The sequence below is a fragment of the Mobula birostris genome, chromosome 20, assembly GCF_030028105.1.
Source record: "Mobula birostris isolate sMobBir1 chromosome 20, sMobBir1.hap1, whole genome shotgun sequence".
In the NCBI taxonomy this organism is placed as follows: domain Eukaryota; kingdom Metazoa; phylum Chordata; class Chondrichthyes; order Myliobatiformes; family Myliobatidae; genus Mobula; species Mobula birostris.
In genome coordinates this window covers 57,221,727-57,769,482 of record NC_092389.1, presented here as the reverse complement: position 1 = coordinate 57,769,482, position 547,756 = coordinate 57,221,727, and the positions used below count along the sequence as shown (strand labels likewise).

The following is a 547,756-nucleotide window of genomic DNA, read 5'->3' as shown; positions in this document are numbered from 1 at the left end:
TTGGTGTAGCAAAGAATATATTTGGTCACTCCTTAAATATCCAGACAGGGTCCGCTAAACTGATGTGTTGTTGTGTTTGAGATTCCCGTACACAAGTGTTCTGCCATTTCAAACCTGTAAAAATATTTGCAAAAGACATCAATGGGTGAAGGACAATATTTCAGGAGAGATTTAAGTCTGTGGTGAGAACATAAGAAATAGGAGCGGGAGTCGGCCATCTGGCCCTTTGAGCCTGATCTGCCATTGAATAAGATCATGGCTGATCTGGCCATGGACTCATCTCTACCTACCTGCCTTTTCCCCATAACCCTTAACCCCACTACTGTGTCAAAACCTATCCAACCTTTTCTCAAATATATTTACTGAGGTAGCCTCCACTCCTTCATGGGGCAGAGAAATCTACAGATTCACCACTCTCCCAGTAAAACAGTTCCTCCTCACCTCCATCCCAATTTCCCCCAAATCTTGAGGCAATGTCTTCTAGTTTCCTGCCTCTATATTATCTATTCAGTTCATAATTTTACATGTTTCTATATGATCTCCTCTGAATGTGAGCTCTGGTGTCACAATTTTACCAATTTCAACTCAATTTGGGGGTATGAACTGGAGATATACCCCAGGATATTGTGGGAAGTGAGGGAGGAAATTGCTGAGCCTCTGGCGATGATCTTTGCATATCAATAGGGAGAGGAAAAGTACTAGAGGATTAAAAGACACTGTTCCCTTTTCAAGAAAGGGAGTAGAGATAAGCCAGGAAGTTACAGACCAGTGGTTCTTACTTCAGTGGAGGGCAAGTTGTTGGAGAAGCTCCTGAGAGGCAGGATTTATGAGCATTTGGAGAAGCATAATCTGATGTGGGATAGTCAGCATGGCTCTGTCTAGGGCAGATCGTGCCTTATGAACATGATTGAATTCTTTGAGAATGTAACCAAACACACTGATGAATGTAGAGTAGTGGTCGCCAACCTTTTTAAGACCAAGATCCCCTACCTCGGCCTTACTTAAAGACAAGATCGACCTACTAAATCATTCAGAGAAAAAACAGCTCAGATTGTACTTCCAATTTGAGTCCTTTCATTTGGGCTAATTGTGTTTGAATTACACAAAATGCTTTTGTCAAACTGTCAAATTAATTCCACCAAGAAAACACTGTAACTAGCATATCAAACAGGCCATAGCTGTCTTTCTTTAAGAATATTAAGTTTTGCACAGAAAACGGAATAACACAAAAGACAGTTCAGGTGTTTCCGAATCAGAAGCCATGGATTAACAGTGATGTGAGGGACTACTCAGGGAGCACGATGCTGCCTTCAGGTCAGGAGACAAACAAGCCCACAGTGAAGCACGGGCGAATCTCCACAGGGGCATCAGGGATGCAAAGCACAAATACAAACTGCGCATGGAAAGTCAGTTTGATAACAACAACCCCCGCAGTGTGTGGAAAGGCATCAAGGCGCTGACAGACTACAAAACCAATAATCTGCTGCCAGATGACGACGCCACACTGCCTGATGTCCTGAACGAGTTCTTCGCCCAGAGGGAGGAGGCTGCTCCACTCATCCACCCACCTGACGATGAGTCCACACGGGTCCTTAAGCAACATCGGGTGAGATCCAGCCTGAGGACAGTGAATGCGAGTCAGGCAGCTGGCCCAGACGAAGTGCCCGGCCGGGTACTGAAAGCGTGTGCCGACCAGTTTGCTGAGGTGTTTACAAGTATATTTAACCTCTCACTGCAACAAGCTGTTGTTCCCACATGCCTGAAAACATCCAGCATCATCCCAGTGCCCAACAAATCAGCTGTGAAGTGCCTGAACGACTATCGCCCTGTAGCGCTGACACCCATAGACATGAAGTGCTTTGGGAGACTTGTGCTCTCACACATTAAGACTATAATCCCACCTGATCTGGACAAACACCACATTGCCTACCGGGCAAACCACTCCACAGAGGATGCAATCACAACAGCCCTCCATATTGACAATAGACAATAGGTGCAGGAGTAGGCCATTCGGCCCTTCGAACCAGCACCATCATTCACTGTGATCATGGCTGATCATCCATAATCAGTATCCAGTTCCTGCCTTATCCCCGTAAACTTTGATTCCACTATCTTTAACAGCTCTATCCATCTCTTTCTTGAAAGCATCCAGAGACTTGGCCTCCACAGCCTTCTGGGGCGGAGCATTCCATATATCCACCACTCTCTGGGTGAAAAAGTTGTTCCTCAACTCCGTTCTAAATGGCCTACCCCTAATTCTTAAACTGTGGCCTCTGGTTCTGGACTCACCCATCAGCGGGAACATGCTTCCTGCCTCCAGCGTGTCCAATCCCTTAATAATCTTATATGTTTCAATAAGATCCCCTCTCAGTCTTCTAAATTCCAGAGTATACAAGCCCAGTCGCTCCAATCTTTCGACATCTGACACTCCTGCCATCCCGGGAATTAACCTTGTGAACCTACGCTGCACTCCCTCAATAGCAAGAATGTCCTTCCTCAAATTTGGAGAGTAAAACTGCACAGAGTACTCCAGGTGTGGTCTCACCAGAGCCCTGTACAGCTGCAGAAGGACCTCTTTTCTCTTATACTCAATTCCCCTTGTTATGAAGGCCAGCATGCCATTAGCTTTCTTCACTGCCTGCTGTACTTGCATGCTTGCTTTCAGTGACTGATGTACAAGAACACCTAGATCTCATTTTACTTCCCCTTTTCCTAACTTGACTCCATTTAGATAATAATCTGCCTTCCCGTTCTTACCACCAAAGTGGATAACCTCACATTTATCCACATTAAACTGCATCTGCCATGCATCTGCCCACTCACCCATCCTGTCCAAGTCACCCTGCATTCTCATAACATCCTCCTCACATTTCATACTGCCACCCAGCTTTGTGTCATCGGCAAATTTGCTAATGTTACTTTCAATTCCCTCAGCTAAATCATTAATATATATTGTAAACAGCTGCAGTCCCAGCACTGAACCCTGCGGTACCCCACTAGTCACCGCCTGCAATTCCAAAAGGGAGCCATTAATCGCTGCTCTTTGTTTTCTGTCAGCCAGCCAATTTTCAATCCATGTCAGTATTCTGCTCCCAATACCATGTGCCCTAATTTTGCCCACTAATCTCCTATGTTAGACGTTATCAAAGGCTTTCTTTCATATTGCTGACTCACTTAGAGAAACCAAACACTTATGTGAGGATGATATTTGTGGACTTCAGTTCTGCATTTAACACAGTCATCCCCCATAAACTGGTCAGCAAACTGAACACTCTTGGCCTTGGTTCCTCCCTGTGCTCATGGGTCATGGACTTTCTCACAGACCGACCACAGCAAGTCAGAATCGGCCAGCACACCTCCAACACCCTCATCATAAAAATAGGCACCCCGCAGGGCTGTGTGCTGAGCCGTATGCTCTACACACTCTTCACACATGACTGAACTCCCATCTACACCTCCAACTCCATAATTAAATTTGTGGACGATACCACAGTGGTTGGCCTGATTTCGGACGAGGATGAAACAGCCTACAGGCTTGAGGTGGACCATCTGACGGAGTGGTGTAAGGACAACGACCTGGTCCTTCACACTTCTACAACAAAAGAGATGACCATTCACTTCAGGAGATCGAAGAACAGAGTACACACCCCCTTCCATATACATGGAGAGGCAGTGGAAAGTGTGGAAAACCATGTTGTCAAAACAGCTGACATGGACCACCAACACCTCGCTGCTTGTATAAAAGGCTTTTTCCTCAGAAAGCTGAAACAGGCCAAACTCCCTCAGAAACTGTTGCTGAACTTCTCCAGAAGCACAATTGAAACCGTCCTGACCAGCAGCGCCACCGTGTGGTATGTCAGCTGCACGGCCGCTGAGCGACAAGACCTGCATCGCGTGGTGAAGACGGGCGGCCCAGCGAATTGTCAGGAGGGAGCACCCAGGACTGGACACCATCTATTCCAGCAGACTCAGGAGGAAAGCAATCAGCATAACCAGAGACACCACACACCCCGGCCACTCCCTGTGTGACCCACTGTCGTCCAGCAAAAGGTTCAGGACACTAAAAGCCAGAACAAATAGACCGAAGAACAGCTTCTATCCCAGAGCTGTGGCCTCCATCACACCACTCCACAGAACAATGACTGAAACTGTGAGCACACACGTGCACACACAAGGACTCAAATACTTGCACTAACAGCACTTTGTGCATTACTGTGATATTCTGGTGCTGCTGCAGCTTATTTTCTGCTACTTATCTGTTTAATACTGTTTTTATATCACTGTCTTTTTTTTATCTACCGATTTATTTAATTGCCTGAGAGGAAGCCAAACAGAGTTTAATTGTACCTACACGAGGAATTCTGCAGATGCTGGAAATTCAAGCAACACACATCAAAGTTGCTGGTGAACACAGCAGGCCAGGTAGCATCTCTAGGAAGAGGTACAGTCGACGTTTCAGGCCGAGACGAAGGGTCTCCGTCCGAAACGTTGACTGTACCTCTTCCTAGAGATGCCGCCTGGCCTGCCGTGTTCACCAGCAACTTTGATGTGTGTTGCTTTAATTGTACCTATGTATAATGACAATAAAGATCATTCAATTCAATTCAATATTACAATACTTCATACCTCTAATTCTAAGTTTCATTATTTAATTTTATTTCAATGCAAAAAATAAATGAATAAAAATTGACTGTTGCACTCAGTGTGATGACTGGGGCTGAACATTTTCTGCTGGTACCCTGAAATTTGGGTCATAACTACAGACAGCCAGTCTGAGACAGTCTGTGAGATGTCTGTTAGTAAGACAGCTCCTGTACTTAGATTTAATAATTTTCATCTGTGAAACTGCAATTTCACACAGATAAGTTGACCCGAAGTAGGCACTGACTTTTAGTGCACATGTGGTGAGATAAGGAAACTTCTCCCTGCTGACAAGCCCCCGGAAGTCACTGTCCCTTGATTGATGGCATTTTTCAAATCAATTGTTTCCATTTCAATATCACTTGGCACACCAGATACTTGCTGGAATCTGGCTGCCATCTGTTCTATATCGATCAGCAGAAATGGATTTGAAATAAATGCAGCAATATCTTTCATGACGTTTAACTCTCCAAAACACTGATCGAACTCGACTGCCAATTGGTCTAGGTAAGCACAGTACTGCTCAGGGCAAAAAGCACCTTTTTCCTTGATGGCTTGTAACATTTTCTCCAAGTTGGGAAAGTGTGTCAGCCTCCCGTTCTTTAAATTTGAAATCCAAACACCGAGCTTGGCCTTAAACACACTTACTGGGCTTATCATGTGGGGCAAGGTGTCGGGTCTTTTCCCATGAGCTCGTTGTTAAGTGCGTTTAATTTAGCCATTAGGTCTGTCAGAAACCCTAAATCCAGTAGCCATGTATCATCGGACAGTTCCTCATGCTCCTTGTTTCTTGTTGACAGAAAAGTCTTCATCTTCGGCAGCAAGTCAACAAATCGTTGCAGCACTTTCCCGCGACTCAGCCACCGAACATCAGCATGAAGAATTATGTCTCCGTAAGCGGCATCCAGCTCAGCCAATAACACCTTGAATAAGCGGTGCTGAAGCGCTTTTGCTCGAATCAAGTTAATCAGTTTGACCACCAGTGTCATTACATGAGAAAAGTCCACCACCTTCCCAGCCAAGGCCTGCTGCTGAATCACACAGTGATAATCCAGGAAGCTGGGAAAATCAGAGTCATTACGGCACAGTGCTATAAAACCAACACACACACCGCGTGTTGCTGGGGCCCCGTCAGTAGTAATTGCCACCCGTTTATGAATGGGGATGTCATTTTCACGGAGATATTTTTTTTAAACTCAGTGTAAATATCCTCACCTCTCGTTCTCTCCTTTAACTGCAAAAGAGTCAGGAAGTCATCCTTTGCTGTAAAATCCTGGAAAGCCATTCTGACAAATACAACAAGCTGAGCTGTTCGCATTACATCCAGGGATTCATCAAACTGTAGTGAAAAATATTCACAGAGTGACAAGTTCTTTAACACTTGTCGATCCTTACTTTGAGCAGCATGTTTTGTGAAAAACGATTGCTGGGCCTTCAACCCCGATTTCAGCTCCTCAAATTTCCTGACACAGAGTGCTCTATTTGGGGGGTAGGTGTCTTTAAATTTCTGGTGATTGGTGTTGTGGTGCTGCTCCAGATTCCCTCTGTTAGTCAGCGCTGGTGTTTGGTGGCACAACATACATACACACTTGTCTCTCACCAAGGTAAATAGAAATTCCTCTTCCATTCTGGATGGAATTTGTACGTTTTTGCCTTCTTTCGTGGAGCCTCCGCCATGCTAGCTAGCGACTTGCAGGATATCACCAGTGAGTGCCGTATATTGATGTTTGCGACAGTCTGCACTCTTATCTAATCTAATTGGTCACTTTGATGCAGCACAAGCTATGCTGAAAAAATACAACAGCTAAATCAAAAGAGAGAGAGGCGCTAACTTTTCAGTTAAAACTAAAATTAATACTAATTATTAGCACACTATCTGAAATGCTAAACATGAATTCACGCTATCAAAGGCAAAAAAATCAAAAGAAAGAAAGAGTGGTACAACTGATCAAATTTCTGCGTAACTGACGTAATATAAATAGCAGCGTAATAGAGTCAAAACTGATTAAAGTTGATCAAAGTTCAGTGAAGTCATGACTGCAGAAGGGAGTCATTTTTACCCACACGTGTTGCATTCTTTTGCCATTGGACAGTTTGCTCGTTTGTTCGTTTATGTTCAGGATAAACAAAACTCTCCCACGCTCCATGGAATTTGACAGACAGCAGCAACAGTCACATGATGTCAGCACACACGTGACGCACAGCACTGCGCAGCGGAAAAAGAGAAACACAAAAACCAGGGAAAGCAACGAAGTGTGGGTTAAAAATGACTCACTTATGCGCTCTAGGGGTGAAATCTGCTTTTGCATCGGAAGGTTTATCAAGGATAATGTATTTGTGTATTTATTTTTCATTTTTTTTCAGGATCTACTGGGAAAGTCTCAAAGATCAACCGGTCGATCGTGATTGACTGGTTGGCGACCACTAATGTAGAGCATTGGATGTGGTGTACATGGTTTTCAGTAAGACTTCTGATAAAATTCCTCATGAGAGGCTCATTCAGAAAGTAACGAGGCAAGGATCGAAGTTGACCTTGCTTTGTGGATCCAGAATTGGCTTGTCCACAGAAGCCAAAGGTGGTTGTAGATGGTTTGTATCCTGCATGGAGGTCAGTGACCAGTGGTGTTCCACAGGGATGTGTTCTGAGACTCCTTCTCTTTGTGATGTTTATAAATGATCTTGATGAGGAAGGAGAAGGGTGCTGATGACACAAAAGTTGAGGGTGTTGTGAAGAGTGAGGACAGTTCTCCAGAGGTTACAGCAGGATGCAGATAGGATGCAGAACTGGCAGATGGAGTTCAGCCCAGATAAGTGTGCTGTGGTTTATTCGGTACATCACATTTGAAGACAGAACACAATATTATGTTGGGACTATTGGCAATGTGGAGGATCAGCGAGATCTTGTGGTCCATGTCAATTTTACACTCAAAGCTGCAGTGCTGATTGACAATGTTGTTAAGAAGGCCTTCATCAACCATGGGACTGAGTTCAAGATCGGTGAGGTACTGTTACAGCTATATAAGACCTTCTTTAAACCCACTGAGACTATTGTGTTCAGTTACCTCATTACAGGACGGATGTGGATACCATAGAAAGACTGCAGAGGAGATTTACAAGGATGTTGCATGGAATGGAGAACATGCCTTATGAGAATAGGTTGAGTGAACTTTGGAGCGATGGAAGATAAGACGTGACCTGACAGATGTGTATAAGATGATGAAAGGTATTGATCGTGTGGATAGCCAGAGACTTTTTTCCTGGGGCTGAACTGGCAAACACGAGGGGTATAGTTTTAAGGTGTTGGAAGTAGGGTTAAAGGGGATGTCAGAGGTAGGTTTTTCACACAGAGAGTAGTAGGTGCATGGAACGCACTGCCAGCGATGATGGTAGAGGCAGATACCATGGAGTCTTTTGAGAGACTGTTAGATATGTACGTGGAGCTCAGGAAAACAGAGTGCAATGCGGTTGGGAAATCCGAGGCAGTTTCTAGAATAGGTTACATGGACGGCACAACACTGTGGGCCGAAGGGCCTGTAATATATTGTAGATTTCTATGTTTCTATATGCACTCATCTTCGAACAAGGCACGGATCAGACATTCTGACTGACCATCAAATTCTCTGACTGTATTCCTGTCTGTGTGAGAATGGGCTATTTCTGACTTCAATCAACCTGTGACTTGGCTGAATTCGTCTCTGTCCTTTGGTATTATTTCAAGTTCTGGCCGTGTTCCACAACACTACAAAGAGCACTTGTTACTACATGTATGATCCTGGAGATTTACTAATTACTTGCATCGACTACAGAGCATCGTGGGAGCTGAATTCTGAAGGAAGGTAGTTTTTTTAAAAAAAACTTCTTCGAGTGCAAGGAGAACGAGACTGCGCAGGCGCGTGACGTCAACAGGACAGCGCGGAGAGTTTAAAAAGGCAGGTTGTTACCAACAGCTGTCTTTTGGATTGGGACTACAGAGCATAGTGGGAGCTGAATTCTGAAGGAAGACAGTTTTTTTAAAAAACTTCTTCGAGTGCAAGGAGGACGAGACTGCGCAGGCGCGTGACGTCAACAGGACAGCGCGGAAAGTTTAAAAAGGAGACCACCCTATACAGCGGGCAGCGGAGTGAGTGGGAGCAGAGTGTAGGGCTTTGGCTTCAACGGGCTTCGGCGGTAAACGGGAAGAGGCAAGAGCGAAACACCAACTCTTTTTTTTTCTCCCCCCCCCCTTCGCGAATCGGCCTGGACAGACAGGAACAGCAGGGCTCTCACAGCTAACGGTTTAAAAAGTTCATCTGTTTGGCGAGGTAAGTGGGTGAGTTGACTTATTTTTCCTGTAGAATTAGATAGCATGCCTGCAGGGTTAGTGCTTTGTTCAGGGTGTCAGATGTGGGAATCCTGGGAGACCTCCAGCCTCCCTGATGGCCACATCTGCACCAGGTGCACCGAGATGCAGCTCCTCAGAGACCGTGTTAGGGACCTGGAGCTGCAGCTTGATGACCTACTGCTTGTCAGGGAAAGTGAAGAGGTGATAGACAGGAGCTACAGGGAGGTAGTCATCCCGAGGCTACAGGGGTCAGAAAACTGGGTCACTGTCAAGAGAGGGAAGGGAAATGCACGGATAGTGGAGAGCACCCCTGTGGCTGCCCCCCTCAGCAACAAATATCTTGTTCTGGATGCTGTTGAGGGGGATGACCTGACGGGGGATGCCCACGGTGACCGGGTCTCTGGCACTGAGCCTGGCGCTGTTGTGCAGGAGAGAAGGAGGGAGAAGAGGAATGCGGTAGTCATAGGGGATTCCATAGTCAGGGGAACAGACAGGAGATTCTGTGAGCCTGACAGAGATACCCGCAGGGTGTGTTGCCTCCCAGGTGCCAGAGGACGGGATGTCTCGGATCGGGTCCTGAATATTCTGAAGGGGGAGGGTGAGCAGCCAGTTGTCTTGGTATATGTTGGTACCAGTGACATAGACAGGACAAAGGAGGAGGTCCTGAAAAGAGATTTCCAGGAGTTAGAAAGGAAGCTTCTCCAAATGCTCATAAATCCTGCCTCTCAGGAGCTTCTCCAACAACTTGCCCTCCACTGAAGTAAGAACCACTGGTCTGTAATTTCCTGGTTTATCTCTACTCCCTTTCTTGAAAAGGGAACAGTGTCTTTTAATCCTCTGGTACTTTTCCTCTCCCTATTGATATGCAAAGATCATCGCCAGAGGCTTAGCAATTTCCTCCCTCACTTCCCACAATATCCTGGGGTATATCTCAAGTTGAGTACCCCCAACTTGTATTGAAATTGGTAAAGTTGTCCGCTCTTGGACTGTATTCCTTGGAGTTTAAAGAATGAGGGGCCACCTCATAGAAACATTTCGAATGTTGAAAGGCATGGACAGAGTGGATGTGGCAAAGTTGTTTCCCATGATGGGGGAGTTTAGTACAAGACGGCATCACTTAAAGATTGAAGGGCGCCCATTCGGAACAGAAATGCGAAGAATTTTTTTTTAGTCAGAGGGTGGTGAACCTATGGAATTTGTTGCCACGGGCAGCAGTGGAGGCCAAGGCAAGGCAGAGATTGATAGGTATCTGAGTAGCCAGGGCATCAAAGGTTATGATGAGAAGGCGGGGGAGTGGGACTAAATGGGAGAATGGCTCAGCTCATGATAAAATGGAGGAGCAGACTCGATGGGCCGAATGGCCGACTTCTTCTCCTTTGTCTTATGGTCCTATAGACTCCCACCAGCTGATTGACAGTGATGATCACATCGATGGCAATGCCAATGAATATAAAGTGGAGGGCAGTGGTTATTCTTATTGGAGTGCAGCACTTTTGTGATGTGAAAGCCCCAAATCACTCGTCATCGAGGCAGAGATGTTTTATATCGTTATTTATCCAGCGAGAACTAAATCTGACGGAAGGTTTCATTTCCATACAGCACTAATTGACATTCCCACTGACTGGAAGGTAAACTCTTCAACCGGGATTAACTGGGAACTATACTTTTGTTCCGAGTTCATAATTCTCGGATTTACATAGCTGGAGCTCGGCAGTGTTTGGGAGATACATCCGCTCGCATTTCCTTTGACTGTTCGGGACAACGCCGGTAGTGTCGCCTATGGCTGCCTCTTTACCCAGAAGCCCTCACGATGAGAAACCTCTCCATCAGCCATCGAAAGATGCAGAAATGCGCATGCGCTGCAAAACGCGGCGGCGGAGGCGCCGAGTCGAAAGTTCCCTGGGGCCTGGGTACGGATCGTGGGGCTGAGAGAGAGGGAAAGGACCAGGACTGTCGTGGGGTGCAGTACCAGTGTGGCTGGAAATCACAGTAATTATCCTTCGGTCGCGTTTCAGACGCCGATGATTGACAGTCTGCCCGGAGCACGCTCTTGCCTGCGTCCGTTTGTTGTGAGCCGCTCGTCCAGTTAGCGCATGCGCGGTATTCGGGTCTGAGCACGGCGACCACGCATGCGCGTTTTTTTAAACAGGAGACATCTGCAGATGCGAAAATGCAAAGCGACACACGGAAAATGCTGGAGGAGCTCAGGGGGGCGGCAGCAACGTGGAGAGGGGTGAACAGTCGGCGTTTCACACCGACACCCTTCTTCAGGACTGGAAAGGAAGGGAGGGAGTCAGAATGTGTGTGTGGGGCGGGGGGGAGTAAAGTCAACAGGTGTGAAGGTCACTCGTGAAAGAGATACAGGGCTGGAGAATAATAATAAATGCTTTATTGACCCCGAGTGGGAAATTCTTTTGTTACAGCAGCTAAATTTAAAATCACACTTAGCAGTGTGCAGATTTTACTAAAAATAAAGTAGAGAATAATTATATACAGAATAATACGGTACCAATGTGCAATTATAACGTATGAAACAATTTTGCAGAGACTACTGAACTATGATCTGTCGCAGAAAGATGTATTTAATGGACTTTATTTCTTACATCCTTCACATACATGTGGAGTAAACTCAAATAGGCAATCATAGTAATTTATAATAAACAGAACAGTCAATGTAACATAGAAATACACTCAAATCAGCGTGAGTAAAGCAGTCTGATTCCTGGGGGAAGAAGCTGTCCCGGAGCATGTTGGTCCTGGCTTTTGTGCTGGGGATGCGTTGCCCCGATGGTAGCAGCTGAAACAGATTGTGATTGTGGAGACTCGGGTGCCCGGTGATCTACAGACCTGTCTTTGTAAATTCCCTGAATCGTGGGAAGTTCACAACTCCAGATGCGCTGGGCTGCGCGCACCACTCTCTGCAGATTTCTTCGATTAAGGGAGGTACAGTTCCCATACCAGGCATTGATGCAGCCAGTCAGGATGCTCTTAGTTGTGCCCCTGTAGACAGTTCTAAGGATTTGGGGGTCCACACCAAACTTCCTCAACCATCTGAGGTCAAAGAGGCGCTGTTGTGCCTTTTTCACCGCACAGCTTCTGTGTACAGACCACATGGGGTCCTCGGTGATACGGATCCCGAGGAACTTAAAGCTGTTTACCTTCTCAACCCCAGATCCATTGATGTCAATAGGGGTTACTCGTCTCTCTTCCTCCTGTAATTCACAACCAGCTCCCTTGATTTTTTGACATTGAGGGAGAGGTTGTTTTCTTGACACCACTGTGTCAGAGAGATGACTTCTTCCTTGTAGGCCACCTCATTATTGTTTGATGTTAGGCCAATCAATGTAATGTCGTCGCAAATTTAATTCGCAGTTTAGAGCTGTGGTGGCAGATTAGCAGATGAACTGTTGTATATGGTTATTATATTTGATGGGAAAGATCTTCTGTAATGATCCTTGTGTCAGCGGCGCTGAGTGAGTCTGTTTGAAAGGGTGCTCCGCTGCCGATGCAGTATGTCGTGGAGAGAATGTGCCCGATTGTCCGTAATGGATGACCATTTGTTTCGTGTCCTCCTCCCCACAACTAACTCGAAAGAGCCCCTGTTGTGGCCAAGGACGGTTCCAGCCTTTTTGATGAGTTTATTTTGTCGTTTTGCATCACCAGCACCGATGCTGCTCCCCCAACATAAATCCGCAAAGAAGACTGCACTCGCTACAACAGACTGGTAAAAAATCTCCAACATCCTGCCTCACACATTCAAGGATCTCAGCTTCCTTAGAAAATGGAGCCCGCTCATCCCCTTCTTGTAAACAGCCTTGTTGTTGCTTTTCCAATCATATCTGTTGCCGAGGTGAAACCCCAATGCTGTACTCCTCCACCACCGCAACGTCTTCTCCCAGAACGTATACAGGCCTCGTCACTCTCCTCTTCCTCCTAAAATCAATCACCTTTTCCCTGGTTTTGGCCACATTCAGGAGCAGGTGATTCCTCCCTCACTATTCCACAAACCTGTCCACCAGTCCTCTGTGCTCCAACTCCCGTCCATCTCTGATACACCAACTACCGCAGAGTCATCAGAGAACTTCTGCAAGTGGCCAGACTCAGAGTTGCACTGAAAGTCTGAGGTGTCAGTGTGAACAGAAACGGAGAAAGGACAGTCCCTTGTGGGGCTCCGGTGTCACTCACCTCCACCTCAGGCACAGAACCACCCAGCGGTACAAATTGGGGTCTATCAGTCAGGAAGGCAGTAATCCAGGAGATAGTGAATTTATCTACACCCATCCTTTGCAGCTCCTTGCGCAGATGACGTGGCTGGATTGAATTAAATGTTGCCCGGGGCGACTGAGGAGAACCCAAGTGCGGGTCATCGGCACGTCGACTGAGTTGGGGATGCTGGCGTAGACGTGAACGTAGAACAGCAAACCGGAGGAATCTTGACAAGGAAACGGGATCTACAGGGACTATCTGAAAACTAGAGCTGAACTTAGAACTAACGGTTCTAATCGCACAAGAGAACAAAGTATGATACGAGAATGGACCAACAAAATGACAGCCTATGATAGTGACACCATCGTACTGATTTCACAGTCTCTGATGCAAACCAGAGGTACCCTAATTAAGCAAACTAGCAGCAATTGAAAATCTAATGGCTGAAATTAGGGCATAATCAGGGAGAAAGGAGTGTTGAAGCGGAACAGCCAAACGGAATCATGACATTAAAGGCACCAGAGACATTTTAAAAAATGTGACTCTCAGAATGCCACCACCATCATCCCGGTGGGAGTGAGCTCGCTGCAACAGGGAGATGACGGTGAAACACCCAGGTTCTGTTCGGCAACCTAAGTCTGGGGAAGACCATCTCTGGCCCCGCCAAACGTGTGAGATTGAGGTGTGAGCTCACTCGAGACCCCCTGTTTGGGTGGATGCTGCCTGATTTGTTTCCCTGATACAAATCAATACCACGAAATAACAGACTGGACACCATACACAATTAAAGGAATTAGCTTTATAAATCTGAATTTGACTGAAGGGTTAGTAAAGAAAAAAGCAAGAAAAAAACAAAAGGGGCCCATATTAATGAAACAGTCTAATGTGCACAAGTTGGAGCTCACGGTTTCCCCTTCGCTGATCCTCCTTCGATCTCCCCGGCTTTGTCGGATCATGACTCCGGTCCGGCGTCTTCTCTCTTCATCTCCCGCCAAATGAAGATGTCACTCTGGTGTCAGGCACACGGCACGAAACACACTCCCGTCATCGGACGGCTCACTTTCCAAAACACACGTTATCTCTCACCATCACCCAGACACTGCTCCTGCAGAAAGACCATTTCACTCTCCTCCCCCACCCCCCCCCGCACCAAGATTAGTCATGTCCTCATTGTGATAATTTTCCACCCCTTCATACAAAGCACGAAGTCCAATCCAGGTGTAAACGGCAGTGACACAGCTCACCAAGGCGACAGGTGCCACAGTCTCTTCCCCCGGTGCTACATAGGCCAGCCTATCGAGTGGTCTCCTGATTCTGTGAGATCTCCTTACCCCGTCATCTGCTTCTTCAGCTTCCTCGAGATGCTGCCTGGCCTGCTGCGTTCACCAGCGTTTTTGTGTGTGTGTTGCTGGAATTTGCAGATTCGCTCGTGTTTGCATTGATAAGAACGAATATTTTTATTTTTTTATTATTTATTTTAATTAATTGGTTTATTTATTTTTATTTTTCCTGCTGGGTGGCGGCGACATCAAAGAGGGGCTGTGCTTTCAGCAGCGAAAGCGGTTCCTCGCTCCCCTTCTCTCGAAATTGCTGGAGCAGCCTCTGCCATCCTGCGGCGTGCCGGAAGGAAACATCGAAGAAGCTGGGGAAGTCCTGTAGGCAGTAAAGGTCCCCGGGGGTAAATCCACAGCAGTCCATCAGGACCTTCCGGATGAAGGTCTCCCTGCTGTGGCGGGTGCCCCCGTTCCGGTCTTGCACCATCACCCTGATAGTGTTCGGGATTTCCGGATCTGGAGCCGATGCGCTGGTCTCTGCGGCCATCCTCCACATCGCGGCCGTTACCGGAATTAGCTCAATCCCAAACCGCCTCTGCAACAACGCGAAATCTCTTCTGCGGCTTCCAATCGCACTCGATTACAGCCAAAAGGCCGAGAAGCAATGCTTGCATTCGCTGGACCCATTCGGATCCTGCTAGTGTTCACTCCATTAAGTTAGACCGACTGTCTACGCAACGCCTGCTTATCCTACTTCTCTTCAACTTTTGAAGCAGATTTGGTGCAATTCCTCTCAATCTTTGGCATATGTTGTCTTTTTCTCCCCTGTAGAGAAACCTCTTTTGGAATCTGGCTGATAATGTAAAATAGCTGATATTGCACCAACCCAATGAGAGAGGCGGAGCTTGTTTGCATGACTCCTCCTCCTCTCCGCTGAGAATTCCTGTCGGGCTATTCCGCCCGCCCCCCGGCTCTGGCGTCTTACGTCAGTGCAGCGTAATGACGTAACGGTAGGTGTCGGAGTGGGGGACGTAACTCGATCTGGGTCATTGTCGCCGGAGAAGCGAAGTTTGTGCCGGGGCAGGTGACTGGGGAGGGGGACCTCCGGAAACGGGAGCAGTGTGGATCGGAACGTCGGATGGAAGCGATAGCGCGGGAGTGGGACGAAGGGGAGGGTTGTAAATGGGGGAGTGAGGAACGATGCGTGGTTGAGTTGGTGGGGGGAGAGGGATGCCGGAGAGTTGGACGAAAGGGACGGGGTAGGGTTGCACCTCGGACAATGCTGGCATGTGGCAATGGATTATTTCCACATAAATTAATCTAACCATCTGGCTGGACTTCATTGGTAACGAAAGTTTATTGACTAGAACTGGTTCCATTAAGAAATCGGCGATAATCAGGGGAGAATGGGGGTACACTCCAGTGACTACGAACTTCTTTCAGACATCCCACGGCCTTTCTGCCGTATGCCTTAAGCCAAATACTGGAAATAATTATGAATATTCCGTATTTGGCTAAATTTGTGCAGTTCCATCCAGCGTTTGACAACATTCTCCAACCTATGGTTTGTACCACTTACTACATCTCCAAGGAGAAAAAATGGTGGAAATCTGGGGAAAAAAGAAGCATAAAATACTGAAAGGGATTCTGTGGTAATGCAGCATTCTGTAGAGAAAGAAGCAGTTAATGATTCAGATGTGATGTGATTCTTAATTATGGCAGTGATCTTTCATCAGTTCTAAGGAAGAGCCATTAACCTGACACATTTGCTCTGTTTCTCTGCAGAAGGCTGACTGAAGTGCCAGGTATTGCCAGCACTTTATTTTAATTGAAAAGATATGGCCATTCTGTCATTGTGGAGGCTGGGTCTGAGTCCTGGAACGCCGTCCCCATCAGGAGTGCGGAGATCCTTAACCAGAAGAAGTGCGGTTGTTCAGGACTCATTCACTGTCACTTTCTTTGGGGCAATGATGGATGTGCAGTAAAATCTGGCACTGGTAATGAAGTATGGATTCTGGAAAGTCAGTAACTTAAAACAGCCTAATGGAACACTACAGCACAGTACAGGTCGTTCGGCCCAAACACTCCCTCCTAGATCGGCCTCTACTTTTCTAAAATCCATGTGCCTATCTAAAAATTCCTTTAATGTCCCCAATGTATCTGCCTCTACCACTACCCCGGCAGTGTGTTCCACGCACCACTCTGCTTAACAAAAATTCTTACATATGATGTCCCCCTGTACTTCTCTCCAGTCACCTGAAAATGATGCCCTCTCATATTAGCCATTTCTGCACTGGGAGAAAAGGTCTCCGGCTGTCCTCCTTGCAAGCTTCTCCCGTACCTATTGTCTATCGTCTAAGCCAGATAAGAGTGATGTACAATACTTATTCAGTTTATCTGCCATCACCTTGCACCCCCACCCCATTACTACCTCTCCAGCATCATTTCCCACTTCCGCCTCTCTTTTACACTATATGTACCTGAAGAAAAATTTGGTATCCTCTTAATATTACTGGCTAGCTCACCTATGAATTCCACCTTTTCCTTCTTAGTTATTTTAGTTGCATTCTGTTGGTTTCTAAAAGCTTCCCAACCCACTAACTTCCTAGTAGTTTTTGCTCTGTGCCCTCTCTTTAGTTTTTATGTTGTCTTTTGTTTCTCTTATCAGTCATGGTTTTGTCACCTTACCTTTAGAATACTACATCCTCTTAGTAATGTGTATATCCTGTGCCTTCCGAATTGCTTCCAGAACTTCCAGCCATTACTGCTCTGTTTACATCCCTGCCCATGTTCTTTTGAAATCAATTTTGACCAATTTTTCTATCATGCCTCTCTAATTCCCTTTATTCCATATCTGACTTTAGCTTCTCCTTCTCTAATGTCAGGGTGAATTTGATCACATTAAGATCACTTGCTCCTAAGGGTTCTTTGAATTTAAGTGACCTGATTAATTCCGGTTCATTACAACACCCAATGCAGAATAGCTGATCCCCAAGTGGGCTTAAGCACAAGCTGCTCTAAAAAAGCATATTGCAGGCATTCTAGGAATTCCTCTTCTTGAGAACAACAACACACTAATTCTCCTGTTCACTTGGATGACAACCCCCCATGACTATTGTAACATTGCACTTTTGGCCCGCATTTTCTGTCTCCCATTGTACTTTGTGGACCACATGCTTACTACCATTTGGTAGTACACAGCCTGGAGGCTCTGAAGTGAGTGAGGTCCTCAATGAATACTTCTCTTTGGTATTTACCAGTGAGAGGGAACTTGACGATGGTGAGGACAATATGAGTGAGGTTGATGTTCTGGAGCATGTTGATATTAAAGGAGAGGAGGTGTTGCAGTTGTTAAAATACATTAGGATGTATAAGTCCCCGGGACCCAATGGAATATTCCCCAGGCTGCTCCACCAGGCGATGGAAGAGATTGCTGAGCCTCTGGCTAGGATCTTTATGTCCTCGTTGTCCATGGGAATGGTACTGGAGGATTGGAAGGAGGCGAATGTTGTCCCCTTGTTCACAAAACGTAGTAGGGATAGTCCGGGTAATTATAGACCAGTGAGCCTTACATCTGTGGTGGGAAAGCTGTTGAAAAAGATTCTTAGAGATAGGATTTATGTGCATTTAGAGAATCATGGTCTAATCAGGGACAGTCGGCATGGCTTTGTGAAGGGCAGATTGTGTCTAACAAGCCTGATAGAGTTCTATCAGGAGGCGACCAGGCATATAGAAGAGGGTAGTGCAGTGGATGTGATCTATATGGATTTTAGTAAGGCACTTGACAAGGTTCCACATGGTAGGCTTATTCAGAAAGGCAGAAGGCATGGGATCCAGGGAAGTTTGGCCAGGGGGATTCAGAATTGGCTTGCCTACATAAGGCAGAATGACGTGGTGGAGGGAGTACATTCAGATTGGAGGATTGTGACTAGTGGTGTCCCACAAGGATCTGTTCTGGGACCTCTACTTTTCGTGACTTTTATTAATGACCTGGATGTGGGGGTGGAAGGGTGGGTTGGCAAGTCTGCAGATGACACAAAGGTTGGTGTAGAGGATTGTCAAAGATTGCAGAGAGACATTGATAGGATGTAGAGGTGGGCTGAGGAGTGGCAGATGGAGTTCAACCCGGAGAAGTGTGAGGTGGTACACTTTGGAAGGACAAACTCCAAGGCAGAGTACAAAGTAAATGGCAGGATACTTGGTAGTGTGGAGGAGCAGAGGGATCTCGGAGTACATGTTCAGAGATCCCTGAACGTTGCCTCACAGGTAGATAGAGTAGTTAAGAGAGCTTATGGGGTGTTAGCTTTCATAAGTCGAGGGATAGAGTTTAAGAGTCGTGATGTAATGATGCAGCTCTATAAAACTCTGGTTAGGCCACACTTGGAGTATTGTGTCCAGTTCTGGTCACCTCACTATAGGAAGGATGTGGAAGCATTGGAACGGGGTACAGAGGAGATTTACCAGGATGCTGCCTGGTTTAGAGAGTGTGCATTAAGATCAGAGATTAAGGGAGCTAGGGCTTTACTCTTTGGAGAGAAGGAGGATGAGAGGAGACATGATAGAGGTGTACAAGATAATAAGAGGAATAGATAGAGTGGATAGCCAGTGCCTCTTCCCCAGGGCACCACTGCTCGATACAAGAGGACGTGGCTTTAAGGTAAGGGGTGGGAAGTTCAAGGGGGACATTAGAGGAAGGTTTTTTACTCAGAGAGTGGTTGGTGCACTGCCTGAGTCAGTGGTGGAGGCAGATACACTAGTGAAGTTCTAGACAGGTATGTGGAGGAATTTAAGGTGGGGTGGGGTTTATGGGAGGCAGGGTTTGAGGGTCGGCACAACATTGTGGGCCAAAGGGCCTGTAATGTGCTTCAGTGTTCTATGTTCTATGTTTAGATGTCAATATACATTTCCTGTCACAGATTTTTTTTTACATTTTCTGTTCCATAATTCTATCCACAGATTCTACACCTTCCAACCCCATGCCACCTGTTTTTAATGATTTTATTTAATATTTTACCAACAGAGCCACACAACCCCACTGCTAGCTTGTTCTTTCAAGAAACATATAAGCATCTGGGAGACAAGTGGACCTGCAGATGCTAGAAATCTAGAGAACTACACACAAAGTGCTGGAGGAGCTCAGCATGTCAGGCAGCATCTATGAATGGGAATCAACATTACGGGCCAAGACCCTTCATTGGGACTTGATACTCACGTATCTGGAATATCAACAGGCATAGAAAATAGGAAGTAGTGCGAAATAAGGAAAACTTTTCACAAAATTTAGTTCAAGGCTCAAAAACACCTGCCAAACAGAGCTCAATAGTTACCAAATACAACAAAAGCAATAAACACTTCCATCAATAGCGACATTGACTTTTTTAATGAAAGTATCTTGGTCACATTTCAATCTGTAAGGTTTACAAAGATAAATAAGAATTGAAATGACTACTTTAGAAAAGACTATTTACACTCAATCCCACTGAGATTAACACTAACTTGGACGGAAGGAGGAACAGAAATAACACACATGAAAGAAAAAATCATAGAACATCGTCCAGAGCCCCAAACTCTGCCCTGTGCAGACCCACCTCTGGTTTCTGACCCTGCTCCATTGAGCATCCAACTAATGGTTTCCCATTCTGCTTTCAATCTTTAGAGGACGTGTTTTCTAACAAGCCTTTAGAAGCAGGGAAAATGACCCATAATGTGGGAATGAGCCCTGAACGAGGAAGTTAACTCCCAATGTCATTCTTCCTCAGCCCAGAGATTTGAGGGGCGAAGAACATCTCAGACAGAACTGCAGTCAGCTTGACTTCTTCAGTCTGCAGAACATTCAAGGGAAACCTCTTCACCCACAGAGCGGTGACTGTTTGGAACCCATCACCACAGGGAGAGTGAGAGATGAACAACAGGGGAGGATTTAAAAGGACTGTTGTGGAGCTGAATCACTGGCAGGGTCCAGCCGGCCTGAGTTGACTCTCTACTATACACGAGGTGTGGTATAAATTCACTAAGATTTCCAAAGCTGTTTCAATACAGAATACGACCAAAACATATGTGTCAATATTGCTGTCTCGGTTTTACATCTATCACACTGATTATCAACATTAAGAAACATTTTAGACAGTCCCTCTTTGTCAAATAGTAACAATGTACAATTTTAAATTGAATTAAACAGTGACTGGCACAAATCGAAGAAGAGTTAACCAACTTCAAAATTCTGCATGTGATTCATAGCATTCCACCTCTGTCTATTCATGTCCCTTCAAATAGCCTCTTTGTAATGAAAATTGTTTGAAAAATCATTCACTGTATGCTTTTTTTTTGCTTCAGTTAAGGGTAATGACTTACCCATTCGCAAACACAGGAGCCTGCACACGTGTTGAAACAAAACCCTTTGTTGGAACTCGTACGATTTTAATACAGAAGGAAAAACAAATTTCTACAGGCGTAACAGTCCATAATTCAAAATAATACTTATCATGCACTAAGCAAGCCAATCCCAGGGAAACACAGATCCGACAATATTATGCAGCCTCTTCTGTCTCTCTGCTATGTGTCTCTCTACCTCTATCTCTATCTCTGTCCCTCTCTCTCTTTCTCTCTCTCTCTATCTCTATCTCTCTCTATCTCCCTCTCTATCTCTCTATCTCAGTCTCACTCTCTATTTCTCTCTCTCTCTATCACTCTCTCTCTCTATCTCTGTCTCTCTCTATCTCCCTGTCTCACTCATAACGTCTCAATAGCTTCACTATCTCTCTCTCTCTTATTCTGTCTTTCACTGTCTCTCCCACACGCCCTCTCTCTCGCGCTCACCCTCGCGCCCTCTTTCTCGCGATATCTCATTCGCTCTCTCGTTCGCGCCCTCAGCCCTCCCGCTGTCTCCTGCTCGCCATCACTTTCTCCCTCTCTCGATCTCACAGAGAGACAAGTGAACGTAACGGTGCTTTGTCTTCAATTTAAAAAAAGAGTTAAAATTCTCTTACAGGAAATAGTTCAAGGTGGCATTCAGAAAAAGAACCTACAGATAAAGCCGGAGGGGAAAAAGAGGGTGAAGGAAAGGACGGGTTTTGTCGTGAGCAGGAGAGGTTGATAGAGACAAAAATATACTCCAAGATCAGGCAGTTTTGTCAGGACCGGGAAGCGGGGGAAACAGTTTCGCCTCAAGCTTCAATTTAACAGGGCGGGACGCGAGGTACAAAGGGAATTTCTCTGGGGTGGTGCGGACAGTACTGCCGTGGGATCAGCTGTAAACAGCAGTTTTGTAACTCTGAGGCAACACACGCAAAATGGAAAGAGTGAACAGTTGACGGGCCTCTGATGAAGGGTTTCGGCCTGAAACGTCGATAATTTACTCTTCTCCATAGATTCTGCCAGATCTGCTGCCTTCCTCCAGCATTTTGTGTGAGGAAAACAGTAAATAGTCGACGTTTCTGGCCGAGACCCTTCATCAGGATCTGATTTTGTGTGTGTTGTTTTGTATTTCGGGCATCCGCATGTTTGTTTTGTCACTCTGTTCATCACGTTGTTTCCATTTACCCACAAGTGGGAAGCTAGAATAGGGAGCTTGAAGGCAGCTAAATTGTAAAACTTTACAGCATTTATTTCGGAAACAGTTTCAAAAGCTGATTCACTGGATATTTCACCGCATTCTTTAGTTCGTCTCGGAATTTGCTCTGAGTCACGGCGTAAATACACGTGTTAGTGCAGCAACTGAGAATCTGCAGAATCTCCGATGTGTGTTGTGTGTTGTAACGGGGACCGGTGAGAGAATAATCAAAACTCATTGAAATCCGTTGATAGATGCAAAATACCACGTACGTTGCCCAGAACAATATGAAACTACCGGTTATGCTGAAGAGCAAAACGATGGATTTGCGTCGGTTCTCCATCTCCCGGTCCTTGTCATTCTCTCCACTCTTTTGTCCCCGGAGCCCCCTGCGGGCTCGACTGGCCGCTAGAATCCGCCTGACAGTCAGAATATTGAATAGCAAAATCAGAAAGAATGGGACACAAGGGGTTAAAATGAGGTGAAACATGTCGAATGCCGCCCATGAGGGAGAGTTTGTGTAGCTCTGTGTACCAACACAACCCCAGGGAACACCATCAATTATTTCTCTGGGCCGGGATGCAAAGCTCCAGGGGACTCCCTCCAAACAGGCCAGCACACTCACTGTCCCGATAACCACAGCCGCCGTTCTCTCGGTGCAATATCTTGTTTTCAGCTTCTCACAGCAAATAGCCACAAATCGATCGACGGTGAAAGCGACAGTCAGCCAGACTGAGGTCGCAGTGCTCGCAGAAATCAACCATCCATCGAGTCTGCACACAGGAGTAATGAGCAGGAATGATCGGGGAAAATAAATCAGAGCAGTCCACTTCATCAGCGGATCGGAGATAACGACCAGGAGATCGGCCGCTGCCATTCCCACCAGGTAGCGAGTGACACATTTGGAGAGACCGCACTTTCCCCGGGAGAGGATCACAATCGCCACCAAGTTCGCTGGAAGAGAGACAGGGAACAGCAAGTTCAGAAAATGCTAAGCAGAAGCCAATGCGGCAGTTTGAGGAGATCCTGTAATATTTCCACTTCATTGCTGCATTTAGCGGTGGGAGGGTCGAGAGAGGGCGCAGAGCTGGCGGAGACAGAAGGAGCTTACACAGTAAAATAAAGTCAATATGATCTGAAAATGGATTCTTTACTGATGGCAGAATGTGAAGTGGCAGCGGAAAGCTAAAACTGGGTAACTACCTCCTCAGATTCAATACTGCCTTCCGCGTCTCGTCTGTACGAAATGAGTAAATCGGGGCGCTGATGGCGGGATTCTTCCATTGGAGAATCATCAATTTCCTTGGCGATCCCTGTCAGAAGCAGAACAGCCGAAAGACGGAACAAAACCAGGAAATGCTGGAAACACTCACCCAGGCGAAACAGAGTATGTGGAAAAAACAGTTAAAGTATCTCTCCTCAGGACTGTTCTGAGAGAGACCCTTGACACGAGTGTTAACTGGTTTCTCTTCCCATAAAAGCTGCTTGGGGCTCAGTGTTTCCAGCATTCCCAGAGTTTGTTTCCTGTTCCAGCATTTGCCACCTCACTGACTTTACAACAGAACATTGACTGATTCGAACAGATACAACGCAGCCTGACACAACCTCACAGACAGACATGACGCCTCCCACTGAATCCGTCACAGGGAAGCAGGGGAGAGGAATTCAACGTCCAGCAGCGAACTCGGTGCCGCAGTCAAATGTCTGTAACAGTGTCAGATGTAGATATATTATAAAACATTTCACAGTATTGATAACGATGAAGCACCACATCTTATTAATTGGCTTAGCAACGACTTCTTTCTGCTTTTCATCCAGTCATATCGTAAACATTTATTAAAAATCCACAACGGTTTCGTCTTACAACACGGAACTCCTCACATTTGCTAAAGTGTTACTGCCAGCCAATGCTTTATTGTTGCATCGAACTCTGAAAACCGCTCAAATAAACATTCCGACAATAAATTGATGTCATCACCCTTATAAACACAATATTTGCAAAAGTTGTGCAGCTCCTAGAAGACCAAAAGCAGAGACACCAACATCACTTTGTTGATCACAAACCGCTGCCTGACCCGCTCATGCCAACAGAAATTGGCCGATTCGTTGACTTCCTGCATCCAAATCTCAGCATCTTTTATGTCCCGGTGTTTCCATTCCACTCCTGAAATGCGGAATACCGGCACTGGAATGTGAGAGTTTAAACCAGCGGCAGAATCAATCACATCACTGGAATTAAAACTCAACATCCGCCCACGGCAGCTGACACCGCGGCTTACCGGGAATTCCAAAGGCAGAAATAAAAGGATAGTAAACGTCTTCTATCCGCCAGATGACAGGATACACCATTTCAGTGAGAGTCTGTGATTTCTGTTGCTCCTGTATTCACAGTTCCAGCAGGCAGCTGATGCTTTGCAAAGCAGCCCCTGATTTATACAGAGGATCTGTCTCCAGAGATACGGTTCTACACCTCACTAACTTGTTTAGTTACAGTTGCTTGAATGTAAATGTTGTAGCGATTGGAAACAAATATATCAAAACTCTTTGGCATTACCTCAGCAGTCCCTCTGGTGGAAACAAACCGGTAGATTTAATTTCAAAGACTGAGCTTTGTCGCGGAGCAGATGCATTTGAAGACTTCATCTTTTTGTTGGCTAATTATTCATCTCTGAACGGAGACCAGCGACACTGACCGATCCCTACCTCTATCTCAGCAGTTTCCCGTCTTGGACTGTCCTTCAGTCCTTCAGCTTCTTCCTGGTGACACTCACACACACACACACACACACACACACACACAACACACACACACAGACACACACACACACACACACACACACACACACAACACACACACACACACACAACACATACACACACAGACGCACACACACACATACACACACACACACACTCAACACACACACACACAGAGACACACACACAAACATACACACACACAGACACAGACACAACACACACACACAAACAGACACACACACACACACACACACTTAGACACACACTCACACACACAGACACACACACTCACACACACACACACACACACACTCACACACACACACTCACACACACACACACACTCACACACACTCACACACTCACACACACACAACTGACACACACACACTCACACACACACACACACACACATACACACACACAGACACACAGATACACACACACACACACACACAGACCCACACACACACACACACACACACACACTCACACACACACACACTCACAGAAACAATTGTACAATTATATTTCTATGTTATAGTGACTGTCTTACTGTACATTCTATTTATTATAAATTACTATAAATTGCAAATTGCACATTTTGACGGAGCCGTAATATAAAGATTTTTACTCCTCGTGTACATGGGGGACGTAATTGATAAATTCAATATAATTCAAAACACACAAACACAAATTCGGACAAAGGTGAACAAAGAAACCGATATCAGGATGGAAACGGTCAAATGACCACGTTGCTGATGTATAAACAAGAGAAAATATGCAGATGCTGGAAATCCAAGTTCCTCCAGCATTTTGTGTGTGATGTTGTTTGTGACAGAAGAGGGTTACAAAAGTACACATAGACTAAGATGTTAACTGTCCTGTGCTATCACCAGTGGGATCATCAGTTGATCTGCCATCTGTCTTCAGGAGAGAGATAAGGAAGACAATGGAGCAGCATTTGGAAATGTTAATGAAGAGACGAGAGAGATTAATAGAAAGAGACACCGGTCTGAGTATTGTCAAGACTGATTGCTTTGATCCTGAACTGTTTGAAGTCTGATGGACAGGCGATACCCCAACAGGGGGATAAAAAGGGACAGGTTCGCTAAGGCAACAGACACACCACGCAACGCGACACCACGAGGTAACGAGACCCTGGAAGCGGTGTGCCCCCACAAGTCGGTGGAGTTTTGGAGGTCCGTCCGCGGGACCAGCCATAGACGCACAGGGTGGAAAGATACCGTCGGGAGGGGACCTGGTGTATGTGTCCGCCCTTGCCTGGGTGCCGGGTTCACCACAGAAGAACGATCGTATCTGGAACGGAGGGGTCAGAGTCGGTGACCTCAGAAGACATTACAAAGGGCTCGCCCGAAAGCTAACTGCGAGGAATATCGAAGGTCTGTTTGGAACCCGATTTGCATATTCATTCGTTATCTCTCTCTCTCTCTCCCCAACGGCACGACGGCGATTACTGCGAACTGAACTAAACGGAACTCTGTCACTTCTGATTGATCATTTTGCCACTAGACTGCGATAGAGCTTGATTGATCCTATTATCATAGTTCCGTGTACGTGTGTGTTTATTCATTGCTAACCTGTTGCATTTATATCCTTACAATTAGAGCACTGTATTGCTTATTTCTTTAATAAAACCTTCTTAGTTCCAGTAATCCAGACTCCAACTAAGTGGTCCATTTCTTCTGGTTTGGCAACCCAGTTACGGGGTACGTAACATAGGTGGGGTTCTCGTCCGCGATTTTGAACGCTAAATTTGGGACGGGGTAAATTGATTGGGTTAAAATTCCCGAAAGAAAGAAAAGGCAAACAGCAGAAATGGAGATTGAGGAATTTCTAAAGGCGCTGACTTTGGAGGTATTAGAGGATGCCAGGAAAACGGAATTGGCAGCTGTGGCCAAACGGTTGAATCTTGTTAAGGGGAAGTCGACAATGAGGAGAGAGGAGATGCACATAGCTATCGTAGAGCACTATGTATCTAAAGGTGTGTTTCCCCAAGGGGAGCTGGAGATGATGTCTATCGGAAAACCTGGTGGAGACGCAGTACAGGTGCAGATTGAAAAATTGAGACTCGAGCACGAGTTCCGGGTACGGCAGCTAGAACGAGAAGAGAAGCAGTTATCACGGCAGGAGAAAGTGAAACAGTTAGAGCGAGAAGAGAGAGAGAGGCAATGGGAGCGAAGAGAGAGAGAGAGGCAGTTGGAGCGAAAAGAGAGGCAGAGGGAAAGGGAATTCGAGCTGGAAAGGTTAAAGATAAGGGCAGAACAGGGACCCATGCCGGACCAAGGTGGAGGGCTCAGGGCGAACCAGGAGTTTAGGCTGGTTCCCCCATTTGACGATACCGATGTGGATCGGTACTTTCTCCATTTCGATAAAGTTGCTGCAAGTCAGGACTGGCCGAGGGATAAGTGGGCTGTTTTGCTTCAGAGTGTACTTAAAGGAAAAGCCCAACAAGCTTACTCAGCTTTGTCCACGGAAGATGCCCAGAGGTATGAGGTGGTGAAAGAGGCCATCCTCAGCATTTATGAGTTGGTCCCGGAGGCATACCGGCAGAGGTTCCGGAATGCGAGGAAGCACGTATTTAGAGTTTGCCCGTCAGATGCAGACATATTGTGAGCGTTGGTGCGCCTCGAAGGGGGTAAATGGGGATTATGACAGACTGCTACAGCTGATCCTGATTGAGCAGTTTAAAGGTTGTGTCCCTGAAGGTATGAGACCCTACCTAGATGAGAAAGAGGCAGCCACGTTAGCCGCAACTGCTAAGTTAGCGGATGAGTACGCGTTGACGCATAAAGTGAAGTTTGCCCCGAGTAAAGGCTACCAGAAGGGTAGTCAGGACGGCGGGGAGAGTCAGCCAGAAAAGTCAGTAAGTAAGCCGGGGGCTAGTGAGAAGGATAAGGTAGACCAGGAGCAGTCTGGTAGGAAGTCTCCTGGGGTCGTCTGTTATAATTGTGGGAAAATCCGACACTTTGCGTCCAGATGCTTTGCCCCAAAGAAGGAGACGGGGAAAGGTAAAACGGCGATTTCGACTGGCTGTATTGAGCTGGTGAACAAACCGCTAGGAGAGGAAAGGTCTGCCAAAGTTCAGGAAGGGCGCGAGAGGTTTATCTCAGCCGGATTGGTGTCGGTGAAGGAGGGGTTAAACCCAGTTCCAGTACAGATCTGGATAGACACCGGAACGTGTCAGTCATTGATATTAAAGGGTGTGTTAGACTTTAGTTCAGAGACCGAGACTGGGAAAGTCAGGGTCATAAAAGGCATTGGACAAGGGACTGAGGCAGTCCCTTTGCACCAGATACACCTACAGAGCAACTTGGTCTCTGGACTAGTCACGGTCGGGGTGAGGCCCGAATTACCGATGAAAGGCGTGGAAGTCTTGCTCGGTAATGACCTCGCCGGGGGAATTGTGTTCTCAGCAGTGAGGTTGACGGGTCAGCCTGCCAGCATTGAGGCCCCGCCCATGGACTCACAGGTTCATCCCGTTTGCGCAGTGACTCGGCGTGTGTCCAGAAAGACTGCCGAAGTAAAGTTAGCTGAGACCTTTCTAACAGCCTTTTACCAGGAGGAGGTAGAAAGTGAAAAGAAGGAGTGTAGTGAAACAGGAGGAAGTGAGGGAGCTGAGGCAGACTTAGCATTAGCCAGGAAGGAATTTGTACAGGCGCAGGAGCTGATGGTTTCGGCGGAGACAGCTCTCTCGGAAGCAGGATTAAAAGGAGAGCCAGCAGGCTATTGTGTGGAGGAGGGAGTGCTACGGAAGAAAGGGAGACCAAGTACCGTACACGCAGATGAGAAAAGGGGGATGGTGCCAAAAAGTTAACCTGGCCCGCAGGATACCCCTCGGCGGACATTTTGGGGGGAGGAAAATAGTCGGTGGAATCATGAAAGAGTTTACTGGCTGCACAGGAGGAAGGATGTTATTGACTATTGCAGACGTCAGTTAACACAGTTAGAGGCTATTAACATGCTAAAAGCCCACCACGATCAGAGAACAGATCTAGCTGGTGGTATCATGAAAATTAATGAGGCTAAGGTGCCACCTGATAAGGGGAGGACCTATTTTGAATATTTAAGTGTGGTGCCGACCAGATGGGAGATGTCTACTGTTTTGACCCGTTTTGCTGATAAGGTCTCTCACCTAACCCCCTGAACAAAGCGGGACATTGATAAAGCTAATTAACCGGCACGCGCACGTAGGTCTAGGTGTCCCGAGGCGATGCAAAGAGCTGGGACATGGAGCTGTTGTCACATCAGGTCAGCCTAGTGAGCAACACCCCTATAGAATGATTAATTCAGTGACAAACGGGCTAAAGAACACAGAAGTGTATATTGGCGATGTAGTGGTCTGCAGTGACACGTGGGAAAGGCACATTGTGGCACTGTTTAAACGGCTGTCTGAAGCCAGCCTGACAGTGAACCTCGCAAAAAGTGAATTCGGCCACGAAAGAGTCACTTATCTGGGATTTGTGGTAGGACAAGGGCAGCTGGCTCCGATGCAAGCTAAGGTACGGGCTATCGCTGAATTCTCCACCCCGACAGACAAGAGAGCCCTGAGAAGGTTCTTGGAGATGGTGGGGTACTATCGGAAGTCTTGCAGGGAAAAAAAAAAACAACTTTGCGGATAGTACCCACTCTCATACTAAGCCCTTGCCAAAGAATGCTAAGTTAGTATGGGACGACCCTTGTTATCTGTGTCCGGGGCGAAAACCACTGAGAAGTCACACTGATCACAATTCATTAGTGTTTTCGGCCACTATGAAGTCTGCTAAGTTGGAGCCTGGTTTGAGAGGATTATTAAAATAACACATATACAAGGAACAGAAAATGTGATTGCTGACTGTCTGTCAGGTGTTGACAACTTAAAATTCTCTGTATTAGCCAAATAGCTGATGAAGATGTACATTTGTGTGTATCTAATAATGTATTCATGCTTGTAATTTTTACCCCGGTAAAAATCCTTAAAGGGGAGGGGTGTGACGAAAGAGGGTGACAAAAGTACACATAGACCAAGATGTAAACTGTCCTGTGCTATCACAAGTGGGATCATCAGTTGATCTACCACCTGTCTTCAGGAGAGAGAGATAAGTAAGACAATGGAGCAGCATTTGGAAATGTTAATGAAGAGACGAGAGAGTTTAACGGAAGGAGACACCGGTCTGAGATTGTCAAGACCGGCTCCTTTTTGAACCCTGAACTGTTTGAAGTGATGGACAGGCGATACCCCAACAGGGGGATAAAAAGGGACAGGTTCGCTAAGGCAACAGACACCACACAAGACACCACTCACAACACCACGAGGTATCGAGACCCTGGAAGTGGTGCGCCCCCACAAGTCGGTGAGAGTTTTGGAGGTCTGCTCACGGGACCAGCCATAGACGCACAGGGTGGAAAGATTCGGTCGGCGGGAACCTGGTGTGTGTGTCCGCCCTTGCCTGGGTGCCGGGTTCACCGCAGAGGAACGATCGTATCCGGAACGGAGGGGTCACAGTCGGTGACCTCAGAAGACATTACAAAGGGTTCGCCCGAAAGCTAACTGCTAGGAATATCAAAGGTCTGTTGAATCCGATTCGAATATCAGCATTCGCTCTCTCTTTCTCTCTTCCACAGCACAACAACGATTACTGCGAACTGAACTAAACTGAACGCTGTCACTTGTGATTGAACATTTTACCCCTAGACTGCGATAGAGGGTTCAATGAGGGTTCAATGCGCGTTTGCTAGTGAGCACAACTTTGTTGGATCACACAGATTTGCAGGTATGTGCGGAGTTGGGTGACTGACTTAATGGTTTGCTGGTGAGCTGGGGTGTTTTGGCTAATACGGAGTTGCACAGGGATTTGGGGATGTGCACAGAAATGGGAGTTTGTCAGGGATTATAAGGCTGCATCGGGATTTGGGGGTGTCGGAGGATGTGTGGCATATACGGACTTGGATGTGCACACGGATTTCGGGGTGCACACTTATTAGTGAGTGCATGAGGATTTCAGTGGGTGCAGAGTTTGGGAAAATCGGCGGATTCGACGGGGCACATGGAGTTTGGGGAATCTGCTTTATGAGCATGCAAACCTATGTTTTTTTGGATTTGGGGGTGTGTATGTATTTCAGTGTTCTCAGGAATTGAGGTTTGACGACTCTCAAAGTTGTTTTATTAAGAGATACTTAAATAATAAATGCCGTTTAAACGTTGACATTTGTTTCTTTTTTTCCATTTTCTCAGGTGTAGTCAGCCGTTTTCGAAACTATTTGAAATGATTCTTGCTCTGGGATAATCCAAAGTGTCTGTGGGGTGTCTGCTGATTTGGAGCTGTGACGAATCCAAAGGTTGTTTCATATGTACAGACATTAATAATAAATGCAATTTGAATTTTGATATCTGCTCTCGATTTTTTTAATGGTTCAGGCACCATTTGTGTGAACTGTTTTATATGAGAGATCGAGAGGACGTACAATTCGCAGAAACAGATAGGAAGGGACTGAACCGAAGGGGATAAACTGAATTCGAGGTATACTTACACGTGTATAGTCAGACAGGGTCAGGCAGAAACAATGGGTCTATCCACACACAGACACAGAAACACGCTGACACACACTAACTCACAAAGACAAACACACACACACACACACACACACACACAGACACAGACACACACACACACACACACACACACACACACACACACACACAGACACACAGACACACAGACACACAGACACGCACACACACACACACGCACACACACACACACAGACACACAGACACACACACACACACACTCACACACAGACACACACACACACACACACACACACACACACACACAGACACACACACACACACACACACACACACACACACACACATAAAGACAAACACACACACACACACACACAGACACACACAGACACACACAGACACACACACACACACACACAGACACACACAGACACACACACACACAGACACACAGACACACACACACACACACACACACACACAGACACACACACACACACACACACACACACACACACAGACACACACAGACACACACAGACACACACACACACACACACGCACACACGCACGCACGCACGCACACACGCACACACGCACACACACACACACACACACACACTCATAACTACACTTTCTTATCCGTCTCTGGTTGTAGTCTGGTTGATTTCTGGTTGTAGTCCCACCGAACCCGAATAGAAAAGCGTGCTTGCATTCCATGTACCCTATCTATGCACCTCATCATTTTTCTGCAACTCCATTATATCTTCTCCCAATCTTCTACGTTCCAAGCAATGAACTCGTGAGCTATTCAATCTTTTCGTATAACTCAGGTTCTCCTCTGTAATCTGTGGAGAGTCTATGAAGCTGATGCCCCGTTGCCTCACTTCTACAGACTCAGTGTCCGTCTGTTCAGTAATGGAGCTGCAAAAATGTTTCCCTCATCTGTTTTAGCTCCACGCATGGATAACCATTCCGATATACCGGATCATCAGTTGTGTCTCTTGCAATCCTTAATCCCCTCCTCATTACCACCCTCACCTCATCCAAGTACTGGAAGCATTTGGACTCGACCACGAACGCCCCTTCACTTCAGTGTGGAATGGGACAGGATCCCTTTCCGGATCAATGTGAGAGACGTCTAGTCGCGAACCTTCAGCCAGGTTAATTCCCGTCGACCACTATCTTGCCTTTTACGGGCAGGGCAATTCTGAATCCAAATGGCCAATTCACCGTGAGGTTTGTGGAGTTTGGTGTTAAATTGAAGGGCAGGACCTCCGGGTTTATGATATCAGGATTGTACTAGCAGGAGTTTGATACAACTTGTCTGCTTGGAGGTTGAGCTCCGGTTTATAATCTTCTTTCAGCCACGATACAGAGATGTAAACAAATCACACTGTGCTAAAAGTTCACCTCTGTTACTCTGTACACTGCGCACATTCAAATATAACACCTTCAGTCCTGCATTCATCCCCCTTACCGATGTTATCCCACTTCAACGCTGCAACTCATCTCGTTGACTGCAGTTGTGCCCTGACATCAGCCTCTGCTCGCTAGTACTGTCACTGCACACTATCTATTGCCAACCAGCTACCTCATCCCCAGCACTCACACTCCTGTTCCCATCCCCCCTGACAAGTTATTTTAAACACAAGCTGTAACAAACCTGCCCACGAGCATACTGGACCCCGCCAGGTTCAGATACAACCCGTCCCTGTTGTACAGATCATTGCAACCCCAGGAGAGATCCCAATGACCCAGAGATCTGATGCAATGCCCCTGCACCAGTTCCTCAGCCACACATTCAGCTGCCGAATCATCCTATTCTTACCCTATTTTGAAATGTTGTCTCACCTGGAAGGACTGTTTCTGAGCCAGAATGGAGATGAGCGAGGAAGTAAATGGGAGCGTGTAGAACTTCCCTCGCTGGCAAGGATATGCTTCAGGACGGAGATTAGTGGGAGGAGCGGGGTAAGGTAAAGATAGGAAGGTAGGAAGCGGTTTAGACAGGATAACCATGCAAATTGGTCGGGTTATAAAAATGTCAGCTGGTGTGAGTGTGTTTTGTGAGCCCTGCTACCTGCCACGGTCGGTGTACTTCTCAGGTCAGCTGTCAGCTATTGCGCCAGTGTGGATGGTGGAGGGCTTTACAGGGATGGTAAATGGTGTAGGGGTCAGGCGGGGTTACAAAATGACGATGGGTGTAGGGTAAGAAGGGTTTTCACAGATGGTGATGGCCGCAGGGATCGGAGGTGTTAACAGAAATGGGGAGTGATGTAAGGGTTTTTACAGAGGGCGAGGTGTAAAGGAATGTTTCTCCACCACCGGGGAAACGTACTTCACTTGTTGGTCCAAAATGGCATTTCTTTCTGTAACAAAATGGAACCTGTAGTGTATCAGAGTGCTTTGCTAATAATCTTCGTACAACATGATGCTGATGGTACTTGAGTGCAGAACCGCAGCTGTGTGACAGGAAGAATGCCAAACATTGATTCAGCAGACAACAGAATGCACCCTGTCCTTGAACGTGTGTCCAAAGGGGTGATGGTATTGTCTCTTTTTGATAAAGCTATTACCAGATCTTGGGCAGTGCTAGTCTTCCCTTGCTGCAAGTAAACATTAGATTAGATTATGAGGACACTCAGTCCTCGTTTATTGTCATTTAGAAATGCATGCATTAAGAAATGATACAATGTTCCTCCAGTATGATATCACAGAAACACAGGACAGACCAAGACTAAACTGACAAAAACCACATAATTATAACATAGAGTTATGACAGTGCAAAGCAATACCGTAATTTGATAAAGAGCAGACCATGGGTACGGTAAAAAAAAAGTCTCAAAGTCCCAATAGCCCCAACATCTCACGCAGACGACAGAAGGGAGAAACTCTCCCTGCCATGAGCCTCCAGCGCTGCAAACTTGCCGATACAGCATCCTGGAAGCACCCGACCTCAGCCGACTCTGAGTCCGTCCGAAAACATTTGAGCCTCCGACCAGCCCTCTGGCACCAAGCACTGAGCGCTTCAACTCCACCCTGTCCTCCGAGCAACAAGCAAAGCTGAGGACTCGGGGCTTTCCCCTCCGGAGATTTAGGATCACACAGTAGCAGAGGCAGCAAATCAGGCATTTCAGAAGTTTCACCAAATGTTCCTCCGTGCTCTCACGTCTGCCTCCATCAAATCAGAATTGTGCCCGGCACCCTACTTGACAGATAACATATATTCATCACCGGAGTGGCCGCTGCGCAGTGCGTCGCGCCGCCATCTTCTCCTCCTCCTCCTTCTGTGTAAGGGGAGTTTGGACAAACTTGGGCTGTTTTCTCTGGAGTGGAGGAGGCTCAGGGTGACCTGATAGAACTCGATAGGATTCCGAAAGATCTTGATAGAGTAGATAGCTGACATTTTTAATCTTCTGGGTCACAATGTCAAATACCAGAAATCATGCATTTAGAGAGATGAGGGACCTGTGAAATTGGTTGCCACGGACGGCTCAGAGGCTAAGTCATCCTATTTAGTTAAAACATACATTGACCGGTGCTTGATTAGTAAAGGTAGGAGAATGGGGTTGAGAAGACCATAAAAGGCACCGGGACAGCTGCAGAAAGAGGAAACTTTAGAGGGAGATGCATCAAGCACAGACAGACGGGACAGACTCAGACAGAGGTCTTGTCTGGCACGGAGCAGTGGGTCTGAACACTGGTTCATTTTCCACTCTCGGACCTTCAGAGATCATTTCTCATCAGTACATGTTTTATGAACAATACGTTTCAATGGTCAAGTTCAACGAAAATTTATTATCAAAGTATGTGAACCAAATGCTATCAAAGAATTCATTTTCATGTTGGCCAGGCAACTCAAGGCAATCCCCTAGCCTAGGGTACGGAATGGGACCAATTCCAGACGGGGAGGGGTGGGAGAGTCTGGGACTTTGTGAAGGAGCCCTAACTCCATCCTCTTCATTCCCCCTATCCCTTCTCACAGCCCTCCCTCACACTTCACTGCATGTGTTTGTGTGTGTGAGAGAGACCTGTCTGCCCACGTCACCCTCCATCAACGATGTCCCCTCTCCCCCAACTCACTCACACTCCCGTGCACACAGCAATCCTTGCGGGCTCAAATGATCCAAAAATCTTATACCCTCCCTCCTGTACCAACTCCTCAACCACGCGATCAACTGTATATTCTCCCTATTCCTGGCCCTCCTTCCTGTGCCAACTCCTCAACCACGTGATCAACTGTATATTCTCCCTATTCCTGGCCCTCCCTCCTGTACCAACTCCTTAACCAGGTGTTCAGCTGTGTATTCTCCCTATTCCTGGCACGTGGCACAGATGGCAGTCCTGAGATCACAGCCCTGGACGAGCTGCACAGAACCTGGTTACTCTGCCAGCCCGTATCATTTCAGAGCCGAGCACACAGGAGGCAACACACCGTCCTGGAATCTCATTTTCGCCCACAGAACATCCAGTCAGATCCTTGAGATAATGAATCACCTCTGACCACAGCTCACCTCTTCTCCACCCTTCCCTTCTCAGTCTCAGAGCCAGACTAAGTGCCAGAGACCCTCCTGCTGTGACCTTCCTTTGCCAGGTCATCCCACCGTCCCCAATAGTATCTAAAGTGATATATGTGTTGTTCCAGGGGATAGACACAGGGGTACACTGCACTCTCTGTTTCCCCCTTCCCTCTTCCTGACTGTTACCCAGTTTCCTGTGCCGTGCACCTTGCATGCAACTACCTCTCTATGTGTCCTACCTATCACCTCGTCAACCGCCTGAGTGATCTATAGTTCATCCGGTTCCAGCTCCAACTCTTTAATGTGGATTATTCGGAGCTGAAGCTGGATGCCCTTCTCACAGGTGTAGTTATCAGGGATACAGGAGGGTCCCCTGCCTTCCCACATCCTGCAAGAGGAGCTTTCCACTACCTGCCTGTCATCTCGACTGTTATAACTGAGTAAATGTAAGGAAGGGGACAAAAAATAAAATCTACCTCCGGCATAATTTCGCCTTCTCTGACTGAATGCTCTCCGCACTGAAACCTCAAAGAGGTAAAGCCTCAAAGTCTCCGCTCTGACTCTGTCCACTTCAACAATGACCGCTCCACTTGCTCCTGCCTGACATTAATATATTCTTGATAATCCATCATGAATGCTGATTGGCAACTGTTGAAAGCTCAAAAATAACCTGCCCTGAAACCACTGCCTTTAATGCTCAATTGGCGAACCTGAGTGAATTCCGTCCTCTCAAGCTTCTGATCTCTCCGATTAACGATGGATCAAAGCCCGGCAGGGTGACACAAGGATGAATGACTGATTGAAACCCATCCCACATTCAGAGCAGGTGACCACCCTTACCACAGTGTGAACCCACCACGGTCTCTGCAGTCTGGATGAGTGTGTGTATGCCTTCCCACAGTCTGAGCAGGTCAACGTCCTCTCACTGCTGAAAACAGTCTGGTGTGTAGACAGGCGTGATGAAGGTGTGAATTCATTCCCAGTTGGAACAGGTGAACGGCTTCTACCCAGTGTGAACTCGCTGATGTTCATTCATTTGAGATGACTGAGTGAATTCCTTCCCGCAGTCTGAGCAGTTGGTACAGTTTGTCCCCATTGTTTACTCGCTGAAGTTCATTCAATACTGGACTAAAAGTGTTATATTTGAATGCACGCAGCATAAGAAATAAAATGGATTATCTTGAAATTCAGCTGCAGATTGGCAAGAATGACGTTGTGGATATCTCTGAAACTTGGTTAAATGATGGCTGCCATTGGGAGCTGAATGTCCAAGGATATACAGTGTATTAGAAAGACAGGTTAGCAGGCAGAAGGGGTGCTGTGTTTCTGTGTATAAGCCCCACGTGGCTGTTGAGTTCGATTGACATGTGGTAGAGTTATGGGTGGGTCCTGGACCAGCTCACAAATGTTCTGACAATGACTGAGTCACGGTAGAAATTGGAGGATTTAATGAGTATAGAAGTGTTTATTCATCATCACAAACTGATCGTTAATGAGGACACTCTTGGTAGAGTCCCCCAAAAATGAAACTACATCAGGAGTTCATACTGTTGAGGAGAATGGCAACAGTCGGTGATTCAATACTGCTTTACACGCTACAATGACATAATTTACATTGGAATTACATTTAATTGAGATGGCACATCGGAAGGTTCAGTCACCTTCCATGGGCAAACTAACTAAGACAAATGTCCTAAATATTAATTCATTAATTTAATCACAATCTGCCACCGCGGGAAATGCACCTGTCTGATGTAATCGGTTTGTAAATATTTTAAATACGTCTATTTTGAAATCTGTTGAAATCTGTCCCTGTGGAGTCGATAAATGTTATTAAAAACCCCAGGCATGCAGCCTTAAGATTTCATTCCGAGAGATCACCTGTGGCACAGGGGAACATATCACTGGATGGAGAGAATATCTACAATGTTGGATAAGTACAAGAGTGTGGAGAAAATATTGTCCGTGTGCACTGCCGTCATTGGAGTTCCTGGTGAGTGAGCAGAACAATTCTTGTTTGGTATTTTTGTGTGTTAACTGGTGTGAACCTATTGATCATCATGTGTCAGGCTTCCAACCTGATGAATATTGCACGAATATCCGTCAGAGTTATCTATCCTGTCAACTTAACATTCTGATTTTTCATCTAAATTGACAAGCGGAACTAAACCTCAGACTCTTGTCGAACTCACGGGATCGACTCGAACGTTGTCATTGCCTTTAACGACACCTTGTTCGCATTTGTTCCGAATCTGGACACAGACAGCTTTCCGGGGAGGGATGATTGGGAGGATTTTAATGGGACTTTTTCGAGATTTTGCCCTGTGTTGGGCAAAGACAGCTCTCCGGGAAGCGTTTACATTTTGAGGTTCACTGTTTCTGTGTTTTGATCAGAGTGAATACCTGGTCCTGTTTTTCACGTCCCCCTGTGGAGTCGCAGTCGGATACCATTGCCTCTTGGTCAGTAATTAGGTCTGGTCGTCTGAAGCAGTCTCCAAGGATCTGCTGACGAGTGGTATCGAATTGAACTGCGTTATGGAATTAATCATTAACGGAGCCACTCAGTCTCCGGTTACTAAGTTGTTCCTGCTTTCCCTCTGAGACCCGTCATGAATTGGGGCAGCGCTTCGTCCTGAAGAAGGGTCTTGTCCCGAAATGAGAGTTGGTTCAATGTCATGGATGCTGCCTGACCTGCTGAGCTACTCCAGTATTTTCAATGTGTTGCTCCGTTCTGTATCCGTCCTCGGTCCCATCAGATGCTGAGTTTCCAGAGACCTGGTCAGTCACGGTTAAATCAGTGAAACCGGCCCCATCAGCGACTGGAATCGGGATCAGCATCGATAGTCGTTCATGCAGCTCGTTTTTATCGCCGACGATTTCCCATATATTTTCTGATTAACTGCATTTCATTGGCTTTGTATCTGTACTCGGCAGAATGATAATTCAATCTAATCTCGTCTAATCTAATCTCCACACTGAAGAAAGCAGGTCAGAGACAGTGTGGTCCGTGTCTGGTATTACATTAGCAGCCGTTCACAGACTCGAGCACTCCCGATCTTCAGCGGAAAGCCGATCCAGTGTTGGATTCCCGGAGATAATACTTAGTAATACACAGTGTTTTTTTTTTCTTTTTTTCCCCTTCCTTCTTTCCTTCCTTCCTTCCTTACTGTCTCTCTCTCTCTCTCTCTCTTTCTCTCTCCCCCCCCCCCCCCTTTCTCTCCTTCCTTCACTCCTTCTCCCGCTCTACAGTGAATTTAATGGCGATTGTGATCCTGTCCCGGAGAAAGTGCGGCCTCTCTACCTGCACCACTCGCTACCTGGTGGCCATGGCAGCGGCGGATCTACTCACCATTGTCACCGAAGTCATTTTGTATCGAATCAATGAGTATTACTTCCCGTGGAATTTTCTGGACATCACTCCTGTGTGCAGAGTTATCGAAGTACTGACGTTCACAGCCACAGACTGTTCTGTCTGGTTCACCGTCACTTTCACCTTTGATCGGTTTGTCGCCATTTGCTGCCAGAAGCTGAAAACAATATATTGCAGTGGGAAAACTGCGGCTGTGGTTCTGACAACAACTGGCGTACTGTTCTGTCTGAAAAACGTTCCCCAATATTTCACACTGGAACCCTGGACGATCATCGACAATGTGCCGTGGTTCTGTAACGTCATAGACAATTATTTCACTGACTCCACGTGGGTGGTTTACGACTGGCTCTTTGCAGTTTTAACTCCGTTCCTCCCTTTCGCTGGGATCCTGCTGCTGAACGCTCTGACAGTCAGGCACATTTTAGTGGCCAGTCGGGTCCGTAAGGGGCTGAAGGGTCAGAGCAAGGGGGAGAACCGCAGTGACCCGGAGATGGAGAGCAGGAGGAGGTCTGTGGTTTTACTCTTCACCCTCTCCGGCAGCTTCATCCTGCTTTGGATGACATTCGTTGTAAATGTGATATATTATCAGGTCTCAGGAAAAGGATACGATTTCAATGATTCTGAACGGATCTTTCATTACGTCGCTTTTTTGCTGAGGAATTTCAACTGTTGCACGAACACATTTATTTATGTGCTGACTCAGTCAAAATTCAGGGAGCAGGTGATCAGCGTGGTGAAATACCCGGTCACCTCTGTGTTTCAGTTCATTAATAAAGCAGCCTGCTGAGTACAAGCCAAAAGCGACCGCTCTGTCTCCTGTCCAAGCTCCAGCTCTTCACGTTCATCCCCTGATTTTCCAGGTGTTATTCCTGGACAATTATCCCATCGACCGGCAGCTCCGGACATTAACATAGTGTGTGTGTTGGGGGAGGGGATGGCGGGGCAAAGCACCGTCCTGGAGGTACAGTATGTCATTGGTTGTGCCAGATGTCAGTCAAAGAACCACTCCGGAATGCTGCACACCCATTGGTCTGTAGCTATGCCCATCTATTCCCATTCCCGCCTGCCAACCTCACAGACCAACATTCCCAGAAATCGACGGAGGTCAACTATGAGGCTGGTTTTCTAATCCAATGTCAATCACACCAGTCTCCGCCTTCCCCCTGAAAGATTGTCTAGCGTGATGAAATAAACAGCAGATAAACAGCGGTTGACACTCGAGCTACTAACTGGTCTGGAGTGTGGTGTAGAGAACTGTGAAATACGATGGTGTGATTGATAAGTTCGTGGCCTAAAGTAGAAGGACTCAATTTTAGAAAATAGAGCACATTTATTTTTTTTCAACATAGTCCCCTCCTACAGTTACACACTTATTCCAGCGGTCGCGGAGCATACGGATCCTTTCTTTGTAGAAGTCGGCATCTTGGACCTCCAGAAGTGGTCCACAGCAGGGGTGATTGATAAGTTCGTGACCTGGGGTAGACGGAGATGAGTTATTAATTTCAACTTTCGCCAATAACCACGCAAAGTACTTTACTCCAGCAAAAACGATAGAGTTTAGGTCGTGAAACACAGTGCTGTGAATTGAATTACAGTCACTCATGTAAATTAAATAAAGTTTTTAAATTAAATCTCTCAACCCCCAAAGATGGTTATGATTTGATTTCTTTCAGCTTGCTATGCGTCACCTTGAAGCAGTATGTGTTGAGTTGTTTCACAATGACAAAAGCTACACGACACAGAATGAGGTTTTCCAACACAACGTAAGAAATAATTAAGGACAGTATGACCAATTCTACGTCGTGTCGATCTTATTCCTTCCCCGCTTGTTCTTACCTCCTTTCTCCCTTCTGCTCAACAGTTTTGTGTATTCTGTAAAGGTCTCTCCCCTTGTGCCCATATCCCACCAGTCTTGACAGAAATGCAGAATTGTTAACCCTACAAAGCTCTTAGCTTCTGATTTGCTGAGTGGAAGGTCTTTATCCACAGCTGAACTTTTAACAGCATTTGTAACTAAAGTTTCAATCTGTTCATTCCCGTCAGCACCTCCGTATACAGGGACCCACAAGACGGGGACATATAATCCAATACTGTGAAAATGAAAACCACAAGACTAACTTAATGGTAACAAATACTACTGTATATATTGATAAATGGTTGTTAATTTGTTATTTTATCGTTACCTGTAGTTCAGCCTCAAACACAACTACTCAAATGTTCCCAGTTAAATTATCTTTCGATTCTTCTGCAACAGTGCTTAACATATCATAATAATATTCCTTAATATACTGATGAACCGACAGACTCTCAGGCATAAAATAATCTTTAGACTTTACTAAACTGTGTGACCTAAAATCAAGTAGTCAGAGGCAGAACCAGGTGGGGTTTCATAGAAGATGACAGTGGGACACATTGCATAATCCAACAATCTCATCTTCTCAGCCTGATAAGATCCCTGCCACCAAAACCTGAAAACACCGTTCGTGTGATGTTACCAACAGTCCTGTAACAAAACTTCAACAAAATCATTACTTTGCCCCCTCAAGTTAATCCAGTATGTTAACACGGTGGTCCCCAACCACCGGGCCGCAAAGCATGTGCTACCTGGCCGCGATGAAATGATATGATTTGGCGATATGAAACGATATGAGTCAACTGCACCTTTCCTCATTCCCTGTCACGCACTGTTGAACTTGAACAGTAGGGTGGCCAACTGTCCCGTATTAGCCGGGATATCTCGTATATTGTGCCAAATTGGTTTGTCCCATACGGGACCGCCCTTGTCCCGTAATTCCCCCGCTCTGGTAGAGCGTTCCTATGAAACTGTCATTAAGCCGAAATGGCGCAAAGCGAAGAAGCATTTACCATTAATTTATATGGGAAAAAATTTTCAGCGTTCTCAAACCCAAAAAATTACCGACTAAAACATACCAAATAACACACAAAACCTAAAATAACGCTAACATATCGTAAAAGGAGGAATGATATGATAAATAAACAGCCTATGTAAGGTAGAAATAATGTATGTACAGTGTAGTTTCACTTAATAGAATCGAAAAGATTACACCAAAACCGATTTGTAGAAAAATATCGGCACCTACACGCATACGGACGTCATGTATGCTCACGTCACGCATGCGCACACACGTGCACGCGCAAGGCCTTATGGACATGGTAGTCTTCCTAGAGGTAAACATGCGTCCCGTATTTGACTGCTACTTTTGTCCCTTTTTTTGGGAGTGAGAAAGTTGGCAACCCGACTTGAACACCCCACCCCACCCCTCCACACCGCCCCCCCCCCCCACCTCGGCCGGTCCGCAAGAATATTGTTAGTATTAAACCGGTCAGCTGTGCAAAAACGGTTGGAGCCCCTGTGTTAAAATCAACAGCAATCTCCGTAATTGTAGTCGTCCCATTTCAACAAGTAAAGTCGAAACACGGGACGACCTTACTGCATCACAGCACAATCTGAAAGGTTACGCTTGTGTCTCATCCAAACATTTTAATGTTGAAGATGAAGCTGATCCGTAAACCACACAGCTAAAATCAAGCAGCTCACACACAAAATGCTGGTGAACGCTGCAGGCCAGTCAGCATCTATCGGAAGAGATACAGTCGATGTTTCGGGCCGAGACCCTTCGTCAGGAATAACTGAAAGAAGAGATAGTAAGAGATATGAAAGTGGGAGAGGGAGGGGAGATCCGAAATCACAGGAGAAGACAGGATGGGGAGGGATGGAGCTAAGAGCTGGAACGTTGATTGGCAAAAGGGATACAAGGCTGGAGAAGGGAGAGGAGCATGGGACGGGAGGCCCAAAGAGAAAGAAAGGGGGAGGGGAGCCCAGAGAATGGGCAAGGAGGTATAGTGAGAGGGACAGAGGGAGAAAGAGAGAGAAAGAGACAAAAGGACAAAAGGGGGAAAACATATAATAAATAACTAAATAAATAAGGGATGGGGTATAAAAGGGAGGTGGGGCATTAACGGAAGTTGGAGAAGTCGATGTTCATGCCATCAGGTTGGAGGCTACCCAGACGGAAAATAAGTTGTTGTTCCTCCAACTTGAGAGTGGGTTCACCTTGACAGTAGAGGAGACCGTGGATAGACATAGCAGAATGGGAATGGGATGTGGAATTAAAATGTGTGGCCACGGAGAGATCCTGCTCTCTCTCTGGCGGACAGAGCGTAGGTGTTCCGCGAAACTGTCTCCCAGCTTGAGTCGGGTCTCGCCAATATATAGAAAGCCGCATCGGGAGCACCGGACGCAGTATATCACCCCAGCCGACTCACAGGTGAAGTGTCGCCTCACCTGGAAGAACTGTCTGGGGTCCTGAATGGTGGTAAGGGAGGAAGTGTAAGGGCATGTGTAGCACTTGTTCTGCTTACATGGATAAGTGCGGGAAGGCGATCGGTGGGAAGGTATAAGGGGGACGAGTAGACAAGGGATTCGCGTAGAGAGGGATCCCTGCGGAAAGCAGAAAAGGGGCGGGGTGGAGGGGAAGTTGCGCTTAGTGGTGGGATCCCGTTGCAGGTGGCGAAAGTTACGGAGAATTGTATGTTTGACCCGGAAGCTAGTGGTGTGTTAGGTAAGGATAAGGGGAACCGTATTCCTAGTGGGGTGGAGGGAGGATGGGGTGGGTGCAGATGTGCATGAAATGGGAGAGATGCGTTTGAGGACAGAGTTGTGGGTGGAGAAAGAGAAGCCCCTTTATTTAAAAAAGGAAGACATCTCCTTCGTCCTGGAATGAAAAGCCTCATCCTGAGAGCATATGCGGCGGTGACGGAAGAATTGCGAGAAGGGGATGGCATTTTTGCAAGAGACCGGGTGGGAAGAGGAATAGTCCAGACAGCTGTGAGAGTGCATAGCCTTATAATAGATATCAGTAGATAAGCTGTCTCCAAAGATTAAGAGAGTAAGATCAAGAAAGAGGAGGGAGGTTGCGGAAATGGGCCAGGTAAACTTGAGGGCAGGGTGAAAGTTGGAGGCAAAGTTAATGAAGTCAACGAGCTCAGCATGCGTGCAGGAAGCAGCGCCAATGCAGTCGTCGATGTAGCGAAGGATAAGTGGGGGACAGATACCAGTATAGGCTTGGAACATGGATTGTTCCACAAAGCCAACACAAAGGCAGGCATAGCTGGGACCAATACGGGTGCCCATAGCTACACCTTTAGTTTGGAGGAAGTGGGAGGAGCCAAAGGAGAAATTATTATGAGTAAGGACTAATTCCGCTACACGGAGGAGAGTGGTGGTAGAGAGGAACTGGTTAGGTCTGGAATCCAAAAAGAAGCGGAGAGCTTTGAGACCTTCCTGATGGTGGATGGAAGTATACAGGGACTGGACAACCATGATGAAAATAAAGCGGTGGGAGCCAGGGAACTTAAAATTACTGATAACAGTTACAGCGTGAAAAGTGTCACGGATATAGGTGAGAAAGGCTTGAACAAGGGGGATACAACAGTGTCGAGGTTTGCAGATATGAGTTTTGGTGGGGCAGGAGCAAGCTGAGACAATAGGTTTGCCAGGACAGGCAGGTTTGTGGATCTTAGGTAGGAGGTCGAAATGGGAAGTGCGGGGTGTGGGAACTATAAGGTTGGTAGCAGTGGATGGGAGATCATTTGAGCTGATAAAGTTAGTGATGGTGCAGGAGCCAATAGCCTGGTGCTCCTTAGTGTGGTTATGATCGAGGGGTAAATAAGAGGAGGTATCCGCGAGTTGTCGCTGTGCCTCGGCAAGGTAGAGGTCAGTACGCCAGACTACAACAGTACCCCCCTTATCGGCGGGTTTTATAGTAAGGTTAGGATTATTGCGGAGGGAGGAGAGAGCAGAGCATTCAGAAGGAGTGAGGCTGGAATGCGAACAAGGTGTGGTGAAGTCGAGACGGTAGATGTCTCGTCGGCAGTTAGCAATAAAGAGATCCAGAGTAGGCAGAAGACCAAAGCAGAGTAATTAATGTTCCGTATTTCAGTGCGTTAACCGGTGTGAACCTGTTTGTGTTCATTTTGTAAGCTTCCAACGTGATGGTCATTGCACAGATATCCGTTAGAGATCAGAGACAGTCAGCATGGCTTTGTGAAGGGCAGATCGTGTCTAACAAGACTGATAGAGTTCTTTTAGGAGGTGACCAGGCATATAGAGGAGGGTAGAAATATAGAAACATAGAAAATAGGTGCAGGAGTAGGCCATTCGGTCCTTCGAGCCTGCACCGCCATTTACTATGATCATGGCTGATCATCCAACTCAGAACACCGCCCCAGCTTTCCCTCCATACCCCCTGACCCCCGTAGCCACAAGGGCCATATCTAACTCCCTCTTAAATATAGCCAATGAACTGGCCTCAACTGTTTCCTGTGGCAGAGAATTCAACAGATTCACCACTCTCTGTGTAAAGAAGTTTTTCCTAATCTCGGTCCTAAAAGGCTTCCCCTCTATCCTCAAACTGTGGCCCCTCGTTCTGGACTTCCCCAACATCGGGAACAATCTTCCTGCATCTAGCCTGTCCAAACCCTTTAGGATCTTATACGTTTCAATCAGATCCCCCCTCAATCTTCTAAATTCCAACGAGTACAAGCCCAATTCATCCAGTCTTTCTTCATATGAAAGTCCTGCCATCCCAGGAATCAATCTGGTGAACCTTCTTTGTACTCCCTCTATGGCAAGGATGTCTTTCCTCAGATTAGGGGACCAAAACTGCACACAATACTCCAGGTGTGGTCTCACCAAGGCCTTGTACAATTGCAGTAGTACCTCCCTGCTCCTGTACTCGAATCCTCTCGCTATAAATGCCAGCATACCATTCGCCTTTTTCACCGCCTGCTGTACCTGCATGCCCACTTTCAATGACTGGTGTATAATGACACCCAGGTCTCGTTGCACCTCCCCTTTTCCTAATCGGTCACCATTCAGATAATAATCTGTTTTCCTATTTTTGCCACCAAAGTGGATAACTTCACATTTATCCACATTAAATTGCATCTGCCATGAATTTGCCCACTCATCCAACCTATCCAAGGGTTCTAAGAGTAAATCTAGAAATAGTCCTGACGAAGGGTTTCGGTCTGAAACGTCGACTGCACCTCTTCCTAGAGATGCTGCCTGGCCTGCTGCGTTCACCAGCAACTTTTATGTGTGTTGCTTGAATTTCCAGCATCTGCAGAATTCCTGTTGTTTGAATTATCGGCCTGTGAGTTTGACGTCAGTGGTGCAGTGGTGGGTAAATTGATGGAAAGTATTCTTAGAGATGGTATGTATAATTATCTGGATGGACAGGGTCTGATAAGGAACAGTCAACACGAATTTGTGCGTGGAAGGTAATGCTTGACATATCTTATTGTATTTTTTGAAGACGTTACTAGGAAAGTGACGAGGGTAAAGCGGTGTTTTTTGTCTTTATGGACTCTAGTAAGGCCTTTGACAAGATTCCAGACGGAAGATTAATTAGGAAGGTTCAATCGTTAGGTATTAATATTGAAGTAGTAAAATGGATTCAGCAGTGGCTGGATGGGCGACGCCAGAGAGTGCTGGTGGATAACTGTTTGTCAGATCGGAGGCCGGTGACTAGCGGTGTGCCTCAGCGATCTGTACTGGGTCCAATGTTATTTGTCATGTACATTAATGATCTGGATGATGGGATGGTAAATTGGATGAGTAAGTATGCAGTAAGTATACTAAGATAGGTGGAGTTGTGGATAATGAAGTAGGTTTTCAAAGCTTGCAAAGAGATTTAGGCCAGTTAAAGGAGTGGGCTGAAAGATGGCAGATGCAGTTTAATGCTGATAAATTTGAGGTGCTACATTTTGGTAGGACCAATCAAAATACGACATACATGGTAAATGGTAGGGCATGAAAGAATGCAGTAGAACAGAAGGATCTAGGAATAATGGTGCATAGTTCCCTGAAGGTGCAATCTCACGTGGATAGAGTGGTGAAGAAAGCTGTTCGTATGCTGGTCTTTATAAATCAGAGAGTTGACTATAGGAGTTGGGATATAATGTTGAAATTGTACAAGGCATTGGTGAGGCCAAATTTGGAGTATTGTGTACAGTTTTGGTCACCGAATTATAGGAAAGATGACAACAAAATAGAGAGAGTACAGAGAAGGTTTACTAAATTGTTACCTGTTTTTCATCACCTAAGTTACAGAGAAAGGTTGAACAAGTTGGGTCTTTATTCTTTGGAACGCAGAAGGTTGAGGGGGGACTTGATAGAGGTATTTAAAATTATTTGGGGGATAGATAGAGTTGACGTGGATAGGCTTTTTCCATTGAGAATGAGGGAGATTCAAACAAGAGGACATGAGTTGAGAGTTAAAGGGCAAAAGTTTAGGAGTAACATGAGGGGGAACTTCTTTACTCGGAGCTGTGTGGAACGAGCTTCCAGCAGAAGTGGTTGAGGCAGGTTCGTTGTTGTCGTTTAAAGTTAAATTGGACAGCTATATGGACAGGAAAGGAATCGAAGATTATGGGCTGAGTCCAGGTCGGTAGGACTAGGTGAGAAAAGAGTTCGGCACGGACTAGAACGGCCCAGATGACCTGTTTCCGTGCTGTAATTGTTATATGGTTATATAACATTTAAAAGCCTCGCTCTGGGGAAGCTCCAATCAATATTGGAAAATGAAAATTGCACATTACGGCGACCCTGTTATTACTGCACCGTTCCAGAATCTCTCTCCCTATCTGCTCCTCGATGTCCCTGTTACTATTGGGTGGTCTATAAAAACACCCAGAGTTATTGACCCCTTCCGGTTTCTAACTTTCACCCACAGAGACTCGGTAGCATTCCTTCCTTTTCTGCAGCCGTGATACTATCTCCGATCAGCAGGGACACGCCCCCACATCTTTTATCTCCGTCCTTGTCCTTTCCAAACCCTTGCACTCCAAGCAGCCATTCCTGCCCCCAAGCCATCCAGGTCTCTGTAATGGCGACCACATCATAGCTCCAAGTACTGATCCACGCTCTAAGTCTACCCGCTTTGCTCATGATGCTTCTTGCATTGAAGTAGACACATTTCAGTCTCAGCGCATTCCTTTTCCATCACCTGCCTATCCTCCATCTCACAGCCACCCCCATGTACACGTACAGTTATCCCAGAGGAAAAAAGAATCATTTCAAACAGTTCACAAAATAGCTGCTTCTACCTTAAGGAAATAGTCGGAACAACGTTCAGTTTAAATGTATTTATAGATTTCTTAATAAAGGATCTGTAAAAAAAAACAATGTTGAGATTATTTACTCCTCCAAATGCACCGACACACGGCATATATTATTAATGGTTCTATAAATGAACAACTTTGAGATTCGTCACAACCCAAATCCACGGGCACCCTCAAATCTTTGCGCACCTATATGCGCCGACACGCACTTAAATCTACATACAGCTCCAAACCTATACGCACACCCATATCTGTGTGGGCTCTTAAATCAACACGCACCCCGACTATCCGTGTGCACACACTCACACAAACTCCTAACTCAGTACACAACACTAAATACCTACACACCCCTAAATCCGCTGACACCCCCACAGGACCATTAGATTATCCCAGAGTAGGACTCATTTCCCACCGTTCGACGAGTAGCTTGGTCACATTTAAATAATAAGGAGAACAGATATCAACGTTCAAGGTGCATTTATTCTTCTATTTCCATAAATCGGACAATTGAGATTTGTTAACCAACCACCCGCACCCCACAACCACCGACAGACCCAAATCCGGTTGCACCCAGAAATATGCGCACAGATCCAAAACAGCACGCGCTCCTCAATACCTGTACAACCCCAAATCAGTGTGCGCCCCAAAATCTGCGCGCACCCTAAAACCGACTGACAACCCCACATGCTTATCAGATTATCCTTGAGCAAAAATAATTTCAAACACTCCACAACCCCACTTGGAGTATTGTGCTCAGTTCTGCTCGCCTCACTACAGGAAGCATATGGAAGCCATGGAAAGGGTGCAGAGGAGATTTACAAGGATGTTGCCTGGATTGGGGAGCATGCCTTATGAAAACAGGTTGAGTGAACTCGGCCTTTTCTCTTTGGAGCAGGGGAGGATGAGAGGTGAACTGATAGAGGTCTATAAGATGATGAGAGGCATTGAACGTGTGGGTCGTCAGAGGCTTTTCCCAGGGCCAAAATAGTTGCCACAAGAGGACACGGGTTTAAGGTGCTGGGGAGGAGCTACAGAGGCGATGTCAGAGGTAAGTTTTTTACAAAACAGAGTGGTGAGTGCGTGGAATGGGCTGCCGGCAACGGTGGTGGAGGCGGATACGATAGGGTCTTTTAAGCGACTTTTGGATAGGTACATGTAGCTTAGAAAAATAGAGGGCTATTGATAAGCCTAGTACTTACTAAGGTAGCGACATGCTAGGCGCAAATTTGTGGGCCGAAAGGTCTGTCTGTGATGTAGGTTTTCTATGTTTCTATGTTTCTAATTTTCGAAAATTGCAGCCTCCAGCTAATGAAAATCAGTAAGAAGAAAGTACGAAACTTAAAGTGCATTTATTCATAAAGTGTCGATAAAAGAAACAATCTTGAGATTTGTAACAACCCCAGATCCACCGAACCCCCAAAGTGCGTGTGCAACCCCACGTGCCCGTGTAACAGCACATTTGAGGACACTTCCGGAATCTGCGCCCATCCCCAAATCCCTGTACATCTACAATCGAGCTGCAAATCCAATATTCACAATTCGTTATCCAAGAGATAAAAAAAATATTTCAAACAGTTCAAAAACACCTTAAAGAAGTTGTAAGGACAAAGTGCATTTTAATGTACATTTGAAGATTCATTCATAAACTATCTACAAATGAAACAATTCGTCACCCTTCCAAATGCACCGATGCCATGGAAATCTGTGTGCAGCCACATGGTCGAAGACACGCCCCTAAATCTACGCACATCCTCAATAAGAGTGCACGCAAAATCATAGTGCACCCCAAACCCGCTGACAAACCCACATTCGATTATCTCAGAGAAAGAATCCTTTGCAGCAGTTCTCATAATGGCTGTCTCGTCATGACAAACATAGCAAACATACACAACAGATCTGTGTGTCGTCTCAAATCCATTTGCACCGCCATGTTCGACAACACTCTCATAAATCTGGGTACACCAAATCCGTGTGAACCCGATATTCAGGAACATACCCCTAAATTTGAGCCAATCCCAAAAGGAGTGCGCGCTCCAATCCCGCTGCCCCGCCGCACATGAACATTAGATGGTCCCTGAGCAAGAATTATTTCAAACAGTTCATAAAATGGCTATCTCAGCATTAAAAATCCGCAAGTAGACCAAAATTGGTGTGCAAGTCTTGATACTTCGAGACACGCAAACCTGCGTGTAACCCCAAATCCGTATGCACCCTATATTCGACAACCCACCTCTAACTCCCTGTGCATCCCCAAATGTGCACTCCCAAATATACGCACATGGTCAAATAACAGCACAACCCAATCCCGCTGTCAACCCCACGTGCACATTGGATTATCCCCGTGGAATAAAAGAATCAAAGAGTGCACAAACCGAGCCATTAAAAAACACGCGCTGAGGTCAAAGTTCAGATTAAATGTATTATTAACGTATCTATAAATGAAGCACATCTGAGATTCGTCACAGCTCAAAATCTGTAGACACCCCGTTGTTGCACTGTGAATGCCTGCAAAACACAAATCTCAGTGTAGTAGAAGGTGACATGTTCGGACTTTAATAGTAAAGTTAATTTCATATTTGAGCAGACACAGCAACACAGAGACGCAAAGGAGCATGGGTCTCACACAGTCCCAGACTCAGTTGTCATACTAAAACACACACCGTCACTCACATACTCACAAACACCATTGGCAGAAGCATAAACACCTGCACAGTAACACACACACACACACACACACACACACACACACATTCAATGGCATAAACACATAGACAGACAATAACTGATATACACACATTGATAACTGAACATTTTTTCTCCTCCTCTTCAGCTCTCCGTTGAGTTTCATGGCTCTACGGTGTGTTATTATCAACACATACTCACCCCCACCCCACCCAGCTTAGACTGCTGAGATTGCAATGCATGGAGAGGATTCGGGGTGGGTCCTGGTGAGGTTACACGCTGTTATTATTAATACATTCTCAAACACCAGCTTAGAGGGCTGAGTTTTTTGCAAGCTATGGAATAGGGTTAGGGTGGGTCCTGGTGAAGTTACAGGGTGTTATGATTCATCCATACTCGCCATCAGCTTTGCTGAGTTTGCATGCCTTGGAGTAGAATTAGGGGTTTGTCCTGGTGAGGTTGGTGGTGATATGGTTTATTCATCACCACAACAGATATTCACTCGGTGACCCTGTCGGTAGAGACCTCCACACACAAACTAGATCACGAATTTATAATTGGAAGGGCATTGATAACAGTAGGCGATACAACAGAATTTCACAAGTTGTAATGACATAATTTACTTCAATATTCTTGTGTCTGACAAATGACGCCTTTGACGTACATATTTACACTGGAAGCACATATAACTCATGCGACAACTCAGACGGTTCAGACAACTTTTTGAGGGCAACTAATCAACACAAAAGTATCTACGAAGAGAGATCCAAATGCCCACGGTTGCTGTTGTGAGGGCTGACACATTGACAGGCAGGGAATGTAGGGAAACCGATCATATAGAGGGAGTTAGGATCCATTGAATGTGACGTCATGGTTGGCACAGACACTATGGGCCGAACGGTCTGTTCCTGGGCTTTACCTTTCGCTGTTCCATGTGGATGTAAGACAAACGGAAGGAAGCGACGTTCCTGTTCTCAGAGCAAACATTTGTTACAATGGTGATGAACATCGACATGTTTCCGACCCAGGACAAAGTTTGATATACCTCTGGCACCCTGAGGAAGCTGAATGGTAATCAGGAAAGAGGGATAGATTTCCATTCAAAGCAGCACGATAAAACATTAAAGGAACTCAACAGGCCAGGTAGCTTCGATGGAAAAGAGTATTGTCTACGTTTCGGGCCGAAGTCCTTGATCTGGACTTGAAAATAAAAAGAGAATTCAGAGCAGGAAGGCGGGAGAAGGGTAGTGAAAAAGACGTACTGTGTGGTAGGAGACAGGTGACAGCGGGAGTGGGACAGGGGTGAAGATAATTCGTGAAGGAGATAAATGGTTGGAGAAAGAAAAGTCTGATTGGAGAGGGTAGAGGTCATGGCAGAAAGGGAAGGGCTGAACCACAGGGAGTTGATGGGCAAAGTGAAACGGGAATGGGGGAATGGTGAATGGGCGGGGTGCGCATCAACCGAGGTTAATCAGTGTTCATGGCATCAGGTTGCTACCAATCCAGACGGAAAATACGTGTTCCTCCTGCATCCTGTGTACCTCATCACGGCAGTAGACGAAGCCATGGACTGACGTGCAGGAATGAGAATGGGGAGTAGAATTGAAATGTGTGTGTTGATTTGATTTCCAGCATCTGCAAAATTTTTTTGTGCTTGTGGTTAGATTCAGATGCAGTGCGATCGGAATTGGTGCAGAATCAGAGTGGCGCGGCCGTTTTACTCTCAGTCGATCTGCTTTAACAATTCCTCAATTGATGGACAAAAGTCACACGGAGATAAACAACAGGTGATAATCTGGGTCTGATGGCATTTAAAACAATGTTCCCTTTGCTGGATGAATACTACTCTCAATTTACAACCCTGAGTACATCACATTATCTATTACTATCTGTCATTGTGCGGAATGCACATGTCTGACGTAATCGGTTTGGAAATAACTTGAAAATGTTTATTTCTCAATCTGTTGAAGTCTGCCCCTGTGGACTCGCTAAATGGTATTAAAAACCCAAGGCTTATGATGCCTTAGCATTTCATTCCGAGACATCGCCGGTAGTACTGCGGGTCGAATCACTGGGCAGAGGAAATGTCTTCAACGTTGGATGGTTACAGAAGTGTGCAGAAAATTTTGTACGTGTTTATTGCCGTCATTGGAGTTCCTGGTGAGTGAGTGGAGTTCATATTTGGTGTTTCTGTGTGTTAACCGGTGTGGACTGTTTATGATCATTTGACAAGCTCCCAACTTGATGACCATTGCACAAATATCCGTCAGAGATATCGAACCTGTCAATTTGAAAGCTGATTTTGCATATTTAATGACAAACGAATCAGATTGTCTGTCTCTCCTCCGCCACAAGCGTTCGACTCGGACGTTTTTTTTCGTGTCTTTAATGACGCCTTTTCCAGAGTAGTCCCAGTGCAGCTCTCTGACTGGATGGGCTTTGATGGGAATTTGCCCAGATTTATATCCGTGTTGGAGAAAGGCACTTTCCCCCGAAGATGGGACTGGGAGGGACTTACATTGTGAAGTTCACTATTTCTGAGGAATTGATCAGATTGACCATCTGGTCCTGTGTTTTACGTTTCCCTTTGGAGACTATGTCAATCGGATTCCACTGCCCGTTGTTCAATAATTGGGTTTGATCACCTCAGTCAGTGTCCACAGACACCCTGAACTGTTTTCTCCAAGTGCACTGCGCTGTAGAATTGATGTAAATCACTTAATTAATTAGTTCAGTAATGGAGCCATCAGCTTCTGTTTACTAAATTGAGCCGGCTTTCCCTTTGAGATCCACCGTAAATTGGGGCATCATTTCATCCTGAAGAAGGGTCTTGGCCCGAAACGGTCAGTGTTTGTTCAATTGCATAGATGTTTCTTGGGCTGCAGAGTTCCCCCAGTAATTTGTGTGTGTTGTTTCCCTCCGGATGCCCCAGGCCCACCTGATGCCGTGTTTCTCGTGGTCTGCTCATTCACGGCTAAATCAGTGTAACCGGTTCCATCAGCGATGGAATCAGAATTAGCACCGATCACTGTCGTTCATGCAGCTCGGTTTTAGCACCGACGGTTAGTCACACAACGTTTTATTGGCACAGTGAGGAAAACAGTTCAAATATATTGTGATCCGTGTCAGATGTTAGATTTGCAGCCGTTTACACATTCTCGCACTTCTGTTCTTTAGCCGAAACCCGGTCCTGTCTTAATTCCCGGAAAGTCTGCTCAGTAATGCCCAGTCTGCTCAGTAATGCCCAGTGCCTGTTCTCTTGTCTCGCTCTCTGTCTCTGTTTGTCTGTCTGTCTGACTCTCTCTCTCTCTCTCTCTCTCTCTCTAGTGAATTTACTGGCGATTGTGATCCTGTCCCGTGGAAAGTGCGGCCTCTCTGCCTGCACCACTCGCTACCTGGTGGCCATGGCAGCGGCCGATCTACTGACTATTGTCTTCGAGATCATTTTGTTTCGAATTAAAAAATATTATTTCATGTCCAGTTTTCTAAACATTACCCCCATGTGCAGCGTTATCAATGTACTCAGGTACGCAGCCACAGACTGTTCTGTCTGGTTCACCGTTACTTTCACCTTTGATCGGTTTGTCGCCATTTGCTGCCAGAAGCTGAAAACAAAATATTGCACCGGGAAAACTGCGGCTGTGGTTCTAACAACAACCGGCGTACTGTACTGTCTGAAAAACATTCCCCGATACTTCCTCTGGGAACCCAAAGTGATCATCGACAATGTGCCGTGGTTCTGTAACCTCAGGGACAAAGTTATCACTGACCCCGGGTGGGTAGCACAGGCTTGGGTGGAGACTGTTTTAACTCCGTTGCTCCCTTTCGCTGGGATCCTGCTGCTCAACGCTCTGACAGTCAGGCACATTTTAGTGGCCAGTCGGGTCCGCAAGGGACTGAAGGGTCAGAGCAACGGCGAGAACCGCAGTGACCCGGAGCTGGAGAGCAGGAGGAGGTCTGTGGTTTTACTCTTCACTCTATCGGGCAGCTTCGTCTCACTGTGGATGACACTGATCGTAAATTTTATATATTATCAGGTCAAAGCAATGGGTTTCAATTTCAATGATTCTGAATGGGTATTTCACAATTTCGGCGTTTTGCTGAGGAATTTTAGCTTGTGCACGAACACAGTTATTTACGCAGTGACTCAGTCGAAATTCAGGGAGCAGGTGATCAGCGCGGTGAAATATCCGATCATTTCTGTGCTACAGTTGATTAATAAAGACGCGCCCTGAGCGTAACCCAGATATAGCTTCAATGTATCCAGTCCGGGCTCCGGATCTTCTCATTCACCGTCCAGTCTCCAAGCTATTATTCCGTGGCGGTCGTCTTATTGACCGGGAGCAGCAGTGCTGTGGACCGCGAGAAAATGGAGGGTGATAGGAAAGTGCTTGCAATAGAGAGACGTCTGGGATTGGCTGAGTGGAGCGCTGGAGTGCTTCGTGGGGGCTGAGTAAAGAGAGATTGAGAGATCGTGAAAGATTGTTGCGTGTGTGTGTGTGAGAGAGAGAATGAATGTGTGTGTGTGAGTCTGTGTGTGTGTGTGTCTGTGTGTGTGTGTGTTTGAGTGTGTGTGTGTGTGTGTGTGTGTGTGTGTGTGTGTGTGTGTGTGTTTGAGAGAGTGCTGAGAAGGTTTACGAAGATGCTGCCAGGAAAAGGTGATCTGTGTTATAGGGAGAAGGTGGCCAGGCATCAAACTCAGCATGCTTGTCACTAAACCCAATCTCATCTTTAACATAGAAACATAGAATTATAGAAAATAGGTGCAGGAGTAGGCCATTCCGCCCCTCGAGCCTGCAGTGCCATTCAGTACGATCATGGCTGATCATCCATCTCAGAACCCTGTACTTGCCTTCTCTCCATACCCCCTGATCCCTTTAGCCACAAGGGCTATATCTAACTCCCTCTTAAATATAGCCAATGAACTGGCCTCAACTGTTTCCTGTGGCAGAGAATTCCACAGATTCACCACTGTCTGTGTGAAGAAGTTTTTTTCTCGTCTCGGTCCTAAAAGGCTTCCCCTTTATCCTCAAACTGCGATTCCTCGTTCTGGACTTCCCCAACATCGGGATCAATCTTCCTGCATCTAGCCTGTCCAATCCCTTTAGAATTGTATACGTTTCAATAAGATCCCCCCTCAATCTTCTAAATTCCAGACAGCATAAGCCTAGCCGATCCAGTCTTTCATCATATGAAAGTCCTGCCATCCCAGGAATCAATCTGATGAACCTTCTTTGTACTCCCTCTATGGCAAGAATGTCTTTTCTCAGATTAGGGGACCAAACCTGCACACAATACTCTAGGGGTGGTCTCACTAAGGCCTTGTACAACTGCAGTTGCACCTCCCTGCTCCTGTACCCGAATCCTCTTGCTATGAATGCCAGAATGCTATGAATGAACTCCTTCACAAACCTGCCCCTATACATAACCTGACTTCTAATACCGCAAACCGCAGTCACCAAACCTAAATATGTCCTCCCACTGTCATAGTCCGGTCCGTGAAGTCCGCGTTCTGGTTCACGGTCCGCTCCGTGGACGCCGGACTCCGGGTCTTCCGGCTGTCCCTTGTTTCAGTTGGGCTTAATCAGTGGCACCCGATGCTTGTCTTGGAGATGGGAATATAAGCGGTCCTGGGATTAAACCTCAAACATGTGTCTGGAGCCACGCCTGCAAGCTGTGTCTGGAGCGTCGCCTGCAACCTGTGTCTGGAGCGTCACCTGCAACCTGTGTCTGGAGCGTCACCTGCAACCTGTGTCTGGAGCGTCGCCTGCAACCTGTGTCTGGAGCGGCGTCTGCAACCTGTGTCTGGAGCGTCGCCTGCAACCTTGTCAAGTTCAACCACCGGAGCGAGACCAGAGCCTTGCTGCGTCAAGATAAGGAACTGTCTATCGTTGAGTTGGAACCGTCTCTGTGTCCATCTCTTCGCTAAGTAGGTCAACCCGTTCGCTGTTACCTTAGTGTTGGGAATCGTCTCTGTGTCCACGCCTTCGCTAGGTAGATCTGGCCGTTTGCCGTGACCTAGTACTAGGAACCGTTTCGTTGGGTTCAGCATTCTGTGTATGAGTCCCGTCTCCACATCCTGTTCCCAAGGAGGGGTCCCGGCTTTGTGTTCCATGTTCTTGTCTCTCAAGTCCAAGGCTCCCTGTTCCCGCTCTCTAGACCGTGTTCCTATCCTCACCAAGACTAAGTCAAGGCTTCAGGGTTTGTGTTCAGAGGTTCCTGTCTCCCAAGACCACGTCATGTCTTTTCCCAGTTCCTGAGATCGAGTCCGAATCAAGACCCAGGGTCTGGGTCCTTGTCCAGTCTCTGGCTTGGAGTCAGAACCCAAGCCTTGTCATGTCCTCACCTCGAGGAAACCAAGCCTCGAGGAATCAAAGCCACGAAGAACCCACGCCACGAAGAACCCAAGCCTCGAGGAACCAAAGCCATGTCCAGTCCTATAGCCACGACATGTCCTCGCCTAGTTCCGGGGTCCGAGCCCGAGTCGAGACCCAGGCTCTGGGTCCCTGTCGAGTTTCTGGCTTGTAGTCGAAACCCAGGCTCCTACTTACCAGTTCCTTGTCCTGGTAACGCTTGGCTAGCCAATGTCTTAGCCCAGGTCTGTGTTCTTGTCCCAGCTTCTAGTCTGCATCCAGCTCCTCGTCCCTAACTCTAGTCTCTAGTCCTGTTTTATTCCTAGTACTTCAGTGTCTGTGTCCTGCATTTAGATCCGCACTCAGCGCCTCCTATTTTGACAGAACGAACCAGCCATGCATGGACCCAGCAACGCAGACACTGTCCTCTAACTCTCGTCATCCTGGGTTCCCTCCTGACTGAATACCACCCACTCACCCGGGTAGTCCTTAGTCCTGGAGAGCCGGGTTTGGTCGCCCGGAGGCTCCCATGGGGGGCGGGGGGTGGTACTTTCTTGGTCTGGTACGTGATGTCCGAGTTCCTGTTCACGGTCCGGTCCATAGCTGCAGACTCCGGGTCTTCCGGCTGTCCCTTGTTGAAGTTGGGCTTATTCGTAGGCACCTAATGCTCGTTTGGGGGCTGAGAATATAAGTGGCCCTGGGTTCGAGTGTGGTTGCTGGTTCGTCTCGTCAGTATCCCGTCCTCGCTTCCGTGGGGTAAGTCAGGCCGGCTTTGCCGTGACCCTGCGGCTGGATATGTCCCTTCCTGTCCCGGTCTCCGTTGGGTAAGCCAGGCCGTCTTTGCCTTTACCCTGAGGCTGGACTGTTCCCTCCCCTTCCCCTTCCTTCTGACGCCTCGCCTGCTACATTCGCCTGGAGCCTCGCCTGCTACCTTCGCCTGGAGCCTCGCCTGCTACCTTCTCCTGGGCCTCGCTTGCTACATTCGCCCGAAGCCTCGCCTGCTACCTTCGCCTGGGGTCTCGCCTGCTACCTTCGCCGGCAACCTTGTGAAGTTCAACTACCGGAGCGAGACCGGAGCCTTGCTGTGGAAGATAAGGAAATGTCTATCGTTGAGTTGGAACTGTCTCTGTGTCCACACCTTCGCTAGGTAGATCCGGCCGTTTACCGCTACCGAGTGTTTGGAACTGTCTCGTCGTGTTCAGATTTCTGTGTATGAGTCCCGGCCCTACGTCCTTTTCCCATGGAACCGTCCCGGCTTTGTTTTCTGCGTTCCTGTCTGCCAAGACCAAGGCTCTGTATTCTGCGTTTCTGTCTGCCAAGACCAAGGCTCTGTATTCTGCGTTTCTCTCTGCCAAGACCAAGGCTCTGTATTCTGCGTTCCTGTCTGCCAAGACCAAGGCTCTGTATTCTGCGTTTCTGTCTGCCAAGACCAAGGCTCTGTATTCTGCGTTTCTCTCTGCCAAGACCAAGGCTCTGTATTCTGCGTTTCTGTCTGCCAAGACCAAGGCTCTATGCTCTGCGTTCCTCTTCTCCCTCGACCAAGGCTCTGCGTTCCTGTTCTCCCTCGACCAAGTCAAGGGTTCATGTTCTCGTCTTGTCCATGTGCCTTGTCCAGCCCAGGAGTAGCTCGCCCAGTCCGGTGCTGGGGTTCCCTCGTCCTGTCTAGGAGTCTCTCGTCCTTTCCGAGCCACGTCCAAGAACCTTGTCATGTCCAAGCCACGTCAAAGAGATTCGTTCTGTCCATATCAAGCCTTTGCGTTCTCGTCCTGTCCATGTGCCTCGTCCTGTGCAGGAGTTCCACCTCCTGTTCTGTAGACACGTCCGTTCCTTGCCAAGATCCTCGTCCAGAGTCCTTGCCTTGACCTGGCTTTCGGTTCCGAGTCAAGACCCAGGTTCTGGGTCCTTGTCCAGCCTCTGGTTCTGGAGTTACGTGTCACTAGTCTAGGCTCCTTGGTCCTAGTTCCTTGTTCGGGTTCAGTGTTTTTTGTCCATGTCCTAGCCCAGGCCCCTGCATCCTAGTCTCGTCCAGGGCCTGTGTCAATGTCAGCGTCCTTTCTTCCCCACTTCCCTTGCTTTCTTTACACTCCGAGTCCTGTTCCTAGTACTTCAGTGTCTGTGTCTGGCATTTCGGTCCGCTCCCACCGCCACCCTTATGACAATCTCATCCCAACCCCCGAATCCTAATCTGCACTGTAACTTCCTACATTACCGCCCCTTATCCTAATATGAAAACTAACTTTCAAACATCCCATTCCATAAATCCTAAACTGAATTCTAAATCCCTTCATCACTGCCCCTAACCTTAATCTGACGATCAACACCTCACATTTCTGAACCTAAACTCTAATCTAATCTGACCTCCAGCACCACTCTTCCCTTTCCATAAACGCTAACCAGACAGCTAGCCCACCACAACCATGTACCCTATCGCCAATCTGACCGCTGCCTCCCACATCCCTGATCTTAAAAATAATAAGACCTCCAGCCCAGCCACATTCCCATCCCGAAACGGAAATGAGACCTGAAACACTGCACATGCCTGACCGTAAATCATAATCTGAAATCTAAATCGGCAGATCCCTGTACCTTAAGTCTCCCTAAGAGACATAGATAGTTTAAGGGAATGGGCAAAGAAGTGGCAAATGAAACACAATGTTGGAAAGTGTAGGGCCATACACTTCGGTGGAAAAAATAAACGGGCAGACTATTATTTAGATGGAGAAAGAATTGAAAATGAGGAGATGCAAAGGGACTTTGAGTCCTTGTGCAGGATACCCTAAAGGTTAACCTCGAGGTTGAGTGGGTGCTAAAGAAAATGGAACGTTGGCATTCATTTCTGCAGGTACAGAATATAAGAACAGGGATGGGATGTTGATGCTGTACAAGGCATTCCTCAGACCACACTTAGAGTATTGTGAGCAGTTTCGGGCTCCTTATTTTAGAAATGTTATACTGACATTGGAGAGGATTAAAAGAGAGCATTCCCGAGAATGATTCTAGGAATGAACGGTTTACCGTATGAGGAACGTCTGGCAGCCCTTGGCCTGTATTCGCTGGAGTTCAGGAGAATGAGGAGGTATCTCATAGAAACATTACAAATTTTAAAAAGCCTGAACAGATTAGATATAACAAAGTTCCCTCCCCCCCCCCCCCCCCCCAATAGTAAGGGAGTCCAGAACATGAAGGCACGACTTCAGGGTTGTGGGACGTCCATTTAGAATAGCAATGCGGAGAAATTGCTTTAGCCGGGGGGTGGAAATTGTTGCCTCGAGCGGCAGGACATTGGGTGCATTTGAGGCAGAGATAGATAGGTTTTTATTAGCCAGGGCATCAAAGGGCATGGGAAGAAGGCAGGGATGTGGGGATGACTGGAAGAATTGCATCATCCATAATTTAATGGGGGAGCCGACTCGATGGGACAAATGCCCTACTTCTGTTCCTATATCTTATGGTCTTACGGTCTCTAAATCCTAATCTGAACTAACTCTCATGCATGGGCCAGAGGAAAGTGGCAGGATTGCGTGATACTGAATCTCGGGTGAAGAGATCAAGAAGGACAAGAGCGATGATTTTCTCACTACCCGCATTATCACAACCAAGCCAAACAGTGACATGTTCTTCATTTTCCTGGTCCACGAAACGCCCGTGAAAATGCCCGTGAGAATGCAAGAAGGCGAGAGGGATCCTATTAGTTAAGCTGGAGCCAGAGAAAACAAGTCACCACTAAACTCTAATTGACAGGGTGCAGTGACACTGAATCTCCAGTAAACCCTGTCAATTTAAAAAAGGAGATCCCACACACCCAGATGGAAAATAAAGATGACTGTAAATTTAAAACAGGTAAATTTACATCCCACTTTGAGATGAAGTATTACTAGGCCTCTAAGCATTTTTCTACCTAATTTGTTAAATAAAATCAGATTAATAAGTCTGAAACCCGTTAAACTAGAGATGACATGGTTTTCATTATCTTTATCCATGGGACTATCACAAGCCTGGCCTGATCAACACTGCTGGGTCGCCCTGGTGCAGATGTCTACTGATTAAGGACCTGAATTACCCTAAGACTCCACTTTACATTACTGATGACGCGTTCGAATACACACCGGGTTAATTAAGACAAATGTTGTTAGACCAGTTTAATGAAAGGAGTGGGCCAGATTATTTTTTTTTTCACAACCCTATCTGCCAGAGCCGCTCATTCCGCCCGAAACTAAACTCCGCAACCCTGTCTCCCCTAGCCTCAGAGGTGCATCCCCAACCTTACCATTAACGCTAATACTAACGTCCAAGTGCACACAATCCAAATATCCCGGACTGCAGCCCGAATAAAGCTGGGCACAGCCTCACGAACAAGCTCACTTTATACAAGGTCTCACCCATCCCGCTCTCTCCCCACGTGGAGGCTGCATCTCCATCTCCCAACCTTACCCATAAACTAACACCTACTCCCCTCCTACACACCCGCATAAAACCTAACCCACACCACGACACTCATACCCTACAATCCAACATCATCCTCCACTTCAATCACAAGTCGTAATCCTATCACCTCAGCACATTCGTAAACATAAACCTGAAAATTTGTGTGAAGACGAGGAAGATCCCAATAAGACAGTGGTCAAATGTGGGCCAGAGCAAAGTGGCAGGGTTGAGTGACACTGAATATCGAGAGACGAAATCAAGAAGCACAAGAACGAAGATTTTCCGGCAACACATATAAAAGTTGCTGGTGAACGCAGCAGGCCAGGCAGCATCTCTAGGAAGAGGTAGAATCGACATTTCGGTCAGAGACCCTTCGTCAGGACTAACTGAAAGACGAGCTAGTAAGAGATTTGAAAGGGGGAGGGGGAGGGGGAGATCCGAAATGATAGGAGAAGACAGGAAGGGGATGGATGGAGCCAAGAGCTGGACAGTCCATTGGCAAAATGGATATGAGAGGATCCTGGGCAGAAGGCCTAGGGAGAAAGAAAAGGTTTTCCCTCTGCCCGCATAAGCCCAACATAACTATTACACTGTGGTGAGCAGGTGGGAACAGACAAATGGTTTATGTTTTACTCGACACATGGAACATGGAAGAGTACAGTCAGGAACAGGGCATTCAGCCCACAATGCTGTGCCGAGCCAGCTCAAAAGCAAATCAAAATACCCAAATACTAATCCTTCCTACCTACATCATGTTCATATCCCTCAACTTCCTGACATCCATTTGCCTATCCAAAGCGTCTCTTCAGAACCTGTCATGAATTTACTTCCACCACCTTACCAGCCATCCACGAGTCTCTGAATAAAATTATAGGTTTACACACAGAAGACAGAGTGTAGTGAACGAAGCGACTGATTGGAGCCGGAAGCCTGTAATTAGAGGTGTTCTGTAGGGATCCGTGCTGGGAGCTCTGCTGTTTGTGATGCATATAAATGACCTGGATGAAGATGCAAATGGGTGGGTTGGTAAATTGCCGATTATACCAAGACTTGTGGAGCTTTGGATTGTGCAGAAGACTGGCAACGAATACAGAATGATATATATTATTTGTAGATAAGGGCTGAGCAATGGCAGGTGGGAGTTAACTATGATAAATGCAAGGAGATAACACATTGTTAAAGGCAAGATCCTTATCAGTGTTGCTATTCAAAGAGATCTTGGTATCCAAACCAATATCTCGTTGAAAGTGGCTGTACAGGTTGATGTGGTGGTTACGAAGGCTTCTGGAATTTATGCTTTTGGTAGACTAGAAACTGAGTTCAAAAGTCATGATACTATGCTGCACCTGTATAAAACTCTGGTTATGCCACATCCGGAGTATTGGACAGGTTCTGATCACAATAAGAAGGATGTTGCCGTTTTGGAGACGGTGAAAAAGACATTTTCCAGGATGCTGCCTGGCTCAGAGGACATGTGCTATCACGAGAGTTCGGATAAACTTGGGTTGTTTCGTTTGCAGCGTCGGAAGTTGAGGAGATATTTTATGGAGGTTTATAAGATTATGAGAGGCACAGATAGAGTTGACAGAATGTATCCGTTTTCCAGGGTTGAAATGACTAATACCAGAGGGCATGCATTCAAGGTGAGAGGGGATAGGTTCAAGGAGAATGAGAGGGGTGTACGCGTATTTGGAGATGAGCGCAGATTCGAGAGTGTCAGCAGATCCTGGGTTGTGATGAATATCAAAATTGCACAATTTATACTTACGTTGATTATAAATATACTTTGAACTTTTAACTTCGCTCTTGCCATGTGCTTGAAGATGGAGGAGGCCATTTTAAAAGACGGTGCTTGCAGCCTCCATTTCCAGATCACTTTGTTCTGATTCTTGCCCTGGGATAATCTGATGTGGATTTGGGGTATCACCCGATAAGGATGTGTGCGCTCTTGCGGATGCTGATAGATTCGGATTGTGGGAGATATGGAGTGTGCATGGATATATAGGTATCGGCCTGTTTGGGGGGTGTCGGAAGATGAGGAGCTTAGAACAGCAATGAAGCTTCTCCAACTCTCTTGGCTCTCGGCTGAAACGAGTTTTAGTGTTGGTCCTGGTGGTGGTCACAACTTCCATTATCGTGTCAGTCGCTTCCACTCGGTTTCACTAGTGAGCTCTGCAAGTTCCTGGTGGAGACAGAGGAATACCAGCGCACATGAATGTTGGAGGGTTCTTCATTGCTGTTTCTGTGACTATTCTGTTTGGCCAGTCCGGGTTGTTAGCACTGAGCGAAACTCTCAATAAATATTTAGTTGGAAAGCTATTGGAAGTTATTCTAAGGAACCAGATATATATGTGATTAGAGAGCCAATGACTGATTAGGGAAAGTCAATATGGCTTTGTGCGTGGTACGTCCATGTCTAATCAAACTTACAGAGTCTTTGGCGGTGCTTACTGAGAAATCTGGTGGAAGAAAGGCAGTGGGTGTGGTCGACAGGTAATTTAGCAAGGCCATTAGCAAGCTCCCTTGGTTCAGAAGGCTCAGTCGCTAGGCATTCAGAGTGAGGTAGTAAATTGGATGGGGCAGAGTGTGGAAATAGTTGGTTGCCTCTCTGACTGGAAGCCTGTGAGCAGTGGAGTGGCGCAGGGTTGTTGCTAATTGTCATCCATATCAACAATCTGAATCTTAATGTGATAAACTGGATACAATTTGTTGATGTCAAACAGATTGTGTTGAATTATAGTCAAACAGAAAGGCCATCAAAGTTTGCCAGGGGATTTGGACCAGATGGAAAGATGGGCTGAAACATTGCCGATGAATTTTAATGCAGACTAGTGTAAGATGCTACACTTTGAGTGGACAAATCAGGTGAACATTTGGGCAACGGGGAATACGGTAGGAGAGAGGTATCTGGGAATACAGATTCATAATGACTTGACTGTGGCGTCACAGGTAGGCAGGGAGGTATAGAGAGCTTTTGGCACATTGACATTCATAAATCGAAGTTCTGAGTACAGACATGGTATGGTATGTCGAAACTGTGTCAGATGTGACGAGCCTTATTTGTGTAGCCTTTGTTACCTACCTAGAGGGAAGATATTAATATGATTGAAAGAGTGCAGAGAGAATTTACAGGAATGTTGCTGGGAATTGAGCACCTGAGTTGTAGGGAAAGGTTGAGTAGGTTAGGAGTTTATTCCCTGGGGCTTAGGAAAATGATGGGAGATCGTAGACAGATCCGCACGCTCTGACAAATCCAAGTGCACCCCAAACCCGCTGATACCCCAAATTTGCTCAAGGCCGTAATCCGTGCACAATCTAATATCCACGCGCACCCCCGAATCCGTCTGCAGACTCAAATACACAAGCACCCGATATCCAAGCGTAATGACAATTCCACGTGCATTCGCAAACCCGCTGACTCTACGCCCCCAAATCAGCCTACACACTGAAACCTGTGTGCAACCCCAAATACACACGCACGTACCTGTCCGAACCACATTCTCTTGCAGGTTATACATGGAGAACCCTCGGGGTGAAGCGTTTGTCCTCAGATGCCCTTTCCAGTTCTCCTTTCACCTTAAACCTGTGCCCTGAGGTTTTCGGCTACACGACTCAGGGGAAAAGACCGCGACAGCCAGCTCATTAATTCCCCTTATATAGTTGGTTTATCAGGTGGCTGGCTCTGTCCGTCATCAGTCAGGGAAGCAAACGCATGAACTGGGATGTTATGACGCTCTGACATCAGAACGGGTCACGCTGTCTCTGACGTGCCTTCTTCAGTGTGAAGCTAAGACGATGTGTAGGTAATGTTTAGGAGTAAAATCGAGCAGTAGAAATGATCGATGCTAATCCCGATTCCAATTACTGATGGGTCCGGTTTCAATGATTTAACCGTGACTGTATCTGGAAGCAGCCGAGGAGGAACGCAGAGCGCACATCAAATGCTGGAGGAACTCAGCATGTTAGGCAGCATCCATTGAAATGAGCAAACACTCAGCATTCCGCGGCGAGACCCTCTCGAGTACGAAGCTGTGCCCCAGTTTACGGCCGGTCTGAGAGGGAAAGTAGAGACAACTTAGCAACCTGAGACTCAGTGACTACGTTGCTGAAAGAATTCTAACACACGTCAGCAGATCCTTGGTTCACGTAATGGGACACAATTATTGACCAACAGACAGTGGACTCTGACCGTGACATGCACCACCGGACACTTGAAACACAAGACCAGAAATTCACTCTCAAAAATACCTCAGAACCAGTGAATTCAATGCAAACCCGTCCCAGTCACAACTTCCTGGGGGCCTGACCTCAGCTTGTGGAAAACTCCGGGCAAATTCCAACTAAAAGCATAGAACATCGAACATAGAATAGTACAGCACAGTGCAGGCCCTTCGGCCCACAATGTTGTGCCGACCCTCAAACCCTGCCTCCCATATAAGCCCCCAACTTATATTCCTCCATATACCTGTTCAGTAGTCTCTTAAACTTCAGTATTGTATCTGCCTCCACCACTGACTCAGGCAGTGCATTCCACGCACCAACCACACTCTGAGTATAAAACCTTCCTCCAATATCCCCCTTGAACTTCCCACCCCTTACCTTAAAGCCATGTCTCTTGTATTGAGCAGTGGTGCCCTGGGGAAGAGGCGCTGGCTATCCACTCTATCTATTCCTCTTATTATCTTGTACACCTCTATCATGTCTCCTCTCATTCTCCTTCTCTCCAAAGAGTACAGCCCTAGCTCCCTTACTCTCTGATCACAATGCATACTCTCCAAACCAGGCAGCAAACTGGCAAATCTCCTCTGTACCCTTTCCATTGCTTCACCATCCTTCCTACAGTGAGGCGACCAGAAGTGGACACAATACTCCAAGTGTGGCCTAACCAGAGTTTTATAAAGCTGCATCATTACATCGCGACTCTTAAATTCTATCCCTCGACTTATGAAAGCTAACACCCCATAAGCTTTCTTAACTCCCCTATCTACCTGTGAGACAATTTTCAGGCATCTGTGGACATGTACCGCCAGATCACTCTGCTCCTCCACACTACCCAGTATCCTGCCATTTACTTTGTACTCAGCCTTGAAGTTTGTCTTTCCAAAGTGTACCACCTCACAATTCTCCGGGTTGAACTCCATCTGCCACTTCTCAGCCCACTTCTGCATCCCAACAATGTCTCTCTGCAACCTTTTCCAATCCTCTACGCTATCTGCAACACCACCAACCTTTGTGTCGTCTGCAAACTTGCCAACCCACCCTTCTACCCCAACATCCAGGTCGTTAATAAAAATCACGAAAAGGAGAGATGCCAGAACAGATCCTTGTGGGACACCACTAGTCACAATCCTCCAATCTGAATGTACTCCCGCCACCACGACCCTCTGCCTTCTCAGGCAAGTCAATTCTGAATCCACCTGGACAAACTTCCCTGGATCCCATGCCTTCTGACTTTTTGAATAAGCCTACTGTGTTGAACCTTGTCAAATGCCTTACTGAAATCCATATAGATCACATCCACTGCACTACCCTTATCTATATGCCTGGTTACCTCCTCAAAGAACTCTATCAGGCTTGTTAGACACTATGTGCCCTTCACAAAGCCATGCTGACTGTCCCTGATCAGACCATGATTCTCTAAATACCCATAGATCCTATCTCTAAGAATCTTTTCCAACAGCTTTCCCACCACAGACGTAAGGCTCAATGGTCTATAATGACCCGGACTGTGCTTACTAACTTCTTTTGAACAAGGGGACAACATTCGCCTCCCTCTAATCCTCCGGTACCATTCCCGTGGACAACGAGGACATAAAGCTTCCAGCCAGAGGCTCAGCAATCTCTCCCCTCGCCTATGGAGCAGCCTGGGGAATATTCCATCAGGCCCCGGGGACTTATCCGTCCTAATGTATTTTAACAACTCCAACACCTGCTCTCCCTTAATATCAACATGCTCCAGAACATCAACCTCACTCATATTGTCCTCACCATCATCAAGATCCCTCCCATTGGTGAATACCGAAGAGAAGTATTCATTGAGGACCACCCTCACTTCCACAGCCTCCAGGCACATCTTCCCAGCTTTATCACTAATCGGTCCTACCTTCACTCCTGTCATCCTTTTGTTCTTCACATAATTGAAGAATGCCTTGGGGTTTTCCTTTACCCTATTCGCCAAGGCCTTCTCATGCCCCCTTCTTGCTCTTCTCAGCCCCTTCTTAAGCTCCTTTCTTGTTTCCCTATATTCCTCAGTAGACCCATCAGATCCTTGCTTCTTAAACCTCATGTATGCTGCCTTCTTCCACCTGGCTAGATTTTCCACCTCACTTGTCACCCATGGTTCCTTCACCCTACCATTCTTTATCTTCCTTACCGGCACAAATTTATCCCTAACATCCTGCAAGCGACCTCTAAGCCTCGACCACTTGTCCATAGTACATTTCCCTGCAAAAACATCATCCCAATTCACACCCGCAAGTTCTAGCCTTATAGCCTCATAATTCGCCCTTCCCCAATTAAAAAGTTTCCTGTCCTCTCTGATTCTATCCTTTTCCATGATAATGCTAAAGGCCAGGGAGCGGTGGTCACTGTCCCCCAGATTCTCACCCACTGAGAGATCTGTGACCTGACCCGGTTCATTACCTAGAACTCGATCTAATATGGTATTCCCCCTCGTCGGCCTGTCCACATACTGTGACAGGGATCCGTCTTGGACACACTTAACAAACTCTGCCCCATCTAAACCCTTGGAACTAATAAGGTGCCAATCAATATTAGTGAAGTTAAAGTCACCCATGATAACAACCCTGTTATTTCTGCGCCTTTTCAAAATCTCCCTCCCAATCCGCTCCTCTGGATCTCCGCTGCTACCAGGGGGCCTATAAAATACCCCCAACAGGGTAACTGCTCCCTTCCTGTTCCTGACTTCCACCCATATTGACTCAAAAGAGGATCCTGCTACATTACCCACCATTTCTGTAGCTGTAATAGTATCCCTGACCAGCAATGCCACCCCTTCTCCCCTTTTTCTGCTCTCTCTATCCCTTTTAAAGCACTGAAATCCAGGAATATTGAGAATCCATTCCTGCCCTGGTGCCAGCCAAGTCTCTGTAATGGCCACTACATCATATTTCCATGTATGTATCCAAGCTCTCAGTTCATCACCTTTGTTCCTGATGCTTCTTGCATTGAGGTACACACATTTCAGCCCTTCTACCTTACTGTCTTTACACCGTTTATTCTGCTTCTCTTTCCTCAAAGCCTCTCTGTATGTTAGATCTAGCTTTACTCCAAGCACTTCGTTCACTGCTCTATCGCTCCGGGCCCCATCCCCGTCGCAAATTAGTTTAAACCGTCCCGAACCATGCTAGCAAACCTACCTGCAAGGATATTGCTCCCCCTCGAGTTCAGGTGCAACCCATCCAATCTGTACTGGCCTCACCTTCCCCAGAAGAGATCCCAATGATCTAAAAATCTGAAACCCTGCTCCCCGCACCAATTTCTCAGCCACGCATTCAACTGCCATCTCCTGCAATTCTTACCATCACTGTCACGTAGCACTGGCAGCAATCCTGAGAACGCCACCCTTGATGTCCTTTTCTTCAGCCCCGAAACTCACACTTCAGGACCTCATCCCTCTTCCTGCCTATGTCGTTGGTCCCAACATGTATCACGACTTCTGGTTGCTTTCCCTCTCATACCAGGATTTCACGCACCCGGTCAGAGACATCCCGGACCCTGACACCCAGGAGACAACAAACCATGCGGGTGTCCTTCTCACGTCCACAAAATCTGCTGTCTGCTCCCCTGACTATAGAGTCTCCAATGACGACAGCTCTCCTCTTCTCCGTCCCACCCTTCTGCACCACAGGGTCAGACTCAGTGCCGGAGGCCCTGTCACCGTGTCTCACACTTGGTCGGTAGTTACCGCCAACAGTATCCAGGACGGTGAACTCATTATTCAGGGGTGCTCGGCACTACCTGTCTGCTCACCTTCGCTTTCCCCCTTCTGACTGTCACCCAACGACCTGCTTCCGACAGCCTAGGTGTGACTACCTCCCTGTAGCTCTCATCTGTGACTGCCTCATTCTCCCTTATGAATCGAAGGTCATCCAGCTGCTGCTCCAGATTACTTGCACAGTCTTCCAGATCGCCCAGCCGTATACACTTCTGGCAGATGTGACTCTGCGAGAGAGGGGAATTCCCCCAAGACTGCCACATCTCACATGAGAGGCACATCACCGTCTCAGGAGACATTTTAAAAACTAACTGCGAGCTAGCTTGTCCTCCGCCTCTTCTCGTCGAAGCCTCTCGAGTCAAAGCCTCAAATCTCCACTCCTTCACTGGCCCACTCATGCACTGGCCTATTCGCTTGAGCTATCCCTCTATGTATCTGTTTGAGCTTTTCAAAATGTTTGGTCACCTGACCTCGACTGCCCAATCAGCTGCTTTTTGCTGAGTCTGAGCTATTCAAATCTTGATTGTCTAATCAACGGGTTTCTGCTGATCAATTCAAATTTTGATTGACTTGATTGCACAGACCAACCGCCAAAACAGCCAGAATCTTTCGAGTCAAAGCCTCAAAGCTCCACTCCTTCACTGGCCCACTCATGCACTGGCCGCTTCGCTTAAGCTATCCCTCTATGTATTTGTTTGAGCTTTTCAAAATGTTTGGTCACCTGACCTCGACTGCCCAATCAGCTGCTTTTTGCTGAGTCTGAGCTATTCAAATCTTGATTGTCTAATCAACGGGTTTCTGCTGATCAATTCAAATTTTGATTGACTTGATTGCACAGACCAACCGCCAAAACAGCCAGAATCTTTCGAGTCAAAGCCTCAAAGCTCCACTCCTTCACTGGGCCACTCACGCACTGGCCGCTTTCTACATTTGAACATTTGCCACATTTCTTCCGTACGTTTCCCTGAGAACATCTGTTTCCAATTTATGCTTCCAATTTCTTGCCTGATGGCCTCAAATTTCCCCTAACTTGTATTTCCTATCCCTCTCCAAGGCACAAGTAAAGGAGATAGAATTGTGATCACTATCTCCAAAAAGTTATCCCACTGAGAGACCTGACACCTGACCAGGTTCATTTTCCAATTGTAGATCAAGTACAACCTCTCCTCTTGTAGACTTTTCTACATATTGTGTCAAGAAACCTTCCTGAACACACCTGGCAAACTCCACCCTATGTAAACCCCTCACTCTATGGAGATGCCAATCAATGGTAAATATCCCACCACAACAACCGTATCACCATTACACCTTTGCGGAATCTGTCTCCCTATCTGCTCCTTTTGGGTGCTCTATGAAAAAACAGTCCACTTATTGACTCCTTCCTATTCCTAACTTTCACCAATTGATATTCTGTAGACAACCCCTCCCTGACATCCTCCTTTTTTGCAGCTGTGACACCATCCCTGATCAACAGTGCCACGCCCCCACCTCTTTTGCCTCCCTACATATCCTTTCTGAAACATCTCAAGCCTGGCACTTGATTTCCTCCCCCTGAACCATCCCAGTCTCTGTAATGGCCTCAACATCATAGCTCCAAGTGCTGATCACGCCCTAAGCTCATCCGTATTATTCATAATACTCCTCGCTTTAAGATAGATACATCTCAAATTTCGATCAGAGCGCGTCTCTTCTCTATCTGAGAAGATAGAGACCCTGAGCCTGAGTCTCCAGAGGGTTCCTGTGCTGTGAAAGACGTCCTGCCTCGTCCCTGTGCCGAAGACGCCGCGCCCCAGTGGCCTCAATGACTACAGACCGGTGGCATTGACCTCCGACATCATGAAGACCCTATAGAGACTTGATCTGGAGCAGCACCGGCCTATGGTCAGGCCACACTTAGATCCCCTCCAGTTCGCCTACCAGCCCCGACTAGGAGTTGAGGATGCCATCGTCTACCTGCTGAACCGTGTCTACGCCTACCTGGACAAGCCAGCGAGCACTGTGAAGGTCATGTTTTTTGTCTTCTCCGGTGTGTTCAACACCATCCGCCCTGCACCATCCCTGGTGTCATGGATTCTTGATTACCTGACTGGCAGACCACAGTACGTGTGCTTGCAACACTGTGTGTCCGACAGAGTGACCAGCAGCACTGGGGCTCCACAGGGGACTGTCTTGTCTGCCTTCCTCTTCACCATCTACACCTCGGACTTCAACTACTGCACAGAGCCTTGCCATCTTCAGAAGTTTTCTGATGACTCTGCCATAGTTGCATGCATCAGCAAGGGAGATGAGGCTGAGTACAGGGCTACGGTAGGAAACATTGTCACATGGTGTGAGCAGAATTATCTGCAGCTTAATGTGAAAAAGACAAAGGAGCTGGTGGTGGACCTGAGGAGGGTTGAGGCACCGGTGACCCCTGTTTCCATCAAGGGAGTCAGTGTGGACATGGTGGAGGATTACAAATACCTGGGGATACGAATGACAATAAAATGGACTGGTCAAAGAACACTAAGGCTGTCTACAAGAAAGGTCAGAGCCGTCTCCATTTCCTGAGGAGGCTGAGGTTCTTTAACATCTGTCGGACGATGCTGAGGATGTTCTACGAGTCTGTGGTGGCCAGTGCTATCATGTTTGCTGTTGTGTTCTGGGGCAGCAGGCTGAGGGTAGCAGACACCAAGAGAATCAACAAACTCATTCGTAAGGCCAGTGATGTGGGGATGGAACTGGACTCTCTGACGATCGTGTCTGAAAAGAGGATGCTGTCCAAGTTGCATGTCATCTAGGACAATGTCTCCCATCCACTACGTAATGTATTGGTTGGGCACAGGAGTACATTCAGCCAGAGACTCATTCCACGGGGATGCAGCACAGAGCGTCATAGGAAGTCATTCCTGCCTGTGGCCATCAAACTTTACAACCCCTCCCTTAGAGGGTCAGACACCCTGAGCCAATAGGCTGGTCCTGGACTTATTTCCATCTGGCATAATTTACATATTATTATTTAATTATTTATGGATTTATATTGCTACATTTATACTCTATTCTTGGTGGTGCAACTCTAACGAAACCCAGTTTCCCTCGGGATCAACAAATTACGTCTATCTATCTATCTATCTATCTATCTATCTATCTATCTATCTATCTGTCTATCTATCGATCATCTGCCTATCCTCCCTTTCACACTGTCTCCAAGCTTTCTCTATTTGTCAACCAACCTCCCTTCCCTCCGTCAGTTCAATTCGGTTGCCAGCATCCCGCCCCCCGGCAATTCTAGTTTAAACTTTCACCAATAGCCTGAGCAAACCTCCCCGCCAGGATATCGGTCCCCTGGAATTCAAGTGCAGCCTGTCTTTTTGTACAGTTCACAAAAGAGGTCCCAATGATCCAAAAATCGGAATCACTGCCCCTTGCCACGCATTTATACTCTACCTCATCCGATTCCTACACACACTATCACGTGACACGGGCAGTAATCCCGAGATTACTACCTTCGACGTCCTGCTTCTCAACTTCCTTCCTAACTCCCTGTGGTCTGTTTTCAGGACCTCCTCCCTTTTCCTACCTATGTGGTTGGTACCAATATGTACCACGACATCTGGCTGTTACCTTCCCACTGCAAGATATCGTGGACGCGATCAGAAACTTCACGGACCCTGTCACCTGGGAGGCAAACTACCATCCGCGTTTCTTTCCTACGTCCACAGAATCGCCTGTTTGACCCCCTTACTGTTGCCATCCTCTTCATTTTACTACCCTTCTGAGCCACAGGGCCAGACTCTGTGCCAGAGGCTCGACCACTGTTGTTTACCCCAGGTAGGACTTCTCCCCCAACAGTACTCAAACACGACTACTTATTGTTAAGGGGGGCAGCCACTGGGGTATTCTCTAGCATTTGGCTCTTTACCTTCCCTCTCCTGACTGTTACCCACTTATCTGTCTCCTCAGGCGCCGGAGTGACTACCTGCCTATAGCTCCGCTCTATCACCTCCTCACTGTCCCTGACCAGACGAAGGTCATCGAGCTACAGCTCCAGTTCCCTGACGCGGTCCCTAAGGAGCTGCAGCTGGGCGGACCTGGTGCAGATATGGCCGCCTGGGAGGCTGGGAGTCTCCAGGACCTCCCACATATGACACCAAGCACAGAAAACCGGCCTCACACACATTCTTTCTGTCTGTATTCTGCACAAGTAACCTACCTCGCCTCGACCGTTTATGGCAGAAGCCCCGTTGAGCCAAAACCTCCCTACACTGTCTCCCTCTACTCTGTCGCCCGCTGTATAAAGCTGTCTTCTTTTTAAACTCTTCCCACTGTTGCCTCTGGTTGACGTCCACGCGCGTGCGCAGTTGTGCCCCGTTCAAACCGCTGAACAAATAAAGAGGCAGTTCCAACCCCTCAAGTTCTTGACTGTCCTGATTCTCCTCCAGTGAAGATTTGCCCGAGTTATTCAAGACCTCGCTTGCCTCCTTGGTTAATGAAATACCTATTTTTGTTTAACCTTTACAACTCTCTGTGTGATCCTGTGCTTTGGTACAGAGATACAGCGTGACACTGATAGATTAAGAAATGTATTTATTAGAAGTGATTACAAGTTACTGATACATTGATCTTAGCCCTTGTGGAGAAACGTCCTCTTCCGTCGCAGTCGCGTTCCTGTGGCATCCTTCGCTGCGAAATAGAAGCAATGGATTTGAGTCACGCAGGATGGTCTGTGCCAATCATTTCCCCTGGCCAGCGATCACCAACCGAGGTTTGATTCCCGCCGCTCTCTGAAAGGAGTTTGTCGGTTCTCTCCATGACCATGCTGGTTTCCTCTGTGTGCCCGGTTTCCTCCCACGGACCACAGGCTTTTCGATAGAGAAGGGGTTTAAATTAAGCGTGATCTGTGCCACAAGGGTTAGTAAGTTGTGGGCAGGTTACGTTGGCGCTAGAAGCGTGGCGACACTTGCCGGCAGGCCCCAGCACAATCCTCCCTGACACCAGTGATACATTTCACTCTCTGTTTGACGTACTTGGGACGAAGATCATCTTTCGTCTTTAAAGGCGCTTCTATTGGAAGGCCTTTTAATGTTGTTAATGTACCTGTCTCTGGTACTTCCACTAGCAGCTCATTCCGTTCCGTAATCTCACCACCCTCTGGGTGAAAATGATCTCCCTCCAGTCCCCTTTTAAATCTCTCCCTTTCTCTCAGGAAGCCAGTGCTCCCTTTGGAAGATCCCGTTCCCTGGGATAACACTGCAAGTATCTACGTCATCTAGGGCCCCCGGAATTTAATATGCACCTGCAAGGTCGTCTCTCGGTCCTCTGATCGCCACGGATTAAAATCCAAAGATACCTATCACCTTGATATAACACTGGCCCTCGAGAGCCAGCAGCATTCTCCACAATCTCCTGCACTCTTTCCAGCTCAATAAATTGGGGGGGGGGGGATATCTAATGTGAGTGGAAAGTACTGGCGGGAATGTCAGAGGTAGGATTTTCACACAGAGATTGGTGGGTGCATGGAACTTTCTGTCAGGGTTGGTGGGAGAAGCAGCTACATTAGCAGCCTCTTGAACAGCACAGGCACCGATCCATCAGTCCATCATCCTTCTGGTCCCTTAGACTGATACCATAGATTAATCTTAGAGTAGGGTCTGTTTCTGTGATGTACTTTTCCATGTTCAAACATCATAGCACAGTACAGGTCCCTCGGCCCACTATGTTGTGACAAAATTTTAAGGTCAATCCAATCCTTCCCGCCCACTTAGCCCTCCAGTTTTCTGTCATCCATGTGGCCATCTCTGACATCCCCCGTATATTTTCCTCTGGTCACCGAGAAACTATGCCCCCTCGAATCGGCCATTTCTGTTTCGGAAAACAGTCTCTAGCCATCCACTTGATCTGTGTTTCTTATCATCCTGTAAAGCTCTATCAAATCACCTCTCCTTCTTCTTCGCTCCAAAGGGAAAAGGTCGCTCAACGTATCTTCATTAGACACTTTCTCTAATCCAGACAGCATCCTGGCGAATCTGCTGTGCACACTCTCTAAAGCTTGCACGTCCTTCCTATAACTGAGGCGACCAGAACTGAACAAGATAGTCCCAGTTGTGTCTAACCAGGGTTTTGCAGAACTGCAGCATCACCTCGTGGCTCCTGAGCTCAGCCCCGCGAATAATGAAACCCAGCACAACGTACGCCTTCGTAAACACCCTGTAAACTTGCGTGACGACTTTCAGGGATCTGTGGACGTAGACCCCGAGATGTCTCTGCTCTTCCTCACCGCTGAGAATCCTGCCATTCAGCCTGCGTTGTGTTGCTCTGTTACACGGCATTTCCCTCTGACCATTTTGTGGGATTATGGGGAGATCGGATACTGCTGGATGAAGCCCGGCGTCCGGCCTGACGGTGCGTGACGGTGTGAGGGAGGGATACCATTTTCTACCTTTGTCTCCTCGGAATTACACGGCGGGTGATCACCTTCTGTGACTGCTGCTGTCCTTCTGGCGAAGAACACGTCTAGTCCTTGCCGACCGTAACTGTGTCTTGTCCCACTGATTTGCACCAGGGCCATAACACTCCAGAACCCTCCGACCTGTATATACTGATCCAAACTTAACTGTTGAAATCAAAATTGCATCCACCACTTTTGCTGGCTGCTGGTTCCATACGCTCACCCCCCTCTGAGGGAAGAGGTTCCCCCTCATGTTCCCCCTAAACATTTCACTTTGACCCTTAATCCTTGACCTCTATTCTTGCGCAACTTCAGTGGAAAAAGCCTGCTTGTATTTACCCAATCTATTTCCCTCACAATTCTGCATACCTCGATCGAATCTCACCTCAGTCGTCCGCGTTCCTGGGAATTAAGTCCGACCCTATTCAACATTTCCCGAAATCCCAGTTCCTCAAGGCCCGGCAACATTGTCGGCCGAAGCGCTTGCACTGCGCTGTAACGGTCTTTATTCTAACAACCCTGTAAACTGTTTCTGCACTCAGTTAATCTCGCCTGTAGGTAGTTGACCAGAATTTCAAATGAGGCCTCTTGAACGGTTCTACAACTTCAACATAACGTCCCATCTCCTGCACTCAGTGCTTCGTGTTTTGAAGGTCAATGTGTCGAAAACTTTCTATACGACCCGGTCTACCCGTGAAGCCGCTTTCATTGAATTGTAGACCTGTATTCCCAGATACCCTTTGTTCTAATGCACTCCTCAGTAAACGGTGGGAGGACCTCATACATGACCAACCCGCTCTGCATGCTGACCCTGGATAGGAACATGCCCACAGGAGAAGGCCGCATCCAGCCCTGAGGAATGGTGTCAGGGAGGTGGGAGGGAAGCGTGGGCAGCGGTGGGCGGGGTGGGGGGGGGGCGGTCAAACTCGCCACATCGCCCTCGCGGTGGAAGGGTCTCCGCGGGATCTCACCTGGTGCTGGCCAGTGGTATCCAGCGATGGCGGCCTCATCTGACGGGGATAAAATGGGAGGGATTCAATAGTCAGATGGGCTGGAGGAAGGGAGGGGAGGGAAAGGGTGTGGCGTGGACCACATGAGACGCCACTCTTCAGGAGCCTGGAGGGGTCTGCAGGAGAGGGAGGGGAAGGTGTGGCAGTAGGGGCGAGTAGGGGGTAGGAGGCAATGGAGATGAAAGGGCGTGATTGAGCAGAACTGGGTGAGGAGAAGCCGTCAGAGTGTGAGTGCAGGGAGGTCAAAGGTGTGCACGGGGGATGGTTTTGGGTCCGGGGCTGGGTGGGATGGGCGTGCAGAGCGAATGAAGGGGACCAAGGGGCGACGGGCTCGGAGAATCGAGAAGATGGGGGCAGAAAAGCGGACGGAGAAAGGGGGGGGGGTGCTGGTCCGGTGGAGAGGAACTGGACGGGAGGATGTGACGCAGTGAGAGAAGGGAGGGGACCGAGGGGCGACGGGCTTGGAGAATCAGGGGAGATGGGGCCAGAGGAGTGGACGGAGATTGAGGGCGGGTCGGGTGGAGAGGAATTGGACGGGAAGATGTGACGCAGTGAGCGAGTGGATGGAGTGTTCGAGAACATGAGGAACGGGATGCGAAGGGTTTGAGGGAGAGGCGAGAGGGTGAGTGCAGAGGAGTGAATTTGTGAATGGGTAGGGTGTTGGACAAAGGGAGCTGTGTAGAGGGATATGAAGCGCGTAAGGAGAGGGATTGGAGGGAGCTGTGTTGAGGGATATGGAGCGCGTAAGGAGAGGGATTGGAGGAAGGGGTGCCCAGCGGTCTGAAGGGGCAAGGAGTGACATTCAGTGAGACTGGGGAGAGGCCAGTGGGGCAGAAACCTCTGGGCAGGGAACAGGGAGGAGGTGTGTCCGCTGGCAGGGTTGCAGTGAGTGGTTCGGGAGGGGAAAGGGGAGGGGCCAGGTGCCTACAATTCTCGTAGTAGTCGTAGACAGTCACGTAGGCGTCCTGAAGATTCTCTACCACGAAGACTCGGTGAAGAAGTGCAAGCACTTCGACAGGCAGGAACTTGTGCATCTGTAGGCCGAGAGGTGGGTTGGCGATTCAGTACGAGATCTCCTCCGCACGTCGCCTGCTCCCCCATGTCCCAGACGCACCTTCTCCCCTCCCCTTCAACCGTCAGGACCAAGCTGAAACAGATGGGACGGGGTCCTCGCCACTCACCTCTGGAATGTACACCAGCAAGTGCCCGTCCTGTGTCTCTGACCTGCTCACACAAGGATGGCTCGGCTTCTGTAGCAGAGAGAGAGTTATTTATAAAGATGAAAAAGATCAAATATCAGTTGTTGTTTTTTTTTTCCTTTAAGTCTGTCTGAGGCGGTCCCAAACCCGGCTGTGAACATAAGAACATATGAAAAAGTAGCAGAAATAGGCTATCTGACCCGGCGAGCCTGCTCCGCCATTCAATATGATCATGGCTGAGCTGGCCATGGATTCATCTCTGCCTACCTGCATTTCCCCCACAACTCTTAATTCCCCCAATATGCAAGCGTCTATTCAAACTTGTCTTAAACATATTTACTGATGTAGCCTCCACTGCGAATTGGGCAGATAATTCCACAGATTCATCACTCTCTGGGAAAAAGAAGTTCCTCCTCATCTCCATCCTAAATCTACACCCCCGAATCTTGAGGCTATGTAGTACTCCAAGTGTGGTCTGACCAGGGTCAGATATAGCTGTAACATTACCTCTCAGCTCTTAAACTCGATCCCACGGTTGATGAATGCCAATGCACCGCATGCCTTCTTACCCACACAGTCAACCTGCGCAGCAACTTTGAGTGTTGTATGGACTTAGACCCCAAGATCCCTCTGATCGTTCACACTGCCAGCAGTCTTACCAATAATAGTATATTCTGCCATCATATTTGACCTTCCAAAATGATGGTATCTGGGTTGAACAACATTTATCTGGGTTGAACGCCATCTGCCACCTCTCGGCCCAGTTTTGTATCCCGTCGATGTCCCGCTGCAATCTCTGACAGCCAGTCACACTCTCCACAACACTGACATCCTTTGTGTCATCAGCAAATTTAATAGCCCATCCCTCCACTTCCTCATTTCAAGTAATTTATAAAAATCACGAAGAGAAGGGCTCCCAGAGAAGATCCCTGAAGCACAGCACCGGTCACCGACCTATATGCAAAACATGACCCGTCTACAACCACTCTTTGCCTTTTCTGTGCAAGACAATTCTGGATCCACAAAGCAAGGTCGCCTTGGATCCGCATGATTCTGGGTCCCTTTGGGTGTTGGATGTGCGTCGGCATATCGATTTGGGGATGCGTGCACATCTCGGGAGGTGTCGGCAAACCTGGGGGTCGATGACTGAAGGGTTTGCACATGGATTTAGAGGTGCGCACAGATTTGAGAGCGCTGCTAGATGTGGAGCTGCACACAGATTTCGAGCTGTCAGTTAATTTGGGTGCTCCATGTAAGTACATAGGTTTGCTGGTGTACCCACTGATTAGCGGCTGGACACAATTCTACGTGTATTGGTAGATTTGTGGCTGCACTTGGATTTGGGGTGTCCTGAACTTTGAATTTAGCCTTGCATTTTAGGGGACTGCACATGGATTTGGAGATGTGCACTGATTTAGGAAGGGTCGAAGAATATGGGATTGCACACGGAGTTGAGGATGTGTGAGACTTTGGTGTGCCGACAGATTTAGGATGTCATTGAACTTTGAGCTGTTTTTCTTACTAATCTTTTAAGGTAGAAGCATTTATTTTGTAACCTGTTTGAAATTTTTCTTCCTCTGGGTACTGATGCGCATATTTCAGAGTCATCGGTTTTAGGTTGCGCACGGAATTGGGGTTCACAATGATTTGGGATCATGCACTGATTTGCGGGCGCACACGGATTTGGCGGTCCATAGTGATTTGGGGATGCGCTCTGATGTAGGCGGATGTTAAGAATACGCCGATCAACATGAATTTAGCGGTGCATGCAGATTTAGTGAAGTTTACGAGTATTTGGGGGTACAGATTAATTTGGTGACACCAGCCGATTTGGAGTGTCTTTGGATTTGGGGATGCACACGGATCTCGGGATTTGGGGGTTTTGGCAAAGTGAAGGCTGCACACACATTTGGTATTGCCGGCAGACTTGGAGATGCGCACCGAGTTGGGGTGTGTCAGATTTGGTGTCGGCGTTTTGTGGTGTCTGTTAACTTGGGGGTGCACACAGATTTGGGTATCTCCGTAAATTTAGGAGTTTATCGGCGAACGTGGTGTGCATATGGAATTTGGAGTGCGAAAGGATTTGGTATAATCCAATGTGTATGTGGGGGTGCCTGCTGATTTGGGGCTGTGACGAATATCAAGGTTCTTTCGTACAAACATTAGCAATAAATGCAATTTGAATTTATGTTTTAGGCAGCCATGATGTGAAGTGTTTGAAGTCACTGTTACTTGGAGAATCTAATTTGAATGTGGGGGTTGCAGAGTTTTAGCGGTGCGCACAGATTGGGGATGCATAAGATTTGAAAGTGCGTGAAAGCACGCACACAGACACTCGCGCACACAGACACAGAAACACACACACACACACACACACACCGTCACACACACGCACAGACACACACTCAGACACACACACAACACACACAGTCACACACACAGACACAACACACACAGTCACACACACAGACACACACACACAGACACTCGCGCACACAGACACAGACACACACACACACAGACACACACACACACACACACACAACACACACACACACACACACACACACACACACACACACACACACACACATAACGGAAGTTTCATCTACCTTTCCAGCTCTCCGCCATGTTCTTTGACATATGTGGGGTGATATGATTAAGAAATTCTCACCCCACCACCACTGGACTGTTGAGTTTTATGGCCATGCGGTAGGGTCAGGGGTAGTTTCGGGACGAGGCCCCAAATGTTCTGACTATGACTAAGTCAGTGAAGTAGTTGGAAGGTTTCATAGATCGGAAAGTGTTTATTCATGTCGCCACACACAGACAGCTTACAAAGGACCCTCTAGGTCGAGTCCACAAAAACCCCAACTACATCAAGTGTTTATACCGTTGACGAGAATGGCAATAGTGGGCGATTCAATGCAATTTTACAGACTTTATTTCAATATTCTGTATTTGATAAATGATTTCCATTTCCCTGAAGTACATATTTACAGTGGAAGCAAATGCTATTGATAAGACACCTCGAAGGTTCTGCTCCGTTATTGGGACAAAGTTACTCACACAGCTGGTCTAAAAATTAATTCACTAAATTAATCACAACCCGTCACCGCGGGGATGGCACCTGTCTGATGTAATAGGTTTCTAAATAAGTTAAGGAGTTTTATTATACAATATGTTGAAGTCTGTCCCTGTGGGGTCGCTAGATGGTGTTTATAAACCCGGGACATGTGGTGCTTCAACATTTCATTCCAATAGACCGCCTGAGGCACAGGGGGACACATTGCCGCGCAGGGGAAATGTCGGCAATGTTGAAACGGTACTACAGTGTGCAGAAAATATTGTACCTGCTCATTGCCGTCACTGGAGTTCCTGGTGAGTGAGCACAGCAATTCATGTTTGGTATTTCCGTGTGTTAACCGGTGTGAACCTGTTTATAATCAATCAACAAGCTTCCAACTTGATGATCTTTGCATAGATATCCGTCAAAGATATTTATCCTATCAATTCAGCATCCTGATTATTTCATATTTAATGACAAGATGAACGAATCCCCGGTCTCTCCTCTAACTCAGGGGATCGACCTGAACTTTGTTTTTGCCTTTAATATTATCTTGTCCAGATTTGTCCCAGTACCGGGGCGGGCAGCTCTCCTGGACGGTGTAACTGGGAGGCTTTTAATGGGACCTTGTCCAGAGTTGTCCCACAGCTGGGAAACGGAGGGTCCCCGTGAAGGGGTGACTGGGATGGGTTTACATTGTGAAGTTCACTTGTATTGAGTTATTATTCAGACAGAACCCCTGGTCCAGTGTTTCACGTTTCCCGGTGGAGTCTGGCACAGATCACCTGAACCAGTGTCCATGCATCTGCTGCCGCGTGTTATCGAATTGAACTGTGCTGTAGAATTAATCCATTAACGGAGCCATTCAGTCTCTGGTTACCAAGTTGTTCCTGAGACCCGTCGTAAATTGGGCGCTGTATCGACCTGAAGATAGGTCTCGCCCCGAAACGATAGATTTTTTTTTGGGTCCCGCCAGTATTTCGCGTGCGTTGCTCCCCTCTGTGTCCCTTCTCGGTCCAATCAGACGCTGAGCTTCAGGAGGCCTGGTCAGTCACGGTTAAATCAGTGAAACCGGCTCCGTCAGTGACTGGAATCGGGATCAGCACCGATCGTTGTTGTTCATACAGCTTATTTTTATGGTCGACAATTGTCCACACATCGTCGTATCTTCATACTGAAAAAGGCAGGTCAGAGGCAGTGTGACCCGTGTCCGATGTTAGATTAGCAGCCGTTCACAGACTCTGGCACGCTTGATCTTTAGCTGAAGTCCGATCCCTCTTTAATTCCTGGAGAATGTGTTCAGTAATGCTAGGGTCGGTTCTCCACCACCCCCACACCTCTCTCTCTCTCCCTCTCTCTCTCCAGTCAATTTAATGGCGATTGTGATCCTGTCCCGGGGAAAGTGCGGCCTCTCTACCTGCACCACTCGCTACCTGGTGGCCATGGCAGCGGCGGATCTACTGACTATTGTCACCGAGGTCATTTTGTCTCGAATCAATTGGTATTACTTCCCGTGGAATTTTCTGGACATCACCCCTGTCTGCAGTGTTATCGATTCACTGACGTACGCAGCCACAGACTGTTCGGTCTGGTTCACCGTCACTTTCACCTTTGATCGGTTTGTTGCCATTTGCTGCCAGAAGCTGAAAACAAAATATTGCACCGGGAAAAATGCGGCTGTGGTTCTGACAACAACCGGCGTACTGTCTTGTCTGAAAAACATTCCACGATATTTCACGTTTGAACACAACGTGATCATTGACAATGTACCGTGGTTTTGCAGAATCAAGGAAAATTATTTCACTGACCCCGGGTGGGTGGGATATGACTGGCTCGATACGGTTTTAACTCCGCTCCTCCCTTTCGCTGGGATCCTGCTGCTCAACGCTCTTACAGTCAGGCACATTTTAGTGGCCAGTCGGGTCCGTAAGGGGCTGAAGGGTCAGAGCAAGGGGGAGAACCGCAGTGACCCGGAGATGGAGAGCAGGAGGAGGTCTGTGGTTTTACTGTTCACCCTCTCCGGCAACTTCATCTTCCTGTGGATGACGTACGTTGCAAATGTCATATATTATCAGGTCGCAGGAAAAGGATCTGATTTCAGTGAGTCCGAATGGATCTTTCACTATGTCGGAGTTTTGCTGAGGAATTTCAGCTGCTGCACGAATACATTTATTTACGCGGTGACTCAGTCGAAATTCAGGGAGCAGCTGATCGGCGCGGTGAAATATCCGGTCACCTCGGTGCTTCAGTTCATGAATAAAGCGGCGCCCTGAGCACTAGCCAGTGCGGGCCGCTGTGTGTCTCCAGCCCGGGCTCTGGTTCCTCTCAATCACCGCCTGATGGCCAAGGTGTTATTTCCGGGCGGGTTTTCCCCGCTACCGGCAGCTCCGGGGCATTAGGGTAGTCTGTGTGGTGGAGGGAGGGGGGCGTGGACGTGAGGGAGTAAAACACCGTCATGGCGACATATAAACTCAGTGTCCCGCCATATGCCAATCAATGTACTGCTCCAGAATGCCGCCCAGCATTTGGTCTGTGGATATGTCTATCTATTCCCTTTCCTGTTCAGTACCTCACATTCTGACGTCCCCAGACAACTGTAGGGCTGGTGTGATACTGGGTGGCCAATCCACTGCCAGTTCTCTAGTCTCCAACTTTCACATGAATAATGGGCTAACGTGAAAATATAGGGCGGAATATGGATAAACACTTTTTGTTAAATTGGTGAAAAGCCAGGTCGCCCCATCTTAATGAGCGCCTCTGCTACTAATGACTGACGTCGATAGCTGAAAGCAGATTGTAGCTGGGAGATTAGCATCCAAAGATACATATAGTACCGAAAGAACAGGCTGGAAGGCAGAGGTGGTGGTTTAGCTCTGTTTGTTAAACAAACAAAATCAAATCATTAGAAAGAGGCGATATGGGGGCGGAAGGTGTTGAATCATTGTGGATAGAGCTGGGGAACTACAAGGTGAAAAGGCCCTGTACAGATCATGCAACCGCAGTGAGGATGTGACCTACAAATTACAACGGGAGACAGTGAATGCTAACCGAAAGGGAAATGGTAGAATAGTCATGGGGGATTTAAATATGCGTGTAGATGGGGAAAATCAGGTTAATCCTGGATTCCATTTCTGGGAATTTCTAGAGTTCCTTCGTGATCGCTTTTTAAGGCAGCTGACGTTTGAACCCACTGGAGGATCTGCTCTCCTGCACTGGGTGTGGGGCAATGAAGAGAAACTGACTGGAAACCTGAAAGCAAAACAACCTTTAGGGACAAATGAGCAGAATGTTTCTGAGCTCACCTTGGGGTTTGAGAAGGAGAAGCTAAATCAGATGTGCTGGTATTACAGCAGAGTACCGATAATCACAGAGACAATTACAATCGGCCAGAATTAATCGGAAGGGAACACTGGCAGGGACTACGGCAGAGCAGCAATGGCTGGAATTTCCGGAAGCAATTCGGAAGGCTCGGGATAAATACATCACAAAAGAAGAAGAATTTCGCAGGAATGTCAATGCCAGCATAAAAATCTAAGAGAGGCGATATAATTGAGTAAAAAACAATTGTGGGAAGTCAGACAATATGGAAGCTTATGAAAACCAAAAGAAGTGAACCAAAAAGTCATTAAGAACATAAAGATGGAATACGAATTTAAGCTAGACAGTCATATAAAAGAGGATACCAAAGGTTTCTTCAGCTACATGACATGTTAAAGGGAGGAGAGGGCGAATTTCCGGCCGTGGGTAAACGAGAATTAGTAATGGGGGCAAATGAAATGGCGGACTGAATCAGTATTTTAGGAATATGGGGAAAATTGGCAGATGGTGCACAGTGTCGGGAAGTGCATGGAAGAAGAAATGAAAGGGTTAACTATTTTATAAATGGAAGGAAAATGAATTGTAACACGCGCTTCTTCCAGACTTAATCTACGGGGTGATAGTCCCCCAGTACGGCCAAATTCAAGAAATCTCGTTTGGCTGGATGCTGCACGATGTGTACCCTGTTACAAATCAGTACCCCGAAATAACAAACAGTACACAATTTGCGGTTAAACAATTAAGCTTTATAACTATTACCTTGACTACATGGTTAGTAGTGAAAATATATATATATAAAATGGAAATAAGGCACCAATCTGATTAAACAGTCCTGTGCGCACGAAGTTGGAGCTCACGCAGTTCAGTTGTTCTTCTTCCTCCATCGATCTCCTCCTTTGGGCCTCCGCTCGGAGACGACCCCGTTCGGCGATCTACCACATTTCTCCGTTCGCGTCTTCACTCTTCATCTCTCTCTCTCTCTCTCTCTCTCTCTCTCTCCTTCTCGCAAAAGCCCGCAAAAGCAGCTGCTTCCAGAATCACAAGACAGGGCAACAAAATCCTGATTTGCTAACATGCATCAACAGTCCGGTTATCTCCGCCCATAACCAAAACATTGCTGCTACAGAGAAACCATTCCTTCAGCAGTGAACATTACAAAAAAACCATTACATAGCAGTGAACCCTTACAGCTCGTTACACTTTCCCCCAACCACCAAATTTAGTCATGTCCTCATGACGTTGAGATAGTTCGCCAACCCTTCCTACAAACACAAAGTCCAATCCAGATGCAAAGTCAGTGACATAGCTCGCCACAACAGCAGAGATCACACACTGTTCCCCAGGCGCTACATAGGTCAACCTATCCGGTGGTCTACTAATTCTCTGAGACATCCGTACCTCCTCACCTAACTCTTCAGACTCAGACGCTGCTGGTGATACTTCGGGTCTGCTTGCCGAGTCCTCCCCCACCCCCACCCCCGCAACCCGGAGCCCTCTGTCCCGTGTCCATGCCCCACTTCCTCTCCTTCAATGTCCTGCTATAACCCAGGCTGCCCACAACTCCCCCACCCCCTCTACCTCACCTGACTCAGTGGAAAAGGGGCAGGGCTTTCTTCCTCCATCACTGGGGAATTAGCGAAAGGCAGCATGTACCTCACGTCCAGATCATCATCCTCCGAATCAGTATCCCTCTCATGGGCGCGGCCCGGCCCAGCCTCTCCTGCTGTGGGCCCTGCAGTCGCCCTGCGTTTTCGCAGAGTCTTCTTACTAGGTGTAGGCTCCAAGTCGGGCTCTGGGTCAACCTGAACCTCTTGTACCAGGGGCAGCAGGTGGTTCTGATGGAGAATCTTGACAGGACCCTTCCCCTCTCTCTCGTTTCACCCGGAACACTGGTAGGTTTGGCATCTGACTCTCCATCACATAGGGTGTGGCCACCTAGCGGTCAGCTAACTTGTACTTTCCAGGAAGCCCCAAATTCCTTACGAGGACTCGGTCTCCCGGCAGGAGTTGGGAGAACCTCACTTTCTGATCATACCTCCTCTTATTTCCTCGATTCTGCTTGGCGGCTGCAGCCCCAGCCAATTCATAAGCCCTTTTCAGCTCACTCCTCATATCACACAAATACTTCAGATAAGGCTTCGGTGGTAAGTCACCCTCATCAGTACCAAAACAAGGGTCAATGGGCAACCTCGCCTCGCGCTCAAACATCAGATAACATGGCGAGTACCCAGTAGCTTCATTTCGTGTACAGTTGTAACAGTGAACCAGATGCACAATATGTTGACTCCACCTGGTCTTCTTGCTGACCTCCATGGTCCCGAGTACGTCTAGCAAGGTGTTATTAAACCCCTCAGGCTGGGGATCGCCCTGCGCGTGATAGAGCGTGGTCCTCGACTTCTCAACTCCAAGCATGCGCAGTAACTCATAGATGAGTCTGCTCTCGAAGTCCCGTCCCTGGTCACTATGTATCCGCCTGGGGAGGCCATAATGAACGAAATACTTCTCCCATAACACTTTTGCCTCCGTAGTCGCCCTCTGGTCCTTGGTAGGAAAAGCCTGAGCATATCTGGTGTGGTGGCCCGTAATGACTAAGACATTCGCCGTGTTGCTGGCATCGGGTTCCATGGACAGGAATTCCACACACACCAGGTCCAGGGGCCCTGCACTCTGTAAGTGGGACAAAGGAGCTGCCCGCGTAGGCAGTGTCTTCCGGCGTATGCAGAGAATGCACGACTTGCAGTATTCTTCAACCTCCGACTTCATTCGGGGCAGGCAAAACCGGTCGCTGAGCAATCCATAGGTCTTCTTCACCCCCAAATGCTCAGAATCATCATGAAGTGACTGCAAAGCAATCCTCCGATACTTCTCGGGCAGAACCAGCTGGCAACGCCGGGTCGGACCTGTCATGACGTGACCCGGGATAAGATCTGGCTCTTCAACTCCAATCGAGGCCACTCTTTCAGTAATGGAGGCACCGAAGCTTGTTTTCTCTTCTCTGTCTGAGCCGTGTCTCAATTTTCTACCGCAGACCAAATAGTGCCACTGCCCGGGCCATCCCGCTGAGCAGCCGCCACTTCCCCAGAACTCAATTCCGGCAGCAGTGAGGTCACAGTGAACCTGGGGAATGGCGTCATCGGAAGCCGCCCATTGATCCGCTGCTCGATCCGGCCGCTCCTTTTCCTCTGCCTTCACGGTGATGGCAAACTGACACAGGGCCGTCACCCCAGGGGCAGGAGCGCTCTCCCGCTCCTCGTCCCTGTCCAGTCCCTCATGCACCTGTCACCCCAGGGGCAGGAACGCTCTCCCCCTCCTCTTCCCTGTCCAGTCCCTCATGTACCTGTCACCCCAGGGGCAGGAACGCTCTCCCCCTCCTCGTCCCTGTCCAGTCCCTCATGCACCTGTCACCCCAGGGGCAGGAGCGCTCTCCCCCTCCTCGTCCCTGTCCAGTCCCTCATGTACCTGTCACCCCAGGGGCAGGAGCGCTCTCCCCCTCCTCGTCCCTGTCCAGTCCCTCATGTATCTGTCACCCCAGGGGCAGGAACGCTCTCCCCCTCCTCGTCCCTGTCCAGTCCCTCATGTACCTGTCACCCCAGGGGCAGGAACGCTCTCCCCCTCCTCGTCCCTGTCCAGTCCCTCATGTACCTGTCGGGACAAAGCATCCGCATCAATGTTCCGGCTCCCCGGCCCGGTGCTTCAGGCTGAAATCATCCACCTCTGTCCAAAAGTTTAGATATTCTCCACCCTCCTGTCCTTCCTCCCCTCCCTTACTTCCCCAGGGGAGGGTAACCACACAGAAGCTGATTCAAGGGGTGACCCACTTTGGCGTGGCCCGTCAGGACTCTCCGATAATAACCACAGAACCCCAGGAACGAGCGCAGGCGCTCACAGTCTGGGGCCTTGGCCGAGTGGTCACCGCTTCTATCTTAGCCGGGTCTGCAGCTACTCCATTTGTGAGATTATGTGTCCGACTTAGATCACAGACAGGGAAAGTTTTAACCCTGCAGCTTTCAGGCAGCCGAGCACCTTCAGTAGCCTCGCTTCGTGTTCTTCCAAGGTGGATCCAAATACTGTGAGGTCATCCAAATTCATGAACACCTCAAGCAAGTTCATATACCCAACCGTCTTCTCCATGACCCGCTGGAAGTTTGCACGGGCTCCCGATATGCCCTGGGGCATCCTTTCGAACTGGAAGAATACCAGGGGACATATAAGTGCCGTCTTCTATTTGTCGGCCTCACTCATGGGGATCTGGTACTACCCACTTCTCAAATCCAGCACACTAAACCACTTCGCACCACTCAGAGAGGCCAGCGTGTCTTCGAGCCTCGGGACCGTATACTGGTCAGGGACGGTGCGCCTGTGCAGAGTCCTATAGTCCACACACATGCGTACCTTCCCGTTCTTCTTCCAGGCTACGACTATTGGGGACGCAAAGGGGCTTTGGGACTCAGTGATGATCCCAGCTTCCTTCAACTTACACAAATGCTGCTGCACGTCTTCCACGTCTGCTAGTCGCCGCGATCTCTCTCTAAACGGTTGTCCTCGGTCACCCGGATACTGGGACTCGTGCTCTTGGAACAACCCGCATCAAACTCGACAATGGAAAATACACCTTCCAATTTCAACATCTTATCTACCAGCTTCCTTTTCCAACCCGGCGGCACCGGGGAGTCCCCGAAGTTGAATGACTCAGCGGTCAACTTTCCCCGCTTTTCCAATAGTTTCTCCCCGGCGCGCTAAACATTACAGTCACCGGGAACAAATGCGCCAGGGGCATCCCCCGCTTGAAGGTGACCTCCCTCTTCGTAGTGTTCCTGACGATCACTGCCATCCTGCTCGGCTGTACAACCGAGGGCTTCTGCAATTCGGGCCTCACCAGTAGCCCAGCCGGAAATCCCCACTCCCCCTCGTGGTTCTCCAGAGCGTCCACTAAGAGGGGTTCTCCCTCAGGCACTCCGGGAAATATGGTGGGTCTCCATCACTCTCGCTACTTCCCCGGTCCGTTCCACCATTGGCTTCGACTGGGTGAACCACACGGTTCCTCGTTTAAATTTGGTACCCAGCCCAATGCTGCCATGCACTTCCTCAAAATCACCTTGAAACACTGGGAGCACGGACAGGGTCCCCAAAAATCACTCACCCCTCTTCTCCTTACAGGCCCCCATGAGCCTCCTCACCAGAGGGATGTTGGTCCCCACCAGAATTGAAATGCAGCTCTTCTCAACAGGGAAACCAGCACCTCTATACCAAGACCCTCAGACACTCCCACATCGGCCTCCGAGAACTCCAGTTTCACTGACAAATAACCGTTGTATGGATAATCACCAGCACTGAGACCTCAAATCTCCAGTGCACTGAATGGTGTCAAGGGTAAATGCTTCAGATACCGGTTGTAAAACGAATGGTACAGTAACGTGACCTGCGATCCCGTGTCGAATATGGCTTTAGCGTAAATACTCTCTATCCGTAGCGACACACTGGAGCGTGGTCCCACTAAGCCTTCAGGAATAGGGTCTTTTGCTTTCGGGAGTACCTTGGTACATTGCTGGGAACGTGTTCCCCCAGAGACACTAGGCCGTTCCCTCACTGGGTCCCCTCTAGGTTTCCCCAACGACTCTCCTTGCTGAGGTACCCGGGAGCTCACTCTCCTTCTGGCGTGAGACCTGCTGCCAGCAGCCCTCCGCACTGTTCATCCCCTTGGGGAATCTGCAGCACCCCCCCCCCACAACAGCCCCAACATATGGGGGGGGGGAGTCACACCCGCTGATAACAACCGACGTATCTCCGATCTGAACTCTGCCACAATCTCTTCTACCACTCCCCGGGGTAGGCTATTTGTGGTCACTTCACCGCAGGGGACACTACCGAGGACTGTACCCTGCTGACTGAGTCCTCCCGTGCTTCCGCCGCGTTCTCCTCTTCCCGTACCTCTCTGATCAGCTTAACAAAAGATGGAGGGGACGCGTCTTACGAGACTGTCAGAGACCCCACACAATCGGGTCATGGTTATCTGGTCCATTCTTAACCGATCCACCTCAGCCGCCTGAATGACCCCTCTGTGCCGCAAGCAATTTAGCTGCCTCTCTAGCCGTAAAATAAAAGCAGAAACCTTCTCCCACTTCTCCTGACGCATGCTTTGAAACCCCACCAGGAGCTCCACTGGGCTTCCAGACGGATCAAAGTCATTGTCCAGTGCTTGTTGATAACTGACAGCTGTCGCTACGGGATAATGTAACCTGACAGCTCTCTCGTCAACGGCCCGCCCATTCAAACTTTCAACCAATCACTGTCACTTTTCATCATCCGAGCACTGCCACTCATCTAACAACTGAGAGGTCCGTTCCGCCCATGTCTCATACTCCTCCTCCCCTTTAGGTGTGGGTGTTATTCCAGAGAATAGGTGGAGCCTGCCATAACTGGGACTTGGAATCTGAATTTTCCATTTATTCGCCAGAGAAGTAAGGGCGGCTACTACCTCAGAATTCTCATTCTTCACCAGGGGACGTGGACTAATTAGACCTTCCAACTCCGACCACTCTTTCCCCTCACTCCTCAGAAATGATAGAACCCTGTCTTTGAAATCTCCGCCGCCAGCTACCTCAGCGCTGGTCTGCATGAGAACAAGAGCTGCATCCGCCATTTTATCAAGGCTCCGCTCACAATCGCAACTTCAACAGAATTTAACAGTGGAAATAACAATTCATCCGGAGTACAAATATCTGCCCCACTGGTTCATTTCTCAGGGTAATTACACAGCATCCAACAGAATCAATCCCGAACGTAGCCCCCACAATTGTAAATCTCGCTTTGCCTAGCGGCTTAATCTAGGGGGTGATAACCCCCTTCCCGGCCAAACTGAAGAAATCTCGTTTGGATGGATGCTGCCTGATGTGTCCCCTGTTACAAATTGGTGCCCAGAAATAAGAAACAGAACACACTTTGCGATTAAATGATTAAGCTTTATAACTCTTACTTTGACTGTATGGTTAGTAGAGAAACAAAACTGAAAAAAGGGTGCGATCTTATTAAACAGTCTGTGCGCAAAAGTGGAGCTCACTGATAGGCCGATCGGTCCCCATCGGCCTCCTCCGATCATCACTGCCCTTCGGACCCGCGCTCCGAGTCCACCCTGTCTGGCAGTCTAGCAAATCTCTCCATTCGCGTCTTCTCTCTCCATCTCTCTCTCTGACAAAATCAACCGCTCCCAGATTCACGAAACAGAGCAACAAAATCCTGATTGGCTGACATGCATCCCACAGTCCTGTTATCGCCAGCCATAACACGAACATTGCTGCTGCAGAGAAACTGTTACTTCAGCAGTGAACATTACAAAGAAGCCATTACATTAGCAGTGAAACCTTACAGCGCGTTACACATACGAGAAGCATCTGGCTTCTCTTGTGCTGTATTCCCTGGAGTTCAGGAGCATGGGGGCTGGGGTCGGGAGGGGAATCTCACTGAAACATTCTGAATTTTAAAAGCTCTGAACAGATTAGATATGCGAAAGTTATTTCCCATGGTAGGTGAATTTAGGACAAGAGAGCACAACTTCAGGATCGAAGGACATCCATTTAGAAAAGAGATGAGGAGTACTTACTTTAGTCAGAGGGTGGTAAATTTGTGGAATTTGTTGCCACATGCAATTGTGGAGGCCAAGTCATTCGGTGCATTTAAGACAGAGAGAGATGGGTTCTTGATTAGCCAGGGCATCAAAGGGTATGGGGAGAAGGCAGGGGAGTGGGGATGACTGGAGAATTGGATCAGTCCATGACTGAATGGCGGAGCAGCCTCGAAAGGCCGAATGGCCGACTTCTGCTCCTATATCTTATAGTCTTAATTGAGTTGACTGAGTGAATCCTTTCCCACATTCAGAACAGGAGAGTGGCATCCCCCAGTGTGAATTTGCTGATGTATTTTAAACTCAGATGACCGAGTGAATTCCTTCCCACAATCGGAGCAGGTGAACAGTTTCTTCCCAGTGTGAATTCGGTAGTGGCTCACAAGTTTGGATGACTGACTGAATCCCTTCCCACATTCAGAGCAGCTGAAAGGTTTCTCCCCAGTGTGAACTCGCTGATGCACCTTCAGTCGAGATGACCAAGTGAATCCCTTCCCACATTCAGAGCAGGTGAATGGCCATTCCCCAGTGTGAACTCGCTGATGCTCTTTCAGTACAGATGACCGAGCAAATACCTTTCCACATTTAGAGCAGGTGAATGGCTTCTCCCCGGTGTGAACTCGCTGGTGTCTCTGTAGTTTGGAGGAGTGAGTGAAGCCCTTCCCACAGTCTGAGCAGGTGAACGGCATCTTTTCTGTGTGAATTCACTGGTGTTCATTCAGTTGAGATGATTGAGTGAACCCTTTCCCACATTCAGAGCAGGTGAATGGCTTCTCCCCAGTGTGAACTCGCTGGTGTCACTGTGTTGTGGTTGAGTGTGTGAATGTCTTCCCACCGTCCGAGCAGGTCAATGTCCTTTCACTGGTGAATTTTCTGATATACCTTTAGCATCAATAACAGAATGTGCTTCCCACAGTCAGAACAGGTGGAGCATCTCACTATGGTGTGAACTTGCTGATGTATCTTCAGACTGGATGACTGAGTGGTTCCCCTCCCTCACACAGAACGGGTGAATGGCCTCTCCCCACTGTGAACTCACTGGCGTGTCTGCGGGTAGCCTGTGAGTGAATCTCTTCCCACACTGAGAGAAGGAGAATGATATCTCACTACGATCAATTCTCTGGCAATTCAGAAAGTCAGACGTTTGAATGCCTTGTACAATCAATGCAGTTGAGAACTGATCTCAAGTGAACAAATGCTGGTGTGTTCTCAGCTCCCGGTTCCAGTGAATTACACAGAGTTAAAACAGAAAACTTCATTTCAGAGACAGAATAGATTTACCAGCTGGGATGAGATACTTCTTCATCTCCAAGAATCGACAACAGATGTGTTGGCGTTGCAAAGAAAATATTTGGTTACTCCTTAAATATCCAGACAGAGACAGAAAAACTGATGTTTTGTTGTGTTTAAGATTCCTGTACACAAGTGTTCTGCAATTTCAAACCTGTAAAAATATTTGCAAAAGACATCAATTGGTGAAGGACAATATTTCAGGAGAGGTTTTAGTCTGTGGTGAGAACATCAGAACAAAAGAAATAGGAGCAGGAGTCGGCCATCTGGCCCTTAGAGCCTGATCTGCCATTGAATAAGATCATGGCTGATCTGGCCATGGACTCATCTCCACCGACCTGCCTTTTCCCCATAACCCTTAATTCCCCAACTACGCAAAAATCTATCCAATCTTGTCTTAAATATATTTACTGAGGTAGCCTCCACTCCTTCATTGGGCAGAGAAATCTGCAGATTCACCACTCTCTGGGAAAAGCAGTTCCTCCTCATCTCCATCCCAACTTCCCCCAAATTTTGAGGCAATGTCCTCTAGTTCTAGTCTCATCTACCAGTGGAAACAACTTTCCTGCCTTTATCTTATCTATTCCTTCCATAATTTTACATGTTTCTGTATGATTTCCTCTGAATGTGAGCTCTGGCGTCACAATTTTACCAATTTCAACCTAAGTTGGGGGTACTCAACTTGAGATATACCCCAGGATACTGTGGGAAGTGAGGGAGGAAATTGCTGAGCCTCTGGCGATGATCTTTGCATATCAATAGGGAGAGGAAAAGTACCAGAGGGTTCGAAGACATTTTTCCCTTTTCAAAAAAGGGTGTAGAGATCAGCCAGAAAATTACAGACCAGTGGTTCTTACTTCAGTGCAGGGCAAGTTGTTGGAGAAGCTCCTGAGAGGCAGGATTTATGAGCATTTGTAGAAGCATAATCTGACGTGGGATAGTCAGCATGGCTCTGTCAAGGGCAGATCATGCCTTACGAACCTGATTAAATTCTTTGAGGATGTAACAAAACACACTGATGAATGTAGAGCATTGGATGTAGTGTACATGGCTTTCAGTGAGACTTTTGATAAGGTTCCTCATGTGAGGCTCATTCAGAAAGTAATGAGGCAAGGGTCGAAGTTGACCTTGCTTTGTGGATCCAGAACTGGCTTGCCCACAGAAGCCAAAGGTGGTTGTAGATGGTTTGTATCCTGCATGGAGGACGGTGACCAGTGGTGTTCCACAGGGATGTGTTCTGAGACTCCTTCTCTTTGTGATGTTTATAAATGATCTTGATGAGGAAGGAGAAGGGTGCTGATGACACAAAAGTTGAGGGTGTTGTGAAGAGTCTGGACAGTTCTCCAGAGGTTACAGCAGGATGCAGATAGGATGCAGAACTGGCAGATGGAGTTCAGCCCAGGGAAGTGTGCTATGGTTTATTTCGGTACATCAAATTTGAATACAGAACACAATATTATGTTGGGACTATTGGCAATGTGGAGGATCAGCAAGATCTTGTGGTCCATGTCAATTTTACACTCAAAGCTGTAGTGCTGATTGACAATGTTGTTAAGAAGGCCTTTATCAACCATGGAACTGAGTTCAAGATCGGTAATGTTACAGCTATATAAGACCTTCTTTAAACCCACTTAGAGTCTTGTGTTCAGTTACCACATTCCAGGAAGGATGTGGATACTACAGAAAGACTGCAGAGGAGATTTACAAGGATGTTACATGGAATGGAGAACATGCCTTATGAGAATAGGTTGAGTGAACTTTGGAGCGACGGAGGATGGAAGGTGACCTGACAGATGTGTATAAGATGATGAAAGGCATTGATCGTGTGGATAGCCAGAGACTTTTTTCCTACGGCTGAACTGGCAAACACGAGGAGCATAGTTTTAAGGTGTTGGAAGTAGGGTTAAAGGGGATGTCAGAGGTAGGTTTTTCACACAGAGAGTAGTAGGTGCATGGAATGCACTGCCAGCGATGATGGTAGAGGCAGATACCATGGAGTCTTTTGAGAGACTGTTAGATATGTACATGGAGCTCAGGAAAACGGAGTGCAATGCGGTTGGGAAATCCGAGGCAGTTTCTAGAATAGTTTACATGGACGGCACAACACTGTGGGCCGAAGGGCCTGTAATATATTGTAGATTTCTATGTTTCTATATGCACTCATCTTCGAACAAGGCACGGATCAGACATTCTGACTGACCATCAAATTCTCTGACTGTATTCCTGCCTGTGTGAGAATGCGCTATTTCTGACTTCAATCAACCTAAGACTTGGCTCAATTTGTCTCTGGCCTTTGGTATTATTTCAAGTTCTAGACATGTTCCACAAGACTACAAAGAACACTTGTTTTTTACATGTATGATCCTGGAGATTTACTAATTACTCAGATACCCTCCACCAGCTGATTGACAGTGATAAACCCATCGATGGCAATGCCAATGAATATAAAGTGGAGGGCAGTGGCTACTCTCATTGGAGTGCGGCACTTTTGTGATGTAAAAGCCACAAGTCACTTGTCATCGAGGCAAAGGTGTTTCATATCGTTATTCACTCAGAGAGAACTAAATCTGACGGAAGGTTTTATTTCCATACAGCTCTAATTGACATTTTCACTGACTGGAAGGTGAACCCTTTAACCGAGATTAACTGGGAACTATATTTTTGTTCCAAGTTACTAATCCTTGGATTTACATAGCTGAAACACGGCAGTGTTTGGGAGATACATTGGCTCCCATTTCCTTCGACTGCAGGGGAACAACGCTTGGTGGTGTGATCCATGGCTGCCTATTTACCCAGAAGGCCCCACGAACCAGAAACCTGTCTGTCAGCCACGGAACAATAAAGCGATGCGCATGCGCCGCAGAAACGGCGGCGGCCCATCACTCATTCGGCGAAAGCCTGGCGGCACTGGGTACGGATCGTGGGGCTGAGAAAGAGGGAACGGACCGGGACTGTGCTGGGGTGCAGGACCAGTGCGCCAGGAGCTCACAGTAATAGCCCGTCAATCACGTTTCAGACGCTGCTGATTAATTCCCCACCGGAGACCCCTCCTACCTGCGGCCGGTCTTTGTGAGCCTCTCGTCTACTGAGCGCATGCGTGATATTTGGGATGACCTCATACCTATGCGCATGCGCGTGTGAGCAAACAAAAGGAAATCTGCAGATGCCGAAATCCCAAACAACAGACGGAAAATGCTGGAGGAAAGTCAGGGAGGCAGACAGCAACTATGGAGAGAAGTGAACAGTCGGCGTTTCAGACCCAGACTCTTCAGCACTGGAAAGGAAGGGAGGGAGTCAGAATCTGGGGCAGGTGAGGTGATAGGGTAAACCGGGAAAGGGGGAGGAGTGAAGTAAAGAGCTGGGAAGTTGATTGTTGAGAGATAAAGGGCTGGAGAATAATAACAGTAATAATAATTAATACTCTATTGATTCCGAGTGGGAAATTCATTCGTTTCAGCAGCAACATCTAAAAGCACAGCAAGCAGCGGGCAGACTTTACTGAAAATAAAGTACAGAATAATAATATACACAATAACACTGTATCAGAGTGCAATAATAATGTATGAAACAACAATGCAGAGACTATTGAACTATGATGTGTGTTCACCTGTCACAGAAGATTTTTGTTACGATCCTTGTGAGGGCGGAGCTGAGTGAGTTTGTTGAAAAGGGGTCGGGGGCTTTGCTGCCTGTTCAGTAGGTCATGGAGAGGATGTTCCGGATTGTCCATAATCGATAACAGTTTGATCAGTGACATCCACTCCACCACTCACTCGAAAGAGTCCGGGTTGTGGCCAAGGATGGATCCAACCTTTCTGATGAGTTTATTATTCTTTCCCAACGTAAAGCAGCGAAGAAGACTGCACTCACTACAACAGACTGGTAAAAGATCTGCGAATTCCTGCCTCACGTGTTCAAGGATCTCGGCTTCCTTAGAAAATAGAGTCTGCTCATCCCCTTCTTTTAAACAGTCTTGGTGTTGGTTTTCCAGTCATGTCTCTCGCCGAGGCGAACACCCAAGTACTTGTCCTCCTCCACCATCGCAACTTCTTCTCCCAGAATGTATACAGGACTCATCACAGTCCTCTCCCTCCTAAAATCTATCACCATTTCTCTGGTTTTGACCACGTTCAGGAGCAGGTGATTCTTCCCTCACTATTCCACAATCCTGTTAAACCAGCCCTCTGTACCCCGAGTCCTGCCCATCTCTGATGCACCCAACTACGGCAGAGCCATCAGGGAACATCTTTAAGTGGCCAGACTCAGAGTCGCACTGAAAGTCTGAGGTGTTCAGTGTGAACAGAAACGGAGACAGGACAGTCACTTGTCGGGCTCCCGTGTCACTCATCTCCACCTCAGGCAGAGAACCACCCAGCGGTACAAACTGGGGTCTATCTGTCAGGAAGGCAGCAATCCAGGAGATAGTGAATTTGTCTACGCCCACCCTTGCTCAGACAACGTGGCTGGATTGTATTGACGGCATTAAAGGAATCAAAAACAGTGACTCTCACAATGCCACCAGCATCATCCCGGTGGGAGTGAGCTCGCTGCAACAGAGAGATGATGGTATCATCCGCTCCCTCATGAGGTTGGTAGGGAAACTGTAGAGGGTCCGAGGTAAGTCTGGACTGGCCATCACCTTCCTCACATGAGGGCAATTGGTCTGTTGTCATTCAGTCCAGATGGAGTCACCGTATTGGGTAAAGGAACCAAGCAGGAAGTCTTCCCCAGCACCGTTATCTTTTCCTGACTCAGTCTCAGATTGTAATGGTGCTGTAAAATACCAGAGAACAGGATCGTACAGGCCTTCAGTACCCTGGGGCTGATACCGACAGGGTCAGCATATGTCGTCTCTCCCTGACTCCTACCCTGACCTACAGTCACTGTCAGACGGGACAGAAGATGTAGTCTCTCCCCCTGTCTCCCACCCTGACCCGCAGTCACTGTCAGACGGGACAGCAGATGTGGTCTCTCCCCCTGTCTCCTACCCTGACCTGCAGTCACTGTCAGACGGGACAGCAGATGTAGTCTCTCCCCCTGTCTCCTACCCTGACCTACAGTCACTGTCAGACGGGACAGCAGATGTGGTCTCTCCCCCTGTCTCCTACCATGACCTGCAGTCACTGTCAGACGGGACAGCAGATGTAGTCTCTCCCACTCTCTCCTACCCTGACCTGCAGTCACTGTCAGATGGTGACTGAATCTCATTGCAAGTTGACGAGGGACTGTTAATGTCAGATTCTGCAGATATTGCAGCAGTTCCTCACACCCAGGACTGAACTCTGGTCACTCAGCATTGCAGGGGTTTGTTGGACCAGAACTCCACATGATACAGCACAATCAGGCCATTCGGCCCATCGAGTGTGCTCTGCGATTTCATCAGCACTCAGTTCCAGTTCATCGCTCAACACACAATCCAGAATAGCTGATCCCCAACGTGTTCAACTGACATCTCGTTGGCATTTTACAAATTTCCCCCTCTGTAATCAACACTAACCTGATTTTCCTAATTGTAATCCCCCATGACTATCGTAACATAGCCCTTTTGGCATGCATTTTCTCTCCAATTGTAATTCGTAGACCACATCCTTACAACGGTTGGAGGTCTGCATATAAATCATCGCAGGGTCTTGTTACACTTAATGATTCTTCGCTCTACCTCCAGAGATTTTACATCTTCTGATCCTGTGCCGCCCTTTTTTTGTAATGATTTGATTTCATATTTACCAGCAGAGGCACCCACCCCCTTTGCCTACTTACCTGTCCTTTAGATACAACGTGTCTGCTTGGACGTTAAGCTCCGGGTTGTAATCTTCTTTCAGCCACGACACGGAGATGTACTCAAATCACACTGTGCTACAAGTTCACCTTTGTTACTCTGTACACTGCGCACATTCCTTCAGCCCTGCATTCATCACCCTTATAGATGTTGTCTCACTTTAACGGTGCAACTCATTCCGTTGACTGCAATTTTCACCTGATATCAGCCTCTGCATTTTTGTTTATTACGTGTGATCGTGAACAATAGCCAGGATCAGAAACGCTGATCAAGTCAACTAGTTCCCAAAGAGAACTCTGACAGGCCAATCAGATGGTTCACCGCTGCTCAGCGATAGAACACAAGAAAATCATATGTACAATTAAGAAACATTTTAAAAAAATAGTAGAAATACTGGAGTCATGCTGAAGTCTGCTGGAGAGAGACATTTATACACCTGCTGTCCTCCATTATTCAAAGAGATTGAAGAATAAGGTTGCAGGGTGACAAAACGTGACAGAAGCACTTGGAACTAAAAACTGATCACGATTGGGAGAAAACAGCATCTGTTCTTTACGCACTGTTCTCTAGCAGTTTAAGGACTAAGTCCAGCCGGAACATAACTCAAAGTGCTCTTGAAAGTCAGGTATTAACCCTACCTGCCAACAGCCAAGCATTGCCATCCTGGTCCCCTTCATCATATCTTATGAAGAAGCATGTGCCTTCCCTCCCAGAGATGATAGGTGTTTGTGCACTCGGCTCTTGAAGGCTTGGAACCCATCATCGCTGATGTTTCCAACCACAGCATCTGGAAGGCTGTTCCAAATTCTGATAGCACAGTGAAGGAAGCTTCTATTCAGTGTGTAGGTTCTCGTATCAGGCATAGACACAGCATGAGCAGGCACAGATAAAGCTGATCGTGTGGTGTGCCGTCTCTCATAACATGAGGGCAGCATGGTGCTTGCTAGTACTCTCACTGCACGCTACCTCTGTTGCCAACCAGCTACCTCATCCCCAGCACTCACACTCCGGTTCCCATCCCCCTGACAAGTTATTTTAAACACAAGCTGTAACAAACCTGCCCACGAGCATACTGGACCCCGCCAGGTTCAGATACAACCCGTCCCTGTTGTACAGATCATTCCATCCCCAGGAGAGATCCCAATGACCCAGAGATCTGATGCAATGCCCCTGCACCAGTTCCTCAGCCACACATTCATCTGCCGAATCATCCTATTCTTACCCCGTTTAGAAATGTTGTCTCACCTGGAAGGACTGTTTCTGAGCCAGAATGGAGCTGAGGGAGGAAGTAAATGGGAGCGTGTAGAACTTCCCTCACTGGCAAGGATATGTTTCAGGACGGAGATTAGTGAGGGGAGCGGGGTAAGGTAAAGATAGGAAGGTAGGAAGCGGTTTAGACAAGATAACCATGCAAATCGGTCGGGTTATAAACAATGTCAGCTGGTGTGAGTGTGTTTTGTGAGCTCTGCTACCTGCCACGCTCGGTGTCTTTCTCAGGTCAGCTGTCAGCTGATTGCGCCAGTGTGGATGGTGGAGGGCTTTACAGGGATGGTAAATGGTGTAGGGGTCAGGCGGGGTTACAAAATGACGATGGGTGTAGGGTAAGAAGAGTTTTCACAGATGGTGAGGGCCGCAAGGATCGGGGGTGTGAACAGAAATGGGGGGTGATGTAAGGGTTTTCACAGAGGGCGAGGTGTGAAGGATCGGGGGTGTGAACAGAAATGGGGAGTGACGTAAGGGTTTTCACAGAGGGCGAGGGCCACGAGGATCGGAGGTGTTAACGGAAATGGGGAGTGATGTAAGGGTTTTCACAGAGGGTGAGGTGTGAAGGATTGGAGGTGTGAACAGAAATGGGGAGTGACGTAAGGGTTTTCACAGAGGGTGAGGTGTGAAGGATCGGAGGTGTGAACAGACATGGGGAGTGACGTAAGAGGATGTGAAGGAATGATTCTCCACCACTGGGGAAACGTACTTCACTTGTTGTACCAAAATGGCATTTCTTTCTGTAACAAAATGGAACCTGTATTGCATCAGAGTGCTTTGCTAATAATCTTCGTGCAACATGATGCTGATGGTATTCTGAGCACTTGAGTGCAGAACCGCAGCTGTGTGACTGGAAGAATGCCAAACATTGATTCAGCAGACAACAGAATGCACCCTGTCCTTGAACTTGTGTCCAAAGGGGTGATGGTATTGTCTCTTTTTGATAAAGCTATTACCAGCACCTGGGCAGTGCTAGTCTTCCCTTGCTGCGATTAAACATAAAGGCACTTATGATTGATCCACTCTGAGTTAATTGTTGTTGGTTACCAGACATGGTGAAAAGGTGCTTAACACCATCTCCTACCTGGACACTCACTCTTACCTGCACCCGCACCTTACTCCCCACCGCTTCGCCCATCTCAACACTATACATCAATTCAGTAGAAACTGAAATACCCATTCCGTCCATTGAGTCTTCTCCACCATTCGATCGCGGCTATTGGATGTCCCCTCTGAACCCCACGCTGCTGCCTTCTACCAGTCACCTTTGACACCCTTATTAATCAACAATTCACTATTTACTTAGTTAAAGTCCATTACACCACTGGTGTTTGGGGCAGCAATGAGGAGATTGCAGAACAGGTTCACCAGGATGTTGTGTGGATTGGAATCCTAACCTACTGTGTAAGGAGAGTTCGGATAAACTTGGGCTGTTTTCTCTGGAGTGGAGGAGCTCAGGGTGACCTGATAGAAGTTGATCAGATAACGAAAGATCTCGATAGAGTAGATAACTGCCACTTTTAATCTTCTGGGTCACAATGTCAAATACCAGAGAGCATGCATTTAGACAGATGAGGGACCTGTGAAATTCATTGCCACGGACGGCTCAGAGGCCAAGTCATCCTGTTTAGATAAAACATACATTGATTAGTAAAGTCATCAAAGGTTAAAGGGTGAAGGCATGAGAATGAGGTTGTGAAGGAAAATAAAAGACACTGGGACAGGTACAGAAAAAGGAAACTTTAGAGGGAGGCGTGTCAAGCACAGACAGATGGGACAGACTCAGATAGGGGTTCTTGTCTGGCATGGAGCAGTGGGGCTGAACACCAGTTCATTTTCCACTCCTGGACCTTCACAGAGATCATTTCTCATCAGTACAAGTTTTAAAAACAATACGTTTCAATGTTCAAGTTCAACGTAAATTTATTGCCCAAGTATGTCAACCAGATGCTATCAAACCATTCAGTTTCTTGTTGGCAAGGCAACTCAATGCTCACCCGCAGCCTGGGGTAGGGAATGGGACCAATTCCAGAGGGGGACAGTTCGGTGAGTCTGAGACTTTGTGAATGAGCCCTAACACCATCCTCCTCATTCCCCTTATCCCTCCTCACTCCCCTCCCTCACACTCCACTGCATATGTTTGTGTGTGTCTGAGAGAGAGAGAGACCTGTCCGCCCACTTCACCCTCCAGCAACCATGTCCCCTCCACCCCAATGCAAACTCCTGTACATACAGTAATCCTTGTGGGCTCAAATGATCCAATAACATTATGCCCTCTCTCCTGCACCAAATCCTTAGACACGTATTAAACTGTATGATCTTCCTATTCTTGGCATGTGGCACAGATAACAGACCTGTGGTCGCAGCCCTGGATGAGCTGCCCTTTAACTTAGCACCTCACTCCCTGCAGAACCTCGTTACTCTACCAGCCCATATCATTGGTCCCCACATGGATCACGACCTTCACTGTTCACCGTCCTGAGCAAAACTGAGTGCTCGGCCGGAGATAACCCAGACCTGGAGCACACAGGAAGCTACATACCATCCTGGAATCTCATTCTCACCCACAGAACATCCAGTACGTTCCCTTAGCTAATGATTCACCAATGACCACAGCACGCCTCTTCTCCACCCTCCCCTTCTCAGTTTCAGAACCAGACTAAGCGCCAGAGACCCTCCTGCTGTAACCTTCCTTTGCCAGGTTATCCCACCATCTCTAACTGTGACAAAAGTGATATATGTGTTGTTCAGCGGGATGGACACAGGGGTACACTGCACTTGCTGTTCTCATCCCCCCCCCCCCCCCGTTTCCGCTTCGCGACTGTCACTCAGTTTCCTGTGGCATACAGCCTGGTTACAACTACCTCTCTATATGTCCGACCTATCACCCCTCCAGCCTCCCGAATGATCTGGAGTTCATCCAGTTCCAGCTCCCACTCCTTAATGTAGATTATTCGGAGCTGAAGCTGGATGCCCTTCTCACAGGTGTAGTTATCAGGGACACAGGAGGGTCTCCTGCCTTTCCACATCCCGCAAGAGGAGCTTTCCACTATCCTGCCTGGCATCTTGACTGTTCTAACTGAGCAAATGTGAGGAAGGAGGCAAAAACACTTCCACCTCCAGTATAATGTTGCCTTCTCTGTGCGAAGGCTGTCCTGACTGAACCTTCAAAGAGGTAAAGCCTCAAAGTCTCTACTCCAACTCTGTCCAGTCCAGCATCGGCCACTCCATTTGCTGCTGCCTAACGTTGGCATCTTCTTGATAATCAATCCTGACTGTTGACTGGCCCCTGGTGAAAGCTCAAAAATAACCTGCCCTGAAACCACTGCCTTTAATGCTCAATTGGCGAACTTGAGTGAATTCCGTCCTCTCAAGCTTCTGATCTCTCCGATTAACGATGGGTCAAAGCCCGGCAGAGTGACACAAGGATGAGTGACTGATTGAAACCCATCCCACACTCAGAGCAGGTGACCACCCTCACCACAGTGTGAACCCGCCACTGTCTCTACAGTGTGGATGAGTGTGTGAATGCCTTCCCACAGTCTGAGCAGGACAACGTCCTCTCACTGCTGAAAACAGTCTGGTGTGCAGACAGGCGAGATGAAAGTGTGAATTAATTCCAAGTTGGAACAGGTGAACGGCTTCTACTCAGTGTGAACTCGCTGATTTCATTCAGTTGAGATGACTGAGTGAATTCCTTCCCGCAGTCTCAGCGGTTGTACAGTTTCTCCCCTGTGTATACGTGCGGAGTTCATTCAATACCGGATGACCGGCGAGACCTCTCTCAGAAAGGGGTATCCTTGGCCGCTCCAATAGTGTTGTAAGTAATCCTGGAGTAACAAACATCAGCCTCATCGGTCCAAAATGCATTTTCATGTCCCAACATCTTCTCAGTTAAGTTTCATTTCCATTCCTCAGACTTTCTGGCAAGTTCGGGGGTTCCTGTCCTCCAAAACGTAGCATGACAGGTTTGGAGAGGGTGCACCACACAGAGCTGTATTTGAGTGCTCGCAGCATAAGAAATAAAGTGGCTGGTCTTGAAATTCAGCTAGATTGGCAATATGACGTTGTGGCCAAATCTGAAACTTGGCTAAAGGATGGCTGCCACTGGGTAAAAGAGTTGAGAATAGATATACGACCAATAGAAAATGACACGGGAGATATTGTGATGGGAGACACAGAGACGGCAGAGGAACTGAATGCGTATTTTGCATGATTCTTCACGGTGGAAGACATCCGCAGTACTGAATATCGGACATTCAAGAGTGTCAGGAAAGTGAAGCACATGCAGTGAAAGTTACAACTGAGAAGGTGCTCAGGAAGGTTAAAGGTCTGAGGGTGGATAAATCTCCTGGACCTGATGGAATGCACCTTCGGGTTCTGAAGAAATAGCTGGAGAGATTTCATACGCATTACTAAAGATCTTTCAAGCATCGATAGATTCTGGCATAGTACCTGATGACCGGAAAATTACAAATGTTACTCCGCTATTTAAGAAGGGTGGGAGGCAGCAGAAAAGAAACTACAAACCTGAAAGCCTGACTTCAGTGGTTGGGAAGTTGCTGGAATCGATTGTTACGGATGAGATTACGGAGTACTGGGAGGCACATGACAGGATAGGCCAAAGCCTGCGTGGTTTCCTGAAAGGAAAATCCTGCCTTACTAACCTACTGCAATTCTTTGCGGAAATTACAAGTTGGGTGGACAAAGGAGATGTAGTTGATGTGGTATACTTGGATTTTCAGGGGCCTTTGAAAGGTGCCGCACATGAGGCTGCTTAGCAAGATAAATCTCATGGAATTAGAGGGAATTTACTACCATGGTTGGAGCATTGGCTGATCAACAGAAAACAGAGTGGGAATAAAGGGATCCTCTTCTGGCTGGCTGCCGGTTACCACTGGAGTTCCACTGTGGTCGATGTTGAGACCACTGCTTTTTATGATGTATGTCAATGACTTGGACTGTTGGATTAATGGATTTGTGGAAAAATTTGCCGACGATACAAAGATAGGTGGAGGAGCAGGTAGTGCTAGGAAACAGAGTGCTGGCAGAGATATTTAGATAGATTCAGGGAATGGGCCAAGAAGTAGTTAATGAAATACAATGTTGGAAAGTGTATGGTCATGCATATTGGTGAAAGAAATAAACAGGCAGGTGATTATTTAGATTGGGAGAGAATTCAAAATGCAGAGCTGGAAAGGAACTTGGAAGTTCTTGTGCAGGATACCCTAAAGGTTAACCTCCAGGCTGAGTCGGTGGTGAAGAAGGTGAATGCAAAGTTGGCATTCATTTCTCGAGGTACAGAATATAAGAGCAGGGATGTGATGTTGAGGCTCTATAAGGCTCTCATGAGACCACACTTGGAGTATTGTGAGCAGTTTTGGGTTCCTTATTTTAGAATGGATATACTGACGTTGCAGGGGGTTCAGAGAAGATTCATAAGAATGATTCCAGGAATGAAAGAGTTACCATACGAGAAGCATCTGTCTTCTCTTGGGCTGTATTCCCCGGAGTTCAGGAGAACAGTGGTCGGAAGGGGAATCTCATTGAAACATTCTGAATGTTAAAAGCTCTGAACAGATTAGATATGGGAAAGTTATTCTCCATGGGAGGGGAGTCTATGACAAGAGGGCACAACTTCAGGATTGAAGGACATCCATTTAGAACGGAGATGAGGAGAACTTACTTTTCTCAGACGGTGGTAAATTTGTGGAATTTGTTGCCACAATCAACTGTGGAGGCCAAGTCATTTGGCACATATAAGCCAGAGAGAGATAGGTTCTTGATTAGCCAGGGCATCAAAGGGTATGGAGAGAAGGCAGGGGAGTGGGGATGACTGGAAAGAATTGGATCAGCCCATGACTGAATGGTGGAGCAGCCTTGAAAGGCCGAATGGCCTACTTCTGCTCCTATATCTTATAGTCTTAATTGAGTTGTCTGAGTGAATCCTTTCCCACATTCAGAACTGGTGAGTGGCACCCCCCAGTGTGAATTTGCTGATGTATTTTAAACTCAGACGACCGAGTGAATTCCTTCCCACAATCTGAGCAGGTGAGGAGTTTCTCCCTCGTGTGAATTCGGTAGTGGCTCACAAGTTTGGATGACAGAGTGAATCCCTTCCCACATTCAGAGCAGCTGAATGGTCTCTCCCCAGTGTGATCTCGCTGATGTACCTTCAGTTGAAATGACCGAGCAAAACCCTTCCCACATTCAGAGCATCTGAATGGCCTCTCCCGAGTGTGAACAAACTGATGTTTCTTGAGTTGAGATGACTCAATGAATCCCTTCCCACATTCAGAACACGTGAATGGCCTCTCCCCAGTGTGAACTCGCTGATGTACCTTCAGTCGAGATGACCCAGTGAATCTTTTCCCACATTCAGAGCAGCTGAATGGTTTCTCCCCAGTGTGAACTCGCTGATGTAGCTTCAGTTGACATGACCGAGTGAATCCCTTACCACATTCAGAGCAGCTGAAAGGTTTCTCCCCAGTGTGGAATCGCTGATGAACCTTCAGTTGAGATGACCGAGTGAATCCCTTCCCACAAACTGAGCAAGTGAATGGCCATTTCCCAGTGTGAAGTCGCTGATGTTCCTTCAGTTGAGCTGAATGGGTGAATCCCATCCCACATTCAGAGCAGATGAATGGTTTCTCCCCAGTGTGATCTAACTGGTGTGTCAGTAGTTGAGAATGCCGAATGAATCCTTTCCCACAGTCTGAGCAGGTGAACGGCCTCTCCGCAGTGTGAACAAACTGATGTTCTTTCAGCTGACTTGAATAGGTGAATCCCTTCCCACATTGTGAGCAGATGAATGGTTTCTCCCCAGTGTGAATTCGCTGGTGTTTCAAGAGCTGAGATGAAGAAATGAATCCTTTCCCACATTCAGAGCAGCTGAACGGCCTCTCCCCAGTGTGAACTCGCTGATGTATCTTCAGTTGAGATGACCGAGAAAATACCTTTCTACATTCAGAGCAAGTGAATGGCTTCTCCCCAGTGTGGACTTGCTGATGTTCCTTCAGTTGACATTGCCAAGTGAATCCCTTCCCACATTCAGAGCATGTAAATGGTTTCTCCCCAGTGTGATCTAACTGGTGTGTCAGTAGATGAGAATGCCAAATGAATCCTTTCCCACAGTCTGAGCAGGTGAACGGTCTCTCCGCAGTGTGAACAAACTGATGTTCTTTCAGATGAGCTGAATCGGTGAATCCCTTCCCACATTCAGAGCAGCTGAATGGCTTCACCCCAGTGTGAACTCGCTGATGTACCTTCAGTTCAGATGACCGAGCAAATCCCTTCCCACATTCAGAGCAACTGAATGGCTTCTCCCCAGTGTGAACTCGCTGATGTACCTTCAGTTCAGATGACCGAGCAAATCCCTTCCCACATTCAGAGCAAGTGAACGGCTTTTCCCCAGTGTGAACTCGCTGGTGTCTCTGTCGATTGGACGAGTGAGTGAATCCCTTCCCACAGTCTGAGCAGGTGAATAGCCTCTCCTTAGTGTGAACTCGCCGATGACTCTGTAGTGCGGAAAAGCGAATGAATCCCTTCCCACAGTCTGAGCAGATGAATGGCCTCTCCCCAGTGTGAAGTCGCTGGTGTGTCTGGAGTTGAGAACGCTGATTGAATCCCTTCCCACAGTCTGAGCAGGTGAATGGTCTCTCCCCAGTGTGAACTAACTGATGTTGTAGCAGGTCATTTGACTGAATGAATCCCTTCCCACAGTCTGAGCAGGTGAATGGCCTCTTCCCAGTGTGAACTCGCTGGTGTCTATGTAGTGTGGACGAGTGAGTGAATCCCTTCCCACAGTCTGAGCAGGTGAACGGCATCTTTTCAGTGTGAACTCGCTGGTGTTCATTCAGTTGAGATGATTGAGTGAACCCTTTCCCACATTCAGAGCAGGTGAATGACTTCTCCTCGGTGTGAACTCGCTGGTGTCACTGTGTTGTGGTTGAGCGTGTGAATGCCTTCCCACCGTCCGAGCAGGTCAATGTCCTCTCACTGGTGAATTTTCTGATATACCTTTAGCATCAATAACAGAATGTGCTTCCCACAGTCAGAACAGGTGGAGCATCTCACTATGGTGTGAACTTGCTGATGTATCTTCAGACTGGATGACTGAGTAGTTCCCCTCCCTCACACAGAGCGGGTGAATGGCCTCTCCCCACTGTGAACTCACTGGCGTGTCTGCGGGTAGCCTGTGAGTGAATCTCTTTCCACACTGAGAGAAGGAGAATGATATCTACTGCGAACAATTCTCTGGCAATTCAGAAAGTCAGATGTTTGAATGCCTTGTACAATTGATGCAGTTGAAGAACTGATCTCCAGTGAACATATGCTGGAGTGTTCTCAGCTCCCGGTTCCAGTGAATTTCACAGAGTAAAAACAGAAAACTTCATCTCAGAGACAGAATACATTACCAGGTGGGATGAGATATTTCTTCACCTCCAAGAATCAACACCAGATGTGCTGGTGTTGCAAAGAATAAATTTGGTCGCTCCTTAAATATTCAGACAGCAAAACTGATTTGTTGTTGTGTTTGAGATTCCCGTACACAAGTGTTCTGCCATTTCAAACCTGTAAAAATATTTGCAAAAGACATCAATGGGTGAAGGACAATATTTCAGGAGAGATTTCAGTCTGTGGTGAGAACATGAGAAATAGGAGCAGGAGTTGGCCATCTGGCCCTTTGAGCCTGATCTGCCATTGAATAAGATCATGGCTGATCTGGCCATGGACTCATCTCCACTGACCTGCCTTTTCCCCATAACCCTTAATTTCCCAACTGCGCAAAAATCTATCCAATCTTGTCTTAGATATATTTACTGAGGTAGCCTCCACTCCTTCATTGGGCAGAGAAATCTGCAGATTCACCACTCTCTGGGAAAAGCAGTTCCTCCTCATCTCCATCCCAATATCCCCCAAATCTTGAGGCAATGTCCTCTAGTTCTAGTCTCATCTACCAGTGGGAACAACTTTCCTGCCTCTGTCTTATCTATTCCTTCCATAATTTTACATGTTTCTATATGATATCCTGGCATCACAATTTTATCAACTTCAACACAAGTTGGGGGTACTCAACCCCAGGATACTGTGGGAAGTGAGGGAGGAAATTGCTGAGCCTCTGGCGATGATCTTTGCACATCAATAGGGAGAGGAAAAGTACCAGAGGATTAGAAGACATTCTTCCCTTTTCAAAAAAGGGAGTAGAGACAAGCCAGGAAATTACAGACCAGTGGTTCTTACTTCAGTGGAGGGCAAGTTGTTGGAGAAGCTCCTGAGAGGCAGGATTTATGAGCATTTGTAGAAGCATAATCTGATGTGGGATAGTCAGCATGGCTCTGTCTAGGGCAGATCATGCCTTACAAACCTGACTGAATTCTTTGAGGATGTAACAAAACACACTGATGAAGGTAGAGCATTGGATGTAGTGTACATGGCTTTCAGTAAGACTTTTGATAAGATTCCTCATGCGAGGCTCATTCAGAAAGTAATGAGGCAAGGATCCAAGTAGACCTTGCTTTGTGGATCCAGAATTGGCTTGCCCACAGAAGCCAAAGGTGACTGTAGATGGTTTGTATCCTGCATGGAGGATGGTGACCAGTGGTGATCCACAGGGATGTGTTCTGAGACTCCTTCTCTTTGTGATGTTTATAAATGATCTTGATGAGGAAGGAGAAGGGTGCTGATGACACAAAAGTTGAGGGTGTTGTGAAGAGTCTGGACAGTTCTCCAGAGGTCACAGCAGGATGCAGATAGGATGCAGAACTGGCAGATGGAGTTCAACCCAGATAAGGGTGCTGTGGTTTATTTTGGTACATCAAATTTGAAGACAGAATACAATATTATGTTGGGACTATTGACAATGTGGTGGATCAGTGACATCTTGTGGTCCATGTCAGTTTTACACTCAAAGCTGCAGTGCTGATTGACATTGTTGTGAAGAAGGCCTCCATCAACCATGGAACTGAGTTCAAGATCAGTAAGATAACGTTAGAGCTATATAAGACTTTCTTAAAACCCACACAGTACAGTTACCTCATTACAGGACAGATGTGGATACTATGGAAAGACTGCAGAGGAGATTTACAAGGATGTTACATGGAATGGAGAACATGTCTTATGAGAATAGTTTGAGTGAACTTTGGAGCGACGGAAGATGAGAGGTGACCTGACAGATGTGTATAAGATGATGAAAGGCATTGATCGTGTGGATAGCCAGAGACATTTTTCCTAAGGCTGAATTGGCAAACACGAGGGGCATAGTTTTAAGGTGCTTGGAAGTAGGGTCAAAGGGGATGTCAGAGGTAGGTTTTTCACACAGAGAGTAGTAGGTGCATGGGATGCACTGCCAGCGATGATGGTAGAGGCAGATACCATAGAGTCTTTTGAGAGATATGTACATGGAGCTCAGAAAATCAGAGTGCAACGTGGTTGGGAAATCCAAAGCAGTTTCTAGAATAGGTTACATGGATGACACAACATTGTGGGCCGAAGGGCCTGTAATATATTGTAGATTTCTGTTTCTATACGCAATCATCTTCTAACAAGGCACAGATCAGACATTCTGACTGACCATCAAATTCTCTGACTGTATTCCTGTCTGTGTGAGAATGGGCTATTTCTGACTTCAGTCAACCTAAAACTTGGCTCAATATGTTTCGGTCATTTGGTATTATTTCAAGTTCTGGTCATGCTCCGCAACACTACAAAGAGAACTTGTTTCCACATGTATGATCCTGGAGATTTACTAATTATTTGGATCGCCTCCCACCAGCTGATTGACAGTGAGGAACCCATCGATGGCAATGCCAATTAATATAAAGTGGAGGGCAGTGGCTATTCTCATTGGACTGCGGCACTTTTGTGATATAAAAGCCACAAGTCACTTGTCATCGAGGCAAAGGTGTTTCATATCGTTATTTACTCGGAGAGAACTAAATCTGACGGAAGGTTTTATTTCCATACAGCTCTAATTGACATTTTCACTGACTGGAAGGTAAACTCTTCAACCGAGATTAACTGGGAACTATATTTTTGTTCCGAGTTACTAATCCTCGGATTTACATAGCTGAAACACGGCAGTATTTGGGAGATACATTCGCTCCCATTTCCTTCGACTGTACGGGAACAACGCTTGGTAGTATCATCCATGGCTGCCTCTTTACCCAGAAGGCCCCACGATCGAGAAACCTAACTATCAGCCACCGAACAATAAAGCGATGCGCATGCGCCACAGAAACGGCGGCGGCCCAGCGCTCATCAGCCGAAAGCCTGGCGGCGTGGGTACGGATCGTGGGGCTGAGAAAGAGGGAACGGACCGGGACTGTGCTGGGGTGCAGGACCAGTGCGCCAGGAGCTCACAATAATAGCCCGTCAATCACGTTTCAGACGCCGCTGATTAATTCCCCACCGGAGACCCCTCCTACCTGCGGCCGGTCTTTGTGAGCCTCTCGTCTACTGAGCGCATGCGCGATATTTGGGGTTACCTCATACTTCTGCGCATGCGCGTGTGAGCAAACAGAAGGAAATCTGCAGATGCCGAAATCCAAAACAACAGACGGAAAATGCTGGAGGAAAGTCAGGGAGGCAGACAGCAACTATGGAGAGAAGTGAACAGTCGGCGTTTCAGACCCAGACCCTTCTTCAGCACTGGAAAGGAAGGGAGGGAGTCAGAATGTGGGGCAGGTGAGGTGATAGGGTAAACCGGGAGAGGGGGCGGAGTGAAGTAAAGAGCTGGGAAGTTGATTGTTGAGAGATAAAGGGCTGGAGAATAATAATAATAATAATAATAATGAATACTCTATTGATTCCGAGTGGGAAATTCATTCGTTTCAGCAGCAACATCTAAAAGCACAGCAAGCAGCGGACAGACTTTACTGAAAATAAAGTAGAGAATAATAATATACACAATAACACTGATGAGTTTATTTAGTCTTTCCCAACGTAAAGCAGCGAAGAAGACTGCACTCGCTACAACAGACTGGTAAAAGATCTGCCACATCCTGCCTCACGTGTTCAAGGATCTGGGCTTCATTAGAAAATAGAGTCTGCTCATCCCCTTCTTTTAAACAGTCTTGGTGTTGGTTTTCCAGTCATGTCTCTCGCCGAGGCGAACACCCAGGTATTTGTCCTCCTCCACCATCGCAACTTCTTCTCCCAGAATGTATACAGGACTCATCACAGTCCTCTCCCTCCTAAAATCTATCACCGTTTCCCTGGTTTTGACCACGTTCAGGAGCAGTTGATTCTTCCCTTACTATTCCACAATTCTGTTAAACCAGCCCTCTGTACCCCGAGTCCTGCCCATCTCTGATGCACCCAACTACGGCAGAGTCATCAGGGAACATTTTTAAGTGGCCAGACTCAGAGTTGCACTGGAAGTCTGAGGTGTACCGTGTGAACAGAAACGGAGACAGGACAGTCCCTTGTGGGGCTCCAGTGTCACTCACCTCCACCTCAGGCAGAGAACCACCCAGCGGTACAGACTGGGGTCTATCTGTCAGGAAGGCAGTAATCCAGGAGAGAGTGAATTTGTCTACGCCCACCCTTGCTCAGACAACGTGGCTGGATTGTATTGAAGGCATTAAAGAGATCAAAAACAGTGACTCTCACAATGCCAGCAGCATCATCCCGGTGGGAGTGGGCTCTCTGCAACAGGGAGATGATGGTATCATCCGCTCCCTCATGAGGTTGGTAGGGAAACTGTAGAGGGTCCGAGGTAAGTCTGGACCGGCCTCTGCATCACCTTCATCACATGAGATGTGAGGGCAATTGGTCTATAGTGATTGTCCTCATTAAGTTCAGATGATTACCATACTGGGTAAAGGACCAAGGCAGGAATTATTCCACATCTTTTCCTGACTCGGTCTCAGATTGTCAGGGTGCACCAAAATACCAGACAGCAGGCTCGTACAGGCTTTCAGTACCCTGGGGATGATACTGCCGGGGTCAGCAAATGTAGTCTCTCCGGCTGTCTCCTACCCTGACCTACATTCACTGTCCGTCTCCCGGATGGCCTCATCTGCACGGGGTACACCGAGATGCAGCTCCTGAGAGACCGTGTTGGGGATCTGGAGCTGCGGCTCGATGACCTACAGCTTATTGGAGAGAGTGAACAGGAGATGGAACGGAGCTACAGGGAGTCAGTCACCCCGAGGCTGCAGGAGTTAGATAAGAGGGTGACGGTCAGGAGAGCGAAGGAGAGAGCTCAGGTAGTGGAGGTGTCCCCTGTGGCCTTACCCCTCAGTAATATGTTTCTCGTTATGAATACGATTGAGGGGATGACCTGACAGGACGAACATGGCGATCGGGTCTCCGATCCTAATGGCAGTTATATACAGGGTCCAAACAGCAGCCGGGATATGGATTATGGAGTAACGTTTCTTTCTGGACACAAATTACCCTCCAACACCACTCTCTTCCATCTTGCTGAACTAGTCCTCACTGTCAATTATTACTCCTTTGGCTCCTCCCACTTCCGTCAAACAAAAGGTGTATCCATGGATTCTCTCATGTGTCCCAGCTATGCCTGTCTGTTTGTCAGCTATGTGGAACAGTCTGTTCCAAGCCGAAACAGATGTCACCCCCACATTTTTCCTACTCCACTGGCGCTGCTGCCTGCACCAATGCCAAACTAGTCGACCTCATCGACTTTGCCTCCAACTTCCACCCTACCCTTAAATTTGCCTAGTGCATTTCCACCACCTCTCTCCCGTTTCTCAATCTCTCCGTCTTTATCTCTGGAGACAGTTTATCCATTGATGTCACTGACTCTCACAGCTACCTGGACAATACCTCTTCCAACTCTGTTATTTGTAAAAATACCACCCTCTTCAATCAATTCCTCCATCTCCGCTGCATCTGTTCTCAGAATGAGGTTTTTCATTCCAGAATGAAGGAGATGACCTCCTTTTTCAAAGAAAGGGGCTTCCCTTCCTCTCCCATCAACACTGCCCTCCAGCGCATCTCTTCCATTTCACACATGTCTGCTTTCAGCCCATTCTCCCGTCATCCCACCATGGATAGGGCTCCTCCTGTCCTCACCCAGCTCCCCACCAGCCTGTGTGTCCACCACATAATTCCCTGTAAATCCACCATCTCCAATGGGATCCCACCAGCAAGCACCTCTTTCCCTCCCACCCTCGTCCAGCTTTCCGCTTTCCATTGGCATGGCTCCATATGACTCCCATGTCCATTTGCCCCTCCCCACTGATCTCCCTCCTGGCACTTATCTATGCAAGTGGAACAAATGCCCCACCTGCCCCCTCACGTCACTTCACCTGTAAGCCTGTCGGGGTTATCTACCGTATCTCCATTCCCGGCGAGACCTCGTGTATATCGGTGAGACACGACTGCTTAGCCAAGCACCTGCACTCCATCTGCCAGAAAAAGCAGCATCTCCCTGTGACACCAATTTTAATTCCACTTCCGATTCGCGTTCTGACGTCAACCCATGCACCCCCCACCCCCGCACACACAGACACACACACACACACACACACACACACACACCACGATTGCGATGAGGCCACACCCAGTCTGGAGGAACAACACTTTATATTCCCTCTGGGTTGCCTCCAACCTGAGGTCATGAATGTCGATTTATCTGAACTTACAGTAATGCCCCGGCCCCACCTCTATTGCCCATCCCCTTCTCCCTTTCTCCTCTTATCTCGCCTGCACATCACCTCCGTCTGGTGCTCCTCCACCTTGTCTTTCTTCCATGGCCTGTCCTCTCCTATTGGATTCCCCAACCTCCAACCCGGTATCTCGTTCACCGGTCAACTTCCCAACTCTTTGCATCACCCCTCCCAGTTTCACCTCTGCTTTGTGTTTCTCCCTCCTCTCCCCACACCCTCTAACACTGACCCCTCATCATTTTCCTGCAGTCCTGCTGAAGGGTCTCGGCCTGAAGCGTCGACTGTACTCTTCCATAGACGCTGCCCGGAGTGCTGAGTTTCTCCGGCATTCTGTGTGTGTACTTGGATTTGCAGCATCTGCAGATTGTCTCTTGTTTGAAATAAGAAGCCTGCTGGATATTTAACCTTCCCAGTTGCTGAATGCAGGGTGAAGTTCAACAGTGACTGTTGGTTGTGAACACTGTAATTATTACTGTTTCTCATCAAACATTTTATACGTTATTGGCCTAAGTAGTTACATTTTTGTTTGTACAGAGACAGGGAAGTGCTGAAGAAGGGTCTCAACCCAAAATATCAATTGTTTTCTCTTTTCCATGCATGTGCTGCCCTGCTGAGTTTCTCCAGCATTTCTGTGTGTTGCAATAAGCTGCAAGCTTTGACTAATTAAGGGTGTGCAGTGAAACCTCCCCCATCCACTGTTGAGGAACCTCATCACATCGGCCGTGGATGGTCAGGGCCCACATCCCTCTTTTGTGAGGCATCTCCCCGATGTGCAATGGATGTGGTGGGACAATCCCCTCCCCTGTGAGAAACCACTGTCATCAGCCACTGATCAATTAGGATTACCAACCTCCCATGTGAGAAACCTCCCCCATTGCCAGTGGATGTGCTGGGATCACCATCTCCCCTGTGACAAACCTCCCCCATTGTCCATGCATGGACTGGATCCATCACCCTCCCCTGTGAGAAACCTCCCCCATTGCCAGTGGATGTGCTGGGATCACCCCTCTGCCACGTGAGGAACCTCCCACGTTGCTAGTGGATGTGCTGGGAGCACCCCTCTCCCATGTGAGAAACCTCCCCCATTGTCCATGGAGGAGATGAGAACACCAGCCTCCCTGTGAGAAACCTGCCCCATTTCTGTGATCAACCCTCTCCCCTGTGAGAAACCTCCCCCATTGTCCATGGATGGACTGGATCCACCACCCTCCCCTGTGAGAAACCTCCCCTAATGGCCCTGGATGTGCTAGGACAATGAGGCTCCCCTGTGAGAAACCTCCCCCATTGACCGTACATGGGTGGGGACCATCACCATCACATCTATGTCGGCCATCCATGGGAAAAATGGAAACACTCTGGGAGGGATTCAGTGGGAACTGGAATCGCATTGGTAAGGCTGTGGTCCAGGCCATTCTGCCCCACTGTCCCATGCTGGCAGCTGGAGCTTAGCCGGTCCTCCTGCTGAGCCACTCAGCTCCATCGTTCAGCAATGGCTGTCTGAACCACCCGACCACATGTCCTGGGCCCAGACAGTCATGGTGAAATAAAAACAGAAAATGTTGGAAAATTCAGCAGGGATGAGACCTGGGAGAGACTAGTGATGGGATCCTCAATCTGGGAGAGAGTGAGGATGGGACCGTCAGTCCGGGAGAGTCTGGGGATGGGACCTTCAATCCGGGAGAGACTGGGGATGGGACCATCAGTCCGGGTATGGGACCTGCAGTCTGGGAGAGACTGGGAATGGGACCGTCCATCCGGGAGAGACCGGGGATGGGACCGTCCGTCCGGGAGAGACTCGGGATGGGACCTTAAGTCCGGGAGAGACTCGGGATGGGACCTTAAGTCCGGGAGAGACCGGGGATGGGACCTCCAGTCCGGGAGAGACTGGGGATGGGACCTTCAGTCTGGGAGAGACTAGGAATTAAATCTTTAGTCAGGGTGCGACTAGGTGTGAGGCCTTCAGTCTGGGAGAGATAGGGGATGAGATCTTCAGTCAGGGAGAGACTGGGAATGAGACTATCAATGGGTCAGCGGTTTGCACTCCCAGTCTCTGCTGGATTGAAGATATCTTCCCCTGTCTCTGTCAGACTGAATTATCATCCCCTGTCTCTGTCAGACTCAATTCTCATCCCGTCTTTGTCAGTCTGCAGCGATTCACTCAGTCGTCTGATCTGCTGCCTCTTCAGCAAGTTCACACTGGGCAGACACCATTCACCTGCTCCAACTGTTGTAAGGGATTCACTCGGTCATCCAGCATACAGAGACACCAGCGAGTTTACGCCGGAGAGAAGCCATTCACCTGTTCCATTTGTGATTCACTCGATCATCTCACCAGTATTGGTACACCAGTCAGTTCACACTGGGGAGAGACCTTTCACCTGCTCAGACTGTGGGACGGGATTCAGTCATCCGCCCTTGTGAGTCACTACCGAGCTCACACTGGCCAACAAGTTTGAATAAGTTGCTGAGTTTGATGGACAGCAGCAATATTTGCTGAGTTCGGCACCAACAGTCAGTTTTGAACATAACTCTGGATTCAGCAACTGAGTGCGAATTCGCTGATGTTTCCTCAGACTGAATAAGTGTCTGAACCCCTTCCCACGGTCTGAGCAGCTGAACTGGGCTTCTCTCCGGTGTGAACTCGCTGATATTCTTTCAGACAAAACGAAAGAACAATCTCCACCCAGGAAAAAATTGGGGCAGTCAAACTCAGTGATAAGCAAGGCATGAGTTAAGGTTTGAGCAAAAAAAAACTCATTGCAAAGGGCAAAGTAACCTTTCTTAGCAACGAGGTGACATCTATTCTGAAATGTTAATTGTGTTCCCAGTGTTTAAGTATACCTTGGTTTTGTCGGAGACTATTGCAAAGAGAAGGATGCTTTCCAGGGGACATGGTAACGTAGCAGTTAACTTCACACTTCACAGCCCCAGCAATCGGAAGACTGGGGTTCAATTCCTGCCGCTGTTCTCCCCGTGAGGACCTGCGTTTCCTCTGGATGCTCCGGTTTCCTCCCACATTCCGGAAGACAAACGGGTCCGGGTTAGTAAGTTGTGGGCATGTTATGTTGGCACTGGAAACATGGCAACACTTGTTCGGTGCCCACAGCACACCTTCGGGCTGTATTGGTCACTGACACAAACAGGGCGATTCATTGTGATTCAATATTCCGACGTACTTGTGACAAATGAAACTCATCTTTCTTTCATCTTCCCTGTGTACTGCATTTTTTCCTTTTATTAGAAGTAGTTCAGAGTAGGTTTACTGGGATATTGAATGGAACAGACAGATTGTCTTATGGGGAATGCCGGACAATCTAGTCTTGTTTCTTTTGGATTTAGAAGAGCAAGAGGAGATGGAAGAGTAAATGTGGAAATGACATTACATTCCATCACCCCGGTTACTGTATGAGGGTTATTCATTTGAAACAGATTAGGCAATGTTTTTTTTTCCCTCTCAGAGTGTTGTTAGTTCTTGGGACTTTCTTCCTTCAAGGATGTTTGAAGCAGTCTTTGAGTAACTTTAAGCCAAAATTAGATTCTCCACAAGCAACAGACCATGGAGAATGGAAAATTGAGGTCACATCTGGATCACCATTAATGTTAATAACTGGCAGAGAAGACCCAAGTTATCTCATTCCTGCTTCTCATTTGTATTTGTGCTTGCATGTTGTCAGGCTGTGGGGAACTAAGCAGGAACCAAAGTCAATTGTTGTTTATTAAACTGAAAACAATGCAGTCAGATAAAAATGCAGCTCATCACAAAGTAATTAAAAGTTAGCAAATAGATCTGAAAACATCAAGTCAAAACTATAAATGATAAAAGAAGTTCAATCTTTGAAGCCTTTAAAAATGATGAACATATAATTTTATTGGGATAAAAAGAGTCAAAGTGTAGTGAGGCTCCTGGCGAGGAGAGGCTGATGACAGGGCAACATTGCAGTCAACAGGAGGAGTTGCCAATGTAAAAGGTGGACAGAATAGAAAAAGGTGACTACAGGACTTAAGGTGTTATATTTGAATATGTGCAGTACACAGAGGAAGGCCGATGAACTTGTAGCACAGTTACAGATTGGCAGGTATCACTGAATCATGGCTGAAAGCAGATTATAGCTGGTTCTGTCCAAGGACACTCATTGCATTGAAAGGACAGGCAGCAAGGCAGAGAGGGTGGTGTGGCTCTGTTGGTAAACAAGGAAATTCAAACAGCAGAAAGAGGTGACAATGGCTTGGAAGGTGTTGAATCATTGTGGAGAGAGCTGAGCCACTGCAAGGGTAAAAATACCCTAATGGGGGGTATGTACAGACCACCAAACAGTAGTAGGGATGGAGTACTGTGTCCAGTTCTGGTCACCTCACTAGAGGAAGGATGTGGAAGCATTGGAAAGGGTATAGAGGAGATTTACCAGGATGCTGCCTGGTTTGGAGAGTATGCATTATGATCAGAGATTAAGGGAGCTAGGTCTTTACTCTTTGGAGAGAAGGAGGATGAGAGGAGACATGATAGAGGTATACAAGATAATAAGAGGAATAGATAGAGTGGATAGCCAGCGCCTCTTCCCCCGGGGCACCACTGCTCAATACAAGAGGATATGGCTTTAAGGTAAGGGGTGGGAAGTTCAAGGGGGATATTAGAGGAAGGTTATTTACTCAGAGAGTGGTTGGTGCGTGGAATGCACTGCCTGAGTCCGTGGTGGAGGCAGATACACTAGTGAAGTTTAAGAGACTACTAGACAGGTATATGGAGGAATTTAAACTGGGGGCTTATATGGGAGGCAGGGTTTGAGGGTCGGCACAACATTGTGGGCTGAAGGGCCTGTACTGTGCTGTACTATTCTATGTTCTAAATAACAAGCAGAATAGACAAAGGAGAATCGGTTAATGTGTTGACAAGGTGCCTCACACAAGGCTGCTTCAGGGTACGAGACCATGGTATTAAAGAACCTAGCATGGAAAGAGCAGAGGCTGACTGGTGGAAGGCAGAGTGGGAATCAAGGGAGCCTTTTCTGGTCGGCTGCTGGAGACTAGTGGTGTTCCACGGGGTTCTCTGTTGGGCCAGTTCATTTTACGTTACATGTCAATGATTTTGATGATAGAATTGATGGCTTTGCAGCCAAGTTTGCAGATGATATAAAGATCGGTGGTGGGGCAGGGAGTTTTGAGAAAATAGAGTGGCTACAGAAGGACTTAAGACAGATCAGGAGAATGAGCAGTGAAGTGGCAGATGGCATACAGTGTTGGCAAGTGTAGGGTCATGCACTGTGGTTTCAGAAATAAAAGGGTTGACTAAAAGGGAAAGAGACAGAAGGAGAGAGCGGTAGTGATAGGGGATTCGACAGTGAGGGGAACAGACAGGAGATTCTGTGGACATGAACAGGACACTCCGATGGTAAGTTGCCTCCCAGGTGCCAGGGTCAGGGATGTCTCAGATCACATCCACAACACTGTGGAGAGGGAGGGGGGAGAAGCCAGATGACTGGACACATATTGGTACCAATGACATAGGAAGAAAAAGCAATGAGGTCCTGAAAAGAGAATTTCAAGAGCTAGGTAGAAAGCTGAGAAGCAGGAACTCCTGGGTAGTAATTTCCGGATTGCTCCCTGTGCCACACGCCAGTGAGGGTAAAAACAGAATGATTTGGCAGATAAATACAGTACATGGCTGAGAAGCTGGTGCGAGGGGCAGGGCTTCAGGTTCTTCGATACCTGCGATCTCTTCCGAGGGAATGACCTGTTCAAAAGTGACGGGTTGCACCTGCAGCCGAGGGGGACCAATATTCTCACGGGCAGGTGCGTTAGAGCTGTTGGGGAGGGTGTAAACTAACTTGGCAGGGCGAGGTGGGAACCAGAGTGAAGGGACTCAGAATAGGATGGCTGGTAAAAAACTGAAGATTGCGTGCAGTCAGACTGTCAGAAGGGGCAGGCAGGTGATGGGACTTAGTTGCAGCCAACAGGCTGAGTATCAAATCATTAGGGATGCAAAATCAGGAAGGACAGAAAATACGGTACTCAAGGTGTTGTATCTAAATGTGCTTAGTATAGGAAATAAGGTGGATGATCTCGTTGTTGCAATATTACAGATTGCCCGGTGTGATGTTGTGGCCATCACTGAATGGTGGCTGAAGGATGGTTATAGTTGGGAGCAGAATGTCCCAGTTTACACATTATATTGGAACGTTGGCAGAGGGGGTGATGTGGCTCTACCGGTAAAGAATGAGAACAAATCAGTGGAGAATGAGACATGGAGTCAGAAGATGTTGAATCATTGTAGATTGAGTTAAGAAACTGCAAGGTTAAAAGGACATTGATGGCAGATATATACAGGCCCCCCAACAAAGCAAAGGTTAGTGGGAAGGTAGACAATTGGAACAGTTTTAAAACCCTACAGAGAGCAATTAAAAAAATCATTAGAAGGGAAAAGATGAAATCTGAAACCAAACTAGCAAATGATAACAAAGTGGATAGTAACAGTTTTCTCAAGTATGTTAAAAATAAAAGAGAAATGACAGTGGATATAGGACCGCTAGAAAATGAGGCAGGAGAAATAATAACAGGGGACAGGGAGATGGCTGATGAACTAAATGAGTATTTTGCGTCAGTTTTCACTGTGGAAGACACTAGCAGTATAGAAACATAGAAACATAGAAAATAGGTGCAGGAGTAGGCCGTACAGCCCTTCGAGCCTGCACCGCCATTTATTATGATCATGGCTGATCATCCAACTCAGAACCCCGCCCCAGCCTTCCCTCCATACCCCTTGACCCCCGTAGCCACAAGGGCCATATCTAACTCCTTCTTAAATATAGCCAATGTATTGGCCTCAACTGTTTCCTGTGGCAGAGAATTCCACAGATTCACCACTCTCTGTGTGAAGAAGTTTTTCCTAATCTCGGTCCTAAAAGGCTTCCCCTCTATCCTCAAACTGTGGCCCCTCGTTCTGTACTTCCCCAACATCGGGAACAATCTTCCTGCATCTCGCCTGTCCAATCCCTTTAGGATCTTATACGTTTCAATCAGATCCCCCCTCAAAGGGTTAGGGTTATGCCTGATGTTGTAATGTGTGAAGGAAGAGAAGTGGGTGCAGTTACTGTTTCAAGAGAAAAGCAGCTCAAAAAGCTGAAAGACCTAAAGGTACATAACTCCCCCGGACCAGAGGAACTGCACCCTAGGGTTCTGAAAGAGGGAGCACCAGAGATTGTTGTGGAATTAGAAATGATCTCTCAAAAATCAATGGACTCTGGCATGGTGCCAGAGGACTGGAAAATTGCAAATGTTACTCCACTCTTTAAGAAAGGAGAAAGGCAGCAGAAAGGAAATTATAGACTAGTTAGCTCGACCTCGGTGGTTGGGAAGATGTTAGAGTCAATTGTTAAGGATGAGCTGATGGAGTACTTGGTGACACAGGACAAGACAGTACAAAGTCAGAATGGTTTCCTTTCGGGAAAATCTTACTTGATGAATTTGTTGGAATTCTTTGAGGAGATTACAGGTAGGATAGATAAAGGGGATGCAGTGGACGTTGTGTATTGGGACTTTCAGAAGGCCTTTGACAAGGTGCCACACATGAGGCTGCTTATCAAGTTAAGAGCCTATGGTATTACAGGAAAGTTACTAACATGGTTTGAACATTGGCTGATTGGTAGGAGGCAGCAAGTGGGAATAAAAAGATCATTTTCTGGTTGGTTACCAGTGACTAGTGGTGTTCCACAGGGGTCGATGTTGGGACCACTTCTTTTTATTCTGTATATTAATAATTTAGATGATGGAATAGATGGCTTTGTTTCCAAGTTTGCAGATGACACGGAGATTGGTGGAGGGGCAGGTACTGTTGAGGAATCAGGTAGGATGCAGAAGGACTTGAGACAGATTAGGAGAATGGGCAAGAACGTGACATATTAAATATAATGTTGTAAAATACCTGGTCAGGCACTTTGGCAGTAGAAATAAACGAGTGGAATATTTTCTAAACGGGGAGAAAATCCAGGAATCTGAGACGCACATGGACTTGGGAGTCCTTGTGCAGAACACCCTGAAGGTTAACTTGCAGGTTGAGTTGGTTCAGTGATGAGGAAGGCAAATCCCATCTGAGCATTCATTTCAAGAGGTCTCGAATACAAGAGCAGGGATGTGATGCTGAGGCTTTATAAGGCACTGGTGAGGCCTCACCTTGAGTATTGTGAACAGTTTTGGCCCCCTCATCTGAGAAAAGATGTGCTGGCATTGGAGAGGGTCCAGAGCAGGTTCACAAGGATGATTCCAGGAATGAAAGGGTTATCATACAAGGAACGTTTGATGGTTCTGGGTCTGTAGGATGAGGGGGAATGTCATTGAAAATTTTCGAATGTTGAAAGGCCTAGACAGAGTAGATATAGAAAGGATGTTTCCCATGCTGTGAGAGTCCAGGACAAGAGGGCACAGCCTCAGAATAGAGGGGCGCCCTTTCAAAACAGAGATGCAAAGAAATTTCTTCAGCCAAAGGGTGGTGAATTTTAGGAAGTTTGTTGCCACATGAAGCTGTGGTGCCATGTCATTGGGTGTATCTAATGCAGATATTAACAGCTTTTTATTTGGACATGACATCAAAGGTTACAGGGAGAAGGCCGGGATCTGGGGTTGAGGAGGAGATTTTAAAATAAAGGATCAGCCATGATTGAATGGTGGAGCAGACTCCATGAGCCAGATGGCCTAGATGGCCTAATCCTGCTCTTATGTCTTATAGTTCTTATAGTCTTATGGACTATTTTCTAAATGGAGAGAAAATTCAAAAACTGAGATGCAAAGGGATCTGGGAGTCCCTGTGCAGGATTCCCTGAAGGTTAATTTGCAGGAGTCTGTGGTGAGGAAGGCATATGTGATGTCACCATTCATTTGAAGAGGACGAGACTACAAATGCAAAGATGTAATGTTGAGTCTTTATAAAGCACTGGTGAGGCCTCACTTGGAGTACTGAGAGCAGTTTTGTGTACCTTATCTTGGAAAGGGTGAGCTGAAACTGGAAAGGGTTCAAATGCGGTTCATGAAAATGATTCCGGAATTAAATGGCTTGTTATATGAAAATCGCTCGATGGCTCTGGGCCTGAATTCACTGGAATTCAGAAGACTGAAGGGTACCCTAATTGAAACATATTGAATACTGAAGGACCGTGATGGAGTGAATGTGGAGAAGGTGTTTCCTCTGGTGGGCGGGTCTAAGACCAGAGGACATAGCCTCGAAATAGAGGGGCGTCAGTTCGGAACGGAGATGAGGAGGAATTTCTGTAGCAGAGAGAACTGAGTCTGTGGAGATCTTTGCCCAGGCAGCTTGGGAGGCCAAGTCATTATGTATATTGAAGACAGAGGTTGATTGATTTTTGATTGGTCACGGCATAATGGGATACGGGTTGGGGGGTGCAGCAGGAGATATTGTAGCTGCAGACAGGAAAAATTGATCAGCCATGATGAAATGGTTAAACAGACATGATAGGGAAAATGGTCTTATGGTCTAATACAAGAATAAAAAGCTCCTCTGAAGGTATGTGGGGTCCCGTTGAGGGCCGACATGGAACACTGTGCACAGGTCTGGTCTCCTTCCCAGAAACAGTCTAGGGATAAAGGGAATGAAGAATTTTCCCAGATTGATTTCAGGGTTGTGGTTGTGTCCTCAGAGAGATTACATTGACTGGGCCTGTCTCAAAACTAGAGAAATAAGAGGTGGTCTGACTGAGACAGACACAGTTTCACAGGGTTTTGACAGGGTACGGAGTTATTTCCTCAGCCAGATTGTGGCGAATATTTGGAATTTTCTTCACAAGTTTTCTGAATTCAAAAGACAAATTTATGGGCTCTGCGATGCTGGGAACGTTGCAGGAAAGTGGCGCTGAGGTCAAAGATCGGGTGTATTCTGAGGAAAGGGTAGGACAGGCGCAACGGGCCGAATGACCACGCCTGCTTTTTTCTATTTACTTCCTATTTTCTAAAGCATGAGTTTACCTTTGTGCCTTGTTCTCCCTTGGATTTCAGCCATTCGGATTGCACAGGGGAGCGGTGAGAGCTCTGGAGATCCATCGGCAGCCGCTGCGGGGCAGCTCCCGTCTCCCAGCAGCAGGGGACGAGACCAGACAACAGGCCCCGTTCCTCGGCGGGGAAAGGCCGGACGCCCTCCGTGTAGCTGAAACATCTCACGGAATGTCCGCCAGTCACTTCAGCTCTGCCTTCGAAAGGATTCAGGCCCCGCCGGTGTTGCAGCCGAAACCCGAGGTGCAGCTCCCAGTCTCCGGCCTCACTCGGTCCCGGTTCCGGACTCCGGCCCGCTTCCAGCGCTCAGCGTCTCGCCCACTGACACCCCTCAGCCAATGAGAGCATCCTTCTCCTAGCAGCGATCGCTGATTGGCTGAGAGTTTGTCTGAGTATGGGCTGCTGCCGGGAGACGGAGATGTCAGTCACAGTTTGTTCTCAGAATCAAAACAAGTTCCCCGAAGCTCAAAGTTTAAAGTAAATTTTATTATCAGAGTACAGATAAGTCACGACATACAATCCCGAGAAGCATTTTCCTGCGGACATACTTTGAAAAAGTAAACAATAGTAACCATAACAGAAGCAGGTCGTGAAAGATCAACCAGAGTGCTGAAGGTAACAAACGGTACAAATGCAAATATGGAGAAATAGCGATAAATAACAAGAGATGAAATAACCGCAGCGGCTGCCGGTGGATCTGTGGAGCTCTCACCGCTCCCCTGTGCAATCCGAATGGCTGAAGGCCAAGGGAGAACAAGGCGCAAAGGTAAATTCGTGCTTTAGAAAATAAGAAACAGGAGCAGACGTTGCCGTTCGGCCCCTTGCGCTGTGCTGCCCCTCAATTAGAAATGGCTGATCTTTGACATCAGCGCCACTTTCCTTCAAAGTTCCCATCCATCATCGCCGAACCCCTAAATATGTCTTTTTAATTTAGAAAACTCCAGATATTCACCGCACTGTGGGCGGGGAAATTTCTCCTCATCTCATTCCTGCTGAGGTGATCTCGGATTTTGAGTCTGTGATCCTCGGTTCCACTGCCCAGCCAGGAGAAATATCATTCCTGCCCCTACCCTGTAAATACCCTGTGAGACTGTGTCTCTCTCAGTCAGGAAGCTTCTCCATGTGAACCTTGTGATAATGATGTTGGTTACAGTTCTTTCAGATCAGCAGCTTTGACCACAAGAACATCAGACAGTGGTCAGCACGGAATGTCCTGCAGTTACTGCAGGAGAAGGACTGGATGGACACAGTGGAGTGGTTCTCTGAGCAGACAGTCCAGACCATCTGGCAGAATACCTCATCACCATCTCACCAACAGGCACCAAGACCTTAGCTGCCTGGCGGCGAGAGGAGCCTCCCAGTCTGATCCTTGCTGCATGCCCGGAGATCACTCCCACAGCGCGCTGCCCCAAGATTACTGCAGTGGAGACGAGACGGTCACTCACCTCTTTGCGGACTGTGGGCTGGTGAAGATATGTGGAGAAAGATGCAAGGGCCTGTGTCACAGCAGCTGCGTGACAGAAGGGTCACTGATCTTCGGGCTGTTCCCAGGATGCACAGGAAAACGGACAGCAAGTGCTGCTGGAAGATCATCAACTTGGAGAAAGACGCCCGAAACTTGTTGGTCTGCCATGACATCGAGATGTCCGGAGAGCAGGGGTTCAGAACCTGGGGTCCAAGGTTAATGGAATTCGTCTTTGGTATAAAATGTTTGGGAATCCCTGTCGTGGAGGAATGCTGCCGACTGGCACATTCCAGGCTGCAGGGACACCATTGAAACTATAGAGATCCTCTAGTACTGGACCGGGAGGGGCCGGGTTGGCTGAGGAAGACTCTCAGTTATTGTAGGAGTGAGACATCCCCGGGGGGGGGGGAGTGGGGGGTGCACATGAGCGACAACAGTCCTATCGTTTTTTTACGAATGTAAAACACTAAACACCGCATAGACAACAAATGCAAATTCTTTGCGGAAAAGCATTGCACGTTTTATCATTCTAATTATTTTATATAAAGCTTACTTTGATAGGAAGCTTTATATAAAATAATGTAGCGGACAATCGCGGTACTGCAGGGGATCAGCAGCTCCCCGAAAGTGAAATCATTCTGAATCAGGAAGTGCCGCGAGTTAACATGGCTTCGAAAGGACAGGTCGAGAGTTTAACCGAGGAGGTAATTTGTTCCATCTGCCTGGATTTCTTCACCGATCCGGTGTCACTGGAGTGTGGACACAACTTCTGTCGCTCTTGTATCACACGGTGTTGGGAAAGGGCGGAGAGAAACTCCTGCCCGGAATGTAGAGAGGTGTTTGCTGACCGCACCTTCAGGGTCAATCGGGCCTTGGCAAATCTGGCTGAAAAATTTCGAAATCTAAACCTGAATCTGAAAGGGAAGGAAAGTAAAGTTCACTGCGAGGAACATGAGGAAGAACTGAAGCTGTTTTGTGAAACGGACAAGACACTGATCTGTCTGATCTGTGCAGTGGCGGAGGAACACAGAGAGCACCGCTTCAAGCCGATTAAAGAAGCTGTTAAAATCTACATGGTAAAAATTAACGTTAATTTAATACTTAACACATTTCCTTTCTCCTACATGCCATCACACGAGCCTCCGTAACCAACACATCATTCTCTGCAACCTCCGCCATCTCCAACGGGATTCTAGCATCTATCCGTCCCACAGCCCATCCCACACCCCACAACTCCCGGCTCTCTATACGGATCGCCCTCTACGTACTGTACCACCCTTATCCACTCGCTCGTCCCCACTGATGTCCCTCCTGGCTCTGACACCTGGAAGAGGGACAAGTGCTACACCCGACTCCTAACCCCCTCCCTTGTCACCATTCAGGCCCCAAACAGCCCCAGTTCCTCCCGTTTCTTCCATGGTCGATTGTCCTCTCGTATCAGAATCCTTCTTCTTCAGCTCTTTGCCTCTTCCACCTGTCCCCTCTCAGCTTCTCACTTCATCACCTCCCCCACGTCCCCCATCACGTTGTCTCACCCGTCACCTATCAGCTGGTTCTCATCCCCAACCTTTTTACTCTGGCTTCTGCCCCATTCCTGCCCAGTCCTAGTGAAGGGTCTCATCCCGAAACGTCGACTGTTTTTTTTGCCCTGGATACAGTGGCTTGCAAAAGTTTGGGCACTCCTGGTCAAAATTTCTGTTCCTGTGAATAGCTAAGCGAGTAAAAATGAACAGATTTCCAAAAGGCATGAAGTTAAAGATGACACATTTCTTTAATATTTTAAGCAAGAAATGTTTTTATTTCCATCTTTTACAGTTTCAAAATAACAAAAAAGGAAAAGGGCCCAAAGCAAAAGTTTGGGCACCCTGCATAGTCAGTACTTAGTAACACCCCCTTTGGCAGGTATCACAGCTTGTAAACACTTTCTGTAGCCAGCTGAGTCTTTCATTTCATGTTTGGGGGATTTTTGCACATTCTACCTTGCAAAAGGCTTCAAGTTCTGAGAGATTCTTGGGCCGTCCTGCATGCACTGCTCTTTTGAGTTCTATCCACAGATTCTCAATGATGTTTTGGTCGGGGGGACTGTGAGGGCCATGGCAAAATCTTCAGCTTGCGCCCCTTGAGGTAGTCCATTGTGGATTTTGAGGTGCGTTTAGGTTCATTATCCTGTTGTAGAAGCCATCCTCTTTTCAGCTTTTTTACAGACGGTGTGACATTTGCTTCCAGAATTTGCTGGTATTTAATTAAATTCATTTCCCCCTCTACCAGTAAATGTTTCCCAGACCACTGGCTGCAACACAAGCCCAAAACATGATCAGTCCACCCCCGTGCTGAACAGTTGGAAAGGGGTTCTTTTCATGAAATCCTGCACCCTCTTTTGCTCCAAACATACCTTTGCTCGTTGTGGCCAGAAAGTTCTATTCAAAGAGTTTAAAGAACATCCAAACAAACCTGATGCATTTTGGAAACAAGTCCTGTGGACTGATGAAGTTAAATTAGTACTTTTAGGCCGCAATGTTATTGTTATTTTGAAACTGCAAAATATGGAAACAAAAAAACATTTTTTGCATCGAACATTAAAGAAATCTGTCATCTTTAACTTTATGCGTTTTGGAAATCAGTTCATCTTTTACTCGTTTAGCTATTCTCAGTAAAAGAAATTTTGACCGGGGTGCCCAGACTTTTGCATGCCACTGTAGATGCTGAGTTCCTCTGGCATTTTGTGTGCGGTAGTCGCGTTTGATCCCCTGTTTCTTTTGTTCTACCTTTTTTTTTCTATTTCTTATGCTCTCTGACTTCCAGGATCAGCTAAAATCTTCCTTAGAATCTCTCACAAAAAAGAAATCAGACTTCCAGGAAAAGGAGCAGCAACAGAAAGAGAAGATTTCCGGAGTCCGGGTGAGGTTTCCTGAGCGGATTTTCTGATATTACTGTATACTTTTGCTCCCTTTAATGCAGAATAGCAGAATATCGCAGCTCTAGTGATTCGGGTTCAATCCTGACCTCTGGTACTGTCTGTGTGGAGTTTGCATGCTCTTCCTGTGACCACGACAGTTTCAGACACATCCCAAGGACATGCTGGATGAATGGTTAATTACAATTAACCCTGTGAAGGTGGGGGAGATTGTATGTGAATCAGGTGGGAGTTAATAGGTCAATGAGGGAGGTTTCAGGAAAACGTGAGGGAATGGGGTTGACGGGAATGATTCAGAAGCATGAACATTAATGGACCGAATGGTCACCTTAACGTCATGAGGAAATACAGACAACAATATAGTAAATTAATCTTCACCTTTCATTCGACAGGAACAGTCACAAAGCGTTCAGACCCACATCACGTCTCAGTTTGCAGAACTGCGCCAGATTATCACTGAGAAAGAGCAGAGTTTACTCAGGGATCTCAGGGAGGAAGAGGAGAGGATTCTAAATCGAATGGAGAAAAATATTCGAGAGATTCAAGAGAATATCGGGTTGATTCAGGAGGAAATCTCAAAGTTAAAGGAACAGATGGATCAAAAAGACAGTGTGATATTTCTCAAGGTGAGGGATTATATTTCAATTTGTTCCTGTCAAAGGGCACGGAATGAACAGTGGTATATTTGAAATAAACACAGCACAGTGGCCAGTTCTAACAAATCAATTGCCGCTGCAGGCAACCTCACACAGATTGTTATACTTGAATGACGCGCCCTCCAATCACTCCAATGATGATGTTCCAAAATGTCTAAGATATGTATTCAATCCTCTATTAGCAACGTACAATCTAGAAGCGATGAATTTTAAGCATTATAAATCGTAAGTTAAGCTGCAACGTATCGTTCAACAAAGATATGACATCCGTCCGTCCCCAGCTCAAAACTTTTGAGAACAAAGTTCGAATATGTAACTTATTCGGTTCGCTTTTCCCACGCCCCCACACACATGACGTGTTACCATAATAAACACGTAACACAGAATACACTGCAGACAGAAAACAGGTGCATTGCTCCTACACACAGCATTTACAAATGGCAGTAAACTGTTTCTCACCAGACAATTGATGAAACTATTCAGGGTTGTTGCTGTCCCAGAACTGGACTTCCACAACTTCTGTACATCCCAGGACAGAATGTAATCTGCTCTGAAAATAACACAGAGTTACAGACTGTGTCCTTAATTACCTGTTAAATATCCTCTAAATCTCACATTAACACCCAGTTCCAGTCACAGGCTGTGAGTGCGTCTGGTGCGGTGGGTGTGAGGGTCTCTCCGTCAATCACTGAGAACAAAGAATGTGACCCACACATCAGACTTATCCTCCATACCCGGTATCCATCAGATTAGGGAAACATTTTCTGTTTCTTTACTTTCTGAGATAAACTTCATACGGGATAATACCCCATTCTCCATCATAAACAGACCATTCGGTCCATCTTCTCCTATCTGTTTCCCTGCTAAACAAACCTCCTCCCACCTACTCACCACACCCAGCAACAGTGCCCCGAACTCCCTGGTCCCTCGTGTTTATTCAGTTTCCCCATGACACTCAATCTCTGCTGTTCCACTTCAAACACTCCTGTGGCAGTGAGTTCCACATCCTCATCACTAAATTTCTTATGGGATTTATTAAGATCCATCTGGAATTTCATCTGCTCATAAATAGATATACTTTCTCCTGCCCATAAATAGATATACTTTCTGCACATGACACAATCAAATCCATCACTGATCTTCAATTACTCCATCTTATCACCCTGACATCTTATCCAGATGAAAATGCGCAACCCGTCCTGTCTTTCCTGTAAGTTTCATCCTCTCAGTAATGATCTAATTTTCAGAAACCTTTCCTGTAATTTAACCCCTGGTTCTGCATTGTCTGTGTGTGTGAGTGACTGCAGGAGTGGGAATTTTCAACCCCTGGTTCTGCATTGTTTGTGTGTGTGAGTGACTGCAGGAGTGGGAATTTTCAACCCCTGGTTCTGTATTGTCTGTGTGTGTGAGTGACTGCAGGAGTGGGAATTTTCAACCCCTGGTTCTGTACTGTCTGTGTGTGTGAATGACTGCAGGAGTGGGAATTTTCAACCCCTGGTTCTGTATTGTTTGTGTGTGTGAATGACTGCAGGAGTGGGAATTTTCAACCCCTGGTTCTGTATTGTCTGTGTGTGTGGGTGACTGCAGGAGTGGGAATTTTCAACCCCTGGTTCTGTATTGTCTGTGTGTGCGAGTGACTGCAGGAGTGGGAATTTTCAACCCCTGGTTCTGCATTGTTTGTGTGTGTGAGTGACTGCAGGAGTGGGAATTTTCAACCCCTGGTTCTGTATTGTTTGTGTGTGTGAATGACTGCAGGAGTGGGAATTTTCAACCCCTGGTTCTGTATTGTCTGTGTGTGTGAGTGACTGCAGGAGTGGGAATTTTCAACCCCTGGTTCTGTATTGTCTGTGTGTGTGAGTGGCTGCAGGAGTGGGAATTTTCAACCCCTGGTTCTGTATTGTCTGTGTGTGTGAGTGACTGCAGGAGTGGGAATTTTCAACACCTTGTAACGGTTTGGATGAAATTCAGGATGTTGATAGTCTCAGTCTATTCAGATTTGTGTTTTATTTATTTCAGGGGGAAGCTCATCGGAACAGGAGGTAGGACATGCTCTTTACTGAAACCCTGTATGGATTTGTAAAATAGTTTAGAATAGCAGTTTATCACCATCAGTTTATTATTTACAGGATTAATGATGATGTCCCGGAATTGTCAGTGACAGATGAGGCCCTACCGGTTGAAAAATTTGATCACATCTATTTGCTGAACACAGTGCTGAGAGAAACACTTGATGCCATTAATCGAGGTAAAACTTACAAAGATTCATTTCTTCTTGTTTGTGAGATCACAATTAATTTCAAATTTGAGGCAAAGATTACTGTAATATTGGGTTGAAGTGGAACTGAAGTCTATTCCACATCAACCCCACCGACTGGGGGGGGGGGCATCACTGTCACATGGTCAGCTGGAGATGTCAGACCCCTGAACACACCAGCACAGAGCCACAATATAACCAATACACGGGACTGGCCGATGAACCACTGTGTCCCGATCCCAGGCACACTGCACTAACACGCCAAGACATGAGTTTGAATCCTACCACAGGAGCTGGGAAATTAATACTGACTTGATGATATTGTAGGGAATAAAAGCGGGCATCAGTGTGATCACCGGGCTTGTCAGAAAAATACACAAGTCCTTCGTGCACTGTGAGTGCAGACTCTGATTGACGCAGGTCTCCCTCCTTCTGGATTGGCAACTCCCACTGTTGTTCGAGGGAAAAGAGGGGAGTGGTAGTGATTGGGGACTCAGTCGGGGAACAGGCAGGAGAATCTGTGGATGTGAGTGGAACACCTGAATGGTATGTTGCCTCCTAGGTGCCAGAATCAGGGACGCTTCGGGTTGTGTCTGCAGCATTTTAGAGAGTGAGAGAAAACAGCTGGATATGTTGGTATATTTTGGGACAAATGACATTGGAAGTAAAAACAAAGAGGTCCTGAAAATAGAATTTGGAGAGCTTGGTAGAAAGCTCAGAAGCAGTACCTTCAGGTTTATAATTTCTGGATTGCTGCCTGTGTCACGTGCTGGTGAGGGTAGGAGCAGGATAATTTGGCAGATTAAAGAGATTAAAGCATGCCTGAGAAGCTGGTGCAGGGGGCAGGGCTTCAGGTTTTTGGATCATTGGGATCTTTTCTGGTGGAGAAATGACCTGCTCAAAAGGGATGGGTTGCACCTGGACCCGAGGGAGAACAATATTCTCACAGGGAGGTTTGATAGAGCTGTTGGGGAGGGTTTAAACTAATTTGTTGGGGGGGGGGGTGGTTAGGAACGAGTGAAGGGGTAGGATTGATGGTAAAAATGCAAAGATAGTGTGCAGTCAGACTGTCAGATGGGGCAGCCAGATACGAGGACAAAACTGCAGCCAGCTGGGTGAGTATCAGTGCATTAGGGATGCAGAATGAAAAAGGTAGCAGGTATGGTACACAAAGTGTTATATCTCAATCATGGAGTGTGAGAAATAAGGTGGATGATCTTGTTGCTCGATTACAGATTGTCAGGTATGATGTTGTGGCCATCAGGGAATCATGACTGAAGGATGGTTGTAGTTGGGAGATGAATGTCCAACGTTACACATTGTATCGGTGGTATAGGAAGGTAGGCAGAGGGGGTGACATAGCTCTCCTGGTAAATCAATAGAAAGTTGTAACATAGGATTGGAAGATGTTGATTCCTTGTGGGTTGAGTTAAGGAAATTCAGAAGTGAAAATGACACTGATGACAGTCACATACAGGATCCCAACAGTAGCTGGATGTGGACCACAGATTACAACTGGAAATAGAGAAGGCCAATGAAACAGACAATGTTACAATAGTCATGGGAGAATTCAACAAGCAGGTCAATTGGGAACATTAGATTGATAATGGATCTCAAGAGAGTGAATTTGTTGAATGCCATGTGATAACTTTTTAGTGCAGTTTAGCATTGAGCCAACTGGGGGAACAGCTCTACTGGATTGGGTGTTATGTATTGAACTGGAGATGATATCTTAGGAAAAAAACCTGAGGAGGCCGTGCTCACAACATGACTGAGTTCAACTTGAGATTTGATAAGGAAAAAAGTAAAGTCTGACGTTGTAGTATTCCAGAGGAGTAAAAGAAATTACAGTGGTCTGAAAGAGGAGTTGGCCAAAGTAAATTGGAGGGAGATGTTGTCCGGAATGACAGCAGAGCAGAAATGATGTCAGATTCTGGGAAAATGAGGAAGGTGAAGGATAGATACATTCCAAAAATAAATAAATACTCAAATGGCAAAATAGTACAATTGTGGCTGATAAGGGAAGACAAGCTAATGTAAATGCCAAAGAGTGGGCATACAACAAAGTGAAAATTAATAGGAAGACAGAGAATTGGGAGGCTTTTAAATACCTACTGAGAGGAACTGAAAAATATGATTGGGAGGGGAAAAATGAAATATGGAATTGAATTGAATTGACTTTATTACTTACATCCTTTCTATAAATGAGCAGGAAAAATCTTCCATCTAAATGTGCAATTTATAGTAATTGATGATAAATAATATGTATACATTCCAGTCAATATAACATAGAAATACAGTTGTCTCAGCACGAGTTAATCAGTCTGATAGCCTGGTGGAAGAAGCTGTCCCCGGACCCTGTTGGTTCTGGCTTTTATGCTGTGGTACCAGTTCCTGTATGGTAGCGACTGGTACAGTTTGTTGTTGGGGTGACTTGGGTCTCCAATGATCCTTCAGGCCCCTTTTACACACCTGTCTTTATAAAACAAGTAAGCAAACAATATCAAGCAACACACATCAAAGTTGCAGGCGAACGCAGCAGGTCAAACAAACAAACAATATCAAATTGACTTTCAAGTATTGCGAAAAAATAAAATAGAGATGACAGTGGATATAGGACCACTAGAAAATGAGGCTGGATATATAATAACAGGAGACAAAGAGATGACAGATGAACTAAATGAGTATTTTCATCAGTCTTCACTGTGGAAGACACTGGCACTGTGTCAGGTGTTGAAGAGTGTGAGGGAAGAAAAGTGAGTGCAGTTACTGTTACAAGGGAGAAGGTGCTCAAAAAGGGACATGAGTCACTCAGACCAGATGAACTGCACCCTAGTGTTCTGAAAGAGGTAGCGGTAGAGATTGTGCAGGCATTTGAAATGATCTTTCAAAAATCATTGGACTCTGATATGGTGCTAGAGGACTGGAAATTACAAATGTCACCCAACTCTTAGTCATGAGGAAGGCAGCAGAAATGAAGTTATAGACCAGTTAGCCTCACCTCTGTGGGTGGGAAGACATTAGTGTCAATTGTTAAGTATGAGGTTATGGAATACTTGGTGATACTGGACAAGATAGGACGCGTTGGCATTTAATAAGATTGGTGGAGGGGCCGGTAGTGTTGAGAAAACAGGTAGGCTGCAGAAGGACTTGGATGAGGAGACTGGGCAAGAAAGTGGCAAATGATACACAATGCTGGGAAATTCATGGTCATGCACAATATGCAGATTATTTAAAATGGGGAGACAATTCAAAAATCTGAGATGCAGATGGATGTGGGAGTGTTTCTGCAGAGCACCCTGAAGGTTAACTTGCAGGTAGAGTCAGTTGTGAGGAAGGTAAATGCAATGTTAGCATTCAGTTCAAGGAGTTTAGCATACAGGAGCAGGGATGTGATGCTGAGGGTTTATAAGGCACTGGTGAGGCATTACCTTGAATATTGTGAACAGTTTTGGGCTCCTCATCTGAGAAAGGATGTGCTGGCATTGGAGAGGGTCCAGAGGAGGTTCACAAGGATGATTCCAGGAATGAAAGGGTTATCAGACTTGAAACGTTTGATAGCTCTGTGCCTGTACTCACTGGAATTTAGAAAGATGATGGGGGATCTCACTGAAACCCTTTAAATGTTGAAAGGCCAAGACAGAGTAGATATGGGAAGGATGTTTCCCATAGTGGGGGAGTCTGGGACAAGAGGGCACAGCCTCAAGATACAGGGGTGTCTTATTTAAAAACAGAGACGCAGAGAAATTTCTTCAGCCAGAGGGTGGGGAATTTGCAGAACTTGTTACCACAGGCAGCCGTGGAGGCCTGGCTGTTGGGCATATTTAAGGCCGAGCTTAACAGGTTCTAGATTGCACACAGTATCAGAGGTTGTGGCGAGAAGGCCGGGGAGTGGGGCTGAGGAGGAGAAGAAAAGGATCAGCCATGATTGAATGGCGGAGCAGTCACAGTGGGCCAAATGGCCAAATTCTGCTCCTATATCTTATGAGCTTATGGTTATCAGACCACAACATTGAAGCATTGTGAGAATGAGCCCAGACAACGCAACCAGCATTGACATCATTCAGGATTTCATCTCAGGAGAAGCACACACAGCATAACCAGACTGGCAAAACAGCCCGACACACACATACACAGGAAGGATTGGCAGATTGTAGTCAGAGACGCAGCAATGTACGTTGATATTTCCTTCAGTAATCTAGAAACTATTCTCTTCAGACACGGTAATTTATTTATTTAAACAACTCACACATGTCACACATTGGCAGCACACACCAGACATGTGATGACACGCTGTGCCATACAAATATTTCAATGTGCACACTCTCCTTCGATGCGTACACACAAACACACTGATATTTACCACAAACACACACACACACACACACACACACACACACATAATATCTGAGTGTGACACATGGTCAAAGAAATAGGCCCACGTTCCGACTTAGGAATGAAATCTGCCGTCCTTACCCAGTCTGTTCTGTGCACTGAGCTGCCCTCTGATGCGACGTCACATTAACAGTTCACAGACAGACTCCAGGGTGAGATTCCTCAGGAGGATGATCTGGGAGGGTTTGAACCCACGAACCACTTCATGCATCTGCAAGACCAAGATGCCTTCTTGAGCATGTCCCCCTTGTGTGTGTTTGCCCCATATCCCTCTAACCACTTCCAATCTATGTACCTGTGTAAGTTCATCTTAAACTATTTTAATTTTACCTGTTTCTACAGCATCTGACAGGAAATTCCATCTGCCCACCCACCTCTCTGTGGGAATGTTGCCCCACAGATCCCTCATAAAAACTTCCCCTCTCACTTTCAATCTGAGCCCTCTGGTTCTGTACTCCCATTTCTCAGAAAAAGACTCACTTTATCTCAGCCCGTTGTGAATGTATTTACCTCGATAAGGGGTCATCCCTCAACATCCTACACTACAGCGAAATAGCCCAAGCTTAAACACTCTCTACTTTTAACCCAAGCCCCCCAGTCCCGGTAACATCCTCCTGAACCTTCCTGTCCAGTGTAATGACATCCTACACGGGTTGACTCTGTGGTTAAGAAGGCGTACGGTGCACTGGCCTTCATCAATTGTGGGATTGAGTTTAAGAGCCGAGAGGTAATGTTGCACGTATATAAGACCCTGGTCAGCCCACTTGGAGTACTGTGCTCAATTCTGGTCACCTCACTACAACTACAGGAAGGACGTGGAAACCAATAGAAAGGGTGCAGAGGAGATTTACAAGGATGTTGCCTGTTTTTTTTTTTTTGGAGGGGGGTATGCCTTATGAGAATAGGTTGAGTGAACTCGGCCTTTTCTCCTTGGAATGACTGAGGATGAGAGGTGACCTGACAGAGATGTACAAGATAATGAGAGGCATTGATCGTGTGGATAGTCAGAGGCTTTTTCCCAAGGCTGAAATGGCTAGCATGAGAGGGCATAGTTTGAAGGTGCTTGGAAGGAGATACAGAGATGTCGGAGGTATGTTTTTTATGCAGAGAATGGTGAGTGCGTGGAACGGGCTGCTGGTGGTGGTGCTGCAGGTGGAAACGACAGGGTCTTTTAAGAAACTCATGAATGGCTACATGGAGCTTATAAAAATAGAGGACCATGGGTAAGGCCTAGGTAATTCTAAGGTAGGGACATGTTCGACACAGCTTTGTGGGCCGAAGGGCCTGTATTGTGTTCTATGTTTTCTGTGTTTCTATGTTTCACTATATTCGGGGACGTGGAAATGCAGACAATACCCGAACTGTGGTCTATCATCGATATCATAGATCTTGCTTAAGTTCATGTGGACAGTGTCGAATAGGCTGATGAATACAGGACTGAAGGTGTTATATTTGATTGCTCCAGTATACGGAATAAGGTTGATGATGTTGTAGCACAGGTAGAGATTGGCAGGCACAACGTTGTTGGCGTCACTGAGTTGTGGCTGAAAGGAGATGCTGGTTGAAGCCCAACATCCAAGGATACACCTTGTGTTCAAAGGACAGGCAGGTAGGCAGAGGGGATGGGGAGGCTCTGTTGTAAAAAATGAAATGAAATCCTTAGAGAGAGGTGACATAGGATTGGAAGATGTTGAGTCATTGTGGGTAGAGTTAAGAAACTGCAAGGGTAAAAAGACCCTGATGGTAATTATATACAGGCTTCTAAATAGTAGCCAGGATCGAAATGGGATACAAATTACACTAGGAAATGATAAAAAAAAATGCAGTGTGACAGTCGGAATGGGGGATTTCAACAAGGAGGTAGATTGGGAAAATCAGGTTGGTGCTGCATCCCAAGAGAGGGAATTTGCAGAATGTCCCCAAGATGGCTTTTTTGAACTGCTTGTGGTTGAGCCCAATGGAATAAAGGCAATTCTAGAGTGGGATTTGTATAGTGAACCAGGTATGATTTGGGAGACTAAGGGAAAAGAAACTTTAGGAAGCAGTGATCATAAAATGATAGAATTCATCCTGAAGTTTGAGAGGGAGATAAAGTCAGATGTATCGGTATTAGAGTGGAGTAAAGTTAGTTACAGAGGCATGAGGGAGGAGCTGACCAAAGTAGATTGGGAGGGGACACCAGCAGGGATGATTGCAGAACAACAAAGACTGGAATTTCTGGGGGCAATTTGAATAGATAAATCCCAAAGACGGAGGAGTATTATCCACGGAGGATGTGGCAACCTTGTTTAACAAGGGAAGTCAAAGACAGCATAAAAGTGAAAGAGAGGGCATACAATAGAGCAAAAATTAGCAGTATGTTGAAGTATTGAGGAGATTTTGATAATCAACAGAAAGCAATTACAAAGCCCGAAGGAGAGAAAATGAGATATGAGGGAAAGCTTGCCTACAATACTCAAGAGGACACAAAACTCTAAAGAGTAAAAGAGAGGCAAGAGTGGATATTGGACCCCAAGAAAATGACACTGGAGAGGAGACGTGACAAAATACATTGTCGAAGTACTTATTTAATATTTTGTGTCAATCCTCACTGTGGAAGATACCAGCTGTATGTCAGAAATGTGAGAGTGTCTGGGGACAGAATTGAGTGTTGTTGATGTTACTGAGGAGAAAGTGCGTGGGAAGATTGAAGGTCTGAAGGTACCTGGACCAGATGGACTACACCCCAGTGTTCGGAAAGAGTTAGCTGAAGAGAATATGGGGGCATTTATAATGATCTTTCAGGAATCACTAGATAATTGGACATTCAAGACGACTGGAAATTGCAAAGGTCACTTCACTCTTTATGACGGGAGAGCAGCTGAGGAAAGAAAATTACAGGTGTGTTAGTCTGGATGTGGTGTGCTTGGAAAGATGCTGGAGTCCAGTATTAATGGAACTGCTTTTGGGTACATGGAGGCACATGATAAAATAGGGCAAAGACAGCGTGCCTTCCCTGAAGGGGAAATCTTCCCCGACAAATCTGCTGGAATTCTTCGAGGAACACAAAGCCAAGATAGACAAAGAATGATTTGGATGACAGAATTGTTGCCTTTGTGGCCAAGTTTGCAGATGAGATGAAGTTAGGTGAAGGGGAAGGTAGTGGTGCAGAAGCTCAGAGTCTGGGGAAGGACGGAGACAGATTCAAAAATGGACAAAGATGTGATAGATGGATTATCGAGTAGCGAAGTCGTGCATGCAATTTGGCAGGCGGAATAAAGGCACAGACGATTTTGTAAACAGTGAGAAAATTCAAAAATCAGAGGTGCAGAAGGGATTTGGGTGTCCTTGTGCAGGATTCCCTAATGGTTAATTGCAGTTTGAGTCAGTGTTAAGGTCAGCAAGCTCAACGTTAGCATTCATTTCGAGAGGATTCCAATAGGATGTCATTCTGAGGTTTTATAAGGCATTGGTCAGACCACATTTGGAGTATTGTGAGCAGTTTTGGGTCCCTTATATCGGAAAAGATGTGCTGGCATTGGAAAGGGTCCAGGAGGTTCACAAGAATGATTTTGGGAATAAAAGAGTTAACATATGAGGAGTGTTTGATGGTTCTGGGCCTGTACTCATGGGAGTTTAGAAGAATGGCTGATTTATTATCCCTCTCAACTCTACTCTCCCGCCTCCTCCCCATTAACATTTGACACCCTGACTAATCAAGAAGTTTACATATCAACTTCTGCTTTAAAAATCAAACATGAGAAAATCTGCAGATGCTGGTAATCCAAGCAACACAGGTCCTGATGAAGGGTCTTGGCTTGATCTCACTGAAACCTACCCGGAGAGAGTGGATGTCGGAAGGATGTTTCCTATAGTGACTGGGTCGAGAACACAAGGCACAGCCTCCGACTAGAGGGTGTCCATTTAGAACAGAGATGAGGAGGAATTCCTTTATCCACAGGATAGTGAATCTGCCGCAGGGAATATATTTCATTGACTATATTTAAGGTGAAGCCACACACACAAAATGCTGGAGGAACTCAGCAGGCAAGGAAGCATCTATGGAAAAGAGTGAACTGTTGATGGTTCAGGCTGAAATCCTGCATCAGGACCTGTGTTGTTTAAGGGTCCCTGCAAATTCTCTCCCGTCCAAATGAGGGGCTGCGGGCGATGGGGTTGTGGGAAAGGGGACAAAGAGGTCCTCATCTCCATCTTTGTCCCCCGCCAGCTTCTCGTTACGGCTACACGCACAGTTCACCGACAGGCTCTCCACCCCTCCCCCACCTGGTTCTGGTTCAATCTGACATTTATCTCTCCACTGCTGGTTCTCATTATCACCTCCTTTACTGTCTCGAACCTTCACACTCACAAATGAATGTTAACATTGAATGAAGGGTCTGTACCTGTGCTGTACTGTTCTATGTTCCATGTTCCCTGTTCCCTGTTCAGAAGAAAGAGAGGAGATCTCAGGGAAACAAAAAATTCTTCTGGGGTCAACAGGCAAGATACAGCGAGGATGTTTCCCCTGTCTGAGGAGTCAAGGGTCAGGGGTCACTGTCTGTTTGGAATTCTCAGCACCCGAAGGGAGAGGGGGGTTTGGGGATTCTTATCCATTCAGTTCACAGAGCCATTGCCGTACAGCATATAAATGTGCCCTTCGACCCATCACATCTCTGCTGACCTATTTACCCATCTACATTCATCCCATCGGCCAGCATTAGGTCAGTCTCCTTCTGTGCCTTGCCTATTGAAGTGTCTGTCCAAGTGTCTCTTCAACACAGAGGACTGGAGACCTGTAACCTGCAGAGGTCGGTGTTGGGGCCGAGGTTGTTTGTCATTCCTATTAATGATTTGGATGATAATGTCGGTGACATATTTAGTAGATTTGTTAATGATACTAAAATTCATGGTACAGTGGACAGGGAAGAGGGTTATCTCTGTTTACACCGGGCCCTTGATCAACTGTAGAGATGGGTACAGGGAGAATGTTTTAAAATACATCTTGGCAGGGACGTGGATAAGAAAAGGTGAAAGGAGTAATGGGCAAATGGGACTAGCTCACTAGAGCAAGTTGGTCAGCACAAACGAGTTGGGCCGATGGGCCTCCGTGACCTCCAGTTTAAATCTATTCACCCACCCCTTTCCCATCTTAATCCACCCCTTTCCCGCACTCGTTTCTGCTGTCTATTTCTATCCTTGAGGGAAGATGTCGACCTGAACCGTAGACTGTCCATCTCTCTCCACACCTCCTGCCTGACCCGCTCGGTTCCTCCAGCATTTTGTGTCTGTCTGATCGGGAAATCTCTGCTCTCCATCCAGTGGAAAACCCTTGGGGAGACATTAGTTGTCCACCCGGTTTCGTTCGGTCAAACCACGGGAAAGGTTCGTGTCGGCCACCAGATCGCGCCTGAGGCCTAGCGGCCTTTCCCCCGATCCCCGGGGTCGCGCTGTCCGAGTCTCCCCCCGCGATCCCCGGGGCCGCGCTGCCCGAGTCTCCCCCGGTCCCCGGGACCGCGCTGTCCGAGTCTCCCCCCGATCCCCGGGGCCGCGCTGCCCGAGTCTCCCCCCGGTCCCCGGGACCGCGCTGCCCGAGTCTCCCCCCCGATCCCCGGGGCCGCGCTGCCCGAGTCTCCCCCCCGATCCCCGGGGCCGCACTGCCCGAGTCTCCCCCCGATCCCCGGGGCCGCGCTGCCCGAGTCTCCTCCCGATCCCCGGGACCGCGCTGCCCGAGTCTCCCCCCGATCCCCGGGGACTCTCTAATTCTCCGCTTCTCCCCCCAGTCTCTGTCACCCTGGATGTGGAAACGGCGCATCCGTGGCTCGAGGTGTCTGAGGATCGGAAGAGTGTGAGATGGACCCGGACCTGGAGGAATCTCCCTGACACCGGGAAGAGATTCACATTCTGGTCTTGTGTGCTGGGATCGGAGGGATTCACATCGGGGAGACATTACTGGGAGGTGGAGGTGACGGGGAATCGGATCTGGCGTCTGGGAGTCGCCGCAGAGTCTGTGGAGAGGGAGGGAGAGGTCAGACTGAGTCCGGATACCGGATTCTGGGTCATCGGGCAGGTTGGTGACGTATTACATCGGGATTGTGACGTATTCGGCTATCTCCCCTCCCCCGGGCCCCGTCTCCCTGCCGGTCCCATCCCCGGGAGGGTGGGAGTTTATCTCAGTTACCAGTCCGGGACAGTTTCATTTTACAACGCGGAGACCAAGTCCCATCTCCATACCTTCACTGGGAATAAATTCACGGGGAAACTTTATCCTTTCTTCATGACTGGGAATGGAAACCAGTGGCTGAGAATCTGCTCCGGTTCCGCTCCGGGTCTGTAATCGGGTCGGGTCCCGGGACCGGCGTCAGGAGTAAAGTCCTTGTAAATTTCAATGTGCGGAGAGTGAAATAAACACGAGGTGAGAATTATCGATCCGTTAATTTTAACTCGTTCACCGCGTCTGACAACAGAACGGAAACACCGCGGATTCAGTAGCAGCCGCGGGCGGCGGGTCCTGAGCTCCCCCGGGTCCACCCGCACTGAGACAGGTTAAATGGGACAAGTGGGGGCGGTGCTGACAGGAAAAGACAGTGAAGATTGATACAAAGTGTTCATTAAGTTCATCTGACATTTCTTTGTCCCCCATTACTACTTCACCAGCATCATTTTCCAATCCAATATCAACTCTCATCTCCCTTTCACTCTTCATGTAACTGAAAATGAACTTTTAGTATACTGCTTTATGTTATTGGCTAGTTTGCTTCATATTTCATCTTTAACATTCTTATGGCTTTTTTTTTGATGCCTTTTGCTGGATTTTAAGAGCATCCCAATAATCCAACATCCCACTCACCTTTGCTCCCTTATATGCCATTTCCTTAGGTAACACGCAGTCCTTAACTTCCCTTGTCAGCCATGGATTCCCACCGCTGCCATCTGAGAAATTCTTTTGTGGGACATGTCTCTCCTGCACCTTGTAAACTATTCCCAGATACGTCAGCCACCTCTGTTCAGCCATCGTCCCCACAGTATCCCTCTCCAATTCACCTGGGCAAGCTCCTCTCTCATGCCTTTGTAATTCCCTTTATTCCATTGCGAGACTGATACATGTGACTTAGGCTTCTCCCTATGAAAATGCAGTATGAATTCAATTATATTATGATCACTGCCTCTAACGGGTTCCTTTACTTTCAGCTCCTGGAGATGATCAGGGTTATTACACAACACCCAATCTTAGATGGTCTTTCCCACAAGTAGGCCCAAACACAAGCTGCTTTACAAAGCCGTCTCGTAGGCATTCAACAAACGCCCTAACGTGATCTAACAACAACCTGATTTTCCCAACCCTTTGCATATTGATGTCCCCGATATAATTGTGACGCTAGCGTTATTATAGGCCTTTGCCCGTTCAATACTGCGAATTAATTTAAACCCAGTCCCTTAACTTAATCAAGTTTTTATCTGAAAACAACCAACCCCACCAAAGATTGTACTGAAGACTACATTTGATTTTTTTCAGCCATATCTGCTTCACACTGAAATAGTATGTGTTTATCAGTTTCATAATGACAAAATGTACACGACACAGAATGATGTTTTCCAATTAGATACAAGGCATAATTAAACATCGTGTGGGTATTTCTAAGTCGTGTCAATATCATTTCTTCCATTCTTGATTTTAGCCCTTCTTCCATAAACCCAACTGGTTTATGTATTCTGTGAAGGTGCCTGTCCTGTATCCTACAAGTCTTGCCATAAGTCCCTAACTCTTAACACTACCAACCCCTAAGCTAAGATTTGCTAAGTGGAAAGTCTATATGCACAGTTGAACTTTTAACAGGTTGTGTTGCTAAACAGTCAACCCAATCATTTTCCTCACCAGTGCGATGTGCAGGGCCCATAAGGTGCAGACATATAAACCAAATTTGTATATGAAATACTTCTTGACGAGGTCCCAACAGTCAATCTGACCTACTGCTAGAATGACCTGTTTTAAGGCTCATCAAACCCTTTTCTTGCTTTTTAAATCTTTTTATTAATTATTATTGAAAATCAACAAGAGAAAAATACATCAAAATAATCAAGATAACATATCTGAGTTGGATAATCAGCCATGATCATAATAAATGACGATGCAGGCTCGAAGGGCCGAATGGCCTACTCCTGCACCTATTTTCTATGTTTCTATATCCATATATAGAGTAAGAGTTAAATTATCAACCAGGCTAAACAGAAAAACAATAATAATCAAAAAACAAAGTATTAAAGCTTTTTTTATGGAAAAAAGGCAAGAAGGAATAAAAAGGAACCCCTACTAACTAAAACGGAGAAAACCCCGAATAACTAAAAAAAAAAAGGGGGGAAAAAACCCATTTGGAGCACAACCCCGGAGCTTTGCGCCATACAAGCTTCCATAAAAAAAAGACATCAAACCACCAACCAAATTCATATAACCAAGCATCAGAAAAGGACCATCTTAATTAACTCAAGTCAAATGATAATAACGGGCAAAAGAGCCACACCTTTTCTCAAAGTCAAATTTAGGATCAAAAGTTCCACTTCTAATTTTTTCCAAACTAAGACATAAAATCACCTGAAAGAACCATTGTATCAAAGTGGGAGCAGAGGCATCATTCCATTTTAATAAAATAGCCCTTCTAGCCAATAATGTGACAAATGCAATTACATACTGGCCAGATATGGAAATACCGTGAATATGTTGAGGAATTATACCAAACAAAACTGTCAATTTATTAGGTTGTAAATTGATTCTTAAAGCTTTAGAGATTATAGAAAAAATGGATTTCCAAAATTGTTTCAATACAGAACACGACCAAAACATATGTGTCAATGTAGCTATCTCAGTTTTGCATCTATCACACTGATTATTTACATTAGGAAAAATTTTAGACGATCTCTCCTTCGTCAAATAATAACAATGTACAATTTTAAATTGAATTAGATAATGACTGGCACAAAATTCACAACCAATCCTCTGATATCAAGGTCATATTAAGCTCTCGTTCCCAATCTTGCTTGATGTTAAGGAAAGGATAATTGTCCTGTTGTAATAGTAAATTATAAATTTTCCCAATAAAGCCTTTCACTAAAGGGTTCGTTTTTAAAATAAGGTCAGAATCTTGTATATATGGAAAATTACTTAAATATACTTGTAAAAAATGTCTGACCTGAAGATATTGCAAAAACCATCAAACCCGAAAAGGATTCTGAACAAATTACAAGTTTGTAAGGACCAATTTCCTCCACCCACTGTAATGATGACAAAGAATTCTGCTTCATATACCCATAAATGGCTGGTAAGTGATTTCTGTATCATTACCTGCAATTCAGACACACAGAAAAAAGAAAACAGTCACACTAACATTCCCAGTTAAATTATGTTTCAATCCATCTGTAAAAATGGTTACTGTATGATAGTAACTGTCATTAATAAACTCATGAACCAACAGACTCTCAGGCAGAACAGAATCCACTTGTGTAACCTAAAATTAACTACAGTCATTGAGAAAAACAAAACACAAAATGGGGTTAAGGAGAAAGCTACAGTGGGACATATTGTATCATCCAATAGTCATAGTCATAGTCATACTTTATTGATCCCCGGGGAAATTGGTTTTTGTTATAGTTGCACCATAAATAATAAATAGTAATAAAACCATAAATAGTTAAATAGTAATATGTAAATTATGCCAGTAAACTATGAAGTAAGTCCAGGACCAGCCTATTGGCTCAGGGTGTCTGACCCTCCAGGGGAGGAGTTGTAAAGTTTGATGGCCACAGGCAGGAATGACTTCCTATGACGCTCTGTGTTGCATCTCGGTGGAATGAGTCTCTGGCTGAATGTACTCCTGTGCCCACCCAGTACGTTATGTAGTGGATGGGAGACATTGTCCAAGAGGGCATGCAACTTGGACAGCATCCTCTTTTCAGACACCACCATGAGAGAGTCCAGTTCCATCCCCACAACATCACTGGCCTTACGAATGAGTTTGTTGATTCTGTTGGTGTCTGCTACCCTCAGCTTGCTGCGCCAGCACACAACAGCAAACATGATCGCACTGGCCACCACAGACTCGTAGAACATCCTCAGCATCGTCCGGCAGATGTTCAAGGACCTCAGTCTCCTCAGGAAATAGAGACGGCTCTGACCCTTCTTGTAGACAGCCTCAGTGTTCTTTGACCAATCCAGTTTATTGTCAATTCTTATCCCCAGGTATTTGTAATCCTCCACCATGTCCACACTGACCCCCTGGATGGAAACAGGGGTCACTGGTATCTTAGCTCTCCTCAGGTCTACCACCAGCTCCTTAGTCTTTTTCACATTAAGCGGCAGATAATTCTGCTCACACCATGTGACAAAGTTTCCTACCGTGGCCCTGTATTCAAGGTTACACCTGAGTACAGTACACCCAACAATACACCCATGTTCCCAGCGTGATATGAACCCAGCAATCTAAAACTGAAAACCAAATGTCCTCTAGCACAGGATGATAATTTCTTTGCCCTCTCAAATTAATCCAATTTGTTAACATCAACTTCAACGTCTGTCACTGGAGGGGCAATTGTCCCATTTCAACCAGTAAAGCCGAAACAAGGGACGACTTCACTGCACCACCGCAAAATCTTAAAGCCTGTGCTCGTATCACACCCAAGTATTTTAAAGTTGAACATGAAACTGATCCATAAACCACACAGCCAGAATCAAGAACAGATTGGATTAAACAAACATAAATGGTCAACAAAGACTTTAATGTTGCACTCCAAGAACACCCACACAGACGCCTGAGGATATTTAATGCTCCTTTACAGTTATCAATTATTTTCTGAGCTGGAGCTTCCATGTCAGCTTATTATCCATCCACATGCCTGGAAATCTCACCACTGACATATTTTCAGGAGTTTGACCATATCATTTCAAATCAAGTGCAGGTCTATTAATCCTGTTTGTAAAACACATAACGTGTTTTAGTGACTGAAAACTTAAAATCTTCATCTATTTGCCCACTGTTTGACCTATTAATTGTAAATTTCATCCTATTTGCAGTAAAATTGAAATGCTACCTCTAATCTATAAAGCTATATCATCTGTATAAAGAGATTAACCCAGCGTACCCATCTCAGAGAAAATGCCATTAATCATAATATTAAATAATGAAGGGCTAAAATACTGCTTTATGGGGTCACATTTTCCATCTCATAGAAACACAAACATAACATGCCCACCCGTACCCGCACAGTCCGTCCAAATAAAAAACTCAGATAAATTATGCAATCTCCCCTCACTCCTAATTTCCAAAATTCAGTCAAAAATCCTTCCATATCATATGCATTTACAATATTAAAATACTGCTATTACAACATCTTTATTTAGCTGTGCTTTCCTATAATCATCTTCCAAACCTAAAACTGATTCCAATGCCATTCTATCCTTCCAAAATCCACTCTAATAAAACGCTATATCATCTCTCTTTCCAAAATATAACTGAAACACTCGGTTACCATACATTCCATCAGTTTACATAAATGAGACATTAACGATATAGGCCATAACTAGCAGGATCAAACTGGGATCTGCCAGGTTTCAGAAAACAGGCAATCCTGCTGCCATATTCCATGAGGGAGGCAGATGGCCCAATCTCTAAACACGATTCAAAAATGTTAATATTTTCACAAAATAGAATTACATACAGCTACAATTACATATATCACCCTTTCCTGGGGATGCCTGACTTGTATTAATAATAGACTTTTAAAATTTGTACAAAGAAAACTCTACGTCAATGATACTATCATTGCTACAACTGACTTCCAACACATCAGGGTATTCACTTAGAAACATCTCCCAACGTTGTTTAACTTCTTCACTTAAATTATCTTGATTAAGAATGACAGCAGATGACCCAGAGAGTAACACAACCTACCCTGTTTCAGTAACAATTATTTTGCCCTCATTAATCAATGCTGAAATATTAAGATCATTTCAAATCCCCACATTTTCTAAATCATACCCCAAACTACTCCAAGTTAAATATCCCTTCAAATATTATGTCAATATGACCTCCAGTAAATCACATCCTTCCTCACCACGACCTGTGCCCTTTTTTGCTTAATAATGTCACTTGGAGACAGATGCATCATCACATAAAAAATTTACATTTCTCCCAATCTGGTTTACCAAATACTCCACCTCCTACAACTGCCCTGCTCTCCCCGATATAAATCCAAAGTCAAGATCATAAGGAACACAAGGTTGACTGAGGTTCATATTAACTAATCACCGTTTGAGTTCTCATTTGACCGACACGCATTGCAGCCAATGACAGCAGGGGTCAGAGGCGGGTCTGACCTACGATAGGCTGGTGGAAATCTGCCCTCTGTTCAGCCCCTGCTGCTCCTCTCCATCGCCATGGCGAAGTTCAGCGAGTCGCTGCGGTCGGTGGTCGCCGGTCTCGGCACCCACAGGGACGGGTGTGGTTCTCCTCCGACGCCTCGGTGAGTCCATTCCTGTGATGTCTGAGAAAAAAATGCGGGGAGTTAGTGGGGAGGAAGACATAGTAACTGCAACTCCCAGAAGACCCCGCTGATGACACAGAGGTCGGGGGTGTTGTGGAGAGTCTGGAGGGTTGTCAGAGATCACAGCGGGAAATAGATAGGATGCAGAACTGGACTGAGAAGTGGCAGATGGAGTTCAACCCAGATACGTGTGAAGTGGTTCATTTCGACAGGTCAATTTTGAACACAGAATAAATAGAACATTAATGGTAAGACTCTTGGCAGTGTGGAGGGTCAGAGAGTTCTTGGGGTCCGTGTCCATACGACACTCAAAGCTGCTGTACAGGTTGGCAGTGTTGTTAAGAAGGCGTCTGGTGTGATGGATTCATCAACCATGGGATTGAGTTCAAGAGTTGTGAGGTAACGTTGAAGCTATATAAGGCCTTAGTTACACCCCACTTGCGGTACAGTGTTCCGTTCTGGTCACCTCACTACAAAAAGAATGTGGATATGAAAGAGGGAGCGAAATGACTAACGCGAGGGTACATAGTTTTAAGGTGCTTGGAAGTCGGTACAAGGGGGATGTCAGGGGTAGGTTTTTCACACAGAGAGTGGATGGTGTGTGGAATGCACTGCCAGTGACTGTGGTAGACGCAGATACAATAGGATATTGTAAGAGACTCTTAGATAGGTACATGGAGCTTAGAAAAATAGACGGCTATACGATAGGGAAATGCTAGACAGTTATAGAGTACTTCACATAGTTGGTACAACATTGTGAGCCTATTTTCTATGTTTCTATGTTTCTATGCTTCAGTACCTTTTGCCAGATGGCAGGAGGGAGTAGAGTTTGTATGAGGGGTGCAATAGACAATAGGTGCAGGAGTAGGCCATTTGGCCCTTCGAGCCAGCGCTGCCATTCACTGTGATCATGGCTAATCAGCCACAATCAGTACCCCGTTCCTGCCTTCTCCCCATATCCATTGACACCGCCATCATTAAGAGCTCTATCTAACTCTTTCTTGAAAGCATCCAGAGAATTGGCCTCCACCGTCTTCTGAGGCAGAGCATTCCACAGATCCACAACCCTCTGGGTGAAAATATTTTTCCTCAACCCCGTTCTAAATGGCCTATCCCTTATTCTTAAACTCTGGCCCCGTTCTGTTCTCCCCCAACATCGGGAACATGTTTCCTGCCTCTAACGTGTCCAATCCCTTAATAATCTTATATGTTTCAATCAAATCCCCTCTCATCCTTCTAAATTCTAGTGTATACAAGCCCAGTCGCTCCAATTTTTCAACGTTTGACAGTCCCGCCATACCGGGAATTAACCTTGTGAACCTGCACTGCACTCCCTCAATAGCAAGAATGTCCTTCCTCAAATTTGGAGACCAAAACTGCACACAATACTCCAGGTGTGGTCTCACCAGGGCCCTGTACAGCTGCAGAAGGACCTCTTTGCTCCTATACTCAATTCCCCTTGTTATGAAGGCCGACGTGCCATTAGCTTTCTTCACTGCCTGCTGTCCTGCATGCTTACTTTCAATGACTGATGTACAAGAACACCCAGTTCTTGTTGTACTTCTGCTTTTCCTAACTTGACACCATTCAGAGCGTAATCTGCCTTCCTGTTCTTGCCACCAAAGTGGATAACTTCACAGTTATCCACATTAAATTGCATCTGCCATGCATTTACCCACTCACCCAACCTATCCAAGTCACCCGGCATCCTCTTAGCATCCTCCTCACAGCTAACACTGCCGCCCAGCTTCGTGCCATCCGCAAACTTGGAGATGCTGCATTTAATTCCCTCATCCAAGTCATTAATATATATTGTAAACAACTGGGGTCCCAGCTCTGAGCCTTGTGGTACCCCACTAGTCACTGCCTGCCATTCTGAAAAGGTCCCGTTTATTCCCACTCTTTGCTTCCTGTCTGCTAACCAATTCTCTATCCACATCAATACCTTACCCCCAATACCGTGTGCTTTAAGTTTGCACACTAATCTCCTGTGTGGGACCTTGTCAAAAGCCTTTTGAAAATCCAAATATACCACATCCACTGGTTCTCCCCTATCCACTCTACTAGTTACATCCTCAAAAAATTCTATGAGAGTCGTCAGACATGATTTTCCTTTCACAAATCCATGCTGACTTTGTCCGATGATTTCACTGCTTTCCAAATGTGCAGATATCACATTTTGATAACTGACTCCAGCAGTTTTCCCACCACCGACGTTAGGCTAACCGGTCTATAAATCCCCGGTTTCTCTCTCCCTCCTTTTTTAAAAAGTGGGGTTACATTAGCCACCCTCCAATCCTCAGGAACTAGTCCAGAATCTAACGAGTTTTGAAAAATTATCACTAATGCATCCACTATTTCTTGGGCTACTTCCTTAAGCACTCTGGGATGCAGACCATCTGGCCCTGGGGATTTATCTGCCTTTAATGCCTTCAATTTACCTAACACCACTTGCCTACTAACAAGTATTTTTCTCAGTTCCTCCATCTCACTGGACCCTCTGTCCCCTACTATTTCTGGAAGATTATTTATGTCCTCCTTAGTGAAGACAGAACCAAAGTAATTATTCAATTGGTCTGCCATGTCCTTGCTCCCCATAATCAATTCACCTGTTTCTGTCTGTAGGGGACCTACATTTGTCTTTACCGGTCTTTTCCTTTTTACATATCTATAAAAGCTTTTACAGTCAGTTTTTATGTTCCCTGCCAGTTTTCTCTCATAATCTTTTTTCCCCTTCCTAATTAAGCCCTTTGTCCTCCTCTGCTGAAATCTGAATTTCTCCCAATCCTCAGGTGAGCCACTTTCTCTGGCTAATTTGTATGCTTCTTCTTTGGAATTGATACTATCCCTAATTTCTCTTGTCAGCCACGGGTGCACTAACTTCCTTGATTTATTCTTTTGCCAAACTGGGATGAACAATTGTTGTAGTTCATCCATGTAATCTTTAAATGCTTGCCATTGCATATCCACCGTCAATCCTTTAAGTGTCATTTGCCAGGCTATCTCAGCTAATTCATGACTCATACCTTCAAAGTTACCCCTCTTTAAGTTCAGAACCTTTGTTTCTGAATTAACTATGTCACTCTCCATCTTAATGAAGAATTCCTCCATATTATGGTCACTCTTACCCAAGGGGCCTGTCATGACAAGATTGCTAATTAACCATTCCTCATTGCTCAAAATCAAGTCTAGAATAGCCTGCTCTCTAGTTGGTTCCTCGACATGTTGGTTCAAAAAACCATCCCGCATACATTCCAAGAAATCCTCTTCCTCAGCACCTTTACCAATTTGGTTCACCCAATCTACATGTAGATTGAAGTCACCCATTATAACTGCTGTTCCTTTATTGCACACATTTCTAATTTCCTGTTTATTACCATCTCCGACCTCACTACGACTGTTAGGTGGCCTGTACACAACTCCCACCTGCGTTTTCTGCCCCTTAGTGTTACGCAGCTCTACCCATATCGATTCCACATCTTCCCGGCTTATGTCCTTCCTTTCTATTGCGTTAATCTCAGCTTTAACCAGCAACGCCACCCGACCTCCTTTTCTTTCATGTCTATCCCTCCTGAATATTGAATATCCCTGAACGTTGAGCTTCCATCCTTGGTCACCCTGGAGCCATGTCTCTGTGAGCCCAACTATATCATAATCATTAATAACAATCTGCACTTTCAATTCATCCACCTTGTTACGAATGCTCCTTGCATTGACACACAAAGCGTTCAGGTGCTCTTTTACAACTCTTTTAGCCCTTCTGGCTCTCACGACTAGACTGTGCAACAGTTTCTTCCCCCCAGCCATCAGACTGCTCAACACCCAGAGTCTAGAGTGACATCTACATCATTTATTATTATATTGTAATTTGTCCTCTACTGTGCCTATTGTCTTGTTTATTAATTATTGTACTGCCCTGCACTGTTTTGTGCACTTTATGTAGTGCTGTGCAGGGCTGTAGTCTAGTGCAGTTTTTATGTTGTTTTATGTAGTCTAGTGTAGCCTTGTGCTGTCTCACATAGTCTAGTGCAGTTTGTGTTGTTTCATGTAGCACCAGGGTCCTGGAGGAACGTGGTTTTGTTTTTACTGTGTACTGTACCAGCAGTTTATGGTCGAAATGACAATAAAAGCGACTTGACTTGATGACACAAAAGTTGGGCGTGTTGTGGAGAGTCTGGAGCGTTGTCAGAGATCACAGCAGAAAATAGATAGGATGCAGAACTGGGCTGAGAAGTGGCAGATGGAGTTCAACCCAGATACGTGTGAAGTGGTTCATTTCGACAGGTCAATTTTGAACACAGAATATAACATTAATGGTGAGACTCTTGGCAGTGTGGAGGGTCAGAGAGATCTTGGAGTCCGTGTCCATATGACACTCAAAGCTGCTGCGCAGGTTAGCAGTGTTGTTAAGAAGCGTCTGGTGTGATGGATTCATCAACCGTAGGATTGAGTTCAAGAGCTGTGAGGGAATGTTGAAGCTGTATAAGGCCTTAGTTACATCCCACTTGGAGTACTGTGTTCAATTCTGGTCACCTCACTACAAAAGGAATGTGGATATGAAAGAGGGAGTGAAATGACTAGAACGATGGGACATAGTTTTAAGATGCTTTGAAGTCGGTACAAGGGGGATGTCAGGGGTTAAGTTTTTCACACAGAGAGTGGATGGTGTGTGGAATAGAAACATAGAAAAACATAGAAAATAGGTGCAGTAGGCCATTCGGACCTTCGAGCCTGCACCGCCATTCAGTAATCTCATGGCTGATCATCCAACTCAGAACCCTGTACCTGCCTTCTCTCCATACCCCCTGATCCTTTTAGCCACAAGGGCCATATCTAACTCCCTCTTAAATATAGCCAATGAACTGGCCTCAACTGTTTCCTGTGGCAGCGAATTCCACAGATTCACCACTCTCTGTGTGAAGAAGTTTTTCCTAATCTCGGTCCTAAAAGGCTTCCCCTTTATCCTCAAACTGTGACCCCCCCCCCCCCCATTCTGGACTTCCCCAACATCGGGAACAATCTTCCTGCATCTCGCCTGTCCAATCCCATTAGGATTTTATATGTTTCAATAAGATCCCCCCTCAATCTTCTAAGTTCCAACGAGTACAAGCCCAGTCGATCCAGTCTTTCATCATATAAAAGTCCTGCCATCCCAGGAATCAATCTGCTGAACCTTCTTTGTACACCCTCTATGGCAAGAATGTCTTTCCTCAGATTAGGGGACCAGAACTGCACACAATACTCCAGGTCCTGTCTCACCAAGGCCTTGTACAACTGCAGTAGTACCTCCCTGCTCCTGTATTCGAATCCTCTTGCTATGAATGCCAGCATACCATTCGCCTTTTTCACCGCCTGCTGTACCTGCATGCCCACTTTCAATGACTGGTGTACAATGACACCCAGGTCTCATTGCACCTCCCCTTTTCCTAATCGGCCACCATTCAGATAATAATCTGTTTTAGTTCGTCCTGACGAAGGGTCTCGGCCTGAAACGTCGACTGCACCTCTTCCTAGAGATGCTGCCTGGCCTGCTGCGTTCACCAGCAACTTTGATCTGTGTTGCTAATAATCTGTTTTCCTGTTTTTGCCACCAAAGTGGATAACCTCACATTTATCCACATTAAATTGCATCTGCCATGAATTTTCCCACTCATCTAACCTATCCAAGTCACCCTGCACTGCCAACGATGGTGGTAGACGCAGTTACAATAGGATATTGTAAGAGACTTTTAGATAGGTACATGCAGCTTAGAAAAATAGACGGCTATACGATAGGGAACTCCTAGACAGTTTCTAGAGTAGGTTACATGGTCAGCACAACATTGTGGGCTGAAGGGCCTGTAATGTGCTGTAGATTTCTATGTTCTGTGTCAAAGACAGGCAGAGGGATTTGTTTAAGTGTACCGCAGGACAGCATGGAAAGGTTGGGCCGAAGGGTCTGTGTCAGTGCTGTAAGAGAGAGGTTCTGTCCCAAACAGCGGCTCCATTCCCCCCAATAGATGGTGCCTGACTTGCCAAAGTTCTTGAAAAGTTGTATTCAGTTCTTCTTGGCTTTCCATACCAAGGATGTTTAGTGCTGGAAGACTGCAGAGGAGATTCATCATGATTAAGGGGGCTTGTGTCCATAAGACCATAAGTAACTGGAGCAGAATTAGGCCATTCACCCCACTGAGTCTGCTGCCTTTCTGTCATGGCTTGTCTTGGATCGCAGTCAATTCCATACACCTGACCTCTCGCCATATCCTTTGATGCCCTGACCGATCAGGAAACAATCAACTTCTGCCTTAAATATACCCACAGACTTGGCCTCTACCGCAGTCTGTGCAGAGCATTCCACAGATCCAATACTCCCTGGCTAATAAACTTACCTCTGTTTGAAAAGGTGGCCCCTCATTTTTGTGGATGTGCCCTCTGGATTTTGATAGCCCCACCATCAGAAACATCCTCTCCACATCCACCGTATCTGGTCCTTTCAGCATTCAACAGGTTTCAATGAGATCCCCTCTGCATTCTTCAGAATTCCAGGGTGTACATGCTCACAGTTGCCAAATGCTCTTCATATGTTAACCACTTCATTCCCAAAATCATCCTTTTGAACCTCTTTTGGACTCTCTCCAATGACGACCCATCCTTTCTGAGATATGGAGCCCAACACTATTGACAATACTCCAAATGTGGTCTGACTAGAGTGTTATAAAGGCTCAGCATTATCCCCTTGCAGTTATATTCATGGGCGGGATTGGACAGTATTGATCTACAGAGGGAGCTTGGAATCCGAGTTCACAACTCCAGATACTGGTTCCAGTGTCAGGCAGTAATGTTGCATCTGGAGAATTGCATTCTAATGTAGGAATAATGCGGTGGTTTTGGATGGTGAGTGGAAGAGGCTAAACAGGATGCTGCCTGGATAAAGTGAGAATGGACAATCTAGGGATCTAGTTTCTCTGGAATGGCTGAGGCTGCGGGGGGTCTGACAGACGTTTACAGGAATGAGAGAAGCACAGACAGAGTGGACAACCAGTATTTTGATCTCTGTGGAGGAAATGTCTAATACCAGAGGTCATGCACTTCAGGACAAAAGAGAAAAAACTACCTTATTGGTCCTTTTTGCACTATTTATGTATTTTGTAATTTCGTGTAATTTTGCATCTTTTCTCGGCACGGCTGCTGTTTAAAAAAAAAGTTATAAAAGATGTTAAAAACCTGACTCAGAATTTTAAGGGAGATTTGTTTTTCAAGTTGTATTTTTCATACCCATCGTGGTGAGTGTCTGGAATGAATGTCAGGGGTGGTGGTGGAGGCAGATGTGATGGAGTCTATTAGATACCACATGAATGTGTGGGGAATACAGGGATGTGTTCCTTGTGTAGGCAGAGGGATTGGTTTAGTAAGGCATGAAATGACCGGTTCAGTTGGTTCAGAACAACACAAGGAGCAGAAGGGCCTGTTATGGACAAGTACAGCTAGCAGAGCAGGTAAACTGGATAAAGTGTTCCCAGTCAGAGCACAGACTGTGACGTCAGTGGATATGCCGGCATCACAGTTCTCCCACCAAAGATACTTTACTGCCGGATAAAATGAAGTTTGTGATGTTTATAACCGATGTGGTGAATTGTACTGCTCAGGCATCCCATCCTACTCAGTAAATTAAAATTATTGTGAAAGCTGCAGAAAGGAATCTTGGTGTAACTGGTGTTTTGTGGGAGGCCTTAAAAATGAAGATTTGTTGGGTGGGGTGTCTGTATCCCAGTTTACTTGTGAACGTACATAACAGGATTAAAAGATTGCAATGAAATGTGAGAACTCTGATTTATAGTGGTCAAGACTTTAAGAAGTTAACTTCTCATTTGTCAAAGTTTTCCAATGTTATATCTATTCAGGAAACCTGCACATTTTAAGTTTTTATTCCTGTGTAGGATTATATTGTCGTTCGGCTTGACAGGTTAGTTGACAGAGGGATGGTGTTGCCAGTTTTATAAGGAAAAGGGCAGGGTATAGAGTTGTGAATGGGAACAAAATGTAGGAGGAGCTTGTAGAAGAAATTCTTGATTCAACAGGTATGTATCAAATTTCCTTTTTTGAAAATATTAACATTTTGAATCGTATTTTGACATTTGGCCATCGACTTTCCTCATGGAAAATGGTTGTAGTAGTGCCCATTCTAAAACCTGGAGCTCCCCGTCTGATCCTTCTTGTTATAGGCCAATATCAATAACGTCTCCTTTATGTAAACGTATGGAATGTATGGAAATCGAGTGTTTAAAAACATAGAAACATAGAAAACCTATAGCACAATACAGGCCTTAGTTCTCTGATATCTCTTTAGCCCTCTCTGTTAAAGGAACAGCCCAGCGTCCTTTCAACAAGTCAATCTCTGTAAGATATTTAGCCTTCCCCACTCTATCAATACAGTCATCCATTCTCCTTCCTTGTTCTTTCTAGTTTCTAATTTCTTGCTCAACCATTTTACTTTTCTCAAGGTTCACTCTGTAAAGATGCTGTTTCATGGGCTGGACTGAATTTATAACGACGTGATGCACTGCATATGTGCACCATTTCAAAATGTCGCAAAATACATTTCCATGCTTGTCGATTAGCTCCTTCACTTGTTTCTTGCGGTCTAGGGTCCAACTGATGGAGCTTATCAGTAATATTTTTCAAAACACTGGAATTGGAACATCTTGGTGAGACTCGGTTCAGTGGGGAAACAGGTTTTTGCATTTCATTATCAGATGTCATGACTCCGTTTTGTTCCATAACAATTTCCCCACGCGCCATTCTAGCGAACAAATGTTTTATTTCAGTCCTGGATACTGTTGGCGGGGACGACCGACCAGGTGTGAGCTACGGTGGCAGGGCTTCCGGCACTGAGTCTGACCCTGTGGTGCAGAGGGTGGGACGGAGAAGAGGAGAGCTGTCGTCATTGGAGACTCTATAGTCAGGGCAGCAGACAGGAGATTTTGTGGACGTGAGAGGGACACCCGCATGGTTTGTTGCCTCCCAGGTGCCAGGGTCCGGGATGTCTCTGACCGGGTGCACGACATCCTGGTACGAGAGGGAAAGCAACCAGAAGTCGTGATACATGTTGGGACCAACGACATAGGCAGGAAGAGGGATGAGGTCCTCAAGTGTGAGTTTCGGGAACTATGCAGAAGGCTGAAGAACAGGACCTCAAGGGTGGCGTTCTCAGGATTACTGCCAGTGCTACGTGACAGAGATGGTAAGAATTGGAGGAGATGGCAGTTGAATGCGTGGCTGAGGAGTTGGTGCAGGGAGCACGGTTTTAGATTTTTAGATCATTGGGATCTCTTCTGGTGAAAGTGGGACCTGTACAGATTGGTTGGTTCGCACCTGAACTCGAGCGGGAGCAATATCCTGGCAGGTAGGTTTGCTAGCACGGTTCGGGAGGGTTTAAACTAATTTGCGAGGGGATGGGACCCAGAGCGACAGAGCAGTGAAAGAAGTGCATGGAGTAAAGCCAGATCTAACATACAGAGAGGCTTTGAGGAAAGAGAAGCAGAATAAGCAGTGTAAAGACAGTAAGGTAGAAGGGCTGAAATGTGTGTACCTCAATTCAAGAGGCATCAGGAACAAAGGTGATGAACTGAGAGCGTTTATACATACATGGAATTATGATTTAGTGGCCATTACAGAGACTTGGCTGGCACCAGGGCAGGAATGGATTCTCAATATTCCTGGATTTCAATGCTTTAAAAGTGATAGAGAGGGCGGAAAAAGGTGAGTAGGGGTGGCAACACTGGTCAGGGATACTATTACAGCTACAGAAAGGGTGGGTAATGTAGCAGGATCCTCTTTTGAGTCAATATGGGTGGAAGTCAGGAACAGGAAGGGAGCAGTTACTCTGTTGGGGGTATTCTATACGCCCCCTAATAACAGCAGAGGTTACAGAGGAGCAGATTGGGAGGCAGATTTTGGAAAGGTGCAAAAGTAACTGGGTTGTTATCATGGGTGGCTTTAACTTGCCTAATATTGATTGGCACCTGATTAGTTCCAAGGGTTTAGATGGGGCAGAATTTGTTAAGTCTGTCCAGGACGGATTCCTGTCACAGTATGTAGACAGGACGACCAGAGGGAATGCCAAACTAGGTAATGAACCGGGTCAGGTCACAGATCTCTCAGTGGGTGAGCATTTGGGGGACAGTGACCACCGCTCCCTGGCCTTTAACATTATCATGGAAAAGGATAGAATCAGAGAGGACAGGATTTTTTTAATTGGGGAAAGGCAAATTATGAGGCTATAAGGCTAGATCTTGCGGGTGTGAATTGGGATGATGTTTTTGCAGGGAAATGTACTATGGAGGTGTGGTCGATGTCTAGAGATCTCTTGCGGGATGTTAAGGATAAATTTGTCCCCGTGAGGAAGATAAAGAATCGTAGGGTAAAGGAACCATGGGTGACAAGTGACATGGAAAATCTAGTCAGGTGGAAGAAGGCAGAATACATGAGGTTCAGGAAGCAAGGATCAGATGGGTCTATTGAGGAATATAGGAAAGCAAGAAAGGAGCTTAAGAAGGGGCTGAGAAGAGCAAGAAGGTGACATGAGAAGGCCTTGGCGAGTAGGGTAAAGGAAAACCCCAAGGCATTCTTCAATTATGTGAAGAAAAAAAGGATGACAGGAGTGAAGGTAGGACCGATTAGAGCTAAAGGTGGGAAGATGTGCCTGGAGGCTGTGGAAGTGAGCGAGGTCCTCAATGAATACTTCTCTTCGGTATTCACCAATAAGAGGGAACTTGATGATGGTGAGGACAAGATGAGTGAGGTTGATGTTCTGGAGTATGTTGATATCAAGGGAGAGGAGGTGTTGGAGTTGTTAAAATACGTTAGGATAGGTAAGTCCCCGGGGCCTGACGGAATATTCCCCAGGCTGCTCCACGAGGCGAGAGAAGAGATTGCTGAGCCTCTGGCTAGGATCTTTATGTCCTCGTTGTCCATGGGAATGGTACTGGAGGATTGGAGGGAGGCGAATGTTGTCCCCTTGTTCAAAAAAGTTAGTAGGGATAGTCCGGGTAATTACAGACCAGTGAGCCTTACGTCTGTGGTGGGAAAGCTGTTAGAAAAGATTCTTAGAGATAGGATCTATAGGAATTTAGAGAATCATGGTCTGATCAGGGACAGTCAGCATGGCTTTGTGAAAGGCAGATCGTGTCTAACAAGCCTGATAGAGTTCTTTGAGAAGGTGACCAGGCATATAGATGAGGGTAGTGCAGTTGATGTGATCTATATGGATTTTAGTAAGGCATTTGACAAGGTTCCACACAGTAGGCTTATTCAGAAAGTTAGAAGGCATTGGATCCAGGGAGGTTTGGCCAGGTGGATTCAGAATTGGCTTGCCTGCAGAAGGCAGAGGGTGGTGGTGGAGAGAGTACATTCAGATTGGAGGATTGTGACTAGTGGTGTCCCACAAGGATCTGTTGTGGAACCTCTACTTTTCGTGATTTTTATTAACGACCTCGATGTGGGGGTAGATGTGTGGGTTGGCAAGTTTGCAGACGACACAAAGGTTGGTGGTGTTGTAGATAGTGTAAAGGATTGCCAAAGATTGCAGAGAGACATTGATAGGATGCAGAAGTGGGCTGAGAAGTGGCAGATGGAGTTCAACCCGGAGAAGTGTGAGGTGGTACACTTTGGAAGGACAAACTCCAAGGCAGAGTACAAAGTAAATGGCAGGATACTTGGTAGTGTGGAGGAGCAGAGGGATCTCGGGGTACATGTCCACAGATCCCTGAAAGTTGCCTCACAGGTGGATAGGGTAGTTAAGAAAGCTGATGGGGTGTTAGCTCTCAGAAATCGAGGGATAGAGTTTCAGAGTTGCGATGTAATTTTGCAGCTCTATAAAACTCTGTTTAGGCCACACTTGGAGTACTGTGTCCAGTTCTGGTCACCTCACTATAGGAAGGATGTGGAAGCATTGGAAAGGGTGCAGAGAAGATTTACCAGGATGCTGCCTGGTTTAGAAAGTATGCATTAAAATCAGAGATTAAGGGAGCTAGGGCTTTACTCTTTGGAGAGAAGGAGGATGAGAGGAGACATGATGGAGGTGTACATGATAATAAGAGGAACAGATAGAGTGGATAGCCAGCGCCTCTTCCCCAGGGCACCACTGCTCAATAGAAGAGGTCATGGCTTTATGGTAAGGGGTGGGAAGTTCAAGGGGGATATTAGAGGAAGAGTTTTTACTCAGAGAGTGGTTGGTGCCTGGAATGCACTGCCTGAGTCAGTGGTGGAGGCAGATACACTAGTGAAGTTTATGAGACTACTGGACAGGTATATGGAGGAATTTAAGGTGGGGGCTTATATGGAAGGCCGGGTCTGAGGATCGGCACAACATTGTGGGCCGAAGGGCCTGTACTGTGCTGTACTATTCTATGTTCTATGTTCTATACTCGATGGCACTGTCTTGTTGCAGGGAAGAATTATTCAGCCCAAGGCTCCCACTGATTCAGCGATATTGGTGTGTTGCAATGACTTTATATGTTTATAAGGGGAAAATATGTGCTGTGTGTTTAATATCCAAGCGTGACTTAAAATGTTATGATGCTATTGACTTATAAGTGACTTATATAGCCATATAATGATTTCAGCACGGAAACAGGCCATCTCTGCCCTTCTAGTCCGTGCCGAACGCTACTCTCACCTCGTCCCACCGACCTGCACTCAGCCTATAACCGTCCATTCATTTCCTGTCCATATACCTATCCAATTTTTTCTTTAAATGATAATATCGAACCTGCCTCTACCACTTCTACTGGAAGTTCGTTCAGCACATACTTCAAGCTCCCCTGTCCTCCCCTGATAACTGAGTTAACACTATATTCATGCGTGGAAAATATGCGCTGTGTGTTTAATATTAAAATCGTTAGATAAACCCTTTAGAAACGAAATTGAGTGTATTAGCCACTTATCACCTGTATTTCGTAATCACACCAACCACTGCACACCCCACCCCCGCGACTAGAATCGCCAAAAACGATTTGCGGGAAAAAATCGGCACGTACACGCATGCGCAAGTTACGCGTGCGTACTTGTGCCCGCGCAAAGCTTCATGGTCATTGTAGTTTTATTGGTTACAACTTATTTGACTGCTACTCTTGTCCGTTGGCAACCGGACCACCCCCCACCGTCCTCCACCCCGGATCGACCAGTCCGCAAGAGTATTGTCAATAATAAACCGGTCCATGTTGCAAAAACGGTTGGGGACCCCTGGGAAAGGTGACATGAACGTACTTTAGTAATAAAGTTAATTTCATATTTGAATAGAAACACAAACACACTGGCACACTCGGGCCCGGGCACAGACATGCACATAGAGACATAGTATCACACACTCACTCACTCACAACATAAATAGAGACTCTCCAACAGGCAGACACAGACAGAGACTCGCACTCATATGTGAACAGTGACTCTGGAATCCGACTGTGCCCACACAGATACGCTCAAACACGCAACGACCCAGATACAGACACACACGATCACAAACAGAGACACACACCTACGCACACACAGGCAGACCTGGGCACAGAGAATTATTGAGGCGCGCAAACACGGAATCCTACACATAGACAGAGACGCACACATGCACACAGACACCGACACAAACGCACAAATCGAGATGTACATACTGACACGCAGACAGACGCACACACACATATATATATCTCACACAGAGAGAAGCATGCACTCTGCTACACATTAACACACATTCAAACCCACTCACAAACAGACACAGACAACATACAGAAACAGAGACACAGAAACAAAAAGACCAAACACAGACAGCATCAGACACGCAGTAAAAACAGATACAGACATACATAACAAAAAGAAGCACAATCGCACACAGAGACACACACATACTCACACCAAGGTAGACATAGGCGGTTATAGACTCGCACACACACGGAGTCCAACACATAGACACAGCTGCACGCACATGCACACAGACATTGATACAAACACACAAACACGCGCAGACATGCACGCGCACAGAGACACATACACACATGAGTACACACCGCTGACGCGCGCACACAGACAAGTGATCACACACTTTCACACACCGACACAGACACACAATCACACAGTCTCAGACACCAGGAGTCCTATTCAGACACACATACTCATAAACACCATTGGCAGAGGCATACACACCCACACAGATACAATATATCACAAACACACACACACCGGCACGCAACCACACATAGACGCAGGCACACACAGAGAAATGCAAATGCACACACACCTACATGCACGAAGATGTACAAACGCACAAGCACATTCAGCAAGACACCCACACTGACAAATACAGAGCGACATAGGTACACAGCCAACCCATGAAACATAAAAACACACAGATACAGCTACACACAGACAGACACACATGCAGACAGATAGAAACATACACAATGGTAAACAGACACACTATCGCACGTATAAACACCAGACGCGCACACATAGAAACACTCCCACAGACGTACACACGTGGACAACTAAACTTTCATTTCCGACTCTCCCGCTCTCTGCCGTGTTCCTTGGCACTTACGGGGAGTTATGAATAATACATACTCGCCCCCGGCACATGCTGCTGAGCTTGCACGCCACGGAGAAGAGTTAGACGGGGTCCTGGTGAAGTTGGTGGTGATAGTGTCTATCCATCACCACAAACAGACATTTTAACAGAGACCCTCTCGGCAGAGTACTCCAGACACAAACTACATCCAGAGTTTATAAATGGAAGGACGTTGATAACAATAGGTGATTCAGTACAATTTCACAAGTTACAATGACATAATTTACGTCTTGACAAATGGTTCTTTTGAAGTACATATTTACAGTAGACTCACGTGTAATTGATTCGGTAGCTGCGACGGTTCAGACACCTATTTTGGGGCAACTAATTAACAAAAATGATTTTAAAAAAATCTGAGAAGAGAGAAACTCAAATACCCAGGGTTACTGTTGTGAGCGCTTAAAGACGGAGTACAGAATGTAGAGAAACGGATCACGTTGAGGCAATTAGGATCCTTTTAATGTGGCATCATGGTTAGCACACACAATGTGGGCCGAAGGGTCTGTTGCTGTGATTTAGCTTTCTCTGTTCCATACGGGAGTAACCGGATAGAAGGCAGCAACGTTCCTTTTGTCAGTGCAAACGTGTTTTTGAAAGCATGATAAAGTTTGGCAAACCTCTGCGAGGCTGGGGGTGATTAAGAAAGAGGGATGAGGTTACATTCAAAGCAACACACGCACAATACTGGAGAAACTCAGCAGGCCAGGTAGCTTCTATGGAAGAGTATTGCCGAAGTTTCGAGTGGAAATCCTTGATTAAGACTTGAAAAAAAGAGAATTCAGAGCAAGAAGGCGCGGCGGAGGGGGGAGGGGGCGGGGAGCGTGATTAAAGAAGGCGTACAGTGTGGTAGGAGAGAGTTGAAATCGGGGGTGCGGCGGTGGTTAAGTTAAGAGCCGGGAAGTTAATTCGTGAAAGAGATAAGTGGCTGGAGAAAGAATAATCTGATAGAAGAGAGTAGAAGATCATGGCAGAAAGGGAAGTCAAGGAGAACCAAAGGGAGTTGTTGGCAGGTAAGGAGATAAGGCGAGGGACGGAAACGGGAATGGGGGAATGGTGAAGGGGGGCGGGGTGCGCATTAACGGAAGTTCGTTGTTCATGGCATCAGGTTGGTGCCAACCCAGACGGAACATCAGGCGTTGCTCCTCCAGCCTGAGTGTGGACTCACAGTGTGGACTGACGTGTCGGAATGGGAATGGGAAGCAGAAGTGAAATGCGTATTTTGTATTGATTTTCAGCATCTGCAGATTTGTCCGTGATGAAGGTTGCATTCAGATGAAGTGCGATCGTAATGGGTGCAGAATCAGAGTGGAACATTCGTTTTACTCTCCGTGGATCTGCTTTAACAATTCCTAAGTTGATGGACCAAAGTCACCCCGACACAAACAAGAAGTGTTGATTGTGTTACCTTTGCTGGAAGAATGCTCCTCCCAAATTACAGCCCATCACATTATCCATTGCAGTTTCACAATTAATTCACTAAATTAATCACCATTTGTTACCGTGGGATTGCACATGTCTGACGTAATCGGTTTGGAAATAATTGCAACATCGTTATTTCTAAATCTGTTGAAGTCTGTCCCGGTGGATTCGCCAAATGCTCTTAAAAACATTTTAAGAGGCAGGTGCTGCCTCAGCATTTCATTCCGAGAGATCACCTGCAGCACAGAGGGACAGATCACTGAACAGAGAAAATGTCTTCAATGTTGGCTCGGTACGAGAGTGTGGAGAAAATATTGTACGTGTTCATTGCCGTCATTGGAGTTCCTGGTGAGTGAGCAGAGCAATTCATGTTTGGTATTTCTGTGTGTTAACCGGTGTGAACCTCTTTGTGACCATATGACAAGATTCTAACTTGATGATCGTTGCACAAATATCCATCCTGTCAATTCGACATGCCGATATTTCATACTTAATGACAAACGAAACCAAACGTTTGTCTCTCCTCTGCCACGAAGGATCGACCCAGAGAGTGGTGAATCTATGGAATTCTCCGCCCAGGGAACCAGTTGAGGTTTCTTCACGAAATATATTTAAGATACAGTTAGACAGGTTTTTACATAGTAAGGGATTTAAGGGTTATGGGGAAAAGGCAGGTAGATGGAGCTGAGTTTACGGACAGATCAGTCGTGATCTTATTGAATGGCGGGGCAGGCTCGATGGGCCGGATGATCTACTCCTGCTCCCATTTCTTAAGTTCTTAATTTCTTATGATCCGAACTTGCATCATGCCTTTTATGCCACGTTTTCTAGAGTAGTCCCAGTGCAGCTCTCTGACAGGGAGAGCTTTAATGGGAATTCGTTCAGATTTATCCCCGTGCTGGAGAAAGGTACTTTCCCCCAAAGATGCGACTGCGAGCTGTTACATTGTGAACGTAACTATTGCTGAGGTAATGATCAGACTGAACACCTGGTCCTGTATTTTCAGACACCCTCTGGATTCTGTCACAGTCAGATCCCCGCTACCTGTTGGTCAATGATTGGGTCTGATCACCCGAACCAGTGTCCTCAGGCATGCTTAAGTGTGTTGTCGCATAGCACTGTGCTGTAGAATTAATCCATTAAAAGAGACATGCAGCCTCTGTTCAAGCTGACCCGGCTTTCCCTTTGAGACCCGTGGTGAAATGGGGCATCGCTTCGTCCGGAAATGTCAGAGTTTATTGAATTGCAGCGATTCTTCTTGAGCTGCTGAGTCCCTCCAGTGCTCTGTGAGTGTCGCTTCCCTCCTCAGTCCCTCCAGATGCCGAGTTGCCCGTGGCCTGCTCAATCACGGCTAAATGAGTGAAACCGGCCCCCATCAGAGATGGATTCGCACCGATCGCTGTCGTTCATGCAGCTCGTTCTTAGCACCGACGATTACCCACACAACGTCTTATCCCTTATCCCCACACTGAAGAGGGCAGGTCAGGGACAGTGTGACCCGTGTCTCAGCTTCGATTAGCAGCCGTTCACAGACTCTACCACTCCTGATCTTCATCCGAAACCTGATCCCGTGTTAATTCCCGGAGAAGAATATGTTTAATAATCTCTCTCTCTCTCTCTCTCTCTCTCTCTCTCTCTCTTCCTCTCTCTCCCCCTCTCTCTCTCTCACTGTCTCCCCCCCCTCTCTCTCTCCCCCCCTCTCTCTGTCCCTCTGTCTCTCTCCGTCTCTCTCTGTCTCTGTCTCTCTCTCTCTGTCTGTCTGTCTGTCTCTCTCTCTCTCCCCCCCTCTCTCTGTCTCTCTCTCTCTCGCTCTGTCTGTCTGTCTGTCTGTCTGTCTCTCTCTCTCTCTCTCTCTCTCTCTCTCTCTCTCTCTCTCTCTCTCGTCTCTCTGTGTATATATAGTGAATCTCGTGGCGATTGTGATCCTGTCCCGGGGAAAGTCCGGCCTCTCTACCTGCACCACTCGCTACCTGGTGGCCATGGCAGCGGCGGATTTACTGACTATTGTCTTCGAGGTCATTTTGTATCGAATGAAAAAATATTACCCTTTGTCGAGCTTTATGAGAATTACTCCGGTGTGCAGGGTTATCGAGGTACTGAGGTTCATCGTCACGTACTGGTCTGTCTGGTTCACCGTCACTTTCACCTTTGATCGGTTTGTCGCCATTTGCTGCCAGAAACTGAAAACAAAATATTGCACGGGGAAAACTGCGACCGTGGTTCTAACAACAACCGTTGTACTGTCTTGTCTGATAAATGTACCCCGCTTCTTCCTCTGGGAACCCAAAGTGATCATCGACGATGTACCGTGGTTCTGTAAACTCATGGACAAAGTTAACACTGACCCCGGGTGGGTTGGACGTGCTTGGCTGGATACTGTTTTAAATCCGTTCCTCGCTTTCGCTGGGATCCTGCTACTCAACGCTCTGACAGTCAGACACATTTTAGTGGCCAGTCGGGTCCGTAAGGGGCTGAAGGGTCAGAGCAAGGGGGAGAACCGCAGTGACCCGGAGATGGAGAGCAGGAGGAGATCTGTGGTTTTACTCTTCACCCTCTCCGGCAGCTTCATCCTCCTCTGGATAACTAACGCTGTAAATTTCATATATTTTCAGGTCTCAGGAAAGGGTTTCAATTTCAATGATTCTGAATGGATATTTCATCTCGTCGGGGTTTTGCTGAAGAATTTCAGCTGCTGCACGAACACATTTATTTACGCGGTGACTCAGTCAAAATTCAGGGATCAGGTGATCAGCGCGGTGAAATATCCGGTCACCTCGGTGCTTCAGTTCATTAATAAAGACGCGCCCTGAGCGCAACCCAGATACAGCTTTATTCTATCCAGCCCGGGCTCCAGATCTGCTCATTCAGCGTCTCGTCTCCAAGCTATTATTCCCGAGAGGTTGTCCTATTGACCGACACATTGGGAGCAGCGGTGGTGTGGACCTAAAGAGTATGTAGGGAGATATGAATGTGCTTGCGAGGGGGGGACGTGGCAGACTGGCTGAGTGAGCTGCAAGCGTAGGCGCACGGGGAGGAGTAAGATTGTGTGTGTGTGTGTGCCCGCGCGCGAGGGAGAGAGAAGGAGGGACACAGATAGAGAGAGAGAGAGACAGAGAGAGAGAGAGAGAGAGAGACAGAGAGAGAGAGAGAGAGAGAGAGCAGAAGCGATTTACGAAGATGTGGCCTGTGTTTTCGGGAGAGGTTGAACAGGCGTGGCACTTAGGAAAATGAGAGGAAAACAAACCGCGACGATTAAAATTACCAGAGCGTTGGATAAGCAGCGCACTACGTACTGGATGAACTCAGCAGTTCAGGCATCATCTACTGAAATGGTAAAACGTCGACATTTCGAGCCAAGGCACAGTTTCACTCCCCAGTCTCTAATCTGACATCCAACTCTCCACATTACTGTCCCGAAACCCCAATCTGACCTCTAACCCGGTATCCAACATCTAACCCGGTATCCGTCACCGTAAATCAGAACCCGAACTTTAGGTACACAAACCCATTTCTGACTTTCAACAGTCCAACGGAGCGGTCCCTAAACCATATTCTGAATTCTCACTCTACACAACCCTATCCTATTGCCATCATCCGATATTTCACTCACCCACTGCTTACTTCCAAACACAAACTGATCTCTAATTCATCTGCCTGTCTGTGCCTTAACCCAAACTGATCTCTAACTCAGCAATGTGCATGTCCCTAAACCCAAACTGGCATCTAACACCTGGACACGAGGAAATCTGCAGATGCTGGAAATTCAATCAACACACATAAAAAGTGCGCAGCAGGCCAAGCAGCGTATGTAGGAAGAGGTACAGTCGACCGTACCTCTTCCTATAGATGCTGTCTGGCCTCCTGCGTTCACCAGTATTGTGTTGATCTAACACCCAGAGCCCTGTCCCAACCCTAAAGCTGTCCTCTCACAACATTGCAGCGCAGCCACTGAATCCTGATCTGCACTGTACCTTCCCACTGTAACATCACTGTATCTAACCTAATCTGATCTCTAAGACCCCACAGTAAAGCCCGAAGCCCTAATATAATCTGATGTCTCACACCCGACATATCTGTCCAAACCTGCTCTAATCTGATCACTAATACCTCACTACCCTGACCGTAGAGCATAATTTAAACCTGCCTGCTTCACATTCATGTCCCTAAGTCCTAACTTGACTTCTATGCCCCCCGCCATATCTCTGTCTCCAAACGTAAATGTGGCCTCTCACAAAATCGCATCCCAGCCCTTTACCGTCATATTAATCAACACCCTTTTCCCTAAATCCTAACCCGAACTCTAAGTAGCCCCATCACTAACCCTAAACCTTAGTCTGACCTATCGCAGCTCACTTCTCTGTTCTTAAACCCTAAGCAAACTTCTAACCCACCACAACCATGTGTCTAAACGCCAATTTCTACCTTTCCACATCTCTGACCCGAAACCTTACTCTCACCTCTAAATCTCCACACCACTGTCCCTAAAGCTTAATGTGCTCTCAAACACCCCACATCGCTAAACCTAAACCTAATGTGACGTCGAAGAGCCCACATCTCTGAACCTAGACACTGCTCTGACCTCAATCCCACCTTAACCATGTCCCAAAACGCTCGTCTGACATCTAACTTCTCACTTATTGACCTTAAATGTAATCTGAACTCTAAATCTACACATCCTTGTCCCTAATTTCGAAACCTAGCAAACTGTAATGCATGGGCCAGACCAAAGAGGCAGGTACTCATACTGAATCTCGAGTGAATAGATCAGGAAGCACAAACCGGATGATTTTCCCACTGCCAGCATAATCACAACCAGACCTCACAGTGACACTTTTTCATATTCCCGGTTCACGAAATGCCAATGAAAAAGACGTGATATCCAGAAAAGACAGGGAACCGGTAAGTTAAACGCAAGCTGGGAGCAGAGAAAGCGGGTCACCACAAAACCCAAATTGACAGGTTGCAGTGACACTGAACCTCCAGTAAACCCTGTTAATTTAACTCATGCAATTCTCTGCGCCCAGATGTAGAATAAAGATCAGTGTAAATCAGAAGCAGGGATGTCACATCTCAGTAACTTTGAGAGGAAGCCTCATAACTTCTACTCCCTAAATGGTCACAACAAACCAAAGAAAGAGATCTCAAACATCCGAACCCTCGGAATGACACGTCTTTTATTATCTTGGTACATGGGATGTAGAGAGGTTTGGCCTGATCAACCTTGGCTGAGTCACCTGGGAAAGGACATCTGGTGATTGAAGACCCGAAACACACAAAGATTCCGATTTACATTATTAACGATGAGCCCCAGTGTAGAGACAATTAATTAAGCCAAGTTATGTTGGACCAGGTTAATGAAAGGGTAGATCCAAGTAGCAGGCTTGTGTCACATTGAATCTCGAGTGATGAGATCAAGAAGCACAAGAGGGATGATTTTACCACAGCCCGCATAATGTCAATGAGCATTCTCAAATCCGTGTACAGACAGTATCCGTTCACATCGCCAAAACAAAGTTCATTCCCTTTATTTGTTGACACTGCCTTAACAGTGCGCAAACCCAAAGCAGAGTACACCCCAAACCTGCTGACAACCCCAGATCCCCTCCATAAAATACCAAGAATATGGTTAAGTTCAAAGTGCTTTGATAATCAAAGTATCTATAAATGAAGCAAACAGCTGTAACCCTAAATCCGTGTGCGATGATCGACAACGCAACCGCTAAATCTGCATCTCCAAATCCGTGCACCACTGCATTTTATGACAAGCTTTTCGATTCCTAAATCCGTGCTCAACCCCAAATTCATCACCCAGAAACGTCTGCGCACCCATATTCTCCGTCTCTTCCCTTATACTGCGTTATCCGTAATTTGGTGTGCGCAGCAATCATTTCATTCCAAAGAACGTGGTTTTCTCGGCCTGAAAAACAGAGACGCAGCCGAAAATTCGTTTGCACTCAAATAAGGGTGTAACCCCCAAATCCGTATGCACCTCATATTCGCCGACACATACCTAAATCCGCCCACGTGTACACCCCTTACGGTAAAAAAAAACCCTAAATCTCCGAGCATACGTCCTCCAAAGCCGTCTGCACCCGATATTTGACGACACCCTAAATTTATGCAACCCGCAAACTGTGCACACCGTCATATTCGAGAAAACACCCCTAAATCCGCACAATCCCCAAAGCAGTGCGCACCCCAAACACTCGGACAAACCTTCAAACAAAATGGATTATCTCAGACCAGGAATCATTTCAGGCAGTTCAGAAAATGTCTGTCTTGACATTCAAAATGTCCATGTACCCCAAAAATTTTTTGCAACCCCAGATCGGACGACAATCCCGAATCTGGGTGTAACACCAATAGAGTGTGCGCACCCATATTTGCCAGCGAACCGCAAAATCTGCTCGATACCCAGATAACTGCGCAGCCCCAAGACCGTTCAATGCTCTATCCCAAATTCAGTGAGTGTCCCAAACACACATGCACACTGATTTATCTTAGATCGTGTCAAACAGTTCAGAAAATGGATGCCTCCATATTGAAAAACGCAGACCAAAATTCGTGTGCAAATCTTGATCCCCAAAATCCCCCAAAACGTGTGCACCCAACGATACACAACTCAACCCTAAAACTGCATACATTACCAAATCCGCTTGCACCCCGAAGCATATGGGAGCGCTCACCAAAATCCAGGCGCACCCCAAACAGTCGCATGCACATTAGATTATCCCAAAACCCAGTGTCATTTCAAACAGTTCACAAAATAACTGCCACCACCTGCAGAAAAATATCAAAGTTCTATGTACTTTGTCCAGATTTGTCCCAGTGATGGCCCTGTGTTTTCCCCAAATCGATGTTAACACCCAAAACCTCTTATTCACAGTCACCTCTCTAATACTGCGCTATCCTGAATTCGTTGCGCACCCGAAACATGCCCGCATGCACAATAGATTATTTCAGAGTAAGAATCATTTCAGAAACCGTTCAGAAAGTCTCGGCAAGAGACCCACCAGAATATTAACTTGTAGCTCCCAACACACACAAATCTGACTGTAACCCCAAACAGCAACTGTGCACATCACGAAATCCGTGTTCAGTTCCGCATTCGGGACACCTTTAAATCTGCACAAGTCACCCAATCCGTGTGCACGAACTAAACACGTGTGCAGTCCCGCACTTGCCGAAACACCCCTAAATCTGTGCAATCCCCAAATGAGTGCGCACCCGCAGGTTCGAGTATCCCCACTAAATCTGGGGACACTATAACTCTGTAAGAACCCCGAAACTCTAGCACATTCCAAACCAATCTGCACCTTGATTGAGTCATCACTAAATCTGCTCGTATTGTCAAACAAGTGTGCATCCCAAACGCGCTGACAACTGCACAAGCATGATAAATTATTTCAGAGTGGGAATAATTTCAAACAGTTCACAAATGGCTCTTTCCACATTAAAAATTCGCAGGCATCCCAAAATTCGTCCGCAACTGCAAATTAGGGATTGTTGTCCATCCGCATTTCAAACAGGCCGCTATCGAGGTAGTCACTCAATTACAGCCCATTTCAATGCCAGAAACTCCAGCTTGTGCGTGGGGGTAGTTTTTCTCAGAGGGCGAGAGACTTAACGCAACAAGCCTCAACCCTGATCCTGATACAGGACACCACTAACCCCCTCTGCTGGCACCCGTATGCAGTACATATGGCAATCGGGGGTCCACAATAACCAGCACAGGCGCCTGTGTCATTAGTTCCTTAAACAACCGAAAGGACTCTTCACATTTCGCATCCCACCTCGCCAAAAACCCTCCGAAGGTCTAAGTTACCCTTTACGCTCCTCTCCTTTCGTACTCCTCCCACTCTTCTCCTAGGGAGGGTAACTGCACAGAAGCTGGTTTACAGGACGACTTAGTTTCGCGTGGACCTGCACACAACAGAATCCAAGGAACGAGTACAAATCGCTGGCAGTATGGGGCCTTGGCCACGTGGTTACTGCCTCTATTAGTCGAATCTGCTGCTACTGGCATCCATGAGACTATGTGCCCAACATAGCTGACAGACGTCTTGCAGAACGGACATGTCCAGGGAAAGTTTTAACCCTTCAACTTTCAGGCGGTCCAGCTCTTTCAAACTTTTCATGTTCCTCCAAGCTGTTCCCAAACACTATGAGGTCATCCAGATACACCAGTACCTCAAGCTAGTTCATATATTCCACCGTTTTATCTATAACACACGCTGGAAGGTCTCAGGGGCTCCACATCTGCCCTGGTGCATCCGTTCGAACTGGAAGAATCCCAGGGCACATATAAATGCCGCCTTCTCTTTATCAGCCTCGCGCATGGGGATCTGATAATATCCCGCTCTCCAGTCCAGATCACTGATCCACTTCGCCCCACTCAGACAGGCCAGCGCGTCATCGACCCTCGGGGCCGTATACTGGCCTGGGACGGCCTGTCTGTTCAGAGTCCTATCATCCACACACATCCATACTTCCCCATTCTTCTTCCGGGCCACTGCTATTGGGGACGCAGAGGGGCTTCGGGACTCGGTGATGATCCAGCTTCCTTCACTTTACCCAAATGCTGCGAACGTCTTCCAGCTCCGTCACGCAGATTGTGCAACACAATTCAGACTAGTCGGTAGTAAGCACACCTTCCAGTTTCAACAGCTTCTCTATCAGTGTCCTCTTCCAACCGCAAGTACTGGGAAGTCGCCGATGTTGAATGACTCAGCGGTCAACTTGCTGACTTTTTCAAATAGTTTCTCCCGGCCTGTCTCAGATGGTCACTACATATTACCGTCACCGGGAGCAGATGCCTCAGGGGCATCCCCCCGCCTGAAGGTGACCTCCGTCTTCGCAGTGTTCCTGACAATCACTGCCATCCTGTTCGCCTGTACAACCGAGGGCTTCTACCGTTCGGTTCTCACCAGTACTCCAGCAGGCACATCCGGCTCCTCTTCGTGGTTTTCCGGAGCAGCCATCGAGAGGGTCTCGGCCTCAGTCATTCCGGGACATTCGGGGTTTCCTATCACTCTCGCTACTTCCCCAGACCGTAACACGATTGACTTTGACTGGGTGCACCACGCAGTACCTCGCCTAAGATCATTATATGTCCCAGCGCGTCCACGCACTATCTCGAAATCATCTTGAAACACCAGGTGAACGGAACTGTCTTTATAAATCTCTCACCTACTCTCTTTTTGCATTCTCCCATTAACCTACTAAAAACAGGAGTATTTGTCCGCCACTCTCAACAAGGTCCGGACAAACCAGCGCTAATTTATCAGAGACTTCAGCCAGTCCGACATCTGCCTCCAAAAACTCCAGCTTCACTGAAATAACTATTATACGGTTAATCACCAGCACTAAGATCCCGAATCTCTAGTGCACCGAGTACACTACATACAATTAAACGATTTCGGTTTATAATTCTTAATTTGACTACAGGGTTAGTGAAGAGAAAGCAGAAAAACATAAAAAGGACAGTCTAATCTGCACAAGTTGGAGCTCACTCCTGCATTGGTCGGATCATGGCTGCGCTCGGGGTCGAGTCCCACGACCTCTTCTATCTGCCGTCTTCTCTTTCCATCTCCCGCCAGACAGGAGACATAGATTCACCCGGTGTCAGGCACGCTGCACGAAAACACGCTCCCGTCATTGTGCGGCTCATATTCCAAAGCGCCCTTTATCTCTAACCATAAAGCAAACACTGCTTCCACAGAAAGATCTTTAGGTTAGAGGTGAAACCTTTCCCAGGGTATTACGGTTTTGTTCTTTACTAACTCTTTATCAAGTTAACAATAGTAAAGCTAAATCGTTTAAGTGTATGTGGTGTTCCGTCTGTTATTTTGTGGTACTAATTTATAACAGAGTAACAAATCACACAGCATCCACAGCAACATGGCCTTTCAGGGTGGGCTCGCACGTTTGGCGGGGCCAGAGGTTGTCTCCCCTAGACCTGCACAACCGACGGAACCGGAGTGTTTCAATTGTGTGTGCATCGTCCGGGATCGATTTCGTTGGATGCTGTATGATTGCCCTGAACATTGATCCAGTGGGTTGTGTGTTTCTGTCTGTGCTAAAGTGCATAGGGTACGTAGGTATGGATGTTGCTGACGCTCAGCGGGCCGAATTGCAAATCGATTCACCTGTTGTTAGGGGCAAAAACTTCAAAGATAGTTGCTCAGATTCTGCGGATCGAGGGAAAGGAGTGATCTGAAGTGGAAAGTCTAATGAGTCGTCCAGCGAGCGGTGAGAATTCTGAGTTGGTATCTGCCCTGAATTCCCCGGCGAATAAATGGCCAAATAGCCATATGGAAGGTCCTCGGTATCGTAGGCTCAGAATATTCACGGGGAATACGCCCACCTCGGCATGATCCGGAGGTGATAAGAGCGCTTAGGGTTCAGGAACACTTAGGGAAGAGTGATCACAATATGATCGCGTTCACATTGAAATTTAAGATCGGAAAAATATAATCCAATGTGTCGGTATTTCAATGGAAGAAAGGAAATTACAATAGCATGAGAAGGGTACTGGCCGAATTTGTCTGGAAAGGGACATTTGCAAGAAGGACGGGAAGAGCAGCAACGGGTCGAGTTTCCTCGAAAAATGAGGGAAGCGGAAGACAGATATATTCCAAATAAGAAGAAATTTTCATAGGGAAGAAGGACACTACCGTGGCTGACTATTGAAGTCAGAGCCAAAGTAAAAGCAAAGGAGAGGGTATACAAGGAAGCTACGGCTAGTAGGAAGATAGAGGACTGGGAAGATTTAAAAACCTTCCAGAAGTAAATCAAGAAGGTCATTAGGATGTAAAAGACGAATTATGAAAGGAAGATGGAGACTGATATCAAAGAGGATACTGAAAGCATTTTAAGTTTATAAAGGGTAAAAAGAAGATTCGAGGGTAGATAAGAGGACCAATACAAAATTATGCTGAAGGTACTGTAATGAAAGATGCTGTAATGAGAGTGATGACTTGAATGCGAATTTTGCACCAGTCTTCACAGTGGAAGACGTTTGCAGTATATTGGACGCTCACAAGTGTCAGGGAAGTGAAGTTTATGCAGTGAAAACTACGACTATAAACGTGCTCAGGAAGCTTAATCGTCCAAGGGTGGATAAATCTCTTGGACCTGCTGGAATGCACCCTCGGGTTCTGAACGAAATTGGCGGACAGATTGTGGAGGCATTCACGATCGTCTTAAATGAATCAATAGGTTCTGGCATTTTACCCATTGACTGGAAAATTGCAAATGCTACTCCGCTATTTCAGAAGGGCAGGAGGCAGCGGAAAGGAAACTATAGACCCGTCAGCCGGACATCAGTAGTTGGGAAGTGTTGGAATCGATTGTTAGGGATGAGTTAACGGAGTACCTAGAGGCACATGACAAGAGAAGCCAAAGCCAGCATGGTTTCCGAAAAGGAAAATCCTGCTTGACAAACCTACTGCATTTTTTTCCTGATGAAACTACAAGCAGGGTAGTCAAAGAAGAAGCAGTAGACGTGATGTACTTGGATTTTCGGAAAGTCTTTGACAAGTTGCCGCACAGGAGGCTGCTTAGCAAGATAAGAGCCCACGGAATTACAGGGAAGGAGGAGAAGATGGTGAAGCGATGCAGCGTGCGCGGCCGCTCTGAAATGATATGGTATGTGTTAAGCAGAGGCCGTGCACAGTCCTGGTTTGATGGAGACAAACGTGAGAAGCACGGAGGAACACCTGGAGAAACTTTTGAAATGCCTGCTTCACTGCCGCTACTACTGTGCGATCGAGAATCTCCGGAGGGGAAGGCCTCGGCTTTGCCTATGAACTGTTGCGGGGGCGGGGTCGAAGCGCTCGGCAGAGATGGTTCTCGGCGCTCGGTGTCGGAGGGCTAGTCGGAGGGTCGAAGGTTTTGGTCGGACTCAAGAGTTGGCTGTGGTCGGGTGCTTCCAGGATGTTGCATCAGCAAGTTTGAGCTGCTGGAAGCTCACGGCAGGAAGAGTTTTTTCTTCTTCCTTCCACCGTCTGCGTGAGAGGATGGAGCTTTCGAGAGACTTTGAGACTTCTTTTTTACCTTGCCCATGGTCAGTTCTTCATCAAGTTACGGTATTGCTTTGCACTGTTGTAACTATATGTTATAATTATGAGGTTTTTGTCAGTTTTTCAGTCGGCTTGTCTTGTGTTTCTGTGATATCATTTCTTGAGGAACATTGCATCATTGTTTAATGCATGCATTACTAAATGACAATAAAAGAGGACTGCGTGTCCTCATAATCTAATCTAATCTAAGTAACTGGCATGGGTGGAGTATTGGCTGGTAGGCAGAAAACAGAGAGTGGCAATAAAAAGAAATCTATTCTGGCCAGCTGCGGGTTAGCAGTGGAATTCAACAAGCGTCGGTGTTGGGACCGTTGCTTTTTACGATGTATGTCAATGGTTTGGACTTCGGTATTAATGGATCTGCGACTAGATTTGAAATGATTCAAAGATAAGTGGAGGAACGGGTAGTGTCGAGAAAACAGAGAGCCTGCAGAGAGACTTCGATACTTTAGGGGTATGGACAAATAAGAGGCAAAGTATTATCAGATGCTGGGTGAGTCGCAGTGCTCTAATGACGTGAAAATACAGCGCCTGGCAGAGAGTCTGAGAGGACGGACTGCTGACGTATTAATGTCCGGGGGACACAACACCCTTCGGTCACTTTTGCGACATGCAAGCGCTAAAAACTGCTTTTGGCCCAGAGGCGCTTATGTCTCTTATTCGAAACTGTTTTTTTAGATTATGAGAACACTCAGTACTCTTATATTGTCATTTAGAAATGATACAATGTTTCTCCGGAGTGATATCACAGAAAACAGGACAAACCAAAGACTAACACTGACAGAACCACATAATTATAACTTATAGTGACAGCAGTGCAAAGCAATACCGTAATTTGATAAAGAACAGACCATGGGCGCGGTAAATAAAATAAAAAAATCTCAAAGTCCCCATCGACTCCCGAGTCCCCGATAGCAGGCGCCAAAAGGGAGAAACTCCCTGCTGTAAACCTCCAGGCACCGACAACTGCCGATGCCTTGGAAGCAGCCGACCACAGCCGACACCGAGTCCGTCCTTCCGAAAACGTCGAGTCTTCGACCAGCCCCTCCGATACAGCCTCCCGAGAGCCATCCTCTACCGAGCGCCTTCGACCTTAACCCGGCCGCCGAAACAAGCAAAGTCGAGGATTCGGGGCCTTCTGCTACGGGGATTCCGGTTACCACACAGTAGCAGCGGCAGCGAAGCGGGCAGTTCAGAAGTTTCTTCAGATGTTCCTCCGTACTCTCACATCTGTCTCCATCAAATCAGAATTGTGCACGGTACCCTACTTGACAGATTACAGATATCATTCATCAGAGAGGCCTTTCAGGAGAAAGGAGAGAATTTTTTCGCTTACATTCAGATTAGATGAGTTTTTTTTAGATTTAGATTATGAGGACACTCAGTCCTCGTTTATTGTCATTTAGAAATACATGCATTGAGAAATGATACAATGTTCCTCCAGAATGATATCACAAAATCGGCATAGTGGCAGCTGAGTTGCTTGCGGTGCAGGGATCCATTCGGACGGCTGAGGTGAATCAGTTCAGAATGGACTAATTGGCAAAAGGCACGCAGTCACAATACTTGATCGCTTGGGGTTTACGCATGTCTCGTCTGTCGAGCTGATCAGGGAAATAGGAGAAGTGGGGAATTCGACAGAGGCGCCGAAAGCCTCCGTCAGCAGGGTTCAAGGTTGATGAAGTAACCCCTGACAGCCCATCCCTCTGATGGAATCTACTGTGGTGGACTGAGGAGCGTACAGAGGAACTGAAGGAGGGAAATAAGGCGTTTAGGAAAGTTAAGAGGTAACAGTTTGCGATTGATCTTATTAAGTATCTAAAAGGCATAGAACATGGTGAAGATTGTGAAAAGGTTTCCTGGAAATCAAATTGCAATAATATTGGAAGAGATATTAAACTTGACGATATTTGAGAAATGCTTATGAAAATGGAGGAAGTAATCGTTCGGATGATGATATTCCAGTATTGATTGATGAGAGTAGAATTATTGTTACTGAAATAGGGATTATTTAGTTACATCACTAGGTCATTTGTGCGATTGATAATCAAGATAATTTGTGAAGAGATTAAGCAATGTAGGGATAAGGATTAAATAACATGATCTGCTGGAGGTCAACTGTAGCAACCATAGAATTACTGATGTAGATGTCATGTCCCGGTCTGTGAGGTCCGCATTCCTGTTCACGGCCCGGTCCATCGTTCCCTATACTTGGTTTTCCGGTTTTCCCCGGTTTCGATTGAAGCAGCTGATTCTCGTTTGGGCTGACTTCATAAATAGCTTCAGGATTCAGCCTCTGGCTGCTGGACTGTTCCTTTTCCTCCCCTTCCTTCTGTATCCCTGACAGTTGCCAGCGCAAGTTACCTCGGCAGTTCTGGTCGCCTCACTGTAGGAAGGATGTTGAAGCATTAGAAAGGGTACAGAGGAGATGTACCAGGATGCCGTCTGGTTTAGAGAGTGTGGATTATGATCAGAGGTTAAGGGAGCTAGGGCTTTACTCCTTGGAGAGAAGGAGGATAAGAGGAGACATGATAGAGGTGTACAAGATTATAAGAGGAATAGATAGAGTGGATAACCAGCACCTCTTCCCCAGGGCACCACTGCTCAATACAAGAGGACATGGCTTTAAGGTAGGGGTGGGAAGTTCAAGGGGGATATTAGAGGAAGGTTTTTGACTCAGATAGTGGTTGGTGCGTGGAATGCACTGCCTGAGTCAGTGGTGGAGGCAGATACACTAGTGAAGTTTAAGAGACTTCTAGACAGGTATATGGAGGAACTTAAGGCGGGGGCTTATATGGGAGGCAGGGCTTGAGGGTCGGCACAACATTGTGGGCCGAAGGGCCTGTACTGTGCTGTGCTATTCTATGTTCTATGTTCTATGTTTATCATGGCAAGTTCCCTCGGTCTTTATTACGGCAAGTTCCCTCGGTAGTTGCTACGTAAAGTTCCCTCGGCGGTTACCAGGGCAAGTGTCCTCGGCAGCCACCTCGGCCCTGCTCCTAAAAAGGGTCTGGCCCTGCGTCCTGAAAAGCATCCGGGGCCTTGCGTTCGAGGAAGCAGCCTGGTCCTGCGTCCTGGAAAGCATCCTGGCCCTGTGTCCTAGAAGGGTTCCGGTGGTTCCGAGCCCCAAGAATGAGTCCCGGCTCCGAGCCCCAGGAAGGAGGCCCGGCTCCGGGCCCCAGGAAGGAGTCCCGGCTACGAGCCCCGCCCAGTCCAAGGGCCGACCCAGCCAAGTATCGAAGAGCCTAGACGAGCCCAGTCCGATGGCCGTCTCCAGTCAAGTACCTAAGAGCAGAGTCCCGTCCCGTCCTGAAGCCACGTCCCGTCCAGGGGTACCTCGTCCAGTCCAAGAGTCAAGAGCCGAGTCCAGCTGAATCCGCAGTTCCACGCCCAGCCCAGTGCTGGAGTACCTCGTCCTGTGCTGGGAATTCCTCGTCCCGTCCTGGTGTCTCTCGTCATGCCAAAGAACCTCTCCTTGCCCAGGCCTCGTCTAGCCTCGGAGATCCCAAGACTCATCTAGCCTCGAAGACCCCAAGCCTCGTCTAGCCTGAAGACCAAAGACCCCAGCCACGTCCTGTTCTGCAGCCATGTCATGTTCTTGCCTCGTTCTGGTGTCCGAGCCGGAGGCAAGACCCAGGATCTGGGTTCTTGTCCAGTCCTTGGCTCGGAGTCCATGCCCAGGCTCCTAGTTCATAGTTCCTTGTCCAGGTTCCCTGATTCTTGTCCAAGTCGTAGCCCAGGCCCGGTGTCCTTGTCTCGTCCATGGCCTGTGTCCATGTCCAGCATTGTTTCCTCCCGACTTCCCTTGCCTTCTTGTCTCTCTCAGTCCTATTCCTAGTACTTCAGTGTTTGTGTCTTGCATTTGGGTCCGCCACCAGCGCCCCCTTATGACAGTAGAGTTTTCTTTGTGTGAAACAAAAAAAGAAAGCTATTATTAATGCAGGTCAGATGTCCCTAGGAAAGGATAATATATTTTAATGTCTGATTAGATATATGATTGAAAACTTTCGTGGGGTAATGTTAAATGTTTTGAATTGTTATTTGCAAGTTGGCCCATCTTCTTTCCTCATGGAAAATGGCATTGGTTGTGCGAAATCTAACACGTGGTAACTCCCCGTCAGAACTTTCTAGTCATATGCCATTATCGGCAAGATCTCATTTATGTAAGCTTATCGAACATATGGTAATCAAAAGTCTCAATTATATTTTGGAAAAGAGAACTGTTATAGTGTTTTCTCAGAGTGGATTTCAGAAATGTAGAATGACATTGGATTTAGTTTTATGTTTAAAAGAACACATTAAGAAATAACAGTTAAAATATGCTGCAATAACGGTTTTTTTTTGATATTGGACAGCCTTATGATACGTTAAGGAGCAAAGAGCTTCTGATTAAATTACGGAAATAAGAGGAGGGGACGTTTTTTTTCCCCCTGAGTATTTTTTTTAATTTGAACGTGTATGCAGGTAAGGGTGAACAAGTTCTACTCCGTTTTCATTGGGAAAGGGGATGGAACCCCACAAGGTAGTATTTGTACCCCTCCATTATTTAATATTATGATTAATGGTATTTCTCTCAGATAGATACTCGGGTATGTAAATCACTATATGCAGACGATGGAGCTTTATAGATTAGAAGTAGAAGTATCAAACTTTCTGTATATAGGATGCAATTAGCAATTAATAAGTTGGAACAGTGGACAAATAGATAAGGATCTGATCTTTCTGCAGCTAAAGAAAATGTTAGGCGTTTTACAAATAGGATTAATAGACGTAAACTTGATTTCAAATTATATGATCATATTCTCAGTATGTGGCTGGATTATGAGCTGTCATGATAGCACCATGTGTGAAAAGGATCTGTGTGAAATGTAAGGGAGCATTAAATATACTTAGCCGTCGATGTGGGTATTCTTCGTGTTGGTGCTGTCAGGAACATCTTTGTTGAACATTTCTGTCTATTTAATTAGACCTGTCCTTGATTATGTCTGCATGACTTGTCGGTCAGCTTCATCTTCAGTTTTAAAATGTTTGGAAGTGATACAACACAGGCTTTAAGATTTTATTTTGTGGTGTAGCAAAGTCGTCCCCGTTTCAGATTTATTGGTTAAAACGAAACAACTACCTTTACGATTGCGGAGGTTGAATTTTATGTGGCACACTGGATTAATTTACGGCGGGAAAGAAATGATCAGTTTTCCGGCATCTGCAGATTTGCTCTTATTTGTGAAGGAAATGACAATCTTTGCGTTGCGGGACCTTGTTAACATCACAAGAAGAGTGTTTTTAGTTTTGGGTTTTTATCAGGCTCGGAATATGGGTTGGTTAGATTATGCGCTATGTCCCACTGTAGCTCTCTCGGTAACCACACCTTGTTTTTACCAATGGTTTTAGTATATGTTGGGATAATAAAATCTGAGGATCGTGTTTTGCCTGATATTCTATTGGAGACAGGAACATGTGCACAGCCGCTTCGCCCGATCAATGGTTTGCTCTTTTGTTTTGTTGACTTTGCGGGAAATGTGTTGTTGTATTGACGGACGTCAGTAGGTTCAGTGTCTCCTTCCTGTACTCTTTGCCCTCGTAATGAAATGATACCATTGATTTCCAGAGTACCAGCCTCCAAAAGACATGATGTAAGGTACAGGCTTTATGAGATACATTATTTGTCAGACCACCACAGTGTTATTTTCTACAGGTAATATCTACATTATGCTCTGTTTCATGACGTCCATGTTTATCTCCTATACTCGCTGCAACCGTCCAGCAAATTGTGCTGTTCAGATTGTTCGCTATCGTGGGAAAATGCTCGGAATTTGTTGATACAACTATCTGGAGAATGCTGCTCCCCGTACTCGCATTTTATTGCAAGTAACTGTTTACATTGCACCTGCGTATGTGTGTACCTGTGCATGTCAATGAACTCAAATTTCTCTTTAATATCACTGACTTGTTCCAAGTTCATTTCCCTGGGATATCGCACTATTAGGTCTGATATCACTGGGAATTTCAGTGAAGATGCAGTTTTGTGGAATTATTACAATTTTTAATTGTGAAAGTTATTTAAAAATTCACTGAACATAAGTGATGATAGACCAGGACTTTCATAGGGGGAAAAATCTGTCACAGTACTCAATTAATATTGTGAACACTCCGCTGTAAAAATTAATGCGGATGGCTTTCTCGTATCTTTGTTCTGATATGTCACCTTAAAGTGTGAAATGTCAGGTACGAATGCAGTGTTGCTAGTCATTTTCCCAGCTCCTCTTCAAGGAATGCACCTGAGGTTTTATCGTCCCCTAACACCAGGAAATAAAATTGGAAGGCGGAACGCTTCGCATGTCGGTCACCCTCAGAGAAAGGGAAACTTTTAATGCATCCCATCGAAGACAATTGGTCAGGTGAATATTCCCGGCCTTGATTATCTCTATATTTACTGTGATTCCCATAGTTTCGTCAATTGTTCTTTCTCGCTCAAATAGATTGGATATTTCTGAATTATTTTTTCGTCTTACCATTGAAACCAGAAAAAAGAAAGTAAATGAATCTGTTTCATGCAACCAATCATATTTATTGCTACAGATTCTAATCAGTTCTCATCGAGGAAGACCTGTTACCGAGAGCAAATAGTAGAAGCGAGTTCTTGACGATCATGTCACTTTTCATGGAAATATAGGGGCAGACAACAAGTGTATTTACGGTAGCAGCTTGCAGGCCTCCGGATATAACCCTCGGGACATCTTCCTTCCAAACAGACTGCACCAGTGTAGTTGCATGGTCTGGCTACGTAAAGAAAAAAAAGCACAATACGAGTTAGACTCCGATACTGGGAAAACTCAGAATGACTCCGTATTCTCACTTTAAATCCGGATTTCTGATTGAATTGCATCATATCTTTCCGAGTTGAATTGCATTTGCCATTTCTCAGCACTGTTCTGCATTCTGTCAAAGTACTGCTGTACTCTACAACCAACTTCTACACGACCTATAAATCCCGCTTCCTTGGTCTCATCTGTAAATATAGTAACCTACCCTTCCCTTTTACCATCCACATCATCTGTAAATATCACAGACACGAAGAGCAGAGCCCTGTGGAACACCACGGTTCAGCCGCCTCCACAGAGGATCCGCTCCCGCTACAACCATCCTTCTTTGGGCGAGCAGTTCGCTATCGACACAGACAAGCATTCCTGGGGTCAGTGGACGTTAAATCAACCATCACCTAACTCTGCTTGCTGAGAGAGTTTTAAAAACGTACATACCATCTCTACGTGATTTCCGCCAGGCTGCCTGCGCAAACTGCTGACATATTAATAATATCAAAATGAAGACGAACGTGTTTCGCATTCTGTGTAACGCACCCGACTGAGACCGAGCGAGCCAGAGAATGAAACTTGGATTGGTGTCGGAGATGCCGCACAACTTATAAAAAAAAACTGTTGTGTTGTCAGGATTGCATTGGCTAGTTCTGGTTGGTGGGCGTGACGTATGAAATGTTGTTCATACGATCAGAGGGGCGTGTTTTAGTGAGTGACAAGTGCCCTTTGCTAACTTTAAATATTAAGCGATGCTCCAAATCTAATCAGTAACGAATTCGATTCAGCCGCATGCCAGAACTGCAATCTCCAAGCAGACGCCTGGCTTTGCCAAGTGTCCAGTTAGAGACAATGAGTCTCAGCGCAGTTATTCATTCGAATGTCATTTTCACGTCTCGCCCAGTACTTCTCCAATCGGATCTTCAGTGTGAAAATCAGAACTCTTCACAATTCACACTCTGCCGTCAAGCGGGATGTAATAACAACACTGAGCAAATTTGCTCAGCCGCACGGTATTCATTATTTTCAGAGATCTGTACACGTTTTATTACATTAATAGATTAAGTTTTCTCCAATTCACGCGTTAAATTGCATATGGCACAATAATAGCCTTATAGGTCATGATGCTTTTGTCGACCACTGTGAACATGTCCATGTCAGTTTTACCCAAAAGTAGATCGGCCCAGAAAATATGGGTGCCACTGAAAAATAACAAATATACGCGCACATCGATGGAGCTACATTAGAGAGAATCCAGCAGTCCCAGCGATTTAGAAGAAGAAACACGAAACAGTCGGTGATTTGAACTTTGCATATTGGGACTGTAGATCCCACGCTCTAGAAGGGGTAGATGGGAGAGAGTTTAGCAAATGTGCTTAGGAAAATTTTCTTCCTTAGTCCTCAGAAGTCCCAACAAGAGAACGTGTGTGCCCGATCTTCTCTTGGGCAATAAGAAAGGGAAGGTGATAACAGTTTGCGGAGGGGAACACTTTGCATCTCGTAACCACCATGATATTAGTTTCAAAATAAATCTGAAAAATAGATAGGTCTGGTGGGTGGGTTCGGATTCTAAACTGGAGACTTTCCGCTTCTGAAGGTATCAGAATTGATCTGGCATGTGGGGATTGGGTCAGGGCGATTTCTGGCAAAGGTGTACATGGTAAGCGAAAGGATTTAAAAAGCGAAATTTGGAGAGTACAAAGCTTGTGAGCGCCTGATAGAATGGAAAGGAAAGATAACAAGTGCATGTAACCTTGATTTTAAGAGAAATTAAGGCTCTGGTTCAGAGATAAAATGAGGTGTATAGCAGGTTTAGGCAGATAGGAACAAATGCGGTATTTGAAGTGTACATAAAATGTAAGGTAACGCAATAAACAAATCAGAAGGGCTAAAAGAAGGCATGACATTGCTCCTGCAGCTAACGTGATGGAAAATCGTAACGGATTCTACAGTTATGTCCAGACCAAAAGGATGACGAGGGAGAAAATTAGTCCTCCGGAAGACAAAAGTGGTAATTCACGAGTGGAACCAAAATAGATAAGGGGAAATCTTATGTTTTTAGCATGTTCTTTACAGAGGGAACGGACACATAGAAAAGAGTCACAGCGGCCTCAACCATGAAATCTGTGCAGATGGCAGAGGAGGGCGGGGAGTTTTATCCCGAGGAACGTCTTGATCGATGAATTCTAAGAACCTGGAAGTTGTTGCGATGGACCCTGCGACGAGACTCCCTACTACTGGACACATCTTCCCCACATCCACTCTATCGAGTTCCTTCAACATTCGTTAAGTTTTAATTAAGTCACCTGTCATTCTTCTGAATTTCAGTGAGTGGAGGTGAAGAGCCATTAAACCTTTCTCACATGACAGACATTCAAATCCAGGAAACACTTTTTTGGACATCCCATGAACCTTTTCCAATGTCAGCACATTCTCTTTTTTAGATAGGGGCCCAAAACTGCTCATAATATTCTAACTGAGGCCTTAGCAGTGCCTTGTAGACCTTAAACAGTACATCCTTGTTTTTACAGTCTACTCCTCTTGAAATGAATGCTAACATCGCATTTCCCTTGATCATCACCGACTCAGCCAGCAAATTATCGTTTGTGGAATCCTTCATGAGGACTGCCAAGTTCCTTTGTACCTCCTATTCTTGAATTTACTCTCCATTTAGAGAATAGTCCATACTTCAATTTCTCTTACGTAGTCCATGGCCATGTACTTCCAGACACAGTATTTCATCTACCACTTCTTTACCCATTCTCCTAAATTATCAAAGTCCTTCTGTAGTCTGTATACTTCCCTGAAACCACGTGCCGCTTCGCCTACCTTTTTATTGTCTGCAACCTTAGCCACAAAGCCATCAATTCCGTCAATCAAGTCATTGACATACAACATAAAACAATGTATCCCAACATGACCCTTGTGAAACACAAGTTAGCTGCGGCCAACTAGAGCAGGTTCCCTTTACTCCCACTCTTTGCTTCCTACCAACTACCTCGTGGATTACTCGTGGTTGTACCTTTCCTGTATTACCATGTGATTCCATGTGATGTTAACTTGTCAAGCAGTCTCAGGTGTAGCAACTTGCTTGTTATATCTTCAAAGAATTCCGACAGATTTGTCAGGCAAATTTATCTCTTTCGGAAACCACGCCGACTCCAGCCTATTTTATGAAGTGCCTCCAAGTATTCTGAAATCACATCCTTAACAATCGAATCCAACATCTACCCAACGACTGAGTTCTGATTAAATGGTAGATAATTTCCTTGATTGAGCCCTGTCCCTTCTTAAAGAGTGCAATTAAATTTTGAAATATCCATTCCACCGGAACAATGCCAGATTATTGAAAGATCACGAATATTTATTTTCACAATCTTTTCAGCTACCTCTTTCAGAAAACTGGTGTGCACACCATCTTTCGGAGGTGACGTCAGACCTTTTTTAGTTTCCCAAAACCCTCCCTACTAATGGCAACACTTTCACACATTTTCCCTCGACACACTTGAACATCCGGTGTATTGCTCTTCCACACTGAAGACTTATGTAATATACATATACAGTTCTTTCGCTATTTCAGTCTCCCCTGTTAATTCCTCTCCAGCATAATTTTCCAGCGGTTGATATCCAGTCTCGCCTCCCTTTTACATTGTATGTGTATGAATAATATTTGGTATCGTCTTTAATATTATTGGCTGCTTTGCCTTGGTATCCCACCTGAACGACTGTTTTAGTTGCCTTCTCTTGTTGTTGTTGTTGTTGTTGTTGTTATTGCTGTTTATTTTAACGTCCCGATCCTCTATCGTCCCAATGTACTGTTGGTCTACTACTTGCCCTCTCTGGCTTTGGCATTGGATTTGAATCCTCCCGTTAGCCACGAATCTGTGATCTTGCCTTTCGAGTACAACTTACTCTTCAGGATGTATATATCCCGCACCTTCCGTATTGCTTCCAGCTATCGCTGCTGTGGCGGCATCGCTGCCAGTGTTCTTTCCTCGTAACGTTTGTCCAGCAACTCTCTTATGCCGCAGTAATTCCCTTTACTGCACTGTGGTACTGTCACGGCTGTCATTAGCTTATCCTTCTCAAATCGCAGGATGAATAGCAACATATTATGGTCAAATGTCTCTTACCATTAACTCCCTGATCAATTCCGGTTCATTGCATAACTCCCAGTCCAGAGTAGTTGATGTCCTAGTGCGCTCAACCAGGAGCTGTTCCATCTTTTGCCATGCTAGGAGCTCAGTCTCATGGGATCCAGCACCAATCAGACCTTCCCAATCCATCTGCATATTGAAATCCCCCATGACTATCGTAACATTGCGCTTTTGGCCTGCATTTTCTCTCTCTCTATTTCATTTGTCGAGCACAACTTTCTACTGTTTGGCGAACTGTATGGAACTGCCACCCGAATCGTTTCTACTCTTGCGGTTCCTTGGTTTTACTCACAACGGTTCAACATCCTCCAACCCTATGTCACCACTTTCTAATGATTTGATTTTTCTTTTTGCCAACAAAGCCACGCCACCCCATCTGCCTTTCTGCCTGCCACTGCGATACAGTGTGACCTTGGACATAAATTTCATAGGTCGAATATTTTTTTCAGCCATGACTGAGCGATGAACACAACGTCATACATACCAATAGGTACCTGCGATCCTCAGCTTCTCTACCCATGTGCTTGGTGCCGATACGTGCTAAGACCTCTGGCTGCTCAACCACTTCCTTCCGAGTTCCGTGAATCTGATCCGAGGTATCGCTTCCATCCCAGCCCCCAAGGTGTCCATCGAATCCCGTCTCTCTTCCTGTGACTGGAAATCTCCTTTTACAACTGGAGTCCTTTTCAACTGTCTTCTCTTCTGATCCCCTGACCAGACCCAGTGCCAGAGATCCCGTCACTGCTGTCCCCTTGGTAGTTCGTCCCAACTAACAGTACCCAATGTAGTATTCTTATTATCTAAAGGAAGGGCTACAGAGCTACTCTGTACTGGCTGCGTAATTCCCTTCCTTCTTCTGACAGTCACCCAGTTACCCGCCGCCTGCCGACAAGGAGTGACTACCTCTCTGTAGCTGCTATCACTTTGTCATACTCCTGTATCAGCCGATGGTCATCGAGCTGGAGTTCCCCTACATTAATCTGGTACACCTGGTGCAGATGTGGTTATCGGGGAGCCTGGACTTTTCCCAGAATTTCAACTTTTCACTCATAGATCTATACACGTCCTCTGCAGCCATTCTCACAGCAGCACCATGCTTTCATAGACGCGGGATGAAGAACCTGCCTGATACTTACGTCTCCCAAGCCCGATCAGCTAAAACCACTCCAAACATTGGTCCACTCATACCAACGGCCACTCCGTTTGCTCTTACGTTATTTCTAAAGAACCTCGGTTAGTAAGTGGTCGCAGTCCAACGTCGAAAAACTGCGGCGAAACTCTGCCTTTTCAAACTGTAGCTTGAAACGCAAAGAAAATTGCGCTCAGCTCTCATACCCCTGATCAGTGGCTGACCGGCGCCCCAGCTCTTAGTTGATCCACTGCTTTCTGCGTCTTACTGATCATTGTCCAAGTACTGCTTAAATGTTGAGAGAGCTGAAATCTCCAAAGAACAGCAAGGATGAGAAACGTTGTCAAACTCTGGAGAGCATTCGAGTAGCATGATGTCTCATATCTATCTCATGTATAAAACTCTGCTTCAGCCACAGCTGGAATAAGGGCGAGAGAATGGAGACAAGAAAATGAAAGAAATATTCACCTATTTGTCGTCAGAGATGTGGTGTTGTAGTTACGCGGATACACTGGGAAGATAATGTTTTGATCCACTAGACATCAGCGACATTATTCCTGGTGTAATTATTTTCCTTAGAAAACCTCCAACACTTTATTCATTTACGATTCAGCCTGCCGGTCATGGACATCTCCATCAGTGAAGAATGTTTCCCACTCCCACTGTGTGTCTCTCTCTGGAATGATGTTTACCCCTATTGTTCTCTTTCCTGCAGGGAGGCAAACACAAATCATCCATTCTTTCCTCATCACTGAAGTATTCTATACTCATCATTTTCTTGCAAAATGACCCGTACGTCGTCTCCAGTGGATTCAGTTCTGTCATTGTGATTAGCAAGCGCCACCTGCATGCAGCGCGCCAGCTGTGACGTAACCAATGTGTCATAATATAACAACATGACTACTCTGTACTTATATTAGGTATACCAGCAAATTGAAGCTTTCCTCCTCGTGGTTCGCGTGCTGCGGGTATCCGGCTGTATTTATGGTCTGCTGCACCAGTAGTTGGTAATGTATGCTTCACCTGGGAGAACTATTCGGGTCTCCGAATGGAGATGAATCAGGAGATGAATGGGCAGATGTACCTCTTAGGAGTAGTGTCTCGAGGTAGAATCGTGTGGAGTGGCGAATGGACAAGGGAATCGCGGATGGAGTGATATTTAAAGAATATGTACAGAAGCGGGTGGGGTGAAAGATAGGTGTACTGGAAGGATCCATTTGAAAATGGCCCATGTTGTGGAGCGTAACGTATTCTATGTAGATGCTAATGGAGTGATAGTTACGGACACCTACACTGTTCAGGTGGGGGGGAAATGGGGTGTGTGTGGATGTACAGAAAATGGAGGAGATGCAGGTGAAGACCGCATCAGTACGGAAACCACGTTCCCTAAAGAAAAAGGACACCTCTTAAAAACTGACGGCCCTCTCCTGGTAACAGATGCGGCAGAGGCGAAGAGACTGTGTAAAGAAAATAACATTTGTTCAGAAGTTAGGGTGGGAAAAGGAATATTCGGTATACCCGTTGGAATCAGTTGGTGTCTGAAATGAATGTTTGACAGTTTGTCTCCATAGAGGAAGACGGAGAGAACCAGAAGGAGGAGGGAGGTGTCAGAGATACTCCAAATGACATTAAGGGCAGGCTGGAGGATGGAGTTTTAATTAATTTATTCTTGCGTCAGATTGTCTCCATGTTCATCTTCTGGCATGCAGAGAGGCAGACATCCTCTCCTCTGGTCCCAGTTAAAGAAATAATCTAGAATGATTTGGATCACGCGAATGAGCTGTCCTTGACATAAAAGCTGACCGTCACTGTGCTGGCAAGCAGAATCAGATGTCAAACACGATCTCGGCAATATAAACCGCTCAGAGGAATGTATGGTCACGCTCTTTCTTAGAGGGAAAACGGAAGCGCAGCTGGTTTTCTGAGCAGTCAGCGAATTCAGAAATCCGGGGTGCAAAGAGACTTGAGAGTCCTCGGGCAAGATTCCCAAAAGTTTAAAATGCAGGATGAGTCGAACTGAGAGAGAGATTTTTTCCACATTCGGTTTCGGTTTCCTCTTGCCTCACGGACCAGGACACAGTGAAAGGCGTCTCTTTCACACTGTTTAAAGAAATCAAATCTACCACAGAACACTGAGCTGTACTAAACTAAAGGAATGAAAGTTACCGGATTAGTGTACCATTGATAAGCGAGTTAGTGCAAGCACATCACGTAGATTGGTTGCTATGAGTCTATCGCACTGCAAGGAAATATCGTCAGGAGTTTGATAGCTGTCGCGTCGACCTGTCCTTGAGCCTGGCGCTTCCAAACTTTTGTAGCTTCAGCCGGATGGGACAGGGTCAAGAGGGACTCTCTGATGGGGGGGTTGGCGGGAGTGAGTGGCTCCTTCAGCCGGATGGGACAGGGTAAAGAGGGACTCTCTGACGGGGGGTTGGGAGAGTGAGTGGCTCCTTCAGCCGGATGGGACAGGGTAAAGAGGGACTCTCTGACGGGGGGTTGGGGGAGTGAGTGGCTCCTTCAGCCGGATGGGACAGGGTAAAGAGGGACTCTCTGACGGGGGGTGGGGGGAGTGAGTGGCTCCTTCAGCCGGATGGGACAGGGTAAAGAGGGACTCTCTGACGGGGGGTTGGGGGAGTGAGTGGCTCCTCAGCCGGATGGGACAGGGTAAAGAGGGACTCTCTGACGGGGGGTTGGGGGAGTGAGTGGCTCCTTCAGCCGGATGGGACAGGGTAAAGAGGGACTCTCTGACGGGGGGTTGGGGGAGTGAGTGGCTCCTCCAGCCGGATGGGACAGGGTAAAGAGGGATTCTCTGACGGGGGTTTGGGGGGAGTGAGTGGCTCCTTTGTTTCTGCTGGCGCTTTATTAGACCGAATACACTGAGGGGAAGATTTTTCCGGTGATGTCTCTTGCGGCCACACGCAGGGCAGCAACCAATTCATGCCGCGATGCTCCCAGACAGAAAACTGAATGCTTTCTCTGGTACATCAATAAAAATTGTCAGCGCTCGACGGGATAACTAAGAATTTCTTTATTTTGCTGCGAATGCTTAGGCGGGCCTTCTATGCTGTGGTGTTCACATGGTTTGATCAGGAGTGTCTATTGGCGTTGATACTGCTCGGAACCTGAAGCCTTCTACCCTTTCAGTTCTATACCCATGTTGCAGACGGAAGCTTGACGGCACCCACTCTGAATTCATGTTTTACTGCTTTGTTTCCTTGACGTTGTGGGAAAGGTAGTTTTCATGACAACATGTCAAACAGTAGCAAGAATGTGGTCTACTATGGGATATCCTATCCACCTATGGATGCCCGGAAAAGTACATTCAAATCCTCAGACTCCTTCACGAAGGCATGCTTGCCGCAGTCGTGGTCAGCAACAGTAACATTGAGCCTTTTCAGGTTAGATCAGGAGTGAAACAGGGATGCGTGATTGCCCCAACTTTGTTCACCATCTTCAGTGTGGCAATCATCCATATCATCAAGGACGACGTACCCTCAGGAATCGAAATTGTCTTCAGAACAGATGGCAGGCTTTTCAATCTTGCCCATCTCAAGTCCAAAAACAAGATACCCACGAGCTCCCTCATCGAGTTCCAATACGCAGATGACAATTGTGTTGCAGCTGTCTCACAAAACCACCTACAACAGATTCTGACTGCCTTCAAACATGCATACACGAAACATCGACTTACCATCAATTCCATGAAGACCCAGATCATCTACTAACCTTCACCAACTGAGACAAATCGGATAGAACCATCAATTGAGCTTGGTGAAATAACCCTGGAAAACGTGGATCACTTTCCGTATTTTGGAAGTCACCTCTCCTCCAATCTCGACCTTAATGACGAGATCCAACATCGTCTTAAATACGTTGGAACAGCTTTTGGACGTCTTCGAACAAGTGTGTGTCATGATCGTGACATCCGAACAGACACCAAAATGTTAGTGTACAGAGCAGTGGTGATCCCAACGCTCCTGTATATATCAGAAACCTGGACAACATGCCGACGACATCTGAAGGCACTTGAATAGTTCCATCAACGGTGTCTTCGAAACATCTTAAATATCAGCTGGGAAGATAGAAGAACCAATGTCAGTGTGCTAAATGAAGCAAAAACAACAAGCATTGACGCCTACGTCATCAAGAACCAACTAAAGTGGAGCGGTCATGTTGCTCGGGTGAAAGATGAACGGCTGCAGAAACAAATCTTGTACTCCCAGCTTAAAGAAGGCAAACGTAAAAGAGGCGGACAACAGAAGAGATTCAAAGACGTCTTTAAAGTCAACATGAAGAAATGTAACATCGGCATCAACAACTGGGAAACCAATGCCAAGGACAGGAAACTCTGGCAAGCCATCATCCGAGAAGGAACAGCAACTTTCGAAGCCAACAAGTGTGCAGAATTAGAAGAAAAGAGAAGAAAATGGAAAGAGAGGCAGCAACAACCAAAGCCCGATCTGCCATCTGGAACTACCTGTCCTGAATGCGGAAGAACTTTCAAAGCCAAGATTGGGCTCATAAGCCACTTGAGAGCCTATAAGTAGATCAACGGAAGGAAGGCCATCATCCTCGACCTGGAGAAATAGCCACAACTGTTGGGTGGTCGATAAAAGAACACTAGTAGAGTTACTGACCCCTTCATGTTTCTAACTTCCACGCAAAGAAACTCAGAGACAATCCCTACATTGCTTCAACCCTTTCTGCAAACCTGATTCTCATCAGCAGTGCCAAGCCCCCACACTTTTGGCACCATTCCTGTCCTTTCTGAAACATCTATTGGAGAGGGTCCAGAGGAGGTTCACATGGATGATTCCAGGAATGAAATGGATATCATACGACGAACGTTTGACGGCGCTTGGTCTGTACTCGCTGGATTTCAGAAGGATGAGGGGGGATCTCATTGAAATCTTTCGAATTTTGAAAGGAAGAAAAAAGTAGTTTTGGAAAGGATATTTCCCATGGTGGGAGAGTCCAGGGCAAGAGAGCATAGCCTCAGGATAGAGGGGCATCCTTTCAGAACAGGGACGCGGAGAAATTTCTTTCGCTAAAAGGTGACGAATTTGTGACACTCGTTGCCACATGCAGCTGTGGAGATTCGCCTGTTAAGCGTTTTTCAGGCAGATATTGATAGGTTCTTGATTGAACATGGCATCAAAGGTTACGAGGAGAAACGAAAATTGGGTGGAGGTGGAGAGAGAGGAAAACGATCAGCCATGCAGAGATACGGTGAAATAGGGCGACAATAATGCGGACACGCAGGGAAACAGATACATAGGGATACGGAGATGCAGAGATAAACGGACACAGAGATTCGGGGATAGAGAGACATGGCGATAAAGAGACCGAGCAATACAGAGGTACAGGGACACAAATTCATGGGGATAAAGTGACAGAGAGATACGGAGATATAGAGATTCAGTAACGCGGGGATAAGGAGACACAGGGATACAGGGATACTGTAACACAGGTATACCGGGACAGGTATACCGGGATACAGAAGCACAATAATACAGGGATAAGGGATACGGGGATACATAGGTAAAGTGATAAATCGATACAGAGATACCGATATTCAGAGACCCGGGGAAAAGCAGACACAGGGACAAGCAGACACGGGGACACAGGGATACCGGAATAGAGATGTGCTGGGATACAGATACAGATGGATACAGAGACACAAGGATAGAGAAACACAGGGATATAGGAAACCAGGTATGCTGGAATGCAGAAACACAAGGATACAGAGGCACAGGGATATGGAGATAGCTATAGAGTGATAAAGGGATATGTGTTACGGAGACACTGGGATAGGGAGAATGGGACACAGTGGTACGTAGATAGAAGGATACAGAGACACAGTGACACAGAAACACCGGGATACATGATGCAGAGATACAGATAGTGAGATACATAGATTCAGAGCCACATAAATAAAGCGACACAAGGATACAAGTATGCAAGGATACAAGGACACAGAGATAAAAAGACACAGAGATTCAGAGATACAGCTATACGGGGAAGCAGAGATGCTGGGGTATAGGGAGACAGGCATATAGGGAAAAGAGATGCAGGTATACAGTGACATAATTATATAGGGAGAGCCATACGTAGATACAGAGACACAGGGAGACAGGGAGACAGGAATACAGGATAGAGAGACCGGGACACAGGGATACAGAAATACAGGATAGAGACACGGGGTCACAGGGATACAGAGACACAAATAGGGATACACGGATATTGGGATACGGAGACACAGGGATACAGAGATAGAGGGGTAGAGGCATACAAAGATGCAGAGATAAGAAGACAGGGACAGAGGGATACAGGGATACTGAGCTACAGAGACACAGAATACAGTGATACAAGGAATCAGGGATAAAGCGATACAGAGATACAGAGACACAGGAATACAGTGAAGAGGGATAAAGAGATATGGGAACACTGGGGTACAGGGATGCAGGGATACAATTATGCAGAGGACTGAAACACTTGTAATCATGTCGGAGATGTTCCTATATTTATACTGAAGAGGTTGTTATGGTGTTTGTCGCTGTCCGGATCAGTTCAGTGATTATGGAGAGTGTGGTAGGGAATTGCGCGGGTTTTCAGCTACTTTGACAATAAGGCCAGGTGGTGAACAGTGAGAAATGCCTGGTTGTCAATACACTCAGAAAACCGCATTTTCCCCGTTGCCGCCCCGAAATATCAGGTGACGTTCTAAGTTTTACCATTAACTTTTAAAATTCATTCCCATGCCGGATCAGTAAGCTTCAAACAGATGCCATGTTCTTCCAATGACGAGTGAGAGACATCATGTCTCAGCGTAGTTGCCATTTCGTAAGTCATTTTGGCATATTGTCTAGTGCTTCTATTATCGTATCTTTATTTTGAAGCTCAGAACTCTTCACAATTCTCACTATGCAGCCACACGTGGTGTAATAACAATCATGTTCGCCTCAACCCACCCGTCTAGTATTCATTAGTACAGTGCATTGCTCACTTGATTCCATTTATAGCTTATTTTTTTTTCAGCTTACACAGTTAAATTATTTTGTGGCAAAAGAGTTCTCTGGCTCTTAACGATTATTTTCCAGGTACTACAATGTGAAGCTTTCAACTCCATCATGCACACAAACCGTGCTTTTAAAAGTTATGACTCTCAGGAACAAAAACTTTGTCAAACTTTGGAGAATTATGTGGTACTACGTCTGCCGTCGGATACCTACCTGGTTTGGCCAGGGCATAATTGCAGTCTTCACGCTGGAGAAAGGGTATGTTTGCGCAAATGTTTCTGTGAGATCGATCACTCCCCATCATTCCTGTAAAATCCAGCGAGTAAAGGCACAGGGCTATTAAGCGCCCCTCGTCCGGTTAACCCTGTCATTTGCAGAATAATATATTGAACCTCATCCGGATACACCAACGCATCACATCTCCTCCCAGATAAGGCCCAAAGAAGTACTTACAATACTCGAACTGCAGTCTGGCCAAAGTCAATGCCTTACATACACTCTCGGAATGAATGCCAGCATTGCATTTGCTTTCTTTACCACCGATATAGAGATACTGAGGTAGCTGGATGGAGAAACAGACAGAGAGACACAAAGAATGAGAAGCAATGATATAGACATACCGAGACAGAGAGTAACGGAGACACAGGGGTGCAGAGACGCAGGGAAACAGAGTTACGGGGATACAGAGACTAGGGATGCAGGGATACGGAGATAAATGGATACAACGATACAGGGATACAGAAACACAGGGATAGAGAGATACAGGAATTCAGGGATGCCAGGATACACAGACACAGGGATGCAGAGGCACGGCGATCCAGAGACACAGAAATAGAGAGGCGCGCGTATCCAGAGAACCTGTGATAGCGGGATAAAAAAAGATAAGGCGATAGGCAGACTGAGGGATGGAGAGACACAGGGATACAGTGATATAAAGGCACAGGGTACAGAGGAAAGAGGACACAGAGACACAGGGATGAACACATACAGGGATTCGGTGATACAGAGACACAGGAATAAAGAGACACAGGAATACAGGGATTCACGGATACAGAGAAAGATGGATACAGATGTACAGGGATACAGAGACAGAGGGGTAGAGGGATACAGGTCTACAGTGATGTAGAGACAGCGATAAACAGAAAGAAGTATACAGTAACTCAAGGATATAGAGATACCGGGATGCAGCGATATAGAGACATGGCTACAGAGAAAGAAAAATACAGAGGCACAGGGCTGCAGAGTCAGAGGAATAGAACGATACAAGGATGCAGTGATGTCGAGACAGGGATACAGAGAAATAATGATACAGAGACACAGGGATACAGAGACACAAGGATGGGAAGATACATTTATATAGGGATAGCAAGATACGAAGTCACAGAAAGAGCGATAGAAAGAGATGGGTATACAGGGATACAGGGGTAGAAAAAACGTAGAGGATAAAGTTATACAGAGGGACTGTTAGATCTGCAATCTTGTCGGAGATTCAGCAATAGGTACGGGGCGTTGTCTGGATCTGATTCGTGATTATGGAGAGCGTTGTCATGTATTGCGCGGGTTTTCAGCTGTTTTGAGTCTGAGACCTGGTCGGTGGGCGGTGTGATATGCGTCATTCGCTTAGAAAGCCGTTTCTTTCCCAGAGAGGAGTACCGGTTGTCAACCTGAAATGTCAGGCGATGCTCCAGGGTTTATCATTAGCTTGATTGATTGTGCTCCATGTCAGAACTGAAATCCTGGAAAAGACGCAATGTTCTGCCAAGTGAAGAGTGAGAGACAACGAGTCTCAACAGCCTTATGGTCTCGAATATCAGGTTGGCACATTGTCCAGTGTTTCTCCAATTGGCTTTTCATTGCTAAGATTTGGAATTATCGCAATTCTGACTTTGTGGTGACACAGGATGTAATAACAGCACTATTCACCTTATCCCAGCCGTCGGGCATTCGTTTTTTCTCAGTGAATTGTTCATTTGTTTTCATTCATAGCTGTTTCATTTGTAGTTTATGTTTTTCTTTTCTCCACTTTACGCAGAGAAATTGCTTTGGCACAGTAAAGCCAAAGATCCACATGGCACAGAAGTACCCTCACTGATCACGATTCTATTGCCAACCACTTCGGGAATATCTAATTGTACCAGGTGTTTGCCCGCAGTTCTCTGGCCGTTAACGATCATTGCCCAGCAACCCCTGGGGTGTTAGGAGGACTTTCACCTCCCTCACACACTCAGACCGGGCTGTCTAGACGCAATGAAAAACGTTAACAACTTTTCGATAATATTGGAGTAAGACGTTGTCTAATTTCTATCTCATAAACACATCTCTGGTTTAGCCACAGGTGGAGAACCGGGTACAATTCTAGTTGTCACGGTGGAGGAAGGGGGCGGTTACGCTGATGAAAATGCAGGGGATATTCACTGGTTTGTAGTCCGTGATGGACTTATGCAGTTACAGAGGTACTCTAGGAGTATTTGGCTTTCGAACAACTGTACCTCAACCACATTCCTCTTTTAGCTACTTTTCTCTAACCATTTGCTTCTCTACCCAGAGACCCTCTGGTCATGGATATCACCTTCTGAAGAATGTTTCCCACTCCCTACTGTGCCGGTCGATGGGATACTGTATATTACTACTATTTTCGTTTCACACCGTCCAGTCTTTCCTCATAGCTCAAACATTCGATACCCGTACACCCTCTCCAGTGGATTCAGTCCTGACGTTTTGATTAGCGAGAGCATCCAGATGCAGCGCGCCAGCTGTGACGTGACGGATGTTCCGCAATGGCGTAACATGACCTCTATGCTACTGTGTTGGATATATCAGCAAGTGAAAGCACCTCTTCCACGTGGCCCGTGTACTGCGGGCGTCCGGCTACATTTATGATATGCCTTAGGTCTATGCTGCAGTAATAGCGGGTGATACACGCTCGAAGGTCTGCTTTTCCATCCGTCGTGGTGCGATACAGATGAGGGAGCCTGTATGCTCCGCCCGTCGCATTTCACGCTGACGTTATGACTCGACTCTGAATCCTCTGTGGCTTTTGATGCTCAGACATGGAAAGCCAGGCCTCCTCTAATTCTCAGATGTAGATGAACTGCACAAGGTGACATGACGTCATGTGGCTCTCGGCCGTCATTTCTATTATTTTCAAACACGATGATGACCACGCTGACCAATTCTAAAACATTTGACATGACTTTAAAAAGGAAGAAGGAGAGTCACGGGTTCGGTATAATCCCAGAATCACAGAACTTCGTATTCACTTTGTGATGTCACGCTGCTTAATATGCAGATTTCCCACAGTCGAAATTACCTAGCAGATCACGATGTAACTAATAGTTATAGATAGCGCCTCAGTGTTAATTTTATTATTTTATTTTGTTTAGAGTTAAAACATGGAACAGGCGCTTCCCGCCGTTCGATTAGCGCCGTCCCGGCAACTTTTGATGCAACTGAAGCCTGCAGCAGTATACTATGTAAAGGAAATCGACGAGCGGTGTCACGGAGCTCGAAAGCATCAGAACCTCGGCATACGTGATGACGTCATCCACATAACGTAGAAAACGTAGATGCATTTTCTGTTGTTTCCCAGAGAGGCTGAAAATGCCGCACTTTGAATTCTTCCCCATCTGATCTTTATTTTCTTAAATAGGATGTAAAGCGTAAACCAATACCTATAACCGAAAATGTTTTCCATAGGAAGTGTTGAAAAGGTGATTATACATGAAATAAAGGAACAGGGATGTCAGAGCATAGAAACTCAATCTGATATAGAAAAAGTTAAATGTGAATCACAGATACACTGGAATTTGACAATACACTGCAATTGTAATCATGTAATTAATGCAATAGACGATAAAGATCCAAAGCGATTATGCTTTTGAACAATCAGACGATTTTCATTATGTTACATGGAAAACATTTGCACACTAGTGAATAAAACAAAACGTTCGGTTGCCTGCTGTCTTTTCGGAGACAATTTATTTATACCACCGGGATCACAAAACTTTCTTGTAATAGTCTGGAGGAACTCCGTAGACCAGGCAGCATCTCAGCAAAAGAGTACTGTCGTCATTTCATGCCGAGACCCTTTCAGCAGGGTTCAGATTGTTCTCCAGAACTTTCTGTTAACTTAATTTTGAAACGGTTGTTACTATATGTTGGTAGCTGGCCTTTCTGGCCCTAGGAGCCCTAGCTTCTGAGTTACAGTCATGTGACTAAACAGCCAGATAACCCTGATAGTTTTGGGATGCATCATTAAACCGGAGCACGGGTTTCCTACGCAGTCAGGGAGAGAACATGCAAACTCGTTATGGCCCAATTTGGACAGAGAACCGGTTGGTATTGTTTAAAGGGCAGAACAGACCGTGACTTTTTGCTTGGAGGTAGAACCCTTCTTCCTTGGAGGTACCGAATGGAATGGACTGGAGCACAATGATCCAGAATGCCGCATGCGCAGTACAGGCTCACAGGCCGAGCAGCAGAGCAACAGGCCGTTTGACAAATCACATCCATTAATTGTCCATATGCACTCATCCCACTGTCTACATTTGGATCATTTACTGCTGTACATCTATTTAAAAGTTTTCCCCAAATTATCTTCAAATGCAGTGATTGCCTTTGTCTCCAGCATATTCACCGAGAGCGAATTGCAGATATCTATTATTCACAATTTAAAAAAAAAAACTGAAATCCTTTTCAGATCAGTCCAGAATACAAAAAGACATCGGAGCTGCATTGGGCTGCTCGGACCATCGGGTTTACTCCGATTACTTTATGAATGATTTATAATCCGCTCCACTTCATTCTCCCCTTCTCTTTGTAGCCACTGAAGCCCTGTTCAAAATCTATCAAAACCCATCAAATGAATGCTAACATTTCATTTGCTTTCTTTACCACCGATACAGAGATACACAGATAGACAGATAGAGAGTCAGAGAGAAAGAGAAGCAGGGATATCGAGAGACCTGGAGAAACGAGGACACAGGGGTGCACAGAGGCAGGGATCCAGAGATACAAGCATTCAGGGATGCTGCGATAAACAGACACAGGGATACAGATACACAGGGATGCAGGGGCACGGGAATAGAGAGACACGCGCTTTCAGAAACACTTTGATATAGGGATAAAGGGATACGGGGATACAGAAGCTGAGGGATACACATATACAAGGGCATAGGTATGCAGGGAATCTACGAAAGACGAATGCAGTGATACAGTGACACAGACACAGAGATTCAGAGACAGAGGTGTAATGCCGTGGTTCACATCGTTCATTCTTTTTTTCTCTGTTATGCTTTTGTTCTCTATGTAGGCCTCTTGTTTGGGTTACTGTTGAAGATACGAGATATGAGAAGTGTGTGACATCTCATCGGTATTCAGGGGAGGTTTCTCTATCAAGTGATATGACCTCCACAGGCATCCATTATCAGTAAAGCCACAGACTCACCACCATTTGGTTAAAGAAGTCTCTTTCCCACACGGACATCCCTCCTTTCTGAGGTCATGATCCTTCGGACATAGATTCACTCACTAAAGGAATCTTGATATCTAGATCCACTCTGTGTAAGACATTCAATATGAAATATGTTTCCCAGAGACCGGTAACTCCCCATCTATACCCATCTATTCTTATCAAAGGCTACACACGCAAAGTCCTTCAGTATGTTATGTGTGTTTGCTTGGATTTCCAGCATCTACAGACTCTCTGTTGTTCGAGCTTGGATTATTAATAATGCAAGTCAAATCTCTCCAGGGAAGGATGATGTATGTAATTGTCTGATTAGGTATTGGACTGACAACTGTCTTGAATCGCACTTTTGGATCATATTTGGAGGTTAGGCCATTTTCTTTCGTCATTGAAAATGAAAAGTAGTGCTGTCTGCCCTAACTCCTAGCAGCGTTATGCCTGATCTTTCTAGCTGTAGGCCTACATCGTTAACTTCTCATTTTTTTCTAAACTTGTAGAACATATGTTAATCGAGCGTTTGAAGTATTCTTTTTTTCGGATAACAGGCGATATATCGTTTTACCAGAGTGGATTTCGGAAGGGTAGAAGGAAACTGGATTCCGTTTCCGGTTTCAAAACTGGAAAGGACAGTTAAGTAAAGATGTTGTAATAGCAGTAGATTTGATATTGAAGAGGCATATGATATTCATGGAAAGAAGGACTCCGGATAAAATTATGGAAATGAGGAATGAGGGGGAGATGGCATACATTTTCTGAGTTTTATATCTGGACAGCCGGTGCTAGTAGGGGTGGGAAACTTACATTTGGCTTTCTATGATATGGAGATGAGGAAACCAGAAGGCAGCTTTGGTAACCCATTATATTTAATATTATGGTTAATGATATTTTCTCTGAGCTAGGCACTCAGGTGTGTAAATCACTATATGCAGACGATGGAGCTTTATAGATAAGAGGTACAAATTTCAGTTATACTACAAATAAGATGCAATTAGCAATCATTAATAATTTTGAAGGATAGACAAATATATGAGGATTTAAGCTTTCAATAGCTAATGCACAAGTTATGTGTTTTGCATATAAGGTTAATGAACCTGCAGTTGATTTGAAATTATACGGTCAAACTCTTGAAGACATGTCAGTGGTAACATTACTAGCCATGTGGATGGATAATAATATGACTCGGAAGAAGGATATCAGTAAGATAATTGATAGATGTAAACGACCATTAAATATTCCCAGGTGTCCGTATGGGTTTCCTGAGCTGCTCTAGAAATATCTTTGCCGACGTGTTTAATTTGTTTATTTTGATCTGTTTTTGATTACGGCTGTGTCGATTACGGATCAGCTTTAGCTGAACTTTAATATGTCTGGGTGTGGTCCAAGCTCAGGCTTTAGGTTTGTGTTGTGGTGCAGTAAGGTCGTCTCCGGCTTTGGATTTGTGGTTGAAATTAGATAATTACCGTTACAATTGCGGAGATTGCAGTTGATGTTCACATTCTGGATTAATCTGAGAGGCCAAAAGAATGATCATTCTGTTAAAGTTGTGTGAGAGGACTGTTTGGAACATCACAGGAAGAGTGGTTTTAATTTTAGGTAGCTGGGATCTTATCACGCTAGGAAGATGAGATTGTTGGATTGTGCAATATGCCCCACTGTCACCTTCTCTGAAATCCCAACTTGCTATGCCTATGACTGGTTGATCTTAGGTCACACAGTTTAATGAAGTCTAAGGATTCTGTCATGCCGAAGTGGCTGTTGTCTCATCAGTGCATGAAGGAATATCATTGTAATATGTCAACTATGAATACAGAGGAATTTAAACATAATTTAACTGGGTATGTAGGTTTTGATGAGTTTTAAAACAAGTCATTTTTGCAGTCGGTCACAATGACAGTAGGAATCTCATCAAGCATTATTTCATATTCCAAGTGTTGGTTCACATGTCCTCTTCTAACCGGTCCTAGCACAAAAGGTGTTGTGGAGAATGAGCGGGTTGACTGTTTATGTACAAAAGCTGTTAAATTACAACTTGGATACAGATCTTCCATTTAGTAAATCAGAAGCTAATCTGAATAAGAAGGGAAAGAATCATATTGGCACAACCTAATATTAGGCATCACGCACAACATGGTGGACGAACTCAGCAGGCAAGACACCATCTAGGAAGAGAGTTACAGTCGACGCTGCGTGCCGAAACCCGAGGAACAAAAAAAGCTGAGGAGTAGATTTGAAAGGTTGGGTGAGGGGAGAGAGAAACGCCAGATAGGAAGTTGATTTGTGAAAGTGAAAGAAGGCCGTGGAGAAAAGAAAAGAGCTGGGAGGGAAAAAAAAAACACCAGAACGAATCGATGGGCGAGCAGGGAGATGACATATAAGACGGAAAAGGTGATGGCAAATGTACAGATGGTGGGGGATGGAGTCATTAGTGGAAGTTGGAGAAATCTATGTTCATGCAATCAGGTTGGAATCTACCCAAACGGAATACAAAGTGTTGTTCCTCCAGGCTAAGTGTCCTCTTATCCCAGCAGTTGAGGAGGCCATGGATGGACATATCGGAATGGGGAAAGGAAATAGAATTAAAGTCTGTGTCTAAAGGGAGATCCCACCTGTTCTGGCAGACGCAGAGTAGATGCTCGGCGAAGCGGTATCCCAATCTACGTTAGGTTTCCCCGATATACAGGAGGCCACACCGGGAGCTCCGAACACAGTAATGACGCCAACGGACACATAGGTGAAGCTTAACCTCATCTGGAAGGACTATTTGGGACCCTGAATGGTACTGTACTGAAGAAGGGGAAACCTATCCCTCGTAGGGTGGCGGGAGGATGGGGTAAGAGCAGATTTGCTTGAAGTCGAAGAGGCCAGCTTTGATGGTGGAAGAAGGGAAGCCCTTTTCTTTGATAAAGGAGGGTATCTACTTTGCTCTAGAATGAAAACCTTCATCCCAAGCGGAGATGCGGCGGAGTCGGAGGAATTTAGAAAAGGGGACAATATTTTACCAGTAGCAGGTTGGGATGAGGTACTGTTCGGGTAGCTGTGAGCGTCCTTTGGTTCATAACAGACAAGCTATGTCCGGAGATTGATACAGTGAGATGGAGAAAAGGAACGGAAGTGTCGGAAATGGACCAGGTGAATTGACGGCCGGGTGGAAGTTGGAGGCAAAGTGGATGAAATCATTGAGTTGAGCACGGGTGCAGGAAGCAGTCCCGATGTAGTCGGCGATGTAGCGTAGAAACAGTGCAGAAATGTCACGACTGTAGGCCTGGAACATACACTGCCGACAAACAGGCAGGCAGTGCTGGGACCCGTGCGAGTACCCAAAGCTATACCTTCTGCTTGTAGGAAGTAGGAGAAACAGGAGGGGAAATTAGAGTGAGGACAAGTTCCTCTCGTCTGAGGAGAGTGTTGATGGAGGAGATCGGGTTGGGTCTTGTGTCCAGAAAAAAAAAACGCAGAGCTTTACGGCCTTCCTGATGGTGTGAAGAACTCGATATCCACAGTAAAAATGAAATGATTAGGACCAGGGAACCTGAAATCATTGAAAAGATCAAAAGCGTGTGAAGTGTCACGGATATAGGTGGGATGGGATTGAACCGGGGTTGGTGATAAAAGAGAGTCGAGGTATGCAGATATAAGAGTTTAGGAGACCGCCTCTCCGAGCATCTATGCTCAGTCCGCCAGAATAATCCAGTGACCTCATTTTAATTCCACTTACCATTCCCATTCCGATATGTCCATCCATGGTTTCCTGTACTGTCGGGATAAGGCGACACAAGGGATGGAGGATCAGCACCTTATATTCCATTTGGGTAGCCCCCAACCTGATGGCATGAACATCGATTTCTCCAACTCCCAGTAATGTCAACCCGCCTCTTAACCATTTCCAGTCACCTTTTCCCTCTCTCCGGTTATCTCTTTGCCAGCCCATCGCCTCACTCTGTGATCCTCCGCCCCCTCTTTTTTCTCTCCATGGCCTTATGTCTCTTTCACCAATAAACTTGCAAGCTCTTTCCTGAATCCCCCTCCCCGTGAGTTTCACCTATCGTCTGGCGATTCTCTCCCCCCTCCCAATACCTTTCAAGTACACTCCTCATATTTGTTTTGTTTTCTCTTTTTTTGCAGCACTGCTACAGGGTTTCGGCTCGAAACGTCCACTGTAACTCCTTTCTATAGATGCTGCCTGGCCTGCCGGGTTCCTCCAGCGTTTTGTGTGTGTGTTTAGGGCTTTTCAGCATCTGCAGATTTTCCTTTGTTTGCGAAGTTGGGAATATTATACTTAATCATGTCGTGCTGTAAAACATCATTCTGGGTCAAGTAGGTTTTGTCATTGTGAAACAGTTGACACACTATTCCATGGTGAAGCATATCGGGTAGAAATAAATCAAATGGAGGCTTCATTACAATCTTCGGTAGTTGATGGCTTTCAGTTCAGAGTTTTCTGAAGATATGAGTTGCCTTTAATTTAACTCGCTGTAATGTTTTTCACTGCGTACAAACTACAATGGATTTTGAGGTAGCTTAGCTTTCATTAGTAAAACAAGCAACAGTGAGGGTTTTATTTCACAATTCTCTACACCACACTCCAGTCCAGTTGTAGGTGAAATGCGCCTTTAATTCGAATATGAACTGCCGTTTATCCAAAGCCCTCACTATTTCTTCACGTAGACAATCATTCAAGAGGAAGGAAGAGACGGGCGTGCTTGAGTAGCTAAAAAATAGAAAAGCGTGTGATTGAGGTACAGTTGATTGAGACCAAATATTTCCTTCCGTGAAACCACACCATTCCTCCAGCGTGACGACTAAAATTGTACCCTGTATTCCACCTGTGACTAAACCAGAGATGTGTTTATGAGGTAGAAATTAAACAACGTCTTACTCCAATATTATCGAAAAGTTGTTAACGTTTTTCATTGCGTCTAGACAGCCCGGTCTGAGTGTGTGAGGGAGACGGAAGTTTTCCTAACACCCCAGGGGCGGCTGGACAAAAATTGTTCAGAACCAGAAAACTGTAGTCAAGCTCCAGGTAAAATTAAATATTCTCGAAGTGGTTGGCAATAGAATCATGACCAGTGAGGCTACTTCTGTGCCATGTGGATTTCTGGCTCTACTGTGCCAAAGCAATTTCTCTACGTAAAGTGGAGGGGGAAAAAAAGCTGTAAATGAAACAGCTGCGAATGAATTCAAGTGAACAATCCACTGAGAAAAGGAACGAATACCCGACGGCTTGGAGAAGGTGAACAGGACTGTTATTACATCCCATGTCACTACATAGTCAGAATTGCGGTAATCCTAATTCTGAGCAATGAAGTGTCAATTGGGGAAACACTGGACAATATGGCAAAACGACATTCGAAATCATAACTGCGCTGAGACTCGTTGACTCTCACTCGGCACCTGGCGGAACATGGTGTCTTTTTGAGGATTCAGTTCTGGCAGGGAGCAGAAGCGATCAAGTTAATAATAAACTTTGGAGCATTGGTAACATTTCAGATTGACAACGGGTATTCCGCTCTCGGAAAGAAACGGCTTTCTGTGCGTATGTCCCATGTCACACGTCCCGCTAACCAGGCCTCACAGTCAATACAGCTCAAAACCCAGGCAATACCCTAAACCACTCTCCATAATAAGAATCCGGACAACGCAGCATACCTTTTGCTGAATCTCCGCCGGATTGCAGATCTAACAGTCCTCTCTATGTAACTTTATCCTCTGTTTTTGACTGCCCCTGTATCCCTGTATACTTGTCTCCCTATATCGCTCGTTCTATGTGACTCCGTATCTTACTATCGCTATATGTCTGTACCTTTCTATCCCTGTGCCTCTGTAAACCTGTGCCAATGTACCCTTCTTCCTCTGTATCCCTGTCTCTATATCACTGCATCCCTGTATCTCTAAATCCCTCTGTCTCTATAAACCTTCTGTCACTGTATCATTCTTCCTCTGTATTCCTGTCTCTATATAACTGCATCACTGAATCGCTCTATCCCTTTGACTCTGTATCCCTGTGCCTCTGTATCAGTCCTTCTCGGTATCCCTGTCTCTATATCACTGCATCCTTGTAACATCCTATCCTTGTGTCACTCTATCCTCCTTTCCCTGTATCCCTGCCTCTATATCATTGCTTACCGGTATCGCTCTCTCCCTCTCCCTCTGTATCCCTGTGCCTCTTCATCTTTTTTTATCTGTATCTTTGAGTCCCTGTATCCTTGTTTCCCTTCAACCCTGTGCTTCTGTATCACTGCATCCCTGTATATGTCTATCGCGGTGCCTCTGTATCCCAATGTCTCCGTATCAATGTGTCCCTGTGTCTCTCCATCCCTCAGTCTGTGTATCGCCGTATCATTGTATCCCCATATCAGAGGTTCTCTGGATACGCGCGCCTCGCTATTTCTGTGCCTCTGGATCGCCGTGCCTCTTCATGCGCCTGTCTGTGTATCCCAGAATCCTTGAATACCGGTACCTCTCTAGAGGCAAGGATAAGAGAAAAGCTTACGAAAGGTTAAAAGAATTAGGCAATGATAGAGATGTCGGGATTATAAGGCTAGCAGGAAGGAGTTTATGACTGAAATTAGAAGAGCTAGAAGCGACCATGAGAAGGACTTGGCGAGCAGGATTAAATAAAACCCCAAGGCATTCTACAAGTATGTGAATAGCAAGAGGATAGGACGTGAGAAAATAGGACCAATCAAGTATGTCAGTGGAAAAGAGTGCATGGGTCCGGAGGAGATAACCGATGTACGTAAAAAAAATACTTTGCTTCAGTATTCAATGCGGTAAATAATCTTTGCGATTGCAGGGATGCCTTACAGCCGATTGAAAAGCTTGAGCGTACAGTGGCATGCAAAGGTTTGGGCACCTCTGCTCAAAATGTCTGCAACTGTGAATAGATAAGCGGGTAAAAGATGACCTGATTTCCAAGGGCATAAAGTTAATGACGACACATTTCTTTAATATTTAAGCAAGAATATTATTATTATTTTATTTCCATCTCTTCTAGTTTCAAAAAAAAGGAAAGGGGCCTGAAGCAAAAGTTTAGGCATCCTGCTGATCAGTACTTAGTAACACTCACTTTGGCAAGTACCTCAGCTTGTCAACGCTTTCTGTAACAGGTAAGGGGCTGAGAAGAGCAAGAAGGGGGCATGAGAAGGCCTTGGCGAGTAGGGTAAAGGAAAACCCCAAGGCATTCTTCAATTATGTGAAGAAAAAAAGGATGACAGGAGTGAAGGTAGGATCGATTAGATATAAACGTGGGAAGATGTGCCTGGAAGCTGTGGAAGTGAGCGAGGTCCTCAATGAATGATTCTCTTCGGTATTCACCAATGACAGGGAACTTGATAATGGTGAGGACAATATGAGTGAGGTTGATGTTCTGGAGCATGTTGATATTAAGGGAGAGGAGGTGTTGGAGTTGTTAAAATACATTAGGACCGATATGGCCCCTGGGCCTGACGGAATATTCCCCAGGCTGCTCCACAAGGCGAGGGCAGAGATTGCTCAGCCTCTGGCTAGGATCTCTATGTCCTCGTTGTCCACGGGAATGGTACTGGAGGACTGGAGGGAGGCGAATGTTGTCCCCTTGTTCAAAAAAGGTAGTAGGGATAGTCCGGGTAATTATAGACCATGAGCCTTACGTCTGTTATGGGAAAGCTGTTGGAAAAGATTCTTAGAGATAGGATCTAAAGGCATTTAGAGAATCAAGGTCTGTTCAGGGACAGTCAGCATGGCTTTGTGAAGGGCAGATCGCGTAACAAGCCTGATAGGGTTATTTGAGGAGGTGACCAGGCATGTGGATGAGGGTAGTGCAGTGGATGTGATCTATATGGATCTTAGTAAGGCATTTGACAAGGTTCCACGCGGTAGGCTTGTTCAGAAAGTTAGAAGGCATGGGATCCAGGGAAGTTTGGCCAGGTGATTCAGAATTGGCTTGCCTGCAGAAGGCAGAGGGTCGTGGTAGAGGGAGCACATTAGGATTGGAGGATTGCGACTAGTGGTGTCCCACAAGGATCTGTTCTGGGACCTCTACTTTTCGTGATTTTTATTAACGACCTGGATATGGGGGTAGAAGAGTGCGGCTGGCAAGTTTTCAGATGACACAAAGGTTGGTGGTCTTGCAGATAGTGTAGAGGATTGTCGAAGATTGCAGAGGGACATTGATAGGATGCAGAAGTGGGCTGAGAAGTGGCAGATGGAGTTCAACCCGGAGAAGTGTGAGGTGGTAAACTTTGGAAGGACGAACTCCAAGGCAGAGTACAAAGTACTTGGTAGTGTGGAGCAGCAGAGGGATCTGGGGGTACATGTTCACAGATCGCTGAATGTTGCCTCACAGGTGGATAGGGCAGTTAAGAAAGCTTATGGGGTGTTAACTTTCATAAACCGAGGGATAGAGTTTAAGAGTCGCGATGTAATGATGCAGCTCTATAAAACTCTGGTTAGGCCACACTTGGAGTATTGTGTCCAGTTCTAGTCGCCTCACTATAGGAAGGATGTGGAAGCATTGGATAGGGGTACAGAGGAGATTTACCAGGATGCTGCCTGGTTTAGAGAGTATGCATTATGATCAGAGATTAAGGGATCTAGGGCTTTACTGTTTGGAGAGAAGGAGGATGAGAGGAGACATGATAGAGGTGTACAAGATATGAAGAGGAATAGATCGAGCGGATAGCCAGCGTCTCTTCCCCAGGGCACCGCTGCTCAATACAAGAGCACATGGGATTAAGGTAAGGGGTGGGAAGTTCAAGGGGGATATTAGTGGGAGTTTTTTTACTCAGAGAGTGGTTGGTGCGTGGAATGCACTGCCTGAGTCAGTGGTGGAGGCAGATACACTAGTGAAATTTAAGAGACTAGTAGACAGGTATGTGGAGGAATTTAAGGTGGGGCGTCATATGGGAGTCAGGGTTTGAGGGTCGGCACAACATTGTGGGCCGAAGGGCCGGTAATGTGCTGTAGTATTCTATGTTCTATAATAACTTGAAAGTGGCGTCACGGGTAGATAGCGTCGAAACGAGAGCTTTTGGTACATTGGACTTCATAAATCAAAGTACAGAAGATTGGATGTTATGTTGAGTTATATAAGACGTTGGTGAGGCCCAATCTGGATTATTGTGTGTAGTTTTTGTTACCTGCTTGAAGGAAAACTAGCAACAAATTTGAAAGAGTGCAGAGAACATTGACAATCGGTTTGCTGAGACATGAGGACTCAAAGCTTTCGAACAAGGTAAGGGCTTTAATCCCTTTAGTGTTGGAAAATGAAGTGAGATTTCGTAGATGTTGTTGACAGGGGAAATGCGGGCAGGTTTTTTTTTCCTCTGAGGTTGGGTGAGATGACAACTAGAGGTCGCAGTTTAAGGGTGAAAGGTGAAATATTTCAGAGGAACCTGAGTGGGAATCCCTTCACTCAGAGGGTGGTGAGGGTGTGGGAAGAGATGTCAGTGGAAGTTATGGATTTCATTGCAGAGAAGTTTGGATCAGTACATGGACGGGAGGGTATTGAGGTCCATGGTCCAGCTGCGGTTATGGGACTCGGCAGAGTAACAATCCGGTACGGACATATGGGCAAAGAGGTTTGCTTGTGTGTTATAGGGCTCTCTGACTCCAGATAAAGTGTAGATGAATGGAAATTGGGTGGGTCTGTTGTTGGGAAGAAAGCGACGTGTTTTAAGGATTTCCTGCTGGGGATAGAAGTGAATAGGTAGTGGACATCCGTGGTCAAAGTGAGGAGATCAGGGCCAGAGATTTTAGAGCTGTTGAAGAGAAAACAGACACAGACACACACATGCATACAGGTAAGCACACACACACACACACACACGCACACACACACACACACACAGACACACACACACACACACACACACACACACAGACACAGACACACACACAGACACACAGATACACACACACACACACACACACACACACACACACACACAGACACACACACAGACACACAGATACACACACACACACACACACAGACACACACACACACACACACACACACACACACACACACACACACACACACACGTTCCCCCATTGCCCTTCACCCTGATTTCCAGAAATTGCTTGTTCCTCCTCTTTGGCTCAAACTCTGCCCGCTCTTCTGCTCCCATTCTCACCGTTTCCCACTCTGGCCACCTTTTCTTCCCCGTTCCCTCACAGTCTCCCTCTCACCATCTCTTGTCTCCCACTCCCTCCTCCTTTCTCTTCCTCCTCTCCCTCATCTATTTTCCTCTCTTCCACACTCTCCCTTTCTCTCTCTCCTCCCTTCATCTGTTCCCATCCCCACTGCCACACTCTTTCCTCCACACATTCTACCCTCCCCTACCCACTCACTTCCCTTCCTATTTCCATTTTGTCTCTTTCTCCCTTTCTACCCAACGCTTTGCCTGCCGCTCGCCTTCGTTCCAATTCCTCCTTTACTGCAGCTCGCTTTCCCCGTCACCCTCCCGTCCCCACCACACCCGCACTGTGATGATGGTTGACACACACAGTGAACTGTCTGATGTTGTGTAATTCTCCGTTGTTTGGACAGCGACAATGTTCTCTCAGAAGACAAAGACGTGGTTTCCGGGAGAGGCCAGTTTGTTCCCTTTTTATGTACCACAGAATAGGCGGGGGAGGGGAGTGTGGAGGAGAGAGGAGAGTACGGAAGAGAGAGAGACTAAATAAATATATAGCCTCAATGTCTTTCTCTCTGTTCTCCTCTCTTCATTAGTTCTCTTCCCCGCTCCCCTACTCTTTCCTCCACACATTACTCCCTACCCTATCCACCCAGTGCGCTTCTTCTCTCCCTTATTGTCTCTTTCTCCCGTTCTGCCCAACGCTTCACCTGCCGATCGCCTTCTCCCCATTTCCCCCTTTTCTGTAGCTCGGTTTCCCCGGCACCCACCCGTTCCCACATCCCCCACCCCTCACTGTGATGACGGGTTGACAGGCACAGTGAATTTTAGATGTTGTAAGATTCTTCACTGTTTAGAAAGATCCGCTGTTTTCACAGAAAATAACGGCTTGTGGTTTCCGGGAGAGGCCGGTTCGTTCTCCTTTTGTGTGCTACAGAACAGGCGGGGGAGGGGAGTGTGGAGGAGACAGGATAGCCGTGTGTTCTCAGTAGCTACGCCGTCACGACAAAGACCGAGCGCTGTCTGCGAGCTGATCTCTGACACGAACACAAACAGACACACAAAAAGGCGGACAGACACAGACGAAGACGCATATAAACACACAGAGATGCAGACATACAGAAACACTTTAAACATGAATGCAGTTTGCATTTTGAACCTTTGAAGATGGAGGCACCTATTTTGTGAAGTGTTTGAAATGATTCTTGCTCTGAGATAATGTAATGTGCATGTTGGGGAGACAGCGGGTTTGGGGGTGCACATGGAAATGGGGCTGCACATTGATTTGCGGGTGTGCGAAGGTTTCAGGGTATGTCGGTGCATTTGGGGCTGCATACTGCTTTGAACGTTTGAGGGTGCACAGGCATTTGGCTGCATTTAGGGCTGCACACAGATTTGGATGTCTCGGCTGATTTAGGGATGTACACGGATTTGGGGAGCCCTTGGATTTACGGGTGTAATAAATCTCAAGCCTGTTTTATTTATAGAGACTTATAAAAACAAATGCGCTTCGAAATTTGAACTTTGTTCTTGCTATTTGATTTGAGGTGGAAGCAGCTATTTTGAGAAGTGTTTGAAATGATTCTTGTTCTGTGATAAGTTAATGTGCATGTGGGGATGTCAGCGGGTTTTGGGTGCGCACAGGTCTAGGTATGTGGGTGGATTTCGAGGTGTCGATAGGTTTGAGGTGCGCACAGATCAGGGTAAGCCTGAAAATCTTAACACTGACACGTCTTCAAGAGTTTGATCATATGATTTCAAATCAAGTACAGGTCTGTTAATCCTGCTTATGAAACACACGACTTGTGTTTCTTTTTGCCACCGAAAAATTAAATCCCACTATTTGCCGACTGTTCGACCTTATTAATTGTTAATTGCATCCTATATTCAGTAAAAATGAAATTTCTACCTCCGATCCATAAACTTCCATCATCTACAGATAGAAACTTACACACCCCAGAACCTATCTCAGGGAAAACATTATTAATCATAATATGAAATAATAAATACTGTCTTGTGGGGTCCCAGTCTCTATCTAATAGAACCCCAATATAACCTGCCCACCCGTACCTGCACAGGATGTCCTAATTAAAAAAAACTCAGATAAAAATTATTCAATCGCCCCCTCAAAATCATTTCCAAAATATAATCAAAAGTCCGTCCTTCCATAAATATCATCAGCCTTTTCAATATCAACATATTTTGCGATTACAACATCTATATTTACCTGTGCTTTCGTAATATGATCTTCCAAACATAAGACTGAATCCAATGTTATTCTACCCTTCTGATATCCACTCTGATAAAACGCAAAATCACCTCTCTTTTCCAAAAATAGCTCAAGCGTTCGATTACCATAAATTCCATACGTTTACATAAATGAGACCTAACGATAGTGGCCTATAACCAGAAAGATCAGACGGGGAGCTCCCAGCTTTTAGAATGGGCACTACTACAACCATTTTCCATGAGGAAGATGGTCAAATCTCCAAATTCAATTCAGAAATTGTAATATTATCTCAAGGGAGTTGTCAGCCATATGTCTGATCAGACAATAACATGTCATCCTTTTCTGGAGACGTCTGAACTGCCAATCTCTTTTCAATATGATCACAATATGACCTCCAGAAAACCTTTATAGCAATCTTCACCACTTTCCTCACCAGGCCTGCGCCCTTTTATATTTAATAAGGTCACTCAAAGACGGATACTTCTTCATTTTCCCAAACGCATTATTTCTCCCCCTAATTACCTCTGCACACTCCTCAGTCCACCATGGTACAGCCTTTCTCTTACTATTCCGTTTGTAATGGGAATCATTTCCAACGCAGTTTGCTAAATAACATGACATAACCTTTCATTGTAAAATAACACATCTTCCTCAACATTCTGTAGCAGTTTCAGAACTGCTATGAACATTAAATCTCGTACCCATTCAGACAGACAAGTTGAAAAACTCTTCCTCAATTAAACCATTACCATCATTCCGCATTCCACCCCACAGTGAACTATGTGCGTTAAAATCCCCACACCATACACCCCTTGGTGAGCGAGAACTGCATACACTTTCACACAAATCAATAGAATTTTTTCTACAAGGGTTGTAAAAATTAACTACTTTTATACACCTACCTGTTGAATAAAATATCTGTACAAAAAATCCCACATCTATTTCATTGACATCCGCAACTCTATATCCTGGCCACCCCTGTACCAACTAACCTGTCAAGCCGAACAGCAATATAATCATACATTCAAAACTTAAAATGTGCAAATAACCAGGTTCCTGAATACATATAACATCGGGAGCATCTGAAAAATCAGAAATACACTCTTAAAGTCTTGAACGTTATAAATCTGGCTTCTCGCATTCCACTCCAAATATTTTAATCCCATTCTGTCCCTTCACAAGTAGACTGTGATACAGATACCCCACCCATTACAGCTTCCCACATAACACCAGTTACACCAAGATACCTTTCTGCAGCTTTCACAGCAATTGTAATTTCCTCATTAGGACGAGATGCCTGAGCAGTATAATTCACCACATCTTTATAAATATATCAAACTTAATTTTATCCAGCAGTAAAGTACCTGTGATGACGACATATATCCACTGACGTCACAGTCTGTTCTCTGACTGGGAACACTTTACCCAGTTTACCTGCTCTACTTGCTGTACTTGTCCTTGAACAGGTCCTTCTGCTCACTGTGTTGTTCTGAACCAACTGAACCGGGCATTTCATGTCTTACTAAACCAATCCCTCTGCCTACACCTGGTCCACATCACTCCATTCTCCACACATTCAGGAGGTATCTAATAGCCTCCATCACATCTGCCTCCACCACCAACCCTGACATTCACTCCAGACACTCACCACGATGGGTATGAAAAACAAAACTTGCAATGCACATCTCCTTTAAACATTCTGAGTCAGGTTTTTAAAATCATTGCCTTTTGTAACTGTTTTTTTTTAACAGCAGCTATGCAGAGACAAGATACAAAATTACCCTAAATTACAAAATACTTAAATAGTGCAAAAAGGATCAATGAGGTAGTTTTTCCCCTTTCTCGTGAAGTGCATGCCCTCTGGTATTAGACATTTCCTCCATAGGGATCACAATACCGGTTGTCCACTCTGTCTGTGCCTCTCACGTTCCTGTAAACATTTGTCAGACCTCCCTGAGCCTCAGCTGCTCCAGAGAAACTAGATCCCTAGATTATCCAGTCTCACTTTATCTGAGCAGCATCCTGTTAAGCTTTGTCTACTCACCTGTCGTCCTCCATCGCTCCAAGGGGAAAAGGCCAAGTTCACTCAATCTATTCTCATAAGGCATGCTCTCCAATCCAAGAACAACGTGCTTGTAAATCTCCTCTGCACTCTCTCTATAGTATCCACATCCTCCTAGTGAGGTGACCAGAACGGAACACAGTACTGCAAGTGGGGACTAAATGTCTCCTAATATAGCTTCAACATTCCCTCACAGCTCTTGAACTCAGTTCCACGGTTGATGAATCCATCACACCAGACACCTTCTTAACAACACTGCCAACCTGCGCAGCAGCTTTGAGTGTCGTATGGACACGGACCCCAAGATCTCTCTGACCCTCCACACTGCCAAGAGTCTTACCATTAATACTATATTCTGTGCCGAAACAGACTCATCGAGGCGCGAAGGGGAACCGCGCCCGTCCCTGTGGACGCCGAGACCGGCGACCACCAACAGCAGCCACTCGCTGAACTCCGCCATGGCGATGGGGCGGAAGAGGAGGGGCTGAACATGGGGCAGATTTCCACCAGCCTATCGTAGCTCGGACCCAACACGTCCCATGCTGTCACTGGCTACAGTGACTGTCGGTCAAATGAGAACTCTCACGGTGATTCGTTAATGTGAACGTCAGTCAGCCATCCTGTCTTCATGAGCTTGAGTTTGGATTTCCAGTATATCAGGGACAGGAGGCACTTCTTAGAGCTGAAGGATTTGGTAAAGCAAATGGGGAGAAATGTAAGTTATTATGTGATGATGCATCAGTCTCAGAATGACATTATTAAGTATAAAAGGGCACAGGCCGTGATGAGGTAGGCGGTGATTTATTGGAATCATATTGAGATAATAATGGAAGGGATATTAAACTTGGAAATGTTGGCGATGTGGTTAAGGAAATGGGGGATTTGAAATGATCATACTATTCCAGTGTTAATTAATGAAGGCAAAATGATTATTACTGAAACAGGGAAGGGTTGTGTTACTGGCTGGGTCATTTACTGTCATTCATAATTAAGAGAATTTAATTGAAGAAGTTAAACAATGGAGGGATATGTTTTTCAGTGAATACTGTACCCTGATGTGTTGGAAGTCAGCTGTAGTAATGATAGTATCACTAATGTAGAGTTTTCTTTGTAAGAATTTAAGAAGTCTATTATTAATGCAGGTCAGGCGCCCCAGGAAAGGGTGATATATGTAACTGTAATACTCTCTCGTTAAAATATTAAATTTTTGAATTCTGTTTGGAGATCAGGCCATCTTCCTCCCTCATGGAATATGGCAGCAGTTGTGCCTGTTCTGAAACCTGGGAGATCCCAGTCTGATCCTTCTCGTTTTGGGCCGATATTGTTAATGTCTCATTTATGTAAACTGATGGAATGTATAGTAATCGAGTGCTTGTGTTATATTTTGGAAAAGAGAGGTGATATAGCATTTTATCAGAGTCGATTATAGAAGGGTATAATGACATTGGTTTCAGTTTTTGGTTTGGAAGATGATATTAGGAAAGCACAGTTAAATAAAGATGTTGTAATAGCAGTATTCTTTAATATTGTAAATGCATATGATATGTTATGGAAGGAAGGACTTCTGATTAAATTTTGGAAATTAGGAATGAGGGAAGATCGCATAATTTATCTGAGTTTTTTTTTATTTGGACGGACTGTGCAGGGATGGGTGGGCATGTTATGTTTGTGTTTCTACGAGACAGAGAATGGGACCCCGCAAGGCAATATTTGAAGCCCTTCATTATTTAATACTATGATAAATGATATGTTCTCTGAGATAGGTACTCTGGTGAGTAAATCACTATATGCAGATGATGTAATTTTATAGATTAGAGGTGGTATTTCAATTTTACTGTAAATAGGATGGAATTTACAATTAATAGGTCAAACAGTGGGGGAATGGATGAAGATTTTCAGCTTTCAGTAACTAAAACACATTACGTGTTTTACAAACAGGATTAATAGACCTGCACATGATTTGAAGTTATATGATTAAACTCTTGAGGAATTGTCAGTCGTAAGTTTTCCAGACATGTGGATGTATAATAAATTGACATGGAAGCACTGTATCAGTAAAATGATTGATATGTGTGGGTATTCTGGGGTGCAACATGAAAATCTTTGTTGTTTGTTTATATTTGTTTAATTCGATCTGTTCTTGATTCTACCTGTGTGGCTTAAGGATCAGCTTCATCTTCAAATTTATTCTGTTTGGATGTGATACCAGCCCAGGCTTTAAGATTGTGTTGTGGTGCAGTAAGGTCGTCTGCTGTTTCGGTTTTACTGGTTGAAATGGGACAATTGCCCTCACAATGACAGAGAGTGAAGTTGTTGTTAACATACTGGATTAATTTGAGGGGTAAAGAAATATCATCCTGTTAGAGGTGTGATAGAGAACTGTTGGGACCATCACAAGAAGAATGTTTTTAGTTTTGGGAGGTTGGGCTCTTATCAAGCTGGGAATATGGGTGTATTGGATGATACAACATGTCCGACTGTAGCTTTCTCTGTAGCACCACCTTGCTTTTCCAATGACTTCAGCTGATCTTAGGTAACACAACAGGATTATGTTCTGCCTGAGAGTCTGCTGGTTCACTGGTATATTAATGAAAGGTATTATTATTCGGTAACCATTTTTACAGATGGATGAAATGATAATTTAACTGGGAATATTGGCGTGGCTGTTTTCTTTCTTTGTGTCTGAATTGTAGGTAATGATAAAGAAATGACTTGCCAGCCACTAATCAGTAAATGAAGCATAATTCATTGCCATCCTTTTGGGCTTACAGTGGGTGGAGGAAATTGGTCCTTGCAAATTTGTAATTTGTTCAGAGTTCTTTTTGGTTTTGATAAGACTTAAAATAGGTCATTCCAGCAGTAGGTCAGATTTGCTGTTAGAAACTCATCAAACAATATTTCATATACAAAGTTTGGTTCATATGTTTGCACATTATGGTCCCTGAACATTGCACTGTTGAGGGAAATGATCAGGCTGACTTCTTAGCAAAAAAAAAACCTGTTAAAAGTTCAACTGTGGATAGAGACTTTCCACTTAGCAAATCAGAAGCTAAGGGTTAAGAATTAGTGGCTTATGGCAAGACTTGTAGGATAATGGACATAAGGACCGTCACCTTTACAGAATACATAAACCTGTTGAGTTTACAAAAGAAGGCCTTAAAACATGAAGGGAAGGAATTATATTGACACAACTTAGAACTTCCCACACTATGGTTAATTATACCTTGTATCTAATTGGAAAACGTCTTTCTGTGTCATGTACATTTTGAAGTTATGAAACTGTTAAACTCACACTATTTCAGTGTGAAGCATACAAGACTGAAAAAAATAATTGCCTTCTCAGTACAATCTTTGGGGGAGTAGATAGTTTTCAGATAAAAAAAACTTTATTAAGTTGTGGGAGTGACTTTAAGTTAATTCACAGTAATTAGAGGGAAAAGGCATGTAATAATGGTAATGTCACAATTGTAATGAGGGATTTCAATATGCGAGGGGATTGGGAAAATCAGGTTGGCGTCGGATCACAAGAGAGGGAATTTGTTGAATGCCTATGAGACGGCTTTTCAGAGCAGCTTGTGCTTGGGCCGACTTGGGGAAAGGTCATCCTTCATTGGGTGTTGTACAATAACCCTGACCTTATTCAGGAGCTTAAAGTAAAGGAACTCATCAGAGGCAGTGATCATAATATAATTGAATTCATACTGAAATTTCATAGGGAGAAACCTAAGTCAAATGTATCAGGCTCACAATGGAATAAATGGAATTACAGAGGCATGAGAGAGGAGCTTGCCCAGGTGAATTGGAGGAGGATACGGGTGGGGTGACGGTGAGCAGAGGTGGCTGAGTATCTGGGAATAGTTTGCAAGGTGCAGGATAGACATGTCCCACAGAGGAAGTTCTTTCTTTCTTTCTTTTTAAATCATTTTATTAATTTTCCAAAATTATAAACAGAATAACAATATTGATACACAGAGATTGGAATAATCTTATTGCTGATAAGCACGTGCAAAAAAGATTTCAAATAATACAGGTATAATAGACTTCCAAACTCTTAAAATAATTAATTATAGAGGAGAAAGAAATAAAAAAATACAAAAAAAAACCCAAAAAAACAAAAGACCCCCCCCCCTCGCCCCGAGAAAAAGCAAATGGAACTAAACAAGGCTAGACCAATATCTTAAATCGAACACATTCAGTAATGTTGTCAACTCCGCTCCTCTATTCATATATTTGGAGTTAATAAGAAGGATTCGGAAAGCTCAAATTACATCACATGAAAATGTTGAATAAATGATTCCCAAGTCTCTTCAAATTTAACCGAAGGATCAAAAATGTCACTTCTGATTTTTTTTTTCTAAATTTAAACATGATGTAGTTTGGGAAAACCATTGAAATGTGGTAGAGAAGTTTAGGACTGTGTAAAACCTGAGGAAATGGCATTTCAGGTAGCAAAAGTGAGTGGGATGCTCGATTATTGGATGCTTTGAAAATCCAACAAAAGGCAACTAAAAAGCGATAAGAATGTTAAAGATGAAATATGAGGCCAACTAGCCAATAATATAAAGCAGGCCACTCAGAGTTTTTTCCTCAGTTAAATAAGGAGTGAAAGGGAGACAAGAGTGGATATTGGACCACTGGAAAATAATACTGGTGAGGTCGTAATGGGGGACAAAGAAATGGCAGATGAACTTAATGAATTCTTTGCAGCAGTTTTCGCTGTGGAAGACACAGCAGGATTGAGTGACTTTGCTATTACAAAGGAAAAAGAGCTGGACAAACTCCAAGGTCTTTAGGTGGATAAGTCACCTGGACCAGATGGACTACATCCCAGAGTCCTGAGGGATGTTGAAGAGATAATAAATGCATTGGTCACGATCTTTCAAGAATCACTGGATTCTGGCATGGTCCTGTAGGACTGGAAAATAGAAAATTGCACTCTTTAGGAAGGGAGATAGGCAAAAGAGATGAAATTATAGGCCAGTTAGCCTGACCTCAGTGGTAGAGAAAGTATTGAAGTCTTTTATTGAAGTTGTATTTTCAAGGTGTTTGGAGAATAACGATGAAATAAGTCAATGTCAGCATGATTTCTGTGAAAGAAAACCGTGCCTAACAAACCTTTAGAGGTCTTTGAGGAAGTGAAAAGGATGGTGGACAAATGAGGGGCAGTGGATATCATCTACCTGGATTTTCAGAAGGCCTTTGATAAGGTGCAGGGGGCTTAGGAGTTCTCCTGCAAGAGTCCCAGAAGGTTGTTTCACATTTTCAGTCTGTGGTAAAGAAGGGAAATGCAATGCTGGCTTTTCTTTGAAGGGGAATAGAATATTTAAGCAAGGAGATAATGCCGATCCTTTATAAGACACAAGTTGGGCCGTACTTGGAGTTTAATCAATATTTTGGGTCCCATATTTCAGAAAGGAAAGGGGAGTCTCATTGAAACCTACCAAGTGTTGAAAGGACTAGATAGGGTGGATGTGGAGAGGTTGTTTCATGTGGTGGGGATATCCAGACTAGATGACACAGTCTCAACATTGAGGGGAGACCTTTTGAACAGAGGTCAGGAGGAATATTTTTAGCCAGAGAGTAGTGACCTTGTGGAACACTCTATCACAGACTGCGGTGGAGGCCAAGTCTGTGGGTATAGTTAAGACAGAGGTTGATCATTTCCTGATCGATCAAACCATCAAAGGACATAGTGAGAAGGCAGGGTTATGGGGTTGAGTGGGATCCGGGATCAGCCATGATGGAATGGCGGAGCGGAGTCGATGGGCTGAACGGCCTAATTCTGCTCCTGTATGTTATGGTCTTACCAAGATTCACCCTGACCTCCCTCTCCCAGTCAGCACCACCCCCACCTGTCCAATTTAACCTGTCACAGTGCGAGTGGACTTTAGGACCCGGGGGAGCTCAGGACCCGCCGCCCGCAGCTGCTGCTGAATCCGCGGTGTTTCAGTTCCGTTGTCGGATGCGGTGAACGAATTAAAATTAACGGATCGATAATTCTCATTTCCTGTTTATTCCACTCTCCGCACATTTATATTTACAGGGACTTTACTCCTGACGCCGATCCCGGGACCCGACCCGATTACAGACCTGGAGCGGAACCGGAGCAGATTCTCAGCCACTGGTTTACATCCCGAGGCCAGAAGAAAGGATAAAGTTTCCCTGTGAATTTATTCCCAGTGAAGGTGTGGAGATGGGACTTGGTCTCCGCGTTGTAAAATGAAACTGTCCCGGACTCGTAACTGAGATAAACTCCCACCCTCCCGGGAATGGGACCGGCAGAGAGACGGGGCCCAGGGGAGGGGATAAAACCAAAGAATAGGTCACAATTCCGATGTAACACGTCACCAACCCGCCCGATGATCCAGAATCCGGTCTCCGGTCTCAGTCTGACCCATCCCTTCCTGTCCACAGACTCTGCGGCAACTCCCAGACACCAGATCCGATTCCCCGTCACCTCCACCTCCCAGTAATGTCTCCCCGATGTGAATCCCTCCGATCCCAGCACACATTCCCAGATTGTGAATCTCTTCCCGGTGTCAGGGAGATTCCTCCGGGTCCGGGTCAATCTCACACTCTTCCGATCCTCAGACACCTCAAGCCACCGATTCGCCGTTTCCACATCCAGGGTGACAGAGACTGGGGGGAGAAGCAGAGACTTAGAGAGTTCCGGGGGACCGGGGGGAGTCTCGAGCAGCGTGGCCCTGGGGATCGGAGGGGAGACCCTGACAACTCGGACCTGGAACCGGTGGAAAGGCCGCTGGGCCTCAGGCGTGCTCTGGTGGCCGACACGAACCTTTCCTGTGATTTGACCCAACGAAAGCAGATGGACAACTAATGTCTCCGCAAGGGTTTTCTCTGGACGGAGAGCAGAGAATTCCCGATCAAACAGACACAAAATGCTGGAGGAACCGAGCGGGTCAGGCAGCGTGTGTGGGGAGAGATTGACAGTCTACGTTTCAGGTCGACATCTTCCCTCAAGAACAGAAATAAACAGGGGAGATAGACAGCAGTTTAGTTTTTTTTTAGTTTAGTTTTTTTTTCCTCTTTATAAATTATCTTTTTCATGGTTAGTTAGTAAGAGATTGGGAGGCTAAACGACATTTGTTGCTTGGAATCTGTGCTTGTACATGCTAACCGTTATTAATGTAGTCCCAGTCTCTTTGTATCATTATTATTGTTATGTTTATTAACTTTGAAACAATAAAAAGATTGAAAAAGAGAGCAGAAACGAGTGCGGGAAAGGGGTGGATAAAGATGGGAAGGGGGTGGGTGAATGGATTTAAACAGGAGGTCACAAAGTTTCTTCGGCCCAACTTGTTCGTGCTGATCAAATTGCTTTAATGAGCTTGCCCCATTTGTCCATTATTCCTTTCACCTTTCTTATCCATGTACCTGGCAAGATGCATTTGAAAACATTGTCACTGTACCCATCTCTACAGTTGACAAAGGGACTTTTGTGAACTTAGAGAATCCTATTCGCTGTCCAATATACCATGAATTTTAGTGTCACCTACAAACCTACTAACTATGGCACCTACACTATCGTAAACATCATTAATATGAATAACAAACCCCGCCCGGCCCCAGAACCGACCTCTGCAGGTCACAGGCCTCAAGTCCTCTGTGCTTGAGAGACACTTGGACAGACACTTCAATAGGCAAGGCACAGAGGGAGACTGACCTAATGCTGGCCAATGGGATGAATGTAGATGGGTAAATCGGTCAGCACAGAGGTGATGGGTTGAAGCGCACATTTCTATGCTGCACGGCGATGGCTCTGTGAACTGAATGGCTAAGAACCCCCAAAACCCTTCTCCCCTCACGAGTGCTGAGAATTCCAAACAGACAGTGACCCCTGACCCTTGACTCCTCAGACAAGGGAAACATCCTCCCTGTATCCTGCCTGCTGAGACCTGAAAGAATTTCGTGTTTCCCTGAGGTCTCCTCTCATTCCTCTCAACAGGGAACAGAGAACATAGAACAGTACAGCACAGGAACAGGCCCTACATTCAATGTTAACATTCATTTGTGAGTGTGAAGTGTGAAGTGGGGGAGTGTGAAGGTTCGAGATAGGAAAGGAGGTGATAATGGGAACCAGCAGGGGAGAGATAAACGGCAGATTGAACCAGAACCAGGTGGAGAAGGGGTGGAAGCCTGTAAGCCTGTGGGTGAACTGTGTGTGTAGACGTAACGAGAAGCTGGAGGGGGACAAAGATGGAGATCGGGATCCCTTTGTTCCCTTTCCCACAACCCCATCGCCCGCAGCCCCTCATTAGGACAGGGGGAGAATTTGCAGTGACCCTGAAGAAACACAGGTCCTGATGAAGTGTTTCAGATGAACTGTCGACTGTTTACTCTTTTCCATAGATGCTTCCTGACCTGCTGAGTTCCTCCAGCATTTTGTGTGTGTTGCTCCGCTTTAGATATACTCAGTTAATTGCCTTCACAGCTGCTTGTGGCAGATTCACTGTCCTGTGGATAAAGGAATTCCTCCTCATCCCTGTGCTAAATGGACATTCTCTCGTCAGAGGCTGTGCCTTCTGTTCTCGACCCACCCATTATGGGGAACATCCTCCCAACATAACTTTCTCCAAGTAGGTTAAGGGAGATAAGGCCGAGACCCTTCATCAGGACCTGTGCTGCTTGGATTTCCAGCATCTGCAGATTTTCTCATGTTTAATTTTTAAAGCAGAAGTTGATAGGTAAACTTCTTGACTAGTCAGGGCATCAAAAGTTATGCGGAGGAGGCGGGTGAATAGGGTTGAGACAAATAATAAATCCGCCATTCTTCAAAACTCCTGTGAGTGCAGGCCCAGGACCATCAAACACTCATCATATGTTAACTCTTTCATTCCTGGAATCATTCTTGTGAAACTCCTGGACGCTTTCTAAAGCCAGCACATCTTTTCTGATATAAGGGACCCACAACTGCTGACAATACTCCAAGTGTGGTATTGTCTGCATTTCTGGTTCCCCGAATATGGGGAGGATGTCATTACACTGGACAGGAAGCTTCAGGAGGATGTTACCAGGGCTGGTGTGGGGGTGGGTCTTGGGTGAAAAGCAGAGAGTGGTTGAGCTTGGGCTATTTATCTGTAGTGTAGGATGTTGAGGGATGACCCCTTATCGAGGTAAATACATTCATAACGGGCTGAGATAAAGGGAGTCTTTTTTTCCGGGAAATGGGAGTACAGAACCAGAGGGCTCAGATTGAAAGTGAAAGGTGATTTTTTTTTTATGAGGGATGTACGGGGTAACATTCTCACACAGAGGGAGGTGGGCAGATGGAATTTGCTGTCAGATGCTGTAGAAACAGGTAAAATTAAAATATTTTAAAATAAATTTAGTCAGGTACATAGATAGGAAATGGTCAGAGGGATTTGGGACAAACACAAACAAACGGGTCATGCTCAGGAAGACATCCTAGTCTAGCAGATGTATGAAGTGGGCCGTGGGTTCAACGTCTGTCAAACCCTCCCAGATCACCCTCCTGAGCAATCTCACCCTGGAGTCTGTCTGTGAACTGCTGATGTGACGTCACGTCAGAGGGCAGCTCTCTGCACAGAACAGGCAGACTGGGTAAGGACGGCAGATCTAATTCCTAGATAGGAATTTGTGCTAGCTTCTTCAGCCGTGTGTCACACTCTGATAGTATGTGTGTGTGTGTGTGCGTGTGTGTGTGTGTGTATGTGTTGATTGTGGTAAGTATCAGTGGGTGTGTGTACACCTTGAAGGAGAGTGTGCACATTGAAGCATTTGGACGTCACAGTGTGTCATCACATTTCTGGTGTGTGCTGGCAATGTGTGACATGTGTCTGCGTTGTTTAAATAAATAAATCACTGTGTCTGAAGAGATTAGTTTCCAGGTAACTGAGGAAAATAACAATGTACTACTGACTACAATCTGCCTGTCCTTCCTGTGTATGTGTGTGGAGGTGTTTTTTCCGGGCCGGTTATGCTGTGTGTGCTTCTCCCGAGCTGAAATCTTGACTGATGTCGATGCTGGGTGGTGTGCCTGGGCTCATTGTCACAATGCTAACCATTATATCTGATAACCATAACACCGTAAGAGATCGGAGCAGATTTAGGCCATTAGGCACATCGAGTTTGCTCCACCATTAAATCATGTCTGATCCTTTTTTCCCCTCCTCAGCCCCACTCTCTGGCCTTTTCCCCGTAACCTTTGATGCTGTGTTCAATCTAGAACCTATCAAGCTCTGCCTTAAAGACGCCCAACGACAGCCTTCCCAGCTGCCTGTGGTAACAAGTTCCACACATTCACCACCCTCTGGCTCAACAAATTTCTCAACATCTCTGTTTTAAATGGAAGTTTCTCTATCGTGAAGCTGTGCCTTGTTGTCCTAGACTCACCCACTATGGGAAACATCCTTTCCACATCTACTCTGTCTAGGCCTTTCAACATTTGAAAGGTTTCAATGAGATCTGTCCTCATCTTTCAAAATTCAAGGAGTACAGAGCTATGAAATGTCCTCGTATGATAACCCTTTCATTCCTGGAATCATCCTTATGAAATGAACCTTCTGCATCGCCAGCACATCTTTTCTTAAATGAGGAGCCCGAAACTGTTCACAGTACTCAAGGTGAGGCCTGAGCAGTGCCTTTTAAAGCCTCAGCATCACATCCCTCCTCTTGTATTCTCGACCTCTTGAATTGAATACCAACATTGCATTTCACTTCCTCACAACTGAGTCTACCTGCAAGTTAACCTTCAGGGTGTTCTGCAGAAGGACTCCCAAGTTCATTTTCATCTCAGCTTTTTGGATTTTCTCCCCATTTAAAAAAAAATAATAATAATCCACACATTATTTCTACGACCAAAGTGCATGACCATGAATTTTCCAACATTGTATATCATTTGCCAATTTCTTGCCCATTCTCCTCATGCAAGTACTTGCACAGCCTGGTGAATGCAGCAGGCCAGGCAGCATCTCTAGAAAGAGGTACAGTCGACGTTTCAGTCTGAGACCCTTCATCAGGACTGACGAAGGGTCTCGGCCTGAAACGTTGACTCTACCTCTTCCTAGAGATGCTCCTGGCCTGCTGCGTTCACCAGCAACTTTGATGTTTGCTGCTTGAATTTCCAGCATCTGCAGAATTCCTGTTGTTTACTCGTACAGCCTACCTGTTTCCTCAACACTACCGGCCCCTCCACCAATCTTTGTCTCAACTGCAAACTTGGCAACAAAGCCATCTATTCCATCAGCTAAATCATTGATATACAGCATAAAAGGAAGTGGTCCCATCCCCCACCCCTGCGGAACAGCACTAGTAACTGGCAGCCAACCCGAAACGGATCCTTTTACTTTCATTTGCTGTTTCCTACCAATCAGCCAATGTTCTGACCCTGCCAGTAACTGTTCTGTAATACTGTGGGCTCTTTACTTAGTAAGCAGCCTCATTGGCATCTTGTCAAAGGCCTTCTGACATTCCAAATTTATAACATCCACTACATTCCCTTTATCTAACCTACTTATAATCTCCTCAAAGAATTCCAACAGGTTTGTCAGGCAAGATATCCCCGAAAGGAAGCCGTGCTAACTTGTCAAGTCTTGTCCCCTGTCATCAACCATTCCATAACCTCATACTTAAAAACTGACACTAATTTCTTCCCAATCACAGAGGTGAGGCTAACTGGTCTATAATTTCCTTTCTGCTGCCTTCCTCCTTGCTTAAAGAGTTGGGTGACATTTGCAATTATCCAGTCCTCTGGCACAATGCCAAGGTCCAGTGATTTTTGAAAGATCATTTCAAATGCCTCCACAATGTCTACCGTTACCTCTTTCAGAACACTAGGGTGCAGTTCATCTGCTCTGCGTGACTTGTGTACCTTTAGGTCTTTCAGTTTTTTGAGCACCTTCTCCCTTGTAACAGTAACTGAACTCACATCTCTTCCCTCGCACCCTTCAGCACCTGGCACAGTGCCAGTGTCTTCCACAGTGAAGACTGATGCAAAATACTCATTTAGTTCATCTGCCATCTCTTTATCCCCCATTATTACATATCAGGCCTCATTTTCTAGTGGCCCTATATCCACTCTCATCTCTATTTCATTTTTTTAACAATACTTGAAAAACAATTTCATTTTGTTTGCCAGCTTGTATTACAAAGACAGGTGTGTAAAAAGGATCACTGGAGATGCGAGGCACATCAACCACAAACACTACCAGTTGCTACAATCCGGGAAACGGTATCACAGCATAAAAGCCAGGATCAACAGGCTCCGGGGACAGCTTCTTCCACCAGGCCATCAGACTGCTTAACTCGTGCTGAGACAACTCTATTTCTATGTTATATCGACCAGCATGTTGTACATATTATTTATAAATTACTGTAAATTGCACATTACACATTTAGATAGAGATGTAACATACAAATTTTTACTCCTCATGTATATGAAGGATGTAAGATATTAAGTCAATTCAACTTAATTTCATATTCCTTTTTTCCCCTCCCCATCCTTCTCTTAATTGCCCTCCGTAGGTATTTAAAAGCGTCCCAATCCTCTGTCTTCCTGCTAATTTTTGTCTTGTTCTATGCCCTCTCTTTTGCTTTTAAGTTAGCTTGTCTTCCCTTGTCACCCACAGTTGTACTATTTTTCCATTTGAGTATTTATTTATATTAGGAATACATCTATCCTTCAGCTTCCTCATTTTCCCAGAAACCCACACCATTTCTCCTCTGCTGTCATCCCTGACAGCATCTTCTTCCAGTTTACTTTGGCCAACTCCTCTTTCAGACCACTGTAATTTCCTTTACTCTACTGAAATATTACGACGTCAGACTTCACTTTCTCCTTATCAAATCTCAAGTTGAACTCAGTCACGTTGTGAGCACTGTCTTCTAAGGGTTCTCTTACCTAATCACCTCCGGTTCAATACATAACACCCAATCCAGTAGAGCTGTTCCCTGAGCAAGCTCAACGAGAAACTGCTCTTTAAAACCATCACATAGAATTCAACAAATTCACTCTCTTGAGATCCATTACCCACCAGATTACCTGATTTCCTCAAATGACTTGCATGTTGAAATCTCCCATGACTATCATAACATTGTCCTTTTCTGTTTCCATTTGTAATCTATGGCTCACTTTCCAGCTACTGTCGGGATGCCTGTATGTGACTGCCATCAGTGTCATTTATATATTTGCAGTTCCTTAACTCTACCCACAAGAATTCAACATCTTCCAATCCTACGTCACATCTTTCTAATGATTTAGCAACAGAGCCACGCCACCCACTCTGCCTACCTTCCTATACAACCGATACAATTTGTAACCTTGGACATTCAGCGCCCAACTACAACCATCTTTTAGCCACAATTCAGTGATGGCCACAACATCATACCTGACAATCTCAAATACTGCAACAAGATCATGCACTTATTTCGTATACTCCACGAATTAAGATTTAACACTTTGCGTACTGTATCTGCTACAGGAAGGGTTCCGGCCCGAAACATCGACTGATCATTTCCACGGATGCTGCCCGACCTGCTGAGTTCCTCCAACATGTTGTGAGCGTTGCTTTGACCCCAGCATCTGCAGATTATTTTGTGTTTGCTGTATCTGCTACCCTTTTTGATTCTGCATCCCTAATGCCCTGATACTTACCCTGCTGGCTGCAATTTTGTCCTCTCATCTGTCCGCCTTTTGCTCCCCCAGAGATCCGAAGATACACTACGACAAAGATAGAAAAAGGTAAGCAGAACTCGGATCCACGGCACCCACTACATCATCATGTGCCAGTTTCCAACCGGCTAAAATCGAGGAAATGCTTTGTTACAGTGGAGCAACTACGGCACGGAACATCCCCCCAAACATACAGGACTGACCTCTGGCAACAAAGAGAAGCCAGAACCCCACCAAACAATACAGTGCAAGACCCCACAGAAATGTTCCCAGACGGGGCACTGCTTGACAGACGGAAGTGGTGCACTCTCAACAGAGCGAGAGCGGGAGTTTGTAGGTCGGGAGACAATATGGTGAAGTGGGGTTTAAAGACCAGCGAATCCTGTGAGTGTGGCGAAAGGGTGCAAAATATTGAACACTTTCTGCGCAACTGCCCACTCTCACCTGATTTAGCTGACACTGACCTGCTCGACATCAACCAAACAACACTAGAGTGGCTGGTTGTCTGGTGTGGCAAGCTATGATGATCTGTCCGCCCTATCTGACAGTCTGACTACACGCTATCTTTGCATTTTTACCATCAGTCCCATCCCTTCACTCCAGTTCCCAACCCCACCCCCACAAAATTAGTTGAAAGCCTCCTCAACAGCTCTATCACACCTCTCTGTGAGAATATTGTTCTTCCTCGGGTCCAGGTGCAACCCATCCATTTTGAGCAGGTCATTTCTCCACGGGACGAGATCCCAATGATCCAAAAACCTGAAACCCTGCCCCCTGCACCATCTTCTCAGCCATCTTTAATCTGCCAAATTATCCTGTGTCTACCCTCACCAGCATGTGGCACAGGCAGCAATCCAGAAATTGCAACCCTGGAGGTACTGCTCTGAGCTTTCTACCAAGCTCTCCAAGTTCTATTTTCAGGATCTCTTTGCTTTTAATGCAATGTCATTGGTCCCGAAATATACCAACATATCTGGCTCTTTTCCTTCCCTCTCTAAAATGCCGCAGACACGATCCCAGCGTTCCTAACCCTGGTACCGTGGAGGCAACACACCGTTCGGGGGTCCCGTTCACGTCCATAGATTCTCCTGTCTGCTCCCCTGATGATTGAGTCCCCTATCACTACAGCTGCCCTCTTCTCCCTCTAACAACAGTGAGAGTTCTGATCCAGAAGGGGGAAGACCTGTGTCAGTCAGAGTCTGCACTCACAGCGCACGAAGGACTTGTGTATCTTTCTTACAATCCCGGTCACCACACTGATACCCATTTTTATTCCCTACAATATCATAAGATCAGTATTAATTTCCCAGCTCCTGTGGTAGGATTCAATCTCATGTCTTGGCATGTTAGTGCAGTGGCCTGGGATCAGAACACAGTGGTTCATCTGTCAGTCCCGTGTATTGGTTGTATTGTGACCCTGTGTTGGTGTCTCCAGCTGAACATGTGACAGTGATGCCTCCCAGTCGGTGGGGCTGATGTGGAATAAACTTCAGTTCCCCTTCAGCCCATTATTACAGCAATCTTTGCTTCAAATTGGAGCTAAATTGAGTCTCATGAACAAGGAGAAATCAATCTTTGTAAGTATTACCTCGATTAATGGCATCAAGTGTTTCTCTCAGCACTGTGTTCAGCAAATAGAGGTGATCGAATTTTTCAACCGGTAGGTCCTCATCTGTTATTGTCCAGTCCCGGATATCATCGTTAACTCTGTAAACATTAAACTGTTGGTTATAAACTGAAATTTTGAACTATTTTACAAATCTATACAGGATTTCAGTAAAGAGCATGTCCTACCTCCGGTTCTGACAAGCTTCCTCCTGAAATAAATAAAAACACAAATCTGTTTAGTCTTACCGTCCACATCCTGAATTTCAACCAAATCATTACAAGGTGTTGAAAATTCCCACTCCCTCAGTCACTCTCACACACGGACAATACAGAAGCATGGGGTAAATTACAGAGAAGGGTTCTGAAAGTTAGATCATTACTGAGAGGATGAAACCTACAGGAAAGACAGGACGGGTTGCGCATTTTCATCTGGATTCGACGTCAGGGAGATAAGATGGAGTAATTGAAGATCAGTGATGGATTTGATTGTGTCATGTGCAGAAAGTATATCTATTTATGGGCAGGAGAAAGTATATCTATTTATGAGCAGATGAAATTCCAGATGGATCTTAATAAATCCCATAAGAAATTTAGTGAAGAGGATGTGGAACTCACTGCCACAGGAGTGTTTGAAGCGGAACAGCAGAGATTGAATGTCATGGGGAAACTGAATAAACACGAGGGACCAGGGAGTTCGGGGCACTGTTGCTGGGTGTGGTGAGTAGGTGGGAGGAGGTTTGTTTAGCAGGGAAACAGATCGGAGAAGATGGACCGAATGGCCTGTTTATGATGGAGAATGGGATATTATCCTGTATGAAGTTTATCCGAGAAAGTAAAGAAACAGTGAATGTTTCCCTAATCTGATGGATACCGGGTATGGAGGATAAGTCTGATGTGTGGGTCACATTCTTTGTTCTCAGTGATTGACAGAGAGACCCTCACACCCACCGCACCAGACGCACTCACAGCCTGTGACTGGAACTGGGTGTTAATGGGAGATTTAGAGGATATTTAACAGGTAATTAAGGACACAGTCTGTAACTCTGTGTTATTTTCAGAGCAGATTACATTCTGTCCTGGAATGTACAGAAGTTGTGGAAGTCCAGTTCTGGGACAGCAACAACCCTGAATAGTTTCATCAATTGTCTGGTGAAACAGTTTACTGCCATTTGTAAATGCTGTGTGTAGGAGCAATGCACCTGTTTTCTGTCTGCAGTGTATTCTGTGTTACGTGTTTATTATGGTAACACGTCATGTGTGTGGGGGCGTGGGAAAAGCGAACCGAATAAGTTACATATTCGAACTTTGTTCTCAAAAGTTTTGAGCTGGGGACGGACGGATGTCATATCTTTGTTGAACGATATGTTGCAGCTTAACTTACGATTTATAATACTTAAGATTCATCGCTTCTAGATTGTATGTTGCTTATAGACGATCGAATACATATCTTAGACATTTTGGAACATCATCATTGGAGTGATTGGAGGGTGCGTCATTCAACTATAACAATCTGTGTGAGGTTGCCTGCAGCGGCAATTGATTTGTTAGAACTGGCCACTGTGCTGTGTTTATTTCAAATATACCACTGTTCATTTCGTGCTGTTTGACAGGAACAAATTGAAATATAATTCCTCACCTTGAGAAATATCACACTGTCTTTTTGATCCATCTGTTCCTTTAACTTTGAGATTTCCTCCTGAATCCACCCAATATTCTCTTGAATCTCTCGAATATTTTTCTCCATTCGATTTAGAATCCTCTCCTCTTCCTCCCTGAGATCCCTGAGCAAGCTCTGCTCTTTCTCAGTGATAATCTGGCGCAGTTCTGCAAACTGAGACGTGATGTGGGTCTGAACGCTGTGTGACTGTTCCTATCGAATGAAAGGTGAAGATTAATTTACTATATTGCTGTCTGTATTTCCTGATGACGTTAAGGTGACCATTCGGTCCATTAAAGTTCATGCTTCTGAATCATTCCCGTCAACCCCATTCCCTCACGTTTTCCTGAAACATCCCTCATTGACCTATTAACTCCCACCTGATTCACATACAACTTCCCCCACCTTCACAGGGTTAATTGTAATTAACCATTCATCCAGCATGTCCTTGGGATGTGTCTGAAACTGTCGTGGTCACAGGAAGAGCATGCAAACTCCACACGGACAGTACCAGAGGTCAAGATCGAACCCGAGTCACTAGAGCTGCGATACTCTGCTATTCTGCATTAAAGGGAGCAAAACTATACAGTAATATCAGAAAATCCGCTCAGGAAGCCTCACCCGAACTCCGGAAATCTTCTCTTTCTGTTGCTGCTCCTTTTCCTGGAAGTCTGATTTCTTTTTTGTGAGAGAGTCTAAGGAAGATTTTAGCTGATCCTGAAAGTCAGAGAGCGTAAGAAATAGAAAAAAGGGAGAACAAAAGAAACAGGGGATCAAACGCGATTACCGCACACAAAATGCCAGAGGAACTCAGCATCTACAGTGGCATGCAAAAGTTTGGGCACCCCGGTCAAAATTTCTTTTACTGAGAATAGCTAAGTGAGTAAAAGATGAACTGATTTCCAAAATGCATAAAGTTAAAGATGACAGATTTCTTTAATGTTCTAAGCAAATATGTTTTTTTTATTTCCATATTTTGCGGTTTCAAAATAACAATAACATTGCGGCCTAGAAGTTCTATTTTAACTTCATCAGTCCACAGGACTTGTTTCCAAAATGCATCAGGCTTGTTTGGATGTTCTTTGAACTCTTCAAATAGAACTTTTTGGCCACAATGAGCAAAGGTATGTTGGAGCAAAAGAGGGTGCAGGATTTCATGAAAAGAATCCCTCTCCAACTGTTCAGCACGGGGGTGGACTGATCATGTTTTGGGCTTGTGTTGCAGCCAGTGGTCTGGGGAACATTTACTGGTAGAGGGAAAAATGAATTTAATTAAATACCAGCAAATTCTGGAAGCAAATGTCACACCGTCTGTAAAAAAGCTGAAAAGAGGATGGCTTCTACAACAGGATAATGAACCGAAACACACCTCAAAATCCACAATGGACTACCTCAAGAGGCGCAAGCTGAAGATTTTGCCATGGCCCTCACAGTACCCCCGACCAAAACATCATCAATAATCTGTGGATAGAACTCAAAAGAGCAGTGCATGCAAGACGGCCCAAGAATTTCACAGAACTTGAAGCCTTTTGCAAGGTAGAATGTGCAAAAATCAACCAAACATGAAATGAAAAACTCAGCTGGCTGCAGAAAGTGTTTACAAGCTGTGATACTTGTCAAAGGGGGTGTTAGTAAGTACTGACCATGCAGGGTGCCCAAACTTTTGCTTCGGGCCCTTTTCCTTTTTTGTTATTTTGAAACTGTAAAAGATGGAAATAAAAACATTTATTGCTTAAAATATTAAAGAAATGTGTCATCTTTAACTTCATGCCTTTTCAAAATTTGTTCATTTTTACTCGCTTAGCTATTCACAGGAACAGAAATTTTGACCAGGAGTGCCCAAAATTTGCAAGCCACTGTATGCAGGACAAAGAAACAGTCGACGTTTCGGGATGAGACCCTTCACTAGGACTGGGAAGGAATGGGGCAGAAGCCAGAATAAAAAGGTTGGGGACGAGAACCAGCTGACAGGTGACGGGTGAGACAACGTGAGGGGGAACGTGGGGGAGGGTGGTGAAGTGAGAAGCTGGGAGGGGACAGGTGGAAGAGGCAAAGAGCTGAAGAAGGAGGAAACTAACACGAGAGGACAATTGGCCATGGAAGTAAAGGGAGGAATTCGGTCTGTTTGGGCCCCTGAATGGTGACGAGGGAGGAGGTGCAGGAGTCAGGTTTAGCACTTGTCCCGCTTCCAGATATCGGTGTCAGGAGGGAGATCAGTGGGGAGCAGCGAGTGGATAAGGGAATTACGTAGAGACCGATCCCTATAGAGAGCGGAGAGTTGTCAGGGTGGAGGGTGGGAGTGGGCTTTTGGAGAGAAAGATGTGCTTCGTGGTAGAATCCCATTGGAGATGGCGAAAGGTGGGGGATGATGTGTTGTTTACGGAGGCTCGTGCCGTGGATAATGACGATGGGGTGAATATCAAATTCGGGGTAGTTTTACCTTGTAGAGTGTAACAGCTTCTTTAATCGGCAGGAAGCGGTGCTCTCTGTGTTCCTGCGCATCTCTACAGATCAGACAGATCAGTGTCTTGTCCGTTTCACAGAACAGCTTCAGTTCTTCCTCATGTTCCTCGCAGTGAAGTTTACTTTCCTTCCCTTTCGGATTCAGGTTTAAATTTCGAATTTTTTCAACCAGATTTGCTAAGGCCCGATTGACTCTGAGGGTGCGGTCAGCAAACACCTCTCTACACTCCGGGCAGGAGTTTCTCTCCTCCCTTTCCCAACACCGTGTGATACAAGAGCGACAGAAGTTGTGCGCGCACTCCAGCAACACCGGATCGGTGAAGAAATCCAGGCAGATGGGACAAATTGCCTCCTCGCTCAAACTCTCGACCTGTCCTTTCGAAGCCATGTTTACTCCTGGCACTTCCTGATTCAGAACGCTGCCGATCCCCTGCAGTACCGCGATTGTCCACTACAGGCGCTGCAGATTCAACGAATGAACATTACGTTACTGCCTGTGATTTCCATACCAGGGTGGGATCGGAAACACATAAACTGGTCGGAAATATACACTTGGCCATGGATTGCCCAAGCCCGGCTGCAAAAGGAGGATGGTGGGCATGGGGCTAGTAATCACAATGCGACAGATACTTCAGGGAACGCTGGAGAGCTGCTGTTGGCCTGTGCCCCAGTAGGCGTGATGGGCGAAGGAAGAAGCAGAACAGAAATGAAGCCGGAGAGAAGAGCCTGGTTCAGTCTGAGGCAGGACTGAAAGGGGCAAGTTCTGAAAAGAGAGGCACAAGAGACTGCAGATGCTGGAATCTCGAGTCAGAAATATGATGCTGAAGGAGCTGAGCGGGACAGGCAGCGTCTGTGGAGAGGAATGTACAATAGACTTTCCGGGTCGGGATCCTTCATCTGGACTGTCTCAACCTGAAATGCCTGACCTGATGAGTAATTCCAGCAGCTCCGTTTTATTGTTTCTCCAGATCTGAAGAGAAGTAAGGCTTGGGTGCAAAACGGTGGCAAATATTGAAAGCAACTATTAAATTAGTTAATGCCATGAAAATGGGGTTATGGAGAGAATATTGTGCTTTGAGGGAGACAGATGAAGTGGTAATGACCGACCTGTGACTACAGGGGGAAAAAAGCACAGGACCGGACATTCAACGTCACAGGGAGCAAAACATTATTTTTTCGGTAACGTCCTGATTTCAACAGCCTTTCGTGAGAGAAACTTCGTGACTTAACGCATGTCCATCCCGGCTGCAATGGAAGGCCCGGTCTCCCTCACTCAGCCCAGAAGTTGAATATTATTATGGTGACTAAAGTCCATATAGATATTCACAGGGATAAATCGTGCAGTGCCTTTACCCAGTGATTTTACATTCTTTGCCAGTGGGGTATTTAATGCTATTTTACATTCGATAAAACCGATAGGACTGTTGTCGCTCATGTGCCCCCCGGGGTGTTTCACTACGACAATAATTGAGAAGCTTCCTCAGCCAACCCGGCCCCTCCCTGTCCAGGAGCAGGGGGACCCTGTAGTTTCAATGCTGTCCCTGCAGCCTGGAAAGTGCCGGTCGGCAACATTCCTGTACGACAGGGGTTCCCAACATTTTCCATGCCATGGATCAATGTCATTAACCGTGGACCCCAGGTTGGGAACATCAGCTCTGCGGACATCTCGATGTGATGACAGACCAACAGGCTTTGGGGGTCTTCCACCGAGTTGATGATCTTCCAGCAGCACTTGCTGTCCGTTTTCCTGTGCGTCCAGGGAACAGCCCGAGGATCAGTGACCCTTCTGTCACGCAGCTGCTGTGACACAGGCCCTTGCATCTTTCTCCACACATCTTCACCAGCCCACAGTCCGCAAAGAGGTGAGTGACCGTCTCGTCTCCACTGCAGTAATCTCGGGGCAGCGCGCTGTGGGAGTGATCTCCGGGCATGCAGCAAGGATCAGACTGGGAGGGCCCCTCTCGCCGCCAGACAGGTAAGGTCTTGGTGCCTGTTTGTGTGATCTGGTGATGAGGTATTCTGCCAGATGGTCTGGACTGTCTGCTCAGGGAACCACTCCACTGTGTCCATCCAGTCCTTCTCCCGCAGTAACTGCAGGACATTCCGTGCTGACCACTGTCTGATGTTCTTGTGGTCAAAGCTGCTGGTCTGAAAGAACTGTAACCAACATCATTATCACAAGGTTCACATGGAGAAGCTTCCTGACTGAGACAGACACAGTCTCACAGGGTATTTACAGGGTAGGGGTAGGAATGATGTTTCTCCCCGGCTGGGGTGTGAAACCAGGGGTCACAGACTCAAAATCCGAAGTCACCTCGGCAGGACTGAGATGCGGAGAAATTTCCTCACACAGAGCGCGGTGAATCTTTTGAATTTTCTCCGCAAGGATTCTAAATTCAAACGACAAATTTCGGGGCTCGGCGAAGTTCGGAACGTTGAAGGAAAGTGGTGCTGAGGTCAAAGATCAGCCATGTTCTGAGTGAGGGGCAGAACAGGGCAAGGGGCCGAACGGCAACGCCTGCTCCTGTTTCTTATTTTCTGAAGCACGAGTTTACCTTTGCGCCTTGTTCTCCCTTGGCTTTCAGCCTGTCGGATTGCACAGGGGTGCGGCGAGAACTCCACAGATCCACCAACAGACGCTGAGGTTATTTCATGTTCTCGTTATTTATCGATATTTATTTATATTTGCGTTTTCGCAGTTTGTTACCTTCAGCACTCTGGTTGATCTTTCACTGCCTGATTTTGCTGTGGTTACTATTCTATACTTTTTTCTATGTATGTCTGCAGGAAAATGATTCTCGGGGTTGTACGTGGTGATTTATATGTACTCGTTTAATAAAATTTACTTTTAAATTTGAGTTTCGGGGAACTTCCGTTGATTTTAGAACAAACTGAGACTGACATCTCCAGCTCCCAGTAGCAGCCCGTTCTCAGACAAATCTCAGCCAATCAGCGATCACTGCTGGGAGAAGGATGCTCTCATTGGCTGAGGGGTGTCAGTGGGCGGGACGCTGAGCGCTGGAATGGGCCGGAGTCTGGAACCGGGACCGAGTGAGGCCGGAGACTGGGAGCTGCGCCTCGGGTTTCGGCTGCAACACCGGCGGGTCCTGAATCCTTTCGAAGGCAGAGCTGAAGAGACTGGCGGAGATTCCGTGAGATGTTTCAGCTACACGGAGGGCGCCCGGCCTTTCCCCGCCGAGGATCGGGGCCTGTTGTCTGGACTCGTCCCCTGCTGCTGGGAGACGGGAGCTGCCCCGCAGCGGCTGCCGATGGATCTCCGGAGCTCTCACCGCTCCCCTGTGCAATCCGAATGGCTGAAATCCAAGGGAGAACAAGGCACAAAGGTAAACTCGTGCTTTAGAAAATAAGAAACAGGAGCAGGCGTGGCCATTCGGCCCGTTGCGCCTGTCCTACCCTTTCCTCAGAATACACCCGATCTTTGACCTCAGCGCCACTTTCCTGCAACGTCCCCATAATCCTGAGCCCCTAAATTTGCAAACCTTGTGAAGAAACTTCCAAATATTCAGCACAATCTGGGTGAGGAAATTTTTCGGCATCTCAGTCCTACTGAGGTGACCTTGGATTTTGAATCTGTGACCCCTGGTTCCACCCTCCAGCCAGGGAAATCATCATTCCTGCCCCTACCCTGCCAATACCCTGTGAAACTGTGTCTGTCTCCGTCAGACCACCTCTTATTTCTCTAGTTTTGAGACAGGCCAGTCAGTGTCATCTCTCTGAGGACACTACCACAACCCTGAAATCAATCTGGGAAAATTCTTCATTCCATTTATCCCATAGAATGACTCTGGGAAGGAGACCAGTCCTGTGTACAGTGTTCCACGTACACTCTCACCAGGACCCCAGATAACTTCAGAGATCTTTATTGTTGTATTAAACCATAAGACCATTTTCCCTATCATGTCTCCTCCACTATTTCATTATGGCTGATCCATTTTTCCTCTCTGCAGCCACCTCTTGCCATCCCCCACCCCGTATCCCGTCATGCCCTGAACGATCAAGAATCTATCAACCTCTGTCTTAAATATGCATCATGACTTGGCCTCCACAGCTGCTTGTGGCAAAGATTTCCACAGATTCAGTTCTCTCTGCTACAGAAATTCCTCCTGATCTCCGCTCCAAAAGGACACCCCTCTATTTTGAGGCTATGTCCTCTGGTCTTAGACACACCCATCAGAGGAAACACCTTCTCCACGTTCACTCTATCAAGGTCTTTCAGTATTCAATAGGTTTCAATTAGGTCACCCCTCATTCTTCTGAATTCCAGTGAATACTGGCTCACAGCTATCAAACAATCTTCATATGACAAGCTGTTTAATCCTGCAGATCATTTTCATGAAGTGCCTTAAAACCCTTTCCAGTTTCAGCTCATCCTTTCCAAGATAAGGGGCCCCAAACTGCCCTCAATACTCGAAGTGAGGCCCCACCAGTGCTTTATAAAGACCCAGCATTACATGTTTGCGTTTGTATTCTTGTCCTCTTCTCCTCTTCAAATGAAGGCTGACATTGTATTTAATTTCCTCAGCACAGACTCCTGCAAATTAACCTTTAGGGAATTCTGCACAAGGACTCCCAAATCCCTCTGTATCTCAATATTTGTATTTTCTCTCCATTTAGAAAATAGTCAACCCTTTTATTTCTGAAACTAAAGTGCAAGACCATACACTTCCCGACACAGCATTTCACCTGCCAATTCATTGCTCATTCTCCTAATCTGTCTAAGTGCTTATGTAGCACCCCCCCCCCGCCATTTCCTCAAAACTTCTTGCCCCACCATTTATCTTTGTATCACTTGAAAACGTTGCTACAAAGCCATCAATTCCATCATCCAAATCTTTCCTGTGATACTATGGTCTCGTAGCTTGTTAGGCAGCCTTCTGTGTGGCACCTTGTCAACACATTAACCGATTGTCCTTTGTCTATTCTGCTTGCTATTTCTTCAAAGCATTCCAGCAAATTTTGCAGGCAAGATTTTATTTTGAGGAAACCATGTTGACAATGTCCTATTGTATCATGTGCCTCCAATTACCCTGAAAGCACATCCTTAGCAATCGACTCCAATGTCTTCCCAACGACCGAGGTCAGATTAAACGGCCTATTTAATTTTCTTTCTTCTGCCTTTCTTCTTTCTTGAAGTGTGATGTGACATGGGTCCTCGGGAACTATTCCAGAATCTAGCGATTCTTGAAAGATCATTACAAATGTCTCCACAGTCTCTTCAGCCACCTCTTTAAGAACCCTGGGGTGAACACCAACTGATCCAGGTGACATCTACCCTCAGTTTTCCAAGAACCTTCTCCCTACTGCTGGTTATTTTACACACTTCGTGATCCTTGACACCAGCAACTTCCACCATTCTGTTAGTGTCTTCCATGGTGAAGGCTGATGCAATTCACCTGCTATTTCTATGTTCCTCATGATGAACTCTCCAGCATCGTTCTCCAACAGTCTGAGATCACCTCTCAGCTCACTTTCACACTTTATGTATCTGAAAAAAACTTTGAATATTATTGGCTAGTTTAATTCCATATTCCATCTTTACTTCTTTAATGATTTTTTTAGTTGTCTTCGTCGGCTGGTGTTTAAAACTTTTCCCTCACTAATTTCCACTCTATTATATACCCTCTCTTTGGCTTTCATGTTGAGTTTGACTTCTCTTGACAGACATGGTTGTGCCATCTAGCTACTCCTTTGGTGTGTATATATCCTGTGACTTCCAAGTTGCTTCCAGAGGTTCCAGCCATTGCTGCTCTGCCGTCCTCCCTGCCAGTGTTCTTTTCCAATCAATTTTGGCTCTCTCCTCTCTCTTGCCTCCGTAATGCCCTTACACCACTGTAATACTGATACATCGGACTTTAGCTTCTCCTTCTCAAATTTCAGGATGCATTCGATCACTTTACCTTAAGCTCTCTGATCAATACCAGAATTCACTGCAGAATACCCAATTGAGAATAGCTGATCCCCTCGTGGGCTCAACCACAATAAGCCATCCCATAGGCATTCTAGAAATTCCTCGTATTTGAAACTGCACCAACCTAATTTTCCCAATCTGCCTGCATATTGAAATCCCCCATGACTATTGTAACTTTGCCCCTTTGGCATACATTTTCTTTTTCCCATTGGAACTTGTGGATCACATCCTTACTACTGTTTGGTGGTCTGTGCATTCCTCCCATGAGGGTCTTTTAACCCTTGCAGTGCCTTTGCTCTCTCCACAATGATTCAACACCTCCCAATCCATTGTCACCTCTTTCTAATGATTCAATTTTGATTTTTTACCAACAGAACCACGCCACCCTGTCTGCTTTCCTGCCTGTCTTTTCAATGCAATGAGTGTCCTTGGACAGAACCAGCTATAGTCTGCTTTCAGCCATGATTCAGTGATACCTGCCAATCTGTAACTGTGCTACAAGTTTGTCGGCCTTACTCTGTATACTGCGCATATTCAAATATAACACCTTCAGTCTAGTATTCAACTTTCCCAATTCTGCCCACCCCTTACACTGGCAACTCATCCTGTTGATTGCAATGTTGCCCTGCCATCAGCCTCTCCTCACTAGGAGTCTCACCACACATTTCCTCTATTTGTAAACCAACTACCTCATCTTCAGCACTGTCAGTACGGTTCCCATCACCCTGCTGTCAGTTTAAGCCCACCCGAGTAACATAAAGATCAATTTCTTTCTCCAACATGGGTAGAAATTTGCGACAACCGTGAGATGTCAGAGCTCACTATGGAGATTAAAAATATTTCTTCTGAAATGCTGTCCTTTACCCATTGATATCTTTTGTAAATCTTCCTGCAGGTTACAAGTGACAAAGAATTTGTGAACGGGAATCCAAACACCAACAACAGGTCAGTTTTAATGTCTCTGTCCAGATGTTAAAGGAGTGATCGGATGTTTCCTTTGTGACACCAATATATCAGCAGTTGATCCTTAGGGATGAGGAAGTATCTCATCCCAACTGGAAATATGCTGTGTGTCTGAAATGTTGTAACTCAGTGAAATCCACTGGAACCCAGGTGCTGAGAACACACCAGCATTTTGTTCTCCAACTGCATTGACTATATGAGGGATTGACTATGTCTGACATCCAACCTTGTGAAGCACCACTGAATTCACACCGTGAAGAGACCAGTCACCTGCTGACAATGCGAGAAGGGGTTTACTTGGGCATCCGGTTTACAGAGGCATCAGAAAGTTCACACCGCAGAGTGATCATTCACCTGTTCCATTTGTGGGAAAGGATTCATTGGATCATTTGAGCTACTGGCACACCAGTCAGTTCACAGCAATGCTTTCTATAATTAACCATGCCCTTCAAGCATCAACGTAGCTTTACTCACTTTATCCCAATAAAATTATATGTGCATAGTTTTTAAAGAATTCAAAGAATGAACATCTTTTATCATTTGTGACGGGGATAAAGGACCAGCAGAGATGGATACCACTTTGGAGTCACATATTGCTATAAACTAACAATATTTATTAGTAACTACACTATACAGTAATATAAATGTAGATAAATCAAACAGGTTAGCAATGGTTATATATAAAAGTAAGTGTGGAATATATATGTATGAAAAACCAAGCTTTAAGTCTAGGGGTAAAAAGATGCAGTCTTACGATGTTGAGTAAAGTTCAGTTCAGTTTGTGGTATTTAGTTGAGTAGTGATGGAGAGAGAGAGAGAGAGAGAGAGAGAGAGAGTGAGTTGAGTCTTCAGGTGAGCTGATGCCGTTGATCTTCTTGTTGTCCTCCGAAATCCTTTACAAGTCACCGACTGTGACTTTAAACAGGGGGACGGTTTTCCTGTGGTGGAGCTATCACCCCGGCAAGGGTGGACACATAGACAACTCCCCCCACCAGTCAACCCCTTCTTCACCGATGAAATAGCAATTTGGAATCGATCCGCCTGATCGATCCTCCAAAACCCACTTTCTCTGCGGCCACAACAATGCTCATTCAGTGTCCAGATGATTGAAGACATGAGGTTGCCTTGGCAGTCAAAGTGAAGGATAATCCAAAGAGCTTTTACAGGTATATTAAGAGCAAAAGGATTGTAAGGGATAAAATTGGTCCTCTTGAAGATCAGAGTGGTCGGCTATGTGCGGAACCAAAGGAAATGGGGGAGATCTTAAATAGGTTTTTTTGCGTCTGTATTTACTAAGGAAACTGGCATGAAGTCTATGAAATTGAGGGAATCAATTAGTGAGACCATGGAAACTGTACAGATTGAAAAGGAGGTGCTTGCTGTCTTGAGGAAAGTTAAAGTGGATAAATCCCCGGGACCTGACAGAGTGTTCCCTCGGACCTTGAAGGAGACTAGTGTTGAAATTGCGGGGTCCCTGGCAGAAATATTTAAAATGTCACTGTCTATGGGTGATGTGCCGGAGGATTGGAGAGTGGCTCATGTTGTTCCGTTGTTTAAAAAAGGATCGAAAAGTAATCCAGGAAATTATAGGCCGGTGAGTTTAAAGTCGGTAGTAGGTAAGTTATTGGAGGGAGTACTAAGAGACAGAATCTACAAGCATTTGGATAGACAGGGGCTTATTAGGGAGAGTCAACATGGCTTTGTGCGTGGTAGGTCATGTTTGACCAATCTATTGGAGTTTTTCGAGGAGGTTACCAGGAAAGTGGATGAAGGGAAGGCAGTGGATATTGTCTACATGAATTTCAGTGAGGCCTTTGACAAGGTCCCACATGGGAGGTTAGTTAGGAAAATTCAGTCGCTAGGTATACATGGAGAGGTGGTAAATTGGATTAGACATTGGCTCGATGGAAGAAGCCAGAGAGTGGTGGTAGAGAATTGCTTCTCCGAGTGGAGGCCTGTGACTAGTGGTGTGCCACAGGGATCAGTGCTGGGTCCATTGTTATTTATCATCTATATCAATCATCTGGATGATAATGTGGTAAATTGGATCAGCAAATTTGCTGATGATACAAAGATTGGAGGTGTAGTAGACAGTGAGGAAGGTTTTCAGAGCCTGCAGAGGGACTTGGACCAGCTGGAAAAATGGGCTGAAAAATTGCAAATGGAGTTTAATACAGACAAGTGTGAGGTATTGCACGTTGGAAGGGCAAACCAAGGTAGAACATACAGGGTTAATGGTAAGACACTGAGGAGTGCAGTGGAACAGAGGGATCTGGGAATACATATACAAAATTCCTTAAAAGTGGCGTCACAAGTAGATAGGGTCGTAAAGAGAGCTTTTGGTACATTGGCCTTTATTAATCAAAGTATAGAGTATAAGAGCTGGAATGTTATGATGAGGTTGTATAAGGCATTGGTGAGGTCGAATCTGGAGTATTGTGTTCAGTTTTGGTTACCAAATTACAGGAAGGATATAAATAAGGTTGAAAGAGTGCAGAGAAGGTTTACAAGGATGTTGCCAGGACTTGAGAAACTCAGTTACAGAGAAAGGTTGAATAGGTTAGGACTTTATTCCCTGGAGCGTAGAAGAATGAGGGGTGATTTGATAGAGGTATATAAAATTATGATGGGTATAGATAGAGTGAATGCAAGCAGACTTTTTCCACTGAGGCAAGGGGAGAGAAAAAACCAGAGGACATGGGTTAAGGGTGAGGGGGGAAAAGTTTAAAGGGAACATTGGGGGGGGCTTCTTCACACAGAGAGTGGTGGGAGTATGGAATGAGCTGCCAGATGAGGTGGTAAATGCGGGTTCTTTTTTAACATTTAAGAATAAATTGGACAGATACATGGATGGGAGGTGTATGGAGGGATATGGGCCGTGTGCAGGTCAGTGGGACTAGGCAGAAAATGGTTCGGCACAGCCAAGAAGGGCCAAAAGGCCTGTTTCTGTGCTGTAGTTTCTATAGTTTCTATTAGGTCAGCCGCAGGTTAACATGAATATCTTGTGTTAATATTGAACTGTTTCATTCAGAAAAAAAAGATCATGTGTCCTGAGGTCTGTATCATCTGACCTCCCATTTATTTCACCAGGCTGAGCATCACCTGTCATTCAAAGAGTCCCTCCTTCCTTTGCAAAGAAATGTACAAGCAGGCAACAAGTCCTTGAAGAAATATCAACAACCTGCTGAAAATCATAACATCCAGTGCCCATTAAATAACACTGCCTTCGGTCACCATAGCAACCTTCGAGCTGCTCGGTGCTGTCTCCAACTCCAAACTCAGTAAAAATCCAAAGTTACTTCCTTTGACTTAAAGTGACAGTCCAACTGTCAATCTTCGTCCCTCTCTCTCCTTTCCAAACAAACCATCAATGATAAATGTCTCTATCTGTCTCACTTCAAACAGTTAATAGGGACACTCCTGGATCCCCTCACACTCCCCTTCCTCAGGGAAAAAGAAATATCGAGGACAATTTTTTTTTAAAAGGTCCATCACAGGGTTTTAAACAATGCAGGGGAAAAAAAATCTGATGACAAAGCAAAAATGGTTACAGTTTTCAACTTAACATCTGGATAACTAATCAGCTATGAGATGTTTGATTTTTAAGTCACCTTCCTGCAATACTAGACTCCAATTTAACAACCTTCTATGCTTATCCATCTTAGTTAGAAACATCAACGGGTTATAACCCATGTAAACCACAAGTGGTTTCTGAGCAACAGAAAGGTTTTGAGGTCTCTGATCATAGGCCTCAAAATGTTGTAAAGCCAGAATAAGTGGTAGTAATTCCTTTTCAACAGTTGAATATTTTTTCTGGTGTACATTAAATTTCTTTCAGAAATAAGCTACTGGGTGTTCAATATCATCCGCACCCTTCTGTAACAGTACTGCCCCAGCAGCTTCCTCACTAATACCAGCTGTTATAGAAAATGGCTTTGAAAAATCAGGTGCTTTGAGCACAGGATAGTTTCCAGATGTTCAAATGCCTCCTGGCAAAGGTCACTCCATTCAAATCTTTCACACTTCCCTAGGAGCTTTGTTAGGGGGAGAGCAATGTCAGCAAAGTTCTTACAGAATTTTCTATAATACCCAACCATCCCTAAAAACCTCCTCAAAGCTTTCTTCTCTGTCAGAACAGGAACCTCAACAACAGCTTGAGCCTTGGCCTGTCCAGGAGCCAGTGGCCTTGGCCCACCACATAACCCAGATGTGTAACTGTGGCATGGCCAAACTCACTTTTAGCCAGGTTCACCGTAAGACTGGCCTTAGAAAGTCGATCAAACAGTTTCTCTACCGCTGCAATATGTTCTTCCCATGTGTCATTCCAGACCACTAAATCATTGATATCAACGCCTGTGCTTTCTAACCCTCCAATCACTGAATTGAACATTCTTTGAAATGTTTCTAGAGGATTCTTCATCCCAAAGTGTAAAACGTTGTATTCATACAGTCTAGACGGTGTCACAAATGTTGATATCTCTTTAACCCTCTCTGTTAAAGGAACGCCCGAGTATCCTTTTAACAAGTCAATCTAAATAAGGTATTTAGCTTCCCCACTCCATCAATACAGTCATTCATTCTCTTTCTTTGTTCTTTCTTGTTTCTAATTTCTTGTTCAACCATTTTATTTTTCTCAGAGTTCACTCTGTGATGATACCATTTCATAAGCTGGACTAAATTCATAATGATGTCATTCACTGCACCTGTGCCCCATTTCAAAACTTGTTTTTTTACTTGTTTTTTCGGTTTTGGGTCCAACTGGTGGAGCTTATCAGAAATATTTTTCAAAACAATGGAATTCTGACATCTTGGTGCGTCTAGATTCAATGAGTAAACATGTTTTTCCATTCCAGTATCAGATTTCACAACTCCATTTTGTACTCCAATAATTCTTCCAGCTACAATTCTAGTAAACAAGTGTCTTATTTTGACTCGACCATTTTGTAAACTTTCCTTAGCAAAGTCACAAAGCTTACTAAATCCCTTCCAGAGTTCTCTGAGTAGGGTCAAAGGTCCTTTTGGCCTGTAACTGAACACAGGTTCCAACAAGTTACCCTTCACTGCCTTCTGAATCGAATCTCCAACAATAAATAAGAAGAGGGGAACCCCCTCGTCCCAATTTTCCTCATTCCTCACACAATGATGTCCACCTAAAGGCATACTGTAAGCCATGTTTAAAATTTCAGCCCTGTAACCTTTCAAAACCACCCCGTGACTTGCAGGCACAGTGGCTGGTCTCCACTTCCTCATCAACACCCCATCTTCAAGGTAACATCCCACTGACTCTCTCTGAACCTCCTCTCCTGTGAGAGCCATCTCCCTTTAAGCCACCGTTCCAGAATCCCACTTCTGTTCCTCGATACATTCCTTTCTCAACAAAGACAAACCTTTCTTATACACCTTACCCTTATCAGCTGTATTACCCTCCAAATCCTGCTGAAATCTGGAAGGTGGACAAGTCTGTGACACATCATAACTTAACCCTTTGGTCTTGCTATCACAGGTCTCAATAGCAACTTTGCTCATCAGCGGAATTGCTGAAACACTCTTATCTTGGAGAGCTGTCATCATGCCTCCATTGTTCATTAAACTCAGTACCATCATCAGGCTGATCAGAATCATGTATACATTATGAAAGAGACCAAATAAACTGCCCATCTGATTACGATCTATACTTCGACTTGTATCCATAGCAACTTCCACTCCAAACCCACAACAATTCTTCTTCCTCTCCATAACATCACTCTGAATAACAGAATGACCTTGCAGGAGCTGACTTCCAAATGTCCAAACAAAATGCAACACAGCAGCACATCCTGTCTCAGCAGGCGTTTGTCCTGCAAGCAGGGTCAAAGGTCGCGCAACCAATCCAACCTTTTCCATCACTTTATCCAAAAGTCCAGGAACAGCACTTTTCCGATTACTTCCAGCTTTTAAAACATGGTCTACTACAATGACTGAGAATCCTCACATTCCACTGGTACCAAGGTTAACCCCTTATCCACTGAACCACGTCCATCTGACACACAAAAACTGCATTCCTTTCCAACCAAGTCAGACACCTCAGACCTTAACTGAGTTTCAACACAAGGTTCAGGACCCTGTGAATCCACAGGTACTTCAACAAGCTGAACACATTCAATCGGAACACCTGCCTCTTCTGGGCTGTCATCACTTGTCCCAGTTTCAAATTCAAGGTCGTCTCGAACCTCCCAGCTATTCTCTGGCAAACTTCCTTCTGGAGTTAACTTAACCTCGTGGGTTAAAACTTCTTTGTCTGCTTTTTTATCAAACCCCCTCAGGGTGGGGCATCCTCTGCCACTGGGTATGCCCTTACCTCATCAGGAACACAACTTTTAAATTCATCACACGAAACGAGCCCTTCCGAGCTGTAAAAATCATCAGGGTCCGACACTAAACCTCTTTGCTGCAACCTCTCCCTTTTAAACTGTCTCTGCCTTTCTGCCACGTGATCTTCACGTTGCCATTTCTCCCTCTCGAGCTGTCTCTGTATTTCTGCCTCTTTAGCCTCTTGGACCCTTCGTCTCTCTGCCTCTCTGACCTCTCTCTCGAGCTGTTTTAATTTCAGTTCATGCTCCCTGTTTACTATTTCCAACAGAAGCTGAAGCTCATCCTCAGTAGATTCACCTTCCACGAACAACTCTAACGCCTCTTCATCAAATGTTCCCTTGTCTATATGATATTCAAATATTTTTCTTTGAATTTCTACTTTACTCACACCCTTCTTTACCTCAATTCTCAATTCTTTAGCAATGTCCCGCAACTCATACTTTTTAGCAAACTTCAAAGTCACCAGGTCTGGTGATTTCAGAAAGTCTCTAACACCCATTTCTGCTGTGTTTCCACACAACCAAGTCAAAAGTGATTTTCCCCAATCAATTCAAACCAGCCTCCCGACCAATTTGTTCATATCGCGGACGCAGGCCCCAATTATGTCACGTACACCGTGACGGGGATAAAGAACCAGCAGAAATAGAAATCACGTTGGAGTCCAGTATTGCTATAAACTAACAATATTTATTGGTAACTATGCAATACAGTAATATAAATGTAGATAAATCAAACAGGTTAGCAATGATTATATATAAAAGTAAGTGTGGAATATATATATATATATGTATGAAAAACCAAACTTCTTTAAGTCTTGGGGTAAAAAGATGCAGTCTTACGATGTTGAGTAAAGTTCAGTTCAGTTCAGTTCAGTTCGTGGTATTTAGTCGAGTAGTGATGGAGAGAGAGAGAGTGAGTTGAGTCTTCAGGTGAGCTGATGCCGTTGATCTTCTCGTCGTCCTCTGAAATCCTTTACAAGTCACCAACTGTGAATTTAACCGGGGGACCCGTCTTCCTGTGGTGGAGTTATCACCCCAGCAAGGGTGGACACATAGACAACTCCCCACCAATGAACCCCTTCTTCACACGGTGGAATAGCAATTTGGATCGATCTGCCTGATCGATCCTCTAAAACCCACTTTCTCTGCAGGCACAATAATGCTCATTCAGTGTCCGGATCATGTGTCTGAGGTCTGTATCATCTGACCTCCCATTTATCCCACCAGCTGAACATCACCTGTCATTCAAAGAGTCCCTCCTTCCTTTGTCTGTGAAGAACTGCACAAGCAGGCAACAAGTCCTTGGAAGTAACATCAATAACCTGCTGAAAATCACAACATCAAATGTCCATTAAATAACACCGCCTTCAGTCACCATAGCAACCTTCGAGCTGCTCGGTGCTGTCTCCAACTCCAAACTCAGTAAAAATCCAAAGTTACTTCCTTTGACTTAAAGTGACAGTCCAACTGTCAATCTTCGTCCCTCTCTCTCCTTTCCAAACAAACCATCAATGATAAATGTCTCTATCTGTCTCACTTCAAACAGTTAATAGGGACACTCCTGGATCCCCTCACACTCCCCTTCCTCAGGGAAAAAAAAATATCGAGGACAATTTTTTTTTAAAAGGTCCATCACAGGGTTTTAAACAATGCAGGGGAAAAAAATATCTGATGACAAAGCAAAAATGGTTACAGTTTTCAACTTAACATCTGGATAACTAATCAGCTATGAGATGTTTGATTTTTAAGTCACCTTCCTGCAATACTAGACTCCAATTTAACAACCTTCTATGCTTATCCATCTTAGTTAGAAACATCAACGGGTTATAACCCATGTAAACCACAAGTGGTTTCTGAGCAACAGAAAGGTTTTGAGGTCTCTGATCATAGGCCTCAAAATGTTGTAAAGCCAGAATAAGTGCTAGTAATTCCTTTTCAACAGTTGAATATTTTTTCTGGTGTACATTAAATTTCTTTAAGAAATAAGCTACTGGGTGTTCAATATCATCCGCACCCTTCTGTAACAGTACCGCCCCAGCAGCTTCCTCACTAATACCAGCTGTTATAGAAAATGGCTTTGAAAAATCAGGTGCTTTGAGCACAGGATAGTTTCCAGACGTTCAAATGCCTCCTGGCAAAGGTCACTCCATTCAAATCTTTCACACTTCCCTAGGAGCTTTGTTAGGGGGAGAGCAATGACAGCAAAGTTCTTACAGAATTTTCTATAATACCCAACCATCCCTAAAAACCTCCTCAAAGCTTTCTTCTCTGTCAGAACAGGAACCTCAGCAACAGCTTGAGCCTTGGCCTGTCCAGGAGCCAGTGGCCGTGGCCCACCACATAACCCAGATGTGTAACTGTGGCATGGCCAAACTCACTTTTAGCCAGGTTCACCGTAAGACTGGCCTTAGAAAGTCGATCAAACAGTTTCTCTACCGCTGCAATATGTTCTTCCCATGTGTCATTCCAGACCACTAAATCATTGATATCAACGCCTGTGCTTTCTAACCCTCCAATCACTGAATTGAACATTCTTTGAAATGTTTCTAGAGGATTCTTCATCCCAAAGTGTAAAACGTTGTATTCATACAGTCTAGACGGTGTCACAAATGTTGATATCTCTTTAACCCTCTCTGTTAAAGGAACGCCCGAGTATCCTTTTAACAAGTCAATCTAAATAAGGTATTTAGCTTCCCCACTCCATCAATACAGTCATTCATTCTCTTTCTTTGTTCTTTCTTGTTTCTAATTTCTTGTTCAACCATTTTATTTTTCTCAGAGTTCACTCTGTGATGATACCATTTCATAAGCTGGACTAAATTCATAATGATGTCATTCACTGCACCTGTGCCCCATTTCAAAACTTGTTTTTTTACTTGTTTTTTCGGTTTTGGGTCCAACTGGTGGAGCTTATCAGAAATATTTTTCAAAACAATGGAATTCTGACATCTTGGTGCGTCTAGATTCAATGAGTAAACATGTTTTTCCATTCCAGTATCAGATTTCACAACTCCATTTTGTACTCCAATAATTCTTCCAGCTACAATTCTAGTAAACAAGTGTCTTATTTTGACTCGACCATTTTGTAAACTTTCCTTAGCAAAGTCACAAAGCTTACTAAATCCCTTCCAGAGTTCTCTGAGTAGGGTCAAAGGTCCTTTTGGCCTGTAACTGAACACAGGTTCCAACAAGTTACCCTTCACTGCCTTCTGAATCGAATCTCCAACAATAAATAAGAAGAGGGGAACCCCCTCGTCCCAATTTTCCTCATTCCTCACACAATGATGTCCACCTAAAGGCATACTGTAAGCCATGTTTAAAATTTCAGCCCTGTAACCTTTCAAAACCACCCCGTGACTTGCAGGCACAGTGGCTGGTCTCCACTTCCTCATCAACACCCCATCTTTAAGGTAACATCCCACTGACTCTCTCTGAACCTCCTCTCCTGTGAGAGCCATCTCCCTTTAAGCCACCGTTCCAGAATCCCACTTCTGTTCCTCGATACATTCCTTTCTCAACAAAGACAAACCTTTCTTATACACCTTACCCTTATCAGCTGTATTACCCTCCAAATCCTGCTGAAATCTGGAAGGTGGACAAGTCTGTGACACATCATAACTTAACCCTTTGGTCTTGCTATCACAGGTCTCAATAGCAACTTTGCTCATCAGCGGAATTGCTGAAACACTCTTATCTTGGAGAGCTGTCATCATGCCTCCATTGTTCATTAAACTCAGTACCATCATCAGGCTGATCAGAATCATGTATACATTATGAAAGAGACCAAATAAACTGCCCATCTGATTACGATCTATACTTCGACTTGTATCCATAGCAACTTCCACTCCAAACCCACAACAATTCTTCTTCCTCTCCATAACATCACTCTGAATAACAGAATGACCTTGCAGGAGCTGACTTCCAAATGTCCAAACAAAATGCAACACAGCAGCACATCCTGTCTCAGCAGGCGTTTGTCCTGCAAGCAGGGTCAAAGGTCGCGCAACCAATCCAACCTTTTCCATCACTTTATCCAAAAGTCCAGGAACAGCACTTTTCCGATTACTTCCAGCTTTTAAAACATGGTCTACTACAATGACTGAGAATCCTCACATTCCACTGGTACCAAGGTTAACCCCTTATCCACTGAACCACGTCCATCTGACACACAAAAACTGCATTCCTTTCCAACCAAGTCAGACACCTCAGACCTTAACTGAGTTTCAACACAAGGTTCAGGACCCTGTGAATCCACAGGTACTTCAACAAGCTGAACACATTCAATCGGAACACCTGCCTCTTCTGGGCTGTCATCACTTGTCCCAGTTTCAAATTCAAGGTCGTCTCGAACCTCCCAGCTATTCTCTGGCAAACTTCCTTCTGGAGTTAACTTAACCTCGTGGGTTAAAACTTCTTTGTCTGCTTTTTTATCAAACCCCCTCAGGGTGGGGCATCCTCTGCCACTGGGTATGCCCTTACCTCATCAGGAACACAACTTTTAAATTCATCACACGAAACGAGCCCTTCCGAGCTGTAAAAATCATCAGGGTCCGACACTAAACCTCTTTGCTGCAACCTCTCCCTTTTAAACTGTCTCTGCCTTTCTGCCACGTGATCTTCACGTTGCCATTTCTCCCTCTCGAGCTGTCTCTGTATTTCTGCCTCTTTAGCCTCTTGGACCCTTCGTCTCTCTGCCTCTCTGACCTCTCTCTCGAGCTGTTTTAATTTCAGTTCATGCTCCCTGTTTACTATTTCCAACAGAAGCTGAAGCTCATCCTCAGTAGATTCACCTTCCACGAACAACTCTAACGCCTCTTCATCAAATGTTCCCTTGTCTATATGATATTCAAATATTTTTCTTTGAATTTCTACTTTACTCACACCCTTCTTTACCTCAATTCTCAATTCTTTAGCAATGTCCCGCAACTCATACTTTTTAGCAAACTTCAAAGTCACCAGGTCTGGTGATTTCAGAAAGTCTCTAACACCCATTTCTGCTGTGTTTCCACACAACCAAGTCAAAAGTGATTTTCCCCAATCAATTCAAACCAGCCTCCCGACCAATTTGTTCATATCGCGGACGCAGGCCCCAATTATGTCACGTACACCGTGACGGGGATAAAGAACCAGCAGAAATAGAAATCACGTTGGAGTCCAGTATTGCTATAAACTAACAATATTTATTGGTAACTATGCAATACAGTAATATAAATGTAGATAAATCAAACAGGTTAGCAATGATTATATATAAAAGTAAGTGTGGAATATATATATATATATGTATGAAAAACCAAACTTCTTTAAGTCTTGGGGTAAAAAGATGCAGTCTTACGATGTTGAGTAAAGTTCAGTTCAGTTCAGTTCAGTTCGTGGTATTTAGTCGAGTAGTGATGGAGAGAGAGAGAGTGAGTTGAGTCTTCAGGTGAGCTGATGCCGTTGATCTTCTCGTCGTCCTCTGAAATCCTTTACAAGTCACCAACTGTGAATTTAACCGGGGGACCCGTCTTCCTGTGGTGGAGTTATCACCCCAGCAAGGGTGGACACATAGACAACTCCCCACCAATGAACCCCTTCTTCACACGGTGGAATAGCAATTTGGATCGATCTGCCTGATCGATCCTCTAAAACCCACTTTCTCTGCAGGCACAATAATGCTCATTCAGTGTCCGGATCATGTGTCTGAGGTCTGTATCATCTGACCTCCCATTTATCCCACCAGCTGAACATCACCTGTCATTCAAAGAGTCCCTCCTTCCTTTGTCTGTGAAGAACTGCACAAGCAGGCAACAAGTCCTTGGAAGTAACATCAATAACCTGCTGAAAATCACAACATCAAATGTCCATTAAATAACACCGCCTTCAGTCACCATAGCAACCTTCGAGCTGCTCGGTGCTGTCTCCAACTCCAAACTCAGTAAAAATCCAAAGTTACTTCCTTTGACTTAAAGTGACAGTCCAACTGTCAATCTTCGTCCCTCTCTCTCCTTTCCAAACAAACCATCAATGATAAATGTCTCTATCTGTCTCACTTCAAACAGTTAATAGGGACACTCCTGGATCCCCTCACACTCCCCTTCCTCAGGGAAAAAAAAATATCGAGGACAATTTTTTTTTAAAAGGTCCATCACAGGGTTTTAAACAATGCAGGGGAAAAAAATATCTGATGACAAAGCAAAAATGGTTACAGTTTTCAACTTAACATCTGGATAACTAATCAGCTATGAGATGTTTGATTTTTAAGTCACCTTCCTGCAATACTAGACTCCAATTTAACAACCTTCTATGCTTATCCATCTTAGTTAGAAACATCAACGGGTTATAACCCATGTAAACCACAAGTGGTTTCTGAGCAACAGAAAGGTTTTGAGGTCTCTGATCATAGGCCTCAAAATGTTGTAAAGCCAGAATAAGTGCTAGTAATTCCTTTTCAACAGTTGAATATTTTTTCTGGTGTACATTAAATTTCTTTAAGAAATAAGCTACTGGGTGTTCAATATCATCCGCACCCTTCTGTAACAGTACCGCCCCAGCAGCTTCCTCACTAATACCAGCTGTTATAGAAAATGGCTTTGAAAAATCAGGTGCTTTGAGCACAGGATAGTTTCCAGACGTTCAAATGCCTCCTGGCAAAGGTCACTCCATTCAAATCTTTCACACTTCCCTAGGAGCTTTGTTAGGGGGAGAGCAATGACAGCAAAGTTCTTACAGAATTTTCTATAATACCCAACCATCCCTAAAAACCTCCTCAAAGCTTTCTTCTCTGTCAGAACAGGAACCTCAGCAACAGCTTGAGCCTTGGCCTGTCCAGGAGCCAGTGGCCGTGGCCCACCACATAACCCAGATGTGTAACTGTGGCATGGCCAAACTCACTTTTAGCCAGGTTCACCGTAAGACTGGCCTTAGAAAGTCGATCAAACAGTTTCTCTACCGCTGCAATATGTTCTTCCCATGTGTCATTCCAGACCACTAAATCATTGATATCAACGCCTGTGCTTTCTAACCCTCCAATCACTGAATTGAACATTCTTTGAAATGTTTCTAGAGGATTCTTCATCCCAAAGTGTAAAACGTTGTATTCATACAGTCCAGACGGTGTCACAAATGTTGATATCTCTTTAACCCTCTCTGTTAAAGGAACGCCCGAGTATCCTTTTAACAAGTCAATCTAAATAAGGGATTTAGCTTCCCCACTCCATCAATACAGTCATTCATTCTCTTTCTTTGTTCTTTCTTGTTTCTAATTTCTTGTTCAACCATTTTATTTTTCTCAGAGTTCACTCTGTGATGATACCATTTCATAAGCTGGACTAAATTCATAATGATGTCATTCACTGCACCTGTGCCCCATTTCAAAACTTGTTTTTTTACTTGTTTTTTCGGTTTTGGGTCCAACTGGTGGAGCTTATCAGAAATATTTTTCAAAACAATGGAATTCTGACATCTTGGTGCGTCTAGATTCAATGAGTAAACATGTTTTTCCATTCCAGTATCAGATTTCACAACTCCATTTTGTACTCCAATAATTCTTCCAGCTACAATTCTAGTAAACAAGTGTCTTATTTTGACTCGACCATTTTGTAAACTTTCCTTAGCAAAGTCACAAAGCTTACTAAATCCCTTCCAGAGTTCTCTGAGTAGGGTCAAAGGTCCTTTTGGCCTGTAACTGAACACAGGTTCCAACAAGTTACCCTTCACTGCCTTCTGAATCGAATCTCCAACAATAAATAAGAAGAGGGGAACCCCCTCGTCCCAATTTTCCTCATTCCTCACACAATGATGTCCACCTAAAGGCATACTGTAAGCCATGTTTAAAATTTCAGCCCTGTAACCTTTCAAAACCACCCCGTGACTTGCAGGCACTGTGGCTGGTCTCCACTTCCTCATCAACACCCCATCTTCAAGGTAACATCCCACTGACTCTCTCTGAACCTCCTCTCCTGTGAGAGCCATCTCCCTTTAAGCCACCGTTCCAGAATCTCACTTCTGTTCCTCGATACATTCCTTTCTCAACAAAGGCAAACCTTTCTTATACACCTTACCCTTATCAGCTGTATTACCCTCCAAATCCTGCTGAAATCTGGAAGGTGGACAAGTCTGTGACACATCATAATTTAACCCTTTGGTCTTGCTATCACAGGTCTCAATAGCAACTTTGCTCATCAGCGGAATTGCTGAAACACTCTTATCTTGGAGAGCTGTCATCATGCCTCCATTGTTCATTAAACTCAGTACCATCATCAGGCTGATCAGAATCATGTATACATTATGAAAGAGACCAAATAAACTGCCCATCTGATTACGATCTATACTTCGACTTGTATCCATAGCAACTTCCACTCCAAACCCACAACAATTCTTCTTCCTCTCCATAACATCACTCTGAATAACAGAATGACCTTGCAGGAGCTGACTTCCAAATGTCCAAACAAAATGCAACACAGCAGCACATCCTGTCTCAGCAGGCATTTGTCCTGCAAGCAGGGTCAAAGGTCGCGCAACCAATCCAACCTTTTCCATCACTTTATCCAAAAGTCCAGGAACAGCACTTTTCCGATTACTTCCAGCTTTTAAAACATGGTCTACTACAATGACTGAGAATCCTCACATTCCACTGGTACCAAGGTTAACCCCTTATCCACTGAACCACGTCCATCTGACACACAAAAACTGCATTCCTTTCCAACCAAGTCAGACACCTCAGACCTTAACTGAGTTTCAACACAAGGTTCAGGACCCTGTGAATCCACAGGTACTTCAACAAGCTGAACACATTCAATCGGAACACCTGCCTCTTCTGGGCTGTCATCACTTGTCCCAGTTTCAAATTCAAGGTCGTCTCGAACCTCCCAGCTATTCTCTGGCAAACTTCCTTCTGGAGTTAACTTAACCTCGTGGGTTAAAACTTCTTTGTCTGCTTTTTTATCAAACCCCCTCAGGGTGGGGCATCCTCTGCCACTGGGTATGCCCTTACCTCATCAGGAACACAACTTTTAAATTCATCACACGAAACGAGCCCTTCCGAGCTGTAAAAATCATCAGGGTCCGACACTAAACCTCTTTGCTGCAACCTCTCCCTTTTAAACTGTCTCTGCCTTTCTGCCACGTGATCTTCACGTTGCCATTTCTCCCTCTCGAGCTGTCTCTGTATTTATGCCTCTTTAGCCTCTTGGACCCTTCGTCTCTCTGCCTCTCTGACCTCTCTCTCGAGCTGTTTTAATTTCAGTTCATGCTCCCTGTTTACTATTTCCAACAGAAGCTGAAGCTCATCCTCAGTAGATTCACCTTCCATGAACAACTCTAACGCCTCCTCATCAAATGTTCCCTTGTCTATATAATATTCAAATATTTTTCTTTGAATTTCTACTTTACTCACACCCTTCTTTACCTCAATTCTCAATTCTTTAGCAATGTCCCGCAACTCATACTTTTTAGCAAACTTCAAAGTCACCAGGTCTGGTGATTTCAGAAAGTCTCTAACACCCATTTCTGCTGTGTTTCCACACAACCAAATCAAAAGTGATTTTCCCCAATCAATTCAAACCAGCCTCCCGACCAATTTGTTCATATCGCGGACGCAGGCCCCAATTATGTCACGTACACCGTGACGGGGATAAAGAACCAGCAGAAATAGAAATCACGTTGGAGTTCAGTATTGCTATAAACTAACAATATTTATTAGTAACTATGCAATACAGTAATATAAATGTAGATAAATCAAACAGGTTAGCAATGATTATATATAAAAGTAAGTGTGGAATATATATATATATATGTATGAAAAACCAAACTTCTTTAAGTCTTGGGGTAAAAAGATGCAGTCTTACGATGTTGAGTAAAGTTCAGTTCAGTTCAGTTCGTGGTATTTAGTTGAGTAGTGATGGAGAGAGAGAGAGAGAGAGAGTGAGTTGAGTCTTCAGGTGAGCTGATGCCGTTGATCTTCTCGTCGTCCTCCGAAATCCTTTACAAGTCACCAACTGTGAATTTAACCGGGGGACCCGTCTTCCTGTGGTGGAGTTATCACCCCAGCAAGGGTGGACACATAGACAACTCCCCACCAATGAACCCCTTCTTCACACGGTGGAATAGCAATTTGGATCGATCTGCCTGATCGATCCTCTAAAACCCACTTTCTCTGCAGGCACAATAATGCTCATTCAGTGTCCGGATCATGTGTCTGAGGTCTGTATCATCTGACCTCCCATTTATCCCACCAGCTGAACATCACCTGTCATTCAAAGAGTCCCTCCTTCCTTTGTCTGTGAAGAACTGCACAAGCAGGCAACAAGTCCTTGGAAGTAACATCAATAACCTGCTGAAAATCACAACATCAAATGTCCATTAAATAACACCGCCTTCAGTCACCATAGCAACCTTCGAGCTGCTCGGTGCTGTCTCCAACTCCAAACTCAGTAAAAATCCAGAGTTACTTCCAATGACTTAAAGTGACAGTCCAACTGTTAATCTTAGTCTCTCTCTGTCTCTTTTCAAAAGCAACATATCAGTGGTAAGTAACTCTGTCTCTCTCTCCTTTCCAAACAAACCATCAATGATAAATGTCTCTCTCTGTCTCACTTCAAACAGTTAATAGGGGCACTCCTGGATCCCCTCACACTTGATATTTTCAGATGTATTGCCTAACTTTTAATTAATTTGTTAATTAATTAAAATGAGATGCATTTTTATCTAACTGCATTGTTTTCAGTTTAATGAACAACAATTGACTTTGGTTACTGCTTCATTCTCCACTGCCTGACAACGTGCAAGCAGAAATACAAATTCAAAGCAGGAGTGAGATACTTGTGTCCTCTTTGCCAGCTATTAACATTAATGGTGATCCAGATGTGGCCTCAATTTTCCATTTTCCATTGCTCTGTTGCTTATTATGAACGTTAGTTTTGGTTTAAATTTATTCAAAGAGAGCTTCAAACATCTTTGAAGGAAAAAAGTCCCAAGGACTGACAACTCTCTGAGAGAGAAATATGTTGTCTAATTAGTTTCAAATGAATAACGGTCATAGAGTAACCTGAGTTATGGAATATAAAGTCATTTCCGCATTTACTCTGTCATCTCCTCCTGCTCTTCCAAATCCAAAAGAAACAAGACTAGATTGTCCAGCATTCCCCGGAAGACAATCTGCCTGTTCCATTCAATATCCCAGTAAACCTACTCTGAACTACTTCTAATAAAAGGAAAAAATGCAGTGGAAAAAATGCAAAGGAAAAAATACACGGGGAAGATGAAAGAAAGATGAGCTTTATTTGTCACAAGTACATCGGAGTATTGAATGACAATGAATCGCGCTGTTTGTGTCAATGACCAACACAGCCCGAAGATGTGCTGTGGGCACCGAACAAGTGTTGCCATGTTTCCAGTGCCAACATAACATGCCCACAACTCACTAACCCGGACCCGTTTGTCTTTCGGAATGTGGGAGGAAACCGGAGCATCCAGAGGAAACGCAGGTCCTCACGGGGAGAACAGCGGCAGGAATTGAACCCCAGTCTTCCGATTGCTGGGGCTGTGAAGTGTGAAGTTAACTGCTACATTACCATGTCCCCTGGATTGCATCCTTCTCTTTGCAATAGTCTCAGACAAAACCAAAGTATTTTTAAACACTGGGAACACAATTGTTTCAGAATAGATGTCATCCTATTGCTAAGAAGCTTATTTTGCCCTTTGCAATGAGGGTTTTTTTTTGCTGAAACCTTAACTCATGCAATGCTTATCACTGAGTTTGACTATCCCAATATATTCCTGGGTGGACATTGTTCTTTAATCTTGTCTGTAGAGACATCAGCAAATCCACACTGCCGAGAAGCTGTGAGGGTCTCAGGGAAGGGATTCAGTCCCTATCCAGTCAAAGGAAACATCAGCGAGTTTGCTCTGGGGAGAAGCTGTTCACCTGTTCAGACTGAGGGAAGGGATTCCGACCCTCATCCAGTCAAAGGAAACATCAGTGAGTTGACACTGGAGAGAGGCCATTCATCTGTTCTATTTGTCGGGAGGCATTCATTCAATCATCCCACCTACTGGCACCAGTCAGATCACACTGGGGAGAGACTGTTCACCAGATCTGAATGTGGGAAGAGATTCACCCGGTCATCCAACCTTGTTGTGCACAGCCAAATTCCCACTGGGGCGACATTTTAAATAAGCTTATACTGGATATTTCTCCATCACAGTTGCTGAGTCCAGAGTTATGTTCAAAACTGACTGTTGGTGCCGAGGTCAGCAAATATTGCTGCTGTCCATCAAACTCAGCAACTTATTCAAATATATTTGCCAGTGTGACCTTGGCCGTGGCTCACCAGGGTGGGTGACTGACTGAATCCCGTCCCACAGTCTGAGCAGGTGAAAGGTCTCTCCCCAGTGTGAACTGACTGGTGTACCAATACCGGTGAGATGATCGAGTGAATCACAAATGGAACGGGTGAATGGCTTTTCTCCGGTGTAAACTCAGTGGTGTCTCTGTATGCTGGATGACCGAGTGAATCCCTTACAACAGTTGGAGCAGGTGAGTGGTGTCTGCCCAGTGTGAACTCGCTGATGAGTCAACAGATCAGACGACCGAGTAAATCACAACAGTCTGAGAGAGACTGGGGATGAGAATTCAGTCTGACAGAGACAGGGGATGATATCTTCAATCTGGCAGGGACTGAGTGTGAGAGAAACCACTGTCTCATCTCCAGTCTCTGACAGATGGAAGATCTCATCCTCAGTGTCTCCCGGACTGAAGGACCCGTCCCCGACCGGAGGTCCCGTCCCCGGTCTCTCCCGGAGCGGACTTCCCGTCCCCAGTCTCTCCCAGACCGGACGTTCCGTCCCCGGTCTCTCCCGGAGCGGAGGTCCCGTCCCCGGTCTCTCCCGGAGCGGAGGTCCCGTCCCCGGTCTCTCCCGGACCGACGGTCCCGTCCCCGGTCTCTCCCGGACCGACGGTCCCGTCCCCGGTCTCTCCCGGACCGACGGTCCCGTCCCCGGTCTCTCCCGGACTGAAGGTCCCGTCCCCGACCGGAGGTCCTGTCCCCGGTCTCTCCCGGAGCGGACTTCCCGTCCCCAGTCTCTCCCGGACTGACGGTCCCGTCCCCGGTCTCTCCCAGACCGACAGTCCTGTCCACGGTCTCTCCCGGACCGACGGTCCCCGTCCCCGTCCTCTCCCGGACTGACGGTCCCGTCCCTGGTCTCTCCCGGACTGACGGTCCCCGTCCCCGGTCTCTCCCGGACTGACGGTCCCGTCCCCGTCCCCGGTCTCTCCCGGACCGACGGTCCCCGTCCCCGTCCTCTCCCGGACTGACGGTCCCGTCCCCGTCCCCGGTCTCTCCCGGACCGACGGTCCCCGTCCCCGTCCTCTCCCGGACTGACGGTCCCGTCCCTGGTCTCTCCCGGACTGACGGTCCCCGTCCCCGGTCTCTCCCGGACCGACGGTCCCCGTCCCCGTCCCCGGTCTCTCCCGGACCGACGGTCCCGTCCCCGTCCCCGGTCTCTCCCGGACCGATGGTCCCCGTCCCCGTCCCCGGTCTCTCCCGGACCGACGGTCCAATCCGCTGTCTCTCCCGGACTGACGGTCCCATCCCCAGTCTCTTCCGGACTGACGGTCCCATCCCCGGTCTCTCCCGGACCGACAGTCCCCGTCCCCGTCCCCGTCCTCTCCCGGACCGACGGTCCCCGTCCCCGGTCTCTCCCGGACTGACGGTCCCCGTCCCCGGTCTCTCCCGGACCGACAGTCCCCGTCCCCGGTCTCTCCCGGACCGACAGTCCCCGTCCCCGGTCTCTCCCGGACTGACGGTCCCCGTCCCCGGTCTCTCCCGGACTGACGGTCCCCGTCCCCGGTCTCTCCCGGACCGACAGTCCCCGTCCCCGTCCCCGGTCTCTCCCGGACCGACGGTCCCCGTCCCCGGTCTCTCCCGGACCGACGGTCCCCGTCCCCGGTCTCTCCCGGAGCGGAGGTCCCGTCCCCAGTCTCTCCCGGACCGACGGTCCCGTCCCCGGTCTCTCCCGGACCGACGGTCCCGTCCCCGGTCTCTCCCGGACTGAAGGTCCCGTCCCCGACCGGAGGTCCTGTCCCCGGTCTCTCCCGGAGCGGACTTCCCGTCCCCAGTCTCTCCCGGACTGACGGTCCCGTCCCCGGTCTCTCCCAGACCGACAGTCCTATCCACGGTCTCTCCCGGACCGACGGTCCCCGTCCCCGTCCTCTCCCGGACTGACGGTCCCGTCCCTGGTCTCTCCCGGACTGACGGTCCCCGTCCCCGGTCTCTCCCGGACTGACGGTCCCGTCCCCGTCCCCAGTCTCTCCCGGACTGACGGTCCCGTCCCCGGTCTCTCCCAGACCGACAGTCCTGTCCACGGTCTCTCCCGGACCGACGGTCCCCGTCCCCGTCCTCTCCCGGACTGACGGTCCCGTCCCTGGTCTCTCCCGGACTGACGGTCCCCGTCCCCGGTCTCTCCCGGACCGACGGTCCCCGTCCCCGTCCTCTCCCGGACTGACGGTCCCGTCCCCGTCCCCGGTCTCTCCCGGACTGACGGTCCCCGTCCCCGTCCTCTCCCGGACTGACGGTCCCGTCCCTGGTCTCTCCCGGACTGACGGTCCCCGTCCCCGGTCTCTCCCGGACCGACAGTCCCCGTCCCCAGTCTCTCCCGGACCGACGGTCCCCGTCCCCGTCCCCGGTCTCTCCCGGACCGATGGTCCCCGTCCCCGTCCCCGGTCTCTCCCGGACCGATGGTCCCCGTCCCCGTCCCCGGTCTCTCCCGGACCGATGGTCCCCGTCCCCGTCCCCGGTCTCTCCCGGACCGACGGTCCAATCCGCTGTCTCTCCCGGACTGACGGTCCCATCCCCAGTCTCTTCCGGACTGACGGTCCCATCCCCGGTCTCTCCCGGACCGACAGTCCCCGTCCCCGTCCCCTTCCTCTCCCGGACCGACGGTCCCCGTCCCCGGTCTCTCCCGGACTGACGGTCCCCGTCCCCGGTCTCTCCCGGACCGACAGTCCCCGTCCTCGTCCCCGGTCTCTCCCGGACCGACGGTCCCCGTCCCCGGTCTCTCCCGGACCGACGGTCCCCGTCCCCGGTCTCTCCCGGACCGACGGTCCCCGTCCCCGGTCTCTCCCGGACCGACGGTCCCCGTCCCCGGTCTCTCCCGGACCGACGGTCCCCGTCCCCGGTCTCTCCCGGACTGACGGTCCCCGTCCCCGGTCTCTCCCGGACCGACGGTCCCGTCCCCGTCCCCGGTCTCTCCCGGACCGACGGTCCCCGTCCCTGGTCTCTCCCGGACCGATGGTCCCCGTCCCCGGTCTCTCCCGGACCGATGGTCCCCGTCCCCGGTCTCTCCCGGACCGACGGTCCCCGTCCCCGTCCCCGGTCTCTCCCGGACCGACGGTCCAATCCGCTGTCTCTCCCGGACTGACGGTCCCATCCCCAGTCTCTTCCGGACTGACGGTCCCATCCCCGGTCTCTCCCGGACCGACAGTCCCCGTCCCCGTCCCCGTCCTCTCCCGGACCGACGGTCCCCGTCCCCGGTCTCTCCCGGACTGACGGTCCCCGTCCCCGGTCTCTCCCGGACCGACAGTCCCCGTCCCCGTCCCCGGTCTCTCCCGGACCGACGGTCCCCGTCCCCGGTCTCTCCCGGACCGACGGTCCCCGTCCCCGGTCTCTCCCGGACCGACGGTCCCCGTCCCCGGTCTCTCCCGGACTGACGGTCCCCGTCCCCGGTCTCTCCCGGACCGACAGTCCCCGTCCCCGTCCCCGGTCTCTCCCGGACCGACGGTCCCCGTCCCCGGTCTCTCCCGGACTGACGGTCCCCGTCCCCGGTCTCTCCCGGACCGACGGTCCCCGTCCCCGGTCTCTCCCGGACTGACGGTCCTGTCCCCGGTCTCTCCCGGACCGACGGTCCAATCCGCTGTCTCTCCCGGACTGACGGTCCCCGTCCCCGTCCCCGGTCTCTCCCGGACCGATGGTCCCCGTCCCCGGTCTCTCCCGGACCGACGGTCCAATCCGCTGTCTCTCCCGGACCGATGGTCCCCGTCCCCGTCCCCGGTCTCTCCCGGACCGACGGTCCTGTCCCTGGTCTCTCCCGGACCGACGGTCCAATCCGCTGTCTCTCCCGGACTGACGGTCCCATCCCCAGTCTCTCCCGGACTGACGGTCCCCGTCCCCGTCCCCGGTCTCTCCCGGACCGATGGTCCCCGTCCCCGGTCTCTCCCGGACCGGACGTCCCGTCCCCGGTCTCTCCCGGACCGACGGTCCCCGTCCCCGGTCTCTCCCGGACCGACGGTCCCGTCCCCACTCTCTCCCAGATTGAGGATCCCATGACCAGTCTCTCCCAGGTCTCATCCCTGCTGAAATTTCCAACATTTTCTGTTTTTATTTCACCATGACTGTCTGGGCCCAGGACATGTGGTCGGGGGGTTCAGGCAGCCATTGCTGAACGATGGAGCTGAGTGGCTCAGCAGGAGGACCGGCTAAGCTCCAGCTGCCAGCATGGGACGGTAGGGCCAAATGGCCTGGACCACAGCCTTACTGATGTAATTCCAGTTCCCACTGAATCCCTCCCAGAATGTTCCCGTTTCTCCCATGGATGGCCGATGTGGAGGGGAAGTTGATTGTCCCTACCCATGCACGGCCTATAGGGGATGTTTCTCACAGGAGAGGGTGATGGATCCAGTCCATGCACGACCTATGGGAGAGGCTTCTCACAGGGGAGGCTGGTGGTCCCAGCACATGCACGGTCAAGGGGGGTTGTTTCTCATGGTGGATCCTGGTGGTCCCACACGTGCAATGTCAATGGGGAAGGTTTCTCACAGGGGAGCCTGGTGATCCCAGCACATCCACTGGCAATGGAGGAGGTTTCTCACAGTGGAGGTTGGTGATCCCAGCACATCCACTGGCAATGGGGGAGGTTTCTCACAGGGGAGATAGTGATCCCATCACATCCACTGGCAATGGGGGAGGTTTCTCACAGTGGAGGTTGGTGATCCTAATAGATCGATAGCCGATGACAGTGGTTTCTCACAGGGGAGGGGGTTGTCCCACCACATCCATTGCACATTGGGGAGATGCCTCACAAAAGAGGGATGTGGGCCCTCACCATCCACGGCCGATGTGATGAGGTTTCTCAACAGTGGATGGGGGAGGTTTCACTACACACCCTTAATTAGTCAAATATTGCAACTTATTGCAACACACAGAAATTACTAGAGGAACCAGCAGGGAAGGCACGTCCATGGAAAGGAGAAACAGTCGCTATTTTGGGTCAAAACTCTTCTTCAGCACTTTCCTGTCTCTGCGCACGCAATAACGTAGCTATTTTGACACCCGGCCAACAACTGAAACCATGTTTGATGAGAAACAGTAATAATTACAGTGTTGAAAACCAACAGTCACTGTTGAACTTCACTCTGCACTCAGCAACTGGGAAGTTTAAATATCCAGCAGGCTTCTTATTTCAAACAGGAGACAATCTGCAGATGCTGCAAATCCAAGTAACACAGACAAAATGCTGGAGGAAGTCAGCAGGCCAGGCAGCAGCGATGGAAGCGTACAGTTAACATTTCAGAACCAGCCGATTTGCAGGACTAATGTATACATATATAACACTATCCATGGTGGGCTGGTGGGAGAATGGGCTGAGAGCAGACATGCGGGAAATGGAAGAGATGTGGTTCAGGGCAGCATTGATGGTGGAGGAAGGGAGGCCTCTTTCTTTGATGAAGGAGGACATCTCCTTCATTCTGGAATGAAAAGTCTCACTCTGACAGCAGATGTGGCAGAGACAGAGGAATTAAGAGAAGTAACAGGGTGGGAACAGATTTAGTTAGGGTAGCTGTGAGAGTCAATGGGTTTACAGTAGAAATCAAAGTATAATCTGTCTCCAGGGATAGAGAGAGATTGAGGAAGGAGAAGGAAGTGCCAAAAAATAAGCCAGTTAAATTTAAGGGTAGGGTGGAAGTTGGAGGCAAAGTTGATGAAGTCGTCTAGATTCGCATGCGTGCAGGACGCAGCACCAATGCAGTTGTCAGTGTTACGTGGGAAAATTGTGGGTGTGATATCAGTTTAGGCTTGGAACAGACTGTTCCACATAGCTGACAAACAGACAGACATAGCTGGGACCCATGTGAGTCCCCATGGAAACAACAGGAATTCTGCAGATGCTGGAAATTCAAGCAACACACATCAAAGTTGCTGGTGAACGCAGCAGGCCAGGCAGCATCTCTAGGAAGAGGTACAGTCGACGTTTCAGGCCGAGACCCTTCGTCAGGACTAACTGAAGGAAGAGTGAGTAAGGGATTTGAAAGTGGGAGGGGGAGGGGGAGATACAAAAGGATCCAAAATGAAGCCGCACTCAGGTTGGAGGAACAACACCTTATATTCCGTCTGGGTAGCCTCCAACCTGATGGCATGAACATTGACTTCTCTGGCTTCCGCTAGTGCCCCACCTCCCCCCCCCCCCCCGCCGTACCCATCCGTTGTTTATTTTTATGCACAGATTCTTTCTCTCAATCCCCTTTTTCTCCCTCTGTCCCTCTGACTATACCCCTTGCCCATCCTTTGGGTTCCGCCCCCCCTCCCGTCTTTCTTCCCGGACCTCCTGTCCCATGATCGTCTCATGTCCCCTTTACCAATCACCTGTCCAGCTCTTGATACAGAACTATCACTTCCAATAGTTCTGTATCAATTCTCCGTCAATTCATCAAGTCAGATGTCAGACGCAGAGAATCCCTGGAGCAATCAATCCTGATGAACTGATCTCCAGTGAATAAATGCTGGTGTGTTGTCAACACCCCGGTTCCAGTCGATTTCACTGAATTAAAAACGTAATTTCAGAGACAAAGCACTTTTCCAGCTGGGATGAGATACTTCTTCATCTCCAAGGATCAACAACTGATATATTGGAGTCACAAAGGAAACATCTGGTCACTCCTTGAACGTCTGGGCAGAGTGTGGCTGTGTTTGAGATTGCTGCACACAAATGATTTTTGCTGTTTCTTGCTTGTAAAAATAATTACAAAAGGAAGGATTGAATTTCGGGATACACGGTCATGAACTTTGGTGGAAAAAATAAAAGTGTAGACTATTTTCTAACCGGAGAGAAATTTCAAAACTGTCAAAGAGGCTTCTGAATCCTGGTGGAGGTTAATTTGCAGGTTGAGTCGGTGGTGAGGAAGGACAACTAGCGTTCATTCATTTTGAGAGGATGAGAACATAAAGCAAGGACGCATTTCTGAGGCTTTACAAAGAACTGGCAAGGTCTCACCTGGAGTACTGGAGCAGTTTTCAGCCCCATATCTAGGAAAGGATGTACTGACACTGGAGTGGCTCACCGGAGGTTCACGAAAATGATAATCCAGGAATGAAAGTTTGTCATATGAGGAGCATTTGATGGCTCCGTGCCTCTACTCACGGGAATTCAGAAGAATGAAGGGGGCATCATTGAAAACCTATCAAATGTTGAATGGTCTCGATAGGATGGCTGTGGAGAGGATGTTTCCTGGGGTGGGCAAGTCAAAAACTCGATGAACCAAATGGCCTAATTCTGCTCCTCTATCTTATGGTTGTATTTCAGATGAGGTAGTTTTAGCCTCTTTGCTGAGATCTGACATCATACTGTTACAACTGGGGGAAAACGTCATCCTTTAACTGGGCACAGTGCCGGCATCTGGACTAACCATCAATTTCTCTGACAGTCTTCCTCTCCGTATAAAATTGGGACATTTCTGCCCGTCTGCAGGCTGTTACCTGGCTCAGTTTGATTCTCTCCATTGCAGTTCGTCACTGTTCTCTCTCAGCAGAGCGTGTGTACGGCGGCACAGCAACTGAAATGCTCCCATGCAGATCGCATTTGGTGCTGCATTTATGGAACTTTCTTTCACATAATGTTAATTGAAGGTGCTGTGCAGTTTTCAGGCTGTGTTAAAAAAAAAAATCCTGCTCACACCAATGGTCACGTCACACAGCGCTGCGAAGAGCCCGTGATATTACACGGCTCATCCTGGAGACTTTCCGATTACGTTGACCCAGCCAGCCCAGGTGATTGACGTTGGCGAACCCATTGATGGCAATGCCAATGAATATGAGGGGGGTGGGGCGGTAGTTTTTCTTATTCTCACGTTCTGTGATGTGAAATCTACAGATCACCTGTTACCCAGGACAGAACAAGTTCTCACGGGTAGAAAGGTCCGGAACAAGAGGAGGTGGAACTAAAGCTGATGGAAGGATTTTGGGTTTCTTTCATACATCACCAATTGACATTGTCACTGACTGAAAGGTAAACTCTTCATCTGAGTTTAACTGGGAACAGTATTTTTGTTCCGAGTTCAGAATACCTGCATCCTTTGATCTGATTCTGTGTGGTACATACATGTATACGAAACGATTATGTATGCAATCTCAGTGTTTGGGCAATATCCTCCCACACATCCCGTCTTTATTGTTGTGCATTGCGATGGAGACACAAGTACAATGTTTACTCCCTTGGATGTAAGAATTAAAACTTTATGATTATTTATTATTATTATTAGATAGCTATAGGCAATGTCTGCAAATCCCATCCGCTCCCATTCCCTACACATGCACTTCGAAACACGTCTTTGGCAGGTAGTGTCACCTGTGGCTTACTCTTGAGGGGGGTGCAGTAGCTTTTCCCAGTGCAGTGTCACATTTTGTGATGTGAAATCTACAGGACACTTGTTACCCAGAACAAAGGTGTTTGATATCATTGTGTGCCCAGTGAGAATAGTACAAAAACCTCCTCACGGGTAGAAAGTTCTGGAACAAAAGGAGGTAGAACCAAAGCTGATGGAAGGATTTTGTGTTGTTTTTCATACAGCAGTAACTGGCATTTTTACTGACTGGAAAGTAAACTCTTCATCTTAGTTTAACTGGGAACTGTATTTTTGTTCCAAGATCCTAATATTTGGATCTTTTGATCTGAGTGTATCTAGTACATACCTGTATAAAAGCAATTATGCATACAATCTTAGTATTTGGGCAATATCTTCCACATTTCCCGTCTTTATTGCTTGTACATTGTGATGGACACACAAATAACGATGTTTACTCCTTTGGATGTAAGAATTCAATTTTTACTATTATTATTATTATTATTATTGGATAGCTATAGCTCAGCAATGTTTGCAAAACCCTTCCGCTCCCATTCCCTACACCTGCAGTTCGAAACACGTCTTTGCACAAGCGCAGAGGGCGCAGGTAGGGTGACCTATGGTTTACTCTTTACCCAGAAGCCCCCACAATCGAGAGACCCTTTTATTCGCTGCGGTTCCAGCGATGCGCATGCGCCATAGGAATGGCTGTGACGGTAGCGCCAGCTCATCGTCAGCAGAAAGCTTCCCGGGGCTCTCGTTCCTCTTCATGGGTCGACTGAGTCGTGGTGGCGGTACGAAACCACCTCTCTCACCTCAGAACCATTTCCATCCCACCCATCCTGAGGTCAGAGGGGTTAAAATTCCGCCTCTAAATTTGTTTTAACATTGATTTATTTCTAATTTTAAAAGTTACCATTTCCATGTGCCGATGGATGTTTGTCTTTCGGAGCAGTTCTGTCTGAAGTTGTATACTCTGATGGGATTTACCCCGGGTGGACCAGGTGGGAGTTACGGTACTGTCTCTGGAGAGGACGGAATAGGAATGAGAGTGGATATCCAGCTCCGAGCTCACGAGGACCAGACCGACGGAGTCCACCCCTCGCCATAAACACCTGCCACTCAGTCGAGCTGCCTTTGGGGCCGATATACTCTCCCTGGCTGTGCCAGCCACAGGATTAAAGATAGCCCATAGGGATTGTGGAGATGGCTTGCGGGTATGTCCACGTTGGAGAGTAGGGGGTGGGTCACATTAAAGGCCATTTGAGATCTGACACTGCCCTCCACAAAGTTTAACCCACCCACAACAGGGATGCCCCTGAATGGGGTGGATTCCAAACGGGTAGTTCCTCATAAAGAGCCAGTGCCAACCGGAGGCCAGGATCCTGGTGCTAGGTTAGTGCCAGCAGAGAGCACAATGTGCGCCCCCAGTGATTGACGCACAAACTGCATCTATCGGCGACTGGGGGAACCAGTCAAATTCTGGAACGGATGGGCAGAGCCTGCTGGTGTCAGACAAGGAATCATCCTCTGTTCTGGGAGGTCTCGGTGCCAGTGTGTTCATATAAACCTAGAACACATTACATGCCCTTCGGCCCACAATGTTGTGCTAACCATGTGTCCTACTCAAGAAACCGCCTAGAATTACCCTACCGCATAGCCCTCCTTTTTTCTAGGCTCCATGTACCAATCTAAGAGTCTCTTAAAACACCCTATTGTATTCGCCTCCTTCACCGTCACCGACAGTGCATTCCGCACACCCACCATTCTTTGTGTAAAAAACGTAACTCTGACATCTCCTTTCTGTAAGGGGTTCTTCTTTCATGTTACTTGCTGAGGCTAATAAAAATGACTTCTCTGTAATTTTAACTGCTGATGTAAGGGGTTCTCTGTAGCAGCATGTTTGGGTTATAATTAGTGATAACGGGTCTTGTATTCATTTGCTAACCGATAGGGACAGATGCTATTCTTTCTTGTGTATTTGAAAGCTATTGTTTGCGCGGGATTTGGGCAGAACGCGCCACGGGGATGAAGAGAGAAGACGCGCACGAAGAGATGCTGTGAGCTGGCTAGCGGAGCGGACCCCGAGCGGGGACTCGGAACCCGCGGAGTTCGGAAGAAATCGAATGGTGAACCGAGGATACTGCGTGAGCTCCAGCGAGTTCTTTGTGCAGGAACTGTCGAATTATTATTCTTGGCGCCTTTTTATTTTATAATTTGCTTCTCTACTAATCGCATATTTCAAGTAAGAGTTATAAAATCTTAATTATTTAACCGCATCCATTGTACGGCTTGTCATTAAGGGGTGCTGATGTGAAACAGAGGACACATCGCACAGCATTCACCCAACATTTTGTGTGTATGCGTCTACATTTCCAGCAACAGCAGAATCTCTTGTGTTTTATATGCGCATTTGTAAAGGGTTCTACGTTGGCATTAAACACGCGGATACTTTATTGTTTCTGGGAGCTGCTGAGTATTCTACGCACAAAAAAATTGAGGTATGGGCATGGAACCGGAGCTTGCAGAAACTTTTAATGGCGCCGTGATTACCCATAAAGCTTTGCGTAACAATTTTCCCTGCAGCACCGATCGAATGCGCAGGCGTCAGGGTTGCGGGTGTTCCCGAATAACGCGCATGCGCGCAGTACACAAAGGCCTCGGGGAACCGGCTCCAGGTAAGAGAGGGTTTGCGGGCGAAAGATATCAACACTGACTGCAGTACAATTGCTGTGGATTCCGGACTCCGTAGCCCGTAATCCCGGGACAGTGCTCTTGTCTTCCCTCTCTCTGAGCCCCACGATCCGTACCCGGAACCGGGGAGATTCCGGCTGATCAGGGAATGGGAACCGATGGATCTCTCAGACAGAGCTGAGCTCATGGAAACATAGAGAATAGGTACAGCAGCAGGCCATTCGGCCCTTCGAGCCTGCACCGCCAGTCAGTATGATCATGGCTGATCATCCAACTCAGAACCCTGTACCTGCCTTCTCTCCATACCCCCTGATCCCCGTAGCCACAAGGGCCATATCTAACTCCCTCTTAAATATCGCCAGTGAACTGGCCTCAACTGTTTCCTGTGGCAGAGAATTCCACAGATTCACCACTCTCGTGTGAAGAAGTTTTTCCTCATCTCGGTCCTAAAAGGCTTCCCCTTTATCCTCAAACTGTGACCCCTCGTTCTGGACTTCCCCAACATCGGGAACAATTTTCCTGCATCTGGCCTGTCCAATCCCTTTAGAATTTTATACGTTTCAATAAGATCTCCCCGCAATCTTCTAAATTCCAGAGAGTATAAGTATAGTCGATCCAGTCTTTAATCATATGAAAGTCCTGCCATCCCAGGAATCAATCTGGTGATCCTTCTTTGTACTCCCTCTATGGCAAAAATGCCTTTCCTCAGATAAGGGGACCAAAACTGCACACAATACTCCAGGTGTGGTCTCACCAAGGCCTTGTACAACTGCAGTAGTACCTTCCTGCTCCTGTACTCGAATCCTCTTGCTATAAATGCCAGCATACCATTCGCCTTTTTCACCACCTGCTGTACCTGCATGCCCACTTTCAATGACTGGTGTATAATGACACCCAGGTCTCGTTGCACCTCCCCTTTTCCTAATCGGCCACCATTCAGATAATAAACTGTTTTCCTGTTTTTGCCACCAAAGTGGATAACTTCACATTTATCCACATTAAATTTCATCTGCCATGAATTTGCCCACTCACCTAACCTCTCCAAGTCACCCTGCATCCTTTTAGCATCCTCGTCTCAGCTAACACTGCCACCCAGCTTTGTGTCATCCGCAAACTTGGAGATAATGCATTTAATTCCCTGGTCTAAGTCATTAATATATATTGTAAACAACTGAGGTCCCAGCACTGAGCCTTGCGGTACCCCACTAGTCACTGCCTGCCATTCTGAGAAGGTCCCGTTTATTCCCACTCTTTGCTTCCTGTCTGCCAACCAATTCTCTATCCACATCAATACCTTACCCCCAATACCGTGTGCTTTAAGTTTGCACACTAATCTCCTGTGTGGGACCTTGTCAAAAGCCTTTTGAAAATCCAAATATATCACATCCACTGGTTCTCCCCTATCCACTCTACTAGTTACATCCTCAGAAAATTCTATGACATTCGTCAGACATGATTTTCCTTTCACAAATCCATGCTGACTTTGTCCGATGATTTCACCGCTTTCCAAATGTGCTGTTATCACATCTTTGATAACTGACTCTAGCATATTCCCCACCACCGATGTCAGGCTAACCGGTCTATAATTCCCCGGTTTCTCTCTCCCTCCTTTTTTAAAAAGTGGGGTTACATTAGCCGCCCTCCAATGCTCAGGAACTAATCCAGAATCTAAAGAGTTTTGAAAAATTATCACTAATGCATCCAGTATTTCTTGGGCTACTTCCTTAAGCACTCTGGGATGCAGACCATCTGGCCCTGGGGATTTATTTGCCTTCAATCCCTTCAATTTACCTAACACCACTTCCCTACTAACATGTATTTCCCTCAGTTCCTCCATCTCACTAGACCCTCTATCCGCTACTATTTCCAGAGAATTATTTATGTCCTCCTTAGTGAAGACAGAACCAAAATAGTTATTCAATTGGTCTGCCGTGTCCTTGTTCCCCATGATCAATTCACCTGTTTCTGACTGTAAGGGACCTACATTTGTCTTAACCAATCTTTTTCTTTTCACATATCTATAAAAGCTTTAACAGTCAGTTTTTATGTTCCCTGCCAGCTTTCTCTCATAATCTTTTTTCCCCTTCCTAATTAAGCCCTTTGTCCTCTTCTGCTGGACTCTGAATCTCTCCCAGTCCTCAGGCGTGCCACTTTTTCTGGCTAATTTGTATGTTTCTTCTTTGGAATTAATACTATCCCTAATTTCCCTTGTCAGCCACAGGTGCACTACCTTCCCTGATTTATTCTTTTGTCAAACTGGGATGAACAATTATTGTAGTTCGTGCATGCGATCTTTAAATGCTTGCCATTGCATATCCACCGTCAACCCTTTAAGTGTCATTTGCCAGTCTATCTTAGCTAATTCACGTCTCATACCTTCAAAGTTACCCTTCTTTAAGTTCAGAACCTTTGTTTCTGAATTAACATGTCGCTCTCCATTTTAATGAAGAATTCCAGCATATTGTGGTCACTCTTACCCAAGGGGCCTCTCACGACAAGATTGCTAATTAACCCTTCCTCATTGCTGAATACCCAGTCTAGAATGGCCTGCTCTCCAGTTGGTCCTCGACGTGTTGGTTCAGAAAACCATTCCGCATGCATTCCAAGAAATCCTCTTCCTCAGCACCCTTACCAATTTGGTTCACCCAATCTACATGTAGATTGAAGTCCCCCATTATAACTGCTGTTCCTTTATTGCACACATTTCTAATTTCCTGTTTAATGCCATCCCCAACCTTACTACTACTGTTAGGTGGCCCGTACACAACTCCCACCAGCGTTTTCTGCCCCTTATTGTTATGGAGCTCTATCCATATCGATTCCACATCTTCCCGGCTAATGTCCTTCCTTTCTATTGCGTTAATCTCCTCTCTAACCTGCAATGCCACCCCACCTCCTTTTCTTTTATGTCTAACCCTCCTGAATATTGAATATCCCCGAATGTTGAGCTCCCATCCTTGATCACCCTGGAGCCAGGTCTCTGTGGTCCCTACTATATCATATTCATTAATAACTATCTGCACTTTTAATTCATCCACCTTGTTACGAATGCTCCTTGCATTGACACACAAAGCCTTCAGGCTTGCTTTTACAACACTCTTAGCCCTTATAAAATTCTGTTGAAAAGTGGCCCTTTTTGATTTTTGCCCTGAACTTGCTATCCAAATGCAAGGATTCAGAACACGGAGAAAGGGAACCAAATCTTTTACATCAGCTGTTAAGAAAATCACCTTTGTTCTGCCTCCAATCACAAACAAGAGAAAATCTGCAGATGTTGGAAATCGAAGCAACACATACAAAATGCTGGAGGAACTCAGCATTAGTACTCTTTTCCATAGATACTGCCTGGCCTGCTGAGTTCCTCCATGCTTCTTCTACCTCCTCTTGTTCTGGACTTTCTACCCGTGAGAACATGTTTTGTCCCACTCTCTCTGGGTACATAATGATATCAAACACCTTTGTCCTGGGCAGAATTAGCTTTCACATCACAAATGTGCCAGACTCCAATGAGACAGACTACTGCCCTTCATATTCATATTCTTTGGCATTGCCATCACTGAGTTCACCACCGTCAGTCACCTGGGCGAGGGTTCAGGGGAAATATTTACGTACAATACTGAAACTGGTGTTACCTGTGTGTATTGTGGCGACGGAAAAGTTACTGGAGAATTTGCAAGTGGGACGGAGTGGAGTGATATTTGGAAATCTGACTTTTTAAAGCATCATTTTGCAAGCAAGTCACATATGGACAGTGTGCAAAAGCTCTGGCGAGAAAATCCTTCATAACCCACTACAGGCCTGCTGCATAGGATGTGTGAGAGTGCGGATGAACTCGATCAAACCCAGAGGAGATCAGAGTTCCATTGACGGTGATTTGCTAGCTGTTGAAATGAATACCTCTATATATACAATTCAGTGTGCACATGTTGTTGTCACCATGCAAAAAATAAAATGCACATCGCAGGATTTTTGTGCCTACTGGTCATTACAAATTAGAGGAGACATTGATGGGAAGGTGGGGAGACCTCCAGTGTCCCTGACCGACAAGATGTGCATCCAGCTGCAGCTTGTAACCCTTCATTTTATGGAGTTGGAGCTGGAAATGGATGAATTCCGGATCATCCGGGAGTCAGAGATGGTGATAGATATGACATGAACAGAGGTGAGTTACATCCAGGGTGCAGGACACAGGAAACTGGGTGAGGGTCAGGAAAGGAAATGAGGTTATATAGCCATCGCAGAGTACTCCTGTGGCCATCCCCCACAATAACAGGTAGTCCACTTTAGAGATTGGCGGCCGAGGGGGTATTACCTGGCAGTGGAAAGTCAAAGGGGTGATACGTGATTTATTTGTTAGGGGAACAGAACTAGAAGGGGACTAATATCCTCGTGGTAAGGCTTGCTAGTGCCACCATTGGCAAGAACTAATCAGTTTGATGGCCTGGTGGAAGAAGCTGTCCCGGAGCCTGTTGGTCCTGGCTTTTATGCTGCGGTACCGCTTCCCGGATAGAAGCAGCTGGAACGGTTTGTTTTTGGAATGACTCGGGTCCCCAGTGATCCTTCAGACTCTTTTTTACACACCTGTCTTTGTAAATGTCCGTGATAGTGGTAAGTTCACATCTACAGATGTTTTGTTCCCAGAAATAACGTATAATCTATCATCCGTTGGCTTTTCTCTCTCCAGATCAAAAAAAACAATCAGAATCAGAATCAAGTTTATTAGATTCAACTTTATTGTCATTGTGCCGAGTACAGATACAAAGCCAATGAAGTGCAAATAGCATCTGACCAGAAATGCAAACAACAGTGTTCTTTACAAAATAACTGTGAATAAAAGAAGTGCTAGAGCACACAGATATAAAAGTACCGAGACAGTACGTTATCACCGACATGTGTCATGAAACTTGTAAACTTAGCAGCAGCAGTTCAATTCAATACATAATATAGACATAAATAAATAAATAAACATATCTTATTCATTACTCTTTATAGAGTATATGTATATTGATTAAATCTCTTGCCGAAAAAAAAGGAATAATGCCCAAGCACAGATATTTAAATAATCTTCAGTGATAGGTGAGGTACTGGGGGATTGGATGACAGCCAATGTTGTTCCGCTGTTCAAGAAAGGCTCTAAAATTAAATGAAGAAATTATCCGTCGGTGAGCCTGACATCAGTAGTGGGAAAGTTATTGGAATGTGTGTGCAGGAACCGGATATATAAGTATTTGTATAGATGTGCACTGATTAAGGAGAGGCAGCATGGCTTTGTGCATGGTAGGTCATGTCTAACCAATATTATAGAGTTTCTCTTTGAAGTTACCAGGAAAGTGGATGAAGGCAAAGCAGTGGATGTTGTTTACATCGACTTTAGCAAGGCACTCGACAAAGTCTCATATGGAAGGTTGGCCAAGAAGGTTCGGTCACTCAGCATTCAAGATGAGATAGTAAATTGGATGAGACACTGGCTTTGGGAGAAGCCAGAGTGTGGTAGCAGATGGCTGCCTCTCTGACCGGAGGCCTGTGACTAGTGGTGTGCCACAGGGTCGGTACTGGATCCGTATCTATATCAGTAATCTGGATGATAACCTGGTTCGCTGGGTCATCAGATTTGTGGATGACACCGAGATTGGTGGTGTAGTGGACAGCGAGGAAGACTACCATGGCCTGCAGTGCGATCTGGACCAGCGTGAATAATGGGCTGAGAAGTGGAAAGTGGAATGTAATGCAGACGAGTGTGAGGTGTTGCACTTTGGTAGGATCTAGGTCTTACAGTGACCGGTAGCGCACTGAGGGGTGCTGTAGAAGAAAGGGATCTGGGAATACAGGTCTATAACTCACTGAAAGTGGTGCTCCAGTTTGATAGGGATGGAAAGAAAGATATTGCCACCATGGCCTTCAGAAAGTAAAATACTGAGTACAGGAGATGGATGTTATGTTGACGTTGTACAAGACATTGGTGAGGCCTAATCTGGAGTGTTGTGTGCGGTTTTGGTCACCTACCTACAGGAAGGATGTAAAAGAGGTTGAAAGGGTTCGGAGAACACTTACAAGGATGCTGCCATGTCTGGAGGACTTGGGTTATAAGGGAAGATTGAACAGGTCAGGACTTAATTCCTTGGAATGCAGAAGATTGAGGGGAGATCTGATGGAGGTATACCACAATTATGAGGGGTATAGATAGGGTAAATGCAAGCTGGCTTTTACCACTGGGATGGGGTGGGACCACAACCGGAGGCCATGGGTTGAATGAGCAGCCAGCACAAGTGGTGCATGCGAGCTCAATGTCAACATTGAAGATGTTTGTATAGGTACCTGGATGGTAGGGGTACGGGAGTAGACAGTTTAAATAGTTCAGCACAAACTAGATGGGCCAAAGGGCCTGTGTCTGTGTTGTACTTTTCTATGACTGTGACAAGAACCTTAAAAAAGTACTAATATTCACTCAAAGTCCTTATAACAGCTGTGCAGACCAACCATACAGTACATCCGAGCAGGAGGTACTTACATGGCATTAAAACTATGGCACTTTAAATTAACAGTACATAAAAGAAAATCACAGCTGCACGTCAACAAAGGCTAGTTGTGTGAGAGTGTTTCGGTTACTGTGGGGCCAGGAACCCATGCAGCTCAGTGGGAACAGAGAATAATACCAATGGAGAGAGTCAAACTGAGCCAGGTCACAGACTGGAGATGACAGAAATGCCCCATTCTTAGAGAGACAGGAAGAGCATCAGAGAGTTTGATGGTCATTACAGATCCCAGCTCTGTGCCCAGTTAGAAGATGATTTCTCTCTCCAACTTGGGTTGAACCTCACTGTAACAGTTCACACCTTGGCAACTGAAGTGATCTCATCTGAAATGTTGTCCTTCACCCATTGATGGATTTTGTATATCTTTTTACAGGTTAAAAACGACAAGGAATTTATCTAAGGGGATCTCAATCTCAACACGTCTCTGTCCAAATATTTAAGAAGTGGAGCAAGGGATTCAATCAACCATCCTTCCTGCTCAGACTGTGGGGAGGGATTCACTGGGTCATTTCAACTGAAGGTACATCAGCAAGTTCACACTGGGACAAGGCCATTCATCTGTCTGTGTGTGAGAAGGGATTCAGTCGGTCTTCCCACCTATGGACACACCAGTCAGTTCACACTGGGCAGAGGCTGGTCATCTGCTGAATTTGTGGGGAAGGATTCACTTGGTCATCTGACCTAATGGCTCACCAGCGAGTTCACACCGGGGAGCGGCCGTTCACCTGCTCGGACTGTGGGAAGGTATTCACTTGGTCATATAATCTGAAGGTACATCAGAGAGTTCACGCTGGAGAGAGGCCGTTCACCTGCTCAGACTGCGGGAAGGGATTCACTCGGACATCCGACCTATTGGTACACCAGTCGGTTCACACTAGGGAGAGGCCATTCACCTGCTCAGACTGCGGGAAGGGATTCACTCGGACATCCGACCTATTGGTACACCAGTCGGTTCACACTAGGGAGAGGCCATTCACCTGCTCAGACTGCGGGAAGGGATTCACTCGGTCATCCGACCTACTGGTACACCAGTCAGTTCACACTAGGGAGAGGCCATTCACCTGCTCAGACTGTGGGAAGGGATTCACTACATCATCGCACCGACAGAGACACCAGTCAGTTCACACTGGGGCGAGGCCATTCACCTGCTCTGACTGTGGGAGGGGATTCACACAGGCAGCTCACCTACTGACACACCAGTCAGTTCACACTGCAGAGAGGCCGTTCACCTGCTCAGTCTGTGGGAAGACATTCACTCGGTCATCCGACCTACAGAGTCACCAACGAGTTCATACTGGGGAGAAGCCGTACACCTGCTTAGACTGTGGAAAGGGATTCACTCGATCATCCACCCTATTGGCACACCAGTCAGTTCACACTGGGGAGTGGAGGTTCACCTGCTCAGAATGTGGGAAAGGATTCACTCAGTCATCCGAACTACTGGCACACCAGTCAGTTCACACTGGGGAGTGGCCATTCACCTGCTCAGACTGTGGAAAAGGATTCACTCGGTCATCCGAACTACTGGCGCACCAGTCAGTTCACACTGGGGCGTGGCCATTCACCTGCTGTGAATGTGGGAAGGGATTCGCTCGGTCATCTCATCGACAGAAACACCAGCGAGTTCACACTGGGGAGGGGCCATTCTCCTGCTCAAACTTTGGGAAGAGATTCTCTCAGCCATCACCACCAAATGTGCATCATTGAGTTCACACTGGGGCGTGGCCCTTCACCTGCTGTGAATGTGGGAAGGGATTCGCTCGGTCATCTCATCGACAGAAACACCAGCGAGTTCACACTGGGGAGGGGCCATTCTCCTGCTCAAACTTTGGGAAGAGATTCTCTCAGCCATCACCACCAAATGTGCATCATTGAGTTCACACTGGGGAGAGGCCATTCACCTGTTGTGAATGTGGAAGGATTCAGTCAGTAGTCTAACCTTGTGACACACTGCTGGGTTCACACTGGGGAGAAAGTTTCAATTAGCTGCATGCTGGATATTTGTCCATCACCGTTGCTGAATGCAATTTCAAGAGTGACTGTCGGTGCTGAACATTGATGTACAAGATTCCTTGATCTAAAAAAAAAAGCATTTGACACCATTGGCCATAAATTATTATTATCAAAATTAGAAAGATATGGTATTACAGGGGTGACACATGGCTGGTTAAGTAGTTATTTGAAGACATACATCAGTATTTGCATATAAACAAATCAAATTCAAAACTTTTGAGGGTAATTTGTGGGGTTCCACAAGGTTAGTGCTTGGTCCATTGCTGTTCACTTTGTATATAAACAATATATGTAAGGTTTCTCAGACATTAAAATGTGTATTATTTGCTGATGATACAACTATATTTTGTAGTGGGGAACATCTGAAACAACTTTTGGATACAGTGGGGAAAGATCTAAGAATTATAAAGAAACGGTTTGATATTAACAAATTATCACTGTATCTAAGTAAAACTAAATTCATAATATTTGGAAACTGTGTACCAAACTCATATAGTAAACTTGCAATAAATAATGTTTGAATTGATGAGGTATTTGAAACAAAATTTTTAGGAGTTGCAATAGATAATAAATTAAGCTGGAAACCACATATAAATTATGTCAAAGCAAAAATGTCAAAATCTATTGCAACACTGTACAAAGTGCAAGATTTCTTAAATCAGGAATGTTTGTATACATTATACTGTTCACTTATAGCCCCATACCTGACTTACTGTTTGGAGGTATGGGGAAATACATACAAAACCAATACAAATTCAATTTTTCTACTCCAAAAGAAAGTCATACAAATTGTAAATTAGGTAAGTTATTATGAGCCAACCAATCCACTATTTATTCAACTAAACACTTTAAAATTCAGAGATTTCATAGATTTTAAAATAATACAAATTATGTATAAAGTAAAAGATGGACAGTTACCACAAAGTATCCAAAGGTTGTTTAAAATGAGAGAAAGTCAGAATAAATTGAGAGGAACATGTATATTTCAAAAACAAAGGATAAGAACAAATGTAAAAAAAAATCATTGTATTTCAGTCAGAGGTGTGAATCTATGGAACAGTTGTAGTGAGAATTTAAAAACATGCACCACAGTTAACAAGTTTTTAAAAAATTTCAAAATAATTTAATGAACAAATATAAAATACATGATTTAAAATGAACAGGTGTCATGTAAATAAATGATACTTGGAATTGGACGTTGTGTTAAAATTTAATGATTTTAGTTTGTTTTGATGTGATGATTGACACCAAATATGTTGTTGTATGAGTATCAGGGGTAGGCATAATAATCTATAGGTTCAGCCTACACCCTTTCAGTCTTTTTTAAAGAATATTTATGTTTTTTGTTGTAACTTCGTCTTATGAAATTGTCATTATGAAATCATCATTAAAAATGATGCTTTTTGTTGTGTTTGTACTGACCGAAATAAATTCCATTCATTCATTCATTCATTGCTGCTGCTCACCACACCCAGTTCTGCACCCTGGTCACTGGGCATGGGAGGAAATTCTTCTGCTGCTCGTTCCCCTTTAATGGGACTGGAGTTTAATATTCTGGATCTGAGACAAATAAATCAGTTCTATCTTAAACTCTGTCTCCGGTACTTAGTGAATTTATAACACAACTAGTTTACAGTAGAGAGTTAACTCAGGCCGGCTGGACCCTGCCAGTGATTCTGTTCGACAACAGTCCTTTTAAATCCTCTCCTGCTGTTCCCCTCTCGCTCTCTCAGTGGTGATGGGTTCCAAACAGTCACCACTCTGTGGGTGAAGAGGTTTCCCTTGAATTTTCTGCAGACTGAAGAAGACGAGCTGACTGCAGTTCTGTCTGAGATAGTCTTCGCTCCTCAAATCTCTGTGCTAAGGACGAATGACATTGGTAGTTAACCTCCTTATTCAGGGCTTATTCCCACATTATGGGTCATCTTCCATACTTCTAAAGAGTTGTTGAAAACCACCACTGTCCTCTAAAGACTGAAAGCAGAATGGGAAACCATCAGTTGGATGTTCAACGGAGCAGGGTCAGAAACCAGAGGCAGGTCTGCACAGGGCAGAGTTTGGAGCTATGGACGATGGGCAGGGTAAGAACGTATGATGAGAATGGAATCGGCAGCGGGGCGTGGCAACGAATGAGAGAGTAGCAACACTTGGAAGCTGATTGACAGGGAAAATAATTCGGTTGTTGGACTGATGACACCAACAATGCCTGTTGTGAGGTGCTGCACTGGTCGAGGAACGTGTGTGTTGAGAATGGTTATATCTATTGAGGGAGTTATTCCTGCTTGTTTATCCTGTAATATTAAATCTGGATGGTTATTATGGATTATCCCATTTGAAATAACGTATTGATTATCATATAATTTGTAATATTTTGACTCTAAAACTGGATCAGGCTTGAATTTATGGTGCCTTTATGAAGTGATGGAGGGCATTCATGAGTTTGTATTTTAAAGCAAGATTTTTGCCACTTGATTGTACCTTTGTAAGTAATCAGATTGAGTTAAACTGCTGCAGGGTCCTGGAATATGTTGGATTGTGTCTGGTTTCTCTTGGAATTTTCTGCATTTGCTGCCTTGTTTGTTTGTATTTCATGTATTTTCCATTTTTTTTCCTGGATCCTGTTCATTTTTGATGAAAATATTTACTTAGAATTTTTATCTGACTGTTTTGTGATTTTTTTTCAAGTATGTTATTTCTCTTCCTCCTTCTATCCAAGGTAGTGTTAATCTAAGTGGGTTTGAGTGTAAATAGTTCTTAGTTATCATTGTAAATGTTACTGATTGAAACGGGTCCAAGATATTTTTATGAAAAAAGTCAATGTTGGTATTGATGAAAGTGTTTATTGCCATTGTTGTATTTGTTAACTATTCAGCTGTGTTTGGCAGGATTTTTTAAGCCTTGGACTAAATTTTGTCAAAGGATTTCCCTATTTTGCACTACTTTCTCCTTTCTGTGCTTGTTGATATTCCAGATACGTGGGTATCGAGTCTCGATGAAGAGCCTTGGCCCGAAATGTTGCTTCCCATGCATAGATGCTGCCTGACATGCTGAGCTCCTCCAGCATTTTGTGTGTAGTTCTCCAGATTTCTAGCAACTGCAGGTCCTCTTGTTTCCCGGATACTTATCTGTTCCTTGAAAGAACAAGCTGCTAGTGGGGTTGTGTTTCTCTGTTGGTAAAATATTAAATTAAATCTTTAGAAAGGGGTGGCATAGGGTTGGAAGGTGTAGAATCTGTTGGTAGAATTAAGGATCAGCAGATGTAAAAAAAAACCTCATGGGAATTGTACAGAGACCTCCAAACAGTAGTAAGTCTGTGGCCCACAAATTACAGTGGGAGATAGAAAATGCGTGCCAAAGGGCAGAGTTACAGAAGACATGACGGATTGCCATGCAGGTGATTAGGAAAATTAGGCTGGTGTTGGTCTCAAGAGGAGGAATTCCTAGCATGCCTACAAGAAGCGTTTTTAGAGCAGCTCGTGGTTGAGCCCACCTGGGGATCAGTTTTCTGGATTGGGTGTTGTATTGAACCAGAATCAATTAGATCACTTAAGTTCCAAGAACCCTCGGGGCAAGTGATCTGAATATGATCAGATTCACTCTGACATTACAGAAAGAGAAGCTAAAGTCAGATGTGGAATAAAGTGAATTAGAGAGGCATGAGAGAAAAATTGATTTGAAAAGAACACGGGCAGGGAGGAAAACAGAGCAGCAATGGCTAGAATTTCTGGAAGCAATTCGGAAGGCACAGGATATATACATCACAAAGAGGAAGTAATATTCCAAAGGTAAGGTGACAGAACAGACAGCATAGAAACCAAAGAGAGGGCATACTAGGAAGTTAGGGGATTGGGAAGCTTTGAAAAGCAACAGTATGCAACTAAAATAATTAAGAAGGAAAAGGTGGAATACACACATAGGTGAGCTAGCCAGTAATATTAAAGAGGGTACCACATTTTCCTTCAGGTAGATATAGTGTAAAAGAGAGGCAGAAGTGGATGTCGGACCATTGAAAAAGGATGCTGAAGAGGTAGTAATGGGGTGAGCGTGCAAGGTGATGGCAGATGAACTGAATAAGTATTGTACATCACTCTTATTTATCGAATTCACTGGCAGGAATATGGAAGTCCCAGATGTCAGTGGTCAGAATGTGTAAAGTTACGTTACTCAGGAGAAGGTTCTTGGGGAAACACAAAGGTCTGAAGGTAAATAAGTCACCTGGACAAGATGTTGTACACCCCAGAGATCTGAAAGAGGTGGCTGAAGAAATGTGGAGGTATTAGCAATGATCTTTCGACAATCGTTAAGGAAATTATATCCTAAGATTTTTTTTTTCCTTCACTACTACCCCTCTCCCAGTTTCACCGATCACCTACCACTTCGTCCACCCTCCAAACCCCACACATTTTCCTCTAACGTCTTATATTTTTCCCCCCAGTCCTGATGAAGGATCTCAGCCCGAAACGCCGGCTGTTTACTATTTCCCATATATGCTGCCTGGCCTCCTAGGATCCTCCAGTATTCTGTGTATGTGTTTCACACAAAAGCGGGGTCATATGATACAGCAAGAAAATAGTGGGAAGTTAGAGGATTGGAAAGCTTTCACATAACCAACAGGAGACAACGAAAGAAAACACACACAGGAGAGACGAGATGAAAAATTATTTAAGTGAGCCAATAGGTGAGATTAGATTAGATTAGATTCAACTTTATTGTCATTGTGCCAAATGCAGATACAAAGCCAAGGAAATGCAGTTAGCCCCATGCACCTGCCTCCTTGGCCTGATGCCCTGACTGATCAGCAAACTATTAGCTTCAACCTTAAATGTATCCACAAACCTGCCCCCACCCACTGTCGTCTGTGACAGAGAATTCCACAGATTCACTGCTCTCTGACTAAATAAAATCCTCCTTAACTACTCTAAAAGGTCACTCCTCAGTTTTGAGACTGTGCCCTCTGTTATGGCTACCCCACCATTCGAAAATTCCTCTCCTCATCCGCACTATCCGGACCTTTCCACATTCGGTGGGTTTCAGTGAGATTTACCCCCCAACACCCGCATTTATTAAAAAAAATAAGTCAGTGCAGGATTACAGGCCAAAGGCTGGCAAACCCTCCTTACATCTGAACCCCTTCATTCCCGGAATCATCTTCTTGAACATCCTCCAGACCCTCTCCAATGACAACACACCTTTTCTGAGATATATGCTAAGTGCGGCCTAAGTAGTGTCTTATAAATTATCAGCATCATCTCCTTGCTTATATATCCTACTTGGTTATAGTTGGCTCGTGGCCAAGTGGTTAATGTGTCGGTCTAGTGATCTGAAGGTCGCTAGTTCGAACCTCAGCTGAGGCAGCGTGTTGTGTCCTTGAGCAAGGCACTTAACTACACATTGCTCTGCCATACACCGGTGCCAAGCTGTATGGGTCCTAGTGCCCTTCCCTTGGACAACATCGGTGGCGTGGAGAGGGAAGACTTGCCGAATGGGCAACTGCCAGTCTTCCATACAACCTTGGCCAGGCCTGCGCCCTGGAAACCTTCCAAGGCGCAAATCCATGGTGTCACGAGGTAACGGATGCCCATATATATTCTACTTCACTTTAAACAAGTGTCAGCATTGCATTTGCCTTCTTTACCACAGACTCAACCTGTAAGTTATCCTTCTGGGAGTCTTGCCCAAGGACTCATATTTCCTTCTGTACTTCTGTTGTGTGAACATTTTCCCCAATCAGATAATAGTTCACTGTTGTTCCTTTTGCCAAACTGCGTTCACCAGCAACTTTGATGTGTTGCTTAAGTCAAGTCAAGTCGCTTTTATTGTCATTTCGAACATAAACTGCTGGTACAGTACACAGTAAAAACAAAACAACGTTCCTCCAGGACCCTGGTGCTACATGAAACAACACAAAACTACACTAGACTATGTGAAACAGCAAAAGGCTACACGGGAAGTCCAGAACGAGGGGCCACAGTTTGAAGATAGAGGGGAAGCCTTTTAGGACCGAGATTAGGAAAAACTTCTTCACACAGAGAGTGGTGAATCTGTGGAATTCTCTGCCACAGGAAACAGTTGAGGCCAGTTTATTGGCTATATTTAAGAGGGAGTTAGATATGGCCCTTGTGGCTAAAGGGATCAGGGGGTATGGAGGGAAGGCTGGGGCGGGGTTCTGAGTTGGCTGATCAGACATGATCATAATAAATGGCGGTGCAGGCTCGAAGGGCCAAATAGCCTACTTCTGCACCTATTTTCTATGTTTCTATGTTTCTATGAGACTACGTAAAACAACACAAAAACTACACTAGACTACAGACCTGCACAGCACTACAAAAAGTGCACAAAACAGTGTAAGACAGTACAATAATTAATAAACAAGACAATAGGCACAGTAGAGGACAAATTACAATATAATAATCAATGATGTAAATGTAAACAGTGTTTTAGCAGGAATTGAGAAAGAAATGAGCAAAAATTGCAAGGGCAGTGGAGTAGATGTCAGCAGACCTGGGAGCGATCACTGACTTGGCGATGCACACAGATTTCTCTCAAATACTGTCCTGCCCGATCTCGCCCTCCCGACTGGGCATCTGAGACACTGTCAGTGCCAGCAGCCTGGCTGCTGGTGTGGCCTGAGAGGTAATGCCCCCATCAGTATTCAAAACGTGTTCCTGTTGCGAGGGGAGCAGCCACCGGGGAGCCTGCACTGTGCGACTGTTTCCCTTGACTCTCCTGCTGGACACAAAACTTTGCAGCGTCATTCTCCTTAGTTGTAACCATCTCACGAAGGGATCTGGTGGTCCTATCCTCCTCCCCCTCCTCCTCCCTCCTCCCCCTCCCCCTCCTCCTCCTCCTCCTCCTCCTCCCCCTCCCCCTCCTCCTCCTCCTCCTCCTCCTCCTCCTCCTCCTCCTCCATCTTCTTCTTCTTCTTCTTCTTACAGAAACATCTGACTGATGCTAATCTAGGGCACATCATCAGTGATGTTACCTGGGGTCGTCAGGTGTTTCGGGTCTTTCGACATCATACACCCTCGCCCAGGCGACCCCACCGGGGTTGATCAGACCCCCGCCTGTGTCCTAGCAGCAATACACCCTCACCCAGGCGACCCCACCGGGGTTGATCAGACCCCGGCCTGTGTCCTAGCAGCAATACACCCTCACCCAGGCGACCCCACCGGGGTTGATCAGACCCCGGCCTGTGTCCTAGCAGCAACCCACGGATCTGCCGTCTTTATCTAGAGCCATCTTGACACTTACTCTGCTGCATCTATGGTGGTAGAAATGGCTCTCCTTTTTCTGTCTCCCGTGATTCCAAGTGAGGTGTACACCCTTTGCAGAACGACTGGCCTGCGAAGCCACGACACCCGGCCTCCACGGGCCAACACTTTGCTCTCCAGCCTCTTCTTCAGCAGTTGTTCTTCAGATCTTCATACTTGGCTCTTTTCCGCTCGTAGGCCTCCTCCATGCGCTCTCCCCGCGGCACTGTAAGCTCCAGCATAAGGACGAGCTTCAATGAGCCGGAGCACAACACAGTGTCGGGCCGCAATGTGGTCTCTGTGATGTGGGGAGGAAACTGCAGCTGTTTTCCCAGGTCTGCCTTCAGCTTCCGGTCCTGCGCAGTGAAGAGCAACCCGGTTGCTTTCTGGTGTTCTGTTGGTCTTTCCCCCTCTTTGACAAAGCAGATGGTATACTTGACCGGACTTGTTTTCCGGCAGATATTACGGGTGCTGCAGATTGTCTCAGCAATTGTCCGGAGGACGTGGTCATGCTGTCGCCGATAACGGCCATCGGCAAGAGCTCTGGGGCAGCAGCTCAGAATATGCTCTAGCGTGCCAGTCTTCGCACAGAGGGGGCAGGCTAGAACTGCAAGGGCCCAGCAGTGCAGGTTGGATGGGCTAGGAAGGACATCATAAACAGCCTGGATAAGGAACTTGATGCGGTGTGAATCCACCTTCCAGAGATCGTTCCACGTGATCTTTCGCTCGATCGCCTGCTCCCATTTGGTCCCGGCTCCTTGCTGTTTCATTGCCACTGCTCTGCTGATCCTCTCCTCCTCCACAGCTGCCCTTACTTCATTCTGAACCAGTTCTCGTCGCTTTTTCCCTTGTACTTTGTCAAAATGGTGGAATTCAAGACTTCCAGGTCCAACTCTTCGCTTGGCGACTGACCCCACCAGCACTTTGTGGCCCAGTCGCGCCTCAGCTTCTTCCACTGCAGCCTCTGCTCTCCACTTCCTTCCAGTTCTCACTGCCAGTCCTGCTCCAGCAACCTTTGGATCTGAAGATTCCCGGTACTGCAGCACCTCTCTTACTCGCAAAACCTTGAACTCCTCCTCGTTGGATTTCAGGGGGAGCCTCAGTTTGCAGTTATTCCCGTACAGAGCGATGCTGCTGATGTTCCTTGGTAAACCCAGCCACCTTCGCAGGAACCGGCTGACTACCCTCTCTAATTCAGCAACAGTGGAAACTCGAAACTCAGAGCGAAGCAGTGGCCAGAGGATTCTTGGTGGTACACCGTGCTGGTAAATCCATGCCTTAAACTGCCCTGGAAGGCCAGTCCTGTCAACCTCTTACAACCATTGTTCAAACTCCCCACAGGTGTTTCTTATTGCCGCCTTATCTCTGAGTGTGGCATCAAACATCTTCCCAAGACTTTTAACAGGGTTCTCTCTGATGGTAGGAATTGGAATGTCCTCAATAGCGAAACGAAATTTATCCTTTACTCTCCCCTTCTTCAGCACTACAGATCTAGATTTTGCAGGCTTAAAGGACATCCTTGCCCACCTCATCACCCTTTCCAGCCCCTCAAGAATCCGCCTAGCACCAGGCACAGACTCTGCAGGGATAATCAGATCATCCATGAAGGCTTGTATTGGTCATTGGCGGATCCCAGATTTTGATTTCGGCCTCGACACTATGGCTCTACAGATTTTACCAGCACGTTCATTGCCAGGGCGAAAAGGATGACTGAGATGGTGCAGCCTGTGATGATCCCAATCTCCAGCCGGCACCAGTCTGATGTTATTGGCCCTGTTGAGACTCTCAGGTGGAACTCGTTGTAGTAGTCCATAAGAAGGCCGCTGATTCCTTCAGGGACATGGTGCCTCTTCAGAGCGTCTTCAACAACCTTGTGGGGGAATGGCCCATAGGCATTGACCAAATCCAACCACAGAACCACTAAGTCACCCTTATTCTCTCTGGCCTCTCTCAGGAGCTGTGTGATGACTCCAGTGTGATCCAAGCAGTCTGGTTCCCTTGGAACGCCACCCTTCTGGACGGAGACATCAATGTAATTGTTCCTCAGGAATTACTCTGTTAGGCGCTTTGCTACCACGCTGAAGATCTTCCGTTCAACACTCAGCAAGGATATTATCCTAAACCGGCTGATGTTCTGGGAGTTCTCTTGTTTTGGTATCCACTCCCCGTTTGCATACTTTCATTGCTTGGGCACTTTGCCTCTGTCCAGACGACCTTGAGGATTCTCCACAGCCGCCGGAGAAGCCGGGGGCAGCGTTTGTAGATGTTGTAGGTGGAGCCACTCGGACCAGGCGCTGAGCCAGCTTTGGCTTTCTTGACTACTTGCTGAACCTCCTTGAAGAGAGGCTCTCGAAGGTCGAAAGCCTCTGTTGGTTCTGCGGGGGCGGTGAGGGCATCACAGTCTCCCAGTTCAACTTCCCTGTCCGGATTGCTGAAGGTACCTCGAAGGTGGTGATCCATCTGTTCCTTTGTGCAGGACAGCTTCCCGCTTCTCTTCTGACCCAGCAGCTGTTTGGTGAACTGAACTGGGTTACTGATAAATGCAGATCTTTCTGTTCTCTTTCTCTCCTGCGCCTCCGATGTTGCTCCGCTCTTCTCAGAGTGATGAGCCTTTTCCTCAGCATCACACGCAGTTCTTCCAGTGGTGCCTTTCCTCACGGTTTGACAATCTATGTTGTTGCCTGAGCGCCTCGAGTTCTCATTGTTCTTGATGAGCCCAGGTCTGTCGATCTCCACCTCCACTTACTTCACACGGTCAGTCAGGAGCTACAGCTGGTGCACGTCCCTCATGTTTATTTATAGGGGACACTGACCTCCCACATCCTGAGGCAGAGAACGTCACTGGCAGAACTGCCATTCTTGCTACTCCAACTGGGAGAGAGATACTGAAACAAAAAAAAATCTTCTAAAATTTCACGTCCTCGGGTACAACACCTCATATGCCATTCCTCTGCCCACATTTCCAGCTGCTCTGTGTTCTGCTGAATCCTTTGCAACTTTCTTCACAACTGCACCAATTTCTTGTTTCAACTATGCTTTTCCTGGTTGGTGTCTATATCCCATGTTAAACGGCGAAAATTATTGGCTCATCTGCAGTCCTCTACAGCAAAATGTGTGATTCAAAATAGACTACAGATATCTCTGTGAAAGGCCCTGCCATCTGCAATTTTGCCCCATTCACTCAATAAACTGGAATGAATTTTATTCAGTCCTGGTGAGTTATCAACCTTCGTGTTCTTTTGAGAGTCCCATTGCTCCCAGCAATGTGTTAGCAATGTGCGTGGAATATCAACGTATTCTTCCTGATGCTTCCCCGCAACCCCCATCACTTTCTGTTTGGGGAATACTGACATGAAATATCCATTTGGTGATTTGGTCACTTATCCCGGCTCCAAACATTCTTTCACTCCTCCACCACTGAGTTGGCTACATTCCTGCTTTCTCTGCAGTGCCCCTTTTGTTTGTTAATGTACCTAGAATGTGTTCTCTCCAGGCTTGCTCAGCAAAATTATTCCCTGTCCGCTACCATCTTTTAGCACTGCAGATTATCTGTTCAATTTGCATATTGCTGCATATCCATCGAGGGCATTGTCTATTTTCCACTTTCTAAACGTTCCTTATAATTCCTTTTGCTTTTTGACAGCATTTACAACATCTCTAATCATACAATGTCTGGATTCTTGTCTTTCCCCCTCATATAAACCGTTTGAATTTTGAACCACTCATCATCAAATAACTCTCAGACGTCAGGTGTGAGTTACAGCCGCTCCCGGTCTCTGCTCTCCCCAGCTCCTACCTAACATATTTCTCATTATCTTGCAACACACACAAAATGCTGGAGGAACTCAGCATCTAAGGAAAATAGTAAACTGCCAGCATTTCGGGCACAGACCCTTTAAAAAATCCGGAAGAAAGTAATGAGAGGTCAGGATAAGAAGGCAGTAGAAGGTGAGCAGGAAGTACAAGGTGGGAGGTGATCATTAGCTGCCCTTAGTTTAGCAAAATCCTCCAAGATTGTGTCCATCTTTGAGGATGACTGTTATCAAAATGGTCTCCCACTGAAATTCATCAATTGCAAGGGTCATGCCCAGTGCAAGGTCTGTTCAGTGTCCCTAATGCATCTGCATTTACCGCCATCCCTAGCAGTAAACTCCACACATTTTCTGTGCTTAAAAGTTATCCTCAGTCATCCGCACAACACCCCCCGCCCCAAAACAAAACATGCACACATTTTTCTCCCATCACCTTAAAACTGGGCCTCCTTGTTTTAACAACTTTCCCTTTGGGAAACATGCTCTGGATTTCCACTCATTTGATGCCTCCTATCATTTTGTATACCTCAATCTAGTCCGCCCTCATCCTGCTTCCTGTGAAAGAGAAAAGCCCTATCTTACTCCACCTATTCTCACAAGATACTTTATGTGAAGTTCAATGTTGAAAGCAAATTTATTGTTAAAGTACAAATGTCAACATATACATTTTGTTGCGGGCGTGCACAGTAAATACAAAGATACAAAAAGGGATCAGTGAAAAACTGCACACATCAAAGAGTGGCAAAACACCAACGTAGAACAGACAACAAAGAGAAGGAATTGTGTAAGTAAACAAAAAGCAAAGCAAAACGGATGATAAATATGCTGTAACTATCAAGAACATGAGCTGTGGATTTCCTGAGAGCGAGTTCATTGTTGTGCTGAGTGACATTATCCCCTCTGCTTCCAAAGCCTGATCGTTGAGGTTTAATAACTATTCCTGAACCTGGTGCTGTGGGGCCTGAGGCTCCTGTAACTCCTTCTTGATGGCAGCATGGAGAAGAGAGCATCGCCTGGATGATGGGTCCTTGAATGTGGATGCAGCTTTCCTGTGACAGTGCTCCTTGTAGATGTGTTCAGTGGTGAGGAGGGCTTTACCTGTGATGGACTGGCTGCATCCACAGCATTTCAATTGTTATTGCATTCAAGGGCGTTGGTGTTTCTAAACCAGACCAGTCAGGCTATTCTCCTTAAATATCTAGAGAACATTATCAAAGTTTTAGATCACACGCTAAATCTGCTGAAACTGACATAGTATAGGCTGTAAATGCTGGTAAGTATTTCCAGGATGCCAACAAATTCCACTCCTCGGAGCCTCTACACTAAGAAAATCTGAGTAAATGTTGGGGAAATTACAGCCACACACTAGTCTTTCCAACTTTACAGAACCTGCCTACGTTTCTGTTCCTCTTTCTGCCAGCAGCATTTCAAAAACCTTTGCAAATTGAAGCAGACATCATTCAAGGTTCTCCTTTGTCAACTCTCTGTTACATCCTAAGAGATGTCCAGTGGGACTGAGGGGATAGATAGTGTTCATGAATTGCAGTACAATATCACGTTTGTACAGTTCCCTGTCCTTGAAGTGTTTAACGGTGGAGTACAGTGCTAGGTGTGTACAGGACCGTGTGCTCACTGCACAGTGCTGTGAGTTTTATTGTTCTGTGTCCTGGTGGTGAAGCTCTAGATATTGTGAAGTTCACTGTCCCTGTAGTCAAATGTTGATTATTCTTGTGCAGTCACATGTACAGGATATGCTTATACCAGAGATAGACCATTCCGTTCCCTTACAGTACGGGTCAGATGTTGTTAAGATTTCTGTTCTTACAGTACGGTGCCAGCAGTTTAAACATCACATTTAACTGCATGTGGTCTGTGCCCCCCAATGGTCTAAATCCCCCAAAGGACTTACCCATCTAAATGGTCTGAGAGACCCAACAGCACCTCCTCTTTAGTATGAACATGCTGGAAAATATCACCATACCGCCTTTCTCATCACGCTTTCCTCCTTGTACACTGAGTGAACACCAGTGTTCATTTACTACCTCACATGCTAACTCTGCCTCCGGCTGTAAACTCCCACCTTTGTCCTTGAGTGGTCCTGTCCTCTTCCCACTCAACTGTTCTTTCTGTGTATGCATAAGATGCCTTGGGATTTCCATTGATCCTCCTGAATGAGGACATTTCCTGGTCACTCTTCACTCTCCTGATTCACTGTGTGACTTCTTTCTTGCTCCCTGTATGTTCCTCCAAGACCCTGTCCAATTTCATCATCCTCGTCCTTGCACATGACTCCTCTTAAATTTTTAAACAAATACAATATTCCTCATCACCCTAAGTTCCTGACCATCCCTGTCCCTCTCTACCCTCCTCACAGGGACAGGGAACTAATAAATTCTGACCGGCTGGGCTGTACGTGACTCTCACATGTCAGACATCAGCTAACATCAGCTCCATGCAGTAACAGCCAGCAACATCAGCTCCCAGACTACTCTCTATGACACCTGCCCAATTCTTCCACAAACTTACATTCATCCACCTCCAGGTCCAGTCTCATCCTTAATCAATAACTGGCTGAAACCCTTCAGAATTATAATCCTTAAATCTTTCCCAGTGGAATTCCAGACATCTCGTTAGGCTCATTTACCAATACTATGTCAAGTATGTCCCCTCCCTGGTGGATCATCTACATACTCTCTCCGGAAACGTTCCTGAGCACAACGAACAAATAATGCCCCATCCAAGTATCAGGCAATGAGGAAGTCTCAGTCATTCTGGGGAGACTATTTACCAACTACAGCTACTCTGTTGTTTTCACATCAGCCCATAACCTGCTGACATATCTGTCCCTTTCTCTTACTGTCTATCGGGAGGCCCGCACTATAATCCCATCACAGTGATTGCATCTTTCTTATTCCTCAGTTCTACCCGCATTGTCTGACTGGATGAGCCTTCGGGATAACCTCAACCTTGTGACATTGTGCCTGATCAGCAACATAGCTCCCCACCCTCATTTACCTCCCCCTGCACTGTCTGAATCACATGAATCCTGGAATGTTTCGATACCAGTCCTGCTCTTCTCTCGACCAGATCTCTGTAATGGATGAATCACGGTGACATGTACTAATCCAGGCTCTCAGTACATCTGTTTTCACTGTTGTACACCCTGCTCTGAAATAAACGCACCCCTGCCCTCCGGTGCCACTGTGCTCATCAGCCTGGCCGTATCTTGACTTCCTGTTAGGGTTTCTCGACCTCATCTCAACCTTCCGCTCATTGCAACTTACTGACCTGTAGCTCTGGATCCCAACACCCCCTCCATATGCCACATGATAAAAATCATCATCGTGTCTCCTGCAAGCCTCCCTGTGAGAATATTACATCCCCTTCACTGTAACCCATCCTCCTGACACCAGTCCCGCTTATCCTGGAAGAGGGACCAATGATCTTATTTCCTGATGCTCTCCCTCCTGCACCAGATAATTAGCCACATATTTAAGTGTACCAACTTAGTATATCTTATATCGCAAGCATGTGGCATCTGAAGGAATCCTGTAATCACCACGCAAGAGTTCCTATTTCCTAACTTTCTGCCCAACTCCCTTAATTCTCTTTGCAAAACATTGTCTCTCTGTTATTAGTTCTAATAAGAATCACAACCTCCGACTGCTCACCCTGCCCTTTCAGAATGGCCCGAACTGTCTCAGAGACATCCTTGGTCATGGTCTGATGAGGGTAACGCACCACCCTGCAGTCTCACTCATTTCCACAGATACTCCTGTCTGTGTCCCCCGCTAAAATGTTTGCTACCTCTGATTCATACCTTTCCATCCCATGTATTTAGGTGCTTTCTCATCGCCTGTTTGTAATGAACATTATTTTAAAAATCATTTATTGTATTCTTCTTTGATTCAGCTCAGGCAATTTACTGATGCATTCGCAAACAAAGGAGACTGCACACGTGTTTAAACCAGGCAATTTATTAGAACTCATAGTATTTTAATACAGAACAAAAAAAAAACTAATGTCTACAGTAGTAGCTGTACATAATTCAAAATAATACTTATCATCCACTAAACCAGCCGATCTCAGTGATAGAGTGGAACCACAGATCCCGCAATGTCACACAGCCTGTTTTCTATCTATCTATCTATTTATCTGTCTGTCTGTCTATCTCCCTCTTCCTCGCCCTCTTCCTCTCCCTCTCCCTCTCTCTGTCTCTCTCTCTCGCTCTCTCTCTCATTCTATTTTCTCTGCCTCTACCAAACGCCCATTCCCTCGCGCTCACTCTCACGACATCTCCCTCGCGCCCTCTCCCTCACGGCCACTCTAGCGTCGTCTCCGTGGCGCCCTCTCCCTCACGGCCACTCTAGCGTCGTCTCCGTGGCGCCCTCTCCCTCACGGTCACTCTAGCGTCGTCTCCGTGGCGCCCTCACCCTCACGGTCACTCTAGCGTCGTCTCCGTGGCGCCCTCTCCCTCACGTGCTGTCGTGCGCGCCCTTTCCTCGTGATGTCTCATTCGCACAAAACGGGAAAAGAGTAAACAGTTAACAGGACTCTGGTGAAGGATCTTGACGCGAAACGCTGACAGTTTATTCTTTTCCATAAATGCTGCCTGGCCTGCTGATTTCCTCCAACTTTCTGTGTGAGGAAAAGAGTAAACAGTCGACGTTTCGTGGCGAGACCCTTCATCAGGATCTGATTTTGTGTGTGTTGTTTTGTATTTCGAGCGAATGCAGATTCTCTCGTGTTTGTTTTGTTACTCTGCTCATCACATTGTTTCCATTTACCCACAAGTCGGGGGATAGAATAGGGAGCATGAAGGCAGCTGACTTGTCATATTTTACAACATTTATTTGTAATGTTTAATGAGTTTCAAAATCCAATTCAATGGGTATTTCACCGCATTCTTCATTTCCTCTCGGAATTTGCTCTGAGTCAGGGCGTAAATACACGTGTTGGTGCAGGAACTGAGAACCTGCAGCATTTCCGCTGTCTGTCCCGTGATGTAACGGGGATCCGTGACAGAACCGAAAAAAGACATTGAAATCCGTTGATAGATGGAAAATACCACCCCTGTTCCCCACAACGATATGAAACTACCGGTTATGCTGAAGAGCAAAACAATGGATTTGCGTCGGTTCTCCATCTCCCGGTCCTTGTCATTCTCTCCACTCATTTGTCCCCGGAGCCCCCTGCGGGCTCGACTGACCGCTAGAATCCGCCTGACCGTCAGGATATTGAACAGCAACATCAGAAAGAATGGGACACAAGGGGTTAAAATTAGGTGAACCATTTCAAATGCCGCCCATGAGGCAGAGTTTGTGAAGCTCGGTGTAGGAACACAACCCCTGGGAACACCATCAATTATTTGTCCAGGTCCGTATGCAAAGCCCCAGGGGACAGTCTCCCAACCGGCCAGCACACTCACTGTCCCGATAACCACAGCCGCCGTTCTCTCGGTGCAATATTTTGTTTTCAGTTTCTCACAGCAAATAGCCACAAATCGATCGACGGTGAAAGCGACAGTCAGCCAGACTGAGACCGCAGTGCTCGCATTCATCAACCATAGAATGACTCTGCACACAGGAGTGATGAACAGGATCGATCGGGGAAAATAAATCGGAGCAGTCCAGCTCAGCAGCGGATGCGAGATAACGACCAGGAGATCAGCCGCTGCCATTCCGACCAGGTAGCGAGTGATACATTTGGAGAGACCGCACTTTCCCCGGGACAGGATCACAATCGCCACCAAGTTCGCTGGAAGAGAGACGGGAACAGCAAGTTGAGAAAATACTGAGCAGAAGCCAATGCGGCAGTCTGAGGGGATCCTGTAATATTTCCACTTTATTGTTGCATTTAGCGGTGGGAAGATTGAGAGAGAGCATAGAGCTGGCGGAGAGAGAGAAGGAGTTCATACTGTAAAATAATGTCAATATGGTCTGAATACAGATTCCTTACTGATGTGCGAAATGTGAAGAGACACGGAAAGATAAAACTGGGTAACTACCTCCTCAGGGTCAATACTGGATGGAACATTTTCTGCCGGCCCTTTCCGCGTCTAATCCTGATGAAATGAATAAACCCGGACGCTGATGGCGGGATTCTTCCGTTAAACCATCAACAACTTCCATGGCGATCCTGGTCAGGGACAGAACAGCCGAAGGACGGAACGAAAACAGGAAATGCTGGAAACACTCACCCAGGCGAAACAGAATATGTGGGAAACAGTTAAAGTATCTCTCCGCAGGATTGTTCTGAGAGAGACCCCGGACACGAGTGTTAACTGGTTTCTCTTCCCATAAAAGCTGCTTGGGGCTCAGTGTTTCCAGCATTCCCAGAGTTTGTTTCCTGTTCCAGCATTTACCACCTCACTGACTTTACAACAGAACACTGACTGATTCGAACAGGTACTGTGCAGACTGACACAACCTCACAGACAGACATGACGCCTCCCACTGAACCCATCACAGGGAAGCAGGGGAGAGGAATTCAACGTCCAGCAGCGAACTCGGTGCCGGAGTCAGATGTCTGTAACGGTGTCAGGTGTAGATATAATAGAATACATTTCACAGTATTGATAACTATGAAGCAAGCGTCGGTTGTGTTAATTGACAGCATCGACTTCACTGTGTTGTCCATCATCTGCTTTCTCTTCAGTCATATCGCAGACATTTACTAAAAATCCATTGGATTGATGGGTGCTCCGAAGTGGACAATCACTCACATTCAAATGCAGACGATCAATTGGCATAAGCTCGGCCGGCTGTATAAACAAAATATTTGCAAATGCATCTCATTATGAAACACAAACCGCTGGAAGAACGCTGCCTGACCCGCTCAGTCTCACAGAAAGTGGCTGATTGGCTGATTTCCTGCAGCGGTTTGCTTTCAGATAGAAATCCCAGCATCTGTAGTCCCGGTGTTTCCACTCCATTCCTGAAATGCGGAATACCGGGACAGGAATGTGAGAGTTTAAACCAGCGGCAGAATCAATCACGTCATTGGGATTAAACTTCAACATCCACCCACGGCAGCTGACACTGCGGCTTACCGGGAATTCCAAAGGCAGAAATAAATGGATAGTAAACGCCTTGTATTCGCCAGATGACTGGATACACCATTCCAGTGAGCAGCTGTGATCTCTGTTGCTCCTGTACTCCCAGCTCCGGCAGACAGCTGATCCATTCCACGCGGCCCTGATTTATACAGAGGATCTGTCTCCGGAGACGCGGGTATACACCTCACCAACTTTCTCAGTTACAGACCTTTGAACAAACACTTTAATTCAATACCATTGTCTCTATTGTAAATATTGCGGCGATTGGAGACAAATACATCAAAGTTCTTTGGCATTTCCTCAGCAGCGTCTCCGGTGGAAATCGGCCGGTAGATTTACTTTCAAAGACTGAGCTTTGTCACGAAGCAGCTACACTTACAGATTTCATCTTTTTGTTGGCTAATTATTCATCTCTGAACGGAGACCAGCGACAATGACCGACCCCTACCTCTGTCCCTGCAGTTTCCCATTTTGAACTGTCCTTCAGTCCTTCAGCTTCTTCCTGGTGACACCCACACTCACACACACACACACACTCACACAGAGTGAGAGAGAGAGAGAGAGAGAGAGAGAGAGAGAATTGCACAAATGTATTCCTATCTTATAGTGACTGTCCTATTGTACATACTGTTTATTGTAAGTCACTATAAATTGCACATTGCAAATTTAGACAGAGAAAAAACACAGATTTTTACTTCTCATGTATATAAAGCCTGTACGTAATGAAGTCAATACAATTTGAAATACACAAACACAGATTCGAACAAAGATACAATAGAGAGACCGAGATCAGGATGGAAACGGTAAAATGAGCACGTTGCTAATGTACAAAGACGAGAAAATCTGAAGATGTTGGCAATCCAGGGCAAAACAAGAAACTCTGCTGAGTTCCTCCAGCATTTTGTGTGTCACGTTGCTGATGTAACAATCTTTAATGGGTATCTTAAATCAGTCAAAGGTCAAAAGAAATTGAGAATAAATATTTCAGTCTGCAAAGGAATGGGCAAACTGGTTAAATAATAAAGAAATATACTCGAAACAGGGTGATGAATGATGCAGGATGGCTGGAAGTGAACGAGAGAAAGACAATCGTGAGATAACACGGTAGATGACAGAGAGAGAAAGAGGGAGCGAGAGAGAGAGAGAGAGAGAGAGAGCGAGAGAGGGAGAGAGAGAGAGAGAGAGAGAGAGAGAGAGAGAGAGAGAGAGAGAGAAGGAGAGAGGCCGATAGGCAAACTGACAAATGGATAAGTCAAGCAGGCAGAGAGACAGCCAGAAACAGATGTATAGATTGCAGGATTGTGGTGTTACTCCTGTATCTCTGAGTCTCTGTTACAATGTGAGAGAGTGGGGTTCATTCTGTACCTGTCAATCTATGATAGTGTTAGAGTGTGGAGTTCATTCTGTACCTGTCAGTCTATCATACAGTATGAGAGTGTGGGGTTAATTTTATACCTCTCAGTCTATGATGCAGTGTGAGAGAGGATTCAGCTGTGGCTGGATGGGAGACGCCAGAGAGTAGTGGTGGATAACTGTGCGTCAGATTGGAGAACGGTGTGTAGTGGTGTGCCTCATGGATCTGTACTGGGTCCAGTGTTGTTTGTCATATATATTAATGATCTGGATGATGGGGTGGTAAATTGGATTAGTAAATATGCAGATGATACTACGATAGCTGGCGTTGTGGATAATGAAGTAGGTTTTCAAAGCTTGCATAAAAATTTAGGCCAATTAGAAGAGTGGGCTGAAAGATGGCAGATGGAGTTTAATGCTGGAAAGTGTGAGGTGCTACATTTTGGTAGGACTAATCAAAATAGGGCATACATGGTAAATGGTAGGGCATGGAAGAATGCTGTAGAACAGAGGGATCTAGGAATAATGGTGCATAGTTCCCTGAAGGTGGAATCTCATGTGGATAGGATGGCGAAGAAAGCTTTTGGTATGCTGGCCTTTATAAATCAGTGCATTGCGTATAGGAGTAGGGATGTAATGTTGAAATTGTGTAGGGCATTGGTAAGGCCAAATTTTGAGTATTGTGTACAGGTCTGGTCACCGAATTATAGGAAAGATGTCAATAAAATTGAGAGAGTACAGGGGCGGTTTACTAAAATATTGCCTGGGTTTCATCTCCTAAGTTACATAGAAAGGTTGAACAAGTTGGGTCTTTATTCTTTGCAGCGTAGAAGGTTGAGAGGGGACTTGATAGAGGTGTTTAAAGTTATGAGGGGGATTGATAGAGTTGACGTGGATAGGCATTTTCCATTGAGAGTGGTGGAGATTCAAACAAGAGGACATGAGTTGAGAGTTAAAGGGCGAACGTTTCGGGGTAACATGAGGGGGAACTTCTTTACTCAGACCGTTGTGGCTGTGTGTAACGAACTTCCAGCAGGTGGTTGAGGCCGGTTCGATGTTGTCGTTTAAAGTTAAATTGGGTAGACATATGGACAGGAAAGGAATGGAGGGTCATGGACCGAGTGCAGGTCGGTAGGGCTAGGTGAGAGTAGGAGTTCGGCACGGACTAGAAAGGCCGACAAGGCCTGTTTCCGTGCTGGAATTGTTATATGGTTATATGAAGAGTGTGGGGTTCACTCTGTACCTGTCAGTCTATGATGCAGTGTGATACGGCACAGGACCGAAAGAAGCTGCAGAGGGCCGTAAAACTAGTCGACTCCATCTTGGGCACTAGCCTACAAAGTACCCAGGACATCTTTAGGGAGCGGTGTCTCAGAAAAGCAACGTCCATTATTAAGGACCTCCAGCGCCCAAGGCATGCCCCTTTCTCACTGTTACCATCGGGTAGGAGGTACCGAAGCCTGAAGTCACACATCAGTGATTGACGGACAGCTTCTTACCCTCTGCCATTCGGTTCCTAAATGGACATGAAATCTTTGGACAATACCTCCCACGTTTATAATATACGGTATTTCTGATTTTGCACGTTTTTATATCATTGAATATACTTATACGGTAATTGATCTATATTTTTATTTAGAATTATTATTATTTGTTTATATTCCTTATTATTATTACTTTCTTTCTTTCTGTTCTAAGTAATCTATTGCATTTCATTTCACAGCTTGTCACACCAGACAGTCAGCCATTCTTGTCTGGCGCGTAGTGTTAGGATTGGTCTCCTTTCGGATTAACCTGGTCGCGGTATGAACGTTCCTGACTCGACCCTTGCTTTTTTTTTCACGAGACCCAGTGGCTAGCTGAGCGCTCAACCCGGCACGGATAGAATTGCATTGAACTGCTGCTAGTAAGTTAATAAATTTCAGATCACATGCTGGTGAAAATAACCCTGATTCTCATTCTGATTCTGAGAGAGTGGGGTTCATTCTGTGCCCGTCAGTTTATGCTACAGTGCGAGAGTAGGGTTCATTCTGTACCTGTTAGTCTCCGATACAGTGCGAGAGTGGGGTTCATTCTGTACCTGTCAGTCTCCGATACAGTGCGAGAGTGGGGTTCATTCTGTACCTGTCAGTCTCCGATACAGTGCGAGAGTGGGGTTCATTCTGTACCTGTCAGTCTCCGATACAGTGTGAGAGTGGGGTTCATTCTGTACCTGTCAGTCTCCGATACAGTGCGAGAGTGGGGTTCATTCTGTACCTGTCAGTCTCCGATACAGTGTGAGAGTGGGGTTCATTCTGTACCTGTCAGTCTCCGATACAGTGTGAGAGTGGGGTTCATTCTGTACCTGTCAGTCTCCGATACAGTGTGAGAATGGGGTTCATTCTGTACCTGTCAGTCTCCGATACAGTGTGAGAATGGGGTTCATTCTGTACCTGTCAGTCTCCGATACAGTGTGAGAGTGGGGTTCATTCTGTACCTGTCAGTCTCCGATACATTGTGAGAGTGTGGAGTTCATTCTGTACCTGTTAGTTTCCGATACAGTGTGAGAGTGGGGTTCACTCTGCACCTGTCAGTCTATACTTCTGTGTGAGAATGTTGAGTTCATTGTGTATCTGTCAAATCACTCTGTAAGAATTGTTTTCTGATGCCAGTCTGAAATCTCCCTTTATTCCGTCTCCACGTTTCCTTGTTGATGGATTAATTTTGAAGTAGCACTTGGCATCCTACTTACATCTACCCTTAATGATTCTGAACACTTCTATCATATTTCCTCTCATTATATGTCAACTGAGGCCAAATAGATTTAATTCTGTTAATCATTTCTGCATAGCTCACACCCTGCAGTCCTGCAATGAGAATAGTCGCCCTTCTCTGATCTCTTACCAGTGCCTTCACATCCCTTACAAAATATGGAGATGAGAATTGTACACAGCTCTCAAGGCGTGGCCTCACAAGTGCGTGAAACAGCTTAAGGAGATGTCTCAAGCTCTGAACTCCTCTGAGCGCATTACATAGCCCAAAATTATATTCGCCTTCCTAATTGCTTCAGTGCATTGCCTAGATGTTGATAGTAATGTCTTCCAGGAGACTCAAATCCTTCTCATACAATGCACTTTCTTACACAAGACCCCAATTGTATATTTATATCTAATACTTCCACTTCCTATATGTAACATTTTACATTTTCTTACATTAAATTTCACCTGTCATTTATCTGCCCGCATCAGGATTTTGTTTAGATCCACCTGTATTCTGCTGCCTGAATGTTATCAGCCCATCTCTCTAATTTTATGTCGTCTTCAGACTAAGCTAGTTTATTAGTTCTGTGCTTATCCAAATCATTAATGTAAATAAAGACAGCAGCAGCCCCAAAAATGATTCTTGTGGACCCTCACTTTTAACATCTTCCGAGTGTGAAAATGATCCTTTCACCATTAATCTTTCCTTTCTGTTTTTGAGGCAATTCTGCACACATTCACACCCCATACCCTGAATGCTTACCTCCTGTAATTTGAATATTAACCTCTTCTGGGGTACCTTCTCAAAATCCTTCTGAAGTCCAGGTAAATGATATCTCATCTTTGTTGTTATCATAAATTTTAGTTTCTCCGTCATAGACCTGCAACATATCGGTAAAAAAATGATTTACCCTTTCTGAACCCATGTTGCCTTTCTGATAACAGAAGACCATATAACTTTAAGATATAGGAGCAGAACTAGGCCAGTCGGCCCATCGAGACTTGTCCAACATTCAGTTATGACTTATCCTTTCTTTCTCCTGCTCAAACCCTTCTCCAGGCCTTTTCCCCATCAGCTTTGATGCCAGGTCCAATTGCAACATACCTCAAGGAGATCTTCTGATTTTCTTGTGAGAATGATGCAATGGTCTTTTGGAGGTCACCTGATGTAATTTTCACGCCGATGTGAGGTCACATGATGACATGTTCACCACGGGTATAAAAGGGAAGACACCTGATGATGCAGTTAGTTTTCCAGTTAGGACGTCAATGAGATACTCCGCTCCGCTGCTCATTTGCATTATAACGCAGTTTTGATTTTTAAACGGGGTTTTATGTTTTAGTGTAAGGTACAGCAGTCTGAGCCGGCAATTTGACTAATCGCTGCCAGATTTGTTAATGTATCTTTTCAGTAACATTGGAGAGTGAAGACGGGACCCTGAAGGAGACGTTCGACTGGTTTGGAAAGGATGGACCATTATTGAATTTGTTCAATAAAGAGTGATCTGCATGAGATAGCCTCTGCTAAAAAGGCTGTGCGGGATCTATTCTACGGAGGAGGATGTTCAGTGCCTTTAAAACCGTTTTATTTCCGTCGTCGTGAATCCTGTGGACGAGACAGGATCCGACTGGGAGTGGCAGTTACGTCGTGTCTTCGAGGAATTCGTTACTTCATGAAAGTCTCTCCTAATTGACTATATAAATCTCTTGGACTTCAAAATTTACCATTCGAGGAACTGTGTTTGAATTTATTGCTTTAAGAACTGGTTTCGCATTTATCGCTTTAAGAACTAGTACTGAGTAGCGGTTCACTGAAAGGCCGCATAGCCATTTACTTCCGGTTAGGGTTTTCGGTGTTTTTCATTGTTTATCAGGGTTTAATAAATGCTTGTTTGTTGATAAATCCTGACCCGGTATATTCAGTGTTGCCGATCACGTGACATTAATTGGGGACTCGTACGGATATGTTCCGATTTTGAGTTTAAGTGCTTGTTTAATTATCAAACCTGATTTGGAAAAGGGAATATACCTGATTCTTTTGTTTGATTGGGGTGTGAGTGGTATTCAGCAGCAATAGATGTTGACTAGTTTATGGAAACACCAAACCCGGAAGTTTTAGTGAATGCCAGAAAACCTGAGGTGTCAGAGATTGCTACAAGGTTAAACCTTAAAGGTATTACAAAGGGTACAACTGAGCTCATAATTCAGAGAAAAATCACTGAGTATTACGTAAGTTTGTGGGAGTTTGATGAGGAGGTGTTAGGGAGGTTTCTAATGAGTCACTGGAAATGCAGCTGCATCTTGAACAGATAAAGTTTGAGAAATTTAAAGCGGAAATGGCTGAAAGAGAGGCAATTAAAATAAGAGAATTTCGATAAAGAGGAGCTGAAAAGCTGAGGAAACTTGAGCTAGAGATGGAAAAATTAAAGTTTAACTTCTTCACTTAAATTATCCTGATTATGAATCTCAGCAAATGGTCCAGCTATTTCATTAGCTGTCATTTTGCCCTCATTAATCAATACTGAAATAACTATAGGCATCCGTTAGTCTCATGAGACCATGGATTTGCGCCTTGGAAGGTTTCCAGGGTGTAGGCCTGGGCAAGGTTGTATGGAAAACCGGCAGTTGCCCATGCTGCAAGTCTCCCCTCTCCACGCCAGCGATGATGTCCAAGGGAAGGGCATTAGGACCCATACAGCTTGGCACCGGTGTCGTCGCAGAGCAATGTACGGTTAACTGTCTTGCTCAAGGACACAACACGCTGCCTCACCTCAGCCAAGGCTCGGAGTAGCGACCTTCAAATCACTAGACGAACACCTTAAACACATGGCCACGCGGCAACACTGCAATTTTATGATTCTTACAAATCACCATATTTCCTTAATCATACCCGAAACATCTCCAAGTTTAATATCGCTTTCAAATTATCTCCATGTAACCTCCAGTAAATCACCGCCTTCCTCACCACGGCCTGCGCCCTTTTATTGTTAATAGTGTCACTCGGAGACTGATGCATCATCACATAAAAACTTAAATTTCTCCCAATTTGCTTCATCAAATAGTCAAACTCTTACAAGTGTCTTACTGTCCCCGCTGTAAATCCAAACTCAAGCTCATAAAGACAGGAAGGCTGACTGACGTTCACATTAACTAATCACCTTGTGAGTTCTCATTTGACCGACAGGTACTTCAGCCACTGACAGAAGGGTTCAGAGGTGAGTCTGAGCTATGATAGCCTGGTAGAAATCTGCCCCATGTTCAGCCGCTCCTCTTCCGCTCCATCGCCATGATTGATTTCAGCAAGTTGCTGCTGTCGGTTGTCGCCGGCCTCGGCCAAGGACAGGTGTGATTCTCCTTCGACGCCTCAGTGAGTCTGTTTCGGCGATGCCTGTATGTGGCTGATACCCGAACCCAGTATCCAAATTCAGAATTATAAAACTAAAGTCTTTAATTGTATGCATCACGGTTTATTATTTCGAGGTACTTATTTGTTACAGGCTATTAAATCACGGAGCATCCACATAAACAGTGGGCTTTCGCGATGGACCCGCATCTCAATCTCACCCGTTTTTCAGGACCAGAGATTGTCTTCCCTGGACCTACGCAGCCGAAAGAGCCTGAGGGTTACAATTGTGAGGGCTCGTCCGGGATTGATTTCGGTGGGTTCTGTGCGATGCTGCATTGAACCAGTGGGATGTGTGTTTAAGATTGTGCTAAACTATTGTCCGGTAAAGTGATCACGATGCGAGGATATGGACGCTGCCGCGTTTGAGCGGTGATTTGAATCCACAGTGGTACTAGTAACGAATGCGTGCGGGTTTAATGGGATAGATATTCGTATTCCTGATGAATTTTTAATTTGACATTACAGTAGTGTTAAAGCTGTAGGGAAAGTTACGTTTGTGGGGCGGAGATTTGATAAAATGGCGGGCACAGACTTTGTTCTAGTTCAGATGAGCGCTGACACAACGGCAGTGAAGCTGCCTGGTACTATTGGCGCCCAGGTGGAGTGGGGCGTGCACTGTCCATACTTTCCGGGAAAAGATGAGTCTAGGAGAGCGGGCCAAATCGCAAGTCGAGTCTTGCGTAACCGGGTGCGGAAACATCAAAGACTGGGTTCCCTCGTTTGTGCATAGCGAGTGGAATGCGTGGTCTCAGTGAGGAGTGGGTTGGTAGTGTTATCCTATTGAATCAATGGAAAAACTCTCAGCTGTGGTGGCCCCGCCTTTTCTCAGGAACGAAGCCCATCCCTAAAGGGGAAGAGGAGTAAGGGACTTGGGCGGAGCAGACCTCCCAGTAGTTAGAATCGTGGCAGTGCTCTGAAGACATAAAACCACAGCGATTGGTTGAAAGTTTTAGCAGGACGTGGTGAGAGCCGAGAAGGCACAAAACCCACTTGCCAGTTCTGCGGCCCGTCTTCAAGCACTGGGAAAGGTGTTTGGTGCGACGAGAAGCCTAATGAAGCTTATGACAGGGTTTCAAACATTTGCCAGGACAAGGGGGCGAAGCTGTCTGCCTATATTTTTCGGCTGGAGTGGCAGCTAAGTTGCTTGCGGCACAGAAGGCCGATTCAGACGACTGAGGTGGATCAATTAAGAATGGACCAAATAGCGAAAGGTGCCCAGGCCCTGAACCTGATTGCTTGTGGTCTCTGACTGTCTCGTACGACGCGCCCCCCTCCGTCATTTTTTGAGCTTATCAGAGAAGTAAGGGAGGCTGAGAATGCGGGAGGGCTCCGCCAGCAGGGTACTGGTCCCGTGCGTTGAAATGACCACGGATTGTCTCTCCAGGGAAGTCGTAGATGAGACTGGCAGAGTTGAGAAGTGAGATGTCCCAGTTGTTATCAGTGGGTGTGGGCCACACGAATGATGGAGCTGATAGGGAGGCGGATCCCCTAAGAGGACGGACTATGCAGAGGGCTGCTAACAGCCGGTGTCGCGCGAGAAGGGCAGCGGCCTGTATTTTTTGTTATAAATGTGGTGGAGGGACACTTCAAGCTGGAGTTTGAACGACAGGAAACCCATCGGAGAATGAACCCCCTGTCCATAAGCAGAAGGAGACGTTGGTAAAACGCCAAAAGAGACCCAGTGAGGTATGTCCTGGCCAATCGTGGAAAGTACATTCCCAGCAATATGTCAAAGAATACTCCAGGGGATGTCCTGTATCACGATCAGGACGCTGGTTTGCAACGTGTTTCGTTTGTTAGCCGGCGTCTGTCGCCCCCTGAGAAAAAAAACTACCCCATGCACAAGTTGGAGTTACTGGCGTTGAAATGGGCCGTTGTGGATAAGTTGAGTGGCTACATCTACGGGACCAGGTTTGATGTGACAACGGACAACAATCCCTTAACTTCTATCCTGACCTTGGCGAAATTGGATGTCATAAGGCATCGGTGGTTACCAGCGTTTTCTGCTGTGATTTCAGCCTGAGGTACCGGCCGGGAGGTAGGAACATTGATGCCGATGCTTTGTCGCGACGTTCGTATGAAGAGCTGGACAGGGACGAGGAGTGGGAACGTTCCTGTCCCGGGAGTGAAAGCCATGTGCCAGATATCCATCACGGTGAAGACAGGGGAAAGTCAAGGGCAGGATCGAGCGGTAGATCAATTGGGAGCTTCTGATGACTCCATTCCACAAGTTTACTGCAACCTAATTGCTCTGAAGACAAACCAGCTACCGGGATTGAGTCCTGGGGAAGTGTCAGTTGTTCAGTCAGATGACCTGGGCTTCGGCGCCTTTTGGTCAGCGGTCGAAGAGTGAGACACGGGCCAAGCTGAGAAGGCGAAACAAGCTATGATGCCTCCATTACTGAGAGAATGGCCCAGATTGGTGTTGAGGAACCGCATCCTGTATCGGGTAACGTCACTTCCGGACAGGTTTCGGCGTTCTCAGTTGGTTCTGCCTGAGAAGTATTGGAGGATTGCGTTGAAGTCAGTTGTTGATGATTCTGGACATTTGGAGGCGGAAAAGATCTATGGATTACTCAGAGATCGGTTCTACTAGCCCCGAATGAAGCCGGTGTTCCAGGAATACTGCAAGTCGTTCATTGGATACATACGGAGGAAGACGCTGTCTACGAGGACCACTCCGTTGTCTCACTTGCAGAGTGTCGGACCCCTTGAACTGGTATGTATGGATTTGCTATCAATTGACGCAGATGCCAGCAACAAAGCGAATGTTTAGTCATGACGTATCACTAACGCAGATATGCGTAAGCTTTCCCGACCATGGATCACAGGACGTTCACGGTGACCAAAGTGTTAGTGGGGGGAAGAAGCATTTCATATATTATGGCTTCCCCAGGCGGATACATAATGATCAGAGTCGGGACTTCGAGAGGAGGCTGACACATGAGTTACTCGGCAAGCACGGAGTCAAGAATCAGAGGACGACGCCTTATTGTCCGCAGCGTGATCCCCAGCCCGACAGGTCTAATCGGACCTTCCCAGACGTGCTCTGAACCTTGCAAATCAGCAAGAAGGACAAGTGAACCGAATATATTGGACATCTGGTCCACAGCTACAACTGTACACGAAAAGAAGCTACCGGGTACTCGCCATATTATCTCATGTTTGGGCAAGAGGCGATGTGTCCATTGACCCTTGTGTTGGGACCGGGGAAGAAGACCTACCACCGAACAGGTGGAGTCAACATAATCAGCATCTGGTTCATATTTATAATTCTACACCAAATGAAGCTACAGGGTATTTGCTATATTATCTGATGTTTGGGTGCGAGACAAGCTTGCCGATTGACTTTTGTTTGGGGACCGACAAGGACAACCTACTACTGAAGACTTATCTGAAGTATGTGTCTGCTAGGAGGAGGGAGCTGAAAGAGGCTTACGAATTAGCTGAAGTCGCAGCTGCCAAGCAGAATCAAGGAAATAAGAGGAGGTATGATGAAAAGTTTCGTTTCTCCCAACTCATGCCAAGACATCGAGTCTTCATAAGGAATTTTGGGTTACCTAGGGAGCAAACCTACCAGATTCCCGGAGAAACGAGTGGACTGGAATCGTTCTGTCAAGATTCTCCATTGGAACCACCCTCTGCCTCTGGGACAAGAAGTGCGGGTTGACTGGAAACCGACTTTGAGCATACTCCTAGTAGCAGGACTCAGCGGCGACGCGGGGCGACAGAAGAACCAACAGCGGGGGCGATTAGACCGGCCCCTCCCCCGAATAGGATACGGACTCTGAGGATGAGGAAATGGGGGTTTGATGAAGGGAGCCAGGGCTTTACTCTTTGGAGAGAAGAAGGATGAGAGGAGACATGATAGATGTGTACAAGATAATAAGAGGAATAGACAGAGTGGATATCCAGCGCCTCTTCCCCAGGGCACCACTGCTCAATGCAAGAGGAAATGGCTTTAAGGTAAGGGGTGAGAAGTTCAAGGAGGATATTAGAGGAAGGTTTTTTACTCAGAGAGTGGTTGGTGCGTGGAATGCACTGCCTGAGTCAGTGGTGGAGGCAGATACACTAGTGAAGTTTAAGAAACTACTAGACAGGTATATGGGGGAATTTAAGGTGGGGGCTTTTATGGGAGGCAGGGTTTGAGGGTCGGCACAACATGTGGGCCGAACGGCCTGTACTGTGTTGTACTATTCTGTGTTCTATGTTCTATGTTCTATGATGTATGCTGCCTTTTGCTAACTCCCCACTGATTGTTCTCACGGTATCAGATGAAAGCAGGGACGGGGGGTGAGGGGAGGGTGGATTCTATCTGTGTATAGATTGTGATTCAGCTGGCCCTGCAAGGGATGAAGCGGGGATGAACCAAGGAACAGTGGGGTCCGACTTGCAGGAGGGCACGAGTGATAGTCTACAATGCCTCGCCATGTAGAGCAAAAGTATACTAAGGAATGTTTGAACCTGAAGAAGTAGATAAGGAGCGAGGGAGGTCTCAAAGAATTAGGAGACCACCGGATAGCCTGTCCGATGCAGCACCGGAACAACAAAGTGTGACACCTATCGCCTTTGGGATCTACATCAGTGGCTTTTACTCCTGGGTTGGACTTTGTGCTTAGTACGAAGTGCTGGTAAATTATCTTAATATCATGAGGACATGACTACATTTGGTGCGGGAGAGTTTAACACCCTCGGAAAGGTTTCACTGCTAATGTAATTGTCTTTTGTTCGGCGGGAGAATAAGAGAGAAGACGCCAGACCAAAGTCATGATCCGACGAAGGCCGGGGAGATCGCCGGACGGGAAACAGTCAACTGCAACTTATGCACATTAGACTGTTCCATTAAAACGGCCCCTTTTTTTGTCCTTTTTGCAGCCTCTTCACAAACTGTGTAGTCAAATGAAGAATTAGGAATCTAAATGGTTTAATTATATGTGGTGTACTGTCTGTTATTTCGTGGTGCTCCTGCGCTACTCCGGCGCCTCTATTACTGTGTAGTCCGTCTCTCTCCTGTTCCTCATTATTGCATGTTTTGCTGCCGCTTGTCTCATTGTGCTTAATCTATCATCTACATTTCTGTTTTATGATCGGTGTATTTCAGTCCTGTGTTTTCACATGTTTCCTGCTGGATTGTGCTAGTGAATTTTAATCAACCTTTCCACCATTCCTATCTGTACTCTGTCCGTCTGAATATCGACCCTGCCTCTTTCTTGATTCTGGTTTTTGCATTTCTCTGGATGTATTGGTCTCTGACTGAACATTTACACCGACTTTGTTTGCACCTCGGGATTTGCTATTCAATTAGTATCACTGTGTTCACAGCACTGGGTCTGCGACTGGATCCCTGCTCCAGCACCCTATGTCACAATCCCTGTGACGTTGGGAAACGGACCCAAGTGCAAGACACAGACACTGAACTACTACGAACAGGACAAGGATGCAGGACCTCGGCTACGACATGGACAAGAAACAGGGAAACCGGACAAGGAACTATGAAGTAGGAGCCTGGTGTTGAACCCCGAGCCAGAGACTTGACAAGAATGCAGAACCGGGGTCTTGCCTCAGGCTCGGGCCCCAGAACCAGGCAAGGACATGACATCACAGCAGGACTGGAGGCTGGGGTCTAGAGGCTTGAGGCTTGGAGACAGGCTTGGGGTCTTGGGTACTTCGAGGCTTGGGTATGGACTCCGAGCCAGAGACTGGGCAAGGACCCAGAGCCTGGGACTTGACTCGAGCTCGGACTCCAGAACTAGGCGAGGACAAGACGAGGCTACAGGACTGGACATGGCTTCGGTGAGGACCTGCTGGTTAGGGCGAGACACAAGGACAGGTAAAAGCACTTGGACAGGACTCGGATAGGACTGGACTAGGAACGGACTTTACGAGGGCCTGCAGGAGAACGGAGCCTTGGACTAGAAGAGACGGGAGCACGGAACACAGAGCCGGGACCCCTCCTTGGGAACAGGGCGTAGGGCAGGGACTCATACACAGATCGCTGAACATGAAGAGACGGATCCCAACACAAGTGGCGGCAAACGGAAGGACCCAACCAGCGAAGGCGTGGACACAGAGACAGTTCCTAACACTAGGTAGCGGCTAACGGCCGGACCTGCCTGCCCAGGCGTGGATACAAAGAGACAATTCCAAACAATGAAAGGCAGTTCTTTATCTTGATCAAACAAGGCTCCGGTTTTGCTCCGGTGAAAAAACTTCAGCGATACAGGCGGGGCATCCAGGCCTAGTGAGCAGGCAGAGAGTCAGGCGAAGTATCCAGGCAGAGAGTCAGACGAGGTATCTAGGCAGAGAGTCAGACGAGGGGGGAAAGACAAGGAGGGGAACAGAACAGTCCAGCAGCGAATCTCTGGTTTGCAGAGGTATTTATGTCTCAGCCCCATAACGAGAATCATGTGCCTACAACAGAAACTGGGGAAAACCAGAAACCCAGGAATAAGGAACTATGGACCGGACCGTGAACCGGAATACGGACTTCACGGACCGGACCATGACGCCCTGACAGTTTATAAAGCTGACTTCTTACATTAATCACAGATGACCCCGCTACACCCATATCAGTTTAGGTGTGAAGGTGGCCTTAGAGACAGATAACTAATCTAATCCTTAGCAGGCTCTCTTTCATCCAAATTGACCATTATTGTGGCAACAAATCAATTTGAAAGCACGAAGGAGGTGTGAACATGCCCGTTCCGCGAAAAAAAATATTGAATTGAACAACCGAAATAAATGCCCTGCCTTAACCTTGGCATCTTAATGCGCTTCGCCGGTTGTTGCAATTGATAATTATTTGAGGGCGAGAGTGCACGTTGTGAAAATATTAAGACTCAGAATTATTTTATTGGAAACGCACAAACTCTATGTCATTAAGCATGAAAAAATGCACACCTTTCTCGTTTGAAGGTGTGAGTAAACAAATTGAAACTAATTCTTATGTTACGAATCTTTTTTTTCCCCCGAGGGAGCGATCTTCTTTGTACGATGACACAATTAATATAAATGAAAACAAACCTGAAGTGTTTGTTCAGTGGACTGTCACTGATGTGACCATCCACGTGGTATGATTTAACTGTCAGTTTACACTTTCCTCTCCTGTATAAGAGCTTGCAAATCAACCAACAACAGTTACCGGCAGTTGGACTATTTGCAACTGATGACCAATTCACACAGAAAATGGGATATCCGGCAATTTACTACACCGCGAGTATTTACTATCCTGTACTAGCAGCGATTGGTATCCCGGGTAAGTAACTGGAAGTGGCTACTCCTGTATGTGTGTGTTTTATTCTTGGAGCATTTGTTACAGATGGTGCCTCATCTGATGAATGTTTTAAGCCTTAAACTGTCAGGTTTAAATATATATTTTTTTATTTTATTCTTTCATTCTTCTCTGGAATTGTTACTCGGTCCTTATTTCCGATCATTTCATCAATATTAACAATTGACTGAGTGTTAATATTGAGACTGTTCCGGCATTTTACCTTATTCGATCTTCCACAAAGCTCGACAAAAAGCAACGAAACGGAATTTTAACATTATAAACAACGGGTTGGTTTTATGTCTCCCGCTCGCTGTGAAAATGGGGAGCACCTCATGGAGAGAACATTTGGTTTGTCGAATGTCGGATGAAATGCAGCTTTTGGGGTAACTTTGGAGTGTGTCTTTGCTATAGCTTCGCACACGCTTGGGCTCGGGGATGGTTTCGATGCGCGTTTGTTTTTTTGCTGGTGGGGTAGGGGGGATCGTTGCTCGCTGCCGCTTATGCACGGGGGGAGGGGTGCAGCTGGAAGGGACTTTGAAGGTCTCACGTTTAACTGTCGTTCATTCTTTGGGGGCACTTCTCGGTTTCCGTGGATGTTTGCGAAGAAAAAGCATTTCAGTATGTATATTGTATAAATTTCTCTGACATTAAATTTGTCCTTTGAACCTTCGAACTTTACCAGCACATATTGTTCTAAATCAGATTCTGCACCAACATAAAAACTCAAACGTTTACTAAAATGGAAAAAAAATCTTTATCATCGCTCTCTCTGCAAATTCCCCGTTTTTGTTTCGGCAACACACAGGTCTTTCCTCTCTGTCTTACTGCAAGTAAAGAGATGTTTGTTCTACTTATTAGTCAAAATGTCTTTGAAATTGCCACTGTAAGGTGCGAAACTTTACTGTTTTACAAAGTGCTCCTTCCTTGGCCGGTTTCAGTTTCGATAAGATTAGATGAGATGACATTTATTTTGAATTCTTACAACCATCTGATAACATGAGGAGTTACAAATCTTTATGTTGCGTCTCCATCGCACTGTACAGGATTAAGTTTATTTGCCACCTGTACAAGGAAGCATGCATGGAGCTCAGCGATCCCTCCACCCCGAAATGTTTTCTCCGAAGAAACCGTCTCAATGAGTCCATTTTATTACAGCAATGTATAAAACCCTCGTCATTCTCAGCTACAATGATGGGTCTGTCTTGATGAGCGGGTCGATAAGCGCCCACTGGAGAACCTGTTGTCAGCTATTACTCGGGGCCATCGTTATCATCCAATCGAAGGAGAGGGACGGAGCCCGTACGAACAGCATTTCCGCTCTCCGAATCGAAGCCTGCCTGACCCGGTATAGGATCAGATGTCTGAGGTTCTCTCAATCGGATTCAGCACATTTCTATGTATGAATATCAGCTAAGGATGATCAGGGTTTGTGCGCATGAACCTAACCCATCTTTTCTTCCTTGCAGTTAACTTAGTTGCGATTGTGATCCTGTCTCTGGGAAACTGCGGACTCTCTAAATGCATCTCCCGTTACCTGGTGGGAATGGCAGCAGCTGATTTAATGGGTGTTATTATTGCTGTTGTACTCTCTGAAATCAATAATATTTATGTTTATGCCCGTTCTTTGCTCATTACACCGATTTGTGCCGTGGCGCTTGTACTGAGGCTCGCAACAATGGACTGTTCTGTTTGGCTCACGGTGGCTTTCACGTTCGATCGCTGCGTTGCAATCTGCAGTCAGACGCTGAGGGAAAGGTACTGCAGCGAGAGGACAGCCACTATTGTGATATTAATTGTGGGTTTAGCGTGTTGTGCGAAGTATGTCCCATTCTACTTCGCTGTAGAACCTTACCGTATCATTGATAACATACCCTGGCGATGCATTTTCGGAATGGATTACTTTACTTTACCAGCGTGGAAAGTGTACCAATTGTTTAACACTATCACCGCACCTTTATTACCGATTGGCTTGATTCTGCTTTTTAATGCTTTAACAGTCAGTCATATTATCGCGGCAAACAGAGTTCGCCGGGGGCTCCGGAACAGCAGAGAGAAAAAGAATGATCCAGAGGCGGAGAACCGGAGAAAGTCAATAATGTTGTTGTTCGCTCTATCAGCCAATTTCATATTGTTGTGGATCCCCTATATTGTATATACTATGAACTGGCAAGTTCAGAATTACTCTTACGCAGACAGATATTTGAATACCTCGAAATATATCCTGCAACAGTCGGGGATCATGTTGCAATATCTCTGTACCTGCACCAACACTTGTATCTACACTCTGTCTCAGAAGAAATTCAGGGAGGAGCTGAAGGGTGAAGTCAAACGTCTGATTACGTTATATGGCCGCCTCTGTCGCTAAAACACTGTTCGATTGAAGGAGTCCAAAAGCATTTCTATGTTAATTGTATGTCTGGTACATGTGCCTGTAGTCTTGCAGCCAGGTGAGCGAATGTTAATAGTTTGCTGGTTCCAGTAAAGTCAGCGAAATTAGTGCAGTTTGCGGGGCAAGAAACAACAAATAGGCGCTGATGTGATCGCTACACCAGTAGAAATTGTATTCAAGATTTTCGATTAAAACCAGAACCTGGGCCAACGAACTATGTGAAACCAATATGATTTTTATACATTGGCAGAATACTATTCTAATTCACTGGACTATGGATCATTCCAGGGATTTCTGTGACAACTGGAGAAATATGCCTGAAACATAGAAAACCGGTGTCAGTTAAAGTTTGGTCCGATACCTACAATTTCCATTGTTACAAAGTAGGTGACTACTGCATTTTCATTCAGAAAACGCGCAGTGCATCCCAAATCAGAAGTCTAAAACCGCAGCACGCCCCAGGTTGACCCCTAAATGGACATGTGTAGCAGTCTGACTGAGAGGGCATGGTATCAGAAATGGAGCTGTGGCGTGAAAAACAATGCTTCCCATCTCTTCTCGCGTAAGGTTGTCAAAGGTTACAGGGAGAATGCGGGAGAATGGGGCTGAAGGGAAAATCAATCGAACATGATGGAATGATACAAAGCACTGGTAAGGCTTCACTTGGAGTATTGTGAGCGGGGTTGGGCCCTTATCCCAGAAAGGATGTGCCGAATCTGTAGAAATTTCAAAGGAGGTGCACGCAAATGATTCCAGGATTGAATGACTTGTCATATGAAGAGCGTTTGATGGTTCTGGTCTTTATAAACTTGAATTGAGAAGAATAGGGGTTGACCTTATTGAAACCTATCGAACGGTACAATGCCTTCATCGTGGATGTGGAGAGAGTCTAAGACCAGAGGACACAGCGTCAGGATAGATTGGCGTTCTTTCAGAACAAGGATGAGGAGCACAATATTTAGCTAGAGAAAGGTGAATCTGTGGACTTCTTACCAGAGAAAGTTGTGGATGTCAAGTCTTTATCTGCAGTATATTTAAGCCAGAGTTAAATAGATTCTTGAATGGTCAGGACATGAAGAGATATGGGGTGAGGGCAGGAGATTGCGGCTGCGAGGAAAATTGTATTAGCTATGAGGAAATTGCTGAACAGATGATTGGCCTACTGCACAGCTTATCCTCCTATGTATTCTGGCCCATCGGCAGAAATTAGATCAGGACAGAAATTAACTCAGGGGTGCTGAGAGGATGACTGACGTACTGAATGAAGTGAGGGTGGCAGCTTGTGGAGGAGAAGGGGACCGATCCATATCAGAATGGAGGAGGAGGGGGATAGAATTCACAGAAACGGTGTGGCAGAGTGTGCCGTCACTCGGAAGAGACACAACACCTGGACGTGTTTGCATTTCATCCCTGATCCAGGTTTGGAAAACAGCCGTTTATGTTGAAAATCAAACTGATTTTTAAAATGTTATTCATTCCTCGTAATTAAAATATCCACTCTGCAGATGCGTTGAATTTAATATCTCCTGTCTACTAATGTTAAGATTTAAAATTTCGCAAATTGTGATGACCTGGGAAAAAGACCCAAGCAACATTGCACACGGGTACTGGATTCGATAACAGTAAACGAGTAAAATATAAAAAAAGAGTCGGCGTCAAGAAGCAGTCCCCCAGCGACTTGACGAAGCATCACTCTCTCCGTTGCATGTTCCGTTCTGTCCACTTGATGTCCCCATAGTCCACACAATCTACACAGTGACACCCCGGAAATTCAGGGAGGAGCGGAGGAAAAGAGTCAAACATCTAGTGACGTTACAATAGACAACAGAAAATAGGTGCAGGAGTAGGCCATTCGGCCCTTCCAGCCAGCACCGCCATTCACTGTGATCATGGCTGATCATCTACAATCAGTACACCGTTCCTGCCTTCTCCCCATATCCCTTCACTCCGCTATCATTAAGCGCTCTATCTAACTCTTTCTTGAAAGCATCCAGAGAATTGGCCTCCACCGCCTTCTGAGGCAGAGCATTCCACAGATCCACAACTCTCTGGGTGAAAAAGTTTCTCCTCAACTCCGTTCTAAATGGCCTACCCTTTATTCTCAAATTGTGGCCTCTGGTTCTGTACGCCCCCAAAATCGGGAACATGTTTCCTGCCTCTAGCGTGTCCAATCCCTTAATACTCTTATCTGTTTCAATCAGGTCCCCTCTCATCCTTCTAAATTCCAGTGTATACAAGCCCAGTCCCACCAATCTTTCAACATATGACAATCCCGCCATCCCGGGAATTAACCTCGGAAACTTCCGCTGCACTCCCTCAATAGTAAGAATGTCCTTCCTCAAATTTGAAGACCAAAACTGTACAGAATACTCGAGGTGTGGTCTCACCCGGGCCCTATACAACTGCAGAAGGACCTCTTTGCTCCCATACTGAACTCCTCTTGTTATGAAGGCCAACATGCCATCAGCTTTCTTCAGTGTCTGCTATACCTGCATTAATACTTCCAGTGACTTGTGAACAAGGTCACCAAGATCTCGTTGTACTTCCCGTTTTCCTAACTTGACACCATTCAGAGCGTAATCTGCCTTCCTGTTCTTGCCACCAAATTGCATAACCTCACATTTATGCACATTGAACTGCATCTGTTATGCATCTACCCACACACCCAACCTGTCCAAGTCACCCTGCATTCTCATAACATCCTCCTCACATTTCACACTGCCACCCAGCTTTGTGTCATCTGCAAATTTCCTGATGTTACTTTTAATCCCTTCATCTAAATCATTAATGTATATTGTAAATATCTGCGGTCCCAGCACCAAGCCTTGCGGTACCCCACCAGTCACTGCCTGCCATTTTCGTTTCCTGTCTGCCAACCAATTTTCTATCGATGTCAGTACCCTACCCCTCAATACCATGTGCTCTAATTTTGTCCACTAATCTCCTATGTGGGACTTTATCAAAGGCTTTCTGAAAGTCCAGGTACACTACATCCACGGGTCTCCCTTGTCCATTTTCATAGTTACATCCTCAAAAACTTCCAGAAGATTAGTCAAGTATGATTTCCCCTTCGTAAATCCATGCTGACTCGGACCGATCCTGCCACTGCTATCCAAATGTGCTGCTATTTCATCTTTTATAATTGACTCCAGCATCTTCCCCACCACTGATGTCAGGTTAACTGGTTATAATTCCCTGTTTTCTTTCTCTCTCCTTTCTTAAAAAGTGTGATAACATTAGCTACCCTCCAATCCACAGGAACTGATCCTGAATATATAGGACATTGGAAAATGATTACCAATGCGTCCACAATTTCTAGAGCCACCTCTTTAAGTACCCTGGGATGCAGACCATCAGACGCTGGGGATTTATCACCCTTCAGTCCCATCAGTCTATCCAACACCAATTTCTGCCTAATGTGAATTTCCTTCAGTTCCTCCGTTACCTTAGGTCCTCTGGCCATTATTACATCTGGGAGATTGTTTGTGTCTTGCCTAGTGAAGACAGATCCAAAGTACCTGTTCAACTCGTCTGCCATTTCTTTGTTCCCATAATAAATTCACCCGTTTCTGTCTTCAAGGACCCAACTTTGGTCTTAATGATTTTTTCCCTCTTCACATACCGAAAGAAGCTTTTACTATCCTCCTTTATTTTCTTGGCTAGCTTACCTCATCTTTTCTCCCCGCATTATCTTTTTAGTTATCTTCTGTTGGTCTTTAAAAGTTTCACAATCCTCTGGCTTCCCGCTCATCTTTGCTATGTTATACTTCTCTTTTATTTTTATACTGTCCTTGACTTCCTTTGTCAGCCACGGTCGCCCCTTACTGCCTTCAGGATCTTTCTTCCTCTTTGAATGAACTGACCCTGCACCTTCTGTATTATTCCCAGAAATACCTGCCACTGGTGCGTGGGACCCTTCACAATACTGTTAGCTTTGCGGGGCAGCGTGTGGTGTAAATGTCTGTAATCAGCGGGGCCTTCTGGGAGTTGTAGTCATATAGCTCGCCTCCTCGCACGCTGCAAAGTCGTTTTTCCTCAGCCCCCACAAGCTTTGCCGGAACGGACTCACTGAGGCGACGAAGGAGAACCGCGCCCGTCCCTGTGGACGCCGAGTCCGGCGACCATCGACAGCAACGACTCGCTGAACTTCGCCATGGCGATGGAGCGGAAGAGCAGGGGCGAACATGGGGCTGATTTCCATCAGCCTATCGTAGCTCAGTCCCTCCACTAACCCCTGCTGTCAGTGGCTACAGTGCCTGTCGGTCAAATGAGAACTCAGACGGTGATTAGTTAATATGAACGTCAGTCAGCCTTCCTATCTTGACGTACTTGAGTTTGGATTTGCTGTATATCGGGGACAGGAAGCCGATATATTTGTAGTATTTGGTAATGCAAATCGGGAGAAATGTAAGATTTTATGTGATGATGCATCAGTCTCCGAGTAACATTATTAAGAATAGAAGAGAACAGGCCGTGGTGAGGAAGGCGGTGATTTAATGGAATTATATTGAGATAATATTTGAAGCGATATTAAGCTTGCAGATGTTTGCGATGTGGTTAAGGAAATGGAAAGATTCGAAATGATCATATTATGCCAGTGTTGATTAATGAGGGCAAAATGATTGTGACTGAAACAAGGTAGGTTGTGTTACTGGCTGGGTCATTTACTGTCATTTATAATTAAGACCATTTAAGTGAAGAAGTTAAATAATGTAGGGATATGTCTTTTTTCTGTAAATAACTACCCTGATGTGTTGGAACCCAGTCATCGTATCACTGATGTAGAGTTTTCTTTGTAGGAATTTAAGAAGTCTATTATTAATTCAGGTCAGGCGCCCCAGGAAAGGGTGATATATGTAATTGTAATTCTCTCTTATGAAAATATTAAATTTTTGAATTGTGGTTGGAGGTTGGGCCATTTTCCTCCGTCATGGAATATGGCAGCAATTGTGTCTGTTCTGAAAACTGGGAGATCCCCGTCTAATCCTTCTAGTTATAGGCTTGTATCGTTAATGTCTCATTTATGTAAACTGACAGAATGTATGGTAATCGAGTGCTTGAGATATATTTTGGAAAAAAGAGGTTATATAGCATTTTATCAGAGTGGATTTTGGAAGGGCAGAAAAACATTAGATTCAGTTTTAGATTTGGAAGATGATATTAGGTAAGCACAGTTAAATAAAGATGTTGTAATAGCTGTATTATTTACTATTGTAAACACATATGATATGTTATGGACGGAAGGACTTTTGATTAAATTTTGGAAATTAGGGATGAGGAGAGATTGCATAATTTATCTGAGTTTTTTTATTTGGACTGACTGTGCAGGAATGGGTGGGCACATTATGTTTGTGTTTCTATGAGATAGAGAATGGGACCCCACAAGGCAGTACTTGTAGTCCTTTATTATTTAATATTACGATTAATGTTATTTTCTCGGAGATAGGTACTCTGGTAGGTAAATCACTATACGCAAATGATGTAACTTTATAGATTAGAGGTGGTATTTCAATTTTTCTGTAAATAGGATGCAATTTACAATTAATAGGTCAAACAGTGGGGAAATGGATGAAGATTTTAAGGTTTCAGTCAGTAACAGTAAAACACATTATGTGTTTTACAAACAGGATTAATGGACCTACACATGATTTGAAGTTATATGATTAAACTCTTGAGGAATTGTCATTGGTAAGTTTTCCAGGCATGTAGATGGATAATAAACTGTCATGGAAGCACCATATCAGTAAAATAATTTATATGTGTGGGTATTCTTGGGTGTAACACGAAAATCTTTGTTGATCGTTTATATTCGTTTAATTCGATCTGTTCTTGATTCTGGCTGTGTGGCTTAAGGATCAGTTTCATCTTCAACTTTATTATGTTTGGATGTGATACCAGCACAGGCTTTAAGATTGTGTTGTGGTGCAGTAAGGTCGTCTCCTGTTTCGGGTTTACTGGTTGAAATGGGACAATTGTCCTCAGAATGACAGAGTGTGAAGTTGCTGTTAACATACTGGATTAATTTGAGGGGAGAGGAAATATCATCATGTTAAAGGTGTGCTAGAGGACTGTTGAGAACATCACAAGAAGAATGTTTTTAGTTTTGGGTGGCTGGGTTCTTATCAAGCTGGGAATATGGGTGTATTGGATGATACAACATGTCCGACTGTAGCTTTCTCTGTAGCACCACCTTGTTTTTTCCAATAACTTCGGTTGATTTTAGGTAACACAATATGATTATGTTCTTCCTGAGAGTCTGCTGGTTCATCGGTATATTAATGAAAGTTATTATCATACGGTAACCATTTTTACAGATGGATGAAACGATAATTTAACTGGGAATGTTGGTGTGGCTGTTTTCGTTTTTTGTGTCTGAATTGCAGGTAATGATAAAGAAATAACTTGCCAGCCACTAATCAGTACATGAAGCATAATTCATTGACATCCTTTTAGGCTTACAGTGGGTGGAGGAAATTGGTCCTTGCAAATTTGTAATTTGTTCAGAATCCTTTTCGGTTTTGATAAGACTTAAAACAGGTCATTCTAGCAGTAGGTCAGATTTGCTGTTAGAAACTCGTCAAACAGTATTTCATACACAAAGTTTGGTTCATATGTCTGCACATTATGGACCGTGCACATGATACTGTTGAGGGAAATGATCAGGATGACTGTTTAGCAAAAAAATCTGTTAAAAGTTCAACTATGGATATAGACCTTCCCACTTAGCAAATCAGAAGCTAAGGGTTAAGAATTAGTGGCTTCTGGCAAGGCTTGTAGGACAATAGACATAAGGAGAGACACCTTTACAGAATACATAAACCTGTTGGGTTTATAGAAGAAGGCCTGAAAACAAGAAGGGAAGGAATTATATTGACACAACTTGGAATTGTCCACACTATGCTTAATTATACCTTGTATCTAATTGGAAAACTTCATTCTGTGTCAGGTACATTTTGACATTATGAAACTGTTAAACACGTACTATTTCAGTGTGAAGCACAAAAGGCTGAAAAATCAATTGCGGTCTCAGTGCAATCTTTGGGGTGCAGATAATTTTCAGATAAAAACTTTATTAAGTTCTGGGAGTGACTTTCAGTTAATTCACAGCATTTAGTGGGAAAAGGCATGTAATAATGGTAATGTCACAATTGTAATGAGGAATTTCAATATGCAAGGGGATTGGGAAAATCAGGTTGATGTCGGATCACAAGAGAGGGAATTTGTTGAATGACTACGAGACGGCTTTTCAGAGCAGCTTGTGCTTGGGTCTACTTGGGGAAAGGTCATCCTTCATTGGGTGTTGTACAATAACCCTGACCTTATTCAGGAGCTTAAAGTAAAGGAACCCGTCAGTGACAGTGATCATAATATAATTAAAATCATGCTGAAATTTCATAGGGAGAAGCCTAAGTCACACGTATCAGTCTCACAATGGAACAAAGGGAATTACAGAGGCATGAGAGAGGTGAGTTGGAGGAGGATACTGGAGGAATGACGCTGAGCAGAGGTCACTGAGTATCTGGGAATAGTTCACGAGGTGCAGGATAGACATGTCCCACAGAAGAAGTTATTTCCTTCTTTCTTCTTAAATCTTTTTATTAATTTTCCAAAATTATAAACTGAATAACAACATTGATACAGAAAGATTGCAATAATCTTATTGTTGATAAGCATGTACAAAAATTATTTCAAATAATACAGGTATCATAGACTTCCAAACTCTTAATATAATTAATTATAGAGAAGAAAGAAATAAAAAGAAAAAAAATACAAAGGAAGCCCCTCCAAAAAAATAAAAATAAAATAAAACTAAATACTAACACCCCCCCCCCCCGAAAAAAGCAAACGGACCAAATCAAGGCTAGACCAATATCTTAAATCGAACACGTTCAGTACTGTCGTCAACTCCGCTCCTCTATTCATATATGTTAAGTTGATAAGAAGGATTCGGAAAGGTCAAATTACATCAGATGAAAATGTTGTATAAATGGTTTCCAAGTCTCTTCAAATTTAACCGATGAATCAAAAATGTCACTTCTGAGGAACTATCCTGGGCCCAACATATTGATGCAGTTACAATGAAGACACAACATCGGCTATATTTCATTCGGAGATTGAGGGGAATCGGTCTGTCACTAAAGACACTTGCAAATTTCTACAGATGTACTGTGGAGAGCATCCTAACTGGTTTTGTCACTGTCTGGTGTGGAGAGGCCACTGCACAGGATCGGAAAATGCTGCAGAAAGTTGTAAACTCAGCCAGCTCCTTCATGGACACTGGACTCCACAGCATCCAGGACACAGTCAAAAGATGATGTCACAAAAAAAGTGGCATCCATCATTAAGGACCCCATCACCCAGGACATGCTTTCGTCTGATTGCTACCATCAAGGTCGATGCACAGGACCCTGAAGACACACTCAACATTTCAGCAAGAGCGTCATTCCCTCCAGCATCAGAGGTCTGAATGGGCAAAGAACCCATGAAATCTTTCAAACCAATTGGTTTAATTGTAAAGCTATTTCTGTTCCTAGCTCCTGGTCAACCTTTGGATTCCAGAGAGACATGAAAGGATACCTGAATAGAAATGAGAATACAGGTACATGAGAGATCGGAACAGAGCAGGCTATTTAGACATAAGAACATAAGATATAGAAGCAGAAATAGGCCATTCGGCCCATCAAGACTGCTCCACCGTTCAATCATGGGCGGATCCAATTCTTCCTGGTATCCCCACTCCCATGCCTTCACCCCATACCCTCTGACGCCCTGCCTAATGAAGAGCCTATCTATCTCTACCTTAAACCCACCCAATGACTTCGCCTCCACAGTCACTCGTGGCAACAAATTCAACGGATTTACCATCCTCTGACTGAAGTAATTTCTCCCCAACTCTGTTCTAAATGGACGTCCTTCAATTCTGAAGTCGTGCCCTCTTGTCCTAGACTCCCCTATCCAGTGAGCTTGCGCAGCTATTCAATAAGAGAACAGGTGATCTTCTTGATCCATCTTCCTTCAGTACCAAATTAATCTCTTATCAAATATCTAAAGCACGGTTCTCAGCCTGGAGTCCACAGAGCCCATGCTTAATGGTAATGGCCAATGGCATCAGAAAATTTTGGGAAACCCTGCTCTAAGGGATCTAGATTAGAACAAGTTAAGAAATTCCACTCATCAAATAAATATGTTTTCTCAGACATAAATAGTCAGCTCGTTATTCTTGTTTCCTAGTTGTACATCTTTTTGCTGAATATGCTGTTTATGTTGACTCTTTTATATTCATCCTTCTCTGCAGGCAGAAGTTTTTTTGACATGTTTTTTTTTGCATGTTGGGTATTAAATGCTTCCTTTGAACAAATTCCACCGTGTTTCCTTCTTTCGTGGCTGTCAATGGGAAGGCGAATCTCAGGGTTGTACATCAATAATAAATGCACTTTGAACTTTGATTTTCTTCACAAACATTGTTCAATCTTGTCACCAGGTTTTGCAGGCAGGTAAATTATATTTCTACTCCCACATGTTAGTCCTGAAGAATTTCATTTTTAAAGGGTTATCTATCAGTCCTCCAAAATTTGGACTTCAAAAAAATAGTCACTGTTCCATCGCTGTCATCAGGCCTATATCTTGGAAATCTCTTCCCATTTACGTTTTGAGTGTACCTTCATCACAAGGACTACATGGCTTCAAGATGAGACAACACCAAGACCACAAGACATAGGAATTAAGCCTTTGGCGAAGATTGTGCCCTGTCATTCAATCATGGCTGATTTACATTGAACATAGCATTTTAAAACATATCCTTCAGTATATAAAGTTGTGCTGAATCAATTAAATTAGGAATAAAATAGTCAATTATACTAATCTCTTCTGTCCGCATCCTTCCATTTCCTTCATATCCATGTGCTTATTTAAATGTCTCTTAAAGATCTATGTTTTTGCCTGTATCCCCATCCCAGACAGGACATTCCAAGCACCCACCACTCTCTTCAAAAGCTTGCTCCTCATAACTCCTTTGAAAATAACCACTTCTCAACTTAATACATGCCCTCTGATATTGTACATTACAACCCTTGGAGAAATACACTGCTCCCCTGTGCAATCTGACAGGCAGAAGTGCAAGGGAGAACAAGGTGCGGAAAATAAGAACCAGGAGCAAGTGTGGCCATTCGGCCCCTTGTGCCGGTTCTGCTCTTCTCTCAGAACATGCCTGGTATTTGACCTCAGCACCACTGTCCTGCAATGTTACAAGCATTGCAAAGCCCCGACTTGCGTTTTGAATTTAGAAACCTTTTGCAGCAAATTGAAAAGATTCATCACGTTCTAAGTGAGGAAATTTCTCCTCATCTCAGTCCTGTTGATGTGATCACAGATTTCGAGTCTGTGACACCTGGTTCCCCACCCCAGCCAGGTGAAACATCATCCTTGCCCCTACCCTGTGAGACGGTGTCTGTTTCAGTCAGACTGTCTCATATTTCTCAAATTTTGAAACAGGCCCAGTCAGTGTAATCTCTGCGAGGACATGACTTCACCCCCCAAATCAATCTGGGGAATCTTCTCTTCATTCCCTTTATGCCACAGGCTGACTCTGGGAGGGTGACCAGTCCCGTGCAGAGTGTTCCATGTACGCTGTCACCAGGACCCCGTATTGTCACCACGGTTCGGATATGGCCAAGGTGCGGGGTGCGAGACACTGAAGCAGGTCGATAGTTCACAGACTTTTATTCGAGAAAAGGAAAATTAAACAATAAACGAAAGGCCAAACAGGGCCGTTAACTAAAACTCTCAGAGGGGAACGAAGCCGCCTGCGGCCGAAAAGAATATCTAAACATTAAACGAATACCGCTAGTCTTCAGAGTCAGTGGATTTTGAAAGTCCAACGGCTCAGGGAAGGCGGAATGAAAAACAGCAGCGAAGCTTTGCTATGTTCTGTCCAAATCTCGACAAGCACTACGACGACAAGAATGTAGTTAAATACTATCACGATTAAATAATAATTACCTGGCACGTGCAAATTCACAAGCACAATTGCCGTATCTACTGCGCTGTCCAATTCGTGGTTGTGACAAAGTCAGGACCTGCACCTTCATCACATGAGATGTGAGGGCAGTTGTCTGTAGTCATTAAGTTCAGAGGGAGTCACCGTATTGGGTAAACGAACCACAATAGTAATAAACAAGTCAGGCTGCTGATTACAGCTCAGCGTTCAACACAATCAGACCCTCAATTGTAATCAACAAGCTCCAAACCCTGGGCCTCAGTACCTCCTTCTGCAACTGGATCCTCACCAGGAGACCACAGTCTGTGTGGATCAGAAATAACATCTCCTCCTTGCTGACAATCAACACTGACACACCTCAACGATGCGTGCTCAGCCCACTGCTCTACTCTCTCTACACCACGTCTGTGTGGCCAGGCTCATCTATAAACTTGCCGATGACACAACTATTGTTGGTGGAATTTCAGATGGTGACGAGGAGGAGGACAGGAGTGAGATCGATCAGCAAGTTGAGTGGTGTCACAGTAACAACCTGGATCTCAACATCATTAAGACAAAGGAATTGATTGTGGATTCAGGAAGGGGAAGTCGAGGAACACACACCAGTCCTCATCGTGGGATCAGAAGTGAAAAGTGTGAGCAAAAAAAGAAATTTGATACATACCTGTTGAATGAAGAACTTCTTCAGCAAGCTCCTCATACATTTTGTTCCCATTCACAACTCTATACCCTGCCCTTTTCCTTATAAAACTGGCAACACCACCCCTCTGCCAACTAACCTGTCAAGCCGAACGACAATATAATCCTATAGAGGAATAAAAACTTAAAACGTGCAGGTTTCCTGAATAGATATAACATCCGAAAAATCTGACAAATCAGAAGTAAACTTCTTAAAGTCTTGACGACTATAAATCAGAGTTCTCACATTTCATTGCAACATTTTAATCCTATTATGTATGTTCACGAGTAGACTGGGATACAGATATGCCACCCAACAAAACTTCATTTAAAGCTTCCCACAGAACACCAGTTACACCAAGATACCTTTCTGCAGCTTTCACAATAATTTTAATTTACTGAGTAGGATGGGATGCATGAGCAGTAAAATTCACCACATCGGTTATAAACATCACAAACTTCATTTTATCCGGCAGTGAAGTATCTTTGGTGGGAGAACTGTGATGCCGGCATATCCACTGACATCACAGTCTGTGCTCTGACTGGGAACACTTTATCCAGTTTACCTGCTCTGCTTGCTGTACTTGTCCATAACAGGCCCTTCTGCTCCTTGTGTTGTTCTGAACCAACTGAACCGGTCATTTCATGCCTTACTAAACCAATCCCTCTGCCTACACAAGGAACACATCCCTCTATTCTCCACACATTCAGGTGGTATCTAATAGACTCCATCACATCTGCCTCCACCATCACCCCTGACATTCATTCCAGACACCCGTCACTATGAGTATAATAAACAGAACTTGAAACACAAATCTCCCTTACAATTCTGAGTCAGGTTTTTAACATCTTTTGTAACTGTTTTTTTTTTAAACAGCAGCTGTGCCGAGAAAAGATGCAAATTTACACTAAATTACAAAATACATAAATAGTGCAAAAAGGACCAATGAGGTAGTTTTTTCTCTTTTCTCCTGAAGTGCATGCCCTCAGGTATTAGACATTTCCTCCACAGAGATCAAAATACGGGTTGTCCACTCTGTCTGTGCCTCTCACGTTCCTGTAAACATCTGTCAGACCTCCCTCAGCCTCAGCCGCTCCAGAGAAACTAGATCCCTAGATTGTCCATTTTCACTTTATCCAGGCAGCATCCTGTTTAGCCTCTTCCACTCACCATCCAAAACCTCCGTATTATTCCTACATTAGAATGCAATTCTCCAGATGCAACATTACTGCCTGACACTGGAACCAGTATCTGGAGTTGTGAACTCGGATTCCAAGCTCCCTCAGTAGATCAATACTGTCCAATCCCGCCCCATGAATATAACCGCAAGGGGGTAATGCTGAGCCTTTATAACACTCTAGTCAGACCACACTTGGAGTATTGTCAATAGTGTTGGGCTCCATATCTCAGAAAGGATGTGTTGTCATTGGAGAGAGTCCAAAAGAGGTTCAAAAGGATGATTTTGGGAATGAAGTGGTTAACATATTGCATTTGGCAACTTTGAGCATGTACACCCTGGAATTCTGAAGAATGCAGAGGGGATCTCATTGAAACCTGTTGAATGATGAAAGGACCAGATAAGGTGGATGTGGAGAGGATGTTTCCGATGGTGGGGCTATCAAAATCCAGAGGGCACAGCCACAAAAATGAGGGGTAACCTTTTCAAACAGAGGTAAGTTTATTAACCAGCGAGTATTGGATCTGTGGAATGCTCTGCACAGACTGCGGTAGAGGCCAAGTCTGTGGGTATATTTAAGGCGGAAGTTGATTGTTTTCTGGTCATGAGAGCCTGAATGCTTTGGTACCTTTTGCCAGACGGCAGGAGGGAGAAGAGTTTATATGAGGGGTGCAACAGACAATAGGTGCAGGAGTAGGCCATTCGGCCCTTCGAGCCAGCACTACCATTCACTATGATCATGGCTGATCATCCACAATCAGTACCCCATTCCTGCCTTCTCTCCATATCCATTGACTCCGCTATCATTAAGAGCTCTATCTAACTCTTTCTTGAAAGCATCCAGAGAATTGGCAGAGCATTCCACAGATTCACAGCTCTCTGGGTGAAAATGTTTTTCCTCAACCCCGTTCTAAATGGCCTACCCCTTATTCTTAAACTGTGGCCCTGTTCTGTACTCCCCAACATTGGGAACATGTTTCCTGCCTCCAGTGTGTCCAATCCCTTAATAATCTTATATGTTTCAATCAGATCCCCTCTCATCCTTCTAAATTCTAGTGTATACAAGCCCAGTCGCTCCAATCTTTCAACATATGACAGTCCCGCCATACCGGGAATTAACCTTGTGAACCTACGCTGCACTCCCTCAGCAGCAAAAATGTACTTCCTCAAATTTGGAGACCAAATCTGCACACAATACTCCAGGTGTAGTCTCACCGGGGCCCTGTACAACTGCAGAAGGACCTCTTTGCTCCTATACTCAATTCCCCTTGTTATGAAGGCCAACATGCCATTAGCTTTCTTCACTGCCTGCTGTCCTGCATGCTTACTTTCAGTGACTGATGTACAAGAACACCCAGATCTTGTTGTACTTCCCCTTTTCCGAACTTGACAACATTCAGAACATAATCTGCCTTCCTGTTCTTGCCACCAAAGTGGATAACCTCAAATTTATCTGCATTAAACTGCATCAGCCATGCATCTGCCCACTCACCCAACCAGTCCAAGTCACCCTGCATTCTCATAACATCCTCCTCACATTTCACACTGCCACTCAGCTTTGTGTCATCTGCAAATTTGCTAATGTTACTTATAATCCCTTCATCTAAATCATTAATGTATATTGTAAATAGCTGCGGTCCCAGCACCGAGCTTTGCGGTACCCCACCAGTCACTGCCTGCCATTCTGAAAAGGACCAGTTAATCCCTACTCTATGTTTCCTGTCTGCCAACCAATTTTCTATCCATGTCAGTACCCTAACCCCAATACAATGTGCTCTAATTTTGCCCACTAATCTCCTACGTGGGACCTTATCAAAGGCTTTCTGAAAGTCCAGGTACACTACATCCACCGGCTCTCCCTTGTCCATTTTCATAGCTACACCCTCAAAAAATTCCAGAAGATTAGTCAAGTGTGATTTCCCCTTTGTAAATCCATGCTGACTCAGACCAATCCCGTTACTGCTATCCAAATGTGCTGCTATTTCATCTTTTATAATTGACTCCAGCATCTTCCCCACCACTGATGTCAGATTAACTGGTCTATAATTCCGTTTTCTGTCTCCCTCCTTTCTTAAAAAGTGCGATAACATTAGCTACCCTCCAATCCACAGGAACTGATCCTGAATCTATAGGACATTGGAAAATGATTACCAATGCGTCCACAATTTCTAGAGCCACCTCCTTAAGTACTCTGGGATGCAGACCATCGATCCTGGGGATTTATCAACCTTCAGTCCCATCAGTCTATCCAACACCATTTTCTGCCTAATGTGAATTTCCTTCAGTTCCTCCGTTACCTTAGGTCCTCTGGCCATTATTACATCTGGGAGATTGTTTGTGTCTTGCCTAGTGAAGACAGATCCAAAGTACCTGTTCAACTCGTCTGCCATTTCTTTGTTTCCATAATAAATTCACCCGTTTCTGTCTTCAAGGGCCCAACTTTGGTCAGAATTATTTGTTTCCTCATCACATATCTAAAGAAGCTCTTACCGTCCTCCTTTATATTCTTGGCTAGCTAACCTAATCTTTTCTCCCCGTTTTGCCTTTTTAGTTATCTTCTGTTGCTCTTTAAAAGTTTCCCAATCCTCTGGCTTCCCGCTCATTTTTGCTATGTTATAATTCTTCTCTTTTATTTTTATACTGTCCTTGACTTCCCTTGTCAGCCACGGTGGCCCCTTACTCCCCTTCGGATCTTTCTTCCTCTTTGGAATGAACTGACCCTGCACCTTCTGTATTATTGCCAGAAATACCTGCCACTGGTGCGTGGGGCCCCTCACAATACTGTGAGCTTTGCGGGGCAGCGTGTGGTGTAAATGTCTGTAATCAGCGGGGCCTTCTGGGAGTTGTAGTCATACTCCTCGCCTCCGCGCACGCTCCCTGCAAACACATTTTTCCTCAGCCACCACAAGCTTTGCCGGAACGGACTGACTGAGGCGACGAAGGGGAACCGCGCCCGTCCTTGTGGACGCCGAGTTCGGCGACCATCGACAACAGCGACTCGCTGAACTTCGCCATGGCCATGGAGCGGAAGAGCAGGGGCGGAACATGGGGCAGATTTCCACCAGCCTATCGTAGCGCAGACCCACCACTAACCCCTGCTTTCAGTGGCTACAGTGGATGTCGGTCAAATGAGAACTCAGACGGTGATTAGTTAATATGAACGTCAGTCAGCCTTCTGTCCTGACGCGCTTGAGTTTGGATTCACTGTATATCGGGGACTGGAAGCCCATATATTTGAATGAGTTTGGTAAAGCAAATTGGGAGAAATGTAAGTTTTTATGTGACGATGCATCAGTCTCCGAGTAACACTATTAATAATAGAAGGGCACAGGCCGTGATGAGGAAGGCGGTGATTTACTGGAATTATATTGAGATAATATTTGAAGGGATATTAAACTTGGAGATGTTTGCGATGTGGTTAAGGAAATGGGGGGATTTGAAATGATCATATTATTCCAGTGTTGATTAATGAGGGCAAAATGATTGTGACTGAAACAGGGGAGGTTGTGTTACTGGCTGGGTCATTTGCTGTCATTCAAAATCAAGACCATTTAAGTGAAGAAGTTAAACAATGTAGGGATATGTTTTTCAGTGAATAAATACCCTGATGTGTTGGAACCCAGTCATAGTATCACTGATGTAGAGTTTTCTTTGCAGAAATTTAAGAAATCTATTATTAATTCAGGTCAGGCACCCCAGGAAAGTGTGATATATGTAATTGTAATTCTCTCTTGTGAAAATATTAAATTTTTGAATTCTGTTTGGAGATCAGGCCATCTTCTTCCCTCATGCAATATGGCAGCAGTTGTGCCTGTTCTGAAACCTGGGAGATCCCCGTCTGATCCTTCTCGTTTTGGGCCTATATCGTTAATGTCTCATTCATGTAAACTGATGGAATGTATGGTAATTGAGTGCTTGAGTTATATTTTGGAAAAGAGAGGTGATATAGCATTTTATCAGAGTGGATCTTGGAAGGGCAGAAAAACATTAGATTCAGTTTTAGATTTGGAAGATGATATTAGGAAAGCACAGTTAAATAAAGATGTTGTAATAGCAGTATTATTTGCTATTGTTACCACATATGATATGTTATGGACGGAAGGACTTTTGATCAAATTTTGGAGATTAGGAATGAGGGGAGATTGCATAATTTATCTGAGTTTTTTATTTGGACGGACTGTGCAGGAATGGGTGGGCACATGATATGAAATTATATGATTAAATTCTTGAGGAATAGTCTGTCATAAGTTTTCCAGACATGCGGATGGATAAAAAACTGACATGGAAGCACCCTATCAGTAAAATAATTTATATGTGTGGCTATCCTAGGGTGCAACAGGAAAATCTTTGTTGATTTTCTATATTTGTTTAATTCAATCTGTTCTTGATTCTGGCTATGTGGCTTAAGGATCAGCTTCATCTTCAACTTTATTCTGTTTGGGTGTGATACCAGCACAGGCTTTAAGATTGTGTTGTGGTGCAGAAAGGTCGTCTCCTGTTTCGGCTTTACTGGTTGAACTGGGACAATTGTCCTCACAATGACAGAGGGTGAAGTTGCTGTTAACATACTGGATTAATTTGAGAGGTAAAGAAATATCATCATGTTAAAGGTGTGCTAGAGGACTGTTGGGAACATCACAAGAAGAATGTTTTTAGTTTTGGGTGGCTGGGTTCTTATCAAGCTGGGAATATGGGTGTATTGGATGATACAACATCTCCCACTGTAGCTTCCTCTGTAGCACCAGCTTGTTTTTCCAATGACTTCAGTTGATGTTCGGTAACACAATAGGATTATGTTCTGCCTGAGAGTCTGCTGGTTCATCGGTATATTAATGAAAGTTGTTATCATACGGTAACCATTTTTATAGATGGATGAAATGATAATTTAACTGGGAATGTTGGTGTGGCTGTTTTCTTTCTTTGTGTCTGAATTGCAGGTAATGATAAAGAAATGACTTACCAGCCACTAATCAGTAAACGAAGCATAATTCATTGTCATCCTTTTAGGCTTACAGTGGGTGGAAGAAATTGGTCCGTGCAAATTTGTAATTTCTTCAGAATCCTTTTTGGTTTTGATAAGACTTAAAACAGGTTATTCTAGCAGTAGGTCAGATTTGCCTTTAGAAACTCATCAAACAGTATTTCATATACAAGGTTTGGTTCATATGTCTACACATTATGGATCCTGCACAGCGCACTGTTAAGGGAAATGATCAGGCTGACTGTTTAGCAAAAACACCTGTTAAAAGTTCAGCTGTGGAAATCAACCTTCCACTTAGCAAATCAGAAGCTAAGGGTTAAGAATTAGTGGCTTATGGCAAGACTTGTAAGATAATGGACACAAGGACAGACACCTTTACAGAATACATAAACCTGTTGGGTTTATAGAAGAAGGCCTGAAAACAAGAAGGGGGAAGGAATTATATTGACAGAACTTGGAATTGTCCACACTATGCTTAATTATACCTTGTATCTAATTGCAAAACTTCATTCTGTGTCATGTACATTTTGACATTATGAAACTGTTAAACACATACTATTTCAGCCTGAAGCGTATCAGGCTGAAAGATCAATTGCAGTCTCAGTATGAACTTTGGGGGCCAGATGGGAGTGACGTTAAGCTAATTCACAGCATTTACTGGGAAAAGGCATGTAATAATGGTAATGTCACAATTGTAATGAGGGATTTCAATATGCAAGGGGATTGGGAAAATCAGGTTGGTGTCAGATCACAAGAGAGGGAACTTGTTGAATGCCTACGAGACGGCTTTTCAGAGCAGCTTGTGCTTGGACCGACTTGGGGAAAGGTCACCCTTCATTGGGTGTTGTACAATAACCCTGACCTTATTCAGGAGCTTAAAGTAAAGGAACCCATCAGAGGCAGTGATCATAATATAATTGAATTCATACTGCAATTTCATAGGGAGAAGCTTAAGTCACATGTATCAGTCTCACAATCGAATAAAGGGAATTACAGAGGCATGAGAGAGGTGAATTGGCGGAGGATACTGGTGGGAGGACGGTGAGCAGAGGTGGCTGAAGTATCTGGGAATAGCTCACAAGGTGCAGGATAGACATGTCCCACAGAAGAAGTTCTCAAGTGGCAGGGGTAGGCACCCGTGGCTGACAAGGGAAGTTAGGGACTGCTTAAAACCTGAGGAAATGTCATATAAGGTAGCACAAGTGAGTGGGATGCTGGATTATTGGATTCTTTGAAAATCCAAAAAAAGGCAACTAACAAGCAATAAGAACGTTAAAGATGAAATATGAGGCAAATGAGCCAATAATAAAATAAAGCTGGACACTCAGAGTTTTTTTTCCCAGTTAAATAAGGAGTGAAACGGAGACGAGAGTTGCCATTGGACGACTGGAAAATGATGCTGATGGGGGACGAAGAAATGGCAAATGAACTTAATGAATACTTTGCAACAATCTTCACTGTGGAAGACACAACAGGATTGAGTGACTTTGCTGTTACAAAGGAAAAAGTGCTGGACAAACTCAAAGGTCTTAAGGTGGATGAGTCATCTGGACCAGATGGACTACATCCCAGAGTCCTCAGGGATGTTGAAGAGATAATGGATGCATTGGTCACGATCTTTCAAGAATCACTTGATCCTGGCATGGTCCAGGAGGACTGGAAAATAGAAAATTGCACATTTCAGAAGGGAGAAAGGCAAAAGAAAGGAAATTATAGGCCAGTTAACCGAACCGCAGTAGTTGGGATAGTATTGTAGTCTTTTTTTGAGGAGGAGTTTTCAAGGTATTTGGAGACTGATGATAAAATAAGTCAATGTCAGCATGATTTCTGTGAAAGAAAACCGGGCCTAACAAACCTTTAGAGGTCTTTGAGGAAGTGAAGAGGAGGGTGGACAAATGAGAGGCAGTGGATATCATTTACTTGGATTTTCAGAAGGCCTTTGATAAGGTAGCACACACGAGGCTGCTGAACACGATAAAATCCTATGGTATTACAGGAAAGATACTGGCATGGACAGAGGAATGGCTGACAGGCAGGAGGCAGCGAGTGGGAATAAATAGGGCTTTTTCAGGTTGGCTGCCAGTGACTAGTGGTGTTCCTCAGGGGTCAGTGTTGGGACTGCTACATTGTTTGTCAGTGATTTAGATAATGTAATTGATGGCTTTGTGGCAAAGTTTGTGGATGATGCAAAGAAAGGTGCAGGGGTAGGTAGTAGTGAGGAAGCAATACGATTACAGCAGGACTTGGACAAATTGGAAGAAGTGTTAAAAACATGGCAGATTGAATACAGTGTTGGGAAATATATGATCATGCATTTTGATCCAAGGAATAATATTACTCAGTATTATTTAACTAGACAGAAAATTCACAGGTGCCAGGGACTTAGGAGTTCTCCTGCAAGAGTCCCAGAAGGTTATTTCATATTTTGAGTCTGTGATAAAGAAGGGAAATGCAATGCTGGCTTTTCTCTGAAGGGGAATAGAATATTTAAGCAAGGAAATAATGCTGAGCATTTATAAGACACAAGTTAGGCTGTACTTGGAGTTTAATCAACGTTTTGGGTCCCATATCTTAGAGAGGAAAGGGGAGTCTCATTGAAACCTACCGAGTGTTGAACGGACTAGATAGAGTGGATGTGGAGAGGTTGTTTCATGTGGTGGGGATACCCAGACTAGAGGACACAGTCTCAACATTGAGGGGACCTTGTGAACAGAGGTCAGGAGGAATATTTTTAGCCAGAGAGTAGTGACCCTGTGGAATACTCTATCACAGACTGCGGTGGAGGTCAAGGCTGTGGGTATATTTAAGGCGGAGGTTGATCATTTCCTGATCGATCAGGCCATCAAAATACATGGAGAGAAGGCAGGTGTATGGGGTTGAGTGGGATCCGGGATCAGCCATGATGGAATGGCGGGGCGGAGTCGATGGGCTGAACGGTCTAATTCTGCTCCTGTGTGTTATGGTCTGACCAAGATTCACCCTGACCACCCTCCCCCAGTCAGCACCGCCCCCACTTGTCCCATTTAACCTGTCTCAGTGAAGGTGGACTTTAGGACCCGGGGGAGCTCAGGACCCGCCGCCCCGCGGCTGCTGCTGAATCTGCGGTGTTTCTGTTCCGTTGTCGGATGCGGTGAACGAGTTAAAATTAACGGATCGATAATTCTCATCTCGTGTTTATTTCACTCTCCGCACATTTATATTTACAGGGACTTTACTCCTGACACCGGTCCCAGGACCCGACCCGATTACAGACCCGGAGCGGAACCGGAGCAGATTCTCAGCCACTGGTTTACATTCCGAGGCCAGAAGAGAGGATAAAGTTTCCCCGTGAATTTATTCCCAGTGAAGGTGTGGAGATGGGACTTGGTCTCCGCGTTGTAAAATGAAACTGTCCCGGACTGGTAACTGAGATAAACTCCCACCCTCCCGGGGATGGGACCGGCAGGGAGACGGGGCCCAGGGGAGGGGAACACGTCACAATCCCGATGTAACACGTCACCATCCCGCCCGATGACCCAGAATCCGGTCTCCGGTCTCAGTCTGACCCATCCCTTCCTGTCCACAGACTCTGCGGCAACTCCCAGACACCAGAACCGATTCCCCGTCACCTCCACCTCCCAGTAATGAATACCCGATGTGAATCCCTCCGATCCCAGCACACAAGCCCAGACTGTGAATCTCTTCCCGGTGTCAGGGAGATTCTTCAGGGTCCGGGTCCATCTCACACTCTTCCGATCCTCAGACACCTCGAGACACGGATTCGCCGTTTCCACATCCAGGGTGACAGAGACTGGGGGGAGAAGCAGAGAATTAGAGAGTCCCCGGGGATCGGGGGGAGACTGGGGCAGCGCTGCCCCGGGGATCGGGGGGAGACTCGGTCAGCGCGGCCCCGGGGATCAGTGGAAAGGCCGCTAGGCCTCAGGCGCGGTCGGATGGCCGACAGGAACCTTTCCCGAGGTTTGAAAGACGAAAGCGGATGGACAACTAAAGTCTCCCCAAGGGTTTCCGCTGGACGGAGAGCAGAGATTTCCCGATCAAACAGACACAAAATGCTGGAGGAACCGAACGGGTCAGGCAGCATGTGTGGAGAGAGATGGACAGTCTACATTTCAGGTCGACATCTTCCCTCATGAACGGAAATACATAGGGGAGATAAACAGCAGAAACTAGAGCGGGATAGGGATGGATTAAGATGGGCAGGGGCTGGGTGACTGGATTATCAGGAGGTCACAGAGTTTCTTCGGCCCAACTTGTTCGTGCCGAGCAGCTTCCTTTAATGAGCTAGTCCCATTTGTCCATTATTCCTTTCACCTTTCTTATCCACGTACCTGCCAAGATCTATTTTAAAACATTCTCCCTGTACCCATCTCTACAGTTGACCAAGGGCCCCCTGTAAACAGAGATAACCCTCTTCCCCTTCCACTTTATCTTTTCCGTTACTGATTTTTCACCTGGAGCCTACCAGCCTTCTCCTTCCCACCCGCCCCCCCCCCACCTTCTTTATTGGGCCTCTGCCCCTTCCCTCTACATCCTGACGAAAGGTTTCGGCCTGAAACGTGAACCGATCTTTTCCACGGATGCTGCCCGACCTGCTGAGTTCCTCCAGTATGTTGTGAGTGTTGCTTTAACTCTCTTCCCTGTCCACTGTACCATGAATTTTAGTGTCACCCATAAACCTACTAATTATGTCACCTACATTATCATCCAAATCATTAGTATGATTGACAAACAACCGCGGCCCCAGCACCGACCTCTGCAGGTCACAGGCCTCCAGTCCTCTGTGTTTAAGAGACACTTGGACAGACACTTCAATAGGCAAGGCACAGAAGGAGACTGACCTAATGCTGGCCAATGCGATGAATGTAGATGGGTAAATAGGTCAGCACAGAGGTGATGGGTCGAAGGGCACATTTCAATGCTGTACGGCGATGGCTCTGTGAACTGAATGGATAAGAACCCCCAAACCCCTTCCCCCGACGGGTGCTGAGAATTCCAAACAGACAGTGACCCCTGACCCTTGACTCCTCAGACAGGGAAACATCCTGGCTGCATCCTTGCTGCCAGTTGACTCCTGAAAGAATTTTGTGCTTCCCTGAGATCTCGTCTCATTCTTCTGAACAGGGAACAGGGAACAGAGAACATAGAACAGTACAGCACAGGAACAGGCCCTTCATTCAATGTTAACATTCATTTGTGAGTGGGGAGTGTGAAGATTCGAGACAGTAAAGGGAGTGATAACAGGAACCAGTAGGGGAGAGATGAATGGCAGATTGAACCAGAGCCAGGTGAGGGAGGGATGCAAAGCCTGTGGGCAAACTGTGTGCATAGACGTAACGAGTAGCTGGAGGGGGACAAAGATGGAGATGAGGATCCATTTGTCCCCTTTCCCACAACCCCATCACCCGCAGCCCCTCATTAGGACAGGGGAAGTATTTGCAGGGACCCTTAAACAACACGGGTTCTGATGCAGGGTTTCATCCCAAACTGTCAACTCCAGTCTTTGTTGTTCTGCAATTATCACTGCTTGTGTCCCCTTCCAATCTACTTTGCCCAGCAACTCCCTCAAGCCTCTGCAACTAACTTTACTCCTCTCTGACTCATCTCCCTTTCCATCTCATGATACATCTGACTTTATCTCCCTGTCAAACTCTGGCGTGAATTCTATCATTTTATGATCACTGCTTCCTAACAATTTTTTTACCTTAAGCTCGCAAATCATATCTGGTTCATTATAAAAATCCCACTCCAGAATTGCCTTTCTCCCATCGGGCTCAACCACAATCTGTTCTAAAAAGCCATCTTGGGGGCATTCTACAAATTTCCTCTCCTGGAATGCAGCACAACATGATTTTCCCAATCTACATGCTGTTGAATCCCCCCATTCCGACCTTCACTGTGCCCTTTTTCCATCTCCTGGTGTGATTTGTATCCCATTTCGATCCAGGCTACTATTTGGAGGGCTGTATATAATTACCATCAGGGTCTTTTTACCCTTGCAGTTTTTTAACTCTACCCACAATGACTCAACATCTTCCAATCGTATGTCACCTCTCTCTAAGGATTTCATTTCACTTTTTGCCAACAGACCCTCCCCATCCCCTCTGCCTACCTGCCTGTCCTTTGAATACAAGGTGTATCCTTGGATGTTGGGCTTCAACCAGCATCTCCTTTCAGCCACAACTCAGTGACGCCAACAAAGTTATACCTGCCAATCTCTACCTGTGCTACAACATCATCTACCTTATTCCGTATGCTGGAGCATTCAACTATAACACCTTCAGTCCTGTATTCATCAGCCTATTCGACACTGTCCACAGGAACTTAAGCAAGGTCTTTGATGTCAATTACAGACCACACTGGGGGTATTCTCTGCATTTCCGCTTCCCTGAATATGAGGAAAAATAGAAACATAGAAAACCTACAGCAAAATACAGGCCCTTCGGCCCACAAAGCTGTGCTGAACATGCCCCTACCTTAGAACTACCTAGGCTTTACCCATGGCCCTCTATTTTTCTAAGCTCCATGTAGCCATTCAAGAGTCTCTCAAAAGACCCTGTCGTTTCCGCCTGCACCACCACTACCGGCAGCCCATTCCGCGCACTCACCACTCTCTGTGTGAAAAAAACTTGGACAGGTACATAGATAGGAAATGGTTAGAGGGATATGGGCAAACACACACAAACGGGACATGCTCAGGAAGACATCTTAGTCTTGCAGATGGATGAGTGGGTCGTTGGTTAAACATCCATCAAACCCTCCCAGATCATCATCCTGAGCAATCTCACCCCGGAGTCTGTCTGTGAACTGTTGATGTGACGTCACATCAGAGGGCAGCTCAATGCCTCAGAAAGACTGGGTAAGGAGCACAGATTTCATTCCTAAATGGGAATTTGTGCCTGTCTCTTTGACCGTGTGTCACACTCTGATATTATGTGTGTGTTTATGTGTTGATTGTGGTAAATATCAGTGTGTTTGTGTGTACACATTGAGGGAGAGTGTGCACATTGAAATATTTGTATGTCACTGTGTGTCATCACATGTCTGGTGTGTGCTGACAATGTGTGACAAGTGTGAGTTGTTTAAATAAGTAAATTACCGTGTCTGAAGAGAATAGTTTCCAGGTTACTGAGGGAAATAACAACGTACATTGCTGAGACTCTGACTACAATCTGCCAATTCCTCTTGTGTATGTGTGTGGGGGAGTTTTGCCAGGCCGGTTATGCTGTGTGTGCTTCTCCCGAAATGAAATCTTGAAAAATGTCAATGCTGGTTGGTGTGTCTGGGCTCATTCTCACAATGCTTCAATGTAGTGGTTTGATAACCATAAGACCATAAGATATAGGAGCAGAATTAGGCCATTTGGCCCATCGAGTCTGCTCCACCATTCAATCATGGCTGATCCTGTTTCTCTCCTCCTCAACCCCACTCCCCGGCCATCTCCCCACAACGTTTGATACTGTGTTCAAACTCTGTTTCTAAATAGACACGCCTTTATCGTGAGGCTGTGCCCTCTTGTCCTAGACTCCCCCACCATGGGAAACATCCTTTCCACATCTTCTCTGTCTTGGCCTTTCAACATTCAAAAGGTTAAAATGAGATTCCCCCCTCATCTTTCTAAATTCCAGTGAGTACAGGCACTGAGCTATCAAATATTCCTCATATGATAACCCTTTCATTCCCGGAACCATCCTTGTGAACCTCCTCTGAACACTCAACTATACCAGCACATCTTTTCTTAGATGAGGAGCCTAAAACTGTTCACAATACTCAGGGTGAGGCCTCACCAGTGCCTTATAAACCCTCAGCATCACATCCCTGCTCTTGTATTCTAAACCCCTTGAACTGAAACAATGGATTTACCTTTCCCACAAATGACTCTACCTGCAAGTTAACCTTCAGGGTGTTCTGCAGAAGGACCCCCAGGTCCATTTCCATCTCAGATTTTTGGATTTTCTCCCCATTTAAAATAATCTGCATATTATGTCTACTACCAAAGTACATGACCATGAATTTTCCAGCATTGTATATCCTACCAACCAGCCAATGCTCTGACCATACCAATAACATTTCTGTAATACCGTGGGCTCTTAACTTGGTAAGCAGCCTCATGTGTTCAACCTTGTCAAAGGCCTTCTGAAAGTCCAAATATACAACATGCACTACAACCCCTTTATCTACCCTACGTGTAATCTCCTCAAAGAATTCCAACAGGTTTGCCAGGCAAAATATTCCCTAAAGGAAGCCATGCTGACTTTTCCTATCTTGTCCAGTGTCACCTAGTATTCCATAACCTCATAATTAACAATTGACACTAATGTCTTCCCAACCACAGAGGTGAGGCTAACTGGTCTATAATTTCCTTTCTGTTGCGTTCCTCCTTACTTATAGAGTTGAGTGACATTTACAGTTTTCCAGTCCTCTTGCACCACACCAGAGCCCAATGATTTTTGAAAGATCATTTCAAATACCTCCACAATGTCTACCGTTACCTCTTTCAGAACACTAGGGTGCAGTTCATCTGGTCTGAGTGACTTATGTCCCTTTTTGAGCACCTTCTCCCTTGTAACAGTAACTGCACTCACTTCTCTTCCCTCGCACTCTTCAACATCTGGCACAGTGCTACTGTCTTCCACAATGAAGACTGATGCAAAATACTCATTTAGTTCATCTGCCATCTCTTTGTGCCTCGTTATTATATCTTCAACCTTATTTTCTAGTGGTCCTATATCCACTCTCATCTCTATTTTATTTTTTACAATACTTGAAAAACAATATGATATTGTTTGCTCACTTGTTTTACAAAGACAGGTGTGTAAAAAGGGCCCGAAGGATCATTGGAGACCCGAGTCACCCCAACCACAAACTGTGCTGGTTGCTACCGTCTGGGGAATGTACCCTAGCATAAAAACCCCAACAGAGTCCAGGGACAATTTCTTCCACCAGGCCATCAGCCTGCTTAACTCATGCTGAGGTAACTGTATTTCTACGTTATATTGACAAGCATGTTCTACATGTAGTTTATCAGGAAGAGAAGAAGAAGAAAGCCCTTAACTCCGAGTGGAGTCATCGGGATGCTGTCATGATGGCGTTTTTTAAGCCGGCTTTCTTATTCTTACGAGGCCGCGTTGCTAGCTCGACGCTCAACCCAGCACGGATACTGTAAATGGCACATTGAGACGGAGACATAACGTAAAGAATTTTACTGATCGTTCATATGAAGAATGCAAGTAACAGTCAGTTCAATTCAATTTAATATTTCATTTTTCTCCTCTCAATCATTCTTTCAGTTCCTCTCTGTAGGTATTTAAAAGCTTCCCAATTCTCTGGCTCCTATTAATTTTTACTTTGTTGTGTGCCCACTCTTTTGCATTTACATTAGCTTGTCTTCACTTGTCAGCCATTTTGCCATTTGAGTATTTATTGATTTTTGGAATACGTCTATCCTTCACCTTCCTCATTTTGCCAGAAACTGACACCATTTCTGACAAATATACTTTGGCCAACTCCTTTCTCAGACCACTGTATTTATTATATCCTCTGATTACTACAACGTCAAACATTACTTTCTGCTGATCAAATTTCAGGTTGAACTCAGTCATCTTGTGAGCATTCTGTCCTAAGGGTTCTTTTACCTAATCACCTCTGGTTCAATACATAACACCCAATCCAGCAGAGCTGTTCCCCGAGTAGGCTCAATGACAAACTGCTCGATAAAACATCACACAGCATTCAACAAATTCACTCTCTTGAGATCCATTACCAACCGGATTTTCCCAATTGTCCTGCAAGTTGAAATCTCCCATGACTATTATAACATTGTCCTTTTCATCAGCCTTTTCTATTTCCAGTTGTAATCGGTGGTCCACATCCAGCTACTGTTGGGATCCTGTATGTGACTGTCATCAGTGTCATTTTTACTTTTGCTGTTCCTTCACTCAATCCACAAGGATTCAATATCTTCCAATCCTATGTCACATCTTTCTACCAATTTACCAGGAGAGCCATGCCACCCCATCACCCTCCCTTCCTATACCACTGATACATTGTGTAACCTTGGACATTCAGCTCCCAACTACAACCATCCTTCAGCCACGATTCAGTGATGGCTACAACACCATACCTGACAATCTGTAATAGTGCAACAAGATCATTCACCTTATTTCTCATACTCCATGCATTGAGATATAACACTTTGTGTAGTGTATCTGCTACCCATTTTATTCTGCATCCCTGATGCACTGATACTCACCCTGCTGGCTGCAATTTTGTCCTTGTACCTGTCCGCCCTATCTGACAGTCTGACTGCATGATATCTTTGCATTTTTACTATCAGTCCTGTCGCTTCACTCGTTCCCAACCCTACCCCCTACAACCAAATTACAGACGATTCTCACTTCAAATTGGAACTTAATTAAACAAGGAGAAATGAATCTTTGTAAGTTTTACCTCGATTAACGGCATCAAGTGTTTCTCTCAGCACTGTGTTTAACAAATAGGGGTGATGGAATTTTTCAAACGGTTGGGCCTCATCTGTCACTGACAATTCCTGGACATCGTCATTAATCCTGTAAATATTAAACTACTTGTTATAAACTGCTAGTTTGAACTATACCGATTTTCAATAAAGAGTATGTCCTACCTCCTGTTCCGACGAGCTTCCTCCTGAAATAAATCAAACATAAATCTGATTAGACTTGGACTTACGGCCCACATCATGAATTTCATCCAAGTCATGACAAGGTGTTGAAAATTCCCACTCCCACAGTAACTCACAAACACAACCAATACAGAACCACTGGTTAAATTACAGGGAAAGTTCCTGAATGTCAGACCATTACTGAGAGGATGAAACTTACAGAGAAGACAGGACAGGTTGTGTATTTTCATCTGGATAGACATTAGGGTGATAAGATGTAGGAATTTAAGATCAATGATGGATTTAATTGTGTGCAGGGGTGAGGGATGTACCTCTATTTATGGGAAGGATTGTGGAAGATGAAGTTCAGATGGATTTTAATAAATCCCAGAAGAAATTTAGTGAAGAGGAACTCGCTGCCATTGGAGTGGTTGAAGCGGAACAGCAGAGATTGAATGTAATGGGAAAACTGTATTGTATCATTTCTTAATGCATGCATTACTAAATGAAAATGAAAGAGGACTACGTGTCTTCATCATCTAAAAAAAAACTGGATAAACACGTGAGGGACCATGGAGTTCAGGGCACTGTTGCTGGGTGTGGGAAGAGAATTCTGAAACGGGGAAATTGTTAGAGGATGACGGACCGAGTGGCCTGTTTATGATGGAGACCGGATGAGATGTACCCCCGGCCACTGTGGGCGGGTGAGGGAGAAGATTGCTGAGCCTCTGGCGATGATCTTTGCATCATCAATGGGAACGGCAGACGTTCCGGAGGATTGGAGGGTTACAGATGCTGTTCCCTTATTCAAGAAAGGTAGTAGAGATAGCCCAGAAAATTATAGACGAGTGAGTCAACTTCAGTGGTTGGTAATTTGATGGAGAAGATCCTGAGAGGCAGGATTTGTCAAAGGCAGTTCGTGCCTTACGACCCTGATTGAATTTTTTGAGGATGTGACAAAACATATTGATGAAGATAGAACAGCAGATGTAGTGTAAATGGATTTCAGCAAGGGATCCCAGCGGACATTGATTTGTGCAACCAGAATTGGCTTGCCCACAGAAGGCAAAGAGTGGTTGTGGACACGTCATATTCTGCATGGAGGTCGGTGACCAGTGGTGTGCCTCAGAAATCTGTTCTGGGACCCCTTCTCTTTGTGATTTTTATAAATGACCTAGATGAGGAAATGGAGGGTTGGGTTAGTAAATTTGCTGATGACACAAAGCTTGGGGGTGTTGTGGATAGTGTGGAGGTCTGTCAGAGTTTACAGCGTGACAGTGATAGGATGCAAATCTGGGCTGAGAAGTGGCAGTTTGGAGTTCAAACCAGATAATGGTGAAATATGATGGCAGACTTTGGTATTAATGGTAAAACTCTTGGCAGTGTGGAGGATCAGAGGGATCCTGGGGTCCCAGTCCATAGGACACTCAAATCTGCTACACAAGTTGACTCTGTGGTTAAGAAGGGATTCGGTGCATTGGCCTTCATCAACCGCGGGACTGAGTTTAGGAGCCGAGAGGTAATCTCACAGCTATGTAAGAGCCTGTTCAGACCCCACTTGGAGTGCTGTGCTCAGTTCTGGTCGCCTCACGACTGGAAGGATGTGGAAACCATAGAAGGGGTGCAGAGGAGATTTACAAAGATGTTGCCTGGATTGGGGAGCATGCCTTATGAGAATAGGTTGAGTGAACTCGGCCTTTTCTCCTTGGAGCGACGGAGAATGAGAGGTGACCTGATAGAGCTGTATAAGATGATGAGAGGCCTTGATCGGAGTCAGAGGCTTTTTCCCAGGGCTGAAATGGCTAGCACGAGAGGACACAGTTTTAAGGTGCTTGGAAGTATGTACAGAGGAGATGTCAGGGGTAATATTTTTACGTAGAGAGTGCTGAATGTGTGGAATGGGCTGCCGACAACGGTACTGGATGCCAATACGATGGGGTCTTTTAAGAGACTCTTGGATAGGCACATGGAGCTCAGAAAGATAGAGGGCTATGGGTAAACCCTAGGTAATTCCTAAAGTAAGGACATGTTGGACTGAAGGGCCTGTATTGTGCTGTAGGTTTTCAATGTTTATATTTCTACGTCTCTAATGTGAAACTTATGTTAAATATTAAAGAAACATTGAATGTTTCCCTAACCTGATGAAAACCAGATATAGAGGATAAGTCTGATGTGTGGGTCACATTCTGTGTTTTCACGGATTGACAGAGAGACCCTCACACCCACCGCACCAAACACACTCACAGCCTGTGACTGGAACTGGGTGCTAATTGGAGATTTAGAGGATATTTAACGTGATAAGTAAGGACACAATCAGCAGCTCTGTGTTATGATCAGAATAAATTATTTCAGAGAAGTTTGCATTCTGTGCTGGATGTACAGAAGTCGTGGAAGTCCAGTTTTGGGACAACAACAACCCTGAATAGATGCATCAATTGTCCAGTGAAAAACAGTTTACTGCCATTTATTAATGCTGTGTGTAGGAGCGACACATCTGTCTTCTGTCTTTGATAGCCCTGTCTGCATTGTTTTCTGTGTTACGTGATTGTTATAGTAACTAGTCACGTGTGTGGGGGCCTGGTAATAGTGAAGGGCATAAGTTACGTATTTGTGCTTTGTTCTGGGCAGTTTTGAGCTGAGGACGGACCAATATCGTATCGTTTGTTGACCGCTCCGTGGCTGATTAATTTATGATTAATTACGCTGATGTTTCATCGCTTCATGATTGTATCTTGCAGATGAAGGACTGAATACATATTTTTGACATTTTGGAAGGTCGTTATTGGAGTGACTGGAGGACTCGTCATACAATCATAACAATGTGTGTGACGTCGCCAACGGCAGCAATTGGCTTGTTAGAATTGGCCGCTGTGCTGTGTTTATTTCAAATATACCACTGTTCATTTAGTGCCCTTTGACAGAAACAAACTGAAATAAAATCCCTCACCTTCAGAAATATCACACTGTCTTTTTGATCCATCTGTTCCTTTAACCCAGTGATTTCCTCCTGAATTAACCTTATATGCTCTTGAATCTCACGAAGATTTTTCTCCATTGGATTGAGAATCCTCTTCTCTTCTTCCTTGAGATCCCTGAGTAAACTCTGCTCTTTCTCAGTGATAATCTGGCGCAGTTCAGCAAACTGGGATGTGACGTGGGACTGAAGGCTGTGTGACTGTTCCTGTCGAATGAAAGGTGAAGATGAATTTACTGTATTGTTATGTGTGTTTCTTTATGACATTAAGGAGACCATTCGGTCCATTAATGTCATGCTAGCTCTGAAACATTCCCATCAACCCCATTCACTTACGTTTTCCTGAAACCTATTCTCCCCATTGACCCATTAACTCCCACCTGATTCACATACACCCTCCCCCACCTTCACAGGGTTAATTGTATTTAACTATTCATGCAGCATGTCCGTGGAATGTGTCTGAAACTGTCGTAGTCACAGGGAGAACATGCAAACTCCACACAGACAGCACCAGAGGTCAGGATCGAACCCAGGTCACTGGAGCTGCGATACTCGGCTATTCTGCATTAAAGGGAGCAAAACTATACAGTAATATCAGAAATTCCACTCAGAAAGCCTCACCCGAACTCCGGAAATCTTCTCGTTCTGTTGCTGCTCCTTTTCCTGGAAGTCTGATTTCATTTTTGTGAGAGAGTCTAATGAAGAATTAAGCTGATCCTGGAAGTCAGAGAGAGAAGGAAATCGAAACAAAGATGGATCATAAGAAACAGGTGATCAAACCCGATCATCACACACAAAATGCTGGAGGAACTCAGTGAGTCAGGCAGCATCTATGCAGGGGAAATAAACACTCGACGTTTCGGGATGAGACCCTTCATTAGGACTGGGAAAGAATGGGGCAGAAGCCAGAATAAAACGGTTGGGGATGAGAACCAGCTGACAGGTGACGGGTGAGACAACGTGAGGGGGAACGTGGGGGAGGGTGATGAAGTGAGAAGCTGAGAGGGGACAGGTGGAAGAAGCAAAGAGCTGAAGAAGGATTCTGATACGAGATGAAAATCGGCCATGGAAGAAACGGGAGGAGCTGGGGCTGTTTGGGGCCCTGAATGGTGACGAGTGAGGAGGTTAGGAGTCAGGTGTAGCACTTGTCCCGCTTCCAGGTGTCAGAGCCAGGAGGGAGATCAGTGGGGAGGAGCGAGTGGATAAGGGCGATACGGTCCGGGGAGCGATTCCTACAGAGAGCGGAGAGTTGTGGGGTGTGGGATGGGCTGTGGGATGGATAGATGCAGGAATCTCGTTGGAGACGGCGGAAGTTGCAGAGAATGATGTGTTGGTTATGGAGGCTCGTGTGATGGCATATAGGAGAAAGGAAATGTGTTAAGTATTACATTAACGTTAGTTTTTACCATATAGATTTTAACAGCTTCTTTAATCGGTTTGAAGCGGTGCTCTCTGTGTTCCTCCGCCACTGCACAGATCACACAGATCAGCGACTTGTCCGTTTCACAAAACAGCTTCAGTTCTTCCTCATGTTCCTCGCAGTGAAGTTTACTTTCCTTCCCTTTCGGATTCAGGTTTAGATTTCGAACTTTTTCAGCCAGATTTGCTAAGGCCCGATTGGCCCTGAGGGTGCGATCAGCAATCTCCTCTCTACATTCCGGACAGGAGTTTCTCTCCTCCCTTTCCCAACACCGTGTTATACAAGAGCGACAGAAGTTGTGTCCACACTCCAGGATAACCGGATCAGTGAAGAAATCCAGACATACAGGACAAATTACCTCCTCGGTTAAACTCTCGGCCGGTGCTTTCGAAGCCATGTTAACTCCCGGCACTTCCTGATTCAGAACGCTTCCGCTTTCGGGGAGCTGCCGATCCCCTGCAGTACCGCGATTGTCCACTACACGCGCTGCAGACGCGGGGGGTGAACATGGTTTTGCTGGATGTGTTCAGTGGAAATTCTGGCCATTTCTATGTTTAGTGTGGGATCAAAAACACATTAAACAGGCAACAGATAAGAAAACGCGGCCATGGACTGTCTAAGCCCGGCTACGAGCGGAGAAGGGTTGGCTATACGGACAGCAACCCCATCTCGTAAAAACCTCGTGCGACAAAAATGTCAACTGAATCTCCAAAGGCCCCATCGCTGCGATCCGGAGGACCTTCACATGGAAGACGATTGAAGTCGTGTGATCATCCTCGGATTGAGGATGAGGAGAAATTTCCCCACCCACAGTGCAGTGAATATTTGGAGTATTCTCCTCAAGTTTTCTAAATTAAAAGGGCTGCTGCTGGCGGCCTGTGCCCTAGTGGGCGTGATGGGCTGAAAAAGCTGAACAGAAATTAAGCCGGAGAGAAGAGCCTGGTTCAGTCTGAGGCAGGGCTCGGGGGGAGTTCTAAAGACATGAGAGACTGCAGATGCTGGAATCTCTGGTGAGAAACATGATGCTGGAGGAACTGAGCGGGTCAGGCAGGATCTATGGAGAGAAATGTGCAATCAACTTTCCGGGTCGAGATCCTTCACCTGGACTTTCTCAACCCGAAATATCGATTGTCCATTTCCCTCCACAGATGCTGCGTGACCCGTTGAGTTCCTCCAGCAGCTCGTTTTTTCTAAAGCTTTCTCCAGGTCTAAAGAGAGTCAGAGTGGAGCGTAAAACGGTGGATTTGTGAACAGTGACGATAACTATTAAATTAGTTCATGTCAGGTGAGTGGGGATGTGGAGAGAATATTGTGCTATGCAGTGGTGATGACCGACCTGTGGCTGCAGGAAAAAGCACAGCACTGGACATTCTACGTCACAGGGTGGAAAATGATATTTGTTTTCGGCGAGGTCCTGATTTCAACAGCCCTTCGTGTGAAAAACTTCGTGACTGAACCCATGTCAGTCCCGTCTCCAACAGAAGCCCAGTCTCCCTCACTCTGGACACAGATCAGATGCTGATACTTCTTTGTATCAAAGTAAGCTTTATATAAAATATTCAGCATGATAAAACGTGCAGTGCCTTTCCCCAAAGAATTTACATTTGTCGTCTATGCCGTGTTTAGTGTTTTACATTCGGTAAAACCGATAGGACTGTTGTCGCGCATGTGCCCCCCCCCCGGGGATGTTTCACTCCTACACTAACTGGGAGGCTTCCTCAGCCGACCCGGCCCCTCCCGGTCCAGTACTAGAGGATCTCTATAGTTTCAATGGTGTCCCTGCAGCCTGGAATGTGCCAGTCGGCAGCATTCCTCCACGACAGGGATTCCCCAACTCTTTTATGCAAAAGACCAATTCCATTAACCTTGGACCCCAGGGTGGAAACCCCTGCTCTCCGGACATCTCGATATGATGACAGACCAACAATTTCCTGGCGTCTTTCACCGAGTTGATGATCTTCCAGCAGCACTTGCTGTCCGTTTTCCTGTGCGTCCAGGGAACAGCCCGAAGATCAGTGATCCTTCTGTAACGCAGCTGCTGTGGCACAGGCCCTTGCATCTTTCTCCACACATCTTCACCAGCCCACAGTCCGCAAAGAGCCGAGTGACCGTCTCGTCTCCACTGCAGTAATCTCGGGGCAGCGCGCTGTGGGAGTGATCTCCGGGCATGCAGCAAGGATCAGACTGGGAGGCCCCTCTCGCCGCCGGACAGCTAAGGTCTTGGTGCCTGTTGGTGAGATCTGGTGATGAGACATTCTGCCAGATGGTCTGGACTGTCTGCTCAGGGAACCATTCCACTGTGTCCATCCAGTCCTTCTCCCGCAGTAACTGCAGGACATTCCGTACTGACCACTGCCTGATGTCCTTGTGCTCAAAGCTGCTGGTCTGAAAGAACTGTAACCAACTTCATTATCACAAGGTTCACATGGAGTAGCTTCCTGACTGCGACAGACACAGTCTCACAGGGTATTTACAGGGTAGGGGCAGGAATAACGTTTCTCCTGGCTAGGCAGTGGAATCAGGGATCACAGGCTCAAAATCCGTGGTCACCTCGGAATGACTGAGATGAGGAGAAATTTCCCCTTCCAGAGCGCGGTGAATATTTGGAACTTTCTCCACAGGGTTTCTAAATTCAAATGGCGTATTTAGGGGCTCAGCGATGTTCGGAACGTTGAAGGACAGTGGCGCTGAGGTCAAAGATCAGCCATGTTCTGAGCGAGGGGCAGAACAGCGCAAAGGACCGAATCGCCACGCCTGCTCCTGTTTCTCATTCTCTGAAGCACGTATTTACCTTTGCGCCTTGTTCTCCCTTGGCTTTCAGCCTGTCGGATTGCACAGGGGAGCGGTGACAGTTCCAGAGATCCATCGGCAGCCGCTGCGGTTATTTCATCTCTTGTTATTTATCGCTATTTCTCCATATTTGCATTTGTACCGTTTGTTACATTCAGCACTCTGGTTGATCTTTCACTGTCTGCTTCTGTTATGGTTACTATTCTGTACTTTTTCTAAGTAAGTCCGCAGGAAAATGCTTCTCAGGATTGTATGTGGTGATTTATCTAAACTCTGATGATAAAATTTACTTTGAACTTTGAGCCTCGGAGAACTTGCTTTGATTCTGAGAACAAACTGTGACTGACATCTCCGTCTCCCGGCAGCAGCCCGTCCTCAGACAAACTCTCAGCCAATCAGCGATCGCTTCTAGGAGAAAGATGCTCTCATTGGCTGAGGGGTGTCAATGGGCGGGACGCTGAGCGCTGGAAGCAGGCCGGAGTCCGGAACCGGGACCGAGTGAGGCCGGAGACTGGGAGCTGCGCCTCGGGTTTCGGCTGCAACACCGGCGGGTCCTGAATCCTTTCGAAGGCAGAGCTGAAGTGACTGGCGGAGATTCCGTGAGATGTTTCAGCTACACGGAGGGCGTCCGGCCTTTCCCCGCCGAGGAACGGGGCCTATTGTCTGGACTCGTCCCCTGCTGCTGGGAGACGGGAGCTGCCCCTCAGCGGCTGCCGATGGATCTCCGGAGCTCTCACCGCTCCCCTGTGCAATCCGAATGGCTGAAATCCAAGGGAGAACAAGGCACAAAGGTAAACTCGTGCTTTAGAAAATAAGAAACAGGAGCAGGCGTGGCCATTCGGCCCGTTGCGCCTGTCCTACCCTTTCCTCAGAATACACCCGATCTTTGACCTCAGCGCCACTTTCCTGCAACGTCCCCAGCATCGCAGAGCTCCTAAATTTGGCCTTTTGAATTTAAAAACCTTGTGAAGAAAATTCCAAATATTCCCACAATCTGGGTGAGGAAATTACTCCGCACCCTGTCAAAACCCTGTGAAACTGTGTCTGTCTCAGTCAGACTACCTCTTATTTCTCTAGTTTTGAGACAGGCCCAGTCAGTGTAATCTCCCTGAGGTCACAACCACAACCCTGAAATCAATCTGGGAAAATTCTTCATTCCATTTATCCCATAGACCGTCTCTGGGAAGGAGACCAGACCTGTGCACAGTGTTCCATGTTGGCCCTCAACAGGGCCCCACATACCTTCAGAGGCGCTTTTTATTCTTGTATTAGACCATGAGACCATTTTCCCTATAATGTCTGTTTAACCATTTCATCACGGCTGATCCAATTTTCCTGTCTGCAGCTACAGTATCTTCTGCCGCACCCTCCACCCCGTATCCCGTTATGCCCTGACCAATCAAAAATCAATCAACCTCTGTCTTCAATATGCATAATGACTTGGCCTCCCAAGCTGCCTGGGGCGAGGATTTCCACAGACTCAGTTCTCTCTGCTACAGAAATTCCTCCTCATCTCCGTTCCGAAAGGACACCCCTCTATTTTGAGGCTGTGTCCTCTGGTCTTAGACAACCCACCGGAGGAAACACCTTCTCCACATTCACTCCATCACGGTCCTTCAGTATTCAATAGGTTTCAATTAGGGTACCCTTCAGTCTTCTGAATTCCAGTGAATTCAGGCCCAGAGCCATCGAACGATTTTCATATAACAAGCCATTTAATCCTGGAATCATTTTCATGAACAGCATTTGAACCCTTTCCACTTTCAGCTCACCCTTTCCAAGATAAGGTACACAAAACTGCTCTCAGTACTCCAAGTGAGGCCTCACCAGTGCTTTATAAAGACTCAGCATTACATCTTTGCACTTATAGTCTTGTCCTCTTCAAATGAATGGTGACATCACATATGCCTTCCTCACCACAGACCCCTGCAAATTAACATTCAGGGAGTCCTGCACAGGGACTCCCAGATCCCTTTGCATCTCAGTTTTTGAATTTTCTCTCCATTTAGAAAATAGTCCATAAGACTATAAGAACTATAAGACATAAGAGCAGGATTAGGCCATCTGGCCCATTGAGTCTGCTCCACCATTCAATCATGGCTGATCCTTTATTTTAAAATCTCCTTCTCAACCCCCAGATCCCGGCCTTCTCCCCGTAACCTTTGCTGTCATGTCCAAACAAGAAGCTGTAAATCTCTGCATTAAATACACCCAACGACCTGGCACCACAGCTTCATGTGGCAACAAATTCCACAAATTCACCACCCTTTGGCTGAAGAAATTTCTCTGCATCTCTGTTTTGAAAGGGCGCCTCTCTATTCTGAGGTTGTGCCCTCTTGTCCTGGACTCTCCCAGCATGGGAAACATCCTTTCTATATCTACTCTGTCTAGGCCTTTCAACATTCAGAAGGTTTGAATGAGATCCACCCCCCTCATCCTTCTGAATTCCAGCAAGTACAGACGCAGAGCCATCAAACATTCCTCGTATGATAAACCTTTCATTCCTGAAATCATCCTTGTGAACCTCCTCTGAACCCTTTCCAATGCTAGCATATCCCTTCTCAGATGAGGGGGCCAAAACATGGACTTGGGAGGCCTCAATACTCAAGGTGAGGCCTCACCAGTGCTTTATAAATCCTCAGCATCACATCCCTGCTCTTGTATTCTAGACCCCTTGAAATGAATGCTAACATGGCATTTGCCTTTCTCAACACCGAACCAACTCAACCTGCAAGTTAACCTTCAGGGTGTTCTGTACAAGGACTCCCAAGTCCATGTACATCTCAGATTCCTGGATTTTCTCCCCATTTAGAAAATATTCCACACGTTTATTTCTACCACCGAAGTGCCTGACCAGGTATTTTACAACATTGTATTTAATTTGCCACGTTCTTGCCCATTCTCCTAATCTGCCTAAGTCATTCTGCATCCTACCTGATTCCTCAACATTACCAGCCCCTCCACCAATCTTCGGGTCATCAGCAAACTTGGAAACAAAGCCATCTGTTCCATCATCTAAATTATTAATATACAGAATAAAAAGAAGTGGTCCCAACACCGACCCCTGCAGAACACCACTAGTCACTGGCAACCAACCAGAAAATGATGTTTTTTATTCCCGCTTGCTGCCTCCTACCAATCAGCCAATGTTCCAACCATATTAGTAACTTTACTGTTATACCATAAGCTCTTAACTTGGTAAGCAGTCTCATGTGTGGCACCTTGTCAAAGACCTTCTGAAAGTCCCAATACACAACATCCACTGCATCCCCTTTATCTATCCTACTTGTAATCTCCTCAAAGAATTCCAACAGTTTCGTCAGATAAGATTTTCCCTCGAGGAAACCACTCTGACTTTGTACTATCTTGTCCTGTGTCACCAAGTTCTCCGTCAGCTCATCCTTAACCATTGACTCTAACATCTTCCCAACCACTGAGGCCAGGCAAACTGGTCTATAATTTCCTTTCTGCTGCCTTCCTCCTGTCTTAAAGAGTGGAGTAACATTTGCAATTTTCCAGTCCTCTGGCACCATGCCAGAGTCCATTGATTTTTGAAAGATCATTTCTAATTCCACAACAATCTCTGATGCTACCTCTTTCAGAACCCTTGGGTCCTGTAGTTCCCCTGGTCTGGGGGACTTGCGTACCTTTAGGTCTTTCAGCTTTTTGAGCACCTTTCTCTTGAAACAGTAACTGCACCCACTTCTCTTCCTTCACACATTACAACATCTAGTGTCTTCCACAGTGAAAACTGATGCAAAATACTCATTTAGTTCATCAGCCATCTCCTTGTCCCCTGTTATTATTTCTCCTGCCTCACTTTCTCGCGGTCCTATATCCACTGTCATTTCTCTTTTATTTTTAACATACTTGAGAAAACTGTTACTATCCACTTTGTTATCATTTGCTAGTTTGTTTAAGATTTCATCTTTTCCCTTCTAATGATTTTTTAATTGCTCTCGGTAGGTTTTTAAAACTGTTCCAATCATCTATCTTCCCACTAATTTTTGCTTTGTTGGGAGACCTGTATATAACTGCCATCAATGTCCAGTTACCCTTGCAGTTTTTTAAATCAACCCACAATGATTCAACATCTTCTGACTCTTTGTCACATCTTTCCACTGATTTGTTGTCATTCTTTACCGGTAGAGCCACATCACCTCCTCTGCCAACCTTCCAATATAACGTGTAAACTGGGACATTCTGCTCCCAACTATAACCGTCCTTCAGCCACCACTCAGTGATGGCCACAACATCATGCGTGGCAATCTGTAATATTGCAACAACAAGATCATCCACCTTATTTCTTATACTACGCGCATTTAGATACAACAGCTTGAGTACTGTATCCTTTCTGATTTTGCATCCCTAATGGTTTGTTGGCTGCATCTAAGCCCCAACACCTGCCTGTCCTTCCTGACAGTCTGACTGCACGCTGTTTTCACTTGTTTACCACCCATCTTAATCTGAGTCTTTTCACTCCGATTCCCACCCCGCCCTGCCAAGTCAGTTTACACCCTCCGCAACAGCTCTAACAAACCTGCCCGTGATAATATTGGTCCCGCTCGGCTGCAGGTGCAACCGGTCACTTTTGAACATGTCATACCCTCAGAAGAGATCCCAGTTATCGAAGAACCTGCAGCCCTGTCATCTGCACCAGCTTCTCAGCCATGCATTTATACAAACATAGAAACATAGAAAATAGGTGCAGGAGTAGGCCATTCGGCCCTTCGAGCCTGCACCGCCATTGATTATGATCATGGCTGATCATCCAACTCAGAACCCCGCCCCAGCCTTCCCTCCATACCCCCTGACCCCCGTAGCCACAAGGGCCATATCTAACTCCCTCTTAAATATAGCCAATGAACTGGCCTCAACTGTTTCCTGTGGCAGAGAATTCCACAGATTCACCACTCTCTGTGTGAAGAAGTTTTTCCTAATCTCGGTCCTAAAAGGCTTCCCCTCTATCCTCAAACTGTGACCCCTCGTTCTGGACTTCCCCAACATCGGGAACAATCTTCCTGCATCCAGCCTGTCCAATCCCTTTAGGATCTTATACATTTCAATCAGATCCCCCCTCAATCTTCTAAATTCCAACGAGTACAAGCCCAGTTCATCCATTCTTTCTTCATATGAAAGTCCTGCTATCCCAGGAATCAATCTGGTGAACCTTCTCTGTACTCCCTCTATGGCAAGGATGTCTTTCCTCAGATTAGGGGACCAAAACTGCACACAATACTCCAGGTGCGGTCTCACCAAGGCCTTGTACAACTGCAGTAGTACCTCCCTGCTCCTGTACTCAAATCCTCTCGCTATAAATGCCAGCATACCATTCGCCTTTTTCACCGCCTGCTGTACCTGCATGCCCACTTTCAATGACTGGTGTATAATGACACCCAGGTCTCATTGCACCTCCCCTTTTCCTAATCGGCCACCATTCAGATAATAATCTGTTTTCCTATTTTTGCCACCAAAGTGGATAACTTCACATTTATCCACATTAAATTGCATCTGCCATGAATTTGCCCACTCACCCAACCTGTCCAAGTCACCCTGCATCCTCTTAGCATCCTCCTCACAGCTAACACTGCCACCCAGCTTTGTGTCATCCGCAAACTTGGAGATGCTGCATTTAATTCCCTCACCCAAGTCATTAATATATATTGTAAACAACTGGGGTCCCAGCACTGAGCCTTGCGGTACCCCGCTAGTCACCGCCTGCCATTCTGAAAAGGTCCTGTTTATTCCCACTCTTTGCTTCCTGTCTGCTAACCAAGTCTCCACCCACACCAATACCTTACCCCCAATACCGTGTGCTTTAAGTTTGCACACTAATCTCCTGTGTGGGACCTTGTCAAAAGCCTTCTGAAAATCCAAATATACCACATCCACTGGTTCTCCCCTACCCACTCTACTAGTTACATCCTCAAAAAATTCTATGAGATTCGTCAGACATGATTTTCCTTTCACAAATCCATGCTGACTTTGTCCAATCATTTCACCACTTTCCAAATGTGCTGTTATCACATCTTTGATAACTGACTCCAGCAGTTTCCCCACCACCGATGTTAGGCTAACCGGTCTATAAATCCCTAGTTTCTCTCTCTCTCCTTTTTTAAAAAGTGGGGTTACATTAGCCACCCTCCAATCCTCAGGAACTCGTCCAGAATCTAACGAGTTTTGAAAAATTATCACTAATGCATCCACTATTTCTTGGGCTACTTCCTTAAGCACCCTGGGATGCCGACCATCTGGCCCTGGGGATTTATCTGCCTTCAATCCCTTCAATTTACCTAACACCACTTCCCTACTAACATGTATTTCGCTCAGTTCCTCCATCTCACTGGACCCTCTGTCCCCTACTATTTCTGGAAGATTATTTATGTCCTCCTTAGTGAAGACAGAACCAAAGTAATTATTCAATTGGTCTGCAATGTCCTTGCTCCCCATAATCAACTCACCTGTTTCTGCCTGCAGGGGACCTACATTTGTCTTTACCAGTCTTTTCCTTTTTGCATATCTATAAAAGCTTTTACAGTCCGTTTTTATGTTGCCTGCCAGTTTTCTCTCATAATCTTTTTTCCCCTTCCTAATTAAGCCCTTTGTCCTCCTCTGCTGAACTCTGAATTTCTCCCAGTCCTCAGGTGAGCCACTTTCTCTGGCTAATTTGTATGCTGCTTCTTTGGAATTGATACTATCGCTAATTTCTCTTGTCAGCCACGGGTGCACTACCTTCCTTGATTTATTCTTTTGCCAAACTGGGATGAACATTTGTTGTAGTTCATCCATGCAACCTTTAAATGCTTGCCATTGCATATCCACCGTCAATCCTTTAAGTGTCATTTGCCAGTCTATCTTAGCTAATTCACGTCTCATACCTTCAAAGTTACCCCTCTTTAAGTTCAGAACCTTTGTTTCTGAATTAACTATGTCACTCTCCATCTTAATGAAGAATTCCACCATATTATGGTCACTATTACCCAAGGGGCCTCTCACGACAAGATTGCTAATTAACCCTTCCTCATTGCTCAAAACCTAGTCCAGAATAGCCTGCTCTCTAGTCGGTTCCTCGACATGTTGGTTCAAAAAACCATCCCGCATACATTCCAAGAAATCCTCTTCCTCAGCACCTTTACCAATTTGGTTCACCCAATCTACGTGTAGATTGAAGTCACCCATTATAACTGCTGTTCCTTTATTGCACACATTTCTAATTTCTTGTTTAATACCATCTCCGACCTCACTACTACTGTTAGGTGGCCTGTACACAACTCCCACCAGCGTCTTCTGCCCCTTAGTGTTACGCAGCTCTACCCATATCGATTCCACATCTTCCCAGCTTATGTCCTTCCTTTCTATTGCGTTAATCTCTTCTTTAACCAGCAACGCCACCCCACCTCCCCTTCCTTCATGTCTATCCCTCCTGAATATTGAATATCCCTGAACGTTGAGCTCCCATCCCTGGTCACCCTGGAGCCATGTCTCTGTGATCCCAACTATATCATAATCATTAATAACAATCTGCACTTTCAATTCATCCACCTTATTACGAATGCTCCTTGCATTGACACACAAAGCCTTCAGGCGCTCTTTTACAACTCTCTTAGCCCTTATACAATTATGCTGAAAAGTGGCCCTTTTTAATGCTTGCCCTGGATTTGTCGGCCTGCCACTTTTACTTTTCTCCATAGTACTTTTTGTTTCTACCCTCACTTTACACCCCTCTGCCACTCTGCACTGGTTCCCATCCCCCTGTAGTGAACTAACCTCTTCACGCCTAGCCTCTTTAATTTGATTCCCACCCCCCCAACCATTCTAGTTTAAAGTCACCTCAGTAGCCCCCGCTAATCTCCCTGCCAGGATATTGGTCCCCCTAGGATTCAAGTGCAACCCGTCCTTTTTGTACAGGTCACGCCTGCGCCAAAAGAGGTCCCAGTGATCCAAAAACTTGAATCCCTGCCCCCTGCTCCAGTCCCTCAGCCACGCATTTATCCTCCACCTCATCGCATTCCTACTCTCACTGTCGCGTGGCACAGGCAGTAATCCCGAGATTACTACCTTTGCGGTCCTTTTTCTCAACTCCCTTCCTAGCTCCCTATATTCTCCTTTCAGGACCTCATCCCTTTTCCTACCTATGTCATTGGTACCTATATGTACCACGACCTCTGGCTCCTCACCCTCCCACTTCAGGATATCTTGGACACGATCAGAAATATCCCGGACCCTGGCACCAGGGAGGCAAACTACCATCCGGGTCTCTGGACTGCGTCCACAGAATCGCCTATCTGACCCCCTTACTATCGAGTCCCCTATCACAACTGCCCTCCTCTTCCTTGCCCTACCCTTCTGAGCTACAGGGCCGGCCTCTGTGCCAGAGGCACGGCCACTGTCGCTTCCCCCGGGTAAGCTGTCCCCCCCAACAGTACTCAAACAGGAGTACCTGTTGTTAAGGGGCACAGCCACCGGGGTACTCCCTATTACCTGACCTTTCCCCTTCCCCCTCCTAACCATGACCCACTTGTCTGCCTCCTGTGGCCCTGGCGTGACCACCTGCCTGCAGCTCCTCTCTATCACCTCCTCACTCTCCCTGACCAGATGAAGGTCATCGAGCTGCAGCTCCAGTTCCGTAACGCGGTCCCTAAGGAGCTGCATCTCGATGCACTTGGTGCAGATGTAGACGTCCGGGAGGCTTGTAGACTCCAGGGCCTCCCACATCCGGCACCGAGAACAGCAAACTGCCCTCACACTCATACTGCCCCTCTCCTCAAATAACAACAGAAAATGAATGCCAAACCTCCCTCGCCTCGCCTGTTTCCGCCTAAACCCGTTGAGCCGAAGCCCTTAAGTCTTCACTCTGCTCCCGGCTCACTCCGCAGCCCGCAAACTCCGCTGCCCGCTCTATGAGGCTCTGTTCCTTTTAAATCTGCCGCGCTGCACTGCCCGACGTCACACGCCTGCGCAGTCCCGCCTCTCAGAACGCCGTTGGAGAAAAAAAATAACGAAAATTTCAAAAATGTCTTTCTCAGCACTCCCACTCAGACTCTCAGACTCCTTCTTCGAATCATCTGTCAAATTTGACAATTTATCTGTCAAATCATCGTGTTTCTGCCATCACTGGCACGTGGCACAGGCAGCAATCCAGAAATTACTACCCGGGAGTTCCTGTTTCTCAGCAATCTACCAGCTCCCTAAATTCTCTTTTCAGGACCTCATTGCTTTTCCTTCCTATGTCATTGGTACCAATATGTGTCCAGACATCTGGCTGCTCCCCCTCCCTCTCCACAGTGTTGTGGATGTGATCTGAGACGTCCCTGACCCTGGCACCTGGGAGGCAATTTACCATCGGGGTGTCCTGCTCACATCCACAGAATCTCCTGCCTGTTCCCCTCACTGTCGAATCCCCTATCACTACCGGTCTCTCCTTCTGTCTCTTTCCCTTTTAGTCAACCCTTTTATTTCTGAAACCACAGTGCATGACCATACACTTGCCAACACTGTATGCCATCTGCCACTTCACTGCTCATTCTCCTGATCTGTCTTAAGTCCTTCTGTAGCCCTTCTGTTTTCTCAGAACTTCCTGCCCCACCACCTGTCTTCATATTGTCTGCAAACTTTGCTGCAAAGCCGTCAATTCTATCATCCAAATCATTGACATGTAACGTGAAAAGAATTGGCCCAACAGAGACCCCCGTGGAACACCACTAGTCTCCGGCAGCTGACCAGAAAAGGCTCCCTGTATTCCCACTCTGCCTTCCACCAGTCAGCCTCTGCTCTTTCCATGCTAGAATCTTTCTGTAATACCATGGTCTCGTACCTTGTTAAGCAGCCTTGTGTGTTGCACCTTGTCAACACATTAACCGATTCTCCTTTGTCTATTCTGCTTGTTATTTCTTCAATGCATTCCAGCAGATTTGGCAGACAAGATTTTATCTTGAGGAAACCATGTTTACTATGTCATATTTTATCATTTGTCGACAAGTACCCTGACACCACATCCTCAGCAATTGACTCCAATGTCTTCCCAACGACCGAGGTCAGATTAAATGGCCTATTAAATTTCCTTTCTTTTGCCTTTATCCCTTCTTGAAGAGTGGAGTGACATTTGCAATTTTCAAGTCTTCAGGAACTATTCCAGAATCTAGCGATTCTTGAAAGATCATTACAAATGTCTCCACAGTCTTCAGCCACCTCTTTCAGAATCCTGGTGCGTACACCATCTGGTCCAGGTTACATCTACCCTCAGTTTTCCAAGAACCTTCTCCCTGCTGATGGTTATTTTACACACTTCATGATCCTTGACACCAGCAACTTCCACCATTCTGTTAGTGTCTTCCACGGTGAAGGCTGATGCAAAATACTTTTTCAGTTCATTAGCCATTTCCTTGTTCCCAATTACTAACTCTCCAGCATTATTCTCCAGCGGGCTGGTATCCCCTCTCAGTTCTCTTTTGCACTTTATGAATCTTTGGTATCCTCTTGAATATTATTGGCTAGTTTACTTTCATATTCCATCTTTACCTCTTCAATGATTTTTTTAGTTTCCTTCGTCAGCTGGTGTTCAACAACTTCCCAACTCACTAATTACCCTCTATTGTATACCCTCTCTTTGGCTTTTATATTGGCTTTGAATTCTCTTGACAGACATGGGTGTGTCAGCTAGCCTTTAGAATACTTCTTCTTTGGTGTGTATATGTCCTGTGCCTTCCCAATTGCTTCCAGAGGTTCCAACCATTGCTGCTCTGCCGTCCTCCCTGCCAGTGTTCTTTTCCAATCAGTTCAGGCCAACTCCTCTCTCATGCCTCTGTAATTCCTCTTACACCACTGTAATACTGATACATCTGATTTTACCTTCTCCTCCTCAAATTTCAGGGTGAATTCAATCACATTTTACCCTAAGGATTTTTTTTTTACCTTAAGCTCTCTAATCAATTCCAGGATTCATTGCAGAATACCTCTCGTGGGCTCAGCCACAATGAACCATCTCGAGGGCATTCTAGAAATTCCCCCTATTTGAAACTGGCAGCAACCTAATTTCCCCAGTCTGCCTGCATATTGAAATCCGCCATGACTGTTGTAACTTTGCCCTTTTGGCATGATGCATTTTCTACTCGCACTGGAATTTGTAGACCACGTCCGTACTACTGTTTGGTGGTCTGTACATACCCCCCATTAGGGTATTTTTACCCTTGCAATGCCTCAATGATTCAACACCTTCCGAGCCATTGTCACCTCTTTCTACTGATTGAATTTCCTTGTTTACCAACAGAGCCACACCACCCTCTCTGGCTTGCTGCCTGTCCTTTCAATGCAATGAGTGTCCTTGGACAGAACCAGCTATAATCTGCTTTCAGCCATGATTCAGTGATACCTGCCAATCTGTAACTGTGCTACAAGTTCATCGGCCTTCCTCTGTGTACTGCACATATTCAAATATAACACCTTCAGTCCTGTAGTCACCTTTTTCTATTCTGTCCACCTTTTACAGTGGCAACTCCTCCTGTTGACTGCAATGTTGCCCTGTCATCAGCCTCTCCTCGCCAGGAGCCTCACTACACTTTGTCTCTTTTTATCCCAATAAAATTACATGGTCATAGTTTTTAAAGGCTTCAAAGATTGAACTTCTTTTATAATTTATAGCTTTGACTTGATGTTTTCAGATCTATTTGCTAACTTTTAATTACTTTGTGACGAGATGCATTTTTATCTGACTGCATTGTTTTCAGTTTAATAAACAGCAATTGACTTTGGTTCCTGCTTAGTTCCCCACTGCCTGACAACATGCAAGCACAAATACAAATGAGAAGCAGGAATGAGATACTTGGATCTTCTCTGCCAGTTATTAACATTAATGGTGATCCAGATGTGACCTCAATTTTCCATTCTCCATGGCTTTCTTGCTTGTGGAGGATCTAATTTTGGCTTAAATTTACTCAAAGACTGCTTCGAAGATCCTTGAAGGAAAAAAGTCCCAAGGACTAATAACCCTCTGAGAGAGAAAAAAAATTATTGTCTAATCTGTTTGAAATGAACAGTCCTCATACAGTAACTGGGGTGATGGAATGTAATGTCATTTCCACATTTACTCTGCCATCTCCTCTTGCTCTTCTGAATCCAAGAGAAACAAAACTAGATTGTCCGGCATTCCCCATAAGACAATCTGTCTGTTCCATTCAATATCCCAGTAAACCTACTCTGAACTACTTCTAATAAAAGGATAAAAATGCAGTACACGGGGAAGATGAAAGAAAGATGAGCTTTATTTGTCACAAGTACATCGGAGTATTGAATGACAATGAATCGCGCTGTTTGTGTCAATGACCAACACAGCCCGAAGATGTGCTGTGGGCACCGAACAAGTGTTGCCATGTTTCCAGTGCCAACATAACATGCCCACAACTTACTAACCCGGACCCGTTTGTCTTTCGGAATGTGGGAGGAAACCGGAGCATCCAGAGGAAACGCAGGTCCTCACGGGGAGAACAGCGGCAGGAATTGAACCCCAGTCTTCCGATTGCTGGGGCTGTGAAGTGTGAAGTTAACTGCTACATTACCATGTCCCCTGGATTGCATCCTTCTCTTTGTAATAGTCTCCGATAAAACCAAGGTATACTTAAACACTGGGAACACAATTAACATTTCAGAATAGATGTCACCTCGTTGCTAAGAAAGGTTATTTTGCCCTTTGCAATGAGTTTTTTTTTGCTCAAACCTTAACTCATGCCTTGCTTATCACTGAGTTTGACTGCCCCAATTTTTTCCTGGGTGGACATTGTTCTTTCATTTTGTCTGAAAGAACATCAGCGATTTCACACTGGAGAGAAACCCAGTTCAGCTGCTCAGACCGTGGGAAGGGGTTCAGACACTTATTCAGTCTGAGGAAACATCAGTGAGTTTGCACTGGGGAGAAGCTGTTCACCTGTTCAGACTGAGGGAAGGGATTCAGACCCTCATCCAGTCAAAGGAAACATCAGCGAGTTTGCACTGGAGAGAGGCCATACACCTGTTCTATCTGTCGGGAGGCATTCATTCAATCATCCCACCTACTGACACACCAGTCAGATCACACTGGGGAAAGGCTGTTCACCTGATCTGAATGTTTCAGAGATGGCCACATATTTGCCAATTTGTAGCTGAATTTCAAGATCGTCCATTTTATTTTTATGCTCCGTGCTTTCATATGTAAGGGGTTTCTTCTTTTATGTTACTGAGTAGGCTAATTACAATGATTCTTTTTTATGTTATAATTGAAGTGGCTTCTTTGTTATATTATCTGCTGTGAAAGTCCACCCGCTAGCAGTTTGGTTGGATAATGTTATTGATAAGAGGATGTTACGAACCAATTGGGATAGATGTTATTCTTTCCGTGTGTCTGTAAGTTATTGTGATGCGCGGGTTTTTGGGCAGAAGGCGCGAGAGAGAGAGCGAGGATGGACAAGGTGCTGTGAGTCGGCTAACGGTGTCGGACCCCGATCAGGAGTCCGACATCCGTGGTGTTCGGTGAGGAGAGGAGAGGAGATGGAGACGGACTCGTGTGGAGCGTCTGGTCGACCACCGTTGTTGATCCCAGGCGGCAGGTCGAGGTGGTCCGAGGGGATCACGGGGTGAAGAAGGAGGGTCCTGAGCTCCAACTGTTTGTGCACGAAGAGATAGCACTTTGATACGTGTGGCGCCTTTTATTTTCCTTTTATATTTTATTCTCTATTAATTATATAATTCCAATAATATCTATAAACTGTAATTCATTTAATTGTATCTGGTGTATTGTCTGTTATTTGGGCGGGGAGGGGTATATCACACAGCATCCACACAAACTAATTACCCAGTTTGGCGGCCGAGGGCTGTTTCCCTGGACGACAGCGAGCTGAGCGACCCTGAGGCTTGCCGGGGGCCAGACAAATATTACACTTTCAGTCCAGTATTTGTTGCTTTCTGTTTTAACTGCACCATGTCATTATTGCCCTTCAACTCATCTACCCTGTGGTTATGCCTCATCTCCTGCCCATTCTTTCGATTATCTCTGTTGCACGCTATCTTTGATTTATTTCTGTTTTCCCCTATCGCTCTGTTCCCACACCCCTACAACATTAGTTTGAACCTTCTCTAACAGCCTATTAAAGGTTGCCCACATGGACATTGGACCTCTTTGGGTTCAGGTGTAACCCGTTCTTTTTGTACAGGTCGGATCTCCCCCAGAAGAGGCCCCAATGATCCAGGAATCTGAAGCCCTGCCCCCTACACCAGTCTCTCAGCCACACATTAATACGCCTGATCATCCTATTCTTTTTTTTTTTTTTTTAATTTCAAAATTCTTTATTACAAATGTCGGTGCTATACAATATTTACAAACCCAGTGAATAACACATTTACTACACTACAAACAGACAATACATGTTAAACCAGTATATTGCCATCCTCATCAATGATGGCATTTACACCCCGCGGAGCCCAACGGTCCCGGAACATCTCGACGGTCGCCGTGGACTGTGCGTATTCCTTTTCAATGTTCACCCGGGCTCGAACATACCCCCTAAACATAGCCAGGCAGTCCGCCCGGGGAGAACCTCCTGCCACCCTTTTCCAGGAGCCACGGATGGCAATTTTCGCCAGCCCCAGGAGCAAGTTGACAAGGACATCCTCATCCCTCTGTGCCCCCCTCCTTACTGGATGACCATATATGAATAGGGTGGGACTGAAATGCAACCAGAAGGCGAGAAGCAGCCCACGCAAATACGCGAAAAGGGGCTGCAGCCTCACACACTCCACGTACATATGGTACACGGTCTCCTCCAGCCCGCAGAAGTGACACGCGGCTGGGAGATCCGTGTACAAACTAAAGAACTTATTGCAGGGCACCGCTTTATGCAGCACCCTCCAGCCGAGATCCCCAAGGTGCATGGGAAGGACTCCCTTGTAGAGGGACTTCCACTGGGGACCCCCCTCACCTCCAGGTGGAAAGACCGACCGCCATGGCGTGTCGGGACGGTGGACAAATGCTAGGAAGTGGAGGGTGTGGAGCAGCAGCCCAGAAAGGTACCTCCTGCCTGCATCCCTGAATGGGATTGTGGGTGTTGATGAAAGACGGCTCAAGTTGTGTGGATTCGTCTCTCGGGTAAGGCTGCGGGGCCTGGGCCAGACGAGCAGCTCAGCCCGAGTCGTTCCACACACCTGAGCCGCACTGACATCCGTTGAGACAGGGCAAGGGTCGGCCAGGACCCCGCCCTCTGCCAGAGGAGGGGATTCCCGGCCTGAGGCAACCATGTTCCAGACTCTCAGTAGGTCCTGATAGAAGCCGGGCAGCCTCTGCAAAGCAGCACGGCTGACGCCCGCCGGTGGTAGCTGCATATCTTCGGCAAGACAGCAGCCCCTCCGGAGGAAGAAAGTCGCCAACACGTGCCACCTGGGAGGGTGCTCGGCGTACAGGAATCTCTGCAGCGTCCTGAGGCGGAGAGCCGCCAGTCGTGTGCGTACACACACCAGCGACTGTCCGCCCTCTCCTTCTGGGAGACTCAGAACCGCTGCAGAGACCCAGTGCTTCCTGTTTCCCCAGAAGAAGTCCACTAGCTTCCTCTGCATTCTTGCGACAAAAGGGGCAGGGGGGGGGGCCAAGGTGACCATCCGGTACCACAACATGGAGGCCACCAGCTGGTTTATGACCACCACCCTGCCTCGATAGGAAAGCACCCTGAGAAGGCCTGACCAGCGCCCTAGCCGGGCCATGACCTTTGTCTCCAGGTCCTGCCAGTTCGCCAGCCAGGTCTCCCCAGAAGGACTCAGGTAGACTCCCAGATAGAGAAGACGTCTGGTGCTCCACTCAAAAACTCTCATCTCCTCCGGCAGGGAGTCCACCTGCCACTGGCCTACTAAGAGTCCGGAACATTTCGCCCAGTTGATCCTAGTGGAGGATGCCGCCGAGAAAACATCTTGGCACTCGCGCATCCTCCGCAGGTCACAGGGGTCTGTCATCATGAGGAGTACGTCATCGGCGTAGGCCGAGACCTATTCTTGCGCTCGCTAGCAGGTGGCACAGGCAGCAATCCTGAGATTACTACACCAGAGGTCCTGCATTTGAGCTTCCTACCTAACTCCCTGAATTCTCTCTTCAGGACCTCTTCGCTTTTTCTACCCGTGCCATTGGTACCAAGACTTCTGGCTGTTCACCCTCTCCCTTCAGAATACTCTGCACTCGATCCGAGACATCCTGTACCCTGGCACCTGGGATGGAACACACCATGCGGGTATCTCTATGAGGCTGCCAGAACCTCCTGTCTGTTCCCCTCACTATGGGATCTCCTATTGACAACCGCATTTCACATCTTCCTCTTTCTCTTCTGCACCACGGAACCAGGCTCAGTGCCAGAGACCCGATCGCCATGTTCGTCCTGTCAGGTCATCCCCTCAATCGTATTCATAACGAGAAAAATATTACGGAGGGGTAAGGCCACAGGGGACACCTCCACTACCTGAGCTCTCTCCTTCGCTCTCCTGACCGTCACCCTCTTATCTAACTCCTGCAGCCTCGGGGTGACTGACTCCCTGTAGCTCCGCTCCATCCCCTGTTCACTCTCTCCAATCAGCCGTAGGTCATCGAGCCGCAGCTCCAGATCCCTAACACGGTCTCTAAGGAGCTGTATCTCGGTGTACCCCGTGTAGATGAGGCCATCAGGGAGACGGACAGTGAATGTAGGTCAGGGTAGGAGACAGCCGGAGAGACTACATTTGCTGACACCGACAGTATCATCCCCAGGGTACTGAAAGCCTGTATGAGCCTGCTGTCTGGTATTTTGGTGCACCCTGACAATCTGAGACCGAGTCAGGAAAAGATGTGGAATAATTCCTGCCTTGGTCCCTTACCCAGTATGGTAATTATCTGAACTTAATGAGGACAATCACTACAGACCAATTGCCCTCACATCTCATATGATGAAGGTGATGCAGAGGCTGGTCCAGACTTCCTCGGACCCTCTACATTTTCCCTACCAACCTCATGAGGGAGCAGATGATACCATCATCTCCCTGTTGCAGCGAGCTCACTCCCACCGGGATGATGCTGGTGGGATTGTGAGAGTCACTGTTTTTGATTTCTTTAATGCCTTCAATACAATCCAGCCACGTTGTCTGAGCAAGGATGGGCGTAGACAAATTCACTATCTCCTGGATTACTGCCTTCCTGACTGATAGACCCCAGTTTGTACCGCTGGGTGGTTCTGTGGTGAGTGGCACTGGAGCACCACAAGGGACTGTCCCGTCTCCGTTTCTGTTCACACTGAACACCTCAGACTTTCAGTGCAACTCTGAGTCTGGCCACTTAAAGATGTTCTCTGATGGCTCTGCCGTAGTTGGGTGCATCAGAGATGGGCAGGACTCGGGGTACAGAGGGCTGGTTTAACAGGATTGTGGAATAGTGAGGGAAGAATCAACTGCTCCTGAACGTGGTCAAAACCAGGGAAATGGTGATAGATTTTAGGAGGAAGAGGACTGTGATGAGTCCTGGGTACATTCTGGGAGAAGAAGTTGCGATGGCGGAGGAGGACAACGACCTGGGTGTTCGCCTCGGCTAGAGACATGACTGGAAAACCAACACCAAGGCTGTTTAAAAGAAGGGGATGAGCAGACTCTATTTTCTAATGAAGCCCAGATCCTTGAACACGTGAGGCAGGATTTCGCAGATCTTTTACCAGTCTGTTGTAGTGAGTGCAGTCTTCTTCGCTGCTTTACGTTGGGAAAGACTAAATAAACTCATCAGAAAGGTTGGATCCATCCTTGGCCACAACCCCGACTCTTTCAAGTGAATGTTGGAGTGGATGTCACTGATCAAACTGTTATCGATTATGGACAACCGGAACATCCTCTCCATGACCTACTGAATAGGCAGCAAAGCCCCCGACCCCTTTTGAACAAACTCACTCAGCTCCGCCCTCACAAGGATCGTAACAAAAATCTTCTGCGACAGGTGAACACACATCATAGTTCAATAGTCCCTGCATTGTTGTTTCAAACATTGTTATTGCGCACTGATACAGTGTTATTGTGTATATTATTATTCTGTACTTTATTTTCAGTAAAGTCAGCCCGCTGCTTGCTGTGCTTTTAGATGTTGCTGCAGAAATGAATGAATTTCCCACTCGGAATCAATAGAGTATTTATTATTATTATTATTCTCCAGCCCTTTATCTCTCAACAATCAACTTCCCAGCTCTTTACTTCACTCCTCCCCCTCTCCCGGTTTACCCTATCACCTCACCTGCCTCACATTCTGACTCCCTCCCTTCCTTTCCAGTGCTGAAGAAGGGTCTGGGTCTGAAAGGCCGACTGTTCACTTCTCTGCATAGTTGCTGTCTGCCTCCTTGACTTTCCTCCAGCATTTTCCGTCTGTTGTTTTGGATTTCGGCATCTGCAGATTTTCTTCCGTTTGCTCACACGCGCATGCGCAGAGGTATGAGGTAAGCCCAAATATCGCGCATGCGCTCCGTGGTCGAGAGGCTCCCAAAGACCGGCCGCAGGTAGGAGGGGTCTCCGGTGGGGAATTAATCAGCGGCGTCTGAAACGTGATTGACTGGCTATTACTGTGAGCTCCTGGCGCACTGGTCCTGCACCCCAGGACAGTCCCGGTCCGTTCCCTCTTTCTCAGCCCCACGATCCGTACCCAGTGCCGCCAGGCTTTCGGCTGATGAGCGCTGGGCCGCCGCCGTTTCTGTAGCGCATGCGCATCGCTTTATTGTTCGGTGGCTGACAGTTAGGTTTCTCGATCGTGGGGCCTTCTGGGTAAAGAGGCAGCCATGGATGATACTACCAAGCGTTGTTCCCGTACAGTCGAAGGAAATGGGAGCGAATGTATCTCCCAAACACTGCCGTGTTTCAGCTATGTAAATCCGAGGATTAGTAACTCGGAACAAAAATATAGTTCCCAGTTAATCTCGGTTGAAGAGTTTACCTTCCAGTCAGTGAGAATGTCAATTAGAGCTGTATGGAAATAAAACCTTCCGTCAGATTTAGTTCTCTCCGAGTAAATAACGATATGAAACACCTTTGCCTCAATGACAAGTGACTTGTGGTTTTTACATCACAAAAGTGCCGCACTCCAATGAAAATAGCCACTGCCCTCCACTTTATATTCATTGGCATTGCCATCGATGGGTTTATCACTGTCAATCAGCTGGTGGAGGGTATCTGAGTAATTAGTAAATCTCCAGGATCATACATGTAGAAACAAGTGCTCTTTGTAGTCTTGTGAAACATGACTAGAACTTGAAATAATACCAAATGACCGAGACATATTGAGCCAAGTTTTAGGTTGACTGAAGTCAGAAATAGCCCATTCTCACACAGACAGGAATACAGTCAGAGAATTTGATGGTCAGTCAGAATGTCTGATCTGTGCCTTGTTAGAAGATGATTGCGTATAGAAATAGAAATCTACAATATATTACAGGCCCTTCGGCCCACAATGTTGTGTCATCCATGTAACCTATTCTAGAAACTGCTTTGGATTTCCCAACCACGTTGCACTCTGATTTTCTGAGCTCCATGTACATATCTCTCAAAAGACTCTATGGTATCTGCCTCTACCATCATCGCTGGCAGTGCATCCCATGCACCTACTACTGTCTGTGTGAAAAACCTACCTCTGACATCCCCTTTGACCCTACTTCCAACACCTTAAAACTATGCCCCTCGTGTTTGCCAATTCAGCCTTAGGAAAAATGTCTCTGGCTATCCACACGATCAATGCCTTTCATCATCTTTTGCACATCTGTCAGGTCACCTCTCATCTTCCGTCGCTCCAAAGTTCACTCAAACTATTCTCATAAGGCATGTTCTCCATTCCATGTAACATCCTTGTAAATCTCCTCTGCAGTCTTTCCATAGTATCCACATCCGTCCTGTAATGAGGTAACTGTACTGTGTGGGTTTTAAGAAGGTCTTGTATAGCTCTAACGTTATCTTACCGATCTTGAACTCAGTTCCATGGTTGATGAAGGCCTTCTTCACAACAATGTCAATCAGCACTGCAGCTTTGAGTGTAAAACTGACATGGACCACAAGATGTCACTGATCCACCACATTGTCAATAGTCCCAACATAATATTGTATTCTGTCTTCAAATGTGATGTACCAAAATAAACCACAGCACCCTTATCTGGGTTGAACTCCATCTGCCAGTTCTGCATCCTATCTGCATCCTGCTGTAACCTCTGGAGAACTGTCCAGACTCTTCACAACACCCTCAACTTTTGTGTCATCAGCACCCTTCTCCTTCCTCATCAAGATCATTTATAAACATCACAAAGAGAAGGAGTCTCAGAACAAATCCCTGTGGATCACCACTGGTCACCATCCTCCATGCAGGATACAAACCATCTACAGTCACCTTTGGCTTCTGTGGGCAAGCCAATTCTGGATCCACAAAGCAAGGTCTACTTGGATCCTTGCCTCATTACTTTCTGAATGAGCCTCGCATGAGGAATCTTATCAAAAGTCTTACTGAAAGCCATGTACACTACATCCAATGCTCTACCTTCATCAGTGTGTTTTGTTACATCCTCAAAGAATTCAGTCAGGTTTGTAAGGCATGATCTGCCCTAGACAGAGCCATGCTGACTATCCCACGTCAGATTATGCTTCTACAAGTGCTCATAAATCCTGCCTCTCAGGAGCTTCTCCAACAACTTGCCCTCCACTGAAGTAAGAACCACTGGTCTGTAATTTCCTGGCTTGTCTCTACTCCCTTTTTTGAAAAGGGAAGAATGTCTTCTAATCCTCTGGTACTTTTCCTCTCCCTATTGATGTGCAAAGATCATCGCCAGAGGCGCAGCAATTTCCTCCCTCACTTCCCACAGTATCCTGGGGTTGAGTACCCCCAACTTGTGTTGAAGTTGGTAAAATTGTGATGCCAGGATATCATATAGAAACATGTAAAATTATGGAAGGAATAGATAAGACAGAGGCAGGAAAGTTGTTCCCACTGGTAGATGAGACTAGAACTAGAGGACATTGCCTCAAGATTTGGGGGAAGTTGGGATGGAGATGAGGAGGAACTGCTTTTCCCAGAGAGTGGTGAATCTGCAGATTTCTCTGCCTAATGAAGGAGTGGAGGCTACCTCAGTAAATATATTTAAGACAAGATTGGATAGATTTTTGCGTAGTTGGAGAATTAAGGGTTATGGGGAAAAGGCAGGTCAGTGGAGATGAGTCCATGGCCAGATCAGCCATGATCTTATTCAATGGCAGATCAGGCTCAAAGGGCCAGATGGCCAACTCCTGCTCCTATTTCTTATGTTCTCACCGCAGACTGAAATCTCTCCTGAAATATTGTCCTTCACCCATTGATGTCTTTTGCAAATATTTTCACAGGTTTGAAATGGCAGAACACTTGTGTACGGAAATCTCAAACACAACAACAAATCAGTTTTGCTGTCTGGATATTTAAGGAGCGACCAAATTTATTCTTTGCAACACCAGCACATCTGGTGTTGATTCTTGGAGGTGAAGAAATATCTCATCCCACCTGGTAATGTATTCTGTCTCTGAGATGAAGTTTTCTGTTTTTACTCTGTGAAATTCACTGGAACCGGGAGCTGAGAACACTCCAGCATATGTTCACTGGAGATCAGTTCTTCAACTGCATCAATCGTACAAGGCATTCAAACATCTGACTTTCTGAATTGCCAGAGAATTGTTCGCAGTAGATATCATTCTCCTTCTCTCAGTGTGGAAAGAGATTCACTCACAGGCTACCCGCAGACACGCCAGTGAGTTCACAGTGGAGAGAGGCCATTCACCCGCTCTGTGTGAGGGAGGGGAACCACTCAGTCATCCAGTCTGAAGATACGTCAGCAAGTTCACACCATAGTGAGATGCTCCACCTGTTCTGCAAGCGGGAAGCCATTCTGTTATTGATGCTAAAGGTATATCAGAAAATTCACCAGTGAGAGGACATTGACCTGCTCGGACGGTGGGAAGGCATTCACACACTCAACCACAACACAGTGACACCAGCGAGTTCACACCGAGGAGAAGCCATTCGCCTGCTCTGAATGTGGGGAAGGATTCACTCAATCATCTCAACTGAATGAACACCAGCTCGTTCACACAGAAAAGATGCCGTTCACCTGCTCAGACTGTGGGAAGGGATTCACTCAATCGTCCACACTACATAGGCACCAGCGAGTTCACACTGGGAAGAGGCCATTCACCTGCTCAGACTGTGGGAAGGGATTCATTCAGTCAAACGACCTGCTACAACATCAGTTAGTTCACACTGGGGAGAGACCATTCACCTGCTCAGTCTGTGGGAAGGGATTCAATCAGCGTTCTCAACTCCAGACACACCAGCGACTTCACACTGGGGAGAGGCCATTCATCTGCTCAGACTGTGGGAAGGGATTCATTCGCTTTTCTGCACTACAGAGTCATCGGCGAGTTCACACTAAGGAGAGGCTATTCACCTGCTCAGACTGTGGGAAGGGATTCACTCACTCGTCCAATCGACAGAGACACCAGCGAGTTCACACTGGGGAAAAGCCGTTCACTTGCTCTGAATGTGGGAAGGGATTTGCTCGGTCATCTGAACTGAAGGTACATCAGCGAGTTCACACTGGGGAGAAGCCATTCAGCTGCTCTGAATGTGGGAAAGGATTCATTCATTCATCTCAGCTCTTGAAACACCAGCAAATTCACACTGGGGTGAAACCATTCATCTGCTCTGAATGTGGGAAGGGATTCACCGATTCAGCTCATCTGAAAGAACATCAGTTTGTTCACACTGCGGAGAGACCGTTCACCTGCTCAGATTGTGGGAAAGGATTCATTTGGCATTCTCATCTGCTGACACACCAGTTAGATCACACTGGGGAGAAACCATTCACATGCTCTGAATGTGGGAAGGGATTCACTTGGCAATGTCAACTGAAGGAACATCAGCAAGTCCACACTGGGGAGAAGCCATTCACTTGCTCTGAATGTAGAAAGGTATTTTCTCGGTCATCTCAACTGAAGATACATCAGCGAGTTCACACTGGGGAGAGGCCGTTCAGCTGCTCTGAATGTGGGAAAGGATTCATTTCTTCATCTCAGCTCTTGAAACACCAGCGAATTCACACTGGGGAGAAACCATTCATCTGCTCACAATGTGGGAAGGGATTCACCTATTCAAGTCAGCTGAAAGAACATCAGTTTGTTCACACTGCGGAGAGGCCGTTCACCTGCTCAGACTGTGGGAAAGGATTCATTCGGCATTCTCAACTACTGACACACCAGTTAGATCACACTGGGGAGAAACCATTCATCTGCTCTGAATGTGGGATGGGATTCACCCATTCAGCTCAACTGAAGGAACATCAGCGACTCCACACTGGGGAATGGCCATTCACTTGCTCAGTTTGTGGGAAGGGATTCACTCGGTCATCTCAACTGAAGGTGCATCAGCGATTCCACACTGGGGAGAAACCTTTCAGCTGCTCTGAATGTGGTAAGGGATTCACTCGGTCATGTCAACTGAAGCTACATCAGCGAGTTCACACTGGGGAGAAACCATTCAGCTGCTCTGAATGTGGGAAAAGATTCACTGGGTCATCTCGACTGAAGGTACATCAGCGAGTTCACACTGGGGAGAGGCCATTCACGTGTTCTGAATGTGGGAAGGGATTCATTGAGTCATCTCAACTCAAGAAACATCAGTTTGTTCACACTCAGGAGAGGCCATTCAGATGCTCTGAATGTGGGAAGGGTTTTGCTCGGTCATTTCAACTGAGGGTACATCAGCGAGAACACACTGGGGAGAGACCATTCAGCTGCTCTGAATGTGGGAAGGGATTCACTCTGTCATCCAAACTTGTGAGCCACTACCGAATTCACACGAGGGAGAAACTCCTCACCTGCTCAGATTGTGGGAAGGAATTCACTCGGTCGTCTGAGTTTAAAATACATCAGCGAATTCACACTGGGGGGTGCCACTCACCTGTTCTGAATGTGGGAAAGGATTCACTTAGACAACTCAATTAAGACTATAAGATATAGGAGCAGAAGTAGGCCATTTGGCCTTTCAAGGCTGCTCCACCATTCAGTCATGGGCTGATCCAATTCTTTCCAGTCATCCCCACTCCCCTGCCTTCTCCCCATACCCTTTGATGCCCTGGCTAATCAAGAACCTATCTCTCTCTGCCTTATATGCGCCAAATGACTTGGCCTCCACAGTTGATTGTGGCAACAAATTCCACAAATATACCACCGTCTGAGAAAAGTAAGTTCTCCTCATCTCCGTTCTAAATGGATGTCCTCCAATCCTGAAGTTGTGCCCTCTTGTCATAGACTCCCCTCCCATGGAGAATAACTTTCCCATATCTAATCTGTTCAGAGCTTTTAACATTCAGAATGTTTCAATGAGATTCCCCTTCTGACCACTGTTCTCCTGAACTCCGGGGAATACAGCCCAAGAGAAGACAGATGCTTCTCGTATGGTAACTCTTTCATTCCTGGAATCATTCTTATGAATCTTCTCTGAACCCCCTGCAATGTCAGTATATCCATTCTAAAATAAGGAACCCAAAACTGCTCACAATACTCCAAGTGTGGTCTCACGAGTGCCTTATAGAGCCTCAACATCACATCCCTGCTCTTATATTCTGTACCTCGAGAAATGAATGCCACCATTGCATTCACCTTCTTCACCACCGACTCAGCCTGGAGGTTAACCTTTAGGGTATCCTGCACAAGGACTTCCAAGTTTCTTTCCAGCTCTGCATTTTCAATTCTCTCCCAATCTAAGTAATTGTCTGCCTGTTTATTTCTTTCACCAATATGCATGACCATACACTTTCCAACATTGTATTTGGTCCATTCCCTGAAACTATCTAAATCTCTCTGCCAGCACTCTGTTTCCTCAGCACTACCTGCTCGTCCACCTACCTTTGTATCATCGGCAAATTTTTCCACAAATCCATTAATCCAACAGTCCGAGTCATTGACATACATCGTAAAAAGCAGTGGTCTCAACACCGCCTACAGTGGAACTCCATTGGTAACCAGCAGCCAGCCAGAATAGGATCCCTTTATTCCCACTCTGTTTTCTGTTGATCAGCCAATGCTCCAACCATGGTAGTAAATTCCCTCTAATTCCATGAGATTTATCTTGCTAAGCAGCCACATGTGCAGCACCTTTCAAAGGCCCCTGTAAATCCAAGTATACCACATCTACTACATCCCCTTTGTCTACCCAACTTGTAATTTCCACAAAGAATTGCAGTAGGTTAGTAAGGCAGGATTTTCCTTTCAGGAAACCACGCAGGCTTTGGCCTATCTTGTCATGTGCCTCCCGGTACTCCGTAATCTCATCCATAACAATCGATTCCAGCAACTTCCCAACCACTGAAGTCAGGCTTTCAGGTCTGTAGTTTCTTTTCTGCTGCCCCCCACCCTTCTTAAATAGCGGAGTAACATTTGTAATTTTCCAATCATCAGGTACTATGCCAGAATCTATCGATTCTTGAAAGATCTTTAGTAATGCCTACGAAATCTCTCCAGCTATTCCTTCAGAACCTGAAGGTGCATTCCATCAGGTCCAGGAGATTTATCCACCCTCAGACCTTTAACCTTCCTGAGCACCTTCTCAGCTGTAACTTTCACTGCATGTGCTTCACTTTCCTGATACTCTTGAATGTCCGATATTCAGTACTGCAGATGTCTTCCACCGTGAAGAATCATGCAAAATACGCATTCAGTTCCTCTGCCATCTCTGTGTCTCCCATCACAATATCTCCCGTGTCATTTTCTATTGGTCGTATCTCTATTCTCAACTCTCTTTTACCCAGTGGCAGCCATCCTTTAGCCAAGTTTCAGGTTTGGCCACAACGTCATATTGCCAATCGAGCTGAATTTCAAGACCATCCACTTTATTTCTTATGCTGCGAGCACTCAAATACAGCTCTGTGTGGTGCACCCTCTCCAAACTTGTCATGCTACATTTTGGAGGACAGGAACCCCAGAACTTGCCGGAAGGTCTGAGGAATGGAAATGAAACTTAACTGAGAAGATGTTGGGACATGAAAATGCATTTTGGACCGATGAGGCTGATGTTTGTTACTCCAGGATTACTTACAACACTATTGGAGCGACCAAGGATACCCCTTTCTGAGAGAGGTCTCGCCCGTCATCCGGTATTGAATGAACTCTGCACGTATACACAGGGGAGAAACTGTACAACTGCTCAGACTGCGGGAAGGCATTCACTCAGTCATCTCAACTGAATGAACATCAGCGAGTTCACACTGGGTAGAAGCCGTTCACCTGTTCCAACTGGGAATGAATTCACACTTTCATCTCGCCTGTCTACACACCAGACTGTTTTCAGCAGTGAGAGGACGTTGTCCTGCTCAGACTGTGGGAAGGCATTCACACACTCATCCACACTGCAGAGACAGTGGCGGGTTCACACTGTGGTGAGGGTGGTCACCTGCTCTGAATGTGAGATGGGTTTCAATCAGTCACTCATCCTTGTGTCACCCTGCCGGGCTTTGACCCATCGTTAAATGGAGAGATCAGAAGTTTGAGAGGACACAATTCACTCAAGTTCGACAATTGAGCATTAAAGGCAGTGGTTTCAGGGCAGGTTATTTTTGAGCTTTCACCAGGGGCCAATCAACAGTCAGGCAGCAGCAAATGGAGTGACCGATGCTGGACTGGGCAGAGTTGGAGTGGAGACTTTGAGGCTTTACCTCTTTGAGGGTTCAGTCAGGACAGCCTTCGCACAGAGAAGGCAACATTATACTGGAGGTGGAAGTTTTTTTGCCCCCTTCCTCACATTTGCTCAGTTAGAACAGTCAAGATGCCAGGCAGGATAGTGGAAAGCTCCTCTTGCGGGATGTGGGAAGGCAGGAGACCCTCCTGTGTCCCTGATAACTACACCTGTGAGAAGGGCATCCAGCTTCAGCTCCGAACAATCCACATTAACGAGTGGGATCTGGAAGTGGATGAACTCCAGGTCATTCGGGAGGCTGGAGGGGTGATAGGTCGGACATATAGAGAGGTAGTTGTAACCAGGCTGCACACCACAGGAAACTGAGTGACAGTTGCGAAGTGGAAAGGGGTGGGGGGACAGCAAGTGCAGTGTACCCCTGTGTCCATCCCCCTGAACAACACATATATCACTTTGGTCACAGTTAGAGATGGTGGGATAACCTGGCAAAGGAAGGTTACAGCAGGAGGGTCTCTGGCGCTTAGTCTGGTTCTGAAACTGAGAAGGGGAGGGTGGAGAAGAGGCGTGCTGTGGTCATTGGTGAATCATTAGCTAAGGGAACGTACTGGATGTTCTGTGGGTGAGAATGAGATTCCAGGATGGTATGTAGCTTCCTGTGTGCTCCAGGTCTGGGCTATCTCCGGCCGAGCACTCAGTTTTGCTCAGGAGGGTGAACAGTGAAGGTCGTGGTCCATGTGGGGACCAATGATATGGGCTGGTAGAGTAACGAGGTTCTGCAGGGAGTGAGGTGCTAAGTTAAAGGGCAGCTCATCCAGGGCTGTGACCACAGGTCTGTTATCTGTGCCACATGCCAAGAATAGGAAGATCATACAGTTTAATACGTGTCTAAGGATTTGGTGCAGGAGGGAGGGCATAATGTTATTGGATCATTTGAGCCCGCAAGGATTACTGTATGTACAGGTGTTTGCATTGGGGTAGAGGGGACATGGTTGCTGGAAGGTGAAGTGGGCGGACAGGTCTCTCTCTCTCTCTCAGACACACACAAACATATGCAGTGGAGTGTGAGGGAGGGGAGTGAGGAGGGACAAGGGGAATGAGGAGGATGGTGTTAGGGCTCATTCACAAAGTCTCAGACTCACCCAACTGTCCGCCTCTGGAATTGGTCCCATTCCCTACCCCAGGCTGCGGGTGAGCATTGAGTTGCCTTGCCAACAAGAAACTGAATTGTTTGATAGCATCTGGTTAACATATTTAGATAATAAATTTACGTTGAACTTGAACATTGAAACATATTGTTTTTAAAACTTGTACTGATGAGAAATGATCTCTGTGAAGGTCCAGTCGTGGAAAATGAACTGGTGTTCAGCCCCACTGCTCCATGCCAGACAAGAACCCCTATCTGAGTCTGTCCCATCTGTCTGTGCTTGACACACCTCCCTCTAAAGTTTCCTTTTTCTGTACCTGTCCCAGTGTCTTTTATTTTCCTTCACAACCTCATTCTCCTGCCTTCACCCTTTAACCTTTGATGACTTTACTAATCAATGTATGTTTTATCCAAACAGGATGACTTGGCCTCTGAGCCGTCCGTGGCAATGAATTTCACAGGTCCCTCATCTGTCTAAATGCATGCTCTGTGGTATTTGACATTGTGACCCAGAAGATTAAAAGTGGCAGTTATCTACTCTATTGAGATCTTTCGTGATCTGATCAACTTCTATCAGGTCACCCTGAGCTCCTCCACTCCAGAGAAAACAGCCCAAGTTTATCCGAACTCTCCTTACACAGTAGGTTAGGATTCCAATCCACACAACATCCTGGTGAACCTGTTCTGCAATCTCCTCATTGCTGCCCCAAACACCAGTGGCGTAATGGACTTTAACTAAGTAAATAGTGAATTGTTGATTAATAAGGGTGTCAAAGGTGACTGGTAGAAGGCAGCAGCGTGGGGTTCAGAGGGGATATCCAATAGCCGTGATCGAATGGTGGAGAAGACTCAATGGACGGAATGGGTATTTCAGTTTCTACTGAATTGTTGTATAGTGTTGAGATGGTGAAGCGGTGGGGAGTAAGGTGTGGGTGCAGGTAAGAGTGAGTGTCCAGGTAGGAGATGGTGTTAAGCACCTTTTCACCACATCTGGTAACCAACAACAATTAACTTCAGAGTGGATCAATCATAAGTCCCTTTATGTTTATTTGCAGCAAGGGAAAACTAGCACTGCCCAGGTGCTGGTAATAGCTTTATCAAAAAGAGACAATACCATCACACCTTTGGACACAAGTTCAAGGACAGGGTGCATTCTGTTGTCTGCTGAATCAATGTTTGGCATTCTTCCAGTCACACAGCTGCGGTTCTGCACTCAAGTGCTCAGGTACCATAAGCATCATGTTGCACCAAGATTATTAGCAAAGCACTCTGATGCAATACAGGTTCCATTTTGTTACAGAAAAAAATGCCATTTTGGTACAACAAGTGAAGTACGTTTCCCCAGTGGTGGAGAAGCATTCCTTCACATCCCCTTACGTCACTCCCCATTTCTGTTCACACCTCCGATCCTTGCGGCCTTCACCCTCTGTGAAAACCCTTACATCACTCCCCATGTCTGTTCACACCTCCGATCCTTCACACCTCACCCTCTGTGAAAACCCTTACATCACTTCCCATTTCTGTTAACACCTCCGATCCTTCACACCTCACCCTCTGTGAAAACCCTTACGTCACTCCCCATTTCCGTTAACACCTCCAATCCTCGTGGCCCTCGCCCTCTGTGAAAACCCTTATGTCACTCCCCATTTCTGTTCACACCTCCGATCCTTGTGGTGCTCACCATCTGTGAAAACCCTTCTTACCCTACACCCATCGTCATTTTGTAACCCCGCCTGACCCCTACACCATTTACCATCCCTGTAAAGCCTCCACCATCCACACTGGCGCAATAGCTGACAGCTGACCTGAGAAGGACACCGACCGTGGCAGGTAGCAGGGCTCACAAAACACACTCACACCAGCTGACATTTTTTATAACCCGACCGATTTGCATGGTTATCTTGTCTAAACCGCTTCCTACCTTCCTATCTTTACCTTACCCCGCTCCCCCCACTGATCTCCATCCTGAAACATATCCTTGCCAGCGAGGGAAGTTCTACACACTCCCACTTACTTCCTCCCTCAGCTCCATTCTGGCTCAGAAACAGTCCTTCCAGGTGAGGCAACGTTTCAAAATAGGGTAAGAATAGGATGATTCGGCAGATGAATGTGTGGCTGAGGAACTGGTGCAGGGGCATTGCATCAGATCTCTGGGTCATTGGGATCTCTCCTGGGGATGCAATGATCTGTACAACAGGGACGGGTTGTATCTGAACCTGGCGGGGTCCAGTGTGCTCGTGGGCAGGTTTGTTACAGCTTGTGTTTAAAATAACTTGTCAGGGGGATGGGAACCGGAGTGTGAGTGCTGGGGATGAGGTAGCTGGTTGGCAACAGAGGTAGCGTGCAGTGAGAGTACCAGCAAGCACCATGCTGCCTTCATGTTATGAGAGACGGCACACCACACGATCAGCTTTATCTGTGCCTGCTCATGCTGTGTCTGTGCCTGATATGAGAACCTACACACTGAATAGAAGCTTCCTTCACTGTGCTATCAGAATTTGGAACAGCCTTCCAGATGCTGTGGTTGGAAAGATCAGCGACGATGGGTTCCAAGCCTTCAAGAGTCGAGTGCAGAAACACCAATCATCTCTGGGAGGGAAGGCACTTGCTTCTTCATAAGATATGATGAAGGGGACCAGGATGGCAATGCTTGGCTGTTGGCAGGCAGGGTTAATACCTGACTTTCAAGAGCACTTTGAGTTATGTTCCGGCTGGACTTAGTCCTTAAACTGCTAGAGAACAGTGCGTAAAGAACAGATGCTGTTTTCTCCCAGTCGTGATTAGTTTTTAGTTCCAAGTGCTCCTGTCACGTTTTGTCACCCTGCAACCTTATTCTTCAATCTCTTTGAATAATGGAGGACAGCAGGTGTATAAATGTCTCTCTCCAGCAGACTTCATCATGACTCCAGTATTTCTACTATTTTTTTTTAAATGTTTCTTAATTGTACATATGATTTTCTTGTGTTCTATCGCTGAGCAGCGGTGAACCATCTGATTGGCCTGTCAGAGTTCTCTTTGGGAACTAGTTGACTTGATCAGCATTTCTGATCCTGGCTATTGTTCACGATCACACGTAATAAACAAAAATGCAGAGGCTGATATCGGGTGAAAATTGCAGTCAACGGAATGAGTTGCACCGTTAAAGTGGGACAACATCTATAAGGGTGATGAATGCAGGGCTGAAGGAACGTGCGCAGTGTACAGAGTAACAGAGGTGAACTTGTAGCACAGTGTGATTTGAGTACATCTCCGTGTCGTGGCTGAAAGAAGATTACAACCCGGAGCTTAACGTCCAAGCAGACACGTTGTATCTAAAGGACAGGTAAGTAGGCAAAGGGGTGGGTGCCTCTGCTGGTAAATATGAAATCAAATCATTACAAAAAAAGGGGCGGCAAAGGATCAGAAGATGTAAAATCTCTGTAGGTATAGCGAAGAATCATTAAGTGTAACAAGACCCTGCGATGATTTATATGCAGACCTCGAACCGTTGTAAGGATGTGGTCTACGAATTACAATTGGAGAGAAAATGCATGCCAAGAGGGCTATGTTACGATAGTCATGGGGGATTACAATTAGGAAAATCAGGTTAGTGTTGATTACAGAGGGGGAAATTTGAAAAATGCCTACGAGATGTCAGTTGAACACGTTGGGGATCAGCTATTCTGGATTGTGTGTTGAGCGATGAACTGGAACTGAGTGCTGATGAAATCGCAGAGCACACTCGATGGGCAGAATGGCCTGATTGTGCTGTATCATGTGGAGTTCTGGTCTCACAAACCCCTGCAATGCTGAGTGACCAGGGTTCAGTCCTGGGTGTGATCAACTGCTGCAATATCTGCAGAATCTGACATTAACAGTCCCTCGTCAACTCGCAACTAGAATTAGTTACCATCTGACAGTGACTGCAGGTCAGGGTAGGAAACAGGGGAGACACTACATCTGCTGACCCGTCTGACAGTGACTGCAGGTCAGGGTAGGAGACAGGGGGAGAGACTACATCTGCTGTCCCGTCTGACAGTGACTGTAGGTCAGGATAGGAGACAGGGAGAGAGACTACATCTGCTGACCCGTCTGACAGTGACTGCAGGTCAGGGTAGGAGACAGGGAGAGACCACATCTGCTGACCCGTCTGACAGTGACTGCGGGTCAGGGTGGGAGACAGGGGCAGAGACTACATCTGCTGTCCCGTCTGACAGTGACTGTAGGTCAGGGTAGGAGACAGGGGCAGAGACTACACCTGCTGACCTGTCTGACAGTGACTGCAGGTCAGGGTAGGAGACAGGGGCAGAGACTACACCTGCTGACCCGTCTGACAGTGACTGTAGGTCAGGGTAGGAGACAGGGGCAGAGACTACATCTGCTGTCCCGTCTGACAGTGACTGCAGGTCAGGGTAGGAGACAGGGGGAGAGACTACATCTGCTGACCCTGTCGGTATCAGCCCCAGGGTACTGAAGGCCTGTACGATCCGGGTCTCTGGGATTTTGCAGCACCATTTCAATCTGAGACTGAGTCAGGAAAAGATACCGGTGCTGGGGAAGACTTCCTCTTTGGTTCCTTTACCCAATACGGTGACTCCATCTGGACTTAATGACTACAGACTGACTGCCCTCATGTGATGAAGGTGATGCAGAGGCCGATCCAGACTTACCTCGGACCCTCTACAGTTTCCCTACCAACCTCATGAGGGAGCGGATGATACCATCATCTCCCTGTTGCAGAGAGCCCACTCCCACCGGGATGATGCTGGTGGCATTGTGAGAATCACTGGTTTTGATTTCTTTAATGCCTTCAATACAATCCAGCCACGTTATCTGAGCAAGGATGGGCGTAGACAAATTCACTATCTCCTGGATTACTGCCTTCTTGACCGATAGACCCCAATTTGTACCGCTGGGTGGTTCTCTGCCTGAGGTGGAGATGAGTGACACTGGAGCTCCACAAGGGACTGTCCTGTCTCCGTTTCTGTTCACACTGAACACCTCAGACTTTCAGTGCGACTCTGAGTCTGGCCACTTAAAGATGTTCCCTGATGGCTCTGCCGTAGTTGGGTGCATCAGAGATGGGCAGGACTCGGGGTACAGAGGGCTGGTTTAACAGGATTGTGGAATAGTGAGGGAAGAATCAACTGCTCCTGAACGTGGTCAAAACCAGGGAAATGTTGATAGATTTTAGGAGGAAGAGGACTGTGATGAGTCCTGTATACATTCTGGGGGAAGAAGTTGCGATGGTGAAGGAGGACAAATACTTGGGTGTTCGCCTCGGCGAGAGACATGGCTGGGAAACCAACACCAAGACTGTTTAAAAGAACGGGATGAGCAGACTCCATTTTCTAATGAAGCCGAGATCCTTGAACACGTGAGGCAGGATTTCGCAGATCTTTTACCAGTCTGTTGTAGCGAGTGCAGTCTTCTTTGCTGCTTTACGTTGGGAAAGACTAAATAAACTCATCAGAAAGGTTGGATCCATCCTTGGCCACAACCCCGACTCCTTCGAGTGAGTGGTGGAGTGGATGTCACTGATCAAACTGTTATCGATTATGGACAATCCGGAGCATCCTCTCCATGACCTACTGATTAGGCAGCAAAGCCCCCGACCCCTTTTGAACAAACTCACTCAGCTCCGCCCTCACAAGGATCGTAACAAAAATCTTCTGCGACAGGTGAACACGCATCATAGTTCAATAGTCTCTGCATTGTTGTTTCAAACATTATTATTGCACTCTGATACAGTGTTATTGTGTATATTATTATTCTTCACTTTATTTTCAGTAAAGTCAGCCCGCTGTTGGCTGTGCTTTTAGATGTTGCTGCTGGAACGAATGAATTTCCCACTCGGAATCAATAGAGTATTCATTATTATTATTATTATTATTCTCCAGCCCTTTATCTCTCAACAATCAACTTCCCAGCTCTTTGCTTCACTCCTCCCCCTCTCCCGGTTTACCCTATCACCTCACCTGGCCCACATTCTGACTCCCTCCCTTCCTTTCCAGTGCTGAAGAAGGGTCTGGGTCTGAAAGGCCGACTGTTCACTTCTCTCCATAGTTGCTGTCTGCCTCCCTGACTTTCCTCCAGCATTTTCCGTCCGTTGTTTGGGATTTCGGCATTTGCAGATTTCCTTCTGTTTGCTCACACGCGCATGCGCAGAGGTATGAGGTCATCCCAAATATCGCGCATGCGCTCAGTAGAGGAGAGGCTCGCAAAGACCGGCCGCAGGTAGGAGGGGTCTCCGGTGGGAAATTAATCAGCGGCGTCTGAAACGTGATTGACGGGCTATTACTGTGAGCTCCTGCCGCACTGGTCCTGCACCCCAGCACAGTCCCGGTCCGTTCCTTCTTTCTCAGCCCCACGATCCGTACCCAGTGCCGCCAGGCTTTCGGCTAATGAGCGGTGGGCCGCCGCCGTTTCTGCGGCGCATGCGCATCGCTTTATTGTTCGGTGGCTGACAGACAGGTTTCTGGTTCGCAGGCCCTTCTGGGTAAAGAGGCAGCCATGGATGACACTACCAAGCATTGTTCCCCTACAGTTGAAGGAAATGGGAGCAAATGTATCTCCCAAACACTGCCATGTAAATGCTATGTAAATCCGAGGATTAGTAACTCGGAACAAAAATATAGTTCCCAGTTAATCTCGGTTGAAGAGTTCACCTTCCAGTCAGTGAAAATGTCAATTAGAGCTGTATGGAAATACAACCTTCCTTCAGATTTAGTTCTGTCTGAGTAAATAACGATATGAAACACCTTTGCCTCGATGACAAGTGACTTGTGGTTTTCACATCACAAAAGTGCCGCAGTCCAATGAGAATAGCCACTGCCCTCCACTTTATATTCATTGACATTGCCATCGATGGGTTCAGCACTGTCAATCAGCTGGTGGAGGGTATCTGAGTAATTAGTAAATCTCCAGGGTCATACATGTAGAAACAAGAGCTCTTTGTAGTCTTGTGGAACATGACTAGAACTTGAAATAATACCAAAGGACTGAGACAAATTGAGCCAAGTCTTAGGTTGATTGAAGTCAGAAATAGCACATTCTCACACAGACAGGAATACAGTCAGAGAATTTGATGGTCAGTCAGAATGTCTGATCCGTGCCTTGTTCGAAGATGAGTGCATATAGAAACATAGAAATCTACAATATATTACAGGCCCTTCGGCCCACAGTGTTGTGCCGTCCATGTAACCTATTCTAGAAACTGCCTCGGATTTCCCAACCGCATTGCACTCCGTTTTCCTGAGCTCCACGTACATATCTAACAGTCTCTCAAAAGACTCCATGGTATCTGCCTCTACCATCATCGCTGGCAGTGCATTCCATGCACCTACTACTGTCTGTGTGAAAAACCTACCTCTGACATCCCCTTTGACCCTACTTCCAACACCTTAAAACTATGCTCCTCGTGTTTGCCAATTCAGCCCTAGGAAAAAAGTCTCTGGCTATCCACATGATCAATGCCTTTCATCATCTTATACACATCTGTCAGCTCATCTTTCATCTTCTGTCGCTCCAAAGTTCACTCAACCTATTCTCATAAGGCATGTTCTCCATTCCATGCAACATCCTTCTAAATCTCCTCTGCAGTCTTTCTATGGTATCCACATCCTTCCTGTAATGAGGTAACTGAACTCAAGACTCTAAGTGGGTTTAAAGAAGTTCTTATATAGCTGTAACATTACCTCAACGATCTTGAGCTCAGTTCCATGGTTGATGGAGGCCTTCTTAACAACATTGTCAATCAGCACCGCAGCTTTGAGTGTAAAATTGACATGGACCACGAAATCTCACTGATCCTCCACATTGCCAATAGTCCCAACATAATATTGTGTTCTGTCTTCAAATTTGATGTACCGAAGTAAACCACAGGACACTTATCTGGGTTGACCTCCATCTGCCAGGTCTGCATCCTATCTGCATCCTGCTGTAACCTCTGGAGAACTGTCCAGACTCTTCACAACACCCTCAACTTTTGTGTCATCAGCACCCTTCTCCTTCCTCATCAAGATGATTTATAAACATCACAAAGAGAAGGAGTCTCAGAACACATCCCTGTGGTCACCGTCCTCCATGCAGGATACAAACCATCTACAACCACCTTTGGCTTCTGTGGGCAAGCCAATTCTGGATCCACAAAGCAAGGTCTACTTGGATCCTTGCCTCATTACTTTCTGAATGAGCCTCACATGAGGAATCTTATCAAAAGTCTTACTGAAAGCCATGTACACTATATCCAATGCTCTACATTCATCAGTGTGTTTTGTTATATCCTCAAAGAATTCAATCAGGTTCGTAAGGCACGATCTGCCCTAGACAGAGCCATGCTGACTATCCCACATCAGATTATGCTTCTCCAAATGCTCATAAATCCTGCCTCTCAGGAGCTTCTCCAACAGCTTGCCCTCCACTGAAGTAAGAACCAGTGGTCTGTAATTTTCTGGCTGATCTCTACTCCCTTTTTTGAAAAGGAAAAAATGTCTTTGAACCCTCTGGTACTTTTCCTCTCCCTGTTGATATGCAAAGATCATCTCCAGAGGCTCAGCAATTTCCTCCCTCACTTCCCACAGTATCCTGGGGTATATCTCAGGTTGAGTACCCCCAACTTGTTTTGAAATTGGTAAAATGTGACGCCAGAGCTCACATTCAGAGGAAATCATACAGAAACATGTAAAATTATGGAAGGAATAGATAAGATAAAGGCAGGAAAGTTGTTTCCACTGGTAGATGAGACTAGAACTAGAGGACATTGCCTCAAGATTTGGGGGAAATTGGGATGGAGATGAGGAGGAACTGCGTTTCCCAGAGAGTGGTAGATCTGTGGATTTCTCTGCCCAATGAGGGAGTGGAGGCTTCCTCAGTAAATATATTTAAGACAAGATTGGATAGATTTTTGCATAGTTGGAGAATTAAGGGTTATGGGGAGAAGGCAGTCGGTGGAGATGAGTCCATGGCCAGATCAGCCATGATCTTATTCAATGGCAGATCAGGCTCTAAGGGCCAGATGGCCAACTCCTGCTCCTATTTCTTTTGTTCTGATGTTCTCACCACAGACTAAAACCTCTCCTGAAATATTGTCCTTCACCAATTGATGTCTTTTGCAAATATTTTTACAGGTTTGAAATTGCAGAACACTTGTGTACAGGAATCTTAAACACAACAAAACATCAGTTTTTCTGTCTCTGTCTGGATATTTAAGGAGTAACCAAATATTTTCTTTGCAACGCCAACACATCTGTTGTCGATTCTTGGAGATGAAGAAGTATCTCATCCCAGCTGGTAAATGTATTCTGTCTCTGAAATGAAGTTTTCTGTTTTAACTCTGTGTAATTCACTGGAACCGGGAGCTGAGAACACACCAGCATTTGTTCACTGGAGATCAGTTCTCAACTGCATTGATTGTACAAGGCATTCAAACGTCTGACTTTCTGAATTGCCAGAGAATTGATCGTAGTGAGATATCATTCTCCTTCTCTCAGTGTGGGAAGAGATTCACTCACAGGCTACCCGCAGACACGCCAGTGAGTTCACAGTGGGGAGAGGCCATTCACCCGCTCTGTGTGAGGGAGGGGAACTACTCAGTCATCCAGTCTGAAGATACATCAGCAAGTTCACACCATAGTGAGATGCTCCACCTGTTCTGACTGTGGGAAGCACATTCTGTTATTGATGCTAAAGGTATATCAGAAAATTCACCAGTGAAAGGACATTGACCTGCTCGGACGGTGGGAAGGCATTCACACACTCAACCACAACACAGTGACACCAGCGAGTTCACACCGGGGAGAAGCCATTCACCTGCTCTGAATGTGGGAAAGGGTTCACTCAATCATCTCAACTGAATGAACACCAGTGAATTCACACAGAAAAGATGCCGTTCACCTGCTCAGACTGTGGGAAGGGCTTCACTCACTCCTCCAAACTACAGAGACACCAGCGAGTTCACACCGGGGAGAAGCCATTCACCTGCTCAGACTGTGGGAAGGGATTCGCTCAATCGTCCAACCTACAGACCCACCAGCGAGTTCACACTGGGGAGAAGCCATTCACCTGCTCAGACTGTGGGAAAAGATTCATTCAGTCAAATCACCTGCTACAACATCAGCTAGTTCACACTGGGGAGAGACCATTCACTTGTTCAGACTGTGGGAAGAGATTCCTTCAGTCATCTGACCTACTGACACACCAGCGAGTTCACACTGGGGAGAGGCCATTCACCTGCTCTAAATGTGGAAAGGTATTTGCTCGGTCCTCTGTACTGAAGGAGCATCAGCGAGTTCACACTGGGGAGAAGCCGTTCACTTGCTCTGAATGTGGAAAGGTATTTGCTCGGTCATCTCAGCTCTTGAGACACCAGCAAATCCACTCTGGAGTGAAACCATTCCTCTGCTCAGAATGTGGGAAGGGATTCACCGATGCAGCTCAGCTGAAAGATCATCAGTTTGTTCACACTGCGGAGAGGCCATTCACCTGCTCAGACTGTGGGAAAGGATTCACTCGGCGTTCTCGACTACTGACACACCAGTTAGACCACACTGGGGAGAAACCATTCACCTGCTCAGAATGTGGGAAGAGATTCACCCATTCCGCTCAACTGAAGGAACATCAGCGACTTCACACTGGGGAATGGCCATTCACCTGCTCTGAATGTGGGAAGGGATTCACTTGGTCATCTCGACTGAAGGTGCATCAGCGAATTCACACTGGGGAGAAACCTTTCAGCTGCTCTGAATGTGGGAAGGGATTCATTCAGTCATCCAAACTTGTGAGGCACTACCGAATTCACACTGGGAAGAAACTGTTCACCTGCTCAGATTGTGGGAAGGAATTCACTCGGTTGTCTGAGTTTAAAATACATCAGCGAATTCACACTGGGGGATGCCACTCTCCTGTTCTGAATGTGGGAAAGGATTCACTCAGTCAACTCAATTAAGACTATAAGATATAGGAGCAGAGGTCGGCTCTTCGGCCTTTCGAGGCTGCTCCACCATTCAGTCATGGGCTGATCCAATTCTCCAGTCATCCCCACTCCCCTGCCTTCTCCCCATACCCTTTGATGCCCTGGCTAATCAAGAACCCATCTCTCTCTGTCTTAAGTGCACCCAATGACTTGGCCTCCACAATTGCATGTGGCAACAAATTCCACAAATTTACCACCCTCTGACTAAAGTAAGTTCTCCTCATCTCCTTTCTAAATGGATGACCTTCGATCCTGAGTTGTGCTCTCTTGTCCTAGATTCACCTACCATGGGAAATAACTTTCGCATATCTAATCTGTTCAGAGCTTTTAAAATTCAGAATGTTTAAATGAGATTTCCCTCACGACCCCAGCCCCCATTCTCCTAAACTCCAGGGAATACAGCCCAAGGGAAGCCAGATGCTTCTGTTATGTGTAACGCGCTGTAAGGTTTCACTGCTAATGTAGTGACTTCTTTGTAATGTTCACTGCTGAAGTAACAGTTTCTCTGCAGCAGCAATGTTCGTGTTATGGCTGGCGATAACAGGACTGTGGGATGCATGTCAGCCAATCAGGATTTTGTTGCTCTGTTTCCTGAATCTGGGAGCGGTTGATTTTGTCAGAGAGAGAGATGGAGAGAGAAGACACGAATGGAGAGATTTGCTAGACTGCCGGAGAGGGTGGACTCGGAGCGCGGGTCCGAAGGGCAGTAACGATCGGAGGAGGCTGATGGGGACCGATCGGCCTATCATTGAGCTCCACTTTTGCGCACAGACTGTTTAATAAGATCGCATCCTTTATTCAATTTTGTTTCTCTACTAACCATACAGTCAAAGTAAGAGTTATAAAGCTTAATCATTTAATCGCAAAGTGTGTTCTGTTTCTTATTTCTGGGCACTAATTTGTAACAGGGGACACATCGGGCAGCATCCATCCAAACGACATTTCTTCAGTTTGGCCGGGAAGGGGGTTATCACCCCCTAGATTAAGCCGCTAGGCAAAGCGAGAATTACAATTGTGGGGGCTGCGTTCGGGATTGATTCTGTTGGATGCTGTGTAATTACCCTGAGAAATGAACCAGTGGGGCAGATATTTGTACTCCGGATGAATTGTTAATTCCACTGTTAGGTTCTGTTGAAGTTGTGATTGTGAGCGGAGACTTGATAAAATGGCGGATGCTGCTCTTGTTCTCATGCAGACCAGCGCTGAGGGAGCTGGAGGCGGAGATTTCAAAGACAGGTTTCTATCATTTCTGTGGAGTGAGGGGAAAGAGTGGTCGGAGTTGGAAGATCTAATTAGTCCACGTCCCCCGGTGGAGAGTGAGAATTCTGAGGTAGTAGCCGCCCTTACTTCTCTGGCGAATAAATGGAAAATTCAGATTCCAAGTCGCAGCTATGGCAGGCTCCACCTATTCTCTGGAATAAAACCCACCCCGAAAGGGGAGGAGGAGTATGAGACGTGGGCGGAACGGACCTCTCAGTTGTTCGATGAGTGGCAGTGCTCGGATGATGAAAAGCGACAGTGATTGGTTGAAAGTTTGAATGGGCGGGCCGTTGACGAGAGAGCTGTCAGGTTACATTATCCCGTAGCGACAGCTGTCAGTTATCAACAAGCACTGGGCAATGATTTTGATCCGACTGGAAGCCCAGTGGAGCTCCTGGTGGGGTTTCAAAGCATGCGTCAGGAGCAGGGGGAGAAGGTTTCTGCTTTTATTTTACGACTAGAGAGGCAGCTAAATTGCTTGCGGCACAGAGGGGTCATTCAGGCGGCTGAGGTGGATCGGTTAAGAATGGACCAGATAGCCATGACCCGATTGTGTGGGGTCTCTGACAGTCTCGTACGACGCATCCCCTCCATCTTTTGTTAAGCTGATCAGAGAGGTACGGGAAGAGGAGAACGCGGCGGAAGCACGGGAGGACTCAGTCAGCAGGGTACAGTCCTCGGTAGTGTCTCCTGCGGTGAAGTGACCACAGATAGCCTACCCCGGGGAGCGGTAGAAGAGATTGTGGCAGAGTTGAGAACGGAGATACGTCGGTTGTTATCAGCGGGTGTGACCCCCCCCCCCCATATGTTGGGGCTGTTGTGGGCGTGGGGAGGTGGGGCTGCAGATTCCCCAAGGGGATGAACAGTGCGGAGGGCTGCTGGCAGCAGGTCTCACGCCAGAAGGAGAGTGAGCCCCCGGGTACCTCAGCAGGGAGAGTCGTTGGGGAAACCTAGAGGGGACCCAGTGAGGGAACGGCCTGGTGTCTCTGGGGGAACACGTTCCCAGCAATGTACCAAGGTACTCCCGAAAGCAAAAGACCCTGTTCCTGAAGGCTTTGTGGGACCACGCTCCAGTGTGTCGCTACGGATAGAGAGTATTTACGCTAAAGCCATATTCGACACGGTATCGCAGGTCACGTTACTGTACCATTCGTTTTACAACCGGTATCTGAAGCATTTACCCTTGACACCATTCAGTGCACTGGAGATTTGGGGTCTCAGTGCTGGTGATTATCCATACGACGGTTATTTGTCAGTGAAACTGAAGTTCTCGGAGGCCGATGTGGGAGTGTCTGAGGGTCTTGATACATTCGTGCTGGTTTCCCTGTTGAGAAGAGCTGCGTTTCAATTCTGGTGGGGACCAACATCCCTCTGGTGAGGAGGCTCATGGGGGCCTGTAAGGAGAAGGCGGGTGAGAGATTTTTGGGGACCCTGTCCGTGCTCCCAGTGTATCAAGGTGATCTTGAGGAAGTGCGTGGCAGCATTGGGCTGGATACCAAATTTAAACGAGGGACCGTGTGGTTCACCCAGTCGAAACCAATGGTGGTATGGCCCGGGGAGGTAGCGAGAGTGATGGAGACCCACCATATTTCCCGGAATGCCTGAGGGAGAAACCCTCTTAGTGGACGCTCTGGAGAACCACAAGGGGGTGTCGGGGTTTCTGGCTGGGGTGCTGGTGAGGCCCGAATTGCAGAAGCCCTCGCTTGTACAGGCGAGCAGGATGGCAGTGATCGTCAGGAACACTACGAAGAAGGAGGTCACCTTCAAGCGGGGGATGCCTCTGGCGCATTTGTTCCTGGTGACGGTAATGTTTAGCGCCCCCGTGAGGCACTCCGGGGAGAAACTATTGGAAAAGCGGGGGAAGTTGACCGCTGAGTCATTCAACTTCGGGGACTCCCCGGTGCCGCCGGGTTGGAAAAGGAGGCTGGTAGAGAAGATGTTGAAGCTGCAAGGTGCATTTTCCATTGTCGAGTTTGATGTGGGTTGTTCCAAGAGCACGCGTCACAGTATGCGGGTGACCGAGGACACCCCGTTTAGAGAGAGATCGCGGCGACTAGCAGACGTGGAAGACGTATAGCAGCATTTGTGTAAGTTGAAGGAAGCTGGGATCATCACTGAGTCCCAAAGCCCCTATGCGTCCCCAATAGTCGTAGCCTGGAAGAAGAACGGGAAGGTACGCATGTGTGTGGACTATAGGACTCTGAACAGGCGCACCTTCCCTGACCAGTATACGGTTCCAAGGCTCGAAGACGCGCTGGCCTGTCTGAGTGGTGCAAAGTGGTTTGGTGTGCTGGATTTGAAGTGTGGATATTACCAGATCCCCATGAGTGAGGCCGACAAATAGAAAACGGCATTTATATGTCCCCTGGGATGCTAACAGTTTGAAAGGCGCCCCAGGGCATATCGGGAGCCCCTGCAAACTTCCAGCGGGTCATGGAGAAGACGGTGGGGGATATGAACTTGCTTGAGGTGTTGGTGTATTTGGATGACTTCATAGTATTTGGATCCACCTTGGAAGAACACGAAGCGAACCTGCTGAAGCTGCTCGACCGCCTGAAAGATGAAGGGTTAAAACTTTCCCTGGACAAGTGCCAGTTCTGTAAAACGTCTGTTATCTAAGTCAGACACATAATCTCACCGATGGAATAGGGACAGACCATGCTAAGATAGAAGCGGTGACCACTTGGCCAAGGCCCCAGACTGTCAGCGCCCTGCACTCGTTCCTGGGGTCTGTGGTTATTATCGGAGATTCCTGACGGGTTACGCCAAAGTGAACCACTCCTTGAATCAGCTTCTATGTGGTTACCCTCCCCTGGGGAAGAAAGGGAAGGGGGAAAGGACAGGAGGGTGGAGAATATCTAAACCCGTCAGAGCCGTTTGGGCAGAGGTGGGATGTAAAATGTGAGGAAGCTTCTCAGTCGCTGAAGGAGCTGCTGACCCAGGCGCCGGTGCTGGCTTTTGCGGACCCCCGATTGCCGTAAGTACTGCACACAGATGCCATCCGAGAGGGTTTAGGGAGCGTCCTGTATCAGGATCAGGGCACCGGCTTGAGGCCTGTGGTGTTTGTCAGCCGGAGTTTGTCGCTGTACGAGTGAAACGATCCCACGCACAAGTCGGAATTCCTGCCGTTGAAATGGGCGGTGGTGGATAAGCTGAGTGACTGATGTACGAGGCCAAGTTTGAGGTGAGGACGGACAACAACCCCCGAACTTATATCCTGACCTCGGGGAAACTGGATGTGACAGGCCATCGGTGGTTGGCAGCGTTGTCTGCCTGTGATTTCAGCCTGAAGCACCGGCCGGGGAGCCGGAACATTGATGCGGATGCTTTGTCCCGACAGGTACATGAGGGACTGGACAGGGACGAGGAGGGGGAGAGCGCTCCTGCCCCTGGGGTGACAGGTACATGAGGGACTGGACAGGGACGAGGAGGGGGAGAGCGTTCCTGCCCCTGGGGTGACAGGTACATGAGGGACTGGACAGGGACGTGGAGGGGGAGAGCGCTCCTGCCCCTGGGGTGACGGCCCTGTGTCAGTTTGCCATCACCGTGAAGGCAGAGGAAAAGGAGCGGCCGGATCGAGCAGCGGATCAATGGGCGGCTTCCGATGACGTCATTCCCCAGGTTCACTGTGACCTCACTGCGGCCGGAATTGAGTTCTGGGGAAGTGGCGGCTGCTCAGCGGGATGACCCGGGCATTGGCACTATTTGGTCTGCGGTAGAAAATTGAGACACGGCTCAGACAGAGAAGAGAAAACACGCTTCGGTGCCTCCATTACTGAAAGAGTGGCCTCGATTGGAGTTGAAGAGCCAGATCTTATCCCGGGTCACGTCATGACAGGTCCGACCCGGCGTTGCCAGCTGGTTCTGCTTGAGAGGTATCGGAGGATTGCGTTGTAATCACTTCATGATGATTCTGAATATCTGGGGGTGAAGAAGACCTATGGATTGCTCAGCGACCGGTTTTACTGGCCCCGAATGAAGTCGGAGGTTGAAGAATACTGCAAGTCGTGCATTCGCTGCATACGCCGGAAGACACTGCCTACGCGGGCAGCTCCTTTGTCCCACTTACAGAGTGCAGGGCCCCTGGACCTGGTGTGTGTGGATATCCGGTCCATAGAACCCGATGCCAGCAACACGGCGAATGTATTAGTCATCACGGACCACCTCACCAGATATGCTCAGGCTTTTCCTACCTAGGACCAGAGGGCGACTACGGTGGCAAAAGTGTTGTGGGAGAAGTATTTCGTTCATTATGGCCTCCCCAGGCGGATACATAGTGACCAGGGACGGGACTTCGAGAGCAGACTCATCTGTGAGTCACTGGGCATGCTTGAAGTTGAGAAGTCGAGGACCACGCTCTATCACGCGCAGGGCGATCCCCAGCCTGAGGGGTTTAATAGGACCTTGCTGGACGTACTCGGGACCATGGAGGTCAGCAAGAAGAGCAGGTGGAGTCAACATATTGTGCATCTGGTTCACTGTTACAACTGTACACGAAATGAAGCTACTGGGTACTCGCCATGTTATCTGATGTTTGAGCGCGAGGGGAGGTTGCCCATTGACCCTTGTTTTGGGACTGATGAGGGTGACTTACCACCGAAGCCTTATCTGAAGTATTTGTGTGATATCAGGACTGAGCTCAAAAGCGCTTATGAATTGGCTGGGGCTGCAGCCGCCAAGCAGAATCGAGGAAATAAGAGGGGGTATGATCAGAAAGTGAGGTTCTCCCAACTCCTGCCGGGAGACCGAGTCCTCATAAGGAATTTGGGGCTACCTGGAAAGTACAAGATAGCTGACTGCTGGGCGGCCACACCTTATGTGGTGGAGAGTCAGATGCCAAACCTACCGATTTTCCAGGTGAAACGAGAAGGGGCCTGTCAAGATTCTTCATCGGAACCACCTGCTGCCCCTGGGACAAGAGGTGCAGGTTGACCCACAGCCCGACTTGGAGCCTACACCTAGTAAGAGGACTCTGCGAAAACGCAGGGCAACTGCAGGGCCCACAGCGGGATAGGCTGGGCCGGGCCGCGCCCATGAAAGGGAAGCTGAATCGGAGGATGATTATCTGGATGTGAGGTACATGCTACCTTTCGCTAACTCCCCATTGATTGAGGAAGAAAGCCCCGGCCCCTTCCCCCCTGAGTCAGGTGAGGTGGAGGGGGTGGGTGAGTTGTGGGCAGCCTGGGTTACAGCAGGACATTGAAGGAGTGGAAGCGGGGCCTGGACACGGGACAGAGGGCTCCGAGTTGTGGGGGTGGGGGTGGGGGAGGACTCCGCAAGCAGACACGAAGTGTCACCAGTAGCGTCTGAGTCTGAAGAGTTAGGTGAGGAGGTACGGATGTGTAGACCACCGTAGGTTGGCCTACGTAGCTCCTGGGGAACAGTGCGTGATCTCTGCTGTTGTGGCGAGCTATGTCACTGACTTTGCATCTGGATTGGACTTTGTGTTTGTAGGAGGGGTTGGCGAACTATCTCAACGTCATGAGGACATGACTAAATTTGGTAGTGGTGGGGGCAGAGTGTAACGCGCTGTAAGGGTTCACTGCTATGTAATGTTTCTTTTTGCAATGTTCACTGCTGAAGGAATGGTTTCTCTGTAGCAGCAATGTTTTGGTTATGGGCGGAGATAACCGGACTGTTGATGCATGTTAGCAAATCAGGATTTTGTTGCCCTGTCTTTCGATTCTGGAAGCAGCTGCTTTTGCGGGCTTTTGCGAAAAGGAGAGAGAGAGAGATGAAGAGTGAAGACGCGAACGGAGAAATGTGGTAGATCGCCGAACGGGGTCGTGTCCGAGCGGAGGCCCAAAGGAGGAGATCGATGGAGGAAGAAGAACAACTGAACTGCGTGAGCTCCAACTGCGTGCGCACAGGACCGTTCAATCAGATTGGTGCCTTATTTTCATTTTATATATGTTTTTTTTCTCTACTGACCATGTAGTCAAATTAATAGTTATACAGCTTAATTGTTTAACCGCAAATTGTGTACTGTTTGTTATTTCGGGGTACTGATTTGTAACAGGGGACACATCGTGCAGCATCCAGCCAAACGAGATTTCTTAAATTTGGCCGTACTGGGGGACTATCACCCCCTGATTAAGCCTAGAGGAAGCGCGTGTTACAATACATTTTCCTTCCATTTATAAAATAGTTAACCCTTTCATTTTTTCTTCTATACACTTCCCGACACTGTGCTCCATCTGCCAATTTTTCCCCACACTCCTAAAATACTGATTCAGTCTGCCATTTCGTTTGCCCCCATTACTAATTCTCGTTTACCAACGGCCGGAAATTCAGTCTCTCCTCCCTTTAACACGTTATGTAGCTGAAGAAACCTTTGGTGTCCTCTTTTATATGACTGTCCAGCTTAAATTAGTATTCCATCTTTACGTTCTTAATGACTTTTTAGTTGACTTCTTTTGGTTTTCATAAGCTTCCGAATTGTCTAACTTCCCACATTTTTTTTTTACTCAATTATATCGCCTCTCTTAGATTTTTATGCTGGTATTGACATTCCTGCAAAAGTCTTCTTCTTTTGTGATGTATTTATCCCGAGCCTTCCGAATTGCTTCCGGAAATTCCAGCCATTGCTGCTCTGTCATAGTCCCTGCCAGTGTTCCCTTCCGATTAATTCTGGCCGATTGTAATTGTCTCTGTGATTACCGTCACTCTGCTGTAATACCAGCACATCTGATTTTTGCTTTTCCTTCTCAAACCTCAGGGTGAGCTCAGAAACATTCTGCTCATTTGCCCTAAAGGTTGTTTTGCTTTCAGGTTTCCAGTCAGATTCTCTTCATTGCCCCACACCCAGTGCAGGAGAGCAGATCCTCCAGTGGGTTCAAACGTCAGCTGCCTTAAAAAGCGATCTCGAAGGCACTCTAGAAATTCCCCGACCTGGAATCCAGGATTAACCTGATTTTTCCCATCTACACGCATATTTAAATCCCCCATGACCAGTCTACCATTTCCCTTTCGGTTAGCATTCACTGTCTCCCGTTGTAATTTGTAGGTCACATCCTCACTGCGGTTGCATGGTCCGTACAGGGTCTTTTCACCTTGTAGTTCCTCAGCTCTATCCACAATGATTCAACACCTTCGCCCCTATATCACCTCGTTCTAATGATTTGATTTTGTTTGTTTAACAAACAGAGTTAAGCCACCACCTCTGCCTTCCAGCCTGTTTTTTCCATACTATATGTATCCTTGGATACTAATCTCCCAGCTACAATCTGCTTTCAGCTATTGACGTCAGTCATTAGTAGCTGCGGAAGCGCTCATTAAGATGGGGCGATCTGGCTTTTTACCAATAAAAAAAGTGTTTATCCATATTCCGCCCTATATTTTCACGTTAGCCCGTTATTCGTGTGGAAGTTGGAGACTAGAGTAACTGGCAGTCGAATAGCCACCCAGTATCACACCAGCCCTACAGTTGTTTGGGGACGTCAGACTGTGAGGTACTGAGCAGGAAAGGGAATAGATAGACATATCCACAGACCAAATGCTGGGCGGCATTCTGGAGCAGTACATTGATTGGCATATGGCGGGACACCGAGTTTATGAGTCGCCATGACGGTGTTTTACTCCTTCACGTCCACGCCCCCTCCCTCCACCACACAGACTACCCTAATGTCCCGGAGCTGCCGGTAGCGGGGAAAACCCGCCCCGAAAAAACACCTTGGCCATCAGGCGGTGAATGAGAGGAACCAGAGCCCGGGCTCGACACACAGCGGCCCGCACTGGCTTGTGCTCAGGACGCGGCTTTATTCATGAACTGAAGCACCGACGTGACCGGATATTTCACCGCGCCTATCAGCTGCTCCCTGAATTTCGACTGAGTCACCGTGTAAATAAATGTATTCGTGCAGCAGCTGAAAATACTCAGCCAAACTCCGACGTAGTGAAAGATCCATTCAGAATCATTGAAATCAGATCCTTTTCCTGAGACCTGATAATATATGACATTTACAACGTATGCCATCCACAGGAGGATGAAGCTGCCGGAGAGGGTGAAGAGTAGAACCACAGACCTCCTCCTGCTCTCCATCTCCGGGTCACTGCGGTTGTCCCCCTTGCTCTGACCCTTCAGCCCCTTACGGACCCGACTGGCCACTAAAATGTGCCTGACTGTCAGAGCGTTGAGCAGCAGGATCCCAGCGAAAGGGAGGAGCGGAGTTAAAACTGTATCGAGCCAGTCATATCCTATCCACCCGGGGTCAGTGAAATAATTGTTTATGGTTCTGCAAAACCACGGTACATTGTCAATGATCACGCTGTGTTCAAACGTGAAATATCGTGGAATGTTTTTCAGACAAGACAGTACGCCGTTTGTGACTAGAACCACAGCCGCAGTTTTCCCGGTGCAATATTTTGTTTTCAGCTTCTGGCAGCAAATGGCGACAAAACGATCAAAGGTGAAAGTGACGGTGAACCAGACAGAACACTCTGTGGCTGTGTACTTCAGTACATTGATAACACTGCAGACAGGGGTGATGTCCAGAAAATTCCACGGAAAGTAATACCAATTGATTCGAGACAAAATGACCTCGGTGACAATGGTGAGTAGATCCGCCGCTGCCATGGCCACCAGGTAGCGAGTGGTGCAGGTAGAGAGGCCGCACTTTCCCCCGGACAGGATCACAATCGCCATTAAATTCACTGCAGAGAGAGAGAGGGGGGGGGGTTGGGTGAGAGAGAGGATAGACACTGCCATTACTGAACACATTCTCCAGGAATTAACACGGGATTTTGCTTCAGCTGAAGATCAGGAGTGCTAGAGCCTGTGAGCGGCTGCTAATCTAAGATCGGACACGGGTCACACTGTTTCTGACCTCCTTTTTTCAGTACGAAGATACGACGATGTGTGGACAATCGTCGGCGATAAAAACGAGCTGAGTGAACAATAACGATCGGTGCTGATCCCGATTCCAGTCACTGACGGGGCCGGTTTCACTGATTTAACCGTGACTGACAACGCCTCCCAAAGCTCAGCTTCTGATGGGGCCGAGAAGGGACACAGAGGGGAGCAACACACAAAATACTGGCGGGATCCAGCAGGTCAGGCAGCTTACATGGAATTGAACAAACTATCGTTTCGGGGCGATACAGTGCCCCAATTTACAACGCGTCTCAGAGGGAAAGCCGGAACAATTTAGTAACCAGAGAGCACTACGCCGGATAATTTTGAAAACGAAGCTTTCTCTCTTCGTTTTGACCTTCTGTCCACACTGAAACGGCGTTTTCATCCCCCGAAAACGGAGATTTTCAGAAACACTCTCCAGAGTGAATAAATCTGAAAACGCCTAATATCCGGCGTAGTGTGTACAGGGTAAACGGAGAGATTTAAAAACGCTGTCATGACCATACCAGAACAACACTGTTTCTTTTCCTGCTTCTGTTTGGTACTGCGCAAGCTGTTATAACGCGCAGTCGGTGTGAACGGCGTGAGAGTTAAATTGTAAAGTGAGCTTTTTTGACTTTAAAAACGCTGTCATGAAGTGCCGGAACAGATGTTCGTTGTTTTCTTGAACGCAGCCACCTAACAATTTCAGAACAGACGTACGAGACTGAAGCCAGGAGAGTTAGAAATGTACTCACCAAATACTTTGACCCATAGCTTACTGAATAAATAAGTATACTCCCTTTGCCCTGTTTCTGTCCTTGCTTTTATGAAGGTGGTTCACCTATTTTTGCAAGTACTTCTCTGACAATAGATGTGTAACAGCCTAATGTAACATTGTATGGAAATACAAGACAACACTGATGCAGACGTTTTATACATTTAACAAGGTGCTTTATTAATGCAACAGAGTTCGTCAGTTTTTCAATGTTCGTCGTCAGCTGGGTCATACTGTCGGTTGCCTCCATACGCTCCAGTATTTGTTGTTGTTTTTTTTTTAGTTTTAGGTCCTCCTGCGCGAGAGCCAAGAGCAATTTCTTTAAACTTTACTTTTTCTAGTCTGTAACTGGACAAACGCGCACCAAGTATACCATTTCCTCTTCGCTTGTTTTCTATGTGTCCCGCACATGCCCAGTAGGAGGAGATTCGCCCAAATATCTGCCTAATGTGGAAGGAGATATTTTGAAAACCGCTTAGTGTGGACGCCTGCCGTTTTTACTCGAAACCGGCGTTTTCAAAATTATCCGGCGTAGCGAGGACGTAGACTAATGGATTAATTTTACAGCACAGTTCAATTCGATAACTCTCGTCAGCATATCTATGGACACTGGTGGTTATCTGTGACAGACTCCACCTGGAGACGTGAAACACTGGACCAGGGGTTTTCTCTGAATAATAACTCAGAGCAAGTGAACTTCACAATGTAAACCCATCCCAGTCACCCCTTCACGGAGAGCCTCCGTTCCCCAGCTGTGGGACAACTCTGGACAAGGTCCCATTAAAAGATTCCCCGTTACACCGTCCAGGAGAGCTGCCCGCCCCGGTACTGGGACAAATCTGGACAAGATAATATTAAAGGCAAAAACAAAGTTCAGGTCGATCCCCTGAGTTAGAGGAGAGACCGGGGATTCGTTCATCTTGTCATCACATATAAAACAATCAGGATATTGAATTGACAGGATAAATATCTTAGACGGATATCTATGCAAAGATCATCAACTTGGAAGCTTGTTGATTGATTATAAACAGGTTCACACCGGTTATAGTCCATAGAAAACACGGAAATACCAAACATAAACTGCTCTGCTCACTCACCAGGAACTCCAGTGACGGCAATGAACAGGTACAATATTTTCTGCACACTGTAGTACCGTTTCAACATTGCCGACATTTCCCCTGCGCAGCAATGTGTCCCCCTGTGCCTCAGGCGGTCTATTGGAATGAAATGTTGAAGCACCACATGTCCCGGGTTTATAAACACCATCTAGCGACCCCACAGGGACAGATTTCAACATATTTTTATAATAAAACAGCTTAACTTATTTAGAAACCTATTACATCAGACAGGTGCCATCCCCGCGGTAACAGGTTGTGATTAATTTAGTGAATTAATTTTTAGACCAGCCGTGTGAGTAACTTTGTCCCAGGAACAGCATCAGAACCTTCGAGGTGTCTTATCAATAGCATTTGCTTCCACTGTAAATATGTACTTCAGGGAAATGGAAATCATTTATCAAATACAGAATATTGAAATAAAGTCTGTAAAATTGCATTGAATCGCCCACTATTGCCATTCTCGTCAACGGTATAAACTCTTGATGTAGTTGGTGTTTTTGTGGACTCGACCTAGAGGGTCCTTTGTAAGCTGTCTGTGTGTGGCGACATGAATAACCACTTTCCGATCCATGAAACCTTCCAACTACTTCACTGACTTAGTCATAGTCAGAACATTTGGGGCCTCGTCCCAAAACTACCCCTGACCCTACCGCATGGCCATAAAACTCAACAGTCCAGTGGTGGTGGGGTGAGAATTTCTTAATCATATCACCCCACATATGTCAAAGAACATGGCGGAGAGCTGGAAAGGTAGATGAAACTTCCGTTATGTGTGTGTGTGTGTGTGTGACTGTGTGCGCGAGTGTCTGTGTGTGTGTGTGTGTGTGTGTGTGTGTGTGTGTGTGTGTGTGTGTGTGTGTGTGTCTGTGTGTGTGACTGGGTGTGTTTTGTGTGTGTCTATGTCTGTGTGTGTGTGACTGTGTGTGTGTGTGTGTGTGTGTCTCTGTGTCTGTGTGCGCGAGTGTCTGTGTGTGTGTGTCTGTGTGTGTGACTGTGTGTGTTGTGTCTGTGTGTGTCTGTGTGTGTGACTGTGTGTGTTGTGTGTGTCTCTGAGTGTGTGTTTGTGCGTGTGTGTGACTGTGTGTGTGTGTGTGTGTGTGTGTTTCTGTGACTGTGTGCGCGAGAGTCTGTGTGTGTGTGTCTGAGTGTGTGTCTGTGTGTGTGTGTGACTGTGCGTGTGTGTGTCTGTGTGTGTGACTGTGTGTGTTGTGTCTGTATGTGTCTATCTGTGTGTGTCTGTGTGTGTGTCTCAGTGTGTGTCTGTGCGTGTGTGTGACTGTGTGTGTGTGTGTGTGTGTGTGTGTGTGTGTGTGTGTGTGTGTGTGTTTCTATGTCTGTGTGCGCGAGTGTCTGTGTGTGTGCTTTCACGCACTTTCAAATCTTATGCATCCCCAATCTGTGCGCACCGCTAAAACTCTGCAACCCCCACATTCAAATTAGATTCTCCAAGTAACAGTGACTTCATGGCTGCCTGAACCATAAATTCAAATTGCATTTATTGCTAATGTTTGTACGAAAGAACCTTGATATTCGTCACAGCCCCAAATCAGCAGGCACCCCCACATACACATTGGATTATACCAAATCCTTTCGCACTCCAAATTCCATATGCACACCACGTTCGCCGATAAACTCCTAAACTTACGGAGATACCCAAATCTGTGTGCACCCCCAAGTTAACAGACACCACAAAACGCCGACACCAAATCTGACACACCCCAACTCGGTGCGCATCTCCAAGTCTGCCGGCAATACCAAATGTGTGCGCAGCCTTCAATTTGCCAAAACCCCCAAATCCCGAGATCCGTGTGCATCCCCAAATCCAAAGACACTCCAAATCGGCTGGTATCACCAAATTAATCTGTACCCCCAAATACTCGTAAACTTCACTAAATCTGTATGCACCGCCAAATTCATGTTGATCGGCGCATTCTTAACATCCGCCTACATCAGAGCGCATCCCCAAATCAGTATGGACCGCCAAATCCGTGTGCGCCCGCAAATTAGAGCATGATCCCAAATCATTGTGAACCCCAAATCCGTGCGCAACCTAAAACCGATGACTCCGAAATATGCACATCAGTACCCAGAGGAAGAAAAATTTCAAACAGGTTACAAAATAAATGCTTCTACCTTAAAAGATTAGTAAGAAAAACAGTTCAAAGTTCAATGACATCCTAAATCTGTCGGCACACCAAAGTCTCACACATCCTCAACTCCGTGTGCAACCCCATATTCTTCGACCCTTCCTAAATCAGTGCACATCTCCAAATCCATGTGCAGTCCCCTAAAATGCAAGGCTAAATTCAAAGTTCAGGACACCCCAAATCCAAGTGCAGCCACAAATCTACCAATACACGTAGAATTGTGTCCAGCCGCTAATCAGTGGGTACACCAACAAACCTATGTACTTACATGGAGCACCCAAATTAACTGACAGCTCGAAATCTGTGTGCAGCTCCACATCTAGCAGCGCTCTCAAATCTGTGCGCACCTCTAAATCCATGTGCAAACCCTTCAGTCATCGACCCCCAGGTTTGCCGACACCTCCCGAGATGTGCACGCATCCCCAAATCGATATGTCGACGCACATCCAACACCCAAAGGGACCCAGAATCATGCGGATCCAAGGCGACCTTGCTTTGTGGATCCAGAATTGTCTTGCACAGAAAAGGCAAAGAGTGGTTGTAGACGGGTCATGTTTTGCATATAGGTCGGTGACCGGTGCTGTGCTTCAGGGATCTTCTCTGGGAGCCCTTCTCTTCGTGATTTTTATAAATTACATGAAATGAGGAAGTGGAGGGATGGGCTATTAAATTTGCTGATGACACAAAGGATGTCAGTGTTGTGGACAGTGTGACTGGCTGTCAGAGGTTACAGCGGGACATCGACGGGATACAAAACTGGGCCGAGAGGGGCAGATGGCGTTCAACCCAGATAAATGTTGTTCAACCCAGATACCATCATTTTGGAAGGTCAAATATGATGGCAGAATATACTATTATTGGTAAGACTGCTGACAGTGTGAACGATCAGAGGGATCTTGGGGTCTAAGACCATACAACACTCAAAGTTGCTGCGCAGGTTGACTGTGTGGGTAAGAAGGCATGCGGTGCATTGGCATGCATCAACCGTGGGATCGAGTTTAAGAGCTGAGAGGTAATGTTACAGCTATATCTGACCCTGGTCAGACCACACATGGAGTACTACATAGCCTCAAGATTCGGGGCCGTAGATTTAGGATGGAGATGAGGAGGAACTTCTTTTTCCCAGAGAGTGATGAATCTGTGGAATTATCTGCCCAATTCGCAGTGGAGGCTACATCAGTAAATATGTTTAAGACAAGTTTGAATAGACGCTTGCATATTGGGGGAATTAAGAGTTGTGGGGGAAATGCAGGTAGGCAGAGATGAATCCATGGCCAGCTCAGCCATGATCATATTGAATGGCGTAGCAGGCTCGCCGGGTCAGATAGCCTATTTCTGCTACTTTTTCATATGTTCTTATGTTCACAGCCGGGCTTGGGACCGCCTCAGACAGACTTAAAGGAAAAAAAAAACAACAAATGATATTTGATCTTTTTCATCTTTATAAATAACTCTCTCTCTGCTACAGAAGCCGAGCCATCCTTGTGTGAGCAGGTCAGAGACACAGGACGGGCACTTGCTGGTGTACATTCCAGAGGTGAGTGGCGAGGACCCCGTCCCATCTGTCTCAGCTTGGTCCTGGCTGTTGCAGGGGAGGGGGGAAGGTGCGTCTGGGACACTGGGGGAGCAGGCACGTGCGGAGGAGATCTCGTACTGAATCGCCAACCCACCGCTCGGCCTACAGATGCACAAGTTCCTGCCTGTCGAAGTGCTTGCACTTCTTCACCGAGTCTTCGTGGTGGAGAATCTTCAGGACGCCTACGTGACCGTCTACGACTACTACGAGAATTGTAGGCACCTGGCCCCTCCCCTTTCCCCTCCCGAACCACTCACTGCAACCCTGCCAGCGGACACACCTCCTCCCTGTTCCCTGCCCAGAGGTTTCTGCCCCACTGCCCTCTCCACAGTCTCACTGAATGTCACTCCTTGCCCCTTCAGACCGCTGGGCACCCCTCCCTCCAATCCCTCTCCTTACGCGCTCCATATCGCTCTACACAGCTCCCTCCAATCCCTCTCCTTACGCGCTTCATATCCCTCTACACAGCTCCCTTTGTCCAACACCCTACCCATTCACAAATTCACTCCTCTGCACTCACCCTCTCTCCTCTCCCTCAAACCCTTCGCATCCCGTTCCTCATGTTCTCGAACACTCCATCCACTCGCTCATTGCGTCACATCTTCCCGTCCAATCCCTCTCCACCCGACCCGCCCTCACTCTCCGTCCACTCCTCTGGCCCCATCTCCCCTGATTCTCCGAGCCCGTCGCCCCTCGGTCCCCTCCCTTCTCCCACTGCGTCACATCCTACCGTCCAGTTCCTCTCCACCCGACCAGCACCGGCCCCCCCCCCCATTCTCCGTCCGCTTTTCTGCCCCCATCTCCTCGATTCTCCGAGCCCGTCGCCCCTTGGTCCCCTTCATTCGCTCTGCACGCCCATCCCACCCAGCCCCGGACCCAAAACCATCCCCCGTGCACACCTTTGACCTCCCTGCACTCACACTCTGACAGCTTCTCCTCACCCAGTTCTGCTCAATCACGCCCTTTCATCTCCATTGCCTCATACCCCTTACTCGCCCCTACTGCCACACCTTCCCCTCCCTCTCCTGCAGACCCCTCCACGCTCCTGAAGAGTGGCGTCTCATGCGGTCCACTCCACTCCCTTTCTCTCCCCTCCCTTCCTCCAGCCCATCTGACTATTGAATCCCTCCCATTTTATCCCCGTCAGATGAGGCCGCCATCGCTGGATACCACTGGCCAGCATCAGGTGAGATCCCGCGGAGACCCTCCCTCCGCGAGGGCGATGTGGCGAGTTTGACCGCTCCCCCCCCCCACCCCGCCCACCGCTGCCCGCGCTTCCCTCCCACCTCCCTGACACCATTCCTCAGGGCTGGATGCGGCCTTCTCCTGTGGGCATGTTCCTATCCAGGGTCAGCATGCAGAGCGGGTTGGTCATGTATGAGGTCCTCCCACCGTTTACTGAGGAGTGCATTAGAACAAAGGGTATCTGGGAATACAGGTCTACAATTCAGTGAAAGTGGCTTCACGGGTAGATCGGGTCGTATAGAAAGCTTTCGGCACATTGACCTTCAAAACACGAAGCACTGAGTGCAGGAGATGGGACGTTATGTTGAAGTTGTAGAACCGTTCAAGAGGCCTCATTTGAAATTCTGGTCAACTACCTACAGGCGAGATTAACTGAGTGCAGAGACAGTTTACAGGGTTGTTAGAATAAAGACCGTTACAGCGCAGTGCAAGCGCTTCGGCCGACAATGTTGCCGGGCCTTGAGGAACTGGGATTTCGGGAAATGTTGAATAGGGTCGGACTTTATTCCCAGGAACGCGGACGACTGAGGTGAGATTCGATCGAGGTATACAGAATTATGAGGGAAATAGATTGGGTAAATGCAAGCAGGCTTTTCCCACTGAGGTTGCGCAAGAATAGAGGTCAAGGATTAAGGGTCAAAGTGAAATGCTTAAGGGGAACATGAGGGGGCATCTCTTCCCTCAGAGGGTGGTGAGCGTATGGAACCAGCTGCCAGCAGAAGTGTTGGATGAGATTTTGATTTCAACAGTTAAGTTTGGATAAGTATTGTACAGGTCGGAGGGTTCTGGAGGGCTATGGCCCTGGTGCAAATCAGTGGGACTAGACACAGTTACGGTCGGCAAGGACTAGACAGGTTCTTCGCCAGAAGGACAGCAGCAGTCACAGAAGGTGATCACCCGCCGTGTAATTCCGAGGAGACAAAGGTAGAAAATGGTATCCCTCCCTCACACCGTCACGCACCGTCAGGCTGGACGTCGGGCTTAATCCAGCAGTATCCGATCTCCCCATAAACCCACAAAATGGTCAGAGGAAAAGACCGTGTAACAGAACAACACAACGCAGGCTGAATGGCAGGATTCTCAGCGGTGAGGAAGAGCAGAGAGATCTCGGGGTCTACGTCCACAGATCCCTGAAAGTCGTCACGCAAGTTTACAGGGTGTTTAGGAAGGCGTACGTTGTGCTGGGTTTCATTATTCGCGGGGCTGAGCTCAGGAGCCACGAGGTGATGCTACAGTTCTGCAAAACCCTGGTTAGACACAACTGGGACTATCTTGTTCAGTTCTGGTCGCCTCAGTTATAGGAAGGACGTGCAAGCTTTAGAGAGTGTGCACAGCAGATTCGCCAGGATGCTGTCTGGATTAGAGAAAGTGTCTAATGAAGATACGTTGAGCGACCTTTTCCCTTTGGAGCGAAGAAGAAGGAGAGGTGATTTAATAGAACTTAACAGGATGATAAGAAGCACAGATCAAGTGGATGGCCAGAGACTGTTTTCCGAAACAGAAATGGCCGATTCGAGGGGGCATAGTTTCTCGGTGACCAGAGGAAAATATACGGGGGATGTCAGAGATGGCCACATGGATGACAGAAAACTGCAGGGCTCTGTGGGAGAGAAGGATTGGATTGACCTTAAAATTTTGTCACAACATAGTGGGCCGAAGGACCTGTACTGTGCTATGATGTTTGAACATGGAAAAGTACATCACAGAAACAGACCCTACTCTAAGATTAATCTATGGTATCAGCCTAATATCAGTCTAAGGGACCAGGAGGATGATGGACTGATGGGTCGGTGCCTGTGCTGTTCAAGAGGCTGCTAATGTAGCTGCTTCTCCCACCAACCCTGACAGGAAGTTCCACGCACCCACCAATCTCTGTGTGAAAACACTACCTCTGACATTCCCGCCAGTACTTTCCACCAACATTAGATATCCCCCCCGCCCCCAATTTATTGAGCTGGAAAGAGTGCAGGAGATTGTGGAGAATGCTGCTGGCTCTCGAGGGCCAGTGTTATATCAAGGTGATAGGTAGCTTTGGATTTTAATCCGTGGCGAGCAGAAGACCCAGGGGCGACCATGCAGGTGCATATTAAATTCCGGGGGCCCTAGATGAGGTAGATACTTGCAGTGTTATCCCAGGGAACGGGATCTTCCAAAGGGAGCACTGGCTTCCTGAGAGAAAGGGAGAGATTTAAAAGGGGACTGGAGGGAGATCATTTTCACCCAGAGGGTGGTGAGATTACGGAACGGAATGAGCTGCTTGTGGAAGTACCAGAGACAGGTACATTAACAACATTAAAAGGCCTTCCAATAGAAGCCCCTTTAAAGACGAAAGATGATCTTCGTCCCAAGTACGTCAAACAGAGAGTGAAATGTATCACTGGTGTCAGGGAGGATTGTGCTGGGGCCTGCCGGCAAGTGTCACCACGCTTCTAGCGCCAAGGTAACCTGCCCACAACTTACTAACCCTTGTGGCACAGATCACGCTTAATTTAAACCCCTTCTCTATCGAAAAGCCTGTGGTCCGTGGGAGGAAACCGGGCACACAGAGGAAGCCAGCATGGTCATGGAGAGAACCGACAAACTCCTTTCAGAGAGCGGCGGGAATCAAACCTCGGTTGGTGATCGCTGGCCAGGGGAAATGGTTGGCATAGACCATCCTGTGTGACTCAAATCCATTGCTTCCATTTCGCAGCGAAGGATCCCACAGGAACGCGACTGCGACGGAAGAGGACGTTTCTCCACAAGGGCTCAGATCAATGTATCAGTTACTTGTAATCACTTCTAATGAATACATTTCTTAATCTATCAGTGTCACGCTGTATCTCTGTACCAAAGCACAGGATCACACAGAGAGTTGGAAAGGTTAAACAAAAATAGGTATTTCACTAACCAAGGAGACAAACAAGGTATTGAATAACTCGGGAAGATCTTCACTAGAGGAGAATCAGAACAGTCAAGAACTTGAGGGGTTGGAACTGCCTCTTTATTTGTTCAGCGGTTTGAATGGGGCACGACTGCGCACGCGCGTGGACGTCAACCAGAGGCAACAGTGGGAAGAGTTTAAAAAGAAGACAGCTTTATACAGCGGGCGACAGAGTAGAGGGAGACAGTGTAGGAAGGTTTTGGCTCAACGGGGCTTCTGCCATAAATGGTCGAGGCGAGGTAGGTTACTTGTGTAGAATACAGACAGAAAGAATGTGTGTGAGGCCGGTTTTCTGTGCTTGGTGTCATATGTGGGAGGTCCTGGAGACTCCCAGCCTCCCAGACGGCCATATCTGCACCAGGTCCGCCCAGCTGCAGCTCCTTAAGGACCGCGTCAGGGAACTGGAACTGTAGCTCGATGACCTTCGTCTGGTCAGGGACAGTGAGGAGGTGATAGAGCGGAGCTATAGGCAGGTCGTCACTCCGGCGCCTGAGGAGACAGATAAGTGGGTAACAGTCAGGAGAGGGAAGGTGAAGAGCCAAATGCTAGAGAATACCCCAGTGGCTGTCCCCCTTAACAATAAGTAGTCGTGTTTGAGTACTGTTGGGGGAGAAGTCCTAACTGGGGTAAACAACAGTGGTCGAGCCTCTGGCACAGAGTCTGGCCCTGTGACTCAGAAGGGTAGGAAAATGAAGAGGATGGCAACAGTAAGGGGGTCAAACAGGCAATTCTGTGGACGTAGGAAAGAAACGCGGATGGTAGTTTGCCTCCCAGGTGACAGGGTCCGTGAAGTTTCTGATCGTGTCCACGATATCTTGCAGTGGGAAGGCAACAGCCAGATGTCGTGGTACATATTGGTACCAACCACATAGGTAGGAAAAGGGAGGAGGTCCTGAAAACAGACCACAGGGAGTTAGGAAGGAAGTTGAGAAGCAGGACGTCGAAGGTAGTAATCTCGGGATTACTGCCCGTGTCACGTGATAGTGTGTGTAGGAATCGGATGAGGTAGAGTATAAATGCGTGGCAAGGGGCAGTGATTCCGATTTTTGGATCATTGGGACCTCTTTTGTGAACTGTACAAAAAGACAGGCTGCACTTGAATTCCAGGGGACCGATATCCTGGCGGGGAGGTTTGCGCAGGCTATTGATGAAAGTTTAAACTAGAATTTCCGGGGGGCGGGATGCTGGCAACCGAATTGAACTGACGGAGGAAAGGGAGGTTTGTTGACAAATAGAGAAAGCTTGGAGACAGTGTGAAAGGGAGGATAGGCAGATGATCGATAGATAGACAGATAGATAGATAGATAGATAGATAGATAGATAGATAGATAGATAGACGTAATTTGTTGATCCTGAGGGAAACTGGGTTTCGTTAGAGTTGCACCAACCAAGAATGGAGTATAAATGTAGCAATATAAAACCATAAATAATTAAATAATAATATGTAAATTATGCCAGATGGAAATAAGTCCAGGACTAGCCTGTTGGCTCAGGGTGTCTGACCCTCTAAGGGAGGAGTTGTAAAGTTTGATGGCCACAGGCAGGAATGACTTCCTATGACGCTCTGTGTTGCATCTCGATGGAATGAGTCTCTGGCTGAATGTACTCCTGTGCCCAACCAGTACATTACGTAGTGGATGGGAGACATTGTCCAAGATGACATGCAACTTGGACAGCATCCTCTTTTCAGACACCACCGTCAGAGAGTCCAGTTCCATCCCCACAACATCACTGGCCTTACGAATGAGTTTGTTGATTCTGTTGGTGTCTGCTACCCTCAGCCTGCTGCCCCAGCACACAACAGCAAACATGATAGCACTGGCCACCACAGACACGTAGGACATCCTCAGCACCGTCCGGCAGATGTTAAAGGACCTCAGTCTCTTCAGGAAATAGAGACGGCTCTGACCCTTCTTGTAGACAGCCTTAGTGTTCTTTGACCAGTCCATTTTATTGTCAATTCGTATCCCCAGGTATTTGTAATCCTCTACCATGTGCACACTGACCCCGCTGGATGGAAACAGGGCTCACCGGTGCCTCAGTCCTCCTCAGGTCCACCACCAGCTCCTTAGTCTTTTTCACATTAAGCTGCAGATAATTCTGCTCACACCATGTGACAAAGTTTCCCACCGTAGCCCTGTACTCAGCCTCATCTCCCTTGCTGATGCATTCAACTATGGCAGGCTCATCAGAAAACTTCTGAAGATGGCAAGGCTCTGTGCAGTAGTTGAAGTCCGAGGTGTAGATGGTGAAGAGAAAGGCAGACAAGACAGTCCCCTGTGGAGCCCCAGTGCTGCTGGTCACTCTGTCGGACACACAGTGTTGCAAGCACACGTACTGTGGTCTGCCAGTCAGGTAATCAAGAATCCATGACACCAGGGATGGTGCAGGGCGGATGGTGTTGAACGCACCGGAGAAGACAAAAAACATGACCCTCACAGTGCTCGCTGGCTTGTCCAGGTAGGCGTAGACACGGTTCAGCAGGTAGACGATGACATCCTCAACTCCTAGTCGGGGCTGGTAGGCGAACTGGACGGGATCTAAGTGTGGCCTGACCATAGGCCGGTGCTGCTCCAGAACAAGTCTCTATAGGGTCTTCATGATATCGGAGGTCAATGCCACCGGTCTGTAGTCATTGAGGCCACTGGGGCGCGGCGTCTTCGGCACAGGGACGAGGCAGGACGTCTTTCACAGCACAGGAACCCTCTGGAGACTCAGACTCAGGGTCTCTATCTTCTCAGATAGAGAAGAGACGCGCTCTGACCGAAGGTTTGAGATGTATCTATCTTAAAGCGAGGAGTACTATGAATAAAGCGGATGAGCTTAGGGCGTGGATCAGCACTTGGAGCTACGATGTTGTGGCCATTACAGAGACTGGGATGGTTCAGGGGGAGGAAATCAAGTGCCAGGCTTGAGATGTTTCAGAAAGGATAGGTAGGGAGGCAAAAGAGGTGGGGGCGTGGCACTGTTGATCAGGGATGGTGTCACAGCTGCAAAAAAGGAGGATGTCATGGAGGGGTTGTCTACAGAATATCAATTGGTGAAAGTTAGGAATAGGAAGGGGTCAATAAGTCGACTGTTTTTTTATTGAGCACCCGAAAGTAACAGGCCATCGAGGAGCAGATAGGGAGACAGATTCCGCAAAGGCGTAATGGTAATACGGTTGTTGTGGTGGGATATTTACCATTGATTGGCATCTCCATAGAGTGAGGGGTTTACATAGGGTGGAGTTTGCCAGGTGTGTTCAGGAAGGTTTCTTGACACAATATGTAGATAAGCCTACAAGAGGAGAGGTTGTACTTGATCTGCAATTGGGAAATGAACCTGGTCAGGTGTCATGTCTCTCAGTGGGATAACTTTTTGGAGATAGTGATCACAATTCTATCTCCTTTACTTGTGCCTTGGAGAGGGATAGGAAATGCAAGTTAGGGGAACGTTTATTTGGAGTAAGGGGAAATTTGAGGCCATCAGGCAAGAAATTGGAAGCATAAATTGGAAACAGATATTCTCAGGGAACGTACGGAAGAAATGTGGCAAATGTTCAAATGTAGAAAGCGGCCAGTGCGTGAGTGGGCCAGTGAAAGAGTGGAGCTTTGAGGCTTTGACTCGAGAGATTCTGGCTGTTTTGGCAGTTGGCCTGTGCAATCAAGTCAATCAAAATTTGAATTGATCAGCAGAAAGCCGTTGATTAGACAATCAAGATTTGAATAGCTCAGACTCAGCAGAAAGCAGCTGATTGGGCAGTCGAGGTCAGGTGACCAAACATTTTGAAAAGCTCAAACAGATACATAGAGGGACAGCTCAAGCGAAGCGGCCAGTGCATGAGTGGGCCAGTGAAGGAGTGGAGATTTGAGGCTTTGACTCGAGAGGCTTCGACGAGAAGAGGCGGAGGACAAGCTAGCTCGCAGTTCATTTTTACAATGTCTCCTGAGACGGTGATGTGCCTCTCATGTGAAATGTGGCAGTCTTGAGGGAATTCCCCTCTCCCGCAGAGTCACATCTGCCAGAAGTGCATACGGCTGGGCGATCTGGAAGACTGTGCAAGGAATCTGGAGTAGCAGCTGGATGACCTTCGACTCATAAGGGAGAATGAGGCAGTCATAAATGAGAGCTACAGGGATGTAGTCACACCTAGGCTGTCGGAAGCAGGTCGTTGGGTGACAGTCAGAAGGGGGAAAGCGAAGGTGAGCAGACAGGTAGTGCCGAGCACTCCTGAATAATGAGTTCACCGTCCTGGATACTGTTGGCGGTAACTACCGACCAAGTGAGAGACACGGTGGCAGGGCCTCCAGCACTGAGTCTGACCCTGTGGTGCAGAAGGGTGGGACGGAGAAGAGGAGAGCTGTCGTCATTGGAGACTCTATAGTCAGGGCAGCAGGCAGCAGATTTTGTGGACGTGAGAAGGACACCGGCATGGTTTCTTGCCTCCCAGGTGCCAGGGTCCGGGATGTCTCTGACCGGGTGCACGACATCCTGGTACGAGAGGGAAAGCAACCAGAAGTCGTGATACATGTTGGGACCAACGACATAGGCAGGAAGAGGGATGAGGTCCTGAAATGTGAGTTTCGGGAACTAGGCAGAAGGCCGAAGAACAGGACCTCAAGGGTGGCGTTCTCAGGACTGCTGCCAGTGCTACGTGACAGTGATGGTAAGAATTGCAGGAGATGGCAGTTGAATGCGTGGCTGAGAAATTGGTGCGGGGAGCAGGGTTTCAGATTTTTAGATCATTGGGATCTCTTCTGGGGAAGGTGAGGCCAGTACAGATTGGATGGGTTGCACCTGAACTCGAGGGGGAGCAATATCCTTGCAGGTAGGTTTGCTAGCATGGTTCAGGACGGTTTAAACTAATTTGCGAGAGGGATGGGGCCCGGAGCGATAGAGCAATGAAAGAAGTGCATGGAGTAAAGCCAGATCTAACATACAGAGAGGCTTTGAGGAAAGAGAAGCAGAATAAACGGTGCAAAGACAGTAAGGTAGAAGGGCTGAAATGTGTGTACGTCAATGCAAGAAGCATCAGGAGCAAAGGTGATGAACTGAGAGCTTGGATACATAGATGGAATTATGATGTAGTGGCCATTACAGAGACTTGGCTGGCACCAGGGCAGGAATGGATTCTCAATATTCCTGCATTTCAGTGCTTTAAAAGGGATAGAGAGGGCGGAAAAAGGGGAGGAGGGGTGTCATTACTGGTCAGGGATACTATTACAGCTACAGAAAGAGTGGGTAATGTAGCAGGATCCTTTTTTGAGTCAATATGGGTGAAAGTCAGGAACAGGAAGGGAACAGTTATTCTGTTGACGGTATTTTATAGGACCCTGGTAGCAGCGGAGATCCAGAGGAGCAGATTGGGAGGCAGATTTTGAAAAGGCGCAAAAATAACAGGGTTGTTATCATGGGTGACTTTAACTTCCCTAATATTGATTGTCACCTTATTAGTTCCAAGGGTTGAGATGGGGCAGAGTTTGTTAAGCGTGTCCAAGACGGATTCCTGTCACAGTATGTGGACAGGCCGACGAGGGGGAATGCCATATTAGATCGAGTTCTAGGTAATGAACCGGGTCAGGTCACAGATATCTCAGTGGGTGAGAATCTGGGGGACAGTGACCACCGCTCCCTGGCCTTTAGCATTATCATGGAAAAAGATAGAATCAGAGAGGACAGGAACTTTTTAATTGGGGAAGGGCGAATTATGAGGCTATAAGGCTAGAACTTGCGGGTGTGAATTGGGATGATGTTTTTGCAGGGAAATGTACTATGGGCACGTGGTCGAGGCTTAGAGGTCGCTTGCAGGATGTTAGGGATAAATTTGTCCCGGTAAGGAAGATAAAGAATGGTAGGGTGAAAGAACCATGGGTGACAAGTGAGGTGGAAAATCTAGTCAGGAGGAAGAAGGCAGCATACATGAGGTTTAAGAAGCAAGGATCTGATGGGTCTACTGAGGAATATAGGGAAACAAGAAAGGAGCTTAAGAAAGGGCTGAAAAGAGCAAGAAGGGGGCATGAGAAGGCCTTGGTGAGTAGGGTAAAGGAAAACCCCAAGGCATTCTTCGATTATGTGAAGAACAAAAGGATGACAGGAGTGAAGGTAGGACCGATTAGAGATAAAGGTGGAAGATGTGCCTGGAGGCTGTGGAAGTGAGGGTGGTCCTCAATGAATACTTCTCTTCGGTATTGACCAATGGGAGGGATCTTGATGATGGTGAGGACAATATGAGTGAGGTTGATGTTCTGGAGCATGTTGATATTAAGGGAGAGCAGGTGTTGGATTTGTTAAAATACATTAGGACGGATAAGTCCCCGGGGCCTGATGGAATATTCCCCAGGCTGCTCCATAGGCGAGGGGAGAGATTGCTGAGCCTCTGGCTAGGATCTTTATGTCCTCGTTGTCCACGGGAATGGTACCGGAGGATTAGAGGGAGGTGAATGTTGTCCCCTTGTTCAAAAAAAGGTAGTAGGCATAGTCCGGGTCATTATAGACCATTGAGCCTTACGTCTGCGGTGGGAAAGCTGTTGGAAAAGATTCTTAGAGATAGGATCTATGGGTATTTAGAGAATCATGGTCTGATCAGGGACAGTCAGCATGGCTTTGTGAAGGGCACATAATGTCTAATAAGCCTGATAGAGTTCTTTGAGGAGGTAACCAGGCATATAGATAAGGGTAGTGCAGTGGATATGATCTATATGGATTTCAGTAAGGCATTTGACAAGGTTCCACAGGGTAAGATTATTCAGAAAGTCAGAAGGCATGGGATCCAGGGAAGTTTGTCCAGGTGGATTCAGAATTGGCTTGCCTGCAGAAGGCAGAGGGTGGTGGTGGAGGGAGTACATTCAGATTGGAGGATTGTGACGAGTGGTGTCCTACAAGGATCTGTTCTGGCACCTCTCCTTTTCGTGATTTTTATTAACGACCTGGATGTTGGGGTAGAAGGGTGGGTTGGCAAGTTTGCAGACGACACAAAGGTTGGTGGTGTTGTAGATAGCGTAGAGGATTGGAAAAGATTGCAGAGAGACATTGTTGGGATGCAGAAGTGGGCTAAGTGGCAGATGGAGTTCAACCCGGAGAATTGTGAGGTGGTACACTTTGGAAAGACAAACTTCAAGGCTGAGTACAAAGTAAATGGCAGGATACTGGGTAGTGTGGAGGAGCAGAGTGATCTGGCGGTACATGTCCACAGATGCCTGAAAATTGCCTCACAGGTAGATAGGGGAGTTAAGAAAGCTTATGGGGTGTTAGCTTTCATAAGTCGAGGGATAGAATTTAAGAGTCGCGATGTAATGATGCAGCTTTGTAAAACTCTGATTAGGCCACACTTGGAGTATTGTGTCCACTTCTGGTCGCCTCACTGTAGGAAGGATGGTGAAGCAATGGAAAGGGTACAGAGGAGAATTGCCAGTTTGCTGCCTGGTTTGGATAGTATGCATTATGATCAGAGAATAAGGGAGCTAGGGCTGTACTCTTTGGAGAGAAGGAGAATGAGAGGAGACATGATAGAGGTGTACAAGACAATAAGAGGAATAGATAGAGTGGATAGCCAGCGCCTCTTCCCCAGGGCACCACTGCTCAATACAAGAGGACATGGCTTTAAGGTAAGGGGTGGGAAGTTCAAGGGGGATATTGGAGGAAGGTTTTATACTCAGAGTGTGGTTGGTGCGTGGAATGCACTGCCTGAGTCAGTGGTGGAGGCAGATACAATACTGAAGTTTAAGAGACTACTGAACAGGTATATGGATGAATATAAGTTGGGGGCTTATATGGGAGGCAGGGTTTGAGGGTCGGCACAACATTGTGGGCCGAGGGGCCTGCACTGTGCTGTACTATTCTATGTTCGATGTTCTATGTTTTTAGTTGGAATTTGCCCGGAGTTTTTCACAAGCTGAGGTCAGGCCCCCAGGAAGTTGTGACTGGGACGGGTTTACATTGAATTCACTGGTTCTGAGGTATTTTTCAGAGTGAATCTCTGGTCTTGTGTTTCAAGTGTCCGGTGGTATATGTCACGGTCAGAGTCCACTGTCTGTTGGTCAATAATTGTGTTCCATTACGTGAACCAAGGATCTGCTGACGTGTGTTAGAATTCTTTCAGCAACGTAGTCACTGAGTCTCAGGTTGCTAAGTTGTCCCTACTTTCCCTCTCAGACAGGCCGTAAACTGGGGCACAGCTTCGTACTCGAGAGGGTCTCGCCGCGGAATGCTGAGTGTTTGCTCATTTCAATGGATGCTGCCTAACATGCTGAGTTCCTCCAGCATTTGATGTGCGCTCTGCGTTCCTCCTTGGCTGCTTCCAGATACAGTCACGGTTAAATCATTGAAACCGGACCCATCAGTAATTGGAATCGGGATCAGCATTGATCATTTCTACAGCTCGATTTTACTCCCAAAGTTAATCCACATATCGTCTTAGCTTCACACTGAAGAAGGCACGTCAGAAACAGCGTGACCCGTTCTGATGTTAGAGCTTCATAAAATCCCAGTTCATGCGTTTGCTGCCCTGACTGATGACGGACAGAGCCAGCCACCTAATAAACCAGCTATATAAGGGGAATTAATGAGCTGGCTCGTACGGTCTTTTCCCCTGAGTCGTGTAGCCGAAAACCTCAGGGCACAGGTTTAAGGTGAAAGGGGAACTGGAAAGGGCATCTGAGGACAAACGCTTCACCCCGAGGGTTCTCCATGTATAACCTGCAAGAAAATGTGGTTCGGACAGGTACGTGCGTGTGTATTTGGGGTTGCACACTTATTTCGGTGTATAGGCTGATTTGGTAGCGGAGAGTCAGCGGGTTTGCGAATGCACGTGGAATTGTCATTACGCTTGGATATCGGGTGCTTGAGTACTTGAGTCTGCACACGGATTCGGGGGTGCGCGTGGATATTAGATTGTGCACGGATTACGGCAGTGAGTAAATTTGGGGTATCAGCGGGTTTGGGGAGCACGTCGGTTTGTCAGAGCGTGCGAATCTGTCTACAATCTCCCATCATTTTCCTAAGCTCCAGGGAAAAAAAACTCCTAACCTACTCAACCTTTCCCTACAACTCAGGCGCTCAATTCCCAGCAACATTCCTGTAAATTCTCTCTGCACTCTTTCAGTCATATTAATATTTCCCTCTAGGTAGGTAACAAAGGCTACACAAATGAGGCTCGCCACATCTGACACAGTTTCGACATACCATACCATGTCTGTACTCAGAACTTCGATTTATGAATGTCAATGTGCCGAAAGCTCTCTATATCACCCTGTCTACCTGTGACGCCACAGTCAAGTCATTATGAATCTGTATTCCCAGAATCCCCTCTCCTACCGTATTCCCCGTTGCCCAAATGTTCACCTGATTTGTCCACTCAAAGTGTAACATCTCACACTAGTTTGCATTAAAATTCATCTGCAATGTTTCAGCCCATTTTTCCATCTGTTCCAAATCCCCTGGCAAACTTTGATGGCCTTTCTGTTTGTCTATAATTCAACACAATCTGTTTGAAATCCACAAATTGTATCCAGTTTATCACATTAACATTCAGTTTGTTGATATGGATGACAAACGACAACATCTCTGCGCCTCTCCACTGCTCACAGGCTTCCAGTCAGAGAGGAACCAACTATTTCCACACTCTGCCTCATCCAATTTACTACCTCATTCTGAATGCCTAGCTGCGGAACCTCTGAACCAAGGGAGCTTGTCAATGGCCTTGCTAAATTACCTGTAGACCACATCCACTGCCTTTCTTCCACCAGATTTCTCAGTAAGCACCTCTAAAGACTCTGTAAGGTTGGGTAGACATGGACGTACCACACAAAGCCATATTGACTATCCCTAATCAGTCATTGGCTCTCTAATTACGTATATAGCCGGTTCCTTAGAATAACTTCCAATAGCTTTCCGACTAAATATTTGTTGAGAGTTTCGCTCAGTGCTAACAATCCGGACTGGCCAAACAGAATAGTCACAGAAACAGCAATGAAGAATCCTCCAACATTCGTGTGCGCCGGTATTCCTCTGTCTCCACCAGGAACTTGCAGAGCTCACTAGTGAAACCGAGTGGAAGCGACTGACACGATAATGGAAGTTGTGACCACCGCCAGGACCAACACTAAAACTGGTTTCAGCCGAGAGCCAAGAGAGTTGGAGAAGCTTCATTACTGTTCTAAGCTCCTCATCGTCCGACACCCCCCAAACAGGCCGATACCTATATATCCATGGACACTCCATATCAGCCCACAATCCGAATCTATCAGCATCCGCAAGAGCGCACACAGCCTTATCGGGTGATACCCCAAATCCACATCAGATTATCCCAGGGCAAGAATCAGAACAAAGTGATCTGGAAATGGAGGCTGCAAGCACCGTCTTTTAAAATGGCCTCCTCCATCTTCAAGCACATGGCAAGAGCGAAGTTAAAAGTTCAAAGTATACTTATAATCAACGTATGTATAAATTGTGCAATTTTGATATTCATCACAACCCAGGATCTGCTGACACTCTCGAATCTGCGCTCATCTCCAAATACGCGTACACCCCTCTCATTCTCCTTGAATCTATCCCCTCTCACCTTCAATGCATGCCCTCTGGTATTAGTCATTTCAACCCTGGTAAACGGATACATTTTGTCAACTCTATCTGTGCCTCTCATAATCTTATAAACCTCCATAAAATATCTCCTCAACTTCCAACGCTCCAAACGAAACAACCCAAGTTTATCCGAACTCTCGTGATAGCACATGTCCTCTGAACCAGGCAGCATCCTGGAAAATCTCTTTTTCACCGTCTCCAAAACCGCAACATCCTTCTTATTGTGATCAGAACCTGTCCAATACTCCGGATGTGGCATAACCAGAGTTTTATACAGGTGCAGCATAGTATCATGACTTTTGAACTCAATTTCTGGTCTACCAAAAGCATAAATTCCAGAAGCCTTCGTAACCACCACATCAACCTGTACAGCCACTTTCAACGAGATTTTGGTTTGGATCCCAAGATCTCTTTGAATAGCAACACTGATAAGGATCTTGCCTTTAACAATGTGTTATCTCCTTGCATTTATCATAGTTAACTCCCACCTGCCATTGCTCAGCCCTTATCTACAAATGATATATATCATTCTGTATTCGTTGCCAGTCTTCTGCACAATCCAAAGCTCCACAAGTCTTGGTATAATCGGCAATTTACCAACCCACCCATTTGCATCTTCATTCAGGTCATTTATATGCATCACAAACAGCAGAGCTCCCAGCACAGATCCCTACAGAACACCTCGAATTACAGGCTTCCGGCTCCAATCAGTCGCTTCGTTCACTACACTCTGTCTTCTGTGTGTAAACCTATAATTTTATTCAGAGACTCGTGGATGGCTGGTAAGGTGGTAGAAGTAAATTCATGAGAGGTTCTGAAGAGACGCTTTGGATAGGCAAATGGATGTCAGGAAGTTGAGGGATATGAACATGGTGTAGGTAGGAAGGATTAGTATTTGGGTATTTTGATTTGCTTTTGAGCTGGCTCGGCACAGCATTGTGGGCCGAATGCCCTGTTCCTGACTGTACTCTTCCATGTTCCATGTGTCGAGTAAAACATAAACCATTTGTCTGTTCCCACCTGCTCACCACAGTGTAATAGTTATGTTGGGCTTATGCGGGCAGAGGGAAAACCTTTTCTTTCTCCCTAGGCCTTCTGCCCAGGATCCTCTCATATCCATTTTGCCAATGGACTGTCCAGCTCTTGGCTCCATCCATCCCCTTCCTGTCTTCTCCTATCATTTCGGATCTCCCCCTCCCCCTCCCCCTTTCAAATCTCTTACTAGCTCGTCTTTCAGTTAGTCCTGACGAAGGGCCTCTGACCGAAATGTCGATTCTACCTCTTCCTAGAGATGCTGCCTGGCCTGCTGCGTTCACCAGTAACTTTTATATGTGTTGACGGAAAATCTTCGCTCTTATGCTTCTTGATTTCGTCTCTCGATATTCAGTGTCACTCAACCCTGCCACTTTGCTCTGGCCCACATTTGACCACTGTCTTATTGGGATCTTCCTCGTCTTCACACAAATTTTCAGGTTTCTGTTTACGAATGTGCTGAGGTGATAGGATTACGACTTGTGATTGAAGTGGAGGATGATGTTGGATTGTAGGGTATGAGTGTCGTGGTGTGGGTTAGGTTTTATGCGGGTGTGTAGGAGGGGAGTACGTGTTAGTTTATGGGTAAAGCTGGGAGATGGAGATGCAGCCTCCACGTGGGGAGAGAGCGTGGTGGGTGAGACCTTGTATAAAGTGAGCTTGTTCGTGAGGCTGTGCCCAGCTTTATTCGGGCTGCAGTCCGGGATATTTGGATTGTGTGCACTTGGACGTTAGTATTAGCGTTAATGGTAAGGTTGGGGATGCACATCTGAGGCTAGGGGAGACAGGGTTGCGGAGTTTAGTTTCGGGCGGAATGAGGGGCTCTGGCAGATAGGGTTGTGAAAAAAAAACCTGTCCCACTCCTTTCATTAAACTGGTCTAACAACATTTGTCTTAATTAACCCGGTGTGTATTCGAACGCGTCATCAGTAATGTAAAGTGGAGTCTTAGGGTAATTCAGGTCCTTAATCAGTAGACATCTGCACCAGGGCGACCCAGCAGGGTTGATCAGGCCAGGCTTGTGATATTCTCATGGACAAAGATAATGAAAACCATGTCATCTCTAGTTTAAAGTGTTTCAGACTTCTTAATCTGATTTTATTTAACAAATTAGGTAGAAAAATGCTTAGAGGCCTAGTAATACTTCATCTCAAAGTGAGATGTAAATTTACCTGTTTTAAATTTACAGTCATCTTTATTTTGCATCTGGGTGTGTGGGGTTGCCTTTTTTAAATTGACAGGGTTCACTGGAGATTCAGTGTGACTGCACCCTGTCAATTAGAGTTTAGTGGTGACTTGTTTTCTCTGGCTCCAGCTTAACTAATAGGACGCCTCTCGCCTTCTTGCCTTCTCACGGGCATTTTCACGGGCGGTTCGTGGACCAGGAAAATGAAGAACGTGTCACTGTTTGGCTCGGTTGCGATGATGCGGGCATTGGGAAAATCATCACTCTTGTGCTTCTTAATCTCTTCACCCGAGATTCAGTATCACGCAATCCTGCCACTTTCCTCTGGCCCATGCATGAGAGTTAGTTCAGATTAGGATTTAGAGACCGTAAGACCATAAGATATAGGAACAGAAGTAGGGCATTTGTCCCGTCGAGTCGGCTCCCCCATTAAATTATGGATGATAAAATTCTTCCAGTTATCCCCACACCCCTGCCTTCTTCCCTTGCCCTTTGATGCCCTGGCTGATAAAAACCTATCTATCTCTGCCTCAAATGCACCCAATGTCCTGCCGCTCGAGGCAACGATTACCACCCCCCGGCTAAAGCAATTTCTCCGCATCGCTATTCTAAATGGACGTTCCCACAACCCTGAAGTCGTGCCTTCATGTTCTGGACTCCCTTACTATGGGGGGGGGGGAGGGAACTTTGTTATATCTAATCTGTTCAGGCTTTTTAAAATTTATAATGTTTCTATGAGATACCTCCTCATTCTCCTGAACTCCAGCGAATACAGGCCAAGAGCTGCCAGACGTTCCTCATACGGTAAACCGTTCATTCCTGGAATCATTCTCGGGAATACTCTCTAAACCCCCTCCAATGTCAGTATAACATTTCTAAAATAAGGAGCCCGAAACTGCACACAATACTCTAAGTGTGGTCTGAGGAATGCCTTGTACAGCATCAACATCGCAGCCCTGTCCTTATATTCTGTGCCTGCAGAAATGAATGCCAACGTTGCATTTGCCTTCTTTACCACCCACTCAACCTCGAGGTTAACCTTTAGGGTATCCTGCACAAGGACTCAAAGTCCCATTGCATCTCCTCATTTTCAATTCCCTCCCCATCTAAATAATAGTCTGCCCGTTTATTTCTTCCACCGAAGTGTATGGCCATACACTTTCCAACATTGTGTTTCATTTGCCACTTCTTTGCCCATTCCCTTAAACTATCTATGTCTCTTAGGGAGACTTAAGGTACAGGGATCTGCGGATTTAGATTTCAGATTATGATTTATGGTCAGACATGTGAAGTGTTTCAGGTCTGATTTCCGTTTCGGGATGGGAATGTGGCTGGGCTGGAGGTCTTATTATGTTTAAGATCAGGGATGTGGGAGGTAGCGGTCAGATTGGCGATAGGGTACATGGTTTGGTGGGCTAGATGTCTGGTTAGCGTTTATGAAAAGGAAAGAGTGGTGCTGGAGGTCAGATTAGATTAGAGTTTAGGTTCAGAAATGTGAGGTGTTGATCGTCAGATTAAGGTTAGGGGCAGTGATGAAGGGATTTAGAATTCAGTTTAGGATTTATGGAATGGGAAGTTTGAAAGTTAGTTTTCATATTAGGATAAGGGGCGGTAATGTAGGAAGTTACAGTGCAGATTAGGGTTCGGGGGTTGGGATGGGATTGTCATAAGGGTGGCGGTGGGAGCGGACCGAAATGCCAGACACAGACACTGAAGTACTAGGAACAGGACTCGGAGTGTAAAGAAAGCAAGGGAAGTGGGGAAGAAAGGACGCTGACATTGCCACAGGCCCTGGACGAGACTAGGATGCAGGGGCCTGGGCTAGGACATGGACAAAAAACACTGAACCCGAACAAGGAACTAGGAACAAGGAGCCTAGACTAGTGACACGTAACTCCAGAACCAGAGGCTGGACAAGGACCCAGAACCTGGGTCTTGACGCGGAACCGAAAGCCAGGTCATGGCAAGGAGTCGGGACGAGGATCTTGGCAAGGAACGGACGTGTCTACAGAACAGGGCGTGGAACTCCTGCACAGGATGACGCACATGGACAGGACGAGAACGCAAAGCCTTCACTTGGACAGGACAAGGTTCTTGGACCTGACTTCGACAGGACGAGGTTCTTGGACGTGGTTTGGACAGTACGAGGTTCTTGGGCGTGACGTGGGCAGGACGAGAGACTCCTGGACAGGACGAGGGAACCTTAGCACAGAACGAGGGAACCCCAGCACAGGGCTGGGCGAGGCACATGGAAAAGACGAGACCATGAACCCTTGACTTGGTCGAGGGAGAGACAGGAAAGCAAAGCCTAGAGCCTTGGTCTTGGCAGACAGGAACGCAGAAAACAGAGCCTTGGTCTTGGCAAACAGGAACGCATAACACAAAGCCGGGACCCCTCTATGGGAACAGGACGTAAGGTCGGGACTCAATACAGAAAGCTGAACACGACGAGACAGTTCGAAACACTCGGTAGCGGCAAACGTCCGGACCTACCTAGCGAAGGTGTGGACACAGAGACAGTTCCTTATCTTCCACAGCAAGGCTCCGGTCTCGCTCCGGTAGTTGAACTTGACAAGGTTGCCGGCGAAGGTAGCAGGCGAGACCCCAGGCGAAGGTAGCAGGCGAGACCCCAGGCGAAGGTAGCAGGCGAGACCCCAGGCGAAGGTAGCAGGGGAGGCGTCAGAAGGATGGGGAAGGGGAGGGAACAGTCCAGCCTCAGGGTAACGGCAAAGACGGCCTGGCTTACCCAACGGAGGCCAGGACAGGAAGGGACAGATCCAGCCGCAGGGTCACGGCAAAGCCGGCCTGACTTACCCCACGGAAGCGAGGACGGGATACTGACGAGACGAACCAGCAACCACACTCGAACCCAGGGCCACTTATATTCTCAGTCCCCAAACGAGCATTAGGTGCCTACGAATAAGCCCAATTTCAACAAGGGACAACCGGAAGACCCGGAGTCCGCAGCTATGGACCGGACCGTGAACAGGAACTCGGACATCACGTACCGGCCCTAGAAAGTACCACCCCCCGCCCCGCCCCCCATGGAAGCCTCCGGGCGACCAAACCCGGCTCTCCAGGACTAAGGACTACCCGGGTGAGTGGGTGGTATTCAGTCAGGAGGGAACCCAGGATGACGAGAGTTAGAGGACAGTGTCTGCGTTGCTGGGTCCATGTATGGCTGGTTCGTTCTGTCAAAATAGGGGGCGCTGAGTGCGGATCTAAATGCAGGACACAGGCACTGAAGTACTAGGAATAGAACAGGACTAGAGACTAGAGTTAGGGACGAGGAGCTGGATGCAGACTGGGAGCTGGGACAAGAACACAGACCTGGGCTAAGACATTGGCTAGCAAAGCGTTACCAGGACAAGGAACTGGTAAGTAGGAGCCTGGGTTTCGACTACAAGCCAGAAACTCGACAGGGACCCAGAGCCTGAGTCTTGACTCGGGCTCGGACCCCGGAACTAGGCGAGGACATGTCGTGGCTATAGGACTGGACATGGCTTTGGTTCCTCGAGGCTTGGGTTCTTCGTGGCGTGGGTTCTTCGTGGCTTTGATTCCTCGAGGCTTGGTTTCCTCGAGGTGAGGACATGACAAGGCTTGGGTTCTGACCCCAAGCCAGAGACTGGACAAGGACCCAGAACCTGGGTCTTGATTCAGACTCGGACTCGGGAACTGGGCAAAGACATGACGTTGTCCTGGGAGACAGGAACCTCGGAACACAAAGCCGGAAGCCTTGACTTAGTCTTGGTGAGGATAGGAACACAGCCTAGAGAGCGAGAACAGGGAGCCTTTGACTTGAGAGACAAGAACAAGGAACACAAAGCCGGGACCCCTCCTTGGGAACACGACGTGGGGCCGGGACTCATACACAGAATGCTGAACCCAACGAGACGGTTCCTAGCACAAGGTCGCGGCAAACGGCCAGATCTACCTAGCGAAGGCGTGGACACAGAGACGGTTCCCAACACTAAGGTAGTAGCGAACGGGTTGACGTACTTAGCGAAGAAGTGGACACAGAGACGGTTCCAACTCAACGATAGACAGTTCCGTATCGTGACGCAGCAAGGCTCTGGTCTCGCTCCGGTGGTTGAACTTGACAAGGTTGCAGGCGACGCTCCAGACACAGGTTGCAGGCGAGGCTCCAGACGCAGGTTGCAGCGAGGCTCCAGACGCAGGTTGCAGCGAGGCTCCAGGCACAGCTTGCAGGCGAGGCTCCAGACACAGGTTGGAGGCGAGGCTGCAAACCAAGGTAACAGGCGGGGCTCCAGGAGAAGGTAGCAGGCGAGGCCGCAAGCGAAGGTAGCAGGCGAGGCTTCAGAAGGAAGCGGAAGGTGAGGGAACAGTCCCGCCTCAGGGTAACAGCAAAGACGCCCTGGCTTACTCAATGGAGGCCAGGACAGGAAGGGACAGATCCAACCGCAGGCTAACGGAAAAGACAGCCTGACTTACCCCACAGAGGCGAGGACGGGATACTGAGGAGATAAACCAGCAACCACACTCAATCCCAGGACCACTTATATTCCCAGCTCCAAGACGAGCATCAGGTGCCAATGATTAAGCCCAACTGAAACAAGGGACAGCCGGAAGACCTGGAGCCCGCAGTCCACGGACCGGACCGTGAACCGGAATGCGGAATACACCGACCGGACTATGACAGTTGGAGGACAGATTTAGGTTTGGTGACTGTGGTTTGCGGTATTAGAAGTCAGGTTATGTATAGGGGCAGGTTTGTGAAGCAGTTCATTCATAGCATTCTGGCATTCATAGCAAGAGGATTCGGTAACAGGAGCAGGGAGGTGCAACTGCAGTTGTACAAGGCCTTGGTGAGACCACACCTAGAGTATTGTGTGCAGATTTGGTCCGCTAATCTGAGGAAAGGCATTCTTGCTATAGAGGGGGTAAAAAGAAGGTTCACCAGCTTGATTCCTGGGATGGCAGGACTTTCATATGATGAAAGACTGGATCGGCTAGGCTAATACTCTCTGGAATTTAGAAGATTGAAGGGGGATCTTATTGAAACGTATAAAATTCTAAAGGGATTGGACAGGCTAGATGCAGGAAGATTGTTCCCGATGTTGGGGAAGTCCAGAACGAGGGGTCACAGTTTGAGGATAAAGGGTAAGCCTTTTAGGACCGAGATGAGGAAAAACTTCTTCACACAGAGAGTGGTGAATCTGTGGAATTCTCTGCCACAGGAAACAGTTGAGGCCAGTTCATTGGCTATATTTAAGAGGGAGTTAGACATAGCCCTTGTGGCTAAAGGGATCAGGGGGTATGGAGAAAGGCAAGTACAGGGTTCTGAGATGGATGATCAGCCATGATCGTACTGAATGGCGGTGTAGGCTCGAAGGGACGAATGGCCTACTCCTGCACCTATTTTCTATAATTCTATGTTTCTATGTTAAAGATGAGATTGGGTTTAGTGACAAGCATGCTGAGTTTGATGCCTGGCCAACTTCTCCCTATAACACAGGTCACCTTGTCCTGGCAGCATCTTCGTAAACCTTCTCAGCAATGTCTCAAACACACACACACACACACACACACACACACACACACACACACACACACACACACACACTCAAACACACACACACGCACACACTCACACTCTCTCTCTCACACACACACACGTTCATTCTCTCTCTCTCTCTCTCTCTCACACACACACACAGACACACACACACTCAAACACACACACACACACAGACACACACACACACACAGACTCACACACAGACACATTCATTCTCTCTCTCTCTCACACACACACGCAACAATCTTTCACGATCTCTCAATCTCTCTTTACTCAGCCCCCACGAAGCAATCCAGCGCTCCACTCAGCCAATCCCAGACGTCTCTCTATTGCAAGCACTTTCCTATCACCCTCCATTTTCTCGCGGTCCACAGCACTGCTGCTCCCGGTCAATAAGACGACCGCCACGGAAGAATAGCTTGGAGATGAGACGGTGAATGAGAAGATCTGGAGCCCGGACAGGATACATTGAAGCTATATCTGGGTTACGCTCAGGGCGCGACTTTATTAATCAACTGTAGCACAGAAATGATCGGATATTTCACCGCGCTGATCACCTGCTCCCTGAATTTCGACTGAGTCACTGCGTAAATAAATGTGTTCGTGCACAAGCTAAAATTCCTCATCAAAACGCCGACCTCATGAAATATCCATTCAGAATCATTGAAATTGAAACCCATTGCTTTGACCTGATAATATATGAAATTTACGATCAGTGTCATCCACAGTAAGACGAAGCTGCCCGATAGAGTGAAGAGTAAAACCACAGATCTCCTCCTGCTCTCCATCTCCGGGTCACTGCGGTTCTCCCCCTTGCTCTGACCCTTCAGCCCCTTACGGACCCGACTGGCCACTAAAATGTGTCTGACTGTCAGAGCGTTGAGCAGCAGGATCCCAGCGAAAGGGAGGAGCGGAGTTAAAACATTCTCCACCCAAGCCCGTGCTACCCACCCGGGGTCAGTGATAACTTTATCCCTGAGGTTACAGAACCGCGGCACATTGTCGATGATCACTTTGGGTTCCCAGAGGAAGTATCGGGGAATGTTTTTCAGACAGTACAGTACGCCGGTTGTTGTTAGAACCACAGTCGCAGTTTTCCCGGTGCAATATTTTGTTTTCAGCTTCTGGCAACAAATGGCGACAAACCGATCAAAGGTGAAAGTGACGGTGAACCAGACAGAACAGTCTGTGGCTGCGTACCTCAGTACATTGATAACGCTGCACATGGGGGTAATGTTTAGAAAACTGGACATGAAGTAATATTTTTTAATTCGAAACAAAATGATCTCGAAGACAATAGTCAGTAGATCGGCCGCTGCCATGGCCACCAGGTAACGAGTGGTGCAGGCAGAGAGGCCGCACTTCCGCCGGGACAGGATCACAATCGCCACTAAATTCACTAGAGAGAGAGAGAGAGAGAGAGAGAGAGAGAGAGAGAGAGAGTCAGACAGACAGACAAACAGAGACAGAGAGCGAGGCAAGAGAACAGGCACTGGGCATTACTGAGCAGACTTTCCGGGAATTAACACAGGACCGGCTTTCGGCTAAAGAACAGAAGTGCCAGAATGTGTAAACGGCTGCAAATCTAACATCTGACACTGATCACAATATATTTGAACTGTTTTCCTCACTGTCCCAACAAGACGTTGTGTGACTAACCGACGGTGCTAAAACCGAGCTGCATGAACGACAGTGATCGGTGCTAATTCTGATTCCATCGCTGATGGAACCGGTTACACTGATTTAGCCGTGAATGAGCAGACCACGAGAAACGCGGCATCAGGTGGGCCTGGGGCATCCGGAGGGAAACAACACACAAACATTACTGGGGGAACTTTGCAGCCCAAGAAACATCTATGCAATTGAACAAACACTGACCGTTTCGGGCCAAGACCCTTCTTCAGGATGAAATGATGCCCCAATTTACGGTGGATCTCAAAGGGAAAGCCGGCTCAATTTAGTAAACAGAAGCTGATAGCTCCATTACTGAACTAATTAATTAAGTGATTTACATCAATTCTACAGCGCAGTGCACTTGGAGAAAACAGTTCAGGGTGTCTGTGGACACTGACTGAGGTGATTAAACCCAATTATTGAACAACGGGCAGTGGAATCCGATTGACATAATCTCCAAAGGGAAACGTAAAACACAGGACCAGATGGTCAATCTGATCAATTCCTCAGAAATAGTGAACTTCACAATGTAAATCCCTCCCAGTCCCATCTTCGGGTGAAAGTGTCTTTCTCCAGCACGGGTATAAATCTGGACGAATTCCCATCAAAGTCCATCCTGTCAGAGAGCTGCACTGGGACTACTCTGGAAAAGGTGTCTTTAAATACACGAAAAAAAACGTCCGAGTCGAACGGTTGCGGCGGAGAGACAGACTATTTGATTCGTTTGTCATTAAATATGCAAACTCAGCATTTCAAATTGACAGGATCGATATCTGTGGCGGATTTGGTCATCAAGTTGGAAGCTTGTCAAATGATCATAAACAGTTCACACCGGTAAACACACATAAATGCCAAACATGAAATCCACTCACTGACCAGGAACTCCAAAGACAGCAATGAACACGTACAATATTTTTTGCACACTCCTATAACTATGCCACATTGAAGACATTTTCTGTGCCCAGTAACTCGACACCCTGTTCTGCAGGCGATCTGTCGGAATGAAATGCTAAAGCAGCAAAAGCCTGGGGTTTTAATACCGTTTAGCGACTCCACAGGGACAGACTTCAGCAGATTTATGAATAAAGATTTTCAAATTATTCCCAAACCGATTACGTCAGACGTGCAACCCCACAGTGACAGATAATTACTAATTCAGTGAATTAATTGTGAAGCGGCAAACAGTGGATAATGTGATGTACTCAGGGCTGTAAATTGCGAGTAGCGTTCATCCAGCAAAGGAACATTGTTTCAAATACCATCAGACACAGATTATCACCTATTGCTTGTCTCGCTGCGACTTTTCTCCTTCAGTTGCGGAATCGGTAAAGCCGATCGACTGAGAGAAACACCTTCGCTCCACCATTCTGCACCAATTCCCATCGCACCTCATCTGAATGCAACCGCAAGCACGAAACGAAACTGCAGATGCTGGAAATCAAATCAACACACACATTTCAATTCTACTTCCCATTCTCATTCCGGCACGTCAGTCCATGACCTCCTCTACTGAATAAACGCTATCACCATCAGCCTCACCAGGACCCACCCCGAGCTGCACTCCGTGGCTTGCAATCTCAGCAAAGCTGGGGGTGAGTATGGATGAATCATAACACCCTGTAACCTCACCAGGACCCATCCCGAGCTGCACACCCTGGCTTGCAATCTCAGAAAAGCTGGGGGTGAGTATGGATGAATCATAACACCCTGTAACCTCACCAGGACCCACCCCGAGCTGCACTCCGTGGCTTGAAAACTCAGCAGTCTAAGCTGGGGGTGAGTATGTATTGATAATAACACACCGTAGGGACATAAAACACGACAGAGAGCTGGAAAGGCGCAGAAGAAAGTTCAGTTATCGATGTGTGTACATCCGTGGGTGTGTGTCTATGTGTTTATGCCTTTGACTGTATGTGTGCGTGTGTGTGTGTGTGTGTGTGTGTGTGTGTGGCGCACTGCGTGTCTGGTGTTTATTCGTGTGAGTGTGTGTGTGGTTTTACAAGTTTCAGTTTGTTTTTCTATCTGTCTCTATATTTGTCTGTCTGTGTCTGGCAGTATCAGTCTGTATTTCTGTTTCGTAGGCTGTCTGTGTACGAGCCTTTGTCGGTCTTTGTTTGTCAGTGTGGGTGGCTAGTCGTATGTGAAACTGTGTACGTCTTTGGGTGTGTCTGTGTGTCACTATTTGTTTGCGTCTGTATGTGTGTGTGCTTTTGAGTTTCTCTATGTGTGCCTGCGTCCGTGTCTATGTTTGGCCGTCTGTGTGCGTTTGTGTGTGTGTGCGTGTGTGTGTGTGTGTGTGTGTGTGTGTTTGTGTGTGTGTGTGTGTGTGTCTGTGTGTATGTGTGTGTGTGTGTGTGTGTGTGTGCATGTTCTTGTGTTGCTGTGTCTCTGTGTGTGTGTGTGTGTGTGTGTGTGTGTGTGTCTCTGTGTGTGTGTGAGTGTGTGTGTGTGTTTGTGTGTGTATGCGTGTGTGTGTGTGTGTGTGTGTGTGTGTGTGTGTGCGTGTTCTTGTGTTGCTGTGTCTGTGCGGGAGCTTATGCTTTTGCCAGTGGTGTTTGTGACTATGTGCGTGACAATGTGTGTGTCTGAATATGACCACAGAGTCTGAGACTGTGTGATTGCATGTCCATGTCTGTGTGTGAAAGTATGTGAGACGTGTGTGTGTGTGTGTGTGTGTGTGTGTGTGTGTGTGTGTGTGTGTGTGTGTGTTCTTGTGTTGTTTGCAGAGTCGGTGTACATGTGTGTGCGTCTGTGTCTACCTGTGGGAGTCCGATAATGATTGCGACTATAACTGTCAGTGCCTAGGTCTGCCGTTGCATGAGTATGTGTGTGTGCTAATGTGTGACTCTGTCTGTCGTGTATGCTTGTCTCTGTTGTCGCGTATCTAATCCTGCTGTTGTTTCTTTCGGGTTTCTGTGTGTTAATGTGCAGCACAGTGGTCGTTTCTCTCTGTTTGATGTGTATATCTGTGTCTGTCTGCATGTCAGTGTGTGTATCTCGATGTGTGACTACATGTATGTCTGTGCGCAGTGGCCACTCATTTTAATTAAGGATCTCCCAGTGGCCACACATTTTAATTCCACATCCCATTCCCATTCCGATGTCTATCCACGGCCTCCTCTACTGTAAAGATGAAGGCACACTCAGGTTGGAGGAACAACACCTTATATTCCGTCTGGATAGCCTCCAACCTGATGGCATGAACATTGACTTCTCTAACTTCCGCTAATGCCCCACCTCCCCCTCGTACCCCATCCGTTATTTATTTATATACACACATTCTTTCTCTCTCTCTCCCTTTTCTCCCTCTGTCCCTCTGACTATACCATTTGCCCATCCTCTGGGCCCCCCTGCGTTACTTTTCCTTCTCCCTGGGCCTCCTGTCCCATGATCCTCTCATATCCCTTTTGCCAATCACCTGTCCTGCTCTTGGCTCCATCCCTCCCACTCCTGTCTTCTCCTATCATTTTGGACCTTCCCCTCTCCCTCCCACTTTCAAATCTCTTACTAACTCTTCCTTCAGTTAGTCCTGACGAAGGGTCTCAACCCGAAACGTCGACTGTACCTGTTCCTAGAGATGCTGCCTGGCCTGCTGCGTTCACCAGCAACTTTGTTGTGTGTTGCTTGAATTTCCAGCATCTGCGGAATTCCTCGTGTTTGCGGGATTACATTAATAACGGTTAGCATGTACAAGCACAGGTTCCACGTAACAAATGTAGTTTAGCCTCCCAATCTCTAAGTAACTAACCATGAAAAAGATATTTTATAAAGAGAAAAAAAAACTCTAAACTCAAAAAAAAACTAAACTGCTGTCTATCTCCCCTATTTATTTGTGTTCTTGGGGGAAGATGACGACCTGAAAGGCAGACTGCACACGCTGCCTGACCCGCTTGGTTCCTCCAGCATCTCGTATCTGTTTGATTGGGAAATCTCTGCTCTCCGTCCAGCGGAAAACCCTTGGGGAGAGATCGTTGTCCATCCGCTTTCGTCGAGTCAAACCACGGGAAAGGTTCGTGTCGGCCACCAGACCTCGCCTGATGCCCAGCGGCCTTTCCCCGATCCCCGGAGCCGCGCTTTCCGAGCCTCCCCCCGATCCCCGGGGCCGCGCTGCCCGAGTCTCCCCCCGATCCCCGGGGATTCTCTAATTCTCTGCTTCTCCCCCCAGTCTCTGTCACCCTGGATGTGGAAACGGGACTCGGCATGTAAACTAGTGGCTGAGAATCTGCTCCAGTTGCGCACCGGGCCTGTGAACGGGTCGGGTCCCGGGACCGGCGTCAGGAGTAAAGTCCCTGTAAATATAAGTGTGCGGAGAGTGAAATAAACACGAGATGAGAATTATCGATCCGTTAATTTTAACTCGTTCACCGCATCCGACAACGGAACAGAAACACCGCGGATTCAGCAGCAGCAGCCGCGGGCGGCGGGTCCTGAGCTCCCCTGGGTCCTGAAGTCCACCTTCACTGAGACAGGTTAAATGTGACCAGTGGGGCGGTGCTGACAGGAAAAGACAGTGAAGATTGATACAATGTGTTCATTAAGTTCATCTGACATTTCTTTGTCCCCATCACTACCTCACCAGCATCATTTTCCAATCCAATATCAACTCTCATCTCCCTTTCACTCTTCATGTAACTGAAAATGAACTTTTAGTATCCTGATTTATATTATTGGCTAGTTTGCCCTCATATTTCATCTTTACCATTCTTATGGCTTATTTCGTTGCCTTTTGTTGGATTTTAAGAGTATCCCAATAATCCAACATCCCACTCACCTTTGCTCCCTTATATGCCATTTCCTTTGGTGACACACATCCTTAACTTCCCTTGTCAGCCATGGATTCCCACCGCTGCCATCTGAGAAATTCTTCTGTGTGACATGTCTCTCCTGTGCCTTGTAATCTATTCCCAGATACTTCAGCTACCTCTGTATAGGTGCCTGTCCTTCATCCTACAAGTCTTGCCAGAAGTCCGTAATTCAGAACACTACCAACCCCTTAGCTTCTGATTTGCTAAGTGCAAGGTCTATACCCACAGCGCTGAAATTTAACAGGTTTTGTTGCTAAACAGTCTACCCCATCATTTCCCTCACCAGTGCGACGTGCAGGGCCCATAATGTGCAGACATATAAACCAAATTTGTATATGAAATACTGCTTGATGAGATTCCAACAGTCAATTTGACCCACTGCTGGAATGACCTGTTTTAAGGCTCATCAAACCCGAAAAGGATTCTGAACAAATTACAAGTTTGTAAGGACCAATTTCCTCCACCCACTGTAAGCCTAAAATGATGGCAAAGAATTCTGCTTCATATACCCATAACTGTCTGGTGAGTGATTTCTTTATCATTACTTACAATTCAGGCACACACAACAACAAAACAGCCACACTATTCCCAGTTAAATTATGTTTTAATCCATCTGTAAAAATGGTTACTGTATGATAATAACTTTCATTAATATACTCACGAACCAACAGACTCTCAGGCAGAACAGAATCCAGTTGTGTAACCTAAAATTAACTAAAGTCATTGGGACAAAAAAAAACACAAAATTGGGTTACCGAGAAAGCTACAGTGGGACATATTGTATCATCAAATACAGCCATGTTCCGAGCGTGATATGTACCCAGTCACCTGAAACAAAATACAATCTTCTTGTGATGTTCCCAACAGTCCTCTAGCACAGGATGATAATTGTTTTGCCCCCTCAAATTAACCCAATTTGTTAACATTAACTTCAAATCTGTCATTCTAAGGGCAACTGTCCCATTTCAACCAGGAAAGCCGAAACAGGAGACGACCTTACTGCACCACAACACAATCTTAAAGCCTGTGCTCATATCACACCCAAACATCTTAAAGTTGAACATGAAACTGATGCATAAGCCACACAGCCAGAATCAAGAACAGATTGAATTAAACAAATATAAATGGTCAACAAAGATTTTAATGTTGCGCTCCAGGAACACCCACACAGACGCCTGAGGATATTTAATGCTCCTTTACAGTTATCAATTATTTTACTGACATGGTGCTTCCATGTCAGCTTATTATCCATCCACTTGCCTGGAAATCTCACCACTGACATATTTTCAGGAGTTTGACCATATAATTTCAAATCAAGTGCAGGTCTATTAATCCTGTTTGTAAAACACATAACCTGTTTTAGTGACTGAAAACTTAAAATCTTCATCTATTTGCCCAGTGTTTGACCTATTAATTGTAAATGGCATCCTTTTTACAGTAAAATTGAAATACTACCTCCAATCTATAAAGCTACATCATCTGCGTTTAGTAATTAACCCACTAGAGTACCTATCTCAGAGAACATATCATTTATCATAATATTAAATAATGAAAGGCTACAAATACTGCCTTGTGGGGTCCCATTCTCTATCACATAGAAACACACGCCCACCCATTCCTGCACTGCCCGTCCAAATAAAAAAAAACTCAAATAAATTATGCAATCTCCTCTAATTCCTAATGTGCAAAATTTAATAAAAAGTCCTTCCTTCCATAACGTATCAAATGCGTTATAATGTAAAAGAATCTGACATTACAAAATCTTTATTTAACTGTGCTGTCCTATTATTGTCTTCCAAACCTAAAACTGAATCTTATGTCATTCTCCCCTTCCAAAATCCACTCTAATGAAGCGTTATATTATCTCTCCGTTCCAAAATATAACTCAAGCGCTCGATTACCATACATTCCGTCAGTTTACGTAGATGAGACATTAATGATATAAGCCAAGAGTTATGGGTTTATTTCGTTAGTCTCATTTATGTAAACTGGAAGGATCGGACGGGGATCTCCACAGGTTTCAGAGCAGGCACAACTGCTGCCATATTCTATGAGGGAGGAAGGTGGCCCAACCTACAAACATGATTCAAAAATTTAATATTTTCATGAGAGAATTACAATTACGTGTATCACCCTTCCCTGGGCGCCTGACCTGCACTCATAGTAGACTTCTTAAATTCCTACAAAGAAAACTCTACGTTAGTGACACTATCATTGCCACAGCTGAATTCCAACACAACAGGGTACAGTATTCACTCAGAAACGTATCAGTATTTACTCAGAAACATATCCCTACATTGTTTAACTTCCTCACTGAAATTATCTTGATTATGAATAGCAGCACATGACCCAGCCAGTGACACATCCTTCCCCGTTTCAGTAACAATCATTTTGCCCTCATTAATCAATTCTGAAATATTAAGAATCATATCATACCCCAAACATCTCCAAGTTAAATATCCCTTCAAATTTTATGTCAAGGTGACCTCCAGTAAATCACCACCTTCCTCACCATGGCCTGTGCCCTTTTATTCTTAATAATGTCACTTGAAGACTGATGCATCATCACATAAAAACTTACATTTCTTCCAATTTGCTTCACCAAAAGTTGAATTGCCTACACGTGTCTTCCTGTCCCCGATAGAGATGCAAACTCAAGCTCATAAAGACAGGAAGGCTGACTGACATTCACATTAACTACTCACCGTCTGAGTTCTCATTTGACCGATAGGAACCTCAACCAATGAAACCAGGGGTTAGAGGTGGGTCTGAGCTACTATAGGCTGGTGAAAATCTCCCCTCCTCTTCCGCTCCATCGCCATGGCGGATTTTAGTGAGGCGCTGCTGTCGGTGGTCGCCGGCTTCGGCGTCTACAGGGATGGGTGCGGTTCTCCTTCGACGCCTCGGTGAATCTGTTTCGGTGATGTCTCTGATGGCTGAGAACAATCTTTTTACAGGGAGCGAGCGAGGAGGCGAGGCATATGACTACAACTCCCAGAAGGCACCGCTGATGACACTATAGTTGGGCGTGTTGCGGAGAGTCTGGAAGATTGTCAGAGATCACAGCGGGAAATAGATGGGATGCAGAACTGGGCTGAGAAGTGGCAGATGGAGTTCAACCCAGATAGGTGTGAGCTGGTTCATTTCGACAGATCAATATTGACCACAGAATATAACATTAATGGTAAAGGAACGGAGCCTCATAGAGCGGGCAGCGTAGTTTGCGGGCTGCGGAGTGAGCCGGGAGCAGAGTGAAGACTTAAGGGCTTCGGCTCAACGGGCTTAGGCGGAAACGGGCGAGGCGAGGGAGGTTTGGCTTTCATTTTTTGTTGTTATTTGAGGAGAGGGGCAGTATGAGTGTGAGGGCAGTTTGCTGTTCTCGGTGTCGGATGTGGGAGGCCCTGGAGTCTACAAGCCTGCCGGACGTCTACATCTGCGCCAAGTGCATCGAGATGCAGCTCCTAAGGGACCGCGTTACGGAACTGGAGCTGCAGCTCGATGACCTTCGTCTGGTCAGGGAGAGTGAGGAGGTGATAGAGAGGAGTTGCAGGCAGGTGGTCACGCCGGGGCCACGGGAGGCAGATAAGTGGGTCACGGTTAGGAGGGGGAAGGGGAAAAGTCAGGTAATAGGGAGTACCCCGGTGGCTGTGCCCCTTAACAACAGGTTCTCCTGTTTGAGTACTGTGCGGGGGGACAGCTTACCCGGGAGAAGCGACAGTGGCCGTGCCTCTGGCACAGAGTCTGGCCCTGTAGCTCAGAAGGGTAGGGAAAGGAAGAGGAGGGCAGTTGTGATAGGGGACTCGATAGTAAGGGGGTCAGATAGGCGATTCTGTGGACGCAGTCCAGAGACCCGGATGGTAGTTTGCCTCCCTGGTGCCAGGGTCCGGGATATTTCTGATCGTGTCCAAGATATCCTGAAGTGGGAGGGTGAGGAGCCAGAGGTCGTGGTACATATAGGTACCAATGACATAGGTAGGAAAAGGGATGAGGTCCTGAAAGGAGAATATAGGGAGCTAGGAAGGGAGTTGAGAGAAAGGACCGCAAAGGTAGTAATCTAGGGATTACTGCCTGTGCCACGCGACAGTGAGACTAGGAATGCGATGAGGTGGAGGATAAATGCGTGGCTGAGGGATTGGAGCAGGGGGCAGGGATTCAAGTTTTTGGATCATTGGGACCTCTTTTGGCGCAGGCGTGACCTGTACAAAAAGGACGGGCTGCACTTGAATCCTAGGGGGACCAATATCCTGGCAGGGAGATTAGCGGGGGCTACTGAGGTGACTTTAAACTAGAATGGTTGGGGGGTGGGAATCAAATTAAAGAGGCTAGGCGTGAGGAGGTTAGTTCACTACAGGGGGATGGGAACCAGTGCAGAGAGATAGAGGGGTGTAAAGTGAGGGTAGAAGCAAAAAGTAGTAAGGTGAAAAGTAAAAGTGGCAGGCCGACAAATCCAGGGCGAAAATCAAAAAGGGCCACTTTTCAACATAATTGTATACGGGCCAAGAGTGTTGTAAAAGAGCGCCTGAAGACTTTGTGTGTCAATGCGAGGACCATTCGTAATAAGGTGGATGAATTGAAAGTGCAGATTGTTATTAATGATTATGATACAGTTGGGATCACAGAGACATGGCTCCAGGGTGACCAGGGATGGGAGCTCAACGTTCAGGGATATTCAATATTCAGGAGGGATAGACATGAAGGAAGGGGAGGTGTGGTGGCGTTGCTGGTTAAAGAAGAGATTAACGCAATAGAAAGGAAGGACATAAGCCGGGAAGATGTGGAATCGATATGGGTAGAGCTGCATAACACTAAGGGGCAGAAGACGCTGGTGGGAATTGTGTACAGGCCACCTAACAGTAGTAGTGAGGTCAGAGATGGTATTAAACAGGAAATTAGAAATGTGTGCAATAAAGGAACAGCAGTTATAATGGGTGACTTCAATCTACATGTAGATTGGGTGAACCAAATTGGTAAAGGTGCTGAGGAAGAGGATTTCTTGGAATGTATGCGGGATGGTTTTTTGAACCAACATGTCGAGGAAACGACTAGAGAGCAGGCTATTCTGGACTGGGTTTTGAGCAATGAGGAAGGGTTAATTAGCAATCTTGTCGTCAGAGGCCCCTTGGGTAAGAGTGACCATAATATGGTGGAATTCTTCATTAAGATGGAGAGTGACATAGTTAATTCAGAAACAAAGGTTCTGAACTTACAGAAGGGTAACTTTGAAGGTATGAGACGTGAATTAGCTAAGATAGACTGGCAAATGACACTTAAAGGATTGACGGTTGATATGCAATGGCAAGCATTTAAAGGTTGCATGGATGAACTGCAACAAATGTTCATCCCAGTTTGGCAAAAAGAATAAATCAAGGAAGGTAGTGCACCCGTGGCTGACAAGAGAAATTAGGGATAGTATCAATTCCAAAGAAGCAGCATACAAATTAGCCAGAGAAAGTGGCTCACCTGAGGACTGGGAGAAATTCAGAGTTCAGCAGAGGAGGACAAAGGGCTTAATTAGGAAGGGGAAAAAAGATTATGAGAGAAAACTGGCAGGCAACATAAAAACGGACTGCAAAAGCTTTTATAGATATGTAAAAAGGAAAAGACTGGTAAAGACAAATGTAGGTCCCCTGCAGGCAGAAACAGGTGAATTGATTATGGGGAGCAAGGACATGGCAGACCAATTGAATAATTACTTTGGTTCTGTCTTCACTAAGGAGGAATAAATAATCTTCCAGAAATAGTAGGGGACAGAGGGTCCAGTGAGATGGAGGAACCGAGCGAAATACATGTTAGTAGGGAAGTGGTGTTAGGTAAATTGAAGGGATTGAAGGCAGATAAATCCCCAGGGCCAGATGGTCGGCATCCCAGGGTGCTTAAGGAAGTAGCCCAAGAAATAGTGGATGCATTAGTGATAATTTTTCAAAACTCGTTAGATTCTGGACTAGTTCCTGAGGATTGGAGGGTGGCTAATGTAACTCCACTTTTTAAAAAAGGAGGGAGAGAGAAACTGGGGAATTATAGACCGGTTAGCCTAACATCAGTGGTGGGGAAACTGCTGGAGTCAGTTATCAAGGATGTGATAACAGCACATTTGGAAAGTGGTGAAATGATCGGACAAAGTCAGCATGGATTTGTGAAAGGAAAATTATGTCTGACGAATCTCATAGAATTTTTTGAGGATGTAACTAGTAGAGTGGGTAGTGGAGAACCAGTGGATGTGGTATATTTGGATTTTCAGAAGGCTTTTGACAAGGTCCCACACAGGAGATTAGTGTGCAAACTTAAAGCACACGGTATTGGGGGTAAGGTATTGGTGTGGGTGGAGACTTGGTTAGCAGACAGGAAGCAAAGAGTGGGAATAAACGGGACCTTTTCAGAATGGCAGGCGGTGACTAGCGGGGTACCGCAAGGCTCAGTGCTGGGACCCCAGTTGTTTACAATATATATTAATGACTTGGGTGAGGGAATTAAATGCAGCATCTCCAAGTTTGCGGATGACACAAAGCTGGGTGGCAGTGTTAGCTGTGAGGAGGATGCTAAGAGGATGCAGGGTGACTTGGATAGGTTGGGTGAGTGGGCAAATTCATGGCAGATGCAATTTAATGTGGATAAATGTGAAGTTATCCTCTTTGGTGGCAAAAATAGGAAAACAGATTATTATCTGAATGGTGGCCGATTAGGAAAAGGGGAGGTGCAACGAGACCTGGGTGTCATTATACACCAGTCATTGAAAGTGGGCATGCAGGTACAGCAGGCGGTGAAAAAGGCGAATGGTATGCTGGCATTCATAGCGAGAGGATTTGAGTACAGGAGCAGGGAGGTACTACTGCAGTTGTACAAGGCCTTGGTGAGACCGCACCTGGAGTATTGCGTGCAGTTTTGGTCCCCTAATCTGAGGAAAGACATCCTTGCCATAGAGGGAGTACAAAGAAGGTTCACGAGATTGATTCCTGGGATGGCAGGACTTTCATATGAAGAAAGAATGGATGAACTGGGCTTGTACTCGTTGGAATTTAGAAGATTGAGGGGGGATCTGATTGAAACGTATAAGATCCTAAAGGGATTGGACAGGCTGGATGCAGGAAGATTGTTCCCGATGTTGGGGAAGTCCAGAACGAGGGGTCACAGTTTGAGGATAGAGGGGAAGCCTTTTAGGACTGAGATTAGGAAAAACTTCTTCACACAGAGAGTGGTGAATCTGTGGAATTCTCTGCCACAGGAAACAGTTGAGGCCAGTTCATTGGCTATATTTAAGAGGGAGTTAGATATGGCCCTTGTGGCTACGGGGGTCAGGGGGTATGGAGGGAAGGCTGGGGCAGTGTTCTGAGTTGGATGATCAGCCATGATCATAATAAATGGCGGTGCAGGCTCGAAGGGCCGAATGGCCTACTCCTGCACCTATTTTCTATGTTTCTATGTTTGTATAAATGCATGGCTGAGAAGCTGGTGCAGATGACAGGGCTGCAGGTTCTTCGATAACTGGGATCTCTTCTGAGGGTATGACATGTTCAAAAGTGACCGGTTGCACCTGCAGCCGAGCGGGACCAATATTATCACGGGCAGGTTTGTTAGAGCTGTTGGGGAGGGTGTAAACTAACTTGGCAGGGCGGGGTGGGAATCGGAGTGAAAAGACTCAGATTAAGATGGGTGGTAAACAAGTGAAAGCAGCGTGCAGTCAGACTGTCAGGAAGGACAGGCAGGTGTTGGGACTTAGATGCAGCCAACAAAGCATTAGGGATGCAAAATCAGAAAGGATACAGTACTCAAGCTGTTGTATCTAAATGCGCGTAGTATAAGAAATAAGGTGGATGATCTTGTTGTTGCAATATTACAGATTGCCACGCATGATGTTGTGGCCATCGCTGAGTGGTGGCTGAAGGACGGTTATAGTTGGGAGCAGAATGTCCCAGTTTACACGTTATATTGGAAGGTTGGCAGAGGAGGTGATGTGGCTCTACCGGTAAAGAATGACAACAAATCAGTGGAAAATGTGACATAGAGTCAGAAGATGTTGAATCATTGTGGGTTGATTTAAAAAACTGCAAGGGTAACTGGACATTGATGGCAGTTATATACAGGTCTCCCAACAAAGCAAAAATTAGTGGGAAAATAGACGATTGGAACAGTTTTAAAAACCTACCGAGAGCAATTAAAAAATCATTAGAAGGGAAAAGATGAAATCTGAAACAAACTAGCAAATGATAACAAAGTGGATAGTAACAGTTTCCTCAAGTATGTTAAAAATAAAAGAGAAATGACAGTGGATATAGGACCGCAAGAAAGTGAGGCAGGAGAAATAATAACAGGGGACAAGGAGATGGCTGATGAACTAAATGAGTATTTTGCATCAGTTTTCACTGTGGAAGACACTAGATGTTGTAATGTGTGAAGGAAGAGAAGTGGGTGCAGTTACTGTTTCAAGAGAAAGGTGCTCAAAAAGCTGAAAGACCTAAAGGTACGCAAGTCCCCCAGACCAGGGGAACTACAGGACCCAAGGTTTCTGAAAGAGGTAGCATCAGAGATTGTTGTGGAATTAGAAATGATCTTTCAAAAATCAATGGACTCTGGCATGGTGCCAGAGGACTGGAAAATTGCAAATGTTACTCCACTCTTTAAGACAGGAGGAAGGCAGCAGAAAGGAAATTATAGACCAGTTAGCCTGGCCTCAGTGGTTGGGAAGATGTTAGAGTCAATGGTTAAGGATGAGCTGACGGAGAACTTGGTGACACAGGACAAGATAGTACAAAGTCAGAGTGGTTTCCTCGAGGGAAAATCTTATCTGACGAAACTGTTGGAATTCTTTGAGGAGATTACAAGTAGGATAGATAAAGGGGATGCAGTGGATGTTGTGTATTGGGACTTTCAGAAGGTCTTTGACAAGGTGCCACACATGAGACTGCTTACCAAGTTAAGAGCTTATGGTATAACAGTAAAGTTACTAATATGGTTGGAACATTGGCTGATTGGTAGGAGGCAGCAAGCGGGAATAAAAAACATCATTTTCTGGTTGGTTGCCAGTGACTAGTGGTGTTCTGCAGGGGTCGGTGTTGGGACCACTTCTTTTTATTCTGTATATTAATAATTTAGATGATGGAACAGATGGCTTTGTTTCCAAGTTTGCTGATGACCCGAAGATTGGTGGAGGGGCTGGTACTGTTGAGGAATCAGGTAGGATGCAGAAGGACTTAGGCAGATTAGGAGAATGGGCAAGAACGTGGCAAATTAAATACAATGTTGTAAAATACCTGGTCAGGCACTTTGGCAGTAGAAATAAACGTGTGGAATATTTTCTAAATGGGGAGAAAATCCAGGAATCTGAGATGTACATGGACTTGGGAGTCCTTGTGCATAACACCCTGAAGGTTAACTTGCAGGTTGAGTTGGTTCGGTGTTGAGAAAGGCAAATGCCATGTTAGCATTCATTTCAAGAGGTCTAGAATACAAGAGCAGGGATGTGATGCTGAGGATTTATAAAGCACTGGTGAGGCCTCACCTTGAGTATTGAGGCCTCCCAAGTCCATGTTTTGGCCCCCTCATCTGAGAAGGGATATGCTAGCATTGGAAAGGGTTCAGAGGAGGTTCACAAGGATGATTTCAGGAATGAAAGGTTTATCATACGAGGAATGTTTGATGGCTCTGCGTCTGTACTTGCTGGAATTCAGAAGGATGAGGGGGGTGGATCTAATTCAAACCTTCTGAATGTTGAAAGGCCTAGACAGAGTAGATATAGAAAGGATGTTTCCCATGCTGGGAGAGTCCAGGACAAGAGGGCACAACCTCAGAATAGAGAGGCGCCCTTTCAAAACAGAGATGCAGAGAAATTTCTTCAGCCAAAGGGTGGTGAATTTGTGGAATTTGTTGCCACATGAAGCTGTGGTGCCAGGTCGTTGGGTGTATTTAATGCAGAGATTTACAGCTTCTTGTTTGGACATGACAGCAAAGGTTACGGGGAGAAGGCCGGGATCTGGGGGTTGAGAAGGAGATTTTAAAATAAAGGATCAGCCATGATTGAATGCTGGAGCAGACTCGATGGGCCAGATGGCCTAATCCTGCTCTTATGTCTTATAGTTCTTATAGTCTTATGGACTATTTTCTAAATGGAGAGAAAATTCAAAAACTGAGATGCAAAGGGATTTGGGAGTCCCTGTGCAGGACTCCCTGAAGGTTAATTTGCAGGGGTCTGTGGTGAGGAAGGCATATGTGATGTCACCATTCATTTGAAGAGGACAAGACTATAAATGCAAAGATGTAATGCTGAGTCTTTATAAAGCACTGGTGAGGCCTCACTTGGAGTACTGAGAGCAGTTTTGTGTACCTTATCTTGGAAAGGGTGAGCTGAAAGTGGAAAGGGTTCAAATGCTGTTCATGAAAATGATTCCAGGATTAAATGGCTTGTTATATGAAAATCGTTCGATGGCTCTGGGCCTGAATTCACTGGAATTCAGAAGACTGAAGGGTACCCTAAATGAAACCTATTGAATACTGAAGGACCATGATGGAGTGAATGTGGAGAAGGTGTTTCCTCCGGTGGGTTGTCTAAGACCAGAGGACACAGCCTCAAAATAGAGGGGTGTCCTTTCGGAACGGAGATGAGGAGGAATTTCTGTAGCAGAGAGAACTGAGTCTGTGGAAATCCTTGCCCCAGGCAGCTTGGGAGGCCAAGTCATTATGCATATTGAAGACAGAGGTTGATTGATTTTTGATTGGTCAGGGCATAACGGGATACGGGGTGGAGGGTGCGGCAGAAGATACTGTAGCTGCAGACAGGAAAATTGGATCAGCCGTGATGAAATGGTTAAACAGGCATTATAGGGAAAATGGTCTCATGGTCTAATACAAGAATAAAAAGTGCCTCTGAAGTTATGTGGGGTCCTGTTGAGGGCCAACATGGAACACTGTGCACAGGTCTGGTCTCCTTCCCAGAGACGGTCTATGGGATAAATGGAATGAAGAATTTTCCCAGATTGATTTCAGGGTTGTGGTTGTGACCTCAGGGAGATTACACTGACTGGGCCTGTCTCAAAACTAGAGAAATAAGAGGTGGTCTGACTGAGACAGACACAGTTTCACAGGGTTTTGACAGGGTGCGGAGTAATTTCCTCACCCAGATTGTGGGAATATTTGGAATTTTCTTCACAAGTTTTCTAAATTCAAAAAGCCAAATTTAAGGGCTCTGCGATGCTGGGGACGTTGCAGGAAAGTGGCGCTGAGGTCAAAGATCGGGTGTATTCTGAGGAAAGGGTAGGACAGGCGCAACGGGCCGAATGGCCACGCCTGCTCCTGTTTCTTATTTTCTAAAGCACGAGTTTACCTTTGTGCCTTGTTCTCCCTTGGATTTCAGCCATTCGGATTGCACAGGGGAGCGGTGAGAGCTCCGGAGATCCATCGGCAGCCGCTGCGGGGCAGCTCCCGTCTCCCAGCAGCGGGGGACGAGTCCAGACAACAGGCCCCGATCCTCGGCGGGGAAAGGCCGGGCACCCTCCGTGTAGCTGAAACATCTCACGGAATCTCCACCAGTCTCTTCAGCTCTGCCTTCGAAAGGATTCAGGACCCGCCGGTGTTGCAGCCGAAACCCGAGGCGCAGCTCCCAGTCTCCGGCCTCACTCGGTCCCGGTTCCGGACTCCGGCTCGCTTGCAGCGCTCAGCGTCCCGCCCACTGACACCCCTCAGCCAATGAGAGCAGCCTTCTCCCAGCAGTGATCGCTGATTGGCTGTGAGTGTATCTGAGGGCGAGCTGCTGCCAGGAGACGGAGATGTCAGTCACAGTTTGTTCACAGAATCAATGGAAGTTCCCCGAAACTCAAAGTTCAAAGTAAATTTTATTATCAGAGTTTAGATAAATCACCACATACAACCCGAGAAGCATTTTCCTGCGGACATACTCAGAAAAAGTAAACAATAGTAACCATAACAGAAGCAGTGAAAGATCAGCCAGAGTGCTGAAGGTAACAAACGGTACAAATGCAAATATGGAGAAATAGCGATAAATAACAAGAGGTGAAATAACCGCAGCGGCTGCGATGGATCTCCGGAGCTCTCACCGCTCTCCTGCGCAATCCGACAGGCTGAAAGCCAAGGGAGAACAAGGCGCAAAGGTAAACTCGTGCTTTAGAAAATAAGAAACAGGAGCAGGCGTTGCCGTTCGGCCCCTTGCGCTGTTCTGCCCCTCAATTAGAAATGGCTGATCCTTGACCTCAGCGCCACTTTCCTTCAAAGTTCCTATCCATCATCGCCGAACCCCTAAATATGTCTTTTTAATTTAGAAAACACAAAACATTCACCGCACTGTGGGCGGGGAAATTTATCCTCATCTCATTCCTGCTGAGGTGACCTCGGATTTTGAGTCTGTGATCCCCGGTTCCACTGCCCAGCCAGGAGAAACGTCATTCCTGCCCCTACCCTGTGAGACTGTGTCTGTCTCAGTCAGGAAGCTTCTCCATGTGATCCTTGTGATAATGAAAGCAACACACATCAAAGTTGCTGGTGAACGCAGCAGGCCAGGCAGCATCTCTAGGAAGCGGTACAGTCGATGTTTCAGGCCGAGACCCTTCGTCAGGACTAACTTATGGAAGAGTTTGTAAGAGATTTGAAAGTGGGAGGGGGGGGGTTGTTTGTTGTTTGTTGGTTGCTTGTGGTAATGAAGTTGGTTACAGTTCTTTCAGACCAGCAGCTTTGACCACAAGACCATCAGACAGTGGTCAGCGCGGAATGTCTTGCAGTTACTGCAGGAGAAGAACTGGATGGACATAGTGGAGTGGTTCGCTAAGCAGACAGTCCAGACCATCTGGCAGAATGCCTCCTCACCAGATCTCACCAACAGGCAGCAAGACCTTACCTGGCTGGGGGCGAGAGGGGCCTTCCCAGTCTGATCCTTGCTGTATGCCCGGAGATCACTCCTATAGCGCGCAGCCCCGAGATTACTGCAGTGGAGACGAGACGGTCACTCACCTCTTTGCGGACTGTGGGCTGGTGAAGATATGTGGAGAAAGATGCAAGGGCCTGTTTCACAGCAGCTGCGTGGCAGAAGGATCACTGATCCTCGGGCTGTTCCCAGGACGCACAGGAAAACGGACATCAAGTGCTGCTGGAAGATCATCAACTCGGTGAAAGACGCCAGGAAATTGTTGGTCTGTCATCATATCGAGATGTCCGGAGAGCAGGGGTTCCCACCCTGGGGTCCAAGGTTAATGGAATTGGTCTTTGGCATAAAAGAGTTGGGGAATCCCTGTCGTGGAGGAATGCTGCCGACTGGCACATTCCAGGCTGCAGGGACACCATTGAAACTATAGAAATCCTCTAGTACTGGACCGGGAGGGGCCGGGTCGGCTGAGGAAGCCTCCCAGTTATTGTAGGAGTGGAACATCCCGGGGGGCGGGGGGCACATGCGCGACAACAGTCCTATCGGTTTTAACGAATGTAAAACACTAAACATGGCATAGACGACAAATGTAAATTCTTTGGGGAAAGGCATTGCACGTTTTATCATGCTGAATATTTTATATAAAGCTTACTTTGACACAAAGAAGTATCAGCATCTGATCTGTGTCCAGAGTGAGGGAGACTGGGCTTCTGTTGGAGACGGGACTGACATGGGTTCAGTCACGAAGTTTTTCACACGAAGGGCTGTTGAAATCAGGACCTCGCCGAAAAAAAATATCATTTCCCCCCCCTGTGACGTAGAATGTCCAGTGCTGTGCTTTTTCCTGCAGCCACAGGTCGGTCATCACCACTGCACAGCACAATATTCTCTCCACATCCCCACTCTCCTGGCATGAACTAATTTAATAGTTATTGTCACTGTTCACAAATCCACCGTTTTACACTCCACTCTGACTCTCTTTAGACCTGGAGAAAGATTTAGAAAAAACGAGCTGCTGGAGGAACTCAACGGGTCAGGCAGCATCTGTGGAGGGAAATGGGCAATCGATATTTCGGGCTGAGACAGCCCAGGTGAAGGATCTCGACCCGGAAAGTCGATTGTACATTTCTCTCCATAGATCCTGCCTGACCCGCTCAGTTCCTCCAGTATCATGTTTCTCACCAGAGATTCCAGCATCTGCAGTCTCTCATGTCTTTAGAACTCCCCCCTGAGCCCTGCCTCAGACTGAACCAGGCTCTTCTCTCCGGCTTAATTTCTGTTCAGCTTCTTTTTCAGCCCATCACGCCCACTGGGGCACAGGCTGCCAGCAGCAGCCCTTTTAATTTAGAAAACTTGTGGAGAATACTCCAAATATTCACCGCACTGTGGGTGGGGAAATTACTCCTCATCCTCGATCCGAGGATGATCACAGGACGTCAATCGCCTTCCAGGTGAAGGTCCTCCGGATCGCAGCGATGGGGCCTTTGGAGATTTAGCTGACATTTTTGTCGCACGAGGTTTTTACGAGATGGGGTTGCTATCCATATAGCCAACCCTTCTCCGCTCGTAGCCGGGCTTAGACAGTCCATGGCCACGTTTTCTTATCTGTTGCCTGTTTAATGTGTTTTTGATCCACACTAAACATAGAAATGGCCAGAATTTCCACTGAACACATCCAGCAAAACCATGTTCACCCATGAGTCTGCAGCGCGTGTAGTGGACAATCGCGGTACTGCAGGGGGATCGGCAGCTCCCCGAAAGTGAAAGCGTTCTGAATCAGGAAGTGCCGGGAGTTAACATGGCTTCGAAAGCACCGGCCGAGAGTTGGACCGAGGAGGTAATTTGTCCCATCTGTCTGGATTTCTTCACCGATCCGGTTATACTGGAGTGTGGACACAACTTCTGTCATTCTTGTATCACACGGTGTTGGGAAAGGGAGGAGAGAAACTCCTGCCCGGAATGTCGAGAGGTGTTTGCTGACCGCACCCTCAGGGCCAATCGGGCCTTAGCAAATCTGGCTGAAAAAGCTCGAAATCTAAACCTAAATCGGAAAGGGAAGGAAAGTAAACTTCAGTGCGAGGAACATGAGGAAGAACTGAAGCTGTTTTGTGAAACGGACAAGACACTGATCTGTGTGATCTGCGCAGTTGCGGAAGAACACAGAGAGCACCGCTTCAAGCCGATTAAAGAAGCTGTTAAAATCTACATGGTAAAAACTAACGTTAATTTAATACTTAACGCATTTCCTTTCTCCTACATGCCATCACACGAGCCTCCGTAACCAACACATCATTCTCTGCAACTTTCGCCATCTCCAACGGGATTCTACCATCTATCCGTCCCACAGCCCATCCCACACCCGACAACTCTCCGCTCTCTGTAGGAATCGCTCCCCGGACTGTATCGCCCTTGTCCACTCGCTCCTCCCCACTGATCTCCCTCCTGGCCCTGACACCTGGAAGCGGGACAAGTGCTACACCTGACTCCTAACCTCCTCGCTCGTCACCATTCGGGACCCCAAACAGCCCCAGTTCCTCCAGTTTCTTCCATGGTCGATTGTCCTCTCGTATTAGATTCCTTCTTCTCCAGTTCCTTTCCTCTTCCACCTGTCCCCTCTCAGCTTCTCACTTCATCACCTCCCCCACGTTCCCCCTCACGTTGTCTCACCCGTCGCCTGTCAGCTGGTTCTCATCCCCAACCGTTTTATTCTGGCTTCTGCCCCATTCCTGCCAGTCCTAATGAAGGGTCACATCCCGAAACGTCGACTGTTTATTTCCCCTGGTAGATGCTGCCTGACTCACTGAGTTCCTCCGGCATTTTGTGTGTGATGATCGGGTTTGATCGCCTATTTCTTTTTGATCCATTTTTTTTTCCTTTTTCCTTCTCTCTCTCTGACTTCCAGGATCAGCTAAAATCTTCCTTACACTCTCTCACAAAAAAGAAATCAGACTTCCAGGAAAAGGAGCAGCAACAGAAAGAGAAGATTTCCGGAGTTCGGGTGAGGCTTCCTGAGCGGAATTTCTGATATTACTGTAAAGTTTTGCTCCCTTTAATGCAGAATAGCAGAGTATCGCAGCTCCAGTGACCTGGGTTCGATCCTGACCTCTGGTGCTGTCTGTGTGGAGTTTGCATGTTCTCCCTGTGACCACGACAGTTTCAGACACATTCCATGGACATACTGCATGAATGGTTAAATACAATTAACCCTGTGAAGGTGGGGGAGGGTGTATGTGAATCGGGGGGGAGTTAATTGGTCAATGGGGAGAATTGGTTTCAGAAAAACCTAAGTGAATGGGGTTGATGGGAATGTTTCAGAGTTAGCATGGACATTAATGGACCGAATGGTCTCCTTAATGCCATAAGGAAATACACATAGCAATACAGTAAATTCATCTTCACCTTTCATTCGACAGGAACAGTCTCACAGCCTTCAGTCCCACGTCACATCCCAGTTTGCTGAACTGCGCCAGATTATCACTGAGAAAGAGCAGAGTTTACTCAGGGATCTCAAGGAAGAAGAGAAGAGGATTCTCAATCCAATGGAGAAAAATCTTCGTAAGATTCAGAAGCATATAAGGCTTATTCAGGAGGAAATCTCTACGTTAAAGAAACAGATGGATCAAAAAGACAGTGTGATTTTTCTCAAGGTGAGGGATTTTATTTCAATTTGTTTCTGTCAAAGGGCACTAAATGAACAGAGGTATATTTGAAATAAACACAGCACAGCGGCCAATTCTAACAAACCAATTGCTGCTGCTGGTGACGTCACACAGATTGTTATGATTGTATGACGAGCCCTCCAGTCGCTCCAATAACGACGTTCCAAAATGTCGAAGACAGGTATTCGACCCTTTATCTGCAAGATACGATCATGAGGCAATGAAACTTCAGTGTAATTAATCGTAAATTAATCAGCAACGAAGCGGTCAACAAACAACAAGATATCTTCCGTCCTCAGCTCAAAACTGCCCAGAACAAAGCACAAATACGTAACTTATGCCCTTCACTATTACCAGGTCCCCACACACGTGACTAGTTACTATAACAATCACATACCACAGAAAACAATGCAGACAGGGCTATCAAAGACAGAAGACAGATGTGTCGCTCCTACACACAGCATTAATAAATGGCAGTAAACTGTTTTTCACTGGACAATTGATGCATCTATTCAGGGTTGTTGTTGTCCCAAAACTGGACTTCCACGACTTCTGTACATCCAGCACAGAATGCAAACTTCTCTGAAATAATTTATTCTGATCATAACACAGAGCTGCTGATTGTGTCCTTACTTATCACGTTAAATATCCTCTAAATCTCCCATTAGCACCCAGTTCCAGTCACAGGCTGTGAGTGTGTTTGGTGTGGTGGGTGTAAGGGTCTCTCTGTCAATCCGTGAAAACATAGAATGTGACCCACACATCAGACTTATCCTCTATATCTGGTTTCCATCAGGTTAGGGAAACTTTCACTGTTTCTTTATCTTTTCACATAAGTTTCACATTAGAAACGTAGAAATATAAACATTGAAAACCTACAGCACAATACAGGCCCTTCAGTCCAACATGTCCTTACTTTAGGAATTACCTAGGTTTACCCATAGCCCTCTATCTTTCTGAGCTCCATGTGCCTATGCAGGAGTCTCTTACAAGACCCCATCGTACTGGCATCCAGTACCGCTGTCGGCAGCCCATTCCACACATTCAGCACTCTCTACGTAAAAATATTACCCCTGACATCTCCTCTGTACATACTTCCAAGCACCTTAAAACTGTGTCCTCTTGTGCTAGCCATTTCAGCCCTGGGAAAAAAAGCCTCTGACTCCGATCAAGGCCTCTCATCATCTTATACAGCTCTATCAGGTTACCTCTCATCCTCCATCGCTCCAAGGAGAAAAGGCCGAGTTCACTCAACCTATTCTCATAAGGCATGCTCCCCAATCCAGGCAACATCTTTGTAAATCTCCTCTGCACCCCTTCTATGGTTTCCACATCCTTCCAGTCGTGAGGCGACCAGAACTGAGCACAGCACTCCACGTGGGGTCTGAACAGGCTCTTACATAGCTGTGAGATTACCTCTCGGCTCCTAAACTCAGTCCCGTGGTTGATGAAGGTCAATGCACCGAATCCCTTCTTAACCACAGTGTCAACTTGTGTAGCAGATTTGAGTGTCCTATGGACTTGGACCCCAGGATCCCTCTGATCCTCCACACTGCCAAGAGTTTTACCATTAATACCAAAGTCTGCCATCATATTTCACCATTATCGGGTTTGAACTCCAAACTGCCACTTCTCAGTCCAGATTTGCATCCTATCGCTGTCACGCTGTAAACTCTGACAGACCTCCACACTATCCACAACACCCCGAACCTTTGTGTCATCAGCAAATTTACTAACCCAACCCTCCATTTCCTCATCTAGGTCATTTATAAAAATCACAAAGAGAAGGGGTCACAGAACAGATTTCTGAGGCACACCACTGGTCACCGACCTCCATGCAGAATATGACGTGTCTACAACCACTCTTTGCCTTCTGTGGGCAAGCCAATTCTGGTTGCACAAATCAATGTCCCATTGGATCCCTTGCTGAAATCCATTTACACTACATCTACTGTTCTACCTTCATCAATATGTTTTGTCACATCCTCAAAAAATTCAATCAGGGTCGTAAGGCACGACCTGCCTTTGACAAATCCTGCCTCTCAGGATCTTCTCCATCAAATTACCAACCACTGAAGTTGACTCACTGGTCTATAATTTTCTGGGCTATCTCTACTACCTTTCTTGAATAAGGGAACAACATCTGCAACCCTCCAATCCTCTGGAACATCTGCCGTCCCCATTGATGATGCAAAGATCATCGCCAGAGGCTCAGCAATCTTCTCCCTCACCCGCCCACAGTGGCCGGGGGTACATCTCATCCGGTCTCTGTCATAAACAGGCCATTCGGTCCATCATCCTCTAACAATTTCCCTGTTTCAGAATTCTCTTCTCACACCCAGCAACAGTGCCCTGAACTCCATGGTCCCTCACGTGTTTATCCAGTTTTTTTTTAGATTATGAAGACACGTAGTCCTCTTTCATTTTCATTTAGTAATGCATGCATTAAGAAATGATACAATACAGTTTTCCCATTACATTCAATCTCTGCTGTTCCGCTTCAACCACTCCAATGGCAGCGAGTTCCTCTTCACTAAATTTCTTCTGGGATTTATTAAAATCCATCTGAACTTCATCTTCCACAATCCTTCCCATAAATAGAGGTACATCCCTCACCCCTGCACACAATTAAATCCATCATTGATCTTAAATTCCTACATCTTATCACCCTAATGTCTATCCAGATGAAAATACACAACCTGTCCTGTCTTCTCTGTAAGTTTCATCCTCTTAATAATGGTTTGACATTCAGGAACTTTCCCTGTAATTTAACCAGTGGTTCTGTATTGGTTGTGTTTGTGAGTTACTGTGGGAGTGGGAATTTTCAACACCTTGTCATGACTTGGATGAAATTCATGATGTGGGCCGTAAGTCCAAGTCTAATCAGATTTATGTTTGATTTATTTCAGGAGGAAGCTCGTCGGAACAGGAGGTAGGACATACTCTTTATTGAAAATCGGTATAGTTCAAACTAGCAGTTTATAACAAGTAGTTTAATATTTACAGGATTAATGACGATGTCCAGGAATTGTCAGTGACAGATGAGGCCCAACCGTTTGAAAAATTCCATCACCCCTATTTGTTAAACACAGTGCTGAGAGAAACACTTGATGCCGTTAATCGAGGTAAAACTTACAAAGATTCATTTCTCCTTGTTTAATTAAGTTCCAATTTGAAGTGAGAATCGTCTGTAATTTGGTTGTAGGGGGTAGGGTTGGGAACGAGTGAAGCGACAGGACTGATAGTAAAAATGCAAAGATATCATGCAGTCAGACTGTCAGATAGGGCGGACAGGTACAAGGACAAAATTGCAGCCAGCAGGGTGAGTATCAGTGCATCAGGGATGCAGAATAAAATGGGTAGCAGATACACTACACAAAGTGTTATATCTCAATGCATGGAGTATGAGAAATAAGGTGAATGATCTTGTTGCACTATTACAGATTGTCAGGTATGGTGTTGTAGCCATCACTGAATCGTGGCTGAAGGATGGTTGTAGTTGGGAGCTGAATGTCCAAGGTTACACAATGTATCGGTGGTATAGGAAGGGAGGGTGATGGGGTGACATGGCTCTCCTGGTAAATTGGTAGAAAGATGTGACATAGGATTGGAAGATATTGAATCCTTGTGGATTGAGTGAAGGAACAGCAAAAGTAAAAATGACACTGATGACAGTCACATACAGGATCCCAACAGTAGCTGGATGTGGACCACCGATTACAACTGGAAATAGAAAAGGCTGATGAAAAGGACAATATTATAATAGTCATGGGAGATTTCAACTTGCAGGACAATTGGGAAAATCCGGTTGGTAATGGATCTCAAGAGAGTGAATTTGTTGAATGCTGTGTGATGTTTTATCGAGCAGTTTGTCATTGAGCCTACTCGGGGAACAGCTCTACTGGATTGGGTGTTATGTATTGAACCAGAGGTGATTAGGTAAAAGAACCCTTAGGACAGAATGCTCACAAGATGACTGAGTTCAACCTGAAATTTGATCAGCAGAAAGTAATGTTTGACGTTGTAGTAATCAGAGGATAAAATAAATACAGTGGTCTGAGAAAGGAGTTGGCCAAAGTATATTTGTCAGAAATGGTGTCAGTTTCTGGCAAAATGAGGAAGGTGAAGGATAGACGTATTCCAAAAATCAATAAATACTCAAATGGCAAAATGGCTGACAAGTGAAGACAAGCTAATGTAAATGCAAAAGAGTGGGCACACAACAAAGTAAAAATTAATAGGAGCCAGAGAATTGGGAAGCTTTTAAATACCTACAGAGAGGAACTGAAAGAATGATTGAGAGGAGAAAAATGAAATATTAAATTGAATTGAACTGACTGTTACTTGCATTCTTCATATGAACGAGCAGTAAAATTCTTTACGTTATGTCTCCGTCTCAATGTGCCATTTACAGTATCCGTGCTGGGTTGAGCGTCGAGCTAGCAACGCGGCCTCGTAAGAATAAGAAAGTCGGCTTAAAAAACGCCATCATGACAGCATCCCGATGACTCCACTCGGAGTTAAGGGTTTTCTTCTTCTTCTCTTCCTGATAAACTACATGTATAACATGCTTGTCAATATAACGTAGAAATACAGTTACCTCAGCATGAGGTAAGCAGGCTGATGGCCTGGTGGAAGAAATTGTCCCTGGACTCTGCTGGGGTTTTTATGCTAGGGTACATTCCCCAGACGGTAGCAACCAGCACAGTTTGTGGTTGGGGTGACTCGGGTCTCCAATGATCCTCCGGGCCCTTTTTACACACCTGTCTTTGTAAAACAAGTGAGCAAACAATATCATATTGTTTTTCAAGTATTGTAAAAAATAAAATAGAGATGAGAGTGGCTATAGGACCACTAGAAAATAAGGTCGAAGATATAATAACGGGGAACAAAGAGATGGCAGATGAACTAAATGAGTATTTTGCATCAGTCTTCACTGTGCAAGACAGTAGCACTGTGCCAGATGTTGAAGAGTGCGAGGGAAGAGAAGTGAGTGCAGTTACTGTTACAGGGGAGAAGGTGCTCAAAAAGGTTCATAAGTCACTCAGAACAGATGAACTGCACCCTAGTGTTCTGAAAGAGGTAACGGTATACATTGTGGAGGCATTTGAAATGATCTTTCAAAAATCATTGGGCTCTGGTATGGTGCTAGAGGACTGGAAAACTGTAAATGTCACTCAACTCTATAAGTAAGGAGGAACGCAACAGAAAGGAAATTATAGACCAGTTAGCCTCACCTCTGTGGTTGGGAAGACATTAGTGTCAATTGTTAAGTATGAGGTTATGGAATACTAGGTGACACTGGACAAGATAGGAAAAGTCAGCATGGCTTCCTTTAGGGAATATTTTGCCTGGCAAACCTGTTGGAATTCTTTGAGGAGATTACACGTAGGGTAGATAAAGGGGTTGTAGTGCATGTTGTATATTTGGACTTTCAGAAGGCCTTTGACAAGGTTGAACACATGAGGCTGCTTACCAAGTTAAGAGCCCACGGTATTACAGAAATGTTATTGGTATGGTCAGAGCATTGGCTGGTTGGTAGGATATACAATGCTGGAAAATTCATGGTCATGTACTTTGGTAGTAGACATAATATGCAGATTATTTTAAATGGGGAGAAAATCCAAAAATCTGAGATGGAAATGGACCTGGGGGTTCTTCTGCAGAACACCCTGAAGGTTAACTTGCAGGTAGAGTCATTTGTGGGAAAGGTAAATCCATTGTTTCAGTTCATGGGGTTTAGAATACAAGAGCAGGGATGTGATGCTGAGGGTTTATAAGGCACTGGTGAGGCCTCACCCTGAGTATTGTGAACAGTTTTGGGCTCCTCATCTAAGAAAAGATGTGCTGGTATAGTTGAGTGTTCAGCAAAGGTTCACAAGGATGGTTCCGGGAATGAAAGGGTTATCATATGAGGAATATTTGATAGCTCAGTGCCTGTACTCACTGGAATTTAGAAAGATGAGGGGGGAATCTCATTTTAACCTTTTGAATGTTGAAAGGCCAAGACAGAGAAGATGTGGAAAGGATGTTTCCCATGGTGGGGGAGTCTAGGACAAGAGGGCACAGCCTCACGATAAAGGCGTGTCTATTTAGAAACAGAGTTTGAACACAGTATCAAACGTTGTGGGGAGATGGCCGGGGAGTGGGGTTGAGGAGGAGAGAAACAGGATCAGCCATGATTGAATGGTGGAGCAGACTCGATGGGCCAAATGGCCTAATTCTGCTCCTATATCTTATGGTCTTATGGTTATCAAACCACTACATTGAAGCATTGTGAGAATGAGCCCAGACACACCAACCAGCATTGACATTTTTCAAGATTTCATTTCGGGAGAAGCACACACAGCATAACCGGCCTGGCAAAACTCCCCCACACACATACACAAGAGGAATTGGCAGATTGTAGTCAGAGTCTCAGCAATGTACGTTGTTATTTCCCTCAGTAACCTGGAAACTATTCTCTTCAGACACGGTAATTTACTTATTTAAACAACTCACACATGTCACACATTGTCAGCAACACCAGACATGTGATGACACACAGTGACATACAAATATTTCAATGTGCACACTCTCCCTCAATGTGTACACACAAACACACTGATATTTAGCACAATCAACACATTCACACATAATATCAGAGTGTGACACACGGTCAAAGAGACAGGCACAAATTCCCATTTAGGAATGAAATCTGTGCTCCTTACCCAGTCTTTCTGAGGCATTGAGCTGCCCTCTGATGTGACGTCACATCAACAGTTCACAGACAGACTCCGGGGTGAGATTGCTCAGGATGATGGTCTAGGAGGGGTTTGACAGATGTTTAACCAACGGCCCACTTCATCCATCTGCAAGACTAAGATGTCTTCCTGAGCATGTCCCGTTTGTGTGTGTTTGCCCATATCCCTCTAACCATTTCCTATCTATGTACCTGTCCAAGTTTTTTTCACGCAGAGAGTGGTGAGTGCGCGGAATGGGCTGCCGGCAGTGGTGGTGCAGCCGGAAACGACAGGGTCTTTTGAGAGACTCCTGAATGGCTACATGGAGCTTAGGAAAATAGAGGGCCATGGGTAAAGCCTAGGTAGTTCTAAGGTAGGGACATGTTCAGCACAGCGTTGTGGGCCGAAGGGCCTGTATTGTGCTGTAAGTTTTCTATGTTTCTATTTTTCCTCATATTCGGGGAAACGGAAATGCAGAGAATACCCCCAGTGTGGTCTGTAATCGACATCAAAGACCTTGCTTAAGTTCCTGTGGACAGTGTCGAATAGGCTGATGAATACAGGACTGAGGGTGTTATATTTGAATGCTCCAGCATACGGAATAAGGTTGATGATGTTGTAGCACAGGTAGAGATTGGCAGGTATAACGTTGTTGGCGTCACTGAGTTGTGGCTGAAAGGAGATGCTGGTTGAAGCCCAACATCCAAGGATACACCTTGTGTTCAAAGGACAGGCAGGTAGGCAGAGGGGCTGGGGAGGCTCTGTTGTAAAAAATGAAATGAAATCCTTAGAGAGAGGTGACATAGGATTGGAAGATGTTGAGTCATTGTGGGTGGAGTTAAACAACTGCAAGGGTAAAAAGACCCTGATGGTAATTATATACAGACCTCTAGATAGTAGCCAGGGTCGAAATGGGATACAAATCACACCAGGAGATGGAAAAAGGGCACAGTGAAGGTCGGAATGGGGGGATTCAACAGCATGTAGATTGGGAAAATCATGTTGTGCTGCATTCCAGGAGAGGAAATTTGTAGAATGCCCCCAAGATGGCTTTTTAGAACAGATTGTGGTTGAGCCCGATGGGAGAAAGGCAATTCTGGAGTGGGATTTTTATAATGAACCAGATATGATTTGGGAGCTTAAGGTAAAAGAATTGTTAGGAAGCAGTGATCATAAAATGATAGAATTCACGCCAGAGTTTGACAGGGAGATAAAGTCAGATGTATCATGAGATGGAAAGGGAGATGAGTCAGAGAGGAGTAAAGTTAGTTGCAGAGGCTTGAGGGAGTTGCTGGGCAAAGTGGATTGGAAGGGGACACAAGCAGTGATAATTGCAGAACAACAAAGACTGGAGTTGACAGTTTGGGATGAAACCCTGCATCAGAACCCGTGTTGTTTAAGGGTCCCTGCAAATACTTCCCCTGTCCTAATGAGGGGCTGCGGGTGATGGGGTTGTGGGAAAGGGGACAAATGGATCCTCATCTGCATCTTTGTCCCCCTCCAGCTACTCGTTACGTCTACGCACACAGTTCACCCACAGGCTTTGCATCCCTCCCTCACCTGGCTCTGGTTCAATCTGCCATTCATCTCTCCCCTACTGGTTCCTGTTATCACTCCCTTTACTGTCTCGAACCTTCACACTCCCCACTCGCAAATGAATGTTAACATTGAATGAAGGGCCTGTTCCTGTGCTGTACTGTTCTATGTTCTCTGATCCCTGTTCAGAAGAATGAGAGGAGATCCCAGGGAAACACAACATTCTTTCAGGAGTCAACTGGCAGCAAGGATGCAGCCAGGATGTTTCCCTGTCTGAGGAGTCAAGGGTCAGGGGTCACTGTCTGTTTGGAATTCTCAGCACCCGTCGGGGGAAGGGGTTTGGGGGTTCTTATCTATTCAGTTCACAGAGCCATCGCCGTACAGCATTGAAATGTGCCCTTTGACCCATCACCTCTGTGCTGACCTATTTACCCATCTACATTCATCGCATTGGCCAGCATTAGGTCAGTCTCCTTCTGTGCCTTGCCTGTTGAGCTGTCTGTCCAAGTGTCTCTTAAACACAGAGGACTGGAGGCCTGTGATTTGCAGAGGTCGGTGCTGGGGCCGCGGTTGTTTGTCAATCATATTAATGATTTGGATGATAATGTAGGTGACATAGTTAGTAGGTTTATGGGTGACACTAAAATTCATGGTACAGTGGACAGGGAAGAGGGTTAAAGCAACAGTCACAACATACTGGAGGAACTCAGCAGGTCGGGCAGCATCCGTGGAAAAGATCGGTTGCCGTTTCGGGCCGAAACCTTTCGTCAGGATGTAGAGGGAAGCGGCAGAGGCCTGATAAAGAAGGTGGGGGGCGGGTGGGAAGGAGAAGGCTGGTAGGTTCCAGGTGAATAATCAGTAACGGGAAAGATAAAGTGGAAGGGGAAGAGGGTTATCTCTGTTTACAGCGGACCCTTGATCAACTGTAGAGATGGGTACAGAGAGAATGTTTTAAAATAGATCTTGGCAGGTACGTGGATAAGAAAGGTGAAAGGAATAATGGACAAATGGAACTTGCTCATTAAAGCAAGCTGGTCGGCACGAACAAGTTGGGCCGAAGAAACTCTGTGACCTCCTGATAATCCAGTCACCCACCCCCTGCCCATCTTAATCCATCCCTATCCCGCTCTAGTTTCTGCTGTTTATCTCCCCAATGTATTTCCATTCTTGAGGGAAGATGTCCACCTGAAATGTAGTCTGTCCATCTCTCTCCACACCTCCTGCCTGACCCGCTCGGTTCCTCCAGCATTTTGTGTCTGTTCGATCGGGAAATCTCTGCTCTCCGTCCAGCGGAAACCCTTGGGGAGACATTAGTTGTCCATCCGCTTTCGTTGGGTCAAACCTCGGGAAAGGTCCGTGTCGGCCATCCGACCGCGCCTGAGGCCGAGCGGCCTTTCCACCGGTCCCCGGGGCCGCGCTGACCGAGTCTCCCCCCGATCCCCGGGGCAGCGCTGTCCGAGTCTCCCCCCGATCTCCGGGGACTCTCTAATTCTCTGCTCATCCCCCCAGTCTCTGTCACCCTGGATGTGGAAACGGCGCATCCGCGGCTCGAGGTCTCTGAGGATCGGAAGAGTGTGAGACTCACCGGGACCCAGAGGAATCTCCCTAACACCGGGAAGAGATTCACAATCTGGGAATGTGTGCTGGGATCGGAGGGATTCACATCGGGGAGACATTACTGGGAGGTGGAGGTGACGGGGAATCGGGGCTGCTGTCTGGGAGTCGCCGCAGAGTCTGTGGAGAGGAAGAGACGGGTCAGACTGAGTCCGGAGACCGGATTCTGGGTCATCGCGCGGGTTGATGACGTGTTACATCGGGATTGTGACGTGTTCCTCTCCCCCGAGTCCCGTCTCCCTGCCGGTCCCATCCCCGGGAGGGTGGGAGTTTATCTCAGTTACCAGTCCGGGACAGTTTCATTTTACAACGCGGAGACCAAGTCCCATCTCCACACCTTCACTGGGAATAAATTCACGGGGAAACTTTATCCTCTCTTCATGACTGGGGATGAAAACCAGTGGCTGAAAATCTGCTCCGGTTCCGCTCCGGGTCTGTAAACGGGTCGGGTCCCGGGACCGGCGTCAGGAGTAAAGTCCCTGTAAATATAAATGTGCGGAGAGTGAAATAAACACGAGATGAGAATTATCGATCCGTTAATTTTAACTCGTTCACCGCATCCGACAACAGAACAGAAACACCGCGGATTCAGCAGCAGCCGCGGGCGGCGGGTCCTGAGCTCCCCCGGGTCCTAAAGTCCACCTGCACTGTGCCAGGTTAAACGGGACAAGTGGGGCGGTGCTGACAGGAAAAGACAGTGAAGATTGATACAAAGTGTTCATTAAGTTCATCTGTCATTTCTTTGTCCCCCATCACTACCTCACCAGCATCATTTTCCAATCCAATATCAACTCTCATCTCCCTTTCACTCTTCATGTAACTGAAAATGAACTTTTAGTATACTGCTTTATGTTATTGGCTAGTTTGCTTCATATTTCATCTTTAACATTCTTATGGCTTTTTTTTTTGTTGCCTTTTGCTGGATTTTAAGAGCATCCCAATAATCCAACATCCCACTCACCTTTGCTCCCTTATATGCCATTTCCTTAGGTAACACGCAGTCCTTAACTTCCCTTGTCAGCCATGGATTCCCACCGCTGCCATCTGAGAAATTCTTCAGTCGGACATGTCTGTCCTGCGCCTTGTAATCTATTCCCAGATACGTCAGCCACCTCTGTTCAGCCATCGTCCCCACAGTATCCTCCTCCAATTCACCTGGGCAAATTCCTCTCTCATGCCTCTGTAATTCTCTTTATTCCATTGTGAGACTGATACATGTGACTTCGGCTTCTCCCTATGAAAATGCAGTATGAATTCAATTATATTACGATCACTGTCTCTGACGGGTTCCTTTACTTTCAGCTCCTGGAGATGATCAGGGTTATTACACAACACCCAATCTTAGATGGTCTTTCCCACAAGTAGGCCCAAACACAAGCTGCTTTACAAAGCCGTCTCATAGGCATTCAACAAATGCCCTATCGTCACCTAACAACAACCTGATTTTCCCAACCCTTTGCATATTGATGTCCCTGATATAATTGTGACGCTACCGTTATTATCGGCCTTTGCCGGTTCAATACTGTGATTTAATTTAAAGCCAGTCCCTTAACTTAATAAAGTTTTTATCTGAAAACAACCAACCCCACCAAAGATTGTACTGAAGACTGCATTTGATTTTTTTCAGCCATATCTGCTTCACACTGAAATAGTATGTGTTTACCAGTTTCATAATGATAAAATGTACACGACACAGAATGACGTTTTCCGGTTAGATACAAGGCATAATTAAACATCGTGTGGGCATTTCTAAGTCGTGTCAATATCATTTCTTCCATTCTTATTTTTAGCCCTTCTTCCATAAACCCAACTGGTTTATGTATTCTGTGAAGGTGCCTGTCCTGTATCCTACAAGTCTTGCCATAAGTCCCTAACTCTTAACACTACCAACCCCTAAGCTAAGATTTGCTAAATGGAAAGTCTATATCCACAGTTGAACTTTTAACAGGTTGTGTTGCTAAACAGTCAACCGAATCATTTCCCTCACCAGTGCGACGTGCAGGGCATAAGGTGCAGACATATAAACCAAATTTGTATATGAAATACTGCTTGACGAGGTCCCAACAGTCAATCTGACCTACTGCTAGAATGACCTGTTTTAAGGCTCATCAAACCCTTTTCTTGCTTTTTAAATCTTTTTATTAATTATTATTGAAAATCAACAAGAGAAAAATACATCAAAATAATCAAGATAACATATCTGAGTTGGATGATCAGCCATGATCATAATAAATGACGGTGCAGGCTCGAAGGGCCGAATGGCCTACTCCTGCACCTATTTTCTATGTTTCTATAGCCATATATAGTGTAAGAGTTAAATTATCAACCAGGCGAAACAGAAAAACAATAATAGTCAAAAAACAAAGTATTAAAGCTTTTTTTATGGAAAAAGGCAAGAAGGAATAAAAAGGAACCCCAACTAACTAAAACAGAGAATATCCCTAATAACTAAAAAACAAAGGGGAAAAAAAACCCATTTGGAGCACAAACCCGGAGCTATGCGCCATACAAGCTTCCATAAAAAAAAGACATCAAACCACCAACCAAATTCATATAACCAAGCATCAGAAAAGGACCATCTTAATTAACTCAAGTCAAATGATAATAACGGGCAAAAGAGCCACACCTTTTCTCAAAGTCAAATTTAGGATCAAAAGTTCCACTTCTAATTTTTTCCAAACTAAGACATAAAATCACCTGAAAGAACCATTGTATCAAAGTGGGAGCAGAGGCATCATTCCATTTTAATAAAATAGCCCTTCTAGCCAATAATGTGACAAATGCAATTACATACTGGTCAGAAATAGAAATACCGTGAATATGTTGAGGAATTATACCAAACAAAACTGTCAATTTATTGGGTTGTAAATTGATTCTTAAAGCTTTAGAGATTATAGAAAAAATGGATTTCCAAAATTGTTTCAATACAGAACACGACCAAAACATATGTGTCAATGTAGCTATCTCAGTTTTGCATCTATCACACTGATTATTTACATTAGGAAAAATTTTGGACAATCTCTCCTTCGTCAAATAATAACGATGTACAATTTTAAATTGAATTTGATAATGACTGGCACAAAATTCACAACCAATCCTCTGATATCAAGGTCATATTAAGCTCTCTTTCCCAATCTTGCTTGATGTTAAGGAAAGGATAATTGTCCTGTTGTAATAGTAAATTATAAATTTTCCCAATAAAGCCTTTCACTAAAGGGTTCATTTTTAAAATAAGGTCAGAATCTTGTATATATGGAAAATTACTTAAATATTCTTGTAAAAAATGTCTGACCTGAAGATATTGCAAAAACCATCAAACCCGAAAAGGATTCTGAACAAATTACAAGTTTGTAAGTAACAATTTCCTCCACCCACTGTAATGATGACAAAGAATTCTGCTTCCTATACTCATAAATGGCTGGTAAGTGATTTCTTTATCATTACCTGCAATTCAGACACACAGAAAAAAGAAAACAGCCACATTAACATTCCCAGTTAAATTATGTTTCAATCCATCTGTAAAAATGGTTACTGTATGATAGTAACTGTCATTAATAAACTCATGAACCAACAGACTCTCAGGCAGAACAGAATCCACTTGTGTAACCTAAAATTAACTACAGTCATTGAAAAAAAAACACAAAATGGGGTTAAGGAGAAAGCTACAGTGGGACATATTGTATCATCCAATAGTGATAGTCATACTTTATTGATCCGGGGGGAAACTGGTTTTCGTTACAGTTGCACCATAAATAATAAATATTAATAAAACCATAAATAGTTAAATAGTAATATGTAAATTATGCCAGTAAATTATGAAGTAAGTCCAGGACCAGCCTATTGGCTCAGGGTGTCTGACCCTCCAGGGGAGGAGTTGTAAAGTTTGATGGCCACAGGCAGGAATGACTTCCTATGACGCTCTGTGTTGCATCTCGGTGGAATGAGTCTCTGGTTGAATGTACACCTGTGCCCACCCAGTACATTATGTAGTGGATGGGAGACATTGTCCAAGAGGGCATGCAACTTGGACAACATCCTCTTTTCAGACACCACCATGAGAGAGTCCAGTTCCATCCCCACAACATCACTGGCCTTACGAATGAGTTTGTTGATTCTGCTGGTGTCTGCTACCCTCAGCCTGCTGCCCCAGCACACAACAGCAAACATGATCGCACTGGCCACCACAGACTTGTAGAACATCCTCAGCATCGTCCGGCAGATGTTAAAGGACCTCAGTCTCCTCAGGAAATAGAGACGGCGCTGACCCTTCTTGTAGACTGCCTCAGTGTTCTTTGACCAGTCCAGTTTATTGTCAATTCGTATCCCCAGGTATTTGTAATCCTCCACCATGTCCACACTGACCCCCTGGATGGAAACAGGGGTCACCGGTATCTTAGCTCTCCTCAGGTCTACCACCAGCTCCTTAGTCTTTTTCACATTAAGCGGCAGATAATTCTGCTCACACCATGCGACAAAGTTTCCTACCGTCGCCCTGTGTTCAAGGTTACATCTGAGTATAGTACACCCAACAATACACCCATGTTCCCAGCGTGATATGAACCCAGCCATCTAAAACTGAAAACCAAATGTCCTCTAGCACAGGATGATAATTTCTTTGCCCTCTCAAATTCATCCAATTTGTTAACATCAGCTTCAACCTCTGTCACTGGAAGGGCAATTGTCCCATTTCAACCAGTAAAGCCGAAACAAGGGACGACTTTACTGCACCACAGCAAAATCTTAAAGCCTGTGCTCATATCACACCCAAGTATTTTAAAGTTGAATATGAAACTCATCCATAAGCCACACAGCCAGAATCAAGAACAGATTGAATTAAACAAATATAAATGGTCAACAAAGATTTTAATGTTGCGCTCCAAGAATACCCACACAGATGCCTGAGGATATTTAATGCTCCTTTACATTTATCAATTATTTTACTGATATGGTGCTTCCATGTCAGCTTATTATCCATCCACATGCCTGGAAATCTCACCACTGACATATTTTCAGGAGTTTGACCATATAATTTCAAATCAAGTGCAGGTCTATTAATCCTGTTTGTAAGACACATAACGTGTTTTAGTGACTGAAAACTTTAAATCTTCATCTATTTGCCCGCTGTTTGACCTATTAATTGTAAATTTCATCCTATTTGCAGTAAAATTGAAATGCTACCTCTAATCTATAAAGCTATATCATCTGTATAAAGTGATTAACCCAGCGTACCCATCTCAGAGAAAATGCCATTAATCATAATATTAAATAATGAAGGGCTAAAATACTGCTTAATGGGGTCACATTTTCCATCTCATAGAAACACAAACATAACATGCCCACCTGTACCCGCACAGTCCGTCGAAATAAACTCAGATAAATTATGCAATCTCCCCTCACTCCTAATTTCCAAATTTCAATCAAAAATCCTTCCATAACATATCATATGTATTTAAATATTAAAATACTGCTATTACAACATCTTTATTTAGCCGTGCTTTCCTATAATCATCTTCCAAACCTAAAACTCATTCCAATGTCATTCTATCCTTCCAAAATCCACTCTAATAAAACACTATATCATCTCTCTTTCCAAAATATAACTGAAGCGTTCGATTACCATACATTCCATCAGTTTACATAAATGAGGCATTAACAATATAGGCCATTACTAGAAAGATCACACTAGGATCTGCCAGGTTTCAGTACAGGCAATCCTGCTGCCATATTCCATGAGGGAGGGAGATGGCCCAAGCTCTAAACACGATTCAAAAATGTTAATATTTTCACAAAATAGAATTACATACAGCTACAATTACATATATCACCCTTTCCTGGGGATGCCTGACTTGCATTAATAATACTTTTAAAATTTGTACAAAGAAAACTCTACGTCAATGATACTATCATTGATACAACTGACTTCCAACACATCAGGGTATTCAGTTAGAAACATATCCCAACGTTGTTTAACTTCACTTAAATTATCTTGATTAAGAATGACAGCAGATGACCCAGAGAGTAACACAACCTTCCCTGTTTCAATAAAAATCATTTTGCCCTCATTAATCAATCCTGAAATATTAATATCATTTTAAATCCCCCCATTTTCTAAATCATACTCCAAACAACTCCAAGTTAAATATCCCTTCAAATATTATGTCAATATGACCTCCAGTAAATCACATCCTTCCTCACCAAGACCTGCACCCTTTTTTTCTTAATAGTGTCACTTGGAGACAGATGCATCATCACATTAAAAACTTACATTTCTCCCAATTTGCTTTACCAAATACTCCACCTCCTACAAGTGGCATCCCATCCCCGATTATAATCCAAACTCAAGCTCATAAAGACAGGAAGACTGACTGACGTTCATATTAACTAATCACCGTTTGAGTTCTCATTTGACCGACACGCATTACAGCCAATGACAGCAGGGGTCAGAGGAGTGCCTGACCTACGATAGGCTGGTGGAAATCTGCCCCCTGTTCAGCCCCTGCTGCTCCTCTCCATCGCCATGGCGGAGTTCAGCGAGTCGCTGCAGTCGGTGGTCGCCGGTCTCGGCACCCACAGGGACGGGTGTGGTTCTCCTCCGACGCCTCAGTGAGTCCATTCCGGTGATGTCTGTGGTGGCTGAGAAACAAAATGCAGGGAGTTAGCGGGGAGGAAGGCCTATGACTACAACTCCCAGAAGACCCCGCTGATGACACAGAAGTCGGGGGTGTTGTGGGTAGTCTGGAGGGTTGTCAGAGATCACAGCGGGAAATAGATAGGATGCAGAACTGGGCTGAGAAGTGGCAGATGGAGTTCAACACAGATACGTGTGAAGTGGTTCATTTCGACAAGTCCATTTTGAACACAGATTATAATATTAATGGTAAGGCACTTAGGCAGCGTGCAGGGTCAGAGAGATCTTGGGGTCCGTGTCCATACGACACTCAAAGCTGCTGTACAGGTTGGCAGTGTTGTTAAGAAGGCGTCTGGTGTGATGGATTCATCAACCGTGGGATTGAGTTGAAGAGCTGTGAGGGAATGTTGAGGCTATATTAGGAGACATTTAGTCCCCACTTGCAGTACTGTGTTCAACTCTGGTCACCTCACTACAAAAAGAATGGGATATGAAAGAGGGAGTGAAATGACTAACAGGAGGGGACATAGTTTTAAGGTGTTTGGAAATCGGTACAAGGGGGATGTCAGGGGTAAGTTTTTCACACAGAGAGTGGACGGTGTGTGGAATGCACTGCCAGTGACTGTGGTAGACGCAGATACAATAGGATATTGTAAGAGACTCTTAGATAGGTACATGGAGCTTAGAAAAATAGACGGCCATACGATAGGGAAATCCTAAACAGTTTCTAGAGTACGTTACATGATGTACACAACATTGTGGGCTGAAGGGACTGTAATGTGCTGTAGATTTCTATGTTCTGTGTCAAAGGCAGGCAGAGGGATTAGTTTAAATGGACACCAGGACAGCATGGAAAAGTTGGGCCGAAGGGCTTGTGTCAGTGGCGTAAGGGAGGGGCTCTGTCCCAAACATCGACTCTATTCCATTCAATAGATGCTGCCGGACTTGCCAAAATTCTTGAAAAGTTGCATTCAGTTCTGCTTAGCATTCTGTACGAAGGATGTTTTGTGCTGGAAGACTGCAGAGGAGATTCATCACGATCGAGGGGGTTTGTGTCCATAAGACCATAAATCATAAGAGCAGAATTAGGCCATTCAGCCCATCAAGTCTGCTGAGTTTCTGTCATGGCTGATCCCGGATCACACTCAATTCCATACACCTGACCTCTCACCATATCCTTTGATGCCCTGACCGATCAGGAAACGATCAACTTCTGCCTTAAATATACCCACAGACTTGGCCTCTTCCGCAGTCTGTGCAGAGCATGCCACAGATCCAATACTCCCTGTCTAATTTAAAAAAAAAAATCCTCCTTACTTCTGTTTGAAAAGTTGGCCCCTCAACTTTGTGGATGTGCCCTCTAGATCTTGATAGCCCCACTATTGGAAATATCCTCTCCGCATCCACCTTATCTGGTTCTTTCAGCATTCAGCAGGTTTCTATGAGATTCCCTCTGCATTCTTCAGAATTCCAGGGTGTACATGCTCAAAGTTGACAAATATTCCTCATATGTTAACTCCTTCATTCCCTAAATCATCCTTCTGAACCTCCTTTGGACTCTCTCCAATGACAACTCATCCTTTCTCAGATATGGGACACAACACTGTTGACAATACTCCTAGTGTGGCCTGACTAGAGTGTTATAAAGGCTCAGCATTACCCCTTTGCGGTTATATTCATGGGACGGGATTGGACAGTATTAATCTACAGAGGGATCTTGGAATCCGAGCTCACTACTCCAGATACTGGTTCCAGTGTCAGGCAGTTATGTTGCATTCTAATGTAGGAATAATGCAGAGGTTTTGGATGGTGAGTGGAAGAGGCTAAACAGGATGCTGCTCGGATAAAGTGAGACTGGACAATCTCAGGTAATCTCCGGCAGAGGCTGAGGGAGGTCTGACAGACGTTTGCAGGATCGTGGGAGGCACAGACGGAGGGGATGTGTTCCTTGTGTAGGCAGAGAGATTGGTTTGATAACGCATGAAATGTCCGGTTCAGTTGGTTCAGAACAACACAAGGAGCAGAAGGGCCTGTTATGGACAAGTACAGCAAGCAGAGCAGGTAAACTGGATAAAGTGTTCCCAGTCAGAGCACAGACTGTGACGTCAGTGGATATGCCGGCATCACAGTTCTCCCACCAAAGATACTTTACTGCCGGATAAACTGAAGTTTGTGATGTTTATAAATGATGTGGTGAATTGCACTGCTCAGGCATCCCATCCTACTCAGTAAATTAAAATTATTGTGAAAGCTGCAGAAAGGTATCTTGGTGTAACTGGTGTTTTGTGGGAAGCTTTAAATGAAGTTTTGTTAGGTGGGGTATCTGTATCCCAGTCTACCTGTGAACATGCATAATAGGATTAAAATATTGCAATGAAATGTGAGAACTCTGATTTATAGTGGTCAAGACTTTAAGAAGTTTACTTCACATTTGTCAAATTTTTCAAATGTTATATCTATTGACTCAAAGGATCAAGCCAAAGAGTGGTAGTGGAGGATTGCTTCTCAGAGTGGAAGTCTGTGACTAGTGGTGTGCAACAGGGATCAGTGCTGGGTCCATTGTTATTTGTCATGTTGCCCACTGACCTTTGTTTTGGGACTGAAGCAGGTGAATTACCTATGAAGCCCTACGTGAAGTATGTATCCGATATGAGGAGGGAGTTGAAAAGGGCGTATGAGTTGGCTGAGCGGCGGCCACCAAGCAGAATCAAGGGAATAAGAGGAGGCATGATCAGAAAGTGAAGTTCGCCCAACTTATGCCGGGAGACCGTGTCTTCATACGGAATTTATGACTACCTGGTAAGCACAAGTTAGCCGATCGCTGGGTGGCCACCCCCTATGTGGTAGAGAGTCAGATGCCGAACCTACCTGTTTACTGGGTAAGACCAGAGGATGGGAATGGGCTTATAATGTTTCTTCATCGCAACCATCTGTTGCCCCGGGACAGGAGGTGCAGGTGGACCCAGCGCCCGATATCGAGCCTGTGCCTAGTACGAGGACTCTACGGAGCCGCAGGGTGACGGGGCAGCCCACTTCGGGGAAGGCTGAACCATGCCTGGCCCCGAAGAAGGATACTGATTAGGAAGATGATAATTCGGATGTGTGCTACCTGCTTCCGTTCGTTAAATCCCCGGTACCGGAAGAAGAGGCTCCTGACCCTTCCCTCACTGAGTTAGGTGACAGGACGGAGAGTGTTGGGAGTCTGCCTGGGATACAGCCGGCTTTGCAAGGAGAGAGGGTGGAACCAGAGCCCGAGACAGAGAGCTCCGAGTTGCTGAGGGGTCCCAGTGAGTGAGCGGGCAAGGGTTCGACAGGTCGACCCGGGGTGTCTCCAGTGGTTTCTGAGCCGGAAGCGTCACCAGAGGAGGTACGGAGGTCTCAGAGAAGTAGGAACCCTCCGGAGAAGTTGACCTATGTAGCGCCGGGAGAACCGGGTGTGATCTCTACCGCCCTGGGAAGTTTTGTCACTGCTTTATGCACCTGGGTTGGATTTTGTGTTTTGCAAGGAGGATTGGTGAACTCCTTTAATGTCATGAGGACATGACTTTATTTGGTGGGGAGAGAGTGTAGGGGGTTTCTTCTTTTATGTTACTGCGAAGGCTAACAAAATGGCTTCTTTGTTATGTCATAATATAAAAATGGCTGTTCTGCAATAATAACTGCGATGTGAGGAGTTCGCTCTCTCTCTGCTTGTTTGGGTTATATTATCGATAAGAGAGCCAACGAACCAATGAGTGTCCATGTTATTCTTTTTGTGGGTGATATTCTGTCTCATATGGCTGGGAACCGTATGGTTTGGCGGGCTTTTCAGGAGGAGACCCGGAGAAGATGGACGTGCTGGACGCGCTCTGGTCGACCACCGTGGTTGGTCCCGAGCGGCGAGTCGGGGGGGTTGGAGGAAATTAGCCTGGCCGGAAAGAGGACCCCACTAATTGAGCTCTAACGGTTGTTCACGAAGTGGTTGAACTCTGATAAGATGCGCCTCTTACATTCCCTTTTTAAATTGTGTCTCTATTAATTGCATAGTTCCAGTAAGATTTATAAGGTGTAATCTGTAAATTGTACATGGTGTGCTGTCCGATATTTGAAGTGTGAGTTTGTACCAGGTGACATTACACAGTAACTACGCAAACCGTGAGACACGGTTGGGCGGACGGACGTGGGTTTCCGCGAGATAAACACGAATCGATAGCCCTGAGTGTTACACGCTTATCAAATCAGAAGTTCAAGCTTTGCTTATGGAGGCTTATGGAAAGCATTGTGAGATAAGTGAGATTTGAATGTGCTCAGGGATTTATACTGCACACAGATTTGGTGGTGCACATGGATTTTTGGGTTCACTCTGATCTGGGGTGCAGGCAGATTTGCGGTTTACACTTGGAGTTTGCGGTACACGCAGACTTGGGGTTGCACATAGATTTGGGGTTGCATGCGGATTTGGAGATATGCAGTGTCGGTGCTGCCCACGGATCTTAGGGTACACATAGATTTAAGGATGCACACGGGTTTCGGGAGTGTCGGCGTATTTCAGAGAAGGGGCTGTAAAGTAAGTGTATATGTTGGCATCACAGTTCTCCTACTAAAGATATTTTGCTGGTTCTGTAAAATGAAGTTTGTGATGTTTATAATGGTGAATTGTGCTGCTCAGACATCTAGTCGTATTAAGGAAATTCAAATTATTGTGAAATCTGCAGAAAGTTATCTTGGTGTAACAGGTGTTATGTGGGATGCTAAAATAAAAAATAAGTAGTGTTTTATTTCCAAGTTCTCTGCATCACACTTCAGTCCAGATACTGGAGGGAACACTCCTTGAAGTTGGAGAGTCAATCGCCATCTCTTCATACGTCGACATATTTCTTCATGTTAGCCAATCATTCAAGGGGAAAGCGCAGACTGGTGTGATTGACATTCAATTGTCCCACCACCATCATACTAGCTCCTCGCCTCCCTCTGGGTCGTCGAATTGTGAGGTTGGTGGGCGTGAATGGGGATATATGGACATAGCCGGAGATCAATGGGTCGGCGGCATTCCATGAGTAGTTCTTTGACTGAAATCTGTCTGAGCCAATGAGGTAGAGTCGTCAGGACGGTGTTTTGCCACCGCGCCCCCCCCCCCCACACACACACACTGGCCTAATGTCGCGGAGCAGCCGGCCAATGGGAGAATCCACCAGGGAATAACACCTGGAAGGCCAGGCGGTGAATGTGAAATGCTGGATCCCGGCTTCGAGACACTGTGGCTGCCGTTGGCTTGTGCTCAGGACTCGGCTTTATCAACGAATGAATCGAAGCATCGAGATGAGCGGATAATTCACCGCACTGATCACCTGCTCCCTGAATTTCGATTGAGTCACCGCGTAAATAAATGTGTTCGTGCAGCAGCTGAAATCCCTCAACAAAAAACCGACGTTGTGAAAGATCCATTCAGAATCATTGAAATCGTGTCCTTTTCCTGTGACCTGATAAAATATGAAATTAATAACATTTGTCATCCACAGGAAGATGAAGTTGCCGGAGAGGGTGAAGAGTAAAACCACAGACCTCCTCCTGCTCTCCATCTCCGGGTCACTGCGGTTCTCCCCGTTGTTTTGACCCTTCAGCCCCTTACGGACCCGACTGGCCACTAAAATGTGTCTGACTGTCAGAGCGTTGAGCAGCAGGATCCCAGCGAAAGGGAGGAACGGAGTTAAAATTCTATCGAGCCAGTCGTACCCTATCCATCCTGGGTCAGTGAAATAATCTTCCATGTAGGTGCAGAGCCACGGTGCATTGTCGCTGATCTCTCTGGATTCCCGTGTGAAGTATTGAGGAATATTTTTCAGACAGAACAGTACGCCGGTTGCTGTTAGAACTACAGCCGCATTTTTCCCGGTGCAATAATTTGTTTTCAGATTCTGGCAGCAAATGGCGACAAACCGATCAAAGGTGAACGTGACCGTGAACCAGACAGAACAGTCTGTAGCTGTGTACCTCAGCACATCGATAACACTGCACACAGGGGTGATGCTCAGAAAATTCCACAGAAAGTAATACCATTTGATCCGATACAAAATGACCCCGGTGACAATGGTCAGTAGATCGGCCGCTGCCATGGCCACCAGGTAGCGAGTGGTGCAGGTAGAGAGGCCGCAGTTTCCCCGGGACAGGATCACAATCGCCACTAAATTCACTAGAGGGAGGGGGGGGGCGAGAGAGAACAGAGAGAGAACAGAACAGACACTGGGCATTAATGATCACATTCTCTGGGTATTAACAAAGGATCGGGTTTCAGTTAAAGATCACGAGTGCGAGAGTCTGTGAACGGCTGCTAATATAACAGACACGCGTCATACTGTCTTTTTTTCACTTTGGAAATAAGACGATGTGTGGGGAATTGTCGGGGATAAAATCGAGCTACATGAACAACAGCAATCGGTGCTCATCCCGATTCCAGTCGCGGATGGGGCTGGTTTCACTGATTTGACCGTGACCGACCAGGCCTCCGGAATCTCAGTACCCAACGGGGCCGAGGAGCAATGCAGAGAGTGGTAACAAACATAAAACACTAACGAAGTCGGTAGGTCAGACAGCCTTCATGAAATTGAGCAATCTCTCGTTTCAGGACGAGACGCTTCTTCAGGATGAAGCGGTGTCCCAATTTACGAAGCGCCTCGGAGGAAGTGCAGGGACAACTCAGTAACCAGAGGCTGAGCGGCTGCTTTAATGCATTAATTCTACAGTGCAGTTTATTTCCATAACACACGTCAGCAGAACCGTGGATACTGCTTCAGGTGATCAGACCCAATTTACTGACCAACATGCGGGGGATCCGACAGTGAGAGACTTCACGGGGAGACATGAGACACAGGACCAGGTGTTCTTTCTGATCAATAACTCAGAAAGTGTGAACTTGGCAATTTAAACCTCTCCTGGTCCCCCTACGGCGAGAACAGGCTGACCCCAGCACTGGGACAACTCTGTGCAAAATCCCATTAAAACCCGCCAAGTCACCCCTTCCCGGAGAGCTGCCTGTCCCCAGCGCTGGGACAACTCTGTGCAAAATCCCATTAAAACCCGCCAAGTCACCCTTTCCCGGAGAGCTGCCTGTCCCCTGCACTGGGACAACTCTGTGCAAAATCCCATTAAAACCCGCCAAGTCACCCCTTCCCGGAGAGCTGCCTGTCCCCAGCACTGGGACAACTCTGTGCAAAATCCCTTTAAAACCCGCCAAGTCACCCCTTCCCGGAGAGCTGCCTGTCCCCTGCACTGGGACAACTCTGTGCAAAATCCCATTAAAACCCGCCAAGTCACCCCTTCCCGGAGAGCTGCCTGTCCCCAGCGCTGGGACAACTCTGCAAAATCCCATTAAAACCCGCCAAGTCACCCCTTCCCGGAGAGCTGCCTGTCCCCTGCACTGGGACAACTCTGTGCAAAATCCCATTAAAACCCGCCAAGTCACCCCTTCCCGGAGAGCTGCCTGTCCCCTGCACTGGGACGACTCTTGAGAAGGCGTCATGAATGGCAGTCACAACGCTGCAGTTAATTCCTTGAGTTAGAAAAGAGTCCCAGGTTTAGCCTCGTTTCCGATTAAATATAGAAAAGAAATCAGAATGTTGAATTGATGGAATGGATACCACTGACGGATATTTGTGCAACGAACATCAAGTTGGAAGTTTGTAAACTGATCATAAACAGGTTCACACCGGTTAACACACAGAAATACCGAACACGAATTGCTCTCCTCACTCACCAGTTACTCCAAGGACCGCAATGAATACGAAGGATATTTTCTCCACACTCTCGTACCTCTCCCACGTTGCAGACATGTTCTGTGTCCAGCGATTCCCCCAGCACCCCGTGCTACAGGGGATCTCGGAATGAAGCGTTGAAGCACCACCTGCCTGAGATATTAATACTATTAGCGACTGCCCAGGGACAGATTTGAAGAGTTTTAAAAATAAAGATGTTTAAATTATTTACACACCGATTGCGTCAGACAAATGAAATCCCCGCGGTGTCAGATTAATTTAGTGCATTAAATTTCAGATCATTTGTGGAAGTTAGATTGTACCAGCAAAGCTATCTGAACCTTTCGAGGTATCTTATCAATTAATTGTGCTTCCAATGTAAATATGTGCTTCAAAGGAACCATTTGTCAGACACAGAATATTGAAGTATATCATTGTAGCTTGTGAAATTACATTGAATCTCCAACTGTCACCATTTTCCTCAGGAATATAATCTCTTGATGCAGTTTGTGCGAGGGAGGTTCTACCAAGAAAGTCTATAAGAAAATGCCTGTTTATGCTGATGAATAAACACTTTCATATCCATTAAACACTCCAATTTCTTCAGTGAGTTGGTCGTGGGCTGAACTTTTGGGAACGTACACGACCCAGCCCTAAACCTAACATATGGGCATCAAACCCAGCAGTCGAGTGAGGGGTGAAAGAACACGGATTGCAGAGTGGTGGTGGGGGAGGGGGAGACGGGGGTTTTGAGAGCTGGGATCAGAGGGGGGAGCGGGGAGACTGGTGGTGTGTGTGCAATCGCTTTGAAGGTGCCCATGGTCGTTGGAGCCCGCATTGATGGCGCTGGAATCAAAGCGATTGCGCAACCACCGACTGCGACTCCAGCCTTGAACTCCGTGCTGCTGCTGAGACTCCCGCCTCCCCTCCCCCCACCACCACTCTGCAACCCCGTCTCTCTCACATCTCATCATCTACAGTCACAGAATAGAGGGGCGTCCTTTTCGAACGGAGATTAGGAGGAATTTCTTTTAGTCAGAGAGTAGTAAATCTGTTCGATTCATTGCCACAGGCAGCTGTGCAGGCCGGATCTTTATGCGCATTTAAGGCAAAGTTGGATGTATTCTTGATTGATCACGCCATGAAGGGATGCAGAGGGAAGGCAGAAGATTGGAGCTGAGGGGAAAACTAGATCAGCCATGATGAAATAGCGGAACAGACACCGTGAGCCAAATGATCTTATGGTCTTTTAAATTTCCTTACCTCTCTCAGATCTCTTCTCCTTCTTCCACGTTCTAAAGAATACATTCCTAACCTATTCTAGGTTTCTTTGCCACTCAGGTTCTCCAGACCCGGCAAAACCCTTGTAAATTTTTCCTGTACTATTTCGGATTTCTTTCCATCCTTCCTGTATGCAGGTAGCTGAAACAGCAGGCAATACACCAACTTAGGCTTCAGCGAAGTATTATCTAAGTATAACATGCTATCGTCTATGCTCAGTATTTGATTGATGAATTCCAGTGTGCGAAAAGCTTTCTTAACGGCCCTACCTACCTGTGCGTAACTTCATTGAAGTGAATTATGGGCTTGTATTCCCATATCCCTTTGTTCTACTGGTCCCCTCCATGACCTAGCGTTCACTGTGCAAATCCTACCCTGGGCTGGTCCTACCGAAGTGCAAAACCTCGCAATTGTCGGCCTTAAATTCCTTGTTCGCTGTCTACTACACACCCAATCCTGGACTCATCAGCAACTCTGCTAATTTAGTTTACTATTGTTTAGTTTAGTTTACCATATCGTCATATTGTCATGCGAATCACTCATACAGATAAGAAACAACAAAACACCGATTCCGGCGTCACATCAGTAGTCAGAGGCTTCCAGGCAGAGAGGCAAATATCTACTACCCGTTTTCGAATTTTACACAAAGCCAATGTCTAACGCAATTTACTACCTCACCTGAATGCCAAATTACGAAGCCTACACGCCCAGTCACCTATGTGGGACCTTGTTCAATGCCTTGCGAAAGTTTCTGCGGACAATATCCACTGCCTTGCCCTCATCCACTTCTAGTTCACTTTCTCTAAAATCTCTATGAGGTTGGTTAGATATGACCGACCACTTACGAAGCCATGTTGATTATCCTTCATCAGTCCATGTCTATCCAAATACTTGTATATCCGGTGCCTCAGAATAACTTCCAATGACTTTCCCACAACTGATGTCAGACACACTGGTCCATGATTTACTGGTTTATCTGCAGTGTCTTTTTGAAACAAAGGGACAACTTTGGCCCTCCTCTAGTCCGCTGTTACCTGTTCTGTCGCTTGGTCCGCTGCGGCCTCTCCACACATCCCAGGCCTTGGGGATTTAACGACCCTGATACGCCACATGGTAGCAAACACCTTCAGCTGTGTAATCTGTACAGTGTCCATGAAGTTGATGCTGCTCTCCCTTAATTCTATGCTTCCGTTTCCATACTAAATACAAATTCAAACACAATAATTTAAAATCATTCCCATCTGTTTTGGCTCCAGATATGGATTGTCATTGTGATCCTCCTGACGACTAATTTCGAGCCTTGTATTTTTGCTCTTTGCATATCTTTGTGATTCTCCTTCACCGTGTCTGCTGGCGAAGCCTCAAACCTTCATTCACACTCTCGATTTTATTCTTAAGTTTTCTCTTTCAGATCTTACAGATATTTTATTACACGAGCACCTTATTTGTTCCTACCTGCTTGAAACTGCCATTTACCCTCTTTTTCTCTCTGAACGAGGGCCTCAATATCTCATGAAAAGCAAGGTTCTTTACATCGTTGTCTTTACGTTTTACTCGGACAGGCACATGCAATCTTGGTTCTCTCAAAATTTGCTTTAGAAGACCTCCCGCTTAACAAGTGCACCTTTGATAGAAAGAAAACCTGTCTCAATCCACACCTGTTAGGTCATTTCGGATACCATCAAAATTAGCCTTTCTCCAATTTACAATCTTAACCGGCGGACCAGGCCTCTCCTTACTCATATTTACTTTGCAGCTTACGGCACTGTGGTCACTGGATACAAAGCGTTCCCCCTACACATGACTGCCACCTGCACTGTCTCATTCATTAGCTGCAGATCCAGTATCGCATTCTCTTGCTGGGACTGATGAAGGAAACCTTCCTGTGCACACTTGATAAACGCGGCCAATCTGGTTCTCAGTTCCACCCACAAAGCCACACAAGTCGAGTTCTCCTTTCTGTCTTAGCCGAGCACTGAGGTGACATTTTCCCTGACAAGTAACACCACGCCTCCTACTTCAATGTCTCTCTCTCTGTCACGCCTAAAGCAACCAAGCCGCATTATTGAGCAACCAGTTCTTCCCCTTCTGCTTCCAAGTCTCACTGATGGTCGCAACGTCATCATTCAGGGAGTTGATCCAGATCCTGAACTCATCGTCTTGCACTGACAATTCTTGCACTGAAATATTCACAGCTCAGGACACTAGTCGCACCATGCTCACCTTTTACTTTGTTTTTGGGCTCACCGACGTCTGCCTTCCACAGCATTTCCAATAATTGTACTGGCATTCTTCTTCCTGTCCCCATGCAAATCGGGTTGAAACTCTACCCTGCAGCAGTCACAAACCTTCCCGCCAGGATATTAGTGTTCCCCCCACTTGCGGTGCAAACTATTCCTTCCGTACAGGTACACGATCGCTGGAAGAGAGCCAAATGATCCAAAACTCTTATTTCGAGGATTCTGTAGGATTGTCGACAATCGAACGAGTGTAATTATTTCTAAATCACGCCTTTTTTCAACACCAAGAAATGGCGACGTCACACCCGCCACCAAAACATCACAACGCACTACCTAACCCGTAACATACACGGCGAACTTAACTCTCGACAGTCTGGGTGAATACTGCCGAATGAAGACCCTAAACACGCCCCGTCCCCAGAAATTCACTCTAGCAGACGAGCAGGGGCCCGTAAAACTCTGTCTTCACGGGCAGCTGCCGGGGAGAAAAAACAGTCAATGACGGAAGGTCTGCAAGTGGAGGCTGGCCCCTGCGCGGGGTCTGAGCCACTTTCACTAGAGAATCCAGGTCCAAACGGGCAGGCTTGACACCATTCACACTAATAACTGTCCGGGACATATCCAAAATCCAGCGTTAAAATAACATACCCTGCTCCAACACGCGGAGCATGCCTGCGTAAGGCGGCCTCAGGGGACCCCGATGTCCATCATAATACACAAATACATATTTAGCCTCCTGCAGACACGGCAACACGTGCGACCGCGGGCCATACTGCGTCGTGGGCACGGGAGTTCATATCTCGGTGTTGTCGACTGCAGCTGCGAAGCAGACCACGGGACCGTGGATGTCAAGAGAAACTCTCCCAGCACCTGTAGGCGTCCTGCAGAGGTGGTCGAAACCTGAGAACAAGGTCTGGACCGCGGTCTTCAAACCGTGTAGCATTCGGAGTAACTCAATCAAACCAACCGGTGTAATAATGGCCGTTTTAGGAATGCCACTCGGGTGGATAGGGACCTGGTGAGAGCCGTGAACGAGGCTGAGCTTCGAGAAAATAATTTTCCCCGCCAGGCAGGCAAAAATCCTGGATGTGCGGGACTGGGTATTCATCAGGGGCCAAAGCTTCGTTGAGGCGGATTGTGTCGAAATTGCAGGGGCCATAGCAGAGATACTTCAAAGTTCAGAGTAAATGTATTAACAAAGTATATTGTTGTCACGATATGCAACACTAACATTTATTTTTGTGAGCATACTCAGCAAACTGAAGGATACTAACGATACCAGGATCAATGGAAGATCAACCAGAGTGAAGAAGACAACAAAGTGTGCAAATGCAAAATATATACAAATGATAATAACATGAGATAATGGGATAAAACGTCCTTGAAAGTGAGATGATTGGTTGCGGGATGAATATCATGATGGGGCAAGTGAAGTTGGGTTAAGTTATCCCTTTTAACTCACGTCCTTGAAAGTGAGATGATTGGTTGCGGGATGAATACCATGATGGGTTAATTCAAGAGCCTGATGGCGGAGGGCTCGGAACTGTTCTTGAACCTCGTGGTTCGAGACCTCGGGCTCTTCTACCTTCCAACTGATGTTATCAGCGTGACCTGCGTGGTAGAGGTCTCCATTGCTGGATGCTGCTTTCCTACGACAGCCTTTTATATAGATATGCTTCGAGGCTGGGTGGGCTTCACCTTTTGTCTGCGGAGAACAGAGGAATCTGGGAACACAATTCCATAATCCAAGGTAGGTTCATGAAAATAGCGTTTGGCTCATTGGCCTTCATAAATCTAAGGGCTGCGTACATGAATTGGAATCTAATGTTGAAATTGCACAGGATGCTAGTGAGGATGGTAGTGTCAGGATGCTGTTTGGTCATCTGTCCAGAGTAGAGATATCAAGAAGAATGAAAAATTACACATGAAAATTTATAATAATGCTCCCAGAAGCTGAGGCCCTGAGTTGGAGAGAAAGATTCAATAAGTTTTTCTCTCACCCAAATTGAGACTTTCCCCCTCAAGATGGGTGAGCGATGAACAAATGGTCAGTGGTGAAGGACAAAAACATAATGTGTAAGGCAAGTTGAGAAGGATCTCCTTTACTCAGAGGGTAGTGTGAGTGTGGAATGAGTTGAAGAGGAAGTGGTGAGGAAAGGTTCATAGAAACATAGAAAACATACAGCACAATCCAGGCCCTTCGACCTACAATGCTGTGCCGAACATGTCCCTACCTTAGAGCTACCTAGTGTTTGCCCATAGCTCTATCTTTCTAAGCTCCATGTACCCATCAGGAATCAGTCTCTTATGTTACGTAACCGGCAACAATGAATATCAATCGAGTCAGGTTATATAAAAACAGCCAAACATGTACTAAACACGGATAAACAATAAAACACAAACGGAGATCTTAACCGGAAGTTAACCGCTATGCGGCTGTTCAACAAATCGTCACTCGGTACTGGTTCTTAAAACGATAAATGCGAAAACAGTTCTTAAAGCGATAAAATCAAATACAGTTCTGAAAATGGTAAATTCCGTAGTCCAACAGAGTTGTACATTCAATTGGGAGAGACTTCTCTGTAGAAAGATTTCTTTCTAGACGCGACTTTACTGTTGGTTCTGTCCAAAGGATTCACGATGAAGGAAATAAACGGCTTAAAACAACTGACCTTACTTTCTAGAGAGCGAGTTCTGCATGAACTACCCTCGTTTTTTCGGCAGGAGTTATCCGCGATGCAGGTTGCTACTTCTGCAACTCAGTAAGGTCGATCCTTTACTAAACTGTCGAACATCCCGAATACTCTTAATCCTTCATATCCTGTACTTCGATGAAGTCTTCACTCTCCCATACTTCTGAAAAGGTATATCACAAATCTACCAGAAAGGGCAAACTGCCAATCCAACACTATTGTACTTTACAATAGAACGTAAAACTCCGTTTTACATAATGAAACTGCGTCATAAAATAAATACGTAACAGAAACGGAGACACAGACTAACGTTCTAGCTGGAAAACTAAAAACTAACTGCGTCACCTGAGATCTTCCCTTTTATACCCGTGGTGAACATGTCATCATGTGACCTCACATAGGCGGGAAAATTACATCAGGTGACCTCCAAAAGACCATTACATCATTCTCACAAGAAAGTCACAAGATCTCCTTGAGCTATGTAACATCTCCCTCCACAAAAAAAAGTTGTCTCTTAAGTAGCAAAATTTTCGCAATTAACAATTTACACAAAAAAATACAAAGGTATAGAATTTACAACATACACAATATATACAGTCTTGCCTTTCAGCATTTTACAAACTAATATACAGTAGGAGTGGTACAAATGATTAAAATACCGCTCCTTTAAAATAATCATTGTGCATTTAACATCTAGATAGACAATCAGCGATCACATTATTTTCACCCTTAATATAAGTGATCAAAATATTGTACTCCTGCAACATTAAACTCCAATTTAATAATCTTCTATTTTTGTTTTTCATCTTACTCAAAAACACCAACGGATTATGACCGGTATAAACTGTGACTGGTTTATGAGGTGTACTAACATACACTTCAAAATGTTGTAAATCCAAAACAAGAGATAACAATTCTTTTTTCTAATGTTGAATAATTTCTTTGAGGGACAATAAATTTCTTAGAAAAATTATCTACCGGACGATCAACTTCATCACCATCATCTCCTTGAAGTAACACTGCTCCTGCCGCTTCATCACTAGCACCTACAGCTAACGAAAATGTTTTTTTCATAGTCAGGAGATTTAAGTACAGGTTGACTACATGTTATAGTTTTCAATTTATCAAATGCCTCCTGACAGGACTCTGTCCAAATAAATTTTTCGTTTTTCTTCAAGAGATTAGTTAATGGAAGAGTAATGTTCGCAAAATCCTTAGACATTTTTCTGTACTATCCTACCATACCCAAGAATCTTCTCAGAGTTTTTCTACCAGTTGGAGTGGGTACTTCTAAAATTGCCTGAACTTTCGCCTGAACGGTTGCTAATTTTCCCTGACCCACAACATAACCAAGGTAAGTCACTATGGCATGGCCAAATTCACTTTTAGCTAAGTTAATAGTTAAGTTAGCTTTTTAAAGTCTCTCAAATAATTTCTCCACCGCAGTAATATGTGCTTTCCACGTATTATTTCCTGCAAGTAAATAATCAATAAAGGCATTTGTATCTTTCAATCCCTGAATCACACTATTAATCATCCTTTGAAAAGTGCCTGGTGCATTCTTCATCCCAAATGGAAGAACATTATATTCATGTAACCCAGATGGGGTTACAAATGCTGAAATCTCTCTACCTCTATCCGTCAATGGAACACACCAATAACCTTTCAACAAATCAATTTTTGTAAGGAATTTGGCTTGTCCAACTTTATCCACACGATCATCTACCCTAGGGATTGGATGTGCATCAGTTTTTGTCACAGCATTCACCTTCCTGTAATCTGTACAGAACTATTGTCTGGCTTAGACACCATAACACACGGTGAACTCCAATTCGAATTAGAATGACTAACAATATCATTCTCTAACATGTACATAATTTCTTGTTCAGCAAGTTCACATTTTTCCCTGTTCATTCGATATGGATGTTGTTTTATGGGTTTTGAATCTCCCACATCTACATCATGTGTAGCTACGGTGGTTCCTCTAGGAACGTCTGGAAATAAATCCCTATATTTAAAAATTAACTGTTTCATCTGCTCTCTCTGCTCTGGCTGCAACTGAGCTAATTTTTCATCAATATTTTCTAGAATTTTTTGAATTTGATAACCTGATGAAATAATGTTGGGTTTAAAATTAGTTTCAGATGAATCATCCATTAAGTATTTATCAAGATCAGACTCATTATTGATCACAGCAGTTATAGGAGCAGCTTCTCTCTCATAATATGGTTTTATCATATTTATATGACACAGCTGTGTTTTCTTACTTCGATCTTGAGTTTTTACCACGTAATCCACATCATTTGCCTTAGATTTAATCTCAAAAGGACAATGCAATTTAGCTTGTAATGGGTTCGTTTGCATCGGGTAAAGAACCAACACCTTATTTCCAGGCTTAAATAACCTCGTTCTACCTTCCTTATCATACCAAGTCTTCATCTTCTCTTGAGCCAATTTTAAATTTTCCTTTGCCAAGCTACAAGCTTTATATAATCTTTCTTTAAATTTTAAAACATAATCTAGCACATCAGTGTGTACCTCTTTATTAATCCACTGTTCCTTCAACAAGACCAAAGGTCCTCGAACTCTACGCCCAAACACAAGTTCAAGAGGACTAAAACCTAATGATTCCTGTACTGCTTCCCTTACTGCAAAAAGTAATAAATGTATACCTTCACCCCGTCCTTTTCATTTTCCACACAATATGTACTAATCATAGTTTTTTATTGCACAATGGAATCTCTCCAAGGCTCCCTGTATTTCTGGATGATAGGCTGATGATATCATCTGTTTTGTTCCCAGTTTATAAACTATCTGCTGAAACAATCCAGACATAAAATTACTACCTTGATCCGGTTGTATTTCCTTCGGCAACCGAAAATAAGTAAAGAATTTTATAAGAACTTTTGTCACAGTTTCGGCTGTTATATTCCTCAGAGGTACTGCCTCTGAAAACCGAGACGCTGTGCACATAATAGTTAAAAAATATTGATGTCCAGTTTTAGTTTTTGGCAAAGGACCTACACAGTCCACAATGATTTTTGAGAACGGCTCTCCAAATACTGGAATTGGTTGCAGTGGGGCCACTGGAGTAACTTGATTAGGTTTGCCCACAATTTGACACGTATGACACGTTTTGCAAAATACTGTCACATCTTGTCTTAAACTAGGCCAATAGAAATGTTTAGACATCTTGTTCATAGTTTTATTTTCACCTGACTGGCCACCCAAAGGTTTACTATGAGCCATAATTAAAATCTCATTTCGATAAACTTTAGGAACTACTACCTGATGATAAACTTCCCATTCCTCACCGGCAGGAATTCTAGGCGATCTCCACTTTCTCATTATTACCCCCTTTTCAAAATAATATCCTACTGGAACTTTTTCAATTTCACTACCGGGAAGAGTTTGTTCCTTTAATATAACTATCTCAGGATCTCTACCCCGCTCTGCAATCATCTTCTTCCGAGATAAGGACAAATCTTCCTGGTCAGTCCTACTACCAAAATCATCATCAAACAATGTAGGTAAGAAAGTTTCTGATACATCCTCAAAGTTTGAATCTTGAATTGAACAATCATAGGTAACAACCTCATCCTTTACATCAGTCGTTTTAGCCATAGCTCTTGTTACAACACAGGAATAATCTGTGCTAGAATCCTTCTGTGGTTACTCAGAATTAAGCTCTATTGCCAAATGCACTTCAGCAAAAACTTGTCCACCTGCTAAATCATTCCCTAACAAAAGAGAAACATCATTCACAGGTAAACTGGATTGTAGTCCTACTTTAACAACCCCTGTAACTAATCCTGACTGTAAATTTACTATATGTAAATGTACTGGCATGAGGGCACTCCCAACTCCCCTTATATAATTACCTCAGCAATGTCAGACTCAGGACTAAACTGTAGCACACTGTCCAATATTAGTGTTTGAGAAGATCCAGTATCTCTAAGTATTCTTATAGGCACTGAATTGGATCCTTCTTTCTAGGATACAAATCTTTCTGTTATAAAAGTTACATATCCATTCTTAACTTGATCAGACTCTGACAAATTTTCATTAATATTTTCAGAACCCTGTGAATTCACAGGTTTCTCCATATGCTGCACACAAGCATCTGGGACGGTTTCTTTCTCTTTCTGTTTCAATCGAAAACAGTCAGATACTACATGTCCAGGTTTCTTACAATAATTACAAATAATACCAAAACGTCTTTCCTTCACATGTCTCCCTTCATCCTTACTTTACTCGCTAACTTCAGATTTAATTTCTAGTTTATCTTGATTCTTTGTGCTATTTTTCCTTTTAAAAGTTCTACCAAGAGAAACTTATTCTTATGAATTAAAGCATACTTATCAGCTAATTTAGCAGTCTCCTGCGATATAAACAGAAAATAATCTGCAGATGCTGGGATCAAAGCAACACTCACAATACACTGGAGGAAATCAACAGGTCGGGCAGCATCCGTGGAAACGATGGGTCGACGTTTCGGGCCGGAACCCTTCGTCAGGACTGAAGAGAGAAGTGGCAGAGGCCCAATAAAGAAGGTTGGGGAGAATGGGAAGGAGAAGGCTGGTAAGTTCCAGGTGAAAAACCAGTAATTTGAAAGACAAAGGGGTGGGGGAGGGGAAGCAGAGAGGGGATAGGCAAGAAAGGTGAAGAAGGAATAGGGGAAAACACAATCGGTAGTAGAAGGAGGCGGAACCATGAGGGAGGTGATAGGCAGCTGGGCGAGGGGACAGAGTGAAATAGGGATAGAGGTAGGGAGGGGGAGGGCATTACCGGAATTTGGAGAATTCTGTGCTCGTACCAAGGGGCTGTAGACTACCTACACGGTATATGAGGTGTTGCTCCTCCAACCTGAGTTTAGCCTCATCATGGCAGTAGAGGAGGCAATGTAGCAGTGTCCCTTTCATTTAAGTATGTTCTCACTTCAACAGGAATCCTTCTTTTACATTCCTCCAGTAAAATCAACTCTTTAATTTATTATGCTCCCCATTCACATTTTTAGGGGATATCCATCTCTCAAAATTCACAGATTTCTCATAGGCAAATTCCACATAAGTTTTTTTTTTCTACAGATTTCTTCAAATTTCTGAATCTTTCTCTATACGCTTCCGGAACCAACTCATATGCCATTAATATATGCTGTTTAACAATGTCATAATCCAGTGCTTGATCAGCGTTTAAAGCTGTGTACACTTGTTGTGCCTTGCCCTTAATTCCACTTTGTAACATCACTGGCCATTGTTCTTTCGGCCAGCCTAAACTCAGAGCAATAGTTTCAAAATGCTGGAAATATTTGTCCACTTCAGCTTCAGTAAATGGAGGAGCCAAAATAACCTCATGACTAGCCATAAACTGTTTCTTAGAACCAGAAGACTGATTTCCCATCCTTAATTTCTCCATCTCTAACTGAAATTTCCTCTGTTTTTCAGCTTTTCTTTCTTTAAATTCCCTTAATTTGTTTGCCTCTCTTTCATCAAATTTCCTTTTTTATTAGCCTCTCGTTCGGCTATTTCCGCTTTAAATCTTCCAAACTTCATCTGTTCAAGATGTAGCTCAATTTCCAGATTATTCATTGGAAACCTATCTAACACATCATCATCACACGTTTTCAAACTAATATAATGCTCAGCGATTTTTCTGTGAATTAAAGCCTTTGTGGTATTCTTCGTAATTCCCTTAATATCCAACTCCCTCGCCATCTCCAGTACAACAGGTTTTCTCGCAATCTCTAAAAACACAGGGTAAGGCGTCTCCATAATGTCGTCAACATTCATTGCTGCTGAATACCACTCACATACCGATCAAACTTAAAAAAAAACCGGATATTTCCCTTTTCCAAATCAGAATGGCAATTAACAGCACTTAAACTCAAAAATTTTGGAACAAGATCCCGGACGAGCCCCCACAAATTATGTTACGTAACCGGCAACAATGAATATCAATCGAGTCAGGTTATATAAAAACAGCTAAACATTTATTAAAAACGGATAAACAATAAAATACAAACGAAAACCTTAACCGGAAGTTAACCATTATGCGGCCGTTCAACGACTCATCACTCGGAACTGATTCTTAAAAAGATAAATGCAAAAGCAGTTCTTAAAGCGGTAAAGTCAAATACAATTCTTAGAATGGTAAATTCGGAGGTCTAACAGATTTATACATTCATTTGGGAGAGACTTCTCTGGAGAAGGATTTCTTCATAGACGCGACTTTCCTGCTGGTTCTGTCCAAAGGATTCACGATGAAGGAAAAAGAAAAAACGGCTTTTAACAACTGACCCTCATTTCTAGAGAGCACCTTCCATGAACTTCCTTTCTCCTTTGGCAAGAGTTAAATTCGATACAGGTCGCTACTTCTTCAAGGAAGAGTCAAGAATGTCGATTCTTTATTAAGCTGCCAAATATCCCCGACTTCTCTTAATCCTTCATATCCTGTACTTCGATGAAGTCTTCACTCTCCAATGTTACTGAAAAGATACATTAACAAACCTAGCAGCGATTGTCAAACTGCTGGTTCAGACTTCTATTTCTTATGTTAGAACATAAAACTCCGTTTTAAATCAACACTGCGTCGTACTGCAAATACACAGCTGAGCCGAGTATCTCATTGACGTTCGAACTGGAAAACTAAAAAAAAATAATAACTAACTGCGTCATCTGAGGTCTTCTCTTTTATACCCGTGGTGAACATGTCATCACGTGACCTCACATCGGCGGGAAAATTACATCAGGTGACCTCCAAAAGACCATTACATCATTCTCACAAGAAAGTCACAAGATCTCTTTGAGCTATGTAACACAACATAGCAGATACTCTCTCTGTCCAGTGATCTGTCCTCCTGTGGTACAGGAAATCTCTATGAATAAAATGTCGAGGCACACATGCCTGGGGTTTCAATACCATTCAGCAACTCCACAGGGACAGATTTCAACAGATTTAAAAATAGAAGTGTTTAAATTATTTACCAATTGATTACATCAGACAGGTGGCATGCAAAGGTTTGGGCACCCCAAGAGATTTGAGCTCTCAGATAACGTTCAACAAGGTCTCAGACCTTAATTGCCTTGTTAGGGCTACGGTTGTTCACAATAATCGTTAGGAAAAGCCAAGTTATACAAATTTCAAAGCTTTACAAATACCCTGACTCCTCAAACCTTGTCCCAACTATCAGCAGCCATGGGTTCCTCTAAGCAGCTGCCCGGCAGTCTGAAAATTAAAATAATTGATGCCCACAAAGCGGGAGAAAGCTAAAAGAAGATAGCAAAGCGTTTTCAGGTAGCCGTTCCTCAGTTCGTAATGTAATTAAGAAATGGGAGTTAACAGGGACGGTGGAGGTCAAGTTGAGGATTCGAAGACCAAGAAAACTTTCCGAGAGAACTGCTCGTAGAATTGCTGGAACGGCAGATCAAAACCTCCGTTTGACTGCAAAAGACCTTCAGGAAGATTTAGCAGACTCTGGAGTGGTGGTGCACTGTTCTGCTGTGCAACGACACCTGCACAATTATGACCTTCATGGAAGAGTCATCAGAAGAAAACCTCTCCTGCGTCCTCATCACAAAATTCAGCGTCAGAAGCTTGCAAATGAACATCTAAACAAGCCTGATGCATTTTGGAAACAACTCCTGTGGACTGATGAAGTTAAAATAGAACTTTTTGGCCGCAATGAGCAAAGGTATGTTTGGATAAATAGGGTGCACAAATTTAACGAAAAGAACACCTCTCCAACTGTTAAACACGCGGATGGATTGATCATGCTTTGGGCTTGTGCTGCAGCCAGTGGCATGGGGAATACTTCACTGGTAGAGGGAATAATACATTCAATTAAATACCAGAAAATTCTGGAGGCAAATATCACACTGTCTGTAAAACAGCTGAAGATGAAAAGGGGATGGATTCTACAACAGGATAATAATCCCAAATACACCTAAAAATCATAGAATTCGAAGTCTTTTGCAAGGAAGAAGGGACGAAAATCCCCCAAACAAGAATTGAAAGACTATTAGCTGACTTAGCAAAAACGTTTACAAGCTGTGATATTTGCCAAAGGGGGTGTTACTAAGTACTGACCACGCGGGATGTCCAAACTTTTGCTTCGGGTCCAATTTCCTTTTTTTTTTGTTATTTTGAAAATGTGAATGATCGAAATATAATAAGTAATCTTGCTGAAAATATTAAATAAACATGTCATTTTAACTTTATGCTGTTGGAAATCAGGTCATCCTTTACTCACTTAGATATTCACAGTTACAGAAATTTTGACCAGAGTTGCCAAAACTTTTGCGTGCCTCTGTTACTATCCGTCCTGGTCCTCTTACACTTGTAGATTCTTAACTCAACCCGTAAGGATTCAACATCTTCTGCTCGCTTTCTAACGACTTGATGTCATTGTTTACTGGGAGAATCAATAAATGAAAACAACCTTGAGATCTGACACACCTCCAAATTGGCAGAAGCCCTCAAGTCCCTGTATACGTCGGTGTAAAAACCCAAATTCGCGTACATACCACAAGCTCTGTGCACATCCCTCAGTCCGTGCACACCCCAAAACCACTAACCCTCTCATGCACATCACATTATCCCAGACCAAGAATTATTCCAAACAATTCACCAAGTAGCTGCCTCCACTTTAGAAAATTAGTAAGAATAAAGTTCCCTGAGAGTGCATGTATTATCAAAGTATCTATAAATGAAAAACTTTGAAATTTGACACTACTGCAAATCCACCGACACCCCCAAATATGTGTGCACCCAACGATACGCACCCCATATTCGACAACGCACTGCCACATTCCGAAAGGCCTAGCGTACCTCCAAATCGCCGCGCAAAAACAGATGTGGACTAAACCAAGATCATTTCAAACTTGACAAAAGGGCTTCCGTCTTCTTAAAGAAATGCCTTATTGAAAGTAGAGCAGTAGATGTAGCCAATACGGATTTCAGCTGGGCATTTGACAAGGTACCTCATGCAGGGCTTATTGAGAAAATAAGGGGGTATGGGATCCGAGGGGACATTCTCTTGTGAATCCAGAACTGGCTTGCCCACAGACGGCAAAGACTGCTTGTCGATGGATCAGATTCGCATGGAGGTCGGTCAACAGTGGGGTGTCTCAGGGGTCTGTTCTGGGATCCCTGCTCTTCGTGATTTTTATAAATGACCTGGATGAAGAAATCGAGGAATGGGTTAGTAAATTTACTAATGACACTAAGGTTGGGGGTGTTGTAGATTGTGTGGAGGGCTGTCAGAGTTTACAACGGGACATTGATAGGATGCAAAACTAGGCTGAGGGGTGGCAGATGGAGTTCAACACAGATAAATGTGAGGTGGTTCATTTTGGAAGGTCACATATGATGGCAGAATATAGGATTAATGGTAAAACTCTTGGCAGTGTGGAGGATCAGAGAGATATTTGGGTCCGAGTCCATAGGACACTCAAAGCTGCTGCGCAGGTTGTCTCTGTGGTTAAGAAAGCACACACTGTATTGGCCTTGATCAATCCTGGCATTGGTTTGAGGAGCCATGAAGTACTTTTGTAACTATATCGGACCCTGGTCAGACCCCACTTGGAGTTCTGCGTTCAGTTCTGGTCACCTCACTATTGGGGAGCATGCCTTATGAGAATAGATTGACTGAACTTGGCCTTTTCATAGTCATAGCCTTGGAGCGAAGAGGATGAGACGTGACCTGATAGATGTGTTTAAGATGATGAGAGGCATTGAGCGTGTGCATAGACAGAGGCTTTTTTTTCCCAAGGGCTGAAATGGCTAGCACAACAGGGCATAGTTTTAGGTGCTCAGAAATAGGTACAGAGGAGATGTCAGGAGAATTTTCTTTTTACGCAGAGAGTGGTTAGTGCGTGAAATGGGCTGCGGGGACAGTGATGGAGGCTGATACGATTGGGCCTTTTAAGAAAATCCTGGACAGGTACACGGAGCTGAGAAAAATGAAGGGCTATGGGTAACCCTAGGTAATTTCTAATGTAAGGACATGTTCGGCACAACTTTGTGGGCCGAAGGGCCTGTATGTGCTGTAGGTTTTCTGTGTTTCTATGTTTCGAGTGCCGATTAGATATATTTTTCGAGCAGCTCGTGGTTAAGCTCACTGGGCGATCTGATATTCTGGGTTGAGTTTATTGCAGTGAACCCGATTTGATTAGCGTGGTTAAGGGAAAGGAACTCTAAGTTAAAAGGTCGTGGCTCAGGAGTCCCTCGGATTCAGTCCATTTGAGCTCGTGTGTGGTCAGGCTGTGAGAGGGTCTTTGAAACGAATGGGAGAGAAATATCTGGGCGACGAACCTTCTCCTGCTAACCTTTTAGATTATCTGTCCACGTACGCTTTAAGCGTAGTGGGGCATATAAACTGGCAAGGGAAAGTTTGAAGGCAGCTCAGGTAAAGATAATATACTAGGTGTGATCGGAATGCTAACCACAGATTGCTTTCTCCAGGAGGCCAAATGCTTGTCCTGCCTCCATTATTGGTTCCGTGTGGTGCAGTAATGCAACTTAGCAAAGACTCCAAATCATAACTGTAAGACCCGTCATTGTCATATTAACCTTTTGATACTTTAAAATTGGTTATAAACGCTCTGTGCCGCACGGTGGAGCTCCATCTGCTGCCTCTCAGCCCAGTGTTGAGGTCTCCATCTGCTGGTGATGAGAGAAATGTGCTTCCATTTCTAAACTGATTATTCGTGGTATATTATGAAATTCCAAAATACCGGCTGATTTGGTCACTCAGCTCTCTTAACTGAACCCTCAAAAGCGCTCTGGCGTCTTAAAGGGAATCATCAGAATTCGGCCCTCTTCCCTGATATTCCATCCTGTACTAATGTGCTTCAGCATAATATTGCTGTGGGTAACATCTGCACAGGGTAAACCACATTAAGCGCCACTGGGTGAACCCTATTAAGCGCCATCTCCCATGAAAGGAAGTAAGATGAATACAAAAACTAAGCTTGACTCCTGTCATAGTCCTCGTCTGGACGATTGTATTGACTAGGCAACCCAAGTGCCATTAACACAGCGGCCATGAGATTTCTGCTTTTCCGAATCCTGGTGATTTTTGCCAGAACAAAGTCATGGCTTTTGGAATGAATCCCAGCTGGAAGAGGTGTTCAGTTGGTGAACGGTGCGGAATTAATACTGATGCTCTCCAAGTGTGAATTTGAGCAGACTACAGTTACCTACCTGGGTAAAGTTGCACATCATGTCAAGTTTGCTTTATCGGGGCTGAGGTGGAAGTCGTTGCCAGCATCATAGAGAAGGCATTGTTGAGTTTTGCTTCTGCTGTAGCAACTCCTGATTTCAGCCAGTCCTTTGTTGCTTATGCTAGGGATGTTTGTGCTCCTCTCAGTTGATTTAATAGGGGTGGAGCATCCTGTGTGCTATTTCTATAAGAAACTTGAGGTCTGTATGAAACACTACTACGCAAAAGAGAGGGAGGCGTTAGCCCTTATTCTTGCCCTGAATCATTTGATGTCTATATTTCTTCCAATTCTCCACTTATTGCGTATGCACTCATTAACCTCTGGTCTCTCTCTGCAGAAACAGGAATACGAATCAGCGGTTAATGCGGTGGAGTTTATTCCTGCAGGGTTATGACCCACCTTTTTGCCACATTTGTGGAAGGAACAATGTGCTTGCAGAAGCTCTTCCGAGGACGAAGGTGTACCTGGCGTTCTATGTTTTCTATTCAACATATTGCATGCATTATTGGGGTAGCTTTAGGTTGCCGCAGAACAAACTTTCTGATGGAGGGTGTTATGACCTGCAAAATTCCTGGCATGTGTTTTATCTTTAACCCATCTAGCAGTTCCCTGGGACACCTGCAATTCCCGTTCCATTGCTGGAACATGCCGGGAACTGCTTAAAAACAAAGCCATACCCATCATATTCCCCCTCCCCCCGCCAATTATCACCTATTCTTCAGCCAGCACTACCACACTAAACACCACATTTTTTTCCATTACCCTTATCTTAGTAAGTACCATTTGTTTGTAATTCCTGTTGTGGTACTTCCTGAGAGCAGAGATTTTAACAACGATTTTGACCATAAATAGAGGGATCAGGTGTTAGAGTAAGCATTACTCCAGTCATCTTCCATAAGAAATTAAGAGTGGCCTAAACTCGAAATATGATTCAAAATGTTAATATTTTACAAGGAGTGTTGTCATATGTCTAATCATACAGAAAACAGACGGGCACGCGCGCGCGCGCGCACACACACACACACACACACACACATACACGCACACACACACACATACATATAAAGACTTACACACACACACACACACACACAAAGACACACACACACAGACGCACACACACTTACATATAAAGACTTACACACACACACACACACACACACACACACACACACACACACACGAAGAAATAGCAAGCAGGGTAGACAATGGAGAAGCGGTAGTGCTCTTAGATTATAGTATGCCTTTTTCAAGGTGCCACGCATAAAGCCAGGAACTCGTGGTATGACAGGAAATATCTTTGCATGGACAAAGCAGTGACTGATTTGTAGGAGGTAAAGAGTGCGAATGAGGGGAGCCTTTTCTGGTTGACTTCCGGTGAGTAGTGGAGTTCCACAAGGGTCTGTGTTGCGACTGATCATTTTTATTTTATTTGTCCATAACTTGAATGATGGAATTCATGGTTTTGTTGCAATGCTTGCCGACGATATGAAGATAAGTGGAGGGGCAGGTAGTTTTGCGGAAATGTAGAGGCTACCCAAGGACACAGGTTCATTGAATTGGCAAATAAATGGCAGATGGACCTCCGTGCCGGAATGTGAACGGTCTTGCACTTCGGTGGAGGACATTAAAGTGTTGTCTAGTTTATGAATGGAGAGAAGACAAACAAAAAACAAAAAACGAGGAACAAGGAGACTTGAGAGTCCTTGTGCAGGATTGCATAATAACTCATTTAAATGTTGAGTCTGTGGTGAGAAGGCAAATGCAATATTGGCATTCATTTCAGGAGGACTAGAGTATAAAACGAAAGGGTGAAATACTGAAAATGTATAAAGCACATGTGCGGCCTCACTTGGAGTATTGTGAGCAGTTTGGGCCTTTATCTTTGGGAGGAGATAGTGAAACTGGAAAGGATTGAAAGTGGGTTCAGGAAAATGAGACCAGGATTGAATGGCTGGTCACATCAGAAACATAAATTATAAAGTATAAACATATGTTGGCTCTGGGCCTGTATTCACTGGAATTCAGAGGAATGAGGCGTACCTCAGTGAAATTTATCGAATAGTAGATGGCTTCGATAGAGTGAATGTGGAGAGGATATTTCATATGCCTAAGCGTCCCAATTTTGCTGCTTTATGGGATGGTCTTCTGAGCTTATGGTCTTATTTACAACCACAAACAAGCATTTTGTTGAAGACCCTCTCAGTAGGGTCCCCTAAACTACAACGACATATTTTACTTCAATCGGTTGTGTCCGACTACTGGTTTATTTGAAGTGCATATTTGCATTGGACGCACATATAATTTATGTGACACTTCTGAAGGTACAGAGAGCTTTGTAGGACAAGTTAACTATCACAAATGGTCTAAGATCTTCTGAAATCTCAGAACCTTAATTACTGTTGTGAGGGTTGACACATGGACTGCAAGGAATGCAGGACGAAGCATCTTGTGTCGGTTCCATTGAATGTGGTGTCATGGTTGGCTCGGACACTGTGGGCTGGAGGGTCTGTTCCTGCGCTTTACCTTTCCCTGTTCTATGTGGCTGACAGACAAAGAGAGGGCAGCGAATTTTATTTTCTGAGACCATATGTGTATCTCAATGGACGTTGACATATTTTTGACCCAGTGACAAGTTTGGTACGTCTTACACGAACAAGCTGATGATAGTTGCTGGTAATCAGACGTGAGAGATAAGGTTGTAGTGAGATGAGCTGCGATCACAATTGGTGCAGCATAAGATTGGAGCACCGTTTAACACTGAGATGATCGCATAAACCGATGGATGAAAGCTGTACCGACAGAAGATGAAGTGGAGAGCTGGGTCAAATGGCGATTGAAGCAATGTCCTCTATGCTGGATGAATGCTACTCATAATTTACAGCCATCAGTCACATCACAATGTTCATTGTCCGTAGTTTCACAAATAATTCGCTAAATTAGTCATAAGCTGTCACACTGGGACCTGTTTGACATACTGTAATCGGTTTGTAAATAATTTAAAAATCTTTATTCTTAACTGTGTTGAAATCAGTCCCTGTGGAGTCGTTAAATGGTATTAAAAACCCCAGACATGTGCTGCCTCAACATTTTATTCCGAGAGATCGCCTATAGTACAGGGGACAAATAACTAGACAGAGAAAATGTCTCCAATGTTTGATAGGTACCTGAGTGTGCAACGATCATTGTACGTGTTCATTGCCGTCGTTGGAGTTCTCGGTGAGTGACCAGAGAATTTATGTTTTGTATTCTGTGTGTTAACTTGGGTGAACATGTGTGAGATTATTTTACCAGCTTCCAACTTGATGCTCATTGGACCAATATACTTCAGTGATAACGATCCCGTCAATTGAACATCTTTATTTTTCACATTAATGTTAAATGAAGCTATATTTATACCTCAGCTCTCACACCATAAGACCGTAACTCAAGGGATCGACTCCGACGTTGTTCTTGCCTGAAACGACGCGTTGCATGGAGTGGTACCAGTGCTGCGGCGTGCAACCCTCCGGCAATGTGTGACTGGGAGAGTTTTACATCGTGTGTTTGACTGTTTCTGAGTTATTGATCAGAGTGAACACGTGACCTTTAATCTGACCTTTTCCGGAGTTTACCTGTACCGGGAAAGGGTAGCTCTTTGGGACGGTGTGCCTGGGGTGGGGGGGGGGGGGGTGGAATTCAGTGGGACTTTGCCCAGAGTTGTATCAGTGTTTGGGACAGGCGGTGCTCTGGGAAGGCCTGATGGGGAGGATTTTAATAGCATCTTGTCCAAATTTGTACCAGTGCTGGGGATAGGTAGCTCTCCGGGAGCGCGTTACTGGGAGAGTTTCACATTGTGTCACTAGTTCTGAGTTGTTGATCGGTGTGAACCTGCTCCTGCTTCTGTACTAACGTCTCCCTGTAGGGTCTCAGAGTCAATAATTGTGTCCGATCAACTGAAATAGGGTCAATGGATTGAACTGTGTCATCGAATTGTACTGAGCTGTAGACTTAATCCATTAAATATACCTTTTGTTACTAAGATGTCTCAACATTCACTATGACACTCGTCGTAAACAGAGTCACCACTTCACCCTGAAGAAGGGTTTCGGCTCGAAAAGCTGAGTGTGTTTAAGTTCATGAATGCTGTCTGACCCGCTGAGGTCCGACAGCATTTTGTGAGCTTTGCTCCCCTCTGTATCCCTTCTCGGCCAACTCAGATGCTGACTTTCCAGAGGCCTGGCCAGTCACTGTTAAATCAATGAAACCGGCCCCACCAGCGACTGGAATTGGGTTAGAAACAATTGTTGGTGCTCATGTAGCTCGGTTTTAATCTCCGATGATTCGGCACAATTCGTCTATTCCTAACACTGAAGAAGACTACAGCGTGACCAGTGATTTTAGAGCGGAAGCCGTTCAGCGACTCTAGCACTACCGACATTTATCTGAAACCCGAACCTGTGTTAATTCCCGGAGAACGTGTTCAGTAATGCCGTATGTCTTCTCTCTCTCTCTCTCTCTCTCTCTCTCTCTCTCTCTCTCTCTCTCTCTCTCTCTCTCTCTCTCTCTCTCTCTCTCTCTCTCTCTCTCTCTCCTCTCTCTCTCTCTCTCTCTCTCTCTCTCTCTCTCTCTCTCTCTTCAGTGAATTCAGCGGCGATTGTGATCCTGTCCCGGGGAAAGTGCGGCCTCTCTACCTGCACCACTCGCTACTTGGTGGCGATGGCAGCGGCCGATCTCCTGACCATTGTCACCGAGGTCATTTGTCTTCAAATCAAACTGTATTACTTAACGTGGAGTTTTCTGAATATTACCCCTGTCTGCACGGTTATCGAAGTCCTGAGGTTCACAGCCGCAGACTGTTCTATCTGGTTCACCGTCACTTTCACCTTTGATCGGTTTGTCGCCATTTGCTGCCAGAAGCTGAAAACAAAATATTGCACCGGGAAAACAGCGGCTGTGGTTCTGACAACAACCGGCGTAGTGTTCTGTCTGAAAAACGTGCCACGGTACTTCACGTTAGAACCCACAGAGATCATCGACAATGTACCGTGGTTCTGTGCATACAGGGACCGTGTCTTCACTGACCCAGGGTGGGTGGGATACGATCGGCTAGATACGGTTTTAACTCCATTCCTCCCTTTCGGCATAATTCTGCTGTTGAACGCTCTGACAGTCAGACACATTTTAGTGGCCAGTCGGGTCCGTAAGGGGCTGAAGGGTCAGAGCAAGGGGGAGAACCGCAGTGACCCGGAGATGGAGAGCAGGAGGAGGTCTGTGGTTTTACTCTTCACCCTCTCTGGCAGCTTCATCCTTCTGTGGATGACGTACGTTGTAAATGTCATATATTATCAGCTCTCAGGAAGAGGATTCGATTTTACTGATTCTGAATGGATCTTTCACTACGTGGGGTTTTTGCTGAGGAATTTCAGCTGCTGCACAAACACGTTTATTTACGCGGTGACTCAGTCGAAATTCAGGGAGCAGGTGATCAGCGCAGTAAAATATCCGGTCACTTATGTGCTTTATTTAATTAATAAAGTCCCGTCCTGAGCACAAGGCATTCCTGCCTCCAGCTACTCTCATTCACCGCAGAATCTCCCAGGTGTTTTTCCCACGCGGGTTGTTCCAGTGGCTGGCAGCTCTGTGACATTAAGAGCAGCCAAGATATGGACAAGCTGGGAGTTTGTGCTGTATGTGTGTGTGCGTGGAGGTGGGGGTGTTGCGGAAGAGTGCATGTGTGTGTATTTGTGTGTCTGTGTTTGTGGTTGTTTGTGTGAAGGAGAGAGACACGTGTTTAAACTGGAAAGAGTTTTGACAGGATGTTGCCAAGACAAGTGGCCTGGGTTACGCAAAAAGTCTGGCCTGGCAGGGACTTTACTGCTTGCAACTTTTGTAGAATGAGAGGCACCCAAATCGAAACGATTAAGATTCGGAGAAGTTGCGATAAACTGGACGGTAACATTTCGTTCACGGGGACAACTGGAGTATTTCATATAGTTCCATGGAGCGATTCACCGCATGGTCTCCCAGTAGTCATTCCCGCTGACTATTGGAGCATATAGTAGAGTACCTTTGAGTGCCCTGCTTCTACGTTCTGCCCATATGGCCTCACAGGACGTTATCGCCAAAATGTCATTTCTAAATGCTGATATTACACCTCACTCGCTCGGCTGAACCTCTATCCCAGTGGCACAACTGTAGTACCTATATCGCTGAATAGTCATCTCTCGGTCCTGCCCTTCGCTCAGTCGTGTTTCTGTCACGGCGGTAACATCCCAGTCCTCACAGCTATTCCAGGTGAGTTCATCCGCCTGATCTGTTCAACACCGACCATGAAATGTGCTTTGTAAATGAGTATACCCGATATGATTTTTTTTTTAGATTATGAGAACACTCAGTCCTCTTTTATTGTCATTTAGAAATGCATACATAGATTAAGAAATGATATAATGTTTCTCTGGAGTGATCTCACAGAAAACAGGACAGACCAAGACTAACACTAACAGAACCACATAATTATAGCATATAGTTACAGCAGTGCAAAGCAATACCATAATTTGATGAAAAAAGTCCATGGACACAGTAAAAAAAAAGTCTCAAAGTCCCGAGTCGATCGACTCCCTAGTCCCCGATAACAGGAGGCAAAAGGGAGAAACTCCCTGCCATAAACCTCCAGGCACCGTCAACTTGCCGATACTTTGGAAGCAGCCGACCACAGCCGACACTGAGTTCATCCGTCCGAAAACTCCAAACTTCCGACCAGACTCTCCGATACAGCCTCCCGAGCGCGATCCTCTGCCTTCAACCTCACCCCGGCTGCTGAAACACACAAAGCCGAGGATTTCGGGGCCTTCAGCTCCGGAGATTCCGGTTACCACACTAGCAGCGGCAGCGAAGCGGGCATTTCAGAAGTTTTCCAGATGTTCCTCCGTACGCTCACGTCTGTCTCCACCAAATCAGAATTGTGCACCGTCCCCTACTTGTCAGATAACAGGCATCATCACCACAGTGGCCGCGCGCGCTGCTGTGGCGCTGCCATCCTCTCCCCTTTCCGGGAGGATTTATATTAAGCTTTTCGGTACAACAGAGACAAAACACCTCAGAAGGATATTGATACTCTGCAACGGCAATATTGGAATTAACTCTCAGATTATAACATAGTTCTCGCCTTTATATTTCGCAAGTATGTGGATAACCCCACGCTCTATTTTATCAACCCTGTACCATAGCCAGAACAACCAGATCCACAAATCCCTCTCATCGTCTCCATTACCAATCCACTCAGTTCGCCTCTGCAACCTCTCCAATGCAATCTCATCCTCAAACGTCTCTGCACTATCTCCAGTACAATCATATCCCACATCCGCTCTGCACTATCTCAAATACAATCACATCCAATCCCCTCTGAACTCTCTGAAATACAATCACAGACAATCCCCTCTGCACTATCTCAAATACAATCACAGACAATCCCCTCTGCACTCTCTCAAATACAATCATAGACAATCACCTTTGCATTCTTTGAAATACAGACACACCTCAATACCTTCGGCACCCTCCAATATAATCACATCCAAAATCCCCTCAACAACCTCTCTACAATACTGACACTCCCGATACGATACCCTCTGCACTTTGTCCTAGACAATCACATTCCAATTCTTTCTCCAACTTCTCCAGTACAATCACATCCCCATCCATTCTACCCTCTCCCATAGAACCACTTCATTAATGACCTCTTTATCGTCTGCAGTGCAATCTCACCCACAATCCCCTCGGCGTCCTCTCCAACGTAATCTCACGCTCAATCCCCTTTTGCGCTTTGTGCAATACAATCACATCCCAAACACCTCTGCATCCACTCCATTACAACAACACCCTATCTCTTCCATACCCTCTCCAATATTATCACATCCCAATAACCTGAGCATGCTCTTCAATTAAATTACTCTCCTAATCACCTCTGCCCTCTCTCCAATGTAGTCACACCCGCAATCCTCTCTGCATTCTCTCCAAAACAAGGGGTGATTGATAAGATGGTGGCCTATGGTAGAAGAAGACGTTATTAACTTCCTTTCTGCATTTTTACTCATAAAGTTGAACTGCACGTGCATGTAAGGAGAGCTGCACCTTAGGCCATGAACCTGTCCATCAGCCCTGCTGCGGACCACTCGTGCAAGGAAGAGACCCGTGTGCTGCACGACAGCAGGACTATGTGAGTACATGTAGGAGGGGACTATGTTAAACACAAATGTGCTTGGTTTCCTAAAATTTACTCCTTCTACCTTAGACCACAAACTTATCAATCACAACCTCAGTATCCTCTGGACCCTAACCCATACAACAACAACCAAATTCTCCTCGGCAACTTCTGCAACATAATCACGCACTCAATGCGCTCTACACTGTTTACCATGCAACAACACCCCAATCGCCTCTGTACTTTGTCCTATGCAATTACATTCCAATATCCCTATGTACTCTCTGCTGTACAATCACAAACAATCCCTCATGCACCCTCGCCAGTACAATCACAAACCCCATCCCTTCTGGAACCTAACTGATAAACCCACACTCCTAATACCCCCGTCTCTACTCTCTGCGAAAGGCTGAGAAAAATCCATCTCTCTCTCCCCATCCTCGCCACATTCTGTAGAGGTTGTATTGAGAGCATCGTCGGCAGCTGCATCACTGCCTGGTTCAGAAATTGCACCATCTCTGGTCGGAAGACCCTGCAACGGATAGAGATGTCAGCTGAGAAGATCTCTTCCCACCTTTAGAGACATTTACACCACACGCTGCATCCGTAAAGCAAACAGTATTATGAAGGACCCCACGCACCCCTCATATAAACTCTTTTCCCTCCTGCCATCTGGAAAAAGGCACCGAAGTATTCGGGCTCTCACGACCAGACTATGTAACTGTTTCTTCCCCCAAGCCATCAGACTCCTCAGTACCCAGAGCCTGGACTGACGCCAGCCTACCGCCCTCTACTGTACCCACTGTCCTGTTTATTATTTATTATTATTTACTGTAGTGCCTGCACTGTTTTGTGCACTTAATGCAGTCCTTGAGAGGTCTGTAGCCTAGTGTAGTTTTTGTGTTTCTTCTTACGTAGATCTGTGTAATTTGTGTATTGTTTCATGTAGCACCATGGTCCTGGAAAATGTGGTCTCGTTTTTACTATGCCCTGTTCCAGCAGTTATGGTTGAAATGAGAATAAAAAGTGAACTGACTTGACTTGACAAATCACGCAGGATCGACCCAAACAGGGGGTCTCGGGTGAGCTCACACCTCAATTTCACACGTTTGTGGGGCCAGAGATGGTCTTCCCCAGACTTAGGTAGCCGAACAGAATCTGGGTATTTCACCGTTATCTACCTATTGCAGCGAGCTCACTCCCACCGGGATGATGGTGGTGGCATTCTGGGAATCACATTTTTAAAAAAAAATTCTCCAGTGCTTTCAATTCAATCCAGCCACGTCATCTGCGCAAGACGCTGCAAAGGATGGGCGCAGACAAATTCACTATCTCCTGGATTACTGGCTTCCTGACTGATATACCCCAGTTTGTACCGCTGGGTGGTTCTCTGCCTGAGGTGAAGGTGAGTGACACTGGAGCCCCACAAGGGACTGTCCTGTCTCCCTTTCTGTTCACACTGAACACCTCAGACTTTCAGTGCGACTCTGAGTCTGGCCACTCGCAGAAGTTCTCTGATGACTCTGCGGTAGCTGGATGCATCAGAGATGGACAGATCGTTAAGAGCACCAAATTTCTTAGTGTTCATCTGGCAGAGAATCTCACCCGGTCCCTCAACACCAGCTCCATAGCAAAGAAAACCCAGCAGCGTCTTTACTTTCTGTGAAGGCTGAGAAAAGTCCATCTCCCAACCCCGATCCTCACCACATTCTACAGAGGTTGTATTGAGAGCATCCTGAGCAGCTGCATCACTGCCTGGTTCGGAAATTGAACCATCTCGGATCGCAAGACCCTGCAGCGGATAGTGAAGTCAGCTGAGAAGATCATCGGGGTCTCTCTTCCCGCTATTACAGACATTTACACCACACGCTGCATCCGTAAAGCAAACAGCATTATGAAGGACCCCACGCACCCCTCATACAAACTCTTCTCCCTCCTGCCATCTGGAGAAAGGCACCAAAGCATTCAGGCTCTCACGACTAGACTATGTAACAGTTTCTTCCCCCAAGCCATCAGACTCCTCAATACCCAGAGCCTGGACTGACACCCACGTACTGCCCTCTACTGTGCATATAGTCTTGTTTATTATTTACTGTAATGCCTGCACCGTTTTGTGCACTTTATGCGGTCCTGGGTAGGTCTGTAGTCAAGTGTAGTTTTGTGTTTTTTTTTTTTTGTAGTTCAGTGTAATTTTTGTATTGTTCATGTAGCACCATGGTCCTGAAAAACATTGTCTCGTTTTTACTGTGTACTGTACCAGCAGTTATGATCTAAATGACAATAAAACGTGACTTGACTTGACTTGATGTTCTCCGGTATAATCACACGCCTGATCCCCTCTGCACTGTGTACAAGACAATCGCATCCCAGTCACTTTGTCCTATACAATCACATTCCAATTCCCTCTGCATCTTCTCCAGCACAATCACATCCGAAACCATTCTGCAGCCTCTCCCATACAACCACCTCCCTAATCTCCACTGCATCCTTTCCAAGTTCCTTTAATTAATTAAATTAACTTAGGAGTAGGTAATGGTGACAGCAGTTAGGACAATCGAGTGCTCCATATGCAGTATGTGGGAAGTCAGTGACAGCCCAAAATTCCCTGATGACTACACCTGTAAAAAATGCACCCAGCTGCAGCTCCTGACAATCCGAATTAGGGAATTGGAACTGGAGCTGGATGAACTTCGGGTCATTCGTGAGGTAGAGGAAGAAATAGACAGGAGTTTAAGGGAAATAAACACCCCTAAAAGTCAGGAGGCAGGACGCTGGGTGACTGTCAGGAAAGGGAAGAGGAGTAGACAGAATGAGCAGAGCACCCCTGTGACCGTTCCCATCAATAATAAGTATGCAGCTTGGATACTGTTGGTGGGGATGACCGAGACTGGACCCTCAGCTCAGAAAGGAAGGAGGGAAAAGAGGAGAGCAGTAGTGATAGGGGATTCCATAGTTAGGGGGACAGATAAGCGGTTCTGTGGGAGAGATCGAGAATCCCGGATGGTCTGTTGCCTCCCTGGTACCAGGGTCCGCGATATTTCGTATCGCGATCTCAGTACCCTCAGGAGGGAGGGTGAGCAGCCAGATGTCGTGGTCCATGTAGTGAGCAATGACGTGGATAGGCAGGAGGATGAGGTCTTGCAAAGAGAGTACAGTGTAGGGAGCTAGGTGCAAAGTTGAAGGTTAGGACCTCCAGGGTTGCAAACTCATGATTGCTACCCGTGCCACGTGCTAGTGAGGTTAGAAATAGGAAGATAATGCAGCTAAATACGTGGCTAAGGAGATGGTGCAGGAGGGAGAGCTTCATGTTTGCAGACAATTGGACTTTGTCCCAGGGATGGTGAGACCTGTTACGACGGGACGGTTTGCACCTGAACTGGAGGGGGCCGAACATCCTTGCGGGTAGGTTTGCTAGTTCTGCTCAGAGGGGTTTAAACTAGATTTGTAGGGGAAGGGTGTTGGAGCAGATAGTGTTAGAGCAGATAGTGAGGTGGAGGAGGATAAAGGTCATGCGAGGACTGCATATATAGACAGTATTCAAAGGTTTGTACATGATAGAAGTGCTCTCAGGTGCATCTATTTTAATGTAAGGAGTATTGTAGGTAAAGCAGATTAGTTTAGGGCGTGGATTGACACGTGGGATTACGACATTATTGCCATTAGTGAGACATGGTCGCAAGAGGGGCAGGACTAATAGCTTAATGCTCCGGGGTTCCGTTGTTTCAGAGGTGACAGAGGGGGAGGGATGAAAGGGGGAGGAGTGGCATTACTAGTCAGGGAGAATATCACAGCTGTGCGTATACAGGACAGCCCGGAGGGCTTGTCTACAGAGGCCATATGGGTGGAGCTGAGGAACGGGAAAGGTGTGACCACACTAATAGGGTTGTATTATAGACCGCCCAATAGTCAGAGAGAATTGGAGGAGCAAATCTGTAGAGAGATAGCAGACCGATGTAAGAAACAGAAGGTTGTAATAGTAGGGGATTTTAACTTTCCACATATTGACTGGGATTCCCATATTGCGAAAGGGTTAGATGGCGTGGTGTTTGTCAAATGTGTTCAGGAAAGTTTTCTAAATCAATATATAGAGTTACCAACGAGAGAGGATGCAATGCTTGATCTCCTATTAGGGAACTAGACAGGTCAGAAGTATGTGTAGGCAAAAATTTTGGGTCTAGTGACCATAATGTCATTAGTTTCAAGTTAATTATGATAAGGATAAGCCTGGTTCACGAGTTAAGGTTCTAAACTGGAAAGGGGCTAAATTTGAGGAGTTGAGAACAGATCTAGGAAGAGTGGATTGGGATAAAGCTGTTTTATGGCAAGGATGTGTTTAGTATTTATTCTAGGCATTCAAAGGCGAAATTTTGGGATTGCAGAGTCTAGAGAGGTCTAGAGTGTCATGGACTGGGTGCAGGTCAATGGTACTAGCGGAATAAAGTTTTAGCACAGACTAGAAGGGCCGAATGGCCTGTTTTCTGAGCTGTAGTGTTCTATGGTCCTATGGTTCTAATGTGTAGGTGTACCCCTGATTTGGGGTTAGATTATATTATTAGATTATGAGGACACGCAGTGCTCTTTTACTGTCATCTAGTAATGCATGCATTAAGAAATGATACATTGTTCCTCCATAATGACATCACAGAAACACAAGACAAACCGACTGAAAAACTGACAAAAACCACAAAATTATAACATATACCTACAGCAGTGCAACGCAATACCGTAATTTAGTGAAGAACAGACCATGGGCATGGTTAAAAAAACAGTCTCATAGTCTCTCGAAAGTCCCATCATCTCTCGCAGACGGTAGAAGGGAGAAACTCTCCCTGCCATGAGCTTCCAGCGCCGCAAACTTGCCGATGCAGCATCCTGGAAGCACCTGATCACAGCCGACTCTGAGTCCGTCCGAAAACTCCGAACCTCCGACCAGCCCTCCGACACCGAGCACCGAGACCCATCTCTGCCGAGCGCTTCGACCCCAGCCCCGGCAACAGGCAATGGGCAAAGCCGAGGATTTGGGGCCTTCCCCTCCGGAGAGTCTCCATCGCACAGTAGCAGCGGCAACGAAGCAGGCATTTCAGAAGTTTCTCCAGGTATTCATCCGTGCTTCTCACTTATGTCTCCATCAAATCAGGATTGCGCACGGCCCCTAGTTAACACATACGATATCATTCGGAGCGGCCGCGGGCGCTGCGTCGCGCCGCCATCTTCTCCTACAACACCCCCCCCCCCCACCCCCAGGATTTGGGGATGTGCGAATATTTCGGAGTTTGTCAGCGAATGTGTGAGTACACAAGTATTTTGGGGTGTCAGTTGCTTTGGGGTGCACACTCATTTGAAAGTTGAATGAGGATTTTCCGGTGAGCAGAGAGTTATGGGTGTACACTGATTTGCAGATATATGGAGAGTTGGGTGTGTTGACGGATTCGGGGGTGAACACTGACTTTGAGGAGCTGTTGGATTTGGAGGTGTTTCGAATCTCCAGGTTGTTTCGTTTATAGTTAAACGCGATACGAACTTTACCATCTGTACTTTTTAAAATGGAAGCAGCCATTCTGTGAACTGTTTGAAATGATTCTTTTGCTGGGATAGGCTAATGTGCATGTGGGAGAATCAGTGGGTTCGGATGCGCAAAGGATTCGGGGGTGCAGACGGATTTGAGAATATGCGCTCATTTAGGAGTGCTTTGGAGAATATGGGGGATGTACATGGATTTGGGAATGTGGACAGGAATGGGTGTTTGCCAGCTAATGTTGGGGGTGCATGCGGATTGGAGGCAAACATTAACTCAGATGCACACGGATTTCGGAGCACATTTGAGTGTGTGGAGAGATTTGGGAATGTCGGCGGATTTCAGGGTGCATATGGATTTTGGGGGTTCGGTGGTTTTGGAATATACATTGGGGGTGTGTATGTATTTCAGGGTTCTGAGGATTTGGAGGTGTGACGACTATCAGACTTGTTTTGTTTAGAGATAATACTAATAAATGCATTTTGAACGTTGACGTTTGTTCTAAGATGGAGGCAGCCGTTTTGTGAACTATTTGAAATGATTTTGCGCTGAGATGATCCAATATGCAAGTGTGTCTGCTGATTTGAAGCTCTGACGAATCTCAAGGTTGTTTCATTTGTACATAGATTAATAATGAATGCAATTTGAATTTTGACCTCTGTTCTTGATTTTTATGGTTCAGGCAGCCATTTTGTGAAGTGTTTGAAACGAGAGGTCGGGAGCATGTGCAGTTTACGGAGACAGAGGGGAAGGGACTGAACCGAGGGGATAAATTGAACTGGATGTCTATGGATACGTGTAGAGTCAGGCCGGGTCAGGCAGAAACAATGGGTTGATCCACACAGAGACACGGAAACACGCTACACAGAACGGCAGTTCCTTATCCGCCTCTCCAGCGCTCCGCCGTGTTCCTTAACACATAGGTGGTGATATGATTAAAACAGACTCAACCCCCTACTAGACTGCTGAGCTTTATGGCCATGTATTAGGGTTAAGGGTGGGTCCTGGTGAGCACCGAAATGTTCTGACTATGACTGAGTCACTGACGATGTTGGAGGGTTTTGTGGATATGAAAGTGTTTATGCACCATCACAAACAGATCCCTTCCTTAGAGTCCCCCAAGCACAAATTATTCCACGAGTTTATAGTCTCAAGGTGAATAGTAACAGTAGGTGATTCAATACAATTTCACAAGCTATTAATACATAATTTACTTCAATATTCTGTGTCTCTCAAATGGCTCTATTACAGTACATACCTACTGTGGAAGCACATTTAATTGATAAGGCATCGCGGAAGGTTCAGTCACATTTTGGCACAAACTAATGCACACGAATAGCACACACATTATATCAGTTAATTCTTTAATCGCAATCTGTCACCACAGAGATTGCGCCTGCCTGACGAAATTGGTTTGTAAATAATTTAAAAACTCTTATTTTTAACTCTGTTGAAATGTGTTCCTGAGGAGTCGCTTAGTGGTATTAAAAACCCCAGGTATGTGCTGCCTTAACATTTCATTCCGAGAGATCGCCTGTAGCACAGGGAGACAAATCACTGGACAGAGAAAATGTCTGCAATGTTGAATAGTTACTACAGTGTGCAGAAAATATTGTACGTGTCCATTGCCGTCATTGGAGCTCCTGGTGAGTGAGCAGAACAATTCATGTTTGGTATTTCTGTGCGTTAACCCATGTGAATCTGTTTATGATCATTTGACAAGCTTCTAACTTGATGATAATTATACAAATATCCGTCAGAGATATTGATCCTGTCAGTTCAACACTCTGACATTTCATATTTAATGACAAGCGGAACTAAACTCCTGTCTGTCATCTAACTCACGGGATCGACTCGGACGTTGCTCTTGCCTTCAATGCCACCTTATCCGGAGTTGTGTCGGTGTGGGGACAGGCAGCTCTCCCGTAAGCTGTGACTGGGTGGGTTTACATTGTGAAGTTCACTGTTTCTGAGTTATTGATCAGAGAGAACCCCTGGTCCTGTATTTCATGTCTCCCTGTGGAGTCTGTCACAGTCGGATCTCACTGCCTGTCGGTCAATAATTGGGTCTGATCACCTGAACCACTGTCCACGGATCTGCTGACGATAGTTATCAAATTGAACTGCGTTGCGGAATTAATCCATTAACGGAGCCACTCAGTCTCGGGTTACTAAGTTGTTCCTGCTTTCCCTCTGAGACGCGTCGTAAACTGGGGCACCGCTTCGTCCTGTAGAACAGTCTCGGCACAACACCAAAGCTTGTTCAATTCCATGTTTGCTGCCTGACCTACTGAGCCCTCCAGTATTTTGTCTGTGTTGCTCCCCTGTGTCTCCCTTCTCGGCCCCATCAGATGCTGAGTTTCCGGAGACCTGGTCAGTCACGGTTAAATCAGTGAAACCGGCCCCGTCAGCGACTGGAATCGGGATCAGCACCGATCGTTGTTGTTCATGCAGATCGATTTTATCCCCGACGATTCTGCACACATTGTCTTATCTCCGCATTGAAGAGGGCAGGTCAGAGACAGTGTGACCCGTGTTTGATGTTAGATTAGCAGCCGTTCACAGACTCCAGCACTCCTGACCTTTAGCTGAAACCCTATTCCTTGAGGAACGTGTTCAGTAATGCTCAGTGTCTCTCTCTCCCTCCCCCGTCCCCGTCTTTCACCCCCTCTCCCGCCCCTCCCGCCTCCCCCACACACAGTGAATTTAATGGCGATTGTGATCCTGCCCCAGGGAAAGTGCGGCCTCTCTACCTGCACCACTCGCTACCTGGTGGCCATGGCAGCGGCCGATCTACTGACCATCGTCACCGAGGTCATTTTGTCTCAAATCAATGAGTATTACTTCCCGATGAATTTTCTGGACATCACGCCTGTGTGCAGTGTTATCGATGTACTGAAGTGCACAGCCACAGACTGTTCTGCCTGGTTCACCGTCACTTTCACCTTTGATCGGTTTGTCGCCATTTGCTGCCAGAAGCTGAAAACAAAATATTGCACTGGGAAAACTGCGGCTGTGGTTCTAACAACAACCGGCGTACTTTTTTGTCTGAAAAAACATCCCCCGGTTCTTCACACGGGAACCCAGCATGATAATCGACAACATACCTTGGTTCTGTGTACTCATGGGCAGGTATTTCGCTGACCCCGGGTGGGTAGTATATGACTGGCTTGATACAGTTTTAAATCCATTCCTTCCTTTCGCTGGGATCCTGCTGCTCAACGCTCTGACCGTCAGGCACATTTTAGTGGCCAGTCGGGTCCGTAAGGGGCTGAAGGGTCAGAGCAAGGGGGAGAACCGCAGTGACCCAGAGATGGAGAGCAGGAGGAGGTCTGTGGTTTTACTCTTCACTCTCTCCGGCAACTTCATCCTCCTGTGGATGACAGTGGTGGTAAATGTCATGTATTATCAGGTCTTAGGGAAAAGATTCAATTTCAATGATTCTGAATGGATCTTTAACTACGTCGGGATTTTGCTGAGTGATTTCAGCTGCTGCACAAACACATTTATTTACGCGGTGACTCGGTCAAAATTCAGGGAGCAGATAGTTAGTGCGGTGAAATATTCTGTCCCCTCCGTGCTTCAATTCATGAATAAAACCGCGTCCTGAGCACAAGACGGAGGTGGCCACAATTTCTGCAGTCGGGACGCCAGCTCCTCATATTCACTGCCTGATCTCCGAGTTGTTATTCCGGGACTGACTGTCCCATCGTCTGGCAGGTCTGGAACATTAGGATAGTGTGTTTCTGGGGAGGGTCAAAACACTGTCCTGGACTCGTCAGATATCAGTCAACGAACTACACTGGAATGCCACCAACTGATTGGTCTATGGATATGCCCATCTATCCCCATTCCCGCCCACCAACCTCACAGTCCGACTTTACCACAAGACAGCGGGAGTTCTGGTCTTATGCTGGTTGGCTAATCCAATATCAAACACAGCAGTTTCCGCCTAGCTTTTAAATGATTGTCTAACATGAATGAATGGGGCGGGCTTTGGATACATGTCGGTTGACGCTCCGACTTAATGCGCGTTCCCGCCACTAACTGGACTGGAAAATGGTGCAGAGAAATGGGAAATAAAACCCTCGTACTTATTTTTTTTCTAATGAAAGCTAAATTACCCCCCCCCAAAAAAAATCCTATAGATTGTACAAAATGAAATCCAATAGAGTGAATCGAGTTAAACTCATTCCCACAACTAAAATGAAAGATATCCACCCTCAACGATTGTAATTAAATCTGCATTTGATTTCCATCTACTTGATCAGCTTCACCCTGAAACAGTGTGTGTTGAAATGCTTCATAATGACAAAATCTACACAGCCCAGTATGAAGTTTTCAAACACAACGTAGGGAATAATTCTTTATAGTATGGCCAATTCAGGTCGTGTCACTATAATTCCTTCCTTTCTTGTTTGTAGCCACTTCTCCCATGAACCCAACACTGTTCGATATCTGTAAAGGTGTCTCCCCTTGTGCCCAGTGTCCCACTAGATTTCCCATAAACCCCTCATTCTTAACCCTGCAAACCCTGAAACAGGTTCTGATTTGCAACGTGGAAGGTCTTTATCCACAGTCGAACTCTTAACAGCTTTTGTGACTAAACAGTCAACCCGCTCATTCCCCTCAGTACCTCCATGTGTGGAGACCCCTCAGAAGAAAATGTATAATCCAATACTTTGCGTATGAAATAATGTTTGATGAGTTTCCAACAGTAACTCTGACCGACTGCTAGTGTCCAGCTAGTCCCAGACTGACCAATCCGTTTTAAAATTCAGCAAAACCGAAAACAACATCTGAACAAATTACAACTTTACGTGGAAGAATTTCCTCCAAACACTATAGGTCTAGAATGATGGCCACACATTCTGCAGTTTTTACACATAAATGGTCGGTAAGCTGTTTCTTTATCGTTACCTTTAATCCGGGCACAACAAACACCATCATCCCCAGTTAAATTGCCTTTTGATTCTTCTGCAACAATGGTTAACATATCAAAATAATTGTCTTTAATATATTGATGAACCAGCAGATCCTCAGGCATAACAGAGTCCTTGTACTTTACTAAAATGTGAGACCTAAAATCAAGTAGTCACAGACAGAACAAAGTGGCGTTTCAGAGAAGGTGACAGTGCGGTACATTGCATAATCCAACAATCCCATCTTCCCAGCCTGATTAGGTCCCAGCCACCTAAACAGGAAAACACTTTGCGTACAATGTTCCCAATAGTCCTCGAACACAACTTTAACCGGAAGATCATTTCTCTGCCTCCTCAAATTAATCCTATGCTAGCGTAACTGCAATATCTGCAATTCTGATAACAGTTCTGCCATTTCAGCCAGTAAAACCGAAACAGGAGACGACCTTACTGCACCACCATACAATCTTAAAGCCTGTTTTTCTGTCACATTCAAGTAGTTTAGAGTTGAAAATGAAGCCCCACAGCCATAATAAAGAACAAATCTAATGAAACCAATTTAATTCCCTGGTTCATATTTTCACTGTTATACTGTATGTATTTCATTCAGCAGTTCGGTAAGAACAGTCTGTTTTGCTTTCAGCCTGTCTGGGTTATTGCTGAAGATAAGGGATGATGAGAAATGTGTGGCATCCAATTAGGATGGGAGGACTTTGGGGACGTTTTCCTTTCTGTTGAACACTAAGGTCGGGCCTGGGGCTTTTTTCGGGGGGAGATGGAGAAAGAAGACGCTGGATAGAACAGGTCGTAGGATTTGACCCAGTGTGGGACCGGGATTCGACGAAGCCAGGGGCCGAGATCGATTTATAATCAGTGAATATGGTGAAACTTTGAGCTCCAACTTGTGCACATTTCTATTTGTTTTTCTTTACTAACCTTTTAGTTAAGTTCAGATTCATAAATATACTTCCTTTAATCGTATGCAGGGTACTGTCCGTCATTTCGTGGCACTAATTTGTGACGAGGTAGCAAATTACACACATCCACACAAACTGGGGTCCGGGGCTGGAAGCCATCCTGGTCTCGCGAGTCTGGCCGTATTTATTCTAGTCCAGTGTCTTCCCCGGACTTTCGCAGCCGACGAAACCAGAATGTTTCATCGTCGGGGTCTCGTCGGGGATCGATTTCGTTGGATGTTGTGTGATAGCCCTGAGCATTGATCCAGTGGGTTGTGTGTTTAAGTCTGTGCTAAACTACTGTCCGGTAAAATGATTACGGTGTGAGGCTGTGGATGCTGCAGGGGTTGATCACTGGTGCGAATCCACACGGTTACCGGTACCGAATATGTGAGTATTGACTGGGGGAAACATTCGTATCCCCGACGAGTTGTTAATTCGAACTTTAAACACAGTCAAAGCAGCAGAGCCTCGCTATCAAAAGCCGAGAATGCTCTCAGGAGCGAGGCCCACACTCGAGGGGGAAGAGGGGTATCCGACTCGGGCAGAGCGGACCGCTCAGATGCTGGGTGAGTGGCAGTGCCGTGATGACGTAGAAAGACAGCGATTGGTTGAAAGTTTGAGGGGGCCGGCTGCTGACGTGGTGAGATCTGTAAACACACTGAGCCCGTTAGCCACTTCTACGCGCTACATTTAAGCGCTATAGAAAATGTGTTTGGCACAACGGGAAGCCCGATGGAACTTAGGAACTTAGAAAATGTTTCAGGATAAGGGAGAGAAACTTTCCGTCTATATTTTTCGACTTGAGATACAGCTGGGTTGCTTGTGGCGCAGACGGACCATTCAAAACAGCGGAGGTGAATCAGTTAAGATGGGCTCAAATAGCGAAAGGCGCACAGTCACAGGACACAAACGCTAGTGGTCTCCGGCTCTCTGGTAAGTCGCTCCCCACTCCGTTGCTTGTTGAGCTGATCAGAGAAGTCAGAGAGGAGGATAATGCTTCGGAGCCATGGTGGTGTTGGGGTGGAGCTGTACCGTCCTCGGTCGTAGTCCCCTGCGCTGAAGTGACCATTGATAGCCTACCCCGGGGTGGGGTAAGGGACCACATGGCAGAGTTGAGAATTCAGATGTCCCAGTCGTCATCTGTGGGTGCGCTTCCCCCCCACACCAAACGATAGAGCTGATAGCGAGGCTGACCACCTTAAGGGACGGACTATGCAGAGCGCTGCTGGTGGCCGGGCTCCCCCGAGGACAGCGGCCGGTATTTTCTGTTTTAACTGTGGTGGAGGGACACTTCAGGCGGGAGTATGAATGACGGGAAACCTCGAAGAGAGTGAGCCCCCGGGTACCTAAGCGAGAGAGAGGCGTCGGGAAACTTAGAAGAGACCTAGTGAGGGAATAGTGTGGCGTCTCGGGGGAACGCGTTCCCAGAAATATATCAAGGAACACCCTGAGGCAAAAATAAACTAGTCCTGAAGGCTTAGTGGGGTCCAGCTCCAGTGAATCTTTACGGCTAGAGGGTATTTTCGCTCGACCCACATCTGACACAGGCTCGGAGGTCACCTTGCTGTATTTGACGCATTTACCATCAACGCCACTCAGTGCACTAGAGATCTGGGGGCTTAGTGAGGGGCGATTATTTGTCATTGAAGTTGGAGTTCTCGGAGACAGATGCGGGAGCGGCTGAGGTCCTTGCACATTACCGCCAGTTTGTCCGGACCTGTTCATCAGGGCGAGTTTCAATTCTTGTGGGGACAAACACTCCTATTGTGGGGAGGCTAATGCAAGCCTGCACGGAGAGAGCTTTGAGAAAACATTGTCAATTCACCAGGGGTTTCGAACTGCGTGGCCACTCTGGGCCGGGTAATGAGCTTAGACGAGAGACTGTGTGGTTTATCCGGTCAAAAACAATCGTGTGACGGCCTGGGTAAGTAGCGAGAGTGATGGGAAACCCCTAATTCCCAGAATGCCTGAGGACGAGGCCCTCTTGGTGAATGCTCCGGAAGACCACGAAGAGAAATCAGGCTGACCTGCTGGGGTGCTGGTGAGACCTGAACTGCAGAAGCCCTCGGTTATACAGCTGAGCAGGATGGCAGTGACTGTCAGGGACACAATGAAGAGGAAGGTCACCACGAAAAGAAGTCAGGCTGACCTGCTGGGGTGCTGGTGAGACCTGAACTGCAGAAGCCCTCGGTTCTACAGGTGAACAGGATGGCAGTGACTGTCAGGGACACAATGAAGAGGAAGGTCACCTTCAAGCGGGGGATGACCCGGCGCACCTCTTCTCGGTAACGGGAATGTCTACTGCCCCTGCGAGACGAGCCAGGGAGAAACTCTGTTCGAAGTCATTCACCTTTGGGAATCCCCGGTACCTGTGGGTTGGAAGAGGAAGCTGATACAGAAGATGTTGAAACTGGAAGGTATCTTTTCTACTGGTGAATTCGATGTGGGTTGTTCCACGAACACTCGCCACACTCTCCGGGTGACCCAGATCACCCCCATTGAGATAAACGTCGCGGCGACTGGCCCCTGCAGAGGTGGAAGACGTTCGGCAGCATTTGTGAAATCTGAAGGAAGCTCGGATCATCTGCAACCCTCAAGTTCGTGAACGTCTAGGGGAAAACAACTTCTGGCCCCGCCAAAGTGAGAAATCATCGGCAAGTTCGTGAACGTCTAGGGGAAAACAACTTCTGGCCCCGCCAAAGTGAGAAATCACGTTTGCGTGGATGCCGTGTAATGTACCGCCCAGTCACAAACCCCTAACGCAAAATATCAGACAGTGCACCCTATGCAATTACATGGTTGTACGTTATGAATCTTAATCTGAATATAGGGTTAGTAATGAAAGTCAAAGAGAGCCCGCTTCAAGGAAAAGTCAAAAGTACACGTTGCAGCTCATTCAGTCCCCATTCTTCCACCATCGCTGACCGTCGGGCTCTCAGATCGCAGTCCACCCCGTCCGGAAATCTACCAGCTCTCTCCACACGCGTCTTCCCTCTTCGTCTCTCCTCGACCAAAAAAAACCGGGAAAAATCTCCGTCCAGATTCTCAAGACAGAGCAACAATCTCCTGATTGGCTAACATGCATACCAGAGTCCTGTTATCTCCAGCCATAACCCAAACATTGCTGCTACGGAGAAACCATTACCTCAGCAGTGAACATACACAGAACAGCCATTTCATTCGGCTTAGCAGTGAAACATTACAGAGAAGACATTACATTAGCAGTGAATTCTTACAGCGCGATACACTCTCCCCCCATCGAATTTATTCCTGTCCTCATGACGTTGAAATAATTCGCCAACCCTTCCTGCAAAACACAAAGCCCAAGCCAGGTGCAAAAGGCAGTGACATAGCTCCTTAAACGGTAGAGATCACGCGCTGTTCCCCTGACGCAACATTGGCCAACCTATCCGGTGGTCTCCTAATTCTCTGAGACATCCGTACCACCTCACCTAACTCTTCAGGCTCAGACACTACTGGTGATAATTCTGGTCCACCTGGTGAGTCCTCCCTCGACCTATCTATCACTCGTGTCCCTCTGCAACTCGGAGCCCACTGTCACGTGTCCAGGCCCCACTTCCTCTCCTTCAGGGTCCCGCTGTAACCCAGGCTGCCCACAGATAGCAACCTCTCCCCCTCGCCCCTCACCCCACTTAACCTGACCCAGTGGGAGCAGGGCCAGGAGTCTCTGCCTCAATGAATGGGGAGTTCGCGAAAGGCAGCATATGCCACACATTCAGATCCTCATCCCTCGAAACAGTATCCCTCTCATGGGTGCCCCCCCCGTCCCCCAGCCTCTCCCCCTGCAGTCACCCCGCGTTTTCGCAGAGTCCTCTTACTAGGTGCAGGCTCTAAGTCGGGCTCTGGGTCAACCCGCACCTCTTGTCCCAGGGGCAGTAGGTGGTTCCGATGGAGAATCTTGACGGGCCCCTTCCCCTCCTCTGGTCTCACCCGGAAAACTTGTAGGTTTGGCATCTGACTCTCCACCACATAGGGTGTGGCCACCCAGCGGTCAGCCAACTTGTGCTTATGAAGACTCTGTCTGCCGGCAGGATTTGGGAGAACCTCACTTTTTGATCATACCTCCTCTTATTTCCTCAATACTGCTTGGCAGCCGCGACCCCGGCTAGTTCATAAGCCCTTTTCAGCTCTCTCCTATAATCAGACACATACTTCAGAAAAGTCTTCGGTGATAATTCATCCTCGTCAGTCCCAAAACAAAGGTCAATGAGCAACCTCGCCTCAGGCCCAAACATCAGATAATATGGCGAGTACCCAGTAACTTTATTTCGTGTACAGTTGTAACAATGAACCAGATGCACAATATGTTGACTCCACCTGCTCTTCTTGCTGATCTCCAGAGTACCGAGCATGTCAAACAAGATCCGATTAAACCCCTCAGGCTGGGGATCGCCCTGCGTGTGATGGGGCGTGGTCCTCGACTTCTCAACTCCAAGCATGCGCAGTGACTCATAGATGAGCCTGCGTTCGAAGTACCGTCCCTGGTCACTATGTATCCGCTTGAGAAGGCCATAATGAACGAAATACTTCTCCCATAACACTTTTGCCACCGTAGTCGCCCTCTGGTCCTCGGTAGGAAAAGTCTGAGCATATCTGGTGTAGTGGTCCGTGATGACTAAGACATTCGCCGTGTTGCTGGCATCGGGTTCTATGGACAGGAACTCCACACACACCAGGTCCAGGGGCCCTGCACTCTGTAAGTGGGACAAAGGAGCTGCCCGCGTAGGCAGTGTCTTCCGGCGTATGCAGCGAATGCACGACTTGCAGTATTCTTCAACCTCCGACTTCATTCGGGGCCAGTAAAACCGGTCTCTGGGCAATCCATAGGTCTTTTCCACCCGCAAATGTCCAGAATCACCATGAAGTGACTTCAACCAAATCCTCCGATACTTCTCGGGCAGAACCAGCTGGCAACGCCGGGTCGGTCTGGGGCTGACGTGACCCGGTGTAAGATCTGGTTGTTCAACTCCTGAAGGCACCAAAGCGTCGTTCGTCTTCTCCGCCGGAGGCGTGTCTCAATTTTCAACCGCGGACCAAATGGTGCCACTGCCCGGGTCATCCCGCTGAGCAGCCGCCACTTCCCCAGAACTCAATTCCGGCAGCAGTGAGGTCACAGTGAACCTGGGGAATGACGTCATCGGAAGCCGCCCATTGATCCGCTGCTCGATCCGGCCGCTCCTTTTCCTCTGCCTTCACGGTGATGGTAAACTGACACAGGGCCGTCACCCCAGGGGCAGGAACGCTCTCCCTCTCCTCGTCCCTGTCCAGTCCCTCATATACCTGTCGGGACAAAGCATCCGCATCAATGTTCCGGCTCCCCGGCCCGGTGCTTCAGGCTGAAATCACAGGCAGACAACGCTGCCAACCACCGATGGTCTGTCACATCCAGCTTCCCCGAGGTCAGGATATAAGTTCGGGGGTTGTTGTCCGTCCTCACCTCAAACTTGGCCTCGTACAGTTAGTCACTCAGCTTATCCACCACCGCCCATTTCAACGGCAGGAATTCCGACTTGTGCGTGGGATCGTTTCACTCGTACGGCGACAAACTCCGGCTGACAAATGCCACAAGCCTCAACCCGGTGCCCTGATCCTGATACAGGACGCCCCCTAAACCCTCTCGGATGGAATCGGTGTGCAGTACTTACGGCAATCGGGGGTCCGCAAAAGCCAGCACCGGCGCCTGCACGGCAACTCCTTCAGCGACTGAAAAGCCTCCTCACATTTTACATCCCACCTCTGCCCAAAGGGCTCTAACGGGTTTAAATATTCTCCGCCCTCCTGTCCTACCCCACCCCCCTTCTTCCCCAGGGGAGGGTAACCACACAGAAGCTGATTCAAGGGGTGACTCACTTTGGCGTCGCCCGTCAGGAATCTCCGATAATAACCACAGAGCCCCAGGAACGAGCGCAGGGCGCTCGCAGTCTGGGTCCTTGGTCAAGTGGTCACTGCTTCTATCTTAGCCGGGTCTGTAGCAACTCCATCCGTGAGAGTATGTGTCCGACATAGCTAACAGACGTTTTACAGAACTGGCACTTGTCCAGGGAAAGTTTTAACCCTTCATCTTTCAGGCGGCCGAGCAGCTTCAGCAGGTTCGCTTCGTGTTCTTCCAAGGTGGATCCAAATACTATGAGGTCATCCAAATACACCAACACCTCAGGCGAGTTCATATCCCCCACCGTCTTCTCCATGACCCGCTGGAAATTTGCAGGGGCTCCCGATATGCCCTGGGGCATCCTTTCAAACTGTTAGCATCCCAAGGGACATATAAATGCCGTTTTCTATTTATCGGCTCACTCATGGGGATCTGGTACTATCCACTCCTCAAATCCAGCACACTAAACCACTTCGCACCACTCAGAGAGGCCAGCGCGTCTTCGAGCCTCGGGACCGTATACTGGTCAGGGACGGTGCGCCTGTTCAGAGTCCTATAGTCCACACACATGCGTACTTTCCCGTTCTTCTTCCAGGCCACGACTATTGGGGACGCATAGAGGCTTTGGGACTCAGTGATGATCCCAGCTTCCTTCAACTTACACAAATGTTGCCTCACGTCTTCCATGTCTGCTAGTCGCCGCGATCTCTCTCTAAACGGGGTGTCCTCGGTCACCCGGATACTGTGACGCGTGCTCTTGGAACAACCCACATCAAACTCGACAATGGAAAATACACTTTCCAATGTCAACATCTTCTCTACCAGCTTCTTTTTCCAACCCGGCGGCACCGGGGAGTCGCCGAGGTTGAATGACTCAGCGGTCAACTTCCCCGCCTTTTCCAATAGTTTCTCCCCGGCGTGCCTCACGGGGGCGCTACACATTACCGTCACCGGGAACAAATGCGCCAGGGGCATCCCCCGCTTGAAGGTGACCTCCCTCTTCGTAGTGTTCCTGACGATCACTGCCATCCTGCTCGGCTGTACAACCGAGGGCTTCTGCAATTCGGGCCTCACCAGTACCCCAGCCAGAAATCCCAGAGAGTCCACTAAGAGGGGTTCGCCCTCAGGCACTCCGGGAAATATGGTGGGTCTCCATCACTCTCGCTACCTCCCCGGGCCATACCACCATTGGCTTCGACTGGGTGAACCACATGGTCCCTCGTTTAAATTTGGTATCCAGCCCAATGCTGCCACGCACTTCCTCAAAATCACCTTGAAACACTGAGAGCACGGACAGGGTCCCCAAAAATCTCTCACCCGCCTTCTCCTTACAGGCCCCCATGAGCCTCCTCAACAGAGGGATGTTGGTCCCCACCAGAATTGAAACGCAGCTCTTCTCAACAGGGAAACCAGCACCTCTGTATCAAGACCCTCAGACACTCCCACATCGGCCTCCGAGAACTCCAGTTTCACTGACAAGTAACCGTCGTATGGATAATCACCAGCACTGAGACCCCAAATCTCCAGTGCACTGAATGGTGTCAAGGGTAAATGCTTCAGATACCGGTTGTAAAACGAATGGTACAGTAACGTGACCTGCGATTCCGTGTCGATTATGGCTTTAGCGTAAATACTCTCTATCCGTAGCGACACACTGGAGCGTGGTCCCACTAAGCCTTCAGGAATAGGGTCTTTTGCTTTCGGGAGTACCTTGGTACATTGCTGGGAACGTGTTCTCCCAGAGATACCGGGCCGTTCCCTCACTGGGTCCCCTCTAGGTTTCCCCAACGACTCTCCCTGCCGAGTTACCCGTGGGCTCACTCTCCTTCTGGCGTGAGACCTGCTGCCAGCAGCCCTCCGCATTGTTCATCCCCTTGGGGAATCTGCAGCCCCCCCCCCATCAGCCCCAACATATGGTGGGGGGGGGGTCACACCCGCTGATAACAGCTGATGTATCTCCGTTCTCAACTCTGCCACAATCTCCTCTACCGCTCCCCGGGGTAGGCTATCTGTGGTCACTTCACCGCAGGAGACACTACCGAGGACTGTATGCTGCTGACTGAGTCCTCCCACGCTCCCGCCGCATTCTCCTCTTCCCGTACCTCTCTGATCAGCTCAACAAAAGATGGAGGGGACGCGTCTTACGAGACTGTCAGAGACCCCACACAATCGGGTCATGGCTATCTGGTCCATTCTTAACCGATCCACCTCAGCCGCCTGAATGACCCCTCTGTGCCGCAAGCAATTTGGCTGCCTCTCTAGCCGTAAAATAAAAGCAGAAACCTTCTCCCACTTCTCCTGACGCATGCTTTGAAACCCCACCAGGAGCTCCACTGGGCTTCCAGTCGGATCAAAGTCATTGCCCAGTGCTTGTTGATAACTGACAGCTGTCGCTACGGGATAATGTAACCTGACAGCTCTCTCGTCAACGGCCCGCCCATTCAAACTTTCAACCAATCACTGTCGCTTTTCATCATCCGAGCACTGCCACTCATCGAACAACTGAGAGGTCCGTTCCGCCCACGTCTCATACTCCTCCTCCCCTTTAGGGGTGGGTGTTATTCCAGAGAATAGGTGGAGCCTGCCATAGCTGGGACTTAGAATCTGAATTTTCCATTTATTCGCCAGAGAAGTAAGGGCGGATACTACCTCAGAATTCTCATTCTTCACCAGGGGACGTGGACTAATTAGACCTTCCAACTCCGACCACTCTTTCCCCTCACTCCTCAGAAATGATAGAACCCTGTCTTTGAAATCTCCGCCCCCAGCTCCCTCAGCGCTGGTCTGCATGAGAACAAGAGCAGCATCCGCCATTTTATCAAGTCTCCGCTCACAATCACAACTTCAACAGAACCTAACAGTGGAATTAACAATTCATCCGGAGTACAAATATCTTCCCCACTGGTTCGTTTCTCAGGGTAATTACACAGCATCCAACAGAATCAATCCCGAACGCAGCCCCCACAATTGTAATTCTCGCTTTGCCTAGCGGCTTAATCTAGGGGGTGATAACCCCCTTCCCGGCCAAACTGAAGAAATGTCGTTTGGATGGATGCTGCCCGATGTGTCCCGTTACAAATTAGTGCCCAGAAATAAGAAACAGAACACACTTTGCGATTAAATGATTCAGCTTTATAACTCTTACTTTGACTGTATGGTTAGTAGAGAAACAAAATTGAATAAAGGGTGCGATCTTATTAAACAGTCTGTGCGCAAAAGTGGAGCTCACTGATAGGCCGATCGGTCCCCATCGGCCTCCTCCGATCGTTACTGCCCTTCGGACCCGCGCTCCGAGTCCACCCTCTCCGGCAGTCTAGCAAATCTCTCCATTCGCGTCTTCTCTCTCCATCTCTCTCTCTGACAAAATCAACGCTCCTAGATTCACGAAACAGAGCAACAAAATCCTGATTGGCTGACATGCATCCCACAGTCCTGTTATCGCCAGCCATAACACGAACATTGCTGCTGCAGAGAAACTGTTACTTCAGCAGTGAACATTACAAAGAAGCCATTACATTAGCAGTGAAACCTTACAGCGCGTTACACATAACAGAAGCATCTGGCTTCCCTTGGGCTGTATTCCCTGGAGTTTAGGAGAATGGGGGCTGGGGTCGTGAGGGGAATCTCATTTAAACATTCTGAATTTTAAAAGCTCTGAACAGATTAGATTTGCGAAAGTTATTTCCCATGGTAGGTGAATCTAGGACAACAGAGCACAACTCAGGATCGAAGGTCATCCATTTAGAAAAGAGATGAGGAGAACTTACTTTAGTCAGAGGGTGGTAAATTTATGGAATTTGTTGCCACATGCAATTGTGGAGGCCAAGTCATTGGGTGCACTTAAGACAGAGAGAGATAGGTTCTTGATTAGCCAGGGCATCAAAGGGTATGGGGAGAAGGCAGGGGAGTGGGGATGACTGGAGAATTGGATCAGCCCATGACTGAATGGCGGAGCAGCCTCGAAAGGCCGAAGAGCCGACCTCTGCTCCTATATCTTATAGTTTTAATTGAGTTGACTGAGTGAATCCATTCCCACATTCAGAACAGGAGAGTGGCATCCCCCAGTGTGAATTCGCTGATGTATTTTAAACTCAGACAACCGAGTGAATTCCTTCGCACAATCGGAGCAGGTGAACAGTTTCGTCCCAGTGTGAATTCGGTAGTGGCTCACAAGTTTGGATGACTGAATGAATCCCTTCCCACATTCAGAGCAGCTGAAAGGTTTCTCCCCAGTGTGAACTCGCTGATGCACCTTCAGTTGAGATGACCAAGTGAATCCCTTCCCACATTCAGAGCAAGTGAATGGCCAATCCCCAGTGTGAAGTCGCTGATGTTCCTTCAGTTGAGCGGAATGGGTGAATCTCTTCCCACATTCTGAGCAGATGAATGGTTTCTCCCCAGTGTGGTCTAACTGGTGTGTCAGTAGTCGAGAACGCCGAGTGAATCCTTTCCCACAGTCTGAGCAGGTGAATGGCCTCTCCACAGTGTGCACAAACTGATGATCTTTCAGCTGAGCTGTATCGGTGAATCCCTTCCCACATTCTGAGCAGAGGAATGGTTTCACTCCAGAGTGGATTTGCTGGTGTCTCAAGAGCTGAGATGACCGAGCAAATACCTTTCCACATTCAGAGCAAGTGAACGGCTTCTCCCCCGTGTGAACTCGCTGATGCTCCTTCAGTACAGATGACCGAGCAAATACCTTTCCACATTTAGAGCAGGTGAATGGCCTCTCCCCAGTGTGAACTCGCTGGTGTGTCAGTAGGTCAGATGACTGAAGGAATCTCTTCCCACAGTCTGAACAAGTGAATGGTCTCTCCCCAGTGTGAACTAACTGACGTTGTAGCAGGTGATTTGACTGAATGAATCTTTTCCCACAGTCTGAGCAGGTGAATGGCTTCTCCCCAGTGTGAACTCGCTGGTGGGTCTGTAGGTTGGACGATTGAGCGAATCCCTTCCCACAATCTGAGCAGGTGAATGGCTTCTCCCCGGTGTGAACTCGCTGGTGTCTCTGTAGTTTGGAGGAGTGAGTGAAGCCCTTCCCACAGTCTGAGCAGGTGAACGGCATCTTTTCAGTGTGAACTCGCTGGTGTTCATTCAGTTGAGATGATTGAGTGAACCCTTTCCCACATTCAGAGCAGGTGAATGGCTTCTCCCCAGTGTGCACTCGCTGGTGTCACTGTGTTGTGGTTGAGCGTGTGAATGTCTTCCCACCGTCCGAGCAGGTCAATGTCCTCTCACTGGTGAATTTTCTGATATACCTTTAGCATCAATAACAGAATGGCTTTCCACTTGCAGAACAGGTGGAGCATCTCACTATGGTGTGAACTTGCTGATGTATCTTCATTACTGGATGACTGAGTGGTTCCCCTCCCTCACACAGAGCGGGTGAATGGCTTCTCCCCACTGTGAACTCACTGGCGTGTCTGCGGGTAGCCTGTGAGTGAATCTCTTCCCACACTGAGAGAAGGAGAATGATATCTCACTGCGATCAATTCTCTGGGAATTCAGAAAGTCAGACGTTTGAATGCCTTGTACAATCAATGCAGTTGAGAACTGATCTCCAGTGAACAAATGCTGGTGTGTTCTCAGTTCCCGGTTCCAGTGAATTTCACAGAGTAAAAAGAGAAAACTTCATTTCAGAGACAGAATACATTTACCAGCTGGGATGAGATACTTCTTCACCTCCAAGGATCGACAACAGATGTGTTGGCGTTGCAAAGAAAATATTTGGTCACTGCTGAAATATCCAGACAGAGACAGAAAAACTGATGTTTTGTTGTGTTGAAGATTCCTGTACACAAGTGCTCTGCAATTTCAAACCTGTAAAAATATTTGCAAAAGATATCAATGGCTGAAGAACAATATTTCAGGAGAGGTTTTCGTCTGTGGTGAGAACATCAGAACAAAAGAAATAGGAGCAGGAGTTGGCCATCTGGCCCTTAGAGCCTGATCTGCCATTGAATAAGATCATGGCTGATCTGGCCATGGACTCATCTCCACCAACTGCCTTCTCCCCATAACCCTTAATTCCCCAACTATGCAAAAATCTATCCAATCTCGTCTTAAATATATTTACTGAGGAAGCCTCCACTCCCTCATTGGGCAGAGAAATCCACAGATCCACCACTCTCTGGAAAAAGCAGTTCCTCCTCATCTCCATCCCAATTTACCCGAATTTTGAGGCAATGTCTCATCTACCAGTGGAAACAAATTTTTTTGCCTTTATCTTCTCTATTCCTTCCATAATTTTACATGTTTCTGTATGATTTCCTCTGAATGTGAGCTCCGGCGTCACATTTTACCAATTTCAACACAAGTTGGGGGTACTCAACTTGAGATATACCCCAGGATACTGTGGGAAGTGAGGGAGGAAATTGCTGAGCCTCTGGAGATGATCTTTGCATATCAATAGGGAGAGGAAAAGTACCAGAGGGTTCGAAGACATTTTTCCCTTTTCAAAAAAGGGAGTAGAGATCAGCCAGAAAATTACAGACCAGTGGTTCTTACTGCAGTGGAGGGCAAGTTGTTGGAGAAGCTCCTGAGAGGCAGGATTTATGAGCATTTGTAGAAGCATAATCTGCTGTGGGATAGTCAGCATGGCTCTGTCTAGGGCAGATCGTGCCTTATGAACCTGATTGAATTCTTTGAGGATGTAACAAAACACACTGATGAATGTAGAGCATTGGATATAGTGTACATGGCTTTCAGTAAGACTTTTGATAAGATTCCTCATGTGAGGCTCATTCAGAAAGTAACGAGGCAAGGATCGAAGTTGACCTTGCTTTGTGGATCCAGAATTGGCTTGCCCACAAAGCCAACGGTGGCTGTAGATGGCTTGTATACTGCATGGAGGACGGTGACCAGTGGTGTTCTGCAGGGATGTGTTCTGAGACTCCTTCTCTTTGTGATGTTTATAAATGATCTTGATGAGGAAGGAGAAGGGTGCTGATGACACAAAAGTTGAGGGTGTTGTGAAGAGTCTGGACAGTTCTCCAGAGGTTACAGCAGGATGCAGATAGGATGCAGAACTGGCAGATGGAGTTCAACCCAGATAAGTGTGCTGTGGTTTATTTCGGTACATCAAATTTGAAGACAGAACACAATATTATGTTGGGACTATTGGCAATGTGGAGGATCAGCGAGATCTTGTGGTCCATTTCAATTTTACACTCAAAGCTGCAGTGCTGATTGACAATGTTGTTAAGAAGGCCTCCATCAACCATGGAACTGAGTTCAAGATCGGTGAGGTAATGTTACAGCTATATAAGACCTTCTTTAAACTCACTTAGAGTCTTGAGTTCAGTTACCTCATTACAGGAAGGATGTGGATACCATAGAAAGACTGCAGAGGAGATTTACAAGGATGTTGCATGGAATGGAGAACATGCCTTATGAGAATAGGTTGAGTGAACTTTGGAGCGACGGAGGATGAGAGGTGACCTGACAGATGTGTATAAGATGATGAAAAGCATTGATCGTGTGGATAGCCAGAGACTTTTTTCCTAGGGCTGAATTGGTGTAGTTTTAAGGTGTTGGAAGTAGGGTTAAAGGGGATGTCAGAGGTAGGTTTTTCACACAGAGAGTAGTAGGTGCATGGAATGCACTGCCAGCGATGATGGTAGAGGCAGACACCATAAGAGTCTTTTGAGAGACTGTTAGATATGTACATGGAGCTCAGAAAAACACAGTGCGATGCGGTTGGGAAATCCGAGGCAGTTTCTAGAATAGGTTTCTAGAATCTATATTCTAGATTTCTGTTTCTATATGCACTCATCTTCTAACAAGGCACATCAGACATTCTGACTGACCAGCAAATTCTGACTGTATTCCTGCCTGTGTGAGAATGTGCTATTTCTGACTTCAATCAACCGATGACTTGGCTCAATTTGTCTCTGTCCTTTGGTATTATTTCAAGTTCTGGTCGTGTTCCACAACACTACAAAGAGCACCTGTTTCTACATGCATGATCCTGGAGATTTACTAATTACTTGGATTGCCTCCCACCAGCTGATTGACAGTGAGAAACCCATCGATGGCAATGCCAATGAATATAAAGTGGAGGGCAGTGGTTATTCTCATTAGAGTGCAGCACTTTTGTGATGTGAAAGCCACAAGTCACTTGTCATCGAGGCAAAGGTGCTTTATATCGTTATTTACCCAGAGAGAAGTAAATCTGACAGAAGGTTTTATTTCCATACAGCACTAATTGACATTTTCACTGACTGGAAGCTAAATTCTTCAACCGAGATTAACTGGGAACTATATTTTTGTTCCGAGTTCATAATTCTCGGATTTACACAGCTGGAGCTCGGCAGTGTTTGGCAGGTACATCCGCTCGCCCTTCCTTTGACTGTACGGGACAACGCCGGTACGATCGCACATGGCTGCCACTTTACCCAGAAGCCCTCACGAGGAGAAACCTCCCTGTCCGCCATCGAAATACAGGAATGCGCATGTGCGGCAAAACTGGCGGCGGAGGCGCCGAGTCGAAAGCTCTCTTGGGCCCGGGTACGGATCGTGGGGCTGAGAGAGAGGGAAGGGACTAGGACTATCGTGGGTTGCAGCACCAGTGTGGCTGGAAATCACAGTAATTGTCCTTCGGTCGCGTTTCAGACGCCGGTGATTACTTTTTACCGCCCGGAGCTCGCTCTTACCTGCCACCGATTGCTGCGAGCCTCTCGTCTACACAGCGCATGCGCGATATCCAGCATTGGTCCCGACGTCCACGCATGCGCATTGGTTTAAACGGGAGACAATCTGCAGATGCGGAAATCCAAAGCAACTCACACAAAATACTGGAGGAACTCGAGGGGGCGGCAGCAACTATGGAGAGGAGTGAACAGTCGGCGTTTCAGACCGAGACCTTTCAAATCTCTTACTATCTCTTCTTTCAGTTAGTCCTGACGAAGGGTCTCGGCCCGATCCGTCGGCTGCACCTCTTCCGAAAGATGCTGCCTGGCCGGCTGCGTTCACCAGCAACTTTTATGTGTGTTGCCCGTCTTCAGAACTGGAAAGGAAGGGAGGGAGTCAGAATGTGGGGGGAGATGAGGTGGTAGGTGAAACCGGGAGAGGACAAGGAGTAAAGTCAAGAGCTGTGAAGTTGATTGGTGAAAGAGATAAAGGGCTGGAGAATAATAATAATAATAAATACTTTATTGATCCCGAGTGGGAAATTCTTTCGTTATAGCAGCAGTATTTAAAATCACACTTAGCAGCGTGCAGACTTTACTAAATATAAAGTAGAGAATGATAGTATACACAATAATACTGTACCAATATGCAATAATAATGTATGAAACAATATTGCAGTCTATTGGACTATGATTTGTCACAGAAAGATGTATTGAATTGACTTTATTCCACCATCATCCAGGTTGGAGTGAGCTCGCTGCAATAGGTAGATGACGGTGAAACACCCAGTTTCAGTTCGGCTACCTAAGTCTGGGGAAGACCACCTCTGGCCCCGCCAAACGTGTGAGATTGAGGTGTGAGCTCACCCGAGACCCCCTGTTTGGGTGGAGGCTGCGTGATTTGTTTCCCTGATACAAGTCAGTACCATGAAATAACAGACTGGACACCATACACAATTGAACGATTGAGCTTTACAATTCTCAATTTGACAATAGGGTTGGGACAGAAAAAAAGAGAAAGGGCCCAAGTCTAATGTGCACAAGTTGGAGATCACAGTTTCCCCTTCGCTGCTCCTCCTTCGATCACTCCGGGCTCTGTCGGACAGTATCCCATTCAAGGACGGGGCAGGTATAATCTCTCCTTCAGTCGCTCCACGTCGCCACAGAATCCTCTTACTTGGTGCCGGCTCCAGGGCGGGCTCTGGGTCAACCTGCACCTCTTGTCCCAGAGGCAGAAGGTGGTTCCAATGTGGAATCTTGACAGGCCCGTTCCCGTCCTCTGGTTTCACCCTGAAAACTGGTCCGTTTGGCATCTGACTCTCCACTACATCGGGCGTAGCCACCCAGTGTTCAGCCAACTTATGCTTCCCAGACAGCCCCAAATTCCTTGTGAGGACTCTGTCTCCCGGCAGGAGTTGGGAGAACCTAACGTTTTGATCATAGCTCCTCTTACTTCCTTGATTCTGCCAGTTCATAAGACTTTTATCAGCTCCCTTCTCATATCAGACACATACTTCAGATAAGTCTTCGATGGTCGGTCTTTCTCCTCAGTCCCAAAATAAAGGTCGCTGGGCGACATTGCCTCGCGCCTAAACATGAGATAATTTGGCGAGTACCCGGTAGCTTCTCTTCATCTGCAGTTGTAGCAGTGGAACAGATCTCCAATACGTTGACTCCAATTGTTCTTCTTGCTGATTTCCAAGTTTCCGAGCACGTCTGGTGAGGTCCTGTGAAACATCTCCGGCTGGGGATCACCCAGCGGGTGACAAGGCGTAGTCCACGACTCCTCGACCCCAAGCGGGCTCAGTACATCATGTATTCATGTATGAGCCTACTCTCGAAATCCTGTCCCTGATCACTATGTATCCACCTGGGGAGGTCATAATAAATTAAATAATTCTCCCAGAACAATTTGGCCACCGTGGACACCCTCTGATCGTTGGTAGGGAAAGCCTGCGCATGTCTGGTGTAGTGACCCGTGATGACTGAGACATTCGTCGAGTTGCTGGTATCGGGTTCTATTGACAGGAAATCCATACACACCAGGTCAAGAGGCCTCGCACATTTCTCTGACATTAAATGTACCTTTGAATTAAAATTGGGGGCCGTTTGGACAATCCTGCTTTTTCAGGCGGCTGGAGCGGTAGTACTCGGTGACGCGGTCTCCCAGTCTACGTCAGGTCTCACCAGTATACAAGAAGTCACAGCACAGTCATAGTCATAGTCACATTCATACTCATACTTTATTGATCCCGGGGGATACGATGAAATAGATACGATAGATGACCCCAACCGACTCACAGTTGAAGTGTCGCCTCACCTGGAAGGACTGTTTGGAGACCTGAATGGTCGTGACGGAGGAGGTGAAGCAGCAGATGTAGCACCTGTTCCACTTGCAAGGATAAGTGCCAGAATGGAGATCAGTCGGGAGGGGAGAATGGACAAGGGAGTCACGTGGGGATCAATCTCTGCGGAAAGTAAAACGTGTTGAGGGGGAGGGAAAGATGTGCTTGGTGCTGGGTTCCTGCCGGAGATGGCGGATGTTGCAGAGAATTATGTGCTGGACACAGACGATGGTCGGGTGGTCGGTGAGGACAAGAGGAATACTCTCTCTATATTCCTGGTGGGGTTGTAGGAGGATGGGGTGAGGGCAGATGTGTGCAAAATGGGAGAGATGCGGTTGAGGGCAGCGTTGACGGTGGAGGAAGGGAAGCCCCTCTCTTTGAGGAAGGAGGACATCGCCTTCGTTCTGTAATGAAAAGCAGCATCCTGAGAGCGGATGCGGCAGAGACAGGGGAATTGAGAGAAAGGGACGGCATTTTTATAAGTAACAACTTGTAAAAGAGATAGAGTCCAGTTCAGTAGGTTTGTAATAGACATCAATGCATAAACTGTCACCAGAGCTGGAGACAGTGAAATCGAAAAGGGGAAGGGAGTAATGGGCAAGGTGAATTTGAGGGCAGGGTGAAATAATTTACAGGCAACATTGAGGAAGTCAACTTGCTTCGTTTTGGTGCAGGAGGCAACACCAGTGCAGTCAGAATCAGGTTTATGATCACCGGCATGTGAATTGACATTTGTTAACTTAACAGAAGTAGTTCAATGCAATACACAATCTAGCAGAGTAGTAATAATAATAATAATAATGACAGTAACAATTATATGAAATAAACAGTAAGTAAATTACATATATTGAATAGATTAAAAAACACGTGCAAAAACCAAAATAATGTATATTTTTAAAAAATCCAGGGTAGTATCCAAAGATTCAATGTCCATTCTGGAATTGGTTTGGATCAGAGGGGAAGAAGCTGTTCCTGAATCGCTGTACTCCCCAATGCTGTACTCCTCCACCACCGCAACGTCTTCTCCCAGAATGTATACAGGACTCGTTGCTGTCCTCTTCCTCCTAAAATCAATCACCTTTTCCCTGGTTTTGGCCACATTCAGGGGCAGGTGATTCCTCCCTCACTATTCCACAAACCTGTCCACCAGTCCTCTGTGCTCCGACTCCTGCCCATTTCTGATACACCAAATACCAGAGTCATCAGGGAATTTCTGCAAGTGGCCAGACTCAGAATTGTACTGAAAGTCTGAGGTGTTCAGCGTGAACAGAAACGGGGACAGGACAGTCCCTTGTGGGACTCCAGCGTCACTCATCTCCACCTCAGGCAGAGAACCACCCAGCGGTACAAACTGGGGTATATCAGTCAGGAAACCAGTAATCCAGGAGATAGTGAATTTGTCCTACGCCCATCCTTCGCAGCGTCTTGCGCAGATGACGTGGCTGGATTGAATTGAAAGCACTGGAGAATTTTTTTTTAAAAATGTGATTCCCAGAATGCCACCACCATCATCCCGGTGGGAGTGAGCTCGCTGCAATAGGTAGATAACGGTGAAATACCCAGTTTCTGTTCGGCTACCTAAGTCTGGGGAAGACCATCTCTGGCCCCACAAACGTGTGAGATTGAGGTGTGAGCTCACCCGAGACCCCCTGTTTGGGTCGATCCTGCGTGATTTGTCAAGTCAAGTCAGTTCACTTTTTATTCTCATTTCAACCATAACTGCTGGAACAGGGCATAGTAAAAACGAGATGACATTTTCCAGGACCATGGTGCTACATGAAACAATACATAAATTACACAGATCTACGTAAGAAGAAACACAAAAACTACACCAGGCTACAGACCTCTCAAGGACTGCATTAAGTGCACAAAACAGTGCAGGCACTACAATAAATAATAATAAATAATAAACAGGACAGTGGGCACAGTAGAGGGCAGTAGGTTGGCGTCAGTCCAGGCTCTGGGTACTGAGGAGTCTGATGGCTTGGGGGAAGAAACAGTTACATAGTCTGGTCGTGAGAGCCCGAATACTGCGGTGCCTTTTTCCAGATGGCAGGAGGGAAAAGAGTTTATATGAGGGGTGCATGGGGTCCTTCATAATGCTGTTTGCTTTACGGATGCAGCGTGTGGTGTAAATGTCTCTAATGGTGGGAAGAGATCTTCTCAGCTGACATCGCTATCCGTTGCAGGGTCTTCCGACCAGAGATGGTGCAATTTCTGGACCAGGCAGTGATTCAGCTGCCCACGATGCTCTCAATACAACCTCTACAGAATGTGGCGAGGATGGATTTTTCTCAGCCTTCGCAGAGAGTAGAGACGGGGGTATTAGGAGTGTGGGTTTATCAGTTAGGTTCCAGAAGGGATGGGGTTTGTGATTGTACTGGCGAGGGTGCATGAGGGATTGTTTGTGATTGTACAGCAGAGAGTACATAGGGATATTGGAATGTAATTGCATAGGACAAAGTACAGAGGCGATTGGGGTGTTGTTGCATGGTAAACAGTGTAGAGCGCATTGAGTGCGTGATTATGCTGCAGAAGGTGCCGAGGAGAATTTGGTTGTCGTTGTATGGGTTAGGGTCCAGAGGATACTGAGGTTGTGATTGATAAGTTTGTGGTCTGAGGTAGAAGGAGTAAATTTTAGGAAACCAAGCACATTTGTGTTTAACATAGTCCCCTCCTACATGTACTCACATAGTCCTGCTGTCGTGCAGCACACGGGTCTCTTCTTTGCACGAGTGGTCCGCAGCAGGGCTGATGGACAGGTTCGTGGCCTAAGGTGCAGCTCTCCTTACATGCACCTGCAGTTCCACTCTATGAGTAAAAATGCAGAAAGGAAGTTAATAACGTCTTCTTCTACCATAGGCCACCATCTTATCAATCACCCCTTGTTTTGGAGAGAATGCAGAGAGGATTGCGGGTGTGACTACATTGGAGAGAGGGCAGAAGTGATTAGGAGAGTAATTTAATTGAAGAGCATGCTCAGGTTATTGGGATGTGATAATATTGGAGAGGGTATGGAAGAGATAGGGTGTTGTTGTAATGGAGTGGATGCAGCGGTGTTTGGGATGTGATTGTATTGCACAAAGCGCAAAAGGGGATTGAGCGTGAGATTACGTTGCAGAGGACGCCGAGGGGATTGTGGGTGTGATTGCACTGCAGACGATAACGAGGGCATTAATGAAGTGGTTCTATGGGAGAGGGTAGAATGGATGGGGATGTGATTGTACTGGAGAAGTTGGAGAAAGAATTGGAATGTGATTGTCCAGGACAAAGTGCAGAGGGTATCGTATCGGGAGTGTCAGTATTGTAGAGAGGTTGTTGAGGGGATTTTAGATGTGATTATATTGGAGGGTGCCGAAGGTATTGAGGTGTGTCTGTATTTCAAAGAATGCAAAGGTGATTGTCTGTGATTGTATTTGAGAGAGTGCAGAGGAGATTGTCTGTGATTGTATTTGAGATAGTGCAGAGGGGATTGTCTGTGATTGTATTTGAGAGAGTGCAGAGGGGATTGGCTGTGATTGTATTTGAAATAGTGCAGAGGGGATTGTCTGTGATTGTATTTGAGACGGTTCAGAAGGGATTGGCAGTGATTGTATTTGAGAGAGTGCAGAGGGGATTGAGTGTGATTGTATTTGAGATAGTGCAGAGGGGATTGTCTGTGATTGTATTTGAGACAGTTCAGAAGGGATTGGCAGTGATTGTATTTGAGAGAGTGCAGAGGGGATTGTCTGTGATTGTATTTCAGAGATTTCAGAGGGGACCGGTTGTGATTGTATTTGAGAGGGTGCAGAGGGGATTGAGTGTGATTGTATTTGAGAGAGTTCAGAGGGAATGTGGGATATGATTGTACTGGAGATAGTGCAGGGACGTTTGAGGATGAGTTTGCATTGAAAAGGTTGCAGAGGCGAACTGAGTGGATTAGTAATGGAGACGATGAGAGGGATTTGTGGATCTGGTTGTTCTGGCTATGGTACAGGGTTGATAAACTAGAGCGTGGGGTTATCCACATACTTGCAAAATATAAAGGCGAGGACTATGTTATAATCTGAGAGTTAATTCCAATATTGCCGTTGCAGAGTATCAATATCCTTCTGAGGTGTTTTGTCTCTGTTGTACCGAAAAGCTTAATATAAATCCTCCCGGAAGGGGGAGAGGATGGCAGCGCCACAGCAGCGCGCGCGGCCACTTCGGTGATGATGCCTGTTATCTGTCAAGTAGGGGACGGTGCACAATTCTGATTTGATGGAGGCAGACGTGAGCGTATGGAGGAACATCTGGAAAACTTCTGAAATGCCCGCTTCGCTGCCGCTGCTACTGTGTGGTAACTGGAATCTCCGGAGCTGAAGGCCCCGAAACCCTCGGCTTTGCGTGTTTCAGCAGCCGGGGTGAGGTCGAAGGCGTCGGCAGAGAATGGCGCTCGGGAGGCTGTATCGGAGGGTCTGGTCGGAAGCTCGGAGTTTTCGGACGGATGGACTCAGTGTCGGCTGTGGTCGGCTGTTTCCAAAGTATCGGCAAGTTGACGGTGCCTGGAGGTTTATGGCAGGGAGTTTCTCCCTTTTGTCTCCTGCTATCGGGGACTAGGGAGTCGATCGACTCGGGACTTTGAGACTTTTTTTTTACTGTGCCCATGGACTTTTTTCATCAAATTATGGTATTGCTTTGCACTGCGTAACTATATGTTATAATTATGTGGTTCTGTCAGTGTTAGTCTTGGTCTGTCCTGTTTTCTGTGAGATCAATCCAGGGAAACATTGTATCATTTCTTAATGCATGTATGCATTTCTAAATGACAATAAAAGAGGACTGAGTGTTCTCATAATCTAAAAAAAAAAAATCGTATCGGGTATACTCATTTACAAAGCACATTTCATGGTCGGTGTTGAACAGATCAGGTGGATGAACTCACCTGGAATAGCTGTGAGGACTGGGATGTTACCGCCGTGACAGAAACACAACTGAGCGAAGGGCAGGACCGAGAGATGACTATTCAGCGATATAGGTACTACAGTTGTGCCACTGGGATAGAGGTTCAGCCGAGCGAGTGAGGTGTAATATCAGCATTTAGAAATGACATTTTGGCGATAACGTCCTGTGAGGCCATATGGGCAGAACGTAGAAGCAGGGCACTCAAAGGTACTCTACTATATGCTCCAATAGTCAGCGGGAATGACTACTGGGAGACCATGCGGTGAATCGCTCCATGGAACTATATGAAATACTCCAGTTGTCCCCGTGAACGAAATGTTACCGTCCAGTTTATCGCAACTTCTCCGAATCTTAATCGTTTCGATTTGGGTGCCTCTCATTCTACAAAAGTTGCAAGCAGTAAAGTCCCTGCCAGGCCAGACTTTTTGCGTAACCCAGGCCACTTGTCTTGGCAACATCCTGTCAAAACTCTTTCCAGTTTAAACACGTGTCTCTCTCCTTCACACAAACAACCACAAACACAGACACACAAACACACACACATGCACAGTTCCGCAACACCCCCACCTCCACGCACACACACATACAGCACAAACTCCCAGCTTGTCCATATCTTGGCTGCTCCTAATTTCACGAAGCTGCCAGCCACTGGAACAACCCGCGCGGGAAAAGCACCTGGGAGATTCTGCGGTGAATGAGAGTAGCTGGAGGCAGAAATGGCTTGTGCTCAGGACGGGACTTTATTAATTAAATAAAGCACATAAGTGACCGGATATTTTACTGCGCTGATCACCTGCTCCCTGAATTTCGACTGCGTCACCGCGTAAATAAACGTGTTTGTGCAGCAGCTGAAATTCCTCAGCAAATAGCCGACCAGGTGAAAGATCCATTCAGAATCATTAAAATCGAATCCTCTTCCTGAGAGCTGATAATATATGACATTTACAACGTATGTCATCCACAGGAGGATGAAGCTGCCGGAGAGGGTGAAGAGTAAAACCACAGACCTCCTCCTGTTCTCCATCTCCGGGTCACTGCGGTTCCCCCCCTTGCTCTGTCCCTTCAGCCCCTTACGGACCCGACTGGCCACTAAAATGTGTCTGACTGTCAGAGCGTTCAACAGCAGAATTATGCCGAAAGGGAGGAATGGAGTTAAAACCGTATCTAGCCGATCGTATCCCACCCACCCTGGGTCAGTGAAGACACAGTCCCTGTATGCACAGAACCACGGTACATTGTCGATGATCTCTGTGGGTTCTAACGTGAAGTACCGTGGCACGTTTTTCAGACAGAACACTACGCCGGTTGTTGTCAGAACCACAGCCGCAGTTTTCCCGGTGCAATATTTTGTTTTCAGCTTCTGACAGCAAATGGCGGCAAACCGATCAAAGGTGAAAGTGACGGTGAACCAGACAGAACAGTCTGCGGCTGTGAACCTCAGGACTTCGATAACCGTGCAGACAGGGGTAATATTCAGAAAACTCCACATTAAGTAATACAGTTTGATTTGAAGAAAAATGACCTCGGTGACAATGGTCAGGAGATCGGCCGCTGCCATCGCCACCAAGTAGCGAGTGGTGCAGGTAGAGAGGCCGCACTTTCCCCGGGACAGGATCACAATCGCCGCTGAATTCACTGAAGAGAGAGAGAGAGAGAGAGAGACAGACAGATAGACAAAGAGAGAGAGAGAGAGAGAGAGAGAGAGAGAGAGAGAGAGAGAGAGAGAGAGAAGACATACGGCATTAGTGAACACGTTCTCCGGGAATTAACACAGGTTCGGGTTTCAGATAAATGTCGGTAGTGCTAGAGTCGCCGAACGGCTTCCGCTCTAAAATCACTGGTCACGCTGTAGTCTTCTTCAGTGTTAGGAATAGACGAATTGTGCCGAATCATCGGAGATTACTACATGAGCACCAACAATTGTTTCTAACCCAATTCCAGTCGCTGATGGGGCCGGTTTCATTGATTTAACAGTGACTGGCCAGGCCTCTGGAAAGTCAGCATCTGAGTTGGCCGAGAAGGGATACAGAGGGGAGCAAAGCTCACAAAATGCTGTCGGACCTCAGCGGGTCAGGCAGCGTTCATGAACTTTAACACACTCAGCTTTTCGAGCCGAAACCCTTCTTCAGGGTGAAGTGGTGACTCCGTTTACGACGAGTCTCATAGTGAATGTTGAGACATCTTAGTAACAAAAGGTATATTTAATGGATTAACTCTACAGCTCAGTTCAATTCGATGACACAGTTCAATCCATTGACCCTATTTCAGTTGATCGGACACAATTATTGACTCTGAGACCCTACAGGGAGACGTTAGTACAGAAGCAGGAGCAGGTTCACACCGATCAACAACTCAGAACTAGTGACACAATGTGAAACTCTGCCAGTAACACGCTCCCGGAGAGCTACGTATCCCTAGCACTGGTACAAATTTGGACAAGATGCTATTAAAATCCTCCCCATCAGGCCTTCCCAGAGCACCGCCTGTCCCAAACACTGATACAACTCTGGGCAAAGTCCCACTGAATTCCACCCCCCCCCCCCACCCCAGGCACATCGTCCCAAAGAGCTACCCGTTCCCGGTACAGGTAAACTCTGGAAAAGGGCAGATTAAAGGTCACGTGCTCACTCTGATCAATAACTCAGAAACAGTCAAACACACGATGTAAAACTCTCCCAGTCACACATTGCCGGAGGGTTGCACGCCGCAGCACTGGTACCACTCTATGCAACGCGTCGTTTCAGGCAAGAGCAACGTCGGAGTCGATCCCTTGAGTTACGGTCTTATGGTGTTAGAGCTGAGGTATAAATATAGCTTCATTTAACATTAATGTGAAAAATAAAGATGTTCAATTGACGGGATCGTTATCACTGAAGTATATTGGTCCAATGAGCATCAAGTTGGAAGCTGGTAAAATAATCTCACACATGTTCACAAGTTAACACACAGAATACAAAACATAAATTCTCTGGTCACTCACCGAGAACTCCAACGACGGCAATGAACACGTACAATGATCGTTGCACACTCAGGTACCTATCCAACATTGGAGACATTTTCTCTGTCTAGTTATTTGTCCCCTGTACTATAGGCGATCTCTCGGAATAAAATGTTGAGGCAGCACATGTCTGGGGTTTTTAATACCATTTAACGACTCCACAGGGACTGATTTCAACACAGTTAAGAATAAAGATTTTTAAATTATTTACAAACCGATTACAGTATGTCAAACAGGTCCCAGTGTGACAGCTTATGACTAATTTAGCGAATTATTTGTGAAATTACGGACAATGAATATTGTGATGTGACTGATGGCTGTAAATTATGAGTAGCATTCATCCAGCATAGAGGACATTGCTTCAATCACCATTTGACCCAGCTCTCCACTTCATCTTCTGTCGGTACAGCTTTCATCCATCGGTTTATGCGATCATCTGAGTGTTAAACGGTGCTCCAATCTTATGCTGCACCAATTGTGATCGCAGCTCATCTCATTACAACCTTATCTCTCACGTCTGATTACCAGCAACTATCATCAGCTTGTTCGTGTAAGACGTACCAAACTTGTCACTGGGTCAAAAATATGTCAACGTCCATTGAGATACACATATGGTCTCAGAAAATAAAATTCGCTGCCCTCTCTTTGTCTGTCAGCCACATAGAACAGGGAAAGGTAAAGCGCAGGAACAGAACCTCCAGCCCACAGTGTCCGAGCCAACCATGACACCACATTCAATGGAACCGACACAAGATGCGTCGTCCTGCATTCCTTGCAGTCCATGTGTCAACCCTCACAACAGTAATTAAGGTTCTCAGATTTCAGAAGATCTTAGACCATTTGTGATAGTTAACTTGTCCTACAAAGCTCTCTGTACCTTCAGAAGTGTCACATAAATTATATGTGCGTCCAATGCAAATATGCACTTCAAATAAACCAGTAGTCGGACACAACCGATTGAAGTAAAATATGTCGTTGTAGTTTAGGGGACCCTACTGAGAGGGTCTTCAACAAAATGCTTGTTTGTGGTTGTAAATAAGACCATAAGCTCAGAAGACCATCCCATAAAGCAGCAAAATTGGGACGCTTAGGCATATGAAATATCCTCTCCACATTCACTCTATCGAAGCCATCTACTATTCGATAAATTTCACTGAGGTACGCCTCATTCCTCTGAATTCCAGTGAATACAGGCCCAGAGCCAACATATGTTTATACTTTATAATTTATGTTTCTGATGTGACCAGCCATTCAATCCTGGTCTCATTTTCCTGAACCCACTTTCAATCCTTTCCAGTTTCACTATCTCCTCCCAAAGATAAAGGCCCAAACTGCTCACAATACTCCAAGTGAGGCCGCACATGTGCTTTATACATTTTCAGTATTTCACCCTTTCGTTTTATACTCTAGTCCTCCTGAAATGAATGCCAATATTGCATTTGCCTTCTCACCACAGACTCAACATTTAAATGAGTTATTATGCAATCCTGCACAAGGACTCTCAAGTCCCCTTGTTCCTCGTTTTTTGTTTTTTGTTTGTCTTCTCTCCATTCATAAACTAGACAACACTTTAATGTCCTCCACCGAAGTGCAAGACCGTTCACATTCCGGCACGGAGGTCCATCTGCCATTTATTTGCCAATTCAATGAACCTGTGTCCTTGGGTAGCCTCTACATTTCCGCAAAACTACCTGCCCCTCCACTTATCTTCATATCGTCGGCAAGCATTGCAACAAAACCATGAATTCCATCATTCAAGTTATGGACAAATAAAATAAAAATGATCAGTCGCAACACAGACCCTTGTGGAACTCCACTACTCACCGGAAGTCAACCAGAAAAGGCTCCCCTCATTCGCACTCTTTACCTCCTACAAATCAGTCACTGCTTTATCCATGCAAAGATATTTCCTGTAATACCACGAGTTCCTGGCTTTATGCGTGGCACCTTGAAAAAGGCATGCTATAATCTAAGAGCACTACCGCTTCTCCATTGTCTACCCTGCTTGCTATTTCTTCATGTGTGTGTGTGTGTGTGTGTGTGTGTGTGTGTGTGTAAGTCTTTATATGTAAGTGTGTGTGCGTCTGTGTGTGTGTGTCTTTGTGTGTGTGTGTGTGTGTGTGTGTGTGTGTGTGTGTAAGTCTTTATATGTAAGTGTGTGTGCGTCTGTGTGTGTGTGTCTTTGTGTGTGTGTGTGTGTGTGTGTGTGTGTGTAAGTCTTTATATGTATGTGTGTGTGTGTGCGTGTATGTGTGTGTGTGTGTGTGTGCGCGCGCGCGCGCGCGTGCCCGTCTGTTTTCTGTATGATTAGACATATGACAACACTCCTTGTAAAATATTAACATTTTGAATCATATTTCGAGTTTAGGCCACTCTTAATTCCTTATGGAAGATGACTGGAGTAATGCTTACTCTAACACCTGATCCCTCTATTTATGGTCAAAATCGTTGTTAAAATCTCTGCTCTCAGGAAGTACCACAACAGGAATTACAAACAAATGGTACTTACTAAGATAAAGGTAATGGGAAAAATTGTGGTGTTTAGTGTGGTAGTGCTGGCTGAAGAATAGGTGATATTTGGCGGGGGGAGGGGGAATATGATGGGTATGGCTTTGTTTTTAAGCAGTTCCCGGCATGTTCCAGCAATGGAACGGGAATTGCAGGTGTCCCAGGGAACTGCCAGACGGGTTAAAGATAAAACACATGCCAGGAATTTTGCAGGTCATAACACCCCCCATCAAAAAGTTTGTTCTGCGGCAACCTAAAGCTACCCCAATAATGCATGCAATATGTTGAATAGAAAACATAGAACGCCAGGTACACCTTCGTCCTCGGAAGAGCTTCTGCAAGCACATTGTTCCTTCCACAAATGTGGCAAAAAGGTGGATCACAACCCTGCAGGAATAAACTCCACCGCATTAACCGCTGATTCGTATTCCTGTTTCTGCAGAGAGAGACCAGAGGTTAATGAGTGCATACGCAATGAGTGGAGAATTGGAAGAAATATAGACATCAAATGATTCAGGGCAAGAATAAGGGCTAACGCCTCCCTCTCTTTTGCGTAGTAGTGTTTCATACAGACCTCAAGTTTCTTATAGAAATAGCACACAGGATGCTCCACCCCTATTAAATCAACTGAGAGGAGCACAAACATCCCTAGCATAAGCAACAAAGGACCGGCTGAAATCAGGAGTTGCTACAGAGGGAGCAAAACTCAACAATGCCTTCTCTATGATGCTGGCAACGACTTCCACCTCAGCCCCGATAAAGCAAATTTGACATGATGTGCAACTTTACCCAGGTAGGTAACTGTAGTCTGCTCAAATTCACACTTGGAGAGCATCAGTATTAATTCCGCACCGTTCACCAACTGAACACCTCTTCCAGCTGGGATTCATTCCAAAAGCCATGACTTTGTTCTGGCAAAAATCACCAGGATTCGGAAAAGCAGAAATCTCATGGCCGCTGTGTTAATGGCACTTGGGTTGCCTAGTCAATACAATCGTCTAGACGAGGACTATGACAGGAGTCAAGCTTAGTTTTTGCATTTACCTTACTTCCTTTCATGGGAGATGGCGCTTAATAGGGTTCACCCAGTGGCGCTTAATGTGGTTTACCCTGTGCAGATGTTACCCACAGCAATATTATGCTGAAGCACATTAGTACAGGATGGAATATCAGGGAAGAGGGCCGAATTCTGATGATTCCCTTTAAGACGCCAGAGCGCTTTTGAGGGTTCAGTTAAGAGAGCTGAGTGACCAAATCAGCCGGTATTTTGGAATTTCGTAATATACCAGGAATAATCAGTTTAGAAATGGAAGCAACATTTCTCTCATCACCAGCAGATGGAGACCTCAACACTGGGCTGAGAGGTGACAGATGGAGCTACACCGTGCGGCACAGAGCGTTTATAACCAATTTAAGTATCAAAAGGTTACTATGACACCGACGGGTCTTACAGTTATGATTTGGAGTCTTTACTAAGTTACATTACTGCACCACACGGAACCAACAATGGAGGCAGGACAAGCATTTGGCCTCCTGGAGAAAGCACTCTGTGGTTAGCATTCCGATCACACCTAGTATATTATCTTTCCCTGAGCTGCCTTCAAACTTTCCCTTGCCAGTTTATATGCCCCACTACGCTTAAAGCGAAACGTGGACAGATAATCTAAAAGGTTAGCAGGAGAAGGTTCGTCACCCAGATATTTCTCTCCCGTTCGTTTCAAAGACCCTCTCACAGCGTGACCACACACGAGCTCAAATGGACTGAATCCGAGGGACTCCTGAGCCACAACCCTTTAACTTAGAGTTCCTTTCCCTTAACCACGCTAATCAAATCGGGTTCACTGCAATAAACTCAACCCAGAATATCAGATCGCCCAGTGAGCTTAACCACGAGCTGCTCGAAAAATATATCTAATCGGCATCCGAAACATAGAAACACAGAAAACCTACAGCACATACAGGCCCTTCGGCCCACAAAGTTGTGCCGAACATGTCCTTACATTAGAAATTACCTAGGGTTACCCATAGCCCTTCATTTTTCTCAGCTCCGTGTACCTGTCCAGGATTTTCTTAAAAGGCCCAATCGTATCAGCCTCCATCACTGTCCCCGCAGCCCATTTCACGCACTAACCACTCTCTGTGTAAAAATAAAATTCTCCTGACATCTCCTCTGTACCTATTTCTGAGCACCTAAAACTATGCCCTGTTGTGCTAGCCATTTCAGCCCTTGGGAAAAAAAAAAAGCCTCTGTCTATGCACACGCTCAATGCCTCTCATCATCTTAAACACATCTATCAGGTCACCTCTCATCCTCTTCGCTCCAAGGCTATGACTATGAAAAGGCCAAGTTCAGTCAATCTATTCTCATAAGGCATGCTCCCCAATAGTGAGGTGACCAGAACTGAACGCAGAACTCCAAGTGGGGTCTGACCAGGGTCCGATGTAGTTACAAAAGTACCTCATGGCTCCTCAAACCAATGCCAGGATTGATCAAGGCCAATACAGTGTGTGCTTTCTTAACCACAGAGACAACCTGCGCAGCAGCTTTGAGTGTCCTATGGACTCGGACCCAAAGATCTCACTGATCCTCCACACTGCCAAGAGTTTTACCATTAATCCTATATTCTGCCATCATATGTGACCTTCCAAAATGAACCACCTCACATTTATCTGTGTTGAACTCCATCTGCCACCCCTCAGCCTAGTTTTGCATCCTATCAATGTCCCGTTGTAAACTCTGACAGCCCTCCACACAATCCACAACACCCCCAACCTTAGTGTCATTAGTAAATTTACTAACCCATTCCTCGATTTCTTCATCCAGGTCATTTATAAAAATCACGAAGAGCAGGGATCCCAGAACAGACCCCTGAGACATCCCACTGTTGACCGACCTCCATGCGAATCTGATCCATCGACAAGCAGTCTTTGCCGTCTGTGGGCAAGCCAGTTCTGGATTCACAAGGGAATGTCCCCTTGGATCCCATACCCCCTTATTTTCTCAAAAAGCCCTGCATGAGGTACCTTGTCAAATGCCCAGCTGAAATCCGTATTGGCTACATCTACTGCTCTACTTTCAATAAGGCATTTTTTAAGAAGGCGGAAGCCCTTTTGTCAAGTTTGAAATGATCTTGGTTTAGTCCACATCTGTTTTTGCGCGGCGATTTGGAGGTACGCAAGGCCTTTTGGAATGTGGCAGTGCGTTGTCGAATATGGGGTGCGTATCGTTGGGTGCACACATATTTGGGGGTGTCGGTGGATTTGCAGTAGTGTCAAATTTCAAAGTTTTTCATTTATAGATACTTTGATAATACATGCAATCTCAGGGAACTTTATTCTTACTAATTTTCTAAAGTGGAGGCAGCTACTTGGTGAATTGTTTGGAATAATTCTTGGTCTGGGATAATGTGATGTGCATGAGAGGGTTAGTGGTTTTGGGGTGTGCACGGACTGAGGGATGTGCACAGAGCTTGTGGTATGTACGCGAATTTGGGTTTTTACACCGACGTATACAGGGACTTGAGGGCTTCTGCCAATTTGGAGGTGTGTCAGATCTCAAGGTTGTTTTCATTTATTGATTCTCCTAGTAAACAATGACATCAAGTCGTTAGAAAGCGAGCAGAAGATATTGAATCCTTACGGGTTGAGTTAAGAATCTACAAGTGTAAGAGGACCAGGACGGATAGTAACAGAGGCACGCAAAAGTTTTGGCAACTCTGGTCAAAATTTCTGTAACTGTGAATATCTAAGTGAGTAAAGGATGACCTGATTTCCAACAGCATAAAGTTAAAATGACATGTTTATTTAATATTTTCAGCAAGATTACTTATTATATTTCGATCATTCACATTTTCAAAATAACAAAAAAAAAAGGAAATTGGACCCGAAGCAAAAGTTTGGACATCCCGCGTAGTCAGTACTTAGTAACACCCCCTTTGGCAAATATCACAGCTTGTAAACGTTTTTGCTAAGTCAGCTAATAGTCTTTCAATTCTTGTTTGGGGGATTTTCGTCCCTTCTTCCTTGCAAAAGACTTCGAATTCTATGATTTTTAGGTGTATTTGGGATTATTATCCTGTTGTAGAATCCATCCCCTTTTCATCTTCAGCTGTTTTACAGACGGTGTGATATTTGCCTCCAGAATTTTCTGGTATTTAATTGAATGTATTATTCCCTCTACCAGTGAAGTATTCCCCATGCCACTGGCTGCAGCACAAGCCCAAAGCATGATCAATCCATCCGCGTGTTTAACAGTTGGAGAGGTGTTCTTTTCGTGAAATTTGTGCACCCTATTTATCCAAACATACCTTTGCTCATTGCGGCCAAAAAGTTCTATTTTAACTTCATCAGTCCACAGGAGTTGTTTCCAAAATGCATTAGGCTTGTTTAGATGTTTATTTGCAAGCTTCTGACGCTGAATTTTGTGATGAGGACGCAGAAGAGGTTTTCTTCTGATGACTCTTCCATGAAGGTCATAATTGTGCAGGTGTCGTTATACAGCAGAACAGTGCACCACCACTCCAGAGTCTGCTAAATCTTCCTGAAGGTCTTTTGCAGTCAAACGGAGGTTTTGATCTGCCATTCCAGCAATTCTACGAGCAATTCTCTCGGAAAGTTTTCTTGGTCTTCGAATCCTCAACTTGACCTCCACCGTCCCTGTTAACTCCCATTTCTTAATTACATTATGAACTGAGGAACGGCTACCTGAAAACGCTTTGCTATCTTCTTTTAGCTTTCTCCTGCTTTGTGGGCATCAATATTTTAATTTTCAGACTGCCGGGCAGCTGCTTAGAGGAACCCATGGCTGCTGATAGTTGGGACAAGGTTTGAGGAGTCAGGGTATTTGTAAAGCTTTGAAATTTGTATAACTTGGCTTTTCCTAACGATTATTGTGAACAACCGTAGCCCTAGCAAGGCAGTTGAGGTCTGAGACCTTGTTAAACGTTATCTGAGAGCTCAAATCTCTTGGGGTGCCCAAACCTTTGCATGCCACCTGTCTGATGTAATCAATTGGTAAATAATTTAAACACTTCTATTTTTAAATCTGTTGAAATCTGTCCCTGTGGAGTTGCTAAATGGTATTAAAACCCCAGGCATGTGTACCTCGACATTTTATTCATAGAGATTTCCTGTACCACAGGAGGACAGATCACTGGACAGAGGGAGTATCTGCTATGTTGTGTTACATAGCTCAAGGAGATCTTGTGACTTTCTTGTGAGAATGATGTAATGGTCTTTTGGAGATCACCTGATGTAATTTTCCCGCCGATGTGAGGTCACGTGATGACATGTTCACCACGGGTATAAAAGAGAAGACCTCAGATGACGCAGTTAGTTATTATTTTTTTTTAGTTTTCCAGTTCGAACGTCAATGAGATACTCGGCTCAGCTGTGTATTTGCAGTACGACGCAGTGTTGATTTAAAACGGAGTTTTATGTTCTAACATAAGAAATAGAAGTCTGAACCAGCAGTTTGACAATCGCTGCTAGGTTTGTTAATGTATCTTTTCAGTAACATTGGAGAGTGAAGACTTCATCGAAGTACAGGATATGAAGGATTAAGAGAAGTCGGGGATATTTGGCAGCTTAATAAAGAATCGACATTCTTGAGTCTTCCTTGAAGAAGTAGCGACCTGTATCGAATTTAACTCTTGCCAAAGGAGAAAGGAAGTTCATGGAAGGTGCTCTCTAGAAATGAGGGTCAGTTGTTAAAAGCCGTTTTTTCTTTTTCCTTCATCGTGAATCCTTTGGACAGAACCAGCAGGAAAGTCGCGTCTATGAAGAAATCCTTCTCCAGAGAAGTCTCTCCCAAATGAATGTATAAATCTGTTAGACCTCCGAATTTACCATTCTAAGAATTGTATTTGACTTTACCGCTTTAAGAACTGCTTTTGCATTTATCTTTTTAAGAATCAGTTCCGAGTGATGAGTCGTTGAACGGCCGCATAATGGTTAACTTCCGGTTAAGGTTTTCGTTTGTATTTTATTGTTTATCCGTTTTTAATAAATGTTTAGCTGTTTTTATATAACCTGACTCGATTGATATTCATTGTTGCCGGTTACGTAACATAATTTGTGGGGGCTCGTCCGGGATCTTGTTCCAAAATTTTTGAGTTTAAGTGCTGTTAATTGCCATTCTGATTTGGAAAAGGGAAATATCCGGTTTTTTTTTAAGTTTGATCGGTATGTGAGTGGTATTCAGCAGCAATGAATGTTGACGACATTATGGAGACGCCTTACCCTGTGTTTTTAGAGATTGCGAGAAAACCTGTTGTACTGGAGATGGCGAGGGAGTTGGATATTAAGGGAATTACGAAGAATACCACAAAGGCTTTAATTCACAGAAAAATCGCTGAGCATTATATTAGTTTGAAAACGTGTGATGATGATGTGTTAGATAGGTTTCCAATGAATAATCTGGAAATTGAGCTACATCTTGAACAGATGAAGTTTGGAAGATTTAAAGCGGAAATAGCCGAACGAGAGGCTAATAAAAAAGGAAATTTGATGAAAGAGAGACAAACAAATTAAGGGAATTTAAAGAAAGAAAAGCTGAAAAACAGAGGAAATTTCAGTTAGAGATGGAGAAATTAAGGATGGGAAATCAGTCTTCTGGTTCTAAGAAACAGTTTATGGCTAGTTATGAGGTTATTTTGGCTCCTCCATTTACTGAAGCTGAAGTGGACAAATATTTCCAGCATTTTGAAACTATTGCTCTGAGTTTAGGCTGGCCGAAAGAACAGTGGCCAGTGATGTTACAAAGTGGAATTAAGGGCAAGGCACAAGTGTACACAGCTTTAAACGCTGATCAAGCACTGGATTATGATATTGTTAAACAGCATATATTAATGGCATATGAGTTGGTTCCGGAAGCGTATAGAGAAAGATTCAGAAATTTGAAGAAATCTGCAGAAAAAAAAAACTTATGTGGAATTTGCCTATGAGAAATCTGTGAATTTTGAGAGATGGTTATCATCTAAAAATGTGAATGGGGAGCATAATAAATTAAAGAGTTGATTTTACTGGAGGAATTTAAAAGAAGGATTCCTGTTGAAGTGAGAACATACTTAAATGAAAGGGACACTGCTACATTGCCTCCTCTACTGCCATGATGAGGCTAAACTCAGGTTGGAGGAGCAACACCTCATATACCGTGTAGGTAGTCTACAGCCCCTTGGTACGAGCACAGAATTCTCCAAATTCCGGTAATGCCCTCCCCCTCCCTACCTCTATCCCTATTT

The 547,756-nt window shown here is 46.1% G+C and overlaps 7 protein-coding genes and 4 pseudogenes across 18 annotated transcripts; 8 read left to right on the top strand and 3 right to left on the bottom strand.

The window, feature by feature from the left end:
• Positions 1 to 53,086: 53,086 nt before the first annotated feature.
• LOC140185002 (probable G-protein coupled receptor 139) lies at positions 53,087 to 55,237 on the top strand. The gene is made up of 2 exons (XM_072238232.1): positions 53,087 to 53,162; positions 54,330 to 55,237. The coding sequence occupies exons 1-2, from the start codon at positions 53,087 to 53,089 to the stop codon at positions 55,235 to 55,237; spliced, it is 984 nt and encodes a 327-aa protein (XP_072094333.1).
• Positions 55,238 to 81,687: 26,450 nt separating this feature from the next.
• LOC140185001 (probable G-protein coupled receptor 139) lies at positions 81,688 to 83,713 on the top strand. Its single transcript, XM_072238231.1, has 2 exons — positions 81,688 to 81,754; positions 82,806 to 83,713. The coding sequence occupies exons 1-2, from the start codon at positions 81,688 to 81,690 to the stop codon at positions 83,711 to 83,713; spliced, it is 975 nt and encodes a 324-aa protein (XP_072094332.1).
• Positions 83,714 to 102,626: 18,913 nt separating this feature from the next.
• Positions 102,627 to 538,065, bottom strand: LOC140185000 (uncharacterized). Its single transcript, XM_072238230.1, is given in 6 exon segments — positions 102,627 to 108,475; positions 432,655 to 432,672; positions 523,293 to 524,275; positions 527,505 to 527,631; positions 527,763 to 527,865; positions 537,990 to 538,065. Coding segments are annotated over 6 exon segments (3,150 nt in total). The 3' UTR covers positions 102,627 to 106,632.
• Positions 125,716 to 143,383, top strand: LOC140185226 (zinc-binding protein A33-like; annotated as a pseudogene).
• LOC140185225 (zinc-binding protein A33-like) lies at positions 220,594 to 236,509 on the bottom strand. The gene is made up of 7 exons (XM_072238613.1): positions 235,977 to 236,509; positions 234,158 to 234,253; positions 233,516 to 233,749; positions 232,066 to 232,088; positions 231,860 to 231,978; positions 230,254 to 230,319; positions 220,594 to 223,259 (listed from the first exon to the last, which is right to left on the bottom strand). Exons 1-7 carry the CDS (start codon positions 236,385 to 236,387, stop codon positions 222,703 to 222,705), a joined length of 1,506 nt encoding a protein of 501 aa, XP_072094714.1. The 5' UTR covers positions 236,388 to 236,509; the 3' UTR covers positions 220,594 to 222,702.
• Positions 236,262 to 282,400, top strand: LOC140185234 (uncharacterized). Of its 12 annotated transcripts, XM_072238623.1 has the most exons (5): positions 239,028 to 239,343; positions 242,824 to 242,873; positions 268,793 to 269,256; positions 269,360 to 269,494; positions 279,429 to 282,400. In XM_072238623.1, the coding sequence occupies exon 5, from the start codon at positions 279,740 to 279,742 to the stop codon at positions 280,760 to 280,762; it is 1,023 nt and encodes a 340-aa protein (XP_072094724.1). In that variant the 5' UTR covers positions 239,028 to 239,343; positions 242,824 to 242,873; positions 268,793 to 269,256; positions 269,360 to 269,494; positions 279,429 to 279,739; the 3' UTR covers positions 280,763 to 282,400. The 12 variants fall into 12 exon arrangements, with proteins under 12 accessions (XP_072094727.1, XP_072094723.1, XP_072094725.1 ...); XM_072238626.1 differs by lacking the exons at positions 239,028 to 239,343; positions 268,793 to 269,256 and adding an exon at positions 236,262 to 237,861; XM_072238622.1 differs by lacking the exon at positions 239,028 to 239,343 and adding an exon at positions 236,262 to 237,861 and having other exon boundaries at positions 268,793 to 269,494.
• Positions 337,337 to 349,718, bottom strand: LOC140185224 (zinc-binding protein A33-like; annotated as a pseudogene).
• On the top strand, positions 370,482 to 376,975 carry LOC140185221 (uncharacterized). The gene is made up of 2 exons (XM_072238610.1): positions 370,482 to 370,499; positions 373,351 to 376,975. The coding sequence occupies exon 2, from the start codon at positions 374,098 to 374,100 to the stop codon at positions 375,997 to 375,999; it is 1,902 nt and encodes a 633-aa protein (XP_072094711.1). The 5' UTR covers positions 370,482 to 370,499; positions 373,351 to 374,097; the 3' UTR covers positions 376,000 to 376,975.
• LOC140185465 (uncharacterized) lies at positions 389,315 to 390,756 on the top strand. Its single transcript, XM_072238801.1, has one exon. The coding sequence runs from the start codon at positions 389,695 to 389,697 to the stop codon at positions 390,754 to 390,756; it is 1,062 nt and encodes a 353-aa protein (XP_072094902.1). The 5' UTR covers positions 389,315 to 389,694.
• Positions 450,101 to 463,491, top strand: LOC140185227 (zinc-binding protein A33-like; annotated as a pseudogene).
• On the top strand, positions 508,448 to 510,944 carry LOC140185242 (probable G-protein coupled receptor 139; annotated as a pseudogene).
• Positions 538,066 to 547,756: the final 9,691 nt, after the last annotated feature.

What these genes read in the sequence shown, in the direction of transcription:
- LOC140185002 (XM_072238232.1), top strand. Translation starts at nt 53,087, where the DNA reads ATGTCTTCAACGTTGGATGGTTACAGAAGTGTGCAGAAAATTTTGTAC. An exon ending in TGCCGTCATTGGAGTTCCTG is followed by an intron (nt 53,163 to 54,329) that starts GTGAGTGAGTGG and finishes CTCTCTCTCTAG; the next exon opens with TGAATTTACTGGCGATTGTG.
- LOC140185001 (XM_072238231.1), top strand. Translation starts at nt 81,688, where the DNA reads ATGTTGAAACGGTACTACAGTGTGCAGAAAATATTGTACCTGCTCATT. An exon ending in TGCCGTCACTGGAGTTCCTG is followed by an intron (nt 81,755 to 82,805) that starts GTGAGTGAGCAC and finishes CTCTCTCTCCAG; the next exon opens with TCAATTTAATGGCGATTGTG.
- LOC140185225 (XM_072238613.1), bottom strand. Translation starts at nt 236,387, where the DNA reads ATGGCTTCGAAAGGACAGGTCGAGAGTTTGAGCGAGGAGGCAATTTGT. An exon ending in AGAAGATTTCCGGAGTTCGG is followed by an intron (nt 233,750 to 234,157) that starts GTGAGGCTTCCT and finishes TTCATTCGATAG; the next exon opens with GAACAGTCACACAGCGTTCA. An exon ending in ACTTGATGCCATTAATCGAG is followed by an intron (nt 230,320 to 231,859) that starts GTAATACTTACA and finishes TCTTTGTCGTAG; the next exon opens with TGTATCTTCGGATCTCTGGG.
- LOC140185234 (XM_072238624.1), top strand. Translation starts at nt 279,740, where the DNA reads ATGGCTCACCAGCGAGTTCACACCGGGGAGCGGCCGTTCACCTGCTCG.
- LOC140185221 (XM_072238610.1), top strand. Translation starts at nt 374,098, where the DNA reads ATGCCGTTCACCTGCTCAGACTGTGGGAAGGGATTCACTCAATCGTCC.
- LOC140185465 (XM_072238801.1), top strand. Translation starts at nt 389,695, where the DNA reads ATGCCGTTCACCTGCTCAGACTGTGGGAAGGGCTTCACTCACTCCTCC.